Source organism: Phoxinus phoxinus, assembly GCF_949152265.1.
Source record: "Phoxinus phoxinus genome assembly, chromosome: 17".
In the NCBI taxonomy this organism is placed as follows: Eukaryota; Metazoa; Chordata; class Actinopteri; order Cypriniformes; family Leuciscidae; genus Phoxinus; species Phoxinus phoxinus.
The window spans coordinates 6,801,183-7,303,402 of record NC_136892.1 but is presented as its reverse complement, the minus strand read 5'-3'; the positions used below and the strand labels follow the sequence as shown (position 1 = coordinate 7,303,402).

General features: G+C 40.1%; 2 protein-coding genes across 2 annotated transcripts; both read right to left on the bottom strand.

Annotated features, from left to right (window-relative positions):
* Positions 1–23,666: 23,666 nt before the first annotated feature.
* gabra3 (gamma-aminobutyric acid type A receptor subunit alpha3) lies at positions 23,667–429,706 on the bottom strand (the record flags this gene model as incomplete). Its single annotated transcript, XM_079584913.1, has 11 exons — positions 429,452–429,706; positions 363,839–364,011; positions 354,209–354,315; positions 306,733–306,854; positions 304,237–304,304; positions 261,961–262,181; positions 178,825–178,907; positions 148,614–148,757; positions 112,947–113,099; positions 83,086–83,291; positions 23,667–24,014 (listed from the first exon to the last, which is right to left on the bottom strand). The coding sequence occupies exons 3-11, from the start codon at positions 354,292–354,294 to the stop codon at positions 23,667–23,669; spliced, it is 1,431 nt and encodes a 476-aa protein (XP_079441039.1). The 5' UTR covers positions 354,295–354,315; positions 363,839–364,011; positions 429,452–429,706.
* Positions 86,257–88,260, bottom strand: LOC306983980 (E3 SUMO-protein ligase ZBED1-like). Its single transcript, XM_079584912.1, has 2 exons — positions 87,183–88,260; positions 86,257–86,985 (listed from the first exon to the last, which is right to left on the bottom strand). The coding sequence occupies exons 1-2, from the start codon at positions 88,254–88,256 to the stop codon at positions 86,299–86,301; spliced, it is 1,761 nt and encodes a 586-aa protein (XP_079441038.1). The 5' UTR covers positions 88,257–88,260; the 3' UTR covers positions 86,257–86,298.
* Positions 429,707–502,220: the final 72,514 nt, after the last annotated feature.

Here is a 502,220-nt window from a genome sequence, read left to right as displayed (position 1 = left end):
AAAGGGTAACTAAACCCTGAAAACTAAACCCGGTGGCTACTGCAGTTTAATTTTTCTATTGGAAGTTGTGGTGCCGTGTCACGCTCTGCCAATTTATTTATTTATTTTTGTCCTCGGTTCATCCCCCAATCTCTGCTGGATGCCATTTTCCCAGCATTTTTCAAATATTGCCAGTGGGTGGAGTTAGGCTCTCACCAGGGGTTTAGTTACCCTTTAAAGGTCCCATGACATGGGGTTATTTTATTATTTTATAATGTTTCCTGGGTTGCCCTTATAATGTTAGTATGTTTTTTTAGATAAAAAATAGTCATAATTTAGAAATAAAAGGCATTTTTCCTAGCCTGATATTAGCCTCTGATTTGAACGCTGCCCCGAGCCAGAGTCTCCGGACAAGATGGCCGCCGCCACGCTGTCTGTTCCTGAGCCGGTGTCTGTTCCTGCCCATAACTCCATATTGCCCCGGCCGCCTGAAGGGTTGTCTCCTCCCTGGCCGCCTGCTCTGCCCTGGCCTCCCATCCTACCGCAGTCTCCAGGCCCTCTTCCGCTCCACGGGTCTGGCCCTCCATCCCACCCCCATGTCCGTCTGGAAGCCGCTCTTTGAGGGGGGGCTATGTTATGATTTCAACCTGTGTTCCCTTGTCTTGTCCCATGTTTTGCAGTTCCCTGTCATGTTGATTAGTTTCCCCAGGTGTTCCAGATTAGCCACGCCCCCTTGTTATCTTGTTTAGCTTGTTAGTCTCTGTATTTAAACCCTGTGTCTTGTTTCAGTGTTTGTGGGTTCTTGTCTTTGTAATGTTGTTCTGTCCGTTAGTCTGGGTCCTGAGTCTATGTCTGCATCTGTGAGTTCATCTAATAAAGCTGCTGCACTTGGATCCTGCTTCCTCTCTTGATTCTACCTCAGCATTACAGTCGTGTAACAACGTTGCTACAGTCCTGTCGCGTCTTACAATTCTACGTTGTTACAATGTTACAAGCAGGTAGACAGCGACGTTGCCATAGCAGAAATGCAACGTGCCAGAGACGTTGCCATAACGTAAATGTGTTTGCTGGGATCGCGCTCGCGTAGCTCATTTTCTCATGGACGGGCCAAATTCTCTGGGTGGGCAAAGCAGAGAAAGGGGAAGTAACCTTTCCCCCGTATGACGTCATACAGGGAAGATTCAAGATCAGCCCATCTGAGATTTCATTTTCTCAAAGGCAGAGAAAAATAGCCAAAGCTCGTTTACACCGATTGCAAATTCTAGCCACTGCGGGACCATATACATGCTAGGGGAACTCATATTAATGTTAAAAAAAACCTCAGAAAGTGAAAATTTCATGTCATGGGACCTTTAAGGACAGAGCAGTGTTGTGAGACTGTAAATATGTGCAGCCTGAATTGGGTTTGTGAGGTTCATTCAGTATTCTGTTTGCTCACATTGAGTGTCACAAAGAAAATGTTAATGTATGTGTGATATTTGTGGAGTGTCCAGATGGAAACCGTGTAAAGGAGAGGGCCAAGGTCATAGGAACACACACACACACACAGTTGGGGTTTGATGGGGACATTCCACAGACATAATGATTTTTAAACTGTACAAACTGTACTCTGTACTCCCTAACTCTAACCCCTACCCCTAAAGACAACCCCCACATAATACTGCATTTTTTTCCTGCATTTAATAATTATTTTTTAAATATAATTTAGTAACATTTCCGGTTACGTCTCTGTGCTTGATTCAGCGCTCTGGGAACACTTCTTGTGTGATCGGCTGTGAATATATGTGTAACACATCAATGGAATTGACTTTTAACTTTTATAGCCTCGGACAGTGACATCATCGAAATGCGTGCTCGTCAGAGGCTATAATTAGATATGCCAGAGGTGCATCGACAGGTATCATTTTTGTATAAAGAGCAGTCCTGGGACATCCTCACTGCGGAAATAAACCGCAGCATCTCGTTCCCGCTTTTTCAGGGAACAGGGTTACAGTCAAGTAACCCGAGACGTTCCCTTTCAAAAGCTATACTTAATGCTGCACTTGATTCAGTGTTCTGGGAACGAGAATACCCACGCCGCCGCACTGTAGGTAGTCAACAGTAGGTAGTCAACCAGAAAGCCTATTACCGCCGCCATGCAAAGGGACATTTTGCAAAACAGCAGCAATTGCTGCATTTTGAAACGTAAGTGGGGCTGATATAAATTAACAGTAAGGATGAAATACTACAACTATGGTAATTTCCAAATAAGCCTACAACAAATATGAAAAAAAAGAAAGAGCTATTGTCATTTGCTGTACAATAATGAAACAACCTAAGATTTGGTAGAGTTGAAACTGCATGTTATAAAGTAATAATTGTATTATTAAATAAATAAATAAATAAAATTTTGTTAATGTTGTTTAAACAAACAAAACATAAATATAGACTATTATTTGAACGAACAGTGTACTATAATATATCTCTGTTTGTAGGCTAATCTGTTTATTTAACCCTCTGGGGACCAAGGTGTTTTTGGGGCCCTTGGGATGTTTTGAAATGCCCTGACATTTGTGCTTTTTTCAGTTATTTATAAACATGTTAATGGCAAAGGTGTAAATTCACTCTATATAGCACAAACGGGGCTACCATAATATGTGAGCAACATGTATGTACATGTTTGTATTTTTAAAAGAATAATGTTTATGCGTGGTTATTAAGAAAAATAAAAATGAAAGTTGCTGAAATAGACCACAAAACACATACTAAATATGTGTTCTGAAGACTTTTTACTAATGGATGCTGTCGCTTCGAGTTCTGGCTTCAAGATGATGTGAAGATCGATTGCTCCTGTCTGCCTCGCTGTGACTGCTGCTGCTGTGAGTTTGTTTGCTGCGTCTAAGCCTCGTATTAGCTTAGTATTTCTTTCTGTTTTGAACCATCATTTATTATAAATTCTAGTTGTTTATACTACTAAATACAGCTTACTCAACATCTCAGATTAACCTGACATTGCTAGCTTCCGTTATTGTCAGCACAACACGCTAACTGGCTAGCCTTTTAACGCACCACCCGTGCGCTCAGTTATTTATTTTTCTCTCGCGCGCCCGCGCCATTGAGTTCATAAAAGCCCAGGTGAGTAAGAATCAGTCAACAAACACGGTGAGTAATGTCTTCTCCTGTTATTGTCACCTGCACTTCATGTCACATGTTTACCATAGCCTTCTCTGTCGGCAATATAGGATTTAGTATATGTGATAAATGCAAGGAGACAGTCAGGCTGACGGAGAAGATTTCAGAACTAGAGACACGCATCCAAACTTTAATCGAGAATAGTAAGAAGAGTGCTAGAGCTTTAGATACTATTTTGGATGCGCCTAGCCTAGTTAATTCTTTACATGAGTCGGTTCCGGCTGAAGTAGAGCCCGTGCAGCAGGGCAGATGGGTGACAGTGAGAGATCGCTCTAGTCGCGGATCAAAAAAACACTTTTCCGTTCCGATAACAAATCGATTTGCCCCGCTCAGTGAAACACCCACTGAGAATTATTCTGATTGTGCCCTAGTTATTGGCGATTCTACTACACGGAACGTGAAAATAGAGACACAAGCCACCATAGTCACATGTTTGCCGGGAGCCAGAGCGCCTGACATCAAAGCAAATTTGAAAGTGCTGGCTAATGCTAAACGTAAATTCTCTAAGATTATTATTCGCGTCGGCACTAATGATGTTCGACTCCGCCAGTCGGAGATCACCAAAATTAATATTAAAGAGGTGTGTGAACTTGCAAGTACGATGTCAAGCACTGTAATTTGCTCTGGCCCACTTCCTGTTCGCCGGAGTGATGAGATAGTTAGTAGATTGTGTTCACTCAATGGCTGGCTGCCTGGGTGGTGTCCACGAAATAATATAGAATTCATAGACAATTGGAAAAGTTTTTGGGGCAAACCTGACCTGTTGAAAAGAGATGGTATTCATCCCTCCTGGGATGGTGCTGCTCTTCTCTCTAGTAATTTGGCTCATAGTCTTAGAGATAAAACATGACAATCTGGGCCTCAGGTCAGGAAGCAGACAGACTGGCTTAACCGACCGTCTGCTAGCGGCCTCACGTCACCAAGGTTAGATAAATCCCATCACATAGAGCCTCTTTCACCTAGATATCATCAGATATCATCCCCGAACTTGGAAATCCAAAAAAACTTTCAAACCCATCTAAGGTTAAGAATTTAATTGATCTTCAACAAATAAAAAACAGATATAATACAAATGAGCAAATGATAAAGCTTGGGTTGCTGAATATTCGATCTCTTACTTCAAAAGCGCTAATAGTTAATGATATGATTACAGATTATAACCTAGATGTGCTGTGTTTAACAGAAACCTGGCTAAAACCAAACGATTACATTGCTTTAAATGAGTCAACCCCACAAGATTACGGTTATAAACATGAACCTCGTCTGAAACGCAAAGGAGGAGGTGTTGCTGTAATTCATAGTAATATTTTCAAAACCACTAAGAAATCTAGTTGTAAATATAATTCTTTTGAAGTGTTGGTGCTTAATGTAAAAATATATAGTGTAAACGATAAATCACGTTTGAAAATTCTGCTGGCTACTGTATACAGGCCACCAGGGTACCATACAGACTTTATCAAAGAATTTGCGGACTTTCTATCAGAATTAGTATTGGCTGTAAGAAAAAGTACTAATTGTTGGTGACTTTAATATACACATAGATAATGAAAAAGATGCCTTGGGATTGGCATTTAAAGACATTATAAACTCAATTGGAGTTAGACAACACGTGTCAGGACCGACTCATTGTCGTAATCATACTCTAGATCTAATACTATCACATGGAATAGATGTTGATGCCGTTGAAATACTGCAGCAGAGCGATGCCATCTCAGATCATTATCTAGTCTCGTGTAAATTACACTTAGCCAAGGCTGCAAAGCCGACTCCGTGTTATAAATATGTTAGACCGATCACTTCTGCCACTAAAGATTGCTTTATCAATAATCTTCCTAATCAGTTTCATCATCTCAGCATCCCGGATAGCTTAGAAGAACTAGAGGTGTTTCGGATTTCATGGAAGGAGAGCTCGATTGCTTACAGAGAGGCTTTAAAAGCTGCTAGATCTGCTTATTTTTCAACCCTATTAGAAGAAAATAAACATAATTCTAGGTATTTATTTGAAACAGTGGCTAAACTAACGAAAAAGAAAGCTTCAAGCCCAGAAGTTTCCAAGCAACACAGCAGTAATGACTTTATGAACTTCTTCACTTATAAGATCGATAATATCAGGGACAAAATTATAACTATGCAACCGTCTAATACAGTATCGCATCAGGAAGTGCATTGTAGTCTCCCTGAGGGAAAATTTGATTCATTCATTGCTATAGGAGAGGAAGAATTTTGCAAACTCGTCAAATCATCTAAATCGACAACGTGCATGTTAGACCCTATACCAACTAAGCTGCTGAAAGAGATGCTTCCAGATGTCATAGATCCTCTTCTTAATATCATTAATTCATCTTTGTCTCTAGGATACGTACCAAAAACCTTTAAGCTAGCTATGATTAAACCGCTTGTTAAAAAACAGCAACTTGATCCTACAAAACTAGTCAATTACAGGCCAATCTCTAATCTGCCATTTCTGTCAAAGATATTAGAAAAAGCAGTATCCTCACAACTGTGTTCCTTTCTTGAAAGAAATGATATCTGCGAGGATTTTCAGTCCGGATTTAGACCGTACCATAGTACCGAGACAGCTCTCGTTAGAGTCACAAATGATTTGCTCTTATCATCAGCTCGTGGTTGTATCTCTCTATTAGTATTACTTGATCTTAGTGCTGCATTTGACACCATTGACCACAACATGCTTTTAAATAGACTCGAACATTATGTTGGCATTAGTGGAATTGCACTAGCATGGTTTAAATCATACTTATCTGACCGTTATCAGTTTGTAGCAGTAAATGAAGAGATGTCTTATCAATCACAAGTTCAGTATGGCGTACCACAAGGCTCAGTACTAGGACCGCTGCTGTTCACTCTGTATATGCTACCATTAGGAGATATCATTAGGAAACATGGAATTAGCTTTCACTGTTATGCCGACGATACTCAGCTGTATATTTCTTCAAAACCTAACGAAACCTACCAATTCACAAAATTAACGGAATGCATAGCTGATATAAAAAATTGGATGACTTGTAATTTCCTACTACTAAATTCTGAAAAAACAGAGATTCTAATTATTGGACAAAAAACTTCCACACGTAATAACCTAGAGTACTGTCTAACACTTGATGGCTGCTCTGTTAAGTCTTCGTCGTCGGTTAGGAACCTGGGTGTGCTCTTTGATACTAATCTTTCATTTGAAAATCATGTGTCTAGTATCTGTAAAACCGCTTTCTTCTATCTTAAAAATATATCTAAATTACGTCATATGCTCTCAATGAATAATGCAGAACAATTAGTTCATGCGTTTATGACCTCAAGGCTAGATTATTGTAATGCTCTACTGGGTGGTTGCCCTGCACGCTTAATAAACAAACTACAGCTAGTTCAAAACGCAGCAGCTCGAGTTCTTACTAGAACCAGGAAGTATGACCATATTAGCCCCGTTCTGTCAACACTGCATTGGCTGCCTATTAAACATCGTATAAATTGTAAAATATTGCTGATCACTTACAAAGCACTAAATGGTTTAGCTCCGCAGTACTTGAGCGAGCTCTTAATGCATTATAGTCCTTCACGTCTACTGCGATCTCAAAATTCCGGCCAGTTAATAATACCTAGAATATCAAAATCGACTGCTGGCGGTAGATTCTTTTCCTACTTAGCACCAAAACTTTGGAACAGTCTTCCTACCATTGTCCGGGAAGCAGACACACTCTGTCAGTTCAAATCTAGACTAAAAACACATCTCTTCGGCCTAGCATACACATAACACATAAATAGACTTCTATAATTAGGCTGCATAGTTTAGAACAGCCGGGACCGGGAACACTTCCCGTAAATCCTGATGTACTTGGTACATCATAAGAAGGATGGCGTCTACGCTAATATTAGTCTCTCTGTCTATCCCGAGGTTTACCGCTGTCCACCGGAACCAGGCCGTATCCAGATCTGATGAAGGACCAGCGCCAGGACACGACGACGCCGCTGACCTGGAGTGTCAACCGGTCTCTCCTCCTCTCCACTCCGACTACAACCAACTGGAACTGGACAAAAACTCTGATTCATTCTGAACTTCATACACTGTTCACTCATTGGCCAGAGGAGAACTGGCCCCCGACTGAGCCTGGGTTCTCCCAAGGTTTCTTTCTCCATTCTGTCACCTGATGGAGTTTTGGTTCCTTGCCGCTGTTGCCTTACCTTCTGGCTTGCTTAGTTGGGGACATTTAATATTCAACAATATTATAGATCTGCCTTAAAGGTGGACGATGATGAAATTGTTTTTTGTATTATTTTCATGTAATCACTGTGAAGCTGCTTTGATACAATCTGTATTGTAAAAAGCGCTATATAAATAAAGGTGACTTGACTTGACTTGACTTGAAAAACATCCTGCCTAATCGTTCACATAAAACAATACATTGATTTAAACTTTGTAAGACATTTCTTTTTTGTCAGAAGAGGTTATGCATGGAGTGGTAATAGCCCATCAATATTAATGAGATTCGGACCCGGGGTGTGACAGAGACACTCCCCCAATGGCCCATCATGAGGCAAGCCTAAACAAAGAGATTCAAGGGTTTTGTTTTTCAATCTGTTTTATTGTAATTCCTCTATGTGGAGGAACTAAATGTTCAACTGAAGACACAAGTGAACATTACATGCCTGGCATTTCCAAGGTGTGTCCTGCCTTTTACCAAGCTGTCCTTTGCAAAGCACACAGATCTTGCGACCAACTGTGCAAAAAGGAATATTTCGCAAAACTGCAATGGAAACAGTTTTTGCGCATTTACAGTCACCTGACTTAGCGGTGTGTTTGGGATCCGTGTACGCAAATAATAATAATAATTATCCTCATCATTATTAAAACATTTATTAGGCTACATATTTAGAGATGCTTTTATCCAAAAAAGGAACAAAGCAATTCGTCAAATGTCATTCATAATACGGGTTAGACAATAATAATACAGGGCTAAGATTATCACAAATAAACACAAGATTTTGACGCATATCTAAGGGTTTGTGTGGAGTGTGGAGCGCGCACTGCTTGGCACGGAGCCGCGGACGCGAACACTTGCATTTTCCTATCAACAGTGAAACAACTTAAAATAGCCTACTACTCTTATCATTTCTGGTCATACAGAAAATAATAATACATTATTTGCAACTACTTTTATTTGTGTAAACTCACAATAACAAGAAAGCGTTGTGCTTTTGTAAAATAAAATAAAACAATCAGGCGCGCTTTCATGATCTCCGTGAACTGGAGTGCGAGAACTGAAACAAAATATAGCCTATGTAGGCTAAAGCTTGAAATGTCCACTTTAAAACGAACAAATTCTAATCGAAAGCTAATACATTCTGATTATGTAATGCGTATGAAAGGAGCATTTCTCTCTAAAAGCGCATCTGCTTAAAGGATAATTCCGGTATTTAACACCTTGAGTCTATATTGTAGTTTGTTTTGGATGAACAAGAGTGGTGGACAACATTTTTTGACAATGGTTCCTCTCTCGAGTTTTTGACTATAAAAGAATTGGCCATGGACCCATTTAACATTGGAGTCAATGGCCATGTCCGAAAATGTCATTAAAACAACCTTTAACATTAGTTTTCAAAACTGTGCAACTCACCGAGTGATTAGTGATGTTAGTTGATGTTCCAGAAACAAAAAGTGTTGCGAAATATAGTTTCTGTCGTGTTTTATTCGCCATTTTGTAAAATCCCATTGAATTCTGTTGAAGGACTGAGTGCTCGTTAATAGAAATGCGCTACCGGAAAGGGGGCTGTTTACATTTGGTCGATGTAGTCTTTTTGCTCGCTTCCGTTTCTCATAAGGCTAGCGAGCAGAGCAACTGTGCTCTGGGAGAGTAAGCGAAATAAACAAACAAAACCTTGAAAATATTGAAAGACGTGACCACTGACCAGTGCAATATGAAGTTGAACTCGACTGTGACCGTGAGTGTCCCGCGAGACATAAACATCGGTTATCGCCATCAAGTGGTCGGGAGTGTGCTAACGCTTCAGATTCAAATATTGAGCGGAAGTTACACGGTTGTGAAGTGTCTGAAAAAATAGTTCCACTATAGCAAAATAAACGGATTGGAATCATATATTGCGACGATATATTGTTTATAATCATCAACGCACACCACTAACCACTCGGTGAGTTTAACAGTTTTGTAAACGAACATTATTGGCTGTTTTTCGGACATGCCCATTGACTCCAATGTTAAATGGGTCCATGGTCAATTCTATTATAGTCAAAAACTCGAGAGAGGAACCATTGTCAAAAAAATGTTGTCCACCACTCTTGTTCATCCAAAACAAAATACAATATAGACTCAAGGTGTTAAATACCGGAATTATCCTTTAACAGCGGAGATAGAGATGTTTTTAGCCGACTTAGAAAACAATACTTTATTAATAATATTAATGGCTCTACTCATTCAGCACTGCGGGATAAATATCAATTCCAGGTTCTAATTTGGCCTTAGAAATCGACATGTTTTCCATATTAATTTGTGAAAATATCTGTAAAATATCTGTAATAATAGTGGGTAAATATGTAGCCTACCTACTCTTTCTGATTTCTGAATGTGTTGCTAAGCGCACTCCGAATTGCAGGCGGAGGTAGTGATGAAGCTCCATTCCTTTTAAAAAAGTTGAAGAATATTATTGTATCGTGTCATCTTCCCAACGCGCAGGTGACTGAATGATGAAACTTAAAGCATTTGCTTGGGGGCGTTTACCTGTTTTGCATAGATGGCTTAACACATTATCTTGTGAATAGCGCGCTCCGTCAGTAGGCGTGAACGAATTAAAGTTAATGAGCTCGTAATGAGCTCGACTGGAATCACTCTCTTTTCATACAGATTACAGAAGCTGAGAATATTTGTTTTTAATATAAATTACTTAATTTGAAAGATGCGATCTCAAGCTTAATGCCCGTGGGAATTTTCGCGGAGTTACAGATCATTTTCTAACGCGTTTCAAATATTGAGTTCATTGACAGAGAGAGTGCAGAACTCGCATCATGTTAATTTTTCTTTATTTGGCAAAAAGCAAAACACTTTACTTTTATTGTGAGTATACAGAAAAAAAATAGAAACTGAACAGGATCAAAATTAGCAGAGCATTTTGTGTTTATTTTGCATTGCTAAAAAAAAACACGAGCAAAGCGCGCCGGCGCGTTTTTGGTCCCCAGAGGGTTAAAAAAAAACTTTTTTCATTATTTCAACAAGAATGAGACTGATTACAAATGTAAAAAAAACAACAACATGCAAGTTTTTCTATTAGGCTACAACCGAATTGGTTAAATTTAACAAAATCAAAAATTAAACATGTAAAAGTAAATTTTAACCCTCTGGGGTCTGAGGTGTTTTCTGGGTCCCGGAGGTGTTCTGACATGCTCTGACATTTGCACTTATTTCTGTTACTTGTGACATTTTCATGACTTAAGTCTTATTACACTGCATTCAGCACAAACTCTGCTACAATAGTATATAATTAGCATGTATGTAAAAGTTCTTAGTTTTGAGATAATGATGTTTATGCGTGGTTTGTGAAAAAAAACCACTGAAATAAGGTCATAATACCCATACTGATTATTTCTTCACAAGACTTTTGAAAATTTTATCATGTAGCCTAGAATATTTGCTTCAAAACTATGTGAAAATCATCCTGCATACTCATTCAGATAAGACAATATATTGATTTAAAATGTGTAAGACATGTTTTGTGTAAGAAAGCTATATGCGAGGAGGCGTTAACAACCCCTGCATATTAAAGGGATAGTTCACTTTAAAATTAAAATTCTGTCATCATATACTCACCCTCAAGTTGTTTCAAATCTGTATTAATTTATTTCTTCTGCTGAACACAAAGAAAGATATTTTGAAGAATGTCGGTAACCAAACAGTAGACTGTACCCATTGACTTCCATAGTAGGAAAAAAAAATTACTATCTGATACTAGACAGAGAATATTTGTTTTATTTTTGAATCAGGTAATTTAAAACTACACACTTAAATGTTTATAAATATATAGAGCTCATAAATGTGTGACAAGTATTTCGCTGAGTTTTGTTTATGTTTAGGGACGTGCTCAAGAAAAAAAAGTTCACGAGACGGAGAGGCAGAAAGCACACCCTGTTTATTTTCTTTATTTTACAAAAGCACAACGTTTTGTTTAGATTGTAAGTAGACATCTCACAGATTCTTTTTACATATTTCTTAAGTCTGTATGACCATACATGATGGAGTATTTTAAGTCTATCTATGTTGCTGCTATGTAAAAAAAAAAAAAACAGCAAAACGCGCAGAAAAAAAACGAAAAACAGAAAAAACTTTACGTTTTTTTTTTACTATGGGTTGGCAGGTTTTTGCCAAAATTGATAAGGGGAACATGTATCGTTGCTGCCGGGAAGGTTTGTTCTGCTGTTCCAAGGACCCGTTCTATTGCTTTCGTAGGATCATTAGGTTGCCCTCATTTCTGTTATTCAAACCAAATAAATCTCTTCTACCTGTGGCATCATCGTATACCCCCATGCCTTCGCACCGACGATGGTCGAATATGTCAACATCGAAGCCAGACAGAACTTTGTCTTATAATTTTGAGCGTTTGGGGGTGACTTGTTAATGTGGCCAGTCTTGCAGTAACCTGGCCACCGCACGAGTCACCACCTCAAGTAATTCCTCAGACGCTTTATCATCACATGAGGAATGCTCAGAGGTCAGCAGCTCGTAATCCACACCGGATCCAAGAGATTCATTGTCCTCCGCTCGAGCCAAAGAGTACCATTTCGGGATTGAGCAAAAAGACATCTGGATTTGGATATAGCGCGAGCGAAAGGGACGGACACGTTTCTTGCGCCTCAGCCAGATCCATACTAGAGCGCCACAATGGCAAACTGGGTGCTGGCCTATGGATGTAACCAAGGTAGCATCTTAACCGTGAATAAATCACCATGCTCGCACTCTCCCTGTTCCAACGCAAACAAAACAATACTGGTGTGTGTCGCATTCATGAACACTGAGGCACACACTGTTTGCTTTGCAAATCGCTAATTTCTTTTCTTTTTCTTTTGAACAAAAAGGGAGGCTAACCACTCAACCACTAATCCACTCAAGACTGGAAAAGTCTACAAAACCTTTTGTAGTAATTGCTATCATCAGTGCTTTTTCTTTTCTCTTTTCTTTTTCACTTTTGAGTGAGAGGATAAAGATAAATATTTTCTGCGCACTGCCTAGTAAAAACTAACTCCTAGCAGAGAGACCTTGTCACACACACAAACAGTGTGGTCTGAAGACAAAAGACGAGGGGTCTCATTTATAAAACTGTGCGTAGGATCCCTACTAAAAGTTTACGTGCGCCCAAAAGCCAAAAATGGCGTACGCCAAAAAATATTCCGATTTATAAAACCGTACGTACGCACACCTGTAAGCAATGTTCCTTTAATAAATCACAGATCACCCGCAGATGTGCGTACGTGAACCAGCCTCATATCCCGCCCTGTACACGCCCATTTTTAACCATAAATAGTCAATGCAAATCACTTCATGATTGCTGATCGGCATGTAAATGAGAGTGGAATCCCATATATACCTGGGAAAACTGGCATGCGACCCGCCAATTAATAAATCCAAGAAAGTGAAAACGTGTATTTCTGTTACTTTGAATAATGGCGACAGGTAAAAAAAAGAGGAAAAAAAAATAATTTCTCAGACACTGAGATTGAAACACTTGTAGGGGAGGTGGAGGCTCGGAAAAGCAGTGGGGTAACTAATAAAAAGAAGCAGTGCGAGTGGCAAAGTATTGCTTCTGCCGTCAATTGTGTCAGTGGGACAGAACAGACATTTGCAGAATTAAAGAAAAAATGGTCCGACCTGAAGGTATACTCATTTTTTACCAACATATCACATTTGTGTTTTATTAGGCTATATACCTATATTAATAGCAATATTGCTTTTCAATAAGTTTTATTTACATGTGCTTACAGTATGCAAAATATGTGAAATAAAGATTCTCATTCATTCAAGGTGGAGCCAAAGAGAAAACTGTCCTCCCACCACCAGAGCGTGGCTGCAACTGGTAGCCCAGTTGAGCGTGGCCCAAGTACAGCTGATCTCACATCAGTGGACAGCAAAATCGCAGCTATAATTGGGTGAGGTCAGCGTGTGTGGTATTGTGTCGGAAAAGGAGGGAGACACTGACGTGACTGAAACCACAGAGGAGCAAGGTTAAACAGATTTTTTATCATTAACGCTGTACATTTGAGTGTGTGGGGTGATAAATGGATAAATGTTGCCAATTGTTTGTCCTCCAGTCCTTCCGGAGTCTGAAGCTGTGGGTGAACAGGAGGTTCAGGGTGAGGGGTTCTCAGATGCAGATGCACAGCGTCCGGCTCAAAGCAGTGCCCCTTCTGCGTCTGGCACGTCCAAAAGTGGTCGGGTACTCACTGACGCAGTCCTGCAGTTACAGCGAGAGACAATACACGCTGTCAACAGGGTTGCAGATGAGCTACGACAGATGAGAGAAGTGATGCAAGAAATTGCACAATCATTAAAAGATGCAGTTAAAACATGAACCTTGATGTTTTGTCTTTCTTTACAAATGCCGCATGACATCCTCACGGATTATTGCACCTCGTTGATATCCCTCTTGTCGGCCAGGGGGCTGTGGCTCGGGGTCGTAATGCTGGGGTAGAGGGAGATCAGGAGGGAGAGGAATACCGTTCCTCAGTGCTATATTGTGCAAAACACCACACGCCCTGACAATCTTGCACACTTTTGCTGGATGGTATAAAAGTCTGCCACCCGAGGCATCCAGAGCACACCATCTGCATTTCAGGATGCCGATGACACGCTCCACAACTGCGCGGGTACGAGAGTGGACCTCGTTATAATGAGTTTCCTCTGCGCTCTGCGGGTTTAAAAATGGGGTGAGGACTGAGGAGCCAGCGTTTCAGGGGGTAGCCACTGTCGCCTGCAGGTTATAATTATATTAAAAACAAAATGATTACAGTTTCTACTTTTTAATATTGTTAAACTCACCAAGAAGCCAGCCATCACGTACTGCGCCTGCATTTAGTCTGTTCCCTACACTGCTATGTGTCAAGATAAAAGAATCGTGTGTTGAACCAGGCCAGCGTGCCACAATGTTTGTGAGGGTCATGTTGGAGTCACATATGATTTGCACATTAATAGAATGCACATGCTTTCTATTAACATAAGCAAATTCATTTTCAGATGGTGCCCTTATAGCAACATGAGTGCAGTCAATTGCGCCGATTACATTTGGGAAACCAGACATTGCTGCAAATTTCACATTTTATTTCGGCCTGTTCTCGCACAGTGTAGGAGAACCTGATGTATCGACTAACCATATTAAGTATACCATTCAAAATTTTTCATATACAAAAAGGTCTTAGAGACAAATTTGAGGATAACTTATAGTTTTGTTTTATATAAATAATTTACCTGTCTGCCAATTCCCGCTGGAAACAGCCTGGTTGAGTGGTGAGGACTTGTATTTGGACTGGGATGGCATGGTTCCGGCGTGTTGCCCTCTCTAATACTGGACCCAATTCAGCACACAGATCCAAGAGCACAGCTCTAGGGAATCTAAATCGGCTTATAAGGAATAGGCCAGGAAATCATCCTCGGCCAGGAAATCATCCTGGTCCCTGAAAACTCGTTCTCTCCTTATTCTGTCATTGGCGTAATCCTCCAACAGTGCCAGCAGTGCCATCATGAAGCATTACATACCCGGGTCACCGGAGGATTTATATGTTTCTAGCAAATACACTGATCGTTAACACCTTGACAAAATTGCATAATTAATTTGTAGGCGAAAATTTAAGATGAAAATGTTATAGTGAACACATGCTTCTTGACGGTTTTGTAATTAACACCGTAATAGTTAGGACCGATGATGAGTAGTGATTATGCTTCATGACTGTATTTGCAGACTTTGACATTTTATGATATATGTACATTAAGGAAAATATTTCATTTTCACACTGTGTTCTGCAGTTCTCTAATAAAAGGGTATTTCATGCTATTCTCTATCACATGTAGTCGCGTCATGTCCTCCTGCGCTCCCGTTGTGGACAATGTGACTGTAAGGCAGCGCTGATTATTATAAATTTTTTTTTTTAATACATTTTGAATTACGTTTTGATTTTACTAGATGTATATAGCCTAAAACAATTGGCACAAATAACACTGTTGGATTTAATCTTCATGATAATGTGGATATAATGTATGAAAATGAGTGAAAATTAAATGTCTGGCGTACGTACGTTTCCAGCCCCGTTTTGTGCGTACGCACGCTTTATAAATGAGACCCCAGTTGATGCACTTGTGGTACAACTAATTATATCTTCTGACGAGCGCGCAATCCAATGACGTCACTGTCTGAGGCTATAAAAGTTCAAAGTCAGTTCCATTGACATTTACACACATGTATTTGGAGCCGGTCACACAAAAAGTTTTCCCAGAGCGCTGAATCAAGCTCAGCATTAGGTGTAGCTTTTGAAAGGGAACATATTTTATGAGCTGTTTTCCTCATGGGGAACAAAAAATGTCCCCCTCTTTCTGGGAAATTTTGTCTGGGAAACTGGTTACCAGATTCAATGACACACAGACACACACCCACCTACGCGGACACCCACCCACACACACACCTCTGCATCATAGCTAACATAAGACAACATCAACAACAAGGAAATGAAAGGACTGAATATTTATTCAACGTAAAACAGCAAACCAGGACACAAAGATTGAAAACAACACTAGAATACTGTCATTAGCGCCACAAACAAACTTTCACAACAAAAATAAAAGCAAAACACATTTAAATCAAGATTTAACAAAAACAACATATCTGACAGTCTTTCTTAGTGCTACACAGTGGCAGGGAGGGCCATTATTCAAATGACCGAACAAATTCTTTAGATTGCACAAAATTTTGCTCCAATTTTTTTCATACAAGTTGGCCATACATAAGACACTGCGAATGTTAAAGTCCATATATTTCATATACCTCACAGAAACCTTCACACTTAAGTTCACAACCTCACAGTTATAATCTGTAGCCTAATTACCCAGGGTTCACTGAAGAAACATTTGGGTTTCAGATGTGTTTGACAACAGTGCCACTTGAAAACTATTGCAACATGCATGTTACAAAGTAAGTAAAGGTCATTAAGATCTCGATAAAGTACAATCACTGTACATTTTCTTCTCAATGCTTTAATATGTAATACTCTTAGTTTGGTCTCCAACCTAGAATCCTTTGCCACCAACAGAAGAAGCTACAGAATCTGCTAGGCTGACCAAACACATAAGCAAGAGGATCATAAGGGCAAATGCAAGTACGTTGTCCTATTGTAAATACTTAAAATGCATTCTTGCATTAAATTGGGTAATAATTAACCTCACACTTAAGGGGTTGATACTCAATAATATCTCATCTGATTTGTGCATTAAACCAGATGGGATATTATTCAGCTAAATGTCAACAGATTAAAGTGCCCCTATTATGCTATTTTAAAGTTTCCTAATGTTGTTTTGGAGTCAGGTTTACATGCATCAAAGGTTTCATTTCCTCAAACTATACATTTGCAGATCACCACATTTTCAATCATTCTCAAATGACTCGTCAGATGAATCAATCTCTCTAAATCCATCCTTACCGCGAGCTACTCTTCTCTGATTGGCCAGACAGTTCAGTCTGTTGTGATTGGTTTACCACATACAGCGTGCGTCAAAAACAAAAATGCCCATTGCCATAATGTCAGCTCTGCGTGTCCTGAGGCTTCCAACACCGTAAACTAAACACAGACAGTAACGAACAATGACGGCGATTTTACCATATCAATGCGAGCTCAAGTCCGATGATGAAACATAGGAAGAACTATTCATTAAACCCGAACCTCCATCGCAAGGACAACTCGAGCAGGACGTTTCTCAGTGATACGCTACTCAGTTTGAGGTACATTATGAGATGTTGCAATTGTAATTCCTCACCATCAGCATTAACAAGTGCATGTCCATCAACAAACCGATTATTTTACTTGTACTAATTTATTTACTGAGTATTATTCGAATATATTGCGGTGAACACATGGAAACTGTATCAATAACAGTGCATGTTTGCAATGTATTCATTAGCCGAGCTCTAGCGTGAATGACTGATGTAAACGTTGGTAAAACAAATCTTGCTCCATGCTTAATCTCTCCTCAAGTAGTGAAGAACATACAATCTGCATTAATAGACACAGTTTTAGGTAATAGTGGCCCACAACTGATTAGCAGAAGTATTTCAGTTAGACAGTAATAATGTGAGTTAGCCAGTTAGCAGGAGACCTACACAATATACAACTCAAAAGTAAGTTTTTTGTACACCATCTTTCAAGAGCAAGCGGTTTGCGAATCCTGCATTGAACTCCGAGATTTAAGAAGCAGTCGATAAAGTCAATAAAGGGGACACCGCAAAAGTTTAGGATTCTACTGCTGTGATATCGTGGTAAAGAATAATTTTTAACCACTGATTCTTCACATGCTCATCCTTGGGCAGTGAAACAAAAATGGTTTTACCTTCACATTGTAGAGCACAGCATCTTCTCGACATGATGTTATCCAGTCTCCACAGGAATCAGCTGCAGGTTTGAGGTTCAAGTTTTCCCTGGTGTCTGCACGAGCAATAAGTGGACGGCCATGCTAATGTTTCGTCTTGACGTCACAACGAAATGGCTTATGACTCGTTTGAAAAAAACGATTAATTTCATTGACTCAAAGTCGACTCTTACTTTTGAAAGACTTTAATTTTATATTTGGTGCACTTTCGGATTTAAAACTTTGCAATATGTTTTCATTCACTTAAAGCTATGTTACACACTACATGAAAGGAAATTTTCAAAAATCCATAATAGGGACTCTTTAACTGTTTACACTGATGCCCACTATCTAGCGCCTCATGTTGCAAAGTTGAGAATGTGACTAGCGTAGTAACTCCTCTTCCATGAACTATTAAAAGAACAACTATCTAGATGCAGATTTTTTTTATTTTATGACAATATTTTGATAGTCCACTTTAGACATTCTACTAAACAATGTACAACAATGTACTATAAAACAGAAAACGGTTTACTTTGCATGCAGATGAAAACGCTGTTAAAAAAAATCTCTGTTCACACGTATTTCGCAAAAACAACTAAAAACGCTGTATTATGCATGCCGGGCCAGTAGTTGGCGATGGCACTTTGAAAAGAAACAATCCGCCTTCAGACTGAACACATTATACGTATGCGCATGACATCACCATTTTCACAAATTTGCATTTTTGTAACTTACACAGAGAAAATGACAGTATAGTTTTCAAAAACTTGCACTTTGAAACCTCTTTTCAAAAGTATGTGTGTTTTTTCAGCCCCCCATAACGGCATAAAAAGTTTTTAGTTGAAAATGGTGTGGGGTTAACCCTTTCAGTGTTAGGAGACTGTTAGATCAGGGTTCTAGTTAGGGTTAGTAGAATAAGTTGACATTTACTTGCATATTTATAGTCTGTTGGGGTAAATCACAATAAAGTTCTGGCAGATATCAAGCTGAGTCTACTGATACTTTAATGACTGGTAGTTGACGTGTAGTAGCAAAGTTACTTCTAGTTAATATAATATATAAAGTGGACTATTGAAATAATGTGTTACCAAAAAAATATAATAAATCAGTTTAAAAATTGCAGAAGATTAAGGCTACCAAACCTTTCTAGTTTCCATTGACAAAACCAGGGGCATTTGGCAAAATTCACTGAACTGTATTTGACTCAATAGCATTGAGTTAGGCTGACGATCTAAGATGAGAGGTATATCAGCTTGTTATTCCACTAAGGGTATAAATCAGTAATGGCGTCAAATAGGTCAGTTGTTCTACCATTGGGGCAAAGTCTCCATCTTCACAGGGTTTCGCAAATTGCTCGGAAATCAAAAGCTATGCTAAAGCAACTTCTCTCAAATTAACCCATCACAAATGCTCTCTTGACATGCCTGTGCAAGAAACTCAATATCAAAGGGCAAATCATTCCCCCTACACTTTATCTAAAGGTCATTTGGCAAAGCTGATAATTTGGCTATAATCATGATGTATGGCCGAGGCAGCAAATTGTAAACATAGCAGATTTTTTGAGGCAGGCGGCTTCATCAATTCACTTGTGCTCCAGCACAACACTTTACTTAAAATTTATTTTGACTTTCTTTTTTGACATTTATGGAACAACTTTTATTGCAAACATATATCCATGACACACATCTTAGTAAATGTGGGACAAAAGGAGACCGTTCTCGCACAACTGCACTAATATAATAGACATTGAATCATCCGGTATGTCAGAGAAAATTTTTTCCCACGTTCAAGTAAGTCAAATCATGAGTCAAGAAGTGTCGCCTTAACGAGATTTAGAGGGATTTTAGTCATTCCCTATGACATGGTCTATGTCGCCTATGTCCTTGTTCTATCAGCCTCTTGGTATTGAATCACAGTGTGACATAACAAAATATCTAGCATGCGCCAGAGTACAACAAGCATGACGTGACGAACCACCAGGAGGCACAAGATTGATGTCTTCAAAACAAACCAACTGTCCTTTCAAGATAATGTTCGTCTTACACTATTACATTAATTGAAGCCTTGCTTTCCCACTACCATTTATCAAGAATAAAGCTTTTTGGAAAGAACAAGCCACATTTCAAACCCAGACATTGTGAAAAGAAATCAGAAAACTGAATAAGATAACATCTACCACGGCTCCACAAACCACAAGGTTGTGTCAGATGCAATTGGGACATGCAGCAGCAGCAAAAAAACAAACAAAAAAATTGTTGCTTTTTTTCTTTTTCTTGATACAGTATATACAGGGAGCCTGACAGATTGTACATCTGCCTCTTCACAGTAAATGTTCAGAAAAGTGCACACAAGGTGGTACATCTGGCAGATCTAGCATTAGGCTAGTGTTATTAGCAAAGATGCTAACCGTTCAACATTACCCAGAAATATACATTTCAGATCTGAAACACACAAGGGGGCAAAAGGGGGATTTCAAATGTGTAATCAGCTTAACAACAATATTTTAAACAGTAAATCAGCATCATTTTAGAATTTGTCAGTGATTACTTTACCAATTAGCTAATATTAGCCTTTACGTGCATGTAAAAAGCCAGATGTCACACATTTTAGACAAGTATGCTGACAAAATTTACATAAGTAATATGGGAATTAACACAACTACGTTTCCCACATCTCCTATTTTAAGTTGGCTGACAACATCTAAAAAAATATTACATCTTTTACTTGTTCTTATATTTAAATAAACCATTAAGACACTACCCTGATAGCACACGTAAGCTACATAACAGAGATGTATATATTTGATGTGCATGTTTGGAAGGTGTATTTTTTAGTTTGCAAAAAATAAATAAAAATCCTGTCAGATGTTAAAGACATTTAGAAAATATCTTTAATTGATTTAGAATGTATGTAAAACGGCATATAACAAGTTGGTATTAGATGCTTGTATACAACAGATATTTTCCAAATTAGGTGTTCTATAGCATGACTTGACTTGGAGATGTGCGTGTGCTATCTGGCATAGCTCTTCCCAATATTGTTTTTGAACATCTGTATTGAAGATGTCAAGGTTATGCCTTATACAGTATAAGCATAGATAATGTATGCTATCAGATAAGTAAATAGATTAAAATTCCTATATAAATATACTTCTTAGGTGTGGTTTTAATTATGATTTCTACTGTGTCAACAATCAATACCAACACCAGCTGATCTAGCCCTACCATAGCTCAGATGAAATGTAAGGAGCCTATTGAATATGGCTATTTGAAGGGCCCTTACGATATACAAAAAACATGAAGCCTCATTCAGAAAGATATAGCATATGTGGTGATGTAACTAATGAAAAGATTGTCATGCATTAATTTAATCTTAACACATCCTAATAAATGGGAGGAAAAAAAACTATTCTTATTTGGAATATTAAAATAAACAAGAGCCCTATCTATTCTTGTGATAATAAATCCACTTAAAACTGATGAGTGAGATTTTATGTTGTGTGTCTGAAGCTATTGTTCAACAGCCACATTAATGGTTCATGAAACAAGTGAAATGGCAAAGTTAATGTTTTTTTGCTTAATATAGCTTGCTGTCACATAAGTACATACTTTACGCAACTTCTTAGTTTATCTACAAAAATGTCTCCATTTAAATTCACATATAAACCTAACGCTTTCTAAGTGAATGCAAGCGATTTTTCGGTAACACTTTCTATGAAGACCATGCTTATAATGAATTATAGCTCCTTTATACTTATTTATAAGTATGTATTACTATTTTATAAATACATTTATAAAGCTTCACTGCATAATAAGAACAGTTATAGTTACATTTATATTATTTTTATAATTCCTTAAGTTATGTATTTGCTTTTTCAATGCGCATGCTCATAATCCATTAAACGTGCATACATCCATCGTAAACAAACTCCAAATTTTACTTTGTAACGTGTTAAATATGAATATTTTTCTTACACAAACTCATCTTTTTGCTTCTGAAGGCCTTTATTAAAGTCGACATGAAATCAAAATTGACCCTATTTACTTTGTTAGCGCATATTTCTAGTCTTGTGGTGAACAAATAATCCGTGCAAGTTAACACACAGAAAAAAAATGTTTGCCGTGGTAATCTTTAATCAAAGTCTGAAAAGTTACTTCCGGTCTGGAATGGAATTCCTTTTCTGATGATGTAGGTTTGACGAACGAATCAAAAACGATCTATTATAATCGTAATTATAATGATATAATAATTATTTATTATAAATAATCTTTTTTTTTAATGTTACAAACTAGTAAAACTTTTTAGTATAATTTCAAACTGCTATAAGCAATACCATGCATATGGCTGAGGAGATATGAACAAATCAAAATTACCATTTATAACCTCTAATGCAAACATTTGTCATTAAAGACATAATTGATAACTAATTGGTACAGCAAACAATTGTCTCTGGATCTATATTATATTTGATCATTCATAAATCAGTGTATAATTGATTATGAGCATGCACATTGAAAAAGCAAATGCATGACTTATAAGGAATTATAAAAAAAATAATATAAATGTATCTATAACTGTTCTTATAATGCAGTATAGGTCTTAATGAGCCTTTATAAATATATTTATAGAATAGTAATACTTATAAATAAGTATAAATTGGGCTATAATTCATTATAAGCATGGTCTTCATAGAAAGTGTTACCGATTTTTATTCTAAAACCTGATGCATAATACAAATTGAACACACTATGTGAAATAAATAAAATCATAAGGAAACAATGGTGATAACAGCACAAATGCACATCCATGATGAGTGTATGTACTAAGATTATCTATAATTTATGCTTAAATTAACATGGCTTTGAAACTACTTCTACATCTCAGACACAGGAAACTATGATATTGGCTTGCAGTTGCCAAATTAACAAGATTTTATGATTCAGATAACAATAAAAATCGTATATTGTACAATACATAAATCAAGAAATCATCAGTGTAAAGATCAAAACCACCAACACTTCAGTGTGAGGTAATGGCAATGCATGTTTCGTCCTGTGTGGCACTGGCCCACATCTAAAATCTGGTCTTGATTTTCTTCACAACTAAAATGCTTTATAGCCTGTTGTAGCGTCATAATTCACTCACTACTTTCTCTGATCCCGGCTGCTCAAATTGGCCATAAACAAAGAACCGTTGGCTGGCGCAGAGCCTTACGGTTAACCATCAACTCTAAATCAACTCGCATGCAGGACGACTTCGAGTTTAACACCAACCTGTGAGAGATCAATCAACACTGACATGTTTTTCAGTAGGCAGGCATAAGCTTGAAGACAATGTCAGCATGTGCCAAACTTTTCATCTCTATGGCGAGTGATTAAAAAGGCACACAGTTTCTTTATCTTGGAGCCTGCTCAGGCTGTTTAAACAATAGAGTCACTGGACAGGTAAATGCACAGATATAGACCCAGGGGGATCAGAACACAACTCTAGATGATATTACTCTGGGTCTGCGGAGTGTCAAAGGACAGATAGTTAATAATGATGCGCCTACAGACATCGCTACTGGCTGCTGAAAGGCTACAGGTACTTGTCATGGCGACCGACAGCCAATGGTGACTGAAGTTTTCCTCCTGATGATAGACAGTGTGTGGAGTGAGGGAGGGTTTAGTGGGTAAGTAATGATCATCCAAATGAGACTAGTCATAATATTAATTATTCATACTTTACCTCATGCAACACAGGAAATGTCACATACACATTTGGAAAACTAGGGTTATGTGTTTACATGGCTGTTTGACACTACTACAAAATGGGAGGAAAAAAAGGATGATGGGAAATTTGGAAAATGAAAACAGTATCATGGTCGACTGGCAGTTTTTCCTCTTTTGGCAGTCGCCATGTTCATTTCTGTGGGCTGGAACGCTCAATGGTCGGCTTTCTGTTGACATACGTGGCCCAGTAACCCAGGTTGAAGATGAAGAAGAGCACTGGAAAGATGATACGAGAGATCTTGTCCACTTTGCTGACGCGATTGTATGACTTTTTTCCACCCTCCGGCACATATTCACCATCCATTTTGGGTAGTCGTATTTCTCTGACCGGCTGTGATGGGGTGGATGTGGATGTGGATGTGGCACTCTTGGAGATGGTTGTCAATCCGGGATCTTTGGCTACACCCATGCTATAGGTGGTTCCCACAATGTTGAAAGTGTTGTTGGTCTTCTTGGAAAAGGAAGCCGACTCTCGCCTCTGTGGAAATGTCAATGGGAAAAATTAGGGCAATAATTATTAAAAGAAGCGAAAAAATACCTTGTCAGTTCTTTTGTGCAAAAGTGAAACATTCATCTTACTGATGGAGCTTTTAGTACATCTGTTTTCTCTTACTGCTCAAAATATGACACATTTTTTAGTTATGTGTGTAATATTTATCTACTTATATGATTTTTTTTATTTATACAGGAGAGGGAATCGCATTCGTTGCAGTAAGAAAAACTATAATTCATGATACCACATCTGATCTGAAAGGTAAATCCAACTTATTCAAGCTTGTGATGAAATATAACTTTCCAAAGATCTAAATTAAAGCAATTTGCAATGATGCATAAACAAAAATATTACGGATTAAGCCAGAATATGGCATACACAGGAGGAAATGTACTTAGAATAAATTGTGGCCACTTATAATGGTGCAATCTGCATTGTTTTAGCACTCATTTTCCTAAAGGAATTATGCAAATCAGGTGCACTAGAGCAAACATGTCGACAGAATTTCTGCTGAATGTATTCCCATATCTTCAGTTAGTGAGCAAGACACGTTTCTAACACTCAAAAACTGAAACTGCCATATTAAGCCTTTGTTGTTGTTGTTGTGTGTGTGTGTGTGTGTGTGTGTGTGTGTGTTTAATAGGGCAGTTTAATTTTAAATCTATAATATATATACATTATATATATATATACATACATTATATATATATATATAATCAACACCTTAAAGTTAATGTTGGAAGTGATCATCAAGTTCTCTAATCAGGCGAATATATGGGCATTGTTACGTTTTTTATTATTCAATAGCCAAGGTTCTTGTGAGAAACCTTTTTTTTCCCCTCTCGAAATTAAGGACGTCCACAAAAGTACCTGGGATTGTCAGAATGTAAAAAAAAAAAAGAGTAAAGATGAAAGATTAAAGAACAATAGCAATAAGCTTCACCCACAGTTTATACTGGTACAAGAATTAGAGCAAGCAAAGAGATTCCTAAATTTCTCTCACTAAACAGTTGTGTCACTTTTGTGTGTGATATTTTGCACTGTATTCACAAAGCATCAACAACCCAGGTTAAACAGGTGCTGTACTCGTAAAACATTGTGCCATACATATATGTGCTGTATATTAGGCTTAATATAGATTGTAATTTATTAACCAACATAATCCAAAGAACAATTTAGCACAGACTCTTTAAGACATTTGCAACATTGCCTGATTAAAATGTGCCAATGTGCGTGTTTTAGTTTTTTTTTGTGCAATGATATTTCAGAGTAAAGATGAGACTCTCAGAGGAGGCAAGTTTTCCTGCTTGAGTGAGCTAAATGAATGCATGTCCATGGTAAATCGCAGAAGCTGTCATAGTGTAGCTGAAAATGACAAAAAGGAAGATAAGCCCTGGAAGCAATCAGTACTACACACACACACACACAATGGTGGTCTTGTCGTAACTTCCAGGTTTCTGAATGGATATCTAACCAAGCTTCATTCTTGAGTCACAATCATATCACATATCACATTTTATATATAACAAACAGTAAACAAACAGAGCCTCGGTAAGCAGGCTACACAACAAGACACATACACAGAAGCTGTAGTCTAGTCTATTAATAAATCAAACTATAATGCTTCACTACATGCATGTATACTTGTTCATATTATACATTTAATATTGCTGCTATTTTGGATTCCAAAATTCTTTCAAAGGTATAAGGAATTCACCCACAGAAAGTTTTTTAACTAGCATTCTTGTCATTCCAAACCCATATGACTGTCATTCGTCAGTGGCACACAGAAAAGAGAACTTTTGTGGAATATCCGAATAGTCTGAATGATGACAGGTGCATTCGAGCCATAAAAATAAAAGTAGTCCACACAAAGCTGTCAGGACTTCAGAGTATATGTGACCCATGCTTGCAATGAACACATTGTCAAAAAAATACATATATTTTTATTTTCACTACTAAAAAAACTTCAAATGATGATTTGTTGGCATCAGACAAAAAAATTAATGAGCTACACCTGTTTGATGTCGATAGAGTCAGCAAAGTCAATTTTGAGAAAAATCTAATTAAAGGTTCCAAAACAAAATCACCTAGCAACCATACCTTAAAATCCCCGGTAATAACACCAAATTGGGCACATACCAAGTCAAAACCAAATATCTATAAGAAATATATATATTCAACTTTTTTTACCCATGATACCACAGTTGTTTGATTAACATTAATGAAACAGACAGCTTATATTAAGACCTACTGTACCCCACGGATCAAATATAAAAGTTACACATCTGAAGTTTTTCCCCAACAGTTAACCAAACATGCAAGACATAACATATAATGTTTGTGTGAATACTCGCCAAGACAGTTATTTTGAAATACTGTAATTATGTGTACGTGTAGCCTATATCACACTGCCTGAGGCGTCTTTGTGCGCCCGCTTTTTCAGATGTGTCAGTCAGCGCGAGATCATTTTGTTTACATCGGCATGGGTTTGAGAATCACATTTCATTGGTTCAGACTCATGCCTTTGAGAATTTGCTATGAATATACACAAAGTTTAAATGCTGAGCTTTAAAACAATACCAAACTTGTGCTGAGGGGAAACACCAATCGTCGAGAATCGAGCAGAGAACACAGCATTTTTCATGGACAAAGGAAAGGAAGCCTACTCCTCTCAGAAAACGTAAAAATAAATGTAGATGTTTAATTGCTATTTGGAGCATTGGGATCACTAGACGAGGGCTTAAAACAAATTTTTGTGAAAACCTCAAATGCGACATTTTTCACTTGTAGCTCGTGAATATATATATATAAATGTATATGTATATATGTGTGTGTGTGTGTGACGTGAGCAGGACTAATGCTAGGAAATATAAATATATTTCCTAGCATTAGTCCTGCTCATTTGCAGGGTCCGCTTCATCAGAATTTTTCGCACACACACATTGAATTTGGCACAGGTTTTACATCGGATGCTCTTCCTGACGCAACCCAGCACTGAGCGTTTATGTGAGTCACACTCACATACACCCCTATGGCCAATTTGGCATTTCCAATCCACCTAACCTGTATGTCTTTGGACTATGGGGGAAACCAAACTGACACAGGGATAACGTGCAAACTCCACACAGAAAGGACTCCTGGCTCAGCTGGGGCTCAAGTTTCTCCCTCATTTCTGCTTCGAGGTCTTGATTGTGGCATTTATTTGAGGTTTAGAATCCAGTATTCCTGTAATTCTTTTGTCTTTTATGAATTGAATTAAGAACTGTCCAAACACACCGCGCCATCTATGTTAGGTGACCTGTAAAAAAGAAAATTTCCATTGCAGTTTTGCGAAATATGTATTTTTCGAATTGCCTGAAAAACCACCTCATGTGAGCGTACAAACTTTTTTTGTGAAGTTTTTGCGAAATTGACGTGTTTCCATTGGGCGTATTTTCAAATCGCAATTTCAATTTGCGCAATTTGAAAGGTAATGGAAACACGGCTTATGTTCATAGTTCCTGTATTTAGTTCCGGTTTCCCTGAGTTTTCTTAGTCATCCATTTGTTTCCATGGTTACAGATTATGCTGAGCACCTGCTACTTATGTTCCTCATTATCATGTGTATATGGGCCCTCAGTTTGTGTTTAATATTGTTGATATAGCATACTTCCCTACGATATAGAAGGTGAAAAACAGTATGTGACAAAAGAAAAAGTATGTTCACAGTACTCATAAAAGAGTTGGCAGGAATGGAGGAAACAAAGTTTTCCAAAGCTTCGAAACAATTGAACCAATTGCTTTGCAAAATGATTCTCTTTTTCGTAAAGTTCAAAACGCCACACACTTGGTGACCCCTGCTGGTCAGAACAGTATAAATGTAACAAAAACTCAGGCCAAACATGCATAAAAACACCTTTTACAATCCCATTGCAGAAATTTATTTAAAGTAAAATATATCAACTGCAATTAATTAAACATCTAATAAGATTAAATATCAAGTGTATGATATCAAGCGTAACGTTAGTTCTGGCAGGTCACGTTAGTCTTAAACTTGCATCAGCTGACTCTCAGCTGATCCACATCTACCTATAGGAATACGACGCCTATCACAGAATACATATATAAGCTCCTTCAGTATTATCAGCAGCTATTGCGTTTCTCAGGAGCAAATTACCCTCCTCCATCCCCAGCTCCTCTCGCCCAGTCAGGATTTGGCATTCTGATTCCCCTTGAATCAGAATAAATTCTCAAATTATGTTGTACTTTAAAATCTTGAATTAATTATATTTGCATACATTCATGTTGGTTCTGTTCTGTTTACCCCAAGGGGGGTTATATCTGCTCTCCCTGCTCTTATCCATGCTAGGCTGCATGGAGGCGCAAGGAGTTCTCGCCCAGAACTGAACCCTACCGCCAATCCAAACTGTATGCTAATCATATTTGACGATAGTGGTCCTGACAGAAATGTTCTTTTATCAATTTTCAGGGCTTGTTTAGTTTGTTACATGGATGGCTCAGCTAAAGAAGCCAATACTTATTCCTTTATACTAATGTATAATTAAAACATTTACAAATGTATTAAGCTGATCAGAGATCAGGTAAAACCCATAGACACTTGATCAAAGTTTCACCGCTGGGGGTCGATCTCAGTTAATCCGCATGATTCATGGGTTCATTGAGATCGCCCCCCAGGTGTGAACCATTGGAATTTTGAAATGTTTCTAAACCGTTATGTTAGAAACAATGCCTCTTTTACTGAAATCATGTGAATTTTGCAGTTTTAAAAAAAGGCTTGTTTAACGTCATACAGCGCTGCGCAGACCAATCGGTGGCTGACTTGAAGCTGTGCATGTCGGTTATAAATTGTGTCCGACTTGAGACCGCGCTGACGCCACGTGACTGTGACATATGGCATCAAAGTACCGCGAGAGCAATTCGAGAGCAGCCGGCTGATTCATTCTGCGCAGCTTCTCCAGAGCGCCTGCACAAGCTCTGATGACGACACAGCTGCTCCACGATTGGCCAAATCCATCACATGACAATGATCATGTGTGTTTCGTGTTTATTCGAAAACCTTCAGTTCCATTAATTTTCACAAATCTGTTTTTTATGACAGTAAAAGCTCTTTTCATCAAGTCACGATGTTATATTGTGTCATGTTTATCAAAATAAAACTGATTAAAAAAACGTAGATCCCACTAGATTGGTATTTCAATAGTATAGGCTTCTGTTGAACTTTATTTCTTGTACAAACAGATGCTGTATTTAGCAGTGCATAAAGTATTATCTGTAAACGTATCTGAAACATCTGTGTATTTGGCAAATATTGCATTTATCTCACTTCAGCTGTGGTAAAGTATGCAAACACAGCGCGAGCGTAACTACGGGAAGCAGAAAGTGTCCGACTTGACGTCTCTGTTTTCAGCTCCTCCTAGTCTAAAACTAGATTAGCGGTGCTTACCCAAGCAAAACTCACTGGCATAGTGCTATGCAGTTGCTAAGGTATTTTTAGAGCATGTGTTCTAATGGGATGTTAAGGTATTCTGGTTTTTATAAACCAATATTTATTGTGAAAGGCAATATACAAATAAATTAGAACTATTAACAATTGTTTTGATATAGTAATACTATTTTCCAGATAATATTTTGCGTAATTTTAGTACACTGTACAATACACAGTGTAAAAAAAAATACAATTATAGAAAATAACGAAACTATTTTTTTCACAGTCGTTCATTTAATTTGTTTTAAATTGTACTCGCAACTCTCTAAAATTACAAACATAATCTGTAAAATTAACAACTCTGCTGTTATTTGAAGTATTATGCTATAAATTACAAATAATTCAGTAATTCTTCAATTGTATTATGTATACAGTTTTTTTTTCTGTTTTCTTAAATTACATAAAAATTTATGTAAAATTACAAAAAAAATGGCGATAATAGTTTGTGAAATTCCCACCTGATGGCACAAAGGGACAGTTTGTACCATTGCTCACACTGTAAAAACAAAACAAAAAAAGCAATAATAATAATAATTTGGTCAAGTTCTGTCAAACAAATCGTAAATTTAAAGAATAAAGTAAAATATACTAATTTAAAAAAAGTGCAAAAACATTTACAGCATTTTTCATTAAACATTTTACAGAAAAAAACGGTTATTTTACAGGTATTTTCCTGAACTGCAGGATCAAACACCAAAAAAAAAAAAAAAAATAAAAAAAAAAATCACAGATCTCTCAAGATCTTAGCATCTTCACTTACTATATTACAATCCCGTTTGACTATTTCATACAAAAATTCTTAATGAGAATTAACAGAGGTTTAAATGTTGCTGTACAAAACCTTTCTTTTTAGTAGACTTTGTGTACACAAACAATGTAGCCAATGCTCAAGTTCATGTGCAGAGCCCCTGGTGATACTTCAAGCACAGTTTTATGTTGTGTCGAGCCATCTTAGTGTTTTAAAAATAGCAATTTTGATGCCATCATAGAAGTGTCCCCTAGCACTCCCATTCAAATGGCATTTTGACCTAAAACGAAAATACAGTCAATCTTAATTATTTATGCTTTTACACAAACGTTTGACTTTGGGTAGATTAACAAAAAGAGCCTAGGTTCAGTTAAACACTTAAAAAAAATAAAAATAATAATAATTTTTATGTTAGTTTTCCTCCCCCTGTTGTACCGAACCCGAGCCAAACTCTGACTTTAAAACCGAGGTATGTACCAAACCGTCGGTTTGTGAACCGGTACACCCCTAGTGAAAAGTATATCCACATTAATTATTGATTTGTATGGCACTAATTGAGTGTTGTTCAAGTTTATTCACTAGAATAAGCCATTATGGCTAAGTTGCCAGTAAAGACAATTTCCGGTGTGTTCATTGCTTGACTACTGCATAAATAATGCCTAATATTCAATTTGTATTGTAATGTGTGGTGCGTTTTGGGATATTGGCTTGGCAACTGATTAATGAGACTGATTGAGAAATGAGAAACAACGGGGCGGGAGCTGTTTGGTGAGAGACTGGGGGTGGAAAAAGGTTGAAATGGAGTGCAAAAGACGATGGAAGAGCACTCGGTTCCGGTGACAAGGTGGACAACAAGACGGCGGTACTCACTCTTTTTTTTGGGAGGGGGGTGTCGTTCGCGGTTGCTTAGGGCCGCCGGCGATGAAGATAGATAGATAGCGGGTACGGGGAGAGAGTGGATAGATTGGGAGGGGCAGTGTTGCGGTGGACGAGTTAAGAGGTTTTTTTTACAAGATAGTTTTAGGTGGGTGTAACAAAAACTGGGAAGGTAGGGAACAGTCATAGGTACCGTTTTACACATGCATGAATTTGGGGTTAAATGAGTTTGAAGTGCCACTGTAATTTATTCTGGGGTTTGTCACCAACGAAGTGAGTGAATTCACATAGTGCTCTGTGTAGTTCTATGGCTTTCCAGGTTGTGTTTAGCCTGTCCTTGTAGTCCCCTCTGTTAATAAAACTGTATTTAGATTGAAGTTGTGGTGGTGTGTTGTCCTCTGTTGCCCGACCATACTGGCTAAAATAATTAAAGGTGGTGGCAGCAGCCTAATAAGTAAAGCTAATATTACAGTATGTTCAGTTAATCATTAACCCTCTGGGGTCTAAGGTGTTTTGGGAGTCCTTGAGATGTTCTGACATGCCCTGATATTTGTGCTTTTTTTCAGTTGCTTATAAACATATTAATGGCAAAGGTGTAATTACACTGTATTTAGCACAAACAGGGCTAGCATAATATGTGAGCAACATGTATGTACATGTTTGTATTTTTGAGAGAATAATATTTATGCATGGTTATTGAAAAAACAAAAAATTAAAGTGTCTGAAATAAGGCCACAAAACATACTAAATATGTATCCACAAGACTTTTGACTAATGCGGCATGATTCACACATGAGAAGACAATGACCCGCATAATGAGACTTTCATTCAGGTGTCACCGAGCCACAAGAAAGAATGTGAGGACTTATTTTGTATGCATGCAAATTGTATAATATCCAAGGTAAACATTTCTAGTAACTATGCAGTTAATTCTCATATAGTATTTTCAGAAAGTTTTGGAATATATCCTCTCCCCAAATGTGTCACTAATAAAAAACAATCATAAATAATTTAATGAGAAGGCTTATATTGACCTATAAAGATGTTGCTTACCTTGTAAAAATATTTTTTGCTATTTTATTAAAAGTTTTCACATGTAAATCAACAATTACAATTTTAATAATATTTTAAGTGTAATCTTTCTTTGTAAAAAGTAAATTTTATCATACGTTTTTCAAAGTTAAGGATTCATTAGTTTGAAAATTGGAACAAACACCATAATAACATCTTAGTTGATAATTCATTATACCTACTTTATTTTTGACAAAACATCACATACTAATATATTTAACATATGAGCAGAAATTAGCTTATTTGATGTGACAGTAGTCTTTTTTATTAGCCTGGCTAACGCCAGACCCAATTCTCGTTGAGACTTGGGTCTGGGAACCACATGTGCATTTTCTCGTATTTGAGGCGTGGTTTACGAATGCCCGGCGCCGTGTATTGGGTGCTAAGAATGTCTATCATATGCGCCTGTATGTAGCTCATAGCCAATCGTTTCCATTATACCAGAACCAGATGACGTATGTAGAGTGACAGAAATTAGACAAGGAAGAAGACGATGGGTAAGATATTTTTGTGTAAACAATGACGTTCAGCGACTATTGCTGTTTGTGCAAGATAAACATGAGGGTCGAAGGTATATATGGATATAAACAAACTGCTTAGTTGTGTCGCATAGATGTCGTCATCGTCTTGCTGCCCCCTCCCCGTTCTGTGATTGGTTCCCTAGATGAGGTGAAAATCTGGTCCATGGTATCCAGACTGCCTTTCAGCGTGAATAAAATCACGCTGCGCAAAGGCAGTATGGGGAAACCCAGGCTACTTTTTTATGGTAAAAACTTTATAATCTATTAAAAACTAATCAACGAAATCTTGTCTAAACATTCCTATTTCGTCTGTTACATATTATTTTTATGATAGCATATGAATGTTAATTTGCAGTTTAATACGTTGCTTATACGAAGACATTTTATTTAAACATATTTCAGTCGATTTTTACTCATATAGCAATATAGTTGGCTAAAAGCTAAACTATAGATGTGTTTATGTAAAATAACATGTTTACTAATGTAAGAGTGTGAATGAACGGCACACACACACGCTGTACAGCTGTAGTAAACAGCGCGCGTCTGTGCCGTTCATTCTTTCACACACAGACACGCGGCTCATATTCAAACAGTCTTTTTGCGGTTTACAGACACTATTGCATATTGCGATTAGAACAAAGCATATAAGAATACAGAACTTAGCCTACCTATTAACCACTTGTTAAAAAAACGCAACTTGATCCTACAGAATTAGTCAATTACTCTGCCTTTTCTGTCAAAGATACTAGAAAAAAGCAGTATCCTCACAGCTGTTCCTTTCTAGAAAAAAATGATATCTAAAAGGATTTTCAGTCCAGATTTAGACCGTACCATAGTACCGAGACAGCTCTCGTTAGAGTCACAAATGATTTGCTCTTATCATCCGATCGTGGTTGTATCTCTCTATTAGTGTTACTCGATCTTAGTGCTGCATTTGACACTATTGACCACAACATACTTTTAAATAGACTCGAAGACTCTGTTGGCATTAGTGAAATTGCACTAGCATGGTTTAAATCATACTTATCTGACCATTATCAGTTTGTAGCAGTAAATGAAGAGATGTCTTATCAATCACAAGTTCAGTATGGCGTACCACAAGGCTCAGTACTAGGACCGCTGCTGTTTACTCTGTACATGCTACCATTAGGAGATATCATTAGGAAACATGGAATTAGCTTTCACTGTTATGCCGATGATACTCAGCTGTATATTTCTTTAAAACCTAATGAAACCCACCAATTCACAAAATTAACGGAATGCATAGCTGACATAAAAAATTGGATGACTAGTAATTTCCTACTACTAAATTCTGAAAAAACAGAGATTCTAATTATTGGACAAAAAACTTCCTCACGTAATAACCTAGAATACTGTCTAACACATGATGGCTGTTCTGTTAAGTCTTCGTCGTCGGTAAGGAACCTGGGTGTGCTCTTTGATAACAATCTTTAATTTGAAAGTCACGTGTTTAGTATCTGTAAAACCGCATTTTTCCATCTTAAAAATATATCTGAATTACTTCATATGCTCTTATTGACAAATGCGGAACAATTAGTTCATGCGTTTATGACCTCAAGTCTAGATTATTGTAATGCTCTACTGGGTGGTTGCCCTGCACGCTTAATAAACAAACTACAGCTAGTTCAAAACGCAGCAGCTCGAGTTCTTACCAGAACCAGGAAGTATGACCATATTAGCCCCGTTCTGTCAACACTGCATTGGCTGCCTATTAAACATTGTATACATTTTAAAATATTGCTGATTACTTACAAAGCACTAAATGGTTTAGCTCCGCAGTACTTGAGCGAGCTCTTAACGCATTATAGTCCTTCACGTCTATTGCGATCTCAAAATTCTGGCCAGTTAATAATACCTAGAATATCAAAATCGACCGCTGGCGGTAGATCCTTTTCCTATTTAGCACCAAAACTTTAGAACAGTCTTCCTACTGAAGACTGAAAAATTGACTGTTTAATGTTATTTTTTAGTATTATTTTTCTTTATTAATTTTCTTTATAATTTCATAATGTATTTTGTGAAGTCAGACTATGTTTGTACATGTGTGTTGAGCAGAGAGCTGGTAAAGTTATATTTTGCTTAGAGGTATGCAATGTTCACTTAGTGGAGATGTTCCAATGATGATGATACTTCAAATTCGTACAGTTTGTATGTTCTTTGCAAGGAGAATGAATGTTTCAACTGATGCAAATGTACCATTTGTATAACACTAATGTATACACCACTAATGTATACACTGAAGAAATAGTTTCTTAATGTGGATAGTAGATGGACCATGTGCATTAGGTAGACATTCCATCTTTAAACATAAGCAATATGTTTTTATACCTTACAAGGAAGCTGAAAGTCTCTCTGTGATGTATATAAAGCTCAATCTAACTGTACTACAGCAGAGAAACACGGAGAAGCATTAAGGCATGATGAGGGGGTGAGAGGAAGGAGGAAACATAGAGATTATGGGGTAAGGAAGGAGAAACCCAGAAACCATTTACATCTAGCATGATGGGGTGAGAAGATAGAATAATGGGGAATAGAGAAATCTAGAATGAAGACCTCCTCTCATGTAGCCTTATTCTTATATGCCTGAGTTTCTCTCTGTCTGACACATGACACATGTTCAAATAATAAATCTCTTGGCAAAATATCAGGTGTAGCTTCCGTGATTCAACAATTATGGGGGAAGCACGATTTTTAGAATCTACAGTTGGCGTCACGAACAGGATCGCATCTTCAGGCATTTGTCTCAGTCATTCCAGGTAAGGCTTTTTCTTTTCTAAAAAGTTTAAGTCTGCCTGATGATTTGAGACATTGACTGAGACTGCTTAAAAGAACTGTGTTATTTAAAGTACCAGATGTATTGCCAAAGAATATATGTGTCAGACATAAATTAAAACAATTAAAATTAAGAAAAAATGGAATTAAATTAAGTAATTCAATTTAATTTGACTTATTAAAGTTTCTCTGAAAAGTAAACCTCTAGAACTATTTGATATGCTGGGATGGAGATGGATCTTTTTTAGAAAAAAGGCCATTTAGTCATTTGGGAGAATTAGCTATAAGACGGTTAAGCTAGAAAAGTTGCTTGATTACGACTGTTCACGTGGTTGGACTGTGGCGGGACTGTTTAAAACGATGGCAGATCCCTAAAACATATCCAACACACTTGAAGATTCGATCTCAGAAGGAGACGAGGATAGTGTGACAAGCGATACTTGATTGACAGAAGCGGTTAAGTGTGGCGATACTGTAAAAACGATGGCAGATTCTAAAACATTGTAACACGCTGAAGTAATACAAGTATTAAAGGAGCCCTTTGTAACTAGCTAGGATCGCGGGCATTCTTATTTTGACCGTAAAGCTGTTCAAATATTTGAGGTTACTGATCTGAGTTAAACTTAAAGAAAAAGAAAATTCAAAGAAATTAATCTGAGATAAAAATAAAAAATAAAGAAGGAAAAAGAAACTGATTTGAGTTAAACTGAAAAGGAAGGAAAAAGATAACTGAGTGAGAAGGGAGTAGCAGCCCCTTCCTTTGGAATCTATACCCTCCTTTAGACAGACACAGAGATATAAATAGAAAGCCTGTTGCTTCTCTAGTATACACAGAGAGTGGTAAAATGACCGAGGGTAATTGTATAGCAAAACATTATCTTCGGGGTATTTGAAGAGAAGAACAGAAACAAGCTAAGCTTTTGAACAGAAATTTCTGGTGTTAATGTGGGTTTAAAAGTAAATAATTGTTTAACGTTACAAAATTTTAGTTTTTGTCTGAAAAGAACAAGAGATAAAAAATAAGATCATAAGATTAAAGTTAAGGATTTACTTTGAGGAAAGATCTATGATAATAGTTGTATAGTTAATTGACAAGTACAAGCTGATGAAAAATTATAGATAATGACTCCAAAAGAATGTGAGTTGGAAAATATATAAGGAAAATTAAAAATATAATGAAGATGTTTATTTGAAACACATGTAATTTCTGACTGAGTCAGAGTAAAAAGTGAGTAGAATGAAATTATAAAAGTTATGAAAATGCAGAATTACTCTGAGGCATTCTGGACTTTCTCTCAGAGTCTTTCTCTCATTCAAAGTCAGTTACATTCTGATATTTGAGCCTGTGGCATAAGTAACAAGCTATTCAAAGTACAGCACAGTGTCTCAGTTGGAGATTATAGACACAGAGATTTTAAAATAAATGATACATTTAATTGGGAGTTAAATGTTTTAAGAAAAGATAATCTACCTTGAATGATAGAAGTGAGCATTTTTATTTGTTTATTCCATGACCAGTAACTTCTTTGTCTCATCTTTGTCTTCACCATGTACAGGGCGGATGGTACCGGTTATTGATGTAACAGAACATTACACTTAATGGACGGTTGTAATAACTAGATTCACCAAGTATAAACTCAGCATTGATATGTTGATGTTTGAAGATGTCTAATGGATTTTGGTGATTAAATACTGTCATTAATTTGTCTCCATATGTTTACACTATTAGGCATTCCAAATGGCTCTGATGGCTCTTGAATGAACTTTCCTGAGCTCCAGAACATACCTGTTAAAATTTCCTAATGGGAAAGAGCGGTTACAGTGAGCATGAGGTGATTTCTCAAAGACGGGCAAGATTCTCTAATGGCCAACGGAGGACTTCCTAGGCAGGGTGTCACCGCCACTGGGCACCTACCCTGAAGGGGGGTGTTTATGTGAGATGGGTATGGTTGAGCAGATGTTTGTTAGGCCAACAGCATCATTGAGGGTTACAGCAGTCTGCCCAAAAATGTGAGCTCTCCAATGCCTGATCACCAGAAACCGCATTCCTTGGATGTGACAAGTGTCATGACTTTATATAACTATGCCAGGGGGAACACCCTGAGGAAAGGAGATTATTTACAAAAGAGCTGATGGGAAAGAGTTTTCAAGAACTAGCTGAGACCATGAGGGTGATTGTCATTAATTCTGTGGAGACTAAAACAAACATTGTTCATTTATTTTAGGAATATAATGTTAGTTGCCTAATGGACAATATTGTCTAAAGTATTAGATCCTGAATCATATGTGAATTATTATGTCTACCATAGTTTTCACTTTTGCAGATCATTATACATGGCATTTGGACAATTATAAGACATGGTGTTGTTAAAGATGAAGATTGTTTTTGTTAACTTAAGAGAAGTCTGGATAACAGGGGATAAATAAATTCATTATTTAAATTAAAGATAACTTTAGAAATGCTCCTTTGATAACAAATGGATAAAACCGAGAATGGGACATAAGGAGTGAAATAGGAGATTTTACACATGCTACATTACTTACAAAACACAACCTCACAAACAATGAACACCCGCTTACTGATTTTCAACCCCAAGGGATAGGATCCTTTAACATCAACGTTTATTTTAGTTTATTATTTTGGAGCCGGGAACTTGAGTAGTTAAGTACTTACTTAACGAGTCAAGGCATCGGTGAAGACTTATTAGTTTTTCTTTTCTTAGATGATTGGGGTACATTTTAGATGCTTACACATAGACGTTAAAGACACATAGTATACGGGGACATAACATGGGTTGGGGTTATTTGTTGTTTTGTTTTCCTTTGTGTTTTTCCTTTGTGTTTTCCTTTTGTTTCCATTGTATCTTTATTTTGTTTATTTTGTTTTTCTATCGTATCTTTCTTTGGTCTGCTTTTCCTTTTCCTCACTATCGCTTCATTAGGTGGCCACTGGTGGAGTGAAGGTGTGGAACTGACTGTCGTAGTTCCAGTGGAGGGAATGAAGACTGAAAAATTGACTGTTTAATGTTATTTTTTAGTATTATTTTTCTTTATTAATTTTCTTTATAATTTCATAATGTATTTTGTGAAGTCAGACTATGTTTGTACATGTGTGTTGAGCAGAGAGCTGGTAAAGTTATATTTTGCTTAGAGGTATGCAATGTTCACTTAGTGGAGATGTTCCAATGATGATGATACTTCAAATTCGTACAGTTTGTATGTTCTTTGCAAGGAGAATGAATGTTTCAACTGATGCAAATGTACCATTTGTATAACACTAATGTATACACCACTAATGTATACACTGAAGAAATAGTTTCTTAATGTGGATAGTAGATGGACCATGTGCATTAGGTAGACATTCCATCTTTAAACATAAGCAATATGTTTTTATACCTTACAAGGAAGCTGAAAGTCTCTCTGTGATGTATATAAAGCTCAATCTAACTGTACTACAGCAGAGAAACACGGAGAAGCATTAAGGCATGATGAGGGGGTGAGAGGAAGGAGGAAACATAGAGATTATGGGGTAAGGAAGGAGAAACCCAGAAACCATTTACATCTAGCATGATGGGGTGAGAAGATAGAATAATGGGGAATAGAGAAATCTAGAATGAAGACCTCCTCTCATGTAGCCTTATTCTTATATGCCTGAGTTTCTCTCTGTCTGACACATGAAACATGTTCAAATAATAAATCTCTTGGCAAGATATCAGGTGTAGCTTCCGTGATTTAACAATTATGGGGGAAGCACGATTTTTAGAATCTACACTACCATTCTCCGGGAAGCAGACACACTCTGTCAGTTCAAAGCTAGATTAAAGAAACATCTCTTTGGCCTAGCATTCACATAAAATATTATTAGACTTCTATAATTCAATGTTAGACTGCATAGATTAGATCAGCCCGGACTGGGAACACGTCCCATAAATCCTGATGTACTCGTTACATCATAAGAAGAATGGCATCTACGCTAATTTTAGTGTCTTTGTTTATCCCAAGGTTTTCCCGCAGCCTGCCGGATCCAGGCCGTATCCAGATCTGATGAAGGACCTTCGCCTGGACCCGATGACAACGCAGTGCTGAAGTGCCAACTAGCCTCTCCCTATGGAGGATCCCTTTATCACTCTACAGATAAAGCATTGTGGAAAATTTGTGTATCTACCCCGTAGTGATAAAATAAAATAAAATTCTGTATCAAATTATAGGCAGGACAAGTAGTTTGTTTAGGCTTGGTTTGTAGAGAATTACAAACATGCGCACATATATTCAAATGCGCAAACTATAGAATTAATTCTTAATGCGCACATTGACTTGACTATTCCTCAGCTGGATCCGTTGCTCCTCGAAGTGAAACAAACCAGCACTGAGGTAGCCTATTCCCAGGAATTTTATTATGATAGTATTATTCCTCACAGCGTAGCAAGACCACGTAAAGTACATGAGTCTGATTAAACTCGGAGTGTTTTATCCAGCTGATGTGGGCGTTTGCATGTTTTGCCTCAGATCATTTGCGTTTGAATAGCGGGCGCTCTCCGTGAGCGTGGTCACATTAACTCTTGATGAGATATAATGAGAACGACTGACAACTCTCTCTTTTCATACAGATTACATAAACGGAGAATATTTGTTTTTTATATAAATTACTTAATTTAAAAGAAGAGAATTCAAGCTTCGTGCCTGTATGTCTGCGTGACTGAGTATTCGCTGAGTTACAGTTTTACATTTTCAGACGCCTTTCAGAATGGACTTCACTGATAGAGAGAAGGCAGAAAGTTATTTGGCAAAAAGTACAACACTTTGTTTTTATTGTGAGTATACACAAAAATAAATAAATAGACACTCAACAGGAACGAATGATGTATAACACTTATATGTAAGATCAAAATCAACAGAGTATTTTGATTCTCTTTTGCACTGATAAGAAAAAAAGTGAGCTGGTATCACAAATGATACCGCAAACCCCAGGGGGGTTAACTACTGGTGAGTTAATGGTTAACTACCACATGTTTATTGATCCTTCAAATAAAGTGTTACAAAAATAAATAAGCAAACAAACAAACATAATGCATTGTAGTCCATGTAAATCTCCAATAAGAGAAAAGGAACTACTGACACCAACACAAAAAGAAAACGGTTGCTTCTGAGTTCTGCATTGGGAGATGCCAGACCATTGGCCCTGTTTTCTGATGCCCATATCTGTGCTAGGGATCTCACAGTGGGGACTGCTGCATGCTGCTTCTCCAATCACAGGCCATCGATCCCTGCTACTACACCAACACCCGAGTTTCTAAATCACAGCCTAGGCTTATGTCAGCATTAGTAAAGGATTCCAACTACACGTCCAACATGACCCACACTGATACAACTGTTACTTTTGGCTTAGGTCTCATTTGTATTGTGTATTGACAAGATAAGCTCCCAGAGTTCACTGAGAAAATACGTAAGAGAATTAGTATGTGATCAACACTCCAAATTCTGCACAAGTCCTTTTGTTCTGGAAGTACAAAGAGATAGAGAGAGAGAATGTTTTTGGATTTCAACACACATTTATCACAATTATCCTAAACTCAATTCCTACCTAAGACATAACATATACACATACAAACATATCAAATAACCAAATCAAAAACCATTACACATTAAAAATAATAATTTTAAAACATGTACAAACTGTAAACGCTCATTAATAATTTCACACAGAGCCCCCTTTTAACACCAAATCAATTCAAAAGACATATTATCAAATATGCCTTATAATACCAAAAGTCAATTAAAATTCTGGATTTCACTAGGTTAAAACCTGAAACAATGGTATGAGCCTGTTACAATACAAAAAAGCATGGACTATATTTTCTTTCGGAAGGAAAAAGGACATTCATCGCTAATACCAGGGTTTAGGTTAGGCTGTATTTGAGGACTGCTCTTCAACAACTTAAAGGTTGTTCTGTTATGACAACAAGTGATTGACATGGTAATGGGTATGCCAATGTTGTATGTTTGGTCTTGGTGGAATAGATCTGCCACGCTGCTGTGAGCAAACTGCTGTACAATACAGCGTACATGAATTACCCGTAGCAGATCTATACAGGTGGAGCTTGGGAAGTTGGAGGCCGAATCAGCCTTGGTTTCCAGACCTTAGGGAGATGCTGGCGACTCCTTGGCGGATTCCCCTCAGGAGGGCCCTACTGTCTCAAGGGAAAGGTGCGATACGTGACCCCAAATCGGAGTTGTGGAGCCTCAATGCGTGGCTGCTTCAGGGGTCTTAGAGGGGCTAGGCGCCCTGCCTTCCCATGTGCTCGATACACTCACAGAGTCTTGTGCGCCTTCCACTAGGCGCCTTTATGCTCTAAAATGAGGAGTGTTTGTGAAATGGTGCCGTGATAACGATATCGACCCGGCAAGCTGTCCCGTGTCTAATTTTTTACATTTCCTGCTGCACAGGTTGGATAAAGGGACCCTACCTTGAACCGGTAAGCTTGGCCAAATGCAAACCTGAATTACTTTCTATATCTAGATGATCTGAAAATAGAATATGCATTCTTTAGATTTACTGTTACGAACCAACCTCCTGTTAGAATCTAGACAAAATGTGTCTCAGCATCAACATTATGAAACTGCACTTCCAGAGTGTGAAATTCAGCAAAACACCATCCTTTTTTGGCACCAGTAAAAATTATCATGTAAAACCTGGAATCCTTCTGGGAAGGAAGCATTTCCTTTATGGATTATTTCTCCAACAAGGAGTGAATTCCTCCCTCAACACAGCAATGACAATGGCTGATGTTTTTACATAATCTAATGCAAAAAAGGACTTTGAGTATTAAATGAACAACCCTTTTATTTTATACAACTATGTGCTTCATAAATTCCCTGCCTGCAGCTCAAGATTCTGGGATAGGCTCCAGCATCCCTGCTACCCTAGAGAGGAAAAGTGGTTTGGAGAATGTATAGATGGATGGGTGGAACTCTGTGCTTCATACATTTGATATATTTTCCTTTCTGTCCTGACGGTATCTCTGCTTTTTTTTTTTTTGTCCTGAGGACATACTCAGATTAAAGCAGAGAGACTCTGCATACCTGCTGTGCAAAGTAATATCCTCGTTTTCAATGCACATCTCCTTACTGCTCATGTGGAGACCTCATTTGCAAGGGCACCGGAGCAGCTGAAAATAACTCTGAGCTGAAGATATCTGTAATGGTGTAGATAAATCTAACAATTTAACCCATAATCAGTCATTGGGTAAATATTAAATGTTCATATATTAACACTGTAATAAGCAATGGTCAATTTTAATTTTAAGTTGAGAACTTCAACCCTTCCATATCCTAAGGAGGTCAAAGGATGTAACAGAACTTTTTAGGTGAATCATTTGGCTGGTATAAATTACTTGTGTGATCTTGCATTTTACATATTTAAAACCAGGTTGTATGTAAGACTGTGTGTGTTTGTGTCCAGGAGCATGCTTGAAGGCATGTTAACATTTGCAGAATGCTTCAAAAAAATATATGGCCCGATTAGAAGCGCAAACCTTAGTAAATCACCTTGCATGATTGATTTAAATATTCTCCCATAAATGTTGCATCTGATAGCAAAACTCCTACAAATGCCTATATCCCTAAATGCAATAGGGTCAGCTGCAAAAAATAAATGTGTCCACACCTTTTCAGCGCCAATTTTTTACTGCGTGTCTTTATTTATTTTTAACACCAAAAGAGAGTTTGTGCTGGTGCAAGCTGTTAGTAAATCTGGTCCATAGTGTTTTCTCTTTATGGGCTTTTGTGTTACAAACCCTAACTGTAATTTCTTTGATTTAATGTAGATAATTAACAGAAGTTAATTGTTTTTTGTAGAAGGACCTTTTTTTGTTCTCTACATGCTTAATACATATTTATGTCAGCGTTATGGACCTGGTTAGGATTTTTACCACATCTGACAGATGTAAAGACCTGGCCTAGTTTGATTACAGCTAAGGAATGAAGATTCATTTCGAGGAACTCATTTGTGGATTACAGCGAAGTCAGGAAGGACTATAAAGTTGTTGTAGGATATAATTTTCATCGGATATAGGCAATTTTGGACTTCATAATAACAGATAAAACTGCTATCTGTGACTCTCAGGCCCTGTCCACACGGAGACGCGTTTAGCTGTATACGGACAAATTTTGTGTCGTATTGGCGTTTCGTCCAGACGGATCCGGCGTTTTGAGAGACCGAAACCGCTATTTTTTGAAACCGGGTCCCAAAGTGGATAAATCTGAAAACGACACGCTTGCGTTTTCGTGTGTACAGCCAATCCGTATATTTTGTGAAACGATGATGTCATGTTGACTAGTCGGACACTGCTAGTCACGTAACAGCAACAACACCTGCCGACTGCTTGTATAAAAATATAATATAATGCTGCAGAAGCTACTGAGCCTCTTTTATTACTTTATATATTATTTACTTAAATGTATTTTTATTGTATTTCTTTATATTTTTATTATGCTATGGTGCTGGTCTGTTGTCTGATTAAGACATTTCGTATTTTGTAGGGATGGGCATTTCAAACTAAAAAAATATTCGACGATCACTGGGAATTATTTGATTATTAGGCTGTTAAAAAAACGCACATGCTCGCCGGCACAACGGCGCTCGCTCAAATTCCACTCCGACATTACATTTCTCAGTAAGCCTGTTGTAGCCATTAAAGAAAATGTATTTAGTTTCATATTTATGTTTAAATAATATGTTATTTTTTATTTCATCTATGTTGATTTATGAAAGTGAACAGCATGAGTAATCATAAGATGCGCAATATAGCGGGAGACATCATTTTGACCACATTAAGTTTTGTTTTATATAAAGCTGGTTTGTATAAAGCCTTTCTTTAAAGTGAATTTCGTTTTGTATAAATTGTATCTTAATTTTAATCAAAGTTTCATCAACCAATTGCCTGGATTTAATAAATAAGAAGCAAATATAGCTGACAATATAATCATGACATGGACGCGCCGGCGCAATATAACTTGCATTGCTCGTGAACTGGAGCTCGTCTCATAAATTAACCGAAACTCATAAATATATAGAATGCTTGAAATATCTACTTTTAAACTGTTAAAATGTCTCCTTGCTATATTTGACTCACTCATTACTTTTGCCGGTTCTTTGTGGCAAGCTTTATGAGTCTGATAACTAATTGAATATCGTGATTCGTGACTCATCCCTATTTTGTACCAGGCCATTTATGGTTGTTCATATTGTTTAATAAAGTTCTTGGTAAAAAAGAAAAGAAGAAGCTACTGTGCCTAATATATTGTATACAGCGCACAAGGTTTATGCGCATGCTCAAAGTCTTCTTCTCCGTTTTTATTGTAACTATATGGCAGAATTACAGCGCCACATACTGGTCTGGGATGTATACTACATCGTTTTGAGTCGGTTTCAGTGGTTTCGTGTGTACGCAGATATTTCTTGAGACGACGCCGTGTTTACGGAATTATTTTTTAGAACGAAGCAAAAAAAAACATCGGATAGGGAAAGCTCTGGCTTCGTGTGGATGTGGCCTCAGACTCTTGCACACACATTACCTTACACTAGTGGTTCTTAAACTGGGATACGCGACTACGCATACCCCTGGTGGTACGTGAGGTGACAAAGGGGGTACAAAATACTGAGTTTTGGTGTAGGCAGATGAAGACGATGAGTCAAAAGGCTTCAATACAAACTTTTACTTATAATACAATTCCAACAGGTACACACACACAGGATGAACACACACACTAAATAGAACTAAGAACGGACAAAGACTGGCTGAACTGAAAGGAACTACATACAAACACTGATGAACACAGATTAACAGAAACCAGGTGACACAGATGATGATAAACTAGACACATGTGAAACAGATGATGAACTGATAATAGCTGGCAGGTGCAGGTAATGGTGGAGTGAGTGCAGGTGTGAGCCGGGGAGGATGATGGGACATGTAGTGCAGACTGTGACTGTATGCGTTTCCATTACAGATTTGCGCAAACCTTTTGCGATTTTTTCTAAATATCGATACAAAACTATTGCGAAAGGACAGCGTTTCAATTAACCGATGTTATGTGACTAAACCGTCCTTTTTTCCTCTCGCGATAAGCGAGAGGAAATCTACCAACGGACGTTGGTAGATTTATATATCACAGCCACCGCGCAAGACATTATTATTATTAACGGAAGGAGACGGAGGCGTGTTATTGAAGCATTAATGCCAAGGAAAAACCCTTATACTGTGAGCGGCACATATGGTGTTTCTCACTCATTTGTCATTTCTGCTCCGATGGCATTTCTTTGAGGTTTAGAAACCAGTATTCCTGTAATTCTTTTTCTTTTATGAATTCAATAAAGAACTCTGTCTCGTATTCTGTCCAAACACACTGCGTCAGGTGACTGTAAATGCGCAAAAACTTTTTCCATTGCAGTTTTGCTAAATATTTATTTTTCGAATTGCCTGAAAAACCACCTCATGCGAGCGTAAAAACTTTTTTACGATAAATGGGCTTTTTTGCGAAATTGACGTGTTTCCATTGAGCGTATTTTCAGTTCGCAATTTCAATTTGCACAATTTGAAGGGTAATGGAAACGCAGCTAGTGACAGAACCATTAATAAATACAGCCACTTGCTTTGTTACTGAATGACTGACTGACGGAATGAATGACTCACTCATAAAGACAGTGTCTTACCGCCACCTACTGGCGGTTTTCATGTAATAGGCCTATTTAAAAGGATAATTTCGTTTTTACCATCATTGCATATTTATCTATTGAACATTTTTATTTTATAAAGGTATTTATTTATTTTAAAAAGGTATACATATAAAAGGTAAAAAATGCACAAAAAATGTAAACAAAAAGATTTAAGCGTGCAAATATTGTCCCTTATCGGAAAAGATGGGACTGCAGTCTAAGTGGAAGAGAGGGAGTAGGCAAAAGGATGTTAAATGCATCAGGGGGTACTGCATTACACAATAGGATACGCACTATAGTCTGATTGATATGTTGCTGGAATTTAACCTCAGAGATGCACATGTCATGTTGTGCATTTTATTTTCAGTGCTGTTTGTAATGGGTTTGCAGAATGAATGTGGTTTCTTTGAGATTCATTTGATTTGGATTAATATAAAATCACAGAAAGAGTTTATGTGGCTGCGTTATTTACTAAATGGTTTAAAATACATGTTAATGTTTATGACCCTCCCTAAAATCAGACTTATAGCTAGCATTTGTTCAAAGAAGCACATGCAGTTATAGGTGAACAAGATTCTCTTTCACTCACAACCAAAAACAGACTTATTTGGTGGCATTGTTGATTTCGTGGTCTAAAACAAAATGACTTTCTTTTGAGAAATGAGAAATCTTTCTCGAGCAAGTTGTGCGCTGCCGACGACTTCCGTGAACCGAACGAAGCACATTTTTAAACACTTTGGCCATGTTTAGCATGATAATCCAACTCTTCAACCGTGTACATAAGTCAGAATGCATAAAATAGCATTAGACACCCCCTTTAAATGTGCTTTAGAAATAAAAGTGCCTTGTCTTGCCTTGCCTATATACATGTCGTACCCAAGTTTAGCCTTGGTTTAATATTATTTGATGGACCCTTTAACACATTCTGTTGACTATAAGTAACGTTGCAGCTACATGTCTACTAACTCTCATTAAAGTGTTAGTCAAGTATTAGTAGATTGGTAGGGTTAGAGTTAGAATAAGTTGCAGACCAACTGGTGCGTGCAGTGAGGGTTCGAGCAGCAAAGTTCTGAACAAGTTGGAGTCTATTTGTCAGCTTAGAAGGGATACCGGTAAGAAGAGAGTTGCAGTAATCCAGACGTGACGTAACAAGGGCATGAAATTAGGGTTTCAGTGCTGGATTGTGACAATGAGGGTCTAAGCCTGGATATATTGGAGAGGTGAAAAAAACGAGGTCCAGGTAATTGCTTCAATCAAATTTGTATGAAAGGGAACTGTCCAGAATGACACCAAGGCTTTTGACATAAGTTGACAGAGGGGTCAAGATCTCATCTATGGAAATATTGAAGTTATGCTGTTTTGAAAGAGAGGATTTGGAGCCGATGAGCAGGACTTCTGTCTTATTGCCATTACGTTTCAAACAGTTTGTGTTCATCCAGTTTCGAATGTCTTGAAGACAGTTGCTGAGTGAGGTGGGAAGAAGGGGAGATGAAGGTTTAGTTAAGATATGAAGCTGGGTGTCGTCGGCATAGCACTGGAAATGTATTTTGTGATGTCTCATGATCTTGCCCAGGGGAAGGAGATATATAATGAAGAGGAGTGGACCCAGCACTGACCCCTGGGGGACACCCTTTGGCACAGATGCACAGGCCAATTTATAGTGTTTGAGTTGTACAAACTGTTGACGATCCGTGAGGTAGGAACAGAACCAGGAGAGTGGACCCCCTATGATACCAATGTTGGCCAGACATTCAATGATGAGGGGATGTGAGATGGTGTCAAAGGCAGCACTCAAGTCAAGTAAGATAAGGATGGACAGTAGATCGGAGTCAGCAGCACAGAGTAGGTCTAACTAATGTAGTGAGTAAGGGAAAGATGGAAGGCAGGCATGCTTTAAGAAGACTGGTAGGCAGGGGGTCTAATTGCGAAGTTAATGTTTTTGATTTACTGACAAGTTCTTCGATCAGGTTTTCCGCCAAGGTGAAGTTTGAGAGGGAGGTAGTAAAGGCAGATCCCTGTAAGGTAGTTATGTAGGACAGGTTGTGGACTGGAGTGCTAGGAATATTAAGTAGATGGTGATGAATGTCTTGAATTTTTTCATGAAAGAAGTTTTGAAACTTGAGTTCCGGTGAGGGGTCAAAAAAGACGTTGTCAGGTGGCTTAAGGAGCCGGTTTACTGTGGAAAACAGGAGCTTAAAATTGTTATAATGTTTGAATAGTAAGATGTTCTAGTAGCAGAAAGGGTGCTATTATATTGCAACAGGTGATCTTTGTAGGCCTGTGTATGAGATACTAGGCCTGTCCGTTTATACAGGTGCTCAAGGCGTCTCCCACAGGTTTTTAACTGGCGGAGATCAGGTGTGTACCACAGAGCCGAGTGGTTGAAGGAGATAGAACGAGTTTTAGTGGGAGCAAGGGCATCCAGGGAGGAGGATAGGCAGTCATTGTAATGAGTGATGAGGCTGAGGGGACAGAGGGAGTCAGTGGTCGAGTATGTATTTATGAAGCTCATAAGGTCAGATGGGTTAATGTGTTTTATATTTCTGAAGGCTATGGTGCATTGGTGTTTATACCTGGAAACAGGGACAGGGACTTCAAATAAAATAGCTTTGTGATCAGAGATGGGTAACTCAGCATGGGTACATTGCAGGGAACGATACCAGTTCAACAGACTAAATCTAAAGTATGACCTTTGTTGTGAGTGGGAAAGGATACATTTTGAATGACATCAAGATCATCAAGTAATGACATAAAATCAGCAGAGAGGGAACAATTAGTAGTGTCATCAACATGAATATTAAAATCACCAACAAGTAATATATTGGGAGAATAGACAGGAAGTGAAGTCCTTAATGCAGACAATTCAGTTAAGAACAGATCAGATGGCTTAGGTGGTACATAGTGTTAAGATTATCAGTGGTTGAAAGCCAAGGGAGTTTAACAGCCAAGCATTCAAATGAAGAAAACTGAGGTATACTGATTGGTTTAACCAACTATTAGACAACTATAGACAACTATTGGGATCCTGATCCATTGCTCCTGTCTGCCCTGCTGATACTGCTGAGTTGCTAAATTGGTTTGCGTCTGTAAGCCTCATATATCTTTCTGTTTTGAATCTCTGTTTACTATCATTCACCGTTGTTTAAACTGCTAAATATAACTTACTCAACATCACATATTAACCTACTAGCCTGTTAGCGTGCCATCCATGCACTCTTTATTTATTTAATTTGCTCGGACCAGTCAACAAACACGGTAAGTCATGTAATCTTATCCTCTTATTGTCACCTACACTTCATGTAATATGTATGGTATAGCTTTCTCTGTCAGCACAGGATTTACATGTGATGAATGCAGGGAGATAGTCAGGCTGACGGAGAAGATTTCAGAACTAGAGAAACGCATCCAAACTTTAATTGAGGATAGTAAGAGTGCAAGGGCTTTAGATACTGCTTTGGATGCGACTAGTTTAGTGAACACTGTACATTGTTCGGTCCCGGTTGTAGTAGAGCCCGTGCAGCAGGGCAGTTAGGTGACGGTACGATGCTATATTCGCGGGACAAAACACCGCTCTTCCGTTCCGATTACAAAATCAAACAGGTTCTCCCCGCTCAGTGAAACACCCACTGAGAATCCTGTTGAATGTGCCCTAGTTATTGGCGATTCTATTACACAAAAGGTGAAAATTGAGACACCAGCCACCATAGTCACATGTTTGCTGGGAGCCAGAGAGCCTTACATCAAAGCAAATTTAAAAGTGCTGACTAATGTTAAAGCTAGGGTAGGTAATGTTAGAGAGCTAGCCAGATTTGAAAGTGGCACCTCTTCTATGCTCCGCCCCCTCCTGTCAGTGCTCCGTCCAAAGCTACGCCCCCCCACAAACATGAACGCGCATCCACATTTGGAGTCAGCTGCATGTACCTACGACCTGTAATGCAACTGGCTTACACCGACAGAGAAGCTACTGTTAGCATTGGGATTTTTTTGAGAGGGGGTGAGATTTTTGTTGGGAAAGTCAGGGGAGAGACGCACACTTCGATTAGACTGGATAAACACATGTAGCATCTTTATTGTTAAGAAAATGAAACGAAATAAATGAATAAATCAAGCCTTTATTACAAAACACTAGGCTATACCATACAGCATTCTGAAAAATGCGCACCCCTAGTTCCTCCGTCTATGGCCCATGACGCGATGAGCATTTACTATAGCTACTTTAAAAAACGCGGGTCGGGTACAATATTTTCTTTCTTTTTTTTTGCGGTCCGAGTTGCGGGCGGGTTAGTTGAAAACGTCGGTCGGGTCCGGGTTGTTTATACATTGACCCGCGCTTCACTGCTGTGCACGCAGTGGTGCTCGGGCACGAGACATGAAGGCATCTGATTGGTTCTTTACATTCGCACCGAACTGCAGTTATTGGTCAGAGTTTTTACTGTCATACAGCTGCTACAGAGGTCAGATTTTTTTCATTCCTTTTCCGAACACATAATGTATTGACTACTATCAGAATGGAAGGACCATTTCACCCAGTATAAAAAAAATGTTTCTGAACAGGATTACCTACCCTAGCTTTAAACGTAAATTCTCTAAGATTATTATTCACATCGGCACTAATGATGTTTGACTCCGCCAGTCGGAGATCACTAAAACTAACATTAAAGAGGTGTGTGAACTCGCAGGTACGATGTCAGGCACTGTAATTTGCTCTGGCCCCCTTCCTGTTTGCAGGAGTGATTAGATAGTTAGCAGATTGTCATCACTCAATGGCTGGCTGTCTAATTGGTGTCCGCAAAATAATATAGAATTCATAGACAATTGGAAAAAATTTTGGGGCAGATCTGACCTGTTGAAAAGAGATGGTATTCATCCCTCCGTGGATGATGCTGCTCTTCTCTCTAGTAATATGGTATATAGTCTTAGAGCTCAAACAAGACAATCTAGGGCTCAGGTCAGGAAGCAGACAGACCGGCTAAACCGACCGTCTGCTAGCTGTCTAACGTCACTGAGGTCAGATAAATCCCATTACACAGAGACTCTTTCACCTAGTTATCATCATATAGAGACTGTGTCTGTTCCCCGAATTAGGAAATACCAAAAATTTCATTTTTTATTGATGTTCAACAAATAAAAAAGCTTGGGTTGCTGAATATCCAATCTCTTCATGAATTTTTAAATATTGCTGATTACTTACAAAGCACTAAATGGTTTAGCTCCGCAGTACTTGAGTGATCTCTTAACGCATTATAGTCATTCACGTCTATTGCGATCTCAAAATTCCGGCCAGTTGATAATACCTAGAATATCAAAATCGACTGCTGGCGGTAGATCCTTTTCCTATTTAGCACCAAAACTTTGGAACAGTCTTCCTACCATTGTCCGGGATCAGACACACTCTGTCAGTTCAAAGCTAGATTAAAGACACATCTCATAATTCAATGTTAGGCTGCATAGATTAGGTCAGCCGGAACTGGGTATACTTCCCATAAATCCTGATGTACTCGTTACATCATAAGAAGAATGGCATCTACACTAATTTTAGTGTCTTTATACTATAGTGTCTTTAGTCTCTTTAAACCTTGTTTATCCCGAGGTTTTCCCGCAGCCTGCCGGATCCAGGCCGTATCCAGATCTGACGAAGGACCTTCGCCTGGACCCGATGACAACGCAGTGCTGAAGTGCCAACTAGTCTCTCCCTATGGAGGATCCCTTTACCACTCTATAGATAAAGCATTGTTGGGATAATTCGGTTTTGCGTATCTACCCCGAAGTGATAAAATTCTGTCTAAAAATGTTAAAGGCCAGACAAGTAGTTTGTTAAGGCTTGGTTTGTAGGGAATTACAAACCTGCGCACATATATTCAAATGCGCTTAACTATAGAATTAATTCTTAATGCGCACGTGAGCACCATCAGCCTTTCTCACAGGTTTGCGTTTAAAGTCTGTGTAGAGAGAACGGTGTCGTCTTAACGGTCTCTAATTTAATAACTAATGATCGTTGCGATGGAAGTGAATCAATCAAAACTAACTTTCGCTGTAAAATATATTTATTCAAGAACCGCTATAAAGCTAAAACAATCTCTGTTACCTTAAATTATCTGTTTATCACTGTAAAGCTGCTTTGAAACAATCTACATTGTTAAAACACGGTAAATCATCAACACTATCATCCCTTACATGTGTTTGCTTTAACTAAATACATCATAATCAGCTAAAAAGCATGCGCAGGTTACTTTACTTCCTGAAAAAGTGCGCACCGTGTGAGTCCGTGTTGCTTTCACATTCACACGAACCGCGGCACGGTTCGAGTGCAACCGAACTCATACCACCTCGTCTAGGTAGTCTCAGGTTCGGTGCCCCAGTTTGCATCCGGGTTCGTATGACAGCGTTCACATTAGCTATTTTTCATGCGAACCGTGCCCGTTCCAAACAAAACTGCCAGTGTGAAAGCACCCTAGACTTTTCAAGTAAGCCAACTGAAGTAGCCTACTGGACACGTTAGCACCTATTTGTTTACACTAGTAACTGCTAGCTAGGAATTTGCAGGCTAAAGGACTGAGGTTGCTTTCACACTGGCAGTTTAGTTTGGTAACTTACTAACGTTAGCCAGTGCATAACAACAATCGTTGATTGCTGAACAGAATTTGTATCAGATGGAATGTCATACAAGTAGCCTACTGTAAGGTTTAGGATGGCCTTATGCAATATTTACACTCCTCTATTCCAGTAGATAAATGTATATATCTTGGCAATAAAATAAAAAAACATATATTTCAATTAATATAGGCTATTTCAGTCTATATTAGGTTCAGTAGATTGTTTGCACTAAATGAATGGTTGATGTCATGGTGTAATGAACAGAGACTGCTCTTTGTAAATAATTGGAATCTGTTTTGGGAGCGACCTAGGCTCTACCGTGCGGATGGCCTGCACCCCAACAGAATCGGAGCGGCTGTTCTGTCGGACAACATCTCAAAGACGTTACACACCATATATCCTAATCACATTCTTTGCTGTCCCAAATTAATTGATATAAGTACCAGTGTAGAACACTATATAGAAACTGTGTCTATTCCTCGTTTAGTGAGGCCAAACAATAAATCTACTGCAGGATCTAAGAAAAATCTAATTGTGATTAAACCAGAAAATCTCAATATTAGTGAACAAAAACAATTTCTAAAGATAGGTCTTCTAAACATTAGATCGCTTACACCTAAGGCGGTTATTGTAAATGAAATGGTCACTGATAACAGCTTCGATGTACTCTGCCTTACTGAAACCTGGCTTAAACCAAATGATTATTTCGGTCTTAATGAGTCCACTCCGCCAGGATACGGTTATAAGCATGAGCCCCGTCTGATTGGTCGTGGCGGCGGTGTTGCAACAATCTATAGAGATATTCTTAATGTTACTCAGAAAACAGGCCACAGGTTTAATTCGTTTGAAGTACTTGTGCTAAATGTTACGCTCCCAGATGTAAGAAAGAAATCCCTATTATCTCTAGCCTTGGCTACTGTATATAGACCACCAGGGCCTTACGCTGATTTCCTAAAAGAGTTTGCAGATTTTCTCTCAGATCTATTGGTCAATGTCGATAAGGCAATAATTGTTGGAGATTTCAACATACACGTTGATAACACAAATGATGCGTTAGGGGCTGCGTTCACAGATTTATTAAACTCCTTTGGGGTCAAGCAAAACGTTAGTGGTCCCACTCATCGTCTTAATCATACTCTAGATTTAATTATATCATATGGAACCGATCCAACCGATATAGATATTATACCGCAAAGTGATGATGTCACTGATCATTACATGGTAACTTGCATACTACGTACGGCTGAAATGTGCCATGTTGCGCCGCGTTATCGACCAGGCAGAACAATCCTTCCAACTACTATAGATAGATTCTTGAATAGCTTACCTGATCTATCTCCGCTCCTCAGTGAACCCAAACTAACAGATGAGCTAGAGGAAATGACTAGCAGTATGAGCACCATTTTCTCTAGTACATTAGAAACTGTTGCACCAATTAGATTAAAAAAGGTTAGAGAGAAAACTAAAGCACCATGGTACAACAGTGCTACGCATGTTATCAAGAGAGAAACTCGTAACTTAGAGCGCAAATGGAAACAAACTAATCTAGAGGTCTTTAGAATCGCGTGGAAAGACAGTATGTCACGTTATAAAAAGGCTCTAAAAGCAGCCAGGGCTGAGCATCTCCGCAAACTAATAGAAAATAACCAAAACAATCCAAGGTTTTTATTTAACACCGTGGCTAGATTAACAAATAAACAGACATCACCTGAACAAAATATTCCGTTACATCTTAATAGTAATGATTTCATGAATTTCTTCACTGAGAAAATAGAAAGCATCAGAAACACAATTGTAAATGTACAATCTTTGACAGCGTCTTATGATTCAGCCTCAATTATCGCCCCTCAAGAACAACTACAGTGCTTTACAACTATAGGACAGGAAGAGCTAAATAAACTTATCACTGCATCTAAACCAACAACATGTTTATTAGATCCAATACCCACTAAACTACTGAAAGAAGTGTTACCTGTAGTGGAAGAGCCTCTTCTCAATATTATTAACTCGTCTCTATCTTTAGGACATGTTCCAAAAACGTTCAAGCTGGCAGTTATAAAACCTCTTATTAAGAAACCACAATTAGATCCAAATAACCTAGCAAACTACAGACCCATCTCAAATCTTCCATTTCTGTCTAAAATACTAGAAAAAGTTGTGTCCGCTCAACTGTGCTCTTTCTTGCAAGAAAACGATATCTATGAAAAATTTCAGTCAGGATTCAGGCCACATCATAGCACAGAAACTGCGCTGGTTAAAATTACAAATGATTTACTTTTAGCTTCTGACCAAGGCTGTATCTCAATACTAGTTTTACTCGATCTTAGTGCTGCGTTTGACACTATAGATCATAAAATACTCTTAGATCGACTTCAAAATTACACTGGTGTTCAGGGACAGGCATTAAGCTGGTTTAGATCGTACCTATCAGACCGTTACCATTTTGTCCATTTAAATGGGGAAAAATCAAAGATAACGTCAGTAAATTATGGAGTGCCGCAAGGATCTGTGTTAGGCCCTCTGCTATTCTCAATTTATATGCTGCCACTTGGTAATATTATAAGAAAACATGGAATAAGTTTCCACTGTTATGCTGATGACACTCAATTATATATTTCATCACGACCAGATGATAACACTAAATTATCTGAAATGACAGAGTGTGTTAAAGATATAAAATATTGGATGACGTGTAATTTTCTTCTATTAAATTCAGATTAAACGGAGGTATTACTGATTGGTCCAAAAAACTGCCCACAAAACCTCTTAAAATACAACCTTAATCTAGATGGACGTCCTGTTACTTTATCCTCTACAGTAAAAGATCTGGGTGTTATACTAGACCGCAACTTGTCTTTTGAAAATCATATTTCAAATGTCACAAGAACAGCCTTTTTCCACCTTAGAAACATTGCTAAGCTACGTAATATGCTATCAGTTTCTGATGCAGAAAAGTTAGTTCATGCATTCATGACCTCGAGACTAGATTACTGTAATGCTTTATTAGCTGGTTGTCCTGCATCCTCCGTAAACAAGCTACAGTTAGTCCAAAATGCAGCCGCTAGAGTTCTTACTAGGTCAAGAAAATATGATCATATAACACCAATTTTATCATCTCTACACTGGTTACCTATTAAGTTCCGTATCAACTACAAAGTATTGTTACTGACCTATAAAGCCCTAAATGGTTTAGCTCCTGTGTATTTAAGAGATCTTCTATCGCCATATAATCCATCGCGCTCTTTAAGATCGCTAAATTCGAGGCTTCTGGTCGTACCTAGGATATCTAAGTCCACTAAAGGAGGGAGGGCGTTTTCACATCTAGCTCCTAAACTCTGGAATAGCCTTCCTGATATTGTCCGAGGTTCAGACTCGCTCTCCCAGTTTAAAACTAGATTAAAGACGCATCTCTTTAGCCAAGCATTCACATGATGCATCTCATACCTTTTATACTACAGTTAAATCAGATCAAATTCATTCATATTATGAACAGCAGCTACGCTAATTATTTCCCATCTGCCTTTTTTGTTGTTATCTCGGGACGCCTGTCCCGAGATAACTCAAATAGAGTTCGTCAGCTCCAGTTATGTATCCAGCCTCTCATGGAGACTTCAGATGCCCCAACGCCTGTGATGAGACGACTCGACGCCTGTGAAGAGACGACCCAACGCCGGCAATATGTTATGCCCTAAATTTTATGATTAACTAACTGTATTTTGTGTGTATATTTTTGAAATGCATTTTCTGTAAAGCTGCTTTGAAACAATATGTATTGTGAAAAGCGCTATACAAATAAACTTGAATTGAATTGAATTGAATATTTATTCAGAGTATTCTGGGTTAAAATGGAATTACAGGTTGTTGTTGCACGGTCTCAGATTTTGTTCAAACCTTGTCTATATCAAGAATGTGTTCCAAAACCAAGGCCTGTAAAATATTTCTGTTCAAATCCTGCCTTCATATTTTCAGCCCTTAACATTACTTCAGTTTTACAGCCTGAAAATCACATTATCTGGAAAGCAATATTTGGACATTAATATGATGAAAAGTATTACTCATAGGCAGCCCAAACTTTGTAGGGTGGAAGACAAACATGTCAATATGAATGAACCATTCATGGGCGCCGTATAGGGCGGGGAAGTTAGGACGATTCCAAGGGCCCCTGACTGACAGGGGCCCCAACAAATACGTAAAAAGTAATTTTTTTATTTTATTATATTATACACTATATAAACCATCATCATTGGAGTTTCCCTCATTTCTGCTTCGAGGTCTTGATTGTGGCATTTCTTTGAGGTTTAGAATCCAGTATTCCTGTAATTCGTTAACAGATTGACACCCTTTCTTTTCTCTTTTCCACTGTCATCCGTGTTTCAATTACCCTTCAAATTGCGCAAATTGAAATGAGGTGGTTTTTCAGGCAGTTTTGAAAAATTAATATTTCGCAAAACTGCAATGGAAACGTTTTTGCGCATTTACACTCACATGATGTAGATGGTGCGGTGTGTTCGGACAGAATATGAAACGAGTTGTTTATTAAATTCATAAGACAAAAGAATTACAGGAATACTGGTGTATTTCAATTTATTTTTAGAAGCTTGCGCACACACACACACACACACACACACACACACACACACACACACACACACACACACACACACACACACACACTGTTTTGTAGCACTATAATAACCATGATGTGGAAATTCCATTTTACACGTCAACTTTATTTTGTTGTTGGCATATATGTGCAGTTAAGTTAAAAAATCTGATGTTTTTATTCTTTTGAGATGATGATTTATTTTGATTAAAACGTTATATATTTAGGTTTTTCTTTTCATGTTTAAAAAAAAAAAAAAATCTGTCATTAATTTTACAATAAAAATACATTGAGACTGTAAAGGATTGCTTTAAGGACATTTTTATGGTGGGTTTTAATCTTGCATCAAATAATGAATTGCATACTGTATGCAGACTTGCATTTACAAATCACCAGCAGTAAATATTGTGCTAGTACTAGTATTGAACTACAAGAAGCAAGACAGTTGCAAGCATTTGATTAGAGTTATGCAAAGCATCTGATGGGACAGGTACGTCCTAGAGATCTGGTGACAACAGCTGTGCAGGGGGGGCCCAATGTTATTTTTTTGTCATGGGGCCCAAAATTCCTGGCGGCACCCCTGGAACCATTACAAGTTTGTACGGCATGCCCTAGATTTGGAAAAAAGTGTGAAAAGACTTACATTAAGGGTAGTATAAACTTAGAGGAAAATCTAAGGCTGCGTTTACACTTGGCATTAACATGCGATCACCGTGATCCGATCAAGCAGATCGGATTTTTAGCCAATCAGGACACCGTGCGTTTACATTTGTTCATATTAAGTAGCCTCGGTATCTGGATAACCGATCGAATTTCTGTTTCCTGCTTAATATTTAAATTAGGTCTTTAGCATGACACCGATAAGAGTAAAGATTATAAAAATTAAGCAATGTCCCAATTGCTTTCACTCACTCACTTTACTTTCCTGTGCAATTTCCATCCTTAAATCAAATTACGTTTTTTGAATGAAGGAATATTTCCAGAGTTGATCATACAAAAATAACCATGGTTAAGTGACATCATTGGGGTTTAAGGTTATAGCATGCAATGACTATATTAACAGAAACGGAGATTAATAAACATGCTGAAACAAAAACATTCAACATTTAAAACATAAAAAAATAAAAAGTTTATTCCTATTATTCCTCTGGCAAAGCAGCACACGCTCTTCATTAAGATCTCATTACTGATCACAGCTGTGATTGTACAGGCGATCGCCTCGTTCAGATAATGTTGCACAATAATTTAGTAAGTCTAAATAAACTGTTTTAAATATTGACATTTATTGTAAGGTTCAAATAAATTTAATTTATTGTCTAAACTGCGTCTGGCCATTATTTTCTGACAGCCACGTGGGGAGACTGGGCGGGGATATATATGGCGTCCACCTGTGAATGCAGACACGATGGCTGGATTGCGTTTACATTATGCTGAGATCCGATCACAATGCGTCCTCGACTACCTCCGAACCTGGACACGCTGATCGGATAACATTCCGATCAGAAACGCGTTTACACTTGTCTTTTCAATGTGCATGTGGACAACATCCAGATACAGGTCGCATGTTAATGCCAAGTGTAAACGTTTCCTTTTTTCCTGGATCTAACTGGTTTCCTGGATTTTGTCTGAATTGACACAGAATGACCCAGCTACATGTCATTTGGCTCAAATCCTCATAGACAGTGATACATTTTGAAAAATCAAACCTGTGTTTTGCTTAAATATCTGACCCTTTTGCTATCACGAAACACAATTTTGGCTCTTTCAATGTGATAAAAACACTAAATAATCATTTTGACTATATTGGTATGTAATTTGCGGTGGTGTAAGGTGCTGGTAAAAGCTTTAAAATGGACCTTGAAAGTACTTGAATTTGACTTTGGTAAAGGTGTATGAACGAGTCGCTCTGAGAAGCATGTAACCTGTATGTAAATACTTTAAGCACTCAATAGTATTATCTATGCTGTGGTGTGTTTTTAAAATGGTTTTAATACATTGTGCAGCCTTCGAAAATGGTCTAATAATGTGGTTCATGGAACCTCGTCCGTCGAATGCGCCACTTCTGGTATTTTGCCGGTCACTCGACACGACTAAATTGTAATCAAGGATTTTTTCAAATAAAGTATTTGAATTTCCTATGATATTCTAGTGCCTAAATATGTCCTTCCTTTAATGTTAGTCATTTTTTTGTTTAAATATTTTTTTATATATATAATATGACTGATAATAGCAAGCTGAATATGTCTTCAGATGTTATTATCCCTATCACCAAAACTGTGAGCCACTCTCAACAGTGGAGACTTCAACAGAGCAAATGGGCGGTGCAGGACCTTCTTCCCACTAAGGTAAATCACATCAACCCCAATCTGTATGTCATTCCATGCTCCAAAGACAAGTGAACTTAAGAGAGCACAGAGGTCAGTGTCCAACTCGATCTGCTGTGGAAATACAGTAAAGAATTAGTATAATAGCCAGTATCCAGTGTTGGTCTGTAGAGCGAGTTCTGTTAGATAATGTCTGTAGTTAGGCACCACTCACGCTCTTGCTATCACACCACTTTTTCAGCTGTGACTATGTGACCCCACCAACCCCTGTGGTAAAGCCAATGAGATGTGATCTAAACGGTTCAATTTCTCATCATGAGGCCAATGTTCAATACCAACCCATTTCTTGTTCCATTAATCATTCTCTTTTCCTTACCTTAAAATGTATTCTCTTTCTTCCTGATTGTCTCATCTGTTTGTCTGTTGCTTGCTCTGCTCTTTCTTTTCTTTCTTTTAACTATAACAAATCAGTTTTCATCTTTCTCTTTAGGCATAGACCCCAGTTTCACTTTGTTTTCAATTTATCTTTAATCTAAGTGCTTTCTTCTGCTTTCAATCATTCTCTTTCTTGCTATAAATAGTCATTCATCTAAAAGGTCCAGCAATTGTAAACAGTCTCAAAGCTGCCCATAGTTGTTCTTTTGGCATTGGCACAAGAGTCCAGGGGCCAGTCTGTCATTTGAGGAGTGAAGCCTGTTGTACATAAACAGTTATCAGTAGCTTTGCTTGATCAATGTAGCTTCACTTGATCTACCACCACCACACAATATGGTGACAGAATTACATTATATTATATATATATATTTACTTATATATATATATATATATATATATATATATATATATATATATATATATATATAAATTAAGAGGCACTTGCTTTAGGTTTCATCCGTCCATCCAATTCACCAGCCAGCTGCAGATTCTTTATTGAAAAGAAAGATGGCGGACACTATCCATGCATCTACTACCGAGGGCTCAACACAATCAAGGTTTAATTCAGATATCCACTTCCTCTTGTCCCCGCAGCCCCTGAACAATTAAGCAAATTCAGAATCTTCACAAACCTAGATTTAAGAAGTGCATACAACCTAATCATGATCCGGAAGGGGGACAAATGGAAGACATCTTTTCTCACCACTAGAGGCACTAGAGAGCATATCAGGTTATGCTCCACGGCAGGGGTATTCAATTAAAGTTCCTTCTTTCCCATCGGAGGTCCGGATAATACTTTTTTTGGAACAGTACATTTCCATCAGGGCAGCCGTAGTACTTTGTAAAAGAAAAATCCTAAACACTCAAAATATTAATCAAAGATGGAAATATTGGGCCCCAAGAGCCAAAGCAGTAATGGCAAAAAACAAAAAAACTAATAACTAATATTTTGTAACACTTTATTTCGATAGTCCAGTTTAGAGATTCTACCAACTATAAGTAAGTAAGTTGCAACTACTTAAATATGATAAATCATTATGAAATCAGATTTTATACATTGCTGTGAATAGGCATCATGACCTTTTTGCAGAGTGTTATGGGTAAGACAGAGTAGCTACTGATAAGCAACTAAGAGTTGAGAATATTATTGAGAAAACCACAACATTTGTAATTGCGTGTTTTCTACTCAAAATTCTGACTTCTCATTCATGTGTGCCTCTCTGTGAATGTTAGGATATATTTACACATTTAGTTAAAACTTTTTTAGACACAGACCATGGTCTTCTTTAGTATTCACTAGGTTTATCACAAGAGCAGGCAACAGAAAATTTAACTAGTTTCAAAGAAAAGTCTAGATCATGACTTTAACCTCCATTCCCTGAGAACAGAGAACGAGACACTGCCTCGATGACGCTTATTGGGGAATCCTCTGCCATGCCATGAAGATATTCGAGTGCGTAATTGACGCCCGACTTCGGAAGATCGTCTCCATCAGTCCCAATCAGTGCGGATTTGGTCACTGGTCACTTCTATTCGCCGATGACATCTTTCAAGCTGACGAAACCCGTCGTGGGCTTGAACGTCAAGTGCAAGACTGGAATGAGCGGTTGGACGCGCACGGATTGCGCCTCAACATCAAAAAGACAGAGTATATGGAGTGCAGACCCCAAACCGACAGGACAATCAGAGTTAGAGGGCAGCCATTAAACAAAGTCACCGAATTCAAATATCTCGCTTCGCTCATTCGGAATGACTCCTTCCCTGACGCACGAGTCAACACGGCATGGCTCAACTGGTCAATATCACCACTGATAATGCCCTGGATCGAGCTAAGTGGCGAAAAGCATGCGAACAAGCGAACCCTATACAAATATGGGATACACGCTAGGACAAAGAAGAATATGAAGTTTGAGTATATGGAATGAGATTGTGAATATATGGTATGAAAGTGTGAATATATGAATGAGAGAAACTCTGAATATATAGAATGAAACTTGAATAGATGGACCAAGAGTGTGTATATACGGAATGAAACACTGAATATATGGAATGAAAGTGCAAATTTGACAGTATTTAATGAAAAAATAGTGTCAAATTATTTTAGTACGATAATTTCCTGAACCGCATGCCACACATGTATTAGATTATTACATTAGATTATTTGAGTAAATTGAAACCCAATCTTTATATATAAAAGTGTAATTTCTGTGTGAATATACGTGTGTACGTGTGTGTGTGTGTGTGTGTGGGTTTAAATGTATGCCTCTGATGCTGGAATCTTTGCACAGACAGATTTTAAGAGATCATTTGACAAAGGCCTCCTCAACATTCCCTCCGCAAAACCGCTGCCAGGCTCAGCAACTGGAGACCCCTTTATGGGAGACATTGCATACCCTTCTCTGTTGCGACCTCATGAAGCAATTTCCTTTCTGCCAAATGGATAAGGACTAAATGGTGTTCAACTACAGACTCTCTTGCCAATCGACAAAATAAAGAGGATGGCACAACACTCACAAGCGCACCTCTCATTGCACATACATTAACTAGATGCACAGATGTGGCTACAACACCACCTGTAAATGTAGTGCTACCATTAACTCCTAATGCATAAACAAATATATATACATTCATATGCAATATTGTATGTAATATTTATTGCTGTTCACTTGGTAGGAATGCTGAATTTAGTGCAAAGAAAATGCATATTATATGTATGTTTTTTTTCCCCTACTTACCTATGTATCAGCAGATGTGGCATTACATGTAAATCAGAGTTTATTTTCACAGAAATTATGCATATTCACACATAGACACACAACACCTTTCTCATCCCATTTGTTGCTAAATTTAATGTCCAGGGGCCTGGTGTATAAACGTTGTGTACAGAGCCGTCGCATAGACTGTGCGAACTGTGCAACCGCACAGGGCCTCGCGCCACTAGGGGGCCTCGCAATCCTGCTGTTTTTTTTATTTTATTTTTTATCATGTCACAAAAAGTCCAACAAATTAAGCGGGTTTTTCATTGTCGCGATGTACGTAATGCGTCCTAACTGAAGACAGGAGAGCGGAAAAAGCTAAAGCGAGGGAAAGCCAACATGTCAGCTGCAAGAGAACGCGACCGATTTCGGAAGCACGAATCAAGTTCTGAGAAAAGGAAATGTTAATCTTAATCTTTATAACAGAAGATAATATACAATACAACAATTTTCAAGATACAGTAAATCTTCAAATGTGTAACGGATTGTCACCTTAAAAACGGTCTTTTGTGGTGGAACAAATGCTATATAGCCTAAATATGTAGTATCTTAATTTAATCTTTGTTTTTATTATTTTATTCGTTCATTAACTAATTGTTAACTCAACTAATTTGACGTAAAGAGCTGGATACTAGTATTACTAATTAAATAAATGTCAACTAAATGCATTGATTAGAATTGCTATAGACTAAATATTTTTCTAGTTGACTAGTAGTCATTCATTTAAGCAATTAGTTGACTAATCTCACGTTTATATTAATTTCATCTTAAATACTGGGTGCATGGAGGAATATAGCCAATTCCGCGCTCAAGCGCATGCATAATCTGCACTGGCCAAAGCAGGCTAATGATAATATGTCTGAAAAAATAACGAGGCATTTTTATAGTTTATTAATAAAAAATATATATTTCTAAATCAGTGTCGGCTGCAAACATATCTAAATACATCTCCGCTGCAAAGTGGATGCGTCTTTAGAGAGAAATGCACCTTTCATACGGATTATAGGCCTACAGCCTAATCAGCCGGTATTTGCTTTCGATTACATTTTTTCCGTTTAAAAGTGGACATTTCGAGATTTATATAGAATTTATATATCATGTTGTTGAGGCTATACACTGTATTTCAGTTTATTTTTGAGACGCGCTCCAGTTCACGCCACGGAGACCATAGCCTAGGCTATAGCGCGACCTGTTTGTTTTATTTTATTTTACAAAAGCACAACGTTTTCTTGTTATTGTGAGTTTGCGACTGATGCATTATTCTTTTCTGTATGACCAGAAAAGATTGAGTATTTAAAGTTGTTTCCACTGTTGATAGGGAAATGAAAGTGTTCGCGCCGACGCCTGTCATGCAGTGCGCGCTCTACACAAACACTTGGATATGCACCTATAATAGCGAACATATTTCTAGGTTAAAGTTAGAGCGAGCTGCCATGCCAGACGGATAAATCCTTTTCATGTTTAACAAATCAAATCATGCATTTTCTACCTACCGCGAGTTAGCGCTGCTCCAGTTTGAAAAAGGTAACGAGCTTAACGAGAGAGCGGCCCCACTAAGGGGGATGCAGAGATTTCGCTGCGTCTTTATATTAACATATTAACTATTGCGGCGCCTCAGACTATGTGCATGATTATGCTGTATTATTCTAGGCTACTTGATAAAAACGTATTGCAGCGAGATTATTCGTGCAATAGAACCAGAACAGCTACGAGTGACTGTTATTCATGCGCAATTGAGCATCCACATCAAAGAGCAGGGCCTCGCATTTCAAGTTCGCACAGGGCCTCGCACCCCACCTGCGACGGCACTGGTTGTGTACGCACACATTTTTTTATTGAAATGTGCGTACACAATTTTCACCGCACATGCCAAGATTGAAAAAAATTAAACTTAACATAAATATGTGCACACCATCCACATACTCTAGAGTCCAGGGATGGGCAACTTCGGTCCTGGAGGGCCAATGTTCAGCAGAGTTCAGCTCCAACCCTAATCAATCACACCTGAAAAAGGTAATCAAGGTCTTCAGGATTACAAAAAAAAATCTATAGGCATTTGTGTTATTTTTAAGGGTTGGAGCTAAACTCTCTGGGGCAGTGGCCCTCCAGGACCGAAGTTGCCAATCCCTGCTCTAAACCATGCGTACACACTCTTTTACTGGAGTGAGCGAAGTAAGTAGACAGAATGATTTTAAACTCTGTTTTCATTTTGATATACACATTTAGATTAAATATTCCACGCTCACTCATATGGAAATTATATGCAGATGATGTTATACATAGTACAACTAGGTATTGTAAGCTCCATATATAGTTATTTTGGGGAGGAGACGGTGGACATGCATGTATGCACAATCTTCTGCTGACTGCGTTTTAAAAAGGGAATTTTGTGCAGGTTTTGCAAAAAAAAGAAAGATAATTTATTTTTCCTTTTCCACTTTCAATTATTTTACTTCAATGAAATGTTAGATTTTTGGCAATTTTTTTGAATGAAAGATCAAAAGGATAAACTATGCAGATAATTTTTTCAGCCAGTTTTGATCATATTTACCAGGGGTGTCATTCTCTGAGCACGACTGTATATAGAACTATATATAAATAATATTTATGAGATGGGCTGCTTCGCTTTCCTGCGTGTGGCTCGATGCTGTGGGCTGGATCTTGCTTGCTGCCCAGGCCGCACCAGAGTATATGTAAAAACTGCAGGTGTATGCCCTTGGTGACGTGCAGGTGGAGGGGCAGCCATCGGCGGTCTGGTAGCAGCTGCATCCCGCCGGAGCAAGATGTTGCCTTGATCACCTCTGTCTGCTTCTGTACTGCTGAGAACTGCTGCTGGGCAAAGTCGAAAATCGAGAATCTTCATCTCAGCTAGGTTAAGCCAGAGATGGTATTCCTGGACCACCAGAGTGGATATCATCTGAGGGCTGAGGGCCCACGCCGTGACCACGAGGGTGAGGTCAGTCGCTGTGCGCTGTTCCTGCATCAGAGGCAGCCTGTCCAGCAGCACTGTAAGCGCCTTAGCAGCAAGCGTGGCCAAAAACGTACAGGCTTTGGATGGGAGGTGCGGTGCCATCTTTAAAAATACACAACGTCACCCGTGCTTTGCTCTTCTATGGAAGCTGCTCTTTTGTTTTGAAGGGCCCAGAGGTGAAATCGCTGCACTTATCTGTGCAAACATGGGGCAAAAAAACACAGATAAATGCGTGCGCACTGCTGAAGCATCTCCTCTCAAAGAGAAGGTGAATGACAAAGCGCTGTGAAACAACCGCACAGAAGCAAAAAGCCTGAATGATTGAGAAGCCAGCAAGCTTGTATAACCGTCTGTCCGGGGGAGTGGCTTGCCTTCCAAATCTCATTCGCCATTGTTCATTGGCCGCGCTCCCATGTGAGAACCCAATATGCCAGTATAGAAGTAACGTAGAACATGACTAAATGAAAGGGAACTCCTACAAATGCATATGCAATAAGGTCAGCCGCAAAAATAACCCTGTCCCAGCCTTTTCAGCAATATTTTTATTTATTTTCCTGATCGATTGCTCCTGTCTGCCTCGCTGTGACTGCTGCTGTGAGTTGGTTTTTGGCTGAAAGCTCCGTCTAAGCCTCGTATTAGCTTCGTACTTCTTTCTGTTTTGAATCCATCTTCCATCATTTACTATAATTTCTAGTTGTTTATAGTCTTAGAGATAAAACATGACAATCTGGGGCTCAGGTCAGGAAGCAGACAGACTGGCTTAACCGACCGTCTGCTAGCGGACTCACGTCACCAAGGTCATAAAAATCCCATCACATAGAGACTCTGTAACCTAGATATCATCATACAGAGACTGTGTCTGTTCCCCGAATTTGAAAATCCAAAAAAAGTCCAAACCCATCTAAGGTTAAACATTTAATTGATGTTCAACAAATAAACAGATGAGCAAATGATAAAGCTTGGGTTGCTGAATATTCGATCCCTTACTTCAAAAGTGCTAATAGTTAATGATTTGATTTCAGATTATAACACAGAAGCAAAAAGCCTGAATGATTGAGAAGCCAGCAAGCTTGTATAACCGTCTGTCCGGGGTAGTGGCTTGCCTTCCAAATCTCATTCGCCATTGTTCATTGGCCGCGCTCCCATGTGAGAACCCAATATGCCAGTATAGAAGTAACGTAGAACATGACTAAATGAAAGTATTAGCTTCGTACTTCTTTCTGTTTTGAATCCATCTTCCATCATTTACTATAATTTCTAGTTGTTTATACTACTAAATACAGCTTACTCAACATCTCAGATTAACCTGACATTGCTAGTTTCCTTTATTGTTAGCACAACACGTTAGTAACTTGCTAGCCTGTTAACGCGCCACCCGTGCGCTCAGTTATTTATTTTCCTCACGCGCCCGCGCCTTTGAATTCATAAAAAGCCCAGGTGAGTAAGAATCAGTCAACAAACACGGTGAGTAATGTCTTGTCCTGTTATTGTCACCTGCACTTCATGTCACATGTTTACCATAGCCTTCTCTGTCGGCAATATAGGATTTATATGGGATAAATGCAGGCTGACAGAGAAGATTTCAGAACTAGAGACACGCATCCAAACTTTAATTGAGAATAGTAAGAGTATTAGAGCTTCAGATACTATTTTGGATGCGCCTAGCATAGTAAACTCTTTACATGATTCGGTTCCGGTTGAAGTAGAGCCTGTGCAGCAGGGCTAATTGGTGACAGTGAGGGATCGCTCTAGTCGCGGATCAAAAAAACACTTTTCCGTTCCGATTACTATAACAAATCGATCACTTGCCCCGCTCAGTGAAACACCCACTGAGAATTCTGTTGATTGTGCCCTGGTAATTGGGGATTCGATCACACGGAACGTGAAAATAGAGACACCAGCCACAATAGTCAAATGTTTACCGGGAGCCAGAGCGCCTGACATCAAAGCAAATTTTTAAGTGCTGGCTAATGCTAATCGTACATTCTCTAAGATCATTATTCATGTCGGGACTAATGATGTTCGACTCTGCCAGTCGGAGATCACCAAAATTTATATTAAAGAGGTGTGTGAACTCGCAAGTACGATGTCAAGCACTGTAATTTGCTCTGGCCCCCTTCCTGTTCGCAGGAGTGATGAGATAGTTAGTAGATTGTGTTCACTCAATGAATGGCTGTCTAAGTGGTGTCCGCTTAATAATATAGAATTCATAGACAATTGGAAAAGTTTTTGGGGCAAACCTGACCTGTTGAAAAGAGATGGTATTCATCCCTCCTGGGATGGTGCTGCTCTTCTCTCTAGTAATTTGGCTCATAGTCTTAGAGATAAAACATGACAATCTGGGGCTCAGGTCAGGAAGCAGACAGACTGGCTTAACCGACCGTCTGCTAGCGGACTCACGTCACCAAGGTCATAAAAATCCCATCACATAGAGACTCTGTAACCTAGATATCATCATACAGAGACTGTGTCTGTTCCCCGAATTTGGAAATCCAAAAAAAGTCCAAACCCATCTAAGGTTAAACATTTTGTTATGGTGGTGAGGAAGGACGAACCCAATTGCAGACAGTAGTCAAGGCAACACGATTTATTATACAAATAACAGGGAAAACAAAGCCCACGAGGGGGCAAAACAGGACAGGACTATGGTGACTAACTAGACAAAGACACTGACAAAATACTAGAAGACAAACAACTGATACTAGAAATAGCTCAACAAGGTTACTCACAAACTTGACATGGATTAACAATGAACCGACACAGGACAGCAAACACAAGGGGATTAAATAGGGAGACTAATGATAACAAAACAGGTGACACAGGTAAAGCAATAATGACGAGACTAATGATAACATAACAGGTGACACAGGTAAAGCAATAATGACAAAACGAGGATAACAAGGAGGGCGGGGCTAGAAGACGAGACAACACAAGCACATGGCCCAACAAGGCCATGTGTTTGCACATAAAACATGGGTCTGTCATGATCCTGCCTCAAGACTTAAAGAAAGACAAGGACTAGAAGGCAGAATCATGACAGAACCCCCACCTTAAGGAGCGGCTACCAGACGCTCCTCAAGGAGACATCAAACACGGGACATGACAGACTGAGACAAAGACACAAACCAACTAAACATGACAAATAACAGTAAGGGCAGACACGAAAACACAACGACAGGGCTGGGGTGCAACAATAAAAATAACAAACACTGGAGGGCGGGCGGAGGAACCAGAGAGTTCATAGGGGAATGTCCAGGGTGGGTGGGTGGGACTGTGGTCTTGGGTTTACGGGGTGAGGGTTGAGGGCGAGGAATCCGAGCAGACTTGGACGGGGACACACGAGGAACAGTCTTGGGGGAAACAGTTCGGGGCGGAGTGCAGACAGGGCTGACCGGGGAAACACAAGGCGACTTGATAGGGACAACAGGGGGCGACGATACGGGACGAATCTTGATGGGGGAAACAGTAGGAGATGAAGCAGGACTCAAGACAGGGGATGTAGTAGGTGGCTGGGCAGTGGAGAGAGGCAATGCAGCAGCAGGCTGCAGAGCTGGAACGGGGTCATAGAATTCTGCAGACGAATCAGAACCAGCGCTCCTCACATCAGACTCGGAAGATGCGCTTCTCATGTCCGATTCAGGATTTGCGTTCTCTGCAACCGACTCAGGAACAGCGTTCTCTGCAGCTCTAGGCACGGGGTCTGGGGACAAGACAGGCTTGACAGGGACTTCTAGGATTCTGACGAGACGTGACAAATAATCAGACAGGGTCCTGGCAGCAATGACGACAGGCATCTCTTGACTAGCTGAAACCGACTGTAACACTGCTTTAGCAGCAGAATCGGCCGCGGCTCTCTCTTCAGCTCTCACGACTGCAGACTCATGAGCAACCCTCTCTGCTGCCGGCACTGGAACAGCGTTGACTGAAGCGGGCTCTGGAACAGCGTTGACTGAAGCGGGCTCTGGAACAGCGTTGACTGAAGCGGGCTCTGGAACAGCGTTGACTGAAGCGGGCTTTGGAACAGCGTTGACTGAAGCGGGCTCTGGAACAGCGTTGACTGAAGCGGGCTCTGGAACAGCGTTGACTGAAGCGGGCTCTGGAACAGCGTTGACTGAAGCGGGCTCTGGAGGAGACAGAGATGGAGGACAGAAAGCTCCCTTCTTCCTCCTCTTTCTCCTTGGCCGCGGAGCAGAGACCAAAACCGGGCTTGTGACCAGTAGGGGAAGCTCAGCAGGGACCGTAACTGGTACTGGGAGGACAGACTCTGGCAGGGTTGACTCCGTCGCTGAAGACTCCGAAGCCGACTCCCACGAGATCCGTCTCCCTCGCTTGCCGCGGAGACCTGCAGGTGCGGATGACGCATCAGGAGTCGAAGTGGGGCACCCCTGTTCCTCCTGCGTAACAACGCCTAAGACGCGACCCTCCGGGATCACAGACAGCCTGGCAGGGGGTGACGACACGGTGGGACCCTGCGGCTCCCTTTGACACAAACAGTCCACCATGTCCCGGAACGGGCGATGAACCAGCCTCTCCCGTTCAGCCAGAGGAGGGGGAACATTGAGACCCGCGATGAGGTAGCGGTTGACGAGGATCTCAGGTAAGAAAAGCCTCCTTGCTTCCACGGCCTGGACATATTTCCTCAGGGACCGCTCTCCCTGGGGAGGGAAAGGAAGCTTGCCCAACTTGCTGTCGGCAATAGCCGACTGCCACCAAAATTCCTGGTCAGTCGACTGTCGAAAAGCAGGAACAGACATACAGTCTGCTGGGTTCTGTATTGGTCGGTTCATTCTGTTATGGTGGTGAGGAAGGACGAACCCAATTGCAGACAGTAGTCAAGGCAACACGATTTATTATACAAATAACAGGGAAAACAAAGCCCACGAGGGGGCAAAACAGGACAGGACTATGGTGACTAACTAGACAAAGACACTGACAAAATACTAGAAGACAAACAACTGATACTAGAAATAGCTCAACAAGGTTACTCACAAACTTGACATGGATTAACAATGAACCGACACAGGACAGCAAACACAAGGGGATTAAATAGGGAGACTAATGATAACAAAACAGGTGACACAGGTAAAGCAATAATGACGAGACTAATGATAACATAACAGGTGACACAGGTAAAGCAATAATGACAAAACGAGGATAACAAGGAGGGCGGGGCTAGAAGACGAGACAACACAAGCACATGGCCCAACAAGGCCATGTGTTTGCACATAAAACATGGGTCTGTCATGATCCTGCCTCAAGACTTAAAGAAAGACAAGGACTAGAAGGCAGAATCATGACACATTTAATTGATGTTCAACAAATAAACAGATGAGCAAATGATAAAGCTTGGGTTGCTGAATATTCGATCCCTTACTTCAAAAGTGCTAATAGTTAATGATTTGATTTCAGATTATAACCTAGATGTGCTGTGTTTGACAGAAACCTGGCTAAAAACAAATAATTACATTGCTTTAAATGAGTCAACCCCACAAGATTACGGTTATAAACATGAACCTCATCTGAAACGCAAAGGAGGAGGTGTTGCTGTAATTTATAGTAATATTTTCAAAACACTAAGAAATCTAGTTTTAAATATAATTATTTTGAAGTGTTGGTGCTTAATGTAAAAATATATAGTGTAAACGATAAATCACGTTTGAGAATTCTGCTGGCTACTGTATACGGGCCACCAGGGCACCATAAAGATTGTATCAAAGAATTCGCTGACTTTCTATCAGAATTAGTATTGTCTGCAGATAAAGTACTAATTGTTGGTGACTTTAATATACACATAGATAATGAAAAAGATGCCTTGGGATTGGCATTTAAAGACATTGTAAACTCAATTGGAGTTAGACAACACTCAACACGTGTCAGAACCGACTCATTGTTGCAATGATAAGCAGTGACACCAGACACACAAGCTAGATTAAAGACACATATCTTTGACATAGCATTCACATAATACATTATTGACTTCTATAATTCAATGTTGGGCTGCATAGATTAGGTCAGCCGGAACTGGGAACACTTCCCTTAAATCCTGATGTACTCATTACATCATAAGAAGAATGGCATCTACGCTAATTTTAGTGTCTTTGTTTATCCCAAGGTTTTCCCGCAGCCTGCCGGATCCAGCCGTATCCAGATCTGGCAAAGGACCTTCGCCTGGACCCGATGACAACGCAGTGCTGAAGTGCCAACTAGTCTCTCCCTATGGAGGATCCCTTTACCACTCTACAGATAAAGCGCTGTGAGAAAATTCGTCTCGCGTACCTACCCCGAAGTGATAAAATAAAATAAAATTCTGTATAAAAATGTATAGGCAAGACAAGTATTTTGTTTAGGCATGGTTTGTAGGGAATTACAAACCTGCGCACATATATTCAAATGCACATAACTATAGAATAAATGCTTGATGCGCACTTGAGCGCCATCAGCGTTTATCACAGGTTCGCGTTTAAAGTCTGTTTAGAGAGAACGGTGTCGTCTTAGCGACCCCTAATTTAATAACAAATGATAATTTCAACGGAAGTGAATAAATTAAAACTAACTTTAGCTGGAAAATAACATTATTCAAGAACCGCTATAAAGCCAAAACAATCTCTGTTACCTTAAATTATACGTTTATCTCTGTAAAGCTGCTTTGAAACAATCTGTTAAAAGCGCTATATGAAGATGACTTGACTTGACTGTTTCTTTAGATAATTCTGACAGTAGTTTTTTAACACCAAAAGAGGGTTTGTGCTGGCCCAAGCTGTTAGCATATCTGGCCCTAAGTCTGCTACGTTAAGTTAATTATCGTGATGATCCAAAAATATATAATGAACTAAAACCAGTTATAAATTGTTAATATTTCCATTTGAGCTCATTATAAATGCTACAATGCTCTCTTATCCCCCTCAAATGACTTCCTACAGCCATCAAAACTAATGCCCTGTTCTATCAAGTTTTCAGAATCTATGGACTACTAGAGGATATTGTTTTGGTATGTGGACCCCAGGTTCACTGCCAGAGAATAGCAAGATTTTTGCAAACTACTAAACATCAATCTCAGTTTAAAATCTGGTTATCACCCTCAAGCAAACGGTCAAGTAATACTTAAAGAAATACTTAACTGAGAAATTGGATGCTATCTGAGATCCTAGTGCATCCGTGACTAACAAAAATGTTTTGACTTCCTCCTTTGGGCGGAATATGCACAAAACTCTCTAACTCATTCTTCCACAGCACTCATCCCCTTCTAATTTGTGCTAAGCTATAAATCCCCCACATTCCCTTGGTCTGGATAACTGTCTGAGGTACCAGCAGTGGATGATTGGATCAGGAGGAGTGAACGGGTATAGGAAAGCAATCATGTTAGGCTTCAACGCGCTGTGAGAGCTCAGAGGATTCAGTCAGAGCACAGGAGGAGTCCCCACCCTAACTTCCAGCCAGACCAAAAGGTCTGGTTGTCCACCTGAGATCTTCGATTACGTCTACCCAACAGGAAGCTCAGTCCCAGCTTTGTATGCTCTTAGGGCACTGAGGTATTTTGACCTGCCTTACGAGGGAGGAAGGTGTTCAAGGCCAGGACTTCACTTGCTATAGAGAACTGAAACTGTATCTTTCTCTTGCTGTAGAGGGAGTAGCTCCATTAAGCAGCCTATGGCACACAATTTTGGGGGTTGATTCGTCTTGACTCTGACTCTTTATTCTGGAGAGTCTATTTATTTTATGCCCACTATTGTCTGCATAATTTAGCTAAGTCAGAGAAAGATTGATTCAGCAACTGGAAGAAAACAAAACTAGAGGTATTTCGCATTTCATGGAAAGAGAGCTCGATTGCATATAGAGAGGCCGTACATTTTTTTTCAAACCTATTAGAAGAAAATAAATAAAACCCTAGGTATTTATTTAAAACAGTGGCTAAATTAACGAAATATAAAGCTTCAAGGCCAGTTTTCAAGCAGCACAGCAGTAATGCCTTTATGACCTTCTTCACTTATAAGATTGATAATATCAGGGAGAAAATTTTAACTATGCAACCATCTACTACAGTATTGCATCAGGTTGTGCATTGTAGTCTCCCTAAGGAAAAATTAGATTTGTTCATTACTATAGGAGAGGAATCATTTTCTAAACTTGTTAAATCATCTAAATCGACAACATATATGTTGGACCCTATACCGATTAAGCTACTGAAAGAGATGCTTCCAGAGGTCATAGATCCTCTTCTTAATATCATTAATTCATCTTTGTCATTAGGATACGTAACAAAAAGTTAAGCTGGCTATGATTAAACTGCTTGTTAAAAAAACACAACTTGATCCTATAGAATTAGTCAATTACAGGCCGATCTCGAATCTACCTTTTCTGTCAAAGATACCAGAAAAGGCAGTATCTTCACAACTATGTTTCTTTTTAGAAAGAAATGATATCTGCAAGGATTTTCAATCAGGATTTAGACCGTACCATAGTACCGAGACAGCTCTCATTAGAGTCACAAATGATTTGCTCTTATCATCTGATCGTGGTTGTATCTTTCTATTAGTGTTACTCGATCTTAGTGCTGCATTTGACACTATCGACCACAACATTCTTTTAAATAGACTCGAAAATTATGTTGGCATTAGTGGAAATGCATTAGTATGGTTTAAATCATACTTATCTGACCGTTATCAGTTAGTAGCAGTAAATGAAGAGATGTCTTATCGATCAAAAGTTCAGTATGGTGTACCACCAGGCTCAGTACTAGTACCGTTGCTGTTCACTCTGTGCATGCTACCCTTAGGAGATATCATTAGGAAGCATGGCATTAGTTTTCACTGTTATGCTGATGATACACAACTCTACATTTCTTCACACCCTGACGAAACCTACCAATTCACAAAATTAACGTAATGCATAGCTGATATACAAAACTGGATGACTAGCAACTTCCTACTACTTAATACTGAATTATTCAGATTCTAATTATTGGACAAAAAACTTCCCCACTTCCTTAGAGTTCTTACCAGAACCAGTAAGTATGATCATATTAGCCCGGTTCTGTCAACACTGCATTGGCTCCCTATTAAACATTGTATAAATGTTAAAATATTGCTGATCACCAGTGTTGGGAACGTTACTTTAAAAAAGTAATTAGTTATAGTTACTCACTAGTTAGTAACTGAATTACTCTATAATAAAAGTAACTCGTTACCAGGGAAAGTAACTATTTGCGTTACTGTTAATTTTTTTTTTGCTATAATCCAAAGAATTTGGATTTTTGTGAGCAGTTTTTACAAGTCAGTTGAAATGACTAGAACAGACGGGTGTTTGTACATAACTTTCGATATTTATTGCATGTCGACAGACAGCAAGAGGTTTATCCTGCACCTCAAGTATTATCTTTGTAAGAAGAGTAAACAGTTACACCATATAAAGTGCATTTAACTGCACTTTAGCAAATTAGCAAATTAAATCAAACTCTCTCAACCAGAGACAACTGGTCAAGAAAACAACCTGGCAAACTAGCATCTGTGGTGGAGGTAACTTATCGGTGTTTTTTGCCACTAGCTTTGTAACGTTAGATGCGCGTGTCAATGTGAGATGCTTCATTAAATTAGAGTTGCTTACAACGGATGTCGACAAAGTCTTCGCTCCTGGACATAATGTACACATTACATGCACGTTCTTGCCTTTGACCACAATGAATTTGAAGTAGTGCTTATATCTCCACCAACTTTTCATCGGATTGCTCCTGACTCGCCATCTCTGCTGCTCCGTCAAATCTGTTTAGCGGTCGGTTGTGTGTGTGTGTGTGTGTGGCGCCTGGCGCGTGTGCTGGCATGTGTGTAAAAACACTGGCTCTGATTGGCTACCATGAAACATGACTCTGCCTTAGCCAATCATAATCGCTTGCATCGTTATTAACCCACCTCCTCACTAGCTGTGAGCTAGGGGTGCGCGTGCGTTCGGAATCGGATTACACAGTTTATTCATCAATAAATATAACGCACTGCATTTAACATCTAGTAACGTTAACGGCGTTGTAACAACGGGAAAAGTAATTAGTTATATTACCCCGTTACTGAAAAAATAACGTCGTTACCTAACGCCGTTATTTTAAACGCCGTTATTCCAAACACTGCTGATCACTTACAAAGCACTAAATGGTTTAGCTCCCCAGTACTTGAGCGAGCTCTTAACGCATTATAGTCCTTCACGTCTATTGCAATTTCAAAATTCCGGCCAGTTGGTAATACCTAGAATATCAAAATCGACTGCTGGTGGTAGATCCTTTTGCTATTTAGCACCAAAACTTTGGAACAATCTTCCTAACATTGCCCGAAACGCAGACACACTCTGTTAGTTCAAATCTAGACTAAAAACACATTTCTTTGGCCTAGCATACACATAACACATTATAGACTTCTATTATTCAATTTAGGCTGCATAGTTTAGGTCAACCGGAACCGGGAACACTCCCTGATGTACTTTTTTCATCATAAGAAGGATGGCGTCTACGCTAATATTTGCCTCTCGGTTTATCCAAGGTTTACCGCAGTCCGCCGGAACCAGGCCGTATCCAGATCTGATAAGGGATCTGCACCTGGACACGATGACAACGCAGTCCTGAAGTGTCAACCAGTCCCTTCCCTGTTACTGAAGTCAACGGGATCACGGCCGTATCCAGATCAGATGGTGGACCTGCACCTGGTCTCATCCATGACGCATCCCTGAAGTGTCAGCCGGCATGATGACTCCGATGGAACCAGATGGAAATGGATAAAAACTCTAAATGTTCTGATCCAATCTGACTTGTAATGCTGCCTGAATCATAATCATACACTGATCGCTCGTTGGCCAGAGGAGAACTGGCCCCCGACTGAGCCTGGTTTCTCCCAAGGTTATTTTCTCCATTCTGTCACCTGATGGAGTTTTGGTTCCTTGCCACTGTTTGCCTTGGATTTTGGCTTGCTTAGTTGGGGACATTTATTATTCAACAATATTATAGATCTGCCTTACTTAAGGTGGACGATGATGCAATTTTCTTCTAGAAACAAACTTTGTTGTATTATTTTCATGTTATCACTGTGAAGCTGCTTTGATACAATCTGTATTGTAAAAAGCGCTATATAAATAAAGGTGACTTGACTTGACCAAGTCGAAGATCCACTTCAAAAGGGAGCGTATCATGTTACGACTGTAATCATGGTTTGCCAAACATCGTATTTTGTAGGCACCCTCTTGCAGGTGCTCCGCTTATGACATTAAGCCAATCAATTTTCGTGTTTGTTACATGTGTTCAGACACTGGTCACACCGAGGGAGTTCTCCATAGCATCAGCTCTCGTACCCCTTCTCAGGAAACCATACAGTCATAACTAAGGGTACTTTGATCAGGATTTTTGGGGCCTATTACAGAAGCCTTATTTGCAGATACAGATCACCGATACCGATCATGGGGTCTATTTGAAGCCTTTAAAAAAAATATAATCTAGCATTATTTATAGGGACACTGATTTTTACAGTTATTAATTCAGGGCCTAAATTTTGTTTTTGAAACTGGGGTGAATTTCGCCCTTAATTGATAAAAAAAAAAAAACATAATTATCCCATAATGCATACATAAAACAAAATACACAATTATAATGTTTGATCACGCAAAGTATTTTTGTTTTTCAATTGGGCAATTTTGTTACAACAATAGCTTACACAGCACAAGCTTGATTTCAAACTCTGAATTGAATTTACAAAACATAGAAGTAAACAGTTAATAATCACAAATAAATGCAATAATAATGATACAAATGAAATAGCAACCCGATCACACTAAATGCGTCTCTATAGCACGCAGTGTGTTTATCGTGTAATTCATATGCGAAAATGAGTTTTTACGTGCATAGGATGCGCATGGGTTGGTTAGGGTAGGTTTAGTAGTGGTGTGGGGTGCGTGTGTATTGTACGTTTGGGTAGAATTAGTGGTGTGGTGTGTATTACACGCAATGAAGTGCGTATCAAATGCACGCGAAAACTGATCCTTAAAATGAATCTTAACATTTAGGGCCCTATTTTGACGATCTGAAACGCAAGTGTCAAAGTGCAAAGCGCAAGTAACTTTGTGGGCGGATCCCGGCGCTGTTGCTATTTTCCCAGCGCGATAAATGACTCTTGCGCCCGACGCAAATCTAAAAGGGGTTGGTCTGAAGTAGCTTCATTATTCATAGGTGTGGTTTGGGCGTAACGTGAAATAAACCAATCAGAGCGTCCTCTCACATTCCCTTTAAGAGCCGGCGCGCTTGTTCCATGGTGGATCGCAATTATAACGGCGGATTTGCCGGCGCACGCCAGGAGCGGTTCACAGCCGAGGAAACCGACGTTCTCGTCAGGACCGTAAAACACAGAGAAGTGACATTGGGGATGATGGGAGAAACCCACCCAAATTAGCTTCGGTTAAACAGGCGTATAATTTGGGTAGTAAATGTGTAGCCTAATCTAGATTTTTTTATTTTATTTTATCTAGATAGATCTTTTTCACATCTTCACGGACACAACAATGATTTCCCTCGTGTGTTAATATTTTTCCTTGTAATAATGTATGATTTGCAAAAATTAAAACTGCTGCATCTGTTTATATTAGAGAATCAAAGTGGATGCGCGTTAACATTATGGCCAAGCACGCGCCCTTAAAATACCATATCACTAACGCGCAACGCGCCACTGTCTTTAGACTGTTTTTTTCCTGGTCAATGGCGCAATTGCTTTCTAAAACTGGAAAATAGCACCATGGAAGTTTTGCACCGGAACACGCCTCCTCTTTGCGCTGAACCGCCCCCGCGAGCGCAAGTTCATTTCCTAATTTACCGACGTGCGTCTGTGGAGGGAAAAGTCCGCTGTGCGCGGGTGCAAAATAGGAATGATACATGCGTCGGTGTTCAAAGTCAATTGCGCTGGGTGCAAGATAGGGCCCTATAAGTTACAAAATATATTCAGTCAAGAGTTTAGTTGTCTTTTGTTGTTTGATTAGAATTAAATGGCAAAAAATGCAAAAGGTTTTTTCAGGTTGAAAAAACTGGCTGCTGTCACTTTAAGAACGGATGCACAGATCCAGTATGTGACCCTGGACCACAAAACCAGTCACATGGGTAATTTTTTTGAAATGGAGATTTATACATAATTTAAAAGCTGAACAAATAAGCTTTTTTAAATTGATGTATTGTTTGTTAGAATGGGACAATATTTGGCCGAGATACAACTATTTGACAATCTGGAATCTGAGTGTGCAAAAAATCGAAACATTGAGAAAATCGCCTTTAAAGTTGTCCATTTATGTTCTCGGTTGTGCTGCATTCACTCACAAAAATAAATGTTTTATATATTTACGGTAGGAAATTTACAAAATATCTTCATGGAACATGATCTTCACTTAATATCCTAAGGATTTTTGGCATAAAAAAAAAAAATCTATAATTTTGACCCATACAATGTATTGTTGGTTATTGCCACAAATATACTCGTGCGACTTGTGACTAGTTTTGTGATCCAGAGTCACATATACCGTTATGGCTCTTTCACCCTGAGCGCAATGTGATAAGGCAAAGCGAATCGCCCATAAACAGAGCTTTCACACTGAATGAAAAATGAATGATTGCCTTCAGCTAGTTCACGCCTGCATAATAGTAATGCTCATTACACATTTGAACAACATTTTTCCTCAGGTATGTAACTTGTAGGTTTTCCCATTTGGCTTTAACCTTGACAAAACATACAACAGTAAATTAAGATAAATAACGTTTGGAACAACACAGAAACCATCATCGGGTGCATGTAATAACTTCCGACAGCCATCTTCAAAAGTGTATTTTGATTGAATAATGCAGACGTGCATTATTTGTATTGTTTTATAGTTAACTAAATGCTACACCTGCTAAGCATTTCTCATTCTTTATTGTTATAAAAAATACCCCGAGCAGCATGAAAAAAACATATAGAACACATATAATCATATATTTATTTGGCTTCATGTTTCATCTGTAGAAACGTTTCTCTCAGTTGTATGTGTGGATGGAACTCAGAACGATGAAATGAACACAACGTCGTAATTCGGAAGAGCAGGAGTTATGATCACATAATATGATTGACAGCTCTAGAGCGAATAAACTCTCTGACTCATAATAGACACGCATGGAAGAAAGAAAATAACGCTCTTTGCCATTTCAAGCTCTTCAGATTGCATAATTAACATGAATAGAAATGATAAACTACATAAAGAACGTGTAAGAATAAATCTGTTCTCAGACACCAATGATGACACTCAACATCCATTCTCTTCTCCCTTCCGGGAAAAATCTTGCTTTGTCGTGCAGCAATTGATCGTGCCCGATGTGAATAGCTCCATAGGGATCAATTGTTTCATGTCGCGACGTATACATTCACACCGTTTAATCGCGCTTAGTGTGAAAGGCCCTTTACACTTGCGTTTTCTTTATCGACTGTTTACTTTTATTTAAGATATAACTGACTGTGTTTACGTAACTCAGTCATTTTGTACATGTGTGTATTTAACTATTAAAGCGTGTTTTGACCATTGAGCTGTTAGGCGGCTTTATGTGTGCATGCATTAAGTGCACACATGAGTGCCCCGCAGAGCCGGCCCGAGCCTTTTGGGGGCCCTAAGCAGAATTTGATTTTGGGGGCCCCTCCTACCACGCGGAGTCACCTGTGCTTGACGATTACTGACACAAATGTCACGCTATAATGCTACATTATAAATACAGTGAGGTTATGTGTTAATACAAAATAAATACTTAATAAAAAATAGATACTTAAATAAAAAGTTGTAACTTTTACTTTACTCTTTTACTAACTCATTGAAACTTCTGAAAACAAACTCTCACAAAACATAAATAAATTATTTGCAAATGTACAATAAATGTGCAATGTTCAACTACAAAATAAAACCAAAATAGACAAACATGGATATAATCAAAAATAGAATGTTGCAAAAAAAATAGATAGGCTACTTAAATAATGAAAGTGCATACATTTTTCACTTTTGCTTTTAAAACGTTTAACTTTTACTTTACTCTTTTACTAACTCTCTCAATTATTTACATCATCTAAAATAATGACAAAACTGAGAAATCAGAAACATAATAACAGCAACAACAATGACAATTATTGACGGTGTAACTGTCCTCAAAATATATTTTTTTAATATATAGATTATTATTGTAACAGACTTTGTTGGATTGTACATGCATCATGACAGAATCCAACAAAGTCTGTTACAATAATAATGATGTACTGGCGCTAGTTGTATATGTGTGCATGCAATGTATTTTTCCCCTCGGGACTTGCCGTAGATGCGCACTTGGTACTGGAGTGTCGCGGGGTTTTGGAGTTAGTGATCTGATGTGTGGAATATAATAAAGTGGAGAAGACTTCAAACTGCTATCGTTAATTATTTTCTTATTTCTGTTAGTGTTAGGTGAACCCTATACGAACGCTCGGTCACATTATTAAGATTATTAAAACCATATTAATAAAGTTGAAGTCTATTTTCATCAGAGAAGTCTCCCCACCCACGAATTGTCTATGCACGTGAGGTGTCAAGATTATGCGCTTGACTCAAACGCTGGCAGACACAGCAGCAGTTGTAGGCAGGTATATTGATCATAAAATCAGAATTCGCTTGTCATGAATTATTCATTCATTCTTTTATGTTACTTGTTTAAGTTATCTAATATGTGTAAAAAATAAATTAAAAATAAAAACTCGATTGGGGGCCCCCTGGTGGCCAGGGGGCCCCATGCAGCCGCTTAGTTCGCTTATGCCTCGGGCCGGCCCTGGTGCCCCGTCTCTCAGAGAGTGTGCGAGTAGGCCTACTGAATGGTTTAAAAAGGGACAAATTCGTCAACTATGCACCGTGCAATTTGCTTATGTAGTGTGTGATGTAGTGATATGAAGCCATTTGCGCATTTAGAGAGAAAGAGCGCTGATTTTCTCGTGCCATTTGTGAAATAACTTTTCACAGAAAGTTTTCAAATGACTGATTAATTAAATAAAAATGTATGAAGTGTACCTCACCTTCACTGCAAGTCATGCCGTACCTGTCAAATTCACGATTGGCAAATTGAGAGATTGCCGACCGTAAGTCGTAAACTAAACGTTTTGTAAACATTCCACCAAACTCCCATAAAGGAATGGGTTGTGAAAATGAAAATTTGTTCAACTAAATTATGTTAGAAAAAGTTTTTCATCCATATGATACATAAATTGTCACTTTTTTTTCTTCAATATTACATTTTTAACAGCCGGCTTTAACTTCTATTGTCCAAGTGTATACGTGCTATCAGTTTTGCATTGTATTCTCTTCGGAGAGACTCTGCAGCTGTTCTCGAAGCTTTCTGTAGAAACACAACAATTCTATTTTGAACAGTTAATGAAGAAGTAAAGTGTTTCTCGACAGATTAAGCATGGGTTACAACAAGAGCACGAAACAGGAATTTATATTAGTGATTCCTAGGTACAATATCTCCTCATACTGTGAGCAATGCGGCACCTCGCTGAGCTTTCTCTGCTGCAATTCACATTCATTAGCTCTAAGCACTTCATTTCTCAGAGGTTATCAGGGCCAGGACAGAGGGTGGCAATAATCAAGAGCAAGCAAAAGCGGTGGGGGAAAAAGAGAGAAGGTTGGCAGCCCTTAAACTTATTGAACGGGAACAACCCAGATGAAAAATTACAATAGTGACAAGCTTGCTAACAAGAAAGCCCATGTTAGTTTAGGATTTCTATGCTGAATATTTATTGCTTATTGTCTGGAGGAACTCTATAAAAAAATGGACAGTGGAAAATGAAACAGTGATTGATTACACTGAGAAACACTATACAAATACACAAGCTTAAATGTAAAGCTTACTGCAAGTTTGATTTAAAGAAAAAAAAGGTAACTTCTTTCATGATGATTATTTTCAAATGATAGTGCTCTAGGGTTGCTACCTTTAGTGTGGTAAAATAAGGGACACCCATTCACGATTCTGTATTTTACGGGACGGGTGGCACACCTATAGTGCACTCCATTAACTCCATGACGAAATCTTAAAAGAATATAAGCACTCAAGTTTACAGGAAGTACTGTACTTTCACAGCATTGTGACATCCTACTCCAGCGTATTAAATGGTCTATCTTACCCGCATCTCCTGGGCCTCCTTCTGGCCATCCCAGGCCCAGCTGCGCTTTGTGAAGTAGTTGACGGTGGCAAACTCAATGAGAGCAGAGAAGACAAAGGCATAGCACACTGCCATAAACCAGTCCATGGCTGTTGCATAGGCCACCTTGGGAAGTGAGTTCCGGGCACTTATACTCAGTGTGGTCATAGTCAGGACAGTTGTGACACCTAAGAACGGAAATTGATAAGTGTTAGATCAATGCAAGCATCACCTGTTGTGGTCCAGATTACAGATACTGTGGATCTATTAAATCTATTAAAAATGTCAGTTTGCTTGACATTACAGTTGATTTAGCTAATATATTTTAAAAGCTGACAAGCAGAGACAGGGAAATGATGTGAACGGACAATGCCATCTTTTGAAGTGAACTTGTGGTTGCAGCCTAAAACAATATTGGCCTGGTTTCACAGACAGGGCTTAGATTAAGCCAGGATTAGGCCTTAGTTCAATTTGGACATTTAACTAGCTTTTAAAAATGTGCCTTAGAATAAAACATTTCTTGAGACAGAACAATGGCACTGACATATTTTAAGATATGTCAGTGCAAGTTGCTTTCAGTTCAAAAAGCTCAAACATGCATTTTAATCAGGGACTAGTTTTAAGCCTTGTCTGTTAAACCGGGGGATTGTTTCTTAAACGAAAGTTAACAAAAATGTCCATGGAATGAACCACTGAAATGTATTAAAATACGCAATAATTAAATTAGCATTAATTATGAATGTAATACATTGTAATTAATGGCATTTCTTTTTAATTTGATAATATTACCATTAAAACAACTTTTTTTTCGTTTTCATGCTTGTCTTTGTTGTCTGAGTGTTTGGTTTCTAAAATGTCTTTTTAATTATGTCCTTTAATTTTCCCTGTCTTACAAGTGCAGAAAATATGCCCTAAATATGGTTGCATTTTATCATTTGTTACACAGTTATGTCCTTAATAGGTCTGTGACATATTTTTGGATCAGAACCCACTTGCTGAGAACCAATGTATTTAAAGGAATAGTTAAAATAAAAATGTTGTTATCATTTACTGCTCATATCATCCAAAGCCTGTTTTGACTTTCTTTTCATGTTATAAAAAGGAGAAATGCAGCAGAATGGTATAGTTGCTTTTTTCAATACATTGACATTTAAATTGTAATTGGTCAAGCTCCCAAAAAAAACACACAAAAAAAAACACTGTACAAGCAGTCCATATGACTTCTGAAAACTTTTGAAGACTGGTGATTTCTAAAGTCATATCTTTGTGTGAGAGAAATATAACTGAAATATCCCTTCTGCCATAACTGTCAAATCTCATTCACACTCTAAAAAAAATTGTGCTTAACTCCATAATCATTAAAGACACAAGTCCCATCATTCCGCTTATCACTGCGTCATCAACCTAAGACATTGTTATTGTAAGAAGTTAGCGAACCCTAGCGGCCAATTATTTTGTACATATTGTAGCTTGACTATGAATGTATGAATATTGGTTGGTTAATTAAAACGATTTGAAATTAAATCATTATTCTCGAGGTTGACTTGATGGGTAGTGTAGAATCTAGTATTGTTCATGCCTAACGTAGATTACAAACAATGTTTAATGTTAAAATGTTTAAATATATATTTTTTATTATACTATTATTGGGGGCTGAAATCCTAGAATCACGTGAGGTTGCCTTTTTTTTATAGGTTGCCTTTATCCAAATAAAAGATTCATGATGCAGAATGAACGAATAAATCATTTTAATGAACACCAAGAGATCAAAGTACACAAAACAATTATCATAAACTACACAGAACAATGAACAGAAAGAACTGAGGACTTAAACACACAGAATAAGTAATCCAACAGAACAAGATACAGGTTTGTAACTAAATAAGAATCCATGGTAAACCATGAACGAGAACTCAGCCAAATGGTGACAGGGAAAACGAACATGACCATGAATAAAATACAGAAACTTAACATGACATAATCATGTTGATGATGGCGCCTGTGAGAGTGGCATGCCGTCTGTCTCTCCTTATTACGTCCGTCCTATTTGGTTGTTTTTATGTGCTCTCATACCCTTTAACTATGCTGAGTCTTTCGTTTACGATCGTCAGACACTCCTGGATATTTGCAGCTGCTGCGTGGATATTTTTGACGCGAAACTGGGAAATTTCGCAAAAAACACAAACAGGAGCACTCTAACAGAGTGGCCATTGGATGTTATCCCGATGAAACGCCGGAGAAAGCATGGGAAACACAGCGAAATAAAGGTCAGATTAAAGACCCACCTGCGAGCTGGTTGTTTACTCAACTCTATGTCTCGGGCACGGATTAAGGATCTGATCCGCTTCGCTGTTCGGCATTCGCCAGTCCTGTCATCTCGTTGGCTTATATATACTCAGACTGATTCCCCTGCTCCTCCCGATCCTTCGGCTCGACTGCTGCAGGATTCTGATTCACGGATTATTATTAGACCTCGCGCGATGGGAGTAAACACTATCTTCGTCCTCTGAGGAAAGCGTCGGCCTCAAGCAGCACTCTACACTCTCCAAAAATGGCGCTGATTAACGCACACTCCCTGGCAGTGTTGGGCAAGCTACTTGGAAAATGTAGTGAGCTAAGCTAGCAGTTACTCTACATTAAATGTAGCTTCACTACACTGAAGCTACCACCCTGGGAAATGTAGCAAGCTAAGCTACAACAATATGGCAAAAGTAGTTTACTACATCTAAGCTACTTTTTCAAATATAATTTTTATATTGAAATGCTATCTCAGTGATCAATAAAACTGTAAGTCAAACAGATAGGCAAGCGTAATTGTTCAGTTCAATTGTTTATTTAACAACTGTTCCAAACCAATTTGGCAACAAAAACAAACAAAAAATGTGATCCACATAATAACAAAACCAGGTGTGTGTGTGTGTGTATTCACGTGTATGTGTTTGTTTGTGTGTGAGAGTGTGTGTGTATTCATTTGTATGTGTTTGTTTGTGTGTGTGTGTGTGTGTGTGTGTGTGTGTGTGTGTGTGTGTGTGTGTGTGTGTGTGTGTGTGAGAGAGAGAGTGTGTGTGTATTCATGTATATGTGTTTGTTTGTTTGTGTGTATTCATGTGTGTGTGTGTGTGTGTGTGTGTGTGTGTGTGTGTGTGTGTAAGATAACTATCTCTCTCCATGGAAACAAGTTTCTGCCACCACATATCAAGAGGTGGCCAGGCTGGACCCTGAGCTTTTTAACAAGAGGTGTTTATTCACGCGACATAATAGAAGCTTTTCAAAATTTGCATCGGAAAGACGGTTTCTCTTTGGTCGGAAAATGTCTTTTCCTACACTAAAGAGTCGTTCACAAGCTGCACTAGCAGGGACTCCTGTGTTGTACTTCAGGAAGATCTTCTTCATCATCGGCAAGTTTTGGAATGCATTGACAAGGTTGGTTTCGGGTGATTGCAAGTAGCTGTCCACTTCATTCAGAACTGTTCTTGTTCTGAGTGATGGGAAGTATCCAGTTATTTCATCGCCATCATCAGTTGGGTCCTCGCCATCTGTCTGCATGTGATCATCTGGATATTGAGTGTGAAGCAGGTTAACTTCTGCTTTCAGGTTTGACAAAACATCAGCCTTCTTTCCACTGGGGATGTACGCCAATCTGAACATAGGATGAGCTGCAGAGGCTATGAGCAACCTTGTATCTTGAAAAATGTATCCAAACCTCCTCTTCACCCCACTGATGATGGCATCTACCAGTGGATTACAGTGATGCATGTTTGCCTCATGCTTCATCTGCTCCATTTTATTGAGGAGAATTGAGATCGTTGGCACCAACACTCCTGTGTAGGCCATTTTATCTGATTGTAGTACGTCAAGGGCCTTGGCCAGAGGCGCCATAACCTTAAAGATGCACAGGAAAGACAAGGAATAAATAACAATTACTCAAAAGTAATAATAATATAAGTTTTCTTATTTTTAATCATCTAAACTCTGATAGACGTATGTGGAATGTGGTTGCCTTTGTTCAGACAGATACATGGATTACAGCATGAACATCGGTTAACTTAAGTACATGTCAAAAAAAAGGTAATATTTACCTGAACATACTCCTGTATGAAGGTGAGTTCTGTTGCTTTGAAGCGAGTCACCAGAAGCTTCTCACAGGTCTCCTGGAGGTCTTGTTCTTTTGTCAGAATACAGGTATTCAAGCGCTCCATGGCATGGTAAGTGGAGTTCCACCTTGTTGGACTGGGAACTATCAGCTGGCACCCTAGCTTGTCTTTGATAATGTCTGAAGCTTGTGTGCTTCTGTGTTGCTTGTTCCACAGTCCCTGGCATTTGCTAATTGTTGATCGTGATACTTTTTTAAAGGCCTCTGACTGGGTCAAAGCACTCTCAATGTCTCTCGTTGCAACCAGGTTGAGGGTGTGGCAGGCACATCGCTGATGAAGTGGGAGACTGTAGTCTTCTTCCGTTTCATTAAAAATGTCTGTGACATCTATGAAGACAGTGTGCCCCTCCTCTTCTTCCTCATCCTCCTCTTCTCTGTCTTGAATGGTTCTTTGAGCTTCTGCAAAGACACTGAAAGCCTTCACAAAATTTGAACCATTATCTGTGGTTGTAACGGTCACCTTGTCTTTTATGTTGAAATCTCTGTGCACGTCTTGCAACATCTCAGCTAAAACATCATACGTGTGGCGCCCTAGGATCCTGCGACAGGCTAATGCCCCAGAGCAGATGCTCAGTGTTTCTTGGTTTATCCAGTGGATAGTCACCCCAAGGAAGCTTCTGTTGTTTGACGACCACGCATCTGTTGTGGTACATACATGATTCTGTTTGGACAAAATCATAGACAGTGTGCTTTTCATTGATGCATACTCATCCTCAAGCATTCTTCCCAATGTTCTCCTGGACATCAAATGCATAGAGGGTAAAATCTCTCTAAATAAATCTGTGTATTCTGGTCTCTCCACAGTGTGAAGTGGATGCAGTCCTTGAATGATGAAGTTAAGGATCAATTTGTCAAATCTCTCTTGTGTTAGGGTGGGTCTACCTCCTCTGAAATACTGTGCTACACTGCCTTGTATGAGAGGAACAGGGTGTTCCTCCTCCTCATTCCTGGTTGCACTCCTTTTCTTGGCGTGCTCACGTTCCATTTCCATGGAAGCCATTTTATTTGGGTGAACCCTCTATAAAATGTTAAAAACTAAATAATTTCAGAATAATCTAAACTTTTTACTTTAAACTTTGTATCTGATCCTTAATTCTTTCCCCACCTCTTCCCTCATATATGTGCTGTATTTGTTTATTTATTTAAGTTTGGGTAACACACACTTTTATAATAATGTTCAGTTATAAGTCCCTTAAAAGTTAGTTAATGCTGAACTAATCATACTCAATACTACTCAATAAAGTACTTGAATTTATGAATGTAGTCATGTTTTATAAAATGATTAGTTCATTAACTAATAATTTATAAATTACATAACTGAATAACAAAACATTTATAAAATGTTATTATCATATCACTTTTTATTCATTTATGAATATATAATAATGATGTTTTGTAAATGATTAGTTCGTCATTAACTAATAACTTTTATTACATGGCTTGGTTGAATTCATAGGTTGAATTCTAATGTAGAATGCGGTCTGTTATTTCTTGATAACTGACGCTGCAGACCGTTGCCATGAAAACAGAGCGTTACCATGGGCGCATGATTCTAACCGTAGAGACGTAGCGGACTACTTTCTTTAGCGGAAGCAATATAAATCGTTTTTAAATCAATAAACTCCTTTTTAAATCAATAATTTGTGTAAATTTTTTTATTTATTTGTTAGGTAGCCATGTAATAAGCGGGATAATGTAGAGTGAGGCGGTTGTTATAGCGAATACAACACCTTCAGGCTGATCGGGACCCCGACGCGAAGCGGTAGCTACGTTAACTTAACAACCGTCACACTCTACGTTACATCAATGACTTTTAACTGAGTTAATAAAACATTTATAAAATGTTACTGTTATCGTACCACTTGTTAATCATTTATTGGTGGTTGTGTTAGCTATCCTATTCGGGAATCACCTGAATGTGTGTTCTCAAATTCGTGTTTGATGTCTTCGAGGTTGAGAGCAGCTTCTTTTTTGGATTGCACATTAAGCACCTAAAGACATATTTTTTCTCTGCCGTCTCAATCAGTATCATGTACTTCTCGAGGTACGGCCACGGCGACTCCCCCCTCGGGATCAATTCCTCTCTGTCCTCACCCTCTGCCATCTTTCAGATTTTCAAATTTCTTGCGTGTCGTCAGCCCAAGTATGATGTCATGTCACCTTCCGGAGCAGAAGGTGGCGGTAATGCACCAAAAAGCTGGTTGACAACCGCCGCAAAACACAGATGAAGAAGCCACCGGCACGTCCGTGTGTAGGGCGGTGGGTGGTTTCACTTATGATCCAGTAGCAGTGATCCAGTTGTATTGGCATCCGATTTGAGCTTGTGCTTCAGAAAATGTAGCTTCAGCTTGTGTGGACGCTACCGCACTACTTGATCAAAAAAAGAGCTTCGCTACTGAAAAGCTATTTTATTCAGAAAACAGCGACGCTACCACTAAGCTATTGATAAATGTAGTTAAGCTAGTAGCGTCACTACTTGTAGCGACGCTACTGCCCAACACTGCTCCCTGGTTAATAAGACATTTCTTTTAAATGATTTAATTTCGTCTTACAGTCTGGACTTCCTGTTTATTACTGAAACCTGGATGAAGGTAGAAGATCTGAGCCCTTATTCAGAACTTGTCCCAACAGACTATTGCTTTAGATCACGCTGTCAACTGCTACCCTCCATTAAACCCACAAGCTTTGAAGTTCAGCTACTACTACTTGACTGGAACTAACCTATTGTTTTAGCTTTAATATATCGACCCCCACATCTGACGAAAGTTTGTAGGGGATCTTATTACTACACATGATAGGATCCTCCTCTTAGGAGATTTTGAAAAAAAGGGGAAATAGAGCCTTTGAAGTGGCTGGCCCCACTCTGTGGAATAAACTCCCGACCCAAATTAAAATGGCTTCCACTTTGTCTGAGTTTAAAGCTGCTCTTAAAACTCACATGTTTGTCTCGGCTTTTAACATGTAATTTATCCGGTTTTTATTATATTATATTTTATATCTTATTTTATTATATCTATTTTTTTATTGTGTATCTATATTGTAACTACTGTACAGCACTTTGGTCGACCGGTGGCCGGTAGTAAATGTGCTTTAGAAAGACAGAACTCCAAACTTTGTGTGGCCTTCAGATTAGCTCAAGGACAGTTCGTAGAGAGCTTCATGGAATGGGTTTTCATGGCCCAGCAGCTGCATCCAAACCTTACATCACCAAGTGCAATGCAAAGCGTGGGATGCAAAGCGTACATCACACTGCCACTGGATTTTAGACGGAAGTGAATCAATCAGAACTAACTTTAGATGGAACATATCTTTATTCAAGAACCACTATAAAGCCATAACAATCTCTGTTATCTTAAATTATCCTATTATCACAAGCCGTGTTTCCATTACAGATTTGAGCAAAACGTTTGCGATTTTTTTTCTAAATATCGATACAAAACTATTGCGAAATGACGGCGTTTCCATTAACCGATGTTATGCGACTAAAGCACCATTCTTTCCTCTCGCGAGAAGTCATTTAAAAAATCATGGCAATGGACGTTGGTAGGTTTACATATCCCAGCCACCGCACTAGACATTATTATTATTAACAGAAGGAGACGTGGCGTGTTCTCCAAGCATTAATGGCAAGGAAAGACCCTTATACTGCGAGGTGTGAGCGGCACATATGAGGAGTTTCTGGGTGTTTCTCCCTCATTTCTGCTTCGAGGTCTTGATTATGGCATTTCTTTGAGGTTTTGAATCCAGTATTCCTGTAATTCTTTTGTCTTTTATGAATTTAATAAACAACTCGTCTCATATTCTGTCCAAACACACCGTGCCTTCTAAAGTCAGGTGACTGTAAATGCGCAAAAACTGTTTCCATTGCAGTTTTGCAAAATATTTCTTTTTTGAATTGCCTGAAAAACCACCCCATGAGAGCGTAAAAACTTTTTTTGCGATAAATGGGAGTTTTTGCGAAATTTACATGTTTCCATTGAGCGCATTTTCAATTCGCAATTTCAATTTGCGGAATTTGAAGGGTAATGGAAACACGGCTACTGTAAAACCGCTTTGAAACAATCTACATTGTTAAAAGCACTATATAAATGAAGATGACTTGACTTGACTAGAGCAGAAACATGTTCTCTGGAGTGACGATTCACGCTTCTCTCTCTGGCAATCTGATGGAATAGTCTGGGGTTAGCGGTTGCCAGAAGAGCAGTACTTGCCTGACTGCATTGTGCCAAGGGTAAAGTTTGGTGGAGGGGGGGATTATGGTGTGGGGTTGTTTTTCAGGGGTTGGGCTTGGCCCCTTTAGTTCCAGTGAATTAGAACAGAGACTGCGAGCCAGGCCACATAGCACGATATTATGGTCAAGTCACCTTTTTTACTGATTTAAACAATATAGATGGTTTCAAAGCAGCTTTTCAGTGATGAAAGGGAAATTAATGATTCAAAGATGCAAACAGAGATCAATTTGACTACAAAGTATGCAGCTCTAAAAATAAAAAAAGTGTCATTGTTCAGCTGAAGTCAGTTCAGTGTTGTTCAGTTCCAGTGTAAACTTTATAAATGAAATGAATACAGCACGATTGGAAATCAGTTAACCACGTTGCCGTTGACTTAAATTATGCTCTAAAGCAGCTCTAAAAAGACAATAGTAAATAGTCAGTATTCAGGTGAAATCAGTTCAGTGCTGATTCATTTAGGTTCAATAATTGTAGGCGCGTTTGCATTACAGATTCGTGCAAAACTTTTGCGATTTATTCTAAATTTCTATAAAAAACTAATGACGGTGTTTTTATTAACCGATGTTATGCGACTACATTTTTTTTTCCCTCTCGTGAACAGCCAGGATGGTAGGTTGATATAGTTTATATATATCCCAGTCCACCTCACTATCCATTATTGTTAATGGAAGGAGACGTAGGCGTGTTATTCAAGCATTAATGGGAAGGAAAGATCCCTGTGAGCGGCATATGAGGTGTTTCTGGGTGTTTCTCCTTTATTTCTGCTTCAAGCTCGTGATTGTGGCATTTCTTTGAGGTTTAGAATCCAGTATTCCTGTAATTCTTATGTCTTTTATGAATTTAATAACTGTCTCTCTTCTGAAGAACTCTTCTGTCCAAAATACACTGCACCATCTATTTCAGGTGACTGTAAATGCGCAAAAACTGTTTCCATTGCAGTTTTGCAAAATATTCCTTTTTCAAAATGCCTGAAAAACCACCTCATGCGAGCGTCAAATCTTTTTTTCGATGAATGGGAGTTTTTGTGAAATTGACATGTTTTCATTAAGCGTATTTTCAATTCGCAATTTCAATTTGCGCAATTTGAAGGGTAATGGAAACGTGGCTTGTGTAAAGTTCACCAGTAATGGAATGAGATCAATTCATCTTTAAAACAGCTCTGGAGAAAATAGTAATGTCATCATCCAGCTCAGTTCAGTTCTCATCCAATAAAATCGGTGCAGTCAAATCAATGTGGCCAAAAATGAAGTGCATCCAACTAAGCAAGCCAAAAGGTGAAATATACATCATACGCATTTCTACTACTTGATATATTTATACGATATGATACATTATATGTTTCTCTGTCTCACTCTCTCTTTGGATTGAGGCAGAAACCAGACCAACAACCCACACCAAAGTGAAATTCCACACAGAAAGGTCTCAAACCGGTACATTTATGCTGTGAGGTAACAGCACTACTCACCCAAACAGGGGCCGCCCTGGTTACTACTAGGGAAGTGACTGAAGCCAAATACATCATTGGGAAAGGCACGGATGATGGCTTCAAAATGAATAATGAACTCTACCGAATAATCAGGAAAATATTTGTTAGACACAATCCCTCTTCGTGTTTTCTGGATAACAGGGGAGCTAGGTGATATCATAGCACAATATTTCGGTCAAGTCACATTTGTTTTTTGTGATTTATACAATATAGATTGCTTCAAAGCAGCTTTTCAGTGATGAACAGGAAAATATTGATTCAAAGATGCAAACAGAGTTCAGAGCATGCTGCTCTAAAAAGTAATTTCATCATCCAGCTCAGTTCAGTTCTCATACAATAGTATCAGTGCAGTCAAATCAATATGGCCAATAATTAAGTGTATCCAACTAGCAAGCCAAAAGGTGAAATCTACATCATACACATTTTCTACTACTTGATACCTTTATTTTGCACAATATGATACATGACATGTTTCTCTGTCTCACTCTCTCTCTCTGAGACAAGCATGTATGTATTCTTTATAATTCATTCAGATGTGTTATCCTTAGCAGCGGTCTGTTATCAAGAAATAACAGACCGCATTCTACATTAGAATTCAACCAAGCCATGTAATATATACACTCTAAAAAAAAAATGCCAAATTTGGGTCAAATATGGACAAACCCAGCCGTTGGGTTACATTTTTGAATTAAAAATGTTAACCCAATGGTTGGGTTCGTCCATATTTGACCCAGGTTTGGGTTAAAACAACCCAGCATTTTTAGAGTGTATATATATATATTTTTTATTTTATTTTATGATATTACATCAATGTTATACAAAGCATATTTGTTCAATGTAAAGGAAGGTAACACAATTACCTTCCTTCCAATTACACAATTACCAGCTCCTCATGTAATTTCTCAAACTTTCGACTAAAGCCCTGGCCATTTCTGGATTTATCCCAATACAGATACAGATACAAATAATTTTGAGATTGTTACAGATACAATATGAGTAGAGCTCAAAGCTATACATTTCATGATAATGTAATGTATGTGGAGGTTTGGTCTCAAAACATCTGCTTTTACAAATGTGATTAGAAAGTGAGCTTAACATTTGAGAGTGTTTCAAGGACAGGTGCATTTATTATACAGGTACAGTATATACCACTTTTTAGTTGATTATTTTGTGTTTTAGTTGATTTCACCTAAAAATGAAAGCTCTCAGCACTGGGATGTATGCCAATGCGCAAAGTGTCATAGGGTAAAAAGACACATCCTTAAACGTGATGAGAGTAAACAAAAGGGAAGGCGAGAGTAAACCCTACTGGAAATATATGTTACTCTTAAACCACAATGACATTCATAAGAAAATATTATGGGCAGCATGTTCTCAAAACTTTCTTCAATTGTTCTTTAATATGACTGTTTGTACTGTATTGTTAATTAAATAAATGTAGCCTTGGGGAACATAAATTACTTCTATTAAAAACCTTAATTATTCCAAAATTACGTTCTTGTAAATCATGCTAGCTGGACAACTAGAGCCACTCCTAGCTTTGCGTGCTACCAAAGCTACTGCACAGGCTATCGGGAGAAGCATGGCTAACCTGGTTGTGCTTAAACGCCATCTTTGGCTCAACCTCACTGAGATCATTGAGGCTAACAGGACGGTGTTCCTCAACGCACCCATCTCCAGCTCCGGTCTCTTCGGCCCGGCGGTGAAGGGTTTTTCGGAGAGGTTCACCGAAGCTTAGAAGTCATCTCAGGCTATGAGACAATTTCTGCCGAAGCGCTCCAGTTCCGCGTCGAGTAGGCCCAAAGCTGCAGCTTCTCCTCAACCCAAGAAGCCAGCGAAGCAGGTCCCTCAGCCCCGCTCTGCTTCTGATACCCACCGCCACTTACGGCCAGTTAAGCACTACCCACAGCCTCGGCGCCAGGGCCCCCGACCCAGTATTGTGTTGGATCCTGGGCCGCCGAAGACCTCCTAGCAACAGGGGTGAAAAGAGAGGGCTTTTGTCTCGCTCTAGCCAGACCACCCTTGAAGAAACCCATCATTCTCGCAGCTCCCTGTTCAGCTCTGGCAGCTGGAGTATTTTGTATTATAGCAAACGGGGCCGCTGCACTACGCGCGCCCCTACACACAAACGCCGCTTTTATGGCAACCCCAATAAAGCACATAACACACAGGTTCTTGGTCCCCCTACACTAGGTGGCCCTCTCCCAGTTGTAACTATGACTTTGCCTGAGGCGCAAGCCTTTTCAGTCAAACAAACACTCAGTATGTGCACAAATCACAACATAAAGGTATCCGGTCTCCCTGTGTTAGGTGGCCCGTCCCTAAACATGTGTCAAACCCTAGCCACAAAGGCCCTAGCCAGGCAAGCCATTCCCGGTGTGTCGAGTTGGGTTATAAACACAATAAAGCGAGGCTACTCGCTCCAATTCGCTCGCAGACCCCCAAAGTTTCAGGCGGTTCTCGAGACTTCGGTGAGAAGCAGCGTGTGTCACGTGCCAACTTGAGCTAGAGAGCAGCACATATCCCGGGCATTCAGAATATGGGTGCGGATATGCTTTCTTGAGACTACACTCCTCTAGGCGAGTGGTCTCTAAACCCTCAGACGCTTTGTCTGATTTGGAGTGTTTTCGGCGAGGCCAAAGTCAACCTTTTTGCCTCAAGAAACAACACTCACTGCGCAGTGTTTTTTTTCGAACCCGGCCCATTCTTGGCCCATTTGCCCATATGCGTTTCCCCCCATTTCCATGATCCCCCAGGTCATCAAACGGGTGAGGGAGAGCGGATGCCCAGTCCTCCTAGTGGCCCCTCTCTGGAAAACCAGACCATGGTTCCCAGAACTGGTTCAGATGGTGGACAAAGTCCCATGGCCTGTCCCACTGAGGAAAGATCTCCTCACACAGGCAAACTGGACGATCTGGCACCCCCGTACCGACCTATGGGCCCTACACGTGTGGCTCCTCAACGGGTACCCCGGGACCTCCATGAGAATGGTCCTAAACACAATTTCTGAGGCTGCCAGTTGAAGGTTTCTGTTCATTTATTTTTTTATTTATTGTGTTAAAATATTAAAACATCAACTGAACTACATGATAGTATGTCCGATTTACCTAAGACCATTGGTTATACATGTTTAATATTAAAAAGGAGGGTAGATAATTTAAGGAATTTAGGAACTGGATTGTTCATAATAACCCTAACCCAGGAAAACGTATGTAAAATGTAATGATGAAAACATAATAAATAAATAAATGAATAGAGAAAGAGAGAGAGAAATGATTCTGAATAGAACTTGTGTTACCTCCTGCCCACTGTCTGAGAAAAGAATGCTGAAGGAAGACACTGATATAATATTACCAGACTGCAGTGCAAATAAAACTACACAAGAGTGTTACATAAATAAAACATAGCTAATGTGTATGTGCTAATTGTACAATACAATCTGTATTGTAAAAAGCTATATAAATAAAGGTGACTTGACTTGACGTGTACATGGTGGTGTGTTGTGAATGGCTACTATTCAAATGAATACTGAGTGCTGTTTGCTCCCATAAACGTCAGTGGCTGACAATTAAATTGAAATCTATGGCTGATGAGGAGCTGTAGAGTGACAAAAAGTCGAATGACAGAGAAGATTCTCATTAAAGTTTTCATTAAGCATTATCTCCATCTGGAAATGAAGTGAAAAAGCATTGGGGACATTAGAAAGAATGTCACACAAGTTCCCATTGTCTCTGCAGAGACAGACTGCTATTACGTGCAGCGTGTATTGAAGCCATAAATTAAACATTACACTGTAGAGCTGTAAAGAAAATGACACAACAGGATTATCTGTGTGAAATGTCAGGATGGACCAGAGAATATTTGAGAAACTGGCAGCCATCCAGGAAATAAGAGATTGAATATCAGTCTCAAAGTGAGATTTTGTATCAGCGTATAAATAGTTACACAGGCTTTGCTTTTTAGGTGGGTGAATGAGATGTAATCTTCTCTGAATAAATTGTACAGTGGCCAATGCCAAGACTTTATGATTTTTTTAGTTATTAAAAAAGTTGACATTATAGGTTCCTAAGATTTTTTAACATACAACAAAAAATGGCAGCCTAAGAGGGGTATGACATTGAAAAACATCAAAACCAAACTCTATATATAATTAATGAGTAGTAGGGGTTTAATGATTTATGGAAAATAACACGTTAAACTGATTTAATACATTTAAAGACCTACGTCATCTTAAATTTCATACAGTTGTTTGGTGATGAACATGTTTCATGGAAACAACTTACTGTGAGGTTAAGTAGCCTATACAATATAGTTAGAATGCCTATACGATTCAAGATATCAGGGCAAAAATACAATTATGTATTAGAAATGTGAAATTATTTTTGAATTTGGAGCCTTCTAGACTGAAAAAAACCCAGAAAATGGCATTCATTATGTTTACTGTGGCGAGCAGGACGAGACTGAGGGCCGCGGGAGATCGACGTGAGACCGGTGGCGTGATTACTGATGAGCGGCACCTGTGAGACGCACCATTCTAGTATCTCTCACGGAGGAGCGGGAACATCTTAGCAATGTTAAAACGCACAATAACCCATCACTTGTTTAGCATTCATGTAAAAACTACATTCAGATTCACCAATCGTAATGAATTCAGTTAGATTGAAACAAAAGGTGTGCATGTAAAAAAATAATGGCGACTGCAGAAAGCAAAAGCCGAATCCCGGACATTTTGGACGATCTCGACGACCGGACATGTCCGGGAAAAAGAGAATGGTAACCCCTACTACTCAGCTTTCTCCACAGAATAAGAACCTGTTAGGTTAGCTTCCAAAAAAAGATGTCTGACACTATTTGTACATTCTGTGAGTGAGATCCCACCTTCTATGGGCGGGTTGAAAACATGCGGATCTAGTGCATTCTACTGGCTGTAGTTTTTAGCCTCTGGTTAAAAAAATCTACCGATGCCGCAAAATTAAGATTTTTGTGTCATCGGAGGATTTTTTACAGACAAAAAATTCATAAATCTCTTATCTCAGGGGGATATGAGGGAGGGAAGCACGGTAATTTGAAAATACTACAGGTTCTCTTACGAGAGATACTCTCGTACTGCGTTGTCGTAGCAACGCATCGGGGAAAATCCTTTTCCACGAGAATACTGAAGCAAAAAATTATCCTTAATTTTGTATCTATGTAAAACGCTTTGCCACAGCATACAGACCTAGGCGAGACAGCTCGCGCGCCTATTGGCTGCTGTGCGGCAAAAGCTTAAGCCAATCGAGCGAGCCCTTGAGTGACGTCACACCCAATGAGGGCGCTTCGCGCCCTGCCGCGTCACGTCCCGCCGAAACGGGCGTGGCTTAGGGCTATATATTCCGCTCACAGGCTTATGAACTCTGATTTTTTATCCTTCAGCGAGGACAACTCATCGCTGATCCGAGTGAAGAAGCTGCGCCGTCGAGAGAGCACCTCAGCGGGAGAAGTCACGACAAGCTGCTGGCACCGCCGCCTTCGTCGCCTTCCAGCTGCGCGTTCCGGCGCCTATATATCCTTTCACTTATTGAGTGTGTGTGAGGTCGCCGGCGCGACTCACACTTATTTTACTCTGTTTGTATCTCAAGCGGCGTCTTTCTCAAGATGCCTCTTTGCGGTTCGTGCAAACGGACCACGCTCAGCGACGGGGACCGCCACGTGATTTGCGCTTCCTGCCTGGGCGAGGAACACGCGGCTATCGCTCTTGCGGATGGCGGCTGCCATCACTGTGAACTACTGCCTCTGGCGACTCTGCGGACTCGCCTGGCGTCGTTCCAGGAGCCCGTGTTCTCCGCTGTTGTGCCGCGCCGTAAAAAACCCAGATAAATCCATTAAAGAGTGCATTTTCTGGTGTCCCGGCCACGGCCGATGGTGTTTCTTGTGTAGTAAATCTGCCCGCTGTAATGTGCACATCCCTACACACAAACACGGCCCCACACACAGGGCCCGCGCACATAAAATCGACTCAGTTCGATTGCGCGTTAAAAGTAGCACACGTGCCCACTACCCAGTGCCCACTAATGCTACCTCCTGCTCATCGCACGGTTTCTGTAAAAACGAAACCTGCGTGCAGGCGCTCCGCTCCGGCGAGCGATGCTATAAAGGTGGTAAACGTGCCCGGATCCCCAGTGCCCGCGTTCCCACACAAGCATCACGGTTCCTACGGAACCCGTCCAGCCCTCCCTCTCCCGCCTGAAGGCTGTCGAGGGGTCGAGCGCGGACATTCTGCCCGCTTTCATAAGCGCGGCCCCGGCCTCAGATGTTGCGAGCGAGACATTGCAAATGTCGCAGCTCACGAAAGCCGCTGTATCGCGAGTCGATCAGAGCGCGCTTTTCACTCAGCCCCTAGCTACACGTGCAGATGCATGGGAAAAGCTTCCCGGGGTTTCAAAATGGGTGATAAACATCATAAAAGAAGGCTATTCGCTACAGTTTCGCAGACGCCCTCGCCGCCACGCGGCGCGCGTCGAGACTTCGGTAGATTCGAATGTAGCACATCTACTTCGAGCCGAAATTCAGAAACTTCTGAGAAAAAGGGCTATCGAACCTTTATCTCAGGCTCAGAGCGAAGGGGGGCTTTACAGCAGATACTTCCTGGTACCCAAGAAAGACGGGGGTCTCAGACCCATACTAGATCTGAGGCAACTGAACAGAGCGCTTGTGAAACGCCAGTTCAGAATGCTAACGACCAGAAAAATCCTCGCGCACGTTCGCCAAGGAGACTGGTTCGTGTCAGTAGATCTAAAGGACGCGTATTTTCAAATACAAATTGCGTCACGTCACAGGCGATTTTTGAGATTCGCCTTCGAGGGCCAGGCATACCAGTACAAAGTCCTGCCGTTCGGCTTGTCTCTAGCACCCCGTACATTTACGAAGTGCATGGACGCAGCACTCGCTCCCCTCAAACTGCAGGGTGTTCGAGTGCTGAACTATTTGGACGATTGGCTCATTCTAGCCCAATCTCAGTCAGAGATAGTGGCGCACAGGGCCCTGCTGCTGAGTCACCTCGAGAGTCTCGGTCTCACAGTAAACTGGGAAAAGAGTTCGCTGTCCCCCAGTCAGAATATTTCTTTTCTGGGACTGGAACTGAACTCGCTGTCGATGACAGCGCAGCTGTCACAACAGCGCGCGCTGCGCATCCAGCGCACAGTCAGCTCATTTCGCTGCGGCGCTGTTCTCCCTCTAAAGAGCTTTCAGAAAATGCTAGGTCTGATGGCCTCAGCATCTGCAGTACTGCAGCTGGGTCTGCTGCGCATGCGCCCGCTGCAGATATGGCTCAAAGGGAGGGTGCCATGCAAAGCATGGGCCACCGGTCGGCTTCGCCTCAAGGTCAATCAAGCTTGCGTTGCAGCTTTGAAACCATGGAGGTCAAAAGACTGGTACCTGTCAGGTGTAAGCCTAGGGACTTCCTCGAGTCTGAGGGTGGTGTCTACGGACGCATCCAACGCAGGATGGGGAGCGCTGCTCGAGGGCAGACCACTGTTTGGCCTTTGGTCAGAGCGAGAGAAGCTCTTCCACATAAACTGCCTCGAGATGTTAGCGGTGTGCAAAGCGCTCACTCGCTTTCGTCCCCTGATTATGGGCTGCCATGTACTGATACGTTCAGACAACATGTCAGTGGTGTCATACATAAATCGCCAGGGCGGCCTCAGGTCCCTGTCATTATACAGGCTGACCAAACGCCTTCTGATATGGGCGCGCTGCAACCTCCTTTCACTAAGGGCGGCGCACGTGCCAGGGCACCTGAATGTTGGACCAGACGTACTGTCCAGGAACCGCGTTCCGGCAGGAGAATGGTCATTACACCCACACACAGTACAACTGTTGTGGAAGAAATTCGGCAGAGCGGAAGTGGACCTCTTCGCGTCCCCAGAGAACGCTCACTGTCTAGAATTTTTCTCGAAAAGCAAGGACGCGCTGTCTCATCAGTGGCCACGCCGCCCCCTATATGCTTTTCCCCCTGTCTCCCTCCTGACCCAGGTGGTGGAGAGGATCAGGGAGGAAGGATGCTCAGTGCTGCTAGTAGCGCCGCTCTGGTCGAATCAACCCTGGTTCCCAGCTGTGATGCAGTTAGCCAGCACCGCCCCGTGGCCAGTGCCTCTGAGGAGAGATCTCCTCTCTCAAGAGAGTGGCTCGATTTGGCATCCTCACCCGGAGCTATGGTCCCTTCATGTGTGGGCCATCAACGGGTATCCGCTGACCTCCCTCAGGGAGTGTTAAACACGATCACACAAGCTAGAGCTCCGTCTACACGACGGCTCTATGCGTCTAAATGGTCTGTTTTTTCTGGCTGGTGCACGTCTCGCGGCGTGTCACCCCCAGACTGCGGAGTGACAGAGGTTTTGTCCTTCTTACAAGAGATGTTGGATAGCGGGAGATCCCCTTCCACACTCAAGGTATATGTGGCGACTATAGCGGCTTTTTCTGAAACCGCACACGGCCAGTCCATAGGAAGGAACGATTTAGTCATTCGGTTCCTTAAAGGAGCTAGGAGACTTAATCCACCCAGACCTCCCACAGTTCCCATTTGGGACCTTTCCACGGTGCTGGACGCCATGAAGGGTCCTCCTTTCGAGCCTCTTCAGGAGATTGATATGAAACACTTGTCGCTCAAGACGGTGTTTCTCTTGGCTCTCGCTTCAGTGAAGCGCGTTGGGGACTTACACGCGCTCTCAGTGAGCGCGTCGTGCATGGAATTTGGGCTTAATGACTCCAGAGTCGTGCTCAAACCTAAGCATGGTTACGTTCCAAAATCCCTAAACACACCGTTTAGGGCGCAGGTTATTTCCCTGTCTGCCCTTCCGGTCATCGGGGATAATATGGACGAAAACTTAATCTGCCCAGTGAGGGCATTGAGAGCTTACGTGTCGCGCTCGTCTGCTTTCAGGCAGACAGAGCAGCTTTTCGTTTCGTTTAGTGGGCGTCTCAAGGGACTGGCCACTTCGAAACAGAGCCTATCCAGATGGATAGTGGACGCTATAGCTCTAGCGTACGCATCCAAAGGCATTCAGTGCCCTTTGGGTGTTAGGGTGCACTCCACGAGAAGTATGGCTTCTTCGTGGGCCTGGTCGAGTGGGATTGCCTTACAGGATATTTGTATGGCGGCAGGCTGGGCCTCACCGTCTACATTTATCAGGTTTTATAACCTCGAGGTACCCGCCTTACAGGCCAAGATATTATCGGTTTAAATAACCGTATTTGTTAGACTGACATTTCAGTCGTCTATTATGGCATTATTATGCTGAAACTGCTAAGCGCAGTTAATTCTGTACTGATCTGCTATGCGCAGTATATTCTGTACTGATCTGCTAAGCGCAGTCAATTCTATACTGATCTGCTAAGGCAGTCATTTTTGTGAAAGATGGTGGTTAGAGCCCACCTCTTTCAGGATTCTCTGTGAGTCCTACAGGTGATTATGTACTATATGAACCCCAGCTCAGTGCTCTGGGTCTATGGTGTCGGATCACTGCACACACGGCGTCTTACAGGGTGTTCCCCAATGCGTTGCTACGACAACGCAGTACGAGAGTATCTCTCGTAAGAGAACGTACTCGGTTACTAACGTAACCTCGGTTCTCTCTAGAGAGAGGAACGAGTACTGCGTTTCCTGCCGTGTATGCGCTCTGGTTGTTTCGCTGTTAAAAATCAGAGTTCATAAGCCTGTGAGCGGAATATATAGCCCAAAGCCACGCCCGTTTCGGCGGGACGTGACGCGGGAGGGCGCAAAGCGCCCTCATTGGGTGTGACGTCACTCAAGGGCTCGCTCGATTGGCTTAAGCTTTTGCCGCACAGCAGCCAATAGGCGCGCGAGCTGTCTCGCCTAGGTCTGTATGCTGTGGCAAAGCGTTTTACATAGATACAAAATTAAGGATAATTTTTTGCTTCAGTATTCTCGTGGAAAAGGATTTTCCCCGATGCGTTGCTACGACAACGCAGTACTCGTTCCTCTCTCGTAAGAGAACCGAGGTTACGTTAGTAACCGAGTACGTTTTCTACTGATACAAAGCTCAATGCTAAATCCTGAAGTATCCCTTCAAGCAATATCACACGGTAATGAGCACAATATCACACGAGTGTGCTGTTTTTGTCCCGAATAGCACGAGTGCAAATGTTATATTGATTTTATACATCAGTATAAATAGGTTAATATTGTCTGTTTTTGCTCTATTTTGCAAATGAAAAATATTATAAACCCAGAGCAGAACTGTTGTTGAACCCATTTTTAAAGAGAGCCATTTACGGCTGCGTTTAAGTACATTTTTTTATACATTTCCCCCGCTAACTTCCCTCTGTCTTGTTCACTCGAATGTGAATAATTACTTACATTGCATGAGGGCCCACTACTGGTGTATTTAAATGGAACTACTGAAATGTGTGTTAAATGGAACACCCTAAGCCCTTGATCACTTGGAATTTGCTATGGAGCTGATTTATTCTAAAAAAAAAAATTCCCTTATGAATTTGTTTTACGCACCATTCTATAAGGCTGTATGTATGATTGGGCTTTTGAAAAAAAAAAAAAAAAAAAAAAAAATATATATATATATATATATATATAAACAAATATGAAATATTAATATAAAAAAAAAAAATACACAAACGAAAAAAAAAAATTAAGCGTAGCGTCAGTTCCCTTTCAGTCGAGAACGTCAGATGTAGTCGACTTCGACTGAATGGGGATCACCCTTAGAGAGCCTGTCTTCTTCGTACTGCTATTTAATCAAGCCAATTCAACATTGACATGCATGATTACACGCTCCGCCCCGCACCACGGGTATAAACACGGAAGTGGACGCACGCACTAGTTGCCTTTCGCTTCAGAGCCGATCAGATGTCTCTGAAGAGTACTATTGTTTACACAACAAGCGAGTGTGTCTGTGTTCTTGCGGGAAGACCTCCCAGTGTTGGTGTTTCTACAGCGCGAGTGCAGCAGTGATGAACTGACCGGGAGTCACTGTTCTGAGAACTTGGAATATCTGTCTGTTAAATGTCGGCCTTTTTACCTACCCAGAGAGTTTACATGTACTGTTATTACGGCCGTTTATGTACCCCCTGATGCCAGTGCTAAGCAAGCAATGAAAGAACTACATGCTGCCATTAGCGAACAGCAAACTGCACACCCAGAAGGGGCGTTTATTGCTGCTGGGGATTTTAATCACTCAAACCTCAAGTCTGTACTCCCCAAGTTCCACCAACATGTCTCCTGCCCGACCAGAGGTGACAGAATTTTGGACAAGGTGTACACAAACATACCAGAGGCCTACAAAGCTAAACCACTCCCCCACCTGGGTCAATCTGACCATCTATCCCTGCTGCTGCTGCCCAGATACACACCCCTCATTAACAGGGTGAAAGCCACAGTGAGGAATGTTAAGATCTGGCCCGAGGGTGCAGAGGCTGCACTACAGCTTGGGTTTCAGTGCACAGACTGGAGTTTGTTCGCCACCAATGCCATCTCTGACTCCCAATTGGACATTGACACATATACTTCTTCTGTTCTGGAATACATCAATACAAGCGTCAATGATGTCACAACTCACAAGGAGATCAAGTTATACCCCAATCAGAAGCCTTGGATGAATAAGGATGTCCGTCTACTGCTAAAGGCTCGCGACATTGCTTTTCGATCTGGCAATGCAGAAGCCTATAGCACATCAAGGGCTAACCTGAAAAGGGGAATACGGAATGCCCAACTAGCCACAAACTTCTGATTGAGGACCACTTCAATAACTCTGACCCCCGACGCATGTGGCAAGGGACACCGACCATCACACACTACAGAAGAGTAAATTCAACCCCCCTTACCACCACTTCCTCCTTTGCTAATGAGCTCAATAACTTTTATGCCCGCTTTGATCGGGACAACAACACTACGCCTGTCAAAACTACCCCCCCACTTGATGACCAACCCCTCAGACTCACTGTCTCTGCCGTGCAGTCAGTACTGAGCAGGGTGAATATATGGAAAGCAGCCGGCCCGGATGGCATCCCTGGGCGCGTGTGGAAAACATGTGCTGAGCAACTGTCTGGAGTTTTCACTGATATATTCAACCTGTCACTGGCCCAGGGTGTTGTTCCCGTGTGCCTCAAGACCACCATCATCATCCCTGTGCCCAAGCGATCAAACCCAGAGTGCCTGAATGACTATCGACCAGTAGCACTGACCCCCATCATCACCAAATGTCTTGAGAAGCTAATCCTAACTCACCTCAAGCCCAGTTTTCCTCCTGCACTAGACCCCCACCAGTATGCATACCGTGCCAACAGATCGACTGAGGATGCCATATCCACAGTCCTCCACTCTGCCCTTACCCATCTAGATAATAGCAATTCACATGCAAGGATGCTATTCATCGATTTCAGTTCAGCTTTTAATACAGTCATACCATCTGATTTGATCATGAAATTACACAGGCTTGGCATTAGCATATCCATCTGCAATTGGATATTGGACTTTCTGATCAACAGACCCCAGATGGTGAGGTTAAATAACCTCTTCTCCACTACACTTCATCTAAACACTGGTGTGCCACAAGTGCTCAGCCCATTACTGTACACCCTCTTCACCCATGACTGCTCCCCCATTCACAACACTAACTCCATCATCAAATTTGCAGACGATACAACGGTGCTTGGCTTGATCAGGGACAATGATGAATCAGCCTACAGGGAGGAAGTGCAGTGTCTGGCTGCATGGTGTGCAAATAACAATCTTGTGCTCAACACCTCCAAAACCAAAGAGCTCATTGTTGATTTCCGGAAAGCAAAGGCAGGCACCCACACACCCATTTACATCAATGGGGCTGAAGTAGAGCGGGTCACTAGCTTCAAGCTCCTGGGTGTCCACATTTCACAAGACCTCTCCTGGTCACTCAATACCTCCATTATGATCAAGAAAGCTCAACAACGCCTCTTCTTCCTCAGAAAACTGAAAAAAGCTGAACTGTCCCCTCAGATCCTCTGTAACTTCTACCGTTGCACAGTTGAGAGCATTCTCACTAACTGCATGTGTGTGGTATGGGAACTGTACAATGGCTGACAGGAAAGCACTACAACGAGTGGTGAAAACTGGACAAAAAATCATTGGCACATCACTCCCAGCCATTACTGATCTACATCACTCACGGTGTTTGCGACGTGCTCAGAATATCACCAAGGACCACACACACCCTAGTCATGGACTGTTTTCCATCCTCCCGTCTGGGAGACGTTACAGGAGCCTCAGAAGTCGCACCAGTAGGCTCAGAAACAGCTTTTTTCTCAACACCATAACGCTGCTCAACATTAAGCCCCGATACTAGCCCATGTCCCTGTGCTGCTCCGCCGTTTCTCTCCTTTATTTATTTGTTTATTTATTTATTTTATTGCTCTTGGATTATAGACTGTCTGACTACCTCTGATCATTATGCATTTAACCAATACATCTTAACTATGCACTATATGAAATCTCTATGGCCTATGGACCTTCTGAATTTTTAATAACTTTTTAAGCATTGCTATGAGAATAAGCACTTTAATGATTTATTGAATGGTTACATGTAAAACTGCATTTCGTTGTACAGGCTGAAAACTTGTGCAATGACAATAAAAGTTGAATCTGAATCTGAACTGCTGTTTTACCAGCATCAAATTTCTATTTGTTTGTTTGACGGTTGGTTAGAGGGCGAGAAGTGAGTGCTTCACTATTTCAGTTTGCGGATTCAGTTTTGCCATGGTCATTCCCTGTGTGCTCCGGCACTGGTGACGGTCTGATGGTGACGGTCTCATGTCCTAAAAGAGCAAGACGGGTGCATTTGCGTCATTCCGCCCGTGCATTTCTGGATGCGTTTGTTCCCTATCTCTCTCTGAAACGGTTACAATTGTTGCATCACGTGTTTGGGCTTACAGCACGCTGAAGTAGCTTTTGTGGACAGTTCATGTTTCCATTGCGGGAATATGACTGTCGTGGTGTTGAGGTCGAGACTCGCCTTTGTCCGCGTTACCCATTTCCACGTCCCCATTACTACGCTCCACCCTTGGGTGCCGTGTGATAGGAGGATAGTGTTGGATGTCTCGCCCGGTAACCATTCCCTGTGGGCTCCTCACTCCTACCGTCCACCAAAGCCAGTGGAGTCCCCCGTGGAGCGTGCTGGTCCAACTGTAATGGCTGGGCTGGACGCCGAATGCAGCATCGGAGGGTGAGCTGGGCCCTGGAGATGATGACTCGAGTCAAGTCAAGTCAAGTCACCTTCATTTATAAAGCGCTTTTAACAGTATGGATTGTTTCAAAGCAGTTCGACTGCGTTATCTCCCTCTGGGAGCGTAACGTTGCCCGAGCCGGATCCAGAACTGTCAGCTATGCTATAATGAACCGCCGAGGCTGTCTGGTTCGAGTGGAACCCTCCACCGTGTCCCGCTCAGTCTCAGTTGGATAATTGGTATTTCAGGGTGGGCCGTGTTGGTTCTCTGCCTGCCGCCCCAGTGCCCTTCTTTCCCGAAGTGCATGGAGAGCTTACTAGGTCATGGACGGCACCTTTTACTGCCCAAAACTGCCTGAGTGGTTCTTCCCCCCTCGCTACCCTTTGAGGGAAGAGCGGTGAAGGGTTATGAGGCTATCCCTCCAGTGGAGCGGTCTGTTGCGACACACCTGTGTCCAACGGCTGCTGCATCTGGGGGATCCTTGTCTCCCCTTGCAGGCCTGTGAGCTCGCTCGCCAAGACACTCATGGACATGCACGAGTGTAGTCTAGACCGTGCACTCATGAGTGAGCTCCGCACTGCTACTGACCTCCCCCTCACGGGCACGTGCGTTGCAGCGTGCGCGGTTGGTCTAGCGATGTCCACTCTAGTGGTCCAGGAGCGCCATCATTGGCTCAGCCTGGTTGAGATGGCGGATGCGGAGAAGGATCGGTTCCTGGACTCCCAGGTTGGGTTGTTCGGCGACGCCCAGGTGCAGACGGAGGCCTGACACACAATCAAAGACAGTACAGTTTATTCCCCGTGCTATACAGTTCTGCAGGCAGGGGCGTTTGTTTATAAAACAGGGTGGGTCGTTAGGCAGCTTAGGGGGGTTCGGGGGCATGCTCTACCGAGAAATTTTGGATTTCTCGGACCTACATATGTGCATTTTAAGGTGTTTGAAGGCCAAAAAATTGGAATACAATAGAAGCAAATAATGAATAAAAATACGTTTATTTGTATTATGTACAAACTTTTGTTTCGTCATGTTTTCATAGCTCAATAGCGTTTCGGTGTGCTCAGATGTGCGCGCGCTGCAGTCGCTAGGAAACATGCACAGACACGCGCGGACATGGATTTCTGTCGCGCAGGAATGTTTATTTTAAAACAACCACAAGTAGATTAAGTGTTCATAAACTGCATAACGGCCAAAAAAAGGCCTAAGTGCCACAAAGTAACAGACTATGCAAATCTGTCTTATCCGAGGGACATTCTTAAACGCTTAACGATCCTTTATATAAATCTGGGCCTGCATGGCGGCAGGAAAAAGACGCAGAGATGTAAGACACCGTGCCTCTACCTTACGATGATTTCGGTACACCAAAGGTTCCGGGAAGTTCGCCGGCGGGAACTACAGTAGCTTGTCCTGCTCGTAGTAGTTGCGCAACTTGTGTGTGGGCCGTGAGTGTGCGTGCTGCGTAGGCGCGTCAAGGCACATCTGATTGGCTAATACTACACACTGAAGATAAATTAAATAATTTTTAATTAAATAATAACTAAAATGATCCATCTCTTCATCCCACACACCAAACGTGACATACAAAATGTCGTGGAACAGAAACAACAACCAGAAATATTTATAAGCTATCATTTTATTGTCATCACAGTTTGCCAAAGGGGGTGCTGCAGCGCCAACAGGCGGTGCTGCAGCACCTGCAGCACCCCTAGTTCCCGCGTCCATGGTCTAATGGGGTTATGTGCAAACAGCTGGAAACTATATTTGTGCAGTGTGCGCATGTCAAAAAATCTAATCTGATTTGAGGCTTGTGACATAAACGTGCACATCAACCCGATCACGTGTTTAGCGTTCATGTAAACACTACATTCAGATTCATCAATCAAAATAAATTCAGGGTGTCATCAACACACAAAATGTCCCTCAGCAACATGTGTTTTTGTTGTTGCTCACTTTTTTTTGGTTTGTTTTCTGCAGCAACTCTGAACACTTTTCATATTCGTTATCCTGGCTGAAGCACTTTTCATATTCTTTATCCTGGCATTTTTTTCAACTTTTTTTTACTTTTTCAATCTATAAGAATAATATAATCAACCTATATTAGCCTATAGCTTAAAGTTAAAGTATATTAATAAGTTGAGTTATTAACTTATGTTTATTTGACAGTGATTTCACATTTCTTGTATGAAGGCTAAATAAAAATAAAATATTAACAATAATTTATTTGTACCATTTTTATTTCTTTTTTAGGAGGAGGTTTCAGAAGTTTGAAGGTACAGACATTAACTGTGGGCGTTCTTGGCAGTTTTTCCTGAGGCTTTTATATTGTTCATATCGATATCGGAATTATATCGTATCGGCCGAAATTAAGAAATATATTGTGATATAAATTTTGGCCATATCGTCAAGCCCTAACTGATCCTCAACAATTTGTCTCCATACCGGCTTGATGACTCCGACTTTCAACCAGATGGAAATGGATAAATACTCTGAATGTTCTGATCCAATTTGACTTCTGACCTGTAATGCTGCCCGTATTGTAAAAAGCGCTATATAAATAAAGGTGACTCGACTTGACCCGCTGGTAAAAATTTAGACCCGCCTAAAACATGCTCAAAATTAAGAAGTTTTCACAGGAGAGTCTGGTCTAAAAGACCACAGGCTAGATAATATTTCTAACCAGATCTCTAGAGAGCATTATTAGCCTAATGCAGAAGGCGGGCCCCGGCCGGGCAACTCTCACAATGAGAGGAGGCGTACCAGTCTTGGGCTGGAGAGGCTATCCTTCAGGAGTAGCCTACTCTGAGCTACTGCAGTCTATCTTTGAGTCATGAACAATGTATTTAAACAAGTTTCAGTTGAAAACATTTCTAAGTATTTAAATTCACCTGGCATGGAAAGTGTACCAACATACTTGAAAGCAGTTTTTACCAGTATTTGCAAGAGATCTACAAACCTTTTTACTCTGCCACAAGGACCATTTATGCTCCTCTGGACGATGCATTATCATTTATACTGTAATTACCATAATAAAAGAGCCATGTTTGCAGTTGTGCCACCCTGACATGCAAATTTCTGGACAAAAGTTTTTCAATTATCTCAACAGCTTTAAAACTACTGAAATAAAAACAAATGTTAAAATATGAAATACTACTAAGCCCGGCGCCGGGCTTCCGATGGGTTCCATACGATCAAACACACTTATCATTAGCCCAGCCTCAGGCCTGATCTTATGAGCACCTTTGGGGGAAGAAGGTCACAGGGGGAAGGAAAAAGGAAGAGGAGAAGGGTAGATGTGCAGACCCTCAGAGGGAAGTATTACTTATCTGGTGCTGGGAAAGCCTGTACTGGATCAAATCAAAATCGCGCCATCTCCGTGACCTACTCCTCCTCTGACGAGGCAACGATAGCCCTCTGGCCGTCTGCGGTTCTCAAAGCTGGATGGGCAAGGGCCCCCTAGGCACAGACTCAGATCGGTGCGGTATGCATGGTTTAAATTCCGCTGAGCACGCCCTCGCCTCTCTGAATTTTACCATCACCGCCTGTACGTGATCATAGAAATAGCACCATGGAGATCCAAGTCCGTGGTACGGTGCAGCACGGATACCGCATCAGGGGAAAGACCCTGACCCTGATCCAAGTCTTTCAGCAGATAACCCTGGTAAGTTTGGAGCACTGCCATGGTGTGCAGTGTAGCACCAGACTGACCTGCTACCGCGTATGCCCTGCTGTTGAAGCACGAAGTGTTCTTCAATGGCTTGGTAGACAGGGCCGGAGACTGATAGTTTGCAAACGTCTCGTCAATCAGGGGCATCACCACGTATCCATGTTCACGCATCCCCTCGACATTTGCATAGTTTGCATGCCTATGTTGGTGGATGTGGGCTTAATACGGGTTCTTCCATGCCCTCTCGATCTCAGTATGGAGATCGCAAAAGAATGGAAGTGTCACAAGAGTTGGAGTGTTATGGCTGGAAAGAAACTGCTCATCTGACCTGCCTCAAGTAGTCTATTCCGTAGCGTGCTCCCACGACAGTTTGAGCCTGTCTGAAGCACGCTCCATAACCCCCAACAACTCATCGTACGTGGAGCAGGATGGCCGCGAGGGCTTAGATGACTTGTCTTCCTCTCCGTCAACAACTATCTCCTGCTCTTCCTGGCATGGTGTCAGTAGAGCACTGTCCGATGAACCACAGGATGCATTAGAAGCTGAATCCTCGCCCAGCTGAGTACTTTCGTCAGCGGCTTAAGCAGATGAGAGATTAACTCCTCTCTCAAACTCTGCCAGCTCCATCTGTGACCCCCACTACCTGAATATTCACTCCGCCTCAGCATGAGATGGACCTGAGCCGCCGAGCACAGATGCTTGTCCCTCTTCCCTCGAGAAGATGGACAAACGAGAGTGGAGCGTTCTTAAAGGAAAACACCCACAGTGCAAGCAAACAGCTCCCTCAGGAACTGAGCGTCCATGCTCTTCGCCCAGACAAAAAACGCATAAGTCATGTGTGTCTCGGGGTGTCAGAAACCTAGGACACAGGTCAGCAAACACTGCTTGAAACCTTTGAGACATATTTTTCCCTTTACCTGATCGACAGATCGCTTCAAACAAAACAGTCCCTGAAGACGAAAAGAGGGTGACATTCTCTAGGCCTTTCGTTGGAGGAAGTCGGACCAGTTACTTGTGTTTTGAGTTGTCTATGAAGGGTTCCCCGGCCTCAAAGCAGTGTAATAGCAAATGGATTGTCGAGGCAATCTCTTTGGTTTATTGGGTGCACGGTCTACCTAAGCCTCTGTTAATCAGAGTGCATACTACTAGAAGTATGGCATCTTCTAAAGCCCTGTTGTCAGGGGTTTCCTGCAGGAAGTCTGTGATGTGGCAGGCTGATGATTGTCGCACCAATCAGACATGGTCTAGTTTCACACATGCTTCAGACATGCTTTATTATACGCTTTCTCCTGTTTATGTTAAGTAGCAAGGGACGTTTTTGTACTTTGTTTATCATCAGATTTCCATGGTTAGTATTGTAAAATTGCTTTGTTTTGTTATTTGTTTTGGCTTTCCCCCTCCCGAAGCTTATGTTGCTCCTTATTTACTCTTGTTTAATAAATCTACTTTTTGCACTTTAAAAAGTTTTTTGTTTTAAAGCCTTGGGAGTGACTGGGGACTCCAGGGATCTTATTTATATGATTCCTGTTAATTATTGTGGGTATTTTCTTTCTCTTTGAGTAGAGATTTAATCAATTCGTAACAGCACGTTTGAAAAAAAAAGAAAGCACAAAATGACACAACCACCACCATAAACGGATAAAACTTACAATGCTTTTGGTTTTATCTTTACCTTTCCTGTCCGCATCACTTTTTCACTTAATTTCAATAATCTAATCTGTAATTAATTATGTGCTTGTGTGGTGGCTGAGGTAATTACAGGTCAATCATGTGATTCCACCACCGTCAAAACAGAATCTATCACTATCCAGGTTTAGGGCCTCTCAGGGAATGTACATGTTAAACTTTCACAATACACAATACAAACTTTTCAAATAATCCTTGATGCTCTCGCTTACTGAACGCTTCTCGCCGTTTCATGATGACAAATAAAAACAATGAAAAAACAAAAGCATCTCTACAAATTTAAGGAGCATGTTTTAATGTGCTCTCAAATTAAACAGCAGATCTATGTTGGATGTGTTATTTGCCGGATAACTTGCAGAGCACATTTGTGCATTAAGGGAAAAAATCCTTAGGGAACAACAGGGAAGAAATGCTTACCAAATACAGTGCGTGCTGGCACAGACTCCCGGTTCAGCCAGAAGGAGACCTGAGAGAGAATGACGGTCATTATGCAGGGGAGATACGTCTGGATCACGAAATAGCCAATTTTCCTTTTCAAATGGAAATATGTTGTCATCACTACATATTCTCCTATATAAGAAATGAGAAAAAGAGAAGAGAGAGAAACCATAATAGAGATGAATTATTGATTATACATACATAGACTAAAATATTCCTTATTTATTTAAGATAAACATTATTATTTATTTACCAAAGATCATACAAGCAAAGCAAATGAGATATAGAGAGATGCGGTCTTGTGTTGGAGAGGAAAGTTAACTGCTTCCTCTATATCAAAGTGCCAATGATGGTGAAGGACTCAAGTGTTTTACCAGCATGGTTGGGGCAGATTGGATGTTCTAACCTTAACAGCAGGAAGAATGTTACAGACAATTGACCAATATGGAAGCCCTACAATTTAGCTCATTTATTATGAGCGGCTGGATCACATTAAGGGTTTTCTGTTAGAACGCTGTCGTGCAAGCAGCCCCTTAGTTAATAACTAATGATAGTTGTGATGGAAGTGAATCAATCAAAACTAACTTTAGCTGGACAATAACTTTATTCTAGAGCTGCTTTATAGCCAAAACAATCTCTTTTACTTTAATTTCCTATTATCACTGTTAAGCTGCTTGGAAACATTCTATATTGTTAAAAGCGCTATACAAATGAAGGTGACTTGACTTGATTGATGGAGAGCTGCAATTATGCCATTACAATCAGAAGTAGGATGGCCAATTTGCTATGTTTAAGTCACATAACATTTGTTAAAAATGTTGACAATCCAAAATATAGGAAATATTATTCCTTAAGGATGGTCTATGGTACAGTCATGGTCAGAATTAATGGCACCCCTGGTAAATATGATCAAAACTGGCTGAAAAAAAATAAATCTGCATTGTTTATCATTTTGGTCTTTTATTAATTTTTTTCCCAAAAATCTGACCTTACATTGAAGTAAAGTAATTGAAAGTGGGGTAAAATTACATTATGAAATAAATGTTTTTCTCCAAAACACGTTGGCCACAATTATTGGTGCCCGTAGATTTTTTTACGAGTAAAATATCTCTGAAGTATATTCCCATTAATATTTACTTTTTTTTAGCACACCAGGGTGACCTAGGCAAATGAAATTGTAACCATGACTTTGTTACACAGGAGTTTAAATATGAGGAAACACAAAGGCCAAATTCCCTTAATCATCCATCACAATGAGTAAAACCAAAGATTATAGTTCTGATGTGCATCAAAAGATTGTTGAGCATCACAAAATAGAAAGTGGCTGTAAGAAAATAGCTAAAGAATTGAAAATCCCTATTTTGACCATCAGGGCAATAATTGAGAAGTTCCGAATCAACTAAAGATGTTATGAATCTGCCAGGAAGAGAACGTGTCTATATTGCCTTAATGGACGTTGAGGATGAAAGTTTGAGTGGCCAAAGACTCTTTAAGGATCACAGATGGAGAATTGCAGAGATTAGTTGAGTCTTGGGGTTAGAAAGCCTATACAAAATCAAATAAAAAAAATAAATAAAACAACCCCTACATCACCACATGTTGTTTGGGAGGGTTTCAAGAAAAATGAATGAGATTGTAAAAAGTAATTATTAAAAGGGTGCCAATAATTGTGGCCAACGTGTTTTGGAGAAAAACATTTGTTTCATTCATAATGTGATTTCCCCCCACATTCAATTATTTTACTTCAATAAAAGGTTAGAATTTTGGCAATTTTTTGAATGAAAGATCAAAAGGATAAACAATGCAGATTTATTTTTTACAGCCAGTCATTTACCAGGGGTGCCATTAATTCTGGAGTAGTAGGAAACTTGAAGTCTACGCTTTCTCTTATTTGATCTCATTGCCGTCTAGAAGAAACTGATATTCAAGATATTATTTTCTTCTGAGAAAAATAATAATAATAGAAAATATGCCTTGCAAAATATTTTTTCATTTTTTGTTGCAGCTTCATGCAAAAATTATTTACATTTATTATTTTCCTCCTCATTAATCTAAAGAAAATTGTATTGACTGTAAATGTCTGTGAGTGGCCCAGCCAGAGCCTAGACTTTAACCCATACATTTTCATGATTGTCCCTATGCCACTTTTGTGTTGTCTTGGCTATGTGCTTATAGTCACTGTCCTGTTGGAAGGCTAGCCTTCGGCCCGTCTAAGGTTGTGAGTTCTCTGAACCAGGTTTTTATTGGATATGTCTCGTCTCTGAAAAATAAGCCCAAAGCATGATACTACCACCACCATGCTTCACTGTTGGGATGGTGTTGTGCAGGTGGTGAGTGATGCCTGGTTTCCTCCAGACATTAATTTTTAGTCTGAGATTAATTTAGGTGCCTTTTTTGTCAATTCCAAGCAGGCTTTCATGTGTTCAGGACTGAGGAGAGGCTTCCGTCAGGCCACGCTGTCAAAAAACCCAGGAGGTCAATTAGTGATGGTTGTCCATCTGCAAATTTCTCTCATCGCCGCACATGATCTCTGGGACTCAAGAGTGACCATCAGGTTCCTTGCCACTTTTCTTTCTAGTGTCCGTCTCCCCTGATTGTTCAGTTTCGCTGGGCAGCCAGCACTAGGAAGAGTTTTGGTCATTCCATACCTCTTCCATTTACTGAATTATGGAGGCCCCTGTGCTCAGAATCTTTAAAGGGGACCTATTATGCCCCTTTTCACAAGATGTAAAATAAGTCTCTGATGTCCCCAGAGTGTAAATGTGAAGTTCTAGCTCAAAATACCCAATAGATAATTTTTTACAGCATGTTTAAATTGTCACTTTTGGTGCTCAGAAAAACGTACTGTTTTAGTGTGTGCGCTTTAAATGCAAATAAGCTGCTGCTGCATGGCACAGGGGGCAGAGCTTCATGAGCTCACGCTCAGTCTCAGGACAATTTCATCTCACGGAATGATGATAATATCAGAAACTCTTAGTAACGGTGTTCATTTCGACCCGGAGTCGGACAATAATGCCTACAGAGTCAGATAATATATGCTGTTTGGAAATGGAACATGTATAGTTTAGTTTAATTATGGTTATAACGTATTTGTCCTCTGCTTGTATGTATCCATTAATAGCCTACAAGCCTGCTGTTTCGGACCCCATCCGAATGATGATCAAAAATATACTGATGAGTTTAATAAAGTTTATTGTACATCACACAAAAGATGAAGCGTCAGTTTTACTATAAGTAAACAGTATAAGAAGTGCACAAGTACATAAACGAATTTCGGAGCAATGGCGGATGCGTGTACAACTCGCTGTGAACTCGATCAGGGAGATTCTATGCTAAAACGGCAGTGTCTGTCAACACTTGTGGGCGGGGCCTGTGGCTTTAGTGACGTCACTAAAGCCGCATTATGAAAACAGGTCGTTGGAAGACACTGCTTATAATGGGGATTAATACAAAAGGAGTGAGTGGATTTTTATAACTATTGGGTGGTTGTGTACACACACTGCCAACACACATTTATGTCCAAACAGCATGCAAAAGTGAATTTTGCATAATAGGTCCACTTAATGCAGGCGATTTGTTGTAGCCTTAAGGCCATTGCACACTGAGTCCGAAATTTTCGTATGCGTTTTTTCGTCTTCGTCAGCCTAAAAATTAGTCACGCACAGAAACCTTGCACACTGTGTCCGATGCGTATTTTTTTAAACCTTTACGGAAAAAAACGCAAAAAATACTAAATGGATTCGTCAAGCAGTTAGGATGATTTTGTTGCCCTCTTCATAAAAAGAGAAAAAGAAAGGAAATATTGGGTCCATCCAATCCTGAGATTGCGCCAAGAGGAAGGAGAGTTTTCCTTATCAAGGAGTTGCGGAATTATCGCAGAATTATCCCGAGCGATTCAAAATTTACCTCAGAATGTCGAACAGTTTGATGCTTTGCTAGCGATACTGGAGCCACAAATTAAAAAGAAGACCACCAACTTCCGTGAACCAATTGATCCTGAAAAGAGATTGACAGTATGTCTAAGGTATGGACTTCCAGGTCAGGAAGCAGACAGACTGGCTTAACCGACCGTCTGCTAGCGGCCTCACGTCACCAAGGTCAGATAAATCCCATCACATAGAAACTCTTTCACCTAGATATCATCATATAGAGACTGTGTCTGTTCCCCGAACTTGAAACGTTCAAACCCATCTAAGTAGCTGGGTTTCCCTGGAGGCAGGCTGGCGGGTTTTAGCTGCAGGCCTTCACCCTAGATAGGGGTTATAAGTGTGGGGTGATTCTTAATCACTATTTTGTAGTGGAGTGATTCTTCAAGGTGTGTTTCATTGCCATATGCAGCTATAGCTAGCCTGCTTCTCTGTGGTCTCAGCCCCTGCAGTGATCATATTTTTCTGTTTTGGTTGCCTTAACTTTTTTATTACGTAATGAGACAATTGATTGTGTTATTTGTTTAATTGCTTTCTTTAATAAAAAATGCCTGTTTTATTTGAACTCACGTCTCTTGCCTTTCATGAGCAAATGGACTTGTGTCCTATCTATTAGATTATTTCCCCGGTAATTCGGGGTGGCGTAGTCACTACTAGACGGCCACGTATTGCTACATAAGGTTAAAAATGTAATTGATGTTCAACAAATAAAAAACAGATATAATACGGATGAGCAAATGATAAAGCTTGGGTTGCTGAATATTCGATCTCTTACTTCAAAAGCGCTAATAGTTAATGATATGATTACAGATTATAACCTAGATGTGCTGTGTTTAACAGAAACCTGGCTAAAACCAAACGATACATTGCTTTAAATGAGTCAACCCCACAAGATTACGGTTATAAACATGAACCTCGTCTGAAACGCAAAGGAGGAGGTGTTGCTGTAATTTATAGTAATATTTTCAAAACCACTAAGAAATCTAGTTGTAAATATAATTCTTTTGAAGTGTTGGTGCTTAATGTAAAAATATCTAGTGTAAACGATAAATCACGTTTGAAAATTCTGCTGGCTACTGTATACAGGCCACCAGGGTACCATACAGACTTTATCAAAGAATTTGCAAACTTTCTATCAGAATTAGTATTGGCTGCAGATAAAGTACTAATTGTTGGTGACTTTAATATACACATAGATAATGAAAAAGATGCATTGGGATTGGCATTTAAAGACATTATAAACTCAATTGGAGTTAGACAACACGTGTCAGGACCGACTCATTGTCGTAATCATACTCTAGATCTAATACTATCACATGGAATAGATGTTGATGCCGTTGAAATACTGCAGCAGAGCGATGACATCTCAGATCACTATCTAGTCTCATGTAAATTACATTTAGCCAAGGCTGCAAAGCCGACTCCGTGTTATAAATATGTTAGACCTATCACTTCTGCCACTAAAGATTGCTTTATCAATAATCTTCCTAATCAGTTTCATCATCTCAGCATCCCGGATAGCTTAGAAGAACTTGATATTGCAACAGAAACTTTTAACTCTCTCTTTTCCAGCACTTTAGACACAGTTGCTCCGCTGCGCTTAAAGAAGATTAAAGAACATAGTCCAACGCCGTGGCACAACGAGCACACTCAGGCCCTTAAGAGAGCAGCCAGAAAAATGGAGCGCAACTGGAAGAAAACAAAACTAGAGGTGTTTCGGATTTCATGGAAGGAGAGCTCGATTGCTTACAGAGAGGCTTTAAAGCTGCTAGATCTGCTTATTTTTCAACCCTATTAGAAGAAAATAAACATAATCCTAGGTATTTATTTGAAACAGTGGCTAAACTAACGAAAAAGAAAGCTTCAAGCCCAGAAGTTTCCAAGCAACACAGCAGTAATGACTTTATGAACTTCTTCACTTATAAGATCGATAATATCAGGGACAAAATTATAACTATGCAACCGTCTAATACAGTATCGCATCAGGAAGTGCGTTGTAGTCTCCCTGAGGGAAAATTTGATTCATTCATTGCTATCGGAGAGGAAGAATATTGCAAACTCGTCAAATCATCTAAATCGACAACGTGCATGTTATGTTGTGTATGCATGATGTATGTGCAGCCTATATTGTTATGCATGTTATGTATGTACAGTTGCTGTGTTATTTGCTGTGCATTTACGGGGTTAATGGACTCCTAGAGTGGCTGTGTCTCCTGGATTGACTATGGACACTTGTAGAGGACTGGGATAGACATTGATTACGTGCATCTGTGAAGAGGGAGGAGTTCGCTTACCTTGGTTGATTAACCAGTTGGTTTCACCTGGCCTGGGGCTTTTATATGAGCGTACGAGGTGACAGAGGATAAAGAAGAGAGATGCGACAGTATGTACAGTATTCTGTAGCCTTACTTGCTATGCGTGAGTGAGTGGGAAGACGAAATGGCGGGCGGCTCATGATTGTTTGTTGTTCGTTGCAGCTCACTATTACATCAGCCGACGATGCGATTGGGAAGAATGCTGGAAGAGTTGATAAACTCCGCCGGATGCAACGCGAACAGCGGTGTCTGCTGAACCACCGAAGTACATTCCAGGGAAGGATCCGCTCTGATCTGGATGTGTGGTGGATTGCTTAACGCCGACTGTGCGATTACCGGGGACAACGAGGTGCATCCGTGGGAGTATTTGTTTTAAACTCTGGTCGGCTTGCGGGAAGCCGACCAGCGGACTTATTTCTTTATGTATTGTATCCGTGTTGTCTGCGTGACTCGTCGGCCCAGCTGTAAACACAGAATGGACAGGAAACGTTGGGTGAGCTGAACTGAATATAATGTGCAGCGTGATCTGATCATTGTATGTGGGTTTAATTATGAATTGCCGTGCCCTCTTGGGATTGGAATGTGTCGTCGTGTGACGTGCCGTGGGTTGTGTGTACGTTTATAACTTATTCACCTAGATAACTTATTTACCTGCATTTATTAATTTAGTTCTGCTTGCCAGTTGGGGGTGCTTGTGACCGGACTGTATGTTTATAGTAGGGCCGCTGGAGTCCTCTATGTAAATTTTAGTATCTATGCAATAAAAAAGTAAACTGTATTTGAGCCTCATGTGTTTTGTGAGTCTGGGGGATTACCATTGCCTGCAGTTGTTAAAGGCCAGTGACATTAGACCCTATACCAACTAAGCTGCTGAAAGAGATGCTTCCAGATGTCATAGATCCTCTTCTTAATATCATTCATTCATCTTTGTCTCTAGGATACGTACCAAAAACCTTTAAGCTAGCTATGATTAAACCGCTTGTTAAAAAACAGCAACTTGATCCTACAAAACTAGTCAATTACAGGCCGATCTCTAATCTGCCATTTCTGTCAAAGATATTAGAAAAAGCAGTATCCTCACAACTGTGTTCCTTTCTTGAAAGAAATTATATCTGCGAGGATTTTCAGTCCGGATTTAGACCGTACCATAGTACCGAGACAGCACTCGTTAAAGTCACAAATGATTTGCTCTTATCATCCGATCGTGGTTGTATCTCTCTATTAGTATTACTTGATCTTAGTGCTGCATTTGACACCATTGACCTCAACATCCTTTTAAATAGACTCGAACATTATGTTGGCATTAGTGGAATTGCACTAGCATGGTTTAAATCATACTTATCTGACCGTTATCAGTTTGTAGCAGTAAATGAAGAGATGTCTTATCAATCACAAGTTCAGTATGGCGTACCACAAGGCTCAGTACTAGGACCGCTGCTGTTCACTCTCTACATGCTACCATTAGGAGATATCATTAGGAAACATGGAATTAGCTTTCACTGTTATGCCAACGATACTCAGCTGTATATTTCTTCAAAACCTAACGAAACCTACCAATTCACAAAATTAACGGAATGCATAGCTGATATAAAAAAATGGATGACTAGTAATTTCCTACTACTAAATTCAGAAAAAAACAGAGATACTAATTATTGGACAAAAAACTACCACACATAATAACCTAGAGTACTGTCTAACACTTGATGGCTGCTCTGTTAAGTCTTCGTCGTCGGTTAGGAACCTAGGTGTGCTCTTTGATACCAATCTTTCATTTGAAAGTCATGTGTCTAGTATCTGTAAAACCGCTTTCTTCCATCTTAAAAATATATCTAAATTACGTCATATGCTCTCAATGCAGAACAATTAGTTCATGCGTTTATGACCTCAAGGCTAGATTATTGTAATGCTCTACTGGGTGGTTGCCCTGCACGCTTAATAAACAAACTACAGCTAGTTCAAAACGCAGCAGCTCGAGTTCTTACTAGAACCAGGAAGTATGACCATATTAGCCCCGTTCTGTCAACACTGCATTGGCTGCCTATTAAACATCGTATAAATTGTAAAATATTGCTGATCACTTACAAAGCACTAAATGGTTTAGCTCCGCAGTACTTGAGCGAGCTCTTAACGCATTATAGTCCTTCACGTCTACTGCGATCTCAAAATTCCGGCCAGTTAATAATACCTAGAATATCAAAATCGACTGCTGGCGGTAGATCCTTTTCCTACTTAGCACCAAAACTTTGGAACAGTCTTCCTACCATTGTCCGGGAAGCAGACACACTCTGTCAGTTCAAATCTAGACTAAAAACACATCTCTTCGGCCTAGCATACACATAACACATTATAGACTTCTATAATTCAATATTAGGCTGCATAGTTTTGAACAGCCGGGACCGGGAACACTTCCCGTAAATCCTGATGTACTTGGTACATCATAAGAAGAATGGCGTCTACGCTAATATTAGTCTCTTTGTCTATCCCGAGGTTTACCGCGGTCCACCGGAACCAGGCCGTATCCAGATCTGATGAAGGACCAGCGCCAGGACACGACGACGCCGCTAACCTGAAGTGTCAACCAGTCTCTCCTCCTCTCCACTCCGACTTCAACCAACCGGAACTGGACAAATACTCTGATTCATTCTGAACTTCATACACTGTTCACTCATTGGCCAGAGGAGAACTGGCCCCCGACTGAGCCTGGGTTCTCCCAAGGTTTTTTTCTCCATTCTGTCACCTGATGGAGTTTTGGTTCCTTGCCGCTGTTGCCTTGCCTTCTGGCTTGTGTGGGGATCTACTCAGGCAGGCATACAACACAGCTGCATCACATTCACTCAACATCTGGGATCATGTGATCTGTTGTAAGGTCACATGACTAATCAGGAACTGATAAATGTTTGCTGGCTGCAAGGCAGAATTTTTTGTGTTGATGCTAGACACTGTTGTGCGAGTTGGGCTCCCTTTTCATACAGGGTAATTCTAGAAGCACGTGTTTACTCTTCACGGAGGACACATGCTTCTGTATGGAGTTTTAACATTTATGCGATCACCCCCAGTGTGACTCGAGCTGCTGAGCTGCACTGCAATGGAACATTCACCTTTTCTCTGCATGTGTTAATGCGCTGTGGGACAGTTGAGCATACTGAAAAGGACCAGGCCAGCCACTGTTTTCTAGTAATTAATAGGCATTTCTTTATTGTTTTCTTTTGTTGGACTTTTTGTTGGTTATTTATAATTTTGTCACTCATGTGCCACATTCATAGTATCATTTCTTATTTTTGACTAAGTGTGCCATTTATGCTGGTGGTCTTTCCTCTCTAACTATGTCTTCTGTGTAGGTTATCCTTGTACAAGGCCGGATCCACACTGATGCTTTGCCCCTTCTCTTCAGGGGACCACACTGGGAGAGACACTGTATTGGTGTGTACTTAGAACTACAACACGGTGTGATATTTTGTAGTGGTACTAAAGATCTTAAGTGTGTAGTGCTTGTTGTGTTGCACGCTTCGACTGGTGTTGGGTTGCTGTCTCCTGTTTCTGTCTCCCTCCTGAGCAGGAGTTTTGCATTGGCTGATCCGACTTTCCTAGATTGAGGAAAATCCACCAGTACTTTATCATAGTATTTTTAAGATCCGTTTTAAATAACTTTTCTACGTCTTTTTTGTACTAAAATGTAATAAATTTGGAATACCTTTACATATCTGCCTCTTGTTAACTGTCTCTTTGCGGGGACAAAGGTATTAGCCACACTACATTACGGGGAGAGTTGGGGTTCCTCCTGCCCATCATCAGGAGGTGGCGTAGTCAGAATTAAAATAGGTATACTGCATGTCAGGTACCACACTTGCTTAGTTGGGGACATTTAATATTCAACAATATTATAGATCTGCCTTAAAGGTGGACGATGATGAAATAGTTTTTTGTATTATTTTCATGTTATCACTGTGAAGCTGCTTTGATACAATCTGTATTGTAAAAAGCGCTATATAAATAAAGGTGACTTGACTTGACTTGACTATGGACACACACACACGGCCAGAGGAAGCGCTGGACAGACAGAACAGCTGTGTCTTTGTAAGCCGCATTTTGTTTTTCATACAGTACTTTGTGCTGCGAGATTAAGTGTATCAACTTGTCAGATGCCATTCTGGATTTTGTTGTTCGCTTGTATGGTGGCTCTGAATTGTCAAAAAAAACCTCTCAAAATGCTGGCCATGGATGCGAAAAATGCAGAAAATCGGACCCAATTCAATTTTTTTTATTACGGACGAAAGTTTCGTAGACAGTGTGCAAGCGTGATTGACATAACATGAAGTCGATTTTTTTTTTTACGTGCGAAAATTTCAGATGCGAATTTCGGACTCAGTGTGCAATGGCCTTTACTCGCTAAAGGTAATCTAAAATATATATTCAGTCATATGGTACAAGGAGAACATTTACCGTTTTGGTTTGGATATTTGGCTGTACTAAGAATTTTAAATTAAAGTACTAAGAATTTTAAAGTACTAAGAACTATTACTAGTGCAAATGGCGAAACAAAAACATCTGTAAATGTATTAAAAGTTGATGTGTTTTGTTTACAAGTCACTTGAGAACAAATGCCATCTAGTTTCATTGACATAAAATCCAGTGCAGACCAAATTTAATAGTGCACATGCGCAAAAGTGAAATGACTTTTAATAATGTATTTTAATCTATTCCTCACACACAAATCATCACATCGTATGACTTAAGTGACATAAGTCGTATCGACCACATTTCATGGTGCTTTTTATAATTTTTTAGAGTGCAACAGTCCTCATTATGTAAAACAAATCCCTTTGCATTCTGTGAAATTTCTTCTTCTAATGACAATTTTCCAAAACAATTTTTTTCATTTTTGACTAGACCTGAGGTTGAAATTCTAATCAAAAGCAATTTTCAACTAAGCACTGGGAGGCAGAGCAGAGAATAATTAAAATGACAAAATGAAGAATAAACGGATGCTTCTGGAGCTTTAAAAAAAAAAAATGTCTTCACCATTTCATCTGAGGGGAAATCATGTCTTTTTAAAACATGTCTTTATAGTGCCTGTCTCTAAATAATCACTGTCTCAGAACGTGGCCTTGACATGTGACTTATGTGTTCATTACAGAATGAGTAAAAACGACTGCTTCCTATAATAGCAATAAGGTGCAAAACAATTTGCATGGAATGGTAAGATGGGGGAAGATACCTACCTTAAGAGCAAGGTCCATTTGCTTTTACATTTTTACATATTTAAGTATTAGTTTAGCATGCTCATAGCGCAAAATGTAAAATTATTCACATTTAAACACCCTACCATATACAATGTATACACCCTATTCTCCACTGTGCCACTTGATTTCACAGAAATTGCTGGTTAAAATCTGATTGCCAATCTTGTTATACTGGAAACTATGGAGGAGTAGAAAATAAAGTTGTGGGTATCAGCGATAAAAAAGGATTAATGGCCACTTCTACAATCAGAATTATACATACAGAAGTATACAGAGTTGGATAACGTTGGGCTGTTGATTAAAACAAAAACAAAAAGGAACTCTGAGCACACTCAGAATCGAAGGGGAGACAGATTTTCAGATTAATAGCCTATTACCACCAGGCTAGCTACCGCGGCAAAAATAAACCAGTCTCATTTCAAATTCGTTCGCGAAATGACAGCCGGGTGGCACAAATGGACATTTTACAAAACCGTTGCAATTGCCGCATTTTGAAACATAAGTGGGGCTATTAACATATTATGTCAATTAACAGTAAGGATGAAATACTACAACTATGGTAATTTCCAAATAAGCCTACAACAATCATGAAAATGAAAAAGAGCTATTGACATTTGCTGTACAATAATGAAACAACCTAATATTTGGTGTAGTTGAAACTGCATGTTATAGTAATAATTGTATTATTAAATAAAGAAAATATGGTTAATGTTGTTAAACAAACTATACATACATATAGACCATAATTTAAATGAACAGTGAACTATTATTATCTGTTTGAAGGCTATGTGTTTATTTTTTTTTAAAACAGCACAACATATTGTAAAAAAAAACACGTTTTTTATTTCAACAAGAATGAGACTGATTAAATATATATAATTAAACAAACAAAACAGAATAGAACAAACTTTTAGAACAGAAAAATAGAATCAAAACTTAAAAATAGAGACGACAACAATATAGTCTTTACTTCATATTGTAGACGTCGGTGGGCAACAGAAGCCTATTCATCGGGGGAGCAGCGCAATGTAAGACTGAAAAAAACTGGAAGAACTAGTTGAGGAACGACCACTCCTCGAGTAGACAAAGGACCTTGCTGCAAATTAACATTAGAACTCCCCCTCGTGCACTATCGAGACGAAAGTCGCACCTCTGAGTCATCCTAATCTACATTCCCTCATCCCTCACCCTCTCTCTATCACCTGAAATTCACCCAAGAATATATATAGTTTAATGTGAATGATTATCATCAAGTATTCTACATATTTAGGCCCCGTTTACACGATGGGAAAACGCCGATATTTCTCTGCGTTTTGGCCTGTCATTTACACGAAAACGCCGTTTTTATCCCAGAAAACGATTATTTCTAAAAACTCCGGCCAAAGTGGAGATTTCTGAAAACGCCGGTTATATGTTGTCGTGTCAACTGGGAGAAACGGGGTTTTAGGTTCTCTCTTGTTGATTCTGAGGATTCTGATTGGCTTGCATGGCTTTATCCTTCTCCCTACACTGCCGCCCATAGGTTTAGCATAGTTATGATGGCGCTCGACGGCGTTTTTATGCGTGTTGTGAGCACGATGTTATTATTGAAAACGGAGGGGGGGAAATATTCGTTTCTCTAAATACCCGGCTATGTGTAAATGTGGCCTTAGTATCTTTTGAAATGTCTCAGGGTGAATGGTACAAATGTCTCATTTCCAAATAAGTAAAACAAAAGGTAATAAGGTTTTTAAAAGGTTAGAGATAACTGGCACACGAAGGAAGATGATCTCTAGACAAACGGTCTCCTAGCCCCAAAAGGTGTAACCTCTGAATGCAAATTTCCATTGTTAGCACGTTTCCATGTGAAAGAGGTTCTGTCTAGGTCAGGCCCAGGTCAGGAAGCAGACAGACTGGCTTAACCGACTGTCTGCCAGCTGCATCGTGTCACCAAGGTCAGATAAATCCCATCACATAGAGACTCTTTCACCTAGATATCATCATATAGAGACTGTGTCTGTTCCCCGAATTTGGAAAACCAAAAAAACGTCTAAACCCATCTAAGGTTAAAAATGTAATTGATGTTCAACAAATAAAAAACGGGGTTGCTCGGGTTGCTGAATATTCGATCTCTCACATCAAAAGCACTTGTTGTTAATGATATGATTATAAACCATAACCTAGATGTGCTGTGTTTGACAGAAACCTGGCTAAAACAAAACAATTACATTACTTTAAATGAGTCAACCCCACAATATTACGGTTATAAACATGAACCTCATCTGAAACGCAAAGGAGGAGGTGTTGCTGTAATTTAAAGTAATATTTTCAAAACCACTAAGAAATCTAGTTTTAACCCTCTGGTTGTCTTCGGGGTCTTTTTAACACGCAAATGACTTTTGCTCAAAAAAAAGAAGTTATTTGTCCAAATGGTATGAAACTTTCTACGGCTCTCAACACTTGTAGATCTAGATCTACAAAAATAGTGACACTCGTTGTCTTGTGTAATTTTGTAACAGAATTATTGTTTTATTTTCTAACACATGTAATTTTACTCTGCAACAAATGTGGAGTAAAAACATTAATAAACAGTTTTTGGAGGATTTGATACATTTAAAATGTATATGAATTTAAATAGGTTTTTATACAAAAACAGCTTTTTATGTAAAATTCACTTTATAAAAGACCCACATTTTAAATTTAATTTATGGGGATGACATGGATAGTTTTACATGGTTTAGTGTACAATTTTTGCCCATATTTTTTGGAAAATGTAGTTTTAAAAGTAAAAAAAAAAAAAAAAAAAATTGCCACTAGATGGCTATAGAGCTCCACTATATGCTATTTGACTAACTGAAAAATATATTTTCAATATATTTTGGATTCATATCTAAATATTATCAAATCATAATTCTAACAATAAAAATGACTTTGTCAAAGTTATGTGTTTTTTGTCAACTGTCTTGATCATACAAAATTAGTCAATTACAGGCCGATCGCGAATCTGCCTTTTCTGTCAAATATACTAGAATAAGCAGTATCCTCACAACTGTTCCTTTCTAGAAAGTAGGGGTGTAACGATACATCAATGCCATAGTTCGGTTCATATCACGGTTTTGGAGCCTCGGTTCGGTTGCTGTGGGGGCAAGGTTCGTGGCAGGGCACCAGCAAGAATAAAGAACCCCCCCCCCCCCCCCCCCCCCCTAACTTAAAAACAACAATAATTTAACTCATTAACTCTCTTTTTACTGTATTATTTTCTTTGTTAATCTTAGTTAATACAAATACAGCTGTTCATTCATTGTTTGTTCATGTTACTTCACAGTGCATTAGGCTAACTAATGTTAACAACTTTTTGATTTCAATAAGGCAAGTAAATGGTGAAATTAACATTAACAAAGATTAATAAATGCATTAGAAGAGCAGTTTATTAATAGTTAATATTAACTAATCTAGTTAATTAGAGTTTAATAAATTGAACTTTATTGTAAAGTATTACCGATTTGTTATACACTGATTCAGACGTCTGGTGAGTTCAGTGTTGGATAGATCAGTTGTTATAACCTTTCATTAAATGGAATCGGTTCAAAGGAGTACTCTGCACTGCCGTTTGGCCCGTAGGCACACACGACAGTGAGAGACCTATCCCCAACCCGTAGGCGCAGGGAAATGACCCTCTCGTTCACCGGGGTAAACTCCAACACATGGCGGCTGAGTCGGGGGGCTATGAGCTTCTTGGAGTCTCTGGGAGGGGTGCTGGAAAGTGCTCCGACTGGGGACTCCGTCGTTCTACTGGGGGACTACCGGGGTGGTGGTCCCTCTTTTTAAAAAGGGGGACCGGAGGGTGTGTTCAAACTACAGGGGGATCACACTTCTCAGCCTCCCCGGGAAAGTCTATGCCAGGGTACTGGAGAGGAGAATACGGCCGATAGTAGAACCTCGGATTCAGGAGGAACAGTGCGGTTTTCGTCCGGGCCGTGGAACACTGGACCAGCTCTATACCCTCTACAGGGTGCTGGAGGGTTCATGGGAGTTTGCCCAACCAATCCACATGTGCTTTGTGGATTTGGAGAAGGCATTCGACTGTGTCCCTCGTGGCGGCCTGTGGAGGGTGCTCCAGGAGTATGGGGTCCGGGGTCCTTTGCTAAGGGCTGTCCGGTCCCTGTACGATCGAAGCAGGAGCTTGGTTCGCATTGCCGGCAGTAAGTCAGACTTCTTCCCGGTGCATGTTGGACTCCGGCAGGGCTGCCCTTTGTCGCCGGTTCTGTTCATAATTTTTATGGACAGAATTTCTAGGCGCAGCCAGGGGCCGGAGGGTGTCTGGTTTGGGAACAACACAATTTCGTCTCTGCTCTTTGCAGATGATGTTGTCGTGTTGGCCCCATCAGACCAGGACCTTCAGCATGCACTGGGACGGTTTGCAGCCGAGTGTGAAGCGGGATGAGAATCAGCACCTCCAAATCCGAGGCCATGGTCCTCAGTCGGAAAAAGGTGGCTTGCCTACTTCAGGTTGGTGGAGAGTTCCTGCCTCAAGTGGAGGAGTTCAAGTATCTTGGGGTCTTGTTCACGAGTGAGGGAAGGATGGAACGGGAGATTGACAGACGGATAGGTGCAGCTTCAGCAGTAATGCGGTCGATGTACCGGTCTGTCGTGGTGAAGAAAGAGCTGAGCCGCAAGGCGAAGCTCTCGATTTACCGGTCAATCTACGTTCCTACTCTCACCTATGGTCATGAGCTTTGGGGTCATGACCGAAAGGACAAGGTCCCGGATAGAGGCGGCCGAAATGAGCTTTCTCCGCAGGGTGGCTGGGCGATCCCTTAGAGATAGGGTGAGGAGCTCGGTCACTCGGGAGGAGCTCAGAGTAGAGCCGCTGCTCCTCCACATCGAGAGGGGTCAGCTGAGGTGGCTCGGGCATCTGTTCCGGATGCCTCCTGGACACCTTCCCTGGAAGGTGTTCCAGGCACGTCCCACCGGGAGGAGACCCCGGGGAAGACCTAGGACACGCTGGAGAGACTATGTCTTTCGGCTGGCCTGGGAACGCCTCGGTGTCCCCCCGGAAGAGCTAGAGGAAGTGGCTAGGGAAAGGGAAGTCTGGGCATCTCTGCTTAGACTGCTGCCCCCGCGACCCGGCCCCGGATAAGCGGAAGAAGATGGATGGATGGATGGTTCAAAGGAGTCCAACCTTTTACCATAGTGTCAATTCTTAATTGATTCTGATTAATACATGCGCGAGGGAGGGAGAAGACAGTTTGAAGACGATGAGAGTGCGCGCGTTTGGCCGGAGGAGGAGCTCTCTTTCTCTCTCTGCTCGTTCTTTCAGTAACATGCGACCTGTCACAAGCGATAAGGCTTTAGCAGGATAAAAATTCAATTTAGCGGCCGCTAAAAAATGCAATATGTGGCGGCCAGTGTTAATTATGTGGCGCACCGCCACAAAAATTTGTCTATGTGTGGGAAACACTGCAAGCTAAACTGCCAAGCGTGATTGATCACCAAAAAGTCACGTGACATGCACTTGGAAGACAAAAGTTAGCGTATATTTAGTAAATAATATTTAGTAAAAAAAAATACAGCTTTCATTAGTCGTTATTAGTGTAGGCTACTAATTACTATTTAATCAAATGTCAGAAAAAATAGTTTTGTGACATAAGGTGAAGTGAGAGTTGGGCCGGGGCAGCAGTGCGCTTTCGGTTCGAAATGAGAGTATCGCGGTTTGTACCGTAGGTGGTGAATCGCGGGTTTTCGGTTCGGTTTGAATATCGTTACACCCCTACTAGAAATAAATGATATCTGCAAGGATTTTCAGTCCGGATTTAGATGGTACCATAGTACTGAGACAGCTCTCATTTGAGTCACAAATAATTTGCTCTTATCATCCGATAGTGGTTGTATCTCTCTATTAGTGTTACTCAATCTTAGTGCTGCATTTGAAACTATTGACCACAACATTCTTTTGAATAGACTAGAACATTATGTTGGCATTAGTGGAATTGCACTAGCATGGTTTAAATCATACTTATCTGACCATTATCAGTTTGTAGCAGTAAATTAAGAGATATCTTATCGATCACAAGTTCAGTATGGCGTACCACAAGGCTCAGTACTAGGACCGCTGCTGTTGTTCACTCTGTACATGCTACCATTAGGAGATATCATTTGTGTTTGGAGTTTGGAGTTTGTGTTGTGTTTCGAATCGCTTTGTTTGTGTTTGGAGTTTGTGTTTGTGTTCAAATCGCTTTGTTTGTGTTTGGAGTTTGTGTTGTGTTTCGAATCGCTTTGTTTGTGTTTGGAGCTCCGTCGAATTGATTCATAAATCCTTGATTTTTTTTCTTCGTTACACTCATTTATAAATGAGCATTTTCTATTTTTCCAGCGTGTGAACATATCTCCAATACTACTCTCTATAAAAAACAATCGGATTGCTTTGATATCGCTGGTTATATCCAACTTTCCGAACTTCCGTTACTATCTCTAACGTTAGCCCGCTAGCATTTGCACGCGTGGTCTCGCCTATTGACTGTCTTATTTACACTCAAATCACTGGAAGGATACGGGTTCTATCCATGATTTCAGTCCTAAATTAGTAGTGATATTGGTAGCATCACTGCTAATTTATTGTTCATCTGTCATAATGGCGAATATATCGGATGTGTGTCTACCTCTGAGTGCAGGTGAGGACACGTTTGAGCTGCATTCGGTGCGGTTGGAGCTGGAGTCCGTGGAGAAGCAGATCTGTGATCTGCTGGGGAGGCAGGCCGAGCTGCGAGACCGACGATCAGCGCTTGAAGCATCACGCGCCGATGGTCACAAGTCAGTGGTTAGTAACTTTTCGACTCCGGCCTCCTCTACTCCGTGTATTTCTCTGCACAGGACCCGAGCATCCCTGCCCTCATTCACCCCGGCACCGACACAGCACCTTGGACCCTGGATGATTCCACAACGGAAGACGCGAGCCAGGACCAGAGCAAGGACCGCTCCGCCCCTCCCGGTCTTCGAGATCTCCACCCGGAACCGCTTCTCCCCTCTTTGCGAGACGGAATGCGACGACGCTGTGATCACCGGCAGTTCCATGGTCCGGCATGTCCGCGCTACCTCAGGTAAAGGTATGGTGCGCACTCACTGCTTTCCTGGTGCTCGCGTTCTCGATGTCGCTGCGCAGGTTCCCGAGATCCTGAACGGTGACGAGCGCGTCGGAGCTGTCGTGCTGATGGGTGAACGACATCAGGCTGCGGCAGACGGAGGTTCTGAAGAGGGACTACAGGAGCCTGATCGAGACGGTACGCAGAACATCGCCTGAAGCAAAGATCGTCGTGTCTGGACCGCTTCCCACGTACCGACAAGGACAAGAAAGGTTCAGTAGATTGTTTGCACTAAATGAATGGTTAATGTCATGGTGTAATGAACAGAGACTGCTCTTTGTATATAATTGGAATCTGTTTTGGGAGCGACCTAGGCTCTACCGTGCTGATGGCCTGCACCCCAACAGAATCGGAGCGGCTGTTCTGTCGGACAACATCTCCAAGACGTTACACACCATATGACTAGTAAGTCAAAGTCCAAATCACATTCTTTGCTGTCCCAAATTAATTGATATAAGTACCAGTGTAGAACACTTTATAGAAACTGTGTCTATTCCTCGTTTAGTGAGGCCAAACAATAAATCTACTGTAGGATCTAAGAAAAATCTAATTGTGATTAAACCAGAAATTCTCAATATTAGTGAACAAAAACAATTTCTAAAGCTAGGTCTTCTAAACATTAGATCGCTTACACCTAAGGCGGTTATTGTAAATGAAATGGTCACTGATAATAGCTTCGATGTACTCTGCCTTACTGAAACCTGGCTTAAATCGAATGATTATTTCGGTCTTAATGAGTCCACTCCACCAGGATACGGTTATAAGCATGAGCCCCGTCTGATTGGTCGTGGCGGCGGTGCTGCAACAATCTATAGAGATATTCTTAATGTTACTCAGAAAACAGGCCACAGGTTTAATTCGTTTGAAGTACTTGTGCTAAATGTTACGCTCCTAGATGTAAGAAAGAAATCCCTATTATCTCTAGCCTTGGCTACTGTATATAGACCGCCAGGGCCTTACGCTGATTTCCTAAAAGAGTTTGCAGATTTTCTCTCAGATCTATTGGTCAATGTCGATAAGGCAATAATTGTTGGAGATTTCAACATACACGTTGATAACACAAATGATGCGTTAGGGGCTGCGTTTACAGATTTATTAAACTCCTTTGGGGTCAAGCAAAACGTTAGTGGTCCCACTCATCGTCTTAATCATACTCTAGATTTAATTATATCATATGGAACCGATCCAACCGATATAGATATTATACCGCAAAGTGATGATGTCACTGATCATTACATAGTAACTTGCATACTACGTACGGCTGAAATGTGTCATGTTGCGCCGCGTTATCGACCAGGCAGAACAATCCTTCCAACTACTATAGATTCTTGAATAGCTTACCTGATCCATCTCAGCTTCTCAGTGAACCCAAACAAACAGATGAGCTAGAGGAAATGACTAGCAGTATGAGCACCATTTTCTCTAGTACATTAGAAATTGTTGCACCAATTAGATTAAAAAAGGTTAGAGAGAAAACTAAAGCACCATGGTACAACAGTGCTACGCATGTTATCAAGAGAGAAACTCGTAACTTAGAGCGCAAATGGAAACAAACAAATTTAGAGGTCTTTAGAATCACGTTGAAAGACAGTATGTCACGTTATAAAAAGGCTCTAAAAGCAGCCAGGGCTGAGCATCTCCGCAAACTAATAGAAAATAACCAAAACAATCCAAGGTTTTTATTTAACACCGTGGCTAGATTAACAAATAAACAGACATCACCTGAACAAAATATTCCGTTACATTTTAATAGTAATGATTTCATGAATTTCTTCACTGAGAAAATAGAAATCATCAGAAACACAATTGTAAATGTACAATCTTTGACAGCGTCTTATGATTCAGCCTCAATTATCGCCCCTCAAGAACAACTACAGCGCTTTACAACTATAGGACAGGAAGAGCTAAATAAACTTATCACTGCATCTAAAACAACAACATGTTTATTAGATCCAATACCCACTAAACTACTGAAAGAAGTGTTACCTGTAGTGGAAGAGCCTCTTCTCAATATTATTAACTCGTCTCTATCTTTAGGACATGTTCCAAAAACATTCAAGCTGGCAGTTATAAAACCTCTTATTAAGAAACCACAATTAGATCCAAATAACCTAGCAAATTACAGACCCATTTCAAATCTTCCATTTATGTCTAAAATACTAGAAAAAGTTGTGTCCGCTCAACTGTGCTCTTTCTTGCAAGAAAACGATATCTATGAAAAGTTTCAGTCTGGATTCAGGCCACATCATAGCACAGAAACTGCGCTGGTTAAAATTACAAATGATTTACTTTTAGCTTCTGACCAAGGCTGTATCTCAATACTAGTTTTACTCTATCTTAGTGCTGCGTTTGACACTATAGATCATAAAATACTCTTAGATCGACTTCAAAATTACACTGGTGTTCAGAGACAGGCATTATGCTGGTTTAGATCGTACCTATCAGACCGTTACCATTTTGTCCATTTAAATGGGGAAAAATCAAAGATAACGTCAGTAAATTATGGAGTGCCGCAGGGATCTGTATTAGGCCCCCTGCTATTCTCAATTTATATGCTGCCACTTGGTAATATTATAAGAAAACATGGAATAAGTTTCCACTGTTATGCTGATGACACTCAATTATATATTTCATCAAGACCAGATGATAACACTAAATTATCTAAAATGACAGAGTGTGTTAAAGATATAAAATATTGGATGACGTGTAATTTTCTTCTATTAAATTCAGATAAAACGGAGGTATTACTGATTGGTCCAAAAAACTGCCCACAAAACCTCTTACAATACAACCTTAATCTAGATGGACGTCCTGTTACTTTATCCTCTACAGTAAAAGACCTGGGTGTTATACTAGACCGCAACTTGTCTTTTGAAAATCATATTTCAAATGTCACAAGAACAGCCTTTTTCCACCTTAGAAACATTGCTAAGCTACGTAATATGCTATCAGTTTCTGATGCAGAAAAGTTAGTTCATGCATTCATGACCTCGAGACTAGATTACTGTAATGCTTTATTAGCTGGTTGTCCTGCATCCTCCGTAAACAAGCTACAGTTAGTCCAAAATGCAGCTGCTAGAGTTCTTACTAGGTCAAGAAAATATGATCATATAACACCAATTTGATCATCTCTACACTGGTTACCTATTAAGTTCCGTATCAATTACAAAGTATTGTTACTGACCTATAAAGCCCTAAATGGTTTAGCTCCTGTGTATTTAAGAGATCTTCTATCGCCATATAATTCATCGCGCTCTTTAAGATCGCTAAATTCGAGGCTTCTGGTCGTACCTAGGATATCTAAGTCCACTAAAGGAGGGAGGGCGTTTTCACATCTAGCTCCTAAACTCTGGAATAGCCTTCCTGATATTGTCCGAGGTTCAGACTCGCTCTCCCAGTTTAAAACTAGATTAAAGACGCATCTCTTTAGCCAAGCATTCACATAATGCATCTCATACCTTTTATACTACAGTTAAATCAGATCAAACGCATTCATATTATGAACAGCAGCTACGCTAATTATTTCCCATCTGCCTTTTTTGTTGTTATCTCGGGACGCCTGTCCCGAGATAACTCAAATAGAGTTTGTCAGCTCCAGTTATGTATCCAGCCTCTCATGGAGACTTCAGATGCCCCAACGCCTGTGATGAGACGACTCGACGCCTGTGAAGAGACGACCCAACGCCGGCGATATGTTATGCCATAAATGTTATGATTAACTAACTGTATTTTTGTATGTATATTTTTGAAATGCATTTTCTGTAAAGCTGCTTTGAAACAATATGTATTGTGAAAAGCGCTATACAAATAAACTTGAATTGAATTGAATTGAATCATTAGGAAACATGGAATTAGCTTTCACTGTTATGCCGACGATACTCAGCTGTACATTTCTTCAAAACCTAACGAAACCTACAAATTCACAAAATTAACGGAATGCATAGCGTTCACAGAAGCCCTGCAGATCTCAAAAGCTGCTTTCAAAATCATCAGCTCTTATTCTCCTGGATCTCTCTGCTGCCTTCGACACTGTGAATCATCAGATAATTTTGTCCACCCTTTCATCACTGGGCATCACAGGAACTTCCCTCCACTGGTTTGAGTCCTATCTCACAGGTAGGTCCTTCAGGGTCGCATGGAGAAGCGGAGTATCCAAAGCACATCAACTGACCACAGGGGTTCCTCAGGGTTCAGATCTTGGACCCCTCCTCTTCTCCATTTACACCAGATCACTTGGACCCATCAGGCACATGCAGGGTCCGAAATTAACTGTTTGGCTCACCTGCCACGGGGACTGGTAGATGAAAAAATCCACCAGCCAAGCATATTTTTTACCGGCCAAAATAATAAAACAGCCTTTTTGTGTCACATATACATTAATTTCAGTACATTTAATTGAGATAATAAGGTATTATGTTGAATGCAAACATAAAAAATTGTCCAGAGCCTATTAATAAATTGTCCTATTAATTTAAACCGTATCTGAAGACAAACATTAACCTAATGTTACAGAGCCATAGGAAAGCATGGAGCTCTCAATGTTAGAATCAGCAGGCCTATTATTTTACACAATTATTTTGAGGTAAACCAAAAGCTTAACAAAATCTGAGAAATAACCAATACTGGCCCACGTCTGCTAAATAGTCTTTAAAAACTACATACAAAAACACTAGTCTAGCTACAGGAGGAAAAAAAACATTAAGGCGGGCGTACACGGTGCGATTTTTGCGTCATGTTATTTTTGTAGCTCTGAACAATCTGATTATCCCGGCAGCTAGGACATCTCACAAGATTTGTGTCAACACAGAAACCATTTAATTACTGGATAGTTTTTTTTCGTTTATTTAAATTGTGGTTTATGTCAGCTGAATGTGCGGAACGCTTTTCATTGAAGAAGGTGTTTTAGCACAATTCACACCCAGCGGTAATTCAGGAAAAAAATATATCCGAATGCTCCATAAGAAACTATGGTCTTCCGACCTTTTATCATCGTGTCGATTTGTTTTGATTAATATGTGCCAGGGAGAGAGAGCAAGACAGCGCTTAGGAGACGGTGAAGTCTTGTTTATACTTTCGCCTGGCTCCACTGAGAGAGAGAGAGCGCCTTTTGAGATTTACTCGCCAAACGGAAAATCTACCCGCATTTGGCGCTTGGCGGGTGTTAATTTCGGACCCTGGGCACATGGTTTCTCTTACAATTGCTATGCTGATGACACAGCTCTAACTCTCATTTCAACCAGATGATCCCACAATAGCTGCACATACTGTATCTCAAGCTGTCTGCCGGACATCTCGGCATGAATGAAGGAATATCACCTGCAGGTCAACCTGTCAAAGACTGAGCTTCTCGTCCCCCCTGCCAATCCGTCTCTACAACACGACTTCACTATCTAGCTAGGTTCATTATCAATCACCCCATGATTTGATGACCAGCTGACCTTCACAGACTACATTACAAAGACAGCTCGATCATGCAGGTTTTCACTGCACAACATCAGGAAGATCAGGCCTTTCCTAACTGAGCATGCAACTCAACTTCTCGTCCAGGCCTTGGTTATCTCTAGGCTTGATTACTGCAATGGTCTTCTGGCTGGACTTCCATCATGTGTAACTAAACCTCTACAAATGATCCAGAATTCTGCAGCCCGTCTTGTCTTCAACAAGCCCAAAAGGGCCCACGTCACTCCTCTGTTCATCTCTCTGCACTGGCTACCACTCGCTGCTCGCATCAAATTCAAGGCATTGATGCTTGCTTACAGATCGACCACAGGCTTAGCTCCCTCCTACTTTCACTCACTCCTACGAGTCTACATCCCTACCAGAAAACTGCGATCGGTCAATGAGCGACGGCTCGTGGTACCATCACAGAGAGCCACAAAATCACTCTCCAGAACATTCTCATTCACGATTCCATGCTGGTGGAATGATCTCCCTACCCTTGTCCAGAATGCAGAATCCCTGACAAACTGAAAACTCATCTCTTCCGTGAGCACTTATGTATTTTATTTTCCTTTAATCCTCCCTTGTCTGGCTTATGCTTCTCTGAGCAATGCCTGAACTTTGTATTTTGAGAACTATTTGCGTTGTTTTTGCCTCTTCACGATGACTCGCTTGCTTTAGTTCTCATTTGTAAGTCGCTTTGGACAAAGGTGTCTGCTAAATAACTAAATAACTGCTAAATGTAAACGTAAACATGGGCTACTGTAATTTTTTTTAAATTATCAATGCAGAGAGATTTTTCTAGTTCTAAAACTCTGTTAAACTATATATTTTTTTTGTTGCTTATTTATAAAATAAAATGAGCATGCATTTCCATTTCACACTGAGGAACAAATAGTATCCAACAGAATGACTGAATTTGCATTTGTATAATAATTCCAATTTTAATTTCAAAAGCAGTTCTGTTAAAAACCTTTATGGGGTTCCCTATACAGAAATAGTTTTTAAAGGTGCGATTTGCCAGGGTGGACGGGGATTTCCTTTTGGTCTAAATATCCCTGCTCCTGCTGAATTATTTTTTACATCTTTTGGTCATACAGATAAGAGTACAGAATTCAAAACTGTACACTTTTATTTATGTACACTCACAATAGGCGAACAACAAAACGTTTTCTGTGGTCTCTGTCTCCAGGAACTGCGCGTCACAAAAATTACCCGAAAGCCACTTGCCTCAGCTCAGTCACAATAAGTGACACAATAAACACGTTTTTGGAACCGCATACAAGCAAGGTTTGGGGTAATTAACCGAGAGTTCAGGGCATACTACATGTGACGGTAAATTAACCTTGCTTTCTGGGATGCACACTTGAAGACATTTAATGCTTTCATTTCTTTGCTAAATTAAATAAACGGTTTATGTTTGCTATATCAAGTAGTTGTTTCACTGATAACTTAAGGGATGTCTCCATGTTTTTCATTTATGTTACCATTCTCCATTTAATTCAACCCGTTACTCCCTCTTCCAACCCTAAACTGAGGAAGTAACAATTGTTAGTCTTAAGATTGCATAGCATTAAAGTAGATTGGAACATTAACATTATATTGCTTAAAAATATATGGTTATATGTTATAAAATATACAGGCACAGGATTGGACCAGTGTTAACTCTTTCCCCGCCAGCGCACCCCCAGCATTTTTTATAATTTTCACAAGATGTCATCCAGAATATTTAGTTGTATGAATGTCTGAACTTGCAATATATAAAAAGAAAGAAAAGAGCATTTGCTTAAAAACAACAACTAACCTATTCTAGCTTAATGTATACTTTTTATCAACACTTGAATGTGGGTAAGTTTAATTAAAACATTATAATTTGCTAATACATTCTTAGCAAAAAGCTGGGAAAATCATGTTTTTAAAAGAGTACATCCAGATCGGATTCAGAATGATGACCACAACATAGATGGAGATCAAGTTCATAAACTAAGGTTGCACAGTCCAAGCTTGTCCTGGATTGACATTTCATTCTGTAACAAAAGGCAGTTTTGATTTAAATGCTGTTTAAAATGTTGATGATTGTGTTATTTTACATATATGTTTCTGCTTCTTTTTCGCCTGTGTTTTTCAAAAAGTATAAAAAATGTGCATGTGATTGTGACTCTTGAAATACAACCTCCATTAATGATGTGTATTTCATCTTTGTTTCATTTTCACATGTGCACATTGTTGTATTTAGCATGCACACTTCTTGTGGACTCAAACTGGTTTGGGTTCTTCTTTCTTTACAGAGGCTGAATGACCCCAATAAATGTGGCATAAAGCAATCGATAAACTAGGTCCTTGTAAATCAGGCTAGATTAAACAGACAAAAATGGAATTTGTAAGCATATGACAAGGCTAGAAGGAAAGAGGGAAAAAAATGTGTGGAAAGCAAGCTAAATTAATTAATTCAGGTTGTCAGGTGCAAAAAGAGAGATTTCATAAAGGGAAGGATACAGCATTACAGACTCATGCATATAAATAAACTGTGTTAAAGATCAATAGAGGTTTTTCATTATACAGCATAAATCTGTATGCCTCAAATACTGAAAAACAAAGAAGGCAGATGTTTCCATATCCTTCAGGGATACATTTTAAAAGGCTGATTGCAGCATTCAGTGTAAATGCAAGATATTTGGCAGTGTACAAAACTGAAAATAAGTAGGGCCGGGTACAGTATTGGCAATTATCTCATGATGACACAATATGTACTTTGATACATTTTGTGACTCATATCACTACTTCAATATATCACAATATCATAACAATTGGGTTACACTTTATTTTAAAGGGCACCTATTATGCCCCTTTTCACATGATGTAAAATAAGTCTCTGATGAGTGTGTATGTGAAGTTTTAGCTCAAAATACCCAATAGATACTTTTTTACAGCATGTTTAAATTGTCACTTTCTGGGGCTGAGAAAAAAGCGCCATTTTAGTGTGTATCCCTTTAAATGCAAATGAGCTGCTGATGCCGGCACAGAGGGCGGAGCCTCATGACCTAGTGCTAAGTGTCAGGACAATCTCATCTCACGGAAGGATAATATCTAAACAGAAACTCTCAGTAGTGGTGTTAATTTCGACCCGGATTCGGACAAGAATGCCCACAGAGCCAGAGAATATATGCTGTATATAATATAATATATATATTATCACACAAAAGATGAATTGTCAGTTTTACTCCAGAAAATAGGTGCCCTTTCAGGTGATGTAGTTACATTGTAATTACTCAAATAAGTACGGAGTAATATTATAATGAGTAATATGAATTAACTGCATGTACTTACTATAGAGTTATGGTTAGGGTTAGTTATTACTATAGTAAGTACATGTACAGTAGTAGCGTGTAACTATGTAACCTTAAAATAAAGTCCTACCCTGGGTTAGGGGTGTGCGATATCATGGATTTTGATCGTGGACGATTAAAGTGGCTCTACGATCTTCTTTTGAAGAAATATCGTAGTATCGTGCTGCAGTGCCTTCTATCAGTTCAGTTTTGGCGCCTCCGTCTCAACATAGCCTACTGTACAACGTGACGTACATTCACACATCACGTGTTAATGCAGCGGTAGAGTTACACTCACAGGACACTGTAATTCATAAAAGTTCATTATTTTCCTGTGGAATAAAGCTTTGCCGGTTAACCCATTTGTGCCCAAATTTTTCTGAATGGTTTCATGCATATAGTCGTGTTAATAGTGTCCTATATGAACATATTCTGCATTTATTTTCCCCAGGTTTTTTTTTTTTTCTTGAAAATCGTATTTGAATGTGCGGCAACTATAGTTGCCGGTGGGCAAATATGTTGTATGCACCCCCTCAATGTAAAATATGAATAGGAGGAGAACATTTGGCATCATGGAAGAGGTGTTAGTAAAATTCTTAAATCTTAAAACACAACAAACAATAAATCCATTTGTCTTAACCCTTCTGCGCTGTTCGGGGTCTTTTTGACCCACATTTCTAACTTTCATTCATGGATAACATGGATAATTTGACACGGTTTAGTGTAAGATTTTTGCACATCTTTTGGAAAATGCAGTTCCCTTTCAAGGAGGTAACTTCAACATTACGTCAACTGAGACGTATATGGGAACTCCTCCCTTCTCCATTTTTGCTGAAATCTTATAAGCTAACGCCAGCTGAGGGACAGCTGGCCAATTGACGCGAAGTATGCAAATACTGACAGGTTCGCGGGCAGTATAAAATGCATGGGCGTGACAATTGCGTCAGAATCTCTTTCTTCACGCTAGAAATCAGTCATCGTAGAAGTTGCATTAGAGGACTATCAACTTTTCTTCGAAGCATCCAATGGCTACTACATGCCAGATATGTGCGGGCCCCCTGGACCCGCCCGACCCTCACGAGTTCTGTGTCACGTGCCTGGGCCTCGCCCACGCCGAAGCGGCACTGAATGACGAAACGTGCGCCCACTGCGCCGAGCTGCCAGTGCGCGCCCTCAGAGCCATAAGGGAAGTGGCTCGAGCAACAGTAGGGATGAGGCCCACTGCCGCCAGCGAGCCGCTGGTGGGCCCTCCCCCGCCCGAGGACGAGGTTTTCGACGCTGTCAGCTTCGCGGACGCGAGCTTTCGCCCCCCCCCCCCCTCCCCTCTCCTTCGCGAATTTCGTCTCCTTCGGAGCTGGCGGGGAAGACGACTCCATGTCGCTCTCTGCGTCGGAACAGGAATGGGCGTCTCAATCAGAACGCCCCGACCAAGAGGGCCCTGCAGACCTCCAGGAGGAGCTCGTCAGGGTCCTCGGTAAGGCCATCACGGAGCTGGACCTCACGTGGAGCGCCCCGGATGAGCCGGTGAGAAGCAAGCTGGACTCGTGGTTCCTCCAGTCGAGCCGTCGTCAGACTGCATCAAGGAGAAGTACCCCGTTCTTCCCGGACGTCCATGAGCACGTGGTGAAGTCGTGGGCTGCGCCCCAATCGGCGCGCACCCACTCTAACACGCAGGCCATGTTCGCGCATGTGGACGGGGCGGAAGCCCACGGGTATGTGCGCATGCCTCCCGTAGAGGAGACCGTTGCCGTGCACCTGTGCCCGTCTTCGTCTGCGCTGGGTTCGGACCGCAGCCTGCCCTCCAAGCCGTGCAGGTTCACAGCCCACCAGGCAGACAAGACCTATGCATCTGCGGGGGAGGCAGCTTCAGCTCTTCACGCCATGGCAATCCTGCAGGTGTTCCAGGCAAAGCTGCTCCAATCCTTGCACGACGGCACAGTGGACCCTGACGTCATCAGGGATCTGCGCGCAGCAACGGACCTCGCACTGATGGCCACCAGGCGCTCTGCACAGGCTATCGGCCGCTCCATGGGATTTATGGTCGTCCTCAACAGGCACCTATGGCTAACCCTAGCTGACCTGAAGGACTCAGACCGCATGACGCTCCTGAACGCTCCAGTCACTCCCTCCGGCCTCTTTGGTGACGCCGTGGAATCAGTCACGGAGCGTTTTTCCGAGACGCAGAAGCGCGCCAAAGCGATGAGCCACGTGATGCCCCGTCGCTCACTCCAGTCACCTGCGAGGTCCCGCTCTTCTTCGGCTCCTCGCCAGGCTCAAGGACAGCCTAGACAGCCCGCCGTGGCGCCCCGCGGCCGCCCCGAACCGGACGCTCGTTTCGGCCGGAACAAGCAGTGGACGGGGCCTGGAAGGAAACGCCAGGGTCAGAAGAGGAGCCCGCACCGCGAGAGAACCAGCGCGCCGTCCTCGGCTTAGTTTTTGACACGATTTAGTGTAATATTTTTGCACATCTTTTGGAAAATGCAGTTTTTAAAGTAACAAATTATCACTTTAACCAGTAGATGGCTATTTGCTATTTGACTAACTGAAAGACATATTTTCACAACTTTTTCCAGTTGTTTTCATATACATATTATGAATTAATAATAATATGTAGATATGATTTGTGAAAAGTATGCCTTTTAGAGCTCTGCAGCCATCTACTGGTTAAAGTGATATATTTTTTTACATTTAAAACGGAATTTTCCGAAATATGGGCAAAAATCTTACACTAAACCATGTCAAATTATCCATGTTATCTTAATGAATGAAATTTAGAAATGTGGGTCTTTTATAAGGTGAATTTGACATTTTAAAAAAAAAATTAAATGTTTTTTTTATATATTAAAATATTTTTCTATATATTAAAAATATTTTTTTTACATTTATTTATATACATTTTGTGGAGTAAAAATTTTCAAATGTGAAGTAAAAACATTAATAAACTGAGTAAAATGACATTGTGAAAACAAAAACAAAAAACAATTTTTTTGTTACAATATTAGCCTACATTTTGTTGCCTGGGGCTCTAAGACTCCAAACAGCCCGACTGTAAACCACAAACGAAACACGCACAAGGGTTAAAGTGGTGGAACAAAGTTCAGAACAAAGTGCAGCCATATCAGGGCATTGTGTATCAAAAAGTTAAATGAAAATAAATAAATAAATACAAATAAATAGAATGAAGAAAAAAATATATCTATATAACAAACAAAAAAACAAATAACAAAATGGCAAATAACAAAAATAACAGTGCATACAGATGTCATTTAAAGGGTTAAGTTATGTTTATGCACTAAACAAGACCAATAACCTTGATTTATTAACCTATTAACACAGTATAATCCATTTTACCATGATATATGTACTTACAAGGCATTTGCCCACCGGCAACTATAGTTGCCGCTTGGACTTTTGACTAAGTATACAAAAAACTATAGATCTCTTGTAAGATTTGTTTTGTTTGGATGATTCTAGAGACCTTCATGATTATGTAGATATATATATGTCAACAAAAAATATTTTCATATTATTAACATGAAAATCACCTTTCTTTGGGAGGGTTTGCCTTTGCCATGCTTCCTGGAAGTAGGCATAGGAAGTTGACAGCCTCATGTGACAGGAAGGAAGTGAATACCTTTTTTTTCTTCTTGAAATCCTTTACTTGGTTGTTTGCTTGCATGTCATTGAGACATTAAACATGGATAACATCTAGAAAAATACTTACAAAAGGAAAATGACAACTATACACTTCGGCAACTATAGTTGCCGGTGGGCTGAAATGGGTTAAACATTTCATTAATTTGCTGTCGCGCTGTTCTTACTAACATGCTCTTTTCTGAGCGCTTACACCCAAAGAACACACACTAAAATGTCAAACAACGCCTGATTACTGGACTAAGTTATCTTTCAAGTCTTATTGCTGTCACGATACACACACGGGTAAAGGTAAGTTCCAAGAGCAGTATTTATTGGGTAATCTGTACTCACAACTAGTCCAGGCAAGGGTCAAATATCCAGTAAGGCAATCCAAAACACAAGAAACAAACATGAACAGGGCAGATACAAACTTCGGAAGTGCTGTGACATAAAACAAGGACTCCGTAACAAACACTAGAACAGACGGGGTATATATACACAAACACTAACAAGGTGACGGGAGACAGCTGTGTGCAATGAAACAATGAGTGACAGAACAGGATGATGGGAAATGTAGTTAACACATGTAGCACACCGTGGGGGAAGAGGACCTCTAGTGGTACCCAGGGACACACAAACAGACACTGTGACAATTGCGCTAATACTGTCAGATACACACAAGGTTTACATAAACACAGTTGGTTATGTCTAAAGTGAAAACACACATTTGAGAGAAAATAGGGTACGCGTCCATTAGATGTCTTAAAGTGACAGTAGCCCAATAGTAAACATGCTGCCGCTTGTCCTTAAAGAGATTTTTCACCCAAAAATGAAAATTCTGTCATTATTTACTCACTCTAATGTTGTTCCAAACCTGTATTCATTTCTTTCTTGAGCTGAAAAAAAAAATAAAAGAAAAAAATAATAATTCTTGAAGAATGTGGCTATCCAAATTGCTGGTCCCCATTGACTTCCATATAGGAACAAATGAAGACTTCAGAAAGCCAAAGAAAAAGCCTCTAAGTGCAATCTGAAATTTTCTTCTAAGTTCAGTAATTTCACTTTAATGACAATTAATAGGTAATTTTCATTGCCATTAAAGTGAAATAACTGAACATAAACACAAGCTTGATAAAAAAAGATCATTCCAGAAGAAAATGTTAGATAGCACTTAGAGGCTTTTACATCTGAAGTCTTCAAATATACTATAGAAGTCACTGGGGACCAGCAACTGTTTGGTTACACATTCTTCAAAATAACTTTTATTTTCAACAGAAAAAAGAAACTTATTCAGGTTTAAAACAACTTGAAAGAGTAAATGATGACAATTTTCATTTTAGGGGAAACAAATCCTTTAATGTTAATAAAACAACAAAACACAAACAGAAAATTACTCACTGCTCTTGACTGAGAACTTCAATAGTATAGCTTTAATAAGAATCAATTTATAATGTATACAGTGATGTCTATGTGGTGTTTTATTTTTATATTTGTTGATTTCATTTCTTTATTGAATGCCACTGGTAAATACACCTACTGTAGCTGAAAAAATAATGCACTGTTTATTTAATTGATATATTATGTTGAGTAGCCTATTTTTATTTACTCCACTTTGGCCTAATTGTCTCCGATTCTTTTTTTATTTTATATTTTGTTACCTTGCAAGGCTTTGTTTTTAAAATAGGGAAATTAGTTTAACACTATTTTACGGTGTTCGTGATACAGAGTAAGGTAACACTTTATTTTACAGTGCCCTTGTTACATATGTCACATGTACTTACCATAGTAATAACAGTAAATTATGCATAATTACATGCAACTAACCCTCAACCAAATCTAAATACTACCCTAACCCTAGAGTAAGTACATGTAGTTAATTAATGTTACTCAGTATGTAAATGTATAATTACACTCTAACAATGTCACCTTAAAATAAAGTGTAGCACAGAGTAATTACTTAATTACTTAGTAGTAGATGTTGTAATAACATGTAACAAAATGTAATTAGCATGTAACTAAGTTATGGAACAGCCTGTACTTACAGATTGAAATTATGCACATGTAATAGGTAGCTACTGTTAAAGGATAATTCCGGTATTTAACACCTTGAGTCTATATTGTAGTTTGTTTTGGATGAACAAGAGTGGTGGACAACATTTTTTTGACAATGGTTCCTCTCTCGAGTTTTTGACTATAAAAGATTCGTCATTTTCGAGCACTCAGTCCTTCAACAGAATTCAATGGGATTTTACAAAATGACGAATAAAACACGACAGAAACTGTATTTCGCAACACTTTTTGTTTCTGGAACATCAACTAACATCACTAATCACTCGGTGAGTTCCACAGTTTTGAAAACTAATGTTAAAGGTTGTTTTAATGACATTTTCGGACATGCCCATTGACTCCAATGTTAAATGGGTCCATGGCCAATTCTTTTATAGTCAAAAACTCGAGAGAGGAACCATTGTCAAAAAAATGTTGACCACCACTCTTGTTCATCCAAAACAAACTACAATATAGACTCAAGGTGTTAAATACCGGAATTATCCTTTAAACATATGTAACAAGCCGAGATGGATAAGGTTTATAGATTCACATTAAGTACACCTAAGTACAATGTTGATACACTTTAGTTTTATTTTGTTATTTCTAAACAACAAATAAATGCCACAATTTATCAAGACCACAAAGCAGATATGGGGGCGAAGGGCTTCCAGAAGCCATGGCAAATAGTACACTCCAAATGGAAAGCTATCAAACCGAAGTATCTTTTGTAATAGAGAAACCTCTGCAAAAGCTGTGCTAGTGGGAAATGGATAATAAAATTTAAAGAATGTCAACCTAATGGACAAAATACTTGGTCAGAGACCAATTGTCACATTGATGAGCACAGTTCTGAACAGCTTAGGTAAATATCACAAAAGTTTTGCACAAATCTGTAATGAAAAGCAGGTTACTATCTCACCACTACATTATCTTTCTCTCCTATGTCATGACATAATAATAAAAAAAAGAGATCACTTGGCAAAATAACTGGTGGTCACTTCCGGGATTTGGGGAGAAAAGCTTAATTTCAAGTCTACAAGAGTAATTTTTGCTCCCATATCTTGAATTTTGAGGCAAAGAAACACCATTTTATTGTTGCAGGGGATTTTAATAGAGATAACATGAGGAAAGTTATTCTTAAATATGTAAATATGAAACTGAAAGACAGTTTCAAATCCCTCCCCTGGCCTGCCTTTGGTGAAGGTGACCATATTAGCATACTGCTGTTACCTGCATACAGACAATGCCTCAAACTGGAAAAAACAGCTGTCAGACCAATCCACAAATGGAGTGTCATCTCCAGACTCCAGGATTATTTTGAATCCACAGACTGGGAATTCAGCAGGCAATGACATTGATAAATATACGGACTCTGTGATCAGTTATATTAACAAATGCACAGAGGATGTTCTCACAACTGTCGATGTATGAACATTTCCCACCCAAAAGTACTGGCCACTGCTATTAACTCTCGTGACTTCATAGTCTACAAATAAAGTCCAGGTACGACCTTCAAAAAGCTATTAGGGCTGCTAAAAGAGCCTAGAGGGAGAGAGAGTTAGATTATATTTTAGGTACTTCAACCTCCTTACCAGATGAGCCTAACAGCTTCTATGCTCAGTTTGAGGCTGACGACACACCTCCAGTGGTGAAAATTACTACAGACTATGACACCTGCCCTCTGATACTTCTGTTTGACTTTAGCTCTGCATTCAACATAATCATCCCCAAATCCTAAACAGCCAACCGTGGACTTTCTCACAAGTGCAACTGCATGTCCTCCACACTCACACTCAGTATTGGTGCTCCACAGGAATGCATTCTTAGCCCCCTTCTGTACTCCCTGTTAACATATGACTGTATGACAAAACACAGATCAAATAATATCTGTAAGTTTGTGATTGCAACCAGCTTAGGCCTCATCTCCAATTGACTCACAGCATGGTGTAGTGACAATAAACTTTCAAAATGTCAAAAGCTACAAGTTCCTTGGTATCTACAGTACATCTCTGATGATCTCTCCTGGTCCCACCATACAGACACAGCAAGTGAGAGCAGCTCGACAATGTCTTTTCAAGATCATCCTGATGGGCTTTATACCTTACACTTTACTACAAACTACTACACTTTATTAAATCCCTACTACATCAGTATTTTGATTTCAATTATTGCCATTTTTGCATTACATCCTTACCTCAAACTAAATGTTCAAATATGCACAATCTTTATAAGTAAACAGCAGATTTGATTTAAAACTGCATTCCGTGACACAACAACAGCAGTATTTAAAATATTATTGTGGGTTTTCTTGTCCATCATTATCGTTCGCTGGACGAAATGCTGCCAGTCTAGAACGTGCAGAAACAAGTAGAGTGATACATACAAATGATGAACAATCCTCTTGCTGATCTGGTGAAATAGAAGGCCTCTTGGCTAAGTGTTGTATAAATACACACAAACACATTTTTGACTTGTGCGTCAGGCTTGCTGATCATTTTACTCAATTTCTACCAAGTTGTGTGTTCTCAATTGGATATTTCTTCTAAACCATAAAAAAAGAAGAAGATCTGACTGGCACAAAAGAGAACAGTAATTACCTGTACTGGAGCTGATCGTCTCTTTGCCAATGACGTGGCCCAACAGGTCATACTGGTTGAGTCTGGAGCCATCAGGAGCCACAGAAACAGATTTCTCATCATCCGCTGTCCAGATGTAGACAACCTCGTTGTTGGTGTAGGCATCTTAGAGAGACAAACCACAGTAGGTTACTGGTTTATTCTGACCAAACATTTAACTTGCAAACAATTACAATGCTGTTCTGGTATATTTAATTCAGCCTTTATAATTTTTGTCTTTTTTTTAAAGTGCTTAAAATTTAGTATTTTAGTGTTGCTTCAATTACTCTTAGAACACTGTCAGTCCTGTTCCTGGAGAGAATATTTAGGGTGCTTTCACACTGGCAGTTTAGTTCGGAGGAGGCACGGTTCGCATGAAAAATCGCTAATGTGAACGCCATCATGCGGACCCATGATTTTATTTTATTTTATAAATAGCTTCAAAGTTTTGTAAAGTTATTACAAATGTATTTTTATTAAACATCTTCATGAAAATAAAATGGAACTTGGCATTGTTTCAATCTAGAAATGCACTGCAGCTAAAGCCACATGTCTGACCATGTTAAAATCTGAAGATGATAAGTCTAAAACTCTGTATTTAGTTAAATGTTTTCAAGATCATGTCTATGACTTTATTTTGATTAGACTCTAAAATGCAAACTGATATTTATTGTCATCTTCTAAGCATCCATTCAGTGTATTGTCTCTATTGTTTTGTGGTGCAAACGAGTCTCAGTCTCCCCTGCACACATTCACACCTCTCTGGGCTGGTTATTGTTACGAACTGCTCCGAGACGAGAGTTAAGATCCAAACGCAGCTTTTATTGGGCAATCCAAAGGCGTAATCCAGTGTACAGGCAAAAAGGTCAAAACACAGGCAAGCAGTCCAAACAAACAAAGTAACAAAACAGACAGGGACCAGAGGCAAGAGAGTAATCCAGGGAACAGGGCAAGATATCCGAAAACCAAGAAACAAGAAACCAGGGAAAACGCTCAGAAATGCAGTTTAACACTAGACAAAACTTCGCAGTGATTGATGGGGTGAACCAGGCTTATATGGGGTGAACTAAACAAGAAGATGAGATACAGGTGAATGTGATAATGAGTGCTGATGAGTCCAGGCAGAGAATGATGGGAGATGTAGTCTGTGTGAATAATAATAGTCTTGATGTGGAGTGCCCTCAGGTGGCTCTCAAGGGCACTCCAGCTGGTGACCGTTACAGTTATGGCTCTAAATATGTTTTTCTTTTGTCTTCATTATAATTACTAAGGACGGGCTATTCACGCTGTTTCAATCCCTCATTTATTTTATCAAAGTTCTCACTTCACATTTGAAACTGTATCAAATGCCCTTCTAGAAAAAAAAATAAACATTTCAGTAAAAAAAAAAAATCATAAAATTAACAGCTAGATGGCAGGTGCACATAGGGCTAGCTAGCATGTTAGCTTAGGACACCATCAATACACGACAATTTATGAGATTAAAACCATGTTTTTGCTCCAAACTTACTTTATAGCGTGTCAAGTGTTTTAAATAAGTGTCTGTGATCTGATTTGGCTTCGGATAAAAAAAAATCAGACAGCAAATATATTATTTTACTTTGCACGTTGATAAAGTTTATATCGATTAGCATTACATCATAAAATATAATCTATTATTATGAAAATACCTGACATGGCTCAAAGAACACCGGTAAATCATATCATTGCAATCATGCTTATTGTCTCCAAAACATCTTTATTTGCATGTTACATTGATCCCTGGAAGCATGGACTTCCTTGAATGTCACATGAGTATGTCTCTTCTTCATGTTTTCCATATATGGACTACATGTGCATATGGAGCCCTCAGGCTGCCAGTGTGCATAAAAAAAACACAGTACATCATAATTATTACATCGACACATTTGGGTATAAATTCACTTAATATTATTCTTGTCTATAGAAATCTGACGCAAAACTATGAGAATATATCAATATTTCTCCAAATCTACACATTTTTGAGCTATAAGCCTTGAGGGGACGTTGTTTTGTCAAGTGCTGTCGTATTAGGCTATTCTGAATGAGAGCGACTGATGCTCATAATTCATATTAAAGGTATCGACTCATTTTTTCATTACATAACTCCACAAATTCTCAGTTTCTCAGAATACAATAGTGGTCAAATACTGAAACTTTAGTCTTATATATTTTTAATGATGTATAGTTTGTCATGGTAATAACATTAAATCTGATAGTAACTTTGAACTATTTAAACAAAAAACGCTTCAGTGCGCCGGCGTAGTGGCATAGGTTAACAGGTTTAAATAAAACACATAAGGATGATAGTGTTGATGAATTACCTTGGATTTACCTTGGATACGAGTGACAGTGAGCCTGCAGCGTATTCGCACATGGCGCGTGAAATCAGGGCAACAAATTAATGGAATTCCACTGTCTCCGTTTGCAAGCAGCAGAAGGCCACATTATGCGACACACGCACAGTAAACCTATGTTGTTCACTCAGCTGCGCATAATAGCACCGAATTAATAAAAAAACACAATATATTAACCCGCGTTCTGTTTTCTATCATGCGCCGTGCATGTTTGTGATGACGTAATATGCACGCAAAATTTTTAATATATACATTTTTTTAATATATTAAAAATATATTAAATATATTTTTTGCTCGGGTTTAGACTGCAACAAACGAGGCCAGTGTGAAAGCCCCGAGTTCAGCTCCAACCTACTTCAACATACCTGTCTGTAATTATCAAGTGTTCCTGAAGATCTTAATTAGTTGGTTCAGGTGTGTTTGATACTAGGGCACCCCTGCTTTAAAGTCCCCATGAAATCAAAATTGAAGTTTTTTGGCTTAGTTTGAATATGTTGGCCTTGAATATGTCACACTAGGCACAGTTATCTTGTACCGTGCCCTGGCACAATTGTCCCCACTCCCCCACTGCACTCACATTGCACTAAAAGTTCCGGGCCGAAGCACGCTTACGTCATTTATGATGCGACTTTTTGTTTAGAAAAAAACAGGAATAAAAGCGCTTTCGCTAATAGACTGCCTAGATTTATAATTTATGCCACACAGCGATTTTCACTTGATTGTGCTACACGTATTAGAAGATTATTAAAGAGGCAGCTGCCTTTGATGGAGGAATTTCCAGCTTACTCACAAACTAATTCATGTTCATCAATAAGGTAAGAACCAGACCATTATAAACCTAAATATACTTAAATTAATTATTTGAAAAGTGTACTATCCTAGTAGTAATGGATGATGTTTGCTGTCGTAATAAGAGTAGTAGCTATTCCGTGCTCCGGTGCGGTTAGCGATCACACTGTGTACTGCGCCAAACGGAACTGTGCTCTGGCCCACCTCTTCCAAGCGGGCCAGGGATGGTTAAAGTGTGTATGTCAGGGTAAAATTTGATTTTTGATATATTAAATTAGGTTTAGATGTCTGAGTGAAAATGTAATTATCATTAAAATCATTACTGTAACTGCCCTACAATAAGCTTTATAGCCATTTCTGTCAAGATCATATTTTTAAAACACAGCTGAGCTGTGACGTCATATGAGGGAGACGTGCCAACAAAGTTCTATTCAAGTATGGAGTGTTTTGAGTCTGAGGAGGTCCAAAATCCCCCTCAAACCTATACGATGACCCACAACCATACAATTTTGAGCCTCCCAGGCGGGAGACAGATGAGGAGCCAAACAGAAATGTAAATGATTCCTATCGAAGAAACATAAATATCTGGTGTGAAGAAGAGAACCAGTGGAGAGTTGGTCAGGTGTCTGGTAAGGCGTAACGGTATGTATTCGTATTGAACCGAAAAGGTACGGGCGTCACGGTTCGGTGCATGAATATACACGGAGAATACACGGCATAAAAATAAATAAAACTCGCGTGCAAATTAATTAATGCGGAACTACTGTTAGATACGCGGGTTATTAAGGAACATCCAAACCTGTAGCTCCGCCTTAGCTCTGAAGCTCCGTGGCTATAATGAACAGGCTGCGATCGATGTCAATATTGCAATGCTGGAATATGTTGGTTGGTGTGTGTGTGTGTGTGTGTGTGTGGGAGAGAGAGGGGCGCAGCTACCAGTCTCACTCGGGTTTTAAATCCCATTTTATAACTAATGAGATCTCCAACTGTGTAGTCCTTCTCAGTGAAATGGGCGCTGCAAATGACCGAAGTCTTGGATACCGAAGCAGCACTGAAGTCAGCGCGGTTGCTCCGAACAAAGTTGACCCAGGCGACCGGTTTTAATGGTGTTTTTGCACCCAGCACAAACGCAGTAATTCACCATCGTGAAAATACGCCTGTGTATACTAACTACCTAACTTAAATAACTAACTAAATAATTAAATAAATGTCCTAATCACTAATTCTCTCGCTCTATCACTCGTACAATTATCAACACAGCTCAGCGAGCTGGGGAGACGTCTCCCTCATATGACGTCAAACGATTCGTTTGGAAGGAGGAGCAGTTTTAAGGGAGAACTGAAAATAACGAACTTTTTCATCTTATATTCTGCCTTTAGGTATCGAAAAACATACAAAACAATACATCAACTTGTCAAACGTGTATTTCCCCTAACTATTTTGTGTTAATCATAATTACAAATTTAACCTGACATACACACTTTAAGCGAACTGCATCCGGGCACAGTACGGAGCGATCATTAGTCAAACGAACCAGACTTTTGGGGTCAAACATGTTTGGGCACGGTTCAGATCGCCTAGTGTGAGTACACCCTAACTGTTATCTATAAGCAAGTGTGCTTTAAAACAATGACAAAATCAATATGGATCAATGATTTTATGGACATCACTATGCACTTCAGCTTTTCATCAGATTTTCTGTCCATTTAAATGCTCTCTAGAATCTAAAGCACCCCGCACCCAGATTTTGAAGCTGCGGTTAAAATCGGTCACTTGTTCACACATTTACTATTTTCTACACGGTGAATGGCACATAGGTTTCACGTAAGTGTCACATGAACCGCCGCAGTGCACACACAGTCTGCTCCGGTTCAAACGTTTCTATTCTTAATCTCCATATCACTTTAAATATAGGAAACTGTACAGAATATCCCCTATATAGTGCACTATGCACCATTCACCATGTAGAAAAAAGAAAATGTGTTAACAAGAGACCAATTTTAGCTGCAGCTTCCTGTGAAGGCCTCCTTCCCTTCCCTTCCCTTCCCTTTACCTCTGTACAGATCAAACGTTGTTGGGATAATTCCGGTTCACGTGGCTACGCGGAAGCGATAAATAATTCTTTATTATACATTTTTAAGTCCAGACAAGTAGTTTGTTGAGGGTTGGTTTGATATATTCAAACGCGCATATCCTATAGACTAATCACGTAATGCGCATGTGCGTCTGCGTTTTCACGGGTTTGCACAGAGATAACCTTTTTTTTTCTTCAAAATTATTCAAGGCTTGCATCTTGGAATCTATTTCAGGGTTTGCGTTCTCGAGCCACCAGGCACTGTTATGTGCGGATGAGCGGGCCAGAGCGCGTTGAGTTGAACGGTGTCGTGTTAGCGGCCTCTAAGTTAATAACTAATGATCTCTGCAATGGAAGTGAATCAATCAATCAAAACTAACTTTAGCTGGACAATAACTTTATTCTAGAGCTGCTGTAAAGCCAAAACAATCAATGCTACAGTAATTTCCTATTATCACTGTAAAGCTGCTTTAAACCAATCTATATTGTTAAAAGCGCTATTTCTGTCAGGACCACTATCGTCAAATATGATTGACAATTAGCAAACAGTTTCGATTGGCGGTATGGTTCCGTTGTGGGCGAGAACTCCCTGAGCATCCATGCAGCCTAGCATGGATAAGAGCAGGAGAGCAGCAATAACCCCCCTTGGGGTAAACAGAACAGAACCAACATGAGTGTATGCAGATATCAATAATTCAAGATTTTAAAATTTCTCATAATTCGAGAACTTATTCTGATTCGAGGGAAATCAGAATGCCAAATTCTGACTGACGAGAGGAGGAGCTTGGGATGGAGGAGGGTAATTCGCTCCTGAGAAATGCTATAGCTGCTGATAATACTGAACGCAGGAGCAAACATCACACACATGCAGACTGACACCTGAACTCGCACAACTCTAAGCAAGTGAGCATGAGAAAAGCTGGCAGGCTTAATACTAGAAATATAATTCACACAGAAGGCAGAGGTTGGCTAATTACATTTTGATGGCCACTGAGAAAAGTTATTGTTTTATTCAATTAGAAGGTCATTAATCAAAAGCTAAACACATCAAATTTAATGCCACTTCATCCATTTATAAATAGTATTTCATAATGAAGTGCATTATTCCATCTTCAAATATATATTTCCATTGTACGACTGACATCAGTTTATATTTATGAGGAGTCTGGCCTACAGTAAATGGTACGAGCTGAAAAGGTCATTGGCGTCACAGACTTTCAGCACATTATACGAGTCTTAAATTTAGTGCCTGTGCTAAAATTCAATTAATACTGTGATGAGAGAGAAAAAAAGAGAATGGAACATGAGAGGATGAATTAGAAGCCATTCAAATAAGATGAGAGAAGGATATATTTAATCGAATATCACTTTCCAACACCGTATTCATGTGAATAACATTGCTATAAATTGATGTCCCATATTAATATTTAACAAAGGAAACACTCTTATAAACTTACACTCAGACTTATAAACATAAGTTTGAGTGTAAGTTTATAAGAGTGTTTCCTTTGTTAAATATTAATGCAAGAAACACACACCACAAGTTTACAGTGTAAATGTCCATTGCATCTTAAATGAGCAGCTGGTTAATGAGGGAATAAGGAGCTTGTATTTATCTGTGTTTTTAGATCTCTATTCACTTGGTCAATATACGTTATCCTAAATTATAAATCTTTATGACTGGCAGTAATACAAAAGCCAGCCATTTGTTCTGCTCATGTGAAATACAATTTTTATCAGTTTGCTAGATCAAACAATGGAAAAGAAATAAGCAGAAAAAAATAGGGTCTGGGAATCAAGATGATTTTTTTATGGTGTTCATTTGAATGGTTCTTGAATTTCTGCATTTATTTGCCGATAAAGACAGAAAACCATACAACTATCACATTTTTCTTGTGATATAAAATTTACAGGCATTCAGCAAAGGAAATAATTTAGAACTAACTGTTCTTATATGAATGACAACATATTATATTTCATAAAAAAAATAACTAATAAGATAAGATACACACTCCCAACAGAAAACATCTCAGGTTACGACTGTAACCATGCTTCCCTGAGAGGGGGAACGAGACAATGCATCTTGGATTGATGTATGAGATACGCTATCAGTGTGAATACTCTCTGAAGCATGCATGCACACGACAATTTTATTGGCTGACGGCAGTCCATGTAGTCATCCCCGGAGCGCCCGTGAGTGAAAAGAGGGCGCCTGCAATTTACATCATCAACTTTGTCTGAAGGACATGTTCAGGCAGGCCAGAGGCATAGCAACGAGATGCAGTGTCTTCTCAGGGACCATGGTTACAGTCCTGAGACATTCCCTTTCGAAGTGGAACTCAACAATGTGTCATGGATTGATGCTATGGGGAACAAATACCCACTCTGTCATGCTGAGGAAATGCCTGCACCATTAGCTGTGTCTATACACAGCCATTACTAAGCCAGAATCAGATGCATCGATCATAAAGGGCACTTCCTAGGACTCATAAAGGCTGTCAAGTGGTAGTATTCCATCGGCCATTGCCCTAGTTTCTATGCTCAGTGAGAAGGAAAGTCCTGTCCTTTAAAACCTTCCTCCCTTACTTATGGGCCAGGCATTAGCCATATGAGGCCGAAGAACACAGCTCTATGGCTTAGCTATATAAACTCTTTTGTATGACACTGTCCATTGGGAATACTTACCTGGGAAAACATTTGAAGTTGCTACCCTAGCTCACCACTATCTTCAGGGGGAGCCTAAAAACACTAACCCCTAGGGAACCACAGCGAACTTCAGCTCTACTACCCCAGAGTTTTTAATCAGGGGAGAAGGCTCTGACCTGCCTGGACTAGTCCAGGATCCAAAGACTCCTAGCACTCGAAAAAGGTGTCCAATAACAATAAGAGATGATATAAGCAAATTTCCCCTAGTTGTTAGATTCCACATGAACCGGTTAAGGCTCTGACAGGGAGCGGAGGACCTTACTTCATAACCCCAGACAGTGGAGGAGGCTCCACTCTACAATGAACCCGAAAGAGCATTAGCTCTGAGCATTGGCTCGATTGCTGTCTCCTGCTCGATTGCTCCTGTCTGCCTTGCTGTTGCTGCTTTGCTGAGTTTGGTTTGCATCTGTAAGCTTCGCTTATCTTTCAGTTTTGAATAATTATTTACTATCATTCCCTGTTGTTTATTCTGCTAAATATAACTTACTCAACATCACATATTAATCTGAGATCGCTAGCTTTAATTTAAATCGTTGCTAGCACAAACACGCTAATCATTTGCTAGCCTGTTAACGTGCCATCCGTGCGCTCTATATTTATTTTGCTCGCTTGCGCCTTTTACATATCCAACAACTATGGTAAGTAGTGTAGAAAATTATCTCTATGAAATATTAATAACCAATCATAACTTGTTATAATTGATTATGAATATTTGGATCAGTTAATATAATTAACTTAATATAGTAACATTTATATTACAATAAACCCACCTGTTCGTCCTGTAAACACTCAGCATTAATTGTTTATTAATTCTAAGAAATATTCATTTCCGGGGAAGGGAAATGCCTTTCTTACTGTACAGTACTAAGAGCCTGTAGTCAAAATCGAATTCGTAAAGCAAACTTTGTTGCAAGTAGAGAATAAGAACCACATACGTATTGTGCACAATTTTTATTAACTAAATCACAAACATAACTAAACAAGAAACAAAACACACATACATACAGGAAAAAGGATGAGTGACAGAATGGAATTGGAAGCATGAAATGGAACTATGGAAAAGATCCATTTAACTATATGAATAGAACCATCAGCATATAATTTTCAGAGCACCTCATTAAATTGATACTTACATAGCTTTGCTGTGGGAACAATTCTTGAAGTTGTTGAAAATTGAAGTCGTTGATGGTTCCGTGAGTGTCAAAGGTTGAAGTTGCAATCGTTTTCTTCTCCGTTGGATGAAGAAGATATGATGAACTTGCATGGTTAGTTCGACTCTGTTCTCATGGCTGGAGTGCAGATTGTGGCCTCCCAGCCCTGGGCCAGACAGGGCACGCAGAGCAAGTGGTGGGAGCTGTGATGGACTTCTTCTGCGTTGAGTTAAAGATGTTGTGCCAAACTCCTGAGGTTGTCCTTGGTTCTGTCCTGAGTACTCTCTCTCCTGAATGAGCACATGGCTGGCTGTGAGTCAAGGCCTGCTGCCTTGGGGCCTGATGAGGCCACGCAGGACAGCACAGCACCCTGGACATACAGAGAAGGCCAAAGAGGAGGAAGGACTTGTGTGAATGCCATTTAAAGTCTGAGAAAGGTCCAACCCCTAAGGGTTGACTCAACCAATAAGAAAGGGGGATTTCCAAACGGAAGGTTCCTCATTGGTACGATTTATGACCTTTTGTTTTAAGGGTGGTCAGACATGGCCTTTTTTATTGAGAGCATGATATCAGTCAACAAATACGTTACATATCCAACAACTGTGGTGAGTAGTATCAGTCAACACACACGGTGAGCCATGTCATCTTCTCCTCTTATTGTCACTTGCACTTCATGTAACATGTATAGCATAGCCTTCTATGTCAACACATGATCCACATTTGATCCACAGAGATAGTCAGGCTGATGGAGAAGATTTCAGAACTAGAGACACGCATCCAAAGTTTAATTGAGGTTAATTGTAAGAGTGCAAGGGCTTTAGATACTACTTTGGATGTGACTAGCTTAGTGAACTCTGTACATTGTTTGGTTCCGGCTGAAGTAGAGCCCGTGCAGCAACCTCTGCCCACCATGGAGGAGTTAGACGCTGAACCAACACTGGCAGAACTCCGCAAGGCCATCAACAGCCTAAGCCTGCGGCAAAGCCCCTGGGAATGATGGCAACCCCCCAGACCTGATCAGGCACTGCAAGACCACCCTTTTGCAGCCTCTATTTAACATATTTTGTCAGTGTTGGAGTTAAGGTGGTGTTCCACAAGACATGAGAGACGCCAAGATCGTCACCCTGTACAAAAACAAAGGTGACAGGAACGACTGCAACAACTACAGAGGCATTTCCCTCTTGTGCATCGTGGGCAAACTGTATGCAAGAGTGCTGTTAGTGCGTCTTCAACACCTGACAGAACGCGTCTACCCCGAGTTCCAATGTGGCTTTCGAGCAGAACGTTCTACAGTGGACATGATCTTCTCCCTTCGCCAACTACAGGCGAAGTGTAGGGAACAGCAGAAGCCCCTTTACGTCGCCTTCATAGACTTGTCCAAGGCCTTCGACCAAGTTAGCCGGGATGGGCTCTTCAACATCCACCTGAACATCGGATGCCCCCGAAGCTTCACAGCATGATCAGATCTTTTCACGACGGTATGAAGGCAATCATCCAGTACGATGGCAGTATGTCCGAACCATTTCACATCAAAAGCAATGTGAAGCAAGGTAGTGTACTTGCTCCAACCCTTTTCGGGATCTTCTTCTCCCTTCTTCTGAAACATGCTTTTGGGAATTCAACCGAAGAGGTGTACATGCACACAAGATCAGACGGCAGACTCTACAACATCGCAAGACTCAGAGCAAAAGCCAAGGTGCGTGAGATAATAATTAGAGACATGCTCTTTGCAGATGACGCAGCAGTCACCTCTCACACTGAACAATATCTACAGTGTCTGATGGACAGATTCTCCCAGGCCTGCAAAGACTTCGGTCTAACCATCAGCCTGAAGAAGACCAATGTGCTGGACCAAGACGTGGACACACCACCTGTCATCACCATCGACAATTACGAACTTGAAGTGGTCCACCAGTTCACCTACCTGGGTTCCACCATCAGCAACAACCTGTCCTTAGATGCCGAAATCAACAAACGCATCGGCAAGGCCGCAACAACCCTAGGACGACTGACCACTCGCGTCTGGGAAAACCCCAAGCTGACCACCCAAACCAAGATGGCAGTGTACAAAGCCTGCATAGTCAGCACCCTCCTGTACGGTAGTGAATCCTGGACAACATATGTCAACAGGCCCGGATTGGCTAATCGGGAGCACCGGGAGAATTCCCGGTGGGCCGGTCTGTTTTATTGGCCAGGAGGGCCGGTGTTGTCATGGCACTGGGTTGAATGTTTTCCCTTTATAGGCTCCAGTCACAGCGCAGCCCCACTATTTTTGTATTATTATTTTCTCGCAGCCCCACAAAAAATAAAGTCAGTTGTTAGAGATGTGCGGACAAATTTTTCGATTATTTTAGATATAAAACATGGATAATAGGCGCAAAGGCGGCGCTGAAAAGGCCAGAATAATAAAAAAATCTCTAGAAATTCAAGCGGCCAAATAGCCTACGAGTCAGAGCCGTACCCACCATTGAGTTCTCCGATTTTTCTGAGTGTATAACGTTGTGAAATAATTGCCTAATATTAACTCTAATTTGGTGCTGCAATGATTCGCATATCGCGACGATAACCGACCTCATCATCTGAGCTGCTTCAGCGCTCAAACACCGCTCGTCGGCAATGGCAAAATGTTTGAGATGACCGATCAAAGCAAGTGGGATTTATGTTCACAGAAGCGCGAGCCGCGGCTGCACGCGAATCCCAACGCGACGCTTCACGAGATAAGATGCAAGTGGCTAAACTAAACAGCTGTTTTACAATAGAAGTTTTAAACAACCGACATAAATAATCAGTTTGCAAAGACTGTGTCAATCAAAGCTCAGCTTCGGGAAGGGGAGATTTACAGGTAGCCTAAAGATAAAGAGACTGAGAGAAGAAGAATGAGAGAAGGAGATGGAGATGAGAGAGGAGAGCAGGTAGAGGAATAGCCTATTGCATACTGTGCCCAGAATGAGAATAACTTTATTACAATGAATTCCTATTTAACACAGATATAGCCTACATAGCCTATGTTCTTTGACAATGACAGTGGAATCATAATATGCCCCCGAACCCCCTAGCCAGATCACTTTTGGGACCTTTGTATTTATAAAACCCTGTGTACGGCTATTGCACTGAATAGAAAATTATATTTTTGAAAAATACAATGAATTACAAGGCTGTACAAAACAGTGCACTATTGCAGACTTATATACTGAGGGTTTAATTACATTATTTGAATATAGTCAGTCGGGAACTAAAGTGGGCCGGTCTAAGGCATGAAACTCCAGGGCTGAAAATGAGTCCCACTCCGGCCCTGTATGTCAAGCAAGAGCAGAAGCTGAACAGTTACCACATGCGATGCCTCTGCCACATCCTTGGCATCAGCTGGTACGACAAAGTGCCCAACGCCCAGGTTCTTGCCCGTGCCGGCCTCCCCACCATGTACACGCTGCTCAGTCTCCTGTCTGCCTCGCTGTGACTGCTGCTGCGAGTTTGTTTCCTGCGTCTAAGCCTCGTATTAGCTTCGTGTTTCTTTCTGTTTTGAACCATCATTTATTATAAATTCTAGTTGTCTATACTACTAAATACAGCTTACTCAACATCTCAGATTAACCTGACATTGCTAGCTTCCGTTATTGTTAGCACAACACGCTAACTCGCTAACGTTAGCCTTTTAATGCACCACCCGTGCGCTCAGTTATTTATTTTTCTCTCGTGCGCCCGCGCCTTTGAGTTCATAAAAGCCCAGGTGAGTAAGAATCAGTCAACAAACACGGTGAGTAATGTCTTCTCCTGTTATTGTCACCTGCACTTCATGTCACATGTTTACCATAGCCTTGTCTGATGGCAATATAGGATTTATATGTGATAAATGCAAGGAGACAGTCAGGCTGACGGAGAAGATTTCAGAACTAGAGACACGCATCCAAACTTTAATCGAGAATAGTAAGAAGAGTGCTAGAGCTTTAGATACTATTTTGGATGCGCCTAGCTTAGTTAATTCTTTACATGAGTCGGTTCCGGCTGAAGTAGAGCCCGTGCAGCAGGGCAGATGGGTGACAGTGAGAGATCGCTCTAGTCGCGGATCAAAAAAACACTTTTCCGTTCCGATAACAAATCGATTTGCCCCGCTCAGTGAAACACCCACTGAGAATTATTCTGATTGTGCCCTGGTAATTGGCGATTCTATTACACGGAACGTGAAAATAGAGACACCAGCCACCATAGTCACATGTTTGCCGGGAGCCAGAGCGCCTTACATCAAAGCAAATTTAAAAGTGCTGGCTAATGCTAAACGTAAATTCTCTAAGATTATTATTCACGTCGGCACTAATGATGTTCGACTCCGCCAGTCGGAGATCACCAAAATTAATATCAAAGAGGTGTGTGAACTTGCAAGTACGATGTCAAGCACTGTAATTTGCTCTGGCCCCCTTCCTGTTCGCAGGAGTGATGAGATAGTTAGTAGATTGTGTTCACTCAATGGCTGGCTGTCTAATTGGTGTCCGCAAAATAATATAGAATTCATAGACAATTGGAAAAGTTTTTGGGGCAAACCTGAACTGTTGAAAAGAGATGGTATTCATCCCTCCTGGGATGGTGCTGCTCTTCTCTCTAGTAATTTGGCTCATAGTCTTAGAGATAAAACATGACAATCTGGGCCTCAGGTCAGGAAGCAGACAGACTGGCTTAACCGACCGTCTGCTAGCGGCCTCACGTCACCAAGGTCAGATAAATCCCATCACATAGAGCCTCTTTCACCTAGATATCATCATACAGAGACTATGTCTGTTCCCCGAACTTGGAAATCCAAAAAACTTTTAAACCCATCTAAGGTTAAAAATTTAATTGATGTTCAACAAATAAAAAAACATATATAATACAAATGAGCAAATGATAAAGCTTGGGTTGCTGAATATTCAATCTCTTACTTCAAAAGCGCTAATAGTTAATGATATGATTACAGATTATAACCTAGATGTGCTGTGTTTGACAGAAACCTGGCTAAAACCAAACGATTACATTGCTTTAAATGAGTCAACCCCACAAGATTACGGTTATAAACATGAACCTCGTCTGAAACGCAAAGGAGGAGGTGTTGCTGTAATTTATAGTAATATTTTCAAAACCACTAAGAAATCTAGTTGTAAATATTATTCTTTTGAAGTGTTGGTGCTTAATGTAAAAATATCTAGTGTAAACGATAAATCACGTTTGAAAATTCTGCTGGCTACTGTATACAGGCCACCAGGGTACCATACAGACTTTATCAAAGAATTTGCTGACTTTCTATCTGAATTAATATTGGCTGCAGATAAAGTACTAATTGTTGGTGATTTTAATATACACATTGATAATGAAAAAGATGCATTGGGATTGGCATTTAAAGACATTGTAAACTCAATTGGTGTTAGACAACACGTGTCAGGACCTACTCATTGCCGTAATCATACTCTAGATCTAATACTATCACATGGAATAGATGTTGATGCCGTTGAAATACTGCAGCAGAGCGATGACATCTCAGATCATTATCTAGTCTCGTGTAAATTACATTTAGCCAAGGCTGCAAAGCCGACTCCGTGTTATAAATATGTTAGACCGATCACTTCTGCTACTAAAGATTGCTTTATTAATAATCTTCCTAATCAGTTTCATCATCTCAGCATCCCGGATAGCTTAGAAGAACTTGATATTGCAACAGAAACTTTTAACTCTCTCTTTTCCAGCACTTTAGACACAGTTGCTCCGTTGCGCTTAAAGAAGATTAAAGAACATAGTCCAACGCCGTGGCACAACGAGCACACTCAGGCCCTTAAGAGAGCAGCCAGAAAAATGGAGCGCAACTGGAAGAAAACAAAACTAGAGGTGTTTCGGATTTCATGGAAGGAGAGCTCGATTGTTTACAGAGAGGCTTTAAAAGCTGCTAGATCTGCTTATTTTTCAACCCTATTAGAAGAAAATATACATAATCCTAGGTATTTATTTAAAACAGTGGCTAAACTAACGAAAAAGAAAGCTTCAAGCCCAGAAGTTTCCAAGAAACACAGCAGTAATGACTTTATTAACTTCTTCACTTATAAGATCGATAATATCAGGGACAAAATTATAACTATGGAACCGTCTAATACAGTATCGCATCAGGAAGTGCATTGTAGTCTCTCTGAGGGAAAATTTGATTCATTCGTTGCTATAGGAGAGGAAGAATTTTGCAAACTCGTCAAATCATCTAAATCGACAACGTGCATGTTAGACCCTATACCGACTAAGCTGCAGAAAGAGATGCTTCCAGATGTCATAGATCCTCTTCTTAATATCATTAATTCATCTTTGTCTCTAGGATACGTACCAAAAACCTTTAAGCTAGCTATGATTAAACCGCTTGTTAAAAAACAGCAACTTGATCCTACAAAACTAGTCAATTACAGGCTGATCTCTAATCTGCCATTTCTGTCAAAAATATTAGAAAAAGCAGTATCCTCACAACTGTGTTCTTTTCTTGAAAGAAATGATATCTGCGAGGATTTTCAGTCCGGATTTAGACCGTACCATAGTACCGAGACAGCTCTCGTTAGATTCACAAATGATTTGCTCTTATCATCCGATCGTGGTTGTATCTCTCTATTAGTATTACTTGATCTTAGTGCTGCATTTGACACCATTGACTACAACATCCTTTTAAATAGACTCGAACATTATGTTGGCATTAGTGGAATTGCACTAGCATGGTTTAAATCATACTTATCTGACCGTTATCAGTTTGTAGCAGTAAATGAAGAGATGTCTTATCAATCACAAGTTCAGTATGGCGTACCACAAGGCTCAGTACTAGGACCGCTGCGGACCACCGCACTTCCACACGTAATAACCTAGAGTACTGTCTAACACTTGATGGCTGCTCTGTTAAGTCTTCGTTGTCGGTTAGGAACCTGGGTGTGCTCTTTGATACCAATCTTTCATTTGAAAGTCATGTGTCTAGCAGAGTATGTGAGCGGTGCGGAGTGGGAGCGGAGCGAGGAGCGGAGTTGCGTGATTTTGCCAGGAGCGAGGAGCGGATTTTTTTTTATGTCGGAGCGTTGATTTTCTCTCGCTCCGAAACCGCTCCACTATCGCTCAATTACGAATCACGAGCCAGGAGGACCATACCACTGTGAGGCAACGGAGGGGGAATCAAAATGTTTATAATCATATTTTGCATTTGTTTGCATTTGTATTGTTTTCCTAGTACTTTCACAAACATTTAAATAAAGTATTATCATGAAATTCATTTTACACATGCTTTTAATGATATTTTTATCGACCCCCTCGCGATTTTCGCCTGTGCAACTCCATTATATGAGATTGAGATCCGGGAGTTGTTAGTTCGTCAAACAGAACTTCTCTCCAGTGTAAATAAAAAAGAAACATCCTCTTCCCTTGTCGCTGACCCTGTGACTGTCCCTGACCCTGTCCCTGAGCCATCGAGCGCAAAAAAAGTCAAGTCAATGTTCCAGTCATACGCAACTGCCTGTTCGTCTTCTACACTAGACGTAAAAGGAGAAGTCGAGCAATACCTTGGAGTGCCCAGATTGAACACCGATCACGTCCTTCGCTTCTGGAAAGACAACTCTAATGTACTGCCACAACTTTCACAAATTGCAAGACGCGTAATTTAGCATTCCCAGTGGTTCGCCCAGCGTGGAAAAGGTGTTTTCTATTGCTGGTCTGATGTCCAGCAATAATCGCATGTGCTTGGCACCTGCCACTCTGCAAAAGCTAGTTTTTCTGAAAGTAAATGCAGCACTGGAGAAGATATAGCTAGCTTTGCTAATAAAAAATATGTTCAACCAGCCAGCATTTTTTCTGTTCATAGTAGCCTATTTCTTAAAATTAATATAAAAATTGGCATAAAGAGATCTATATTTTTTCGTTTGGCAATTTGTTTAACTTCATATTTTAGTTTGTGATTTATTTATTTAATTGAATGTAATGTTTTTCGTTTGATAATTTATTTAATATAATGTTTTTCGTTTGATAATTTATTTAATTTAGCCTCATTCAACTCTTATTTTTTATTTTGCTTTGTTTAAAAGTGAGCTAAAGGAATTTATTGGTTTGGGGCTGTTCAAAAATCCAATTAAGCATGGATGTTCTTCTCTTAGTACTGCGTATTCGTTTTACAGTGAGTACATGCATGCATCTTCTGATCAGAAGTTAGTGTTATTTAAAAAAATATATATATAAATTTACCGTGGAGCGAAAACGGAGCGAGACATATTAAGGACGGAGTGGGGAGCGAGCGAGGAGCGGGAAATTGTACACCCGGAGCGGAGCTTGAGCGGAGTAATTATGAAATGCTTTGAGCGTGGAGCGCAAATTCCTTCCGCTCCGCTCCGCTCACATACTCTGGTGTCTAGTATCTGTAAAACCGCTCTCTTCCATCTTAAAAATATATCTAAATTACATCATATGCTCTCAATGAATAATGCAGAACAATTAGTTCATGCGTTTATGACCTCAAGGCTAGATTATTGTAATGCTCTACTGGGTGGTTGCCCTGCACGCTTAATAAACAAACTACAGCTAGTTCAAAACGCAGCAACTCGAGTTCTTACCAGAACCAGGAAGTATGACCATATTAGCCCCGTTCTGTCAACACTGCATTGGCTGCCTATTAAACATTGTATACATTTTAAAATATTGCTTATCACTTACAAAGCACTAAATGGTTTACCTCCGCAGTACTTGAGCGGGCTCTTAACGCATTATAGTCCGTCACGTCTACTGCGATCTCAAAATTCCGGCCAGTTAATAATACCTAGAATATCAAAATCGACTGCTGGCGGTAGATCCTTTTCCTATTTAGCACCAAAACTTTGGAACAGTCTTCATAACATTGTCCGGGAAGCAGACACACTCTGTCAGTTCAAATCTAGACTAAAAACACATCTCTTCGGCCTAGCATACACATAACACATTATAGACTTCTACAATTCAATGTTAGGCTGCATAGTTTAGAACAGCCGGGACCGGGAACACTTCCCGTAAATCCTGATGTACTTGGTACATCATAAGAAGGATGGCGTCTACGCTAATATTAGTCTCTCTGTCTATCCCGAGGTTTACCGCTGTCCACCGGAACCAGGCCGTATCCAGATCTGATGAAGGACCAGCGCCAGGACACGACGACGCCGCTGACCTGAAGTGTCAACCGGTCTCTCCTCCTTTCCACTCCGACTTCAACAAACAGGAACTGGACAAATACTCTGATTCATTCTGAACTTCTGACCTGTTGATAGCTCCTGAATCATAATCATACACTGTTCACTCATTGGCCAGAGGAGAACTGGCCCCCGACTGAGCCTGGGTTCTCCCAAGGTTTTTTTCTCCATTCTGTCAACTGATGGAGTTTTGGTTCCTTGCCGCTGTTGCCTTACCTTCTGGCTTGCTTAGTTGGGGACATTTAATATTCAACAATATTATACATCCGCCTTGAAGGTGGACGATGATGAAATTGTTTTTTTTAAATTATTTTCATGTTATCACTGTGAAGCTGCTTTGATACAATCTGTATTGTAAAAAGCGCTATATAAATAAAGGTGACTTGACTTGACTTGACTTGACTTGACTCAGACAACGCAGACTTGCCACATGTGGCTTGGCCACATGCGCCATATGGAAGACGGGCGGATCCACAAGGACCTCCTCTATGGTGAACCCGAAGGGCCCCAAGGTCGCCCCAAGTTGAGATATAAAGATGTCTGCAAGCGTGACATGAAAGCCCTGGACATCAACACATAGATCTGGAAGGACATTGCAGCTAACCGCAGCAGCTGGCGCTGCCTGCTCAAGAAACAGCTAAATACAGGCGAGGAGAAGATCTTGAAACTAGCAGAAGAGAGGAGAGCTAGTCGAAAGACGCGCACACGGACATCTTCTCAAGAAGTACGTTCGAAACATCAGTATTCATAAAAGAGTAAGCGAGAAGTTCCCGGATGGCTTACTGCTTCAGCACAGATTTTCACAGGTCACGTAAGTTAACGTTACGTCTCTAAAGTGGATTTACATAAACCATAAACATCTTAAAGATGCTTACTTTAAACGTCTATTTACATCTGACAGGAAAATCTTCAGGCTTCAGGCTTTGCAGTCTTTACCTCACCTCCCTATCTGAGTTGTTCGTTCATGCAGTGACATCCTCATAAGCTGAGCTAAGCAGTCGTTACCGGATACAGAAAAAGTTCACCTCTCGAGTCTTCGGGTTCGAGTCGTCCGTTCATCACGTGACAGCCCCATAGGCTATAAGGCTTTGCAGTCGGTACAGATACAGAATTGATTAGTTAATCTCCCAAGTCTTCGGGTATGAGTCGTTTGTTCATCCCGTGACAGCCCCATAGGCTATAAGGCAATGCAGTCGGTACTGGATACAGAAATAATTAGTTCACCTCTCGAGTCTATGGGTTCAAGTCGTTCATCCTTTTGTCATATAACTGTATTGTTATATGTATGCTCTTCTGTGTCGTGTTTCCCTGTGACCTAGATTTCCCCAATCTGTTTGATCAGTCATTTAATTCCCCGTGTCCAGTCAATTATCTGATTAAGCTCCCTTGTTTTCTACATGTATTTAGTCTCTGTGTTCTCCCTCAGTTTTCGTCCATTCTTGTTAATGTTTGTGTGGTTTTCTCCTGAGTGTTTCCTGAGTGGTTATGCTTAAAGTCTGTTTCCTAGAATTATTCCTCAATGGGCGATTTACTATTATACCACGTTATGTAACAGAATAACGGACCAAGACAGTTATATATTTTTGCGGCCCTTTTGATTCCTTTTTTCTTTAATGGCCCTTCCCTCAGTTCAGCTTCTTTGGTTGGAGATCCACATCCAGGAATTTTTAGATCTGGCGTGCCTTACACACTGCCCTGATTGTTCGCTCTATGTTTTCTTCCTCAGCCTGAGTGAGCGATCTCAGTCAGCAGCTGTCTGGCTGAGAGGAGCAGCATTCTGTTGACCGCACAGCTGACATAGACTTGAATGAGCTGAGCATGTGCATGCTGTGTTGCCATGGACCAATCACTTATCACCTTCTACTTTGTTTTAAATTTAAACTTTTTTATTTGACCATTTATTCTTGTCATGTGCTTATACTCACTCACACTACAGACATGTTTCAGAACATTAGTGACTACCAGCCGAATGGATTCCATTTGGGTAAAACATGGATAAATTCATCACACGTCCTAAAAGGAGTTGTGGCGACGATGCGTCGTCAGCATCAACCCATAAGAAGTGTAAAACACGAAAGTATAACATTAGCTATCTTCAGCTTGACTTTAGGTGGCTGGGACAAATGCTGGCATGGAACTCTAGATGGCACAGGCTGATAGGTCTAACAATTTTTTTAGCGATCACGTCATTATCCACATAGCACAGCTGATTGGTTGTTGTTGCGTCAGTGGCCAATGATAGCGTTTACACCGCCAACAGTACCCTTACTTGATAGGCGTGGTGTTTGCCGGAAAAAAGCAATCAACGTCATTTTCGCGTGAAGAAGAAAGCAATAGTAAACAACAATGAGTGACATACAGCAGATCTTTTTCTTGCTTCTCGGCATGTTTGTCACAAGAAGACAAGCGCCGACATTAGGCGTTTCTCAATACCAAGAACGCAAAGTTCGGACTTGCCAAGTCCGACTCAGGAGAATGACTCCCGAGGACGTGAGTCCGGTAATTCTGCAAATGGAACAGCGCGTTCTTGAAAGGCAATGCATGCGTATTGATTCACTGCATGAATAACGTTAGCCTATTTATAACAAAAATAAATATAAAACACACCCCTGTTATTCCAGGCAATATGTGCATTTGTACAAATGTTGCAATAAACAACATAACAGTGATAATCTTGTAATAAAATAAAAAATGACAAAACTCAACCCTATCTCTTTTTGTTAAATTTCAGTTTTTAATCAATAATAGTCATTATAAAAGAATAAGTAAAAGGTACAAGAAGCTATACAATAAGAAATAAAGCAAACAATTCAGTCAAAATACAAATTCAGCGCTCTAGTCTAACGTTACAACGGTAAAGTTAATAGCCTAAATACAGTATATGAAACTTCGCTTAGCCCTCAGCCAAAACGATTGGCCAGGGAACGAATTATAGATTCAAGAGACCAAAGATCGCCGTTAGGTCTACACAAGACAAATTATATCTCATGTTTAACCACTACAGAGACGTCAGAGTCAGCGGCAAACGTCAGAACGACTAGCCGAGGAAAGGCTGTTCCAGGCAGGGAACATGAGCGCCGAGCGCCCGGTGATCGCCTGGAATGGATCTCATAACCTAGATAACATTTTCATAAACAACAGATTTGAGCTTTAAACAACTACATTCTCGGCTGAAAAACTCTTAAAACTACATTTCGTGACACAATAACAGCAGTATTATATTTCAACTGTATATAAAAAAATGGCGCTTCTAATGTTGTCATTCCCCTTGTAGCACGCGAAAGTGACGATTCTCTGCCAACCACTCAACGTTCTGCAGTGAGTCCAGCTCCACCCTTTAGTACTGTACCACTGTGCTAGGTACCCCAACGGAAGGGTACCCAAAAAGTGGTACGGTACGGTTCGGCATTTTGGTGCCATTCATAACTTTTGACAGTGAAAAAGCAAATAATTATGTACCGTACCGTACCGCACCGCTTAGTGGAAATTAGCCAATATATGCTCACAATGGCCCTCATTTATCAATCTTGCGTCGAAACGGGCGTATATGTTAATTTATGAAGCTGTGCGTACCTTTGAAATTCAGGTGTACGCAATACCTTCCTCTTGATAAATGCCACGGCTGAAAACGATCATCATTAGATTAACACGCCCCAATATATTCACGTCTCCGCCTCCCCCACACCCTCATTTTACGCCATGGACACGCGGAAGACGGCAAAGAGGAGAAACTTCTCCGGTGGAAACGGTGGAAATCCAGTTTAAATCGCTGGTTGGTTGAGCAAATTACCTATCACAATGCATTATTTTACAGCACGTGTTTTGAAACTAATAGCGTTGAATGTCGTATGACGTCGCATGTAATGGGGTGTACAATAGCGATGATGATGTGAATAATTGCATGACAATTTGTAATATTCTTCTTAATAGTATTATGATTTTGATTATTAATTGTTATTTAGAAGAAGAATGTCTTTGTTATTATTATTATTTGTATTATTATTATTTAAAAGAAGAAGAATGTCATTTTAATTATGTTGTCAGTCTGAATTATTTTTTGGTCATTGAAAGCCTTTCATTACTGAACCCAGTCCGTGTGCACCTGCCGGGCTTAACTCACAAAAATAAACACTGAAGTTTATATTTTCTATGTTGTTGTTTTTTTACAGTGGGTCATAATATATCATATCTTTAGTTTGTCAGTGCGTTTTGTGGTGTTAGGAATTGTTTTTCTGCGCATTTCAGCACTAACTCAAAACATGCGTACATGTACACCACCTCCTGAGCTGGTGTAGGATTTGAGCGTGCCGTACGCCAACGTCCATATTGATAAATCGCAAAGTCACCGTGGTTTTGGGTGTACGCCAGGTGTATGCTGGAAATTTGGTGTACGCACTTTTGATAAATGAGGGCCAATGTCTGTGAATGTATTGGCAGTAGCAAGTTTCGGCACTTGCTCTGGAGCAGCAGCAGCTTAGCAGAGGTATTCCGCCAAGACCAAATACATTAACATTGCCATATCCATTACCATGCCAATCTCTATTACCATACCAATGTCCAGAGAGTTGTCATGACAGAATGATGCTTACAGGGCACATCTGGCCTTGTTGTAATTGAGACAATCTGTACTTTGACAATTGGTAGATTAATTAGAATCATAAAGTCAAAGGGCCCTATCTTGCACCCAGCGCAATTGACTTTGAACACCGACGCATGTATCATTCCTATTTTGCACCCGCGCACAGCGGACTTTTCCCTCCACAGACGCACGTCGGTAAATTAGGAAATGAACTTGCGCTCGCGGGGGCGGTTCAGCGCAAAGAGAAGGCGTGTTCCGGCGCAAAACTTCCATGGTGCTATTTTCCAGTTTTAGAAAGCAATTGCGCCATTGACCAGGAAAAAAACAGTCTAAAGACAGTGGCGCGTTGCGCGTTAGTGATATGGTATTTTAAGGGCGCGTGCTTGGCCATAATGTTAACGCGCATCCACTTTGATTCTCTAATATAAAAAGATGCAGCAGTTTTCATTTTTGCAAATCATACATTATTACAAGGAAAAATATTAACACACGAGGGAAATCATTGTTGTGTCCGTGAAGATGTGAAAAATATCTATCTAGATAAAAAAAAATAAAAAAATCTAGATTAGGCTACACATTTACTACCCAAATTATACACCTGTTTAACCGAAGCTAATTTGGGTGGGTTTCTCCCATCATCCCCAATGTCACTTCTCTGTGTTTTACGGCCCTGACGAGAACGTCGGTTTCCTCGGCTGTGAATTGCTCCTGGCGTGCGCCGGCAAATCCGCCGTTAATAGCGATCCGCCACGGAACAAGCGCGCCGGCTCTTAAAGGGAATGTGAGAGGACGCTCTGATTGGTTTATTTCACGTTACGCCCAAACCACACCTATGAGTAATGAAGCTACTTCAGACCAACCCCTTTTAGATTTGCGTCGGGCGCAAGAGTCATTTATCGCGCTGGGAAAATAGCAACAGCGCCGGGATCCGCCCACAAAGTTACTTGCGCTTTGCACTTTGACACTTGCGTTTCAGATCGTCAAAATAGGGCCCATAGTCTTTTTGACAACAAAAAACTAAATATTACAAAAAGGGGTAGAAACATTTAATGTGAAACATCTAACATCAGTATCCACATTTTCACATCACCAAGTTAATGTATTGGGTTATTCATCACATCAGGTGTATGATAGTTGGATATTTGCTCTGCTTGCTTTAGAGAGAAAAAACGAACTATTATTAATATTGATGAGAACATTTCTCCAGCAATGCAAAAATAAAATAAAAGCCAACACAAATAGGCACTTTTCTACTACTACTTATATCTTTAAACAGAAATGAGAAAACATGCCTTGAGAAAAATACAAATTCATAATTGCATTGTGAGGCGGAAGCTAGGTTGATTGGGGGATTGAGGGAACAGTGCTCATAATCGACTGTAGTTAAAAAGCTAATTATGCAGCAGACTGTATGACATCTTATTATAGAGCCAATTGTTTGCTGTCTTTTGGCTTTATGCAACACAAATCCAATGATGGCTCACCACGCTGCAACTGTCAAAAAGAGATATTGTGGGGGGAAAGGTACTAGTGAAAATGTATGAGCAGAGGACTTTTTGTTGTTTTGCCCAGTGGAATGTTTTATTCATAAAGACGTGACTGCTGCGTCATGGCAACCTTTGGTGTTGTTGACTGGGCTATTCATCAATTCTAAAGCTCTAAACAGGAGGAGAGTTACGAAATGTGTTTGTTTGTTTGTTTTGGGACTAAAAGTCCATTTGGTTTGTCTACCATTGGGGTTTTATGTTGTATTCTAATGACAATGTTGTCTTGGAAAGATGTTGTTTATTGTAAGAAGCAAGCACAGATGCAATGAGCACCAGATCGAACATTACAATTTTGAGTTCTGAAGAAAGACACTGTGTGATTGGGTTCTCTGAGCTCTGACCAGAAGATAAGTTATTATCAAATTGTCTGATATGGTCTGTCTTTAACCCCCTGGGTTTGCTGTTGATTTTGATCTTATATATACAGTAAGTGTTATAAATCATTCAACCCTGTTAAGTGTCTATTTTTTTGTGTATACTCACAATAAAAACAGAGTGTTGTGCTTTTTTGCCAAATAAAGAAAAATAAACATGATGCGAGTTCTGCCTTTTCTCTGTCAGTAAAGTCCATTCTGAAACGTGCTCGAAAATTAACTGTATTTCTCAGCGAATACACAGGCATACAGGCACACAGGCATGAAGCTTGAAATCTCTTCTTTTAAATTAAGTAATTTATATGAAAAACAAATATTCTCAGTTTATGTAATCTGTATGAAAAGAGAGAGATGTCAGTCGTTCTCATTTGATCTCATTATAGCTCATTAAGTGCTAATGTGACCACGCCCATGGAGAGCGCGCACTATTCAAACGCAAATGATCTGGCAATCCGCTCCCGCGGCGGTAAATTTGCGAGTGTGTATTTGCTGCCTTTTACCGCTAAGAGGCACTACAATCACAGACTTTGAAAAGTGTCAGTTTATTCTCTCTATTCCGTAATCGCTCATTGAGAGCTATTGAGAGCTGGTAGATCAATTTAAGTGAAACGTGGTTAAACAAATTCATAATCACAATACTGAAATTACAGTAGCCTACAAATTTAGAACTGAAACAAATGTACACTTCTATTATTGCATCAAATTTAAGCAGGCTAAACGTTAACATTGTGTGTCCAATTTTTCTATAATTTAGAAAGGTTATGCATGTAAATTGGTTGAGCAGGAGCAGGGATGTTTAGACCAGACCTTGCTTAAAACCATGATATTAAAAAAATCCTTCTGTATAAATATCTTTTTTTTTTTTTTTTTTTTTTTAACAGAACTGCTTTTGAAATTACGATTGGAATTATTATACAGATGTAAATTCAGTCATTCTGTTGGATAATATTTGTTCTACCACTCGGCCACAAATTTACTCACTGAGAAATGCCAACAAATAACAAACATATTTTTGTTATTATTATTATTTATTTTTTTGTTATTGCGCTGCTTCCCTGGTGATTGCCCACAGCTGTCTACAATATGACATATAGGCTAAATTGTTGTTGTCTCTATCTTTGATTCTATTTCTCTGTTCTAATTTTTTTCTATTCTGTTTACCATAGTTGTAGTATTTCATCGACATTAACCCCACTTACATTTAAAAATTTGGCAATTGCTGCTGTTTTGCACAATGTCGTTTTACACCACCTGGCGGTCATTTCACGAATGACTTTGATATGCGACTGGTTTATTTAGGCATTCTGGTTGACTACCTACAGTATGTTAAATATATAGTATGATGTTTTGTCAAAAATAAAGTAGGTATAATAAATTATCAACTAAGATGTTATTATTGTGTTTGTTCCAATAGTCAAACAAATTAATAATTAACTTTGAAATACGTATGATAAAATGTACACTTTTTACAAATTAATATTACGCTTGAAATATTGTTAAAATTGTAATTGTTGTTAATTTACATGTGAAAACTTTTTAATAAAATAGCTAAAAATATATTTACAAGGTAGATGTAAGCAACATCTTAATAGGTCAATATAAGCCGTCTCATAAAATTATTTTTTATTGTGATAAAGTACTAAGTGATAAAATACTATTTCAAAATTTTAAGGCCAGACAATTAGTTTAAGGCTTGGTTTGTAGGGAATTACAAACCAACGCACATATATTCAAATGCTCATAACTATAGAATTATTTCTTAATGCGCACGTGAGCGCCATCAGCGTTTCTCACAGGTTCGCGTTTAAAGTCTTTGTAGAGAGAACGGTGTCGTCTTAGCAGCCTCTAATTTAATAACTAATGATCCTTGCGACAGAAGTGAATCAATCAAAACTAACTTCAGCTGGAAAATATATTTATTCAAGAACCGCTATAAAGACCTTAAATTATCTGTTTACTACTGTAAAGCTGCTTTGAAACAATCTACATTGTTAAAAGCGCTTTATAAATGAAGATGACTTGACTTGACTTGTGCGCCTACGGGCCAATCGGCAGTGCAGATTAACCGGCCTTCTTGGGGTCTCTGGGACGGGTGCTGGAAAGTGCTCAGACTGGGGACTCCATCGTTCTACTGGGGGTCGTCAACGCACACCTGGGCAGCGACAGTGACACCTGGAGGGGCGTGATTGGGAGGAACGCTGTTTACAGTGGAGGTGGGCAGCTGTTGACCTCAACTGGGGATGTCGTCGGACGGTGGAAGGAATACTTCGAGGATCTCCTCAATCCCACCGACACGTCTTCCATTGAGGAACCAGATGCTGAGGCCTCGGAGGTGGACTCATCCATCACCCAAGCTGAAGTCACTGAGGTAGTCAAGAAACTCCGTGGTGGCAAGGCACCGGGGTGGATGAGATCCGCCCTGAATACCTCAAGTCTCTGGATGTTGTGGGGCTGTCTTGGTTGACACGCCTCTGCAGCATCGCGTGGCTGTCGAAGACAGTACCTTTGGGATGGCAGACAGGGGTGGTGGTCCCTCTTTTTAAGGAGGAGGACCGGAGGGTGTGTTCCAACTACAGGGGGATCACACTTCTCAGCCTCCCCGGAAAAGTCTATGCCAGGGTACTGGAGAGGAGAAAATGGCCTATAGTCGAACCTCGAATTCAGGAGGAACAGTGCGGTTTTCGTCCCGGCCGTGGAACACTGGACCTGCTCTATACCCTCTCCAGGGTGCTGGAGGTTTCATGGGAGTTTGCTCAACCAATCCACTTGTGCTTTGTGGATTTGGAGAAGGCATTCGACTGTGTCCCTCGCGGCGTCCTGTGGAGGGTGCTCTGGGAGTATGGGGTCCGGGGCCCTTTTGCTAAGGGCTGTCCGGTCCTTGTACGACCGGAGCAGGAGCTTGGTTCGCATTGCCGGCAGTAAGTCAGAGTTTTTCCCGGTGCATGTTGGACTCCGGCAGGGCTGCCCTTTGTCGCCGGTCTTAATTTGTCAGAATTTTTACAGCCGGAGGGTGTCAGGTTTGGGGATTCTGTCTCTGCTCATCTCATCCCAGTGTGAAGTGGCTGGGATGAGAATCAGCACCTCCAAATCCGAGGCCATGGTTTTCAATTGGAAAAGGGTGGCTTGCCCACTTCAGGTTGCTGGAGAGTTCCTGCCTCAAGTGGAGGAGTTCAAATATCTTGGGGTCTTGTTTACGAGTGAGGGAAGGATGGAACGGGAGATTGACAGACAGATCGGTGCAGCTTCTACAGTAATGCGGTCGATGTACCGGTCTGTCTTGGTGAAGAAAGAGCTGAACTGCAAGGCAAAGCTCTCAATTTACCGGTCAATCTACGTTCCTACTCTCACCTATGGTCATGAGCTTTGGGGTCATGACCGAAAGGACAAGGTCCCGGATACAGGCGGCTGAAATGAGCTTTCTCCGCAGGGTGGCTGGGTGATCCCTTAGAAATAGGGTGAGAAGCTCGGTCACTTGTGAGGAGCTCAGAGTAGAGCCGCTGCTCCTCCACATCGAGAGGGGTCAGCTGAGGTGGCTCAGGCATCTGTTCAGGATGCCTCCTTGATGCCTCCCCGGGAAGGTGTTCCGGGCGCGTCCCACTGGGAGGAGACCCCGGGGAAGACCTAGGACACGCCGGAGGGATTATGTCTCCCGGCTGGCATGGGAACGCCTCGGTGTCCCCCCGGAAGAGCTGGAGGAAGTGTCTAGGGAGAGGGAAGTCTGGGCATCTCTGCTTAGACTACTGCCCCCACGACCTGGCCCCGGATAAGCGGAAGAAGATGGATGGAATATATTCAAATAGAAAATTAACTTTTTAATTTTTAATTAACAAAAAAATAAATAAAATACTACCGACCCCTCTGGGGGCCCATGCCCCCGTCCTTTTTCAAAATGAGTTTTCAAACTTTTCACAAAAGTACCTCTCTCAACAATTATATTGTAGCCAATAAAACAAATACATTTGAATTATAATTAATATGAAAACATGTACAAAACAGTAATGAATCGCTCAAAAGTCTAAACATTTCCTGTTTACTTTAAGTGTCTGCCATCAGACAGTCTGAGGCACCGTTGCCATAATGCGTCAGTAGTTGCATATTCATAACTGTGACCACACAGTCTGTTTACAAAAGCGATTGAGAACTGCAGACCATATATGGCTCTCTCTGTGATTGCTAGTGTGTTGATTCATTTAAAAATAAAGCCTCTGGCTTGCTTCGTTGGGGACACGTAATATTCAACAATAAAATTATTGATCTGACTGTACTGACACTGTGAACTGAACTGAGCTGGACGATGACTTCATCAGAACTGCTTTATAGATGTAATGAACTCATTTAATAATTTATTATCTTTACAATGGATCTGAATCAACACTGAACTGACTTTAGCTGAACAACAGCCAAAATGCATCCTCTTTCCTGTTGATGACTGTAAAGCTGCTTTGAAACAATCTGTATTGTATTAAGTGCTATATAAATAAAGGTGACTTGACTTAAAAAACATTACATATTTTAAAAATATTACATAATTAATCAATGCCCGTTTGTCACATATTATACACCAATCAATTGTGACATGGCACAACAAGCTCAAATTTCATTGGACAATGAGAAGTGGTAGTTTGCCGGTCTTACTTAAATCAGTTGAAAACTAAATATGCAATGTCTGTTGTCAGTTTTTTTTTATTATTAAATAATGTATTAATTTATTTATCAACAAAGGTGAAATATCTAAAAGAAAAAAAGACGAGTATCGTTCTTTTCAATCCGAATGGACTGAAACATTTGCATTTGTGGAGCGATCTGGATCTGCGGCCGGTTTGTCTCATTTTACAATTGAATTGAATCACTTCCAACCAGATCTCACGACCTCACTCGTACGAATTTGTACGTTTTTTGCTAAATCGTACATATTTTACGAGTTGCCAAAATCGTATGAATTCATACGAATAACCTACCCCTGACCCCGCCCCTAAACCTACCCATCACGTGGGTTTAGACAAATCGTACAAATTCGTACGAGTGACGCCGTACAAATTCGTACGAATTAGCCACCTTTTAATCACTCATACAAATTCGTACGAATTGGTCGTGAGATAGCGTTGTCACTTCGGATGTGAATTGACAACAAAGCACTCCTCAAAACCATGCAGAACCTGAAGTTGCCATTAATGGCAAGTAGTTTTCAATTTACACTTATTTATGTACCGCATATTCATTTACAGCTTGATGAAACTATTATAGTTGGATAAATTAAGTCCAAGTGCCATCTACAGGTTTATTATATGAAATGTAGACTGCGACAGTAAACAGATACCCCATTCTATTTCTGACGTTGTTCCTCCCGTTGTTCTTTGAACGCCCCCATTGATAAACGCTAATCTAGAAAAATTAAATGACAATGACAGAGATCACTTACAGCTTCCGAACTTCAGTGGGCAGGCATGGGCATCCATAGGAAAATCTTCCAGATGCATGGGACACTCAGCATGGATGGTTAATCTATGTAGAGAGGAACAGACACATAGAGAGAGCTTTAAAGTCAGCATTAAATCGTATTTGCAACTTATTTTACTTTTGTATTTCGGAGTGAAACAAGAACTAATGTATGGCAGGACTTGTCTTGATTCATCGGGAATTGACTATCATGGAAAGTGGGTGTTTCAGACTAGAAATAGGATGTTAATGTTTAAAAAAAATCTTAAAATAATCATGCCTTACAGTCACGTTTAGTAAATTAGAGTTGGGCAATAATATAGTTTACATTTTGCAATGATACAAGCAATCAAGGAGTTGAGATATCTCTAAAATATCGCTGAAGCGAGAATACTCTCATAAAGTTGGACATAAGTATATATCCACTATATAAAGATCAGGGCAAAAACGTTATATAATGAAACAGCACTGGCTTCCACATTTGATGAGGCTTTTTGACTGGAACGTGGATGATGAAGGTCAGGTTCACCCTCTGTACAGTGTTAAGTCTTGCTTTCATTTGCAATAACAAAATGCAGTTCTTATGCATATGTGCAATATTGTCAAGATCCTGTTATTCTTATCCATGCCTTTTATTTTGAAATTCGTGTGTTCATGGTCATTTGTTGTTCTGTCCTTGGTCTTTGTAGTTCTTTTTCTCTTTGTAATTAGCTCCAGGTGTTCCTTGTTATTATTGTTTCAGTTAGCAAGGTAACCTTGTGTCAATCCTTGCTTTTTGCTGGATTCTTGTTTGTTCACTTTCTCCTAAATTGAGAGTGTCATGTATCTATTCTTCAAAGTCAATGGCTAAGTTTCATGTCATGGTTATCAAGTCATGGAATATGTATCATGTTTGAGCTATTAAACCATCTTTTATCAGCATTTAGATCCAGTAATCTTCCTTTTATTTTTGAGGCTTTGTTACAGGTTTGTTTCATACTTGTAGCCTACTGAAAATCATTTCAAAATTTCATTGACTGAAATATGGGTAGTGTACTGTCGAATGTATTATGGTAAACTAGATTTGTTCCATAAACATTTTTTGTTATGCTGGTTGAAAGTCTCTTTCATTCTGATAGCTATCACTAAGTTAAGTGGTCTAAATGTAGTTATATGTATACATCTCGTCTGTGGAAGGCGCAAGACCATAAAATGTTTGTACAATATGATGTCCTACCTGCCTGTCAGCGTTTGTATTTACATCCCTCCGCGAGTAAACAGGGCTGATTATACTTTATTTGGACTTTAAAGCAAAGATTTGTCAATAATAAATAACTGCTGAATCAAATGCTCAGTTATATGTCCTATTTCATTTAATCCACTGAAGAATCTCAGATAGTAATTCACAACATCTTGAGACAGAAGCCAGGGAAGAAAAATCGAACTGAACATGTTAATCTAGTATTACGAAAAATTAATAAGTGAAAACTGCTTGAAAGAGATTCTTTAAACTGTAATGAAGTATCTGAAAACACAGATGTGAATTATCTAGTGGATGAAGTCTTGTGTGTGTACACTGCATGAGCCATTGCTTGAAATTAGCTGAGTCACAAGCTGACAGCTTGTATGGAGTCGGGTAAATTGACCTATAAATAGATCCCTGAAGCTTTTAATTAGCGAGTATCAAGGCCTGATCCATTGAGGTGAATCAAAGTAATTTTTCAGACAGTTTAATGACTGTGAGGTGCTTCTTGTTCACATCTGTGGAAAACTAAAGGTGGTTCTGTAATTCATTCTGTTCCCCTCTCCACAGATTGATGTAACATCGTCTGAGTTCGCTTCATTCCTCCTTGACTCTCTCCAAGGCCATGGCTGTGAAACCAGAGGCACAATTTATATACAGCTCTCAGAAGGATGTGACATATTTTTCCAGAAGAGGACAGTGAGAAGAGTATGTGTTTGTGCAATGCTGTACGCAGTCTACTGAGTGCCAGAGTGGATGAGTCTGTGAGGACATTAAAGGTCACTGAATTAAAAGTGTTCTAAGCTTTAAACATGGCAGCCCATGAGTGTGAACATGTGCAAGGGTTTGAGAAAATCTCAGACTTACTGTTTCTATTTTGCTTCTATACCTCCTCATACCTCTAGCGTTTGTGTAAAATGTCATAAGAGTGTGACAGGAAGCCAGCATTACAGCTCTAGTTCAGTGTGCACATGTGTGCCTATGGACACATAGCACAGCTGGCCTGTCAGTGCGCATGCACGCCGCTGCGGCTGCTTTACTGGCCATTTGTCAGTTTCACGGTCAGTGACCGTCATGGCTCTCTTGGGTAGGCAGGTTCCCCTGGGCTTTTCCCCCAGCTTTGCGCTAGGTCTCAGGCTCTCTGAGCTTCTGCGCCTCTCATCTCCTCAATAACATATTGACCCAACGGTCCTCAGCACATTACCTGTTCCCGAGGCAGCCCTGACAAGGCCAATGGCAGGGATTTGCTTTCAAAAGGCTCTACCCTGGGCATACAGACATATAATCCAGATTCATAATACTATTTGGTTCACCTGCTTCACTTGAAAACATTCACCATTCATAAATATTTTATACAGCCCATGAAACTGTACTTAATATTGTTTGATTACACGTATGTTTTCCAAGGGCAGTTTTACCTTTGCAAGATTTTTTTTTTATTTTTTTATGTATGCATCATCTTTTAAGTGGAATTCTTAAATATAAATGTATACATAAAAAAATAAATAATAATAATTAGATTAGAATTATACGACACAACTGGGTTTCACCTTGTAAACATAAATACACAAAAACAGGGTACGATTCCTTACCTTGATAATTATTATATTATTTATATAATGTACTAGCATACACATAGGTTACAAATAGGTTACTGCTGAGACTGACATCATTATTAATTATTATGAATTGTCAAGTAGCCAGCACAAGTCAATAAGTAAGATTATGCAGATACTTAATACCGGTACGTATATTTGCAAGTAAGAAATTGTTACATTTTTAAAACCAAAACTTACACTGATAACTAATAATAATAATTCAAGTGTGCAAACAAGTGAAAATAACAAAATATACTATAGGCCATTTTAAAAACAAGGAAAAGCACATTGTGTGAAAATGTGTGTTGGCAAATATAAACATACAATATAAAACAGACTTCATGTATAGGGCAAATTGTGTAAACATTTGCAAACATTCTAGTTTTATATCATTCGAAACTGCTACGGGAGCGGGGATGATGCATGGGAATTCATTTGTTTTACTTTTGAGTTGTTTCCTTTTTACCTAAATTGTCACGCGTTCAGACCGTAATACACCTTTTTCAGCAGATTTAGTTCACACAGTCACTGACATGAACTATGGTTTTCATTTACAATAATAAATCCTAAATTTCTGCATTAGGAATAGTAACTTTTTCGTTCCATGAGTCGCGCGTGCACTCAAGATCAGATCTCCTGGTTTTGGCTATTTTTAAGTCAGACTTGTGAATTCAGAGGAGATTCGCTCTGACCGGATCATTTGAAACAGCGAGTCATAGAGAATATAAGCAATCGGATAAAAGATTCCCAAAATAAAAATGACTCCGATAAAATACATATACTGGAAAAATGAGCTTAGGGCCAACTCAATTATAAGGCACGGCAAGTTTATACACATTTCATACACAATGGTAATTCAAATTGCTTTACATAGAATACATTAAAATATTGCAAATAATTACAACAGATGCATAAGAATAAAATAAAATAATAGCATGCAGAGTTGAGAATAAAATTGTATGTAAAATATATTAAAACTGTTTAGAATAAAAAAGGAGGATACTGAAGGCTAAAAAAATTCACTCTAAGAGATGGTAAACCATATGCACTTTTTAAAAATAGAACAATGTGTGTTATGAGAATACGTGTGTATTTTAACGTAAAGTGTAGTTCTACCACACATACATTTACGTTAATACACACAGAAACGGATACTGACGTATTGACAGCACTAAAACGTAAATTATTTACGTATGAACAACTTTACTAACATACACATTGGTATGTATTCCTATATATGCATATTAAAATCGTGGCATTATTCAATGTCATATCAATGACATGTTTTCAGTGGCATTTATTAAATGCAGTTTATTAATTTACTTAAAGGAGTTATAACCTAGTATTACCTTGGATACCCACGCTCTATTATAGTATTTGTGAAAAGTGAAAAAATAAATAAACACAGAGCTCCTCTTACCCTTATTTCTGAAGGCATTATTGTCTCGCGGGATCTGATGCGATATTTTGGCTGTCGTGGACGGTCATTTTCATAATGCAAATGAGGGGCACGTTGATTGGTGGCAGGAAGGAGGGGGGTTGACACCGCAGGTAACTTCAGCATATCATTCCAAAATGACATCATGGCGCAAGTTGTGAATGAACCCGACCTGGCCGCGACCTACGGAATTCAACCGTATATGCACGAGCCAGACTCTGAACCTGAGCTGGAAAGGGAAGATGTAGAGTCGATGGAAGGACGTCTACATCAAGATGTCTCTGAATGGTAAAGACAATCATTTTGACTGAGACATACATTATACCTTTTATTTAATGTAGATTACATTAACGGAGATGTAGTCTACTTTTTTTTATCAGCTTACAGTGGTTATTGAGATCAACGTTTGCTATCATGTGGTGTTTTTGCCTTGTTTCACGTTGTGGTTTTTTAGACATTCAAATTTGTGAACAATTCCGGCGTAAAATGATTAGCACAGACACCTAACGTTAAGCCAGTGGGAAGGGTTGTAGGAACCACGTCATTAAAAATGAATTTAATCCAACGTCAAGACGGGGCAGAAATTAAAATCTCGTATTTGAGTGCGCGTGCACGTGGGCTGGTTTACGAACCCAGGGGTAAACAAACGCTTCACTTTTAAATATCGGCTTCCCGGCCAGTGTATTATGCAATCTTAACATACATTGATTCTCGTGGAAAAGTGAAAATTACAGGCCATGACTCCTTTAAGTATAATAACATTTCACTCCGTTCATGACTTCTGCTGCAAACTCGTTTCAAAGGATTAAATAAACAATTATTTAATAGTTAACCTTTCTATACTATTTAGTTTGTTTGCTGTGAGATACAAAATGCATTTTCTCATATACAACGACTGTCGATAGAACCATAAAATACACTAAAACACAACATAAATTCATAAAAGACATCAATTTTATCTTTGGATTCCATACGTTTGCGAGGAACAGATCCAAAGTCAGCCCTTTATCCTGCGATCTTCATCTCTATTCGCAGTAGAAAACGTCAAATCCCACACTGGATATGATGAATTCAAATAAAAAAATTGCACCCTCAAGAATATGATATCAAACGCTCATTGGCTCTCGCCTGATTCGTCACAGATTGCGACATGCCTTGTTTCAGTCGGTGTACATTTGAAATTGGGAAATGCATGCCTTCACGGAGAGAAACCGGGATTAATGTTTTCATGGATTAATAACTTAAATTATTTTCAGTACCTCAAACAAAACTATTAATTACCGCCAGAGAGGACTAGCAGTGTTCTGTATGAGCTGCAGCTGTCTCTAATGCCTCTACAATTCTGGGCCTAGATATGGCTCCAGGTATGGTATAGCTTGGGTCAATGTATTATTTTGCAGTTCCTAAGAAAGATTACCCAACTGACCAGTAAATCAGCCAATCAGTAAATCAACCAATGTTTACTGGCATTTGGGATTTCGTTCTTTTTTTATCTTTTATCAAGTTTCTCACTCTCTAAGTCATCTTAAAACTATAAGAATTGAATTCTCTTATCTGATCCACTTTGAGTAAAAAAAGATACTGGTTGTAAAAGCCACACTGCATCTAGAACACAGCTGTCTCTCCTCCAGCTACATTCCTGTGAGTTGATCTGGGCAAGGTGAGAGGTCCCTAAAGCCAGTAAGGACGAGTGAAACCATCTGTCCATCCTACACCTCTAGCTAACTGCACCCCAGGGCTGGAGAAGTGAGCTGTCTGAAAAAGGCCGAAAGCTAGTGAACTGTGTAAAAGTGCAGGTGGGCCCTGTCAGGATTCATGAGATGTGTTACTTGTGTAAAGGAATTTTGCTGGAAATTTGTAGAAAACAAGTTAAACATTTAAAGGGGTCATGAATTGAGAAAAAAAAAATTCCCTTGATCTTTTGACATATAGGAGATCATTGTATTATAAAAACGTCCTGTAAGGTTTAGAACTCTGAACTTGCTTGTTAGTCCAAAAACAGATTTTATTTTTAATCCAAGCTGCCAAATGCCAGTGTAACAAGGTCCGTTGTTATGGGAAGGAGGAGGCGGGAACCGGTGAACATTCAACAACTTAATAAATAAAAAAATAAAACAATGAAAGTATAAGCCGCCCCTCGCGGACGACTGCTGTCCACATAAAACAGAAACAACACATCAAATAAAGATACAAAAATCCAGGCCTGGCCTTTCTCGATCTTCACAGTTGTCGCTTCTCCTTTATGCTTCCGCTCCTCCGTGGGAGATACGAGACCGGTACGCCTCATAGGTGTCGTTCATCATAATCACGTCTACAGTCTCGTGCCGCTCTCTCACGTCCCTCGACCTCGTCCTGCTCGCCACATACCCCCATTGCCCCTCGCAGGCCGGGGGGTACTCCTGAGACTCCTCCGGGGGGACCGGACACGGCGGCTGTACCCGGGGGTACGGACAGACGAAGCGGGAGAAAAGGAGACGGAAGCACGAGGAGAGACGAGAGAGGAAAACCATTGAATAAAAAAATCTGGTCCGGTTGCCAGACACACTGCCGCTCGGTCCTAAACCAGCTGGGACTCGCGGTGCCATGCAATGGTACTGGACATTTGTTGGGGGGACGGCTCGACGCTCCACCTCCTGGTGGATGGCGATGGATCCTCCAGTCGAGGGCAGCCGGAGAGAGTCTCCCGTTCCCTGCTCCGCCCCACATCATGGCCGATGGCAACAGGCTCCAGCCCACGGCGAACGGGAGCAACTCCTCTGCTCCCTCTCGGACGGCAGCCACCCCTCATCAAACCAGGAGCACGGCAGCGATCTCTCAGTCCCACCTGATCTTCCATCGCTCAAGCACCATCACCTCGGGCAGCAATCGGCAACCATCGCTCCCTCAGCACCGCGATCCCCCTCAGCAGCGAGGGGTTTCCTTCTTCCTCCCGGGGTTCTGCACCAGTGTAACAAGGTTCGTTGTTATGGGAAGAAGGAGGCGGGAACGGCGAACATTCAACAACTTTAATAAATAAATAAATACAAAAATGAAAGTATAAGCCAGCAGCCCCTCGCGGACGACTGCTGGCCACATAAAACAGAAACAACACATCAAATAAAATCCAGGCCTGGCCTCTTTCAATCTTCACAGTCGTCGCTCCTCTTTTATGCTTCCGCTCCTCCGTGATAGGTATACGAGACATTTGAAATGTAGGTTCATTGACTGAATTTCATTGATTGTAATTTTTCAACATCGGAAGTTTTCAAAACAATTACACGTGTAATGGCGGGGATGTTAAAAATTATTTTAATATGCAAAACTGTAACCCAATCATAGCAAGTCTTGAATGTGAGATGCCAATCAAACCTTAGTGTTTCAAAGTGAGGGTCAAAAACAGGATAGAAAATAACATATCATAAATTAAGATATAAGAAATAAATGAAGCACCAAGGGTGAGATATACTTTTACAGGTAATACATGTGAATAGTGGAGCCAAAATGGAGATTTTTCCTCATCTAAAGAGATGATCTAAAGGCTTTCTCATGCCTTATACTGTATTTTGTTGCTGCTTGGGTTTGTGATAAATGAGCAGACAAAGCTTTTTTACGTGCATTTTGCAAGATCTTTATCTGAAATCCATAAACAATAGAGTTTGACGCAGTGCGCTGTACAGGAACAGACAGAAAAAAGAAGAAGCTAATGGTGATATTTCAGCTAAGCTCCCGAAAGATGCAGCAGACCATGCGCTGAGTACTACAGTTTGCAGCACTGACGGATTTGCCCAGTCATGGTGTTAGCACTTTTGTGTCTTTTTTCCCCTAAACTTTTCTTCAGCAAGATCCTTGCACCATTTACAGTTTAATGAGATACATATGATACCTCCTGGGTATTGTGCCCGTAGAAGAAGTCTTTGCGGAATTTGACTTTAATAAATGAGTATTCAGAAGGATCCTGAAATCCCCCCTTACCCCATCCAGCAACAAAGCAACAAATCAATAATAAGGACCTAGAGATATTCACATAGTCTTTTGAAAGGACTTATCGGTGTACAAATACCTAAAAAGAAAGATATGTATGCACAAACTGTTCAAAACCATTTTTTTGTCACCAACTTCACTGCATTAGTGTGTGGACAGCCCAGTTTCATTTAAAAAAAATTGTGTTTTCTTTTGTTTTGTTTTTGCTCAAATATAAGGTACCAATTCAATATACAAAATATTATTTAAAAACATTATTATATATTCTGCACAATCTTGTTGTCACTGTTATGTTCAGTTAATTTCAGATTTCATGGACTTCTAGTTTGTTTTCATTTATCACATGTTCCTTTGTTTAGATTCCCGCCACTCTTTAGCTTCTATGGTTACTATTATTATTATTATTAGTTTGGTTATCTTTAGTATACAAGTTCCTATGTGTTCCTTTTGAGTTCCATTTCAGTTAAGTGTGTGTCTCCTGCTACCTTGGATTTGTATCTATTTGGATTATATTAAACCTTGTATTGGAACTTTATTCATCGTTGTCTTAGCATTACTGAAATTATTCAGTAATTTTGTATTCCAGTAAGAATTTATAAAATTTGTTAGAACAAGATAAATCTACTTGAGAAGCAGGTTATGAATAATACGATTTTTTTTTAAAGAATATACTTTTAATGAACCTTTTGATACACATTATACAATCTGTGTGATCATTTTAGCCTGTTCTCTGAGGGTTCTCACACCAGTGGATTTTTAACATTCTACTCTTTATTTTTACGCTAAAAACAGTGAATTAATAAAGTGCTAAGATAAAAGTTAATATGTGGTTTCTAAACACTGATTTATATGGTAAGAGAAGAGAAAATCAGTTTTGATGCTTAATTGCCTCTTATTTCAAGAAATGAAAGCTTTAGCGTAAGCTCTGCCAGGAAGACTCAATCGTTACATCACTTATTACCTTCACATCTAACCAATCACGTTCTAATACTTACAGTATAAAAGATCGGTACTTACACATGTCTGAGTTCGCAGATGCTGACGCAAACAATTACCTCCATCCTACCCGCCACCACCAGGATGGTCCCTTCCCATACCTCACAGAGGGTCGGCTGCACCCCTGCCTTCGTCTTCAGGCAGTAAATGCAGATTCCGCTACCCTCGGATTGCGCGCTATACGGACGGGGCCTACGCCAAAGAACTTTATAAATATTTGCTTTCTGGGCTGCTAATAAATGTATGCTTTTGTTACATAATAAAAATAAAAAAAGTAACATTGCCATATCAATTACCATGCCAATCAACCGAGAGCTGTCATGACAGCACTATGGTTTTGCAAAACATTGAACTATGTTGGTAACAATGGAACTTGCGACCATTTTTTGCTAACAATGCTGTGAGGTTGGGGTGGGTGGTTATCTGTTAGTCTGACCTAAACCAGGTGGGGGAGTAGCAAATTTTGTTTATTTAAAACTATTTTTGTTTTTTTGTAATCCCATTTGGGCGCCATTTGCAGTACTGATTACATCACCTACACATTTGCTCTAATTGAATAATTGAGGTGCCCAATGCTTTTCTGTATGTCTCTGAACCTTCCATGTAGTCATAATCTATCAACACCCTTGTACTCACTAAACTCTTGTACTATTTTTCACTCTCCTGCAAGAATGCTCTTCATAGAAAGATCATCAACAATGACCTCTAGTCTGGCCTCTGGGAGATTTAAACTGCGGATGAGAAGTGAAAAGTGTTCTTGACGTGTGACAAATTTACGGTCAGTACAGCACAGAGTCATCCGTTACATTTATCATCATTTCCCTGGACATAGAAATTGATCAATGAAGATTTACAGAAGCTGAGACAAGATTCCCAATGCACTGGTTCTACTGTACCTAATGATGACAGTGTCTGGATTGAGGACTTTGATGCTTGCTCTCGCCAACGAGTCTGCAGTCACATAAGAGTCGTATGGGACAAACAAAAGCCAGACAGAGCAAGGATCATTACACTTAAGAGACAGAGAGGAGGAAAACTAAGACATGAAGCTAAACATTCCAAATAAAGAGAAAAAACCTGGGTCAAAATGTTGAGTGAAAAAACTTGTTTAGCATTTGGATATTTTTACCCTATTAAGGGAAATCTTATCTCAATGACACACTAGTGATCGCACCAAATAAACTGCCATAATCTAGTCAATCCTGGCGAAATATTCATGTCAAATGGGGAAATAAAGGGAAAATAATTTAAAGTCAATACTATTTATTTTCTGTTCCATTGTTCCATTCGACTTGGAATATCAGAATTTGAGCTTTTGACTGAAAAAAAAAGTCTATTATGAATAGGGAAATAACAACCATTTTTCTAAGTGTAAATAGTTGTTATATGCTATTTATACTTAGTACAAATAGCGGCAGATACTATTTGCACCTCAGTGTATTATAGTATATTATAAAACAGTATGCAATAACAACAACATATTCTGTTTATATGATGATATTTATTTAAATCATAAATGGATGTTGCCTTATTGGGACATTACTTGTCCCTATCCCTAAAGCCCTCCCCTAATCCTAACCATATTTAACCTTCTGATCGGTAAAAGTGTCTGGGAAAGGGAGAAGAATGAGTTCGGAAAAAGGCAGATTTAAACTCAATCAGACAATGGTGGGCGGAGTTAGTGTATTTTTTATATAATGGGCCTACTTGATCTAGATTGGTCAATTGTGGCATTCAGTAGTCGGATATAATCACTGTCATTGTCCTTGGCAATACTGTATCAATTTTTTTTAAGCAAACACATCTGGTGCATTTCATCTTACATTTAATTTATTATATTGCAAAAAGATGTAAGAGAACTTTATTTCAATATTAGAATTAGGCAACTATAATATGGTTGCATCCTGTTGGGATTTATTTTGTGATGACTTTAATGTGCATTTGGCTTGCATGCTCCGCATTTGTTGTGGCAGCACCCATATAATCTGAGATGGCATCTGTAATACATTAGTTTGTTATCACATCATAATCGATTATTAAATTCCATATGCACTAGTATAATGCACTATTAATATCAAATACATCTCGTAAAATGTCTTCTTTAGTGTGGGGAACAGCACATTCCAAAACGGGGACCCTCTTACTGCAAAGTGGAGAAAGCTTGCTACATTTAGATTGAAGAACAAATGCATTTTTAAAACTCTATAAAGTAAAATAACTAGCTTCCAGCCAAACCAACATACAGATTCGACTTAAGTTTAAAGCGCAATGTACTGCTGATATTTGCGCTACGCCATGATGCACTATGCTACTTCCGACGTCACAAGTTGCATAAGTTGTGCTTTAGGCACAAGTAGACTGTGTATGGTCGTTTGGCTGGAAGCTAGAATTTTACTTTTTAACGTGTTAAATATGATTTACGAATTATTGGAATTCACTAACATGCACACATTTGACTATCCAATCGGATGTTTAAAAAATGTTTGTGAATCTGGAGGAGAGTTTCCAGGAAGGTCCATTTATCACAGGGCACACAATGGACTGGTGTTTATCAGTATGTGTTGTTCAAAACTCGGAAAGTTTTGGAGCTTGTAAGATTGGAATACCTTTGATGAAAAAAAAACGTCTCTGGTTACGTATGTAACCTTAGTTCCCTGAGAGGGAACAAAACGCTGCGTTTACGCAATGGGAACACTTCCAAGTGTCTCGTCATGAAGCACATGTATAATCAGTCCAATGAATGAGCGGGACGTCAGGTGACGTCATAGACCAGGAAACTAAAAATCACCCCTGAACGCAGAGCGTGACAGCGTCTGAAAAGCCTGAAGCAAGTCAATCAGGGCATGCAGGAAGTATGGCAGGCGAACGCAGCGTTTCGTTCCCTCTCAGGGAACTAAGGTTACATACGTAACCAGAGACGTTCCCTATCAAGGGAACTCCCGCTGCGTTTACGCAATGGGAACCCCATACCCACTACGCCATTATGACAAGTGCCCGTTCTGTGTGAAGACCTTGCGCACACTAGAAGCAAGCAACCTAGCCCCAGGAGTGGAGAGGTCTAAGTCATAAAATTTGACAAATGTATGTGGCGAGGACCAGCCTGCCGCATCACAAATGTCGTGAAGGGAAACTCCCGAAATTAGAGCCATAGAGGCAGCCATACTCCTCGTAGAATGGGCCCGGACAGCCAAGGTGAAGGCTGTCTGGCCGCTTCATAAGCAAGTGAGATAGCCTCAACTACTCACTTGCTCATTATCTGTTTAGATGCAGGGAAACCTAACTAGTTAACCCAAAGCAAACAAATAATTGCTCTTATATACGCCACAGGGCAGCTCTGTGGACATAAGCATCCAAAGCCCGGACAGGGCATAACAGATTAAGTTTTTCCTGATCTGGGGTATTAGGTGGAGGACAGAAGGCCTGCAGCACAAATGACCCGCAATTTTAGAAGGGACCTAGGAAAACAACCCGGCCTGGGGTGAAGAAAGACTATCACCCTACCAGGTGCAAATCCAAGTATATGCAGGTCTCAGCCTCATGTACCACGGAGAAAACAAAATTAAGGATCTCTCCTCAGAGATAACCCAGCAAAGAAACATTAATTGCAGAAATCAAGTATTGTACCATCAGGGCAGATAACAAGATTCAGAAGGTGTTCTCCGCACCAGGCAGAGAACAGTTTCTATTTCAATGCATATTCAGTATTCTCGTGGAGGGAGCTCTAGACTGGAGTATGGTCTCCACGACCTCGGTCGAGAGACCTGAATCTATGAGCTGGGCCCCCTCAGGGGCCGAGCCCACAGTATCCATAACTCCGGAAGAGGGTGAAATATTGTGTCCCTGATTGGGACGCTAAGTCCCTCCTGAACGGAATCTCCATGGGAGAGCCATCTAGAAGGGACAGTAGGTCTGAGAAACACTCTCGGGCCGGCTGGAATGGGGCTACTAATAATAGATGAGCCCCTACCTGGCAAACCCTCTCCAGAACTCCCGGGAGCAAAGATATCGGGAAATGCGTACAGGTGTAGCCTCAACCACACCTAGTACATCGTATCCAGTCCAAGCGGAGCTGGATGCATCAGGGAGAACCACAAAGGGCAATGCGTAGTATAAACGATGCAAAAAGGTAGACTGAGTTTACCGAAGTTCTCCCAAAGGAGCTCCACCACCTCGGGGTGAAGTGTCCATTCCCCGGGCCTCAGCCCCTGCCTCAACAGGATATCTGCTCTGATATACGAGACCATCAGTGTGTTGTCCGAAAGGACAGGCACATGGTGACCTCTCGGGTCTGACAGGAAGTATTGAGATAATCGGAATACCGCCATCTTTTCCAGCCTATTATTTGCAAAAAGGAAGATGGTCCTGCCAAAGACCCTTCGCCGAGTGACCACTCATGATCACCCCCCACTTGTGAGGGAAGCATCTGTCGATAGCATTATGCGTCGACAAGAAGCCCCCAACACTGGGCCTGGGCGAGGAACCAAGGTTCTTCCACATGACCGAGGCACGTAGGCATAGCCGCGTGACCTTGATCATGTGAAAACGGATTTCCCCTCGGAGAAAACCCCTTGGTCCTGAGCCACCACTGCAGGGGTCTCATGTACAGAAGGCCAAAAGTAATTACGTTGGATGCAGCTGCCATGAGACCCAACAGTCAAGAAACTGCTTCACAGTGAGTGACTGGCCTAGTTTTACCCCATTTACGGCGAATCGTTATAGCACACCTAGAAAAGTGGTCCTCTGAGCTGGGAGGAGCACACTCTTCTTGGTGTTGAGTCGCAACCCCAACATCTTAAATAAAACAGGACGACATCTCGATGCCGAACTGCCATATGCTCAGATTGAGCTAGGATCAACCAACCGTCGATATAATATAATACGTGAATGCCCTGGAGTCTCAGAGGAGCCAGAGCTGCATCCACGCATATTGTAAAGATGCGGGGTGATAAACATAGGCCGAATGGAAGAACCCGATACTGGTATGCTTCGCCCCTGAAAGCAAACCTCAGGAACCTCCTGTGATGAGGATGGATAGATAAGTAAGCGTCCTTCAAGTCTATTGTGACAAACCGGTCCTCGGACTGAATCTGTGCACAATCATATTAGCGTAAGCATACTTTGAACTTGAGATTCTGAAACCTGCTGTTTAATTGACGCAGATCTAGAATAGGACGCAACCCTTCATCCTTTTTCGGAACAATGAAGTAACGGCTGAAAAACCCTGACTGTCTGCTGGGAGGGGGGACCCCTTCTATAGCTCCTTTTGCAGAAGTGTCAGCACTTCCTGCTCCATAACCAGAGCCTGCTCGGGGTCCACCACTGTGGGGAGGACCCCTAGAAATCTGGGCGGACGAGAACCGGACTGAATTCTGAAACCCTTCTATAGTGTGCAGGACCCACTGAGAAATATGTGGCAGTAGTAGTGGTGGGGGAAAAAATCTATTCTGTTTAGTATCGCGATATTTTGCGCACGCGATTATATCGATGCAGTAGCGCAAAGTATTGCGATATTTAATTATACTTATTATAATATTTAATTATAATAATAGTTTTACTTTCGGGTTTTCTTCATTGGTTTTCTCGGAGTTTACTCTGATCATGTACATTCGCGTATTACATCCACAGGGTGGCGCCCGCTTTGTAGTCGTGCTCGTGCATTTCAACAACAAATTAAAATGAAAATGGCTTCATCACAACCGGTTGTACACGACGCTCCGTCGTCTTTCAAATCAAAAGTGTGAGTAAATTTTGGGTTTCATCAAAAAGCAAATAGTAAAGACCTTGACATGCAGCACGCTATATGCAAGGAATGCCATATGAAGATTAAGTACTGTGGGAATACGACAAACTTGAGAGCCCATCTTACAAGGTATCATTTGGAGTTAGCCGCCACTGAAGAAGTGAAACGCCCCAAAGTGGTTGTCCTACCCCCAAATCAACGCACCTTGGACCAAACAAAAATGATCAAGTTACGTCCAAACTCCAAAAGAGCTAAGAAAATCACGGAGGCGATTGCCTACTTTATCTCCAAAGATTTGCAGCCTTACAGTGTTGTGGAGAACGAAGGTTTCCAGAATCTGCTTAGCATACTGGAGCCCAGGTATGTGATCCCCTCACGTAAATATTTTACCGACTCTGCCATCCCCAAACTCTACAGCGAAGTCAGAGATGAGGTAAATTAAACTTTGAGTTTAGCCGACGGAGTTGCTATAACGTGTGACGGTTGGTCATCAAGAGCTACGGAATCGTACATGACCATAACCGCGCATCACATCACGAATGAATGGCAGCTTTTAACTCATGTTTTACAAACCAGGGTGATGCATGAGAGCCATACCGGGGCCAATGTGGCCGAGTTTCTGAAAACGGCAACCGAAGAGTGGGGTATCGCTAACAAACAGATTGTTTTGGTTACGGACAACGCGTCCAACATGGTTGTGGCCGCGCAGGTGGCGGGGTATCTTCACGTGAAATGTTTTGCCCATACGCTCAACCTCGCCTCACAGCGCGCACTAAAGCTGCCTGCTGTCGCCAGGTTACTAGGAAGAGTCCGGCGCATAAGCACTTTTTTCCACCGCAGTGCAATCGCCAACTTCATGTTGGAGCAAAAACAAAAGCTTCTGGACCTCCCCACTCACAAGCTCAAGACCGATGTTGTGACCCGTTGGAACAGCGGGTACGAAATGCTTGAACGTTTCCTGGAACAGCAACCAGCGATCTGTGCTGCTCTGTTGTCCTCTGAGGTCAGGCGGTCAGGCAGTGATATCTGCACCCTAAACGAAAATTACATTACAGATGCTGAGGATATAATGCTAGCACTTCGACCGATGTTAGTAGCCACAAAACTTGTTTCAGAGGAGAAGAATCCCACTTTGTCTATCATTGCTCCAGTGCAGGCAAAGCTGCTAAATGACACACGAGAGACAATGGGGGACAAACCAATTGTGAGGGACATCAAACAGGCAATAAGTCAAGATCTGCAGAAGAGATACAGCACTGTTGAAGAAAAAAACACCCTCCACACAGCATCTGTCCTGGATCCACGATTTAAGTCACTGCCTTTCCTGACCACAGAGGACATCAGTGACATTTATTCCAGACTGGTTGTGGAGGCAGCCAGCCTTCAGGTAGGCTTTATTTAATTAACTACATTGTTTAAAGAGTTATTTTAAAATGTCAAAGTATTTAAAAATGCTATATTATTTATCTGATTTTTTAAAAAAACATGCCTATGTTCATCTGGTGATTAATCTCTATACTGGTTTTAGTGGTGGTTACTGGTTAGCATTATTTTCTTATATCTTTTTTAATGCAATTGTTTAAATAGTTATTTTAAAATGTCAAAGTGTTTAATGCTATATTATTTATCTGATTTTTTACAACCAAGCCTGTGTTCATCTGGTGATTAATCTCTATACTGGTGGTTAGCATTATTTTCTTATATCTGTTTTAATGGAAAATCGTTTAACATATATCTAATTTTCCCTACAGCCCACTATTAGGCAAGAAGAGACCAGCAGTGCCTCTGGAGAAATGGATGGACAGGAGCTTGAAGAGCCTAAACCTAAAAGAAGATCTGGGCTAGCTGATTTACTGGGAGAAACATTTTCTACCACAGCCCCACAAAGGTCACCATTTACCCAAGCTGAAGACGAAGTGAAGAGATACCAGGAGGCTTCTCCACTGCCACTAGAAGAAAACCCCCTCAACTGGTGGAAAGCTCATGAGACGACGTATCCTTACCTAGCCAAACTCGCTAAAAGATACCTGAGCATTCCAGCCACTAGTGTGTCTGCTGAAAGGGTGTTCTCCACTGCAGGAGACATAGTATCAGCCCAGAGGAGCACTTTAACATCAAAGCATGTTGACCAACTCCTTTTTCTTAACAAAAATGCCAATATTCCCAAATGAGTTTTGGTTGATGACCTTGCAGCCAACAGGACTGGACTCTAGCAGTACACGTTTTTTTTCTTTTTTTTTTCAATTTGATTGAAGCTCTAAGTTACTCTTATTTATATAATTATTCTCATGTTTATGTTACTAAATTTTATTTACATTTTAATTTATGTGCTGAGAGCTCACCGTTTATGTGAAAGGTCTCCTATTCAGAGAATAATTGTGTCCTGTCCTGTAATAAGGTCATGTCCTGAATGTTCAAGGACAAAGTTTTTGCACTACCCTCCTAAGTTTTTGCACTTCTGTTATTAATGTGTAAAAGATAATGTCAACATAATTAAATGTGACATTTGAAGTGAGTTGAGCAGTTTTTTTTCTCTCATTTTTTGTAATGCCTTCGAATAATATGGGAGACATGAATCGCAATATATCGCAGAATCGAATCGCAATACTTGCTGTATCGCAATATGTTAAAAATCGCAATAATATTGAATCGTGGGCCAAATATCGCAATACTATCGAATCGTCACATTTTTGCCAATTCCCACCCCTAGGCAGTAGTAACCACGCTGCCATAAATTCTGCTAAGGGCACCAGTCTCTGGAGACTGGCCTCTGGATTTGGTTGAACAGTCACTTCGGTGACGTCCCACTCATTCATTGGACTGATTATACATGTGCTTCATGACGAGACACTTGGAAGTGTTCCCATTGCGTAAACGCAGCGGGAGTTCCCTTGATAGGGAACAGGATTACTTATGATCCCAGAATAATTAATTGAAGAATTGGATTAAAGGGGGCGGTTGTGAAAATAACTGGTGTAAGCTCTACGCTGGGCTTTCCATAAAAGACTACACTGGTTGCACAAACTAAAACAACTACCAGGCGCAACTACGGCCAGCATAGATGATGCACTTCAACACTGACACATTTTACCTCAGTTATATTTACGACACCATTAATAAAAATAAATAAATGAATTAAGTGAAGCCACCATGCCATCTGATTTCAAGACGTTACTGTCAGCAAGGCTGCAGGAATATACAGAGAAGAAGAAAATAATGTTTCAAAACAGAGTTCCATAAAAATCCACGCAATAATCCACAGAGGGTTCAGAACTGACTCCATTTTTCCAACATGCAAACTCCGGACTAACACAGAGTAAGGTTGAGGAACTTAGTTAAATAAACATGGGGATGAACTAAATGACGAACAGCTGTGATGAAGATTAGTGTCCATGGAAACTGATGAGTGGCGGGAAACTCAAACAAAGGAACACAAGTGATTAATGAAAAAAAAATTAAAGTCCATGAAAATGAAACTAACAAACACAACTGATATATTGTAACAGAACACCCCCTCCTGGAGGCGTGACCTTATGGTGTGGAGAGGAGAAGGAGGAGACTTAGGAGGCAGACAACGAGATGGTGAAGGGATAAGGACATGACAGGCAAAGGGATGGTGACAGGAGGATGACAAAACCCCTGCAGCGGAAGATGGAGAGTCCCCTATGCTGCAGACCCAGAGAATGGCAGTGTTGACAGCCCACGGCGGAGTCGACGGAGGGAGAAGCCAAAGTGTTGCTGTGGCTGATGACATCCTGGGGACGACTGACGGAGGCGACATCGCTGTTACTGGAGATCTAGGCGACGAGGCGGAGCCAGAGTGCCCGATGATTAAGACGGAGCCGGAGGGAAGGAGGAACACACTTTAACATTAGGGTTGGAGGGACTGAGCGCAGCAGAAGGCTTGCAAGTCCAGGGCGGAAGTAGAGTGACGACTAGTCTCAGCCTCAGACGTCACGCCCACGGAACGTTGGCTAAACGTCTGATGCATATGGTACACTTAACTGGAAACACTTCAGGAATGTCGAAGTCGTCATCTGATTGGTTGAATTTTATCGGATTTCCGGGGGGCGCGAGTGTCGCGTTTATTTTCGGTCCGCCGGGAAACAAAGCACAGACGTGTGATTGCGGGAGAAAAACTGTTGTGTTTACATGAGTGACAATGAGCATTTATCAAGATCAGCTAAACGTAGGATTCTCAAAAGTATGCGAGGTTCACGGCATAGACTCTTTAAGAGATGTCCAGGAGTTTTGTTTGAGGCACTTAGTGGAGACTTGTTGCACGCCGGTCTGTTGTTGTGGGGACATTTCCACGTCCCGAAACGTGACGCTGAACGAAACGAACTGTAATTGGTTGTTTGACATGTCGGTCAAACGGCCTTATGGGCGGGCCTTGGCCAAAGAAAGCTGCTATGAATTCCAGACCTTCAGCCGTCAGTCTGAAGGTCTGGCTAAGCGAGACTAAGTGACGACTGACCAAGGGGGAGCCGGTGGGTCGACAGGCCGAGGTGGAGCGAAGAGATCAGAGGCTAGAGGCGGAGCCACAGGACCATCGGGCGAGGCTGGAGGTTGCACGACCTGAGGCTTCATGTCACAGCAAAGCATTCCCGGGAAAGACGAAGGGCTGCAGGCTTCCAGCAGAGGTGGGGCTGGAGGATTGGCTGAGCTTTGAGGTGAAGGTGACAGAGGTAAGCTTGACATGATCAATAACTGTAATTAAATAGTCAATGAAACGGTCTCAGTGCTGTCTTAAAACAGCAATGATTCCAAAAAGACAGATAATACCTTGTGAAATAGGGTGGGAGGCAGTACCTCCATGTCCAAATCCATCAGCCATCATTGTCCAATTACACCAGAATTCCCTCTGCCACTGATGTCTCTAGCTCACACCCCCGGTCAGACTCACTCCAAGACACTGGCTCCGGGGCAATGGTCGGCGTTGTCCCTTCCTCTTCGGGCTCTGGCTCACTCATCGCGGTGGGAGGTCGCTCTCCGTCTGCGGGGGCTCTAGCGAATTCTCTATGTTTGAAGGTGGTGGTGGGCTGGGCTCTGGGTCTGGCTGTGTCCTGGATCAGGGACAGATGCTCTCCAGACATTTGATGATGGCCTTCCTCCAGTCAAGTCCTGAGGTGTCTGGAAGGTCTATTGGGTGGTTGTAGTTTGCCCTGATCCAGAACAGCATTTGAGGGTCTAGTCGTCGTAGGTGCAAGTGACGGCAGAATCTTTCATTGCAAAAAAAACAAAACACAATAACACCATTTAAATCCATTTTGGTACGGTCCTCTATCAGCAAGGGTGCATGAATACATGAAGAAGATGATGATGATGATTCAAAACACAGAGTTTAATAAAAAAATCCACACAGTAATCCACATAAGGTTCAGAACTGACACAACTTGCACCCGGGTCATTCTATGAAAATGGTGGCTTTTTGAACAGACAACTTTTTAAAAATGTAATTCTTTTTTTTATACCAAAATCTATAGTCAGATAATAGTCAACCTCTTAACATTATAAATAAACTTAAATGACAGCTTAATGTATTTTTATATTTTTACTACATTACATTCAAAAATGCTTGTGCTGCTTTTTTGTCACTGGTGTTACCTATATTTTAGATGACAATTCAGGCTTCCCAGAATGTAATTTGACTATTTAATTTGCATACATAATCATATAAAGAAAAAGTTAATGTAATATTAAGAAATTGTCTTAATTAGTAATAATTTACTTTAAACAGGCAAGTGTAAAGTTCTATTGTGTGACATTTTTCTATTTCTACCATTGTGTTTTTTGTTGTAACATTAGAAATAATTGAAGTTTAGTGTTCAAAATTGAATGATCATATCCTTAAAATGCTTACTAATGAATGCAGCAACAGTTAGGTAGATACAAAAACCATATTCTATGAAACTGGGCAACTCTGATGCCAGAAAACCAATATGCCATGCGGTAACACCAGTGACGCAATGTAACACCAGTGACATATCTGTCAAAAGGATAGCAATTTTATGTGTTTACAATATTAAAACAGTAATGAAATGCTAACAAGTCTTTATTAATATAATTGTTGAGGCTTTTATGAAACCTTATGTTGAGAAAAAAGTTAGTGGTGTTATTGATTGTCACTGGTGCTATCATCATGTCACTGGTGTTACCAGCAGCAACAGTAACACCAGTGACGATAACACCAGTGACAAATCTGCAGACAAAATGGCATATCTAAGATGGCGGCCACAGTAGCTCAAACCACACTTCTTAAATTGTAAATTAATCACTTAATCATGCAATTTGAAAAATTATATTAATAAAATATCCTTTCCCCTTATTATAAACTGTAGAACACCAGTGACACATCTTAAGTCCTTGCATGAAATTAGCAAATTATTTATCAAATTGCTAAGAGGTGAAGAGAGAGTTCACACTCACAATGTGCTTTTCAAAACAGCCACGCCTACAATGAGCATTTGATCCAGGAAGAAGTTGGCAAGGATGTTGAATTTTTTCAAAGTGGTGTTTTTTTTAAATTGTAACACCAGTGACATGAAATTGAGGGACAGGTATTCCCTGTAAATTATTTATAATATTTAGTTTATATTTTAGTTTTTTAAGTACACTAAATAACTATACTACTTCCCTTTGTATTATGACATTTAAAGGGTGAGCAAAATACATTATTTAACTCAAAATATGTCACTAAACCACGACTCCTGACCCGAGGGACAAGCCAATTTCATGGTGCTGACCGTGTTCTACAATATATATAAAAATAGTTTGCAATATAACTGTCTTACAAATGTTTTATTAACAATAAAACACTTCAATTAAAACAAAAAACATATATTTTGTGTCATTATCTGACACTTTTAAGTGTTTTTCCTGGTGATTGAGGTCCTGGTCCTAATGTTTTGGCTCATAAGTGCGTGTATGTTGTCAGATGAGGGGTCTGACTGTTATTTAGCTAGTATCTTACATGCTGATGTAATGTAGTCCCATTTAGATCACTGGTCCAGATTTGATAATCTGTAAAATATTGTATCTGGATTAGGATTATTTTATCTAATGTTTCTTTGAAAAACTGGCACACAATTAAGATTAATTACCTAATCCTGGATAGCAAAATATGAGATTTTCAAATCAAGATTATTCTGATCCAGATGAAACTTTTTGGGCCATGAATATTGACATAATGAAACTAGGGTTATGTCATGTGTACACAGACAAAGTAATGAGAGAGAACAGAAAAACTGCAGCAAGGGTAATCAATGGCAGGATTAATACAAGGCAGGTAAGAACCGACTTGGATGACAGATTGCCGATGGAACAAACTGAATGATAACTTGAGTCTTATCTTTTGCAGGTGGAGAGTGGAGCGCAGAAAAGACAAGCACAGAGAGGATCACAGGGAGCAGACTAGTGATGTTCGATTCTTGAACAAATCGTTCTTTTGAGCCGGTTCTCAAGAAGTAACCGGTCAAGCCGGTTCTCTAATTGGACTGAAATGAACTTTAGTTCAGGGTTGATGATGCAAGACGCACAGTCGAATTAGCACGTCCAACTCGAAAAGAACAGAATTAGCCGGTTCAACCAACTGTAGAGGTTTGCAGAGGATTACTGAGTCTGATGAGTGAGTTGACAATACTATGCAAGCCTGAGGCACATACTGGAAATATGCTTATTATGACTACTTTTATTAATTAATATTTTTTATTAAAACCTGCAAAAAGCTTTCTGCGAGAGATGTAAACAAATTACTATAGTTTATTGTGCATGCAAATTATATTTTAAGTTGTTAATCAAAATCAAAGAGTTTATAAGACTGCTTTATTCTTTCCATATACTTTAGACATTAGATATTTATACTCCAAGGCCCCCACACTTAAACCACACTTAAAAAAAAAAACAAAAAAAAAAAACATCCAGTGATGAAATGTTTTTTGTGTTGACACAAATCTTTTGGGATGTCCTAACTGCTGGGATAATCACACAACGCGTACACGTCCGATAATGACACGTCCAATTTCGCGAACTAATGACTCATTTGAACCGATTAATTTTAATGAATGGTTAAAACAATTGATCTTTTCAACACTGAACTCACGAGACGTCTGAATCGGTGTATAACTAATCGGTAACACTTTACTATAGACCTTTCACACAATAACCTGAAATACGTAATAGTTGCGGAAGCGGAGTTCCTGTTCCCGGGCAAGAGAAAATGGATCAGAGAGACTACACAACTTCGCTAACGGATTTGTATTATCCAAATATTAAATATTAAAATGTCTCCTTGCTATATTTGACACATTCATAATGATTACTTTTGCCAGTTCTTTGTGACAGCTGTTATGTGAGCAGCGTCACCCTCCTGGTTACATGAACGCGTCACCATCAGCACCGAAAACATGGAGATTTTATTTTAGAGAATAATCGCACAACCTATTCGATATTCTGTCATTTTAATTGGACGTCAAATTCTTTTTAACACAGTTTGTGATTGACATGCGGCGTGTCAAGTTTATTTGTAAACCGCGTTGCACACGCGCTGTGATTTTAATTTCGCTTTCTCTGGCAACGCAAAATCAAACGTTTTGCCCTTGTAGAAGATAAAATTCGCTCATACCATTTACTACAAGTGGAAAACATGAAAATATCAGAAAAGAGATCGATGGTCTCTTTCCTGCTGCTTGTGTCCCACATCCCTCTCAAAGCGCAGAGCGGTAGGCTATATCACGTGTCTTTGTGTGGAAATATAAAACACTTTTTTTTTAAAAAATATAAATTAACTTCCCCCAAACCAAAAAACTGCCACCGTCACAGATCTATAAAGGGTACAAATTTTTCCACTAGGAATTTGTCCATACGTATCAAGGTAGAGAGCGGTCAGGAATTACATCAATAGAGCAGACATGGAGACTAGGAGATGACTCAAGTGATATCAAGGATACAGCATTGGTGATTGTTCAGGTAAGTTTCACCAGTGAGTGTGTTGCTCAAGACGAGGCCAGACCATGACTCTGTGTGTGTGTGTGTGCTGGGGTTTTATAGTGTGGTGAATGGAGTGATGATGAAGATCCATGATGAAGATCATGGGAAATATAGTTTGTGACAGAAATTGTGAGTTCATGTAATCAATTACACACAAATATGTTATCTGTTAATATGTTATTCACAGTATTTTGAAGTGTCCATGGTAACAATATTGTGCATATTAATGACCATGATAAACTATTTTTGAAAATGGCTTATATTCACATCACTGAAGCATGTGGCTCATGCAGACTATTTAAAAATTAAATCACAGTCTTAGGCAGAAACATGATTTTGGTTTTATTTTTATTAATAATGCCATCGTACTATTGATATGTAAATAAGCCCTAGACAAAACAGGAGAAAGATCACTGAAGCACTGTATAATGAAGCTAGCAAGTTTATTTAAACAAGTCAGTTTTGACTGGCTGCTTTCTGAGTAGTCGGAGAAAAAAAAAAAAGAAAAATAACTGTCCATCCTGTGGGTCCTTGAAAGAAGGGCAGCTAAAATGCAATGTCAAACAAACAAGCCTGATGATGGCATACCAGAACTGACAGACAGCTTACATGAGAAAATGAAAACAGAGTTTCTTTATACCTCATCATGCTCTCAAGGTTGATTGTGAAAACTGCCTTGGCAAGTGTTATTTCCAGGCTGTCTGTCTTTCGTGGTGTGATTATACAGTGATGTCTGACTTATCCAAACAGAAAAAGCTCTCTGTTTCCACACCTCAACAGGTAGAACTCACAGCTCCAACCAAATGAGAACATACTGAAAGTTTATTAAACTGACCGGCACAGTTTAACAAAATACAAGATGTCACATTAGAGCCAAAGTGACTTTTAAGAAACCTGACATCTCGGTGCTACATTATGCAAATATTTAGCGAGTTTAGCATGGATTTGACATTTCTCTTGACAACCACAACATATATGCCCCTCCCCAAACCCTGTGGGATTTCAAAGTGGTTTTGCACAGAGTGACAAGGATACAGTCATTACACAATGACTGCAAACCATAAGCGTCACTAAACCCTATTTAGAGTGGTTTAGCCCCCGTGTATTTCATCTCAGCTCCCCAAAAAATGAGCGATTAACTATCAGCACTGTTAAAGATGTGATTATGTGATGCTACCAGAGCTATCTCTACATGTTTGCTGACAACAGCAGTTGCAGTGAGCTATCACTCTGAAAAATCCTATTATCAGTTGTTAAAAATCATTGAAGTCTGTTATATTAAGTATTGTCCTTCTGTGTAGTTAGTGACAGACCCAGTCATTGGTAACATAGGGCAGCAATGGTCGGCATCAAGTGTTTCTGTCACAGATCTCTCATCCAAAAAAATACCATGTTCCATCTGACAAACAGATGCCATTTAAATTCATTTAAAAACCTCAAGGTTGGTTCAAACACCCAATCTCTTGAACTTGGGCAATTCTTCGGCTTATGCCACTTTCATGTCCCAGAGGTTGATTCTTTGTGTGTGTGTGTGTGTGTGTGTGTGTGTGTGTGTGTGTGTGTGTGTGTGTGTGTGTGTGTGTGTGTGTGTGTGTGTGTGTGTGTGAAACTAACAACTTTACATTATTTTTGTTATATGAAGATCATTTTAAAACCGACTTAAAATGCTTGTAATGTGTATATTTTATAATTATACCTTGTCACAGTGCCAAACTTTTCATCTTAAAAAAGCCTGTCTGACGGTTCAAATCCAAGACCATATTTTCAGGAACATTTGGACCCAGCCTGACTCAAGCTTGAATGAGTTGGTCTCGACTAGTTATAGAAAAACTACTTACTACTGAAAAATCTGTGTTTTTTCTGCATTGACACATTTTCTGAGTCTGCTCAAGTGAAATTTTAGTCAGCTGCAGAAAGGTTTTATAATTTCATGATTTTTTTGTTTTTGTTTGAAGTGATATTGTCATGTCCTGTTTTGCACTTGAGAGCTTTGGTAGAATTTTTGTTGTGCTACAAAGTGTGTTTATAATTACGACAATACAGTAAATTAGTATGGTAAGAAATAACAGTTTGTTATTGACACCAGCAGACACATTCAATCTACAAGAGATGACACCAGCAGACACATTCAATCTACAAATGGCCACGTCCGCTATTATATTAAAAATTATATTAAGGTAGATACTCTAATATTTTTTGCTCTTCGCTTATAGATAAAAATAAGTTTGAATTACCTGTGCAGCGATGTACTGTTAGTGAACATCCTGACGCACCCATACTGCTAGATGGCAAGCTGTTTCGAACCCCAGAAACAAACTTCATTTTGAAGTGATTTTGTTTAAAATTACATCACACCAATTAAATCTTCAGTTTTGTTATTGGGCCTTTACACAAGTGGTAAAAAATGTCAGAACACATCTATTTTACTGTATATAATAAGAGCAGCTTAGACAATTGACAATGAGAAAAAAACACACACAAATGTAGTTTAGTTTAGTTTAGTTTAACTTTATTGTCCATTCTGTTTGTTACAGAGTGGAATTTGGGAATTTTTTGACACTGGTGATATGAATAAATCTACATTGATGCTTAAAAACACATCACACATTAACACAATGTTTCCTACATTTAAAAAATGTAACCAATCCATTACATTTTTTTTTTTATAATGACATTATCTTGAAATGAATTACTATAATTAGAACATAGTATAACTTAAGAGAATCACTGTCACTGGGTGAAACAATTTTTTAAACGCGTTTCTTCTGGCCAAAATACATTTTAACTCTACGCCCAGATGGGAGAATTTCAAAAGTAGAATGAAGGGGGTGAGTATAATGTTTAAAAATGGCAATTGCCATTTTTTTTTCATGAAGCAATCAAATAAGGCCTGAAGTGAGTGTTATTTATGTCCAGTGATCTTATTTGCTTGATTAATTATTTGTGAAACTTTGTTCTTCTGTTTAACTGTTAGATTACCGTACCTTGAAACAATATTATATTTAAGAATACTCTCAATCATTGATCTATATATCCTAGTTCTCTTACGAGAGTACTCTCGTACTGCGTTATATCTTACACTAGGGGAAAACTCTTTTCCACGAGATATTGAAGCCAAAAATTATCCTTAATTTTGAAATAATGTAAAACGCGTTGCGGCAGCATGCTGACATAGGCAAGACGGCTCGCACGCCAATTGGCTGCCCTGCGGCAAAACTGCAGCAGCCTATCGAGAGAGGCCTCTCGTGAAGTCAGATCCAATGGGTGTGCTTCGCGCCCACTACGTCACGTCCCGCCGAAACAGGCATGGCTTGGGCCTATAAATATAGCTCGACAGGCTGATATACTCTGACTTTCTGCGTCTCTGCGAGACGAGCATTCGCATCTGAAGCCGCTGGCCGACAACTCGCCGCCTTCAGTCACCGTTCCTGCTACGCTATCCGGCGTATTATATCCTTTTATTATATCCTTTTTATATCGTCCTCGAGACCAGCGCCTTTTCTTCCTGAGCTTCATGAAGAAGTCGCGAAGTCCAGGAAAGCCCCCTTCTCAGCCAGGATGCGTACCTCTGTCTCAGCAGCATTCTCCGTGGTGAACGGTGCTTAAAAACAGAAGATACCATTCTCTTCCTCCTGTGGAAGAAGCTGTAGCGGCCCATCTTTGCCCACCCTCTGCTGGATGGCGTGCCAAGATGGTGCTACCATCTAAAGCTTGCCGCACGACCTCAGCCATGCACAGTCGCGCTTACACCGCCGCTGGACAGGCTGCATCTGCGTTGCACTCAATGGCCATCCTGCAGGTCTTCCAGACCGACCTTCTCCGTAAACTGGATGAGGAAGGACCGGGAGCTGTCAGCTTGCCGGACTTGAGGAACGCCACGGACCTAGCTTTTCGCGCCACTAAGTCCGCTGCACAGGCCATAGGGCGGAGCATGGCCTCTCTCACCGTGGCGGAGAGACACTTCTGGCTGTCGCTTTCTGAGATGTCGGAGTCAGAGCGCACCGCGTTCCTCGACGCACCCATCTCTTCTTCCGGCCTCTTTGGATCTTCCATCAAAGATTTTGCAGATAGATTCGCTGAGGTGCAGAAAACGTCACAGGCCATGAAACGCTTCCTGCCAAAGCGCTCCAGCTCCACAGCAGGCCGCTCAAAACAGCCGTCTGCTCGAAGCTCCCACCCGCAGCCTCCACCCGCCGCTGCTTCCCAGCATCGACAGGCCAGGACCAGAGACTACGCTCTCGCTCTACTGGCCGCCGCCCCCCTCCGCGTGGGACCCGGCCTAAGATTGTGATAAAGCCCGAGGCCTCAAAGTCTTCCTAGCCCGCCTAGGAAAACGATGGAGTTCACACCAAAACTTCCCGCTCGTTCAGTTCCAGTAAATGCGACTGTTCCTGTGTACTTTGCAGAAAACAAGCCGGTACGACAGCCCATTTGCCCGTTTTTACGGCGACCCATATAAACCCACATAAAGAGTGTATTTTCTGGTATTCCGGCCACGGCCATGGTGTTATGAGTGTAGTAAAAATGCTCACCCAGTGCTCATTCCTACACACAAGCATGCACACATAAAATCGACTTCTGTTGATTGTGCATTAAATGTAGTGAATGTGCCCACGACCCAGTGCCCACAAACACTACACACTGCACACTGCATGTCTCACGGTTTCTGTAAAAACGAAACCAATGCACATTCAGTAAGCTCAGGCCGACGGTGTTTTCAGTGTAATAAATGTGCCCGCTGTCCCGCGGCCACATTCATTCACAGACATGACAAGCCCCACGGGGCTCGCTCCGCTCACTCTCCCTCAGCAAGCCACCATAGGAGAGTCGAGTGCAGGCAGGCTGCCTGCTGTGATCAGCGCGCACCCCGCCTCGAATGCTGCAAGCACGGCGTCTATGTTACAGCATACCAAAGCTCTCCGGTCGCCACTACGTCACGGCCAGAGCCCAGATCTCATTCAACCCCTAGCTATTCATGCAGGTGCATGGGCAAAGCTTCTCGGGTTATCAGAATGGGTGCTGAACATTATAAAGAGAGGCTATTCGCTACAGTTCGCTCGACGTCCCCGACGTTACGCGGCGTGAACCGAAACTACGGTATAAAAGGAAGTAGCACATCTACTTCGATCCGAAATAGCGAAACTGTTGAGCAAAGGGGCCATAGAGCCACAATGTCTCCCAGTCAGAGAATATCTTTTCTGGGCACAGAACTGGACTCGCTGTCTATGACAGCGCAACTATCGCCACAGCGCAGACTACATATTCAGCGCATGACGGAAACTTTCAGCTACGGCTATAGTCCCGCTCAGAAAGTTTCAGAAAATGCTGGGTCTCATGGCCTCAGCATCGTCAGTACTCCAGTTGGATCTGCTCCACATGCGCCCACTGCAGTTCTGGCTAAAAGCGCGAGTACCGCGTCGAGCGTGGACCTCCGGTCTTTTTCCATTGGATCTGACGTCACGAGAGGCCTCTCTCGATAGGCTGCTGCAGTTGCCGCAGGGCAGCCAATAGGCGCGCGAGCCGTCTTGCCTATGTCAGAATGCTGCCGCAATGCGTTTTACATTATTTCAACATTAAGGATCATTTTTGGCTTTAATATCTCGTGGATAAGAGTTTTCCCCTAGCGTAAGATATTACGTTATGCTAACTTTTAAAACTCCTCAGTTTTCTAAGAAGACCAAGGCCTTGTATTGCTTTCTAGTGGGTGGACTCTGTTACTTTAAAAAGCTAAGGTTATCATCAATAACTGTTCCTAAGAATTTTAAATTTGACACCTGCTCTACAGTTTTTCTTTTTATGATGGCTGGTTTGTGCACAGGGCCTTTACCTACCATTCCTCAGAATTGCCAATTCATTGCTTTCTGTAAATAAAATATACCAATGTAACATAATTAATAATTAATTAAATAATAATTATAACATAACTTTTAAAAGTGACATATTCCAACACTGGTCCCTAATGTGCAGGCTGAGGGTTGGCCTCACAAACAAGCCCTCTGTAGTTACAATAATGCATGGTAATTAGCACAAAGCAATCTTAGTAATTACCATTATTAGAATTGACTGGTGGGAGTGCTTTTATATCAAGCAGCCACACACCAAACAATTAATTTCCCTTTACGTTCAGAAAATTGTAATTATCTCAAGCGGACGTTCAACTAAAAAGGCGGCGTGCACTGGTAATCACTCAGTACCGCTCCGTTTCTCAAGGTTCCAGAAGGGAGTGGTGGATGTATGGGGGAACAGATCAAGGCCATCAGGGTTCAGGGCTGTTTACGAGCATTGTGTTAATCTGTGTCAGGAGCCTGTTGCTCGGAAACCTGGGCAAGAGGTTTATTTTTAGTCCACTCAAACCATATGAATGGTTGTAACAGTGGGGGTCTGTTAAAAAGTAAAAAAAAAAAATATATATATATATATATATCTGCATCAGGAAACAATCTTGCTTTCAGCTGTTCCCTAGAAGGTTGAGAGTGTGTACATCTGGCTCTTAAAAGGAAATGTGCAATGAACAAATCAATGAGTTGTTTGTTTACAACCCATGATTTGAACAAAACCTAAGCTTCAATATAATTATTTTTAGCATGTAACTAGTGCTACCCACTGCTAAAAATAAAGGTTCCAAAAGGGAGTTTTTGCATATTGAGGGGTTTCATATAAAGAGGGGGTTTGTATGCCAATAACATTTTTTCAGTGAAAATGTCTTAAAAGAGATACTTTTTCTAATCCAGTATGCAAGCGGCAGAATGTCAAGTCAAGTCACCTACATTTACATAGCGCTTTTTGCAATACAGATTATTTCAAAGCAGCTTTCCTGTTCCGGCTGATCTAATTTATGCAGCCTACCAATCATTTTACATGATTTGAATTATATAAATTGATAATGTGTTATGTGTTTGCCAGGATAAAGAGATCTCTAGATTTAAACTGACATATTTTGCCTGCTTCCTGAACAATGCTAGGAAGACTGTTCCAGAGTTTAGGTCCTAAATAGGAAATATTTTGCTAAATATATTTTGATATTCAAGGTATCAATTATCAACTGGCCAGGATTTTGAGATAGTCGTGCATGACTAAAATACATTAAGAGCTCACTTGAACTAACTTTTCCACATGTGTCATTATATGTTTTATGTGTTATGATATGTTTTTAGGTTTTACAGATGCTAGAAACGTGGCTTTCAAAAGAAAGATTGGTATCAAAGAGCACACCCAGGTGCATAACTGACGACGAAGACTTAACAGAACATCCAGCCAGTGTTAGAAAGTATTCTAGTTTATTACATGCAGTTGCTCCGATAATTCAAATCGCGTTTTTTTTCTTTCAGAATTAAGTAGTAGGAAATTATTAGCCATCCATTTTTTTTATATAAGCTATGCATTCCATTAATTTTGTTTATTGGTAAGTTTCGTTGGGGCGCAAATATTTATAGAACTGAGTATTACAGCATAACAGTAGCCGCGTTTCTACTGTTGGGCAGTGCGAGCAGGGCTTTAAACAGGCCGTGCTGGGCTAACAGCCTCGGACCTGTAGCACCGAGCCCAAAACACACGCTGCGTTTCCACCGTCGGGCCAGAAGCTCTGTAACACTTCACTAAAACCAGACCGTAACACGCCTCTCTGGAACAACGTCACACAAACCCATAATTTCACCAACAAATGGAAGTTTTATCAGAAAAATAAATCACTGGAAACTAGCGAGATCGCAAAACGAACATGATAAAAGCGACCGTTTGCTGGCATTTTTTTTTGTTGACTTAAAGATTTAAAACCCAAGCATCGATGTTTTACCATACCATACCAGTACCATAGCTTTATAATAATAAGTGAATCATTGATCATAATTAATTAACTTGTGTCACGATTGCACATTAGTCACAAATAAACAAAGTGGTTTACCGTTATTTCGCGAAAGAAAGAGGACACACAAACTTATTCAGTCGTGTCTGTTTCTGTTTATTTGTAGTCACAGGACATCAGTATGGTGTAAATCACATTTAGAAAGAATGATAATTTCTACAATTATGCCACCAAAAATACGACCTCAGGAGCTTTAGCACTCTCTCCCAATACAGTTTTATTTTCAGTCAGAGAAACAGAGGAAGTGCTTGAAAAACAGAAGTTGCTTTATTTGATGACATATGTGGGGCTAAATATGGATATCAGACAGTCCGGTAAAAATAGACGATAGGCTACTGACAGATAAAATAAAAACATGATTGTGATAGCCTTTATGATTTGTCTGGTTTCTTCAAGCGGCCATATTTACCATGTTTAATATAGTAATGGTTAGCGTGCAATAGTCTTTTGAATCGCATATAAATATTTCTGCCTTATACTGTGATCAGAATCCACATCGTATCACAAACAGAAGGTATTAAAACATGAAGTGAGTTTTGAGCTAAAATTATGTAAAAAGTCTTTAATGCTGATGTTAGCTGGTACATACATCATACACAGGTAAACTCCGCCTCTGTTCGTAACCACTCCTCAAGCCCGAAATTGCCCGCTTTGGACCAAGGTATTCGGCGGGCCAAAAAACCAGAGAGTGGAAACACGGCTAGTGAAAGCTAATGTCATGCTTCCTTATGATATCTCCCATGGGTGGCATGTACAGGGTGAAAAGAAACAATCCTAGCGGTCAACGGTAACAGCTGGAGTGCTCTTGAGAGCCAGCAGAGGGCACTCCACATCAGACTATTGTCATTCCCTCACAAACTACATTTCCCATAACTCACTTCCCGGACTCTTCATCCATTATCACATTCACCTGCATATCATTATCTTGTTTAGCTCACCCCATATAAGCCTGGGGTCCAGTGGCGGCTGGTGATAATTATTTTTGGGGGGGGCGCATTTTTTTATAATTTGGGTGGGGGTGGGGGTGGGGGTGGGGGTGGGGGTGGGGGGGGTGGGATACAAAGCAGAAACAAAAAAGCTATTTTGATCTCTTTGTATTATTTTATTATTTCAGACCAACTAAGTAGTAACAAAAAGCATGTTTCCTACTTGAACATAATGTTGCTCTCCTTTATATACAGACCCTTTCCAAAAATTAGAATATCATGGAAAAGTTAAATTATTTTAGGAATTCAACTTAAAATGTGAAACTAATTTTATAAAAAAAAGGCTCATTGCTTGCAAAGTGAGATATTTTAAGCCTTGATTTGTTATATTGATTTGATTTTGATGATTATGGCTTACATAATGACTTACAGCTTATGGAACCCACGAAATAATTTTTTTAAAATTAGAATATTACATGAAATCACACTGTAGTAGTGACACAGTAATCCCGTGGTCATTGAACCAGGTTTTGGTTATTTTGGCAGTGTGGGCAGGTGAAAATCCTGCTGAAAATCATCTTCATCTTGATAAAGCATCTTCATAAAGCTTTTCTGCTGAAGGAAGCATGAAGTGCTCTAAATGTCCTGGTAGACGGCTGCATTGACACTGGACTTCCAGGACATTAGAGCACTTAATGCTTCCTTCAGCAGAAAAGCTTTATGACATTTAGGCCCCGTTTACACGATGGGAAAACGCAGATATTTCTCTGCGTTTTGGCCTGTCATTTACACGAAAACGCCGTTTTTATCCCAGAAAACGATTATTTCTAAAAACTCCGGCCAAAGTGGAGATTTCTGAAAACGCCGGTTATATGTTGTCGTGTCAACTGGGAGAAACGGGGTTTTAGGTTCTCTCTTGTCGATTCTGAGGATTCTGATTGGCTTGCATTACTTTATCCTTCTCCCTACACTGCCGCCCATAGGTTTAGCATAGTTATAAAGGCGCTCGACGGCGTATTTATGCGGGTTGTGTGCACGATGTTATTATTGAAAACGGAGGGGGAGAAATATTCGTTTCTCTAAATACCCGGCTATGTGTAAATGTGGCCTTAGATTTTGTGGGTTTCATAAGCTGTAAGCCACAATCACACTTTGAAAAAGAAGACAGGGAAAACAAAACAGGGCATTGCTAACATCACATCCAGTCAGCCAGCTCCGTTTCTCGTAACAAGCGCGCGTAAAGCTCCGTTTGTAATGATATTGTCGTCCTCTGTCACTTGCCTGCTGCTGGATGTGTACATCTGGTTGTTCCGGTCCGAGATCCTTAATCTTTTTTTTTTTTTTTTCAAGCGAAAGTCTTGAGAAAGGTTTTTTTTGTACATAAATAACAGAATTTGGATTAACTGCTGCCATTGCGTAATAAAAAGTGATCAGCCTAGTAGCAAGCAAGGTTATTTCTCGCCGCGTACAGTTGAATGGCAGGTGACGAGAACCAATCAGATTGGATAAAATAACATGTATCCAATTATGATTGGCCAGGGACGCAACGACTTGCGCCCCGAGGAGGATCTTTAAGAAACCAATCAGAGACCAGCTTCAGGTCACATGCTGCCCGAGAATTTGTGTACTCACATAGACACCCATGTGTCCGGCGTCCCTCGCCCACGAAACGTATTGAAAATAGTAAATAGTTAATCGATTAAAGACAGTTTTTATTAAATTCTGAGGCTCTTACTACCAGCCGGTACATGAGTAAACTATTTTTAAATTTTTTATTATTACATTTTAATATAATGTTTTTACACATGTTAATTTCTGAAATGTTGATGGGGGCGGCGCCCCAGCGCCCCCTATGGACAAGCCGCCACTGCTGGGGTCTGTACCATGAGGGTAGCTGAACAAACTCGGGGATACAGGATTAGTTTTGAGTTGACAAAACCTAACCGATGCAATCAGGCTTTATTGGCACCATGATGCAGCTTATCAACTTTCTCTGTCAACTCAGGCTTTGATCTTAAGCTATGATTACTCCACGAACATGTGCACATACCAAAGTGACGTTGGCACCGAACAACCAATCACGTTCGATATGGATAGAGCGAGAGCGATATATTTTTTCCGCGGAGGAGCAAGAGATAATCCTTCAGAATTACGATGATGAATTTAAACATGTATTTCAAGACTGTTGGAGAAAGATTGCTGATTGCGTTAATGCATAGGCTAAGTTAATCAAATACGTTCTATATTCATGTAAATTATGTATACATACATGTACATGTATATGTATGTGTAAAATAGCCTGCCCTATATTTCTATAATATAATTCTATAAAAATTTGCATGTACTGCATTATACTAAGATATTATACTAATATTCATTGATTTTTAGATGCAACCCCAACTCCAAACATTCTTGGCAGCAGATAAATACATTTTTTACCAGTAAGCTTTTATTTACCACAAGTATTTACCACAAGCTTTTATTATTTTTGTGAACTTTTTATCACAAACACTGGTTTGCAGCAAACAGAAAAAGAGTGAACACTATCTGTGATGCCCACTCTGGTGACTCTTAAGCGCCGAACACAGTTGAAACGTGCCTTTAGGATGCCAATGGTGATCTCTAAATTTACTCTGGTTTTACTGAGGGCCACATTTGAAGCAGTTCTGTGGCCCTGTCTGAGGGTCATGATAGGGGGTTATTGTGTAGGTTTTGCTGTCCCAATTCAAATTAACAGTGTTTTGTACTGTACCAAATTTAACTTGCTTTCCTCAAAGCGCTGACACAACACACTCACGGAAAAGTCACTAGAGCCAGACCATTTGGCATTCAAACTTGTGATCATACGTTCATGATCACAAGTCATCTGCAGATGAAATGTTTAGTAGATCATTGTTATATCTGTTAATGTTACTATTATTTCAAAGATTCATCCCACAGAAAATAATCATCTCACATGTATGCCTACCTGAACATTAAGGCTGTGAAAGGACTTCCTATTCACATAATCTGCCTCATGTTCTCCTAGAGCAGTGGAGATTGCAACATGTGTGTCCAATGACTCTAGGGAATCCTATCATAAGATTAACAGAATAATAATAAAAAAATATTTAAAATAATTATTAACATGTACTGTATTGTATAGTACATTTGTGAAATTTGCTTTTTAAAAGAAAACAATTTGTTCATGTGATGTCAACCTATCAATATATCTTACCGGCAATTTTATAAAAGCCCTCTTTTATGGACATGTTCGATAAATGTCCAGGGAAAATTATTAATGGAACTATTAATGTACTCCTGCAGAGCGAGGACTTCCTTGCGAATGATTCGACAAACCGTGTTTTTCCCTAGGTTCTGTGCATCACCGACCATGCAAGTATGTACCACTTGCAAAAAAACGCAACGCAATACAATTTGCGGTACAGTAAGTGCATGGATTCGACGTGTCAAATTCTTCATGTGCGGCTCAAGAAGTTTGCAAAGATAAGATATTCCTTCCGTGGAAAATCTGTATCTTTCATACACGTAACTATCAGGAAAGGCAAGGGGATTTTGTCTGTCCCTAAAAACTCTTTCTCTACAAAGTGCTCGTCTAACGAGTTGTCCACAGGATTTGGAAGAAAAGGTGAAGCCATTGCAACAGACACTGGGAATTAGTTATGTCACCTATATATGTTTCTTTGCTCACAGCTGATTGGTCAAACTTCAGTCTGAGATCTCGAATCCAGAACATAACCTGCCCCGGAGCAGGTTAGCCATGCAGCATAAGATACCATGGCGACGAACACCGATTAAAGCCAAGCTACTTTCATAGTACCTAAAACCAAGGGTTGGCGGAAACTAAACTGAAACATAGCTGGCTAGCCACCTAAACCGGCTTCATGGTATAGGCCCCTGGTTTTCCTCATTCATTATCTGTGAAGTCTTGTTTAGTGTTACACTGCAATTCTGAGCATTCTCCCTGGTTTCATGTCTCTTGGTTTTTGGATTTCTTGCCTCTTGGTTTTTGGATTTCTTCCCTGTTCCGTGGATTACTCTTTTGTCCGTTTTCCCTACCTTGTGTTAGTTATTGTTTGGACTGATTACCTAGTGTTTATGACCTTTTCCTGTTTTCAACTACGATTGTCGATTACCCTTTCAATAAAACTGCATTTGGATCCTCAACCTTCATGTTTCGGAGCAGTTTGTGACACCTAGTGTACTGAGCCTTGTGGTACTCCATACGGAACTTGTGTGACACCTCTTCGTTTACTGCTACAAACAGATAGGTACATATCCTAATGACAAAGATGAATTAATGATATTAAGAATAGGATATATGACCTGTAGAAGCATCTCTTTCAGTAGAGTAGTCGGTATAGAATCTAATGTTTTTTTGGATGATTTAATGAGTTTAGACAATTCTTCATCTCCTATAGCAATAAATGAATACAATTTTACAATGCACTGTCTGATGTGATACTGTAGTAGACAGTTGCATGGTTATAATTTCAATTATTAATCCTGCTAGTAAAAAGTTCATAGTCATTACTGCTAATTAATATTAAGCTTTATTTCTTATTAATTTAGCCACTGTATCAAATAAATACCTAGGGATGTATTTGTTTTCTTCTAAGAGGGTCAATAAATAAGCAGATATTACTGTTTTAAGGCTTTTCTGTATGTAATAGTGCTGTCTTTCCACAAATGCGAAAAACCTCTAGTTTTGTTTCCAGCTGTGCTCCTTTTTTCTGCCTGCTCTCTTGAGGGCCCGAGTGTGCTTGTTGTAACACAACATTGGATTATTTTCTTTAATCTTCTTTAAAGGATTAGTTCATTTTCAAATACAAATTTCCTGAAAATTTACTCATCCCCATGTCATCCAAGATGTCCATGTCCATGTATTTCTTTCTTCAGTCGAAAAGAAATTAAGGTTTTTGAGAAAAACATTCTAGGATTTTTCTCGATATAATGGACTTTAATGTCAACCAACGGTTTGAAGGTACAAATGTCAGTCTCAATGCAGCTTCAAAGGCTCGTAAGGACCATTTTAAACTATAAACGGACACAAATACATATAAATATAAATCATTCAACATACAATAACTTTGAACGGTTCTCCTACTCCAAACTTGTAAACACTGGGTCACGCGTGGCTAGGGTTGGGTACCGAAACGCGGTGCCAATAGGGAACCGGTTCCGATGTAAACGGTAGTAACGAGACCAAATAAGAACGAAAATTTCGGTGCCTGACTTTTTTTACCGCCCCCTGTAAAACATCTCGCGGCACAAATGTTCCAATACATATACATAAAACATCTCCAGTTAACCAGCAGAGCATTCATTTAGTTAGTTTGTTAAATAAGAGATGATCTAGTGCTGAAACGGGTTTTTTTAAATCAAGTGATCAAAGTGCTCGTTGCCATTCAACCGTGAGTGTGACAACGGGAAAATGTTTTAACATTGGATAAAACCCAACCAATACTGAACCCTACGCGTGACCTTTCCAACGTGATGACGTAATGCGTGGCACATCTCAGAGATGGTACAATATGTGCATTTGTGGTTATATAAAAAGTATATAATTGTATTTTTTTTTTAGAAAATGCTGATCGTTTCGATAAGATAAGACCCTTATTTCTCGACTGGGATCACGTCGAGCCTTTGAAGCTGCATTAAACTGACATTTGGACCTTCAAACCGTTGGTTGCCATTGAAGTCCATTATATGGAGAAAAATCCTGGAATGTTTTCCTCAAAAACGTTAATTTCTTTTCGACTGAAGAAAGAAAGACATGGACATCTTGGATGACATGGGGTTAAGTAAATGATCAGAATATATATATTTTTAAAGTGAACTACTGAATTTTCTGGACTATAAGTCACACTTTTTTACATAATTTGGCTGGTCCTGCAACTTATAGTCAGGTGCGACTTATATATCAAAATTAATTCATACTGACTGACATGAACCAAGAGAAAACATTACCGTCTACAGCCATGAGAGGGCAATCTATGCTGCTCCAGTAGCCTACCCCTGAAAACTGTTAACTGAAACATTAAACTTGGCCCCAAAAAGTTTGAGAAACCCTGTTCTCTAAAATTGTCTCAGTTAAGTATGTAACCCTTGTTTCCTGAAGGAGAGAAGGGAGATGTTACGTCAGAACGGAACTGACGTATTGGGCTCTCAGGCTAGATCGACTCCCTGTTACAAATATATCACTTCTACCACTAAAGATTGCTTTATAAATGATCTTCCTGATCAGTTTAATCTCCTCAGCATCCCAGATAGCTTAGAATAACTTGATGTTGCAACAGAAACGGACTCTCTTTTGTGCTTAAAGGAGTACCATATTTTCCAGACTATAAGTCGCTCCGGAGTATACAGTAAGTCGCATCAGTCAAAAAATGCGTCATGAAAAGGAAAAAAAAACATATATAAGTCGCACTGGACTGTAAGTCACATTTATTTCACAAAATCCAAGACCAAGAACAGACATTTAATCTGGAAAGGCAAGTTATTCAACAACACAATAGCACACAGAACAACAGGCTGAATAGGTGTCCGGCATGTTAACGTAACACATTAACAGTTATTCAGCTACACAATAGCATAAAGAACATACGAGTCCTCTGGCCATCTTGCTTTCAGCCCGTGATTAGCTTTCTTTGTTTTCTTCATTACAGTTAAGCGCCTTTCAGACAGGACGCGAAATGCGCGGAGCTGGCCGCTGGGTTCAGCGCTGCCCTTCAAATACAACGCGATTTGCGCTGGTAATCGTGACAGAGCGCAGTGGCAAAATTGTTACTATTTTGAACTTTGACCGCGGCGTGCACGCTTTGGGTTTCTCATTCACTCCAAACTTTCTTTCTGCTGCTCGATTACCGTTTTCGGCTGCATATTTTACTACCTGCAGTTTGTAATCTGCAAAATAGGATTTTCTTTTTAGGTGCATTTTGTTTGTGTTCAGTCTTTCTCAGTTGTCTTTAAGTTAAGGACCAATGGTGTAAAATGATTATGTAAGCAAGGCTTTGTATTTCACTAGTGTCCTAATATCCACGTAAAAAAACATCCTTCACGTGACCAAAAATGTGTTTGGAATAACACAGTGCGACGGTAAGGCGGTGGTCATGCTGACCAGCACAGCCTACATATTATACAACAGACCATTTAAATTTAGCCGAATAACCTTTTCTATGTTTGGAATACTGCATTGTTAGTTTGATAATAAATAGGCTGTGATATCCATTTAAATATGCTAGAACTTCTTTCTAAAGCATTGTGACACTGGCACACATGATACTATATGTTTTAAACACTCTATATATTATAATGATTTTGATATTATATATATATTAGAGTTTTAATAAGTTTACATGTTGTCTTAGTCGTTTTAGTCCATTTTATTCCTCTTATCTGTTTTATGTGTGTATGTCAAGCGGTCAGTTTGTCAATACGGGAAGAGGCGTAAGTGTTTTTTTTCTTAATATCCAGTTCTCCTGCTGCTCAGTTTACTATTTGCCAGTAGGGCTCTTCCTGTTCTGTTGATGTTCATGTCTCACACCTTCTACAAGCCATCTCTCCCACACTTCTACCAGCACTCACACACATCATCAACTCATCCCTCCACACTGGCATTTTCCCAGCAGGCTCGGGTAACTCCACTGCTTAAAAACCCCCGACATTAAACACATCACTTTTAGAGAATTACAGACCTGTCTTTCTCCTACCATTCGTAGCGAAAACACTTGAATGAGTTGCTTTCAACCAAGTATCATCTTTCCTTTCTCTGAACAACCAGCTAGTTGTCAACAAATCTGGCATCAAGAAAGGGCATTCAACCAAGACTACATTACTGTCAGTCACAGAAGCCCTGCAGATCGCGAAAGCTGCTTCCAAATCATCAGTTCTCATTCTCCTGGATCTGTCTGCTGCTTTCGACACTGTGAATCATCAGATCCTTCTGTCCATCCTTTCATCACTGGGCATCACAGGAACTCCTCTCCACTGGTTTGAGTCTTATCACAGGTAGGTCCTTCAGGGTCGCATGGAGAGGCGAGGTATCCAAAGTAAATCAACTGACCACAGGGGTTCCTCAGGGTTAATTCTTGGACCCCTCCTCTTCTCCATTTACACCACATCACTGCGACCCATCATACAGGCACATGGTTTCTCTTACCATTGCTATTCTGATGACACCCAGCTCTACCTCTCATTTCAACCAGATGATCCCACAGTAGCTGCACGTATCTCAAGCTGTCTGGCGGACATTTTGGCATGAATGAAGGAACATCACCTGCAGCTCAACCTGGCAAAGACTGAGCTTCTCATCCTCTCTGCCAATCTGTGTCTACAACACAACTTCACTATCTAGCTAGATTCATCCTCAATCACCCCATCAAGGTCGGTCAGTAATCTTGGAGTAATATTTGATGACCAGCTGACCTTCACAGACTACATTACAAAGACAGCTCGATCATGCATGTTTTTACTGCACAACATCAGGAAGACCAGTACTTTCCTAACTGAGCATGCGACTCAACTTCTCGTCCAGGCCCTGGTTATTTCTAGGCTTGTTTACTGCAATGCTCTTCTGGCTGGACTTCCATCATGTACAACTAAACCTCTACAAATGATCCAGAATTCTGCAGCCCGTCTTGTCTTTAACTAGCCCAAAAGGGCCCACGTCACTCCTCTGTTCATCTCTCTGCACTGGCTACCACTCGCTGCTCGCATCAAGTTCAAGGCATTGATGCTTGATTACAGATCGACCACAGGCTCAGCTCCCTCCTACTTTCACTCGCTCCTACGAGTCTACATCCCTACCAGAAGCCTTCGATCAGTCAATGAGCGACGGCTTGTTGCTCGTGGCTCTCACCACAGAGAGCCACGAAATCACTCTCCAGAACATTCTCATTCACGGTTCCATGCTGGTGGAATGATCTCCCTACCCTCGTCCGGAATGCAGAATCCCTGACCACATTCAAAAGACAACTGAAAACTCATCTCTTCCGTGAGCACTTAACATAAAAAATTTAATAAAAAAAAAAAAAATAATAAAACCAAATATTTCCTTTTCCTTTAATCCTCCCTTGTCTTGCTTATGCTACTCTGACCAATGCCTGAAGTTTGTATTTTGAAAACTTCTTGTGTTGTTTTTGCCTCTTCTTGTGAGAAATGTTCATGACAACATGAACATTTCTCACATTCACTTTGGGACTAGAAACTCCCCAGGATTCTTATGGAGTTATTCTAGTTTTATTGTGTTGTTTTAAGGTCCTTAATAAAGTGAATATTGTAAATACACTTAATTTATTCATCTTATTTCTGTCGTCTGTCTCGTCTTTCTTAAACGCTCAATCCTCACACAGTTTGATCTGACCCATTTTAATTCAAGTAACATCTTCCAATAAGGCCGGTTGTTACAGCATGTCATAAAAATTAACCAAAAATTAACCAAAACACAGCAAATACTCGACACACAGACATCAGAAATGTGTCTATAAAAAAAATACTTTTTAATTTTTACATTAAATGCATTATATAAGTGACTTTGGCATATAAGTCACAGCACATTTTAGATGATGATAATAATAATAATTATTATATATATTCTTAAATATAAAAAAATATTCCAATTATTTCAGGGACCCCTGACCCCACTTTGAGAACCGCTGGACTATACTACTACACTGTTAGTATATAAATTGCTCCATTGTTTTAGAAAGGGTAGTGAATTAAATGTTTGACAGCCATAGAAATTCATAGAATTTTAAGCTTTTTAAGCATTGTTTATGCATTTGGGCCACAAATGATGCAGCCATCATCGTCAAATCTGCTTGCCAGCAGAATAGACCGACGATTATTTTTTCTTGCTAAGAATAAAGATAACATTCTTTGGCCTATGCTGATTTTTCCCTCCATAATCTTGTGAATATCTAATAGCCTGACACCTTTATTGAGGGTTGATTAGACATGTAGGAATCTCTTGTTTCAGTCATTCATTCAGCCTCATGAGACGAAACACTACAATCCCACACACTGCCTCTTATCTCCGATGTCATAATGACTCCCTATTCTGCTCTCCCCCTCACTCAGAGACCTCATTAGCTCACCATATCTTAAAAAAAACACCTTCATTGATGGGAATATCAATGAAGAAACAGGTCAAAAAAAAAAAAAAAAAAAAAAAAAAACTTGATACTGATTAGTTTTTGCTGGTGTTATGGATGGAATCACAATTAGTTATCTACGAAAGGTTTTCTGCAGGAAGCAAGGAAAGCTTTGACTGCATTTAAAATTGAAACCTCGTATAAAATTTACTGTACAGTATCCACTGTATATACTATGTGAAAGACTATGCAGTATGCTACAAAAATGCTTCTAACAATAGTATGCTCTATTGTTGTCATGTGAAAATCTCATTGCATGTTTATATCAGCGAGTCATGTCCTATTTTTTTAATAGAATTTAAATAGCAATTTAAAATTTTTAATTCAGCTCTGAGTAAGTCTTATTAGTTGATTAGAAAATTAAGTAATGGAAAACATTTCATTAATCAGTTCACATTACTTCTTATCAATCACATTGGAAATGGAAGGTAAAGTTGAGTGGTGCACCATTTTAACGGCTATCCGTTGGTTTAAGGAAGTGACGTCTTTGTTTTTTTTTGACATTTCCGGTTAGTTGTCAAGTGCATTCAAAACATCGGTGGGAGGCGATCGATGGACGGTAGGATTTTATTAATTTATTTAATACTGCTTTTAAAAATATGAAAATTTAATTTAGGTAACAAATTAGGTTTAGGTTGCTCGGTGGTTGGATGCTGGAAATTAAAGTGTTTTTAGATTTACGAAAAACGATGTGACGCTTGGATTGCAGCAGTGAAGCGAGAAGGCTGGATATCAACTAGCAACTCTAGGATATGCAGCACACATTTTGATTCTGGTTAGTAAATTAAATTTCCCTTTCAAAAGGGAACTCGCACTGCATCGATGGCGCTATGGGGAACACCCTCCACGTGAACCGGTGTCTGAAAAGCTATCCAATCACGGCAATCGAATTTGACCAGTGTCAGCCTATGACATCACTACTAGTGCGACCCGGAAGTATAAAAGGGACTTTTCGTCTTCAGGGACTGTTTGTCTGATTTGCAATCACCCGAAAAAGGTAAGAAACAATTATGCCAAGTGATAAGCCTTTCAAGAAGTGTGTGGTTCTGTGTCTCAGGTATCTGACACCAGACGACACACACACCTTGTGCATTTACTGTTTGGGCGAAGAGCACACACATTCAGCTCTTGAGAGACCTGATTTCCGCTAAGAAAACTCAGTTCTTGTCTGGCCCTCTTCTAGAGGGAAGAGGGATAGGCATCTGGGCCCAGTGGTTCGGGTCCTGTTCGTGCTGAGTAACAGCACGACTCGGCATACTGACATCAAGAAGGCATGGAAGAACCCATATTCTGCACAAATCCATCACCAACAGCGAGCAAACTATGCTGATGTTGAGGGGATACGTGAACATGGGTATGTGTTGATGCCCCCAATCGACGAGACGTTTGCGAACTATCTTGCCTCTGGAGAGGCATCGGCACCGAAAGCTTCGGCCCTGCCTTCCAAGCCACTCAAAATGACATTTCGCTTGAATGGCAGGGCAGACACAGTAGCAGGTCAACATTTATACATGTTTCTGTCTATATATATATATATATATATATATATATATATATATATATATATATATATATATATATATATAGTCAGGCACCAGTTTAACTAGTAGCTACAATGTAAAGTTTATACAACAATAACATGCTTACTATTATGAGTGGAAATGTCTTAACTTAAAAATCTTTCTTATAATCAAATCGTGTTCTTCTAATTCTTCCGAGGTAAATCCAAGGTAAACAGCACAGCACAGCACAAACACAGTCTTTCAAACTATGAAAAGCAGAGGAATACTGAAATCTCTGATTCTTTGTTTGTTGAGGTAATGGGGGTTTACAGGTCTGCGTTCCTCCATGTGGACCATTTGCATGTCGCGTGGGTGTGGTCACCTTAGAGTTAATGAGCGTGGGCTGGAGAAACTGTACATGTTGTTGCTTTCATACAGATTACTTAAACAGAGAATATTAGTTTTTTATATAATTTACATCATTTGAAATAAGAGAATTCAAGCTTTGTAAAGACATATGTCTCAAGTCTGTGTGACAAACCTTTGCTGAGTTACAGTTCATTTTGTCGCGTTTCAGAATGAACTTCAGATTGAGAGAGACGGCAGAACGCGCATCATGTTTATTTTCTTTATTTTACTAAAAACACAATATTTTGTTTTTATTATGAGTGTACACAAATAAAAGAAGACATTTAACAGTTTTGAATAATGTATAACACTTATATGTAAGATCAAAATCAACAGAGTATTTTTTTTTTCTCGCCAACCCCAGGAGGTAAAAATGTCGTTGGCCTTATAGCTGAGGCCTCCATTTCCCTTGGGGTAAGTGTTTTTTTTTGCTACCCACAGCTTTAGTTTATTCACCCTGCACCACTGGGGCTCACTTTAGTACTCCCATCCATCTGGGACGGGTTTGAGTACAATCCCTCCCAATCCAAGTTGTAGTTAAAGTTGATTTGGACTTCAACATGTTGGTTGCGATTGAAGTCCATTGTGTGGAGAAAAATCCTGAAATGTTTTCGTCAAAAAACTTAAGTTCTTTTCCACTGAAGAAAGAAAGACATGAACATCTTGTAAATTTTCAGGAATTTTTCATTTTGAAGTGAACTAATCCTTTAACTCCTTATCAAGCACCGGCCCGCGGGCGGGCCGAAGGGGCGTGGCTAAACTTTTATTACTTTTTATCGGCTTTGTTTTATAACAAATATTCAATCAACTATCATAAACTATGCATCATTTGAAAGCTAAAACACTCAAGAATCATGTTCTGAGCTTGTTTTTGCAATCAATACACCAGAGAGGAAAGGGTTAAATTAAATGCTGACTGACCTTGTAAACATGAACACAATGAACGGCAATACTTATCTTTGATCGCGTATGGTTCAGATCAGTTCGGACGAATCCAAGAAACACCAGCATACATTTCAATGTAAGGGTCTACTCTTCAAAATGCATCCCACTGTTTAATCCAAAACAACAACAAAATAGGGAAAAAAACGAAATATCCTCCTTTGTTTACATGAGCGTTTTGAGTTAGAGTAATCCATCATGTTCATTTTCAATGAAATATCGATTCCAACGTTCAAAAGCCATATCTCCCCCGTAGTTTGGAATCTTCCGGGTAAATTGAGCCCTCCCTCGTGTCTATCCTTCAATCACAGGCTTTGTTATTGACTGAAACAAAAAGGGAGCATTTTACCGGATGCGCGAACTGTCAATCGCGCTCCTCGGTGTTCAACTGGATAAAAGCCTGGATAAAGCCAGCCAATGTCTAGTCAGCAAAGTTTTGATTGATGGGAGTATTGACCAACCAACATCGATGCAGTGATTGACGAATCTGCTTGCATGAAACGTGTAATACAAGAACAAAGCGCAAACTTTTCATTCACACGTGCGCTTTCGCCATTCCACACGCAAGAGCGCACACACATAGTGCGCCGACACATACACACACATAGCGTTGTTTTACATCGTTTTGCCCACGGAGTTCGAATAAACCATAGACAGTATATAAACACACGGATTTAATCCAAAGCTTATATCTGAACATCTCTACCATTGATCGTCGACTACAGAATACTTTGGTGGTGTTTTGAAGAAGGTGGAGAGAAGAAGCGACGAAGAGCAGCAGAAAGTAATAGGATATCCATTATAATAATCCGTTTACTGTAATTTATTTGAGTAAAAAACACTGTTCTAATTACAAATGTTCTAAAACTATTTTATATATATATATATATTATACATTAGTTGGAAAACGGTCACTTCTGGAATGTCTAGGCTATACATTTAATGATAGACGTTTTATTTCACTGTTTTTGCTATTAGAATTGATCAAAATAAAGGGTATTTTGTTAAAATGTTAAAATGTTTTGCTGAAATAGTTTTTTATTGTGTGGTTTGATGGGCAAAACAGTCTTGAATTGATATACATGCATGTAGTATGTACTGTTTACTCTTATGTCATTTGGTTATCAGGTGTCTATTGGAGTCTCCAAATAGGTTTTTGGAAAGGACGCCTATACTTTTCATCAATAAAAGCTTACAGAAACTACATTTTTGGGAGTATCAATCTCAAATTTGACTCAAAACATGTCCAGACATTAAATTTTATCTTTATGGTGTTTTCAGGCCTTTGACATAAAAGTCTGATCAATTTTTCCCTAAGTTAAGTTCATTCAAAGAAATCGTAAGTCACTTTCATGTCAATTTACCTTGTTTTACTCTTTTCCTATTCAACTTTGAGTTAAAATTGACTCTTGGGTAACAAAGATTCAATTGTCTAGTTTAAAAAAAGACAAGAATTATGAATGTGGACCATAGGGTTTAAGAGCTACAGACATTTGTATTTGGGTATGCCGTTTTCAGAAAATTCTCAAAAATAGGGGCGCTTGATAAGGGGTTAAGACACTAAAAGTTAGCAGTGTACAATTAAGGTCACAGTTACATTAACTTAGGACACTAAAGAGACCATTCTACTGTCTGACACCAGAAGAAAGATACCCAGGGTCCCTGGTCACCTGTGTGAGAATGCCATAGTCCTGCTGCAAGAGCCATGAGGACTTCAGATGTGGCCTGACCAATAAACTGCAACGTCCGTGATGTAAGCTGCATGAAGGCCCTTTCACACTGAACGCGATAAAGTGGGGCGAATCACTGACGAACGGAAATTTCACACCAAACGTGAAACGATAGATCACCTTCAGATAATTCACGCTTGCACATTAGGAGGCGCTTACCGATGTATATGTATGTTTCTCTAAGGTTTTTCTGTTTGCCTAATTAAAATCATAATTATCCCACAACATGCAGTATTAAATTAAGATAAAGTTTATTACTACACCAGAAACACAAAATATAATCTTTACGAGAATAAAAAAAAAAAAAATGAAGACAAGAGAGGTATAATAATAAGCACATCACTCTGGGACAGATGTACGTACGTACTGTACATTTGTGAACGCAGCGTTAATAGCGCCATGGCCAAGATGCAGAAAGCGCTTGATGTGAAACCTCAGTGTGCGTGTTATCTACCAGCAGTTCATCAGGTAATCAGTGCCTGTCCCCAACCAAATTGCGCCTCCTCCTCTCTTTCCATCATAGTATGACTGTTTGAAATTATCTTGATGCAAATAATTGTAATGTAACGAGGAGTTAAACAACTGCTGCAATGAAATGTGAACGCTGAGTCGGAGATTCTATGTCATCTTTGATTTCTTCCAGTAACTGTAATATTGCATAGCAGCTTAATCTGTAACGCTTAATGATTTCGTTTTCACTCAACTGAAAAAGTGTGATTCTTGTGGCAAAAATCTTTTCAGCTCGCCTCCTTAGCATATGTCTTCGTCTTGCTCGGATTACTGCTGCCATTTCACCAGGAGGCATATGCCAGGAAACCCGCTTCCTAAATTACACCTGCTTTTAAGAGGCAGAGAATTTTCAGCGCAAAATAGAGGCGCACTTTCACCGGCTTTTTCTGTACATAGCGCGGAATACAAAATTAGGCGCAGTTTACGCTTCCCCTCCCATCTCTTTATGTGACACTCCCACTTTCCCCTTGACCATCCCATGAATGCATATGCATGACACGAAAAGCGCATTTTGCCATTTTCAGTTCCCGCGACCGGCAGTCTGCGCTTTAATCTCGGTGCGTCCCGATCGTACATAGCTCGCCATGGTGTTATGCGCACTTTGTGAAACAAATATGCCTGAAGTGGGCGCAAAAGCATTAATACATCTGACCCTCTGACTCATAACACTCGCGCACGTGGAAAACAGGGCCGGATTATCCATAGACGGGATTAGGCGAGTGCCCTGAGGCACCAAATGATTAAGATAACGACTAAACCTTTAAAATAGTTGTCATGTTTTGTATAATATATATATATATATATATATATATATATATATATATATATATATATATATATATTATTTTGCTGGAAGAGATGCAGATATAAAATTAACATTTAATGATAAAATATACAGAGAGAATATAAAATATGCATATAAAGAATTGCAATTGGGTCAGGTCACAGTGTAGCCTATTTCTTCGAAATGAAGAAAAATGATTAGAAATTTGTGGAACGGTTTTCTCTTTTAGCTGGTTGCTTAGTTAGAGATGATTATTACATGCATAACTTTTGGTTCAGTCGGACTGAATTCTTTCCGATTGATGAATCTGAATGTAGTGTTTACATGAGTGCTAAACATGTGATCGTGTTGATGTGCGCGTATATATGCAAGTTTTAAATCAGAATAGGTAGCATACTGCTGAATATATACAGTTTCCAGCTGTTTGCACATAAGACCCATCTCCTACATTGGTTCTTTATTTGTTTTAAACAGCAGGCTTAATATTGATCAATTACTGGTCATAATTTGGGGACAATGAGCACATGAACCGTTGTTGTACCGTGTTGCTTATATTTATCAGTAAAAATGCCCCTCCCCTCCCCTCCCCTCCCGTGCCCAAAACAAGTTGTCTCTGGGTGATAATCCGAAAAAAGACTGGTGGGACATTGTCCTGCTCCACTTCACAGATGCTGAGTGAAAGGAGAATTTTAGAATGACGGGACACTTATTTATATGATAAGTGTAATTTACGGTATAGTGGGTGGGGACAGGCGCTGATTACCTGATGAACTGCAGGTTTGGTACATAACACGCACACTGCGGTTTCACATCAAGCGCTTTCTGCATCTTGGCCATGGCACAATTAACGCTGCGTTCACAAATGTACGTACGTACATCTGGCCCAGAGTGTTACACTTTTTTCAACAAGAACATTCCGAGCGTCATACATCATTATGCTATTTCATACGTCATTACACAGTCCTTTCAGTTTTGGTTTTTAATCCGATAAAGTTTTTACATCTTCTCTCGATCGGATTATAAAAGGAATAAACCACCCCTTTCAATCCAATCGAAACTTAAAATGTGGTCACCCTAGGGCACTACACTGTGTTAATCTGAGCCTGGTGGAAGACCGTGTTCTTCAGATCGCATAATTCAGTGGAAAATTTATAGAAATTATATTCTGTATACAGAAATATTCAAGTAAACGTGAGAATAAGAAAAGACACAGTAGCTAGCATTGAATTACATTAACCTTCTGTTTATTCGTGACAATACACAGGGCACATGTGTCACAGATGGAGAATTTAAACCCTCTCACACACTGTTCCACAGCAACACGGCTACAAACCTTACCGAACCTAAGCACACACATTTTGAAATGTATGAATGGCACAAAGCAATTAGTATTTGCATAGATGCTGACTGACCCAACCATGCAAGTGCAATATAAACTGATAACCTCCCCAGGCACCTTAGCAAAAGACCATGATGGGTACGCTTTTAAAACCGTTTCATTTGTTTTAAAAATGTCCCCAACCTTTCTGCTGAGAAAGTAATTGTAAGCATCCATACTGTGATATGCTTTTAAAGCACCTCACATGTAGATAAATGGAGTATCAACCTGGTAATGTTAGTGTCCGCCCGGTGGATATGATACTTCAGGTAAACGTTTAATGTTCTGTGTGGAAAGTGTTGTGAAATATATATATATATATATATATATATATATATATATATATATATATATATATTCATTTGAAGATGTGGAGCACTACAGTATATGAAATATGTCCATAAAAAACACGCTTGCTCCAGTCAGGATATGAACTGAGATCGATGCCGAACCAGAGACTGTAAACGTAATGCCCGCCGAGCCAGAAACTGTAAACGTCATGCCCGCCGAGCCTGAGACGGTTGACGTCATGCACGCTGAGCCTGCTTCACCGCTGGTCCCGTCCAGCCTAGAACCTTTTTCACCGCTGGTCCCGTCCAGCCGAGAGACTTTTTCACCGCTGGTCCCGTCCAGCCGAGAGACTTTTTCACCGCTGGTCCCGTCCAGCCGAGATACTTTTTCACTGCTGGTCCCGTCCAGCCGAGAGACTTTTTCACTGCTGGTCCCGTCCAGCCGAGATACTTTTTCACCGCTGGTCCCGTCCAGCCCATGATACTTTTTTTTTTCATCGCTGGTCCTGTCCAGCCCAGAGCCCATCTTGACACCAGAGCCCGAATTCCCACCCAGCCTCCCTCTCCCACCTCCTCCCATCTGCCTTTTCTCCACCACTGCCTGGCAGCCCCTCTGCTCCTTCTACAACCTTCGAGGAGGTGGAGTCGCCATGGGTCTGCCTGCCACCAACTCCCTCAGGGTCGGTGGATCCCTGGTCTCCGCTTCTGACCTCCTCAACCTGGACTCTGCAGCAGCCTGTCGGTCCATTACCTCCCTCATCTCTGCCGTGGCCCACCAGCTCCGCCGGGCTTCCTCGTTCCGCCTTGGTCCTTCCTCGCCCTGCCCTCGCCTCGGAACTTCTCTCCTCCGACTTCCCCTCGTCACTCCGTCCCTCAGGCTCAGTTGGGCTCCTCACTCCCTCCGGCTCTGCCATGGCCCTCTGGATCCCACGCCTACGCCTCGGTTGCCGGAGCCGTCGGTGTCACCATGTCCCTCAGCATCACCCTGTCTTGTCGGCTCTACGGCTCCACCCTGGTCTCCTCTCCCACCTGCTTCGCCCCCATCAGTCGGCCCCCTGGTGTCGTCAACCCTACCTCCACCATGGCTCCTCCCGTCGTCTGCTCCGCCCTGGCCGCCTGCGCCGCCCCGGCCACCTGCACTGCCTGCTCCGCCCTGGCCGCCTGCTGTCTGTATTTAGTCCCCTCTATTCAGTCAGTCTGTGTCCGTTCTCGTCTATGTAACGTCCTTACTGGTGTGTGTATCCTGCCTATTTGTATCGCTTAAAGGAGATCTCTGGGCAATTTTTAAGTTAATCTTGAACGTTATACCTTTGTGAGTGCGGTTTATAGAAGAAAAAAAACGAACCGGATTGGTGCTTGCAACACGGAGCTGCTACCGCTAATACCCAGAGCTCCCACTCAGCTAAAACGGCAGTTATGGGGGCATATTCATAAAGAGTGTTTTAGTGCCTCTTAACAGACACAAAATGCAATCAAAATGCGCGCTGAAGTCCCGTGGGAACTCCCGTTGTAGCCGGGAAAAGGTATTGTTGACCGAAGAGTGTGAGGCTAGTTCTTCGTCTGTATACTCGGGTTTGAATAAATAAGGACGACCATCAAACTCAAAAGCCTCTTCCATGTGTTCAAAATCTTCTATATTCTCCATAGTTACGTTACGAACCATTTCTTCTTTATTTGTGAGCAACTCCGATCATCACTCTTCACACACGACACTCCAATTCTTTTTTTTTTTTTTTATATATAGACAGTACTCACAAAGGTATAACGATCAAGATTAACTTAAAAAATTGCCCGGAGTTCTCCTTTAAGTTATATTTGAAAGTAAACACTTTGTATTGGAGCCTTCTGCCTTCATTGTCTTCTTCTGCCTGCACGCACACTGGCAGATACAGTACTAAGTAAATGATCTGAGCATAGGCTTTGACTTGAATACCCCTTGTGCTATTACAATCAATTGGATGGTTTTATGGTTTAGTCATGATATCAGGCATGCTGCAGAGATTTAATATAAGTTTAGACCATCAATCTAAACAGCTGTGGCATTGTTAATTGCAATAATGGAATGTGATTTAGATGCCCCCGCTGTTCGGTTTAGAGCGTACAAACATCATTAAAATGATGCCCTGAGCCCTTTTTTTTTTCAATTCAAAAGCAGACTGGAGAGAATGTAATGGCCTTTGAAAGCAACAGTAGAATTTCTCTTTCTTTTTATATCCAGTACATGAATCAAATCTTTATGACTAATACCTAGAAAGCTCATTAAAATCTGCTTTTTGTGGTTAAGGTTTTTAAGATGGTCATCATTAATAAAAAAATATGCTGCATAACAGTTTCATTAAGAACGTCTCTATTACATGAAATAAGTATTAACTGAATATTAGTTCTTGCACATTTAAATAGTTTGAAATGACAAATTAGTATTTTATCATGCTGGTATTTGAAAGTAAATTAACCACTGATCTGTTAAGTATTACATCACGATTTATTAATGCAAGTAAAGTGTTACTGATGCTTGCATTTTTAGCTATTAGTTCTCGATTGCACTGATGCAGCCAGAATAGCGTATAATTGGGCTGCCATAAAGTCTCTGTCTGTAAAATATCATTTCAAAAGATCAATTAAGTGTCTGCACCTCCAGAGATTTTATGAAGAGGTGGTGAAAAAACATTTGCTAAAAAGAAGCGACTTGCGGGGTTGACTGCAGGGTTTGTGTCTATTTTAGTGCTCACTGTAAGCACACATTTGTCTTGAAAAATATCTTACAACTATGTGAACATGTTTGTACAGTTGTCAGGATCTGTGTTGTTGCTTTTTAACAAGATTATACGACAGCATAGCAAACTAGTATAAATGGACACAAATATTATCTAAATAAAGACAAGGAAATAGACATTACCTTCACAGCTATTTAAGATAAACAATATATTAGAGTTTACTGAAGCCAAAACAAAATTAAATTATTTACTTTTACTTCAGTTTATGAAAATAAGACAAAAACAAAACAAAAATATTGTAACATTGGTAAAAAAATAAAATAAAATAAAAACTCGGCAATGCTAATAGTAGCATGTAAAATGTATCTGAGGTACAGTAAATGTAACTGTGGCAACATTTTACGTTAGTTTCTGTAAGTATCACAACAGTTCGGAAAATGAAATGTTTGGTGAGTGCCGCTAAAATGTTAATTATTTATCATGGATGAAATTAATGTATCACATACGCTAAAATCTACCCTAAACCAGTAGTGTGAGAAAAAACAAACATGTATAACATATAAAGACTTATTTGCTGAAACCACCATTTCATTTTAGCTTGACTAGTCCCGAGCACTCAGTTCACGTAGTACAGCGTTGCACTCCTGATACAATCAAGTAAGTTTATGTCCGAAAAGCCATATATACGGAGCATATTATGTGATGCAAACATTAAAATGTATTTGTTTACCAATCATGCACTATGGTAAAAGTGTTGAGGTAATAACACATTGTGTAAGGTACTGCGTAAAAAATTGTCTGCAGTGAAATGTATTTTTTCTTTGCTGATTTGCAGAAATGTCTTACATATTTCTAATTAGCCTGGGTTGAGAATAACCATGGTTAGATTGTTTAGAAAAAGATTAACAGGTTATCACATTTTTCTTTGTGCACTTTTTTGTAAAAAAACACCAAACAAACCTGTTTTACACCAACATATATACTTTTAGGTCATTTTTTTTCTGACAGTGTGGGTTAAACACCAGTAATACACCAGGTATTGTTGCCAGGTATTTTTAAAGCCAATAGTTTCATTTCCAATAAACACAACGTCAGATGTGGGTGACACAGGACTAGGGTTGTGTTAACAATCCTGTTGACCACACAGTGCAAGAGTAAGCAAACAGCATGCCCTCTATTCAGCCCAACACCCCCAGAAGCACATATGAGGCACCAAGGATACAACTGTCAGTCACCTGAGCATGATGGGACATCCATTCTTGTTCTTCTTGCTCCCAATCCGAACACACAGTGTACTGCCCCGGTGACTTTCCTCCCAATTCAGGGGGATAGGCGTCAGTATTGGCTCTCCGATGGCAGTCCGCCAACACTCTTCAAAGAGAGCTCCTGTTATAGCTCTGAACATGCAATTAAATCCTCACCTGAGCAGCTTGGTATTGAGTGCTGGGATGGAGCCAGCATTGGGACAGAAGCTGTGAAGGAGAGGCAGGCTTCTTTCTGTGAACTCATCCACCAGCTAATCCCAAGCTAACAAACTGCCGTGGTTGGATTCCCAGGCAAGATGTGAATGTCACTGTGAGGTCAGGGAGCGTTAATTCAACCACAGGGAGAAAAGTAGCTTCTCTTGCATTCTGGGCAGGTTCATATGGAAGAGTGTGCCTTAAACGTCTCCTTTCTGACATTGACTGTAAGGGCCAAAATACACTCTACTCGAGTATTAAAGAAATGGAAGAAACAGATTAATTTGGCTGACCGATAACAGTCATCACAATAACCAGAGCAATTATGTCATCCGGAATTATGAGTTTGCATTAAATTCTGGCTTGTTATTTCCAGATTGCATTCCCCATTCTTCTTCCTATTATTTCAAGCATGACAGAAACCTACTGATAAGCTTATGCTCAAGCATGCTTATGTTAAAAATAGTAAAACACCAGTAAAATTTGTTCATATAGCCAGTGCAATATATTCAAGGGCCAGCATCACAACGGTGCAACATACCGCCACCTGGACTATCCCACCGCTTTATTCAAGATGAATGTGAAACCAGACTTTAATGATATATATATAAAAAGCCTGCCAAAAGCATTGGCTTTATATTGTTAAAATTAGGCTGCAATAGAAACATTTTAGTTGAGGGCAGTCTGTTTCTCAGATGGGTTGACCGGGTAAGCATGCTCCCATACATAAATGGTAAAATGGTAAATGGACTGCATTTATATAGCGCTTTCACAGACCCTATGGCCACCAAAGCGCTTTACAAGTTGCCTCACATTCACCCATTCACACACCGACGGCGGTGTCAGCCATGCAAGGCGCCATCCAGCTCGTCGGGAGCAGTTGGGGTTAGGTGTCTTGTTCATGGACACCGCGACACTTGGTCAGGTGGAACCGGGGATTGAACCACCAACCATTCTTGTTTGTAGACAACCTACATGAACCACTGAGTCACTGCCGCCACATCAGCCTATGATATGTTCATCTGAATCTCCTGGGCCACAAAGACTGCAGCTCTACTAAGTATTATTTTTTCCCATATTTTAGAGGGCTAGATAATTGGCCTTGTGTCACATGCATCTGGGCAAAAAGGTTGTTCTTGAACACTCTATGAAGACTACAGCCAGGGGGTTTCAATGGAAGTGTCCCCGCCGGGTAAATCCCCACAGTCCTCCCATTGAGGAACGAGGTTCACCCTTGAGTGAATTTAATTTCTCATTCGGTGCAGCTCAAGAGGAAGATGAGCTATCAATCGTAGCATCACAGGGTGAGCTCGAGCCTGTCGATGCTGACAAATTACCTGGGCTTCCACCATTGGGAATAGCTGCTCAGCCTGGGACTGACGCTGAGAAGGTTTTTGTGCTTGCCCGGGCTGCTGCAAACAGGTTTGAGTTGATTGGTTAGATTATTGTGTCATTTGATTGGTTTCTATGCTCTGAACGCAGCTCACAGACAAAGTCCACCCCCATGTCTTCCTGGAGGTGACATGAGGAGCTCACAAAGTCATGGAAAGCACTTTTTAGTCCCAGAACACACTTCCTGGGGTCTTCCATCCTTCACGGTGGGGCAGCCAGGGGGTACTCCAGCATTCCCCATGATGGCCCGAGCTTGCAGTCTGACTCCAACGTAAGGCCCCTTGCAGGAAGGTGTCGCCACTTGCCAGCCAGCTCAGCACTAGGAACCCCTGATGGGCTTTGAAGCGTTTCTGGGGCAGGTGACCCAAGGTTGATAGAAACTGCTCCACCTGTTGAGTGGGTGATTATGGTGCACCTGTGCCCATAAAATGCAGCCACCTCGAGGAACCATCCGAGACTCTAGTCCAAAGCCTAACGGCAAGATCCTACAGCGCTTCTGGACAGACCGTCTCCACCCAGCGCGCAATGGCCATCCTGCAGGTGCATCAGACCAAGGCATTGAGAGACATGCACAAGGGTAATCCTGAACCAGCATGCAGTGAAGGTCATGGCACAGGCACTTGGTCGGGTGATGTCCACTCTGGCAGTCCAGGAACAACACCTATTCCTCAATCTTGCGAAGATGAGGGAGGCTGAGAAAGTGCACTTTCTCAATGCCATCATCTCCCAAGCAGGCCTATTCGGCGACACCAATGAGGACTTTGCCCCAGCAGTTCTCGGTGGTGAAGAAACAGATAGAGGCAACTTGGAAGTCCCACACCCTGTCTGTCTACCGCCAAGTTCCTTCCCCTGTGGCTGCTGCATCAGTTCCATGACATCTAAGCCAGTAGCCTGACTAAGAACCCCAGACATGCTTTGAAGTATTCCTGAGGCAGGTGACCCAGGGTTTATAGAAATTGCTACACGAAAGCCCGACCCAGAAGATGTATGGGCAATACTCAGTTCCCCTGGGAAGGTATGCATTTTCATTCTTAAAAAAAAATTGTGGTTAAGAAATGCTTTCTTTTTCAGGGAAAAAGCAGTCTCCTGAAACACACACATACTTGTATAGGGCCCTCATTCTCACAACAGCCATGCATCAAGTGCTTGCTGTGGAAGCATTATATACATAAGTCTTTCACCTCACACTCAGCTGCAGCACACACACACACACACACACACACACACACACACACACACACACGTTACCGTTAGTGAGAATCCACTTGATATTGCTCAAAATGCTGAATGAGTTTGTTTAGCACAAGTTTACAAAGTTTTACACGCACACATCCTTTTATTACAACAAACTAAGTGACTAAGTGACTAAGGGCGTGTGTCCACCAAAGCGTTTTTTCACGCGGCTGGCATGTTTTTTCAATTGTTTTCAATGAGAATGCCGCGTTTTTAGAATGCCAGGAGCGTAACGAGGCGGGGAGCGAGTATTTAACACTCAAGCGCTGAGCGTTTGGCGTTTTTTACAGGTCACCGAGAGTTGAAGAATGTTCAACTTTGGGTAAAACGCAGCGCTCATCCCTGTCACTTTTTAGCCAACCGTCCAATCACAGTAGAGGAGGGGCGGGACTAATACCACATGGACCAACGGATATTCTGTATCATAGCAACCATGCGTCTCAACTGAAAAAAAAACTGCGCTGCCAAAACGCTCTCAAGTGCCCGCAGCTAGGCGCCTAGCGTTTTCAGCTGGCTAAAAACACTATGGTGGACACAAGGCCTAAGTGACTAACTAAGCGTCATCTAAGTGAGGGAGTAAGATTTGATGACGTCATCTTAGCTTGCCATAACTTTGCTATTGGTGAATTGACTCCAGCCAATCACAGTGATCTCTCTTAACACCTGCCCAATGGCAATTCAACATGCTTAATTGGCCATTAAAATGCTGACAGTATCCGACTAGTGTCAAAAACGGGGCTGACAGAAGCTCAAGGACGGCCCACATTTTTTTGCTGTGTGTCAACGTATTTAATGTAAAGCTGGAGCTCTATGGCTATGGCTATTAATAAGTTGAGTTTTCAAATATGTAGACCTAGACTATTTTCCCTCTCATTTTATGTTGTAAGATTATTCATTGCTCTGCCATCTGTAAGTTGATCACTAGCTTTTAGTTTCATATTTGTAGAGACATGTTTGTTTACAACCCAACAAAAACTCAGTCAAAAAACTTTGAATCAGTCAAATATGTTCTTCTAGTTGTAATACTTTGCGTTACCACGCTCTATGATCATCTATGTTCTTGTTTCATGTTTTCTGTTCATGTTTTCATGTCTTTCATTTTGAAATTAAACACTGTAAAGTTGTAAAAACGGAACATGAAGACACATTAGAAAATGTTATTGTGGATGTGGCATTAGATTAACATCATGCAAATAAAATATTAAAGACACAACCACACTTTGATTTGTAAATTATTTGTTTGGTTTATCTAAAAGTATAAGTAGCCTAACCTGAGGGTTGTTCCATAAAGGCCGCTTAGAAAAGCGGGGATTAAAGTCCAACACCTGACTTGAATGAACCTAACAAATAAGTTTGGGCTAAAGCGTTTTCATAATAGGTAATTGAACTTCACGTAATCCCATTTATTTATTTCTCTAAATACCTGGCTATGTGTAAATGTGGCCCTAGTCTGGATAATGGCCTGTGCACGCGTTTCTGAAGCAGCCCTAGAGGTCGATCGTGGATCAAATCGATCCATCAACAAACAGCATATATTTTGTGCTGTTTTATGCGTTTGAGACATGGTGTTTTCCTCAGTGCAAAACTCAAATTTCACAGGTATATTCTCCATCCGTAAATGTTAAAAAGTTGTGCAAATATTTATTTTTTTCTGCTAAACTTCACATTGAACGAGCACTGTTGTGCGCATTCGCGCCAAATAGGAGCGCAATAATACAGACTAAAATATAAAATATTGCTTATTTATTTCCAAGCAAAATGTATAACACCAGAAATATCTTCTAAGGCCTTGTCCACACGAACACGGGTATTTTTATAACCGTGACTTTTTGTACGCGGTTCGCCCGTTCGTCCACACGGAAACGCAGTATCAGGTCACTGAAACCGAACATTTTTGAAAACCCCTGCCAGGGTGAGGATTTTCAGAAACGCCGGTTGCAGTGTTGTCGCGTAGACAGTAAAACCGGAGTTTTTGCCTTGCGACGTCAAAGTGTGCGCCGTTATCCGCTGTGTTTGACGTCAGATTGTGCGCCGCTGACGGCTTCTGATTGGCCAACGTGGCTTTACGGTTAGGGTTATATCGCCGCCTGCTGGTGTGGAATGCTCTTGACGGCGCTTGATAGCGTGTTTTTGCGTTTTCATGTAGACAGAGATTTTTTCAAAAACGCAAGAGGAAAAACTCCGGTTATAAAAATACCCGTGTCCGTGTGGACATGGCCTAACTATAACAATTTATATGTAGAATGTTGGATAAGTTATGGTGAACTTAAAGCATTTTGCACTTGTAGGATTTGAGGGCGAACCAAACACAAATGAATCTTCCAGGTGATTCGTTCATACATAATTCCACACAGAACTCAAGACTCCAGACCTCAAATCACCAATCCAGAGCCATAAAACCCCGGCTCCAGCCAGTCTACCATAGCCAACGAAAACCCACCAGTAAGGAATTTATGGCCATAAGAGATGAGCCCAACAACGAAGAACGTCGTCAAGTTAAATAGTTTGGGAAAGACTGATTGGTTCAGAGACGGCACGGCAAAGAGATAACGGCAGAGTTGTTGGATCTCAAGACAATGGATTTAAAACAGACCTTTGAATGACCTCCGGATTGAGATCTCTCAAAAAAACACAGAGACAAGACTTTACATATAAAATTACATAAGAATTGTTTTGGGATGATTTTGATGAATTTATAATAAAACATAATCCAACTACATAATTAGGGGCCAAGCACTGAAGGTGCGGGCACCTATTGTATCTGTTCCCGTTCTTATTCTTCTTTTTAGGGGCCAAGCACTGAAGGTGCGGGCACCTATTGTATCTGTTCCCGTTCTTATTAGGGGCCAAGCACTGAAGGTGCGGGCACCTATTGTATCTGTTCCCGTTCTTATTCTTCTTCTTTTTCTTTTTTTTCTTTTTTTTCTTCCGACTGGGCGTCTATGGCAGCCTATAGAACCGTTTGCGGGAAACTTATACAAATTGGCACAGTGATAGAGGACAGCCTGAACTATCACCATAGCAAATTTGGAGTCTCCAACTCATTCCCTCTAGCGCCACCAGCTGTCCAAAGTTTCACTCATGTTTATGCTAATAACTTTTGAACCACAAGGGCTAGAAACAAAATTCTTTTTTCCTCTGATTCCTGAGCTCATGACGATTCGACTGCACCCTATGACGTCATTTTCCGTCATAATAGTTTTCCCGCCATTTAGAATTTTCCGAAAAACCTATTTTTTCGAACTCCTCCTAGGCCGTTGCTCCGAATTTCACGAAAAATGAACCAGATCACCGCCAGACCTTGACGACCAAAAGTTATGGAATTCAAGTTGATTCGAATTACCGTTCTGGAATACCGCGCAAATAAATTTTACGTAGCGCTTGCGAAAACCGACGTAAGGCCGTATCTCCACAACGCTTTATCGGATTCAGACCAAATTTGGTACATGTTATCACAAGCATGACTTGAGGCTACATGCTGCGTTTCGGCGCAGCGCCACCTACTGGTCCGGAGATATGAAGAATTTATGTTTTTGCTTATAACTTCTGAACGGTTTGTCCAAAAATCACAAAAGTGGTCTCGTTAGATTCAGGGCGTCGTGCTGAGTTGACTGATATCCAATTTTCCCATATCGGCCATTTTGGCTGTCGGCCATTTTGAATTATGTGCTAAAATGCTGTATTTTATGAACGCTTGAACGTATCATTACGAAACTCAGTATGAGTCATCAGTACAACGCCCTAAAGGTACTCAAAAATTTATGAGACAGCGCCACCTTTTGGTCAAAAGTTATAATGAAATTTCCAAAAATGCTAATAACTTTTGAATACATTTGCCTATAGTAATGACACTGGTCTCAATAGATTCCTTGGGTTATGCTGAAAACATAGATACCAATTTTGCCATAGTCAGCCAAACTTCCTGTCCGCCATCTTTATTTTCTTTTAAAACCTACTTTTGCGAACTCCTCCTAGACCGAACGTCCGATTTTCACCAAAATCGGATCGTGTCATCTCCAGACCGTGCCGAGTAAAAGTTATGGATTTCGTGTCGATAGACAAAACCGTTTTCGTATACCGCAGTGGCAAAGTTGAGGCATGATGCCAAAATGACTATTCAGGCTTTATATCTGCAATGCCTTGACAGATTGACACCAAACTTTGTATGTGTCATTGTCACTTCACTCTGACCACATCACATCAGTTTCGTAACTGCGCCACCTATTGGTCGAAAGTGATAATCATATTTTTAGTTAATGTATGTGATTTTTCAACCATTTTGCCAAAATTCATCTTTAAATGTCTTCAATTGCTCCTTGCTGCAGTTGGCCTCACACTCCCAGCCACTTTAGCATGTCTCGTCGTCTGCTTTTGCGCTTGGCCCCGTGATGGCTGCTTGCAGCTATATTTCTTCTTCTTTTTCTTTTTCTTCCGACTGGGCGTCTATGGCAGCCTATAGAACCGTTTGCGGGAAACTTATACAAATTGGCACAGTGATAGAGGACAGCCTGAACTATCACCATAGCAAATTTGAAGTCTCCAACTCATTCCCTCTAGCGCCACCAGCTGTCCAAAGTTTCACTCATGTTTATGCTAATAACTTTTGAACCACACGGGCTAGAAACAAAATTCTTTTTTCCTCTGATTCCTGAGCTTATGACGATTCGATTGCACCCTATGACGTCATTTTCCGTCATAATAGTTTTCCCGCCATTTTGAATTTTCCGAAAAACCTACTTTTTCGAACTCCTCCTAGGCCGTTGCTCCGAATTTCACGAAAAATGAACCAGATCATCTCCAGACCTTGACGACCAAAAGTTATGGAATTCAAGTTTATTCGAATTACCGTTCTCGAATACCGCGCAAATAAATTTTACGTAGCGCTTGCGAAAACAGACGTAAGGCCGTATCTCCACAACGCTTTGTTGGATTCAGACCAAATTTGGTACATGTCATCACAAGCATGACCTGAGGCTACATGCTGCGTTTCGGCGCAGCGCCACCTACTGGTCCGGAGATATGAAGAATTTATGTTTTTGCTTATAACTTCTGAACGGTTTGTCCAAAAATCACAAAAGTGGTCTCGTTAGATTCAGGGCGTCGTGCTGAGTTGACTGATATCCAATTTTCCCATATCGGCCATTTTGGCTGTCGGCCATTTTGAATTATGTGCTAAAATGCTGTATTTTATGAACGCATGAACGTATCGTTACGAAACTCAGTATGGGTCATCAGTACAACGCCCTAAAGGTACTCAAAAATTTATGAGACAGCGCCACCTTTTGGTCAAAAGTTATAATGAAATTTCCAAAAATGCTAATAACTTTTGAATAAATTTGCCTATAGTAATGACACTGATCTCAATAGATTCCTTGGGTTATGCTGAAAACATAGATACCAATTTTGCCATAGTCAGCCAAACTTCCTGTCCGCCATCTTTATTTTCTTTTAAAACCTACTTTTTCGAACTCCTCCTAGACCGAACGTCCGATTTTCACCAAAATCGGATCGTGTCATCTCCAGACCGTGCCGAGTAAAAGTTATGGATTTCGTGTCGATAGACGAAACCGTTTTTGTATACCGCAGTGGCAAATTTGAGGCATGATGCCAAAATGACTATTCAGGCTTTATATCTGCAATGCCTTGCCATATTGACACCAAACTTTGTATATGTCATTGTCACTTCACTCTGACCACATCACATCAGTTTCGTAACTGCGCCACCTATTGGTCGAAAGTGATAATCATATTTTTAGTTAATGTATGTGATTTTTCAACCATTTTGCCAAAATTCTTCTTTAAATGTCTTCAATTGCTCCTAGCTGCAGTTGGTCTCACACTCCCAGCCACTTTGGCATGTCTTGTCGTCTTGCTTGCGCTTGGCCCCGGTGATTGCTGCTTGCAGCTATATTTCTTTTTCTTTTTCTTCCGACTGGGCGTCTATGGCAGCCTATAGAACCGTTTGCGGGAAACTTATACAAATTGGCACAGTGATAGAGGACAGCCTGAACTATCACCATAGCAAATTTGGAGTCTCCAACTCATTCCCTCTAGCGCCACCAGCTGTCCAAAGTTTCACTCATATTTATGCTAATAACTTTTGAACCACAAGGGCTAGAAACAAAATTCTTTTTTCCTCTGATTCCTGAGCTCACGACGATTCGATTGCACCATATGACGTCATTTTCCGTCATAATAGTTTTCCCGCCATTTTGAATTTTCCGAAAAACCTACTTTTTCGAACTCCTCCTAGGCCGTTGCTCCGAATTTCACGAAAAATGAACCAGATCATCTCCAGACCTTGACGACCAAAAGTTATGGAATTCAAGTTGATTCGAATTACCGTTCTCGAATACCGCGCAAATAAATTTTACGTAGCGCTTGCAAAAACAGACGTAAGGCCGTATCTCCACAACGCTTTATCGGATTCAGACCAAATTTGGTACATGTCATCACAAGCATGACCTGAGGCTACATGCTGCGTTTCGGCGCAGCGCCACCTACTGGTCCGGAGATATGAAGAATTTCTATTTTTGCTTATAACTTCTGAACGGTTTGTCCAAAAATCACAAAAGTGGTCTCGTTAGATTCAGGGCATCGTGCTGAGTTGACTGATATCCAATTTTCCCATATCGGCCATTTTGGCTGTCGGCCATTTTGAATTATGTGCTAAAATGCTGTATTTTATGAACGCATGAACGTATCGTTACGAAACTCAGTATGGGTCATCAGTACAACGCCCTAAAAGTACTCAAAAATTTATGAGACAGCGCCACCTTTTGGTCAAAAGTTATAATGAAATTTCCAAAAATGCTAATAACTTTTGAATAAATTTGCCTATAGTAATGACACTGATCTCAATAGATTCCTTGGGTTATGCTGAAAACATAGATACCAATTTTGCCATAGTCAATCAAAGTTCCTGTCCGCCATCTTTATTTTCTTTTAAAACCTACTTTTTCGAACTCCTCCTAGACCGAACGTCCGATTTTCACCAAAATCGGATCGTGTCATCTCCAGACTGTGCCGAGTAAAAGTTATGGATTTCGTGTCGATAGACGAAACCGTTTTCGTATACCGCAGTGGCAAAGTTGAGGCATGATGCCAAAATGACTATTCAGGCTTTATATCTGCAATGCCTTGACATATTGACACCAAACTTTGTATGTGTCATTGTCACTTCACTCTGACCACATCACATCAGTTTCGTAACTGCGCCACCTATTGGTCGAAAGTGATAATCATATTTTTAGTTATTGTATGTGATTTTTCAACCATTTTGCCAAAATTCATCTTCAAATGTCTTTAATTGCTCCTTGCTGCAGTGGGTCTCACACTCCCAGCCACTTTGGCATGTCTTGTCGTCTTGCTTGCGCTTGGCCCCGGTGATTGCTGCTTGCAGCTATATTTATATATTGTGTTTACAACCTCATTTCACAACTTTAGTTAATTGTCAAGTAAAAGGGAAACAAGTGAGTATTTGAAATTGAGTCTTTATTCATTTTTTTCTTACCATGTTTACATTCTGTGATTTTACAGACTTCTATTCAATTTCCCTACAATATACTATCAATACATCAGTAACGAACTCAGGGCACACTAGGGCACACTATCGTTACGTATAGAGTGCTACAAATGAAAACAATCAGGATGAGCTTTCTGCCATCTTGGTCTCAGTCACATCACAAAATGAACTGAAACTCAGTGCATACTTGCCTAACAGACATGAGATATATCTCTATAGAAATAAACCAATTTAAATGGAAAATAAATGTTCTCACATTATGTAATCCGTATGAAACGGGCAAATAGGCAGCTAGGCGCATCCACTAGCAGAGATGATAAGTCAGCATCGTGATTTAATCTCTGCAGCCAAAAACACAGAAAACTTTATCAATAAATTATTAAAAAGTTTAGACAATCTCCTTCAGTTTTTTTCATAACACACTCATAATCACTTCTTTTGCCGGTAAAAAAAAAAAAAAAAATCTTTAGTCGAGGGCAGCCCTAGTGCTGATGCATTGGACATATCTGCCTTGTGGAGAGCATTCTCTGCAGTGCTGTGGCATGTTTGTGTATGTGCTCCCTCTCCTTATCAGCTGTTTAGTTTAGCATGTTAAAGACACATCTGAGATAACCTATTTTTCCCCCACTGAAAAAGCAAGCGGGTGATCTCACAAAGATATGTCAGGGTCATATTTCACCCAACCCAGACTCATTGTAAAAATGTGCCTGTACTCTGCAAAATGATTTTGTTGTTTTGACACGTTCAAAGTAAAATGTCCAGGGAGTGTCGCTAAAGGCACATTCAGTTTGATCCGAAACAAATGCATGTGCATCTGGTACTTTCACATTGATCTGGCAGTTTGGAAAATAAATTGCAATTTAATGGAGCTAAAAGCTATATCACGTTTGAAAAATCATGTACCACCTACAATAAACACTACCCAAGATCTAACCAATACTATCAACAAAAGCAAAAGTGACATAAAAAAAATGCATTTGCTGAAGCAAGAATGCCATTTTAGCTTGCTTCTGCACATTTTAAGCTCTTTTTTGTTCTTGGGACTCGTGCCGAATGTTCCGCATTGCAAGTGTAATGCTGTACCAGGTGAACTAAGGCAATTTACAGCACTATGAAATCTATATGGAGCAGGTTATGTGATGTAAACATCAACATGTATTCTTTACAAATAATGCATGGTAAAAGAGTATCAGTGTATGATGGTTGTCAAATGCACTCTGGACTCTGCCTCCACTCTCACTCTCTGACATGGACTGTGTCCAAAATCACCCCATACCCTTAAATAAGGCACTATTTGAAGGGACAGCCATTTGTAGTCGTGTCTAAACCCATAGTGGATGTTATCGAGTGCACTCATTCAATCCCACAATGCACCGCAATAACGAGTGTACAACTGGTGTCTGCTCAATGGCTAGAGAATACCTATAATACACCAGCTAGAAACTGCAGTGAATTGTATGATTATTACGGTTTAAAATTTGGCAAAAAATTATGGTAGAGGCACACTTTTACAGTGAGCATACCTGTGTGTTGATTTTACCTACAATCAGAAGAAAAAAAAAATAAGGTGTTTAGTAATATAAATAATTTTACAGTAATGAAAAGCATCCTGTCCAGACAACTAATTTTAAAACAGTACAATATTAAAAATAATAAACAGTTTTTATAACAAAAATAAAATAAACACTATAGTAATGAGAATGAAACGTTTTCACATTGCAGTGACGTGTTAGGGAGTAAGTAGGCTTTTAGGGAGCGGGGTTTGATTTTGTTTTACTGTCATAAAAATAGTCACAATGCCCTTTAAAATAGTTAAAGACAAACATATCATATTTTAATTGTTTTTATTTGATAAACTATGACCTGATCAATTATTGTCCGTTATCATGAGATTCACCCAAATGAGCTGCGGAGGAAGGCTTATTTGGCTTCTGTTATTCAATATTGCTGCCACAAGTTCAGAACAAACAGCACAGACAATGAATGAGCAACCTAAAGTTGTCTTTCAGTCAATGTTTAACCTTGCACAGCCATTCCAGGAAAAATAGCTGCGTTCAATGGCATGTTGGAGGTCGGCACATCATAACAAGTGAAATGTTGGACCCAGATTTAATGAGATTATGCCAGACTGTCTGTCTCCGAAAACAAAACAACAATCACTTCCTTGTTCTTTTTTTTGTGTCTTGGCATATTGATTTTCCTGCCACATATTTCCTGTTTTCTGTCCAAGAGAAGAGCCTACGGCTGCACATACCACAATTAAATGAAAACACAAACCTTTTGATAGGCTATTATGCCTCCACTACTATCTCCCACAAGTACAAGATTTTCCTGAAATTAAAAAAAACTTAAAAAAAGAAAGAAAGAAAATAATTATAAATATAGCTGCAAGCAGCAATCACCGGGGCCAAGCGCAAGCAAGACGACAAGACGTGCCAAAGTGGCTGGGAGTGAGAGATCAACTGCAGCAAGGAGCAATTGAAGACATTTAAAGATGAATTTTGGCAAAATGGTTGAAAAATCACATGCATTAACTTAAAAATATGATTTAATAGATTATCACTTTCGACCAATAGGTGGCGCAGTTACAAAACTGTTGTGATGTGGTCAGAGTGAAGTGACGACGACACATACAAAGTTTGGTGTCAATATGTCAAGGCATTGCAGATATAAAGCCTGAATAGTCATTTTGGCATTATGCCTCAACTTTGCATCTGCGGTATACAACCATGGTTTTGTCTATCGACACGAAATCCATAACTTTTACTTGGCACGGTCTGGAGATGACAAGATCCGATTTTGGTGAACATCGGACAGTCGGTCTAGGAGGAGTTCGAAAAAGTACATTTTAAAAGGAAATAAAGATGGCGGACAGGAACTTTGGCTGACTATGAAGAAATTGGTATCTATGTTTTCAGCATAACCCAAGGAATCTATTAAGACCAGTGTCATTAATATAGGCAAATGTATGCAAAAGTTATTAGCATTTTGGGAAATTTTGTTACAACTTTTGACCAAAAGGTGGCGCTGTCTCATAATCTTTTGAGTACCTTTAGGGCCTTGTACTGATGACCCATACTGAGTTTGGTAACGATACGTTCATGCGTTCATAAAATACAGCATTTTAGCACATAATTCAAAATGGCCGACAGCCAAAATGGCCGAAAATTGGATATCATTCGACTCAGCATGACGCCCTGAATCTAACGAGACCACTTTTGTGATTTTTGGACAAACCGTTCAGAAGTTATAAGCAAAAACATAAATTCTTCATATCTCCGGACCAGTAGGTGGCGCTGCGCCGAAACGCAGCATGTAGCCTCAGGTCATGCTTGTGACGACATGTACCAAATTTGGTCTGAATCTGATAAAGCGTTGTGGAGATACAGCATTGAGCCTGTTTTCGTAAGTGCTACGTAAAAAAAATTTGCGCGGTATTCGAGAACGGTTATTCGAATCAACTTGATTTCCATAACTTTTTGTCGGCATAGTCTCGAGATGATCTGGTTCAATTTTCGTGAAATTCGGACCAACGACCTAGGAGGAGTTCGAAAAAGTAGGTTTTTCGGATATTTCAAAATGGCGGGAAAACTATTATGACGGAAAATGACGTCATAGGGTGCAGTCGAATCGTCATGAGCTCAGGAATCAGAGGAAAAAAATAATTTTGTTTCTAGCCCTTGTGGTTCAAAAGTTATTAGCATAAACATGAGTGCAACTTTGGACAGTTGGTGGCGCTAGAGGGATTGATTTGGAGACTCCAAATTTGCTATGGTGATAGTTCAGGCTGTCCTCTATATGTGTGCCAAATTTCATAACTTTCCCGCAAGCGGTTCTATGGGCTGCCATAGACGCCCAGTCGGAACAATGAAGAATAATAATAATAGTAGGAACGGGAACAGAAACAATAGGTGCCTACGCACTTTCAGTGCTTGGCCCCTAATTAAAAAATCCAGACCAAAAATTAAATGCCAATGGTAGGGCTGTAGCTGGGTATCCGGTGCTCTGGACAGGACACTTAAATATGATTATTCCCTTGCCATTTATACCCTTCCTAAAATACATGCCATATATACTGAAAAAACAACAACAAATAAGTGTGATTTATAATAATTAAAAAATATTTTATAAATATTTCATATTTTCAAACATTGTTAATTGACTGATCTTAAGATTAAATCGCTCGCATCAAGATAGCAGTACCTTTACAGACTTCAAAATAAATTGTCATTTTAACATTTTCACCCCCATTTTCAAACCCCCAGTTTGAAAACCCTTGGCCTAGACCATTAATGGTTTAACTTATGACTGCCCATATTCAAGATATATAATTTACAAAAGTTTCGAAATCTTGCAGTTAGGGATGCATAACGATTAATTGCAATTAATCGTTTGCAGAATAAAAGTTTTTGTTTACATCATATATGTGTGTGTACTGTGTAAAATAATTATGTATTTATAAATACACACACATGCATGTATATATTTAAAAAATATTTACATGTTTATATACATTTTTATATTTAAATATAATTTATATTATATATAATTATAAATAATTAATATATGAATTGATTTCTTTCTGAAAATTATACATGCATGTTTGTATATTTATATATACATAATAATTATACACAGTACACACACATATATGATGTAAACAAAAACTTTTATTCTGCAAACGATTAATTGCGATTAATCGTTATGCATCCCTACTTGCAGTAGCAAAATAAATAAAAAAAGCTGTTAAAACAAGTCAGACAGAGGGAGAATAGGGTAATGTAAAACAAAATTATGACTTAAAAAAAAAACCTTGACATGAATTATAAATGGACTAAAAGCTACAAAAGTATAGAATACAACCTCTTTAATTGCCCCAGACTGCAATGTGTTGTAATTCCAGCTGATTCAAGGCTATGGAGCTCAATGGGTGGGAAGGAAAGTTATGCAGTTTAAGTACAAATTTAACAGTTTAAAATCTATTTGATTCTCATTCACCATGCTCCACAGTAGTTTATGATCACCGGAACAGAATGCTCTGGGCCAAAACAGCTGCAAAACCCCATGTTTCAATTAATAACTCATTTATGGAATTAAAAGATTAAAGAGCACTGCTGGCATTCCGTGTTTCTAACTCTAAAGCAAACAGACATGCAACATTCCATTATGCCTCCAGGACACTGGAACAGTCACAGTAGTAATATGAACTTTCCAAAGCCAAAGGAAAATTATTTGATTTAAAGTGGTGGAAATCTTTTCAGCAGAGGTGAGATTTATTTATATTGCATGTGAAAGTCATTGGAGTGAAAATAGTTAAATAATCATATATTGAAATAGTTCAACCACTGTAGCACATGGTATTTCAGTGTGTAAACCTGCATCATCTACAGTCTAGTCCAACCAGACGCTTAACATGCTAAAATAGCGCTGTACTGTATTTAAATTGATTATTTACAAACACACCTTTTTATGTATATTAGGCTCATTACAGATTGTGCCTTAATCAAAAAAGCAACAAATGCTTTTCTACTTGGCAAGTAGACAGTGGATCACACGAGGAGATGGAATGCTCTCTGAAATTTCAGGACGATTTGATTAGATTCTGATTCACAAGATCTCAATTCGATTAGATTCTCTATTCGACTCTAGATTTTCGATTCGATTCAAATAATTCAATGATTACATTTTCACTGACCGCACCAGAAAAAAATTAATGAATAAAATAGTTATTGTTTTTGACCCATGTATCCTTGTATTGTAATAAATAAGTTTGACTTTTATAGTTTATAAAAATTGTATAAGAAGTTAATACAATTTTAGACAAATTACATTTTAGAAAATGTAACTTCTCGATTGTTCCATTAATAAATAAATAAAAAAATAAAAAATTAAACAACAATAAATAAATACAAAAGAACAAAGATACAAAGAAAATAATCAGGTGACACTTTACAATACGGGTGCACTAATATGCATTAATTCATGCTTCATGCAAACTAATTCATGCAAACTAATGCACAGATAATCATGTGTCAATGTATGACTAATGAAGAACTAAACCATTAATTAATGATTACTGCATCAGCAACTATAAAGATTTTATATGGTTAATAGATTAAGTAATATATTCATTATTATTAATTAAATGTGTCATAATGTATTAATTTCTTAATAACATATTTTATTATTAACTAATAGTGTAAATTAATGCGTTAATTACCACAATGGGTTGTAACTTAAGCAATGTACTTCAACTTCCAGTTGTCTGCTTTAATTAATCATTAACTAATGATTGCAAATGTATCATTATGTTACGACTTTACTTGTTGAGGCACACGACTATTAAAGGATAATTCCGGTATTTAACACCTTGAGTCTATATTGTAGTTTGTTTTGGATGAACAAGAGTGGTGGACAACATTTTTTTGACAATGGTTCCTCTCTCGAGTTTTTGACTATAAAAGAAATGGCCATGGACCCATTTAACATTGGAGTCAATGGGCATGTCCGAAAATGTCATTAAAACAACCTTTAACATTAGTTTTCAAAACTGTGCAACTCACCGAGTGATTAGTGATGTTAGTTGATGTTCCAGAAACAAAAAGTGTTGCGAAATACAGTTTCTGTCGTGTTTTATTCGTCATTTTGTAAAATCCCATTGTTGAAAAAATAGTTCCACTATAGCAAAATAAATGGATTGGAATCATATATTGCGACGATATATTGTTTATAATCATCAACGAACACCACTAACCACTCGGTGAGTTTAACAGTTTTGTAAACGAACATTATTGGCTGTATTAATGACATTTTCGGACATGCCCATTGCCTCCAATGTTAAATGGGTCCATGGCCAATTCTTTTATAGTCAAAAACTCGAGAGAGGAACCATTGTCAAAAAAATGTTGTCCACCACTCTTGTTCATCCAAAACAAACTACAATATAGACTCAAGGTGTTAAATACCGGAATTATCCTTTAACTAATTGTTAAGTAATATGTAATGTATGGGTTTTGACAGTTGCACATGCAGTGTCAGAGATTTCAGAGAATGTGTTTGAAGGATGGGTATTTCGGGCTGCACACAGATATCAGCGCACCGGTAACTGAACTCCTGACCGCTATTACACTGTGTTTAAACTGGATGAGCTGTCTACACTGGACATGACAGACCATTGCAAGTCCATTTGTCCTTCATAACAGAACTAGCGCAAGAGCTCGGAGTACGTCAGAAATAGTGTGGCATCAGTTTACTGTCGGGGTTGTCATGTAGCGTTGTGCCGCATCCAATGTAGTATCACTGATTATAATGGACGTTCTGTTGTCTTTGTCCAGTCTCGACACAGTGTTATGAAAGCTGTGTTCGGCTGCATGTTCTCAGTGTTCCACGACCTCAAGCTTAACCTGACATATTCCTGTGCATGAACAACAAGATGCGGCAGTTCAGCGGACTCAGTGAAATCTTGGTTGTAGATGGTTGGAAATTGAAATCCATGGCTCAGTGTGGATGTCAAAACCAAAACGACATATTACTTTACTTGTTGAGACACTACTATTAACTAACTGTTAAGTCATAACATAATGATACATTTGCAAATCATTAGCTAATGAATAACTAAATCAGACAATTCGAAGATAAAGTACATTGCTTACAACCCATTGTGGTAATTAACGCATTAATTTACACTATTAGTTAATAAAATATGTTATTAAGGAATTCATAGATTATGACACATTGAATTAATAACAATTCATATATTACTTAATCTATTAATCATTTAGAACCTTTATTTGTTACCGATGCAGTAATCATTAATTAATGGTTTAGTTCTTCATGAGTCATACATTAACACATGATTATCTGTGCGTTAGTTAAGCATGAATGAATGCATATTAGTGCACCCGTATTGTAAAGTGTTACCTAATCAATGTTTTTTCAGGTAGGTTTAACAGTAGTTCTCTTACGTAGAGTTCTCTCCTACTGCGTCGAAGCGACGCTACGGGAAAGATATTTATTTTTCGAGATTGAAGCCTAAAAATTAATCCTTAATTTAGTAAATATGTAAAACGCTTTTCTGTAGCATACAACCTTAGGCGGAGCAAATCGCGCGCCCATTGGCTGCTCCGCCAGAAAAGCACAGCCTATGCGAGGCCAGTGACGCCGACCAATGAGCTCGCCGCCGCCACCGCCGCCGCTAGCTCCTCTCTCCGCTTCGCTGGAATCGCTCTCCGACGGACAAAGGGCGCAGCCCGCCGCCTTGTCTGTCATGGACGACGACCAGCTAGCCGCATCTGAGGGGGATGACGACTGCTGTTCGCTTCTCGCTTCGGGAAGCGAGGGATGGGCGAGCTCCGTGGACCTCCCCTCCCCCGCTGTTCCTGAACGCCGAGGAGGGAAGAAAAGCATCGAGGCGGAGCTGATGCGTCTGCTCTCACAGGCCGTGTCGAGCCTCGGCCTCGATTGGTCGACACCCGAGGAGCCTGCCTTCAACCGGCTGGATGGCTGCTTCCTTTCTGGAGACCGCGCTTCACCCCCCTCCAGGCACGCCCCATTTCTTCCTGAGCTTCACGAAGAGGTAGCGAAATCATGGAAGGTGCCTTTTTCAGCCAGAGTTCGTACTTCTGCCTCGCCAGCATTCTCCGTTGTGGACGGTGCTCGAGACAGAGGCTACCATGCTCTCCCTCCGGTCGAGGAGGCCGTAGCGACTCATCTTTGCCCACCCTCTGCTGGACGGCGGGCTAAGGGGGTCCTACCATCCAAAGCTTGCCGCACGTCGTCAGCTTTGAACGGTCGCGTGTATTCCGCCGCCGGACAAGCTGCATCGGCGCTGCACACCATGGCGGTGCTTCAAATCCACCAGGCCAACCTCCTCCGCAAGCTAGACGAGGAAGGCCCGGGCGCGATCAACGTGCCGGACTTGCGTAGCGCCACAGACCTCACTCTTCGTGCTACTAAGTCCGCCGCACACGCCATTGGTAGGATTATGGCCTCAGCAACTGTCTCCGAGAGACATTTGTGGTTGACGCTTTCTGAAATGGCGGAATCAGAGCGCTCTGCGTTCCTCGACGCGCCCGTTTCAGCGACTGGCCTCTTCGGATCGTCCGTCAAAGACTTCGCGGACCGATTCGCCGAGGTGCAGAAGACATCGCAGGCAATGAAACATTTCCTACCGAAGCGCTCCAGTTCCGCAACAGGCCGCCCTAAACAGCCGTCTGTTCGAACTCAGCAGCGCCCCGCGCCAGCCGCGCCAACCCAGCAGCAACAGGCCCGAGAGAGACCACGGTCTCGCTCCGCCGGACGCCGCCCGCCGCCACGTGGTCCTCGGCCTAAGATCACACTCAAGCCCGAGGCCTCGGCGCCATCCTAGCCCTGCTAGGAAAAAGACGGTGTTCGGGTCCCGCTGCGGCCGGACTTCCACCCAAGATTCCCGCTTGTACAGCCCCAAGTTCCGTGTTTGTACCAGTGTACTCAGCAGCCAACAAACCGGCCGTAAAGCCCGTTTGCCTGCACACAAACGCCGTTTTCAAGGCGACCCAGATAAATCTAAAAAAGAGTTTAATTTCTGGTGTTCCGGCCACGGCCGATGGTGTAATGTGTGTAACTGCAATGCCCACCCAGTGCCCATTCATTCACACAAGCACAGCCCCGTTCAACACAGGGTTTGCACACATAAAATCGACTCAGGTCGGTTGTGCTTTTCATGTAGTGAGCGTGCCCACTGTCCAGTGCCCACAACCACTACATACTGCACGTTCCGCGGTTTCTGTAAAAACGAAACCAACGAACGGTCAGTCAGTTCACAAACACAGTATCCCCAGTGTTATAAATGTGCCCATCACCGCGCGCCCACATTTATTCACAAATAAAACGAGCCCTACGGGGCTCGCCCCGCGCGCTCTCTCTCAATTCAGAGAGTCGAGCGCGCGCGGGATGCACACTGTGTTAAGCATGTCCCCCGCCTCAGACGCCACGGCGTCCATGTTACAGCACACGGTTGCTCTCGTGTCGCCGCCATTTCGCGACCAGGGCCCAGATTACATTCAACCCCTAGTCACGCGTGCAGATGCATGGGAAAGACTTCCCGGGGTCTCAGAATGGGTGCTAGAGACTATAAAAAGAGGCTATTCGCTACAGTTTTATCGACGCCCTCCCCGTTACACGGAGAGAGTCGAAACCACGGTGAAAACAGAAGTAGTACATCTACTTCGAGCCGAAATAGCGAAGCTATTGAGCAAAGGGGCCATAGAGCCTTTATCTCAAGCTCAGACCGAAGGGGGTCTGTACAGCAGATATTTCCTGGTACCGAAGAAAGACGGGGGTCTCAGACCCATTTTAGATCTGAGGCATCTGAACAAAGCGCTAGCAAAGCGAAAGTTCAGAATGCTCACGACCAGAAAAATCCTTGCGCAGATTCGCCGAGGAGACTGGTTTATGGCAATAGATCTGAAAGACGCGTATTTTCACATACAAATTGCGTCACGTCACAGGCGATTTTTTAGATTCGCCTTCGAGGGCCGGGCATATCAGTACACAGTCCTGCCATTCGGCCTATCCCTAGCACCTCGTACATTTACAGTGTGCACGGACGCGGCGCTGGCACCCCTGAGACTCCGAGGCATTCGAATTCTGAATTATTTGGACGATTGGCTGATTCTGGCTCAATCGCCTTCAGAACTCATTCGCCACAGGACCCTAATACTCGATCACCTCGAGCACTTAGGTCTGAGAGTCAATTGGGAGAAAAGTTCACTGTTTCCCAGTCAAAGGATCTCCTTTTTGGGGCTGGAACTGAACTCGCTGTCTATGACAGCACTGCTGTCATCACAGCGCAGGCGGAACACCCTGCAGATGGCGAAATCCTTCCGCAGCGGTCATTTAGTGCCGCTCAGGAGATTTAAAAAAATGCTAGGCCTCATGGCCTCAGCCTCGGCAGCGCTACAGTTGGGCCTGCTGCGCATGCGCCCACTGCAGTTCTGGCTGAAAGCGCGCGTACCGCGCCGAGCATGGGTTCACGGTCGGTATCGCCTCAAGGTCAATCAGGAATGCATTTCAGCCCTGACACCATGGAGAGCATCAGACTGGTACCGGTCAGGTGTAAGCCTGGGGACTTCCTCGAGCCTGAAGGTGGTGTCCACGGACGCGTCCACCTCAGGCTGGGGAGCACTGCTCGAAGGCAGACCGTTCTTTGGCCAGTGGGCGGAACGAGTCGAACTACCGCACATAAACTGCCTAGAAATGATGGCAGTGGACTTAGCGCTGAGGCGCTTTCGTCCTCGGATAAAGGGACACCACGTCCTGGTCCGTTTGGACAACACGTCGGTAGTAGCCTATATAACAGACAGTGCGTCTGTTGTGGAAAACGTTTGGCAGAGCGGAAATAGACCTGTTTGCAAACCAGGAGAACGCTCACTGCCCGGAATTCTTCTCAAAGAGCACGAACGCGCTGGCCAGTGTCTGGCCCCGCCGTCCGCTCTATGCTTTTCCCCCTGTCTCACTCCTGCCTCAAGTGCTGGAGCGAATCAGGAAAAGCGGATGCGCAGTGCTTCTTGTAGCACCATACTGGACGAATCAACCTTGGTTCCCAGTTGATGCGGCTGAAGAGTACTGCCCCGTGGCCGATACCAGTGAGAAGGGACCTCCTCTCACAAGCCATGGGCTCGATTTTGCATCCTCGCCCGGATCTATGGTCCCTACATGTGTGGGCCATAAACGGGTACCCACTAACCTCCCTAGAGGAGTGTTAGACACGATCGAGCAGGCTAGGGCCCCGTCTACTAGACGGCTCTACGCTTCCAAATGGTCGGTGTTCTCTGGTTGGTGTTCGGACCGAGGCCTGTCACCACTTCAGTGCGGGGAAACGGAGATTCTCTCCTTCCTGCAGGAGCTATTGGATAAGGGAAGAACCCCATCCACGCTCAAAGTCTATGTGGCAGCCATATCAGCGTTCGTTAATCCAACGCTTGGACGTTCGCTGGGCAGAAACGACCTGGTGGTCCGTTTCCTTAGAGGAGCCAGGAGGTTAAATCCTCCAAGGCCTCCTTCAGTCCCCGTTTGGGACCTTTCTACGGTGTTGAACGCTATGAAAGGGGCCCCTTTCGAGCCTATTCACTCAGTTGACATGAAGCACCTGTCTTTCAAGACCGTGTTTCTTTTGGCTCTCGCTTCAGTGAAGCGTGTGGGGGATTTGCAAGCGCTCTCAGTCAGAGCCTCTTGTATGGAGTTCGGGCCTAACGACTCTGTAGTCGTGTTGAAACCGAAGCATGGGTACGTGCCTAAGTCCCTCAACAGACCGTTCAGGGCTCAGGTCATCTCCCTATCGGCTCTGCCGGCCTCTGAGGACGGAAATAGCTCCCTTTGCCCGGTCAGGGCATTAAGAGCTTATGTGTCCCGCTCCGCTGTTTTTCGACAGACGGAGCAGCTCTTTGTTTCGTTTAGCGGACGCTCTAAAGGGCGAGCTGTGACGAAACAGAGCCTGTCTCGATGGGTAGTGGACGCCATTGCGCTAGCCTACGCATCTAGAGGTTTGGAATGCCCTCTGGGCATTAGAGCACATTCTACGAGAGGCATGGCCTCTTCGTGGGCTTGGTATAGCGGAATCTCGTTACAAGATATCTGTATGGCGGCAGGCTGGGCCTCTCCGTCTACATTTATAAGGTTCTATAACCTAGAGGTTCCTGCATTGCAGGCTAAACTGCTCTCGGTCTAGAAGACTGTGTATAGTGTTCCTGCCCTGCGCTGCGGTCCAGGTCACTCCAATGTTTAAGCATCACTCACTGACAATGTGTCCCATGAGCATGCTATGACCCCTCATATGTATCTATATTTACATATATATGTTATTATGCCTTTAGGGGCATTATTATAAAGGGATGATGCTAATCCTAGCCACTCTCCCTATATAACTCTTGGTGTAGGCGCTTGTATGCCAGGGCGCGAGCGCCCTCGGGTGTCTGTGTTGGTCCAAGAGCACGCACGGCGTGTTACAAGGGTTCCCGTAGCGTCGCTTCGACGCAGTAGGAGAGAACTCTACGTAAGAGAACGTACTCGGTTACTAACGTAACCTCGGTTCTCTCTAGGAGAGGGAACGAGTACTGCGTCTCAGGCCGTGCGTGCCCACACTGTGTCGCTTCAGTGACGAAAATCAGAGTGGAGACAGCTATGCTCGTATTTATAGGCCTAGACCACGCCCGTTTCGGCGGGAGGTGACGCAGAGGGCGCGAAGCGCCCTCATTGGTCGGCGTCACTGGCCTCGCATAGGCTGTGCTTTTCTGGCGGAGCAGCCAATGGGCGCGCGATTTACTCCGCCTAAGGTTGTATGCTACAGAAAAGCGTTTTACATATTTACAAAATTAAGGATTAATTTTTAGGCTTCAATCTCGAAAAAGAAATATCTTTCCCGTAGCGCCGCTTCGACGCAGTACTCGTTCCCTCTCCTAGAGAGAACCGAGGTTACGTTAGTAACCGAGTACGTTTTCAGGTACAGAAACTGAATAAAGTAATCAAATGTAAAGTAACACTGCATATAATCTTCACTGTATAAATTAAATAAAGGTTAATCCTTTATACCTTTATTACTGTAAAGCCACTTTGAAACAATCTACATTGTTAAAAGCGCTATATAAAAGAGGATGACTTGACTTGACTTGATATTTGCAATTATAAGTTTAACATAATTGCGATAGTTTCCGAACAAGACATTTTTGCAGCTTTATTTTCAATTGCTTTGTGAATGTGTGAATGCTACATGGTACAACACTATTCTTTTAAAAGAGTAAGGAGAGTCCTGTTTGATGTTGCCATTTTAATTCAAACTGAATGGCCTTATCATAGAAACACTATTGTTGGAAAAATGTGCTCTTTACAAACAGAATAATTTTATAAAAACTTCATACAGTAAATATCAAATCCTTTACTAATTTGATATGTGCGTGCTTTGCTCCCTGTACTCATATATCCAGAGTCAACTCTGTACCCATAACTTACTGAATACAGATCAATATTGAATGATTAAAATATTATTCATACAGCTTTACCTTATAGTCCTAGTATATCATAACATATACTACTAGCCAAGGCACCTCTGCTGAATGTCAGAAAAGCTGTTTTGTTAGCTTTTTTTTTTTTTAATTCTTTAATACAAGGTAACATGAAAGGAATACCTGAAGATTTCACTATGGTCATTTTGATTCCATGGCCCTTACTCTGGCAATCTGAAATATCTGAATATAACTGATGTAACTGGTTTTAGACAAAACACACAGACAGTGGAATCTAAAATGGATACAATTATTGTGTCTATGTGAATATAGCAGTCCCATAGAAATAAGAAAAACATTCATAATACCAAAGAAACTGCATCGCAATGCCCATGCAACCACTCGCAACACCCTAGCATTGTGTTGGAAACTTCTGCAGGAGAAAGAACCGCTCAAATTTTCTGTAGAAAGAAAATGTAAAGAATATAGTTTAATTCATGTTTTTGTAAGGCTTTTTATTACTTACTTATGCCAGTAAAACTCATTGAATCTAAATCCTTAAAGGGGGTAATTCACCACTGGCAAAATGGGCTTTTGAAAAAACTTTGCTGCCTATTAGAGCTGCATGATTAATCGTTAAAAGGTTACGATTTTGATTTAAACATTCGCCTATGTCTATTAAACCTTTGACAAAATCACACCAGAACATTAAAATCTGAGTTGGTGCTGTTGCTGACCCAGAGAAAGCAGTTGGCATGTATAGGTATGAAACCGCTTCACAAACAGTCTTTTCAACTACAAAATATCATTATCTCTGTGTTACAAATATTCAAATGATCACAGAAGAACTGGGATAAAAGTTTGTAGGTTGGAAAACATAAGCACCCATAATGCACTAGGTTTGTTACCATCCAAGGCCACTCTCAATCCAGCCTGTTCTCACGTTAATGCGTCTCTATAGCACGCAGTGTGTTTATCGTGCAATTTATACGCAAAAAATCGTTTTTACGTGCAAATGATACACAGTTTTCTCGTGCATTTGATACTCACTTCTTTGCGTGTAATACACACGCACCCCACACCACTAATTCTACCCAAACGTATAATACACACGCACCCCACACCACTACTAAACCTACCCTAACCAACTCATGCGTGTCCTATGTACGTAAAAACTAATTTTCGCGTATACATTGCAGGATAAACACTGCGGGCTATAGAGACGCATTTAGTGTGATCGGGTTGCTCAATCTGCTCCTATTGGATAGGCTTTATCAGAGTCAAATACAGCCTTGTTGGTTAAATAGGGTTTGTTTTTGTTTTTTGCTAACTTTTAATCACAATGTCAACTTGTATTGTTCATAGGGACAAGAATTCAAAGAGTAAACGTGTACCGGGAGCGAGTTATTTTCGGTTTCCAGTGAAGAATCCAGAGCATTGTAGGCCACAAAGAATTGTAAATATGGAGATAATGCCGCGACGGAAAATCGAAAAAAAAAAAATCCTCTGTGTTTGTAGTCTCAAACAGAGGGATAAAACTGAATGAAACTGCTGTTTCATCAGTTAATTTGGAAAAACCGGGGAGCACCTTCTGCCTAACCCCCAAAGCAAAACTCTGTCATGAAAAGGTAAGAAGGCTGTGGCCAAACTGTTTTTACTATAAAAATAATATGGCACACTATAGAATTTCATGAACCATGCTATATAAAGAGCAGACAAAGTACGATATTGTTTTCAGTTATAAACCTTATCTTAAATTAACTGTTTTGTTAATAACCTTGTCAATCCGATTGTACGTGGGAGATGATACAGAAGGACAGTCTGTACGAAAGCACTGGAACTGTCAAAAGTCAGCAGAATTATCTTTTTTTGCATAATTCGCTGGACTTTTGATGACAAATAAACGCACATTTCTTGGTCCCGATAACATGGAGAAATACATTTATATATACCGAGATTGTAACAATACAAAGTGGTTTGAAAATCTACGAACTTACACTTTAACCCACAGAGCAGCAGTCTTTGTCACATTTTCTATAGCCTGACCCTGGACAGACTCTTCTTTAATGCATGATAACACACTCTAGAATGTGTATTTAAAAAAAGGGTTGACACTGACTTCACTCGAAAAGACTATCACGACAAAGAGCAAAAACAGGCTTGCTGCTGTAAGGAGGCGATAAACTATGATCAATAATTTAGATCCTCTTTCTTTTTCTACTTATCTCAACACAAAGGCTTTAAAATGTGCTACACTATCCAGGAGAGACAGAACATTTTAAAAGCTGTGACGGAAATCTTCTTCCATTTTTCAAGATGTTGCATTAGCAAGTGCTACACGGTGATGTTATGACAACACGTAAGGGGCAAGGACAGCATATTTTTTGTTAGAAAGTGGTGAAAAAGTGGAAAGTCTGGACGTCTTGTCCCTGTATTACTACTGACTAAAAAAGTGTGAGAGCTGCTATCTAACTGAGTAAAGCAAATTCACAGAATATGCTATATTGCTATGCTATATTCACATGCAAGAATATTCAGAGACCAAATTCCCAATTGTTTTTTTGTGAGGTATCCTCTGAGAAATTCTGAAAAGCATGTGGGACATTGGCAAGTAAACCATACACTTACAAATATGCAATGCAATTATGCCCTTGCCCATTATGGTCCGGAATCATCAACTTTCTTGTCCCTGCAGGGAGCTCTAGCTAACAACTTCTCTACAACATGCCATCCCCGCGGGCAAACACAATGAGAGTGACAAGCCTTCATTAAAGCATCCAAATTCAAATGTTATTCTTAGCCTTGGGAGCAGTGAAGCCATATTTAATGAATTAATATGAGACAGGGCCTAGAAAAAGACGGAGTGACACCCCCTTCCAGTACTAAAGTATATGTATGCCACCACATAGGGCCTATTTCATGTGCCACCTTCATTATCAGCACAATTCCTGTGGACTGAATTCATAATAGTGCTTATTATGAATTTAAAACTCTGCTTAGATTTACAGTTCGGATTAAGGCTTGTGTATCTTGTAATTCAAATGCTTGAGATGACAGACCGGGATAGGGTGAATAAGTGATTCAGTTCATTTTTGCTGAGGTTTAACACCTTATGTGAGTGAAAAAAAGTGCTAATAGAAAATAAATAAATAACGTGTGACAGGAAAATAATCTTTAAATCACTGGAAAGCTACGGTTTTGACAATGCACTGTATCTTGCATGGTTAAAATGCAGTGTATCCAGACTATTGCACATGATGAATTAGCAAAGTGTCACTGTGCTATGTTATTGGCTTTCTGGCAAGAGCAGTCTCTTCCTTCAGGGTAAAAGGATTTCATAAATATTTTTAAGTTATGTACGTACTGCAAATGTGAAATTCATGCATGTTTAATGCATCAGGCGTGTTACCGTTAAACTCTGAACACAGCAGAGTCAGCAAAAACTTTAATACTTTAATAAATTGCATACGGTTCAGTAGGACGCAGATCAACATCTAGCATCGATTTAGAAATCTTTTCAAGCACATAGTAGCTTCTCACAATCATTTCTGCAGTGCTTCAAGATTCGCCATTTCTCATCCATTCAAGTATAAGCCTTTTCTTTTTGTTTTTTTTGGGAAACCTCAAGGTTATGGCGTTCTGATAAATTAACAGTAATATGTTGATATAGTACCTTTTTCCTGTAGGTTGATGGCCATTTATAACATTCAGGATGAGGTTAAAGTTTTGGAGAGATGAAACCAATCCTAACTCGGAGATGACAAATCTCTTATTGTGACTGTGCATGACCAGCCCAGGTGCTATGTCAAAATGGCTGGTGGAATTGTCTACTCTGTCTATGGCAGCTGAACACATTGCTCTGGACAGCTCCTGGCCAAGCTAGTCACAATTCAATTCCCTGACTCATTCATCAAGCACTTGGGGTGTTTGGGTCACAGGCTGGCCAGCTCCCGATAGCCCCGTTCATTCGGAGTCCTCCATCGATGAGAAGGCATCAGTCTACATCTGCCAGCTCATCTGAAAGTGCTGAAGAAATCAGGCTGGATTTGTTTACTGTTTGAAAACCTGCTGTTCATTGAATTTGAAATCGCCCCCAAAACATTGATTTTGTTGATTTAAGAAGCCAGATAACAGAATGATTGAATAATGCATTAGTTCACTATTTTGTTTTGTGAAAAATCCATATACATATGTTGAAAGTGAGTGGTGTAATACAATTAGATTGATCTCATTATAATCAACTAAGCTGTCTAAACTGCAAACACCCAAAGTCACCAATTGATTCCATTGTAGACTGGATGCGGAAGTTGTTCAACATGCATCAAGGGTGCATCAACATGCATCAAGGGTTGGTTGTCTCTTTACAGAGACAACCAAGAGTTGAAATCATACCTCATTGTGTAGAGAAGAGTTCCATTGTCTACCAGTCGCAGAAGTTTATTAGGTGTAGTCATATTGTGGGCTACTGACTTCTTCCCATTGTGGAAGAAGGTATCAGGAGTCCAGATCTTGCTGGCGAGCAAGTTGTTAAGTGGAAGGACCTGCATAGGCCCATCAAACTTTAGCCTCTCATCCCGCCAACTTTGCCGGAAGAACACATCAATCGTGTACTCCTAGAGAAAAAAAAAAAGAATGAGTCAAGACTCTCTGACAGCCCTTTTAAAACTTCACTTCACCCCCCACGTTTCCACACTCCACTGATGTAATGTCCTCTTAGTGAGACAGCCTGCGCTGGTGTGTGAAGCACTTCACCAATCTTGGCAAATGACTCAAGAGCGGGAAAAAGATTTTGACTTTTTCTCAGACTTGACATTTAACAGAGCTTCCTGTTTGGCTGGCCCTGATTGGTTGAGATGCTTTTCTCAGTTGTACACTTCAATAATTCATTGCACTTTAAGGAGAGATTCAGCCTTGTCGGTGTGAGATCCTTAAGGCTCCTTCAAAAGTTCAAACTCGAATGATTGCGTTTTCACAGCTGTCGCTGGAGGGATAAAACAAGCTTTTTATCTCTCTGACCATATTGCCAACATGGAACAGGGGACACTGTCCTCAGTGAACCTTTGCTTAGTTGGGAGTAGGCATCATCTCAAATCCACAGTGTCTTTTCCAGTGATGAGTATTGCTCATGTTTTATAACCTCCATTATTGATGATGCGATCCTCTACATGTTATCTATGGGAACAAACATCAAAAGAAATCTTATCTGCTCTCATTTGCTTTTAATAAGTCATCTAATGCCATGCATAAAAATAGTGGCAAAAAATCTTCATGTGTTAAAAAATTAATGTTGAAATATTTAGAGGGCCGCATTAATCACTGAGAAGCATCTGTAACCGATTCTTGTAATTGAGTAAGCGACAGCAAACAATTACAGGACATGTCTCTTTTTTATGTTCTGAATTTCAACAGAGAACTATGAGTTTTCTTTGTCACGCTTCACAAGGTCCAATTTGCTGGAATGTTATTTGGGAAGAAAAAATCTATGTTGCCTAGTCAATCATAAATGTCAAGAAGTTCCTTGCACAAAGGCAGAAAACAAGTCAGATAAAACCACTCATTACAAATGCATTCTAGCCTTCAGTAGAATGTTTTCTCACAATAGCAGGAATCATACTCGCTGTTGCTCACTTAATGATGGTTTATGGGTGGAGTTTGCAGCATTAAAACATGTATGCTCTTCATGTGCATGTCTCTGTACATCATTTATTTAGTAAGCTCCAGACTTCAATCTGAAGTTGTCAGATTGAAATTCTGTGGGAACTTCTTATTCCAAAGAAGTAGTCTCCCCACCATGAGAAGTAAGGAACAAAGTGAAAGCTGACATCAAATGACATCTACATAAAAAAGCACATGAGTAAGTTCAAGCAGGGTTTTCATAATCAAATTCAATGCAATTAAGACCTGAACATAAAATGAATACCATTTAACACCAGAATAATCCCGAACAATCTCAAAATGCATCATGCATCACAGATTATTTTTCGTCACTAAGACAATCTGGGACACACTTTCGATAACGCCTTGGAACTTAACGCAGCTTATCAGCAAAACAGGGAGTGGAGCTGGAGTGGAGTGATTATAGAATGCTTTGAGCAAGGAAGGGAAATTACTGTCGCTCCACTACACTAACATACTTTCCTCAGAGTCCCCTTAACTCCCCAGAGTGAGTCTTGTGTCTTTCCATCCACAAATGTAATACCTCTACAAGTGATAAATAGTTTTTTTTTTAAATACTATTTAAGATATTTAGGACTTCTTACAGCCTTGAATTTGAATAATATTAAGATATTGTAATACTTTTTTAAGGGCCCTATGAAGTGTTTACAGCATAGAAATTAGTTAAAAAACATTGGGTCAGGGGTGTGCAGTAATATACAGTAAAATAATGTTTCTATTTTGAAGTGAAAAGTTAAAATTAGATCAATGGGGTAAGATGACACCTGGCAGAAGTTGAGGCACCGTAGTGGGGGTATTTATTTAACAATTATTATAATTAATGGATATATTATTTTATAATTATATGAATTAGATGCACATTTCAAACATTGTCATTCTTCATCATGACCTAAAGGCCAATAGACTTGAATCATTCAATCTAATTAATAGTGTATTGCTGTTATGGCATTGCTTTAATTAAATATATAGGCTTATATATAATTAATAGAATAGCATTTTAGTATAAATTAGAATACTGTTTAGTATCTTTTGGAATATGCACTTTATAAAATAACACACAGCCTATTGCAAAAGCCCATGTTGCACACTGAATATATATTTTATTTTGAGTAAGTGTCTTACATAGATTGCGTATGTTCATTCTAGAAACTGTATAAGAAAAGTTTTGCACATTGAGAAAGAGAGAAAGAGAGAGAAAGAGAGAAAGAGAGAGAGAGAGAGAGAGGGAGCAATAAATTATGCATATACTGCATAGAGTGGTTATCCGAGACAATATTTCTTACCAAAACAATGCAAAACTTGCACTTAAATATTGCAAATGCCCTTATGAACCCATCAAAATGACAATTTGATAGATAAAGTACACTCCTGCTCAGGTTTTTTTTTTTTTTTGGCATATATTTTATAATAATACTATTTGTTTATAGCAAGTACTTACAAGACAGATGTCCCCTGTATGTAGATGTTCACTTACAAATCAGCACTAACATGGTTTCCGCTGCATGATTTCATAAAGTGACAAATAAATACAGCACTATTGCTTCAAGGCAAATTGGAATGGGATAAGAAACAGAAGTTTACTGTTTACATGAGAATGATTGTGACAGTGTTGGCGAAGAGCTATGGTCACTTTGGAATGTGATTGGACACGCACAGATGTTTCCACAATACAACCCAATGAGAGGGTCGTTTGCTTGGAGCGTTTTCAGAAAGCTGTACAGAATTGTGTTGTTTTGGTCAGACAGGAGAGACGTGTTATGCGGATAAAGCAAAAGCAGTTAGTGCGCATTACCAGATGTGCCATGGAGTGGTGATCATGGGCATGGGGATCACACTTTCTTTTCTTTTTTGTTGCTACTGACACTTTTGCAGATTGATGCAAGGGTTTTCAAAATGGGGGTAAATGGGGAGATTTGACAGAAAAGGTGATTTTATATTTTTTTTTATTTAGGATACAAATAAATGTAAGATTTTTTTTAAATGTTAAAATATCCAGTTACTAAAAACCCAGTGTATTGTTTATTGACTACCATTGGTATTCCATGTATGGGTTTTACTTCCCCAAAAGTGTAAACATTGAGCCCCGCAGGCACCATCAAAACATTGAGAGCGGTCCGCTCAGATCTGTTAATCTCTTTATAGCTCAACTTATATCATGAGTTTGTGGCATGGCTACTGTAGCAGACTGAGCCAGTGGGTTTATAGCCGGCGTGGGACCATGACTGACACATTACATAGCAAAAGAAATTAAGCTTCGGTTGCAGAGGTGCAAGCCATTTTGCTGCATTTAGTCCATAAAAAAAATGTAAAAAACTTGAAGTATACTTATTTTTTTAAGGGTTGTTTTATTAAGTATACTTAAGTAAAGATCAAGTATATTTTTAAGTATACCTTATGTAGTAAGTATACTAATATCAATGTTCTAGAACTATACTTGTAAGTGTACTGTTTCAATATTACTTGGAACTAAATTGGCCCACCTTTAGTGTATATAAGTGTAACAGTATTAAATATTGAGTACAACAATTACTTTAAAACAAAATATTTTGTTTGTACTGTACTACAAGTGAACGTATAGGTATACTGAAAGTTTACTTCAGTAAACTAACAGTTTAGTAGTTTTATACGGCAAGTATACTCCCCAAGCACTTGTCAGCGTTGTTATGGAAATGGAGAGGATCCAATCGCCAAGAGGCGGAGTCAGGAAATGAGAGCCAACTGAGAGCCATCAGGAGAAGAGGATATAAGCACAACAGAAAGAAGCTTAGGGGAGACTAGATCTCCCAAGAGCAGGCTAATACTTTCTCTGGTTCGTTTCACCTTTAGGCTCCAGTGCTTGTTAAAGAACCCATGCTGCATTTCTCCAGCAGATTGCCACACATTCACTTATGCACTGAAGCACCAGCTTTCCTGCACCTTGGAACACCTGCACTAAATGTAATCTTTGTCACTTAATAAAGGCTCCTCTGGGAATGTAAATGTATTCTTACATTACATCATAAAAATCATTGAAGATTTCACAGCAAAAATATTGTTCTTGAAAAAACAACAACATTACTATCAATCAGAGGGCAGAAGGTAGGAAGCAGAGTGTGTATAATAACAGGTTTATCAGCAAAGTTTTGATCATGTTGAAAATATATAGGCCCTAAAAATTTGTGTATCAAATATGATTCAGTAGACTAATATATTCATAAATAGACATTATATTCATTGTTTAACAGGATATTACAACAAATGTTTAATGTAAGTTATGAGAGAATAAAATGTTTTTAAAATGTTGCTTAAATTTTGTAGCATGCATTGGCAAACAAGCATTCTGTTTTCAATCAATGTATACCCCCAAACGTGTAACGTATTCTGGGGAATACAAACATTTAAATAAAAAATAAAAATCCTGTTTAAAAAAAATCAAAAATTTGTGTCCTAATAAGATGAAAAATAGCAATAAATAAATGTTCTGATGTCTCTGTGTCTTGTTAACAGCAGCATCATTTGTTGATGGACCCATGACCCCAGATGATGAAGCCCCTGATACTCCAAATTTTCCAGAGGAAACGGAGAGGCAATCATCTACACCTTCAGCTCAGGAGTTTTTTTTATTATTATTATGAGTGTTGTAAAACATGCTTACAGCAAGTTCACAGATGCTAATGTCAGCACATTTAATTTTGTTATAATTAAACAAAATGATAATTTATAATTTGTGTACAATAATAAAGGTATTATTTGAAATATCATAAATGGCTCTTAATCTACTCTTCAAATTGCAACAACAGAAACAAAGGTAAATGTTTAAGGGTGATTTTTAGGCAGGTGGGTAAGATGATTCACCAGAGCCTGTCTGATTTCAAGAGCTGGAGCATCAGGTTTATCCCTGTTGAGTCCCTGAGACTGTTGTAGTCGAGGAGCTGGGTGTAATGCTGCAGGTGGCAGATGCTGTTTTTTCCCCTCACATATATTATGGAGAATGCAACATGCAGCCATCACTGTAGGCATGAAATCGTAGTCTATGTCACACATTTTGGGCAGAACATGCCATTTGGTTTTTAATGTGTCTAAATGGATGTTCCACCTTCACACGGATAACACTGAGCTGCTCACTGAACAATGTTTGTGCTTCTGTCAGGTTTGGACCTGAGAAGCCCATTATGACCCATGGTAGTAGTGGGTATGCAGGGTCATCAGCAAGGAGTAGAGGCACTCAATTTCCATACGTGCTTAGGGGAGTTTTGCTGGATATCTGGGAAGAGCACACACATATGCACTGTGCCTACAGGCTACCATTAAACTGTGGCTAATAAATGATAAAAAAATATGTGGAATGAATAAATGCAACAGCTGAGAGTTGGTGTAAAAAGACGCTCAAATACCTGAACAGATTGAATGTAACAAACACTGCTGCATCAACACTGATGACCCAACACAAATATCTCTAATCATCTGTTGGTCATTCCCCAACAGCCTGCAGAACAATGGATGTCCAACCTTTTCTGTTTACATAATCCCTATACCCATCACTTGGGGCATGAATGGGGATATGGGATCCATCAATTGCACCATAGACTTGAGGTATTCTGTGTGCCTCGTAATTGCAATCTGTTTTGCCTCATGCACATTTGACAAAGAAATGTACTGCTTCATAAGCTTGGTGCATATAGCCGGACATACAACATATCCACACTTGTGGACAGTGGATTTGCTAACCCCAAATGTCTCTGCCACTACCCTGTACTCAGCACATGTAGCCAGTTTATAATCAGCTATGGCTATGCGTTTATTTGTAGAAACGGGCTCCATTGGGCATAATGCAGCGGCGCTACAAGTGTCCCTACTGCATTGCACAACTCAAACAAGGTTGATCTGTTCATTCGGAAATTCTGAATACACAGTTCCTCTGTGAAATCACATACTATTACTTAAGAGGATATCCTTTCTATTAATGATTGGATAACACGCCTATGTCTCCTTCGATTAAAAATACTGGCTAGTGGCTGTGATATACAGTATGTAAACGCACCAACATCCGTCGCCATGATTTTTATATATTTCTTGTTGCATAAAATCGTTTAATGGAAACGCCGTCATTTCGCAATCGTTTTTTATCAACATTTAGAAAATATCGCAAAAGTTTTTGCAATAAATCTGTAATGGAATAAATTATCTGTAATGGAAACGCGGCGACTGGCATTCTGGTCACACACTCACAACACGTGCATGCAGTCTGGTTGGTCGTATGAAATATTTGCACAGCACATGGTCATTGATGCATTCAAATCGCTTAGACATTCTTAATGTGATTTAGACATGTAGGAAATTTTCCTGAATCCTGGAATTTGGATTGTTGGTCCTGTTGGTCTTTCATTCCGGTCCAACACAACCTTCATAAGTACATGATAGGCTACTTAGAATGTTCTTCAAGCCCAATCCTATGGTGTAAAATGTAAAGCTATAGTGAAGCATATTCAAATTTAATCCATCATGAAACTAAAACGGGCTCTCCCAACCACAATACTTTCTGTCAGCTGCAATTTCTGCTCCGGCTAACTTGACATTTTCAAAAAAAAGCACAGGGCAAAAACTCTTGCAAAGTATTACAAGGCCCATGGGGTGAGCAGACAGTATGTACAGTGGCTGGAAATCAGGAGTAATATCAAGAATACAGTTACAAAGTGCAAACACTGTCAGACTAACTGTCTGGCACCATGCAAAGGTCTCTAATGAGAAGTGAACTGCCTGTGAGACTGTGACAGCACTCCGCTTTAATTACCTGATTGTAATGCAGTACTATTTCAGATACATAGAAATTGCACATCTGTCAGACTCTGTTAGCAGAAGTGTAAATGGGAAGCTGAAATTACATGTCTTTGCATGCCCAGTATTCCAGAGCAGCTCCAGTGTTCTAGTAGTTCCCACTAGTGATGGGTCATTCATAAACAATTAAACAATAATCACATCCCCCCAAGGTTTTTTTTTTAGCAAAATCAAAATGCGAACAGTGATTATATTGGTTCCCATGCTACTGATTATTCATAAACTAAGCTCCATTTCTAAGTTGTATTCATCCGTACACAGTATAGTTATGAGAAGGTCAGATAAATTTACTGATTGATCTTTAAATACTGTTCAGCAAAATAAACTAATCTTTATTCAAATAATTTAATTCATTTAAAATTTACCTAACACGTCCACATATGCAATCTCTGATCATATTATGAATAAGGACATCATTATATAGACCATAGGCTTGAATGAGTGTGTGAATGTTAGATTTCAATGAACTTCCAACAACTTGAGGCAAAAGGGCAAGCAGTTTAGAAAATGGATGTATAAAATGCAGCTAAAGATGAATTATGAGAAACATAAATGTTTTGTTCACCTCCAGAGTCCCAAATCTTTTGTACTTTTCGTGACTGACAGACGCAATTAACAAATCATGAATAATCCATCATTGGTTTTCACAGGGTGTCCCTAAGCACATAATTATAGAAATCCCCTTTGTACTTCAAGTATATCATATAAATCACAATAGGCAGTATGATAATATAGAAGTTGCTGAATTTTATTTTAAATAATCGATCTGTTTGTAAGGACCAGTATTTTCAAAGGATATAAACTATGTTTTATACATGAATAAACATTTATATTTTATTTAATTATTAAGATTTTATATTGTCATTTTGCTAAAGCCAAATTAAACATCTATTTTTAAATGGTTTACTTTCTATCAGCATATCTTTGTTGTATGAATTCGTATGAAATAGCCACCTAGTAAAATTCATACAGTACGAATTGTCGTGAGATCGGGTTGGATATCCTCTGACTGGATAGAATAATGGCCTGAAGCTGCCATAGTCAATGGCCTTCATACACCACATGATTTTCTGCAAAATCTTGTTCATTTTGACTTCCCAAAATCTGCAGACTTGTTAAAGGGTAAGACTTTTATTATTATTATTATTTTTACATGTAAATACTATTTTAGTTTATTTCTTCATCCTTTTTTCTTCAAGCGGGGTTGCAAAGTGCTTTGTGTATCTGGGTATTTCTGCTTTACTATAAATAAAACAAAAAAAAAACTAAATAAAAAAATTACCTACTGTCAGAGAGTGAAGCTGAATTTTAATTCAGGCTGTCTGCCATTTCATTTTTACACATGGTGTATACACAAATTGAATGTGAAAATTTCAGACTGAATTTCTGTGTTGAACATTTGTGTTGATGTGAACAGCCTTAAATCTGACAGCTGTGATCTCTTTTTTTTTTTTTTTATCCTCAGACGTCAGCATGAAAACCCCTGTAAGTGGATGTATCAGGACGGGAGCACATTTGGTTGCATTTTATTTTGTGATTTCAACAGAGAGTGGGTCATGGTTGGATAAGTGAAAAAGAAGTATAATGCGTGTCTGAGAGCTGCACGAGAGACTTCCCATGCTGCCGTAGAGAATAGTAATGCGACTGACTACTGTATGCCAGGATCTGCAAGAGATCATATAATCACAGCTTTAATGGAGGCTGAGAAGAAAGAGATTCGTTTTTTCTTGTGTAATTTAATTGTACAATGTAAAACAGCTATTTTGGAAATCCATGATCTACAGTGCATTCGATAATATAGGCTAGTAGACAATAGTTTGTTAAGACCCTGACTTCTGAGCGGATGTTTAGTTTAAGTTCATCCCTGAATGCTTGTGAGGTCTGTAGATATGCATGTGTTTATTGCTTATCAAATATGATTACTATCAATTTGTTCATGCAAATAAAAATATTGTTTATTAATTTGTTTTTTAATCACTTCAGTGCTTTGAATTAAAAGTGCTATGTGGGCTATTGTGAGTTTATGGACAATATACTCTTTAAAATGTCTCTTATTTTTGTACTTAAAGGAACTAGTGCAAAGTGCCCGTGCAAAATCAGTTTTTGTGTATGTTTTTAGTAATTGTTGGTTTGGTATGTTTGAGTTGGTAAATAGCCTAGGGTACTATTACACAGTAACCTAAACTCTGAGAAAACGATAACGTTAAGCGCACCAAAATAAAATATAATATTCAGAATAAAACAGTGTAGCTGACTTACAGATTCAGTTAACATCCACAAATTAATAAGCACGCCGATTAAGGGGAGGTTCAGACCTTGGCTGGAGCAGGCTACACAGTGAACTTCCTCACGTAATAATCTAGAATACTGTCTAACACTTGATGCCCTGCTCTGTCAAGTCTTCGTCGTCGGTTAGGAACCTGTGTGTGCTCTTTGATACCAATCTTTCATTTGAAAGTCACGTGTGTAGTATCTTAAAAATATATCTAAATTGCGTCATATGCTCTCAATGAAAATTCATAACATCAAGGCTAAATTATTGTAATGGGTGGTTGCCCTGCACGTATAATAAACAAACTACAGCTGGTTTGAAACGCAACAGCTCGAGTTCTTACCAGAACCAGGAAGTATGACCATATTAGCCCGGTTCTGTCAACACTGCATTGGCTCCCTATTAAACATTGTATAAATTTAAAAATATTGTTCATCACTTACAAAGCGCTAAATGGTTTAGCTCCCCAGTACTTGAGCGAGCTCTTTACGCATTATAGTCCTTCACGTCTACTGCAATCTCAAAATTCCGGCCAGTTGGTAATACCTAAAATATCAAAATCGACTGCTGGTGGTAGATCCTTTTCCTATTTAGCACCAAAACTTTGGAACAATCTTCCTAACATTTTCCGGGAAACAGACACACTCTGTCAGTTGAAATCTAGACTAAAACACATCTCTTTGGCATTTACCATATAATTGAATTTAGGCTGCATAGTTTAGGTCAAGCGGAACCGGGAACACCCCCTGATGTACTTGTTACATCATAAGAAGGATGTATGCTAATATTAGTCTCTCTGTTTATCCAAGGTTTACCGCAGTCCGCCGGATCCAAGCCGTAATAAATAAAGGTGACTTGAACTCCGAGAAAACGCTAATTTTGTCTATTAGCAGTTAGTTTGTGAATAGGCTCCTACAAATGATGGCCGTGAAAGAGACTGTGAACGCATATGTTTAGTTGGTGAATAGCAAAGGCTACTATTACACAGTAGCAATAACGTTAAAGGTGCTGTATGGAGTTTTTCTACTAAAATGAATACATTTTTTATTGCCTGTGTGTGAAGGGGTTGTAATCTCACAATAAAATGATCCACTTAGCAGGTTTTGCTATTACCTCTGAAAGCAAGTATTCCTATTTATATGTGAAGGCTCCGGGTCGGATTTGCCGCGAAAATCCAGTGACGTGACTGAGACCTGCATGCACGCTCCCGAGCCTCTCGCCTCGTCTACTGACTTTGCACTCAACAGCGACGATACTGCAACTTATGACATGGAGTCTGCTAATACTAAGAAACGACCAGCTCCCAGCACAACACAGACTCCAACACAAACTCCACATAATAATAAAAGCACGCGCACTCGCTTGTAAACGTATTGGTTGCGATCTGAAAGATCACCGCTAGATGCCGCTGAAAACTCCACACAGCCCCTTTAAGTGCACCAGAATGAAATATAATATTCAGAAGTAAACAGTGTAGCTGACTAACAGATTCAGTTAACATCCACAAATGAATAAGTGAGACGATTGAGGGAGCAGGCTACACAGTGAAGAAAACACTACTTAAGCTCTGCTGCTTTCTTTGACCCTCTCTGTCTCTGGTCCTGCGCTGTGCTCACTCAGTGTGCAGTGTGAGAGGGGGAGTGGCCACTCAGTGTGCAGTGTGAGAGGGGGAGTGGCCACTCAGTATAGTGTGCAGTGTGAGAGGGGGAGTGGCCACTCAGTATAGTGTGCAGTGTGAGAGGGGGAGTGGCCACTCAGTGGGCAGTGTGAGAGGGGGAGTGGCCACTCAGTGTGCAGTGTGAGAGGGGGAGTGGCCACTCAGTGTGCAGTGTGAGAGGGGGAGTGGCCACTCAGTGTGCAGTGTGAGAGGGGGAGTGGCCACTCAGTGTGCAGTGTGAGAGGGGGAGTGGCCACTCAGTGTGCAGTGTGAGAGGGGGAGTGGCCACTCAGTATAGTGTGCAGTGTGAGAGGGGGAGTGGCCACTCCCTATGGTGTGCAGCAGGGGTGTCAAACTCAGTTCCTGGAGGGCCAGAGCCCTGCAGAGTTTAGCTTCAACCCTAAACATTTTTAAAAAACACCTGATCAGCTAATCAATTCCTTCATGCTAATTTGAAAATTGCAGGTGTGTGTGTGTTGAAGCAGGGTTGGGACTAAACTCTGTAGGGCTGTGGCCCTCCAGGAACTGAGTTTGATACCTGTGGTGTGCAGTGTGAGAGGGGGAGTGGCCAGCGGCTAGAGCGGCTAGAGCAGCTAGAGCGGCAAAAGCCAATGTGTGCTTCTTTTACCGATATATTTACCGATATCTTTTGCATTTCTAATCCAAACAACGTCAAACTTGGCACTGCACTTACTCGTCCCCGTAGCAAGACAGAGCAGCAAAAGCCAATGTGTGCTTCTTTTACTGATGTATTTAACAATATATTTAGCATTTCTAATCCAAACAACGCCAAACTCGTCAAAACGCTACGCTTGAGCAAACAGTTTGTGAATAGGCTATTACAAATGGCTGTGAAAGAGACTGTGAACGCTATCGCTACTATTACGCGGTAACGTTAAGCGCACCAGAATGAAATATAATATTCAGAAGTAAACAGCGTAGCTGACTTACAGATTCAGTTAACATCCACAAATAAATAAGCCCGACGATTGAGGGAGCAGGCTACACAGTGAACTCCGAAAAAACGCTACGCTTGGGCAAACAGTTTGTGAATAGGCTACTACAAATGATAGCCGTGAATAAAATATAATATTCAGAAGTAAACAGTGTAGCTTACATAATGTTTAGCTGACAGAGTGTTTATGCCAGAATGTTTATTTTTAAACCACAATCTTCTAAGTGCTTCTTTTACCGATATATTTACCGATATCTTTTGCATTTCTAATCCAAACAAAGTCAATCTTGGCACTGCACTTACTCGTCCCAGTAGCAAGACACCTGTCAAGTTTGAAATCCATCGGACTAACGGTTCGACAGATATGCGATTAACAGACAGGCAGACAGCAGACGTTTCTGTAATTTATAGATAGTTATTATATGGCTTGGTTAAATTCTAATGTAGAATGCGGTCTGTACCGCTGCTAAGTATAACACATCGTTGTCATGAAAAACAGCGTTGCCATGGAGACGGTGTTCTTTAACGGAAGCAATACAATCGGTTTTAAATCAATAAACTCCTTTCTAAATCAATATTTTGTGTCAAATTATTGATTTATTTGGTAGGTAGCCATGTAATAAGCGGGATAATGTATAGCGAGGCGGTTGTTATAGCGAATACAACCCCTTCAGGCTGATTCAAGTCCCGATCAGCCTGTCGGGGTTGTATTCGCTATAACAACCGCCTCGCTATACATTATCCCTTACATAGTTAACTTAAAAATTCTGTCATCATTTACTCACCCTCAAGTTGATTTTCAAGACAGAATTTAAATTTTTAAAGAAACTATTCCTTTAAATATTTAGTTTCAATCAAATGTTTGCCTTATACAGAGCTTGCCAGAGAAAACACAGTACATAGTATAAACAGTATGTACAGTATTTCCTGTGACATGACTGTAACATGAAAGGAAAGATATAAGTTTAATACGGCTATAAAAAACGGTTATAAAGCTATAAAGTTACGGAGCAGATCTACAGCATCTGTAGCATGTATTATCTGCCTAAACAATAAGGATTGGGCAAGTGCTGTGTTGCCCTTGCAAATCATGTGTTAATCTTGTACATCATTTTGTATGCATTTCAAACTTATAATTTATAGCATAATCTGTCCAACAATTACTTTGTTAATTTGAACTACCAATTGTTAGAAGCTCATACAGTAGTTCCACCATTAAAGTTATTTACACCACCATTAAACACACAAACACACAATGTGTATAGAGGACTATATATATAGCTTTACATATTTGCTTTCACTTGCCCAAAATCTTTGTTTCTTTTTATAAACCGATTATAGTTTATAAAAATAATTTTCCGAGGAAAGCTGCAGCATGTCTGTGATATTGTACATGGAGTACTTGGAACCTAAGGCATTATTTTTTAATAGTTTTAAAACCCTGTTTCAGTGGGCTTTCTTTAGCCTTTTAATTACATTTCTCCGCGTTCTGTTTCTACTTTTCCCACAGTCCTTTCCGCACTCTTAAGAATTTACTTTATCCCTTTTAAGTCATCTGTATTAATTATAGCACATGGAATGTGTTAATTATGGCCGAAGAAGCCCGATGGAGACAGAAAAGAAAAAAACGAAGGAAAAAAAATGAGAAAGAACATTGTTGTTCTTTTAATCACGAATTATACAGTGTCCTTGTGTAAGTTTTGGACTTGAAAGAAAGATGTGATATTATTATCCTCAACATCCATAAGCACTGATCACCTTTTTTTCCTACATTTACAGTATGTGCTTTATCCAGAGGGCTAATTTAATAAAACACAATCATATAGTATAGGACATATAGCTGAGCTAACACATTCTTCTTATTGAATATGAAAGCACAAGTGCCGTTCTTCAAAGGAAAGCCAATAGAAATGGATTGTCAAAATATTCATTTGAAGATCCAAACTCCTGTGCAGAGGTCAGGTTGATCCATGCAAGGTCACACAAGAGAAGTAAGAGTGTTTGGGGCTTCTCTTGCATATGCCCTGCTGGGGCACTGTGTTGTGACCTACTTTTGAGCATAAGAAGAATAAATGAGAATGGGGAAACCCCAGGAGTAGTGGATTCTACCTGGCCCCAATGTTACAGAAGACACTACAGCAATAAGTACCTGATGGGCTCAAAAAAGGGTGCCCACTGGCTTGTGGCAGTATATGTTGAGCTAATGAGCTGTGAGATGCAGTATGGGGATTTGTCAACCCCAAATGTAAGGTGTTGATAATGCTAAGCCACTTCAAACGGGGCAGAAAAACCCTCTAAAGCTTGAGTGAGAAGTGAACATGGGGTTTTAGTTTTTATCCCTACTGCTGCATTGCAGGCCGAGAGAACAATGTGACCACTTGAGCTGCTCTTCAGAGGGATGATGGGGGGGGGGGGGGGGGGGGGGGGGGGGGGCACTTCACTTTCTAACAGAAAAACAAAATAAACCCTCAGATGGTGATGTTTGAGAAAGATTTATAAGATGGTTGAATATTTAAATGCTAAAGTTCACTTTAATGTTTTTATCTATTATTGGATTTGTGTGTGTGTGTGTGCGCGTGTGTGTAAACCATTTACAATTCAACACTATAGTGAGAATGCATGTGTTAATGCCATTGAACAAGATTTAATCTTACAATTTTTAACTTAATCTCTATCTGCATCTTATGAGATTAAGTCCTTGCAGAATGTTCCTGCTATAAATTAATCATTAATTTCCCATGATGGTACAGTGATGAGTTGTTACTATATTCGGTCTACTGAAAAATAATGTGATTAATTAGTAAACCTATTTAGCCGATCAGGATGTAATACTCCATGAGTATTATTATTTATATATTTTATTTTGAAAATTAGAAATGCTCTTAAACTCTCACGGAATGACATACAGGTTCTTTTCCATTTGTATTTTCAGATATCCTAACCAGTCTATATGAGACCAAAAGATTGTGGGCAGGCCACCTTAGTTTGGCTCCTAATTGAAGCTACTTTGAATATCTTTGTCTGAGCAGCAGAAAAGGATGATCCCAGCCACTGAGCTGCTAGCCAGTTTGTGTGAGCTGAGAAGTCATTCACATCGCAACGCTTATCTGCAGGGCACAGGCTCTACAAGAATGTCTGACATGAGCAAGCATGGTGCCAACTAACAGGACGCAAGCTACTGCGCAAATTGTGCTGGAAAAGAATTTGCTCACCTAAAATGAGCTTAGATACTCAAAAGGCAAGCGGCAGACATTATGTTGCTTGGAGACCGCCCAGGAACAACAGGCTGACAGCTGAGAGTTTTGTACGGTTTTCTGAGTGGAACAGCATCCAACGAAGCGATCAATCTAATGATCTGTTTAATTCACTTCAATTCAGCCAACCTCTTTAATCCACTTAAGCAACCAAATAGAGATTTTTTTGTTTGTTTTGTTTTGCAAAAAAAAAGGGAGAAATGAAAGGGTGTGAAATCAGGAATTTGGGTTGCATTGCTGTATTTCTGAAAAAGAGAGGTAACACTTTCTGTGGAGATTTATATGTATTCATAATACATCTTATCAAAAGAATAGTGGATACATCTTTAAAGGAATTATCTAATCTTATGAAAAAACAATAGCTCCATCATAGAAGAGACCAACATTTTCTTTGAAATCTTGTCACAAAATATAAAATTCTATTTAACAAATTCTATTTCGGCTATGTCTATTTCGGCAAAACTCCAAAAAGTACATATACATACAATTCACTGCCGTTTCTTTCTGAAAGGAACAATAGTGGCAGTAAAACACCAACTTGTATTCATTTTCTTCCAAACTATGATTACAAGTTTCAGATTATGCATTGATAAAGACTTATTTTGCTCAGTCCCTTGCACAATAGTATGTTAAAGGGTCATAATTCTATGGTCTATTATTAAAGGGAACATGCTTTTTTTTTCATTCTTTTTTCTGAGATATTTATTTTTTCCATTTAAAAAGCAAAGTTGAACCAATGTAACGAAATGTGAGGTATACACTGAGTGGCAAATGGCTGTTGTGGCTTGAGAGTATGCGTGTACTTCATCAGTTTCCGAGCATGTTTCCACATTATTCATGAGAATGAACTTTTTTAATCAAATCACTGTGCTGTATTATGCATGAGATCACATTAGAGCGGATATTCAAATGTCACAAAAGACATTTTGTTTCAGCGATGTTCCTTCACCTGTTCAGCTTTAAAGACGTGTCACCTTTCCCCGGAAGTTACGGGAGTCTCCCGCATATTGATACCGGCTTCCTAACGCCCACAAATTATGTACAATATCCCGGAAGCTGAGCAAGCGAGAGAGAAGCCCTGTTTCCACCTGGTATTAAGATGCGTTCTCGAAGATTCAATCATAAGTGGTCAGCCAAGAAGCATTGCCATTTACAGCTGCCATTATCATGCATCTCAAATGTGTCTTTTGTGAACACTTGCAATCAGACTTCGTTGAGACCGTCACCTCTTATTTCACCACACTCTACATTACTTTCACTTTGGGTGTACGGATACCATTGAATGAACGAACCTCTGTTATGCAGCTTACACATAAATATTATAAATATAATGATTTCATATAACATTATATTATTCAATGTTCTTAATTAATTTGTGGGGGTGGGGGTGCCATCTCCCGGAAATTAGTTTTTTGTAGGGTGGGATGTCTGGCTTTGCGTTGTTGTCCTTCAGACAAATGTTGTAAGTGTATGTTCCCTCAGTACAGTGACACAAAAGTGTTGTTTGCATTTTCGCACACCGGACGAGAAGTGCAGCATCTGTCCGCGGCGCCCAGCAACGGCTCAGGACCTTGTTCAAAATCCTGCCGCGCCACAGAGTGCCATTTACATAGTTTTATATTCAATTTACATTTATTTGTCTCAAATCGTCGTTATGTATATACTGACATCACCCTGTGCTGCAATATACATTTAGTTTTACATTCATTTACAGAAATCAGCTGGTTGAATGAAAATTGCTGATGTTATTGGATATTCAGATGATATTCTCAATTCATTCAATTAAAGGACGCTCTGAGAGTGAATTCAGACTGCAGACTAAGCAACGATTGTATTTAATTGTACAGTACAATCATAACAGTACAGACATGATCTTAATTCCATAATGTCCTTAAACATAATATTGCTGGCCATAAACTGGCAAAGTGCGCGTCCGGTGTGCGATACCTCGAGTTGTCATATAAGTGACGCGGCGCGGCGCGGATCTGCGCTTCTCGTCCGGTGTGCGACCCCCTTTAGATTATTGCCATCATAAAAAAAAAACTAAATGATGTGACAGCCATGGGCTGAACAATACAAGTTACCGGTAATATCCATCGAGCCTATGAACTTGTTGACCGAAACACATCAACAAGAAAGAGTGAAGGCTTCCCTGTGAAACAACTGCAATCATGTGATACAAAATAACCCTACTCATCACCGCGATCCTCAACTACAAGTTCATTGGCAAATTCCTCCTCCTCCTCGCTCTCCTCCACTTCTCCCTCTCCGGCCTCCGCTAACTCTGCCTGCCTTCCTTGTGCTAACTGCTCCTGTTGGCGACAGATCTGGCTTAAACAGACGATCTGACGGGTTTTAGAAGATTAAATACAAACCGAAAGAAAAAACAGACCAGATCTCTATTTGAGACCGGCCTTTATTTATCCAAACTTGTAGCCACACCAGGCGTGTAAAAGAGACAAGCGTCTATTTGGGACTTGGCTATTGTTTGAAATTTTATGGTAAGTGTGTTTCAAGCTTTTATGGACAAAGATTTTATGGACAGAGATTATAGTGCTTATAAATGTAATGAAAATATTATTAGATATTTTAAATGTTCTTCCAAATTTGTCATATAGACCAATAGCTCTGGAAAGTTATAATGCTAATTTGTTGATATTTTAAAGAATCATTTATCAAAACGTATTGGATTTGTTTATGATGGTTGTTAGTAGTCTCTATTATGATAAGATTGTGCCCCCAACTCTATTGTTTGTTTGTTGTCCTCCACTCATATTGTAACATTCATTTTTCTGTATAATGAGTGTGTTGTAGGTCTGTGTTTTATTGGTGACTGTCTCCCCTCTTCCAACCCTCTACAATCCCAATCTTCCAGAGCTTTACACGCTTTACAAATCTTCCAAATTAAATAAAACATTGCCTGATTCCCATTAATCTGTTTCAAATAAAGCTGAACAAGCTTTTAGTGGCACTCACTGGACATTTCACTTTGAAACTACCATCAAGAAGCAACGTAATAACATTTTGCGGAGATGTTGCCACAGAGACGTTTTTCCAATGAGCCTGGGGTTGGAAAAACAGGACTTTCTGCAAAAATGTATTCCATGTTGAAAGAAAATCATACAGGTCTGGGACAAAATGAGGTTAAGTAATTCCAAAAATATAATAAGATAATACACATGATTAATGGCAAACCTCATGTGTTATACAGCACTATAGGCCTACCCTTTAAATATGTAACTACTGTATGGATGAGGTTACATTACAGCCTTTCATTTGACATTCACTGCAGAATGATAACACAATTGTTGTTTTTCTGGTGTATCTAACTTTTTAAACAGTTTGTTTTTCATTAGTGGCTGGTTTGGTGTGTCTGGGTCTCCTGCAGTGTGTATACTGTAGATGGTCATGTAACAAAGGAGTGGTCTGAAACACAAACTGTGCCTTTTAATTCCCTGCTGCTACATGAGATTGGATCAGCTCTTACGCCAGCAGCTCTGGTTAAAAGCCCTTCATCAAAGTGCCTGTAACACGGCCACATTTCTTTGATTTCCAAACAAATGTACTGCTTCTACTCCAAGTCTAGAGACTACCACTAGCATTAAAAAAGAGCAAAATCTGTCATTTGAATGTCATTTTTTACTCTATTTTAATCTGTGAAACACAATATGATCAATGATAATTGTATGCAGACTAAGGTCATTTCACATGACTCATAACTCAATATAGAGTATATAGAAATATAAGCTTAAATTCAACCTAAAATGGCCTTCAAAACGCATTTCAATTCTGTAATATGACTTCTGAGCAAAAAGAAACGGTTGAAAAATAAGAGAAGTAGGTGATGTCAGAGGTGGAATTATCGAAGATGCCAAAGAATCATGCACAGTACAACCATTTTAAAACCCCTCACCAAGTCTTAAAAACGTGCGTGTTATTCACATTCATGGATTACTCTGATTATTGAACAGATATGATTATGAAAGCAACATAGGGAAGGGAGATTCAAACAGGCCGTCTCGTCAGCCTGATTACTGATTATTTCAGATTTACCTGCATGTATTACAGACGAGCCTTGGTGTTCGTTACAAACACCTTCCATAATAAAGAGAATTAGTGCAATGAAAGCAGTGAGAGATTTAAAAATCTCTCTATTCAGGGGAGACAAAGATGAATGGGCCATTGAGTAATGGGGACAAATAAGCTTGTTTGTTATTTTCCTTTGTCTTTTCCCTATACAGTGTCATCTCTCTTTCTCACTTAGCATGTGTTCCTGTTCATTTTTTGCACTAAATTGACCCCCCTCACCCCCCTTACACAGGAGATCTTTATAGGATTATGATAAATTAATACATAAAAGCAGTACATATTAAGGATTTAATATTCTTTTTCAGTACTTCACTATTCCTTACACATTTAACGTGTTTTGTTCAAATGTACATATAGAAGAAAAACATACATTGAGTCAGTATGGGATATTATGAGATATATATGTTTAACCCATATACAAAATGTATATAATATACACTAAAAAAAAAACCCAGAAAAGTTCTCTAAAGAAATAAGCGTCAAAAACCTTTTTTAAAATTTTTTTTACATAGTATAAAAAACTGTTAAATTACAGACATTATCTTTAAATTAAAAGTGCAACTGTTATTAGGTACTAGTCCAGTAATGACTGTAAAATGTACTGCATTATTTATACAGTATTTTACGACAGTAATGATCTGTAATTAAGTATACATCTTATTATATAGAGGTTTATATAACCCATGTATGCCAGTTTCTGTTTGTGGCTTATAGGTACTAAATGTTACCATACATTATCACATTTTATCACAAGCCTACAAATAAAACTAAATACCGGTACACACATTTAATTTTTTAAACAAGTCATTTTTTCCTATAGTTGTTATCTTACCACACTGAAATAATTGCTATTGGCAGTCTCACTGTGTTGCTTTGAGCTTGATTGGTTAATCTTATTGTCATCCAGAAAACTGGCCAATGACAACCGTGCGTGCCTTTTTACTGGTCAAGTTTAAACATATGTCAGTTTGAGTCACTGTTGCAAAGTTTTTTAAATTTATGTTTGATATATATTCCGTGGGTTTAAGGTTTGACATATTGCGTCAAGTATGTTTGGCAGAAATTCTTGTACTGAAATATTTTACTCTTAAGGAATTTAACTTCTACGAATGATGAAAAAACTGTGCTATATGATGAGACAGAGTAATCGTTGCTAGTAAATAATAATTTATACAAATTTATAATTTAAGTATATGTAATCTACAGAAGAATTTCCCACCGATGAATTATTCATAAGGAATATCATATCAATATCAAACATTTAAATTTAGATTTTTGTTTTTATTTAATATATTTGTAATTAAAAATGAATGTCACAATTTTAGGGTTCACTTCTGCCAGAGTTGTAATTCTGCATTTGCCCGCCCGCATCCATTAGCTTTTTTATCGGACGGTAGTCACCTGAAAGACACCATGGACCCTTGGACCTGGTAAATGGTAAAAAAAAAAAATACTGTAAAGAGTGGGAACATGAAGACGGCATTAAGGAGTGGATACAGTGTGTGACTGGGGATGATACCAAAGCTTTCTGTAGGTACTGTAAAGCAGAGATTCGAGCGCATCACAGTGATCTTTTGAATCATGGCAAGACAGAAAAACACATTGTTAATGCGGCCCCATTTTCAAGCTGTCAAGTGCGTACTTTGTTTGACAGTGGCATAGTGAAAACTGACCAGTCTGTTAAGGTGATGGAGCTAAAACTGGCAGCACACATTGCTTGCCATTCAAGCATTTTGACATTTAGGAGATAATTTAGGAGAACAAAATGTTCAGCCCTCATTAAGCATGTAATTGGGCCAGAGATTCAACGGTCTACTGAAGGATATAGGAGCAGAACTATATTCTTTAATTATCAACGGGAGCACTGATGTGGGCATGCATGCAATGTAGTCTGGTATTGTAGACAAAAGCAACAGCACATAGTGTCATATTTTGCTGGGATTGTTCATCTGGATAGAGGAGATGCAATGCCAATAACAGAAGCGTTACTTAACTTTAGAATGAATAGAATAGAATGAGGCATTTATATAGCGCTTTCATATGTACTACTGTACACCCAAAGCGCTCTACAATCATATCAGGGGGTCTCTCCTCAATCACCACCAGTGTGCAGCATCCACTTGGATGATCCGACGGCAGCCACAGTACAACAGCGCCAGTACGCTCACCATACACCAGCTATAGTGGAGAGAGTGATAGAGCCAATTCAATGGATGGGGAATATTAGGGGGCCATGATTGGTAGGGGCCAATGCCGGTGGAATGTGGCCAGGGCACCGGGGTTACACCCCTACTCTTTACAAGAAGTGTGGGATTTTTAATAGGGATTCACAGATCCGAAACTCATTGGTATTGGCTCCGATACTGCCATTTTTGCCGGATCGGGTCAGACGAGGCCGATCCAAATCCGATATTGTGCGTATAGGCCTACTATATATAAAATTATTTATCTTTTAGATTTTTGTTATCTTGTTTTTCATGAATGTGTTTTACAACAATACAAAGAGCAATGTGTTTTACCAGATTTAGTGTTGCACTTATTGTCTTTTAATTGTTCCCCACTAAATGTTTTTTCACTAAATGTTCAGATTTTATACAATTATTGTGCACTCGTGATTTTCCAAGACTAAATTTTACTGCTGAATTATCCACTAATCTAGTTTATAATAGCATTTTTGTCATAGATTATGATCATATTTTTGGGGGGATTGTTGTTTTTCTTTATAATGAAGTTGTCTGTATTAGATTGTGTTTAACACACAAAAGAGTGATTATCAGTTCAACACAGATATAGATATTCTAGATATTCTTGATAAAAAATAAATAAAAAAAACTGCGCTGGTCGGATCGATTCTGAAAAAAATGGTATCGGTGCATCCCTAATTTTTAATGACCACAGAGAGTCAGGACCTCGGTTTTACATCTCATCTCTTTTTGCAAGAGAACAGGCTTTGTCCTAAACGAAGCATCAGGCTTGCAATGCAATCATATGTGTGGACAGCAAAACTCTGTTGTCAGCAAATTTCGACAGTATAACCCCAACTTTGTGTTTGTGAAAAGTGTGTGCCACTCAATTCAACTGTGCTCAACATAAGGAATGTGCATTTTCCCAAGTAATGTTTAATATCAGATTTCACAAACATACGCCTGGTTTTCACATAGCACCATCCGTCAGCAAAACTAACAGCAACTTTATGCAGCAATCAATGTTGGAGGAGCACCAATAAAAATCATTCAGCTTTCAGACATGAGATGGCTAGCTGTCAGTGCAGTCTCAATAGGGTGCTGGATCAAAATGATGAATTAAAATTACACTTCCAGGTTTCCAAGGATAAGGACAGAAGCTTCAACACGAAGATCCTATTTCAAATTTACTCCGATTCGGTCAACAAGCTGTATTTACTGTTCCTGCAGCCAATCGTTCAAGAAGCGAACCGAGTGAATAAAATGTTTGAGCTGGAAAATGCAAATCCATGAAAGCTCTTCAATGAACTGAACACATTCTGCCTGGACCTACTATGAAGGGTTGCAAAAATCAACCTGGTGGATGTGGTCCGAGATTATTGACGTGACCTCTCTCTGCTACTGCTTGAATTTGTCAGGCAAATCAAACAATGTTTGACCACTAATATGCAGTGACTTCAGTTTCTTGTGTCATTGAGCCCATCTGTAGTGTTCAGCAGTCAGAAAAAAACTCAGTTATCATGTCTTTTTTTTTTTGTCTGTACACAAGAGATATTGCAAAGCTTGATAAACAGTGGAGAGTCATGGACACATTGTCATGGGAATACACAGAGGACTGCCAAGCAGAAAAGTTCTGGATTGACACTCTTCTGGAGAACATCCTTCGCATTCAAGCCTTCATGCAAAGACATGGAATCTGATGTCATCAATTTGAACCAACAAAAGAGTTGCTGACCTTGTTCAATACAGACATGTATGACAAGGAGCAAGAAGGAGAAGAGTAACATCAGAACATGCCCATTAACCTGTAATTAGTTCAGTCAATAAGTTCTCAACATTTTGTTCATCAGCTGTCAATCTTAAGGTAAGATGATTTTATTTATGAAAACAGACTGTTGTGTTAATGTTTGCATTAAATTTGTATGCGAGTGTTGATTATTACATCTAAAAATAAATAGCAACTGAATTTAACAGTTTGGGCTCTGTTGTTAATTGTAACCCTTAATATTATATTAATGTGAAAGTAAGAGCTCACTGTAGTTTACAGCATTAACAGAGATTTTTTTTATCCTTAAGAAAGTTCTGTACTGAACCCGTACTGAACCGTGACTTCTAAATCGAGGATACCGAACCGTCATTTTTGTGTACGGTTACACCCCTACTATTTATACTTATGAATAGCTTATACTTATAAATAGTGGCAGATACTATTTGGATCTCAGTGTTGTTGTACATTAAACGGTAAGCAATAATAACAGAGTGTAAATTATAATATTTATGAAAATTATTAAATGAATGCCGCCTTATTGGGACAATAAAGCTCTCCCTACACCTACCCCTAACCCAACCACTTTATTATTAAAGCTTTTCTGATCTGATATGTGATGACAAAAGGAAGTACAGCGAATTCGGCAAAAGGCGTATTTAAACTTGAATTTGCATCAAAACTTTCTGCCACGTGCCTTAAACCTACACTATTGCTATTGTTGATGATCCAGTGTCTTCCGTAATTTTGTCAGTGTGCGGAGTTAGTCTAAATAGCCTCTGGCAACAAGGTAAAATAGTGTAATATGTGTAATAGAGTAAATAAACACTCTGTTCTTATTTTGAGCGATTTTGAGTTGTGAGATCTCAACAGAGAACAAAAACTGGAATATGGACAGAGATAAGACAGGATCTATTTAGTCACCTAAGTTATGTGAACTTATATCTTGCAGAAAAATTGGTGATATCAGGTAAGACATAATTGTCCCTATTGTCTGTAACAACCTAATGTAACGTTATGTTTTGTGTTCATGCCTGAAATTTACAGAGTTTGTTTACTTAAGCATTTTACCAATGGGAAACGGACATGGTACCGATACCATTAAATTCTCCTCACTTATAATTATTATTGAATATGTGACATGCCTGATTAAATTCTGAGTCCAGTACTCTGCCTCTATTGTGCAGCAGACTATTTCATGTGAAGGTCAAAAAATGTATCCACTCTGTGTGATTGTGTTTCCCTGGACCAAGGGCAAATCTTACTCATTCATAAGCCTACAGCCTACAGTCAGAGCATGTTATTAAATCATGAAGCACTCATAATTCAAAGTCCTGATTGCAATCTAACAAAAACGTTTTATCACACCCATCCCAAATGAAAGTTCATTAGAGATCCAACATCGGGTAATAGTAATAAACTAATCTGAGAGAGAATATCTAGACTGAGACATGGGAAACAGATTCTTATATTGCCTTGCAATTACACAGCATGGATTTGTGCAAACCAATGTAACGACTTGTAGCTATGGAAACACAATACCAGCGCTCATGGGTGCAATCCATTAAGGATGCAAATTGTTCTCTTGTAGACACTGCCTGAGAAGATTTTAACACAACAGCCTTAACATGGACATGTCAAATTACATGTATATATAGGAGAAAGCTAGGAGAAAGATGATGTATTGTTATACAGTGAAATTATAGATGGATTTGATTGGGACATTTACCTAAAGAAGAAAAATTTTTGGACAAATCTTATAAAAAATGTCTGTATATCCTTTGTATAGTGCTAATTTGGTTATCGCTTCCCCCTGAGCAAGAACACACTGTGACTGATGCGGGCTGCCCACACACAGCAACCTCTGCAGCTCAACACATGACTAAATTACTTTGCATCGTGGTAATGTTTAAAGATCGTTGGTAAATAATGACTTCTGTTACTTCCAAAAAGCAATAGGATGACTTAAAAGACTTGATATTAAGCACAATATCTATATGGACTACTAAATTGTTCTTTTACCAGGTGTTTTTAATGCTCTGATGCCACATGGAATATAGCTGTATACAGATTTCCCACATAACATTCTACAGAAAAAAGGAGCAAAATCGTTTTTTGAGTATAAAATTACAGAATTTTAAGAAACATTTTAGGCTGAATTAGCATTTGAAATGGAGTGCCACATATTGTTCAAACCCTTAGTACTAAGGTTAGTTCTTTTGCAGATTGCTGCTGCATTATTATTATTTTTATCAAATGTACAGCAGTAAGATCAAGCACAGATAATAAATGTCAGGCCTGTGGCCAACTAGTAAGCAAACATGCTTCGATAAATTGAGCGGTGCTCAATTTTGAAACAGCATTCACTGTGATGTTTTTCCTTATTATGGAGCCCCCGTAGTACGTATGCAAAAAGTAAAATATACAGTGTGAGGTTTGGGGTTGAGGAGTTGAGGCGAGGACTCAAACGCAGACTGTAGGGAAACACGGTGTACATACGACCTACAAATGACAACGAACCAGCACAGGACTGCAAACACAGGGAGAATAAGGCCCTGTTTACACGAGAACGCACGCGGGTGAAAACGTAAAAAATATTTTATCAGATGTGCCTTTCGTTTACACGGCATCCCCCCCTCCCCCTCCCCCTCCCCCTCCCCATCCCCCTCCACCCCCCTCACCCTCCCCCTCCAACTCCCCCTCCCCCTCCCCCTCCCCTCCCGTCCCCTCCCCTCCCCTCCCCTATATTGTCCTATTTGCCAAGTTCAAGGGTCCATAAAAAAGACTGATACAGTAAAAAGAGCCCAATGCCCAATGCACACAGCCATTTTGCGCCATTAGCCCAATTCAAGACGCAGATTCTTGACCATCACAGAGCATGTGTTAAAGCAGACATAAGGCCATGATATTAGAGGTATACTGACCCCTTGAACTTAGCAAATAGCAGAGGTGGACAATAACAAAGTACAGTTTTTGAGTATCTGTACTTTACTTGAGTATTTTTTTTTTTTGGAAACTTTTTACTTTAACTTCACTACATATCGTACTTTTTACTCTACTACATTTCTATCAAGGTCCTTGACTAAAAAAGTAGTAGCGTCAGTCAGAGGATGATTTTGGTTGCAGGGGTTGCATTTTGGTTGAAAATGAAAGTTGGGTTTACCGTCAGAACCCGACTGATGTTGGTTTCTGACGTCAACCCGATTTTCAACCACAATACAACGTTTGTCCAACGTTGTATTAATGTCATTCTGACATTGGATTCTGACATCAACCTGATTTTCATTTTCAACTTTGGGTTTGGTTTTGTCTTCTAAATGCTAATTTTGTCATTGTTTTGGAGCACACTAGCTTATAGATAACAGTAAGGCTAACATATTATACTAAAAGCCAAAAAACTGCTAAAAGCCATTGGGGTGTCCGAAACCATTGTGGACGTTATTGAGTGCACTTATTCAATTCCACTACTGGAACTGTGTTCTAGAAATAAATTTGATATTGATATGAATGTAGGTAGGCATGCATAGATTCAGATGCATAAGGTACTGTAAGTATACTGAAAGTTACTTGCGTTTCACATTTGATACTTCCATTTCAGATCATTAAAACAGGGCCCCCAGTTTAATCATTGCAAAACACATTGTAAAGAGAATACTCTGACACAATGGTAGTAAACCTAAATAGAATGGAGTAACTGACACTTTTTCATAACCATATAACATGTTAATAATCATAACATTGCCCAAACTGAAAAAAATAAGTAAAAAACAAACCGAAGAAATGGGAAAACCTTATGAATAAGGCCGTGTTTCACTTGGAAACTTTAAAAGCTGAGTTAGTGTGCATTAGTGTGGCCGATACCAGTGGTCTCCTGAGGTCCGCTGTACAAAGAGTTTTTCAAATGAGACGAGGACTTTTCATGCTACAGGACAACCCCCAACTAGCAATGTCATCCTCAGTTTGCACAAGGCTCGACACATCACCTGGGGCGAATTAGCCTGGCCTAAATTTCAAAACAGACGACTTGTCAGATGAAGCCCAAGATAGAGAAAGGGAGGAATGGGCAATGACAGTGCGGACGAGCGGACAAATGTGACATAGCAGTGAAATCTTTCACAAGACAGGTGGAAAAAGAAGCATTAGGCAGAAACAAAAATAGAAACTAAAAGACAGTATGAAAAATGTAAAAAAAAAAAAAAACTGATGTAGAAGAAGATCAAGGATGGAGGTGAAAGGAAAAATGAAATGACACATCTGCTAGACTTAAAACTGCAGAAATAACCTACAGTTAATGACTGTTCAGATGGCCTTGTAAAGAGAAAACCGCTTCTGTTACTAAGTGAAATAAATGTGTTTCATAATCTGCCGACGCAGACATCATATAAGTGCTCTGCTCTTTACTGGTCTCATAAGCTATTTCTTGACCTTGTTTCACTTAATGTCTTTCCTACATTTCTTCTATAATAGTGTAATGTCATGACTGACAGCTCAGGCACTCGGTCAAGGCTGTGGTGATATAATAAGACTAATGTTAGGCCCGTAGGAACATAAGAGCATAGATGCTGTTTTTCCCCTCTGGAACTGGTGACCATGTACAGTATCTGTTCAATAGCATAGTATATTTAGAAAGATTTTTGACACAATGCTATTTTTATCCCTTTTGATGAAGATGATTAAGGAGGTTCTTTCATGTTGTCATTACACTACAGTAAAGCTGGTGAAGTCCACAGCAGAGTAGGTAATAAAATGACAAATAACACTAAGTTTTAGTCAGAATACAATGAATGCATCACATTCAAGGTTCCATCTTTTTTTCTTCCGTATTAGTTTCACACAAAGAAATCAATAGTACTTTTGACAAATATGAATAAAAAATAAGTACATCAGATGAAGGAATGTCAATCATAGACTAGAAATGTCAAAACTCCTGACAATGTGGTTCCAAATCGATACTAAAATAATAATAATAACAACAATACATGTAAATATATCAATCTTCTTCAGTGTTCTGTCAAATGCACTTCTTGGTCAAAATGTACCTCTTTCCAAGGTATTAATATTAGTGCTGTCAACGTTTACGCGTTAACGCATACAATTAATTTTTCTCCAGTTAAACGCAATAAAATATTTAACGCAATTAACGCATCATCCGTATTTTCTGTCATCCTTTGGGTAGCGTTACATGATCACACTCTTATACATGCAAATGCTTTTAAACCATTCAAGTGCGACAAGATAAAAGAGAACGTGCTATCTGTAAATGTCCTGGTCCTGACAGACACATGAAGCACAAAAGACGCGTACCAGAATAGAGTTTGCTTTCTTGCTTGAACGAACAATAACACACTTTTAAATAACACATTTATGCCCAAATGTCCGTTTTGTCGAGTATACTCATAAGAGCAGTCTTAAATGAGTTAAAGTCTTAAATTACAGTGAAGAGTTGTGAGAGAATGAGACGCGTGTGAGATCTGCGTCATGTGCAGCTGTGGCAGGTCTTAAAGTGACAGCAGCCACTAATACTGTATGCCATTAATGTTAATCAAAGAACAAAGGTAACAGAGAGAATTATTCCCTACTATTGAATAAATAGTGTAACTTTAATAAGGATTCATTTATAGGATATTTAATTTATACTATATTTAATTTTTATTTAATTTTTAATATATTGAAAAACCGACACACACACAAACAAAGACTCCACCCGGCCCTCACCTGGGGGGAGGAAGTGGATCGGTGACCCAACTCCAAGAGCATCCTCCTCCATCCCTGAGCGGCCCGCTCAGGAATGCTTTCACTGTCGCTTGCCACCTGGCTTGGCAGCACCTGGAGCGGGCTGGGCGTCCCTACTGCAGTCGGCTCCATGCTGAGACCTGGCTGGAGGCTGCAGGAGAAGGCGAGGTGGAGCCAGCAGCGGGCCGCCAAGGCAAGATGTGCCGGATGTTCTCTGTCTGCGCTTGGACGGCAAAGTGCACCTGTGTCGCGACAGACCACTCCACTGGAGGGATAGCCTCGCAACCCGTTCATCGCTCCTCCGTCAAGGGTAATGAGGGGGAAAAAGCTATTCAGGCAGTTTCTGCCAGAGAAAGGTGCCATACACAACCTAATAAGCTCTCCATGCACTTTGGGAATGCAAGGCACTGGGGCGGCGAGCTGAGAACCAGCGCGGCCCGCTCCAAGATACCAATCCTCCAACCGAGACTGAGCGGGACACGGTGGAGGATTCCACTCGAGCCCGGCAGCCTCGGCGGCCCGTTTCAGCATAGCTGACAATTCTGGATCCGACTCGGGCAACGTTACACTCCCAGAGGGAGATAACGCGGCGACTCATCTCCAGAGGCCGGCTCACCCTCCGATGCTGCTATCGACATCCTATCCTCGATCTCAACATCGCGACAGTCATATTCCCGCAATGTGAACATGAACCGTCCGCAAAATCTGCTTCAGCGTGCTGTAAGCCCAAACACATGATGCAACAATTGTGACCGTCAGAGAGGAATGGAGAACGACCGCATCCAGAAACGCACTGGTGGAATGACATCTTGAAAAAGATGCAAACACACCCGTGTTGCTCTTTCAGGAAATAAGACCCATCATCAGTGCTGGAGCACACAGGGGAATGACCGCGGCAACACTGAACAGTGAACTGAAACAATAATGCACTCACTTTTCCGCCCTCTAACCAGCGGTCCACAATACAAACATTTAGAAATTTGTTGCTGTTAAAACAGCAGTTGAGAGCTCAAAGCTCGCGATCACCGCTGCACTCGCGCTGTAGAAACCACCAGCACTGGGAGAGTTTTCCAGAAGAACACCGACACACTCGCTCATTGTAAACAACAGCACTCTTCAGCATTGTTGGGCAAGTTACTTTTAAAAAGTAATTAGTTACAGTTACTAGTTACTTCTTCCAAAAAGTAACTAAATTAGTTACTCAGTTACAAATTTTAAAAGTAACTAGTTACTTAAGAAAGTAACTATTGCGTTACTTTCAAGTAAAATTAAATTTGAAATGCTCAAATGTGACCCCACCTCTACCCCTCTTTAACGGAACTTAAAATACATGTGCATGTTCAATTATTTATTATAAATCTGAATATTATAATGAAATGGACACTTAATACAATACATTAATAACAGAAACATGAAACGTTGTACACACATCTAAAAGAAAAAATGTTGCTGTGGGACAAAGTGAGACTAGCCTCCATTATTTGGGCTCGTCGCCATAGGCTTGTGTTGTTCCTTGTGTGTCCTGTCCTGTCCGACTATGCGTTATGATGGGTCGTTCGCAATTCATGAGCGTTAGTGATGATGGGTCTTTCGCGAATGAGCGTTAGTGATGATGGATCGACTCGTTCGCGAATGAGCCGGCTCTTTTAGGTGAACGTCGAGAGCTGGCTCGCATATCTGAAGAGCCGACTCTATTTTTACAAATTTAGCCTATAGAAATTTAATAATTATGTAATAAAAATTTTAATATTATAGTCAAAGTCATTTAAAGAGCCGTTTGTGAGCCAAAAGAGGCGGCTCTTTTCAGTGAGCGGAGTCAAAAGAGCCGAATGCCCATCACTACTATGCGTGCTTTCGAACACCCGCCCAACTCTACCTCTGATTGGCTTACAATGAAATTTGACACTACCTCAGCCAATCGTCAGCATTTATGCGCTTGTCTCGTGCTCTGCCCACTAAACCAAGGAAAAAAAGTATTTGCCTCTCGCTCAGAGATCTAGTTCGTCTGATGAAAAAAAAAACAGCTTCATCAGTTATAGTAACGCGCCGCATTTTTTGGCAGTAACGGTAACGGCGTTATTAAGATGAGAAGAGTAATCAATTAGATTACTCGTTACTGGAAAAAGTAATGCCGTTAGTAACGGCGTTATTTATAACGGCGTTATTCCCATCACTGCTCTTCAGAGACATCGAAAGCCAACTAGTGTGTGCATCCACTTCCGTATTTATACCCGCGCCACGGGGGCGGAGTGTGTGATGAAAATCACGAAGATGATTGGCTCACTGGCGTGATCCCTATCAGTCCTACCTATAACATTCTAAGACCACATTGTTTGGTAAAAGCAGTGATAACCCTGATCCGAAGCAGGGTTTCAAAATCCTGGGTAAAAAGCAGTTCCTGCTTTGCGTTTAGAGTGACGATAACTCAGGGTTAAGTGCAGTGTGAAAAGCCCTATACATTGTAGTGTAGCCAAAGTGGTAGCCTGCAATTGTTATCTTAAAGGGTACCTATTATGGAATTTTGAAATTTACCTTTCATGTAGTGTGTAACATAGATCTAAGTGAACAAAAACATCCTGCAAAGTTTGAAATATGAAAGTGCACCGTATATAAAGTTATTGTCTTTCAAAAGTAAGAGTCGACTCAGAGTCATTTTTATGCCGAAGCCGAAGCTTTTTCTCTGACTAGATGACGTCAACTTGTCAAGTTATTTGAATACGTATCACTTATTGCGCTCCAAGGCCAGGGAAAGCTTGAAAATATCATGGCGACGAGACGCTGTGTTCTGAAGTGCAACTCAAAAGCCAACTTTTTTCATCTGCCCAAGGAGGAGCATTTGAAGACTAAGTGGCTACAATTCATATATACAGCTATACCACAGAAGTATAGTCCGAGCATTGTGCTTTGTTCGCACCATTTTGAAGACGATTGCTTTACCAACTTAAATGCAATCAAACTTGGATTCGCCAAGATATACACTGATATTGAAGGAAGGTTCAGTTCCAAGTGTTTTTGCATCAGCTTCCTCCTCCGTATAACAACCTGTAAGTGTTATTAATAATTGTTGCTTTTATGTAGCATGCTTAATAATTATTTTGTTTGTTGTGTAAGCACCGTTTAGCTTCTAGGTCTTCAATGGCAATTGTATTGAGATATGTGAAGTGTTTGTCGTTGTTTTCGGAGTTGTCTAAAGAATAGAGTAATACCTCGTAGTAACGTAACTGCATTTTTTTGTGTGTAAAAACGTTATGTTTATGCATCGGGCTAATGCAAACAAAGACTGATTGTGCTTTTACAATATGAACTCTGGGCTATGCTCGCTAACATAACATTAAATTATTTTTCGTTTTTTACTACAAACTATAAAGCAGTGGACTATAATCATTATTATAACACAATTTAATTGATAAAAGCATCATTGTACTCAGTGTTAAAAATAAGTATTATCTCTGTAAACACTGCTGGGTCATCTGACCAATCAACGCAGATTAGCGTCGCGCAAAGGAGGGGTTTAGAAAAGTGAGTCGTTGAACGAATCATTTGGGAGTCGGTGAGCAAATCAGGTAAAAATAAATGCATATTACACGACAACAAAAGTGTTTTTTGTCATTGCATGCATGTAAAACTGTTGTTGGGGACTCCCACAACAACATTAGGAACATTTTAAATGTCATAATAGGTGCCCTTTAAACAGTACTGCTAATTCAGTAATGCTAAATGACATTTTTAATTTAAAATAGATTAATTTAGATGTTACCACATGAAGCATTGACTATTATTTATAGTGCACTACTGTATAAACGGTAACTAATCTGATTTCAATGAGCAAACATTACCATCCAATAGCAGTTGGTATATATGAAGTCTTGCAATATAGCCTTACAGCACTAACATGTACATGTGTTCAGAATTTTCCCTCTTTTGTGTACAAGAAATACAATATTTAAATACAATTATTATTGTTAAGAAGAAGTAGTAGTAGTAGTACAAGTAATATTACAATACTTCAAGAAAAATATATTAAATTAAACAAAATATACATAGTGATGAAAAATAACCCCAGCAGGAATCGGTAAATGTGTCATGCATCCACAAAGACAGGTGTCAGTATAAAGTCTAAGTCCTACACAAACAAAACCATACTGGGTGTTCCTTGAAGATAAAGAGATGAAAGTAAAAGTATGGTTAAAGTATGGTAAAATTATGTGACCCACTCTGGTACCAAATCCCTACAAAGTGATGTGAACAATGAGTCTGTGACAAATCTGGATAAGCATGAACAGGATCATAAGAGAGATTTGCTACAAAGCCTGACAACAGATAATGTTATCTGAAGCAAATCTGACATTTGCACAAGCTGTTGAAATAGCTCTTGGTATGCAAACTGGGGACCTGACTTGAACTAATACAAATTAAAATAAGGAACATGACAAAAAACAGCCTGAATATTAACATGACTTGGCTAGTAGATTATAGGTTGTAAGCAAATACTTTGTTACTATAGCTTGTTCTATCTACCATCTCATGTATAGATTCAGAAATGCGTTCTATACAGTGCTTCTTACATATGGGTTCTATTCAGCTCAATCTTGCAAAGAATTAAGAAGGATTTCTTTAAGGCTCTCAATGAAGTAAGTTACTGACAAAACCTTCAAGAAGGACAAAAGATGAACCCTAAAAAGGCTGAGACATTTAAAAAAATGCCGACTCAGGGTAAAAAAAAAAAAAGCCCCAATGTGATTTTGGTAATAAAGGAAATTTCAAAATAACTACATATAATGCATTAAGGGATGCTGACAATGCTAGTGTTTTTTAATATCAAATGAAAGAGCTTCCATGGAGATCTTCAGGTAATGAGGAAGTCCAGATATAAATGAAAAAACTAGACCTGACATTGTGGGATGACCTGGATGTACCAAAAATACTGCCACACATACAGTGCTTAGCATAAGTGAACACACCCATGCTAAAGTTGATTAAAAAGAGGAATAAATTGGCATGGGGTACTTTCCATAAGATCATCTCTCAATGCAAATCAAACCAGCTATTAGGCTAACTGAAATAAAACCATGCCAATCTCTAGGTATGGTGAAGGGTATGTGATGATGTGGGGCAATTTGAAATCCAAAGGCCAATTTCCATCAGGATGCATAGTATCCTGGATCCATGAAATAACTGGCCTTTAAAAATAAAAATTGGCCTGCCTCTATGGGAATTTAACATAGGGGTGTCCTGACTTATGCACCCTGTATTTTAAGGAAGAACATTTATGTACGATACATTATTCATTCACAAAGAAAATAGGTGTCCCTAAAGGTTGGAGTTTTCCTCTTTTTTTTAATTAAGGCATTAGGATCAATTTCTAAAAGATGATTATTTTATTCCTCTTTTTAGTCAACTTTAGCATTGGTGTGTTCACTTATGCTAAGCACTGTATGAGGGGAGGAGAGATAGTGTGGGAATATGAAAAGATGGCAAGCAGAATAGCAGACTACAGGAACCACCCGTACAAAACTATTGCGTGCTCACGGCGGGTTACAATTTCCGGTTTGCGTTATAGTGTCATTATACTAAATGTGGGAGTAGGGGTGAGATGAGAGTGTGCATGGAGCATGCCTCCAGAGATTTGTCTTATTATAGGGAGATGAGAGGGTCTGTGTCTCTTACCATCGGAGAAAGTGTAGCTGCTTACTCGGATCACACAAGGCACCTCAGCAGCCTATTATAGCAGTGACGTGAGCGCACGCAGTTCAAAGTTTATGACAGTCAGTTTCTTGTGGAATATTAGCGCGTTGGTCTTGTGAATAAATGTTCTATATTTAGTGTTATATTGCTAGTAAAGGTACAATAGGACTGCATTGTTTGTGAACTGTGCTTTATTGTGGGGAAAAAAGCAATATATTAGCTGCAAAGCAGTCCTTGCAGGCTGTTTCCACAGCCAGTGATGGTTTGGGGTGCCATGTCATGTCATGTTGGTCCACTGTGTTTTCTGAGGTCCAAGGTCAACGCAGCCGTCTACCAGGAAGTTTTAGAGCACTTCATGCTTCCTGCTGACCAACTTTATGGAGATGCAGATTTAATTTTTCAACAGGACTTGGCACCTGCACACATGCCAAAGCTACCAGTACCTGGTTTAGGGACCATGGTATCCCTGTTCTTAATTGGCTAGCAAACTCGCCTGACCTTAACCCTGTAGTAAATCTATGGGGTATTGTGAAGAGGAAGATGTGATACGCCAATGCAGAAGAGCTGAAGGCCACTATCAGAGCAACCTGGGCTCTCATAACACCTGAGCAGTGGCACAGACTGACCGACTCCATGCCATGCCGCATTGCTGCAGTAATTCAGGCAAAAGGAGCCCCAACTAAGTATTGAGTGCTGTACGTGCTCATACTTTTCATAATCATACTTTTCAGTTGGCCAGCATTTCTAAAAATATATTTTTTTGTATTGGTCTTAAGTAATATTTGGGATTTTCATTAGTTGTCAGTTATAATCATCAAAATTAAAATAAATAAACATTTGAAATATATCAGACTGTGTGTAATAAATGCATATAATATACAAGTTTCACTTTTTGAATGGAATTACTGAATTAAATCAACTTTGTTATGATATTCTAATTATATGACCAGCACCTGTATATACAATATCACTCATTATTACTAATACTATAATGTCGCAAATGGATCTGTCGCGACATTCCCTTCTTTGCATTTTATCATAAAATAACCTTTTTATCATAGTAAAATCTACATAGCCTATATCATTCCCAACAAAAGTATTGTTTAGCGCAAAACATGTTGAAGATTAGTTGACAGGCAGTCCATTAATTAAATAAGCCATTTCCTCACAAAAACGGTTCAGTGAAGCATGATCTTCTCCATCTCCATTGACATCCATTAAAAAAAACAGACTCTGGTCTCCTTTCCTTTTTTTGGCTGAAGGTTGCAACTTGCAGGCTTGTCTTCTAGTGGCTTTTATGCATCCAACTGTATCCATACACTCTCATCTCATCCCTTTTCCCACATTTGTAGTAATGACACTTTAACGCAAACCGGAAATTGTAACGCATGAGCACGCAATAGTTTTCTCGTGCGCACGCGAACGTTTCTCGTGAGCATGCAACATTTTTATCGTGCGCACGCGAAAGTCTTTATATTTTTATTTTTGCAAAGGTCCCTTTAGGGGCTCCGTACATTTCAGTGAACACATCTGTAAATTGTGTCTTTTTATTTACTCATTTATTTTATTTACTGACAAGAACTTTTACACCCTAACTTTGAGAGAATCCATAGAATCAGATTGGAGCTTTCCATTTGAGTCAATATGGTGATTAATGAATGTATGATTCTCTGTATGAAGTCCCCACAGAATCTGGTCACAAAGCCTGTATTTTCCACCAATTTCTTTGAATCCTCTATTTTAAACTTGCACTGTTATTAGACTCCGCACTGATGTTCCCATATGCAAACCCAATAACTTGGAATCATGGGGGGTTGATGAGATGCCATATAGAGACAGCCGATCACTTAGGGATGGGTATTCTCAGCACAATGAAAATGAATCTTCTGATGGCAAAACAACTGCCAGAGATGAAAATGTACTCAATATCTGTATGCATGAAGGAATTTCACATTGCCAACAAATGTGGTCTATGGTACCAACATGAACTGTACCCTAAATACAATGCAATACATCATTAACATTTACTTCAAATTTCCACATCTAGCCCCATAGACATTTTAGTTGTCTCCCTGTCAATATGAAAAATTCTATACTGACCTTTCTGAAGATGAGGCTGTCTCTACTTCCAGTGTAAATGTCCTAAAAGGACGACACCTCTGCAGATGCCTATGACGAAACCCTAAACCAAGATGGTGGCCAAATCCAATATGGCCGCTGCCCGAAAAGGGTTCCGGCTAATTTTGAACCACATGAGTTAGAAATACAAACTTGATGTCTTTTCCAGCTTAATTGATCATGGGAAACACATAGAAATGTTAATATTTATTACCCGGTGCATCTGCACGCCTTATTCCTCCAGTTCCAATATGGCCACGGTCCAAAAAAGCAGTTTTGGCTGTAGTATGGGACCTTACATCCCATTGTTTGCGCAAATTCATCTACAAGCACCAAATTTTGCACAGAAGTAGCTGAGGGCATACTGAAATTATTTAGCCAGGGCGCCCGTACCAATGGTACCTGAGACCAAGATAGCGGCCAAATCCAATATGGCCACCGCCTGAAAGGGATTCGGCTATAGCTTTTGAGCCAGATGAGATACAAATACAAACTTGATGTCTATTTTACCTTTTTTGACCATGGGTACCCGGATTACTTACATTTATGATTGGGTATATCAAGAGCCCCCAAATTCCCTAAATTCAATATGGCCGCTGTCCGAAAAAGGGTTTTTGATACAAATTTTGAACCAAATGCGCTACAAATGAGGATATGGTGTCTATTTTATGTTTAATGACCACAGGAAGTCCAGTGGCATATTTATATTTATGCTTGTGTAAGTCTGGAACCTGTATTCTTTTCAAGACTGTGGCTGAAAATGCTTTTTTTTACCACAACTTTGAAGGTTATTCTCAATGTTGATTTATTTCCTTATAAAAGTGTAATGCTTTCAGTGAATAGATTTCAAAGTGTAATCATATAAGAAAATCATTATTGCAAGGCAATATTTATATTATGTCAAATTGTTAAAAGAATAATACAGTAAATTTGTCCAAAACTCTTAAAGGTTTGCTTAGCATAACAAAAAACAGAAATAACATAAAAAAACAACAGTGAATTTCACGTGAATTCTCATTCTCATGGTCTCTCTCACATGAATTATCATTATCACTCACAATCACCGGATCACTCATCGCCACCACCACCCTCACATGCACATAAGTGCAACGAACTCTGGCTTTACAGCACTTGCAGTGCCCTCTACATGCTGTCTTGCAGCCACAGTGGGAGAGAATGGTGCAGGCTTTACTGGCGTTTACAGGCTTTACATTGCAGGAACGTTTATGTAGGTCTTGCAGGAAAATAGTTGGAGGGAGGTAATAAAAAACATTCTGCTTGTGGATGTCTCCTATCAATTGAAATGGTGAAAATAAATAAATGTGATAAAAGGCAATCTTCATATATTTTATGAAACTAGTGCAATGCCCATTCAAATTATGCTAATTTACACTTTCCTGTTGCCTGCTAGTGCTAACCCATGTAACATTTTACATAATCAGAACTCATCAACCAAAGCATTGTTACTGATAGCTAGCTAGAAAGTAGCCAGACAGCTAGCTAACGTTAGCTTGTTGTGACAGCTTGCTGGCTTGTTGTGTGGGACATAAAGCAGGATATTTTTTCTATTTTGCAATTGTAGTCATATAGACCCTTTTACTGTTTGTACACAATGATGACGTAGCAACGTATGCGCGCGCATATTGGCAACGGAAGTATGGCGTGAATCAGCAGTGTCAAGCATAGACAGTATATAAACAAGTGGGTGCTGCAGACACGAGCATTTTTTATTATGTCTTTCGCTCCAATCAACACATTTAATCGCCTGCAGCCACAGGCGCTGCCGGTTCTACTGAAATGGCCGTGATCCCTGTCGGAATCTTATAAAACTTAAAGGTAGTGTAGGTCAGAATTGTCTAAAAAAACTTTTATTCAAATTAGTTTAAACTGTCTTTATATACCAATACATAATTAAAATGCAAGTACTCTGAAATAGAGAGTATAAAAAACTGAGTGACTCTAGTGTATTTAATCTTCAATAAACACAGCTCATTAATTCCATTCACTCCCACCTAAAAACGGGTGCGCGACTGCGCGCACGTGGGCAGAGCCAGTAATAGCGGCGGTAGTCATGGCGACGGAGAGTGACAGTCGCGCAAGCCAATCACTTGTTTAAATGAATTGGTTTTGAAAAGTATTTATAGCCCTGCTTGTCTCTAGTTTGTTTGTCAGTCATTGAATGCATGTACACTTGGATTATCTCATGTTTCCTCCTGTGTCATTGTTTGTGCCAGCTACCTTGTGGATTATTTTAATAAATCTTACTGCATGTGGATCCACTTCCTTAGCCTGTTTCTTCACCTGCCTGTATGCCCTGTTGTTACAGTTCTAAAGTTACGTTTGAGAATTAGTAACGGAGGCTTGGGCTCAACTGTTAACCCTCTGGGGTCTGGTGGTGTTTTTGGGCCCTGAGAGGTTTTGACATGCCTTAACATGTGCTTTATTCAGGTTCCTAAAAACATAATAGCTCAAGTCTCATTACACTGTATGCAGCACAAACAGGGCTACAATAATATGTGAGCAGCATGCGTGTACAGAATAACACATATGTATGAGAACAAAATATGTATGAGAAAATAATGTTTATGCAAAATGATGTTAAAACCATCCAGAGGGTTGTTCCATAAAACAAGATTACAATACAAGGCAGGCTTATTTTGGTTAGTCAGACTTATTGTCGGTTGATTTGGTTTCATAAAGCAAACTTAAAATAGTTCAAACGCAGTTACTCTGGCAACTTATGCTGGGAAACTAGCCTAGTCCAGGGCAGGCTAACTGTCAGGCTAAGCCTCAGTTGTTCCACAGATCCTCTAACACTGACCAATAGAAACACAATGATATTACCACGGACACTCTCTCATACCATTATTGGACTTTGTTAACCAGTATCAGTCCAAAAATAAATATACAGTAAAGAAAATCAACTTAAATAAGGCTACAATTTTAAATGAGACAATATAGACCTACAAACATTTTAATTGTATATGAAATGTTTATGCTAACGTTGATATATATATATATATATATATATATATATATATATATATATATATATATAGATATAGATAGTGACACCTATCCCTTAGACTTTTTTTCAAGTGTTACATGAACTAAGGGACCAATCAAACTAATTTTACCCATGATGTATTAAATAAAAGTTATACAGAACATACAAATGCAGGAATAGCAGCAATAACTGATGGTCAAACAGTTAAAACCAGAGGAATAAAAAAGAAGTGCACAGACACACTGTACGATCTTTGGTTTGCAATCACTTTGAACTAGGGCTGTAACGATTCCTCGATTAAAGCCGAGTACTCAATAAAAAAAAAATCCTCGATTGCAATATACCCGTGTCGAGTAACCGGCAAAATACCGGAAGTGGCGCATACAGACGTGAATCCATGAGCCGCATTATTACACCGTTTTCTAAGGCTACGAGATCTACTTAAAATAATTTACAATCATAATATAACATAGTGCTATCATGAAATCACAAAGGCTGTGATATGTGCAAAAAATATCACAAAAAATATATGCGCTGTTTTTTTTCCCACAGAGAAGCACAATGCTTTAATTATTTACATGCGTGCAGATTGTGTTAAAAGTACCTCAGCTCCGTTCACAGTAAACGCTGCTCCACACATACTCAGTCTCTGCATGTGCTGTTTGTTTAGGTTTCCAATAATGTACATTTGGGAACACAAAACCTCTGACGCGTGTTTCTGTCATCATTTATATGCGTGTCAGCGTCTCGGGTTTCTCAAACTCCATCTCTGCTTGCTGTAAGTTTGTGTGGCTTATATAACGTTCATCTGCACGCAGTGTGCACCATTTCACAAGATTTGTAACAACTAATTTGTAAATCTACGCCGCCAACACAGGAGAATACAAAAAATATCTTTATGAAAAGTATGCGAATTGTTGTTTATCGCGATTTCAAAATAAATGTTTAAGACTTGCACAGAGTTTGCATCTCTATCATACAGAAGAGACAAAATATTAAAGATTAAGTTGACATTTGAATTAAATTTTGTTTGGCCAATATTAAACAAGGATTTGATCATGTCTTTGTGTAACCAGGCCGTTGGCGCTCTCTGTGGGAATTTGTTTTCACGTAATGTACAAGTTATGTTTATATTAGTTTATAATTTATTTTACATGGTGTACTTTAATGTTGTTGTTAAATAAAATCCATATGATTACTTTGATACTGTATTTGAAAAAAAAAATTATTGCTTGTTATTATTCATTTAGGTAAGACTTTACAATTAACTAATTCACCAAATTGTAAAGTGTTACCTATTTGTATTTTAAGTAATTTTAAAGGCTGTTGTTCACTTGGATCTATTTACCACAATTTTTTTTATCCGATTACTTGATTAATCGATGGAATAATCAGTAGAATACTCAATTACTAAAACAATCGATTGCTACAGCCCAACTTTGAACCATATACTTTGGTTCTTTGGAAAAAAATAATTGAGAAAAACAGTACTTGAATGCCAAGAAGTTTCCACAGTAAACAACAAGAAGAGAGATTTGGCATCAAATGATTGAAGTATAACGTTGCTTAAAGCAAGCTTGTGGATCTTAGAGGCTTCTGGGTACTTCCCAGCCACATTTTTGGTTGGTAACATTACAATACATACTGTATATCATACGTGACATGATTTTGTATTCGCAAACATCTCAAAGTTTTTGTTGTGGACCATAGAAACTTGTCTATGTACTCTAACTTAGATTATATGATAAACTTTCCCATTGTCCTCGGTCCAACAGATATTGTGTAATTTAATAATAATTAAACTTTCAGAGCAGCAGTTCTACTTTTTGAAGTGGAGTGATTCCTAAGTCATATTTGTAAATGCACTATTTTTTACATACATTTTAACCTTAAAATTAACCTTGATGAGTATTGCTGTGTAATTTGAGTATTGTTTCATGCTCTGTATAATCTGACAGATTGTTATGTTGTCTTCTCACTATTAGAAAATGATGTCTCATACAAAATACAAAGTGCTGCTGCATGGCTGTGATGATTCATCTTGCATACCAGACCCAATTGTGTGTATGATTAAGACGCATACATTTCTCCATGCAGCCTCGCAACCAATTATCTTCTCTCTTAAATGAGCCCATAAAGGAACACAGCTTCACACATTCATGGGACAAAGGGGAAAAAAGGACGGTACTATGTCTTCCTCTGTGGCAAATTTGACAATCAAATCTTTCTGAATTCAATTAAACGACAATGAAAACATTTTAGGTTTCTCATATGGGATATGTGCTACCAATTACAGTTTATGTAACAATACCTGGTTGAAGTATAATACATTATATAAAAAGCAATAAATCTGAAGGACAGACAAATATTGACAGAAGTGAATATGAAACTTGAATTGGTCTTTGACAAACGAACCTAATTTTGACCCAGAAAAAAAAAAAAAATGGAAAGAACACATACCATATCGGTGTCTGATACTGGTCCGAAGCTTGTCACATAGATGTTTGTCCTCACTTCAGTCACACTTTCTGAAAGAGCAAGCGTAAGAGCAGAAATATCTACATTTAAAATATATTTAATGCATTTTGAAGCTATTATTGGTTACACTTTGCTTCAATAGTCCACTTTAGACATTCTACTAACTAAAAGTAACTTTGCAACAACATGTCAACTAACTTTCATTAGAGCATTAGTAGACTGTTAGGTTAGGGATAGTAGAATAAGTTGACATGTGCTTGCAAAGTTACTTATAGTCAGTAGAATGTCTGTTGGGGAAGAAAAAAAATAGTTGATCAGACAGTCTACTAATACTCTAATGACTGCCACTTGACATGTATCTATAAATGATCTATAAAATACAACAATTCACCACTAATGGCCAGTAATACATAATACATAATGCACAGGGGACCATCATTGTCAGACAGCTGTAAAATATGTATGACCTTGTGTATTTTTATCAGTAGATTTGTTGCATGCACATGCCTAAAAAAGGGTCTGGGTCATTATAGTCCACTAGGTGACTGTCCAAAGACCAAGCCGATTAGTAAGATTTATTTAGATATTTTTGTTTTGTTTTATTATTATACCATGACCAACAACAACAAAATAAAATAAATAAAAAATAAACGGTAATAAACAATTGTGAATCATCCAGTTAATGACACAGAATAACAGTCAAGTCATCTTCATTTATATAGCGCTTTTAACAATGTAGATTGTTTCAAAGCGGCTTTACAGTGATAAATGGATAATTTATGGTAACAGAGATTGTTTTGTCTTTATAGCGGTTCTTGAATAAATACATTTAGTTTTGATTGATTCACTTCTGTCGCAAGGATCATTAGTTATTAAATTAGGGGCCGCTAAGACGACAACGTTCTCTCTACACAGACTTTAAACGCGAACCTGTGAGAAACGCTGATGGCGCTCACGTGCGCATTAAGAATTAATTCTATAGTTATATCCCTTTGTGTGTAATGTAGCCATTTGTCCATGTAAATGATCTGCAAACTATTACAAAGCACAAAGTCATCACAAAAAGGAGTTAATCTCTCCAAAAGAAAACTCTTGCCTGAACCAGTCATTTGTAGTTCTGCCATCAGCGATCTTGGCCATTATTTGTGACTTAGCCATGTCACCATGTTATACATTTGCATAATGCCCACCTGGCTGCTTTGGCCTGCCGTCAAAGAACAATTTCGTAATGTTGAGGAGACGTTGATGTGTTTTCTGTTTTGTTTTGTTTTTAGCTGTAAGGGCAAAACACATGGAATTCCAATACTGGCATCATGGTTATCATAGATATTTTACTGTTCACAGCAGCTCATTAAGCCTCGGGAGCTGAAATACACGCTCTAAGAGGTTGACCAATCACAACAGACTAGACCAGCTGACCAATCACAGCAGACTGGGCTTTTCGGATAGGTGGGCTTTAAGGAGAACGGAACTAAAACGGAGTGTTTTCAGGGTAAAAATAGGTGCTGCAGCAATGTACAGTATGTGCAATTTTTGCGTCTTTGTTTTTTTACATAAACCATGTAAAATTATTCTGCAGACTTGTAAATGAGCATAATATGGGCACTTAAAAATGTGTTCTGTGTATAGTGCACTGTAGGTCTAAAGTCATCTGAAGCTAATTTGATGTGATGTGATGAGTCCTGTATTACACATCAGCATTTATGTAAAGCAGGGTGGAAATGAAAAGATTTGATCGAGCTTAAGAGAGGTGACTAGAAGGTGGCCAGGATGGTGGAGACAGCAGGACTCGGGCAGTTGAGTAATGGAAGCCATCCAGCTCCACAGCATCAGCCCACAGCTCTCGTGTGGCAATGTGACTTAGCCCATTTATCATAAACATACATCTTGATTTTTGACTGCTCACCACTGGGCTCACAATTTAGGCTCTGTACTTTCAGAGGTCACTAGGGATTCCCTCTGTGAGACCTCTGTGGAGAAGGAAAAATGTACACAGAGGGAGATGAACTAATGGACTTCGGTGGGACACTTCAGCAAATGCCATTGGGAAATAGACTAAAGTTTATTGATGCTCAGAGACCAGCATTTAACAGTAATGCACTGAATCCAAAATGATCAGGGGATCCGATCATCTTCTTCATTATGATTAAGTGAGCAATCTGTGGGTGCACCATCATAGCAGCAGTTAGGACTTCCTCTTTATTTTATTTCAGTTTTTTATTAAAGATTTTTTTTTTATAAGAGATGAATAACACAATACTCCTGGGGGTTCTTAAGCTTAGGATTTGTAAGTGATCTTGGGGGAGCATTGTGGAGAGCATCTGTTATAGATCTGAGAGGTGTGAGACTTGTGGCAAGAAGTGTCAAAATGAAAGCAAGACTGAGAAATATCCTACTCCATCCACAAGCTAACAGTAAGGCCAGTATGTGGACAATAGAGGCAATGAGGAAGGAAATGTGTACATGTATTCACCGTACCTCCTAGTCCAGGACGCAATCTGTTGTCATAACCATCCAGCAAGCGGTCCAAGATCCGGGTAAAGATGGTGATGTTGTCTTTGCTGTCATCAGGAATTGGTTCTCTGTGCCCGGTTACAACCCTGTGGAGAAGAAAAAAAAGAAAGAGATTCAGGTCTTGTAAAGGCCCCAATATACTCACGGCAAAAATATTTTTTGTTCTTTGTTTAGGGGTAAAAAGTTGTTAGAAATATGCAAACTGTAATACACAACAAAAATAACCGCTATGAGAAAACAACAGTTAAGAAAGGATTTGATCATAGCGATGTGGACGTGTTTGCATAAGCTCTGCAACTCGGCACTCCAGTCTAGTCACATTACGATTATTTATACCACTTATACAATATGTTGCTTTAAAGCAAACAGCTTTACAGCATTAAATATGAAAAACAGTGTCAATTAGAATAACACATTTATTTTCTGCAGGCAACTTTATTTTCTGCAGGCAAAACATAGTTTTTTTTTGTTTTTTTCCCACTGGTCAATTTTGAGATTTTGGGATAATTGTCTTCAATAACATGTCTTCTTTCAGACTTGTGGTGAAAAAAAAGTCTGAAATACACATTTAGGTCTTTATTTTACTACACTGTATCTGTTTGCGTCTGTAGATTTCTCATAAATTCAACAAAAGTTGCCGTTCTAAATCATATCGCTGCTCTGCGATCGCTGCGTCTACCCTGTCATCACATACACCGTTAGAAAGCTCACTACAATGCTGTCGGATCCAAAATATGGTCATTTCCTTTTTATCAGCAACCAATCGTGAAAGTACAATGGGGCATTTAACTCTAAAAGCGAAATCTCATTGGCTGATGTGAATCGTTCAGATGAATCACGTGACATGTGTTTTTGATTGTTTTTGACTGGGGTTCTGTTCAGTTGAAGGCCATAAATGCTGTTTTATAAGTCTTGATGTGCTTTAGGTGGTTTGTATTGTTGTTGCTAATGATTTGATAAGATAGTGTGTCTGTAAATAGTTGTTTCCACTAAATAAGTATGCTTTTTTTTTTTTTTTTACATTACAAATCTTTAAATGCCGTTTTCTCAAAATGAGTTTTTTGTCATTCTCCAGTGACACATCTCAGCTTATGTAGCACCTATGTACACCAAACTTTCCAATTATACACTTAGCAGTATTCTGAAGATATTTTCAGAGGGATTTGGTAATAAATCATTCCTGGCCTGATTTATGTGACATTTTAATAAAAAACAATATGGCAAAAATCGATTTTTAAGGCTATGGACAGTATATTTTGATTTCCTAGGTAATGAAATCCATATATCCTGAAATCCCTCTGAACATCTTCTTTCATCTTGTGTGTAATCAAAATGAAAAAAGAATTTTGCACCTGGCTTTATCATATGTTCAGATCTATTCAGGGCCGGAGTGGGGCCATTTTTCTGCCCGGGAGATTCAGGCCCACTTTTTCCATGGTGGAATTCCAAATTAGCATTTTTTTCCAAATTGGATAAATGAAGCAACAGTTCAGCTCATACTATTGTGTAGTTTGTATTAATACCATGGTTCAACAAATAATGTAAAGGTTAAATAATAATTCAAAGAAGAAGTTAACAAAAAATATTCCATTATTCCAGAAGAATAGGTTGATAAATTAACAAAAGCAAGAAAGAAAGAAAGATAGAAAGAAAGCATTTGAAATGTATCCCACTCTTCCACAAAGAGACATATTGAACTAATGTTTACAGTTCTGCTGCTCAGAAGCAACAACAAATAATTAAGAGGTCATTTTACTGCATACAGAGATCAAGCATGAGTTTTGTTATCAATATTATTTAAATTGCATAATATTTGCAAAGTCTATGAATCGCCATTACATGTATTAAATGATACAAAAAGGCTAATATTTTAATTAAATTTTATATTTTGCTTGTGAATAGGTTGACAAAGATACAACGTTATTAGCCGAATAATTACATTGCAGCGTTGCTATTGCTAATCATTACTAGGCCTATCTCTCTTTACCTGCTTGCCACTTGTGTTTGTCCTCTTGAAAATAAATCTGTAAGTGTCATGAATTTGCGTGGAAGCAAAGGCGGTAGTCGAATCTAAATGCAAGCAGTAGACTTTAATTACTCAGAACAGGATAAACTCAGAACAAGGAACAGGAACACTCACGGAACGTACAGTACATACAATCACTGACCAGGAACAAGAGAGAACACAGGGTTTAAATACACAGAGGGGAACAGGGAACGAGACACAGCTGGGGCAAATGACATCAACGAGAGGAACAAACTAACAAGGCAACACACCTGAAATAAAGGAACTAATAATTAAGCAGGCTAGGGATAATTGAATACAATAAGCACACACAGAATCAAGGAAACTGAATGAAATAAAACAAAGTCCAAACACACAGAAACATGAAATAAATAAAACAAAGTCCAAACACACAGAAACATGAAATAAATAAAACAAAGTCCAAAGACACAGAAACATGACAAAAACAGAACCTGGTCATCACAGTAAGCTGGCACATTTGGCAGCATCCTCCTCCAATGCCTTTCTTTTTTTCAACCTGGCTTTTTCAGCCCCTCCTGGCCTCTTCCTCCCATCCATCCTCCCTGACACGTACCGTTACGGTAGGGCCGGCCCGGACGCTATGGACCCAACCAACTATATGGGAGGGGAGGGGAGAACTTCCACATGGAACAACCCATGCAGAGGCTACGCGCTGCGGTGTCCGAATGCGGAACGCGTGTAGCCTAATATTGTAACTAACGTGACAAATGTAAAAAAATAAATAAAAAAATTATCGACCGGCCCAAAAGTGAAGCGGCCCACCGGGAATTCTCCCGATTACCCACCCCGGGCCTGGATCTATTTACCGAAAATATATGCAAAATCGTGCATATTTAACGAGATAATGCCTAATTTGCATAATTAAACATACACATTTCAAAAACTTGTAATACATTTTTTTATATACTTGTGTAAGTAATAAACTGAGGAAGTTTCATGGTGATATCTATTATTTAAAATGTTTACCCTATTCACCTGTAGTGTCTCGCCTTAAAGGTGAACTAAGTAACTTTTTTACCTTAACTGATCAACTTCGGAGTCACTGGAATGGTTATATTACTTATTTTGGGTTGAATGGTGGTGGTTTCGCACCCCCCTGGTGCCCGTGAGCGGAAAAACAGCGTTTGCAACTTTGGGCCGGCGGCCCGCCGGCCTCTTCGTCTGGAAGTATCGTGTGATCCCAAGTCTCGCGAGGTAAAGAATTGCTTTACTGCAAAAAGAAATCTGCTATAATGCTGTCATTATTGCGCTCCCTCACGCTGTTGGAACCCGAATGAAGACGACGTTGCAAAGAGTTTTCCATCTGCTTTGATGTCGTTGATCTACTAAGCCTCTAGTGTCTGAGAATAGCCAGCGAGTTTTTAACAGTTGTTGTCAAATATCTATTCCGAAGCTGCGGGGGGAGCTCTAGAGAGAAACCTCCGAGCAAAACGCGAGGATACAACAAAGAAATCCCGATCTTACTGAGGGCTGCTTTAAAGCTGCTCTCCGGTGTGTTAATTTTTACACTTACACGTGGACGTCTGACTCTGGACTGAACAGAAGAAATTAACCTGAGAAGATTTATATGTCAAAGAAGTCAGAGCCCCTGAGCATACGCTACCTATTACGTAATCGCGACGGACCAATGGTAGTTTGAAGGTGTTTACCAGCCCGAGCAAGCTCTTTTCTCTTTTGGTTTCAAACTTCCGATAACAGACTTTAAAACAAACTTGATTTTGAAATGACGTCACATAAGTCAAAATTTGCCAAAACCAACACATTGAAAGATGTTCACTCACCCGGCAAAGTTTTTCAATTAGTTTGGCATTTATTCTCTTTAACATGCAGTGTGAAGTATTTTACTCAGTTCCCTGATCATTCCGAATCAATTTCAGCGAATGAAGAACAAATTTATACTCTTGTGTTATGTTTTATACATGTTATCGTCTCTGATATACAGCATGTTGAAGTAAATAATTATTTATTTAAGTATTCAGTAAAGTGATTGATACTGTGTGTGTTGATGTTTTTAGTTCTAATATTTCAACTGACACTAGCCTAAGTTTTTGACGAACGTGATAACGTGAACTGTGTTTGATTTTTGGGTAATTATAAAATTTTCAAAATGCTTTTTTGTGTAGTTCATTATAGTTGTTTTACAGAATTTTGTGACTTAAATAAATTACATGTTACTCAGAGACTGACATGTTTGGCTTGGCAAAAATGCTACATTTAGCTAATGCAAATTCATAGAATTCTGAAAATCAAGTACATTTTTTTTTGTCTTTTGGCTTCGGAAGTCAAGGCAACGGCATCCACTTTCCAGTGGGCCATCCTCTGCTTGGAGACAGCCTTTCCCTTCTGCTGGCCTCCGTAACAGACGAAGAGCTGGTCTGAGGTCCTAAGGCTTTGCGTTCAGTCCACGTATAGAGAGCCTAAGTCCTGCCCCTCCGCTTCCGGCTCATGGGACCTTATTTCGGAAAAAATATGTATGGTAGTCAATGGCGAGAGACAACATCTCTTTTTATTCCGTCCGAACTGTGCCCTGAATTACACATATGATGTTTGTCAATTTAAAATAATTATGAAAGTCAAGAAAGTCGTAGTTTGTCATAAAACAGAAGAGTAACATTTAGTTTTGTGTGAAAATCGCTCAATGAACTACATCTCTCGTCTCGCACTATACGTCACCGTTGCTCGTATGTGTGCAGTCTGGTACAAAAAACTCAGGCATCATGGCGTAACATTACGATTATAAAGTAAGACTATAGAAAAAATGACAGACGTTAGCTTCAGTAAAGTTAGCTTCAGTAAAGTTAGCTTCATTCATTGAGTGAAAAGGTATGACGTCACATATGCGCCTTTTCAGTTTGTAGTCTTTGTAATTACGTATTTTCACAGTCTTATACCTCAACAGTTTTACATAAAAAAGCGACTTTCTTGACTTTAAAATGTATCTTTTAAATTAACAAACATCATATGTGTAATTCAGGGCACAATTCAAACGAGATCAAAATATTTGTTGTCTCTCACCATTGACTACCATACAATATTTTTCCGAAATAAGGTGCCATGGTGGTCCACCGGAAGGGGAGGGACTTAGGCTCTCTATAGGCACAGAGGACAAACAGGACAGAGAAAAGCCAGGGCTGGGTCTGCCTCCTCTGAGGGCAGCGCTTACAGGTTCACCACCTGGTCCCGGAAGGGAGCGGTAGGAACCTCGGCCACGTATCCGGGCCTGGGTCTCAGGATCACGTGAGAGTTAGCCGTTAACTCTGATTGCAAGGGCTCGAAGGGTGGTCTCTGAAGTGCCGAAGGACCAGAGACAAGCCCAAGAGGGTATCGAGAGTGGGGAAGTAGGGATGGCGAAAACTAAAAGATTTCTTGACCGACCACCGAGCCTCATTAGCCGGTTGAAAACCGGTTAACCGATTAGTTTAAAATATGCTACGCTATTTGAAATAACAGCCAGCCGTAACTGCAATTTTGCAACTCTGTCGCATCTTCTGCCGCTCCGGCGGCGCCCTTCCACTCACGTCACTTTTTGGAAATCCCCAACAGCGTGAAACATGAGTACCGCAAACGCTGCGCAGAGGAGCTTGTATGTAATCGGAGGACAAATGGCTCCTTAGTTTCGAAATGGTTTGGGTACAAGGTGATCGCATTGAAAATAAAGGCGTTTGTCTAGCGTTAGAAGCTCATTTGAAACATTGCCGCGGCTCATGACAGTGACAATGACAGCTCTGAAGAGATGCCGCTTTAGTTTGAGGTAGTGCTAACAATAATAAAGAAAGATGATGATCATCATCACCTTATTTGTTACCACTGAAATGTAGATGTAATGTATTTCCATATTTAAGCACTGTATCACACAAGTTGCAACTTACATCGGTGTCTTACTTTTTGGTGAAATGGTCCCACACACTACTTTTCTTTGCACGCTTCATCCTGTCATCTGCCCTGGCTCTAACCTTGAGTGTTATAGCCTGTAGCCTTTACTTTTCGCAAACCTTGTGAGCGCGTGAACCCAAACGCTGTGACCTCGCGCCAAATGTTTTTATTGGTTTATTAAGTACAAACAGGCGAGTTATGAAAAATTTAGTGTGAGGGATTTGTTCACTTCACACAAAAATATGTTGGAATATGACGGCTAACTGTAGTAGCGTTTAGTCCACTGTCTATAATAGCCTAATTTAGAGATCTTTTTTTTTTTTTTTAACCGACTACCGACAACTTTGATCGGTTAACATTGATACAGTCAACCATCGGTCAAACGGTCATCGGTTAACATCTCTACAAGGCAGATTTAGTCTCCTCGCCCCTCTCAGGAACCTGACGATCAGGTCGTGATCGTCAGGTTATGGAACCTGCTGTAAATGAGTTTTTAACCTGAGTCAGGCCCGTTTATTGTAACTAAATTGTTGCTTTAAAATTTTCCTGTATAATAAATGAAAATTGAATGAAGTGCTTTCCCAGCTACTTATCTCAACCGCAACGTGATGTGCAGCGATAGCGGCAACATACACTTTAAGGGTGGAGGGAGACAGTGTTTGCTCCAACCCAGCTTGCAGGAAGGAAAGAACTGCCCTGATCGAGCAAGTTCTGGGGTTCTCCTGGTGAGAAGAACACCACTAAACGACAGGCTCATAGAAGCACCTTGTAGAGGGGGCTCTAGCGGAAGTGATGGTGTCTACCATTGCTTGGGGTAGGTCACCTAGAACCTCTGCGTCCCGTCCAGGGACCAGACATGGAGGTTCCAGAGGTCTCAACGCGGGTGCCATAGGGTGCCCCGTCTCTGAGAAAGCTCCAGTTCTGGGAACCAGGTCCGGTTGGGCCAGTAAGGCGCAACCAAGAAGACCTGCTCCTCATCCTCCCTGACTTTGCACAGAGTCTGTGCAAGAAGGCTCACAGGGGGAAACGCAACTTGCGTTATTAATATTATGTTTATTAGTGCGGTATATATTGGCTACAGTGCTCCTAGTAAAAAAGTTAGTCTGAAGCCCTGGGGTTAGATAAACACGGAAGCAACAGAAAGCAGCGGAGCCTATTAGTGGGTACTACAGAATTTCATTCCAAATATGCGAAATTCCGCGTTAACACTAGATTCCGCGTTAATTTGCCAATTCCGCGATTGCGGAAATTATAGGCCCCTACTGGGCCCAGAAAGTGGGCTGTGTGTATGCAAATTTAGGGGCGTAACAAAGGTAAAGACCAGATACAAATAAGGAAATCCCCCAAGTGTTACGTCACATCTGAGCTGATTTGAAATCCGACCGTTTTACAGCTGCAGTTTAAAGTTTTGAGATTTTCATATTAAGGAGGTGACAGGATTTTGAGATTCTGTGTATGGCATTTTACCCACCGAGCAGCTGTTATTCTATGCCAAGGTAAACTTGGTTTTACATTCTATCACCCCTTTAAGCCCAGGCATGTGAAACAGTGATCGTGGCCATCATATGAGGATAGGAAACGACTGCATCCAGAAACACACGGTTTGAATGACATCTTGATAAAGACGCAGTGTCAAACCGTGAATGCTTTTTCAGGAAAAACTGCTCTCTCTGGTGCTGAAGCACCCAGGGATGGCCGCGGCTACACAAACAGGACAATAGTGCAAGCCTGTTGTGAGTACTCACATTCTCATTGAAGGCTCTGAGCTATGAAAACCACAGTTTTGCTCTCTGTGAGATTGCGGCCAGCGCTGTAACGCCTACACCAGCTTTGAAGAAGCCGACTCGTTTTCTTCTTTTTAAGTTTAACACTGTCAGAAGATTGTAGAGCAGGAACAGTATACCGAAAAGCAAATATGCGACACACCTGCTGCTGATGCAATTATCGCATGCCAATGTGCATTGGCTCGTTTTAATACACTTGAAGTAGATTGGTCTCTCAAGGCGATCCCAATTACGGCGACATAACCTCGTTACTTTAATTATGATTAAATTGTATACAGAAAGTGAGCAAAGAGCACCCATTTTATAATCACTAGAGGTGTCAGATGTTCACTAGAAGTTCATCAGTTCATCAGCAAAGTTCTGCATGGTCCCAACCCAATATATATATGCAATTCATGACCCCTTTAAGTAAGTATAATGCCGTGTTTTATTTTTATGATTATTCAGTTTCTGTAGTATTTTTTTACTTGAATACAACTGCTGAGTAGACCTGTCTGAACACGTACTCAGCAACTCAACGCTTACATTAGACTGTGGACAGTTTCATAGCATTAGGGCATGCAGAGCAAGTCAGAAGAACTGAGAAAAAGGAAAGGGAAAGAAAAACAGAAAGACAGGCTGAGAAGTGACGTATGTAAGTCCAAGTGGATTGGTGAAACCTGTCACACAATTGAATATGGCTTTGCAGAAATCCCTGCTCTGGGATTTGGCAGCATTATTTCCCAAAAGTTGCAAATGGGGTCTTGAATATGCAGCCAAGCGCTGTTTCTTTAATTACCTGAAATATGCAGAATAATTATGTCCTGCTGGGGCTGTGATTCCCTGATGAACAATGCAATGGCACGATGGAGGGCATGATAGACAGAAAGCTGATGAGATGAGTACTGTCCTCAATCAAGGGCTGCGCTGGAAGCGACCTTGCACCAATTACATGCTGACCTTTAAAGGCCTTAAAATAGCATGGAAAACTGTCTAAAATGCATCTACTGCATGTGACAATGTTCCATCAGGTTTTAATGCTTAGTCCTCTTGTGGCAGCCAAAAAAAAAGTTGTTTTAGATTTTCTTATTATACTAGTCATTTATGCACAACATTGGTTAGTCATTTGTGGGAAGAATGACACAGAGAGAGAGAGAACACTGAGATAAATTATCCAATATTTTCAGCTGAAATGTGTTTATAACATTTATCATTATTTTTCAATTCTGTATGAAAAATTTCAAGTAAAAATGAATGTCTACTAGTATGCTGGAGTTTGGTCAAATTAGAAAATCAAAACTGAATTATAATAATGATAACAAGCTGCTCCAGGAAATGGTATGTAACATAAAAAAAATAAAAAAATTATATATATATATATATATATATAAAATTCTGTTTTTTTTTTTAAACATGCATTTAAATAATATTTTAATACTAGGGCTGTGCGATATAGCTAAAAATATGATCACGATATATTTCATATCGTTCGGCATCGATAATTAATGAACATTTTTATAACCTTTCTTTTTTAAAGACAAGTAGAAAAGTTTGAATTTAAACCACTGTTTTTTATTTTATTTATATTATTACTATTAATAATAATGTGACTATTATAGTCACATTATTAACACAAACAACAAATGATATTAGTTTTAGCAGTTAAAAATAAAATGTACACAAAAATATCTTCTTTATGTCTTATATTAAGATAAAAAAGTAAGCGTTAAAGAAACTCATCAACTTAACATGTTACAAAATGTATGCAATCTAAAAGTGTAATCGTAGAACAATCAAGGCGAACTTTGAGGTAGATCAACATCTGTAATAAGTAAGTTATGGGTGTAACGGTTCACAAAATTCACGGTTCGATACAGCACAGTGGTGTCACGTTAGCTACATTTTCGAAACAGCAAAAAGAAAGAAATGCCAAAGAAATTTCCTTGATTTAAAAAAATAAATAAAAATGATAAAAATAAATAAATAAATGTAAATAAGTGTGAGTTTTCCAACATCTTGAAACTTAGTTTTTTAAATGGACCCCCATCTTTGAAGGATGAACAAATAATGTTTAGGTCATCACATTAAAAATAACATTTAAATATGATAATATTAGATTTTTGAAGAGCTGGAAAAAGATGTGACGCACTTCAAATCACTTTACTATTCCTACCAAACTTCCATGGTTACCTTACAGTTAGTGTTACTACATTAAATCCATGGTGAATGTTGCAGATCTGTGGACTTACAGCCTATAACTAGTTCATTCATGGCACAATGTGTCTCCTGGTTTCCAAGTCATCGCTGATTGATCCGTTAATAACAGAGAATTTTTGAATGCTTCTCACTAGATCTCGCAGCGATGTTATTACTTCAGTGGTGAATTCAAATGCCTTCTTTACTGCATCTCTTAGCGCTGTGTAGTAACAGTGTCGCTCGATCGAGATCCGCTCGCGCTGCACTGATATTGGTCCAAACTAATAAACGGTCCGTGAAGCACAAAATAATATCGCTGTTTCGTTCCGCTTTCATTACGCTTGCCATTTGATGTTGGGCAACGTGGTGGTAGTCGCGCCAGCGCGCACGCGCACTTGAATGGAAATATTGAGCGCTATATAGGCTATCGAACATTTTTTTATATCGTTACCGACAATAGTGTACCGTCGATAAATGCCGATACCGTTTTATCGCCCAGCCCCATTTCATTTAAAAATTATATTCTTAATATTTTAATTTATGTTTGGCCTTATATCTCCATATTAATAACAGTCTGAATAATTCTGAATCTTAAACTGTGAACTCCCAAGCATTGGCTTTCTATATATATATATATATATATATATATATATATGTTTTTGTGTCTATTCAGAATGACTTAAGCAACCTTTTTATTTTGGGTATGAAATTATGCCCCACTTACCAAAATGGGGGCTGGGGCAGTTAAGGGGTTAAACGACAGAGTGCCCACATAGCTACAATATACTTTGCAACCTGCAAGTTAATGAAAACGTAATGCTGAACATTAATGGTCTGCCTCAGATGAGCAGTTTGTAATAGCCGGTAAGCAATTCATAATTATAGCAGTTTGTAGTGATAGATAAATGGATGGTAAGTGGATTTATTGTTCTGCAGGTGACGGTGGAGATTGTGAATGAGGAGATCAGTGACGTGGAGATGCATACACCTCAAGGTAATTTAACAGGTAATATTACGGAAGCATGAGAATCGTTGGAGATCCGCTGGAGCTTAGCAAAGCAGGCAAATAGTCCTTTCTCTAAACGAGGCCAGATAGTAAGGGTAGGCGAGGCGTGTGCTTATATGTGTGTCTTGATGAGGTGATGATCAGGATGAGGGAGTGTACAGTAGCAGTGAAGCAGAACCTGTGCACTCGTGACAGCAAGTGTCTGATCATACATTAAAACCACAATACTAACTATGACAACATGGTGTTTAATTATTTAAAAAAATATATATATTACTGCATAGTAACGATTCTACACTAACCTGCATTTGTCACTCGTTTTTAAAAACAAACACCACGCTGGGTATTTATTACCTGCAAATCATTTGTATATACTTTTAAAGTATCCGACATATCCTCGGAAAAACTGCTGAGATCCAAAAGCTAATGCCAGCAACTTACCTATGATGACTTAACAGCTGAGCACAGGCATTTCACTGACGTTGGATGTGTCAACATCACATTTGCATATGCCATACTATTTGAATTCATGACCAGAGGTGGAAAGTCCAGGGGTCAGAAAGTAAAAGTCCTGCCATATGTTTATTCCACCCATGAACTCAGTCAGCTGATTTCACTAATTAGTTCTATCTCCTGGCTGAAAAACTGTGCTAATTAGCAAATCCAGGTGATTGGAACAAAATACTGAGGAGGACTTTTACTTTCTGAACCTGGACTTTCCACCTCTGTTCATGACTGATTGACTGACAAATTAAAATATTAAACGGAACAATAAAAAAAAGTTGTTAACCGCTTAATGGTAATTTCCAATAAGCGTTTCTGTTCAGTATGATTAAACTTCATTTTCGTTATTGTTTATTTTCCTGTTAAAATTAGCTAGTTTCGGTTATTTTGTTTTCGTTCCTTGAACCGGTCCGGAGCCCTGATTGTTTGTTTATAATCTTGTCAGCATTTGGGACTGCTGTTTCCTTTGTTCTGCCACTAGTCTCAACGGTGACACCTAGTGGTCACTTGCAGGTGTTGATATGAAACAACCGTGACAACGAGCCATTAATTGTTTTTGTTTTTTTGTATTATTGTATTTTTCTAATATGTGAAGCTTGTAACCTGTAGGCTCCTCACTGTGCATCATCCATCCATCCATCCATCCATCCATCCATCCATCCATCCATCCATCCATCCATCCATCCATCTGTCAATGTGTACGTTTAAATGTAAGCATAAATATAACTAAACAAATAGCACTATAAATGTCACTATATCACCACAAAATCCGCTATCTCAAACTCCTCTCACAAAAACCTACGAGGTCAAGATACGTTGACTTCACTTTTACACAGACGTGCGATTGTGTGGTCTGTCGAGGACCCTGTCAATCAAACGCTGATTCGGCGGACCATGCCACCTGTCGAAACACTCCGCCGCTTCATTTAGCCGTATACGTGACATGGGTGTTTTGAATCACGCTTCGGATCAGTGTTTCGAAACCTCTGTGCTTCGGGATCTCGAAAAGCTTCGGAACGTCAGTTTCGCGTCAGCCATCCCTAGTTTTTACATCATCTTTTGTTTATAAAACCATCTTACCTGAGACCTTGTATCCTGTGTTTCGATTGGATCCTACCCCTGCTTTCTGGTGGCTCAGTAGTATTACCGCCTAGCTCTTAGACCAGAGACCCGAGTTCTAGGCTGGGTTGTGACAAATCTCTGAACTGAGGAGGTTAAAGAGGCTGGAATTAATCATTTTCCTCGATGCAATTCTAAAAAATAGTCACTCGAGCCCATTATAGAGATCATCATGCTGAAACATGAGCAATATCCTTTTTAGTGTTGCAGCAAATAACAGAAGCTACTAGTGTTGTTACGATACTGGAATTTCTAAATTTGATCCGATACCTTGAAATGTATCATATTTGATACCATTTTCGATACCACAAGAAAAAAAATGTGTTCAAAATGAAAGACAAGTAAATAGTAATAAAATTCTGTAAAAATAAATAAATTTGTAAGACATGTTTTGCGTAAGAAAGCTTTATGCGAGGAGGGCGTGAATCATCATGAAAATGTATGTCTCACACCTGAGAATGACAAAGAGCCTCCAATAATGGCCCTATCAGGTGTTATCAGGCTCTATCATTATCAAGTCATCTTCATTTAAATAGCGCTTTTAACAATGTAGATTGTTTCAAAGCAGATTTACAATGATAAACGGATAATTTAAGGTAACCGAGATTGTTTTGGCTTTATAGCGGTTCTTGAATAAAGATATTTTCCAGCTAAAGTTAGTTTTGATTGATTTCACTTCCATCCCAACGATCATTAGTTATTAAATTAGAGGCCGCTAAGACGACATCGTTCTCTCTACACAGACTTTAAACGTGAACCTGTGAGAAACGCTGATGGCGCTCACGTGCGCATTAAGAATTAATTATATAGTTATGCGCATTTGAATATATGTGCGCAGGTTTATAATTCCCTACAAACAAAGCCTTAACAAACTACTTGTCTGGCCTTAAACATTTTTAGACTTTTAGAATTTTATCACTTCGGGGTAGATACGCGAAATCAAAATTATGAGGAACCTTGCACAAAGAATGAGGAGAGACTTAAAAAATAATGGCTTTTTGATTGTTTGGATTTATTTACAACACAACATAATGCAATAATACACAACAAAGGACAAAAAAACACATTATTGAACACAATGATCTATAAACAGAGACTTGAACAGTCACACACCTTTGTGTCATTCCTGAAACATAGTACATAGCTGTCATTTCCAAGGTTTCATGTGAATTTTGAAGTCAGCAAGACTCAGTGCCATCTGGTCCCTGTAAAAAAAAAAATTTGATTCTCTGATTTCCAGAGAAACTATAGGGCCGCACGATTTTGGGAATACATTTTAGAAGTTTCAAATTTGTTACGTTATCTGTATATATATATATAATGAACACCAGGTTTGTTGTGCCTTGTAGGCATATAGGCTATGTGTAGTGCTGCATAAAATGATAACAATAGCTTATAGCAGGCGGCCTAAATCGCTAAAAAGGAACACTTCAGTAACACTACGCTAGAGAAAAATTTTGTGATTATCATACGTTACTTCAATCTCGTTTCATAACGAATGGAAACATTTGGAGTAAAAACATAAAGCCTAATGTTTCGCGCGTTTTGCTTTTCAAATTCAAACAAAGTGTGTGCAGAGAACATTTACTGAAGCCATCCGCTCCAAACTATTAAACATTATTGTTACCATATTATGAATGTACATTTGAGCAGATATCCACAAACACAGTATTGCACATTAAACACGAGTCTAAACATTATAGTATTCACCATGTTAGAGTAAACTCATACTAGCCTACTTTTATCATGCTTTGCTTTATTATCAAACATAAAAACATCATTGTGTCGTACATGTATATAAATTTAGCATTGAAAGGTTGCCTAACAGTCTAGTTCACATTTCAACATGTTTCGGTCTAAACTAGGGCTGGGAATCGATAAAAAAATTAACTAATTAATTGCACAATTTGCTGTAATTAATTGCAATGAATCGCATTTCCCCCAAGCTTGTAATCATCAATATTCAAACGTAGAATCACCTAATTTCATATTAAACATGAATATATCAATTTTACCATTGTTGCCCAGCATGGCTATACCAGCTCAGTATAGGGCTATTGCAAACAGAAGTCTACTACTGAGAAATTTCACGTTATTTGAGCGGACTTTGCTTTTCCAGTGCGTGATCGGCACATGATTGGAGCGTTTGGGCCATGAACGACAGAGCAGAATGTGCAGCGCAAACACAGAGCGGAACATTGAGCAGAGAGCGCAGCGCACCGACACACACACACGGAGCAGAAAAGACCTGCTCGTGAAACCTGATCGCCGAACATGGAGGGGCGGGGCAGCATATTTTCAGCTTATATTTTGGGCCTTTTTTCTATTTCGGCCAAAAAAACGAATATGGCATTTTTGGTGGCTGAAGATTTGGTGCTTCCAGCTTCTATGGTATTTTAATTTAGCTTTGCTAATTGTACACAGCATCTTTGTTTTGTCAAACGCGCCAACAGGTAACTTTTTAAATGCAAACATTCCTCCTAAAACTCCATCCTTGTCCTTCTCCATCATGACTTGGTTCGGCACACTCACAATAGCAACCGCAACAGTAACTAGTCATTAAAACGAGGCAAAAAAAAAAGTGCTGCATCAATTGCGTTATTTTTTTTAAATGCGTTAAACGTCTCTAATTAATTGCAAAGAATAACGCGTTAATTCTCACAGCCCTAATAGATACACATACATGTACGACATTAGGTTTCATGTTTTTACTCCAATCTCATTTCATAACGTACATTTTAGTCTGGCACCAGTTTAACATGTCTTACCTTAAAAATCTTCTCATCTTCAAATCGCGTTCTTCTAATTCTTCTGAGGTAAATCCAAGTGAAACAGCACAACACAGTCTTCCAAACTCGATGAAAAGCAGAGGAGTAAGTTACTGAAGTCTCTGATTCTTTGTTTTGAGGTGATGAGGGCGTTTACAGTTCTGCGTTCCTTCGCGTGGACATTTGCATGTCAATCGCTCTTGCGCAGGGTGTGGTCACATTAGTTTTAATGAGGACCTGTTTGAGAAACTGTACATGTCGCTGCTGTCATACGGATTACTTAAAGAGAGAATATTTGTTTTTGATATAATTTACATCATTTAAAAATAGAGACTCCAAGCGTTGTAAAGACATATGTGTCAGATCTGTGTGACAAACATTCGCTGAGTAACAGTTAATTTTCTGTCGCGTTTCAGAATGAACTTCAAATTCAGAGAGACGGCAGAACACGCATCATGTTTGTTTTCTTTGTTTTACGAAAAACACAACTTTTTGTTTTTATTATGAGTGTACACAAATAAAAGAAGACATTTAACAATGTGTATAACAATGTGTTTTAAATGATGTATAAGACTTATATGTAAGATCAAAATCAACAGTGTATTTTGAGTCTCTTTTGCACTGATAAGAAAATCAGTTCACGCCGCAGATCACGCCGGCGTGATTGTCAACCCCAGGCGGTTAATCAAATTTAAAATAACATTGGATAATCTTCATTTAAAAAATTAAATACAGATTAATCAGTCAAGAGCAGCAAGTGATTTTCTCTTTGTCTTTTGTTTTTTGATTGTTTTTTTTAACAACATAGAGAGTGGCATGTTTATTAGGCAGCTGTCCCTTTAAGAGCTGACACTCGCCAGATCCAAAATACTACACATTTTTCCTGAACGGTTTATGACTATGTTTGCGTTAATACTCACCAAGATGGACATTGTGACATTATTATTGAGTGTATTTGACTATTAATAAGCTGGGAAAAAGAGTCATTTTGGCACTTGTATATCAGAGGCGGCTTTATTATGTGTGTGTGCTTCGGATGTGAGCGCGAAATCTGTGGGAATGAGTAGAATTAGGCGCAATCCCACGCTAAAATTCAGACCCGGTCACACCAACACTATTTATCCAGAGTGAATGAGACTGCTGACTGAATGAGAGCAGGCGGGTGTGTGTCAACCCATTGTCGGAGAGGAGAGCAAGAAAGCCCAGCTGGTATCAGTGTATCGTTACTGCAGAAAGGAGTATTGGAATAGTTTCAGATATTTCAGTATCGATGCATATTAAAATATCAATATTTTTGACAACACTAGAAGCTACAATAAACAAGTCTTTCATAGTCCCAGGAGTGTTTGTGAACTGTTTTTCTCCATCAGAGCATATTTTTTACTGAATCATCTCAAGAGGCTGTCTACTCTATTGTGGAGCTGGAAATGCAGCAGCACAAAGAGGTAAACATGGCGGAACGCCTTCAGCCCACAGCAACAGCACAGCAGTCGCCATCCAATGTTAATTCATTTTCTTTGGGTTTACATCTTGCAGGAAAAACCTGTTTTACCTAAGTGTGTTGGGGGCTTAGCCGGAAGCTTTGCACTGATTGACAGATAAGGGTGTCTTTGTATCTCTGCCGCAGCTCAAGTAACTGCGTACCATATATAACTGATCTGTGTGTGTGTCAGTCAGCCAGTGAAGGATCAACCAGGTCATCAGAGATGTGACATTTTGAAAGCTGATGATAGTCCCAGTGTGTTTGATTAAGGAGTACTGATAATTTATTAGCATCAAGAAAACCACCCAGATTGATACTACCATCCTAGCAAGATGACAAATTCCAGTTGTTAAGCCTTTCACACGTATTCTAGCTGACTCCCCAGAGTATGTTTTTTAAGGTGACCGTTAGTCAGAACGTATCAACATTCTTATACTAAGAATTAATAATGATCATGTTATCTGATCTATAATGTGCGATGGGCGCCGCTATGTTAGTTTGCACCACAAATCATATTTCAGAGAACCATATCTGTCAGATTTACAACACATCAATTCCTCCACATCCCGAAATACATGAAAGTAAATGGCCGGTGAAGTGGGAAAAATAATAGAGTAAATGTTATAGTTACCTAATACCTACACAATGTGTATGTGGTATGAATAAAACACGTTATCACTTTATATAGTCTGTGTGGTGCACTGAACGTTCTAATCACACTGGTGTGATCATACGCTCCAGGGACCAGCCTGGACTGATTCAAAGGGTTAATGACACACCAGAGCACTGTTTGTATACGAAAATGGTGTCCCTGCATATTCTGTCTCATGTCAGTTTCACTGCTGCTTCTTTGTACATCAGCTCATTTATATTAATAAGCAGTGGATGATGCAACCTCTTTCCTTTGTCAGAAACATGGCAGCTGTATTTAGCAACTCACGGTATAAATGAAAGAACAATGGACACTGTCTATGATCGTTCTTTCTGTTGTCTGTGTGTAGAGAAGATAAAATGTACAGGCTTCCAGGAGAGACCAATCAGGTAGAACAATAACAGCTAATGGCGATTGATTGACTGAGGTGACAGAGTGAACATTGTGGCTTTTCATGGTGTGATGTGTCCACATTGCATTTTTATGTATTGAGTTGAAGCTAATGAATGTCTGGTACTTGCCAAAGAACCTCATCCAGTGAACAGGGCCATTAAGTGAACTCAAACCAGAGGTTTATTAGAGGGATTCATGAGGCTGCAATCCAGGTCCTACTTCACGTTTGTTTCCCAGCCTCTTCAGCGGGTTTATGTAACCTTGTGAAGGCGAATCTTTAAAGGTAATTTACAGCCCATTAAAACAAGCAGAGGAGGATAAGAGTGAGTGCATGGTAGGGCAAATGTGAAATACTGTATGGAGCGATTGCCAGAGGGAGAAAAAGACAGGTGAAGAAAGATGATATAAGCTACCAGGTTTATTTGCCCACGCATTACAATACAGTCCTTAAGGAAAACCTTTGAGAAGTCTCTTCAAATGCTTTCCAGGGCTCTAGCGTTCATCGTTTACCTCAAACAAGCACTTTCAACTATAGAAGTTTCCATTGGAGCTGTGGCCTAGTGCAGTGGTTCCCAACCTTTTTTTGTCTGAGACCCCCTTTTTCCCCAAGAAAATATTTTAGAGCCCCCCTTCACATTGAATGATATTATCGCTCTTGTAAGCTTGCAGCAAGGATGTCAAAATATGTTGTTTTCAAACAAACGGTATGTTTACTATAACCAGATATGTTTATGCACCAATAATAGCCTATAATATTGAAAATACAATAACAAAAACACCAGTAGGCCCTTTGTAATTTAAAAACATAAGCCTAGGAGTATCCTATAAACTGGCCCTATTTGAAATGTAATAACAAAACTATTCACACTGGTGTGTAGGTAAAAAAAAAGAAAAAGAATATAGGCTATTACTAAATGACTGCTGTCTGGAGCCTCAGTACTTGCATGTTATTTTTTGAAGCTTTATTTTTGAGGCTTTTGGCGCTATAGCGAGCAATAATAAACTTGCGTTTATTAACAGAATAATGCGTCTTTCGGAAGAACATTGTAGCCGGAGCTACTTCTCTCTGTGTACATCTATGACGAGTCACGCAGGTACTGGGCTACTCCGCAGCGATCCGAACCAGTGTAAAATAGTCCCAATGTAAACACTTATTATAGGTGTACCATAGTGATTATATGTACCATAGTGTACGTACCATAGGGGACACATGTTTGGGTCCACAAATACTGCCAAAAAAGGCAAGCAAATGCAATCAAAAGATTTGCTTGATTTGAGTTGACAAGGTCATTCAGATTGGACAGGAAACATGTATCATCTGTGTGCAGCCAAACATAAAACATGTGTGTTCCCATCTGGTGTTATGTGAGGTGTGTGAGTGGATTGGAATTTCTCTCTCTTAGATGCCAAGCTGGAGGATCATGAGCCCTGGCGGCAGCTGCTTCATCCCTCTTCATTACCACCACATCATCCCTGCAAATAAAAAAAATGACTTTTCCTCGTAACACCCATCCTCCACCCCCATCCCTACACATTCTCTGTATTGGTATCCTTGAAGCTCTCTTTCTCTTTCTCTGTCTCTCTCCTCTCTCCCCCACCCCCCACCCCCTCTCTCACTCTCCCTCCTTTTTTAATTACCTCCCTGATTCCTCTCTCTTCACCATATTCCTCTTTCTTAGAAAGTATGTGGCAAAGAAACATTTTTCAGGAGGCCAAGACTGTAGTAAATGTGATTAATTTCACATTCATAGAGCCGCCCTATTTCGTATGTATACAAACAGTACACATAATATTATATCACAGTGTTGAAATGAACTCCTGAATATTGTATAATGTATTTGAACACACACTGTTCAGATTACGCACTTTACAAACATTGCAGTGGGTTTTATAATGCAGGAAATTACTTTGTTAGCATACAATCACCTTCTGAAGCAGAACATATATTAATAGAATTGACCGTTCGCAAAGACCCGCCCTCCTTAGTTACTGTCGCTATGTCCGACAAGCTACGCCGCTCTCAAGCCACACCATGTTCTCACACAGTGAAAAATACATGACGAAACAGAGAGGAGACTGACAACACGCTGACAGACAAGGTTACTTTTCGGTTACTTTTGTAATTAAACAAAGTCTCACCTTTCAAATTTGGTCATTTTTTAAAAATACATTTTAACCGTTTTGATGCTCTTTAATGTGTCGTGACAGATCGCTGTAGAGCATCAGTTAAAGCTGCTCGTGAACCGATCATCTCTTCCTTCTAGTTAATTTATAGCATCAATTAAACATTAATGAACATAAGAAGGAATGTTGTTTTAACCACGGAAAGGCGTCAGTACACTCCGTTTTTCAAGTTCAAATCCTCCCATGTTAATCTATTAACTCTCCGGACTGCTTTGTCGGACAAAATGGCGGATGACGAAGTATGATTGGTCAGATCACCTGTCAATCAAGCTCCCTGCGAAGGGTCAATTGTTTAAATAATTTTCAATTAGTATTTCACTACAATAAATAAGTAAATAATAAATAAGTATTTCACTTTCAAATTTACTGACAGAATTGTCAATAAATAATAACCTAAAAATTTTTTTTTTCTTCTTGCAGGCCCCTTTTAAACAGGCTAATTTAAGAGAATATCACCAGCAATATTCAAAAAGCCTATTTCACAATATATGAATAACCCCTAAAAAGCCTACAGTTGAAATAAATGCTTGGAGTACACAACAACTTGGTTGAATATTGGGCAAACTATGACAATGTTAAAGGATTTGCTGAAATAGGCTATACAACTACCTGAATTAATCATGAATTACAGTATGAATACATGTTAATAAAGCATTTATTAACACACTAAGTAACTATTACTATATGTCTAAATAAAAATATGTATAAATTATGAACCACTGACAATAAATCAATAATAAAGCATTTATAGTTGTATTTATAAACTGATTATTAATGTCTATTAATGCTTTATAAATTATGAATGAACTATTTACAAATGCTTAACTAATGATTCATTGCATGCAGTTATTATAAAGTGTTACCCAATTGTCATGTTTTGCTTCAATAAGTAAATTAATAACATTTCATTGTGAAAAAGTGTTGTATAAATATGTCTTCACTGTCTCGCATTATTATTGGAATTCCCCCCATCATGTCACTGTTCATTTGCTTGAAGTTGTTTTTTTTTTCATTCTTTTTTTTCTTTCTGGGTGCTTTCTCGTAGCAAATTACTGTCAGAGTGAATAACCTTAAGGGTGGTACTTTGGTCTTCCATTGGAACATTGGCCATTAAGATTTTTGTTAAACTCTAGTTAAGTACATTTCTACATTCTGTCAGTGATAATTAACTCAAAGCACTGTTTCTACAAACTTAAAACATTTAATGAAACTATGACAAGCTCCTCTGAAAGTGTATTCAAGACCATATTCAGTTCTCTCTAAATTTGCTCAAGTCTCCAGGAGTAGAAATCTCTGAAGTATTTTAGAGGAAGTCATTCTGAACTTGCACTTAATACTGTGTAACCTTTCAACCTTGCTCATTAAAAGCTATTTTTTTCAGAGGTTGCAGCTAAATTAAGAGCATATGCATTAGGACCCCTATGAATAATAAATCCACCAAATATAGTCTAAATTATTTTTGTGTAAATTTTCTGAATGTGTCTTCTAGCCTTCTCATATTTTAACTGTAGGCCTATTCTTTATTTTACAGATAGTTTGTAGCTTTCATTAGATAGCCCAAGGTATTGTGAACAAACATTGATTTCCACACAGCCTCAGACAGGTCAAGACTGCACTGTAATATTTTATTGGAGTCTCAAATTCTATTTCCATTTCCAATTTTCTTGGTCTTGAGGTTTGTCATACGAGTTATTTACTCAGTGCCGGGTTTCATGTTACATGTGTTCAAGTGACACTTAATGTCAGCGATTGTGCGTCAGTGATAAATCAACTAGTCTGACAAATGATGGCATTTTAGATTATAACATGAAAGCTATTTAATAGCGCCAATGGTCTCTATCATCAGGTATGTGGCTAAAATACAATCAAAATGGCGAGGATAAAAGTCGAAAAGCGAAGACCAAAAGGCAATATAGCATGTTATGGATACTGGTTCTGTATTTTAGCTAAAAACAGTCTTTCTCTAAGATATTTTTAAGTCAAAATTAAATCGTGTTTTCTTTCTAAATGCATATTCCTGGCTTTATTGTGAACAAATGTTTATATTAGTTAATTCACAAGTTATTAGTTAATGTTAACCAATGTCTAATTTACTATTTGGTCTTTTAGTGCATAGCAGGTTGGGGCTGAAAAACAAGACATTGTTTCTTATTCACTAAGAAACATAATTTATCAATGACTTTCGTTCTAAAATGAATTAAAAATTTCTGGAAAAAAAGTAGGAACAACAAATTGCATACCCTGAATGGCGTTATAAACACGTTAAGATTAATTTGTATACAAAGATAAATATCGTAAATATATTTCATCATATATATGTAATCTGGGTCCATGTAAAAGGTGTTTATTGCATTAGGACTTGTTTTGAGGATGGCAGACTTGGCATTGCACCAGGATCTTGCTGTGTGTGATCTCAGGCGAGAGCGCATCTTTAGAGAGGGTCATGTTTGCTGTGAGCAACGAAAGGAATTGGTGTGTGGAAAGCCCTTATATTGACATGGTTTGGGTGCAAATTACTGTCCTCGTGACACTCATTTAGAATACTCCAAATTAATTTATGTTAAAACGAGGCTAAGTACAGATTCATGTGCGTACGCACGTGTTGTGAATCAGGCAGAACATTTTTGTGAGAAGTTCTCCTGTGTGTATAAATAAGAATAATCCATGCAATCATTAGTGAATGAGACCTAGGACAAATGAGGTCTTGTAGAAATGGTCATTTTTCACAGTCCAATCAATGCCCAATGAATAAAATCAACCTTCAGCATACATTTTCACTCTTAAATACATAATACTATCAAGTGTGTGCAATATTGACAAAAATTATCTCTGTTTTCTGGGATTTTTGTAAATAACGATAATTAGACAATATTTAGCTGGGTGTGTTTTTGTATTAGTACCATCACTTGTTTTTGTCGTCATGGACCGCTAACTGTGTGGTGGTTAACTCGCAGCAGTGTCAAAAGTTATGTTTTCCATTATATGAGGCAATGTTTAAACCTTTTTAGACATATGCATCATATTTCATGTCATATTGTCACATATAATCAACAAATTCAATTATTATAATAAGACACTATTTCTAATTAACCCTCAATCGGGCCTTGGGGTCTATATGACGACAGACGTTTCCGTAGTTAATAAACATGGTTCCCTTTATCTCAGTTGCCTAATTTTTTTTATACTTTTTCTACATTATCTATCTATACACACATAAAAAAAAACTGGGCTTGATTCGGTTGTCCTAAAGGTATGTAAAAAAAAAAAAAGGTTATATATATTGCAAATTTAGGAATAAAATTTCCTCTTGGTCAATCACACACAACACTTCTGTCTGTCCCCAAAACTCATTGAATGCAACATTTTTTGTTAATTTAAAAAAAGCAAATTCTCCTTTAATCCTTGCAGATACAAAAGCCTTTATATGTTCAGGTTCAGTTGTTCCGCTGACAAACAAATTCAGTTCCAGAAAACAAGAAGTGATTATTTTTTGGGCTTTTCATCTGTTATCACTGAAATCTGAAGTTTTGGAACTTTCTTTCATTTCATCCTCTTGTTTACCACAACAATTTTATTTTATACTTTGTCTGTAGCTAGAAGGAAGAACTGAAAAAAATGTCCTTCATTATTTTATCCATAAATCTCACAAACGTAATGCCCGTCAAACTACACAGTTCTTGGGGATTTTTCCACTTGTTTCTATTCTTTAGATTAGACAAACATGTGCATTCTGCTCTCACCATTGATGTTTGCAAACTTCTCATTTTCAACACGTTTGCTTGTATTAGGGGATTGTTAAAGAGTGGTTCATTTTTTATCCAACCTTCAAGGTTTGAATCTCTCCTTACTTGAAAGACAGAATTCCGCACTATCAAAACTGATTTATAAAACGGAGAATAATTATTCCATTCCATATCTTTCAGACTGATTAAAAACAGATTAAAATCATATTTAAACCAATTCATACTGCGTAATAAGGAACAAGCTGTATCAGCCCAACATATTTTTCCAGAGTATAGCAACTTCTGTGCAGTCTGGAGCCTGAAAGCCTTGATTCTGCTTTTTATATCTATTAGGCCTTGTCCACCTTCACTGGATCCACGTCCACCGTAACAAACGGTCACACATCTTATCATACATTCCTTCCCAGTTCTTCTGAATATAGTTGTCAGTTCCTTATGGAGCTAAAAGAGTCTCAATAAAGATAAATGCACACACTACATTCACATATGCACACACATGATTCATAAATACACACACAGGATACACAAATGCGGACAAAATTCACAAATGCACACACAAAATTTAAAAAGCACAGAAGATTCACAAATGCATACAAAATTCACAAATTCACACAAAATTCATAAATACACACACAATTCAGAAATGCAAACAAAATTTACAAATGCACTCAAGATTCAGAAATGGACAGGGCAAGATTCAGACGTGTATTTCTGATGCACACACAAATATATATTGATTTACAAACTGCTTGCGGTCTGTGAACTTCACTGCATTTGTGTGTGAATTTTGAGACTCCCTTGACTTGGCTCGACACACAAATGCCTTTTTTTAAACAGGGAATGATCAGCAACCAATCAGATATCTCCCTTGGTTTAGCCAATCACAAGAACGCACCCCGCGTGGGGGATTGTTTACTCATAAGCCAATCACATGAATGCGTTCACACAGCGCGATATGCATGTGGCGCGGGCGCGGTGGAGTTCTGTCTGTCAGTTGGTTGAGACATATACTCACACTAGCCAGTTTGAACCGTGCCCGAGTGCGTTTGACCACCAAAGCGCGGTTCGTTTGACTAGTGTGAGTTCTCCGAACCGTGCCCGGGCGCGGCTCGATAAGCCGGCCCTGGCCCGCTTGGAAGAGGTGGGCCAGAGCACGGTTCAGTTGGACTCGGCCGCGGTTCGCATGCAGTGTGAGCGCTAACCGTGCTGGAGCACGGAACAGGACGTCACGGTTTAACAGGGCGCGCTTGACAGGGCATAGCAGAAAGAGAGAGAGAGAGAGCCCCGGCCGCGCACACTCAACCGAGCGCTGTCTGCTCTCTCTCTCTCCCTCGCGCATATTAATCAAAATCAATTAATACGATGGTGTCGAGAAAAAAAAAAACTCCAGTGATTAAATGTTTTCTGTGTTGACAAATCTTGTGCGATATCCTAAACTGCCGAATTCATTGCTGTTTTTTTCTGTTTACATTTCATGGTGAGACACTTCTCTTCATTATGCACCATAATGACGTCACATAAGCGTGCTCCGGCACGAATGCTGAAACCCTATGTGAGTGCAGGCCAGAGGGGGAGTGGGGAAGGGGGACAATCGTACTCGGGCCCGGTTCATGGCAACCGTGCCTAGTGTGAGTACAGTCTCTATATAATATCTATGGGTTGAGACCTCAACATGGCTTCTGGCAACGACTTACCGCTCCCCTGTCGTTGCCAGAAGCCATGTTGAGGTCTCAACCAACTGACAGACAGAATTCCACCGCGCCCACGCCACATGCATATCGCGCTGTGTGAACGCATTCATGTGATTGGCTTATGAGTAAACAATCCCCCACGCGGGGTGCGTTCTTGTGATTGACTAAACCAAGGGAGATATCTGATTGGTTGCTGAACATTCCCTGTTTTAAAAAAGGCATTTGTGTGTCGAGCCAAGTCAAGGGAGTCTCAAAATTCACACACAAATGCAGTGAAATTCACAGACCGCAAGCAGTTTGTAAATCAATATATATTAGTGTGTGCATCAGAAATACATGTCTGAATCTTGCCCTGTGCATTTCTGAATCTTGAGTGCATTTGTAAATTTTGTTTGCATTTCTGAATTGTGTGTGTATTTATGAATTTTGTGTGAATTTGTGAATTTTGTATGCATTTGTGAATCTTCTGTGCTTTTTAATTTTTGTGTGTGCATTTGTGAATTTTGTGCGCATTTGTGTATCCTGTGTGTGTATTTATGAATCATGTGTGTGCATGTATGAATCCTGTGTGTGCATATGTTAATGTAGTGTGTGCATTTATCTTTATTGAGACTCTTTTAGCTCCATAGTTCCTAAATAAATACCCAATATTGTCAGGCCTTCTTTACCCCATTTCACACCTCCTGGTAAGACTGGTGACTCTTCTTCAGACCAATTTCCTAAAATAAAACCTTACATTTTTTCCCAGTTTACCTTTGCTAAAGAGGCATCTTTAAAACCTCTAAAACAATCACATCTCTTTTGCTTTTGATAAACACGGTAACGTCATCAGCATAGGCAGAAAACTCAGTTTAACTTTTTGTTCTTCAATTAGCAGGCTATCTAAATTTTTCCCTAATTGACGAAGCAAAGGTTCGATGGCTAAAGAATATAGCATCCCTGACAAAGGGCAACCTTGTCGAATACCTCTACGTACTGACACTGGTTGACTTGGCCCTCCTCCAACCTTCAATGTTGTAGAAACATCAGAATATAACAGTTTGATCCATGAAATAAAAAGATCACCAAAACCAAAAGCTTTAAAGAAACTAAACAAAACTAAAGTAAACTAAAACTAAAATAAACTAAAGTAAAAGTCAATCAAATGCCTTTTCTTGATCAAGTGCAAATATTCCAATATTGTCACCATCCCTTTTTGCAATTTCGATCACGAACAAGAAAAATGTTATCCATTATAGTTCTGTTAGGAATAATGTTTATACTGGACTTATGTTCAAATGCCTAAAAACAAAACATGGTTCAAAACCTGTCAAAATATGTTCACCTTGGTGCATTTATTAACATAGTAAAGAGCATTACTATATAAAATTGCTTGTTGGTAAGATATAAGTCAATATTTGAACCACTTTATATATGTATTTTGTATATATTTATATTTTACATTTGTATTAGGGATGCTCATTTCGGTTAATTTTCCCGACCGACAACCACCGCTCGTTATCCGATTATTAACCGTTAACTGATAAGATTATAATATTGAATTGCCATTAAATAAAAATAAAATTAACGAGTGTCTGTGACCTGTTAAAAATACAAAAAAATGATCACGGGTTTATTTTAACATGCAAACAGCAGCATGCAGAACAGATCAACAACAGAACCTGGATCCACAACAAATGATCACGCACCTGCAGCATTTCTGACAGTGACAACAGAGAAAAACAGAATTAAATAATATATATAAAAAAACTAAAATAGGCCTAACTAAATATATATTTTTTAATTAAAATAATTAACAAATTAAGATGACAAGAAGAAAACACTGAATCAGGTTGAAGCTTTGAAAAAACAGTTTTTTTTCCCCCATCAGACTACGGTTTTTCGTCAAATAAAAATAGCAGGCCTACCTCAATCCACAGCTTATCTAGTTCTTATTTTTTAAAAAGTAACATGTCTACATGATGTGGGGTTAGTCTGGGTCTCCGATGGCACAGATGTCCTGGGAATACAGAGATAACGTATCGCTAGAGTGGCCAACTTCGGAAAGCGCCATTCATTTGCTTGTGGATGTTTGCTTCGCAAGTGATAGCCTATTGCATTGTACTAAGCACTACTGCTTTATTTTAATACCGCGTAGCATATTTTGCAAGTAACTTCGTCGCCCTTTCTGTCGAAATGGTCCCACACAGTAGGCTACTTCTTTTCGCTTGCTTCATTTAGCTTGCTCAGCGAAATATGTCTTTAGGCGCGTGCGGTTGCGCTTGTCGACGCAATCCGTGAGTGAGTTAACAAATATAGGCTATATACTATTTTTTTTTAACCATGCACCAAACAAACAACAGCAAAAAAAGCTAAAAATATACATTAATTTTTTTACTTTTAAACCGTTTAACTGATAGTATTAATCGGTCAAAATTTGATAGTATTAATCGGTCAACATTTTTACTTTCGGTTAACGGTTAAATGGTCAATATGAGCATCCTTAATTTGTATCATTAGATTATTTGAGTAATAGTAAACCCAATACTTAGGATTTTTTAATTGCACATTTAAATATGTCATCACCACCGCGCAATGAAATCTGGGTAGGGGTTGACGAGAAGGATCCATCCGTTCTATCATATAATGAAGGATGCATTTCAAGGCCTCATTTGAAAGAGCCTTCGAATTGGGACGGCCTTTTTGCGTAACGGTGACACAATCAGCCTCGAATGCGGCCTTCTGGATTGGAACACAGCTAATGTCTTAATGAGTCATTCATCCATAATATTCATTCACTGAATCATTAATTAAACTGATTCATTTAAAGTGTGGATTCATTCAGTATGAAACACCGCTATGTGTTGCTCAGATAACTGTATAAAAGCTCGGTACTTTCACATGTTTGAGTTCGCAGATACTGAAGCGACGATTACCCCCATCCTCCCCACCACCACCAGGATGGCCCTGTCCATACCTCCCGGGGGGGTCGGCTGCGCCCCTGCCTTCATCTTCAGGCAGGAATTGCAGATCCGATACCCTCGGATTATGCACTACGGACGGGGCCTACGCCAAATGACTTTTTATAGTATCAGCTTGCTGAGCTGTCAATAAATGTATGATTGTTGAAATAATTATCCCGAGTCTTTCTGGTAGAACTACTTTTTAAAATGAATATGACATCATATAAAAATATGAGCATCAATCGTGCTGACATTTTGGGGAAAAACAGCTCATATGATATTGCTTAACTATATATTTTGATATAAATAAATAAACATTCATGGGGTAAAAATGGCCCTGGGTATCTTGAATTTCAGGGGAAATGTCAGCTTGCACTTCGTTAAAGCAATAATTATGATTAAAACAATTATTATTGCAGATGATAAATATCACACACACCTTTAATTACCATGCAAGTAAATTGGGTTACAAATACTATTTCATGTTAAACTTAAAATAGTGCATGTGTTGGAGACAGGATAGACATTGAAACTACTTTCAATGCTGCTACACCCATCATACACAGTGTTATAATTTCACCACAAAACCTCAATGGTTTTAGCTCTTTCTATATCAATTCCACGAGACCATGTGCCCACCATGCTATACATAAACAAGCAATTACTGTGATTGGGAGCAAATAATAGAGATGCACATATCTGTTCATACTTGCTGGTCTAACCCTGCTGAAAATGTACAGTGGTCCTCTTATCTGGCATTCACATAGCCTGACCATCAGGGTGACCCTTGTCATTGTTTCTGATAGACTATGACAAAACTCTCCATCAGTTCAGCTAAGCCTCCTCACATTTGAGTGTCAGACACATTTATCTTGAAGACATTGAGGAGTAATTTCAGGAAGGGCAGGGTATGGAGGACATAGATTACTTTATTTTTATTTTTATGGAACAATTTATTAAACCTTAAAATTTAAAAACAAAAATAATTTTTTTGAGTATCATGATTCAGCCTTTTATGGCTCGTATAGTATAATATAGTAGAATATGGTGCTCAAACTAAAGAAAAATAAAATAAAATAAATGTTATTCAGAGTCCCAAACTGAGCAAAAACATGCTATTTGGTGGAGTTTCTGAAATGTAAATGGCCAAATAGTAAGATACAAGTCCGATATCTTGTAATTGAAATCAATTAGGCTAAATTTAACAATAGCAGACTACTTTCAAAAACTGCATATAAATATAATATCTATCAATATCAAACATCTCTCTGTATCACAAAGTAAAATGTCTTAGTAAGATGATATTGAAGTGCGTAGTCTTAAAATCACAGCTCTGTAGTTTTTTTATTGTGGGGGCAAAACATATAATGCGATGCAATATGATGATTGAAAGACAAATAAACGTTTCTCAAAATCCTAATGGTTCATATTTGATATGGATGTGATACATGAAAGAAAAGAAAGCCTGTGTCTGCAACAAAAATTGCACAGCTGTTTTAAACCAGTGATTTTCCCTCAGTGCAATTAAGAAGCAAATCAGCGGGGAGGATTAAAACATCCACAGCTGATGGTCCATTTTTGACAGGCCTTCCCAAGTTTCACCACACATTTACAAAGTCCTGCAGAGCACCCTGGATAAAATCCAAAAAATAAATAAAAATGCTCTCCACTCAAAATTTTCTGAAGGGTATTTGAAATGTATGTTTTACTATAAATACATTATGGCCACTGACAGAGTAGGATTTAAGTTGAAACATGCATTATTTTGTTTCCTTTCACCTCTTGTGTGAACCAAACACGTGCCGTGTAAAATCCTTCTTCAAAATAAAGGCTCACGTTGCGACTGGAATGAGATAGTGTTCGTTCCATGCACTAGGATGGTGACATTGATTTCCTCCTTTTTGGCCTGCAGCCCTTCAGAAATACCCTCCGCTAAGCCAACGGGGAATGTAATCAGTTTCCCACAAAGCCAGCTGAGACCATCAGCCACTTAACGTTTCTGATGTTGACAATGCTATTACTCAGTTTATCAACAACTGTAGAAATGCTACAATGAGACAGGGAAAAATATACTAGCTAATTAGCAGCAGTAGTAGCAGTATCACAACATTGGAAACATACTGCATGCGCTACTTGTAATAGACAAAGACAAAATTAGTCTGGGTTCTGCAGTTACATTTATATCATTAGATCCATTCGATTATTTGAGTAAGTCCCCAATACTTACATTTAAAAGTGTGATCTATCAATTTCTTTAAAAAAAAAATCCAGTTGTCACAATGTTTTTTAGGAGTACTTGGTGTAAGTAACTTAACTTAGTGGAATGTTCACTGAAGTAATGCAACTGCAAATCCTGATAAATTACCCTGCTGGAGGTGGCAAACGTTGAAACTCTTGGTAAGTGATGCATGCTGAGAATTGCTAAGTGGACTCCTGCCCCTCAACTACCCTTTCCCCCAACCCTCTAACACATTAACCATGACAACGTCACGCCAGCCATTGACAGCATGTTATTTGTTGGCTCGGTCACATCTCTGAGTGCCACCCATTCCTTCTGAAGCCTGTGAATAATGCATGCATGAAGAGCAGGAGGGAGAGAGGGGCTGGAGTGCGAGAAGTTCAGAGGTAATCCATATGGAAGGAGTGCAGGAGTGACTCTCTCCCCTTCTTTGTTATTGATTTCATGTCACATTGGACAGTTGCACTGATACTGATTCCAAACAAAACAGACAACAAAAGAGGTTCAAGCTATCCACAATCGTTAACCCAAGATTGCACCATTAAGGGGTGGGGTGTGTGTTTGTGTGTGAGCGTGATGGAAAAGAGGTTCTACAGCACTCTGTCTGGGAGGCAAAACACAAGCGGCTCATTCATATGTAAAAGATGGATTGTTGTGAATAATAGTTTAATCAAACCCTGCCTATCGGTGCACTTGCACACAGTGAGGGATGGCTGCGATGCGTAGAGTGACATTAGCTAATATGGGAAATTTGTCTGTGACAACTTTATCCATTAGCAAAGTCTTCGGCCTGCGCTGTTGCAAAAGCCGATTTAGAGTTGTGCGATAGTATCGTAGAGCATCAGCGAGCCTGCAGGACTCGTTGAGCGACAACTGTGCTGATTCGGAGAGATACTCATGAGGTATAAGCACTCTGCTGATCTGAAGTCTAAAGGGATTATGCCTAAACTTGGTCATGGGTCTTCCGGGCTTGCTGCATTTTCGAGGAGGCACGCAAATATCCACTGATATGAGCCATCCACACAGATTGTCTCTCTCTGCAGCATGGGGGAATAAAAGATCAGCTAGTCGAAGCTAAAAGTGTGTGACGAGGTCAACGTCAAAGAGCCACTCTCTTGTCTTTCTTGTGATTGAGGTTGCCTTGTTAGTATGCGCAGAGGGTTTCAGCTGGTTTGATCTGCCATCCAGAATAGACTAATATAAGGACCTGGCAGTCAAAGTAAGAGTGTCGGTGTTCATTTAGACTTGTTTAACAACATATTTATAGCTCAATCAATCTCCTGAAGCTTTACAGGCAAGTATTTTTGAAGCTGGGGACAATAAGGACACAAGATGTGCTATTATGTTGTCTCCAGTAGTGCCTCTGATATGGCGGAGTGAGTTTGATGATGGAGATAGTGGGTTGCTGGAAGAATGCTTTCACCATTCTCAATGCTTATTAGTATGTGATCCAATTTTCAGACGCTTGCCTAGATAACATTAAGCACATCTAATCTGCACTAAGACATGTTTTTGTTTGTTTGTTTGTTTGTTTTCCCCTGATGGAAGACCAACTTTAATGCTAACATTTAACCTTGGTCCATTGGCTCGCACCGCCTCATTTTTTGGATAGTTTTCTGCCTTTTTTTGTCCAAGGTTTTATTTTGTACATGCCTGGGAAGGCTGAAATTAAATTTACTTGGGAAGAAGCTAAGCAACAAAGGGCTATGGATCACAATAAAAGCCTATCAAATCCAAAGAACCCTCTCTGACTGTAAGCGAAATGGGTCAACTGAATAAACAGCACTATTTAAGTCTCTCACTTTAGTCAAAAGGAAATGTATTCAGCACAACAAAGTAAGTAGCACCATGAAGCATGCTGTAACAAGGCCCTGGTTTGTCCATTTAATAGTCTTGTTTATTCTGTGTTTTTTATATATATATATATATTTTTACCTATATCAATTATTTACAACCAAATAATGAGCTCATGTTTTTGGGACAGACCAACAAGCAGACACAATTCTTAAAAAAACAACTTGAAGTCTCCAAGAGAACTGTATTGCTCTGAGCAATATAACAATCTATTGTTCAAAGTATCATATGTTCCTCTTGAAATTGCTTATAGCACACTTCCTTGTAGCGCTGTAAAATCAATGATGATATAGTTCAGATAACTTGGTCTTCATACTGAAAGTGATGCACCAATGTAGCATTACCACATTTACGGTGGACATGGTCTGCAGTCAGCTTTTTTGTTGTTGCTGTAATATATTATGAGTAAATGCCTACCCAGATAAAGGAAATCTTTAAAACGTAAAGCATGTTGAACGAGGCTGAACCAGCAGAAATTAAGATTGCATTGGACAGGACCAGAGGATTTGGTATACCAGGAAACACTATATAATCCATCTCGTCAAATAATAGTATAGCAGAATGTGGGCGGGACTCCAAACCATTCCCTCAAACTCCATTAAGATGCCCTCTGTGACAATGTTGCTGGCTCTCACACCTGTTCAGACTCCAATGGGCTTGGGCTACATGATGAATATGGGCTCTGGCAATCAATCTGGTTCAATCTTCGTGGCTCGGGCTCAGAGTCTGCGGTGGGCTCTGGATAATTCTCTGTAGCGGGCATTGCTGAAGGCTGGCTGGGCTCAAAGTCTGGAGTAGGGCTGGTGTTGTTCTCATCCGAAATGTATACGATAAATGTCAATTTGGAGTCAATTTGGACCAGCACCCACTGCACATATGCAGCGAAATTCCCCTGAGGACTTTTCACTGGCAGGCGTGCTTTGGGTGAGGCACGCCAGATCTAGAAAGTCCCTCGTGGGGTCCTCGAGAGACCTGCTCCTTGCTCCAGCAGGAGTAGGCGGACAGCAGGTACATCCATATTTGTTTATTTTGCTGCTTTAATCTTATCTGATGTAAGATTTGAGGGCAAACCAGACAAAATGACTGATCAAAACCAGACTGATCAAAAAGCAGTAGTCCATAGAAACTCCAAATCGACAAGCAGGAACCAAAATCAGACGATCTGATCTAAAAAAAAATTGGGATTTAACATTTGTAGATGATCTAGAGCAACGGGCATCATCAACACGTGAAGTGTGGGTGGAATGACTTCAGGTGATGCTGTCTTTAGCTTCAAATAAAAAGATTTAAAAAATCTACAATTATTTTAGAGCTCCTTGGATTCAAGTTATTTAAAAAAAACTGATCAATAAACAAAATTTTCAAAGAACAAGATCAATTAAAGCTGCAAGCAGTGATGAAAGGGCCCTCGCACCCGTGCCACCGCCACCCGGTGGCTTTAGGAAGACAGAGCACGGTGGGCGATGTGCATTTAAGTAGGTAAAAATAGGAGGAGTATGTCAAAGTCAGTTACAAAAATGTCCTTCATTATGGGGATAATAACATGCGTTATCACTCAGATAAGTGTTGCTAGCATGTTTTAGCATGTTTCTAGCATGTTTAGAACTCAATGGCATATTAAATATGTCGCTAGTAATGCATCACAGTGTAAAACGTGTCACTTCCTGTCGACGGTAGGTGGCGCTATTACTTTAACTTAAAATTGTCATGTAGATGTGTTCAGGGCAGGACTCTAATCAAACGTGTGAAGTTTGGGGCAGATTGAACATTGCCTTCTTCAGTAACACCAACTTCCTGTTTCATTGCATTAGCGTGCTTTAGCACTTAGCTAAGAATTGCTAGCATGTTTTAACATGTTTCTAACATGTATATAACTCAATGGCATATTTAATATGTTGCTAGTACTGCATCACAGTGTTAAACATATCACTTCCTGTTGCCAGTAGGTGGCGCTATTACTATAACTGAAAAGTGTCATGTAGATGTGTTCAGGGCAGGACTCTTATCAAACGTGTGAAGTTTGGGGCAGATTGGACATTGCCTACTTGAGTAACAACAACTTCCTCTTTCATTGCATTAGCATGCTTTAGCACTTAGCTAAGAATTGCTAGCATGTTTTAACAGGTTTCTAACATGTTTATAACTCAATGGCATATTTAATATGTTGCTAGTACAGCATCACAGTGTTAAACATGTCACTTCCTGTTGCCAGTAGGTGGCGCTATTAATATAACTGAATATTCTCATGTACATGTGTTAAACATGAGAATATTCAACCGTGTGAAGTTTGGGGCAGATTGGACATTCAATGCCTGAGTTACAGCAAATTTCTATTTAATTGCAGTAATAGCATGCTTTAGCACTTAGCTAATGTTTGCTAGCATGTTTTAGCATGTTTCTAGTATGTTGTTAACGTGTTTAGCACTTGCTGGCAATTTTTTATATGTTATTAGGAGTCCAAAACAGTGTTAAACATGTCACTTCCTGTTGCCAGCAGGTGGCGCTATGACTGTAACTGAATTTGAGCATGGTCATGTGTTCAGGACAGAACGCTTATCAAACGTGTGAAGTTTGGGGCAGATTGGACATTCAATGCCTGAGTTACAGCAAATTCCTATTTAATTGCAGTAATAGCATGCTTTAGCACTTAGCTAATGTTTGCTAGCATGTTTCTAGTATGTTTTTAACATGTTTAGCACTTGCTGGCAATTTTTTATATGTTATTAGGAGTCCAAAACAGTGTTAAACATGTCACTTCCTGTTGCCAGCAGGTGGCGCTATGACTGTAACTGAATTTGAGCATGGTCATGTGTTCAGGGCAGAACTCTTATCAAACGTGTGAAGTTTGGGGCAAATTGGACATTGTTTGCCTGAGTTACATTAAATTCCTATTTAATTGCATTAATAGCATGATTTAGCACCTAGCTAATGTTTGCTAGCATGTTTTAGCATGTTTCTATTATGTTGTTAACATGTTTAACACTTGCTGGCACTTTTTTGTATGTTATTAGGAGTCCAAAACAGTGTTAAAGATGTCACTTCCTGTTGCCAGCATGTGGCGCTATGACTGTAACTGAATTTGAGCATGGTCATGTGTTCAGGACAGAACGCTTATCAAACGTGTGAAGTTTGGGGCAGATTGGACATTCAATGACTGAGTTACAGCAAATTCCTATTTAATTGCATTAATAGCATGATTTAGCACTTAGCTAATGTTTGCTAGCATGTTTTAGCATGTTTCTAGTATGTTGTTAACATGTTAAGCACTTGGTGGCAATTTTTTATATGTTATTAGGAGTCCAAAACAGTGTTAAAGATGTCACTTCCTGTTGCCAGCAGGTGGCGCTATGACTGTAACTGAATTTGAGCATGGTCATGTGTTCAGGACAGAACGCTTATCAAACGTGTGAAGTTTGGGGCAGATTGGACATTGTTTGCCTGAGTTACAGCAACTTCCTGTTTCATGGCGAAACATCAAAATTTGTCAGGCCGCCGAGGACACGCCCTTCGACGAAAACTCTAGATCTTCGCAATTTAACGTCGCAAAGGCCTTAAGATTACACTCACCAAATTTGAAGATGATCAGATTAAAACTGTAGGAGGAGTTCGTTAAAGTACGAGGCCTGAAAATGGCAAAAACTGCACAAAAATCAGAGAGGAAGTTCAAAATGGCTGACTTCCTGTTGTGTTTAAGGCTATGCTCCAAGATACTTTTTTGTAGGTATTGGGTCATTACATGTATGTACCGAATTTCGTACACATACGTGACACGTAGCGGGAGGCGCACTCCGTTGAACCTTTATAGGTGGCGCTATCGAGCCATTTTACCCTGCCCAATTCTGAAACGCATATCAGATGTCAATTTTCGCCAGTTCTGACGCGTGTGCAAATTTTCGTGAGTTTTCGTGCATGTTTAGGCCCTCAAAAATGCGATTAAATGCGGAAAATAATAATAATAATAATTAAAGCTGCAAGCAGCGATGAAAGGGCCCTCGCACCCGTGCCACCGCCACCCGGTGGCTTTAGGAAGACAGAGCACGGTGGGCAATGTGCATTTAAGTAGGTAAAAATAGGAGGAGTATGTCAAAGTCAGTTACAAAAATGTCCTTGATTATGGGGATAATAGCATGCGTTATAACTCAGATAAGTGTTGCTAGCATGTTTTAGCATGTTTCTAGCATGTTTAGAACTCAATGGCATATTAAATATGTCGCTAGTAATGCATCACAGTGTAAAACGTGTCACTTCCTGTCGGCAGTAGGTGGCGCTATTACTTTAACTTAAAATTGTCATGTAGATGTGTTCAGGGCAGGACTCTTATCAAACGTGTGAAGTTTGGGGCAGATTGGACATTGCCTTCTTCAGTAACACCAACTTCCTGTTTCAGTGCATTAGCGTGCTTTAGCACTTAGCTAAGAATTGCTAGCATGTTTTAACATGTTTCTAACATGTATATAACTCAATGGCATATTTAATATGTTGCTAGTACTGCATCACAGTGTTAAACATGTCACTTCCTGTTGCCAGTAGGTGGCGCTATTACTATAATTGAAAAGTGTCATGTAGATGTGTTCAGGACAGGACTCTTATCAAACGTGTAAAGTTTGGGAAAGATTGGACATTGCCTTCTTTAGTAACAACAACTTCCTCTTTCATTGCATTAGCATGCTTTAGCACTTAGCTAAGAATTGCTAGCATGTTTTAACAGGTTTCTAACATGTTTATAACTCAATGGCATATTTAATATGTTGCTAGTACAGCATCACAGTGTTAAACATGTCATTTCCTGTTGCCAGTAGGTGGCTCTATTACTATAACTGAATATTCTCATGTAAATGTGTTAAACATGAGAATATTCAACCGTGTGAAGTTTGGGGCAGATTAAACATCCAATGCCTGAGTTACAGCAAATTCCTATTTAATTGTATTAATAGCATGATTTAGCACCTAGCTAATGTTTGCTAGCATGTTTTAGCATGTTTCTAGTATGTTGTTAACATATTTAACACTTGCTGGCACTTTTTTGTATGTTATTAGGAGTCCAAAACAGTGTTAAACATGTCACTTCCTGTTGCCAGCAGGTGGCGCTATGACTAACTGAATTTGAGCATGGTCATGTGTTCAGGACAGAACGCTTATCAAACGTGTGAAGTTTGGGGCAGATTGGACATTCAATGCCTGAGTTACAGCAAATTCCTATTTAATTGCAGTAATCGCATGCTTTAGCACTTAGCTAATGTTTGCTAGCATGTTTTAGCATGTTTCTAGTATGTTGTTAACATGTTAAGCACTTGCTGGCAATTTTTTATATGTTATTAGGAGTCCAAAACAGTGTTAAACATGTCACTTCCTGTTGCCAGCAGGTGGCGCTATGACTGTAACTGAATTTGAGCATGGTCATGTGTTCAGGACAGAACTCTTATCAAACGTGTGAAGTTTGGGGCAGATTGGACATTGTTTGCCTGAGTTACAGCAAATTCCTGTTTCATGGCGAAACATCAAAATTTGTCAGGCCGCCGAGGACACGCCCTTCGACGAAAACTCTAGATCTTCGCAATTTAACGTCGTAAAGGCCTTAAGATTACACTCACCAAATTTGAAGATGATCAGATTAAAACTGTAGGAGGAGTTCGTTAAAGTACGAGGCCTGAAAATGGCAAAAACTGCACAAAAATCAGAGAGGAAGTTCAAAATGGCTGACTTCCTGTTGTGTTTAAGGCTATGCTCCAAGAGACTTTTTTGTAGGTATTGGGTCATTACATGTATCTACCGAATTTCGTACACATACGTGAAACGTAGCGGGAGGCGCACTCCGTTGAACCTTTATAGGTGGCGCTATCGAGCCATTTTACCCCGCCCAATTCTGAAACGCATATCAGATGTCAATTTTCGCCAGTTCTGACGCGTGTGCAAATTTTCTTGAGTTTTCGTGCATGTTTAGGCCCTCAAAAATGTGATTAAATGCGGAAAATAATAATAATTGAAGCTGCAAGCAGCGATTGCGGGCCCAAGCCGGTGGCACCGCCACCCTGGTGCCTTTAGTTGCACTAAAGGCACCGGGTGGCGGTGCTACCGGCTTGGGCCCTCCATCGCTGCTTATATATATATATATATATATATGCTTGGAAACATCACAGTGGAGCGGTGCTTACTGTGAACGGTACGAACTGTACAACTGACTATTTAAACAGAGCAGTGTAATTTTTTTATGTTAGGTTGACTATTTTATTATTAAATTTTATTAAGGCTATAATGAACATGCTGCGATGTCAAGATTGGAATGCTGTGTGTGTGTGTGTGGTGTGTGTGTGTGTGTGTGTGTGTGGCTCGATCGAATGGAGACATAAAAACATACTCCGTCATTTTGTTCACACAGGACATCATTCAAAGTGTTTCTCTATATTTGTGTACACTCACAATAAAGCACGACATTGTGCTTTTGTTAAACTATAAACTCTTGTCAAACTGTAACCTACAACTGTCACCCAACCAAAATATCACACACACACACACACACACACACACACACACACACACACACACACACACACACACACACAGAGAGAGAATGGCAGAGAGACAGAGAGAGACACAATCCACATTCAAACCACAATATCTGACTTTCTGTTGGTCGGAGCTAATGACTGTAAATTAGAAAGTTGTTCGGCTTGATAAGATCAATACACACGCTGAGTAACTGTAGGTAAAAGTTATAAAAGTTATAACACACTTTATGCATCCTTTTTTAATCATAAATTTGTTTCCTCGCCACGGCCAAACCGTTCGAGATATCAAAAATCCCCTGGCAATTTATCATCTTCCATGTCTTGACTTCATGCTGACCAATTTTCGTGGTCATCGGATGAATTCTCTAGGAGAAGTGTTTCAAATGCGAGAGCAAGCGTTCTCCAATCAACCCGTAATAGCTGACTTCCTGTTGGGCTGGCGTAAACCGTAATAGCTGACTTCCTGTTGGGCTGTACCGAGTTTCATATTAATTCATGCAAGCGTGTTTGATATACGGACAAGTGTTCGAATCCCATTCCAGGGGGCGCTGTCGAGCCCCCCTGCCACGCCCGGGTACCAGCTTCAGCCTGGCCCTGATGGCTGCGGGTTCTGACCTGTGTGCAAAATTTCAAGAGTTTTCGAGCACGTTAAGGCCCTCAAAAGTGCCAGAGATTTTGCACACAGCAGAGAAAGGGTTAAACTAAACTAGCCCCCCTCCTCACACACACACTCACACACACAGAGGGAAAATGCTCAAAGTACACATTCAAACCAAAATATCTGACTTCCTGTTGGTCGGAGCTAATGACTGTAAATTAGAAAGTTGTCCGGATCGAAGAGAAGAATATACGTACCGAGTTTGGTTACTGTAGGTAAAACTAATACCCCATTTTTGACTAAAGGTGGCGCTACTGAGCCCCTTACCACGCCCGTTTCTGAAACTTCGCACAAGTGTACTAGGCAATAAATGTGATATGCATGTTGAGTTTCATGCAATTTCAAGCATGTTAAGTGCCTCAAATGCATCCAAAAAGAATATAAAAGTTTAAAGCGTTGCCATGGCGACAGTATTAAAGATATCAATAATCCTTTCACAGGTCTACATCTGTCGTGTGTTTACATTATACAGATGAAGTTTGAAGCAAATCGGGTAAAAAAAAGAGGGTGAATTCAAAGCATTTTGAAAGTGACACACTTCCTGCTGCCAGTTGGTGGCGCTATAACTTTGACTCACAATAGTCACATCCATGTGATCGGCTTCTTACAGCGAACACACTGCTCAAGTTTCATCACGATCAATTAATGTATGAGGATGTTATAACACACTTCCTGTTTCCAATATTCGCCATAAATTCGTTTCCTCGCCACGGCCAAACCGTTCGAGATATCAAAAATCCCCTGGCAATTTATCATCCTCAATGTCTTGAGTTCATGCACACCGAGTTTCGTGGTGATTGGTTGAATCGTCTAGGAGGAGTATTTTAAATTCCATTGCATGTGTTTTTTAAACTACCCCAAATAGCCGACTTCCTGTTGGGCTGGGGTAAAAAGTCAGAGCATGAAGGATATATGAACCGGTGAGATCTATAAGTGTACCGAGTTTCATATTATTTCATGCAAGCGTGTTTGATTTATGGACCAAGTTTTCGGACCCCATTCCAGGGGGCGCTGTCGAGCCCACCTGCCACGCCCGGGTACCAGCTTCAGTCCGGCTCTAATGGCCGCGGGTTCTGACCCGTGTGCAAAGTTTCAAGAGTTTTTGAGCACGTTAAGGCCCCCAAAAGTGGCAAAAACCTTGAAAAAAAATGTATTATAAAGAAGAAGAAGAACAAAAAACCCTTAGAAGAACAATAGGGCTCTGCGCCCTTTCAGGGCTTGGGCCCTAATAATAATAATAATAATAAACAGAGCAATTCCAATAGTGTCCTCGCACCATCGGTGCTCGGGCCCTAATAATAACAATAAACAGAGCAATTCCAATAGTGTCCTCGCACCATCGGTGCTCGGGCCCTAATAATAATAATAAACAGAGCAATTCCAAGAGGGTCCTCACACCATCGGTGCTCGGGCCCTAATAAACTTTGACATCAATTACTGTTTTTTTTATTCAGAAACAGAAGTAACTTCAAGTTATTTGTGGATTCTATTTTTCATTGTATTAGTATAACAACAGCGCCCCCACTAAATAAATATAACTGCTGCCCGGACTCATCAGCACTCATCATCTCATTCACCTGTGACTCATACACCTGCAGCTCATGGAGTTTACTCGTGGAGGAAGCTCTGGAGGGAGCCCAACAACCTCGGTTGAAAGACCTGAACTGAACTGGGCCCTCTCAGAGACCAAGTTGTCACAGTTACCATAACTCTGGATGGGGGTGAGGAATCGTCCACTTTGCCTTAAAAAGAAGGTCCCTCCTGGGCGGAATCTCCAGAGCAGAGCCGTGGAGGAGAGACACGAGGTTAGATAACCATACTCAGACAGGATGTCTGCTCCCTGGTTAAGATACCCCGGGAAGTAATCCAAGATTTGGATTACAAGTGGATGCTGCACATTGGTGGTGGTTGAGGAGATTCCCCCCTTCTGTGTAAAGCGCTTTGAGGTCTCAGATAAAGGTCTCAGCTATATAAATGTAACAAATTATTATTATTATTAAGTATACAGCCCTCAGAGAGAGCAACTTTCACTGGGCCCACAGGAGGTACTGGTGAGCCAACTTGTATAATGGGCGTGATCGCAGACCCCCCTGAAGGTGAAGAGACCACAGATGTGTTGTCTGTATGAACAAGCACATGACAGCCTCTTAGGTCTGGGAGGAAGTGTCTCAGTGACTGAAACACAGCCAGCATTTCCAGGTAATTTATGTGCCACGAGAGATGATGAGCAGAGCGGCCGCAGCCAGTGAGAGATGCATCCGTCGTAAGCGTGACGTGACGACAAGGAGCCCCTAGCACAGGTCCTTGGGAAAGGAACCACGGTTTCTTCCACATAACTAAAGCACAAAGGCAACGCCGCATGACTTTGATCATGCGGGGCGGGTTTCTTCTCTGTGAGAACCCCTTGATTTTAAGCCACCACTGCATGGGTCTCATGTACAGCAGAACAAAATATATCATGTTGGACGCAGCTGCCATCAGAACCAAAAGCTTCTGGAACTGTTTGGCAGTGAGTGACTGGCCTAGCTTTAGCTCGTTTACGGCTGAGAGAATTGAAGCGATACGAGCAGGAGACAGATGTGCCTGCATTGTTGTCGAATCCCATATCACACCTAAAAAAGTGGTTCTCTGAGCTGGAGAAAGCACACTCTTCTTGGCATTCAGCCTTAGCCCCAACTTTCTCATGTGTGCGAGAACGGCACGGACACTATGTCGAACTGCCAGGTTTTCCGATTGAGCTTGAATCAACCAATCATTTATGTAATTTAGTATGCGGATGCCCTGGAGTCACAGAGGAGCTATAGCTGCATCCACACAATTTGTGATAGTGCGGGGTGATAAAGCTAGGCCGATAGGAAGAACCCATTAGGAACTTTCTGTGTTAAGGAAGGATGGATATGTGGAAGTATGCGTCCTTGAGATTTATTGTCACAAACCAGTACTCTGACCTAATTTGTGAGATGATTTGCTTCAGAGTAAGCATCTTAAATTTGAGCTTCCCAGCCCCAGAGACCTGAGTGGCGAGGGAGGAATTTTTGGAACCACCAAAATTTAAAACCGCCGCTTGCCTTTGTGCCTCCCGGAACCTATCAGTGACTGAATTTAGAGCGTCGCTGAAAAGGCCAGATGGTGACAGTGGGGTGTCCAATAAAAAGCTTGTATTTTTCTTTAAATCCAGACAGATTTAAAACCACAGTTGTCTCTCCGTAACCACAAAGGCTGCCACAGAGCACCCGACTGACTTGGCCGTCTCCTTGGTGGCGGTCAGCACTTTGATAGCGTCAGAGCTAACCCCCTCGCCCTCATCAAGGTTAGCCTGGTATACCTGCAAGATGGACATAGTATGCAGACACGCCATGAATTGACCTGCAGCCGAATAAGCTTTAGACAAGTAAGTAGCTCTAAGTGGCTTGGTGGGTAATGTTGGGGCTTTAAGGGACGATGCAGACTCAGGGGAGAGATAGCTCACAAGCATCTCTTCAATCCTGGGCGTCGCCTGTTAATCCTGTTGTTTGATGTTGGAATAGTTGGAAATATGAGGGCTAAACACACAATATGAAACCGGTCTTTTCCACGACCTCGACATCTTGGTGTGGAGGTCGGGAAAAAGCGGTAAGCCCCAACGAGGAGGTTGTGAGTGTGATGGCAGAAAGCGTTTGTCTAATTTACTTTTATGAAGAAGCTCCTGTTTCTCGGCTGGCCAGTTGATGTTTAATCTGTCTACAGCGCGAGTCACAACCTCCACAAGCTCCTCAAATGCAGTAGTATGAACTGGCAAGTCTTTAGTATCTACATGTATATCCCCACCCATACTACAACGTGGGCAGGGATAAACACACTTTCTGAATTTGTTATTCGCTCCCCACAGTAATGCCACTTAAACAATGGTGAAAAACTCCTGTCTAACAGTTTTCTCTGAATAAGCTGAGACACACAAACACCAAGCGGACAAATGAGTGCTTGGTAAAGACACAGAAGCTAACACTGCCTGGTTTGGGTATGCTTGTTTTTAATTTCCTAGTTGTTGTCATCACCCGCCTACGATGTTCCATAACAACATTGGACTGATTTCATAGGTGCTTCACGACGCAAATCAGGCAGAGGCATTCCCACAGCGCTTTGTCGCAGCGTGAGTTCCCTTGAAAGTGAAACTTGATTCTTCAACTTAATACTTGACTAATTTTGTGGAAAAAAGGGTAAAACAGGGGTGTTAAATGCTTATTCCAGAGGGAGCAGTATGTCAAACTTGTGCCAGCCTCTTCAACAACTGAAATCATCTTCTTTAAAAAATGGTGTTATTTGTAATGGGGGTGTTGGGGTGATAGATGTTCCAGAAGACTGGTGCTGTGATATCACACTGAATCAAATTCAGTACATTTTCAATCTGCTGACATCGTGGAAAATGAATTTCTGCTCCCAAAGCAAGGACATCACATTCAGTCACCCCTACTGAATATCTTGTGTGTGGTGGGTGGAGGGAGGGAGGCACTAAAATGAACGTCTGCTATCCTTCCGCTTTCATCTCAGATGCTTCTTTCATCACTCTCTCTTGTGCATGTGTCTCTTTTTTGCCTATGTTACTGGCAGATGGAATTGGTAGATTCCAATCAATGTTCTTCTTTGACTAATTACTCTGACAAAGATGGTGAGGATCCAGATGAATAGATGCCTGCTGCGCATATCTGGCAACACACACACACACACACACACACACACACACACACACACACACACACACACACACACACACACACACACACACACACACACACTGTACCAAGAAAATGCCAAATACATCCTGATAAGCAGCTAGAACTCTGTAGTATAATGGTTCTCTATTAAACACTTACCAAGTTATGATCTGGTATGATGGCTCTGGATTTAGGCCACTGTTAAGGCCCCATTATGCTCACTGCAAAGTTTTATTTGTCCTTCACCCAGGGCTAAAAAGAAATTTGAAATGGCTGAACAATGATATACTGTTTGTAAAAACTCTGACACCACTGCTGGGAGCTGTGTTTAAATTACATGTTTAAATGTGAATAGCAGAGGTGGAAAGTAACTTATTACAAATACTTTCATTACAGTACTTCAGTACATTTTTCAATGTGTTCTACTTTCTGGAGTACAATTAAATTGTAGTACTTTTACTTTGACTTCAGGTGAATCAAAATCAAGTATTCAACTTTGCTACATTTATTTTTCACCTAAAGTAGCCTACAAAGTAAAAAATGACAAAGGACAAACAGGGCGGGCTGGCACTTTTCAAACTGTGGTGGAGCCCTGCGCTTCACGTCACCTTCATTTATATAGCGCTTTTACCAATAATATTGTTTCAAAGCAGCTTTACAATGATAATAGGAAATTAAAGTAACAGAGATTGTTTTGGCTTTACAGCAGCTCTAGAATAAAGTTATTGTCAAGCTAAAGTTAGTTTTAATTGATTCACTGCCGTCGCAACGATCATTAGTTATTAACTTAGGGGCCGCTAACATGACACCGTTCTAACAGAACACCCCTAATGCGATCTGGCCGCTCATTTCCACAAAACAGTGCCTGGTGGCTCGAGAACGCAAACCATGAAATAGGTTCCAAGGTACAAGTCTTGAAAAATGTATAATACAGAATTGTTTATCACTTCCGCATAGCCACTTGAACCGGAATTATCCCGACAACGTTTTATCTGAACAGAGGTAAAGGGAAGGGAGGGAGGCCTTCACAGGGGAGAGACTAGTTGACACCTTAGGACTGTGTTGTCGTCGTGTCCAGGCGCAGGTCCTTCATTAGATCCGGATACGGCCTGAATCCAGCGGACTGCGGTAAACCTCGGGATAAACAGAGAGACTAATATTAACGTAGACGCCATCCTTCTTATGATGTAACAAGTACATCAGGATTTATGGGAAGTGTTCCCGGTTCCGGCTGACCAAATCTATGCAGCCTAACATTGAATTATAGAAGTCTATAATGTGTTATGTGTATGCTAGGTCAAATAGTACTGGGGACCTAAGTACTGGGGACCTAAGTACTGGGGACCTAAACCATTTAGTGCTTTGTAAGTAATCAGCTATATTTTAAAATGTATACAATGTTTAATAGGGAGCCAATGCAGTGTTGACAGATCCGGGCTAATATGGTCATACTTCCTGGTTCTGGTAAGAACTCGTGCTGCTGCGTTTTGGACCAGTTGTAGTTTGCTTGAGGCAATAAACAGGTCGAGTGCAAAACCAATCAAAACTTCCAGTTCAGTTGTGGGTTGTTTAAACTACACTTTGACATTCAATCACTGTCGTTGTCATTTGGAATCAGTATCACTAACATTTCAATATTTTAGTGGATGTAAGTGAGATGTGCTCATTTTCTGATTTTAAATTGCATTTTTTTGCAGCTCCTGAAATGGGTCATACCATAAGTATTACCAGAGCAATGAGCAGTTGAAGTAAAAGAAAAACTTTGCTCAGACAAGGATGCAAATATTGCATGGTTAGAGGAGCAAGAACATAATGTTAGTCTAAAATGCAGGCGCACAGTTCAGTTGAATGGTAAAGCTTGCCCTCTAAATAATGCATTTAAACTAAATGTACAAAGCAAACTTTGCACAAAGCTGAACTAACCTCAACTTTAGCAACAACATTGAAATAAGAGTGCATGGTTAATCTGTCAATCATATGCATGCATGTAAAAGTGTAGTTTGTTACTATAGCAACAGTGGACATTTTTGGTAGAATAAAAAAACCCAGCATTTTATTTAAATTGGTTAGGTGCACTTATAAATGTTAATATGATTTTTACATAAAAATGGTCAATTTAAAAATAAAAGGCCCAATTCTACCCTGATTTTAGCCCTCTGATTAGAACGCTCTGTTAGATTAGAACGCGTCTGCTGTGAGACTTCAATGTTAACACCCACTGCTATGATTGGCTAACATCTTAGCATCTGAAATAAGTATTACATGTGGAACTCTCTTGAAAACTTTTACTACATTTGAAAAACAGCAACAGTGTCACAGAATTATATTATAATTACAAAATTACGATTACATTTCAACTATATAGCTTCTCTTCAGTGTGCTCATGTTTTTACTCGTGTCTCAGAACAGATGAATCAGAGAAGATTTCCACATCAAAGAAGGTGGAGCACCAGAGAACACCCACCGATTGTTTGTCTTGGCCAGCGGTTTAGAACGACCCAAACAAATCCAAACAAACTTCAATTTGATCACATTTGTTCTAAATGACGTCATACCAGCTCGTCTTTTGATTTAAGTATATTGTGGCCTTTCTGATTGCGCACTTAAAACACTTGGAATCGGCCAGGAAAGATGTATGTCATGGCAAGGGGTCATGTGTTGTGATTTAATGTTGTATTTTACTTTTAGAAGACCATTAGCTCAGGTACTTGATTGCAAGCAGAAAATCTCTTTTTACCAAAATCCCTGTCTATATGTACCTATATGTACAATACTGACATGTGCGAGTGAGCTAATGAGCAGTACAAACCAACTGGCATCACTGTAACACAATCTAGGCTAAACTCGTCTCGGAATCCCACAGGTTTTTCCAGCGTCAGTTTCTTTCCAGGTTATTGAGTCACACTTGTAACCAAGCCCGCTCTGCCACTGAAAATCCAATTCATGGCAGTTTGTGCGAGCGATTTACAGCCAACTACGATTGGCTCCAATGGCATTTTGCAGATCGTAAAAGACCCTGCACAGTAATACAACCTTATTAATGAATGTATTAGTTGCAATGCATCCCTAGAGCCTGCAACATGGGGAAAAAGCGAGGCTAGATGGGGAGGGTTGATGAGTCATCCTACCCGGTTTGTGAGCTGGGGTCGAAAAGCATGAGGAAGATCCACACGCAGGGGACGCGTGCTGTGAGCTTGTGGAGAACGGCAGCCATATCACTTTGAGTCCTGAAAGCCTACAGAAAGAAGAGAGTAAAGATGGTGAGAAAAAGCAAATTAGTAAAGTTGAAAATATTTGAGAATGATGGCATACAAGCTCTGTCCCTCTCTCATTCTGAGATTCAAACACAAATGATGCTCTGCAGCCCACAGGTGATCTGTACAAAGTATTAATGTGCATCGGAATGCACAATACCTTTTCTTTAGAGACCAAGTACAATAACTGGTCTCTAAAGTACTTTTTAGCATATGCCGATACAACCAATTTTTTTTTAGTAAAGCTAACATTTTTAATATGGTACAGTGTAACAGTTCTCAATAAAAAAATACAATTAGTCACCCAAAGTAGTGCACATTTGTAAACGTGGTTAAAGTTAATCCTTAACTTTGAAATATGTATGATAAAATGTATACTTTAAAAAAATAATATTTTACAATACATTTATGGAAAAAGACTAGACTAGATTTTCTTTTCAAGATGTTTCCAACTCTTAACTTTGAACCAATTCTGTAGAATGGCCCATATAGCCTATGTACTAAAAATGTGCTTTTGACTTTAATCTATATTATATTGTCCTCGCATTCATTCTTGTGTGACACACCTGAATGAAAGGCTCATTATGCAGCTCATTATGTGCTTTTTTGGTTCCTTGCCGCTGTTGCCTTGCCTTCTGGCTTGCTTAGTTGGGGACATTTAATATTCAACAATATTATAGATCTGCCTTAAAGGTGGACGATGATGAAATTATTTTTTGTATTATTTTCATGTTATCACTGTGAAGCTGCTTTGAAACAATCTGTATTGTAAAAAGCGCTATATAAATAAAGATGACTTGACTTGACTTGACTATGTGGGTCATTGTCTTCTCAGGTGTGAACCACATTATTCATAATCGTGTTGGATCATTCACGCCCCCACAAATATTGCCTTTCCAAACAAAAAGTGTTTTACAAAATTTAAATCTATGTATTGTTTTATGCGAATGATTAGGCAGGGTGATTTTCAGATTATTTTGGAGCAAAAACTCTAGGCGACAACATGCATTAGTCAAAAGTAATGTGGACACATTTAGTATGTGTTTTGTAGCCTTATTTCAGAAACTTTTATACTAAATAACAATGCATAAACATTATTCTCTCAAAAATACAAACATGTACATACATGTTGCTCACATATTATGGTAGCCCTGTTTGTGCTAAATATAGTGTAATGATACATTTGCCATTAATATGTTTAAAAAGCAACTGAAAAAAGCACAAATGTCAGGGCATGTCAAAACATCTCAAGGACCCCAGTCACTATTCTTCTGTTAACTTTGCATAACTTTTTTATGGATATACTGTATATCTATATCTAAAGCAGCTAGGGGCAAACATGTCTCTGATAGGAGGCTTGAAATTGTTTTCACTTGTAAAATGTTGAGAGGAAGATTAATATGAACATTTATATGCAAGTTCCTCTAAGTGCATTGAGAATTAGGAGCTTACTTTAATCTAATTGCAAAGAGCCAAAACACAGAAATGCAATCCCTTTGCAAAGCAGTACTCAATAAACACAAAGTAATTTATTTAACAAAAGTAATCTGCAGTAGGCAACTGCATTCAGAGTTTTTTTTTTTTTTTTTGCTAGTACTTGCAAAGCCATTATTGCTATGTATTGCTAGTGGCAACACCTGTGTATGCTGAATACATTTCAAAGGATTAATGAAACACACATACACAATTTTGCATACTTTGCTTCAAGAAAAAAAAAAAGAGCTGAACTGAAGTCTCAGCAACTTTGACTGATCCACGATCAACTACGAGAAGAAATTAGATATTGCCCATGTCGGCGTCCCATGTTGGCCCGCTGTTTTGGCTTATCTTAAATTAAAAGGTGAAAATACATTAGGTTCCAAGGTGCTTGTGGGATTTGCAGCAATGCTACCCTTGATTTTATAGTCTGCTGCCAGACATACACAGTAGAACAGTATAAGCACAAGGGTAGCATGATAAATAAGTCCTTCATCTACCCTATTGATCCGTCTTTCTTTTCTCAAAGCTGTGGCAACTTTACACATCATGTTCCATCTACAGCACTAGTACAGAGAACAGCAGACATTCCTTCTCTTATCGTCTGATTTTTCATGTTTACTATAATCTATATTAAAGAAACAGTTGGTGTGCATTCCTTGATCCTATTATTCTCTGCTTATTTGTGTTCCTTAGTTTATAGTTTCAGTTTATTTTTGTTTGTTCTATAAACCCCTTGCACTTAGATCCGCTCTACACCTGCCATCTCTTCCGTTCATGCCACAGATTACATACCACGACTGTAACCCTGGTTTCCCCAGAAGGTTCTCAGGGTACCATGGTTACAGTCATAACCAGAGACGTTCACTTTCGAGGGAACTCACACTACTCCATCATCATTGACGCATTGGGAATTAGGATCCCCAAATCGACAGACTTCCAAGTGCCTGTCTGTGTGAATCACTGCGAGAACACTAAGACGAAAGCACCTGAGAACCTTGTGTAGACCCCAGTTCCAGATTGTAAAATCCTACAAATGAGAGCAAAGAGGACCAGCCTGCCGCATACCACATCCTGTATCCTGTAAGGATACCCCTTTTATAATAAGGCTTTCTAAACCGCCATACTCCTCTCCCCTGCCAGAGAGCATCAGAGAGGGAACGTGTCATCAACGGGTTTCTCCCCAGGGATACACCACCCAAAGGGCCATGTTAGGCAGATATGACCAGCACGTACCTTCAGAGTGGAAGGAGATAACCCTGTGAAAAAAAAAAAAAACATTTCTTCTGGAACTCCAGCACAGTACCAACCGGGCAGTTAACTGGGACCCACTGTCGAGTTCCACATCATGAAATGAAAACCCTCCACTTCAATGCATACAGTTTCCTAGTGGAGTGAAGTGTGGTCTCAACAAACTCAGTGTAGGAATTGGGCCCCCTCAGAGGCCAAACCCACAGCCTCCATAACTCTGGACGAGGTTGAAAAATTGTGCCCCTGCCTGAGACAGAAGGTCCGTCCTGACCAGAATCTCCAGGGGAGAGCCAACAAGGAAGGACACAATGTCCAAGAACCACTATCAGGTTGGACAGAAAGGGGCTACTAGTAGTAGGTGCAGACTCTACCTCTCTGCCGTGCGCGCACTACGCGGTTTGGAGCAGTCTCTGTCTCGCATGCGCGCTCGCTCTGGATTCCGGGAGATTTAAACTAATTTGCGGGCATCAGTCTGGCATAACTAGTAGATCACGAGTGGCTCAACAGGTAGATTTAAAGATAAACTCATCTTTTAGTGACTAATTTTGTGACATTTGTTCTGGCTACTGTATACTGTCTTGATCAAGGAATTTGCTGGTTTTCTATCGGACTACTGGCTGCACATGTAGATCCATGTAGATAATAAAAAAAAACGTATTGGGATTGGCATTTACAGACATTCTGAAGTTGTAATCACACTTTAGATCTACAGTAATATTGTCACATGGAATTGATGCTGTTAAAATTCTGCAGCAGAGCGATGACATCTCAGATCATTATCTAGTCTCGTGTATAATTCATTTAACCAAAGCTGCAAAGCCGACTCCTTTAGAAATATGGTAGAACTATCACTTCTACCACTAAAGATTGCTTTATAAATAATCTTCCTGATCAGTTCAATCTCTTCAGCATGCCAGATAGCTTAGAATAACTCGATGTTGCAACAGAAACTATTGACTCTCTCTTTTCCAGCACATTAGACAAAGTTGCTTCTTTACGCTTAAAACAGATTAAGGAAAAAAATCCAATGCCGTGGGACAATGAGCACACTCTTAACGCCTGTTTTACACATACTCCGTTTGCAGTGCATATGTGGTGCGTGTTGCTGTACGTATTCGGTGAAGGAGCAGCACGCTCAGTGCTTTCACATATGCCGCGTTTGCAGTGCGCAATTGATCCACATCTGTATACTACAAACACAACATTTATTCAATATTTTTATTTCAAATTCTACCTCCTGAAGAACTACTACTATCTACTAATTAAGGTTCAAGAAAAATAACCAAGAATTAACTAATGAACAGTCATACAAAACTACGTTATTAATATAACTTATATTAATATTAATATTCTATTAACTTCTAATATTCTATTCTATTATAGAAGTAGTATTATGAAAATACAATTTTAACAAATACATATAAATATTAAAGAGGTTTTTGCCTGTGTGGTTTTGTGAGTGTGTACTGTAAGAAATCAACTTCAGAAAGGAACCCCTCTTAAGTGCCTTGCAATAACTAACCTCAGATTAGTTTTTATATTTTATATACAGAACTGTGCATCTGTTTTCCTCAGCATAGAATGCCATTGAGTAAATTGTATTTGAGGCACCGACTGAGGGAAACTGAAAATATCCAACTCATCTGTTTCCATGGTTACTGTCAATTAGTTTCTTCTGCATCACCTGTGTTTAGTTAATTATCATCCATTCCACCTGTGTTCTGTTAATCAATGTTCATCTGTGTTTGTATTTAGTTCCCTTCTGTTCAGTCAGTCTTTTTCCGTGTAATCCTCATGTCATGCCTGTTTGAGAGGGTCTGATTATAATTTAACCAACAGTAATTCTGGATTGCGTCCACCAACAAGTAAATAGGAAATAAGCAAATCAGAACACTGCGCGCCAAACCAGCAATAGGCTATGTGCGCAAGCGTGAACCACTAGTGTTTCTGTCTCACTCTGGATCTGCCACTGCATCACATTTCTCTCTGCGTGGCGTGGAGTGTCCGTTTTTATGTCGGCTCTCATGTTAACTGGTTAGAGCACAATGCCTGCGTGACACACACAATTCTCATGCCCGCCGAAACCGCGTGCTAGAAATAGAACCGCAACCGACGCCTATTTTTCACGCGACACGCAAGAGTGTTGGAAGTTTTCAGACAAAATAGAAGGCGCAAATACATATTAATAAATTACATTTTGATGCTTGAAAGTCTCTCGGTTTTGACAAATGCATATATAATTGTAATTAAAAAAATAGGCCTAATTATCGATTTTCAAATATTGCCCGTCAGGCCTACAGAACGAAATATTCTGTAGCCTATTTTGCTAAATACTGCCGATGTTGTCTTTGCTGTATCAGGATATATATTATATGTTTAACATCCAAATGTAGATGGTCTGTCGGCGCACAGAGCCACGCAGTCGCAGACAGCACGTGAAGTTCGTGAACACTGAATTCCCTTTTCTATCTTATCTATTTGTGTTTGAACAGACATGTGCACGAAAAAATAAGCCAGTGTCCGTCTCAACGAGTTTCCCCGTAAACGCAGTCAAAACGGATGCGTGTCATTACCAGTATTAGATACGTGCATTCGTCTTAAAGGGACAGCACCCAATATACCTGCAGCTGTTTGTGTCACCAAAGTTAATCAAACAACAAAAGAGAAAGAGAAAAATCACGTTTTGTTACTTAATAAAGTTAATTTACCTGAAAAACATAAAGCACTGCTTTATTTCTTGTATATTTGTGTTTTATTGTATTTATATTTGTATTTTTTTATTAGTTTCTATGCAGATGCACTAGGCCTACCCTACACAGTTACCCCAATCATCCTAGAATTATTAATTCTTTACAAAAAGAGCTATTCAAATCATCAGGTGAAATTGTTTTCATGAAATAGCAGTAATAAATACCGGATATTTGCCGCGGGACGAGGGCTTCGATTACCTCTCTCTTTTTTGACCATACATGTGTTTGCACCCCTGCTGATCTTCAGGTCATGCCTGACCAGCACGTCATACCTGACCAGCCTGAGATTCTTCACGTCATGTCTGCCGAGCCCGAGATTCTTCACGTCGCGTCCGCCGAGCCTGAGATTCTTCACGTTGCGTCCGCCGAGCCTGAGATTCTTCACGTCGCGTCCGCCGAGCCTGAGATTCTTCACGTCGCGTCCGCCGAGCCTGAGATTCTTCACGTCGCGTCCGCCGAGCCGGAGACCGTTCACGTCACGCCCGCCGAGCCGGAGATCGTTCACGTCGAGCCGGAGACCGTTCACATCGCGCCCGCCGAGCCGGAGACCGCTCACGTCGCACCCGCCGAGCCGGAGACTGTTCACGTCGTGCCCGCCGAGCAAGAGACTGGTTATGCCTAGTCAGCATCTCCTGAAGCCTCACCTCCAGCCAAGATGGCCGCCCAAACCCTCGCCAAAGATTGCCACCGCCACGCCGCCTGAACCACGCCGCCTCAAAAGCTGTCCCTGAGCCTGTCCCTGAGTCTAAGCCCATAGCTCCGCCCAATAATTTTTTTTTTCCGACCTTATGTCACGACCACACCCATGGAAGGGGTCGTCTCCGCCATGGCCGCCGAAGGGCCTGCTCCGCCCTGGCCGCCTGCTCCACCCTGTCCATCTGCTCTGCCCTGATCTCCTGAACTGCCGGTACCTTCCTGGAGTCTTCAGTCCCTGTTAACCCTGCTGACCCTCCTGAGGAAGACTCCAGGACTCCCTGGTTTTACCATGTACGGCGCAAGGACGCACCTGCCTGGAGGGGGGAGGGTAAAACTTTATAATAACTGCACGCTATTAATCATTAGTTAAGCATTAGTAAACAGTTAATTTGTCATATATAATAGACTTTAATAAGCAGTTTATAAATGCTATAAATATTTTATTCTTGATTTAAAAGCATCTATCATGTTTTTAATAATTGTATTTTCATACTTTATTAAGGATCAATTTATCATTTCTAAATGAAGTATAGTATTATTTACAAACCAGTTATTTAGGAGTTGTTAATGGTTCATAAGATCACTTAGAAAGTGTGAGTAAATGATTAATACACTATTTAAAATGTACATTCATACATCTTATTATTCAGACATAGTAATAATTACTTAGTGTGTTAATAAATGCTTTATTAACATGTATTACTACTGTAATTCAGGGTTAATTCAGGTAGTTAAAGTATTTAGTAGTGGTCAGTTAACTATTTTTGTGAGCTCATCTAAAGTGAGGACTATTCATGCCTTGTAAATTATTTACAAAGAAGATTTAAAGGCTGTTATTATTTCTATGTTCTGTATCACTGTGTTGTGTTGTGTTTGTTTCTGTTTAGAAGATAAATGAGCCTTTACATCTTGTTTGTAAATGCTTTACAAGGCATAAATAGTCCTCACATTAGATGAGCTCACAACAATATTTAACTAACCGCCAGTAGCGTACCGTGGGGTTTCAGTCAGGGCCTTCAGTAACGATCAACACTACCCCACTATATTTTTGATTTTGGCAGGGCCAGCAGAGAAGGCCCTGCTGGCTCTGACGGCACACCACTGCTGACCACTACTAAATGCTTTATAACTACCTGCATTTACTTGCACTTTCTAAGTCAGGGGTGGGGAACGTTGGTCCTGGAGGGCCACTCTCTTGCAGAGTTTAGTTCCAACCCTAATCAAACAACCCTGAACAAGCTAATAAATGTCTTCAGGATCACTAAGGCTACAATCAAGTGAGTTTTTTCAGGGTTGGAGCTAAACTCTGCAGGACAATGGCCCTCCTGGACCAACGTTCCCCAGCCCTGTTCTAAGTGATCTTATGAATCACTGACAACTCCTAAATAAGTGGTTTGTAAATAATGCTATACTTCATGAATAAAGCATTTATAGCTGTATTTTTTAAACTACGTATTAATGTCTATTAATGGTTTATAAATTATGAATTAACTGTTTACTAATACTTAATTAATGATTAATAGTCATTATAAAGTGTTGTGTGTGTGTGTGTGTGTGTGGGGGGGGGGGGGTACTGGGACAGGGTACTGTCACATGTATTCCTTTGTTCTGTTTTCCTGCCACTCATCTGTTTCCATGGTTACTGTCATTTAGTTAATCTGCATCACTGTGTTTAGTTAATTATCATCTGTTCCACCTGTGTTCTGTTAATCAATGTTCATATGTGTTTGTACTTAGTTCCCTTCTGTTCAGTCAGTCTTTTTTCGTTCTACGTTGTATTTGGTGTGTGTGAGCCTTCTACCCGTTCTGTACCAGTTTATGTTATTGTTGTGAGTAAAAGTTTGTATTGGAACTTTACTTCTGCTTTTTCTTCTTCTGTCTGCACCACACCCTAACAATAGGGAACTTATTAGTAATTAATAAATAATTATCAAATAATTATCCAGAAATTAGGCTACTTATAACCTGAAACAGTATTATAAAGTGAAAATATAGGGAACTTAGTAATTAATAAAGAATTGTTAGATAATTATTCAGGAATCAAATTTACTGTAAAAAAAAAAAACCACTATTAACGTAATAATTTAAACCTCTGTAAAAAAAACCCTCTTTCTGTTCAGTTAAAGGCCATAAATGCTGTGTTTATAAGTTTTGATGTGATTTAGGTGGTTTGTATTGTTGTTGCTAATGATTTGATGAGATATTATGTCTGTAAATAGTTGTTTCCACTAAAAAAGTTTGAATTTTTACATTACAAATCTTTAAATTCCTTTTTCTCAAAATGAGTTATTTGTCATCCTCCAGTATAAGCATCTCAGCCTGTACACCAAACTTTCCAGTTATACACTTAGCAGTATTCTGAATATATGTTCAGAGGGATTTGTTAATAAATCATTCCTGGCCTGATTTGTGACATTTTAATTAAAAAAAATATGGCAAAAATCGACTTTTTAAGGCTATGGACAGTATATTTTGATTTCCTAGGTAATGAAAGCATATATCCTAAAATCCCTCTGAACATCTTTTTTCATCTTGTGTGTAATCAAAATGAAAAAAGAATTTTGCACCTGGTTTTATCATGTTCCGATCTATCTACCGAAAATATATACAAAATTGCGCATATTTAATGAGATAATGCCTAATTTGTATAATTAAACATACAAATTTCAAAAACTTGTAATACATGTTTTTTAATGAACTTGTGCAAGTAATCAACTGAGGAAGTTTCATGGTGATATCTATTATTTTTAAATTTAACCCTTTTCACCTGTAGTGTCTCGCCTTAAAGGTAGGGTAGGTCAGAATTGTCTAAAAAAACTTTTATTCAAATTTGTTTAAACTGTCTTTATATACCAATACATAATTAAAATGCAAGTACTCTGAAATGGAGAGTATAAAAAACTGAGTGACTCTAGTGTATTTAATCTTCAATAAACAGCTCATTAATTCCATTCACTCCCACCTAAAAACGGGTGCGCGAGTGCGCGCACGTGGGCAGAGCCAGTAATAGCGGCGGTAGTCATGGCGACGGACAGTGACAGTCGCGCAAGCCAATCACTTTTTTCGTCCCGGTAGGAATTAATGAGCTGTGTTTTTTGAAGATTAAATACACTATAGTCACTCAATTTTTATACTCTCTTTTTCAAAGTACTTACATTTTAATTATGTATTGGTATATAAAGACAGTTTAAGCCAATTTGAAAATAAGTTCTTTAGACAATTCTTACCTACCCAAGCTTTAATACAGCCTATATTTTATTTAGTTTTAACATGTAAAATACTGCCTACATTTAAACACGTTTAACAGAAATTTTAGAATCAAAAGTTAAACCTTTAAAAGCAATTCAAGTGTAATTAACCAGCCTCTGTTCTCCCGTGTCCACGGTAGTGGTGCTGGATCTCTTGCGGGAGCTGGGCTCGTGTTCGGCGGGGAAACTGCTTAACTTCAGACCGCCGCCCTGCGTTTCACACATTGTCGAAAGATGCTGTGACTGACTCCATGACCTGTCCATAAACAAAAAGTGTACAGCTCTGAGAACATATTTTAACATCTGATGTAAATAGATTTAGTATCTTTAGAAATAAAATAATTTGTTTTATGCTGAATTAATACACATTTAGGTCTTTATTTTACTTTGCGTCTGTAGATTTCTCATGAATTCAACAAAAGTTGGTGTTCTAAATCATCCCGCTGCTCCGCGATCGCTGTCTGCACCCGAGGCAAAGAAAAACGCTACTGTCCCGACGACTCTATTTAAACCTTGAAATGTGCGATGGGGTTTTAAACTGAATACATTTTAGTGTTCTTTTACATTTCCATTGTTTTTTATATTGAAAGCAGTATTATTTATTTAGTCTGTTATTTTTTGTAGAAGTCAACAAAATCATTATTTTTTTCTGATTTGTTCAATGTATGGATCTGTTTTGAAAATGTTCTTTCATTGCTATGGCCAGGTATCACTGTCAGTCATCTCAATTTCATGAATGATTCACAAAATAATAATTTAGTAAATTAAAGACGAGCTTCATCATCTTCATTTTCTGGTGCGATCAGCTGATAATCTCCTTCAACAGCACCTTCGGGTTTTGTCATCTGTACAGCGCAACAGAGGCTCTTCTGAAGTGTAGCAAATTTATGTTGTAATGTGCCATTATTAATCAAACAAAACTCTTGACTTTAATAATCGGTTACCTATTAAAGCATTAAGAACGGTAAAACATAAATGCTGTCGGCCAACATTGGTTAAAAGCATGTAGGCCTATAGGCTTCAATGTTATCGTCTATAAACGCCTATTAATAAAAAATTACAGACAATGAATTACAAAGCTCAGAAAGGTGTTTTGAATCAAATTAACATTTCAGAAGTTTTTATTTTTGACAAATAGCCTTTTAAACTACAAACAATATTATGAAGTTAGAACTGAGATTCGAAATCAGAGCGATTTAAGCTCCGCGACGCACATGTTGAAGTGTTAACCACACAGCTATCGTCTGAACGCTATCTTAAGAGCTTGAGCTTAACGTCTTATGTTTACACAAAGCCTCATTGATGTGACATTTTTCTATTGCAATGTTTCATGTTGAAATGTTTTATTTATTAAAGAAAATTATGCTAATCATAACAACCTACTGTACGCCTATTTAAATATTAATTAATGTTAAAACACAAATGCTGCCGACTAACACTGGTTAGCAAGTCCTGACAATGTTTTAATTTTACAATCATTTAGTAGAATTTATTTTTAAAAAATCTGACACTGCCCTGTTTCAGTTCATAAATCTAGGCCTACTAACAAACGAAAATAACACGAAGTAGGCTATGACGCGTAACCTTGACATGCATAGCCTTTCTAAATTAGCCTATAGAAAAACTGGGCACACAATGTTAACGTTTAGCCATACTTTGCTTAAATTTGCTGCAATGATAGAAGCCTATATTTATTTCAGTTCTAAATTTGTACTGTAATTTCAGTATTGGGTATTATGAATTCGTTTGACTGTTTCACTTGAATTTATTTGGTACCAGTTCTCAACGAGCCGTGGCAAATTACGCAATAGAGAGAATAAACTGACACTTTTCAAAATGTGTTATTGTAGCACCACTTAGCGGTAAAAGGCAGCAATTATACATCCCAATTAAAAGTATTATTCTGGTTGAGTACCAACTGTAACTGATAGTTAACACAATCATAATATGATATTACATACTGATAACACATCTTCCTTAGTAGTTAACAGTAGTGACTAGAGATGCACCGATTGATCGGCTGGTGACCGGAATTGCCCGGTTTTCACGTGATCGGCCATGACCGGCGACCGGCCGGTCAGTCTGACATATGCCGATTTTATGCCGGGTGCCACATGATTAACATCGCGCTACATCAGCATCACACATGCACACGGAACACACATGTAGGAAACCTTGTGAATTACGTCCGTTTCACACTGCAAGCGTGAGCGCGCCGCTCAGTGAGTAGCGCATATTTTTTCCCGGTGTCCATGTTAATCAATGAGTGTATTCACACCGGGAGCAGGAGCAGCGCGTGAGCGTCAAGCAGGAGCACCGCGTGAGCAGCAGTGAAGCAGAGGTTTCAGCGCCGAGTCTATTTTTGATACGCTGCTAACACTCAATTAAAGAGAAAGCAACCATAGCAACCATTTGTGTTTTAACATTAATTAATATTTAAATAGGCGTACAGTAGGTTGTTATGATTAGCATAATTTTCTTTAATAAATAAAAAATTTCAACATGAAACATTGCAATAGAAAAATGTCACATCAATGAGGCTTTGTGTAAACATAAGACGTTAAGCTCAAGCTCTTAAGATAGCGTTCAGACGATAGCTGTGTGGTTAACGCTTCAACATGTGCGTCGCGGAGCTTAAATCGCTCTGATTTCGAATCTCAGTTCTAACTTCATAATATTGTTTGTGAGCAAAGATGCCATAGAACATGTTCCTCTTCCAGAGAGGGAGTCGGGCTATTACAGCAGATACTTCCTGGTCCCCAAGAAGGACGGGGGATTGCGTCCAATCTTAGATCTTCGAGGCTTAAACCGTACAGTCAAAGCCCTCAAGTTCAAGATGTTAACCGTCAAGACGGTCGTGTCGCAAATACAACATCACGATTGGTTCGTCACGATCGATCTGAAGGATGCATATTTTCACATACAAATATCGCCACAACACAGGCAGTTCCTGAGGTTCGCTTTTGGGGGTGAAGCATACAGTTGGAACTCAACCAGAATAATACTTTTACGTAAAATTGCGGGTGTGCATTTGCTGCCTTTGACCCCTAAGAGGCGCTACAATCGCAGACTTTGAAAAGTGTCAGTTTATTCTCTCCATGCGTAATCTGCCGCCGCGCCGCGGCTCATTGAGAGTGATTGAAAAGTGGTATTAGCAGATCAATTCAAGTGAAACATGTAGTTAAGCGAATTCATATAATCACAAGACTGAAATTAAATGTGATACATTTAATAAATGATGAAAACATTTCAACACAAAACATTGCAATAGAAAAATATGAGGCTTTTTTTAAGAGCATAAGACGTGATGTTAACAGTGGTCCGATGATAGCTCTGCTAACTGCTAACAGCACGAGCATCACGGAGCTTCAAGCGATGCGAGATCGAATCTCACTAGCTTTGGCTGACAGCGTTAAATGTTTTACCATTCTTGATGCTTAGATAGGTAACTGTTTATTGAAGTCAAGCATTTTGTTTAATTATCAATGGCACATTACAACATAAATTTGCTACATTCCAGTAGAGCCGCTGCACAGACGACAAAAACTGATGTAGGAAGATTATCAGACGATCGCGTCAGAAAATGAAAATGATGAAGCTATCTTTAATCTGCTAAATTATTGTTTTGTGAATCATTCACGAAATTGAGATGACTGACATTGATACCCGCCATAGCAAAGGAAGAAATTTTTTAAAACAGATCCTGGACATTTCAAGGTTTAAATACAGTGTCGGGGGCAGTTTATTTATTTAAAACAGACAGGGTTGCATCGAGTTAGAGTTTATTTTCTAAGTAGCCTAAGAAACAGAATCTTATTCTTGCGACATTTTAAATTTGTATTGCCAAAGAAATTGCAGCTAAGTAAACAATTAAATTTATTAAACAGTAGGCTAGTCTACAAAACGAAAATAGTTCAAACTAAGCAACATAAATTAAGATCATGCGTTTTTCTTTGCGTCTCTCTCGCGCTGGATCTCTTTTATTTTAGTTTATTTAGTCTCCCTGCACTGCGCGCGTCGGGTCTCTCACGAAATTAAACATTTCAGGGTTAAAACCCATCATACAGCTGATAATACTGTAGCCTAGTATGTCGCTGTGTGTCATCCATACAGAGCCTTGCTTCAAAGAAACAGAATGCCTGGTTGAATTCACCGTACAATAAAACGAGGTGGATCGCGAATAAAAGAGCTATGTATCTGCTGCTCACTTGCATTCGTTTAGTTGGCAAGAACGCGTTTCGTCGATAGTTCATGTTTAGATAATGCCAGATTGTTGACAAACACACTGCTCATACATGTTAAAATTCTACAAAACCAGTTGAAACAAATGGATTGAACACTTCAACTGAAAGTGTGTGTGAAACCCCTTTAAATACAATACATAAAACTACAATATTTATAATTTAAGGGCCTACATATGGACACATGGAGAGATTTATCTTTAAAAGTATTTTGCCTTTGCCTGGTCATCAGGCTCACTCTCCATATGAAAGACAGAACATTTAACACCTCATGAACCCCCAACCCCCCACAGGCTATCTGAGTTTGAGACCGACTTAAAACAAAGAGAAGTCGCAATTCAGACTTAATTCTAGACATTAGCATTAGGCTAGTAAAGTGTTGATAATGAAAGAATTTATGTAGGCTACATGTATGTAGGCTAGTAGGCTAATATTTCTGTCATATAAGTTTATTACTAAACATTTAATTATTTCAATAATTGAAGACATAAAACGCTACCTCGGTTTGGGCCAGCTTTTTCCAAACAGACCTAAATACAAACGCATGTTCATTTGTTCAAACGCATGCTCATTTGTTGTCATGAATACAATGTTCAACTTAATGTTAAATTCCACGGGGATCTTTGGATCCTTACAACAGGGTGCGCGATTTGTGAATTATATTTTTTTTTTCCGAACCACAGTGCTTCGTGCTGCTGCTAAACTAAATAACATTTATAGAATAATTATGAACTTAAATGAAACAATATCGCAGCATTTCGACAAATAAATTATCTGATCTGTTTTTACAATTTAATTCAGGGCGATTTAGCCTAGACTACATTTAATTATAGCGAGATTTTCACTCTTGTCCGTTCATCATTGGGAATCGCTCACAATAGCTAGTTTGAGTAGATCCTCTGCACCTCTCGGTTTCATACGGATTACCTAATCAGATAACATTTATTAAATATTTAGACATTTAAAGGCTTTAGACATAGCCGATTTCTTATCGTGACTGAGCGGAGGCAAGTGGCTTTCGGTTCATTTTTGTGACGCGCAGTTCCCGGAGACAGAGACGACAGATAAACTTTTGTCGTTAGCCTAATATGAATACAAGTTTACAGTTTTGACCGATGTAGGCTGCTCTACTCTGATCTGTATGACTAAAAAACTACGGAGTAGCCTATTAGAGCCCTAAAGTTATTTTAGCTGTTATGAGAAAAATAAATCCAAATGAACCACGGAGTAAGATTATCAGTGAATGCTGGCTTAAATTTGGGTCTGTTCCTCAAACAAAGCATCAAATGACTTCAGAAAACTTGGAATATAGCGACGTCTAGGCGTGGCTACAATATGAAATAGCCTAAAGTCTATATTGTTCTCGTCTCTATTTTTAAATTATGATTCTATTTTTCTGTCCTAAACAATGTTCTATAGTAGCCTATTCATCTGTTAATTGACATTAACCCCGCTTACATTTCAAAATACGGCAATAGCTGCTGTTTTGCACAATGCCCCTCTGCGCCACCTGGCGGTCATTTCGCGAATTACTTTGAAATGCGACTAGATTATTTTTACCGCGGTAGTTTTGCCGCGGTGGCTGGCGCGGCGGTAATAGGCATTCTGGTTGAGTACCATCTGTACCAGTTTCGGGTTCTTCCATTTGGTCTAGCCCTATCACCCCGCACATACACAAAATGCATGGATGCAGCACTGGCTCCATTGTAAAATGCATTCACATTTTAAATTACATCAATGATTGGTTAATACTAGAACAATCGTGTTAGCTCATCTAGTTTCTCTAGGGTTGAGAATCGACACCAAGAAAAGTGTTCTTTCTCCTGCTCAGACAACGACTTATCTCAGGATCGTTTGGGATTCGATCACGAAAATCGAGACCATTCGGCTAAACATGAGCAAAGTCAGGCTAGGCCAAGATCGTATGTTCGTCAGTACCACTAGATATTAGGTTTCATGGCTTCAGTATCCACGGTGATTCCTTTGGGGCTGTTGCACATGAGACCATTTCAGTTATGGCTAAAAGCCAGGGGATTTCATCCAAGGGCCAATCCTCAAAGGCAAATAAAAGTGACGCGCCACGGGCTTCGTACACTATCTCTGTGGCTCAGACCCCGGTTCCTCGCCTTGGGTCCCACTCTAGGGACGCCTTGTCGCAGATTGTTAACGACAGACGCCTCCCTGATGGGCTGGGGAGCGGTCTTAAGTGGTCGTCCAGCTCAAGGGGAATGGGAGGGTCACCAGCTCGATTGGCACATCAACTGCCTTGAGTTGATGGCTGAATTTCTGGCCCTGAAATATTTTCTCCCCCAGTTGAGAGGTTGTCATTTCCTAGTGCGGGTGGACAACACAGCGGCAGTCTCTTATATAAATCACCAGGGAGGTCTGCGCTCACGCAATCTGAACAGAATAGCGAGGCAGATTGTTCTCTGGGCCCAGGAAAAGTTCCTGTCACTCAGGGCAGTTTACATTCCAGGGTATCTGAATGTGGGAGCAGATTTACGGTCCAGACAGAAATTACACACGGGGGAATGGAAACTCCACACAGATGTAGTAAAACAGATCTGGACCACATTTTACGAAGCGGAGGTGGACCTCTTCGCCTCCCAGCAGACAGCGCAAAGTCCCCTCTACTTCTCTCTGAGTCACCCAGCACCCCTGGGTCTGGATGTGATTCCTCCAGTGGCTCTGCTCCCAGGAGTTCTAGCCAGAGTTCGCCAGCAAGGGTCTTGCCTCTTACTGATAGCGCCGCATTAGCCGAACAGAGTTTGGTTCTCGGAGATAATATCTCTCCTCAACGGCTCGGTATGTGCGATTCCGAAGAGGAGGGACCTTCTGTCCCAGGCGGAGGGGACGATATTCCATCCCAGGCCCGACCTGTGGAACCTTCATGTTTGGCCCCTGACGGGTACCAACTGAGGGGCACAGAGCTTTCGCCTGCCGTTATTGAGACCATTCTAAGTGCTAGGGCCTCCTCCACTAGAAATAGTTATGCAAAGAAATGGGGTGTTTTTGAAATATGGTGTGTTGTACATAATGCAGATCCAGTCAACTCCCAGATTGCTTCAGTTCTGGATTTCCTGCAAGAGGAATAATCAACAGGCACATGCCCCACCACTCTCAAGGTTTATGTGGCCGCTCTTTCGGCTTTGCCACGCTTTGGTTGACGGGGTGACACTCTGAAGACATCCTCTGCTTGCTCGCTTCTTTCATGGGGCCAGACGTAAGAAGCAAGATCCCTTCATGGGACTTAGCTATAGTCCTCGAGGGTCTGGTTGAGACCCCCTTTGAACCTCTTGAGTCAGCGTCTGACAAACATCTGGCCCTAAATATGTTTTTTCTCATGGCTATAACCTCTCTAAAAAAAATTGGGGACATTCAGGCTCTGTCAATATCACCATCCTGCTTAGACTTTGCCCCAGGAATGGTGAAAGTGATTTTGCATCATCATCCTGATTACCTGCCTAAGGTACCTTTCTTGGCTGTACATCCGGTCACTCTTGAAGCTTTCTGCCCTTCGCCGTTCACAACTCCGCAGCAGGAGAGATCTCACAGACTGTGTCCAGTCCGTGCTCTTCAGACCTACGTCCACCGCACCAGCCAGTGGCATAAGTCAGAGAAACTGTTCGTTTGTTATGGGGGCAGCAACAGGGGTGCTGCCGCCACCAAACAGACCATGTCACATTGGGTCAGGGATGCTATTGCTCTTGCCTATGAGGCGCGCGGCCAAGCTTCACCAACGGATCTAAGGGCTCACTCCACCAGAGGGGTCGCCTCCTCTGCTGCCTTGGCAAGGGGTGCCCCCTTGTAATTTGTTTGTGATGCAGCAGGCTGGTCCTCTCCGCACACATTCATAAGATTTTATAGCTTGGATGTTCATGCCACTCCGGGCTCTCATGTCCTTGAGTCGACATCACAAGCTAATGTCTAGGGCTTTCCTGCGTTCTTGTGAGCACACCTTCACAAACGTAAGGAGTCCAGACACCTTCAAGCACGGTGGTGTGTGCATTCTCGTTCCCAATACGCTAAGCAGCGCAGCATCAATTGTAGCTTTTGAAAGGGAACGTTCCGGGTTACTTGACTGTAACCCTGTTCCCTGAAAAAGCGGAACAAGATGCACTGCATTGCCATGCAGATGATGTCCCAGGACTGCTCTTCAGACAAAATATCCTGATGATGCACCTGCGGCTCTATCTATTTATAGCCTCGCGTCGCAGGTGCGCGTCACCAAAAGAGGCTATATTACTTCTGGTCGATTTCATCGACGTGTTTACACACTATATTCAGAGCTGGTCACGATTAAAGATGTTCCCAATGCGCTAAGCAGCGCAGCATCTTGTTCTGCTTTTTCAGGGAACAGGGTTACAGTCAAGTAACCTGGAACATTTTCCTTGCTTTACCCTGGGCTTAAAGAAAAAGGTCACTGTAAAAAAATAGTGGAATAATTTAATCAAATGCATTTATGATGAGTTTACTACATTTTCATGTAAATCCGTGTTCATTTTGACCACGAACCATGCGCTGTGACTTTAATTCAATGCGTGCAGCACAGTAAAAATAGACTTGTGTGGAAACGATCACTGCACTGCTATATGTACACCACTCCTGGAACTGCACTGTATCCGCGTGCATTGTGAACGCTCTAACGTTCAAAACTAAATACACACCGCATACACACTGCAAACGGAGTATGTCTGAAACAGGCGTAAAGAGTGCAGCCCGAAAAATTGAGCGCATAAGAAAACAAAACTAGAGATTTTTCATGGAAAGAACGCATTATTGCATACAGAAAGGCCTTAAACTGCCAAATATGCTTATTCTTTTACTCCCTTAGAAGAAAAAAAACACAACCCTAAGTATTTATTTGATACAGTGTCTAAATTAACTAGAAAAAAAGCTTAAACTTCTGGTGTTTCCAAACAGCACAGCGGTATGACTTTATGAACTTCTTTAATTGCAAGATTTATAATATCAGGGAGAAAATGATAACTAGGCAACTGTCTACTACAGTATATAGCATCAGACAGAGCATTGTAGTGTGTCCCTGAGGACATTTTTTTTTATATTCATTGCTATAGAAAAGGAAGAATTGTTTAAACTCGTTAAATCATCTATATCAACCACATATATGTTAGACCCTATATCGACTAAGATACTCATATTTCCAGAAGTCAGGCCATCAAAAATATTTTGGTTTGCAGTAACAGCAAACAAAAAAAAAAAAAAAAAAAAAAAAAAAGGTCGGCAGGCAGGTCTATACTTAAAAAAAATTAAGTACAATTTTGGTCATGGTGATTACGTAGGTATGCATTTAAACAAATTTGCATATCGTGCTGTCACTGACAAGGGTAACATTGTCTTAAAATGTATAGCTTTAAATATGTGCTGTACTGTTAGAAAAGTAAACAAAAAAAGAGTGTCAGCATCAGTTCTGGCAGGCCAAGTAGTCAAGACGCTGCTAACGCTTTTGGCCGCAACACGGTCTCATCAGCTGTTCTGGGGTGCGTTTCCCGTACAACTATATAGCTCACTGCTTAACTACCATAGTATGATGCATCGTTGGAGAAATCAACTAGCTCGTCACGACTGTTTCCCGAAACCATATGTCGCAAAGTATCGTTCAACCACGCTGGTTTATGACGTCTCGCACGTGGTGGACTAATAAATTATTTTAATTAATCTGTTTGAGATCGAATTAACGCTAGATTTTGTCATATAAGTTACAGACATGGCATCTGAAGACCATTTCTAATTTTTCTCAGTTATTTTGCTTTATTACCAGACTCAATATTTGGCTCGTTCTTACATAGTAGAGCGCGTTCGCACATGCGCAGTCTTCAAAAACGGTGTTTTAAATCTTTTGACAAACTAAAAGACGTAAATTACATTTGTATGTATTCTAAATAAATAACACGGGTTGTACTGAATGTCAGCTTGCTTATTTTGCTAAAGATAAGGATTTATTCAGTCTACATCTCATGTAAACTAGAAACTATGCTTCTAACCACAGCTCGAGAGCTGTCGCTCCAACCACACAAGTTTGCGATGCTGTTTGCGAACGTTCGTTGGAACGATGGTTTCGGGAAACACCAAATCGTTGAACTATGCTGATAACGACGGAACTTGCGACCATAGTTGGCTAACGATGCTTTCGGGAAACGCACCCCTGCTCAGCTGAGCTGCATCAGTGCATCAGTTGTTCGACTCCCCTCGCTGCTAATGGCTATGCTAAAAACAGGGCGCCCTATTTAAAGCAGTTTCAGTTCGCTCCTAACTGCTTGCTGCTCGCTTCTCTGCAGCCCGCCACCTCCCCAGCTCCTCCGTGTCGTGTAGAACGTGGCATTTGCTTTCTGTCATCGTTGCTGTTCTGTTCATATGGGGGAAAAGTTCAGCTCTCCCCCAGTCCTAAACTGTGTGAGTGTTCCCTAATGCTGCTGCTGTCCTCTGACTCTCTGCTATTACATGGTGCTCATGAAAGGTCAGAGGACTCCCTGAACAGAGCCATACCACCCAAAAAAAATGTAATTCAGAATTTATCAACTTGAATTGCAATTTATTCAATAAAAATTTCCTAAATCATTTTTATTGTCATGTGTGTTCTTGACTTAATGGACCTGACAGAAATATATATTTAATATCAATGGTGTTACTCGTTACTAGGTTATACTGTTTTACTTGCATCCACTAGGTGTCAATGCAACCTACAAATCAGAGACCGGTTACGTTGCTTTCTAGGGCTGTCACTTTTGTGAAAAAATACTGTTTGATTTTTGAGACATAGGTTTTTATTTAATCGATTGTAAAATCGATTTTCCATGTCTAAAGATGTTTCCATTTTCAACGCCAATCGCCAAATAAAGGCAAATCCACAAACAACTAACAGACATTAGGACGAACATAAAGAGGGCGCTTGAGACACACACAAGTCAGCAATATTTCTGATGATTTATTGGAGTGAAGTTTCGTGCACAATGACAAACAGGAGTGCAACATTCTCGAAAAACAATAAGCAGAGTGGACTGCCATAACATCAATGAAAAACATCCTTCAGGTCAGTCGACAGACCAGAGGGGAGAAGGGATGGGAAAAGATCTGGGCAGTTTTTCCAGAACTTTGTGCCAAGTTAAAACGATGTCGAGATGTTTGAATGCATTTTTTTATGTATTATGGTGCCCGAACTAGTGTTGTCACGATACTAGAATTTCTAACTTCGATACGATACCTTGAAAAATATCGATATTCGATACCATTTTCGATACCACAGAGAAGAAAACTGCCACAATATTAAGGGGGTATTTTTTTTTTATTTAAAGCTAAATATAACAAGTCTAGAACATGACAATGAGGTATATTTTACATGAACAAAAATGTCCTGAGTTCTATCTGTTAATATTTTTTAATTGGACCAGGGCTAACATGACCCGTTGTATTAAAATATAACCTACTGTAACAAAAAAGCACTTAACAGTATCAAATTGGAGGATAGAGTGTCAGTAATGTACATATAAGATTAAACATTACATTTTCAGTTAAAGGCATTTCATTATTGAATTCAGAGATGCCATTGTCTAGCTGTTTAGTTTAATATCTGTGTAATCAAATTGATGATAATCGCTAATGAAGGCAAATTGCAGAATTAAATAATAATTTTCTGAATAAAGTTAAATAGGCACAAGTTAATTTACATTTGACCACAGTTAAAATATTTACTTGTCTAAGATTCCTCAGTCAGATTATGTTAACTTTAAGAATTACGGTGAAAAAACGAGACAACACTCATATCAACAACAATACTAGGCCATCTTGGTTAATGTTTCAAAAAAGTTAAAATGAGAAGAGTTACAGTGTTTCCTTTAGAATTTTTTTAGCAGTGGGGAAAGGTCTGTCCAAACAACAAACACCCCTGATGCTGAGCGTAGCCTATGCTTGCTAAATGGTACCCCTGGAGCCTGTTCCTTAAGTCTGTTTTCACCTATAAAATAATTTAAAAAAATGAGTGATATGAGGGATTATTGTTAGTCAAACAATCTTTTGGGTGCCCGCAGCCCGCTCGCAGTGTGAAGCGCGTGTCTGCGCTATTCTCTGACATACCCGCTCGCAGTGTGAAGCGCGTGTCCGCGCTATTCTCCGACATGCCCGCTCGCGGTGTGTAGCGCGTCCACGCTATTCTCCGATTCCGATATGCCCGCTCGCGGTGTGTTTTTACGCGTGTCCGCGCTATTCTCCGACATGCCCGCTCGCGGTGTTCTTTATCTATCAACCAAAGCCGGTCGCGGGGGCGCCGCCCTCGCCATCTTTCCATTCACTTCACCTTTTGCTATTTAACCAGAGCGAATGAGACGAGTGCGTCACGTGTGGTGTTTGTCAACGCGCCTTTGGAGAGAAGTGAAAGTGACCGCGCGGCTAGTATCGATACTTCGGGAAATTAGTATTGGTACCGTTCAGATATTTCAGTATCGATATTTATCGAAATATCGATATTTTTGACAACACTAGCCCGAACTCGTATGACTTTGAACGGTGACCGCAGCCATCATTACCACGTGAATGAAACGAAGCGGACGTACATAGCGTGACATGTTTACCAATGGTATAAACAATCATATATGATGCTGCCACAGGTTTTTATTTAAAAGAAAGAACGTAGCCTACGTTTTTGTGTAGGCCTAGGCAATTTATATTCACAATACTAAATATAATGAATATTATTTTATTGCATTTGTATTAGTTGTTTGAAGAGTAAAAAACAATTGGTCGGTCTTAACGCAAGTTTACAACCGGCAAGTCGGTCGGACTAAAAGGGAAAAAAAAGAATAATAATCGGTCCTAAATTGATAGGGTCGGTCGGGTTATCATAGATCCTCTTCTTAATATAATTCTCAATTCATTTTTGTCATTAGGATATGTACCTAAAACTTTTACGCTGGCTAAAACCTGTTACTGTTAGATGTAATGTAATTACCTTGACAAACTATACATAATAAAAAAAAAATTATATACAGATGAGTAATATTTAATCCATATTTACCCAAAATGCGTCGATGTAATCATTATGAGCGCTGGATACTCTGATGTACTATGTTTTCAATTCATACTGGCAGCCTGAGGGCACCCTATGCACATTTAGTCCATAAATGGCACATGCAAGGAAGAGGCATATCATGTGACATTCCAAGAACCCCCTGACATAAACAATGCTTTCAGAGATCGCTATAACATGCAGATGGACACTTTTGAAGATAATAAACACAGGATTGTGACGACGCATGGTTTATCTGTTCTTCATACCATATCGGCTATTTTCATAATAGATTATATTTATAATGCAATGCTAATTTACACAGCCTTTATCATTGTGCAGAATACTATAAAATTCTATATTTTCTGTCTGTTTTTTTTTTTTTTTAATCAGATCACAGAAGGTTATTTAAACCTCTTATTAAAAAAAAATGTGCAACTTGATAATAGATAATTAGTCAAATACATACCTATCTTGAATATATCCTTTCTGTCAAAAAATACTAGAAGATGTAGTATCCTCACAACTATGTTCCTTTTTAGAAGAAAATGGTATCTGCAAGGATTTCCAGTCAGGATTTAGTCAGGCAGTGTGTGTACACAACCACCCTATAATGAAAAACATTTTCTTAAAATCCCTATAAATCATAAGTACTGTCTCGGAATAAGCCGTTCGCAGATTCTGGGCAAAGTGACGTCACTTTGCACAGGCCCCTCCCACGACTGTTAACAGACACTGCCGTTTTAGCATAGACCCGCCCTGGGTAAGCTGTACACAGTTTGCCATTGTTTCGACGCCAGAGTAACTGTAGCAACAAGAATGTCTCGTAAGCAACTCAGGTGTTTTGTTGTTGGATGTAAGAGTGAACATACAGTAGCAGTCTTCATGTACTCCTGACATCAAAGCTTAAAGCAACACTAAAGAAAATGTTTTACCTTAAAATAATGTTTCCAAAATCGCTTCAGTGGTTCATCAAGTCGTAACAGGGTGAAAGGCACTTATGCCTCCGCTCAGCGGTCCTTTATCTGCTATAACCGCACTATGTAAGATTGCCAGATCGGGTTGTGTTTCTGTAGTTCTAATGAGACATAAGAAAACTACAAATTTGACTTGCTTTACGTCAAGCGTTACAATAGTCATTATTTTGTTTTCCTTCGTTTCTGATGTCAAAATTCATCATACTTTCATAAAATCATGCATCATACTCTACCTTGTCTGTGGACATTGTTCATTCCAAAGCCGGTGCTTGATAAACGACGAGCATGCGTGCGACAGTAGGCTGTGGTAGGCTAAATTATTTACGACAGCGGCAATGGACAATTCCGCTTCCAACCTGTAGGGCGACCGCAGACGAAAAGTTCCTTGGTGTTGGTTTTACCCTCTGGGGCCCGCACGTTTTGCTTGTTTTTTTTTTACATAGCAAAATAGTTTTAGTTAGTTTTAGGGATGGCGAAAACTAAAAAAAATTATTGACCGACCACCGAGCCTCATTAGCCGGTTGAAACCGGTTAACCGATTAGTTTAAAATATGGTACGCTATTTGAAATAACAGCCATCTCGAGCCGCGCCTGCAATTTCGCAACTCTCTCCACCGCTCTGCCTCCGCTCACACACACACACACACACACACACACACACGGCGCCGGCGCCGCCCTTCCACTCACGTCACTTTTTTAAAATCCCCAACAGCGCGAATGAGTCCCGCAAACGCGGCGCCGAGGAGCTTGTATGTAATCGGCGGACAAGCGGCTCCTTAGTTTCGAAATGGTTTGGGTACAAGGTGATCGCGTTGAAAATAAAGGCGTTTATCTAGCGTTAGAAGCTCATTTGAAACATTGCCGCGGCTCATTTCAGAAAATGACAGCTCCGAACCGAAGAGACGCCGCTTTAGTTTGAGGTAGTGCTAACAATAATAAAGAAAGATGATGATCACCTTATCTGTTACCACTGAAATGTATTTGTAATGTATTTTCATATTTAAGCGCTGTATCACACAAGTTGCAACTTACGTTACATCTGTGTCATTCTGTTTGGTGAAATAGTCCCACACACTACTCTTCCTCGCACGCTTCCTCCTGTCGTCTGCCCTGGCTCTAACCTCGAGTGTGTTAGCCTGTAGCCTTTACTTTTCGCAATCCTTGTGAGCGCGCGAACCCAAACGCTGTGACCTCGCGCCGAATGTTTTTATTGGTTTATTAAGTACAAACGGAAACGGGCGAATTATGAAAGATTGAGTGAGGGATTTGTTCACTTCACACAAAAAGATCTTGGAATATGACGGCTAACTGTAGTAGCGTTTAGTCCACTGTCTATAATAGACTAATTTAGAGATCACTTTTTTTTTTTTTTTAACCGACTACCAACAACTTTGATCGGTTAACGTTGATACGGTCAACCATCGGTCAAACGGTCATCGGTTAACATCCCTAGTTAGTTTACATAGTTTTGGTCATACAGCCTTAAGAAATATGAAAAAATAAGCTGTTAAATGTCTACTTTTTATGTGTCCACTTACAATCGAAATAAAACATTGTGCTTTTGTAAAATAAAGAAAGTAAACAGGGAGTGCTTTATGCCTCTCCGTCTCTGTGAACTTTTTTTCTGAAGCACGTCTCTAAACTTAAACAAAACTCAGCGAATACTATTCACTCAGACATGAGATATATATCTCTATAATCATTTAAGAGTGTAGTTTTAAATTATCTAATTCAAAACTAAAAGAAATATTCTCTGTTTATGTAATCTATATATAAAGAGCGAGAGATCAGCCGTTCTCATTATCGTTCTGGCAGCTCATTACTCTGCTAATGTGACACGCCCATAGAGAGCGCGTGCTATTCAGACGCAGATAATCTGAGGCAACACATGCAAACCAGTCAACGCCCACAACAGCTGGAAAACACACTCGCTGTGAGGAATAATAATATCGTGATAATCCTGGAAATTTTACCTCAAACGTGCTGGAGTAGCCTAACAACGGATCCAGCTGCAGATGATCAGTAAGTGCTTTGTTCTAATCGCGATATGAAATGGTGTCTGTAAACCGCAAAAGACTGTTTAAATTTGAATCGTGTTTCTGTGTTTGAATGAATGAACGGCACAGACGCATGTTGTTGTTTACTACAGCTCGCGCATGTCTGTGTGTGTGAATTTCGCTTTTAGCAAACTATCTATATTGCCTACTGAGATGAGTAAAAATCGACTGAATACGTTGAAATAAAATGTCTTTGTATAAGCAACATATTAAACTGCAAATTAACATTTATGCCCTAATATATAAGACGATATGTTACAGACGAAATTTGAAAGACAACATTTCCTTTTGGATAGATTATAAAGTTTTTACTGCCACATCAAAACCTAATTTACAAGGTGCAAACAAAATCTTAATAGGTCAATATAAGCCTTCTCTTTAAATGATTTGTGTGTGTGTGTGTGTGTGTGAGTGTGTGTGTGTGTGTGTGTGTATGTACATGTGTGTGTGTGTTGTCTTTGCATTCTTTCTTGTGGCTCAGTGACACCTGAATGAAATGCTCATTAGTATGCAGCATTAGCAGGTCTTTGTCTTCTCTCAGGTGGAAATGAGGACATTATTCATGACCTTGTTGGATCATTCACGCCCACCTGCATATTGCCTTTCCAAACAAAAAGTGTCTTACAAAATTTAAATCAATCTATTGTTTAATGTGGACGATTAGCCTGGATGATTTTCAGATCATTTTGAAGTAAAAACTCTAGGCGACAACATTAGTCAAAAGTATTGTGGGAATATGTGAAGTTGGTCGTTTGTGATCTTATTTCAGAAAATTTAAGTTTGAGTTTTTTGAATAACCACGCATAAATAATATTCTCTCAAAAATGCAAACATGTACATACACGTTGCTCACATATTATGATAGCCATGTTCGTGCTAAATATAGTGTAATTACACCTTTGCCATTAATATGTTTATAAGCAACTGAAAAAAATACAAATATCAGGGCATGTCAAAACATCTCAAGGACCCCAAAACACCTTAGACCCCAGAGGGTTAAAGACATCAAAGATTAATAATTTTTTTGAGAATTATAACTAATTCCCATATACCTAAATGCGTGTATGTTTGCACAAATCATTTTACACCGAACTGCTTTGTGAACGAGGGACAATACAAAACAGGTTTAGCTAAAAAAAAAGTTGTTACTCAAGGATGGATCAGTACAAAATGTTTGTGATCCTTACAGTCTCCGGATAGATACTGGTCACAACAGTAATGAAAGGGAGAGCACGCACATGTAGCATCCTCACCGCCTGATGAGGGGGAGATATAAGCATTAACCCTCTAGGGTCGGTAAACGCTGTTGTTTTTTTTTACATAGCAGCAACATAGACTTAAAATACTCCGTCATGTATGGTCATACAGACTTAATAAATATGAAAAAAGAATCTGTGAGATGTCTACTTTTGTATGTGTCCACTTACAATCTAAACAAAACGTTGTGCTTTTGTAAAATGAAGAAAATAAACAGGGTGTGCTTTCTGCCTCTCCGTCTCGTGAACTTTTTTTCTTGAGCACGTCCCTAAACAAACAAAACTCAGCGAATACTTATCATACATTTATGAGCTCTATATATTTATAAACATTTAAGTGTGTAGTTTTAAATGACCTGATTCAAAAAGAAAACAAATATTCTCTGTTTAAGTAATTTGTATAAAACCAACAAGATATCCAGTTTCTCAAACCCTTGCTCATTATTTTTAATGCGACCACACCCACACGCGCAAAATATATAGACATGCAAATCGCGCTCATTACCTCAAAAACAATGCACCTAACCTCATCAGTCCTCTGCTGTTTGCTGAGTTTGGAAGACGCGCGCGAGCGAGCGAGCTTATTGGATTTACATCCGAAGAAGAAGAACGCGATTTGAAGACAAAGATTTTAAGGTAAGAAATACTTCTGAATTATATTATTTAGTGTTATTGTTGCATAAACTTCACATTCAGCGGCTCCATCGCTTCAGTAAATGTTCTCTTGCACCCGCTGTCTGTTTGAAAAGCAAAATGCATGTTTTTACTCCAATCTCATTTCATAACGTCATAACAATTGTAAATATTTGAAGTAACATATGATAATCAATTATATTTTTACTCTAGTGTAGTGTTACTGAAGTGTTTAACGATTTATAGGCTGCCTAGCAGCTATAGGCTTGTTATTATTATTGTAAGCAGCACTGCACGTATATGCTTCAAGAAACAACAAGGTGTTCATTACATAGGCTATATTTTTTTTAAAAGGCAATTTTTACCTAATTAAAAAAATCTAAAAATAGATTTCCACAATCGTGCAGCCCTATAGTTTATTATTATTTATAGTTTATATATGATTTTCACATAGTTTTGAAGCAAATATTCTAGGCTACATGATACAATTTTCAAAAGTCTTGTGAAGAAATAATCAGTATGGATATTATCACCTTATTTCAGTAAGGTGAAATAACACCTTTTTTTTTCACATACCACGCATAAACATCTTCTCAAAACAACAAACTTTTACATACATGCTGCTGATATACTATTGTAGCAGAGATTGTGCTGAATACAGTGTAATAAGACTTTAGCCATGAAAATGTCACAAGTAACAGAAATTAGCGCAAATGTCAGAGCATGTCAGAACACCTCCAGGACCCAGAAAACACCTCAGACCCCAGAGGGTTAAACACACAGGACACAGAGCTGCTGTTTCAATCATGAGTAGGCCTGTCACGATAACAAATTTTGCTGGACGATAAATTGTCCAAGAAATTATCGCGATAAACGATAATATTGTCGATCTGAGACCATTTTCATCTAGAATAATGATAATGGCATAATAATGCACATACACCTTTCAAAATTCAATAAACGTTTTTTTTCCAAAGACTATTTAACACTGAAAATGTAAAACATTTTCAATATCCACAATAACAATGAACAAAACAACCAAAAACAATAAAAGCAATGGACTCTCAGTCTCTCAGTTCACACAGATGATAATGAACTAGTCATAGTTCTTTTCTTTTTTTAAATGAACTAAGTTCACATATCTAAAAATGAACTAGTTCCCGTTCATTTGTTAAATTATTTTAACAAAGATGTAGGCTATTATTAATAATAATAATGTTATTTCAACACAATATCTCGTCATTTCGAAATAATATGTGTGCGTGCATCTGTAAATCCGGTGACGCGTGTATTGATTTTTATTAATAAACAAGTGTTTTCTCTAAAAGTGTCGACTCGGCTGCAAAGATGAAGTTGACGATCGCCATCTCCGTGTGAACGCGCTTATAGAGAGAAATGCACATCAATAAGCCTAATAATGGATTAATCAGAGAGTAGCCTTTTTCTTTTTGAATTATTTTGTTTAAAGACATTTCAAGCTTTGTGTATTTTGTGTATTTGTCATGTCTGTGTGAGGCATACACTGAGTTTCGTTAATTTAGGATGTGCTCTAGTTCACGTGTGCAAGTGAGCGCGCGGGCGCCTCAGTTATATTTGTTTTGTCGGCCTATTCATTAAATACAGGCAATTGGTTGATGAAAAATTGATTAAAATTAAGATACAATTTATACAAAACGAAATTCACTTTAAAGAAAGGCTTTCTATAACAACTTCAACGGTCAAAATCATGTCTGACCCGCTCCATGTCACATATTGCGCATCATATCTTACTCGGTCGTGCTGTTCACTTTTCATAAATCAACATAAATGGAAGAAAAAAAATAACATTATAATATTTTAACAAATATGAAACGCGCTTTTTTTAATGGCTATAGTATAGTAGGCCTACATATCCTACTCTCTATTTGTACAAATTTCTGCACATTAATTTTATTCTGAATTTTGCACACACAAGTTGAAAGGCATTTGTTCAAATCAAGTTCACGGATAATTGTGCGTGCATTTATTAGCCTAATCATTATGATAGGCTACTAAAATCCTAACAAATAGAAATAGGCTATGCTATGTACAAAAAAATCAGATGAGTTCTCTCGAGAAATCTCTCGTTCACGTTCATTGTATGTAAAGTGATTCGTTCAGTTCAGCGAAAATATGAACGCGTTCATTGAACGCGTTCATGCACAACACTGGTTTTAGTCGATACTGTTTTACAACAAATGCGACATACCGGCTCACTCAGGTTAAGTGGTTCACCACGGTCATTCGGTTTAAATCCGAAGTGCTCCCACACTGCAGCTGTCGCGTTTGGCTTTGAAACCAATTCCATGTCACAACTTGCGTCTCGTCTTTTCTCTCTTCTCGGCAGTCGCCTCAAGCACTCCCGCCTTCCCACACACAGTCCATGTGACTGACAAGCGCCGCCTCCCCACACAAAAGACAATGCAACTGACAAGAGGGTTCACTTCTCCTACGCTAAGGAAACGAGAGTTGTCATTCAGTCGCGGATAACAAACAAGTATGCAAATGAAATTATCGCGGCTAGAAAAATTATCGAGGTCATTTTTTTTATCGTGCGATTAATCGATTTATCGACTATCGCGACAGGCCTAATCATGAGTCTGTGTATTGTTTGAGCAGCGCCCTCCTCACACAGACAAACACTCCCCAAAGGAAAAGTAATCGAATAAATGATCGATTGAACAGAGAACATCAATCGTCGAAGAAACTTTAAGAAATACATTCTCATTTTGTCGCATCTTACATCACATATTATCACATATTTATTTACTTTTTATCTTTTGTAACCACCACACACACACTTTATTTACAGTTCATCTGAGTTGTTTTATGTATATAAAGTTTACCAGTTTATTAACCCTCTGGGGTCTGAGGTGTTTTCTGGGTCCTGGAGGTGTTCTGACATTTGTGCTTATTTCTGTTACTTGTGACATATTCATAGCACAAACTCTGCTAAAAAAATATGTAAGTGGCATGTATGTAAAAGTGTGTAGGTTTAAGATAATGACGTTGTGCATGGTTTGTGAAAAAAAACATTGTCACTGAAATAAGGTGATAATACCCATACTGATTATTTCTTCACAATACTTTTGAAAATTGTATCACGTAGCCTAGAATATTTGCTTCACAACTATGTGAAAATCCTCCTGCATACGCATACTCAGATAAAACAATATATTGATTTAAAATTTGTAATACGTTTTGTGTAAGAAAGCTGTATGCGAGGACGTGTGCATCATCATAAATATTGATGTTTCACACACCTGAGAAAGACCCTCCCATAATGGCCCTATCAGGTGATATCAGGCCCTATAATTATGAGGAACCTTGCGCAAAGAATGAGTAGAGATTTAAAAAAGAACAGCTTTGTAATTGTTTGGATTTATTTACAACACAACATACACAACAAAGGACAAAAAAAACACATTATTGAACACATAAATATCTTCATGCCTGTCGGGCTCGGGTCGGGTTCGGTTGCTCTGTTGGACGCGGGCCGGGCTCGTACAGAAAAATTTGACCCGATCCGCACTCTCACGGCACGCTTTAGCCCAGCCTCTCGCTAGCTAGCGTCATGGCCAATATTGGTTTGAGAGCATATGTGTCTCGCTCGTCTGGTTTCAGACAGACGGAGCAGCTTTTTGTTTCGTTTAGTGGCCGTTCTAAGGGACTAGCCGCTTCGAAACAGAGCTTATCCAGATGGATAGTGGACGTAATAGCTCTAGCTTACACAACCAAGGGCTTTGGGTGTCAGAGCGCACTCCACGAGAAGCATGGCTTCATCGGGGGCATGGTCAAGTGGGATTGCCTTGCAAGATATCTGTATGGCGGCAGGCTGGGCCTCCCCCGTCTACATTTATAAGGTTTTATAACCTAGAGGTTCCCGCTCTACAAGCCAGGTTACTATCGGTCTAATATGGCCAAAAGGGGATAGAAATCCCCTGAAATGCAGTCTTGTTTATATATGGCTATTATAAATAGCAAGGCCGCTCTAAGCCGCCTTTTTTCGGAAGATAGTGGCTGAATCCCTCTTCTTCCAGGATTCCCTGTGAGTCCCCTGGGTGATTATGCACTGTATGTACCCCGGCTGGTCGCCTTTGGGTCTATGGTGTCGGATCCCAGCACGCACAACGTTTTACATCAAGTTCCCCATAGCGTAGTTTACTACGCAGTACGAGAGTATCTCTCGTAAGAGAACGTACTCGGTTACTATTGAACCTCGGTTCTCTCTAGAGAGAGGAACGAGTACTGCGTATCTTGTCGTGCATGCACTCTGTTTTGCTTCACTGTTAAAAATCACAGAGTTAAGCCTGCGAGCGCAATTTATAGCCCTAAGCCACGCCCGTTTCGGCGGGACGTGACGCGGGTGTGACGTCACTCAAGGTCTCGCTCGATAGGCTTAAGCAGTTGCCCGCAGAGCAGCCAATCGGCGCGCGAGCTGTCTCGCCAAGGTCTGTATGCTGTGGCAACGCGTTTTACATTTATACAAAATTAAGGATAATTTTTGGCTTCAGTATTCTCGTGGAAAATTATTTTCCCCATAGCGTAGTTTACTACGCAGTACTCGTTCCTATCTCTAGAGAGAACCGAGGTCACGTCAGTAACCCGAGTACGTTTTATACAAATTACTTAGATGATATTTATTTATTTTGATGTTTACGTTTTGAATCAGATCGTTTATAAAGATATATTGCTCATAAATGTGTGACAAGTATTCGCTGAGTTTTGTTTGTTTATAGAGTATCACATATAAAGTTCACAGAGACGGAGAGGTAGAAAGCACGCCCTGTTTATTTTCTTTGTTTTACAAAAGCACAATGTTTTGATTGTAAGTGGACACATTAGATAATTTTTTTCTTATTTCTTTTTTTCAATTTAAGTCTATTGTGCCACTATGTGAAGAAAATTGCTGACCCCAGAGGGTTAAGCACCCCATGAAAAGGCATAAAGTCTCTATATATTTGTTTACTGTTAGTTGTAATGAGTGTTTTTGTGTAATTTGCTGTGTATGTTGATAATAATACAAGGGAGAGACAATGGATAAGACTTTAATGCACACTTCTTGTACGGTTTTATTCAGCTCTTACAGTGATTTTCTGAAGTGAAAATGGGACGCTTCATCTTTTGTGTGATGTACAGTAATAATACATAATATTATTATCATAATACAAAAGCATAATGATTTTCATTTATTGTGAGGACTTGTGAACTTCCTTCCTGTTTTGGTCTCGTCTAAAGAAGATACATAATTCAATGACTACAGTGGTTCAATGACACTACTGACAAAGTCAGTAAAAAAGTTCATAAACCAAAGATTGGCTGATGCAGCAACACACAAGTCTGAGAAAAACAAGCAGACAAAAGAGAGTTATATGTAGCTGCTGAAACTGTCAAAGCATCAGAGGAAGGTCAAAGACCTTGACCATCTTTACGTACATGCCAAGCTGTGTCAGTAATTCTGTGCTGTTAGCTTGCCCGTCTGTCACTGTCCTCCAAAAAGTCATACACATACACAAACACACACTTGTCTGTTGTATGCTTAGGCTAATTGGAGACCATTAAATACACATGGCCTCAGGAGTATTGCTAGCATGGTGGATATTGAATAATTTAAAAGCAGTTCATCTAAATGGGAAATTCTGAAGGCTGTTGTTCTTAAAACATAATCAACAATGCCATGTTAGTGTTTGCGTCCTTAATAGCTTGTCTCAAATAGAACTAAAACAGCATAAACAACTACTCAAATTCAGTGATTTAAAATCTCAAAAATCATTTATTAAAGCTGCAGTCCGTAATTTTTCCTCTTTGTTGCCATCTCTGTTTGAAATCTGCAATTGCAGGTATTTGCGGAATTATCATCATTACGTGGGTTGTGCCTCGGCACGACACAGCGCAGATGAATCCGATGTTTTGAGGAGAATGTGCGGCTGTCAGTCACCACGCCGGTGTGGATATCATTAATTTTTCACAGAATCACAGATTTTACTTTTTGGAAGTATGACCAACATAAGAATTTTCACCGGAAAATGTCATCTGAAAAGTAAGTAACATCCACTTTTGTTCTGACCAACTAATGCCTAATTCACACTACAGGATTGTAAGCCCGATTTAAGCCCGATTTGCAAAACAATGCATCAAAGACGCTCGCAGACGCCTCGCAGACACGTCGCCGAGCCCAGAAAAATATCTAGCATGCTAGATATCCGGAGCTGTCGCACGACTCAACCACATGTGATGTCATGAGCTACAGCCAATCAGAGCAAGGCATGGGTTGAGGTCACTGGGAAAATACAGTTTATATACTGTCTATGGAAAATACGCATCTTCAAATCGCGTTCTTCTAATTCTTCTGAGGTAATCCAAGGTAAACAGTACAGCACAAACACAGTCTCCCAAACTCAAAGAAAAGCAGAGAAGTATGTTACTGAAGTCTCTGAATCTTTGTTTTGAGGTAATGAGGGCGTTGACAGTTCTGGTTCCTTCACGTGGACTATTTGCATGTCAATCGCTCTTGCGCGCGTGGGTGTGGTCACATTAGAGTTAGTAACACTCTTAGAAGAAAAGGTTCTATATAGAACCTTAAAAGGTTCTATAGGCGCTTCGTATTTGAAACCCCTAAAAGGTTCTACACTCTTAGAAAAAAAGGGTTCATTGGGGTTCTATATAGAACCATAGGGTTCTTTACTCAACTCCAAAGAACCTTTTATGCTAAAAAGGTTCTATAATGACAAGAAAGAACCCTTTCTTGGGTTCTGTATAGAACCTTTTAGGGGTTCCAAATACAAAGAGCCTATAGAACCTTTTCTTCTAAGACTGTAGGACGCGTTTGAGAAACTATACATGTCGTTGCTAGGGCTGGGACGGTATGGATTTTTTTCTTATCGCGGTTGAAAAGCAAGAAATTCCCGCGGTATAACGGTAAACCGCTTTAGAATTTCATGCAAACACCAGCGCACACACCGGAGGCTAGGGCAATTAAACATAATAAGGAACACGTTTATTTATTATTTCACATTTAGAACAGAAATGGAATGATGTCTAAAAGTGCTGGCAAAACGAGGCTAGGCATATGGTTTACATCCCAGCCTTCATATTTTTTTGCTAGACAGACTTTGTTAAATGTTGTTACCTCAGAAAAAAACTAGCACACTTTGAAATAGTAAAATTTTCATCACGCAGTAATTTGGCATGGGCCATTCACTGAATAATATATATTTCCTTATTTAAGAATATTCTCAGATACATTCGCATGTTTCCAACATGTCTTAATGACAAAAAATTATATTCCATATTTATGTTTACATAATATAATGTTATTTTATTATTTTTTATTTAATCTAGGTTGATTACCGGTATATGAAAAGTGAACCGCATGAGTAGGATCATAAGATGGGTCAGAGGTTATTTTGACCACTTTATTAAGTTTTGTTTTGTAGAGTGTTTTGTTTTGTATAAATTGTATCTTAATTTTAATCACTGTTTCATCAACCAATTGCCTGGAATTTATAAATAAGAAGCAAATATAGCAGACATATAATTAGGACGTGGAGGCGCCCGTGCGATCTCTTTAAGAAGACTTTACTCTGTGAAAATATTTATTTATTTTTGTCCCTGTGCGCCGATCGGAATTCTGGGGATACAACATAGCCAATATACTAGGGACTTTAGCCGTTATATCTTTGCTGCATTGGATCAGTCTCCTTTCTAGAACAGCCAAGAGCTTTCTAGCCTTGCGGCTCGCGTCAGCAGCGCCCATAGACCTTAAAACAATCTACGGAAGGCAGACGGGTGCGGTATTGAAAATTGGTCCAAAAATATTGGTGCGGATGGATGGTGGACGGATGAGGAGTTTAGTGATGCACTTGAGGATGAAATAATAGCCCATCCGCACATCTCTAGAATGGAATGTTATTATGTGTCATGGGACAACATTAAGTTCCCCAATTCGCGAAAGGTCAGATTTGCTCCATCTTTTGATAAAGTTTTGTTTAGAAAACCTCAAATCCATGTAGGGTGACCACCTGCTAATAAGCCCAAGGGGGGACAAGGGGTATGTTTCTGAGGGACAATGTGGGACACTGCCTGGCACAGCGGTGCCCCCACCCCACGGGCAGACTCACTGATAGTGGTTTACCCATTTCTAGCACATACCACCTTACATGGTATATTACAGTTTTTCACAATTGTTTACACACACATACTGGTACTTGAGACACAATGGCCACAACATGTAACTCATTCACCAACCCCCTGAACCAATTCTGCTAAACTACAAGCACAATTCCTGCTTTACACTCAAATTGCAGTTCTAAAACACACTTTTTTCAAAACACCACACACAATTCTCTGCATTTGGCAGAGAAAAATAAAATATATTTGTTACTGTGTATTTGTGTGTTCTGAGTATAAAAACAATATTCTCAAATATTTTACAACACACTTATGTATGTAGGCTACTGTCTGTAAGTGTAACTGAACAAAAAAAGACCTAAGTCATTATGATGAATGGAGAATTGTTTTCCATTCATCATAGTGTTTTACATTGAGCACATCAGTGTTTAACTGGTTCTTATAAATGTCTAATCATATGATGGTTTGTGTGTGTCATTTGAAAACAAAATGCCATTTTGAGAGGAAATAACATTGTTTTGAATGTAAAGTTTCATTTTGCAGGAGAATTGAGGGGTTTTGCCCATTGTGTGTGTGTTTTTTGATTTGTGTGTAGAGTTCTGAGAATATGAGGCATGCTTTCAGAAAATGTGTGTAAACAATTGAGAAAAACTGTAATAATGCCCTATTCCCCTAAACGTGTAATTGCTCATGTATGCTCATGAATAGGTCAACCAATGTGTTTTTCTAAATAAAGATTCATAATATTTTGAACATTCAATGAATTGACAGATGCACACTTACGATTTACTTTAGCTATTTAATTTGATTTATTTTTCATTAGCCTACAATGTATTCTCTTTAAATAAATTATAAAAAAAAATTATAGGATTAACAGGAATTGTAGTTGCTCAATACCACAGGAACAGTTAAAAAAAAAGTCTTAACTCAAGCGCGCATCTAAACGTTCCTTCCCAGTGTGTCTGGTATGCACGTGCGCGCGCAGTCATGACAACAACGAAAAAGTTGACAACAACCTAGTCAGAAGTTCAACTGAGGGGGTGGGTGTGGCATCCATAGACATGTATAAAGGCTAGATGGCTCAAGGCGGAGTCAGCTGTGTCGTCACTTGGCGGCCATCTTAGGTCAGGAGACTGCGCTGCTGCTCCCTGCTGCTGTGGATGGAAGGTGAGTGACAAATGCTCGTAACTTGCTGAATTCTTGACGGATTTACAAACGGTTTGGTTTATTACAAACCTTATTAACGTGGCTATGATTTGTGCTGGTGCCGATTTTTAAATAAATTTTTCACAAACTACGCAGTTAAATAGCCGCATCCCTGACGTTTATGACACACCAAGCCGTTTGAAAATCGGTTGAAAATTGAGCAAAATATAGTTATTTCAGCACTACATGCACAATAGACTTTAATGTTATAACTGGACGAGCGGTGCTGTCCTAAGATGGCCGCCGTGTGACGTCGTCGGGTCCCATTGGCTCTCAGCGCCGGTAAGCCATCTAGCCTTTATACATGTCTATGGTGGCAACAGTAGCGTGCTGAACTGTCATGTAATGTCCGTTTGGCTGCCTGGGGCTCGAGGATATAGAGCGACCAACTTTTTTTGAGCAAGCATTGATTATGCGTGACACGGTCTCAATTTGCGGGACGCATGAATTGGGCTTCAAACGCTGTGCGCGCACGCGCTACGCGGGACGGGTGGTCACCCTAAATCCATGTCATTAGGATCAATGAATCTGTGATTACATTAGAATCTAATCTGTCATTAGACACAACGTGTACACATGTGCAGGCCAATGTTTTTTTGTTTTGTTTTTTTGCGGTGATGACGGTGACGAGCTCAGACCCGCGGTAGGCGTCACGTGACCGGTATTGCGGTAACCGTCCCAGCCCTAGTCGTTGCTTTCATACGGTTTACTTAAACAAAGAATACTTGTTTTTGATATAATTTAGATCATTTTAAAATAGAGACTCCAAGCGTTGTAAAGACATACGTTTCAAGTGTGTGTGTGACGAACATTCGCTGAGTTACAGGTCATTTTCTGACACGTTTCAGAATGAACTTCTCATTGAAAGAGACGGCAGAACAGGCATCATGTTTATTTTCTTTATTTTACAAAAAACACAAGATTTTGTTTTTATTATGAGTGTACACAAATAAAAGAATCATTTTCAGTTTTGAATGATACACTTATATGTTAGATCAAAATCAACAGAGTATTTTTAGTCTCTTTTGCACTGATAAGAAAAAAAGCGAGCAGATCACGCCGGTGTGATTGCCAACCCCAGAGGATTAAAGGTAGGGTAGGTCAGAATTGTCTAAAAAAAAAACTATTATTCAAATTTGTTTAAACTGTCTTTATATACCAATGCATAATTAAAATGCAAGTACTCTGAAATAGAGAGTATAAAAAACCGAGTAGCTCTAGTGTATTTAATCTTCAATAAACACAGCTCATTAATTCCATTCACTCCCACCTAAAAACGGGAGCGCGACTGTGGGCAGAGCCAGTAATAGCGGCGGTAGTCATGGCGACGGAGAGTGACAGTCGCGCAAGCCAATCCTGTGATTCGTCCCGAATGGAAATAATGAGCTGTGTTTAATGAAGATTAAACGGTCTAGAGTCACTCGATTTTTATACTCTTTTTATCAGAGTACTTACATTTTAATTATGCATTGATATATATAGAAAGTTTAATCAAATTTGGTAAAAAGTTTTTATATAAATCCTACCTACCCTACCTTTAACAGTGATCATACTTCTGGGTTTTCAAGTTATTATCTGTAAGACCATATGGATCACTATAGAGATGTTAACATTTGAAGCTGGCATTAGGAATGCAGTCAATAGCCAGTTGCATTTCACCAATAGACCTTGCACACCTTGCAAGGTCAAACTGGTCACTATATTGCTGCTACGCGCATGCAGATATTTATTTTGCTACATGAACACAGAACAATAGTGATTATTTACTATTTAACAATAGTATCTGGATTTTGAAACAACATCAATCATGTTCCTAGAGATCTACTCATCTGCAGAGTTCATATCCGACCCTGATCCAAAAACGTACTTAGAACATATTTTTGTTAGCTGGGTATCTACCAATCAATCCAATGTCAATTCAATTAAAAATAGTCCATCTTTTGCCATCCCTGTATTGTTTCATTCCACTGCAGTCTGTCTATCTGATTTTGAAAACAAGAAAAATGTCTAAAGCCCTATTCGGATGGGATTGGTTTTTCAAGGGTAGATGGAATAGTGTAATTTTACCACAGGATGTCTGTAATTCACATGGGATAAGAAATCTCAGTAAAACTAGTAGAAGTGGAAGGGGTAACTTGATTTATGCACAGCTGTTTATTAACAGTTTATTAATGAACTGATTAAATGAAACAATTATTAATTAAGTTAACGAAATTTGGATTGGATTCTGTTGGTAATAGGCACTTTTCCCTAAAGCTAAAAGGTTACGTGCCTCTAACAAGTGCTTTCAACCTTCTTTCTGATCTGAATGGTGTGTGGAAAACACTTGAGGTTTGCCACAGGCTTGTCCCACCACCTAGAACGCAAATTAATGCTTCGTCAAGCGCCTCCATACTTGGAAAAAACACGGAAAACAAATTTTAAACATCATTACCTGAGGTAATTTTTTTCTGAACTTTTTACAGAATGTCATCGTAATCGTTACTGACATTGTCCGTAATGAGTAATGAGATGGCACATTCGGACCGGACTAAAATCACTGAGAAGCTCTGGTAATAATTACTTTACCCCCTCTCCATGTTAAACTAATCCTGTCCAAATAGGGCTAAATAAATCAATTAGACAATACGTTTGATCAGGGACAGGTAGCCAAAAAAAACATCCTCAATTTGTCAATTTGTTGTGCGGGCAACCCTGTAATTTTTGGACATCCCTAGTCAGCAAAAAACACCTGCTACTGTAACTCAAGCTGGCATCAGTGCCAAGTCACCATTTTGGCACAGCCAACACCTCTGTCAGAGTAGCAGCATGATGTAGGTGTCCTTTCCAAAGGTGTCTGCTCCTATTCACACCGACAGGTCGGGATCAGGCAGCACATACAGTACTGTCATCACTGGCATTTTAAACAATGAGGCAGGAGCCACACACACTTCGGCAAAACAGGTGCAGGCAGCTGACAACAAATAATGAGCCTGTAGGCGACCTTGGTTCCCTTAAGAACTGATTTGCATGTTGGGGCGTGAAGTGGGTTTCAGGGTGGACCGCCTATGTTCTTGAGGTAATACAAAGCACTTCAAAGCTGTACCTGCCCTTCCTATGCCAAAAACACATCAACAGCCAGAAGTAGTGTGGAGGATGGAGAATGTAGAGTCATACCAATGACAGGGTATTTTGGCATACTGAATGGTAAATGGACAGTATCCACCATTGCTGCAGCCCATTAATCATTTGGAGTATGTAGACATATGCCAGAGGTGTAATAAGAGGAGCTATAAGAAAGGCAGGATTATTATTTAAAAAGGCAGGATTATATGATTGTGAAAATGTTTTGTTTTTTGTTTTTTTCAGCATCTCCTTTTTTTCATAATTTGTTATTTTCCAAGAATGGAAAAAAATCAGTACAGTAAACAATCTGCATTATAGGCTCTTTTTCCATTACACTGAAATATGGTCCATTAATCATTTCTTCTGAAAAGCCTGACACAAACAGAAGCAGCTCTATAGATAACATTCAGTGTTGAAAATGTAAAGTTTGAATACAGTCTAGATATTGTCAAGATATTGAATCCTTTAATTTCCTGAATCCGAGGCAGTGGTTCAGAGAGAAAGATAACAATGTGTGCATGATTTATCCACATTTGCATTATACTATAGCGAAGTTTTAAACAAATGCATGTACTTTTCTTTGTAGATGTACCAGGAACTTATCTATGGTTAAACAACAAAAGTCTCACCGTATAGAGAACTGCCAGAAATGTGCATTAGTAAATTTTGCATCTAGATACTTTTCTATAGAGAAGGATCAAAACTCTCTGCCATGATGCTAGGGCGCTGTGGGTGGTAGGGCTGCACAATATATCGAAAAATTATCATGATCACAGTATATGCGATATCCATATCGCAGAGAGGTGCGATAAATTAAATGTATTTTATGTGCCAAGCATTTGTGTATTGCATGCATAGGCTGTTTATCCAAATTTGACCAATCAGATGTGGCCATGCTATCTTTATACCCACCTCCCCAGTAGGTGCTATTATGCCATTGGCTAAACCGGGTCCGAAAGGGAAACCTAGAGGCTCAGAGAGAGAGTGGAAAATAAAAACTGATGGCGGGAGTAGAGACAAGCGAGGAAAATGACAACAGCGAAGAACTTGTGCCTTAAAATAACTGTACGTTTGAAATATGGCAATATTTTGGCTTCAAGAGAGAAGATGTGTCCACATCGAGAGGAAATAAAACTAATCTCTACAGTCATCTGGAACGCAACCACTGGGAGCTAGTGAAGACTTCAAAAAGTGTCAGCCCAAACCTACCAAACCTGTTAACGAAATGTCAAGTAATGCCCACTCACGGGACACTGTAATTCACAAAAGTTCATTATTTGCATTTGCTTTAAAGCCTTGCCGGTTAAACATTTAATTCACGTGCTGATGCGCTGTTCTAACATGCGCTTTCCTGAGCGCATACACCCCAAGCTCACATGCACTAACGGCGCCTGAATAATGGACTAAGTTATCTTTAGAGTCTCATTGCGCTAATACTGTCAAAACACATAAGGTCTACATAAACAGAGTTGGTTATGTCTAAAGTGAAAGCAAATATTTGAGAGAAAATCTAGTGCTTGTGTTATATGCGTGTATATTAAATGCGTCGCGTGCCGGTTTTAAAGCGACAGTAGCCTAATAGTAAACATGCTGCCGCTTGTACTTAAAGGGATAGTTCACCAGAAAATGAAAATTATATAATTATTTCAGCTCTAATGGGGTGATTCTCGTGAAATTAGACTTATGAGGTGTCATGAAACATTTGTATGATAAAAGTAAATGCTATCAAAATAAGAAGGATACAGTTATAAACATCTCTTCATGTACTATTTAGCACATGATTTCAAATGACATCATAAATACCATTTTTTTTTTCACATTTAAGGATACATTTCTCATTACCGCAACGTGTCCATGACTGGATTTGGGTTCTTTGAGATGGAAATATTTATAATTAAAAAATGAAGTGGAAGGGGTAACTTGATTTATGCACAGCTGTTTATTAACAGTTTATTAATGAACTGATTAAATGAAACAATTATTAATTAAGTTAACGAAATTTGGATTGGATTCTGTTGGTAATAGGCACTTCCCTAAAGCTAAAAGGTTACGTGCCTCTAACAAGTGCTTTCAACCTTCTTTCTGATCTGAATGGTATGTGGAAAACACTTGAGGTATATAAAATAAAAAGCTTCAGTGCATGTTATACTATAAACATTTACAGTAAAGAAACATGTGGTATTTGGTGATCATTGGTAAATGTAATGACAATAGTAAGGAATATAAATGTGTCCAAGACCAATTTTCTCATCCTCCGCAAAAATTTTCAATCATTGTTAAAGTCCTCAAGGAACTAACATTATCAAGGAATTTTGTTGGATGGGACATAATTGACCGTGACACTAAAGATGGCTACTATGGTAAGCAGTTCTTATTTTTTCTCTCCAGATAAAAGTTACAATTTTGTTTGTCATAGTACCTACTCGACTTTTTAGTTCTCATTACCGAAACATGAGTTTGTGAGGTTTAAAAAAAATGTTGCCGTTTAAATTTTTTGATTACTATATACCCCATTATGGTCTTAATATAAAAAGATAGGGAAAGTTTAGCTAACCCTCATTTAGCTTCCACAGTTAGCAAGAATGTTTAAGGTCGCTCATCGTCCGCAACACCATTATCATTCACCGCAACTTTTGAAGGCCTGTTGCGGTAGAGATACTCAATGTTTCGGTAATGAGAAACAGACTTATGAAGGGGGGACGTGCACTATAACTCTTGCTCATTTCAATATAACTTGATATTTGCCTAAAACACTTCTTGAACATGTTGCGTAAACAAAATAGCTATTATTATTATTTGTTATTATTTGTATTATTATTTATTATTTGATAAACTGCCGAATTTGCAGGATTTCCCACTTACAAAGCATGTAAAAGTCTGTAATTTTTATCATAGGTACTCTTCAACTGTGGGTGACGGAATCTAAGGGCCCTTTCACATCTACCTTGTTTGGTCGGGATTTTCTGACTTTTCAATTTGATCCGAACCAAAATTACAGGTGTGAAACCTCCCCCAGACCACGGTCCGGACCAAACAGACGAAATTTGGTCCAAAGAAAAGATGTAGTCACGGTCCGAATCAAACTGAACAAAGGTTTGGTTCGTTATAGTGTGAAAAAAAACTTACAGAATGTATCAAAACATGAACTTTGGTTCTGACCTCGGTGCGGACTTTCAGGTGTGAAAACGCCCTAAAACTTTTTTTTTATGATTTTTAAGTAATTAATTTGCATTTTATTGCATGACATAAGTATTTGATACATCAGAAAAGCAGAACTTAATATTTGGTACAGAAACCTTTGTTTGCAGTTAAAGAGATCATACGTTTCCTGTAGTTCTGGTTCAGATTTGCACACACTGGGGATTTTGGCCCACTCCTCCATACACACCTTCTCCAGATCCTTCAGGTTTCAGGGCTGTTGCTGGGCAATACGGACTCTCAGCTCCCTCCAAAGATCTTCTATTGGGTTCAGGTCTGGAGACTGGCTAGGCCACACCAGGACCTTGAGATGCTGAGAAGGCCACTCAGTTGTCCTGGCTGTGTGTTTCAGGTCATTGTCATGCTGGGAGACCCAGCCACGACCCATCTTCAGTGCTCTTACTGAGGGAAGGAGGTTGTTGGCCAAGATCTGGCGATACACGGCCCCATCCATCCTCCCCTCAATACGGTGCAGTCGTCCGGTCCCTTGTACAGAAGAGCATCCCCAGAGAATTATGTTTCCACCTCCATGCTTCACAGGGATGGTGTTCTTGGGGTTGTACTCATCCTTCTTCCTCCAAACATGGCGAGTGGAGTTTAGACCAAAAAGCTCTATTTTTGTCTCATCAGACCACATGACCTTCTCCCATTCCTCCTATGGATCATCCAGATGGTCATTGGAAAACTTCAGATCGGACCTTGCGTGCGCTGCAGGACTTTAATCCATGACGGCGTAGTGTGTTACTAATGGTTTTCTGTGAGACTGTGGTCCCAGCTCTCTTCAGGTCATTGACCAGGTCCTGCCGTGTAGTTCTGGGCTGACCCCTCACCTTCCTCATGATCATTGATGCCCCACGAGGTGAGATCTTGCATGGTGCCCCAGGCCGAGGGAGATTGACCGTCATCTTGAACTTCTTCCATTTTCTAATAATTGCGCCAACAGTTGTTGCCTTCTCTCCAAGCTGCTTGCCTATTGTCCTGTAGCCCATCCCAGCCTTGTCATGCAATGTCACGCAATAAAATGCAAATTAATTATTTAAAAATCATACAATGTGATTTTCTGGATTTTTGTTTTAGATTCCGTCTCTCACAGTTGAAGTGTACCTATGATAAAAATGACAGACCTCTACATGCTTTGCAAGTAGGAAAACCTGAAAAATCGGCAGTGTATCAAATACTTGTTCTCCCCACTGTGTTACATTGAAAAAGTTCTCATGAACACATGATTGCATGTTATATAATGATAATATTTATACTAATGGTTGTATATTTGTTAGTACTACAGTGTAGGCTACATGACATGATTCTTTATGAGCATAAGATTGTAACTACAACACTTGTTAACACAAGGCATGATACTGTGATGATTACAAAAAATTAGAAAATGAAACGGTTTATGAAATAAATATTCTTTTAAAAATTGTAGGCTATGTGTTTTAAATATGTAAAATAGGGTTAGGCATCAAACCCCTTTGTCAACAGTGAATGTGTGAGCTAAATCTCATTTCCGAAACATTGATCCTCATTACCGAAATGGCATTTTCATTACCGCAACATGTATCTTTTTTACAAATTAAGTAATAATTAGATAATCATATTTTGTTTTAAAATGTATATACATATTATACAACACTACTTATTTAAGGTCTGCTACATAACAAATGTGTATGTCATCTTTTAGTAAAACAATAAAATAAAATAAATTGTAAATCATCACATGTTTCGGTAATGAGAGAAAACAAGGAAATAACAAAAAAATATAAATATGAAAAAATAATCTCTCCAAAGTTTTACATAGCTTTGAGCATGAGTAATAAGAGTCTACTTTAACATTAGCCAAAAATACAAATTTTTAACCATATATTTAATGTTATGTCATGTTGCGGTAATGATAATTTTTTATGGACTTCATCTAAAAAATGTAAATAATTATATGGAAATAATTTTTTTAATCTTCTAAAAATAATGGTTATAGTAAGTTCAGACATTAATCTTATATGTGCAAAAAGAAAATTGGCTTCAAGGGCATTTGAAAAATTATGATGCTGGACACCTTCTAAATCTGGATTTCGTGAGAATCACCCAATGGTGTTCCAAATCTGTATTAATTTATTTATTTTGCTGAACACAAAATAAGATATTTTGAAGAATATGGGTAACCAAACAGTCCCCATTGACTTCCATAGGAGAAAAAACTATACACTGGGGATCAGCAACTGTTTGGTTACCCACATTCTTCAAAATAACTTTTATTTTCAACAGAAAACTGTTGGCCTAAATGACTGCCATTCTTTTTTATTTTATATTTTGTTACCTAAGGCTTTGTTTTTATAAAATAAGGACATTGGTTTGGCTGTAATGCTCAGTCACTTGCAAAATAGTAAAAACCAACTTGAAAAAGATTTGTGATAAAAAATTGTGAATCGTGATTTTCCTGAAAAAAAAAGTGATATGATTTTTTTGCCATAGCCTATCGCCCACCACTAGCCTCAAGCCATCCTAGGTGTATTTGACATTCTTCTTTCAGATGAATATAATCGGAGTTATATTGAAAAATGTCCTGGCTCTTCCTGAATTAGATCAGAAGGATATATTTTACCTGATTATTTTAGTATGATCATTACATAAATATATATTTTTTTAAATAGCTAATAAAAATAGCATCTCTCTAGGGAAATGTCATAAGAAATATCGTTATCGCAATATTCACCAACAATACTGCATATTTTCCCAGTATCATGCAGCCCTAGTGGGTGGTTATCAGAGCATTGCTAAGGTGTTATGGGAGTTTTTTTTATTTATTTTTTATGGATATGTTAGGGTGTTCTGGGTGGTTGATTACCGGCCCAAGTCAAAAGACCCCATCTCCAAGTCTTCATGATATTCTGGTCCCTAGATATGTTTCAGTCCCACCATTAACATGTCTTTTTTTTACCCATTTTTATCATGTGTCAGGCACTAAACCCAATCAAAACCCAATCTTAGAAAAGAGATAGCACTACTCTGTTCTTTGCTGTATTGTTTTCTTTTATTATATTACAATTACAGAGAAGATGGTGGTCTATCAGAGAGAAAGACAACATCATTTTTATATTATTGTTTACCTCTGTGCGGTAATTCATCGAGATACGCTGAGATTATCTTTCATTCTTTCTCCTAGTGTTTCTGTGGTTCAGTCTCAGTGGTTAGTGAAAATCCACAGGGATCTCTTCATTCATACAAGACACTCAAGTGTGTAATACACACGTCCTGATTTTATTGGAGATAAATTGTGGCCTGTCTCACAGGGCAAACTTGTGGAATGTTTACGGGATATTTTATGCTAACAACTCTCTAATCATGGTTATTCCTGTAGTTGCAAGCTTTCATTTGAGTTCTCAGGGAAGCACAACACATTTTTCTGATCCAGGTAGGCTACCAAGTTCCAGTGTATATGTATAATAATTAAAAGATTTTTCAGTTAAAATGTTGCACAACAAGTATGTGTAATACGAATATTTTAGATAGGCGTGGATGCGTAGCTAAGTGATGGATCTGTATAATGGATTTCCTTGTTTTTACACAAATTGTTTAGCTATATTTTATTTTTAAATTAATTTATATTTACATATTTTTATATTTACAATAGGCATAATTGGTCAGGGAATAAATTGAGTATGTGTACATCCATCCGTTTCAAATGTGATTGGCTCATGTAATAGGAATATAGTCTATAATAGTCTATAATAGTAATAAAGATTTATAGAACTCTAAAAAATAATTTCCGGAAGTGTCTATGCACACACTCACTAGATCGGAAACCCAACATTGTGGCCATATGCAACTATAGCCCATTTTACTATTAGTATGAACAATATTAACAGTGATGCCTGCCTCAGCAAGCACCACCAATTATGCAAAAATATTTGGCAATTAGGATCACCAGAGACCTGTAGCATGCTGCTGTGACTGGTCACGCATAGATGCTAATGATGATAACATTCATCATTACAACTGGAACCAGCTGCAAGTGCAATGCCAGCATGCCTAGTGGGTGAAACCTGTCCTAATGCATTACAGCTCCGTTCTAAAGATAAAATGCTACTCTACACCACTGCCACCTCTACTTGTCACTAAGCACTCTTATCTGGTTATATGCTCTGTTACCACATATTTGTGACCCCCCACACACAACACACACCAGTGATGTTTTCTGAATAGGCTGTGGTCCACTGAAAGCATACAGCTAATTTCAGTTGCAGATGAGAGCTCTCTGAAGGTACTAATAATGAGATGTATCAATAGGCCGTCATGGGTGCCTGCATATCTAGTAGTGGTTGTCTAGGTAGCAAATCCACATTGGGAGAGAAGTGATTACTTTCTGTCAATAAAGGATGCTGGGCTGAATGGAGATAACTGGATATAGACCACCAATTATTGCAGTCCCAATAGAAAAAAGTAAAGGTTCTCCCAAAAATGCACATTTTGTTATTTATTCTCTCTAATAGAGTGTATTACTCTCTAATTTATATACATGGAATATACATTTGCAAAAGAAGCTCTAGTAAAAGTGGATGGCCATTAATACTGACAATTTTCAAAAATTACGACATAATACCATAAAAGCAACATAAAAGACAATTAAATTTGTGTGCTGTATTGCTATATGCTAGTTTATTGCTAGTATGGCGTACCACAAGGCTCAGTACTAGGACCGCTGCTGTTCACTCTGTACATGCTACCATTAGGAGATATCATTAGGAAACATGGAATTAGCTTTCACTGTTATGCCGATGATACTCAGCTGTATATTTCTTCAAAACCTAACGAAACCTGCCAATTCACAAAATTAACGGAATGCATAGCTGATAAAAAAAACTGGATGACTAGTAGTTTCCTACTACTAAATTCAGAAAAAAACAGAGATTCTAATTATTGGACAAAAAACTTCCACACGTAATAACCTAGAATACTGTCTAACACTTGATGGCTGCTCTGTTAAGTCTTCGTCGTCGGTTAGGAACCTGGGTGTGCTCTTTGATACCAATCTTTCATTTGAAAGTCACGTGTCTAGTATCTGTAAAACCGCATTTTTCCATCTTAAAAATATATCTAAATTACACCATATGCTCTCAATGACAAATGCGGAACAATTAGTTCATGCGTTCATGACCTTAAGGCTAGATTATTGTAATGCTCTACTGGGTGCTTGCCCTGCATGCTTAACAAACAAACTACAGCTAGTTCAAAATGCAGCAGCTCGAGTTCTTACCAGAACCAGGAAGTATGACCATATTAGCCCCGTTCTGTCAACACTACATTGGCTGCCTATTAAACATCGTATACATTTTAAAATATTGCTGATCACTTACAAAGCACTAAATGGTTTAGCTCCGCAGTACTTGAGCGAGCTCTTAACGCATTATAGTCCTTCACGTCTATTGCGATCTCAAAATTCCGACCAGTTAATAATACCTAGAATATCAAAATCGACTGCTGGCGGTAGATCCTTTTCCTATTTAGCAACACAACTTTGAAACAATCTTCCTAACATTGTCCGGGAAGCAGACACACTGTGTCAGTTCAAATCCAAAAACACATCTCTTTGGCCAAGCACATCTCTTTGGCCCTCTTTGACTACTTAGACATTTAGTGGTCATACAGATTTTCATCATGGGGACTAAATTATATATTTTTTGTATAAAAGATCACCCTAAGAACATATTTCTCAAGTGAGCTTTTTTTCTTCTTCACATTTTCCATAGTGAAGATAATGTTTGATATATAGTATGATATTAAGAATATCCTTAGGTAAGAGAAAAGCAACAAAAGAAAATTATGACCTGGCCACTAACACACCTCAAATTCACTTTGCCATTTTCTGTTCGTTGAAGAAAACAACACTATTATATTTTGTTTTTAGTCCCCAGACTGAAAAACATAAGAAGTGCCTACTGGAGCTGAACAGAAACGCACCATTTTGACTTATCACTACAGACAAGAAGAGGAGGGAAGGAATCTCATTATAAATTGTGTTTTCTGTGCGTTAGTTCAGAATGGTTCACACTTCAATACTCCTTCTCTATACATGAGCACAACTACCGGCTGATGCTAATGCTGTTTACTCTGAACACACTCTTTATCTGAGTAAGAGGGAATAACACTGGGAAATCCAGACCTTGTTGTGTGCATTTCGCTAATGTTTAGGAATAAATCATTCTAAAAGTCTATTCATGCAAGTCTGAAACAACATGAACAGCTAAGTTTCTTGTATAATGTTTTTCTATGCTCATTTTACACGCAACACATTGTATAGCCAAATAGTTATTGTGTTTACATGTATAGCTCTTTTTTATTGTAAACAAGAGAACACTCACACAGTCTTTCTATCTTTGTGTGAAATATAAACAATGAAAGCTGGGATAGACTCAGTCATTAAGAACATCTCAAAAGTTAATAAAATCTTACATGTATCATACATCATGTTGAGGTTTTGAGAAATGCTTCCTGATAGCATGGAACACTCTGGCAAGAAGCTATTAAGTAGGACAAGAAAGTTTACATGCACATTAGCTCATTAAAACTGATTAATTATGGTACACCATTAAGGTATTGCAGAATCTAAAATGATCAGGGGAAACTGATTATTCCAAACTCTAATGTGACTTTAAATGTCTTTATTTTATGTAACTTACAAACACTTCAAGAGATGGTTAAAGACACACAAATATACTGGCTGGGACGACACAAAAAATAGATGTAATAAATATTATCAGGTAATCTGGTTTAACTAAATCAGATACCATTGGTCAAGCTTTTAATGACATTTTCATGGCCAGAAAACTACTCTGTAGCTCTTACTCTTGAGCGAAGTCTCCTAAATCATGACACTATGCTAGTATGCTGCAACAGTACGCAATTCTGTACTGTAACATCAAGTATGTCAACACTTTGCTTGCAGTTTTTACGACTGAACAGTTTCAGTTGACATACTGTCAAAATCCTTCGTTCTTACTAACCCATTCACACAAGCACTGACACATACGCAATTCTTCTTCTAGGGTACAAAGACAGTCTGATAAATGGAGATGGCAAAAAGGGCAAAAGCAATTCCATTATAAAGAGGAAAGAACAGCATTGCCAAAGTTCTCCAGAGGGCAGCGCTTTAATTTTGAAACAAACCCAAACTTGTACAGTGTCAAAATGCATTTACACTCGCCTGAACATGCCTGCATGAAATGACCTATCGACCCTGCCACATCAGCACTGCTTCATGTGAGTCAAATGCTAGGGTTGACAGGCGGACGGATTGAGGGCGAATGTGGTTTTATGGCTTCTCGCCACAAATGTCAAAAAGCACATTTATGATACACTCGCTCCAGTAAAGCTCTTTCCAAGGAAGGCCGGGGAGCGACATCAGTGCTCTTGCAAGGCCAATGGAACACAAAATAGTCCTTCCATCCATGTGACAGCTGTGAATGAAGTGAAGGCTTGAGGGTACCGCTAATTAAACATCTAGGTAGGTAATGAGATAAGTAAGAAACATTGGTTCGCCACAGAACTGGAAGTGGAACCTAAATGAAGATGTACTTATGTGTGGTGGAGACATCATAACCATGTTCAATCTCTAAACAAGGGTTAATTTCAGAGACAAATACATTTTATAAGTGAATCATAAAATTACTATTGTTCTGCATTGTTTTGTTATTAAGTGCAGGTACTAATATTAGTGGTGATACCGGGCCTCCGATGCTCTGACGAATTTTTCAAAGCCCTATTGTATCACATACTGTAACGTTGCTTGAATCAAAATGACAATACCACGTGATTGATGACGCTTGAAGCTTCGAACGTCATGCAGTATCGGAAGGTTGGGACAACTGGTTTGAAAACAAAAAACAAAACAGACATTCAACTATTTCTGCCACAATACCATGGGGTGTTACTACATTAAATCCATGGTGAATTTTGGTGATTTGTGAACTGAAACCACTTAACTTTGTTCATGACACAATGTTTCTTCTGGTATCCACATCTGCGCTGTTTGATCTGATCTGCACCGAATGCTTCCCACTAGATCTCGCAGTAGCTGTGTTTAAACGGATAGGCCCATGTATGAGCTCGCACTGCATTGTCTATTATTGCTCCGATAAACGGTCGGCGCAACGCAGCTAAAACGAGTGTGGTTCCGTTCCGCTTTTGTTTGATGTTTCTCATACAGAAATGGCAGTTCTTATCCATTGGGCAACGTGGTAATTGCACCAGTACGACCTATAATAAAATAATAAATAAATAAAATTTAGTCGCACTAGCAGAAAATGTTTTCGCTAAATGCGGCCATTTGTTCGCAGTCTGGAGCCCTGTGTAGACCCTCTAAATAGGTTAAATATACTCAATCACTCCAGTCCTGAGGATGCTAGTAAATGTTTCAGTCACACCTGCACATCTCAACTTATTTATAGATGCATGGCACACTGCCAAAGAACAGCTCTGTCAAACAATGATCAGATGTGATGGCAGCAATGCATAATTTTTTGTATGCTTTTAATTAATCAAAATACATAAAGTGAAATGCATTATTGATGATCCATGTTTGGAGATGGGTTGTCCACACATGGTTCATACAATTTAGTGAAGTGAACTCGGTCAAAATCTATATTTCTTTTTGCAATATTTTAGCAACAGTGCTTTAAAGAGGATACATTTTAGAGGTGCAATTTCTTGAATAGGGCTTTAGCTGTGCACGAGAGTCCTACATGTCTCTATTCTGTTGTGTCCCATCTAGCTGTTGGACACAATCCTAAACCAGCCTAATTATACAGGTTTTATAGTTTTCAGACAGCCCACCAATCCTCTGGGTCAAATGCAGATACGTCACAAGGTTATCAGTGGTCCACCACCATAATCTGGATTTTTGAGAATTATAATTAAGCTTCTTTGAATGCATAGCAATTGAGCATATAATCATGCATTTAATGAATACCATTATAATAAAAAAAAAAAAAATCTACACTGCATGCTTGTCTATTATAATGCAGTATGATGAGCCATTCGTACAGGACACATTTTTGCATTCCTTTGGCTCCATTTTTATAATTGTTGGCCTATAAACACATGCACTAGATGGACGTGTGGTGTGGAGCATTTTGTTGTTTTTCTGCTTTGCATACCATGCTTATTGTATTTTTAAGTACTAGGGATGCACCAAAATTTGGGCCGTCGAAAATGGTACTTTAGTTTTTTGGCTGAAAGCGAAAAGATGGAAATATAAGCAGAAAATATTCCGCCCCTCCGTGTTCAGCAATCAGGTTTCAATCTTGCATAGCATTTTTTTGGTTTTTACTTTGCGAGCAGCTCCCCTTTCCCGCTCGGTGTGTGTGCCACGCTCATATAGCCGTGCTGGGCAACGCTGGTGTCACAAACTTGCCACGGAAGGAAGACGAATGATGCAGGATTCAAATAACATTAAAGTTTACTGATGAGTGACACAAAGCGTGACCACATTCAATAATTGACAAAGGATGAACAGAACAGGGAGTATAAATACACCGATTGAGGAGGCAGTTAAACAGACAGGTGGAGGAAGGTAAACTAATCAGGGAAAACGAGAACAGGTGCAGACAAAACATGACATCATGGTGACAATATTGATATTTAATAATATTTTTATATAGGGCTGTCCAATTTTTGTGTGTTACTTTAAATAAAAGTGTGGTTATTTTATTGGCTTGTAGTTTTTTTTTTAAATTCATATTCAGTAAAATGATTGTATTTAATTTTAAAAGTCTAATAATAATAATACAATTAATGCTGTAACGATTCCTCGATTAAAGTCGAGTACTCAATTTGAAAAAAATCCTCATTGCCATTTACCCGTGTCGAGTAACCGGCAACATACCGGAAGTGGCGCATTCCACAGACGAGAATCCATGAACCGCATTATTACACCGTTTTCTAAGGCTACGCAATTTATTTATCATGAAATCACTAAGGCTGTGATTCAGTTAAAAGAATATATGCACTGTTTTTTTTTCTACAGAGAAGCACAATGCTTTATTTACATGTGTGCAGATTGTGTTAAAAGTACCTCAGCTCCGTTCACAGTAAACGCTGCTCCACACATACTCAGTCTCTGCATGTGCTGTTTGTTTAGGTTTCCAATAATGTACATTTGGGAACACAAAACCTCTGACGTGTGTTTCATAGTTGCACTGTCATAATGTATATGCGTGTCAGCGTCTCGGGCTTCTAAAACTCCATCTATGCCTGCTGTAAGTTTGTGTGGCTTATAATGTTCATCTGCACGCAGTGTGCGCCATTTCACAAGATTCGTAACAACTAATTTGTAAATCTACGCCAACACAGGAGAATACAAAAAAATATCTTTCTGAAATATATAAACTTTTATTTTGAAATCATGATGAACAACAATTTGCATATATTTCAGAAATATTTTTTTTCTATTCTCCTGTGTTGGCGTAGATTTACAAATTAGTTGTGTTAGCCGTTTGTTGTAGTCCTTTTCTTTAAAAGCAAATATCTCCCTTTGCTTTGAACTTTGAGCGTTGTAACTTTGCAGAGGTTGTTTATGCTCAAACAGCAACATTTCACACTAACTAAAGTTAGAAAAGTGAAATCATACTCAACCACCCCTTTAAACAAGGATTTGATCATGCCTTAGGCTTAGTGTAACTTGGCCATTGGCGCTCTCTGCGGACATTTGTTTTTACGTAATGTACCATGTTATGTTTATATTCGTTTATATAATTTATTTTACATGGTGTATTTTAAGTGTTGTTCAATAAAACTCATATGATTACTTTGATACTTTATTTGAACAAATAATTATTGCTTGTTATTATATATTTAGGTAACACTTTATAAGGTTCATTAGTTAATGTATTAAACAACATAAAAAATAATGAACAATACATTTGTAACTATTTATTACTCTTTGTTAATGTTAAATTTTTTGTTCATGTTAGTTCACACACAGTACATTAATGTTATCAAATACAACCTTTGATTTGAATAATATATTAGTAAATGTTGAAATTAATATTAACTATGATAAATAAATGCTGTAGACGTATTGTTCATATGTTAATTAAGGTAGTTAACTAATTAACCATATTGTAAAGTGTTACCTATTTGTATTTTTAAGTCATTTTAAAGTCAGTTGTTCACTTGGATCTGTTTTTATTACCACACATTTTTTTTATCAGATTACTCGATTAATCGATGGAATAATCAGTAGAATACTCAATTACTAAAATAATCGATAGCTACAGCCCTAAATACAATTATAAAAAATTATATTTAAAACCAGAAACTAGGCTAATAATTATTTTAAAAAAAAGTAATTTTCAGTTTTCTGCCAAGTGCATTCAGAATTTTCGGTTTCTGCCCAGAATTTTTATTTCACTGCATCCCAATTTTTTAGAAGCAGTGTCAAATTAGCTTGAATTTGAAAGATATACAAATTCCATCATTATTGACTTCTACACAGTGACATGTTAGCTACACTCTTAATATTCAAATTTTAAACTTTATGCAGTAGGGCTGGGCAATGCCTAAAATTGTTATAGGAACCAGAGGAAGACTATAACGATACTTGATGGTTACTGTGTTTAGTTTTCTGGTGATTGGGAGTGGATGGTATGGATTTGAGGCTGTGATGGTTAGGGTGGTAGAGCCTTTAACAAAAATGTGATATCTCAAAATCTTTCCAAATTTGTATCGATATTAGGGGTGGGAATTGGCAAAAAAGATTTGATAGTATTGCGATATTTGGGCCACGATTCAACATTGCGATTCATAACATATTGCAATACAGCAAGTATTGCGATTCGATTCTGCGATATATTGCGATTCATGTCCCCCCATATTATTCAAAGGCATTACAAAAAATGAGGAAAATAAGACTGCTCAACTCACTTCAAATGTCACATTTAATTCTGTGAACATTATCTTCTACACATTAACTGAAGTGCAAAAACTTTGTCCTTGAACTTTCAGGACACATAAACTTATTACAGGACAGGATGTAATTATTCTCTGAATAGGAGACCTCTCACATGAATGGTGAGCTCCCGGCACATAACTTAAAATTATTTAAATATAATAGAGTAACATAAAGCAGACATAATAGAGCTGTCGTGTACAACCGGTTGGCAATAGAATCGCCATTGGCTAGTAAATTTGTTTGGGTTACTCGCAAGACTGATACATATATATTAAAGGAGAACTCCGGTCAATACAGAGAGTGCTGTCAATACAGAGAACAACGACAAAAATCGGATAGGTTTAGGTTTATCATAGGTTTAGTTACCTATGATCACGCGCGTGAACTCGACAATCGACTACTTTGGACTTCGACCGAAAACAGGAACTAAATACAGGTCTGTGCGCTGGCTGATATAACATCATTTTTATTCATATCTTTCACATCTACTGCGGTCAGATTCACTGTGTTCACTCTGAAGGAATCACTCAACATGGCTGGGCACTTGTATGACACATCAAGGATGATAAGAGAAATAAAAGCAGGTTTAAAATTAGACCCCATTCAAGTCAATAGGGTGCAAATTTTAAAAAGAGGATAACACGGTGTAGGCAACACCGATTTTTGTCGTTGTTCTCTGTATTGACAGCACTCCAAATTTACTAAAAATTGAGCTCAATGTTAAAATTGACCGGAGTTCTCCTTTAAGGCTGGACCTTTAGTTACTACTGTTGCTATGTCCAACAAGCTATATCGCACACCACATAACGGGAGTGAACGCTGGCGTGTCTTCCTGCCGCTGCTCACCGGACGTTTGTTTGAATTATTACTGTGCTAAATTAATTCTTAAACCTGTTCCTCTACCGCTGTGGTATTTGCTGTCTATGTTTGGGAATATTATCGGCTTACCCTGCTGCTGACTGCTTCCACGTCAACTAGAAAACGCCGCCGGCGTACTACCTGCTGACGGAGGCTTCTGACGACCCTGCAGCATCACCGAGGCGGCAATATGTGGACGTTCAAAATGCTACTCTGGATTATCCTGCTTGTCAACATAGCAACAGCCATTCCACGGCTGTCTTACTCGGCAGCGGAACTACACCAGCTTCGATTACGTTCCGTGGCCTCTTCCTGCCTCTTCAGCCATCGTGACATTCTCCGCCGACCAAAATACATCCACCGTGGATCCCGCAGGAACTTCTCGTACAATAACTCTAATTCCATTAGCTCCTGTTGGTCTATTGGTCCCCGCAAACCCCACAGGATAGGGAGAAAGGTTGACCATAGTGTTCTAGCTTCTCTGCTACCTGACCCCGCTGTTCCATCTAAAGGATTAAAATTTTCACTTTTTAACATCCGATCTCTCTCCAATAAAGCGCTTTTAATCGCGGACATCATCGTGGATTCAAAACTCGACATTCTGTGTCTTACTGAGACTTGGCAACAACCCGAGGATTATTTCCACCTCAACCAAGCTTTGCCGCCGGGGTTTGTTTACACCTGCAAACCACGCCTCTCGGGAAGAGGTGGTGGTCTCGCTCTAATCTATCGTGAGAACCTTAAAGTCTCGCTAGTCCCAGTCACAAAGCCATCCTCGTTTGAAATCCTGACTGTTCAACTTAACGGTCGTACTCCAACCCTTATTGTGTCTATTTACCGTCCTCCTAGAACCTCTGCCATTTTTATTAGCGAACTTACTGCCATTTTATCTGATTTATGTGCATTGTGTCCCAATGTCATTTTAATGGGTGATTTTAATATCCATTGTGATAAACAAACTGACACAAGTACTAAAGATTTTATTTCTGTTTTAGATAGTTTTGGCCTTACTCAGTACATTAATTTCCCAACTCATAATAAAGGCCATGTTTTAGATTTAGTCTGTTGCCTTGGAGTGGCACCATGCAATTTTAATTCCACAGAGCTTCCCATCTCAGATCATAAAATGGTTTTCTTTGATATTATTTTGCCACTCCCAAATTTAAATATGAAGCGCTCAATATCATTCCGCAATATTAAAAACATTAACCCAGACGATCTTAATAGATTCGTTAATACCTCTGTTTGTCCAACACCCTCTTCACTTTGTACTGCTAACCTGGTGGATCATTACAATGACTGTTTATCTCATTCACTAAATTCTTTAGCTCCCTTGAAAACTCGTACAGTCTCATTTACTAGGTCCTCTCCATGGTACACCCCTGAACTCCGACATATGAAAATGATGGGTCGACGACTTGAGAGACTATCGAAGAAAACTGGTCTAACCATTCATCAACAAATGTATACTGATTATCTTATTTCATATAAAAGTGCATTGACTGCTGCTAAATCCTCTTTTTATTCTGACATTATCAGTACCAATGAAAATAACACCCGGACTTTATTTTTTACTATCAAAAATCTACTTAAACCTGTAGACACTGCCAATCACCTCAACTCTACAGCTCAGTGCAACACTTTTTTTTGGAATTTTTTAGTACAAAAATTACCAATATTCACCATCAGTTGAATTCTCCTGTCTCTGCATTCAGCTGCCCACCCGTGAGTACCACATTGGTTCCACCACTCTCCATTCTATCAACTTTCCAGCCTCCATCAGCTGAAGAAATCACTATACTCATCAATAAGTCCAAGAATTCTTCCTGTCTGCTTGATCCCATCCCTACCGCCCTGGTTAAAACATGTCTCCCCTCTATCTTACCGATCATAACGTCTATAATCAACTCCTCTCTACTGACTTCCACTGTTCCTACATCTCTCAAAACTGCTTCTGTCACCCCCATTCTGAAGAAACCTGGTTTGGATCCCAATGACCCAAATAACTATCGCCCCATCTCCAATCTCCCATTCATCACCAAACTTTTGGAACGGACTATAGCGACCCAACTTCAAGCCCACCTGCACAACAATAACCTCTACGAACCGTTTCAGTCTGGTTTTCGCCACAACCACAGCACTGAAACAGCCCTGGTAAAAATCACAAATGATCTCCTACTTGCAGCTGACAATGGCCTCTTATCCATCCTAATTCTTCTCGACCTCACTGCAGCCTTTGACACCATCTCTCATACAATTCTCTTGGAACGTCTGACTGCTATCGGGATCGCTCACAATGCACTAGTTTGGTTCAGGTCATATCTTCATAATAGAAAACAGTTCATTCAGGGGAAAAATGTCACATCAAAATCTACAACAGTCACCCATGGTGTTCCTCAGGGCTCAGTGCTGGGACCACTGCTTTTTATCATTTATATATTACCTCTAGGCAACATTCTCCGTTCCTTTGGGATTCATTTTCATTGTTACGCTGATGATACACAATTATATCTCTCCACAAAACCTAACACCTCTCTTCCCCCCTCCGCTCTCACCTCCTGTCTGCAAGCTATCAACAACTGGATGTCAATCAATCTTCTCAAACTAAATGGAAATAAAAGTGAGGTTCTCCTCATTGGTTCAAAGGCCACACTCTCCAAAAGTCAACCGTTTACTATGTCAGTTGATGGTTCTCCGATTCCCACCTCCTCCCAAGTCAAAAGCCTCGGTGTCATTCTAGACAGTACACTTTCCTTTGGCCCTCACATCAGCAATATCACTCGGACTTCTTACTTTCACCTCCGCAACATCTCTAGACTCCGCCCTTCCCTCTCCCAACACAGTACACAGGTCCTTGTTCATGCCCTGATCACATCCCGCATTGACTACTGCAACGCCCTCCTCATTGGCTCCACAAATAAACTTCTCCATCGTCTCCAGTCCATTCAGAACTCGGCAGCTCGGATTATCACCTGCACTAGATCAACTGATCATATTACACCACTTCTTATTCAGCTCCACTGGCTTCCTGTTTCTCACCGGATTAATTACAAAATTTTGCTGCTTACCTTCAAAGCCCTCCATGACCTTGCACCCTCATACCTCTCAGACCTGCTTCTTCCCTATAATCCTTCTCGAACACTTCGTTCCTCTACGGCTGAAATTTTAACTGTACCAACATTCAGACTTAGCACCATGGGGGCTAGAGCCTACAGCCGCTCTGCCCCACGTCTCTGGAACTCTCTCCCACTTCACATTCGCCAATTGGACTCTATCCATCATTTCAAATCACAACTTAAAACACATCTGTTTAGATTAGCTTATCCTACATAAATTGTATCATTCCAATACAACTTACTGGACTTAATGGTTTTTAGCATCAAGATCGTACATATTCATTTGATTTTACTATTGATATTATTGTTGGGCTTGTATTAATGTCTTGTTTATTTTTTTTATTTTTTCTGTAAGGTGTCCTTGGGTGTCTTGAAAGGCGCCAGCAAATAAAATGTATTATTATTATTATTATTATTATGTTCTCACGAAGTGAAAAATACATTGCGGAGCAGAGAGGACACTGACAACGCGCCGACAGACAGGACAGACCAGATTACTTTTGATATTAAACAAAGTCTCAACTTTCAAATTGGACAATTTTGTCAAGAAATGTAAACAATAAATAGCGTTTTGTGGCTCTTTAATGTGTCTGACAGATCGTTGTAGAGCCCCAGTTAAAGCTGCTCGTGAACCGATCATCTCTTCCTTCTAGTTAATTTATAGCATCAAATAAACATGAATGAACATACGAAGGAATGTTGTTTTAACCGCGGAAAGACGTCAGTAGCCTACACTCAGTTTTTCAAGTTCAAATCTCCTGACTGCTTTGTCTGACAAAAATGGCGGATTCGGCGAATGGAGTTATTATGTGCAAACAGCTGGAAACTATATTTGTGCAGTGTGCGCTTGTCAGCGTTCATGTAAACACTACATTCAGATTCATTAATCAAAATGAATTCAGGGTGTCATTAACACTCCAAATGTCCCTCAGCAACATGTTTTTGTTGTTGCTCACTTTTTTTTGGTTTGTTTTCTGCAGCAACTCTGAGCACTTTTCATATTCTTTATCCTGGCTGAAGCACTTTTTTCAATCTACAAGTATAATATAATCAATCTATGTTAGCCTATAGCTTAAAGTTAAAGGTATTAATAAGAGTTATTAACTTATGTTTATTTGACAGTGATTTCACATTTCTTGTATGAAGGCTAAATTAACAATAATGTATTTGTACCCTTTTTTGTTTCTAAAATAGTATATAGTTTTATAGGAGGAGGTTTCAGAGACCTGGCAAATAATTTTTTTACAGAAGTTTGTAGGTACAGACTAACTGTGGGCGTTCTTGGTAGTTTTTATTGAGGCTTTTATATTGGTCATATCGATATCGCAATTATATTGTATCGACCGAAATTAATAAATATATTGTGATATAAATGTTGGCCATATCGTCCAGCCCTTATATAGGGCTGGGCGATAAAACGGGGTCGGTATTTATCGACGGTACACCATTGTTGGTAACGATATACAATTTTTTCAATATAGCGTTCAATATATCCATTCCACCACAACTTTGCCCAACATTAAATGGCAAGCGTAATGAAAGCAGAACGAAACCACACAATTATTTTGTGCGTCACGGACCGTTTATAGTTTGGATATCAGTGCAGCGCGAGCCGATCTTGATCAAGCGACACTGTTAGTACACAGCGCTGAGAGCCAGTAAAGAAAGCGTTTGAATTTGCCACTGAAGTAATAACATCGCTGCGAGATCTAGTGAGAAGCATTCAAATTTCTCTGTTATTAACGAATCAATCAGCGCGCTGACTTGGAAACCAGGAGACACATTGTGCCATGAATGAACTAGTTATAGGCTGTAAGTCCACAGATCTGCAACATTCACCATGGATTTAATGTAACTTAGTAACACTAACTGTAAGGTAACCATGGAAGTTTGGTAGGAATAGTAAAATGATTTCAAGTGTGTCACATCTTTTTCCAGCACTTCAAAAATCAAATATTATCATATTTAAATGTTATTTTTAATGTGATGAACAAAACATTATTTGTTCTAGGGCTGCAACAACGAATCGATAAAAATCGATTTTTAAAAGAGTTGCCAACTAATTTCATTATCGATTCATTGTGTCGCGCGACACGGAGTTGTTTTGAGTATATAAAAAAATATAATTTGTTGAGCGCGGAGCAGAGCTATGAGGCGCCGGACTGGACAAAAGCGAAGCGAACTCCACAAGCCACACGAGAGAGGGCTGTAACGGTCACCAGCTGGAGTGCCCTTGAGAGCCACCAGAGGGCACTCCACATAAGACTATCACTTACAAACTACATTTCCCATACTCACTCCCCGGACTCATCATCACTTATCATTGATCACATTCACCTGTACCTCATTCACTGATTGCATTCACCCGTCTCATCATCCTGTTAGTCTGTCTATTTATACCATGTTATTTCATTCACTCACCGCGAAGTCTTGTATGTTGTTGCACTGCATTTCCGAGCGTTTCCCTGGTTTCATGTCTCTTGGTTTTTGGATTTCTTGCCTGTTCCGTGGATTACTCTTTTGCCTCTGACCCCTGCCTGTTTTGTTTGTTTCTTTGTTTCTTTGTTTGGACTGCCTACCTGTGCTTTGACCTCTTGCCTGTTCTTTGGATTACGTGTCTGGATTGCCCCATACAATAAAGCTGCATTTGGATCTCACTTTCTAGTCTCGGAGCAGTTTCGTAACAGAAGACTTCGCCGCACCGAGATCCAGCAGCCATGCCAACCATGTGTCCAGACGTCCAAATCATGCGTCTCCGTCAGGAGAATCAGTCCATCGAAGATTACGTCGCAGATTTTATTGAACTGGCACATCTCACGCTAATGAGCACCGAGTGCTTAATGATCTTTTTCCGCGGAGGATTATCTGAACCGCTCCGGTCATTGATGCCCGACCATGATCCTCACGGGACATTAGATCAATATGTAGACCTGGCCCTGTTGTTGAGCGGTTCATAGTTTACTGTGGGCATGGAGGAGAAGGAGCTCCGTGAACCTGCAGTATCCCCTCAGTCTGATCTTCACGTCACGCCTGCCCAGCCTGAGAATCTTCACATCACGCCAACCATAAAGCCTGCCACCAGATCGGTCTATGGGAGTCCAACACTTATTTCTAACATGACAGATCCACCGCTGATGTCAGCACGTACGGCCAAGAGGGCCGTCCGAACAGAGTCTCGTTCCGCCGAGACCACCATCCCAGGGTCTGGTCTTGCCGCGACCACCGATCCAGAGCCTGTCCACGTCACGTCTACCGATCCAGAGCCTGTCCACGTCACGTCTACTGATCCAGAGCCTGTCCACGTCACGTCTGCAGATCCAGAGACTGTCCACGTCAGTCCTGCTGAGCCAGAGCCAGAGCTTCACGTCAGTCCTGCCGAGCCAGAGCCAGAGCTTCACGTCAGTCCTGCCGAGCCAGAGCCAGAGCTTCACGTCAGTCCTGCCGAGCCAGAGCCAGAGCTTCACGTCAGTCCTGCCGAGCCAGAGCCAGAGCTTCACGTCAGTCCTGCCGAGCCAGAGCCAGAGCTTCACGTCAGTCCTGCCGAGCCAGAGCCAGAGCTTCACGTCAGTCCTGCCGAGCCAGAGCCAGAGCTTCACGTCAGTCCTGCCGAGCCAGAGCCAGAGCTTCACGTCAGTCCTGCCGAGCCAGAGCTTCACGTCAGTCCTGCCGAGCCAGAGCTTCACGTCAGTCCTGCCGAGCCAGAGCTTCACGTCAGTCCTGCCGAGCCAGAGCTTCACGTCAGTCCTGCCGAGCCAGAGCTTCACGTCAGTCCTGCCGAGCCAGAGCTTCACGTCAGTCCTGCCGAGCCAGAGCTTCACGTCAGTCCTGCCGAGCCAGAGCTTCACGTCAGTCCTGCCGAGCCAGAGCTTCACGTCAGTCCTGCCGAGCCAGAGCTTCACGTCAGTTCTGCCGAGCCAGAGCCAGAGCTTCACGTCAGTCCTGCCGAGCCAGAGGCCGATCCAGAGTCTCGTCGAGCCGAGACTGAATCTGTGCTCGAGCCTGAATCTGAATCTGTTCCTCTTCCTCTTTCTGAGCCTGTGTCTTCGGACAAGATGGCCGACTCAACGCCTGTGTCTTCGGACAAGATGGCCGACTCCACGCCTGTGTCTTCGGACAAGATGGCCGACTCCACGCCTGTGTCTTCGGACAAGATGGCCGACTCCACGCCTGTGTCTTCGGACAAGATGGCTGACTCCACGCCTGTGTCTTCGGACAAGATGGCCGACTCCACGCCTGTGTCTTCGGACAAGATGGCCGACTCCACGCCTGTGTCTTCGGACAAGATGGCCGACTCCACGCCTGTGTCTTCGGACAAGATGGCCGACTCCACGCCTGTGTCTTCGGACAAGATGGCCGACTCCACGCCTGTGTCTTCGGACAAGATGGCCGACTCCACGCCTGTGTCTTCGGACAAGATGGCCGACTCCACGCCTGTGTCTTCGGACAAGATGGCCGACTCCACGCCTGTGTCTTCGGACAAGATGGCCACCGCATCCCCGGAGCCCGTTCCTGAGCCGGTGTCTGTCCCTGTTCCGTGGTCTCCCGAAGGGTCGTCTCCGCCCCGGTCGCCTGCACAGCCTGCTCCGCCCCGGTCGCCTGCACAGCCTGCTCCGCCCCGGTCGCCTGCACAGCCTGCTCCGCCCCGGTCGCCTGCACAGCCTGCTCCGCCCCGGTCGCCTGCACAGCCTGCTCCGCCCCGGTCGCCTGCACAGCCTGCTCCGCCCTGGTCGCCTGCACAGCCTGCTCCGCCCTGGTCGCCTGCACAGCCTGCTCCGCCCTGGTCGCCTGCACAGCCTGCTCCGCTCTGGCCGTCCGTCCAGCCTCAATCTCCAGGCCCTCTTCTGCTCCACGGGCCTGGCCCTCCATCCCGCCCCCGGGTCCGCCTCCGCTACACCTCCCTCCTGGACAGTTTTTGGAGCGTCTGGAATCCGCTCCTTAGAGGGGGGGCTATGTAACGGTCACCAGCTGGAGTGCCCTTGAGAGCCACCAGAGGGCACTCCACATAAGACTATCACTCACAAACTACATTTCCCATACTCACTCCCCGGACTCATCATCACTTATCATTGATCACATTCACCTGTACCTCATTCACTGATTGCATTCACCTGTCTCATCATAGTCTGTCTATTTATACCATGTTATTTCATTCACTCACCGCGAAGTCTTGTATGTTTATGTTACTGTGTATTGAGTGTTTCTCTTCAGCCTTTACCAGTTTTTTGTAAGTTTATTCTAGTAAAAGTTTGATTTGGAGAATTCTGCCTTTGCCATTCTTCACCCGCACCTGACCCGTGACAAGGGCGAGTGTGTCCAAGAGCGTGCGAGAGAGACCGAGTGTGTTTGCACGCGAATGTGTCTGTGTGCGAGCGACAGTGCACGCAAGAGAGACCGAGTGTGTCAGAGCATTAGTAAATTGGTACATAGTAATATAGAATTACTATATAAGAGGCATGGAAGTTTGATAAATGGACAAATATATATATATATATATAAAAATTAATTAGCAGACTGAATTGAATCAGAGAGACAGAAGATGTAAACACTTTCTTGCCTGTCCCAAGTACCACTACAAGGGGAATATTTTTTCCACAATTTGCAGCACTGAATTTCATTCTTTACTCCAAGGCCACATTTACACATAGCCGGGTATTTAGAGAAACTAATATTGCGCAAGCTAGCGCCATGGCCAATATTGGTTTGAGAGTATTTAATTTAGTGGAGAACTTTGCAGCAGTATTTTATTTCTTATTCTTTTTTTATTTTATATATATATTATTTATTATATTTAATTAAAAATTGTGTTTAAAATAGTGTAAACAAATTGTTAAAAAAAAGTTTATAGTAAACAACCAGCAGTTTAATGTTTTGCATTTCTTTCCCTTACTGTACATTACATTAATCTTAATATTTAACAATATTCAATATTCTGTAATTTTATATTGTAATATTATATTATAACAATAGTATATCGCCCAGCCCTAGTATGCATTTTATTTAGCAGTGAAGATGTGTGGGGGGGAAAACACAATGGAGTGAAAAGTCTTCTTTCCATCTTTCAAATTACTGCACATTTTAGAACCAGTAAATCAAAGTATCACACAGTAAGTTTATTTACGGACCTCTACACACGCTGCATTTCCTAAAAGTGGCCCGGGCAATCAAAGTTAAGTATCCCTGGTCTAGTTGATTTTGAGAATGTGTAGTTTTGCACATCCCTAGTCAATTTGGAGCTTGGCTGTCTCCTCTGAGATTTCCAAGACTTTAGTGTTCCCTCTTGTAAATCCTCCTGGAAGAGGAACATTTTGTGGAATCTGAGGTGTAACCGCAACTGAGGAAGAAAGCCGTTCTAATGTTTTGCTTCACAGATGACTGTCACCTAAAGGGTAAACAAAACACAAAATGCCTGCACTCTGGTGGGTCTCGTGACTTATCAATACCATCAGTCAAGTGCCATGTGTGTCACTGTGCATTATCTTTCCTGCCAAGGCATTCTAGCCCTTCAGATGTGACAGGTTTCAAGCTCTCTGCCCTCATCTCTACACACTTGCTTCCACTGTGTAAACAACTTATCTGTTAGCTAACAGTTTAGTGACATCATGTCATTTTAAGATGCCTCAATTTGATAACCTGCTGCCCTTCCTTTGACCGACCGCATTTGATGCCTCAGGATTGATCAATAGCTAATGCAATCTAAAACCCTATCCCTCATACTGATTAATGCCAATTGAAATCATAATACCATTATTGTTCTCAATCTGGCTCACCTCCAATCCCAACTGACTCTATATGAAATAATGAGTCTGGAAATGATTAATAGGGTAGAAATGGAAAGTAAAATGTTGACTGGGCTCCGGCAGGCAGGAGAAAATTAGTGTGTGCAGTCAACACGTAGTTAATGAGGCCAGTGCAGCCACAGGTCCAGACGAGTGAAAGGTAGAGAAATGACCAAGGTCCGAGTAATTGTCCCAATCTGTGCCTGAAGACCACTATGGTTAGTGGGTTGAATTTTTATGGACAAGTCACGTTTTCAAGGGATCCCATGTCTCTCCCTAGCTCCCCCGTAGTTGGCACCCTGCCACCCCAATTACACCCCAATTTTATTATATAAAAAATAAAAATAAAAATTTAGGCGGCAGGCGTGTGTTGCTTAGGCGGCCACCTTAGTTTCAAAGTGCTGCGGGAAACCCTGTGTTACGTTAACATGCCGGACACCTATTCAGCCTGTTGTTCTGTGTGCTATTGTGTAGTTGAATAACTTGACTTTCCAGATTAAATGTCTGGTCTTGGTCTTGTATTTTGTGAAATAAATTTCTAAATAATTGCGACTTATAGTCCAGTGCGACTTACATGTTTTTTTCCTCTTCATGACGCATTTTTTGACTGATGCGACTTATACTACGACCAATAACACGACACCGTTCTAACAGAAAACCTCCAATGCGATCCGGCCGCTCACCCGCACAAAACAGTGCCTGTTGGCTCGAGAATGCAAACCATGAAATAGGTTCCAAGGTACAAACCTTGAAAAATGTATAATACAGAATTTTTTTTATTGCGTCCACATAGCCACGTGAACCGGAATTATCCCGACGACATTTTATCTGTACAGAGGTAAAGGGAAGGGAGGGAGGCCTTCACAGGGGAGAGACCAGTTGACACTTCAGGACTGCGTTGTCGTCGTGTCCAGGTGCTGGTCCTTCATCAGATCCGGATACAGCCTAGATACGGCGGACTGCGGTAAACCTTGGGATAAACAGAGAGACTACCGTATTTTTCGGACTATAAGTCGCTCCGTCGCTCTGGCTATGTGGACGCAATAAAAAAAATTCTGTATTATACATTTTTCAAGGTTTGTACCTTGGAACCTATTTCATGGTTTGCATTCTCGAGCCAACAGGCACTGTTTTGTGCGGGTGAGCGGCCAGATCGCATTGGAGGTTTTCTGTTAGAACGGTGTCGTGTTATTGGCCCCTAAGTTAATAACTAAGGATCATTGTTACTGAAGTGAATCAATTAAAACTAACTTTAGCTTGACAATAACTTTATTCTAGAGCTGCTCTAAAGCCAAAACAATCGCTGTTACTTTAAATCCCTATTATCACTGTAAAGCTGCTTTGAAACAATCTATATTGTTAAAAGCACTATATAAATTAAGGTGACTTGACTGAATGGTATGATTAGATACACTTTGAGAAATTAGAGATTTGAGAGAAATCTCTTGGTTCAGGAGAAGAGATAAAAGCCGCCCACACTGACAATTGATTGGTTGGGTCCTTACATGCGCTTTTTGAGGCACACACACACTAGCACACACACACAAGGTCTCTCGCTCCCTCTCTCTGCCATGCGCACGCTACGCATGCACGCTCTTGCTCGCTCTAGATTCCGGGAGATTTTAACTAATTTGCGGGCATCAGGGAGCCGCTATCAATATGCGATAGACTCCCAGAACTTCCGGGAGACTTGGGATGTCTGTTATATACATGCTAAAATGTGTGACAACTACCTTTAGAAGATGAGACGTGTTTCACTGAAGTGAAAATTCTATGTTCTGGCAGGGAACAAATTACAATTACACCAATTACAAGTTGATCTTGCATAGTAACATATTTGCATGTAAAGTGAAGTAATCCTACTAGATACATTTCTAAATTGTATATGCATTAAATAGATGCAGTGCACATAATATTTTCATTTGTTACACCAAATCAGTGATCTTATGACTTGGGTACATGAGCTGAATCATTGAGTCATGAGTGCTATTGCCAAACTCATCTCTTCCACCTTTCACATCTCTGTCCACTCACTGCTTGTGCTAGTGAGTGACAAGTCCTTCACTGACCATGGTTAAGTCTTCTTGCCATTAAAAAGGCTAACCAAGTTTACCTCCTGTCAGAATTGATTAACCCACAACTAGGGCTGAACGATACATCGAATTTTCATCGTCATCGCGATATGAACTCCCGCGATGAACACATCGCTACAGACAGCCTGACACGATGAATAATGCCTGGTTCAGATTACACGTTTTTGACTCCTAAAATCTTGTCATGTCGTGGACAAGAAACATGTCAGACTACACGTTGCTTTCCGACCAGTCATCGCGTGCCGTCACACACACACATTCACTCGCAAACATTCACTCGCACGCACAGACACACAAACACACACACACACTCACTGTCCCTCGCTCACTCACTCACTCGCGCACACACACACACACACTGGCGCACACACACAATCACTGTTGCACTCTCACTCACTCACTCTCGCCTCGCTCACATATTCAACCCGTCGTGGAGGACCGTTAAAGAATGAAACATGCGATAGTCTTTCTGTCGTGAAGCATCGCAGACGCGACGTAGGTTGTCGCCCACTATGACACACTATACGAGATGAAACGATCGAATCTTGCGTCCCGACGCCCGTTGTCGTTATTACGAATCTCCACGACACCCATACGTCAAACGGATCGTGACAAAATCGCGCTAAAATCGTGTATTATGAACCAGGCAGGTAATAAACGTTTGACCTATCACGCAAATAACCTATTAAAGCACTAAGACATGGGAACAGTATAGTTAACAATCACATTTATCGCAAGTCATATCGTCATCGCAATATTAAACAATGTTATCGCACATCGCAGCTTTTCCTCATATCGTGCAGCCCTACCCACAACTCTACTGTTCTTTCTGTTTATGTGGCTCAAGGGACAGTGATTTAAACTTAAGATGACATCTCTAACACACATTTTGCATCAAAGTAAACCAATCTATTTTACTGTACGATTGGTCTTGGTTTTGAAAAGGAAAAGTCTTGTGATTATGGAATGTGATTTTTTATATATATATATATATATATATATATATATATATAAAAGATATACAATTATACATCAACAACACCTATCCAGTGTTCAACAACTTAGCTTACTCAGTTCTAATGAAGTAACAATTACTCCAGTTGGTATACAAGTATCAATAAAATGAAGCTATGGGAAAGTCTGTCAAAAAAAAAAAAATCATATGACCTCTTAAAGGACACTTAAGCCATTCTGACTAAAGCTAGTTTTGCAGTCAGACACAACGTGGCCAGGTCTGACCTGAGACAACAAGATACATAAATGTGGCTGTCTGGAACACTCTCCTTTGTATTTTCCTCCTGCATGCTGACCACATGCAAATTTCAGTGGGGATTGTCAAATAATCCTACTTCAGAGGCGTCAAAACTGCCGAGTCATCTGGGAATACCAAATACTAAGGATTTGGAGAGCTCAGACACATTTTTCTACGTTAGAAAAAAGCAGTGCTTTTTTCAGCCATCCCAGTTTGACGTGTAAATCTGGATTTTATACTTCTTTCCAGCATAGCCGCCCACTCAAGAAGAGGCTCTGAGCTCCAAGCACTTGAGAGGTTGAAGTAACAGTGAAAAGTCTGTTTAGAGACAGTCACAGTTAAGAAGTCATCTTATTATTTGCCTCGCACTGCCTATGTGATACTGTAAACAAGGTGTAAAGGGTAGGGCAAGGTTAATGCAAAAACCTGCAATGCCACGGTAGATGAGTCATAGCTCGTTTAGATTAAAACAGGTGGTCAAATGTCAGAGAGTTGAAGAGGGTCTAACATTCTGGAATAACATTGCCTCTCTCCACCCCATGAATAAATAAATATATAAAAATGAATTCAGTTTCAATATGTTAATTTTAGTTGCCTGAAAAAGGACAAGCAGTTTTGATGTCTTGAGGACATAAGCAAGTTTTAAAAGTTAGGAATAATGGATGGTTGGACCAAACAACAGCACAAACTAATAATTCCTCCTAGTAAGTTTAATCACTTTGGCACCATTCCTTTAAATGGAAATGCTAATGCACAGCATAAATCTCTCCTTGAAGTTAGCGGAACCAAAGCCTTTGAGTGAGAGAGAGAGTGAGAGAGGGAGAGCGAGACAGAGAGAGAGAGAGATTTCTCAAGTTCTTCTTGCAGTCGAAGACTGAGCAACTTTCTGCTCTCAAGTTTATTCTCTACACTGGCAAGTGCTTCATCAGATTTGTCGTGTTGCCGGTCTTGGCAGCAATCATCTTGACGCAAATATTGCATTGCACGCTGTTGGCATCGAGTCTGGTAAAACGTATCTACACTTTTGATCTTTTCAACATATTTTCCATGCGAGCCATGTCTCTTTGGGCAACCGCGTAAACTAGTGTTTTTCCGCCACAGCAAATCATGCTGCATGCTTATTGGCTCACTGACGTTGACGAGATTAACCCCTTAGGTATTGAAATGTAGTACCGAAAAACAAGACGTTTCAATACTCAATAATAGTATCGAGGCAATTCGGTCGGTCCCTAAAAAGTATCGAACTCGATACCTGGCCCTAGTCCCATTAGACTTCATGGGGAGGGTGGGGTTTATGACCTATACTAGGACCGACTACCTGGTGGTGATCCAGACATTTTGGCTTCACTTTTAAGGCCTTGTGCGGCACACTTGTTATAACCTAGTTTCTGTATTTCTAAAGGCATAGGTAACTCAAAACTTAAAATTGAGTAAGCATTTACTTGCCCTCATGCCATAGGGCTTTGTTGATACAAATATATATATATATATATATATATATATATATATATATATATATATATATATATATAAAATCACTCTACTTTTTCCAACAATATTGTATTGATTCTTAAGGTCCTATTAGCAATGACCGTTCATATTATGTCCTAGTGACTATTTACACTTAGCCACATCATGCGTTTTCTCTGATCAAATAGCTATAATGAAAAGTCTAAGTTTGAATGCGAGAGAGAGAGATAGAGAGAGAGAGAGAGAGAGAGAGAGAGAGAGAGAGAGAGATAAAGATAGAGAGAGAGAGAGAGAGAGAGAGAGAGAGAGAGAGAGAGAGAGAGAGAGAGAGAGAGAGAGAGAGAGAGAGAGAGAGAGAGAGAGAGAGAGAGAGAGAGAGAGAGACTGTTGCTCACTACAGTTTTGCAGAAGTACTGAAAGTGGGTTCATTTTCTTGCTTTAAGCACTGCATTTGGAGCTATAATTCTAACTTTGGCCTGAGCTAGCTGAAAATGGCTCGCTTGAGGGAGGAGTCTTCTCTCTTTTTTAGGATCTCACAGGCCTTTAGCTTTCAGACCTTAACCTGCCATATTTCTTATCTGCCACAGACCTCATTATCATGACCTTGCCATGAGATATAGGCTGTGGTCTTCACATCTTTAACGTGGTTTTCAATCTGTTCCAGGCCATTTCACAGCTGTATTTCTATATGCCTTCTCTCCCACCGATTTCCATGCACACCAACAGCAATGCTATACGAATTAATTTTTCTTAGTGTTGAGTTGTATTGAGCAACCTTTAGTTTGGAATATTTATATAAAATAAAGGTTATAGCCAAACCGATTGACTGTAAAAAAAAAAAGATGAACGACGCCCCTTCACTCTCAATTGGCTCCACTGTTTTAACATTACCTCAAAAATGTCAGTTGACTTTTTTTACATATTTTGAGTCTGTAAAAAAACATCAATGCTAAAGTTTTCTATGTATACTAATCATTTTACAACATGTATTCCTTACTTCAATAAGGTCGTTGTTTCTGTCTTAACTTAATGCATAATTTAACAATGAAACTGAATGAAAAGTTTATTGAAATGGATTACTTACACACAGTTACCTCTGATAACAGATCACTCTAAATTGTAATTCAGACATGCATTTTCTATAAAGCTGCTTTGAAACGATATGCATTGCGAAAAATGCTATAGGTACTGGGGGGCGGGATATATGCCTGGCGCTCAGCACACATAAAGCTTGCCGCAAAGCACTGGCAAAAGTAGCCTAATGATTATGAATGTGTCGGGGAGGGGAAATAGCAAGGAGACATTTGAATTGTTTATTAATAAACTAGTGTTTTCTGAGTCTGTGTTGGCTGCAAAGATGAAGATGACGATGCGGACTCGTCATTCCTGGAGTATAGTGAACGTGTGCGCACATAGAGAGAAATGGACCTTTTATTGTTTGTTTCAAATTGGTTCGTTTAAAAGTTTACATATTCCGGTTCTTTTGTGACGTGCTCCAGTTCTTCTTTCAGTCGAAGACTGAGCAACTTTCTGCTCTCAAGTTTATTCTGTACACTGGCAAGTGCTTCATCAGATTTGTCGTGTTGCCGGTCTTGGCAACAATCATCTTGACGCAAATATTGCATTGCGCGCTGTTGGCATCGAGTCTGGTAAAACGTAGCTACAATTTTGATCTTTTCAACATATTTTCCATCTATGGGGGTTGGGATCCTTACACACACACTACAGTCTCACGTGCGAGCCAAGTCTCTTTGGGCAATCGCATAAACTAGTGTTTTTACACCACAGCAAATCATGCTGCATGCTTATTGGCACACTGACGTTGACGAGATTAACCCCTTAGGTATCGACATTTTGTACCGAAAAACAAGACGTTTCAATACTCAATAGTATCGAGGCAATTCGGTCGGTCCCTAAAAAGTATCGAACTCTGGCCCTAGTACCTGGCCCTAGTCCAATTAGACTTCATGGGGAGGGTGGGGTTTATGACCTATACTAGGACTGACTACCTGGTGGCGATCAAGACGTTTTGGCTTCACTTTTAATGCCTTGTGCGGCGCGCTTGTTATAACCTAGTTTCTGTATTTCTAAAGGCATAGGTAACTCACAACTTTAAATTATGTTAGCATTTACTTGCCCTATAGGGCTTTGTTGATTGATACAATTATATATATATAAAAATAATCACTCTACTTTTTCCAACAATATTGTATTGATTCTTAAGGTCCTATTAGCAATGACCATTCATATTATGTCCTAGTGACTATTTACACTTAGCCACATCATGTGTTTTCTCTGATCAAATAGCTATAGTGAAAAGACTAGGTTTGAATGCGATCTGAAACGCTTTCAAGACGCTTTCACTTTATGAGGTGATTTGAGACACATTCCATATGCAACTGGACAAATGTAAATGCAAATTCGCCACAGCAGACTAAAAGGTAAAAAATAAATGTGTGAGCGCGCATGATTTCACAGCACTACTTGCAACAAACATCTCCACAGATATGGCCCACCAGAGATGAGCAGAACTTCTGAAAATGAAACTCAATGTTCTGCATTGCATCCTGAAGCTCAAAACACAGGCATCTTTATTAACAGTGGAACAATCATCTGTTGAGGCCCCTCCTATTACAGTCTTTGATCTTTGATCAGCTGATGATAAATAAAATTCAGCACATCTGTTGCTTTAAGTGACTTGAACTCTGTTGAGTCTGAATAGCGCTGGATTGGATTTGTATTCAATTTATGTAGACATTTATTTCACCATGTAATGATAAATAATGAAGACGTGCGTCTAAATAAGAGCAAACATTAAAAGCAGGACTAAAAATGAACAAGGCCTGGTGAGCTCTAAAAATGACCTTTGAAAACCACTGAAGTAGTCTATAGATCGCTGCATTTTTAAAAAAAAAAATGTTTTACACTTTCCTATCAAATTAAAGCCAAAAGACTAGAAATGATTAAATTAATTTATATTTTGTCAAACATGGGTGATATCATACAAGGGCTGATAGTATGTCAAACATTGGATATCGTGTCTAATTCACAATTAAACTCAATTAACTTGCAAACATTAATGAGATTGAAATGCTACAGCATAACATTTTCCTTATGTTCCTCATACAGACCTATGATATGTCATCGGGATACATGAAATATGCTGCACAGCAGAAAGAAAATCGTGGAAATGACATCCATTCATCCATTTTCCAAACCACTTATCCTATGTAGGGTTATTAACGGATGGCCAGTTGGGAACAGCATGATGATGATTAAATATTGACATTTCTTATTTTGGGGTAAATATTCCTTTAACATTAGCCTATAATGAAAACAACAACAATTTTGATGAGCAACGTGTATTTGCAGGACCTACAGTACATGTTAAAGTGTTTTCATTTATTTCCAAGGCGCTTCATGTTTGCGCACTAGAGACTCGTATCTCTCTCCCTCTCTAAATAAATAAATATTCAAACATCTTCCATCCATTCCTGCTTGGAAAGCAAGCTCGCTTGCATTAGGAACCGGCTGCATACGCGCTTTACTGTTGGGCGCATTAATAGAGTAACTCCATAAGAACCATAATAGGCTTTGTTGACTGAAACGATTTGTCACGATATGAAAACCAGCAGACAGAACAAACTACACAATACGCACGCGCAACCCAAGTGTTATCTCTTACAAACTGCGATCTGACCGATCGAATTTCCAACACAAAGATGTAGTTTTTTAAACAGTGAATTAATTCATAGTCATATTACAATTTAAGTTCAGAATATGACGACAATATCACATTTCTACCCGATAACACATTGGAATTTTTAATGGAAAAACAAAATCATAAAATGAAGTACAAGTTTTCATTCAAGGTTATACGTTGTTACAAGAGTAATCCACATTTTTTTCACATTTCCTATTAGATTAATGTCCACTAAACGCACAACTCAGTAACACGTTCACTTTTACCTCAGTAAAACAAAAGCTGCATGTCGCATCATTAGCTAGTACAACAGTGTGAATAAAATGCCGATCGATAGAGTGACTGAAATTCGTAATCCGCATCTTATATTTGAGTGCTATCCTCTCAAAGTAACATTCGTCAGTGTTGCCGGTGATAAGCTCTTGCTCTTGGTCAGGTTCACGTCAGTGTCGGTCTGCGGTGGCGAGAGGAGACCTGTTAAACCTTCAAACAAATGACGTGTTCCTCTCAAAACCACTTACTCGTGAATAAAACACTGCGGGATTTTACAAAGACGTGCCTTTAACGACGGTTTCCGATCTTCAAATCCATATGGCACACGTTTTACGCACCATTCACTCTTAAAAATATGAAATGCAGCTCACCAGAGATGAATCCTTTTTTTCCTCCGACGGACTTCAGACACTTTCTGAGCTCTGGCAGTTGATTTCCACCTCTGTCTTTCCACTTATTTTCCAGCAAATTCTTTCATGTCCAATGGGTGATTTTTTTAAGTATTTGCATCAGATGCTGAAAAAATGGTAGTGGGGGAGCGCTGTAACGTTGGTAAGCCTGCCCTCCTCAAACGAACCTTCCCGCCCCCTCCTTCTCTCACGCACAGATTGGTTCTGGATGGCGACAAATTTCCCGCTCGGAGGGGGGTATAAATACATCGCCGTGGATCGTTACGAAGCAGTTAGATGAAGGCTACGGTGACCCATTGGCAGTGCGCCGCCAAAAAATTTAAGTATTAGTTCAGCCAAAATTCTATTACTATTTCACAATACTCATGTTGTACCAAATCTGAATTTTCGTTGGATTTTTATTTTTATTATTTTTATAAAAAAAAAAAAAAGTATTATTATTTTTGGTTTATTATTATGTTCAGTTAAATGTCCTCAGAGCTTTGTATAATTAAGACACATCCTATTACAAATTGTATGGACTACTTTTGTCATGCTTTTAGTTATAGGAATTTATTGCACACATGTTTTCGCCACTATAATTGCAAGATAAGTCAATATCCATATTTCTGTTTTGTTTCCTGGAAGTAAAATGTTTTATATAAATATTGTATTAATTAGTCACAACAATTTTAGACTTTTACACAAATATCTACTAATAGACAATTATGTAAACATGCAAAACAGTCCATGCATATATACCATAATGGAGCTGATAGAGATGAGCTAAAGCCACACACACAAAAAAAATCTTTAAATGTGGGATCAGTAGTTTTTGAAAAACACTTTTAAAAACTGTGTTGGACTGAGTACCAAAACACACTTGTAACCAATCAGCAGTAAGGGGCGTGTCTACTAATGATAGGGAGGAGAGAGTGCTCAGTGCTCACAGCACCAGACATTAGCCAATGACTACAGAAAGAGAGAGATGGTAGATAAAAAACAAAAGAGGAAAATGTCTGCAGAACTTAAAATTAAAAAGAAGGCTTAGGATCATGCAAGAGGTAGAACTCATGTTAATAGCTTACCAGTGTTGGAGAGAACTCAAGGAGCGGAAAGGTGTATCATCGGACGCCGAGGTTGCTTTATTTCTTTTCGATAGGTGAGGAAAATTGTTTAGCTTTGTTTTACAGAACTAATATATGCTGGCCATTGCTTGAATATGCATGTGCGTCATCTTTGCTTTTTTTTTCATTTGCAATCTTATTGTCTTTCGCTTCAGCTATGAAAAAGACACATTCGTTTCCACACCATATAGAGCATGTAGCATCTAAACCTCCTTCACTGTCTGTTTCAAGCGTCGGTTCCCAAAGTGTGTCGAAAAGTAAGATAACATACTCCTAATTTAGTCTAGGTTTGCTTCCTTTGGTTCCTCATTTAGTGATCGATGTAACCCCCTAGTCTTGTTATAGTTGTAAAATATTAATTACTATGACTGTCATGCTAGTGCTATCGAGTGTATCATGATAACTTTGTGTTTTTTGGATGGGTGTTGAGCGACGTTGTAGCGTATATGCCTCGGACTCTAGGTCCGTATGAATTAGCTCAAATGATCTATAGGGAATTTTAATACCTAATCATGAATATGATTAATATTTTGCATATTACAGTTACATTAAATTATCGAAATTGAAAATGTATAGATTATATGAATATATGAATAATCGATCACAACGTCTTATAATTCCTCATTCATATATCAATAATCTTATTTAACTTCGATTATGAGATAGCCTTTAAGGGAAATTCATGTAATGATCAAATAGGTGTTTGTCCTGCAAAAACCATCGGTAACGCTTTAGATTACAGCCCGGAAAGTACTGTGTAATTAAGAGGAATTTACAGTGTAACTTTCTGTAATTATAGTCTACCTATAAAGTACTTACAATATAAGTATAAGGGAACAATATGTAAAGTTTTGGGAATAAGGGGATAACAACCAGGAGAATTAAACAAATATTTATACTGTAAGTATTATAGAACTAAGGGGTACTTATTCTACTATTATGATACAACAATCTTACATTGGGAGCAATTTAGCGAGAACAGACACTGCGTACCTTTTTGAAATAATGGTGAACCAGTACATACTGTATAGCCTTTTTAAAAATTACAGGGTACATATCTATGCAAATACAATAAAAAATAAATAAAAAAATTATAGCAAAAGTGCAGATGTTTAAGTTTGGGATAACATGTTTTAAGGCAAGAAAAGCTATTTTTTTTAAATACTGGGAAATATATCTTGTTTGATGTGGTTACAGGGCAAGTGGTGCTTGTATAATAAATAAAGGTTTCCGAGTCAGTGATATAAGATTGTGTGTATGCATTTTTATTGTACTTACCCTGTAACTACATGGAACAAGAGGGTAACAAGCACCACTTTAATTTACGGCCCGCAATGTCATATTTACCCTGTAACTACATGGAACAAGAGGGTAACAAGCACCACTACATGAAACAAGAGTATCTTTCCCCAATATTTAAGCAAAAGTTGCAATAGTTTTAGTTTTCAGTGCACTTTTGTTAAAAATATTACTTTATAAATGCATAGATATGTACCCTGTAATTTTTAAAAAGGCTATACAGTATGTGCTGGTTCACCATTATTTCAAAAAGGTACGCAGTGTCTGTTCTCGCTAAATTGCTCCCAAATTTAAGATTGTTGTATCATAATAGTAGAATAAGTACCCCTTAGTTCTATAATACTTACAGTATAAATATTTGTTTAATTCTCCCCCTTTATTCCCCAAACTTAAAATATTGTTCCCTTATACTTATATTGTAAGTACGTTATAGGTACACTATAATTACCGAAGGTTACGCTGTAAAATCGCTTTAATTACGCAGTACTTTCCGGGCTGTTATCTAAAGCGTTACCAAACCATCAAAGATCACCCATCAACCTCTCAGTAAAGCTATCCCTCCTCATAAACTCCAAGGAACATTAACTTCCGGCCGGGAACATTAATTTTCCGGTGTTTATAAAATTAAAACTACTTAATGTAGTAAATGTTGAGCGCGGTAGCTCGGGTCGTGAACCTCATTGACTCGTTTTTATGATCGTTAAACAGTCACCAGTCATTTATAATATATGGTTTTAATAAATGCAAAACTAGAATATAAGTACTACACATACTGATTATATGCTTGTACATATCTTACATGTGAACAAACAAGACAACGAATAACAAATGAGAGAAGGAGAGTTGTAGAGAGAGAGAGAGTGAGAGAGTTCTCTGGGGAGGGGCGCTATTTAGACCCGAAACGCACACCTTACACGCGCGGGAAGCGCTTTACGGAGGTTTTGGTCGTGCGTAAGAGAGAATAAGAGAGAGCGAATGAGAGCGAGGGCAGGGGCGCGCGCTCGATTCGAATGCTGGACAGGGAGAGAGGGAGAGAGAGAGATAGAGAATGGGGGCGCGCGCGCCGAAGCACGCGCTGAGGTTGTAGAGAGAGAATGAGAGAAAGAGAGAATGGTCACGTGTGACCATAGAACAGCGAAATCACAGAAACCTTGAGAGACATCAATGCATCGAACCTTAAAACATTAAAACTCGTTAGAGTTTGATACTTGCACAGTTCGTTGTGTGTGGTGTGGCTGAGACCAGCCTGCGTGTGCTCGCGGAGCAGAGCGCGCGCGCTCGTGTTTGCGGAGCGCGCTTCTCGTGCTGATGCGCGTTCTCTCATGGAGCCTCGGACAGGGCGCGTGCTCTCGTGTCTCTATAGCGAGCTGTTCGCGGGAGTTTTGAAGAAGGCCTCTTTTGGAAGGGAAGTTGCTGAAGGAATAGTTCACGCTAAATTCGTTCACTCTTAGGTGGAAACGAACAAAGGAGAATTTGAAAATGAAACAAAAGAAACTTAGATAAAGAAAATAAAAAGAGACGGACTCCGGAGGAGTCGATATCGCAGACTGTTCACATGACGAGGTCGGGTAGCAAGAGCAGGGAACAGAAGGGACGATTTTGGGGGAGCTGTGGCTTTTAAAGAATGTATAGCTCCACCTTCGTTTGGCGCGAGTAGCCAATCACCTTCAGTGATTCGAAACTCTCTTTGTTTGCTGTGAACATCCTTCTGGCTTGGATTACAAAAGTGTGTGGCTTAAACCTTTCGGCTCCAGAAATAGAACATGTGTAAAACAATGTACATTACTGCATTCTGCTATCAGAATTCGACTCCGTTAGGTCTCAAGATTTAAAATGATATTAAACACCTCATTTTCAGATTATATGATAACAAAGTTACATAAAATATACAGATTAGAAGCATTTAGATTTTGATTAATACACATTAAAACTTACATTAAATCCCAAACCTGTCATGACATATAAATGGCAACACAGACTACATTTGGTAATGTTTTAAATATGATTCGTTTAAGGAAACGTTTGTGTGTGTGTGCGTGGTGATAGCGAAACAGAGTTTCTTCTGTTTTATGGCATGTGAGTGTCCTGGCGTGAGGAATGTGTGGTGTCCGGTTACATGTTGGAATGGGAGAACGAGACAAAGACCTCTTGTCTGTTCAGGCAAATTAATGAAGTGTTCGCGAGAATCACGACTCACTAATTTGACCAGATGTCAGTCAATGTCGCTACAACGTCTTTCACGTCTAATTTCGGACTAGTAACAGAATCATGGGGATTGGTCAATTAAGCAATTTTTTTTTGAAGACCCCCCCGGTGCGCATCCAGGTAAAGGTGCACCGTCCTGGGCGTGCTTATGGTAAATGGCACACTGGAAGAAATTCCTCCTAAAAAAATGGACTGTGTCCAAAATATTATGATGCGTTGGGAAGCTCTGTGCACTCAGACCTCCCCTGGCCAGCCCAGGGAGGGTGGCCCGTCCTGTGCCAGATTCATATTTGTCCGCCAATGCTGGAGCTTCTTCTGGACCGAAGTCAGTGACCGAAGACAGTGAAGCCACCCCACCGCCATATTGGTATTCCCAAGTGAGCTCATGCGTTCTATTGAATCAATAGGATTTTTTTATGATTTGACAGAGAAAACATTGCCTAACAATACAATGTTTTTGTGGTGATGACATTGTCATCACAAAGGGGTGGTGATGGCGCAATGGATAAGACACATGCCTATGGTATGAGAGACCCGGGTTCGAATCCACTGTGAGACACCAATGTGTCCCTGAGCAAGACACTTAACCTCTAGTTGCTCCAGAGGCGTGCGACCTCTGACATATATAGCAATTGTAAGTCGCTTTGGATAAAAGCGTCAGCTAAATGAATAAATGTAAACAAGACACCGTTTTTAAATCTAAAGTCTCCCTGTACATTCTTACAACGCAAACATCCTAAGCATTTAAATGGGTATTTGTTTATATTAAGACATTTTTCCTGCTTATTGAAAATTGCTTTTAAAAGCTGGGGAGAGGAGTTTGGAGACTGTCTGTCTAGGCTAACAGCAGGTGGCAGTATAATGAAGTGTTTTATTTTGTGATTTGCCGTTTGAAATGAAAATAAGAAGCTTACCTCCTCGTTAAAATACACGTTTAAAATATAATTTTTAATTTTGTGTCCAGTGTTCATTATTAACTTATGGGACTTCCATGTAGCTTAAGATCAGTGGTATAGCTAGTTAAAACCCCAATTTATTTGCAAAAGGAACAAATAAGTCGTCGTAACAACAAATTATTTAGATCAGTGGACAGGGCGAGAGATCCCCGGACGCGCACGCGCACTCTCACCGTCTCCCAACAACACGGACGCTGTATGCTCTCTCTCTCACTCGCGCATATCAATATACGATAGTAAAAGGTCGGAAGACCGATTGTGTTTTATAGATCAGTAGTTAGTTCAAATAAAGTGTTTGATTAGTTAGCAAGTACATGTTCAGGAAAGGCATAATACAAATTGTATGGGTTAATGTACGTAAATGTAAACGGACTCTCCACAAAGCTCTTTTGAAGCTGTCAAATGGTGTTGCTATTGGACACTTAATTGTGATTATTGGTGCTCTGAGGTTTCTTATAGGCTACTGTTAACTGTTATTTCGTTGTTGTTTTTAAGAAGCATTACTCTTGCATCAGAGAAAACAACATGGGAATAGCGACAATTGTGCATATCAATGACTAGTTACAACCTGTGGGCAATTTTCTACATCCTTTTGTGAATGTCGTTTTACACTTGTATGCTGCACAGCGGGTCATTTTAAAAGTGCCGTCGGAGCTACCAATCTCTGTATAATGGCCATTGGAACCCTCTGCTGGTAGGGAATCGTAAGATGGCCGCTCGAACACTTTTATTTGCTACCGTCACGTCCTAGAGCCGAACTTCGCCCTGCACCTCCCCCTGCTTTGAAAGCACAATTCCCGGTTACGGCCTTGATCTAGAGGCCTCCTGCCCCTGCTCCTGCCCCTGCTCCTGGCGGATTGTTCCTCACGCGCCCTATGAGTGGCCGTGCCGTCTCAAGCCCAGTCCCGAGTGGAGTGAGAACCATATGTAGCCTGTGCATCGCGCTTCGCCGTCCGGAGCCTCTCAGTTGATCCCGAGGTAAAACATACGCTTGTCAAACTGTAGGTCTGGGTAAACGGTCAAGCGACTCCGGGGGCTTGAGACACCCCTGGAGAAAAAGCGGTGGAGAAAGGTCCTCCTCCGAAAACAAAAACGGACAGTGAGCGACCTCTGTCCTAAAATTGACCTTGGGGGTTTTGTCGAGGAGGGGACAAACGCTCCGCTCGGACAAGGTGAGAGGGAGAAGAGGCTCCATCTCTTTGCCTCAGCTACTGCACCCCAGGCTACTGATTTTACTTCTCCTTTCTCTTTTTTCTTCATGAATCTTAGGAGGCTTGACTGGTCAATATTTATATCCCTTGCAGCTGCTCTTATAGACTTCTTTCCTTCCTTGACCTCAGCGGCTGCACTCTCCATCTCCTTAGAGGGGTGTTTTGGCACAGGATATCTTCCTGGTGTATTGCCTTGGCATGATGGCTTTCCTACAATGTTTATGACATTAAAAATAAAACATATGTAATGTAATATTACATTAAAATATGTTTAAGACTAAACTTAACTTTTGTCTCTCTTTACCCCACAGCATTTGTCTCACTTTACCCCACCGCCACGTTTTAGAAAAATAATCTTTCTTAGCTATTCAGGCTAATATTCAGCTAGCATCATCACATGGTTTTATATGTTGGTAGTTCATCAACATGTATGAGTAAGTTTTTATAAGTTTTTCTACCTGAATCAATTTGCTTTGGCACAACAGTTGATTAAGTTGACAGCAAGAAAATGTACTTTTACGTGCAACAAATTTTTTTGGGTGAAAAAAAACATGCTTATCACAGCACCATGAGGTCCACTCCTTCATGGCCAAGGGGAAATGGGAAGGGCTTGAAAACAATGTTCACATTACCACAAATGTGTTCCGTTGCCTAGATACAGGGGGTGTCTCACATTACCCAATGTCTCACTTTACCCCACTCTCCCCTATATATGAACAAAGGTATGCAGCTAGTTACTGGATATGAAAGCTTTAGCACAATTTCTGCCGGGAAGACTCAATTGTTACGTCACTTATTTCCTTCTCATCTATCCAATCACGTTCTAATACTCAAAGTATAAAAGATCCATTCTTACACTCGTCTGAGTTCACAGATGCTGACGCTTCCACTTACTTGCTCGCGTTCAGCTGCCGACCGAATATGTCTCAGGACTCGCACATAATTTGCGATTATTCTGATTCTGACGATGAAATCGTCCCGCCATCTCCTATTACCGCTCGCCGAAGTTTGCGCATTCAGTGTCGTACTTCTCCATGGGCGCAGTGGTCCTCTGAAAGTATGGTCAAAGTTCTTGAAAACACCGTCATACCAATTAGCCAAGGTCTTTCAAGAGAGGATCTACTTCTTCTTGCCCATAACACTCTGGGTAATCCACCTGTTTCCATCTCTTCGACTCAGAAAGCATCGACAGCTCAGACAAAACAAACCGGTAGGAAAAGAACTGCTAAATATTCTTAATCTATTCCTGCAAAAAGAACATCGCAGCCTGCCCGGGTACCATCTTCACCACAGACCAACGATTCCACTGACATGAATTTTCAGCTCATCTCTGCTGTTCAAAGCCTCTCTCAAACAGTCAAAGGCCTTCAATCCAAAATGACTAATTTTGAACATACCTTCGCCAATTCTCACTCCAGTGCAGATCCGGCCATAAACTCTTCAGTTATTCCACAGTTTTGTCCTCCTCCTTTTGGATTAAGCAACCCACCGAGCGTGCCTTCGACTTCAGCTTCCCTGCCAGCTTCTCTACTCACTATTCAGACGCCATTTCAAGATGTCTCCGCTCCACCGGCTTCTTAAAATTTCAACCTTTCCACAGCAGCTCCAGCACAAGCATTCGGTAGGCGTTTTGTCTCACCAGCCGCTGCAACAGTGTCTAACTCTCGAAGAGCTAATATTATTCAAGGTAAGGACATTAACCATGCTACTTTAATGCTTCCTTCGCCTGCTGCCGACAGGAAAATGGTTGACTTTGGTGACGTGGCAGTACTCCTAAAAACTTCCGACCCCCGTTTACAACGTAATCTTTCATTTGGCAAATTTGTAATTGCTTTCAGTATTTACAGAGACATTTTGTGCCAAGTTTACCCTGACAGGAGGGAAGAGCTAGATCTTTATCTAACTATGATGGCAGACTTCAACCAAAGATACGGGGGCACTTTATTTTATGAATGCCACAAGTCGTTTTCTGCTAAATCTAACTCCTACATCATATTTTATAATTCAAGGCTAGACTGGTTAGTTACTGACACCGAACTGCTCGTCCGTCATTTCGGAGGCCAAAAAAACTTGGCTTGTGCTATTTGTAGTGCTCACGGTCACAAGGCTCCATTTTTTCCTAAAGCTTTCGCTAGCAATGATCCAGCCGCTGTCCACGGTACTGAAAATGTAAGACTTTCTTCAAACAGCAGAGGTCGCCCTGTTGCTGAATACAATAGCGTACCTCTATGTCAGGGGTGCCCAATCCTGCTCCTGGCGATCGACTGTCCTGCACAGTTCATCTCCAACCCTAATCAAACACACCTGCCTTTAATTTTCAAGTGATCCTGACGTGCTCTGAAGACCTTAATTGGTTGCTTCAGGTTTGTTTGATTAGGGTTGGAGATGAACTGTGCAGGACAGTCGATCGCCAGGAGCAGGATTGGGCACCCCTGCTCTATGTATTCAATTTAATAAGGCCGTTTGTTCTTATCCTAATTCTAAATTTGCTCACATTTGTAGTTCTTGCAAGGATCCACACCCCAAATCTGTCTCGGTTACTAACGTAACCTCGGTTCTCTCTAGAAGAGGGAACGAGTGTTGCGTAACCCTGCCGTGCTTGTGCTGCGATCTGGTTTCGCTTCAGTCGATGAAAAACCAAAGTGCATCCATTGGGATCTGGCTTATAAAGGCATAAGCCACGCCCATTCTGGCAGCCTGCCGATAGGTTGCAGCAAATTGCCGCGGAGCAGCCAATAGGCACGCAAGCTGCCTCGCCTAGGTCTGCTCGCTGCAGCAATATGCGTTTTAGAATAATACAAAATTAAGGATCATTTTTGGCTTCAGTATTCTCGCGAAAAGGGATTTTCCTGTAGCGTAAGCTAGGTTACGCAACACTCGTTCCCTCTTCTAGAGAGAACCAAGGTTACGTTAGTAACCGAGACGTTATTTTGAATAGAAATCATCACTCATAAAGCAGTCATTCATGTCTTCTCCGGTTTATTTGTGTTCACATACATGCAATATACAACAACCGCCAGGGCTCTTAGTCCAATGGTGCGCATTTTTGGAGATATAATGATTTATCATCGCATGTTTGTAAAATATTTTGTCGTACAGAACAACATTTCTACACTCAACACTCAAACAGCGAACACAGCTCTGTCGCTCTCCTATTCCTGATTTGCATCATTTATGATCTCAGCGCTCTCTCATTCGCTGTACAGCTGTCAATCATCTCACATGGTTAAATGGTTTGGCTCCCCAGTACTTGAGCGAGCTCTTAACGCATTATAGTCCTTCACGTCTATTGCAATCTCAAAATTCCGGCCAGTTGATATAAAAATCGACTGCTGGTGGTAGATCCTTGTCCTATTTAGCACCAACACTTTGGAACAATCTCCCTAACATTGTCCAGGAAGCAGACACACTCTGTCAGTTCAAATCTGGACTAAAAACACATCTATTTGGCCTAGCATACACATAACACATTATAGGCTTCTATAACTCAATGTTAGGCTGCATAGTTTAGATCAACCGGAACCAGGAACACTTTCCATAAACACTGATGTACTTGGTACATCATAAGAAGGATGGTGTCTACGCTTATATTAGTCTCTCTGTTTATCCCAAGGTTTACCGCAGTCCGCCCGGATCCAGGCCGTATCCGTATCTGATGAAGGACCTGCGCCTGGACACGACGACAACGCAGTCCTGAAGTGTCAACTAGTCTCTCCCCTGTGAAGGCCTCCCTCCCTTTCCTTTACCTGTACAGATAAAACGTTGTCGGAACAATTCCGGTTCACGTGGCTATGCGGAAGCGATACAAAATTTTGTATTATACATTTTTCAAGGCTTGTACCTTGGGACCTATTTCATGGTTTGCGTTCTCGATTCAACAGGCACTGTTTTGTGCAAATGAGCGGCCGGATCGCATTAGGAGTTTTCTGTTAGAACGGTGTCGTGTTAGCGGACCCTAAGTTATGATTGTTAAGCACTTTGAGTGTAGGCCTACAGAAAACATATGAAAGCACTATATAAATGCCTCATTCATTGATTGATTGATTGATTCATTCATTCGTTCATTCTTAAAGCTGGATATCTCCATTCAGTCTGAAAAGTGTTTTCTCCTGTAGGCTAAAGTCTATTCCGGCGCAGTATTTTTTATAACGTCCTATAATGGTAGCCTAGTTCCCTGTTGGTAGATTGGCACCTGTAAAATTTTAGTTGAAAGCCCAGATAAAAGTAAAAAGCTATTATTTTGTGTAGATCCATGTCGAGGCAGTTCGACTTCACAAGCGCATTTCTTTACACACACACACACACACACACACACGCGCGTGAGTGATGAATTAGAAACACTCGCTCTGCACAAGTAGACGCGCACCGTTATATATAAACAACAGCAAGCACACACGCAACATCTACGGAAGACTGTATTCTCAAAATGTTTTAACTTTATTCTTGAAATATTCTTTTTTTTTTTTTTTTTACGTTGCGGTTCAGGGCTTCTGTAATATCACTTCTCATGGTATTTGGTGAAAGAATTTTCCAAGGACCTGACTTTTTCAGATGGACCCGTTTCACATTCAGTTTGAGAAATTCTGTGAGCAGTGGCAATGCCACAAGGCCACATTTTTGAGGATGACTTGGTAGCTCGCTGATGTGAGTGGGCCGACTGGTCCTGGAACCACACTTGCCAGAGGTCAACCAATACATGGTTTGCGGACAGTTTTTTCCTTAGCCTTTGCCCATGCTGCACACCTTAAGGCATATATATGTGCTGACCAAACACATCTCCTCTCAGCAGCAGGAGCACATTGTCTTTTATAATCATCACCAGCCACTGAGGAAGGACAACTTGAATCATTGTTTGCTTTATGGCTAACACAAAAACAGTGCAGAGATGTGCTGGGTACCCAGCTAACAAATATATATTTTGGCAATGTTCTCATTGAGTTATGAAAAACTCTGAATGTTCTCTGAACATTCAAAACGTCTAGTTTATTTAATGTAAAAAAAAAAAAAAACTTGGTTATGTGCATGTTAGAGATAACATTCCATTTTATCAATTTGCAAACATAATGGGATCTGTAGTTGCGAATGTTCTGAAACAAGTAGCAAAGTAGTAACACCCAAAAAAAGTTAGACGAACATAATTAAAATGTGTTAGAAAAAAAACATTCCAAAATTAGTCATACATAACGTTTGTAACGATTACCAGCTGGAGTGCACTCGAGAGCCACCAGAGGGCACTCCACAATAGACTGATCACTTCCTCACAAACTACATTTCCCATACTCACTGCCCGGACTCATCAGCACTCATCATCTCATTCACCTGGAACTGATTACACAAACACCTGCAGCTCATCCACACTTACCCATATAAACACCGTTCACTCTCAGTTCATTGCGAAGTATTGCATTGCCCCGGCTTTCAATTCCAAGCGGTTTTCGCTGTCTGTTGTTCTGTTCCTGATCTTGGACTGTTTATACTGACCTCTGATTGTTCTCCGCCTGCCTTGACCCGGATTGCTTATTGGACCTAGCCGTTTGCCGCCTGCCTCGACTTCTGCCTGTGACCCCGATCTGCCCTGTGTTCTCTCCGTTGTTCTGTCTGCTGCTATTTGACCCTGCCTGTTGACCATTCTCAATAAAAGCTGCAAATGGATCCCTCTGAGTCAGCCACATCATTACAGAATACTTTGCCACTACAAGAATCCAGCAGCTTTCCCTGTGGATATCGGCCAGGCTTGGACAATGCACGTATGTTATTAACCCTTGAGCAGGGCTCTCGATCGCTCGAGGATTATACCCAAGAGTACTTACATCTTGCCTACTTTTCTGATATGCCAGACTGTGTGCTCATAGATTTCTGTTGTGAGGGCATTAATCAGCCGCTCAGATCAAGTTTAATCCGTGAGGGTCCCCATTCATCTCTCAGTCAGTTTATGGACTATGCGTTGTCGACTGTTGGCTCAGCGTTCACCGTGGGGGTCGTGGAGGAAGGCACCATTACTCCCGTGCCAATAATGGCAGCCGTGCCAGAGCCCCGTCAAGTCTCAGCAGATCGTCCAGAGCCCCGTCACATCTCAGCAGGTCTTTTAAAGCCCCGTCACGTCTCAACAGGCCGTCCAAAGCCCCGCCATGTCTCAGCAGATCGTCCAGAGCCCTGTCAGGTCCCAGTTGATCGCCACGATTCAAGCCAAATCACAGTTAATCCTCACAAGTCAAGTCACGTCTCCACTGATCGTCACAAATCTCTTCACATCTCAGCGGATATTCCAGAATCTTGTCAAGTCACCACTGACCAGCCAGAGCCTTCCTACATCCGATCTGCCATACTGAGAGATTCTAGGTCAGTACTTCGATTTCCCAATGTGGTTTCCAGTGTGAGGGATGAACCGCTTGTCTGCACATGCAGCTGGTATCCCCAGATCTACTCCCTTTAATCCTCCCGTTCCAGCACCTATTATCCTGTCAGAAGCACTTCGCATGATGGGGATCACCTTATGTTGTGTTTGGGCTGCGTACACCACCTCAGAACTACCCCAGGCGACGGCACCTGCTGCTGTTCCTCCAGAGGTGACGGTACGTGCTGCAGATTCCGAGATTCTCCACGTCAGCCCTGCCGAGCCTACGCTCCACGTCACTTCTGCCGACCCCGAGACTGTTCACGTCACTTCTGCCGACCCCGAGACTGTTCACGTCACTTCTGCCGACCCCGAGACTGTTCACGTCACTTCTGCCGATCCAGAGACTGTTCACGTCACTTCTGCCGATCCAGAGACTGTTCACGTCACTTCTGCCGATCCAGAGACTGTTCACGTCACTTCTGCCGATCCAGAGACTGTTCACGTCACTTCTGCCAATCCAGAGACTGTTCACGTCACTTCTGCCGATCCAGAGACTGTTCACGTCACTTCTGCCGATCCAGAGACTGTTCACGTCACTTCTGCCGATCCAGAGACTGTTCACGTCACTTCTGCCGATCCAGAGACTGAGCTTCACGTCACTTCTGCCGATCCAGAGACTGTTCACGTCACTTCTGCCGATCCAGAGCTTCACGTCACGTCAGCCAATCCAGAGACTGAGCGTCACGTCAGCCGAGCCAGAGCTTCACGTCACGTCAGCCAATCCAGAGACTGAGCTTCACGTCACGTCAGCCGAGCCAGAGCCAGAAGTTCATGTCACGTGTGCCCAGCCAGAGGCCGTTCAAGAGACTCGTCCCACCAAGACTGCCCTTACGCCTGTGTCTTCGGACAAGATGGCCGACTCCACGCCTGTGTCTTCGGACAAGATGGCCGACTCCACGCCTGTGTCTTCGGACAAGATGGCCAACTCCACGCCTGTGTGTTCGGACAAGATGGCCGACTCCACGCCTGTGTCTTCGGACAAGATGGCCGACTCCACGCCTGTGTCTTCGGACAAGATGGCTGACTCCACGCCGGTGTCTTCGGACAAGATGGCTGACTCCACGCCGGTGTCTTCGGACAAGATGGCCATCGCATCCCCGGAGGCCGTTCCTGAGCCGGTGTCTGTTGCTGTTCCTGAGCCGGTGTCTGTTGCTGTTCCTGAGCCGGTGTCTGTGTCTGTTCCTGAGCCGGTGTCTGTGTCTGTTCCTGAGCCGGTGTCTGTGTCTGTTCCTGAGCCGGTGTCTGTGTCTGTGTCTGTGTCTGTGTCTGTTCCTGAGCCGGTGTCTGTGTCTGTGTCTGTTCCTGAGCCGGTGTCTGTGTCTGTTCCTGAGCCGGTGTCTGTGTCTGTTCCTGAGCCGGTGTCTGTGTCTGTTCCTGAGCCGGTGTCTGTGTCTGTGTCTGTGTCTGTTCCTGAGCCTGTGTCTGTGTCTGTTCCTGAGCCTGTGTCTGTGTCTGTTCCTGAGCCGGTGTCTGTGTCTGTTCCGCGGCCGCCCGAGGGGTCTTCACCGCCGTGGCCGCCCGAGGGGTCTTCACCGCCGTGGCCGCCCGAGGGGTCTTCACCGCCGTGGCCGCCCGAGGGGTCTTCACCGCCGTGGCCGCCCGAGGGGTCTTCACCGCCGTGGCCGCCCGAGGGGTCTTCACCGCCGTGGCCGCCCGAGGGGTCTTCACCGCCGTGGTCACGCCCACAGCCTGCTCCGCCCCGGCCGCCTGCACAGCCTGCTCCGCCCCGGCCGCCTGCACAGCCTGCTCCGCCCCGGCCGCCTGCACAGCCTGCTCCGCCCCGGCCGCCTGCACAGCCTGCTCCGCCTGATCTTCTTGCTCCGCCCTGGTCGCCTGCACAGCCTGCTCCGCTCTGGCCGTCTGTCCAGCCTCAATCTCCAGGCCCTCTTCCGCTCCACGGGCCTGGCCCTCCATCCCTGCCCCGGATCCGCCTCCGCGCCACCTCCCACCTGGACAGTTTTGGAGCGTCTGGAAGCCGCTCTTTGGGGAGGGGCTATGTAACGATTACCAGCTGGAGTGCACTCGAGAGCCACCAGAGGGCGCTCCACAATAGACTGATCACTTCCTCACAAACTAAATTTCCCATACTCACTGCCCAGACTCATCAGCACTCATCATCTCATTCATCTGGAACTGATTACACAAACACCTGCAGCTCATCCACACTCACCCATATAAACACCGTTCACTCTCAGTTCATTGCGAAGTATTGCATTGCCCCGGCTTTCAATTCCAAGCGTTTTTCTCTGTCTGTTGTTCTGTTCCTGATCTTGGACCGTTTATACTGACCTCTGATTGTTCTCCGCCTGCCTTGACCCGGATTGCTTATTGGACCTAGCCGTTTGCCGCCTGCCTCGACTTCTGCCTGTGACCCCGATCTGCCCTGTGTTCTCTCCGTTGTTCTGTCTGCTGCTATTTGACCCTGTCTGTTGACCATTCTAAATAAAAGCTGCAAATGGATCCCTCTGAGTCCGCCACATCATTACAACGTTCTTGTGCTAACCGTTTGAGAAACCGTTTCATAACTTTGAGAGAACCCTGTTGAAGAGCTCATTGTCTGTGGGGTGGTATTGGGATTTTTTTTCTTAATTGTCAATAGTTGGATCACTGAAACTCACTAAACTACTACAAAATTGTCATTTTGGTTTAAGCCGGCTTTGCATTGATCGACAGCTCAGCCTAATGCCAAATGCTTGACAGCAAGTTGACACGTAGCTGGGGGTTAGCCACTAATCAAGAACTGAAAATGCTGGGGGAAACAGATTATTTTTATACAATAGCTCAATAAGAAAAATGTATTCACTGAGGGAATATCCTGAGATGCAATTAAAGTGTAGAATCCACAGGGTGGTATGCTGACACCTATATGTGTGTACTATCATCGAGCAGGGTGAGAACACAAAAGAAAGCACTGTTAACAACTTCTTATCACACTCCAATGTAATCCATATGAGATTAAAACCGAAATTTAACTGGAGACTGAATACAGTCATCAAAAACTTCTAATGAATTTTTACTGGTTTAGGTGTGATGTACTTGTATATGTTGTAGCAGACTATTTTTTGAAGAACACTAATGTTAATATTTATGTCTCTTACCAAGCAATTTTGTTTGTACTTTTGTTCTTTCCTTTCTTTTTCCACATTCACCTTCATTTAAACCCAATATCTCATTATGCACCAAACATGTGCCAAGGCACCTAATCGACGCCACTAAACATCTCTTGATCGACGTTCAATAATATTTATCTTCTAGCGCATCTCATAATCAACGTCGGCTGAGTCGGTCAATGTCTTGACCCCTTTGAACACAATCACTTGGGAAATAAGACCTCTAATGCTCCACTAACATGCTGCACAGCAGTAACCAGACAGACTCTTGACAATGCCTTAAAATATGTTTTAATCACGGCTGAAGGACCTCCAGAGAATCCCACCATCAAAAAGAATACAACAGTGTTTTATAGAATAGGAGTTGACACTTTTTCAAGAGTCAATTGATGGACATGGTGCCATGGAACAGAAGCAAACACGTAAAGTCTGAACAGAGTTTATTGAAAGATACACATGGCAAAGCTGACATGATTCATTACATAATTTTCCTACAACATTATTCATATAGATAATTCAACAAAGCCTTCTGTTACTAAAAGCAAATCTGGATTTCTTGATTAATCAAAATCATAAGGTTTTTAAAAGCACATAAATTAAGTTTTATGTAACAAAGTTCGGGAGGAGCATGTTCAGGTAATCAACCAATCAACTAAAGAGGAAGCCTGTATAAATAAAGCTTTTCCTCACCTTCTGTCTCACGACAAGTTTCTCAGCATTTGACTCCGCCCTTGTGCCGTCATGTCTGAGTTAGAGCTCTTCCCCTCTGGCGATGATTCGCTCCGTCGCATTCGCAATCCGCGGATCCGCGGATCGTTCCATCTCCAGCCTCCTCAAACCGGGGACACCAGCTTCCTCGATCCCCTCCACGCACGCCGGCGAGGAATCCACCATCTTCCTCCACGTCTTCACACTCTCCGGCCCATCCAAACATCCCTCCCATAGGGAAGTGGACTGTTAAAGGGCTGAGACAAGCCCTAATTAACTCCGACGTCAACTTTTCTCGCAGATTGAATAAAGCAGATTTATTTAATCTATATGTCTCTTTACAATCTACTCACCCTTCTGTTTCAGCTCCCATTTCATCGGCTCGAACGAGCAAGGCCCGCCGGACCCCGATCGCTCGCCCCCCAGCGTCTTCACCTTCCTCACAAGCAGTGCCGGGCCCCGCCCACGCGCCACGTCGCCGCAGATCTTTCACCGGCCTGGGCCGCGCCCCAGAGCCAGTCACGGAAGGGCTTCAATCCCTTCCATGTCAATTCTCCTACTCAGCCCCTGATCTCCATAACAGAGTTTTTCTCGGGTGCCCAAACATCTCTTGCGCAATTTGCAGGTCTGTAAACCATGCCACCACGGCATGCCCCCAAATTAATCCCTCGATTCCTCCCGGCCCAGCGCAGAACCCCATCAAATCCACAGGTTACGTTCCGCGACCTGCAAGAGAGGATCACTTTTCCGGTAAAGATTTTTCGATCAGAGCACCATACGTCGCTTCCAACATGCAAGTTTGCAATAATTTTAACGAGGGGAAATGCTCAAGACAGCGCTGTCGCTATCTCCACGTCTGCAATTATTGTGGCGGTGCCCACGCCCACGTGGTATGTCCAGTACAAAAAGCTGTAAATAAAAGTGAAAAAATAAAAACTCTCTCTCGACTCCTGTAAATGTTTCCCGTCTGGCTGAGGAATTATCCCATCACCCTGACGTCAACTTTACTAATTATCTGCTGTCTGGCCTTAAAAAAAGGTTTTAAACCCGGTGTAGAATGTCAGCCCACGCAAAACATCATCTGCGATAATCTTCAGTCCTCTCTAGCAGAGCCCGAAGTAGTAGAAGACCTATTAAAAAAAAAAAATCAAATCAGGTTTCATGATCGGCCCCTTCGAGGCCCCCCCGTTCGACAAATTGCGCATTAGCCCCATAGGCGTGGCGACTAGAAAATTTTCAGGGAAAAAGCGCATGATAATAGATCTCTCAGCCCCTCATAACTCTCCGTATCCAAGCATTAACAGTCTTATCCCCCTCGAAGAGTATTCTCTTAATTACCACGACATCGAACAAGCCATAACTATGATCAAAATAGCTGGTCGCGGCGCATGGTTGGCAAAAGTAGATATCACTTCCGCTTTTAAAGTAATGCCAATCCACCCAGATGTGTGGCATTTATTCGGCATGAACTGGCGGAAAAAGTTTTATTTTGCGGTGCGTTTAACATTCGGTTGCAAAAGCAGCCCCAAAATCTTCGACACTCTATCAGAAGCCCAGTGTTGGGGAGTAGTTAACTACAAGTAGCGACGCTACTAACTTAACTACATTTTTCAGTAGCTTGGCAGTAACTCAGTTGCTTTTTAAACAGTGTAGCTTTTCCAGTAGCTAACTACTTTTTGCAGCAAGTAGCGGTGTAGCGCGAGCAAAAGCTACATTGCGTTTTGTCGAGCCTGCGCGAATCAGCGCGATGCCAGGATATTCTTCTTTTAGAGTTGTGACGTTCGCGAACGAACCAATTCTTTTGAACGGCTCATAAACATGAACGATGGGAGCCAAGTCGCGGCTGGAGGGGAGCCGTTCTTTCTGTCGTTCTTTTTTTCCTATGCGTGTTTCTCACAGATGCACACAAATTAGCTCCTCCGCGAGACAGAACAGTTATAGGGGGAGGGGCGCACCCAGCGCAGGGGTGTTGTGTGATGATAGTTGTTTGTTTTCTATCAAAATGTTCTTGTGTGGAAGTGTTTGTAGTAAAAGCTGTTTTGCACAGAAATTCATTGCAGCCACCTTTGTTTTTGATGTTTATTTGTGAGTAGGTATGAATAACATAGTCAACGTAGCTTTACACATACACACACTTTGGTAAATCCAAAATAGTGATGTCACTGTCTAAGCAGAGGGATGTTGTGCGACCCTATATGGCCACACATGACAAATGAGGTAATAATCAATATTTCAGAATAATTCAAACTCAGATATTGGTGTGTGTTTAAATACTCAGATATTCAGATATTTAAAAAGAGCCAAAAACAGATCGCCAATATCCGGATCCCCTCAAAGAGCCATTTTTTGCCATTACCGCCACCTGTTGTTTAATCAGTTCACTGACGTACAGAAGTGGGCTGACAGTTGACACACCCATATTATCCATGATGGAGCAAGACGTGGCGGCAGATTTGGAGGATGGAGAAACAACTAATGTTAATTACCCATGGCCTTATTTGTCCAAGTTCATATTTGTTGCAATTTTGCACTTTTGACAAACAGTCTGATATATTTGAGTGTAGTGTGTAATAAAACAATACTCTTTGAAATCATAATTATTGCATTGTTTTAAACACTAATATTTTACTTAAAACATTCCTCAGACACATTCAGTTATTTATAATATACGTTGTTCAAAAAAATCAAAAGTAGTTTCAAAGTAGTTGCTACTTTTTGATAGTAACTTGTAGTGTAGCTAACTACTTTTCCAAAAGGGTAGCTTGACTGTAGTTTAACTACTTTAACTTACGAGTAGCTTGTAGCTTGTCAAACTACAGTTTCAGAGTAGCTTCCCCAACACTGCAGAAGCCATATGTTGGATCCTTTCCAACAATTACGCAATTCCTTACGTCCATCTGCTCGATGATTTCTTAATAATTTCACCTCATGACACCATCCCCGCGGAACAACTCCTCACGGTGCAAAAAGTTTTCGCCGAGCTAGGGATTCTGTTAGCCCAGGAGAAAACATCGGGGCCAACTACAATTTCCAGGCTTCACTGCCTAAGGAAATCGTCACCAAGGTCAGATAAATCCCATCACATAGAGCCTCTTTCACCTAGATATCTTCATATAGAGACTGTGTCTATTCCCCGAACTTGGAAATCAAAAATACGTTCAAACCCATCTAAGGTTAAAAATTTAATTGATCTTCAACAAATAAAAAACAGATATAATACAAATGAGCAAATGATAAAGCTTGGGTTGCTGAATATTCGATCTCTTACTTCAAAAGCGCTAATAGTTAATGATATGATTACAGATTATAACCTAGATGTGCTGTGTTTAACAGAAACCTGGCTAAAACCAAACGATTACATTGCTTTAAATGAGTCAACCCCACAAGATTACGGTTATAAACATGAACCTTGTCTGAAACGCAAAGGAGGAGGTGTTGCTGTAATTTATAGTAATATTTTCAAAACCACTAAGAAATCTAGTTGTAAATATAATTCTTTTGAAGTGTTGGTGCTTAATGTAAAAATATATAGTGTAAACGATAAATCACGTTTGAAAATTCTGCTGGCTACTGTATACAGGCCACCTGGGTACCATACAGACTTTATAAAAAAATTTGCGGACTTTCTATCAGAATTAGTATTGGCTGCAGATAAAGTACTAATTGTTGGTGACTTTAATATACACATAGATAATGAAAAAGATGCATTGGGATTGGCATTTAAAGACATTATAAACTCAATTGGAGTTAGACAATACGTGTCAGGACCGACTCATTGTCGTAATCATACTCTAGATCTAATACTATCACATGGAATAGATGTTGATGCCGTTGAAATACTGCAGCAGAGCGATGACATCTCAGATCACTATCTAGTCTCGTGTAAATTACATTTAGCCAAGGCTGCAAAGCCGACTCCGTGTTATAAATATGTTAGACCGATCACTTCTGCCACTAAAGATTGCTTTATCAATAATCTTCCTAATCAGTTTCATCATCTCAGCATCCCGGATAGCTTAGAAGAACTTGATATTGCAACAGAAACTCTTAACTCTCTCTTTTCCAGCACTTTAGACACAGTTGCTCCGCTGCGCTTAAAGAAGATTAAAGAACATAGTCCAACGCCGTGGCACAACGAGCACACTCAGGCCCTTAAGAGAGCAGCCAGAAAAATGGAGCGCAACTGGAAGAAAACAAAACTAGAGGTGTTTCGGATTTCATGGAAGGAGAGCTCGATTGCTTACAGAGAGGCTTTAAAAGCTGCTAGATCTGCTTATTTTTCAACCCTATTAGAAGAAAATAAACATAATCCTAGGTATTTATTTGAAACAGTGGCTAAACTAACGAAAAAGAAAGCTTCAAGCCCAGAAGTTTCCAAGCAACACAGCAGTAATGACTTTATGAACTTCTTCACTTATAAGATCGATAATATCAGGGACAAAATTATAACTATGCAACCGTCTAATACAGTATCGCATCAGGAAGTGCAGTGTAGTCTCCCTGAGGGAAAATTTTATTCATTCATTGCTATAGGAGAGGAAGAATTTTGCAAACTCGTCAAATCATCTAAATCGACAACGTGCATGTTAGACCCTATACCGACTAAGCTGCTGAAAGAGATGCTTCCAGATGTCATAGATCCTCTTCTTAATATCATTAATTCATCTTTGTCTCTAGGATACGTACCAAAAACCTTTAAGCTAGCTATGATTAAACCGCTTGTTAAAAAACAGCAACTTGATCCTACAAAACTAGTCAATTACAGGCCGATCTCTAATCTGCCATTTCTGTCAAAGATATTAGAAAAAGCAGTATCCTCACAACTGTGTTCCTTTCTTGAAAGAAATGATATCTGCGAGGATTTTCAGTCCGGATTTAGACCGTACCATAGTACCGAGACAGCTCTCGATAGAGTCACAAATGATTTGCTCTTATCATCCGATCGTGGTTGTATCTCTCTATTAGTATAACTTGATCTTAGTGCTGCATTTGACACCATTGACCACAACATCCTTTTAAATAGACTCGAACATTATGTTGGCATTAGTGGAATTGCACTAGCATGGTTTAAATCATACTTATCTGACCATCTGTTATCAGTTTGTAGCAGTAAACGAAGAGATGTCTTATCAATCACAAGTTCAGTATGGCGTACCACAAGGCTCAGTACTAGGACCGCTGCTGTTCACTCTGTATATGCTACCATTAGGAGATATCATTAGGAAACATGGAATTAGCATTCACTGTTATGCCGACGGTACTCAGCTGTATATTTCTTCAAAACCTAACGAAACCTACCAATTCACAAAATTAACGGAATGCATAGCTGATATAAAAAATTGGATGACTAGTAATTTCCTACTACTAAATTCAGAAAAAACAGAGATTCTAATTATTGGACAAAACACTTCCACACGTAATAACCTAGAGTACTGTCTAACACTTGATGGCTGCTCTGTTAAGTCTTCGTCGTTGGTTAGGAACCTGTCAGACACACTCTGTCAGTTCAAATCTAGACTAAAAACACATCTCTTCGGCCTAGCATACACATAACACATTATAGACTTACATAATTAGGCTGCATAGTTTAGAACAGCCGGGACCGGGAACACTTCCCGTAATCCTGATGTACTTGGTACATCATAAGAAGGATGGCGTCTACGCTAATATTAGTCTCTCTGTCTATCCCGAGGTTTACCGCTGTCCACCGGAACCAGGCTGTATCCAGATCTGATGAAGGACCAGCGCCAGGACACGACGACGACGCCGCTGACCTGAAGTGTCAACCAGTCTCTCCTCCTCTCCTCTCCGACTTCAACCAACCGGAACTGGACAAATACTCTGATTCATTCTGAACTTCATACACTGTTCACTTATTGGCCAGAGGAGAACTGGCCCCCGACTGAGCCTGGGTTCTCCCAAGGTTTTTTTCTCCATTCTGTCACCTGATGGAGTTTTGGTTCCTTGCCGCTGTTGCCTTACCTTCTGGCTTGCTTAGTTGGGGACATTTCAACAATATTATAGATCTGCCTTAAAGGTGGATGATGATGAAATTATTTTTTGTATTATTTTCATGTTATCACTGTGAAGCTGCTTTGATACAATCTGTATTGTAAAAAGCGCTATATAAATAAAGATGACTTGACTTGACTTGACTTAAGGAAAAAATCGACCGGATATTTCTTATCCGTCCAATCTTACAGACTGCCCACATTGTTCCAAACGCAAACTCCTCTCGCTATTTGGCCACCTAAACTATGCCATGCGCATTATTCTGCAAGGCCGCCCTTTCATCGCGCATCTCCTCGCCCTCTCGTCATTCGTTTACGCGCTGGAAGACCGGATTACTCTATCTTGCGAGTGCAAAAACTACCTAAAATTATGGATAATTTTCCTTTAACCAGTGGAACGGCTTAACTTTTTTTTACGACAACTTCATTTCTCTCCCCCTCGATATCAAACTGTTCATGGACTCAGCTCCCTCAATTGGCTTCGGGGGTTACTACCAAGGACACTGGTTCGCGTCTCCCTACATGTAGCCTAAAAAAAAGAATTCCTTCATTATCAACACTTTAATAGCCTAATGCTAATGTCTAGAATTAAGTGTGAATTGCGACTTCTCTTTGTTTTAAGTCAGTCTCAAACTCAGATAGCCTGTGGGGGGTTGGGGGTTCAGGAGGTGTTAAATGTTCTGCCTTTCATATGGAGAGTGAGCCTGATGACCAGGCAAAGGCAAAATACTTTTAAAGATATATCTCTCGATGTGTCCAAATGTGGGCCCTATCTTATTCAATTTTTTAAATATTGTAGTTTTATGAATTGTATTTAAAGGTTTTTCACACAAAATTTCAGTTGAAGTGTTCAATCCATTTGTTTCAACTGGTTTTGTAGAGTTTTAAAATGTTTGAGCAGTCTGTTTGTCAACAATCTGGCATTATCTAGACATGAACTGTTGACGAAATGCGTTCTTGCCAACTAAATGAATGCGAGTGAGCAGCAGATGCAGAGCTCTTTTATTCGCGATCAACCTCGTTTTTTTGTAAGGTGAATTCAACGAGGCATTCTGTTTCTTTGAAGCAACAAAGGCATTTTTTTTGTGATTTGTGTGGATGACACACCATGACATTTACAGTATTATCAGCTGTATGATGTGTTTTAACCCTGAAATGTTTAATTTCGAGAGAGATCCGGCATGCGCAGTGCAGGGAGACTAAATAAATTTGCCGAAAAAGAGATCCAGCGCGGGAGAGAGGCAAAGAAAAACGCATGATCTTAATTTATGTTGCTTTGAACTATTTTCGTTTTGTAGGCTACTGTTTTAATTGTTTAATTTAGCTGCAATTTCTTTGGCAATACAAATTTTAAATGTCGCAAGAATAAGATTCTGTGTTTCTTACTTAGAAAATAAACTCTAACTCGATGCAACCCTGTTTTAAATAAATAAACTGCCCCGACACTTTATTTAAACCTTGAAATGTGCAATGGGGTGTTTAGTGTTCTTTTACATTTTCATTGGTTTTTATATTGAAAGCAATAGCCTACTATATAGTTAGGCCCCGTTTACACGATGGGAAAACGCAGATATTTCTCTGCGTTTTGGCCTGTCATTTACACGAAAACGCAGTTTTTATCCCAGAAAACGATTATTTCTAAAAACTCCGGCCAAAGTGGAGATTTCTGAAAACGCCGGTTATGTGTTGTCGTGTCAACTGGGAGAAACGGGGTTTTAGGTTCTCTCTTGTCGATTCTGAAGATTCTGATTGGCTTGCATGGCTTTATCCTTCTCCCTACACTGCCGCCCATAGGTTTAGCATAGTTATAAAGGCGCTCGACGGCGTATTTATGCGGGTTGTGTGCACGATGTTATTATTGAAAACGGAGGGGGAGAAATATTCGTTTCTCTAAATACCCGGCTATGTGTAAATGTGGCCTTAGTCTGTTATTTTGTGCCAAGTCAACAAAATCAGTCTTGGATGCATGGATCTGGTTTTAAAAATGTCTTCCTTTGCTATGGCGGGTATCAATGTCAGTCATCTCAATTTCGTGAATGATTCACAAAACAATAATGTATCAGATTAAAGACTAGCTTCATCATTTTCATTTTCTGACGCGATCGGCTGACAATCTTCCTTCATCAGTTTTGTCGTCTGTGCAGCGGTTCTACTGGAATGTAGCAAATTTATGTTGTAATTTGCTATTGATAATTAAACAAAACACTTGACTTTAATAAACAGTTACTTATCTAAGCATCAATAATGGTAAAACATAAACGCTATCGGCCAACTGCATGTAGGCTACGATGAAATTTGATCTCGGATTGCTTGAAGCTCCATGAAGCTCATGTTGTTGCGTTGTCCACTGAGCTATCATGGAACGCTGTTAAGATAACGTCTCATGCTCTTGCAAAGCCTCATTGATGTAGCCTAATATTTTTCAATTGCAATGTTTTGTTGAAATGTTTTCATTATTTATTAAATGTATTAATATTTTATTTCAGTATTGTGATTATGAATTCGTTTAACTACAATGTTTCACTTGAATTGATCTGCTACCACATTTCAATTACTCTCAATGAGCCGCGGCGCGGCGGCAGATTACGCAATAGAGAGAATAAACTGACACTTTTCAAAGTCTGCGATTGTAACGCCTCTTAGCGGTCAAAGGCAGCAAATACACACCCGCAATTTTACCGCCGCGGGAACGCCTGCGCACATATATATATGGACTGAACACGTGATTCGCATTTGCGCACCATCTGCGTTTTCGAGGGTTTGTGTTTTTGAGGTTTGCGCAGAGATAACGGATAATCGCTTGCACCTTCGAACCTATTTCAGTGAGTGCGTTCTCGAGACACCAGGCACTGTTTTGTGCGGATGGGCGGCCGGACTGCGTTAGGGTTTTTCTGTTAGAACGGTGTCGTGTTAGCGGCCCCTAAGTTAATAACTAATGATCTTCGCAACGGAAGTGAATCAATCAAAACTACCTTTAGCTGGACAATAACTTTATACTTGTCACGGTGTGGGTTTTGTTCCTGGTTATTGTCTTGTCATGTGATTCCGTTCATGTTTGCCCTGTGTCTTTGTCTAGTATTGAATGTTTCCTGTTGCTTGTTCTGGTTTCCAGCCTTTGTTTTATGTTTGGTTTAATGTTTATAATTAAAGTTGCATTTGGGTTCGCTACATCTTGCCTCCGGTGAAATCTATCGCTGACAGAATACTAGACCACATCATGGACCCAGCAATCCGCCTCAGCCAGGGAAACCGTCCAGTCGAGGATTACGTTAAGGAATTCTGCAGCTTTGCCATGGGGAGGGTTTCAATGATGCTGTGTTAAAGGACATGTTCCGCCATGGACTCAATGAACCACTTTACCAGCTCATGCCAGCCAATACCCCTCGTAACACTCTGGTGGAGTATATTGACTTTGCCCTGATGTGGAGTGGCTCATCGTGCACTGTAGGCTTTGCGGATGAGGAGCCCCGCAAGCCCACGGTATCCTCTGAGCCAGAGCTTCACGTCAGTCCCGCTGAGCTTGAGTTTCTTCCCGTCACGCCAGCCCTCAGACCGGCCACCAGATCGGACTCTGTACGTCCAAGATTACTATCCAGCATGACAGACCCACCGCTGGCGTCTGTGCGATCGGCCAGAAGGGCTGCTAGCAAACACAACCCAGGGTTTCGTTCTCCCAAACCTGTTCTTCACGTCAGTCCTGCCGAGCCAGAGCTTCACGTCAGTCCTGCCGATCCAGAGACTGTCCACGTCACGCCTGCCGATCCAGAGACTGTCCACGTCACGCCTGCCGATCCAGAGACTGTCCACGTCACGCCTGCCGATCCAGAGACTGTCCACGTCACGCCTGCCGATCCAGAGACTGTCCACGTCACGCCTGCCGATCCAGAGACTGTCCACGTCACGCCTGCCGATCCAGAGACTCTTCCTGTGCCTGGGTCAGTGTCTGTTTCTGTGTTTGTGTCTGTCCTTGTGGCTGTAACTGTTCTAGTGGCTGCTGATCCTGCGCCAGAGCCCGCTGATCCTGCGCCAGAGCCCGCTGATCCTGCGCCAGAGCCCGCTGATCCTGCGCCAGAGCCCGCTGATCCTGCGCCAGAGCCCGCTGATCCTGCGCCAGAGCCCGCTGATCCTGCGCCAGAGCCCGCTGATCCTGCGCCGCTGGTCCCGTCCAGCCCAGAGCTTCCTTCGCCTCCAGCCCAGAGACCCCTCCACCGCTCGTCACGTCCGCCGAGCCAGTGTCTCCGGACAAGATGGCTGCCGCCATGCTGTCTGTTCCTGAGCTGGTGTCTGTTCTCCCCAAGAACATTTTTTTGGGGGGCAATCCCTCACCGCCGTGGCCGCCTGAAGGGTCTTCACCGCCGTGGCCGCCCGAAGGGTCTTCACCGCCCTGGACGCCCGAGAGTCCAACAGCTCCACCCTGGACGCCCGAGGGTTCGACTGCTCCGCCGTGGCCACGCCCTCGTCCTGCTCCGCCCTGGCCGCCTGCTCGTCCTGTTCCGCCCTGGCCGCCTGCTCGTCCTGCTCCGCCCTGGCCACCTGCTCGTCCTGCCCTCTTCCACTCCACGGGCCTGGCCCTCCATCCCTCCCCCGAGTCCGCCTCTGCTTCACCGCCCACCTGAACTTTCATGTTTTTTTTTTTTTTCCCTTATGGGCGTCAGGAGCCGCCCATAGGGGAGGGGCTATGTCACGGTGTGGGTTTTGTTCCTGGTTATTGTCTTGTCATGTGATTCCGTTTGTCATGTGATCCTGCCATGTGTCTTGTCATTGGTTAATCATCTGATTATTGTTCACAGGTGTCCCTTGTCTTGTCGTTAGTCTTGTGTATTTAAGCCCTCATGTTTGCCATGTGTCTTTGTCTAGTATTGAATGTTTCCTGTTGCTTGTTCTGGTTTCCAGCCTTTGTTTTATGTTTGGTTTAATGTTTATAATTAAAGTTGCATTTGGGTTCGCTACATCTTGCCTCCGGTGAAATCTATTCCTGACAATACTAGAGCTGCTGTACAGCCTAAACAATCTGTTACGGTAATTTCTATTATCACTGTAAAGCTGCTTTCAAACAATCCATACTATTAAAAGCACTTTAAAAATGAAGGTGACTTGACAATAACAGCAAGGGTTATACATCACCCTGCTACACTATGAAGTGTGTAATAAATACTTGTTCTGGGTATGTTATTGTTGTGTATGACAACCTAGACCTTATATGTAAAATTGAGATGGCTTAATGTATGTAACAATGCAGTACGTTGAGAATCCTTGACGATGGACTTACTGCTTGCAGAGTGGGTGGAGAACTGGGAACGGTTTGGTTTCTCTTCTTCTAGCTTTAGGCCTTTACATACAGTATTTACCCTCCCTTTCTCTCTCTCATTCTGTCACACTCTTATATCTGTCTGTGTGTTGAGTAGTGAAACTGTACTCTCTCCGTTTCCTCTTGCCAAACTGCAGCATTTGGGTATAGTGACACATCGTGTCCACCTGCCAGACGAACAATCACATCACTGCGCCAAGTCAAAGTACAGTAATCCTGCTAATAAAATTCACACACACCAGGAAGTGTGTGTGTTATTTAAAAATGCTGAATTTTTTCTCTGATGGGTAGGTTTAGTGTAGGGAGATTGAGTATACAGTTTGTACAGTAAACAAAAAAAACACATTATGTCTATGGAGAGTCCCCGCGACGATAGTGAAATGTAACGCTGTGTGTGTGTGTGTGTGTGTGTGTGTGTGTGTGTGTTTAACTAGTCAGGCTAAATTAATGGAGTTTTCATTGGGTCACAGGAAAAGGCTTGAAGGGTGAAGACTCCCCATTCCAGAAATCATTAAACGCTGGAATGCAAAGCCATGAATGTTCATCAAATTAATGCCTGAGCCTGAGGTTTTCATAACAGGCCATGGAGGCAATAAGGCCCCTGTCCACAAACCAGCAGTCGACAGGATTGGATGAATGGACAAAAGGAAGAGCCAGGAGCAGAGAGTATAAGAAAAATGGACTATATAGTTCTAATGGTTCATTGGCCACACAGGGACAGTGATGATTTTTTGCTTTTGGGAAAGCCAAAGGGAGTTTGGCACAGTTAACCATTAAATATCAACAGAGACAGCTGTGGATTTGTTAGTCATTGTGAGTTCATTGCATCTTGAAAAAAAAAAAAAAAAACCTGCTTGACTTTCTTTCTAGCAGATTAAAAAATAATAATATCCAAACCTCTGACTAGATGAGTGCCTTATTTATAAGATTTGTTTTTACTTTATTACTTGGTTTTAAATTAAACTTGGCCCAATGGCATCCGTTTTCAATCAAGCATGTATCCAACAGATGCATTTGGATTCTAAGTGAAGCCCATACCCCTGCCCCTCCCCCTCTTCAACATCCAATGTTGCAGCCACACATTTAATGCACGTGAATCGAGTGCCCTGCGGAGCAGCACCCACGCCATCAGTGACAGCTTCAACAATTGTGTTTGCCCTAAAATTCAGCACTCCATAGTGAAAAAAGTATACTTTATTGTATTTGAAATATATTCCCTTTTTCAATAGTACATTGCAAATATACTAACAAAAATTTTACTATCTTTAAATATATTAAAGTATATTAGCATCATGATTTTACCCATTTTCACAATACAACTTATAAAAACACACTTTAAAATAATTCCATTTTAGTATATTTATTAAAAATATATTTTAGGTATATTTTAACTGTGTGTTGGGAATTATCATTGTTACAATGCATTGAAAGTATACTTTCAAAATACATTATAGTATACAATAGTATTTTGTACAAAGTATAGCTAAGTTTTATTAATCTAATAATGTACATTTGTTGTTGAAGACAAAGTATGCAATTTGTTGTATTTGGAGTCCTGGAGTCTTCTGGAGGGTCAACAGATACTGATGACTCCAGGACGGTACCGGCAGTTCGGAGAACCAGGGCGGAGCAGGCTTTGCAGGCGGCCAGGGCGGAGCCGGCAGCTCGGGGGACCAGGGTGGAGCCGGCAGCTCGGGGGACCAGGGTGGAGCCGGACCTTCGGGCGGCCATGGCGGAGATGACCCTTCGGGCGGCCATGCCAGATCTGCCTTTGTGGCCTTTCCGTGGGAGCCCAGTCTGGCCACTAAGGCCGAGGACGTATAGCCACCACCCCCCCACCCCCCCCCAAAAAAAATATTGGAAGGAGTTATAGGTTTAGGCTCAGGGACCGGTTCAGGGATAAGCTCAGAGACAGGCTTTGAGGACTGGTGGCGTGGCGGCGGCCATCTTTGGCGAGGATTCGGGCGGCGAGGCGGCCATCTTGGCCAGAGACAAGGGCTCGGGTGTTACGGCGGCCAACTTGGCCGGAGACGAGGGTTTCAGGCGCGGCTGCCCAGGCGTGAACAGTCTCTGGTTCGGTAGGCATGACGTGAATGAACTCAGGCTCGGTAGACATGACCTGAAGACATGACCTCGACAGGACTGATGGATAGTTCCGGGCAGACAGATTAAACATCAGGAGGAAGACAGGGTATATCGGTGTCAAAGTCAATTAAGTCTATTTCCTCTGGACTCTGGACGAGTACAGGAACAGGGGACTCAGGAAGGAGAGTCTCGGCGGGACGAGACTCTGAACGGGCAGTCTCGGCGGGACGAGACTATGGACGGGTGTTCTCAGCGGGGCGAGACTCTGAACGGGCAGTCTCGGCGGGACAAGACTCTGAACGGCCAGTCTCGGCGGGACGAGACTATGGACGGGTGGTATCAGCGGGACGAGACTCAGAATGGGTGGACGGGTTTCAAAATAGCACACTTTCAAGTTAACTAATCATTAACACACTTGAAGTGTACTGATAATTGGTCTGGCTGCAAGAATACATAGTGTATACAGTGGTCACTTTTGAACAAATTGGTTGAATGAATGATTATAACTTGCCACCACCAATTGGCAGTTTTAGATTCCTATATAGTAGCATAATAAAATTTGTGTTAATATTTAATATTTCTGTATTCAAAATTTTATATTTAAAACAAATGTATATGGATTTTGATAAGTTGGATTTTGTTGATACTGATTTCATTTGATTGGTAACAGCCAGATACTGTTAATTAGTGTAAAAAAAATAAAAATAAATGTTATATATATATATATATATATATATATATATATATATATATATATATATATATATATAAGTAAGTAAGTACCGGTAAGTAAAGTTTATTTCTATAGCACATTTAAAACAGCTTGCGCTGACCAAAGTGCTGTACATAATTGTACTGGCCACAGGGTAATAAAAACACATAGAAATACATTCACAAATAAATTTAGTTTAGGCTAAAACAACATTACAGAGAGACGGCAGGTTGAAAACACACTAAGCAGGAAAAACATTTAAGATGCCTAAAAGGCCAATGTAAAAAGGTGGGTTTTAAGTCTAGCTTTAAAAATATCAATATGAGGGGCATTTCTGATTTCGGGTGGCAGTCAGTTCCACTGCTGAGGGCCAGCAACAGAGAAGGCTCTGTCACCTTTCCGCTTAAGCCGGGACCGTGGGACATGCAGCAGGCCCTGACTGGAAGATCTGAGGGCTCTGGGAGCTGCTTGGAGCTGAATGGTATCTGCTAAGTAGCTTGGGGCCAGTGCGCGTAGAGATTTAAAAACCATTAGCAGTATTTTAAATTGTATCCTGACAGGAAGCCAGTGCAAAGAGGAGGACGTGTGTAATATGTTCACGTTTTTTTGTGTTTGTGAGCAGTCTGGCCGCTGCGTTTTGAACCATCTGAAGCCGTGCCACTAGAGTCAGAGGGAGACCAAAGTATAGAGAATTACAATAGTCTAAACAGGAGGTTATGAAGGCATGAATGACTTTTTCCAGATCTTTTTTTTTTTTTTTTTTTTTTTTTTTTTCAGATCTTTGAATAACAGAACAGGCTTGAGTTTGGAAGTTATTCTCAACTGATAGAAACTGGATTTCACTACAGCTGATACTTGTTTTTCCAATATGAGTTCTGAGTCAAAGATAACGCCTAAGTTACGTGTGTGAGTTTTAATGTATGGTGCAAGGGGACCAAGGTCAGCGGTGGTGGCAGCTTTTGATCTTGAGGGGCCAAAGATGATAACTTCGAGATGATAAGATGATCTTATAGATGATAAGATTATATATATATAATATATATATATATATATATATATATATATATATATATATATATATATGAGAGGTGAGTCCTTTTTTCCACTTAAACACCTGCCCCCCAAAAATGTCTGTGCAGTGTGCACGGCCCTGATTATGTGTAAATGACACCATTTTTGGTCGAACTATTATTTTATCAACTGGTAAATGAGAACTTTCATGCTGTCCGGAAATAAGCACAGAGGTATCTGCATTGACAGCAGCATAGATAATGTTCTTGTTTAGCACACACAAGGGGATTTGGCAAGGGGAGAAAAAGCTTTTACCCATATTCAGCATTTATTTTGAGACTTAAAGCCTTCATCTGTCTGTATGTGTTTACAAGCTACAGATCCATATAAATGTCCAACATACACTCGATGATAACAACATGCGCAGTGTACATGAGAATAGAGATACACAGAGAATAAATCAGATTACTTTGCATATACTCTTCTTCAAACCATAGAGGTGCCTTTGTGCATACATAAAATGTTAGAGTGTTAATATGTTGCTCAAAAACAAGAAAGCTACAAACATGAGATGTTTGAATGAATGAATGAATGAATACATTTTATATCAGACATATACAAATAGAGAGATTCTCGAAGAGATTCTGGCAAACCGTCCGGCGACTCAGGAGACGGAAGCAGTGCCCTACCAACGCTGTTTACAGTGGAGGTGGGCAGCTGTTGACCTCAACTGGGGATGTTGTCGGACGGTGGAAGGAATACTTCGAGGATCTCCTCAATCCCGCTGTCACGTCTTCCATGGAGGAAGCAGAGGCTGAGGTCTCAGAGGTGGACTCGTCCATCACCCAAGCTGAAGTCACCGGGGTAGTCAAAAAACTCCTCGGTGGCAAGGCACCGGGGGTGGATGAGATCCGCCCTGAGTACCTCAAGTCTCTGGATGTTGTGGGGCTGTCTTGGCTGACACGCCTCTGCAGCATCGCGTGGCAGTCGGGGACAGTGCCTCTGGGATGGCAGACCGGGGTGGTGGTCCCTCTTTTTAAGAAGGGGGACCGGAGGGTGTGTTCCAACTACAGGGGGATCACACTTCTCAGCCTCCCCGGGAAAGTCTATGCCAGGGTACTGGAGAGGAGAATACGGCCGATAGTAGAACCTCAGATTCAGGAGGAACAGTGCAGTTTTCGTCCGGGCCGTGGAACACTGGACCAGCTCTATACCTTCTACAGGGTGCTGGAGGGTTCATGGGAGTTTGCCCAACCAATCCACATGTGCTTTGTGGATTTGGAGAAGGCATTCGACTGTGTCCCTCATGGCGGCCTGTGGAGGGTGCTCCGGGAGTATGGGGTCCGGGGTCCTTTGCTAAGGGCTGTCCGGTCCCTGTACGTTCGAAGCAGGAGCTTGGTTCGCATTGCTGGCAGTAAGTCAGACTTCTTCCCGGTGCATGTTGGACTCCGGCAGGGCTGCCCTTTGTCGCCGGTTCTGTTCATAATTTTTATGGACAGAATTTCTAGGCGCAGCCAGGGGCCGGAGGGTGTCTGGTTTGGGAACAACACGATTTCATCTCTGCTCTTTGCAGATGATGTTGTCGTGTTGACCCCATCAGACCAGGACCTTCAGCATGCACTGGGACGGTTTGCAGCTGAGTGTGAAGCGGCTGGGATGAGAATCAGCACCTCCAAATCCGAGGCCATGGTCCTCAGTCGGAAAAAGGTGGCTTGCCTACTTCAGGTTGGTGGAGAGTTCCTGCCTCAAGTGGAGGAGTTCAAGTATCTTGGGGTCTTGTTCACGAGTGAGGGAAGGATGGAACGGGAGATTGACAGACGGATCGGTGCAGCTTCCGCAGTAATGCGGTCGATGTACCGGTCTGTCGTGGTGAAGAAAGAGCTGAGCCGCAAGGCGAAGCTCTCGATTTACCGGTCAATCTACGTTCCTACTCTCACCTATGGTCATGAGCTTTGGGTCATGACTGAAAGGACAAGATCCCGGATACAGGCGGCCGAAAAGAGCTTTCTCCGCAGGGTGGCTGGGCGATCCCTTAGAGATAGGGTGAGTAGCTCGGTCACTCGGGAGGAGCTCAGAGTAGAGCCGCTGCTCCTCCACATCGAGAGGGGTCAGCTGAGGTGGCTCGGGCATCTGTTCCGGATGCCTCCTGGACGCCTTCCCGGGAAGGTGTTCCAGGCACGTCCCACCGGGAGGAGACCCCGGGGAAGACCTAGGACACGCTGGAGAGACTATGTCTCTCGGCTGGCCTGGGAACGCCTCGGTGTCCCCCCGGAAGAGCTAGAGGAAGTGGCTAGGGAAAGGGAAGTCTGGGCATCTCTGCTTAGACTGCTGCCCCCGCGACCCGGCCCCGGATAAGCGGAAGAAGATGGATGGATGGATGGACATATACAAATATAAACCAATCAAAACTAAACTAAAAAAAAATAACTAAAAAAAATGTACTAATAAGTTGAATAAGCAAAACTTTCAATTAACAATATGTAACATTTGGGTCTGAAAAGGAGCAGGCAGAAGTATACACTTATTTAATCCTACCCCTTTTACATAACTTAGTAAATTATTATTATTATTATTTCATTTACCACATATTTATATCTTATTTATATTCATCACATTTATCTTATATTCTATATACACACACATAATCATACACATACGTCAATGAACACATATTGCAACTGTTAAAAGGCCTCCTTCTTTTCTATATTTTTTGCAAACCATTGCTTTGTAAAAAAATTTAAATGGATTATATTTGGACATTGCTTTAGTGCTGTGCACAGACTTGAATTTATACTTATCCCTTAAAGGGACACTAAGTAGGAATTACTCCCATCTAGTGGTGAATTTGTATTTTGCATTCAAACTAATTTTGCTCTCCAGCGCCTCGCTTTTTCAAATGCACATTGCATCTACGGTAGGCGATATGTACCAAAAAGCTTTGACAGTATGTGTCTTCTAATAGCACTTCGTCGAGTTTTCCTTCAGGTAAACAGGTGTGTTATTTCAAACAAACTGCAACATGACAACAAACAAACAAATGTTACAGTATGAATTACTGACTGTGAAAAACATGAAATATTGTAGTTAGGCCTATGCCCAGGGTGCGATTTGTGATTTGTGTTTTGAAACATTGTTATTCATAAAAATAAATCATGAGAACATGAACTTCATCACTGCATTTTGCAGGAATTGTAAAATCTTTTTTCTTATTAACTGAAGTAGCCTAACGCAATTTCCCCTTGGGGATTAATAAAAATTTTCTATTCTATTCTATTCTATTCTATTCTATTCTATTCTATTCTATCTTTCCCCACACATATGAACTGTGATCATGCAATAACGTTAACTTTACATCGCGAATGCGATGCTGAGCTACAGTGAAATGATAGAAAAGACATTATCTGTGATAGCAATTCGCCTCATTCGCGCAAACTGGAGTAGAATGAGGCTCGCGTCTACCGCGCCGCGCTAAACACCGCGCCGCGGGACCTCTAGATGAGCATAAACGCGTCTTTACATTGAAATCACTCGCGCCAGACGCTCAAAGATGAGTGAGTAATCATTTTAAAATAAAATTGACTTTAATCAAACCACGGATCCGTGATACGTTTTGTGATCCGTCTCGCCACTATGTAGTAGCACTATGATCACTTTGAGGGGAGGATAAATTTATCCCCACCGGGGATAAAAAATAATTAAGCAGAGGCAGGGATACTTGACTAGAAAGGGGGAAATCCCACGCATTTTACGTTCTATTTTTGACTTTTTTGGCGACGATGTTTTCTTCTCCTGTGGCTTGGCATATGTATGGTCCATAATAACAATGCAATCCAGACTTTTAAACTTGCCGGCATTTCTGCTGGTTTCGGCTGGCTCTGAACGAAAACGCGTTGGGGAAACGCGTTGGCTTAGTACTTTTTGTCCCTCTCTGCTATTATAGTTTTGCAAGATGGCGGAACTACATGGAAGCCTCCGTGGACCTACCCGTCCCATGTATATAAAGATAATAAATTCTTCATTTATAAGGATAAGTCAGATAATTGGCCGAGGTATTTGTACACCATTGAGGACATATTTATGAATAAAAATATTGATTTTAGATAATAAAATACCTAAAAAGATACTTAGTGTCCCTTTAAATTATAACCCTCCTCTAAAGAAAGAACTTCTGAACATTATATGTTAGTAGACTATCTTTTGCTTTATACATGATTACTGCAACTTGAAATTCAACTAGATGGTTTCCTGCTATCTTTGTGTCCACGAGTTTAGTACAATCCTATAATGAGTTAGGCAATTTGTATAATGGTTTAGAGTGTCAATAAGACACAATGTACATGTCAATACATATACAAATTCATGTCAGAACTACAATCTGATGGTCAGGAATTGCTTTTTCCATTGACATAATCTTTGCCTGTGCTTACCCAGAAAGTCTAGAATTGTTTAATGTGCATTGCTTAAATACATACACCATTTACTACATTACTTACAGCAATTTGCAGGCAAACGTGTTTCGGCCCAATCACTCGTGTGTCTCTCAGGGGCATCCTCACACAAATAAACCTACACACGTGAGCTCTCAAGCTGGTCTACACAAACCCAATTCAATGCATCAAATTTATGAAGCAAATGTGTGAAGTGACTATGTGTGTGAGTGTGTCTGTGTATAAGAGAGTAGGATTGTCAGAGTATATGTTCTTCCTGCTGAATAAATTAGCATAGTTGGTCAACAGTAGCTTTTCTATGTTGGATGACGACAAGGGCTACATTATCTGTCTTAAACTGACACTTAAAGCCACAACACAACGGAAAGTCACAACACAACAAAATCAAGACACACTGAAATAAAACCACAGCACAACGAAATCAAGCCACAACACAATGTACATATTCCAGACCACTAGGGGGCACTTGGAGCGTGGTAAAGTTAGTTTTAAGTTAGAATTTCGTTGGATATTAGTTTTCCCTTGCCACTATTCTATAGAGTTTTTTGACACACTACCACGGCACATGATCCCTAAGGGAACGTATCCCACAAGTGAGTTAAAACGTATAATTTGTATTAATTAAGATGACTTTTAACATTTAAAAACAGATATGTTCAAATTCCAAAACTTGTAGTATGTTCCCAGTGACCAGACTGACTTACTACAGGTAAAATTCTGCCAATAATTCCCTTCATGTATTTACAGTAAACAATTATTTTTAGACAAAAAATAATAATACTGTATACTGTACTTTTTTTTCTTTCTCAGATTGTAGTACAGTACATTCCTAGTGACCAGACTGACTTAATACAGCTGAATAATGCAAAATTTCACATGTAGTAAATTAGTCTGGTCAGTCTAGGAACGTAGCTACTAGGAACGTCCAAAATTTATCATGACGTAAGGCTTACCAATAGGAACCAAATACAAGGAGCATTGGAACATAAAAAAATAATACAGTATTTTTTTTTAAATAATTGTTTACTGTACATACATTAAAGGAACACTTCACCCATTTGCATTAGACTTTGTATCTTTAGAAACCCAGTCACATTTTCGAATGGTCATGGTTTATTCCCTTATTTTCCCCTGAGATGGGAGAAATAAGGATTTAAGTGTTCCACTTCCTGCTTTTTATGACGCAAAAATCGTCATTTTGCGTCATAAAAAGCAGGAAGTCAAATTTCTTTGAATAAGGGTAAGACTACAAACACTAGCTCATCATTTATCCAGTAGAAGGCGCTGTTCCGCATGTTTTCAACCCGCCCATAGAGGGATCTCACTCACAGAATGTACATATAGTGTCAGCCATTCTTTATTTGGAAGCTAAGCTAACAGTTTCTTATTCTGTGGAGAAAGCTGAGTAGTAGCGGTGACCATCCTCTTTTTCCCGGACATGTCCGGCCGTCGAGATGGTCCAAATTGTCCGGGATTCGGCTTTTGCTTTCTGCAGTCGCATTCATAGTTTACATGCACATCTTTTGTTTCAATCTAACTGAATTCATTCCGATTGGTGAATCTGAATGTAGTGTTAACATGAACGCTAAACAAAATACTGGGCAGACTCACGGAGACTCACTAGTAGCATAGCCTTGTTGTTTACTGTGATCTCTTACCGGTAGGCGTGGCCTCCTAGGGCAGCGAAGCAAGTGCATTCGGGGAGTTGCTGTCTTTCATCCCCATAAGCCAAAAATACATTTTCTGGCTTTTCTCAGTCTAGAAGGCTCCAAATTCAAAAATAATTTCACATTTCTTCTACATAAATGACCCATTTTAAATACACATTCATCTTTCCAGAGGTGAAGTGTTCCTTTAAGGGACGTATTGGTGGAAATATCACCTGTAGTATTTCAACACTGCAGTTAACGAGCCTGTCATAAAACATAAAACTGCACACAAACGCTGTTTTAATGGCGACCATAATAAAACACAGAAATAGCTTTTTCTCTGTTCCCAATGTAGGGAGAGTGGCCACCACACAGTTTGCACCCCTGCACATAAGCGCTGTTCACACAGCGTCGCAAAATCATTCAGATTTTCCCGTTAACCCGCTCTCCATCCAGCGCTTAGCAGTATCGTTCAAAGCCGGCTCTTACATTCCTCTCAAAAGTTTTCAGAGGATGTTAGGCCTGATGGCCTCGGCATCAGCAGTTCTCAAACTAAGCCTGCTGAACATTTTCTCCCATACATAAGGGACCACCACGTCCTGGTCTGAACGGACAACAGGTCGGTTGTGTCCTACATAAATCGCCAGGGTGGACTCAGGTCACGCAACCTGCACTCCATGGCCGAACGCCTCTTCCTTTGGACTCTAAGACGCTAAGGGTAGCGCATGTGCCAGGCATTCTAAACAAGGGCTCGGATATGCTATCCAGAGACAAAGTTTCCACAGGGAACTGGTCTCTTCACCCACAAACGGTTCAGTCACTATGGAGCCTCTTCGGCAAGGCAGAGGTTGACCTCTTCGCTTCAGAAGACAATGCTCATTGCCCAATATTTTGTTTCACAAATTTCACAAAACAATTGTCGAGTTCACGCGCGTGATCATAGGTAACTAAACCTATGCGCGTGAACTCGACAATTGACTACTTTGGACTTCGACCGAAAACAGGATGTAAATACAGGTATTTGCGCTGGCTGATATAACATCATTTTTATTCATATCTTTCACATCTACTGCAGTCAGATTCACTCGTGTTCACTCTGAAGGAATCATCTAACATGGCTGGGCACTTGTAATGACACATCAAGGATGTTAAGACTAAGAACTGGTTAAGTTTAAAACTTGCCCCATTGAAGTCATGAGGGTGCACATTTTAAAAAGAGGATAACACAGTGTAGGCAACACCGATTTTTGTCGTTGTTTTCTGTACTGACAGCACTCCAAAACTCCGCCGCGTTAGCCTGGCAAGCGCAGGTCTGAGAAGGTCCAGCAGCTCCATAATGAGTTGTCTTGGGAGGCACATTTTTTTATATAGCCACGTCAGGCAAAATGTGAAAAGGGCTTAAGTTTTGCCGAATAAATTTTTTTACATGGACTAAACGGCTCCACGGCCGGCGCCGTCTTTGATTCAATACAAGAGTATTGTAATGCTGAAGCTGAGGCGGTTGGATCCATTTGCAGAATTGTATTGGCACATGCAATGAAACACAGGTAAGCAGACATATAATGAGACAAGGAAGAATCAAAGGGGATATCCAGTATTCATAGTGAAACACAGGCAGAAGTCGGGGCAGGCAGAAACGGGTCACAGAGTCCAGGCAGAGATCCAAGATACGGAAAAACACAGAGAATAATACAGGGAAAATGCTTGGTAATGTCCGCAATGCAAAACAAGACTTCGCAGGGGAACAATGGAAGGGACAGTCCAGATAAAGGGGAGATAATGTGGAACAGGTGGCGGTGATGAGGATGATAAGTAAACCAGGCAGGGATGGAGAGTGATAATGGCAAGAGGGAGTGATGGGAAGTGCAGTTCTAATTCCGGAGGGGGGAGCGGATGAGACCAGAGGGAGGCGTAGCTGAGCGTTCCGTGACAGAGCCCCCCCCCTGCGAGCGGCTCCGGAAGTGAGGGCCTGGCTGACGACGGGGTCTTCCACGGGGTCTTGGTGCGGGACGATCTGGATGGTCACGATGGAACGTAGAGAGGAGTGAGGGATCTAAAATATCCTGAGGTCTGACCCAGGAACGTTCCTCAGGGCCGTATCCCTCCCAGTCGATGAGATACTGTAATACCCCTCCGCGGTATCTGGAATCCAGGACCCCTCGCACCCGGTACGCCTCTGCACCGCCAATCTTAATGGGGGGAGCCTGCGCAGGAGCGATCTCCTCCTGGTCCACCTCTCTCCTGGGAGCCCTAGAGAGGGTCTGAAAAGAGACACATGGAAGGTGGGTGAGATACGGTAATGGGCTGGAAGTGCTAAACGAAAAGAGACTTGGGTGATCTGTCGGAGAATCTTGAATGGGCCGATGAAACGAGGGGAGAGTTTCTTGCTAGGGGTCCTAAGACGGATATCCCAGGTGGAGAGTCACACCCACTGGCCAGGTCTGTATTGAGGTCCGCCGCGCCTTCTTCGATCTGCATGTCGCTTAAAGTGATGGATGGCACGCTGTAAGTGGACGTGGGCGGAGTCCCAGGTAGCCGCACTGCGCCGTAACCACTTGTCTACAGCAGGGAGACCGGTGGGTTCTCCAGCCCATGGGAAAAGTGGAGGTTGGAATCCTAGAACACATTGAAACGGTGTTAGACCAGTAGCTGGCTTTAACAGAGAATTCTGAGCGTACTCCGCCCAGACCAGGAAGCGGTGTTGGTTCTGGTGACAGTAAGTGCGTAGAAAATGGAGGAGGTCCTGATTGAGGCGTTCTACCTGACCGTTGGCCTGGGAATGGTAACCTGAGTTGTGACTCACATTGATATTTAACTTAGAGCAAAGTTCCCTCCAGACTTGAGATGTGAACTGAGGTCCACGGTCAGTAACGATGTCCTCAGGAAGTCCGAAAAGGCGGAACACGTGGGTCAAGAGAGCTTCAACAGTTTGAAGAGCTGTGGGCAATCCAGCCAGAGGGATAAATCGGCAGGACTTGGAGAACCGATCGACTACTGAGAGAATGGTGGTGAAACCCTGGGACGGTGGCAGATCCGTGACGAAATCCACTGCGATATGGGACCGGCAGAACAGGCAGAGGTTGTAATAAACCGGCAGGTTTCAGGTGAGAAGACTTGACAGTATTGCAGATGACACATTGATAAATGAAAGTGATGATGTCGGATTTCAGAGACGGCCACCAGAAGCGGTTGGAGACTAGTTGAGAGGTAGCCGAAATACCAGAATGCCCAGCGCTGGGAGTGCAGTGAACCCATTGAAGAACACGGTTGAGGAGTTCGAGAGGAACAAAGAGGCGGTCCGCAGGGCATTCAGGCGGAGAAGGGTGTTCTTGGTGTGAAGCAGTGACCTCAGTGATTATATCCCACTGCACGGGTGCTACAATGAGGGTATGAGGAAGAATGGGTTCTGGCTTGGAGGGCTTGTTAGGACTATCAAACTGACGGGACAGAGCGTCAGCCTTTCCGTTCTTAGATCCCGGTCTGTAAGTGATTTTGAAGCTAAATCTGGAGAAAAATAAAGACCAGCGAGCTTGGCGAGCGTTCAAACGCTTGGCGGATTTGATGTACTCCAGATTTTTATGATCTGTGAGGACAGTGAATGGTTGACGCCCGCCCTCCAACCAGTGCCTCCACTCTTCAAAGGCTGTCTTCATTGCCAGGAGTTCACGATCGCCCACATCATAATTACGTTCGGCCTAGTTAAGTTTACGGGAATGGAACGCACAGGGGAACATCTTCGCCGGACTGCCGCGGCGTTGAGAGACAATCGCACCCACTCCTGAGCTTGAAGCGTCTACCTCAATGATAAACTCCCTCTCAGGATCGGGGTGATGAAGGATGGGTGCGGTGGTAAACCACTCCTTCAATTGCTCAAAAGCCGAGGTGCACTCAGGAGACCATCTGAACCGCTTTCCCCCCTCCTGAAGAAGGGATGTGAGAGGGGCCACGATGACACTGAAATTCCGTATTAATCTGCGATAGAAATTCGCAAACCCCAGAAAGCGCTGTAACTCCTTTACTGACGAAGGTTGAGGCCAGTCAATCACCGATCTGACCTTGCCGTCATCCATAAAAACCCCCTCTGTGCTGAAAGCGATTCGGGTCTGATGAAACTCGCACTTCTGGATCTTGGCGTATAGTTGGTTCTCTATTAAGCGCTGGAGAACAGCTCAAACATCCCTGATGTGCGCCTCGAGGATCTCAGAATAGATCAAGATGTCGTCGATATAAACTATAACTGTTCGATTGAGCATGTCTTGGAAAAACTCATTGACGAACGCCTGGAACACGGAGGGACTATTGGAAAGTCTGAACGGCATTACCCGATACTCATAGTGGCCGGAAGTCGTGGAAAAGGCCGTCTTCCACTCGTCACCTTTGCGTATGCGGATGAGGTTGTACGCATTACGCAAATCCAGCTTAGTAAAGTACCGGGCCATGCGGAGCACCCTGCAGCAGCAGGGACTAACGGCAAAGGGTATCGATACTTAACAGTCACTTCATTTTAACCTCGGAAATCAATGCATGGCCGGAGACCACCGTCCTTCTTAACGAAAAAGAATCCAGCAGACGCCGGGGAGGTAGAGGTGGTGATAAACCCTTTTGCTAGCTGGTCATCGATGTATGTTCTCATGGATTCAGTTTCGGGCTGAGATAGTGGGTAAACCCTTCAACGCGGTGGCACAGCCCCAGGGAGAAGTTCAATAGCACAGTCACCCGCACGATGTGGTGGTAATTGAGAAGCTTCACTCTCACTGAATGCCAGGGCTAAATCCTTATAAACTGCAGGTAAATCTTGAAGATCAGGTTCCTTAGCTGTTGCAGGATTCGTTTCAGGACCTTGGATAGCGGGAAAGCAGTTCTTCTGGCAGAAGTGAGACCACTGGAGAATTCTCTTCTCAGACCAGGAAATTTGTGGGTTGTGATTCTCCAGCCAAGGAAATCCTAATATCACTGTATGAAGAGGTGAGTTGATTGTGAAGAATTGAATAATCTCTGTGTGCTGTGATCCAATGTTGAGAGTAAGGGGTTGTGTGATGTACTGTACTTCTTTCGTCCCCAGGGGGCGCCTATCTTGCGCAGCTACTGCCACATGAGATTCACAAGAGACGAGAGACAAACCATGAGTTTTGGCAAACGTAAAATCCATAAAATTCCCAGCAGCTCCTGAGTCAATTAATGCTTGTGTTTCAACAATCCCCCCATTAAAATGTAAAGAAATCTTCAAACTGAAAGAATTAGAGGGAACGTCAGGACTCACCGCAATGGAATCAGTAGATGTGAATCTCGCAGGGGGTCTCACAGGACAGGAAGCTCTCACGTGACCAGGTTGAGCGCAATACATGCATAGATTATTCCGACGTCTTCTCTCACGCTCGGCCACTGTAATGTGGGTAACACCGATCTGCATTGGTTCTGGTTCTGTGCTGACAGAGGGATGAACAAAGTAGTTAGTCTTGTAAGATGAGCGACGAGCCCGGATGAGATGGTCGAGACGAATGGCGAGATCCATGATCTGATTTAAAGTCTTTCCATCATCGCGGCAGGCTAGCTCTCCTTGAAGATCCGGGATGAGACCCTTTCGGTATAAGAGCTTGAGAGGTTCCTCTGCCCAACCAGTCTGTGCAGCGAGCGTCCGAAAAGTGAGAGTATAATCTGCCGCTGTGGAGTTTCCCTGGCGTAATGAAAGAAGAAGTTCCCCTGGATCCTTTCCATCCGCAGGGTGTTCGAACACCTCTCTGAAGTGAGTAACAAACACATCATAAGTGAAAGTAGAAAGCTGAGATCCGGCTATCGTCGGTGGTGTGTTCCCGGGACTGGTTAAAATAAATCTCACACTGCATCAGAAAACCTTTACAAGTGGTGGGTGATCCATTGAATTTTTCGGGGAGTGACATTTTGGGATAGCTGGAAGAGGTACTCACAACAGGTTGTGGAAGAGCAGGTGCAGCGGGTGCTTGAGCCTGATTAGCGGCCGTGATCGACGGGGTGAGTCCCTGTACAGATCTCACCAGTTCCTCAGTGAGATTAGTCAGTTTCACCAGCTGTTGACGATGTGTGACCAACTCCGATGCTTGTGAATAAACCTCGTTGGCCAGGCGGAGAAAATTTGCTAGATTTTCTAGATTTGCTAGATTTGCTAGACCTGAGGTGGTGAAGTCTTCTGTAATGCTGAAGCTGAGGCGGTTGGATCCATTTGCAGAATTTTATTGGCACATGCAATGAAACACAGGTAAGCAGACATATAATGAGACAAGCAAGAATCAAAGGGGATATCCAGTACTCGTAGTGAAACACAGGCAGAAGTCGGGGCAGGCAGAAACGGATCACAGAATCCAGAGTCCAGGCAGAGATCCAAGATATGGAGAAACACAGAGAATAATACAGGGAAAACGCTTGGTAATGTCCACAATGCAAAACAAGACTTTGCAGGGGAACAATGGAAGGGACAGTCCAGATAAAGGGGAGACAATGGGGAACAGGTGGCGGTGATGAGGATGATAAGTAAACCAGGCAGGGATGGAAAGTGATAATGGAAAGAGGGAGTGATGGGAAGTGCAGTTCTAATATTCCGGAGAGGGGGAGCGGATGAGACCAGAGGGAGGCGTAGCTGAGCGTTCCGTGACAGGTATGTTGGATCGCTGCCATAGTTGGTCGCTTACTGGACACCACCATGCTTACCCATTTATAGATCTTAGCCATTTAGAGCCAAATTGTTTGCCAGATTTTAATTATCAAAAGTGATTGCCAATTTAAACGCTTTGATGACATTACGAAATAGCCTAGGCTAATTACCACCATATTAGTTCTGATACCACATAAAGTCAACTTCATAAATAGGCCTGTATCCATTGCGAACATATTTTATTATTAGTCTTAAAATGTCCATAACATAAAATAATTGTTGAGCCACAACATTGTCAACATACCATAGTTTGACTTGTACTGCGCTGTGCTGATTTCTAAAGACTGCTGCACAGTGGCGGCGAGCTCAAACAACGCTAAGAGAGAACTTACGAATAGTCCAGACTAACCTTATGAAAGTGTGACTTACAGAAGATATACTTAGCGTACGAACGTGTCGGGAATCGTGCCATAACGTTAAGAGAGAGGTTAATGAATAGGTTAAGAACTACTTAGCGATAAGAACGTTTTGGGGAACCGGGCCCAGGTCATTTCGCTATCTGCTCTTCCTTCATCTGAAGACGAAAGAGACGTGAATCTACTCTGTCCTGTCAGGGCTCTTAGAGTTTAATTGGATCGTTCCGCTGCATCCAGGCAGTCGGAACAGCTCTTTGTTTGCTTTGGGGATCGCACCAGAGGGTACGTGATCACAAAACAGAGATTGTCGCGATGGATAGTAGATGCTATCTCGCTGGCATATGAGTCAAAAGGTCTCTGCTGCCCCATGGACGCCAGAGCTCCTTCCACTAGAGGCATGGCCTCATCTTGGGCTTGGTCCAGTGGAATACCACTTAAAGATATCTGTGTGGCAGCAGGCTGGGCCTCTCTATCCACGTTTATCAAGTTCTTCAACTATCTAATGATCTAATGATGATTGAATATTATTAACACAACAGAGTTATGAGGGGAGATAATTCCAAAGTTTTGGTGCAACAACACTAAATGATATGCCCCCCATTGAAGAGAGGCAATGCCGAGGGACAACGAGAAGGCCAGAGTCAGATGATCGTAGTGAGCGAGTCGGGGTGTAGAGAAGGAGCAGTTTACGAAGATAGGGGGTGCCAAGCTGTGCAAAGAAACTGCATGCTCTCATTTAGTCTAGAACTACAATACCCATCATGTTTGCACATGTAAACACAACGACAACAGGTACCTCGTTCTGGATCTTGAAGCTCACTCTGCAATTTTTTCAGATCACAATTCTCGATTGCCGCCCAGCCAGTGGTCTTTGGGGGGACACTCATCTTCATTGGCACATAAATTGTCTCGAAATGAGGGCAGTATTTCTAACATTGAAGCCCTTCCTCATGCGTTAGTCCACATGACACATCCGTAGTCTCTTATATAAATTATATAATCAGGGCGGAATGCGTTCGTGCCCCCATTTCAGGTGGGCGCAGCAGATCCTGCTCTGGGTGGAAGAGAAGCTCTTTGAAAGTCTTTAAAAGCAGTTTAGATTCCTGGGGCATGCAAACTTGGGGGCAGACATCCTATTGAGGCAGGGTCTGAGGCCCAGGGAATGGTGACAAGTAATGGAGTCCATATGGCAGAAGTTGTGCAGAAGTGGACTTGATCGCCTCCGAGGAGATGACCCACAGATGTCGCCGAGGCTACGTTTGTACACCTTTCCTCTGATACCTCTCTCCAAGATGCCATTCCATGAGAGATCCCGGTTCAGAAATATTTTCTTTCTCACGTGCAGGAGACAATCTACCACCCCAAGCTGGAGATCTGCAAACTTTGGGTCTGGCCCCTGAGGGGTACCAGCTCATAGATTATGGTCTCTCAACCGAGGTTGTTGAGACATTTCACAACTGGAACCCAGTCAAGAGTTCCTTCAAGATCACCTTTCAACAGGTTTGACCCCTGCTACCCTAAAGGTCTATGTGGGCACAATTTCAGCTTGCCACATACCTTAATATGGAGATTCTGTTGGGAGACATCCTCTGGTGTATGGACTTGCAAGCCCTTTCAGTAGCCTGTTCCTCTTTAAACTTTGCTCCAGGTGATGTCAGAGCTATACTGCTCCACAGGCCGCACCATATTCCTAAGGTTCCTTTTATAGCTGGTCAGCCAGTGGTTTTGCAGGTTTTCTTCCCTACACCTCATGAGACACAAGATCAAGAAATTCTGCACCTGTTATATCCGGTCCATGCGCTGATGATCTTTGTCCACCACTTTGGCCAGTGGCGTAAAACCTCTCATCTTCTGGTCTGCTTTGGTGCCTGCAATGGAGGGAATGTGGTCACCAAGCAGCATATTTCGCACTGGATCACTCCTCCTCCTACGAGGTGCATGAGGGGTTAGGGTCCACTCCACTAGGAATGTTGCGTCTTCCAAAGCTTTTGCCAGGGGTACCCCCTTACAATACATTTGTGCTGAAGCAGGATGGTCCTCTCCACACACATTCATGAGGTTTTATAGTCTAGACATGGATCCAACCCCAGGGTGTCAAGTCCTGCAGGGTTGATCCGGACTCAGCCTGCGCTCAACAACTGTCTGTGCATACACACAGCCTTTTGGGGCAGGCACTAACCCGCAGCTTTGGTATTACACTCTAAAAAATGCTGGGTTGTTTCAACCCAATTTTGGGTAAAATATGGACAAACCCAGCCATTGGGTTACATTTTTCAATTACATTTTTTACCCAACGTTTGGGTTTATCCATATTTTAACCAAAATTGGGTTGAAACAACCCAGCATTTTTTAGAGTGTAATGTTCCCATAGCATCAAAGCTATGACGTGGCGTTGAGTTCCACCATAAAAGGTCTCAGGTCTCAAGTCACGTACATAACCCGGCTCCCTGAGAGGGGAACGAGACGATGTGTCACGTTGCCATGGGCCAAACATACATGTGAATCTTCTTTAGACAATTACAATTTGATGATACACTGGTCTGGCATCTATTTATGATTTTGATGATGTACTGCACTGCATCGAAACATCATCACATTCGAGTAATCAGGGACAGGCATGTGTAAACATGTGCTTCAGACACCGACTCATGCGAAGCGTTCCCATAGCGTCGACGCCATGATGCAGAATTGTGTTCCCCTCTCAGGGAACCGGGCTACATACGTAACCTGAGACAATCTTTTTTTTTATTTTTATTATTATTATAGTCTAACTAGTATATGTAGATATGTAAAGAAATAAATATCCAGGAACCCTATCTAAAAGTAATCAGAAGTAATAAAACAATTTGAATATATATATTTTTTTTTATTTGTGTGTGTGTGGTTCTTTGTTGTGGGGACAAAATGTCCCCAAGGATAACAATACCAGCAATTGTTGACATTGTGGGGACATGTTTGGGTCCCCATGAGGAAAACAGCTTAAAAATCATATTAGATTATGTTTTTTGAAAATATAAAAATGTTGAAAGTGTTCTGTGATGGGTAGGTTTAGAGGTAGTGGACATGCAGTTTTGTTTATATATATATATATTTGTGTGTGTGTGTGTGTGTGTGTGTGTGTGTATCTAGCTATGTTGCAGTAGGTGTGCTTTTGAGTGCTTGCACACATTTATGCATGTGGCGTTTCTGACACCAGACCCGGTTCTAATGAGGCGGTTCAGCAGACTGGCTCAGGTGCCGCACCCTAGCCATGCCACAGAACATTGACAAATGGCTCTGGTCTCCTCATTTAATCTAAGTGAGCGAGGCCACAAGAGCTACCGGCAATTTCATAGAAACGAGTCCCCTGAGTCTAAACGTGACTTCCCCTTTGCCTCAGTTAGAGTGCCATACAAGAACATTGCATTAATTTCCTTGGAAACAATTGTTTCTGAGTATGGGGGGTGGGGGAGGTTTATGTAGGGGTTTATATTGGCGTAAGAAAAGTGAGTGAGTGCACATTGAAATGGAAAACATACAAAGAGACTCTGTAAACTTTTCCTTTGCTTTACCAGATGAAATGCGAGGCTTATGCAAATAATTCCGCACCACAGCCCTTCAAGATAGCCGGGATTTGGCTTTTTTTTCCCCTGTTGTCTACTTTTCTCTGTTTAGCATGTTACACAAACATATGCTATGTTCGGAAAGCACACTTACATAATATTTATCCAAAAATATATTTACTCTGCACATTACACACATTTTCTGTATGCACAGAATACCTGGATGATCTACTACATTTGCCAAAATGTGCAACAGAGTACATTGCATGCACTACCGTTTCCTACAATGCAAAACTGCTTAAGTTTACTTACATTTTAGTGCTGTAATTTTGAATATTGATTTTAATTATTTTTTTAATTATTTTTTTTACATGTAAATAAATAAATGCATGCATGCATACATACAGATGACAACTGAAGCCACACAAATGCAATGTGACAGTGGCATGCGGTCCATTTGAGACACGACTGCTTGGCTTACCCAAGCAATATGAGAGAGTGGGGATTTGCTAATTAATATTAACATTGTTATAAATATAATTGTAAATAAGCTTCGTGTTACACCCTTAAATTATATAGTAAAATAATGGTGATATGTTGCTGTCTTCAAGTAATTCCATTGCCAAAAGGTAGTTTTCTAACATATGTTTTACAGAGGGATCTGTCAATGTTCTGCGTTCTCATTGGTTGGTTGGCATGTGGGCGATTTTAAGCTGCAAAAGAATTGCTCGCCCAAGCAATTTTCATAAAACAATTTGTGTAAAATTCCCATTTGTATTGTGAATTCATGCTGTTAAATGTAAATATTAAAACTGTGAAAAGTAAATAATTCTTTAAATTAAATGTTATGACTTATAATAAAGGCCAGTGGCCATTATTACAATTTTATAAATTTTTGTCTAAAGTTCAATTAAGCGTTAGATGATTGCAAAGATAATCAAAATGTAAAAACTCATGTATTAATCATGCACAATGCTAATTTAATGGACTGAAACCAAACAATCTGGAAATTGTGAACCATAGATATATTGTACCAATTTATTGTGCAACCCTTTTAAAAAATATATTTTTTTCAAAGCTGTCTCCATGTTTGTGTGATGGCATTGTCACACATTTTAGAGATTTACATTTCCACATGTGTAAAAGCTGGAATTCCAACTTCATATGCCATTTTGTTGCAGTTAAAATAGTATTTCCTTCCAAACATAACCATTAACACACTTGGTACAAAATGTATCGACATTCACGCATCCCATTGTGCAATTCGGACAATTCTGAATACAAACTCTTTACCTCAGTAATACACTCTAACACCCAACAAAAAGAGTGTACACAAAGTGTACTGACATAGAGTTCCAAGCAGCTTTTAAATCTGCCTAATGCATATGTCTCAATTAACAAAGGCTCCAGAAAAAAGTCCCATTATTGTTGGCCCTCATTGGATTCCCTCTGTTATTTATTGCTTCCTTTTCTCCCTCTACCCTAGTCATACTCTTGGCTCTAATGTTGTGGATTAGCCAGTCCTATTTACCCCCTCTCTACAGAACTCAACATTACCTCGTTCTCATTTCACCCCACTCCCATCCTCCAGTAGAAGCTCAGCCCACATGATCATGTAATCATGCATACCTATGCAGCTAGAATACTAAACACCATGCTGAAGCCCTGCCGAGAGCTTCCGAGGCAAGATGAGCATTTGTGTTTTGACTGTAGCTGCATGATTCCAGCAGAAAAATAACTGCACTTAGCAGTTGCCGCCGAATTAACTGGTGACAAATTGCTGAGCTACGGTGCTCTCTTACTCAAAGGTATACTCTTAAGAAGAGATTGACATTAATTATTCAGATGTAGACTTAAAATGGAAATGTTTGCCAGAAAAAAAAAAGAAACATGATGATTTACAGTAGATATACAGTGGAACTGGCCTCCAAAATGTCAAGTTTCAAATAAATTAACATTTGTGTGGCTTACACTTTGGCAAGCATTCACATAGAAGATAGTTTCTGCCACGGAATAAACAATGTAAAAGATAATTGTGACTTTTCATCTCATAATTCTGACAGTTTTCTCTCTTTTGTTCGAGTTTACATCTCGCAATTCTGACTTCTTTTCTCACATTTATGTGATGAAAATAAACTATTACTATTACTATATAATATTACCTTTTATATTTTTCATTCAGTGGCAAAAACAAGCTATCATACATTCCTGATTATCATTTTAATTGTTTCCACAAACACTTTCTGTTTCTTAAAAAGTTTATTTTATTTTATTTTAAGATAGAGAAGATGAAGTTATAATACTGTGATTCTTATGAGAATAATCTCTGCTAGTTTACACATTTGTTTTGTTAATGTGTCAGATTTGTTTGTAGCACTGATTTACGGTTTAAGGCTCGCATTCATGACTTGGAAATTTTAGAAACTGAAGACTTCCTGATTAGGGAATTACCCCTGCTCCTCTGACACACTTTGATTTCTCCTCATATTTGAGAACTTCAAGACTTTTCAAAGGTTGTAGAAGTGGAAGAAAGAGAAACAAAGCACAGGATGTGCACAAAGGCCAGGTCAGTGTGCAGCAAGACATTCTCTCGAATGATAAGTCCCTGAAGTGGTGTGCCGCTTCCAAAACCGTGGCCCACATATCTTGTAGCTTGGAAAGGCAAAGACCTTTATGCATCCCCACAGAAATCCTTGTAAAAATACTCTGGAAGAAATACAACAAAACTCAGTTACCCAAACTAAACAAAAAGTGTGTCATAACCTAGATGTGTCAGGTCTTGCAATATACAAGGCTTATTATTCACATGAGAGCCTTTGTCCCGAGCTCTGTGTCAGTGTGAGAAGTCTAGCGTGCTTGAAGATAATGGTAAGATCCATGTAAGGTCAAACTATGGAAACCGCAGTGAAGGCTATAGCAACAAATTTCCTTTAAGGCAAGTCAGTTCACTCTGTGGCCAACCTTGGCCCTGGGGTGTCTAGAGGCAGCACTACATGTTCCTACAGCTTGAAAAGAGAAACACTGAAACATCCAAACACAGTTTGTCAAGATTAAAATTAAATAAAACATATCAACGCAGATATAAAATAGGAAATTGCAAGAATTGCAAAAGTAACAAACAAAAAAGTAATACAAATGAAAATGAAAAGGTACTAAAATGAACATGACCAGCAATTGACTTGGCCCATAAGCAATCAGCTATTTAAAGATTTTTTTATCTGTGGTGATAATCAAGTTTTTAATTTTGTTTATATGTCTATGTGGCATTTTTAATGTGTTTTAAGACAAACCATGTACAAATTCATAAGTCGACACCATTGCTGGGAATTTTATCCTTAAAACGGCAGTGAAAAAAAAGATGCGGTTTGAAATCCCGGGTGTTTCTGATGTCACAAACTACCTTGTAACCAATCGCGTCAAAACCAGCATGGCGGGATTTAGCATATCATTAACAGTGAACTAGCAGGGGAGTCTCGAGAGATGCCGAGTTATCCTAGTATATTTTTATGTTGATATGAAAAATCGGTTCGATTTATGATGTATATTACGATGTTATGATTAACTATATGTCTTTCTCCACTGACATTCTGAGTTGTTCAAAATGTTTCTGATGATTGTTAGAAGGTAGACTGAGATGGCGAACGGGAACATAGTGTGATTGAATCTCTGAGCTTGCGTGAGTGGATGTGGGGCTAATTAGCATATCCATGGTTCTATTACGGTTACTCTGCTATACTATATACTAAATGAAGCAAGGGTGTACAGCATTCAAGCTATTTTAAGGCATAAATAATCTTTTTTTCCAAAGAAAATGTTTTTTTGGTGATCAAAGATGAGTTGTATGGGATAAAATTATTGACTAAAAGGAACTTTTAAAAAAATACAGCAAGCTAAACCCATCGGTAACACTTTATAATAAGGTTCATTAGTTAATGTATTAACTAACATGAACTAACCATGAGCAATACATTTGTTACTGTATTTGTTAATCTTTGTTAACGTTAGTTAATAGAAATACAGCTGTTCATTGTTAGGTCATGTTAGTTCACAGTGCATTAACTAATGTGCACAAGATTTTAATAAAGTATTACTAAATGTTGAAATTAACATTAACAAAGATTAATAAATGCTGTATATGTGCAATTCATTATTAGTTCATGTTAGCTAATGTAGTTAACTAATGTTCACTAGCGAACCTTATTGTAAAGTGTTACCAACCCATCATTTAGAGAAAGTAATTATTGCAAAAAGTAGCAAAATCGTATATTTTTTTTAAGTACTAAATGTGATGAGCAGAGCGGGGCCGAGAGCCATGGGCTGGTGGAGTTACACCGGTCTTGAGTCACACGGAGAAGCTCCGGAAGGATAATATGAGTGACAACACAGAATGACGAGAGAGGACTAGGCTTGTTTTTAAAATAATAGTACTGAATAACAAAATAATAGTACTGACGACAAGTGCAATAAATTCCTTGATCCATTCACCACAAAAATAATTACCATCCGCTCTAACCTAATACCCGGCAATGCCATTTCATCCATCCCCCCAACCTCAGCACCAATATTCTCTCATTTCATTCTCCCCACACATAGACAGGTTGAGACTCTCATACACAGCATGAGACCCTCAACGTGCTCACTGGACCCCTTTCCCACTGCCCTGATCAAATCAAATACGACTTTCTTAAGCCCTCTCATCACTACAATCATAAACTCTTCCCTGCAAACTGGCCATCTTCCAATCTCTCTGAAAACTGCACTCATCAATCCTCGGCTTAAGAAACCCTCCCTCGATCCTGATATTTTATCAAATTACCGGCCCATTTCTAATCTCCCATTTCTCTCCAAAGTCATTGAAAAAGTCATTGTCACCCAAATCCATAACCACCTTCAATCACAGTCTTTATGAAAAATTCCAGTCTGGCTTTTGCTCCGCCCATAGCACAGAGACAGCCCTGGTCAGGGTCACAAACGATCTGCTTGTGGCTGCTGACCAGGGCTCTCCATCCCTCCTCCTGCTCCTGGACCTCTCAGCCGCCTTCGACACTGTTGACCACACCATCCTCCTCCACCGTCTGCAACACTTTATCGGCATTTCACACACAGCATTACAATGGTTTCGGTCCTACCTGACTGATAGAGTTGAGTATGTGGCCCTGGGGGGAGCCAGGTCGAGGCCCCACACAGTTACATGTGGAGTGCCTCAGGGTTCGGTCCTCGGCCCCACTCTATTCTCCATTTATATGCTCCCCTTGGGCCACATCATCAGCAGGCATGGAGTTGCTTTCCACTGCTATGCTGATGATACTCAGCTCTATGTCAGGTTGGACCCTACATCTTCCGCATCATCACTCTCCACTCTATCTGTCTGCTTGGAGGAGACAAGGGCATGGATGACTGACAACTTCCTTCAGTTAAACAGCTCCAAAACTAAAGGTCTCCTCATTGGGACCCCACACCAACTCCGATCCTCCCCCTTGACCGTTTACTCATTTGCTGGCCACGACATTCCTCTCATATCCTCTATAACAAACCTGGGAGTTCGATTTGACCCCCACCTATCATTTAACACCCACATCCAATCTATCTGTAAGACTGCATTCTTTCACCTCCGGAACATCTCCAAACTCCGCCCCTCCCTCTCTCTTTCTGATGCAGAGAAGCTGGTTCATGCCTTTGTCTCCTCCAGGCTCGACTACTGTAATGCACTCCTCATCGGGATTCCTGGCAGGAGCCTGCAGAGACTGCAGTATATTCAAAATTGCGCTGCCAGGGTCCTGATGGGGGTGCGCAAATTTGAGCACATCACACCCATCCTCCATAAACTTCACTGGCTTCCAGTTAGGTTCAGGATTGAGTATAAGATCTGTCTCCTGGCCTATCAGTGTGTCTACGGCAGCGCACCATTGTACCTCAAAGAACTCATCAATAGACACAACCCAACCCGACATCTCCGTTCCTCTGACAATAACAAACTCCAGGTCCCCAAGTCCAAACTCTGCACTATGGGAGATAGGGCCTTCCAGGTGGCTGCGCCTCGTTTGTGGAATGCCCTCCCCAACAACTTGAGGGCGCCACAGTCTATAGAGGTTTTTAAAAATAAATTAAAGACCTATTTATTTCTTACTGCATTTTCTAAAATATAATTTTGTTTCTTGCTGTTTTGATTGTTTTTATGATCTGTGTTTTTATCTGTGCAGCCCGGTCTCACCCCAAAACGTCACATACTGACGCGTCTTGACCATTCGGCAACATACGACGAAAAAGGTACCCTTTAACGTCCATATGAGACGCAGACATAAGCGCACCAGCAGCGCCTTCTAGCGGTACCCTACCGCATACCTAAACCCAACCATTCCCGAATCGTCACATATGGACGTTAAAGGGTACCCTTTTCGTCGTATGTTGCCGAATGGTCAAGACGCGTCAGTATGTGACGTTTTGGGGTGAGACTGTGTTAATCTGTGCAACTGTAGCACTTTGAGACATGTTTGTTCATGTGTAAAGTGCAATATAAATTAAACTTATTATTATTATTATTATTATTGTTTTTTTCCCCAGAAAGCTGGTTATGTGACATACCCGGTTATACTGTAGGTATGGGTTAGTAAGGCTTAAGCGGATAACCTAAACTTTTGGTTCCAAAATTGGAGGTAACTTTCAGGGTGTGTAATTTATAATACTAATAATGATTTATTACATTTATATAGCGCTTTTTCTGGGACCTCAAAGCGCTTCACATATGGAAGGGGGGAATCTGCTCAACCACCACCAATGTGCAGCATCCACCTGGATGATGCGACGGCAGCCATATTGCGCCAGAACGCCCACCACACACCAGCTTACTGGTGGAGAGGAGACAGTGATGAAGCCAATCAGTATATATGGGGATGATTAGAAGGCCATGATGGATAGAGGCCAAGGGGCAAATTTGGGATTTTTAATGACCACGGAGTGTCAGGACCTCGGTTTAACATCTCATCCGAAAGACGGGAGTAATTAGCCATAGCAACTTACTCTCTAAACATAACCTGCTCTGGAGTGGGCAAGACAGATTGCACACAATATTATATATATAGTTATATTGTTATATAAAGCACTATTAAAACAAGGTATTGGGCAACACTATAATAACTGCCTGCTATTAATCATTAATTAAGCATTAGTAAACAGTTAATTAATAATTTATTAAAGCATTAATATACATTTATAGCTGTATTTATAAACTGCTTGTTAATGTATATTAACAAGCTGTTTATAAATACAGCTATAAATGTGTTATTCTTGATTTATAAGCATATCTATAATGTGTTTAATAATTGTATCGTCATATTTTATTAATTATCAATTTATCATTTATAAATGAAGTATATTATTATTTACAAACCAGTTATTTATGAGTTGTCAGTAACTCATAAGATCACTTAGTAAGTACATGTAAATTCAGGTAGTTATAAAGAATTTAGTAGTGGTCAGTTAACTATTAACTATTACTTTGTAAATACTTTACAAGGCATAAATAGTCCTCACTTTAGATGAGCTCACAAAAAAAGTTTACTGACAACTACTAAATACTTTATAACTACCTGGATTAACCCTGAATTACAGTTGTAATACATGTTAATAAAGCATTTATTAACACACTAAGTAACTATTACTATATGTCTGAATAATAAGATGTATGAATGTACATTAAAATAGTTTATTTATAATTTACTTACACTTTCTAAGTGATCTTATGAACTACTGACAACTCCAAAATAACTGGTGTGTAAATGATAATATACTTCATTAGAAATGATAAAATTATAATTAATAAAGTATGAAAAAACTATTATTAAACACATTATAGATATGCTTTTGAATCAAGTATAAAGCATTTATAGCTGTATTTATAAACTGCTTATTAATGTCTATTAATGCTTTATAAATTATGAATTAACGGTTTACTAATGCTGAACTAATGATTAATAGCGTGCAGTAATAACAATATAAAAAAAAAATAATAATAAAAAAAATATATATTTTTGGGCAAATGTAAAGGACCCTTTCACACCAAAAGTGAAATAATAAGCCTCACACTGATGGAAAAGTGTACAGAGTTCACATATGTACAGTCGAGGGCACAGCTCAAGCAAACCTCTCTTTACTGCCATTTCTGGATAACGGAATAATAGAGTGCATGAGAAAAAAGTTGAACACTTAATTTGAAAAAAAATAATAATAATAAATGACTTATGATTTACCTGAATTATCGAAGGTCAGAAGAAAGTACATTGGTCAATAAAGTGATATTATTTTATTATGCATAAAAATGCATTTAATGTTTAATTTAACATATTTAGTTATTGGAGGTTTGTATAGTATTCTGATTCTGCATTTTACTGATTATATTCATTTTGAGGAATATTTAATCTTTTTGTGCAAGTGAGATGAATAAATGCACGCTCACATTTAGTCTAGAACGACAATAACCATGTTTACACACAACGATTTGTCTCAACATGGGGACAAGAGAGCTGTCAGTCATTAATGGGAAAACAAACTTGTGTTACTTATCTGAAAAAGTAACTCAGTTATTTTGTTGTAAATTTTAAAAGTAAACCGTTACTTTACTAGTTACTTGAAAAAGTAATCTTATAACATAACTCAAGTTACTTGTAATGAGTTAACTCCAACACTGATCGTGAACATACTCTGGGTTGGCTGAACTTACTCCCGCACTAAGGAACCAGACTACCTTGAGTAAGCAAGGTTTGGGTCAATCAACCGAGAGTTTATGGTATGTTTGACGGTAAGAAAACCTTTCTGTCTGGAACAAACTGTTTTGTGGTAGGCTCTAGACAGAGCTTTATTACACGTTTGGCAAACCTGGAGCATCTTCAAATCAGACACCCATGTCAAGTGCAGTCTATTGCTGTGTTTAAGTCGTATTCAAAAGGTATTTGAGTATTTGCGTGACTGGTGTCTGAGGCAAGTGCAAACAAATTCAATCACCATTGGCAGACGGCAGTCCATGACGTCACACAGGGAGCACCCATGAGTATTAAAGGGTGCCTGAGTTACATTATGTCCTGCTCTCGTTTGCCTCCCTTTCCTGAGAAAGGGTAAGGATGTATGCTCCTCCTTGGATGAGTAGAAATGACAGAAGGGAGGTCCTAATTTCAGTTTTTCACAGCCTGATTCACAGCCTAGTGAGGCAGGCATTCGCTCAGCATGGTGTATGGGTATTTCTTCCCAAGAGTGTCAATACCAAGACGCACCGTGAAACTTCCACTTTGAAAGGGAACGTTTCAGATTGCGTATGCAACCTGGTTCCCTGAGAAGGGAAACGAGATGCTGCAACTAGTTGCCATACCTCGGCCTGCCAATGCGTGCATGTCCTTCAGACAAAAGGATTGATTATGTGTAACTCAGGCGCCCTTTAATACTCACAGGTTTTTTGTCATGATTTAATCTCTCTGTCTAAAAAGAGCCTTTAACAATGATATAGTAAAAATAAACATGACTCACCAAATCATGTAAACCAGTTTTCCTATTTTATGGCCGTGGATGTCCACTGCCCTGCAGAGTTTAGCTCCAAACCTTAATTAAAGACACCTGCAGAATATAATCAAGAAAATTACAGTTACACAGAAGATAATCGGGTGATTTTGGGCCGATTTCCCCCCTTCCGACAATCCTAGATATGTCCTGATTATCTTGATGGTTCTACAGATTATCTTATCAGATTTTCAGATATTATCAGATCAGAGGTGTGTTAAGAGTGTCTGAACCTGCTCTGAAGAACGTCGGAGCCGCCCCGATCGCGAATCGTAAATATTCAACATGTTGAATATTTACAATCAGAAATCCTGATGTGTGGGGGGAACCCCGCGGACAAACACACGCACGCTCTGGAGATTATCACGTGAAACGAAACAATATCCAATCAGAAACCGAGATGATGGAAGACGGATAGCGCAATTATTTAATTATTATTAAATAATAACTATTTTTATCTAATAAGGCAATTTTAAAGAGAATAAGTTCTCTTTCCCAAGAGAGACCAACAATTATAAAAAACATAGCTGTGTAAATCTGTGACCATTTCTCACCTCTAGCTCACTCTGTAACGTGTACAGTTCCCACCATCTCCACGACTTCACCCAAACCCTTTTCTTTCTTTTTTTTTTGTGAATTTTCTGTGAAAACAATATCATCACAATTTCTTCCTGCATATCGTCTGCCATGCTTATTCTGAAGTCTTGCGAGATTTTGCAAGATTTCCTGTGTTCACAGTCGAGACTCTGGTTGAAAATCTGTTCATGTGTTGTGTGCTGTCTTTGTCACATCATGGCACACCACACACTATAGGAGCGAAACGGTTAAATCTAGGATTTTTTGTCCTCATATTTGTGGTCTATCACATTTTTTGAAAATCTTATAAGATGTAAAAAATATTTTGGTGTGTACCCAGCATTAGGTGATTTTGTTCAGGGTTCCCAGTAAACACAGACTGTCACCCTAACGTTCCCATATGCTTCCCATTTGTTTATTGAACCAAATAAGACTGTTCAAACAACCAAAAACTAACCTTCCCAGAACATTCCCTGCAGGTTATATATATTTAAATCATGTAAACTGTGCATAAGTACAGAGATTATTGTAATGCTGAAATGTGTAATTTTTCATAAACTATATTTTGCAGAATTACATGTCTGAAGTTAGTTTAATACAGCTTTTAATAAAATGTAGAATATAGATCAGTCAAAACGCATTTCAATGATCGGATAAATCCAATTTCATAGCTAAAAATATTAAGCCAAGGCTGCCTCTGATCTGCACACGCTTCTCAGCACACGCTTGTCTTTCACAGAAAGACAATGATTGTTATGATTGTTCACATTTAATTTTCAACCGGTGGTCAATTTCCACCTCTTTAAGCTGTTTCCTCAGGCAATCACTAGCCGAGGTGAAAGGTCAGCTGCCAGTCATGGTACATCTCCAGCCTGATCAACTTAGTGACCACAGTAAGGTGAATATTCCCAATATCTGGTTTGATTATTAACTCCACTGCTCTGAAGGGAACTACAGCCACAGGGTACAATTATAATGGACTGGGGGTGAGCGCTGCAGTTGCGAACCTTTGTGATGGATGTGGTGGGTGAATGAAGTTTGTCATTGACTGATAAAAGCTAATAAACATCAACACAGCAGTTAGAGGGAAAGAAATTAGCTATACAGTTACAAAACATTCATTACTCTGTGACTGAGGGAAAATCGGGAGCTTGGATTCATAATGAGATTAGCGAGAGAGTGTTAACCTTTAAAAAGCCTTTCCTATATATTTAAAATGTCTTTGTATGATATGCAATCATTTTCCTTAATGATCAAATCCATTATCCCCTGGTGTGCCCACCAGTGAACCCTCAGAGATCTGAGATGAAAATAGATGCAAGCTTGCAGAAAAAATAAAAACATTTCACGTCAATACAAGAAAAACTTCTTTGTAATCCACTGTGGTGAAAAAAGCTAGATGTGTTTATTCTGAGTGTTTGATGTGAAACCATAAGACATGTCATTTTGTTTTGCAGAGGCGGTGGTGCTCATGGGAAATGGCAGCTGCAATGCCAGAGGCCTCTCCCCAGAACAGCATGCATCTTGTGCATAAAGCTTACCAGAACATTACTTGAAAAATCCATGCAAGGAAAAGAGTTTGTTCAATATCCATAACTTTATTCAAAGACATGACCTTGTAAGCAGTGTTTGGAAATCTAATTATTTGAAGGTGGAAGGTTCACAGATTATAAGGATTGATATGAAATCCATTCAAAAGCAACCACATAGCCAAGTTTTCTGCATCCAAACTGTGATCTTTACAAAACCACCATATTGTAATGAATATTTTAATATCTTAGTGTTTCTTCAACCTTTATGAAACCAGATTTCAATTTTTTTCTTATTTTTTTAATATGAAGGTCACATTAAAGCTTCTTATTTTTTTACTCTTCTTATTTTTTCTAAATTCCTTGAACCACAATGCATCAATGTTTTCACTTGTCCCTGACCATACGTCTTGAAGTATTAAAATGTATCAGAAAAACATTTATTATTTTATAAAACTTGAAACTTGATGTGAGAAATAAATGGAGAAAAATCAAGGTAAATATCACAGAGCAGAATGTTTTATTGTGCAACTTTTCTACATTTTGCAAAACGAAAATATGTGAAAATATTGTTTCATTTAATTTTTTTTTAAAAATTAATAAATTGTGAATCCTGCCTTTGGATGATGCATTCCAAGGTAGAAAGGCATCAAGGCGCGTCCCATCCCAATGTTGCTTTCTCTTCCTGTCTCGTTTTGAGTTTATTTGTTCATGTTTAGAGTTTGTGTTTGATCTCTTTTTCTGTCCTATTCATGTCTGTGTTTCCTAGATAATCTTCTTATCTGGATACATTTAAAAACTGTTTTCGCGTTGAAGTGTGGACTGTTAAAACGGAGGTATTTAAAAACGATGACGTACGTTTAGTCGTGACGCATATTGTACAAATAGATTTTCATGTTTAGACCAGTATTGTGCCTGTTATTGGCTATTCACTTTCACGCAGTTGCTAAAATGTTACAAATTTGCACACTCTTCATATCACAGTCCTGCATGACAGAAAATTCACTCGCATTTGGTGTCCTGCAGCAATACAGGAGAGTTGCGTTTTAGGCCAAACATACGGTGAGTGAGTGCGACCTGGACGCTTCAGTGAATGGTAAGATATTTTGCTAAATAAAATTATCCTGGCAGAAGAATTGCGCAATAACTTTATCATATGTTTTTCAGTCTGTATCATCTCTGTATCACGCTTGTGTGGACAGAGAACATTTTTTTACAAAAACTCAATTTTTAAATGTATCCGGATTGATGTACTGTTGGTACTCAACCAGAATAATACTTTTACGTTCCGGCGGTGGTGAAATTGGCATGTGTAGTTGCTGCCTTTTACCGCTAAGTAGCGCTACAATAACAGACTTTGAAAAGTGTCAGTTTATTCTCTCTATTGCGTATTTTGTGGCGGCTCATTGAGAACTGGTAGCAAATAAATTCAAGTGAAACAGTCAAACGAATTCATAATCCCATTCCCCAATACTGAAATTACAGTACAAATTTAGAACTGAAACAAATGTAGGCTTTTTTTAAGCAATTTAAGCTAAGTATGGCTAAACGTTAACATTGTTTGTCAAGGTTATGCGTTATTACTTCGTGTTATTTTAATTTGTCAGTAGGCCTAGATTTATGGACTTGCTACCGGTGTTAGTCGGCAGCATTTGTGTTTTAGTAATATTTAAATAGGTGTACATGTTATGATTAGCATAATTTTCCTAAATAAATAAAAGAAAACATTTCAACATAAAACATTGCAATAGAAAAATTTCACATCAATGAGGCTTCGCGTAAACATAAGACGTTAAGCTCAAGCTCATAAGATAGCGTTCCGACAATAGCCGTGGTCAACGCTTTAATAGTGAAAATAGTACAAAGCGACATAAATCAAGAACAGACGTTTTTCTTTGCCTCTCTGTCGCGGACACGCTGTAGGCTATCTCTCTTTAGCGAGTTTCTTTTATCTCCCTCACTGCGCGCACCAGGTCTCTATTTGAATTAAATGTTTCAGGGTAGAAACACATCATACAGCTGATAATACTGTATTATGTCACTGCGTGTCATCCACACCAAAAAAAAAACAAAAAAAATTGTTGCTTCAAAGAAAAATAATGCCTTGTAGAATTCAGCTTATAATAAAACGAGGTTGATCGCAAATTAAAGCCCTCTGTATGTTTTGTTGGCATGAACGTGTTTGTCAACAGATCATGTTTACATAAGGCCAGATTGTTGACAAACACACTGCTCAAACATTCTAACTCTACAAAACCAGTTGAAACAACTAGATTGAATACTTAATTGATTTTTTTAATGAAAAACATTTAAATAGCTACATTAGCAACAATATTTATAATTGAATTAAGATAAGGCCCATTTGGAGACTTCGAGAGATTTATTCTGAAATGAATTTTGCCTTTGCCTGCGCCTTATCATCAGGCTGGCTATCCGACACTCTCCATATGAAAGACAAGACATCAACACCTTGTCCTGCACCCCCACGATAAAGCCACTGCCCCTCCAAACCCCCACAGGCTCTGAGATGCGCGTCTGAGACAAAGAAGTTCTATTAAGTTCTTATAGCTGTTATGAGAAAAATAAATCCAAATGAAACCGCAGATGCGTCTGTTGAACACTAATTCAACATGCCAGAATAAAACCCGATTTTAGAACAATGCGTAGCGCCACTCGGCGTGGTGTGCCAAAACACTTCATTATAAACTTCAGTATTTCATTCAAAACAATCCCAAAACGCTTTGTGACATTTTGAAAAGCCGTGCATGCATTAAGGCCACTGGAACCAGGATCGTAACTGAAACGCACTGCATATCTCTCAATACCGGAGCAGAAGCACTGGATCTTGTTAGAATGTTTTTAAAAACTCTTTCTGTATAGGGAACCCCATACAGTTTTTTTTCTGTTTTTAACAGATTACGATTTCTGTTTTTAATTCTTTAAATTACGATTGAAATTTTTAAACAAATGTAAATCCAGTCATTACTGTTTGTTCCTTAGTGTGAAATGGAAATGCATGGTCATTTTATTTTATAAATAGCCTAAGCAAAAAAAAAAAAAAAAAAAAAAAACATATGGTGTAACAGAGTTTTAGAACTAGACAAATCTCTGTGCATTAATAATAAAAAAATAATCACTGTCCATGTTTGTTCGAGATTTGAACCCGTGTCATCTAAATCACTGAGTTCTACCACTCGACCACACATTTATTAGAAAGCTTAGAAGTGGAGAGAGAAGCGCTCTTCATTGGTCTCATTCCTCAATAAAATAGTAAAAATAATCAGCGTCATTGCACTAGGTATATGCATATGATGGTCTTTTGGTGTATTTTTGTTTGATTGTTATTGTGCTGCTCACCCGATGAATCTCTATTTTTAACTTTTGATTCTATTTTCCTGTTCTAAAAGTTTGTTCTATTACATATTTAATTTATATTAAAATAAATATTATATTTAATAAATTCTGTTGTAGCCTAATATGCATATAGGCTATTTTTAAAAAAAATTGTTCTAAAAGTTTGTTCTATTCTGTCTTGTTTGTTATATTTATATTTTTAATCCGTCTCATCTTTTTGAAACTTTTTTTTTGTGCTTTTTTACAATATTGTGCTGGGTTTTTTTTTTTTAAGCCACACTGTGTTGGAATTACTCCCATCTAGCAGTGAAACTGTATATGACTACCAACTGAATATTACTTTCTAGCCCCTCCCATTCGGAGTGCGTTTTAACTCCTACGGTGGCCGTATTATTTCAAATCTGCCGGCAGTCGCAAGTAATCTCCCCTCGCATTCGTCACTGTGCCACTGAGTGTAAAAACGCAAAAGGCGAAGCTTGAATTTCCAGGTATGTCCCTCTTTGGCAAATGTATTTTCAAGATGGAGGCGCAACATGGCTTCCACCACGGTGGTCGCAACATGCAAACACCCACGTGGGCGCTCACTAAGGGCGCTTTCACACTTGGTTCGATTGCCTGTTCCGAACCCGAGTTCGATTGCTCCCCCCTCCCCTTATGGACTGTGTTCACATTATATTATTTGTATCAGAACCGCGGTGCGCTTGCGTCATCAAGCTGCAGCTGGCGCGTAATCGTGTTGCTTGGTAACCGGCGCCGCTATGAATGAAAAGGCGTCAAAATGGATAGAATTTCTCGGTTCACATTTGTTCTTCTTTTCTTTAACCCTTTGGTTTTGTTTTCAAAGAAGAGATACAGAAACACAATTGCGTCTGTCTGCCGCAAAAGTACTAAAATCGTTCCAAAGACAGCGGGCTGTCCGCCGAAGACAATTTTTGCGGAGGCAACTGGCAAGCATAAATCATCTCTCTGTTTGCAGTGCGTCAATCCCGCTTTTCGTCAAGGTAAGAGACACACACGCACACTGACGACTGTCCTGTCGACCACATTATACATTATACGTCATGCAGAGGTTCACTTTCGCGATTTGTTACAATTGCATTCACATCAGCAGCGAACCGTACTGGAGTTTACATGAACCGTACCCCAGACCACCCTTTTTAAGCAGACTCGAGTACGGTTCGCGGGTGCGCACCCGAGTTCGGAAGACAGCGTTCACATCATCCAAACGAACCAAACTCTGTTGTCATTCGAACCCGGGTGCGCACCAAAAGTGCTAGTGTGAAAGCGCCCTAAGGGAAGCAGAAAGTGTCCGAATTCACCTCTCCATTTTCAGCTCCTTTCCGCCTGCATGCGGCAACTCTCGCCTATCGGTTACATCCAGCCGATGCCGAACACACCTTCAGTCTTCCATCTGCTGCCTGTTTGTCTCTTTGGTTACAGATTTGATTAGAGTCCTTAGTTTACTGTAGGTGTGTCTAGTTAGTTTATCCTTACTAAAATATAGTATATTTGTAAATATAGTAAGTATTTAAGCCTAGTTGTCTGTCGTCATTGCTATTTACTGGTTGTTCAGTCCTTGGTTTAGTTATTTCAGGGAAGCCGGAGTATTTCTGTTAAATTGATTTTGTTTTCAATAAAGACTGCTGCACTCAGATCCACTATCATCTCTGCTGCAACAAGCCCGTGACAGAACGACAGACCTTAAAAATGAATTAGCAGCAGTGAGAAACACCACTTCTCCAAGGATTACAGCATTGCCAATTCCAATGGTCACAATGGTTCCAGTTAGTGATCTTCCCGAGTCCGCTCCAGTGAGTAATGTTCCTGAGTCCATTCCCGAGTGTGAAATATCTTGAGTCTGAGCTCCCTGGCCCCCTGAACTGCTGGCACCGCCTTGGCAGCTTCCTGTTCTGCCTAAGCTGCCCTTTGTTTGCCTCCAGGGCACCCACCTTCCCACCCCTGTGGATGTATTACAGCACGAGGATGCCTCTTCTGCGAGGGGAGGACGCCTCTTCTGGGAGGGGAGGATGTCTCTTCTGGGAGGGGAGGGCGTCTCTTCTGGGAGGGGAGGATGTCTCGTCTGGGAGGGGAGGACGCCTCTTCTGGGAGGGGAGGATGCCTCTTCTGGGAGGGGAGGATGTCTCTTCTGGGAGGGGAGGACGTCTCTTCTGGGATGGGAGGATGTCTCTTCTGGGAGGGGAGGATGTCTCTTCTGGGAGGGGAGGACGTCTCTTCTGGGATGGGAGGACGCCTCTTCTGGGAGGGGAGGATGTCTCGTCTGGGAGGGGAGGATGCCTCTTCTGGGAGGGGAGGATGTCTCTTCTGGGAGGGGAGGACGTCTCTTCTGGGAGTATCATCTCTGCTGCTACCAGCCCGTGACAGATACCTTCATCTGATCAATTTTTTTGAAGGCAGCATAAATGTATAATTTGCCGCCTTGATATCCTACAAGCCTGTGGTTTCTATTCTGTGACTGTTGAGCTAAAAAAAAAGCTGCATTTGGTGGTCAGTTTGTGTGTAAATTTATGTTTTTGACCAATGTTTTCCACTTCTGATATTATTTTTAGCGAGAAATTACTATTGTTAAATATTTGCTTAGATTTAACCAAAACTCTCTCTATTCTGCTGTAGCTCATTAAACCGTTACGCTGCCTCGGAAGTATGTCTGAAATCAGTTTTGTGAGGTACCTTTGTATGCAAACGCTGCCTACAAAGTCATTGCCTAATAGCGCAACAAGTCAGCTACCTAAGTTTCCGAAGACAGCCATGCTCACTCTGGACTCTGTTGCACGCTTGCACTCTGTAATCACATACACCTACAACTTATCACCTGCTCGCTTGGACTGCCATTTAAGCAGCACTCCGGGTACATTTACACGACAACGATGTACTTCAAATGGAAAAGTTTCTTTGTACAGATGAAAACGTTATCAAAACAATCCCTGTTCACACGGATCTCCGAAAACAACCAATAACGCTGTAGTATGCATGCCAAACAAGTAGTTGGCGATGTCACTTAATAAAGAATGACTAAATGTTTAATAGCCTACGCATTTGCATGACGTCAACGTTTTAACAGATTTACATTTCTGTAGTTTTACAGAGATGATAATAAGGGTGTCGTTTTCAAAAACTTGTTTTCATAAGTTTGCATTTTCAGGCCACCAAAACACTGTTGTCGTGTAAACGAACGGCCAAAACGCATAAAAAGACTTCCGGTTTTAGTTCTGGCCACTTAGTCTCAGTCATTTTCTGGCATTTTTTTTATTTTTATAATATAAATCTCAAGTAGGATTTATCTGTGTTTGCTTGTCTAGTATTGTTATATCTCATGGACTATCAAAGGTAAGTTAATGTATAGCTCAAGTATTTTGTTTAAATGATTTATCTCTTACCTGAAGTCTTGTTCCCATCCCAGTCATCCTGCTCCTTGTATTGTTATTTCCTAGAAGAAAAATGTTGTAATCCTCTGTTTTGCTATCTTTTGAAGTACTTACCTGTTTACTTGCCTGTATGCTCCCACAAACTGTTCCTCAGAGTATCTCTGCGTTTACGTTTAAGTTTAAAAGACTGAGTGTACTGACTATATATATACCTGCATACTCCCCCTTGCAATACTCACCTGCTGTCACGGTTTGGGTGTTTGTTTCTTGTTCCTTGTTCTGGTGTGTCATGTGATCCCCTGTTTTAGTCATGTGATCCTGTCTTGTGTTCCCTTGTTTGTTGTGTCATGTTGTCATTGGTTGATTGTTTAAATGTTCAAAGGTGTCCCTGGTCTTGTTGTTAGTCCTGTGATGTCACTGGCCTTTAACAACTGCAGGCAATGGTAATCCCCCAGACTCACAAAACACATGAGGCTCAAATACAGTTTACTCTTTTATTGCATAGATACTTAAATGTACATCGAGGACTCCAGCGGCCCTACTATAAACATACACTCCGGTCACAAGCACCCCCAGCTGGCAAGCAAAACTAAATTAATAAATGCAGGTAAATACGTTATCTAGGTGAATAAGTTATAAACGTACACACAACCCACGGCACGTCACACGATGACACATTCCAATCCCAAGAGGGCACGGCAATTCATAATTAAACCCACACACAATGATCAGATCACGCTGCACATTATATTCAGTTCAGCTCACCCAACGTTTCCTGTCCACTCTGTGTTTACAGCTGGGCCGACGAGTCACGCAGACAACACGGATACAATACATACAGAAATAAGTCCGCTGACCAGAGTTTAAAACAAATACTCCCACGGATGCACCTCGTTGTCCCCGGTAATCGCACCGTCGGCGTTAAGCAATCCACCACACGTCCAGATCAGAGCGGATCCTTCCCTGGAATGTACTTCGGTGGTTCAGCAGACACCGCTGTTCGCGTTGCATCCGGCGGAGTTTATCAACACTTCCAGCATTCTTCCCAATCGCATCGTTGTCGGCTGATGTAATCGTGAGCTGCAACGAACAACAAACAATCATGAGCCGCCCGCCATTTCGTCTTCCCACTCACTCACGCATAGCAAGTAAGGCTACAGAAGTATAACTTCCCTTTACAGGGTACTTAGCTTGCGGTGATGGTGGGCTCTCTGCCGTTCGGCCGCTTGCTGTCGCATCTCTCTTCTCTCCCCTCTGTCACCTCGTACGCTCATATAAAAAGCCCCAGGCCAGGTGAAAACCACTGGTTAATCAACCAAGGTAAGCGAACTCCTCCCTCTTCACAGATGCACGTAATCATTGTCTATCACAACCCCAGTCCTTTACAAGTGTCCATAGTCAATCCAGGAGACATAGCCACTCTAGGAGTCCATTAACCCTGTAAATGCACAGCAAATAACACAGCAATTGTACATACATAACATGCATAACAATATAGGCTGCACATACATCATGCATACACGACATGTATTTAAGCTCTGTGTTTCAGTCTGTTCCTTGTCTGTCGTTAATGTTGCTATATGTGTGGGTGTTCCGTTCCCGAGTTTTGAGTTTGTTTTTGTAAGTTTTGAGTTTGTTTTTGTAAGTTTTGAGTTTATTTAATAAAGTAATATTGCACGTGGATCCTGCTTAAGTCCCTGCTTCAACCTGCGTTGTAAGACCTGCATTGTTATCCAGTTTTGCAATAAAGTCCTGCTCCTGGGTTCATCTCTGTTTCAGTCATGTGATGTGTGGGGGTAATTATTTTTTATTTTATTTAAAGGTGCAGTGTGTAATTTTTAGCGGCATCTAGTGGTGAGATTTGCGAATTGCAAACAGATAGTCACTTACGTCCTATCCCTCCCTTTTCAAACTCGAATGAGAAGCTATGGTGGCCGATGTAGGATAAAAGATGTCGTCTGAGTCTGAGTCAGCAGAGAGTAGCAAATCAAGCAATGAGGTTTCTTTATATTATATATCAAATTATATGTAGCCTACTTAATTATTCAGTAAAACCACAAGTTATTACGATTGTAATTTTTACTTGTTCTTCATTGTGTTAGTATTTTATTCACTAACTTTACTATAGCTTGTTTCCATGCTAGTAAGATAAGAGCTATGGATAAGAGCATCAAAGCAGCTGTAAGGGGAAATATCTAACATTATGTCCAAGGCGTCGTTCAGACAGGATGTTTTTCTCCACGTTTGCAGAGTCAGGGACAACCTGAGTATGTACCGGAATATGAGGGAAATAGACACGCATTCATGCGTGACAAAAAAGAAAAATCTTTAACTTTTAGCAGGCAAAATATTTTTTAGTAATTCTGTGAATTACACTGGGCAAATCAAAAGTAATACTACCCACCGGATGAAGAAGGGTTAGCTCTCAACGGAACATAAAATATTAATTTTATTTACATTTTTCGTGTTCGCAATAATGAGGAAAAAACAATGTTTTTGACAAGACGTGACCAGACGCGACCGCGGCACTAAAATACTTAAAACGTCCAGAGAGACTTCAAAGAAGGCACAAAGCCTTTCTTTAAAGTGAATTTCGTTTTGTATTAATTGTATCTTAATTTTAATCAATTTTTCATCAACAAATTGCCTGGATTTAATAAATAAGAAGTAAATATAGCAGACAATATATAGATAATCACGACACGGAGGCGCGTGAACTGGAGCGCGTCTCATAAATTAACCGAACAGACCTGAAAAATATATATATATTGAAATGTCTACTTTTAAACAGAACAATTCAAAATGAAAGAAAAAAGACTGCTCTCTGCTTATGTAATCAGTATGAACTGTGCATTCTCTCTGGCGCATTCAGGCTACTGTGAAGATTCACTAGGCTACTGCATCGTCAACTTCATGTTTATTAATAAACAATTAAAATGTCTCCTTGCTATATTTGACATTCATAATCATTGCTTTTGCCGGAGCTTTGTGACAGCTTTTAGGCACTTATCGGCAGCGCCGCCGCCACCCGTCACCACTGCATCAAAAACATGATTGCGTGATGAAAAACATGAAAAATACCACCTAAACATCGCCTAGAAAGAAAACACAGAACAAATAGAGTAGCCTAATGCGAATACGTCCATCTCACGAATATGCAGTCTTCTTCATGCCACAGAGGCCGAAATCATATGGCACTCCAGTAAAAAATAAATCGCTATACAAATATATCAGACGCAGCCAGTCTTTATTTACAAACTTGGACACCACATGCGGCTATTGACTGACCACGATCAGGTAACTTAGCCTACTTGAATTTTTTTTTTAAATTAAAACTAAAAGTGTGTTGTAACGCAAGCGTTAGGCTACTGAACATGTACCGAGTAAAATATATGTAAAATAGTAAATATAGTAAAATAGATGTAATTTATTCGAGTGATGGCTTTCCAAAGGAACCGGAGAGCTGTTACCGAGGTTTGTATTTATAAAGTTATACTTTATTATACAAGGTTATTAGCCTATATTCCGACCTGTTTGCACTTTATGACAAACCACAGCACACAGTGATTTCTGGCTTCATCATACTTCCTCTTCTTCTAAGCAGATTTACCCTCCGTCGGCTCTTGTCCTAAACAATATCTGCGTCTTTTTCTGCTGCTTCTCATTCAAGTTAGTGACGAAACGCGCACTGTAGCGCTGTTTGTTCGCTGTCGGCTATGGTAGAAACATGACGTCACAATATGTCGATCTTCATGGAAGGGGGTGCCCGCGCTCATGTAGATATAAATTACTTATTCTAAGGTAATACAAACATAACGGTTCATTAAGTAAGGTCTTTATACACCACTGAAAACATAGTTATGGATCTTATATTGCATTTCTGTCAATAGATCATCAGAAATATTACACATTGCACCTTTAAGACAAAATGACAACATTTTCCTGTGATATATGTTGGACATTGTTAGTGGACAATTTAATCTGAGAGTGTGAATAGTGTTTTAGATTAAAAGTCCACAAGGCCAAAAGTGCCCGAAACACCCAACTTTGTTAAACAGGTCTCCCTCATGCTCACAGTTGTTTTAAAATATATAAACTTGAGGGTTGGCTTCCATGTTTCTTATCTTTTATAGTGTTTCTCCAAGTGTGGTAGAGAGTTTTAATGAAACCCAAATAAAGGATATAGTTGAGAGATTTGTTTTCATAGCCTGACCTCATTTAGCTTTCTTGCAGGCAGACCTAGCTTGCAAAGTAAATCATAAAACATTTTTGTTTTGTTTGTCTGAAAAAAAAAAAAAAAACATCAAACGGATAAGCTTCCTCATTGTGTTTTTGACTGAATAGGCTCAGGATTTAAATGTTTTATCAAGACATATCCTTGGGCAACTCGGAAAATGTTAAAATTTGGCAAGCGTGTGAATACAAACAAAAATATATGTCATCTAAAAATAGAAAATCTTTATCCCCCACATTATACCTCTAGCAAAATAAAGTCATCAATGTTGTGTGACCAAGTGCTCCATCACTGAACCATTGCTCAGACATGATCATCTACAGGGATAATGTGGTCAATAAATCAATGCAACCAATCTTTAAAATACTCCTACAGTCTGGTGACATCTCAACAATCAAACCTGTTCTATCACTTCCATTGTTTAATTAACGCTAATCTTTCACATTTTACTATGTGCTTGCAGGCAAAGCTAAAGGGTTCCCTTTCGAATGGGAACTCGCATTGCGTTCTAGGATGCTAATAGAGAACACCTCAGTGTGACTGGTGTCTGAAGCAAGTGTTTAATCGCAACAACTGTATTGGCCGGCAACAGCCTATGACGTCATACAATTGTTGTGATTAAACGTGTGCTTCTGACACCAGTTACGCTAAAGCATTCCCCATTAGTGCCCTAGGATGCAGTGTGTTGTTCCCCTTCTCAGGGAACCAGTGTTACATTTGTAACCTCTCTTGAACCATCCAGTTAAAAAATAAAAGCTTTATGCATTAATGCTGCCATTGTGAAAAAGAATTACATCATAACATACTTTTAAAAAGAGCCTATTACGGAAATAATATAAATATACTTAATAATAATAAACTTACCAACTGAACGTAATGCTTAAGTGATACCTCAGAAACCGAAAATTCTCTGGCCAGCAGCATGTTTCCAAATTTCAATCTTAACCGTTCTATTTAATCAGAAATGATCTGAAAACAGGGCTTTAAGTGTAAAATACCGAACTTGTCCTTTAATGTTGTTTATATTGAAATGTGTAAGTAATGTATTTAAATATATTTGTAAGTAGACATTTGTAATAATAAAATTGCAATTTAGTGCATTTAAAATACACATTCTTTACATGTATAACCGGATAACACATACAGTTCAAATTATAGTCCCATCAATGTGATTAGTGTGATAGTCAACACATCAAAATAAGTGTACTTTAAAGAACGACAAACTATTTTCAAACCATAATGATTTCATGTACTTTAAGGTAAAACGTTTCATTTGAAATGATTACAATGCGTGATTCATTTTGTTACCGCA

Bases quoted from the DNA above. Each gene is read 5' to 3' on its own strand.
- LOC306983980 (XM_079584912.1), bottom strand. From the start codon at position 88,256: ATGGCTTCCATGGAAATGGAACGTGAGCACGCCAAGAAAAGGAGTGCA. The intron at 86,986-87,182 runs GTAAATATTACC...TGCATCTTTAAG, and splicing joins TCATACAGGAGTATGTTCAG to GTTATGGCGCCTCTGGCCAA.